General features: G+C 37.5%; 16 protein-coding genes and 1 long non-coding RNA gene across 46 annotated transcripts; 8 read left to right on the top strand and 9 right to left on the bottom strand.

The window, feature by feature from the left end:
- Positions 1-56,259: 56,259 nt before the first annotated feature.
- LOC131425275 (uncharacterized) lies at positions 56,260-56,909 on the bottom strand. Its single transcript, XM_058587034.1, has 2 exons — positions 56,637-56,909; positions 56,260-56,551 (listed from the first exon to the last, which is right to left on the bottom strand). Exons 1-2 carry the CDS (start codon positions 56,766-56,768, stop codon positions 56,294-56,296), a joined length of 390 nt encoding a protein of 129 aa, XP_058443017.1. The 5' UTR covers positions 56,769-56,909; the 3' UTR covers positions 56,260-56,293.
- Positions 56,910-105,341: 48,432 nt separating this feature from the next.
- On the bottom strand, positions 105,342-106,397 carry LOC131425269 (uncharacterized). Its single transcript, XM_058587021.1, has 4 exons — positions 106,339-106,397; positions 106,100-106,278; positions 105,663-106,042; positions 105,342-105,599 (listed from the first exon to the last, which is right to left on the bottom strand). The coding sequence occupies exons 1-4, from the start codon at positions 106,351-106,353 to the stop codon at positions 105,364-105,366; spliced, it is 810 nt and encodes a 269-aa protein (XP_058443004.1). The 5' UTR covers positions 106,354-106,397; the 3' UTR covers positions 105,342-105,363.
- A 62,668-nt stretch (positions 106,398-169,065) lies between these two features.
- On the top strand, positions 169,066-170,534 carry LOC131425761 (kelch-like protein 41b). Of its 2 annotated transcripts, XM_058587899.1 has the most exons (3): positions 169,066-170,019; positions 170,089-170,367; positions 170,426-170,534. In XM_058587899.1, exons 1-2 carry the CDS (start codon positions 169,085-169,087, stop codon positions 170,318-170,320), a joined length of 1,167 nt encoding a protein of 388 aa, XP_058443882.1. In that variant the 5' UTR covers positions 169,066-169,084; the 3' UTR covers positions 170,321-170,367; positions 170,426-170,534. The 2 variants fall into 2 exon arrangements, with proteins under 2 accessions (XP_058443882.1, XP_058443881.1); XM_058587898.1 differs by having other exon boundaries at positions 170,089-170,522.
- A 236-nt stretch (positions 170,535-170,770) lies between these two features.
- On the bottom strand, positions 170,771-172,490 carry LOC131425762 (large ribosomal subunit protein eL8). Its single transcript, XM_058587900.1, has 4 exons — positions 172,378-172,490; positions 171,964-172,084; positions 171,384-171,754; positions 170,771-171,202 (listed from the first exon to the last, which is right to left on the bottom strand). The coding sequence occupies exons 1-4, from the start codon at positions 172,390-172,392 to the stop codon at positions 170,897-170,899; spliced, it is 813 nt and encodes a 270-aa protein (XP_058443883.1). The 5' UTR covers positions 172,393-172,490; the 3' UTR covers positions 170,771-170,896.
- Positions 172,491-179,353: 6,863 nt separating this feature from the next.
- On the top strand, positions 179,354-181,405 carry LOC131425758 (zinc finger protein 691-like). The gene is made up of 2 exons (XM_058587897.1): positions 179,354-179,988; positions 180,046-181,405. The coding sequence occupies exons 1-2, from the start codon at positions 179,470-179,472 to the stop codon at positions 180,736-180,738; spliced, it is 1,212 nt and encodes a 403-aa protein (XP_058443880.1). The 5' UTR covers positions 179,354-179,469; the 3' UTR covers positions 180,739-181,405.
- Positions 181,406-181,490: 85 nt separating this feature from the next.
- On the top strand, positions 181,491-188,082 carry LOC131425755 (uncharacterized). 2 transcript variants are annotated; one of them, XM_058587886.1, is made up of 2 exons: positions 181,491-187,849; positions 187,968-188,082. In XM_058587886.1, exon 1 carries the CDS (start codon positions 181,620-181,622, stop codon positions 187,791-187,793), a length of 6,174 nt encoding a protein of 2,057 aa, XP_058443869.1. In that variant the 5' UTR covers positions 181,491-181,619; the 3' UTR covers positions 187,794-187,849; positions 187,968-188,082. The 2 variants fall into 2 exon arrangements, with proteins under 2 accessions (XP_058443869.1, XP_058443868.1); XM_058587885.1 differs by having other exon boundaries at positions 181,491-187,897.
- A 287-nt stretch (positions 188,083-188,369) lies between these two features.
- Positions 188,370-189,420, bottom strand: LOC131425760 (uncharacterized). The gene is made up of 2 exons (XR_009229027.1): positions 188,555-189,420; positions 188,370-188,484 (listed from the first exon to the last, which is right to left on the bottom strand). It is a non-coding gene; the product is annotated as an uncharacterized LOC131425760 (long non-coding RNA).
- A 5,212-nt stretch (positions 189,421-194,632) lies between these two features.
- LOC131425756 (active breakpoint cluster region-related protein) lies at positions 194,633-339,492 on the top strand. 8 transcript variants are annotated; one of them, XM_058587889.1, is made up of 12 exons: positions 194,634-195,269; positions 205,077-205,144; positions 205,938-206,341; positions 270,491-271,356; positions 323,579-324,059; positions 324,118-324,434; positions 324,500-324,638; positions 324,700-325,311; positions 325,370-325,873; positions 337,081-337,694; positions 337,750-338,139; positions 338,206-339,492. In XM_058587889.1, the coding sequence occupies exons 3-12, from the start codon at positions 206,021-206,023 to the stop codon at positions 338,387-338,389; spliced, it is 4,428 nt and encodes a 1,475-aa protein (XP_058443872.1). In that variant the 5' UTR covers positions 194,634-195,269; positions 205,077-205,144; positions 205,938-206,020; the 3' UTR covers positions 338,390-339,492. The 8 variants fall into 8 exon arrangements, with proteins under 8 accessions (XP_058443873.1, XP_058443872.1, XP_058443878.1 ...); XM_058587895.1 differs by having other exon boundaries at positions 205,077-206,341; positions 324,503-324,638; positions 337,081-337,467; positions 337,525-337,694; XM_058587891.1 differs by having other exon boundaries at positions 205,077-206,341; positions 337,081-337,467; positions 337,525-337,694.
- On the bottom strand, positions 317,088-319,668 carry LOC131425757 (protein suppressor of forked). The gene is made up of 2 exons (XM_058587896.1): positions 319,523-319,668; positions 317,088-319,395 (listed from the first exon to the last, which is right to left on the bottom strand). Exon 2 carries the CDS (start codon positions 319,364-319,366, stop codon positions 317,210-317,212), a length of 2,157 nt encoding a protein of 718 aa, XP_058443879.1. The 5' UTR covers positions 319,367-319,395; positions 319,523-319,668; the 3' UTR covers positions 317,088-317,209.
- Positions 339,493-346,199: 6,707 nt separating the features above from the next.
- LOC131425753 (prostaglandin reductase 1-like) lies at positions 346,200-357,658 on the bottom strand. The gene is made up of 3 exons (XM_058587884.1): positions 357,459-357,658; positions 357,250-357,393; positions 346,200-347,418 (listed from the first exon to the last, which is right to left on the bottom strand). Exons 1-3 carry the CDS (start codon positions 357,616-357,618, stop codon positions 346,526-346,528), a joined length of 1,197 nt encoding a protein of 398 aa, XP_058443867.1. The 5' UTR covers positions 357,619-357,658; the 3' UTR covers positions 346,200-346,525.
- Positions 357,659-365,142: 7,484 nt separating this feature from the next.
- LOC131425752 (regulator of telomere elongation helicase 1 homolog) lies at positions 365,143-368,874 on the bottom strand. The gene is made up of 4 exons (XM_058587883.1): positions 367,445-368,874; positions 366,404-367,383; positions 365,448-366,340; positions 365,143-365,386 (listed from the first exon to the last, which is right to left on the bottom strand). Exons 1-4 carry the CDS (start codon positions 368,540-368,542, stop codon positions 365,316-365,318), a joined length of 3,042 nt encoding a protein of 1,013 aa, XP_058443866.1. The 5' UTR covers positions 368,543-368,874; the 3' UTR covers positions 365,143-365,315.
- Positions 368,875-374,293: 5,419 nt separating this feature from the next.
- On the top strand, positions 374,294-376,876 carry LOC131425751 (transcriptional adapter 2B-like). Of its 2 annotated transcripts, none has more exons than XM_058587881.1 (5): positions 374,294-374,345; positions 374,435-374,532; positions 374,682-375,542; positions 375,761-375,840; positions 375,909-376,876. In XM_058587881.1, the coding sequence occupies exons 1-5, from the start codon at positions 374,339-374,341 to the stop codon at positions 376,276-376,278; spliced, it is 1,416 nt and encodes a 471-aa protein (XP_058443864.1). In that variant the 5' UTR covers positions 374,294-374,338; the 3' UTR covers positions 376,279-376,876. The 2 variants fall into 2 exon arrangements, with proteins under 2 accessions (XP_058443864.1, XP_058443865.1); XM_058587882.1 differs by having other exon boundaries at positions 375,697-375,840; positions 375,909-376,166.
- A 1,875-nt stretch (positions 376,877-378,751) lies between these two features.
- On the top strand, positions 378,752-379,371 carry LOC131425261 (uncharacterized). Its single transcript, XM_058587008.1, has one exon. It carries the CDS (start codon positions 378,889-378,891, stop codon positions 379,297-379,299), a length of 411 nt encoding a protein of 136 aa, XP_058442991.1. The 5' UTR covers positions 378,752-378,888; the 3' UTR covers positions 379,300-379,371.
- Positions 379,372-386,553: 7,182 nt separating this feature from the next.
- On the bottom strand, positions 386,554-423,086 carry LOC131425750 (forkhead box protein K2-like). 6 transcript variants are annotated; one of them, XM_058587876.1, is made up of 7 exons: positions 422,880-423,086; positions 421,777-422,117; positions 399,782-400,729; positions 394,515-395,010; positions 394,229-394,446; positions 393,864-394,159; positions 386,554-388,076 (listed from the first exon to the last, which is right to left on the bottom strand). In XM_058587876.1, the coding sequence occupies exons 3-7, from the start codon at positions 400,657-400,659 to the stop codon at positions 387,925-387,927; spliced, it is 2,040 nt and encodes a 679-aa protein (XP_058443859.1). In that variant the 5' UTR covers positions 400,660-400,729; positions 421,777-422,117; positions 422,880-423,086; the 3' UTR covers positions 386,554-387,924. The 6 variants fall into 6 exon arrangements, with proteins under 6 accessions (XP_058443859.1, XP_058443862.1, XP_058443858.1 ...); XM_058587879.1 differs by lacking the exon at positions 421,777-422,117; XM_058587875.1 differs by lacking the exon at positions 422,880-423,086 and having other exon boundaries at positions 421,777-422,232.
- Positions 423,087-430,636: 7,550 nt separating this feature from the next.
- On the top strand, positions 430,637-497,621 carry LOC131425748 (transcription factor kayak). Of its 4 annotated transcripts, none has more exons than XM_058587874.1 (4): positions 489,675-490,016; positions 495,233-495,392; positions 495,485-496,341; positions 496,405-497,621. In XM_058587874.1, the coding sequence occupies exons 2-4, from the start codon at positions 495,336-495,338 to the stop codon at positions 496,805-496,807; spliced, it is 1,317 nt and encodes a 438-aa protein (XP_058443857.1). In that variant the 5' UTR covers positions 489,675-490,016; positions 495,233-495,335; the 3' UTR covers positions 496,808-497,621. The 4 variants fall into 4 exon arrangements, with proteins under 4 accessions (XP_058443854.1, XP_058443855.1, XP_058443857.1 ...); XM_058587873.1 differs by having other exon boundaries at positions 489,675-490,255; XM_058587871.1 differs by lacking the exons at positions 489,675-490,016; positions 495,233-495,392 and adding an exon at positions 430,637-431,446.
- Positions 497,622-504,232: 6,611 nt separating this feature from the next.
- LOC131425747 (N-terminal kinase-like protein) lies at positions 504,233-530,551 on the bottom strand. Of its 4 annotated transcripts, none has more exons than XM_058587869.1 (12): positions 529,981-530,551; positions 521,898-522,448; positions 521,755-521,833; positions 521,469-521,690; positions 521,248-521,403; positions 520,896-521,160; positions 520,675-520,839; positions 520,368-520,513; positions 515,955-516,089; positions 515,564-515,891; positions 515,254-515,342; positions 512,003-512,142 (listed from the first exon to the last, which is right to left on the bottom strand). In XM_058587869.1, the coding sequence occupies exons 1-11, from the start codon at positions 530,359-530,361 to the stop codon at positions 515,281-515,283; spliced, it is 2,490 nt and encodes an 829-aa protein (XP_058443852.1). In that variant the 5' UTR covers positions 530,362-530,551; the 3' UTR covers positions 512,003-512,142; positions 515,254-515,280. The 4 variants fall into 4 exon arrangements, with proteins under 4 accessions (XP_058443850.1, XP_058443851.1, XP_058443852.1 ...); XM_058587870.1 differs by having other exon boundaries at positions 515,254-515,339; XM_058587867.1 differs by lacking the exon at positions 515,254-515,342 and having other exon boundaries at positions 504,233-512,142.
- A 6,529-nt stretch (positions 530,552-537,080) lies between these two features.
- LOC131425746 (uncharacterized protein CG5902) lies at positions 537,081-553,624 on the top strand. 9 transcript variants are annotated; one of them, XM_058587858.1, is made up of 7 exons: positions 537,082-537,238; positions 537,319-537,562; positions 537,634-538,030; positions 541,653-542,116; positions 542,185-542,270; positions 546,835-547,065; positions 547,140-553,624. In XM_058587858.1, the coding sequence occupies exons 4-7, from the start codon at positions 541,839-541,841 to the stop codon at positions 547,331-547,333; spliced, it is 789 nt and encodes a 262-aa protein (XP_058443841.1). In that variant the 5' UTR covers positions 537,082-537,238; positions 537,319-537,562; positions 537,634-538,030; positions 541,653-541,838; the 3' UTR covers positions 547,334-553,624. The 9 variants fall into 9 exon arrangements, with proteins under 9 accessions (XP_058443846.1, XP_058443845.1, XP_058443840.1 ...); XM_058587863.1 differs by having other exon boundaries at positions 537,081-537,562; positions 537,634-537,855; XM_058587862.1 differs by having other exon boundaries at positions 537,081-537,562; positions 541,658-542,116.
- The last annotated feature ends 23,092 nt before the right edge of the window (positions 553,625-576,716 follow it).

The raw sequence follows: 576,716 nt of genomic DNA, 5'->3' as shown, positions 1-576,716 counted from the left end.
ATATAATTTATCATTTTAGTATGCTGTTTGCTAGTTGTAGCACTCTTCACAACAACGGCAACGGCGGTGGCTGCTGCGGTGCCGAAGTTTTCCACTCGTTTCGTTCCGTTTTTTCCACCTAACTGCAAGTAAGAAAGAGTCTATTTCCGGTGGGTGTGGAAATTGTTCCATTCATGACAAACGCTTGTAGATAGTGCGCATTTATTTATCTTTGCTTTCCCGGCAGAGATGCACCAACAAAGAAAAAGGAAAAACAATAGCAAATCCTGTTCGCCGGTCGCCTCACGCAGGTACTCCCCCATCAGACATACGAAAGGGGCGGCGGGCGGAAACTGTTCCCTTTTGGCTCATCCCGGTGCCGGAGCACTAATAGAAACAAGACTAAGCAAGCAGCAGACATCTTCTGGGAAAAGTGAAGAAATCCTGCGGGACTAATAAAACAATGGAAATGAAAATTGATTAGCTTTTCATCGCTGGCAAGGGAGTGGCTGGTTTCTGCTTAATAGAATGAAATGGATTTCCAGTAGTAACGAGACCGGACAATTTGCTGAATTGACTAATTGAACACTATTGGGGGCTATGTTTTATCTTGAAGGTGCGAGCGGAAGATCCAATTAAAGTGGGCAATCGAGAAAAAGTATGTTGTTTCATCAACTTGTAGGCCGGTTCAAACGTAATTGTTAAGATAATCGAAACAGCAAAAAAAGATGAAAGAAGACTTCTTAAAGTTAGTCATTCATTAAGTTGATTGAAGTTCATATTCCTGCTTTCAGCATTTGACTTACTGAACATCACAATTACATAGCATGAAAACTACATTTCAACGAGTCTCAATATTTCACTTCTCCAGGATCAGTCAGACTGATTGGAATCTTGGAAGCTACAAGTGAAACACACGAACAGTGAACGAACATTGCTAAAGAAACAGTAAAAGTCTACATGTTAGAAAACGTTACTCTTGTCGATGTCGATATTCCCGGGCTCGTTCCAGACTTCAGACCGCCGCTCGGTGCCGTCAATCGATAACGAAGCTGCTCAAAGTTAGCAAAAGACTGACAAAACGGTTTCCAACAATCTGCCGTTCACTGGCGAGTCGAATTAAATTATATAAATTGGATTCTATCATATCCTGCTTCGTCGTCAGTGTAAGCAAACATTTACTTTCAATTATAAAGCTTTATCGGAAAATGGATTCCGCAACCGTTTGACGAACGGTCAATTTATGTGATCCATGTGAAATATTTAGTCAGCGATTGTCTCTCCTCACTTTTCGTTTTGCTGGCACGACAACGTTCAACCATTAGCGCGCTACCCACAAGCTACCAATATTGTCATAAAAGCTGTGAAATTGACTTGCAAATTGCTTGGTAAAAACTGAAATGAGTCCGGATGAATTATAGCATCTGAATATATTGATAAATATGATATTGATAAATTGACTACAATGGGAATTGAGGTTAGTGTTAAATTTTGGCTCGGATTGGGTTCAATTGATTACGGTTTTCCATTCCATTTCGATAGAACGGAAGAATGGTTGGCACGTGAAGAACCGGCGGTCGATGTCCTTTGGCTTCAATTCATACGGCACCCCATTACCAACCTGTCATACCATTCCAATTACTTTTAAACGTTGGTAAATGGCGTTTGAAACGGGTTTCGATGGAAAAATTTCTCTGATTTTTCCTTTTTAAACTTTGGTGGTTCTCCGACTCGTTATTCGTTTTCCAAATCAAAATTGTCACACCAAAACCGTGCAAAACACTTCCGATACGCTCACACAGCTATATGCTTCCATCAAAATACAATCATCGTACACTTTCACCAAAATACGATGACTTTCGAAGGCTTTTTCATATAGAAAAAACTCCCACATTATTCGCCAAAATTCGAAATTTTCATAGTGAAAAATGTATTGTTATTTACGCTACAGCTACATGGCACATAACACATGAGCTGAAAAGTCCCGGGCCTAACACATAGATGGCGCTAGTTTTATTGCAGTCATCTTTTTCTAGTTATTATTAATCTTTAAACAACAGCTGTTGAAATTTCATGATATTCTATTTGTGATTTATTCTGCTAAGAGAACAATGGATCAAAAACATTTTCGTGTTCTCGATCGAAAAATATTAAACCCATATTTTTTTATTTTGTCATTAGGGTGACCATTTCCTTGTTAGGGTGCATATAAAAATCGATTATTTTCGATTTTCTTCAAAAAAATCATTTTTTAAAAATCATAACTTTTCAACCAATCGATCGATTCTGCTAATTTTTGAATATGTTATCAATCAATGCCTATAGGTTTTAGGAAGAATATGCGATCATTGTAAAGTTGAGGTTTTGTATTTAAAAAAGTCAATTGTATAACTTTTCAACGATAAACATAAACATTTTATTTTTTGTCGTGAATACGACTTACCTTATGATAAAAAAAGAACCGGAATTTTCATTTTAAAATTCCCGCGCTTGTCCAATCGGTAAATTTTTATTCTCTCAACGTTGGCAACACTTTTATACACATTCTGTCAAATTTTGACGCATATCGTACGATTAGTTTTTGTTTGGCGTCTATACAAAGAAGTTGAAAAATTTTCGTGTGGCGATTTTTATAATGGATGAAAATTTAGAACAACGTGCGTGCATCAAATTTTGTGTTGCAAATGGATTTAAGTGTTCCGAAACGTTGAAAATGTTAGAAAAGGGCTTTGGTGAATGGTGTCTAGGAAAACCACAGGCATACAAGTAGTATAAACGCTTCAAAGGTGGTCGTACAAGCTTGGATCACGATGAGATCCCTGGCCGCCCAACAACATCTGTTACTGAAGAAAACATTGAATCGGCGAAGCAAATCGTGTTGCAAAATCGTTCTGTACCGATTAGAGAGATTGCTGTGTTGTTGGGCATCTCTTATGGATCATCCGAACACATTTTAACTGATGTTTTGGGTTTGAAACGCGTCGCTTCTCGGCTGGTGCCAAAAAAGCTGAATTTCATTCAAAAACAGCGTTGGTTGGGTCGCAGTTTTTGGCCAAAAACTAAACCAATATCATCAACCAAGCACCGTACTCTCCAGATATGGCCCCGTGTGACTTTTTCCTCTTCCCCAGACTCAAATTGCCATTGCGGGGAATGCGTTTTGAGACCATAGAGACCATAAAAGAGAATTCGCAGCGTGAGCTAAAGTCCATACCTTCGGCGGCATATAAAACTTGTATGGAAAATTGGATCAAGCGTTGGCATGCATGTATTGCCGCAGGAGGAGAGTACTTTGAAGGCGATAATAAAGAAATTTATTAAAAAATTGAAATTTTGCGTTTTTTAATAAAATTTCGGTTCTTTTCTGATCATAAGGTACTTCACTATTAGGCAGAGCACCTTTTCAAAATTTACCCTGTGCAAGAATGGGCAGAACTATATCGCGAATATCTCTTGATGTACTTAACCCAACAACATAATGTTTATTACAAGCTATCGGAAATATGATCAGGAATTTTGTGATTAACTTTCCAACAGCGTGGTAAAACCAAAAATAATTGAAAAACAAAGTTTTCTAAAACTTTTGGAAATAATGAGGAAAATTCATCACGCTTGCTTATCTTTTTCGCACCCGGTTTTGAGGTAGTCAAGCACATATCAGTTCCGATTATCTACTGGACGAGTATTAAAGGTAAACTTTTATTGAAAATCGTTCATTTCTTCTAGTTCTTCGGGTGGAACTGGATATCGAGGTACGGTTCTTCCACCAACATCAGTAAGAACAAACCAAGTATAAAGCCTCAAACGCTTGGGTCGTGCTTGGTTTCAAAATTATGCTTCAGGAACTTAGTTCCAGAATAGAGGCTTTGAACTCAGAACCTGCATGTTGGAACTGGATTCCGGAACTGAATTCAGTTTTTGAAACTAGTTTAAAAAAAATAAACTGCAATTGAAATCTGAGCCTGTTCTAAGTTCTAAATTTAGATCTTGAACTCAGGTCCAGTTCCTAATTTATGAATTTTTCGAGTCGGTTCTTTTTAGAACCATTACCATATTCCCGAAGAATTATGCGAAATTTTACTTTACTGTACTATATACGGTCCTTTTTTCAACCAGTTGGAATTCGTAGTTGTTGTAGGAACTTTCTATGAATTTGCTATGACAAAATTTATCTAATTTGACGAGAATTGATACTTTTTACCTATTTTTATATATATAAAAAATAGGTATAGAATTTGCTCAAACTTTCGAAAATTTTTCCGAGGCCCGGAGGGCCGAATGACATATACCAATCGATTCAGCTCGACGAACTGAGCAAATGTCTGTGTGTGTGTGTGTGTGTGTGTGTGTGTGTGTGTGTGTATGTGTGTGTGTCCGTATGTGTGTTGTCAACTAAGAGGTCGAGATCTCAGAGATGGCTGGACCGATTTTCATCAAACTAGTCGCAAATGAAAGGTCTCCCCGTCACCCAAAACGCTATTGAATGGTTTTGAGATCGGATGTTTACTTTTTGAGTTATACAAAGTTTTATGTCAAAATTTTCAGTTTTTTGACAGTATCTGTCACAATTGACCTTGAAAACAGAATATGTTTTCAGACTTAGATTCCGCACGGTAATACCTATCCAACAAGCCATAGATTGTTAAAATCCGTCCATTTTTAACGGAGATATCGAAATTTTTCTGTAAGCGACTTTTCCCCCTATTCCAGCAGTAGGAGTTTTGAGCGCTGTATGACAAAGAAATGCTTGGGAGCAACGGAAAACACGATTTTTTATACTGTTACATACAATTGTTTCTAAGAACCAAAAGGATTGTGTACAGCATTCTTTTTCATGACATTTAGCCTCGGACCGATTTTGGCACGGCTCGTTTTTGGCAACATAATCGTTCGAATATGACATATATAAACCAGATGATGGCAGAATTTTTTTTAATTATTTTGTTTTAAACTACTTACAGCAATAAATGCTGGAACAACATAACATCCATATACCATTCGAATCAGTTCGTCGAGATCAGCAAATGCGTGTGTGACAAATAACTTCAATTAATTTTCTCGGAAAATTTCTTTTCTACAAATTCAGATTCATACGAAAAGTCGTATGCTCCCAAACAAAGTTCCTGCATTATGTTTGGTTCCGACCTCTGGTTTCGGAACTACAGGATGATATGTGAAACGAAATCAAAATTGTGTAACTCATTTTTCTTGAAGATGGCTGAACCGATCTAAGATGCAAATGAAATCTAAGAATCATCTAAGATTCAAATGAAAAGTTTCAAAGTTCTATAAAACATCTTGCTTTTCAGTCAGATCCAACTTCCGGTTTCGGGGATTGTATAAAAATGTCTATTCCACATAATTTAATCAGGTTTATCGGGTTAGCAGATTTGGATAGTCGATAAAAAAATTAACTTTTTTCAGTTTTAGTGGTATTCAGTTGTCGATCAGAAGGCACCTAAAAATTTAATTCGTGCTATGATCTCTCAAAGATGTCTTAACTGATTTTCAAATGTTTTGAAACAAATGTAAAGTGTACAGCTACTCAGGTGAATTTATCTGACTTCGGCCATACCGCTTTTAGAATTCCGGTTCCAGTATAAAATCGTTTCTCAAAGCTCAATCGTTTTCTCAAAAAAAGCCTAATCAAATTTCAGAAACAAAAATTTTAATTAAAACGAACTTATATACAAAAATTAATTATTTTATCCATTTATGACCTCCGGTTCTCGAATTACATGATGATGAATTTTTAAAATTCAAACCGATATAGAAGATGACAATCCCGAAAAGCTTCAAAGTTGAACTCAAAACTGTTGTAATTTATTCGTCATATGGCCATACGAATCGGTTTGGGTTATGCTGGTTCCTGAATACCGGCTCTGGAAGTACCTTAAATTACCGTAAACTCTAGAGTGGAACTTACATATCATGGCATGTTTAATCGATTATCACACTTCTAGATTCAAATTCGATCCGATTTGCAGTTTCGACATTACAGAGTAATGAGTGATTAAAATCTCAAATTGTCGCTTAAAACGAGGGTCATTAAAATAATGTCATGAAAACTTAAACACCGAAGAATATTCATGCAAAAAACACATGCGGATTGATAAAAATAGGTATCATCTCACTGCTAGGTGGATTAAACACGTTTTTCATAGTAAATCTTGTTGTTCATAAGGGGTTTTTCAAGAAGTGGGGTTGTAGTAAGTGTTTGTTAACAAGAGGTAAAATGTTTCTAGTTTTTCGAAATCGACATTTTTCAACATGCACATGCAAAGATAGCAAGCGTCTTTATTAAAGAAGCTCTCAGTCCAATTGTTTGTTTATATCGGAAACAACTCAGTAAATTATCACCAAACTTGAGACCTATCTGAGTCATCGTTTGAGTAAAGGAACTATGAAAACAATTTTTTTTGTACCGATTATAGAGGTTTTAACCTTAAGGTCATTCGCCTCTTCGGGTTAGTAAAACTTCTGGCGTTGGGAATCGAACCCAGGCGGGTTGCGTGAAAGGCACCGAGTAAAGTCTAACATCAAAATGAGAACAAATTGAAATCTGATTATGATAGTAACATTAGATTGATGTTTCAATATTTGTAATCATATGACGTCGCGAAGTTCATTCCAAAGTTTTTAACCCATTATTTTCAGTGCATCCAGAAATCGGGGACCTGGATGGCGAAAATAATCTACTCGCCAATCCCGCTCTGAAAATACCCATAACTTTATATCGAACAGTATGGAAAAAATCCTTGTTTACGTGGTTCTAACATCGAACATTGAATGTCTCAGATTTCAGAATCTAGAGCTAATTACTAATAATACTTTAGTGGCTTAGAGGAGCCACCAAGAAAATATATGTTTAATTTGTATATTCCTAAGTAGTCTACAAACTGTATCGAAGACACTCTTCAAAACAATTCTCATTCCTAGTTATAAATGCTTAGAACTTCATATACTCACTAACGCTAGATACTTTGAGAAGTATTTTATCAATCATCTAATAGATCTTGGAACTTTTGATACACTTTTCTAAAGAAACCGTCTAACTAAATCTTCATAATTTTGAGTCACAGGACTAATTCGGTCTTCAGAGCCTCTAAATTCGCATTTCGCAGTGATTACATGTTCGAGTTGTGTGAGATCAAGTAGATAACTCAATTTAATGTTATAATGTTTGAATGTTACAGCTTTGGATATGAGAAGGACAAAGAGAACATTTTCATACTGTGCTCAAATAGCCACACTGCTATTCACGGTGGATGCGGGATGGAAGCGACGCAACGAGTGTGCATTTACAGAAACTACCTGCATACAACTTTGTGAACCAACACTGCTTGTCCTATAACCGAACATTTTCCGTCTCTTTATAGCTAGCACTTACAGTCAATAGCAATCGCAAAAAGTTCGCATTCCTAATCACCTAAGTTCGAAACCGAATTCTCTCCGCGGTAGTGTGAATTGCATAAAATCTTTTTTCTTGCTTGCGACTAATATGGAGATTGTATAAAATCTTTTTTCTTGCTTGCGAGTAATATCGCCTAAATGTATACTACCCCGGACCTGTTTTGGCTGTTCTATTTTTAGCTTATGCTCGTGACGTGTCATTTAGAGAAAATCTACATCATATTAAGTTTTCAATGTGCTTTCATTGAGAGCAAAACTAGTTTCCAGTTTGATGTCACACAGCATTTTTTGTTGTGAATACGACTTACTTTACTATGGGGTGCCTTTTCAAAATTTACCCTCTGAGAGAGTGATAAGTTTTTGATCGTGAATATCTCTTGTTGTATCTAACGAATCAACATAATTTTTGCTACATGTCATCGGAAATATGATCACAATTTTATGATAAAATTTTCAGTTGTGTGACATAATCTCAAATAATTCAAAATTAAACTTTTCTGAAATGTTTGGTATAAACGAGTATCAAAGGGGATAATCCATAATGCGCGTTTTCCTTGCTCGTATTTTTAAAGCTCATAGCTCAGTGATCTGTGAAAGGATTTATATAATCTAACTACCAATATAATCGAAATTTTTCAACTTAAGCGTGTTAAAAAAAGCATTGAAGTATTTCAATAGTACACTATTGAAAACCCTGTCTCATTTGACCCATGTCAACACTAGCCAATCAGAACGCGAACAAAATATCTGCTGCTGTACAACAAATCGATCGAGGAAAATGTTCCGAACAGTGTTTAATATCGTAGTGAGTTCCAAAATTTGGTCCTTCTGAAAGGCAGGAATAAATCCCGTACAGCATCTGGATAGTTTCTTTCGATGAAATGCAAATCCGAAATGAAATAATCGAAATAAACATTCTATATGCTGCTATTTTATTAGCCGTTAGGATCGCTCATTAGTAAAAAAGCTACAGACGAATTCACGTAAAAACAAACCTCCTAACAAAAATTGGATCAGTTTGAATTCTGTCGCCACTGCGAGCAGATGTATTTTGTGTCGTTTGCAAAGCTAGTTTCGCTTTCGGTCATTTGCATTGGTGAAAAAGCAACGGTGGAGAGATGACGGAAGTCAGCGGCATCCATCGGAATTCGAATTCAACTCATCACTCTCCATCAAAAACGCTTTCATAAAAGGTTTTTTTCAGAGCCACCATTATTTTATTATAAAGAACTATACTGGTTATTTCATAATATTTGTGTTTCAGAATGTTAAATGTAACTAATCTGTACTTTAGTTTAGGTGCATCGTTACAAATTCTACATACAATTTCATACAATTGATCAACTAATTGATATTCGGAAGTGTTAAGGAACATGTCAGTTGTCTTCGTATTCACGACATCCAGTTATGTTTTTGACAGTACCCACCCGCCTTTTTATCTGAAGGCCACTCCCGAAACGAAATCCTGGGTACGGGCCTGACTGCCGATATTCCGTCAGGGCCTTAGGAAGTTGAGGCCTTCATTCCTGCATTTGCCAGCCGTCCTAAGATTTAGTCAATTTTGATGAAGTTCAATGAGTTACTAAATTCGGGAACTGTTAGTTCTGCGACTGCTATTTGTTGCTGAGTAAACATTTCCCTTTTAAAAGCCCAAGAGCTTTTTCGCATATATCTGGTACATTTCTCGTATGCACGAACCAGTGTGTTCTACAAATTTCACTAACGAATGTAACCCAAATTCTTTCCGCTGCTTCTTGACGAGCTTCCATAGATGTGTGCCTTCAGATATGGGTAAAGTTAGGACAGAATCCAGGCAGGCTGTGTTAAAGACATCGACTTACTCATCATACCATACCCGTTAATGTCGTAGTGGAACTAGGAATCGGGGCTGGGATTCTCATGAACGACGAAACCTTCGTGAAGATAGATTTTTGGCAGCTTCCTGGACAAAAGTTCTATAAAACCAGTGGTCGAGGTGGTATGTCTAGCAAGTTCGGTTTTGTCGATGATTCCACAAGAATCTTATGATCTGGAAAGCTGTTGGCAGCTGCGAGCAAAAGAAAATTTCCTGACGAACAAGATTTTGAAGTGTAATGAACGTTTTTTGTTTTGAGTACTCTACATTGTGATTTCATTAACAAAACTTTACGAAAAATTTGTTTTTATTACATCTAGATATTAAATGTCTCTAACTCAGAATACTTAGAAGTAGCGTATCCCAATGCATTGTAGATTTAACCTGTCGCGTCAATGTTCCAAGAAAAAACTCATGCATTGGAAAATCTACCATTACTATGTTGATTCTATCAAAATAAAGAGTGATTTTTGAGAGGTGCAGGATTCGATTTTCAAAAAATAATAACAAAAAATTTGAGAAAATTGATGAAATCTTTATTGGAATCGATAGAACGGCTCCGCTTTAGATTGTCCATGCGCAAGGTCCAATCTACTCTCCCAAACAAATCGGCCGGTATTTCACGAATAATGCCACCGGCCATAAAAATCCACACCAAACAGTGATTTTCCTAGGATGCATTGGTAGCTCCTGCAATGCTTCTGGCTGGTCTTCACTTCAGGTGCGCCAATCTCTCTTGTTGACGTATCCAACCAGAAATGTGCTTCGTGAACACAATTTTTCGATAAAAAAGTGGATCTTCCTCCAACGTTGACTTTATAGACGAAACTGAACAAGTTTGACAATGACACAAGACACGATTCACGCTTAAAAATAGTTACTCAAAAATGAGTAAGATTTCACTCATCTACAGAAAAAGTGGAACAACTCTAATTTAGAGTAACTCCGAAGTTACTCAAATTTGAGTTCTTCCACTGGAAACGATATTTGGGTAAAATCTACTCATTTACTGAGTAATACTTTATTCGTACATGTACAAAAATAAAGTAACTATCACTCAAATTTTGTGTGAAATTTTATTTCACATATACCAAATTTGCAAAAAAATGGCTCCTTTTCTGAGTGTATTGTATTAAAATGTTAAATAATTGAACTCAATACTATATCAAGTGGTGGTCGCTTGGAGTAGTGTGTTATGCTCAGGCACCAATCATACACTTATTCCTCATAAATGACATTTGAGCATATTCGTTTCCATTCTAAAGCTCAACACGAAGCTGATCATTCCGGTTTTTGCAGACACAACACCGTTTGTGATGATCGACTCACTCTCGAAATACGCGTCTCACTAACAAAAAATACAACCTGTTGCTACAAATGGTTATTACAACTTTTAGACTTATCGTGAATGCGAATAGTAACTATAAAACGAGATTTTGCGTTAAACTCAAATTTAGAGTAGGATTTACTCAATATCATTGATGATAACTACTCAATTTTTGACGTTTCCATGTATCATTTGAAAATGAGTAACTAGTACTCAAACTTTGAGTAACTTTTTCTAAGCGTGTTTACGCGTGATCTGTCAAAAACAGTGTTGCCAAAAATATACCAGCAAAAATTATCCTTTAATTCGTTTTAAAAAGGTTCGAAACCAAGTTGTTTACTATTCGCAAAACGTAAATTTCAGTGAAACGAGTTATAAAACATTTCAAATCTTGAATTAGATACTCAAAACCTAAAATCGATCTTCGAGTAAACTATACAAAATATTTCATTTTCGTTGCAGAACCTTAAAACTGTCAGCAACTGAAGACCACTGAAGGATGCTGGATGCTTCGATTTCGTATCATATTTTCAACGGACAATGCTGAACTGAACGAACCAGCTTTGTACGAACCTGGTTAAAATGAAGTAATAACAATGCAAAAGCTGCAAGCGGCTTGTTGTTTTACCGCTTGCCATTCCAACATTACGATGGCCTTTCAGGATCAACTTTCAATCTGTCATTTCCTTGCGCCCGGTCGTATGGCTTCCCCCCGGGTTGGGCAGGGTCAATTGACACACACATACACACTCTGTTGTGTAAACTGAGGAGATTAAAATTGACGGTCATCTGTGCAGTGAAATCAGTAGCTACAGTAATCATTTGAAATTCACCGCCAGTGATCAAAGATGATCATGAAAATGGGTTGCAATTTTCAGGATACTACACGTTATTTAGTCTCGGACCGATCCGAAGAGCATCAACATAATGAAGCTTGTGAAATTCCAGAGATAATTCTCGAATGCAACTCCATCTGGCTGTGGACTCAGTGGGAGGTTTAAAAGCATTGAATAAACAACGAACTTTACCGGTGCATGTGAAAACCGAACTGGCAACTAAGTACATACTGCTCGGCAAACAGCAGTCTTAGGTAATGCTAATTAGTCTGTACGAGTACGATAACATCAAACGACCAAAGCTAGCACCGGTCGACGCAACAATGACAACGATTAATTGCATAAGAGACTTACTCTGGGCGTTTCACTCTTTTTCCAAAAAAGACAAAGGATTATAATCTAGTAGATACTGCTTTGGTATGCTCCTCCACCGTTGCCGGTCCGAATTAAAAAACAAAGCGGACTGCAAATCCCTTCAATCAATAATCGAGTTTAATCCAAATTTCGGCAGCTGGAACGAACGACAGGTTGAGGGTTGCGGGTTTTAGAATTTGAGTGCATTTGCTGGCCTCAGAAGTCGGCACAATTTGATCGGCTTTTGTCATCCGACCCCCTGATTTTGCATTTAACCATTTGTGCAGTGAACATATCGGATTTTCATGCCATGCACCGACCGACCGGTAGTATTTATCAACACCGAACCACCTCTCTCTTTCTCTCTCTCTGGCTCTTCCACTTTACGTACCCTACTCTGTCCTGCTGATTGCAGTAGGTTTCCTAACCAGTCGAAGGGGAACAATATTCGGTGGGTCAGAGTCACGTTATTATGAGTGTCCTGCTGTCGGTTTTTGCTTCGCCCTCCTTCCCGACCGCTGCTTCGAGGCTCCGTGTTTGCATAGTGGTGCAAATTCTCCAACTAATAAAGGCCAACAACAATAAAAGAGAGCAAAGAACAATCGTGTAATTGGACACCCATGGTGGTGGTTGCACAGAGAAAAAAAAATATTATATATAATACTCATACACAGCCACATACACGTCAGCTCAAATATTTGCTTACAATTTGAAACCTCAGAACGCTGCCCACCTCGAACCGGTCGGTTCCGAATGGGGACGAAGGATAGCAACAACTAAAAAATAACCAAACACATGAGCAGCACCCGGTCGGAATTTTACCCGTCGGGTCGTCCGCACAGGATGTTGTAGTAGCATTAGGACTTTACGCCATCGTGATGCGGTTCCAAGATTTGAGATCAGCAAGATAGGACGAGTTTCAGAAATGTTCATTGTTTTGTTGGCACTTTACTAAAAAACTAACTGAGCTAACCGAGCTCATGTTCTACCCGTTTTTTGAAGGGAAGGGATTTTTAAGTGGAGCATCACTAGCAACAACTAGGTTGGCAACTCACTTGGTTGAGGGCGTAAAAAAGACTTCATTGTAGACCCTCTAGAGTTCTATTCAGTAACTCCTCCACGTGGCACCGGAGTAACCCTGGCGAAGATCGAATAACCAACCCCCTTCCATTCGAAGGGAAAATTCCATATTTGAAGCGGCTTCGATTAACCTGAAACCTAGAACTAGGTCTAGGTTGGTGTAGACCTAAAGGCTAACTGAAAGTAAATTGGTACGCCCCTCGCGCCACGATTAGCACGCCTGAAGTGTTGAGAATCGGAAATCTTTGACAGTTGGTTTGTTTACACTTCTACAGAGAACAACTGATGCTAGTTTAATCAAAGTAGTCGATCGCATTCAGAACTAACGTCGAATGGAACATCAAAGAAGAAAAAACATTATGCACAAACGCTTGGAATATCCTGAATGATTCGGTTCCAAGCAAGCCAAAGTGCCGAAAATATCAATATTCAAAACCGTAAACCTACCCTAAGTGTGGAATTTAATTTAGTACCGACTCCCGCTTCCGGAGTTACGAGGAAAATGTGCAAAATTAACTAAGAAAGTGCAGTCGATTTTCTCAGAGACCGCTCGAGACGTTGATTTTGAGTACACCGGATCATCGTCCCTGGTTCCAGAAGTGCCGGATCCGGATGAAATTCAGGAATCCCATATGAGAATCCCCCTTTCATTTGAATCTAAGTTTATCAAAAATGGTTCAGCCATCACCGAGAAAACCTAGTGAGATTATTTGATACATACTCTAACACACACATACACACACACACACACACACACACACACACACACACACACACTGCAGCCCGGGAATGATAAGGAGCATGGACTGGAGAGTGTGCGAAGAATACACCCACAGCGATCACCAAGCGATCCGGTATTGTGTTGGACGCGACTCGCAGGTGGAATCAAGCAGAACGCAGTTTGGTGAGCGAACGTGGAAATCAGCGAACTTTAACAAGGACGTATTTGTGGAAGCACTGAGGCTCGAGCGCAACCCAATAAACCTCAGCGCGGAAGAGCTGACTGCAACACTATCACGTGCGTGTGATGCAACCATGTCTAGAATGGGAAAACCCACAAATGGGCGACGTCCGGCGTACTGGTGGAATTCGACGATCGCTGACCTGCGTGCACGTTGAAGGTTGACCTATAGAGTGGCAAGAGCCGCACTCAACAGGGCAATCAGGCTCAGCAAGAAAGAGTGTTTAGAAGATCTGAACAACAACGTCAACGATAATCCGTGGGGTAATGCCTATAAGATGGCCATGGCAAAGATGAAAGGTCCAGCAGTTCCACCGGATAGGTGCCCGGAAAGGATGAAAACTATCATCGAGACCCTGTTCCCGAAGCATAAGCCTACGATCTGGCCGCCAGTACTGTACGACGTACAGGATGTCCGCGGCGATGAAATTCGAGTATCAAACGAGGAGCTGTTTGCGGTAGCGAAAGCCTTACCGGTGAAGAAGGCTCCAGGTCCGGACGGGGTCCCAAATGTGGCCCTTAAAGCTGCGATTCTGGAGAATCCAGACATGTTCAGGACTACATTTCAAAAATGCATGGAGGAAGGTAGTTTCCCTGACATCTAGAAGCGCAGAAGCTGGTGCTGCTACCAAAGCCAGGCAAACCACTGAGAGCGAGAACGGTCTGTCGAACATGCAGTTCGGATTCCGGAAAGGCAGGTCCACTGTAGAAGCCACACGAGTGGTCATGGAAACCATGGAAAAGGCCCAGAAGCAGCAGAGAAGGGGAAACCGCTACTGTGCGGTGGTCACATTGGACGTGAAAAACGCTTTCAACAGTTCCAGCTGGGTAGCAATAGCCGACTCGTTGCGCAGTTTGAGGATACCAGAGTACCTATGTCAGATTCTGAAAAGTTATTTTCATTACCGGATGCTGATATACGAGAGAGACGATACAAAAATATGTCTGTCACGGCGGGCGTTCTACAGGGATCCATCCTGGGTCCCACGTTGTGGAACATTCTGCTCCCTGAGACACCTACTTGAAACAGCGAGCGGGCTAATGATGCGTCTGTCTCCGTCCCGGTAAAACCTTGGCAGGCCTCCGGAAAGGTTCTTCATCTGTCCGTCAGTTTTGATGGGTACTAGACTCGGATGTAACATTCCCGACTTACGCTGATCTGTCCCTGGACACGAACCCCATGAAGGCACGTACCTTCAACCCTCGCTTGGCCTCCCTGTTTCATAGACAACCAAGAGATCACGAAAGCGACTTCGTACTGCGGGTGCAGATAGCGGCCCGGAGGTAGAACCCAATAACATGGAAGGAGAAAAAGGAAGTAACAGCGGAAAGGTGGCGAATCCGTTCGCCAGAGAAGGTTTGCTGAAGTTTCCGTCTCAGCAAACAGAAGGAGCAAAACAGGACGGAGCCACGTGGCACGTTGTTGGATCCACTTCCGAGGACATGACTGAGTCGTCCGTAACAACACATATTGAGCGTAGAGCAACAAGCAGCCGCGACCCCCGGCAAACAAGCGTCGGTTCGGGAGTTTTTCAGTCGTCGGGGAACTCTCTGTCGGTGTAGTCTAAATCCTTCGCCGGGGATTAGACGAGTAGATTGCGACGTAGCACCGGTATGGATCGTCTGGGCGCCAGTGAACCGGAAGCCTTTCTCCAACCGGAATCACTGGAGCGACTCAGGCATCTTGCATATCGATCCGTTCACGGGTATCGGAAGCGACCCGGAGAACTTCCATCGTCGGGATAGGGTAGATCTTTTGCCGGGGACTACCAGAGTAGAAGTCACAGCAGCGAAATCGAGTCGCCGGGGTGCCAGTAAACCGGAAGCCACGCTCCAACCGGAATTACAGGACCGACCTCGGCACTCATTCGAGTGTCCCGCGTGGTGAAATACGAGATTCGGTGTGGGGATGAACTCTTTCGCCAGGGAGCTCTCTGTCGGTGTAGTCTAGATCCTTCGACGGGGATTAGATGAGTAGATTGAGACGCAGTTCTGGTATGGATCGTAGGGGCACCAGTGAACCAGAAGTCATCCTGTAACCGGAATCACTGAAACGGCCCAGGTACACTGCCGTTTGAATTGTTCACTGGTTTTGGGAACGTCGGTCCTGGGAAACTTCCATCGTCGGGGAACTTTTCCGTCGATGTAGGCCAGATCTATCATCGGGGATTAGCCGAGTAGTTCGCGACGTAGACCAGTCCTTGGTAGTCGAGGTGCCAGCGAATCGAGTGTGGTGGTGCTTCAGTACAGCCCCCCTGCCGAAGTAATACCATATAGTAGTCCCGAAAGGATGAGGGGAACGAAGCTTAGGGGGTGTTTTAGTTCGGGTTCAACTTCCATATACCAAGTTCACTTATGTACTTATGTACCACACACACTCGCACATACAAAGACATTGCTCAGCTCGATGAACTGAGTCGAATGGCATATGACACTTGACCCTCCGGAGCAATTTTTACTAGTCGGTTTATCAAGTGATTGCATAACTTTTCTACATGAGAATTTTGATCTACAGCGTTCGCTGAAACTTACAATCGATTATTTTGTCTACTTCCACCGTTCCAGTTCCCAGCGCAAGGTTTCTACTTAATTATTTCATCGTGAACAAATCGATTCAAGTAAAGTATATTGAATAATTACGCAAATGCGACAAGAGAATCATCAACAATAATGGGTAGTGATAACATCAAACCAGGAACCTTCCGGCGCAGGACTGAAGGAACAAACAACAAAACGTAATACGCAATATAAAATGAGAAACCTCTCATTTGTTTAATTGTTTTCTTTTATAATTGCAATTTCTACCACTTCACTAACTAGTGTAACTATAGCACCAGTTCACTTTCGGAGTAATTGCCATCGCAGTGCAAAATAATGGCGGAAACTGCAGGCCAACGCGGAGGAGCTGTTATTTTGCGAAACCGTTTGACAACCGCATCGAGGAATTGATGCATGCATGCATTTGGTAGCAATTCAAACCATTCCTCGCAAACGTACATGAGAACTGCAATTCAGCATTTGCACGGAAAACGGACTGTTGCTTCGGACTAATCAGGTTAATTAGGTAGCTAGTTGTACAAAATCGAGTCCGTACCAGGAATTAGAAAATGTTATAAAATTTCACCAGGATGGAGGCGAGCATAGTGTGCTAAGAACTTTATTTAAACAAGATATACTCTAATTTGCTGGTAACATTTAGGTGTGAGGGTGGAAATCACTGGATTTTTTTTGTCTGACGCCCAATTAAAGTATTGTGCTTGTATCCACAGAGTTTCATCACACCAAGTATGAAGTCCAACAAAAGCGTTTCAAAAACGTTTAATGCTTAGGGTTACTATCTGCGGAGCTGCCGAGCCTACAACAATCATGCCGAACCGCAACACGATTGAGAAGTTCCTTAATTTTTCCGATGCAGTTCTATTTTGCCAGGTTGAGGAACGCAAATTTTTGACACAAGAGTCACTTAAGTTTAAGTTGTCTCGTCTTAAAAAAGCGATATTGTAGTTACAATGATTTAAAGGATGAATACAAAAATTACTTGCAGTGAAATGAGACTACGGAAGGAGTGCAAATCGCTTGCCAAATAAAAACCATCTCGATTCTCTCCGTTTTAACATGCTTTGAGGTAGAAAATTCTTTTTTAGTGACGAAATACTCCGGTTTAAACCTGTTCCTATGCAACTTTTTGGCGTAAATATGTCTTTGCCTTTTCAAAATTCGGGTAGAATGGGTAGAATTTAATCGTTATTATCTTAAGTTGTACTAAACACATCAACATAATTCTTCCTCCTTCCAATCAGAAATACTTGCTTTACTTTACTTACTTTTACTTTAATGGTGCACATCCCGTCTTTAGAACGTTCTCGGATGAGACACATTTTTATCTGTGCGGGTATGTTAATAAGCAAAATTATCACATCTGGGGGTCGGAAAACCCGCACGTTATCATGGAGAAGCCGATGTATCCTCAAAGAGTGACGGTTTGGTACGGATTTTTGTCTGGCGGCATCATCAGAGCTCATTTTTAGAATTCGTGCTCAAAATTCAGAACCAGCATGCTGGAACTAAGTTCGAACCTCGGTTTCTAGAACTAGAATTGAATTCCTAAACTCTGGATCAAAATCCAGTTCTAGAATTGATTTCTTTTTTGTAAAAAATGAGTTCAGTAAAAGTTCTAGAACTAAACCAATGTTATTGATCTGGTTTCTGAACATGAATTGCAAACTAAATTCTGGGTCAGTCCTAGGTTTCTAATTAAGTTTTAGTTTCGGAAACCTGGTCCAGGATTTAGATTTTTGTGTAGTTAAATAAATGATGGCAAAAAGTACTCAACAGTTGTAAACATCAGATAAATTCCACAAATCGGATCCTTTTATTCATGTAACCTGGCAAGCAATATGCACACGTGGTAAATATTAAACATGACCAAAGGCATCAAATACGAACTGATTTACTTACCACAGAATCTCCGAAAACAGTTTTGTCGTTTTTACGATTGTAAACCATTGTTTTTGCTCCGATTCAAGTTGACACTGCTACAAAACCGTGCAAAAGGTGTGACCATATCTGAGGTCTTCGTGCCGAAATGTACAGGGTGCGTACGATATTTGAGGACAACAAAAATAAATAAAAATTGATTACAATTCCATGGCATTTTTACATATCGTTAATTGATTTTCAGAGTACTAAATTGTTTAATAAAATCTCCATGAGCGGCAATAACGGACTCAAATCGAGATCGGAAACGACTGCAAGCCCGAATCAAACGCTATTTGTTCATGCGAATCTTTAAGGTTGTTATAGCCTTCCTAAGCAATGAAATAGTACCCCTATAGGCATAAAAAGAGATACAAACAAAAGCTCAAATCAGCATCTGACGGAAAAACCGAAAATGAAGATAGATTTGCGATGCGGTGTGTGACTATAATCGAATGCTGTAACTTGCTAGTCTTGCTGGAATACGTATGGCCGTATCGGCGTTTTGCAACAGCTTCTACATCTTCAGCTGATGATTGCAATTCCCGACGGACCTTGGACCTGGACCTGGACCTGGACCTGGACCTGGACCTGGACCTGGACCTGGACCTGGACCGGGACCTGGACCTGGACCTGGACCTGGACCTGGACCTGGACCTGGACCTGGACCTGGACCTGGACCTGGACCTGGACCTGGACCTGGACCTGGACCTGGACCTGGACCTGGACCTGGACCTGGACCTGGACCTGGACCTGGACCTGGACCTGGACCTGGACCTGGACCTGGACCTGGACCTGGACCTGGACCTGGACCTGGACCTGGACCTGGACCTGGACCTGGACCTGGACCTGGACCTGGACCTGGACCTGGACCTGGACCTGGACCTGGACCTGGACCTGGACCTGGACCTGGACCTGGACCTGGACCTGGACCTGGACCTGGACCTGGACCTGGACCTGGACCTGGACCTGGACCTGGACCTGGACCTGGACCTGGACCTGGACCTGGACCTGGACCTGGACCTGGACCTGGACCTGGACCTGGACCTGGACCTGGACCTGGACCTGGACCTGGACCTGGACCTGGACCTGGACCTGGACCTGGACCTGGACCTGGACCTGGACCTGGACCTGGACCTGGACCTGGACCTGGACCTGGACCTGGACCTGGACCTGGACCTGGACCTGGACCTGGACCTGGACCTGGACCTGGACCTGGACCTGGACCTGGACCTGGACCTGGACCTGGACCTGGACCTGGACCTGGACCTGGACCTGGACCTGGACCTGGACCTGGACCTGGACCTGGACCTGGACCTGGACCTGGACCTGGACCTGGACCTGGACCTGGACCTGGACCTGGACCTGGACCTGGACCTGGACCTGGACCTGGACCTGGACCTGGACCTGGACCTGGACCTGGACCTGGACCTGGACCTGGACCTGGACCTGGACCTGGACCTGGACCTGGACCTGGACCTGGACCTGGACCTGGACCTGGACCTGGACCTGGACCTGGACCTGGACCTGGACCTGGACCTGGACCTGGACCTGGACCTGGACCTGGACCTGGACCTGGACCTGGACCTGGACCTGGACCTGGACCTGGACCTGGACCTGGACTTGAGTGGTCTGCCCCACCACAATCTCAACATACTACGTATAATTTTCAGTCAACAAGAAGTTATCCGAAGAATGCTGTCTATAGATGATTCAAAAGGTGCAGGCCCTGACGGATTACCACCTTTCTTCATCAGAAATTGCGCAGCCACTCTTGCTTCCACGGTTTCTCTGATTTTCAAACGATCTCTTTCCGACTGCTTGGAAAACTGCATCAATAACTCCAATTCACAAAAGTGGTAACATTCACGATGTAAGTAATTACCGATTCTCAGCTGCCTACCAAAAATACTCGAATGCATGTTGCATGATATCCTATAGGAGTCCATAATTGCCGAAGAACAACACGGGTTTGTAAGAAAACGTTCGACTACAACAAATCTTAAGTGCTACGTGTCTAGTATGATTGATCACATGGAGAGTCGACGACAAGTCGACGCTATTTACTTCGACTTGTCCGAAGCTTTCGACAGAGTCCCTCACCGTTATGTCGTCGAGAAATTAAATAGACTCTGATTCCCGGATTGGTTAACACGGTGGATTTGGACATACCTAACTGGACGCAGTGCTTTCGTGCATATCGGACATACAATATCTTCTCTGTTCGAAATATCTTCAGGTGTCCCCCAAGGAAGTCATCTTGGTCCACTGCTTTTTGTTCTATTTATCAACGACCTCTGTAAAGTAATAATATTTCCTAAATTGCTGTATGTAGATGATCTGAAGATCTACCGCTGTATAGAATCTATTTCGGATTATGTGCAACATGAATGGTATGGAGGTTAATTACCGGAAATGTAACTTCGTAACTTTCTCTCGTTTGTGTTCTTCGATTGCTTTCGAATCGAACGAGTTTCCAATATAAAGGATTTTGGCGTTTATTTGGGGGTAACGGTTCCCTATTTCATCTGAGCTCCTATTTCCATCTCATCCCTTCACCTCATTACTTTGAACATGAATAATATCTTATAACGTAGCTGAACCAAACTGTGAAATGTTTCAAAATGAATATTTAGGCTATTGTCGCACTTTTCCTTTGGAAGAAATGGTTTTAAATTCTTCGGTGATCGTTTTTCTCATTCAAAACAAACTCACTTTTCGATTTAGGACACATTTTCGTCGAAAAATTTACAGTTCGTCATGTTTCTGAATATCTACTAAACGATTCGTCTCAAAACATGGTCACTGTTTCGCCCAATTGCGCTACTATTGAATGCTGGATGACTTTATAATTAGTCATGATCACTTGCCAGTTGTTTAATTAACGATTAAAAACTTCAAAAACTACCCGACAAGCAATAAAAGTCTTTAAAAATATGAGATGAAAGTTTTTCACTTAGTTCACTTGATTGCGCTTTGTTTTCATCTCATTTGGTTTCGCAAAGTTGCCAAGTTTTCTCAAAATGTTACAAAACAAAGATTGATTTTCTTTTTCAAATCATCATAAAAATATGTTTTTGGTATCCGTAACATTAGTTTGATTATATTATTGATTTTAATATTTCAATGAAACTGTTTCGGCTTCAAATATTACCAGAAAGAGCGTGTTAAATACTAATGAAATAACCATTTTGGCAAATCTAGTAGCACTGGTTTCATTCCGCTATATGTCAACATAACGCTGTGTAGTGTGCGTGTTTCATCGGCTGTGCATAGAGATGCCAGATATTTTCATAGAAAATATGTATTGCTTTGCATAAAAAGTCAAATTGGTTTAAAATTTTAATATAAATGTTTGTCAGTGTTGATCATCGATTATCTGCTCAAAAGATTTCCATTTTAAAATTAAAACGAAAGGTAACGAAAACGACCGAAGAATTTTTAAACGTCGAAATGATTCCAAACTGGTTCTAAAAATGTCGTGTTAGACCGTTTTTAAGAAGAATTCTGGCATTTTGAACCTGTGAGTGTAATAGTGCAATATTTTGTTTTGATTGCTGTCGCCATTGCTAATTTATAGGATGAGTAAAGGGCCAACGATAGGATGGATAAAAATCAATTGAGATGAAATTAGGAGCAGAGTTGTGAACACATCATAAGTGTTTTTAGCTGTTTTGTGAATATTAGTTAAATTTTGAGGAAATGTGAATCAATTCTCAATGTGAAGCAATGCGAATGAAGCAGAAATATGAAATATTTATAGTGATTTTAGTGGCTAAATCGGGGTATTGAGGCAACGTCGTTACAAATGAGATGAAATAGGGAGCCCTTACCCTACATATCAAGAGAATTGAAAACGTGCAAAGGTGTTTTATACGCTACGCTTTACGTCTGTTACCTTGGTCCGATCCTGTTCATCTTCCTTTCTATGAAGATCGTTGTCGACTCATTCAACTGCCAACACTGGAAAGCAGAAGAAAAACCTTGCAGCGTCTTCTAATTTTCGACATATTAAGCAACACCATTGACTGCGCAGAACTGTTGGAGAAATTACAATTTCATGCTCCACTTAGACGAACCCTGGTCCAGAATTCAGTTTCAAAACTCATCTTGCGAGTTCAGATTCAGAATTCTGTTCCTCAATTTAATTCAAAACATAAACTCCAGAGTGTAGGTCTAGAATCTAGTTCCAGTATCTAAAACCAGAACTCATTTCCAGAATTAAGCTTTAAATATCAGTTGCAGATTTAGAAATCGGTTCTAAACATCAATCCAAGCTCGGAATTCAGTCTTAGAACACATATCCAGAATTAAAGTCCAGATTTCAGTTCCTAAATTCTATTCCAGAATTCCAAATTCAGCTCTAGAATCCATGTTCTTAACTCAATTTTCGAATCAATGCCTATATTTAAGGTTCAGAATAACACAATTTCAAAATTTAGTGCCAGAAACTTAGCCTAGATACTAGTTTCAGAATCCATGTCCAGAAGTCAAATATTCCCGAGTTCAGTCCAAGATTCCAATCACAGATTTCAGCTCCAGAATCCATACTGAGAATTCAGATCCAAAATCCGTGTCAATATTTCAGCTACAAAATTCGGTTCCAGAGATCAATTCCCACATGCATTTTTTCCAGAGTTCAATTGCAATATTCGGTTCTAAAGCTCAATTATACAACTCAGATTTGGACTGTTGGATTCAGTAACTGAATTAAGGGTTGCATTGAAAGAAAGTACATCAGACTTTTCGATAACCTTGAACACCATAAACAATGACTGTCTTTTAGTTCGTTTTGACACTTAACACATGGATCAATAAGTCCCGAGACTAACAATGGAAACAACATTTTTTTTGCAAATTTTTTTTATTCATCAACATAATCACCTTTTAGGGTGATACAATGATTCCAACGTTTTTCTGATTTTTCAATACCATGTTTATAAAAAAATTTATCTTTCGCTTCAAAATAAGCTTAAGTTTCAGCGATGACCTCCTCATTTGAGCCAAATCTTTTTCCCTGGAGCATTTTTTTAAGATCAGCAAAGAGCCTGTAGTCACGGGGGGCTAAATCTGGCGAGTATGGGGGGTGGGGAAGCAGATCAAAGCCCAATTCGTTCAATTTCTCCATTGTTTTCATCGACTTGTGGCAGGGTGCATTTTGTTCCATCGAAAGCAATCGCGGCACCCACTTGGAAAAAACCTTTTTCATGCTCAATTTTTCATGAAGGATAGTAAATACACTTTCATATGATATCTGTGTCATCTCAGCAATCTCACGGAGCTTCACTTTACGATCTTTCATTATAATTTTTGTCACTTCACTCACATTTTCCGGTGTAACGGCTTCCACAGGTCTACCCGAGCGTTCCGCGTCATTTGTGTCGGTACGACCACGTTTAAACTCGGCGAACCACCGACAAATCGTTGCTTTTGATGGACAAGAGTCCGGATAACGTTTTTCAATCCATTGTTTCGCTTGCACGGTGTTTTTACCCATTAAAAAACAATGTTTTATCAAAACACGAAACTCGTTTTTTTTTTTTCATTTTTTAAACAAACTACAAAACGACTTTACTCCAACCTCGATAACTCAGCTGTTTCTGGTCGGATCGACTTAAAATTTTGACACGTTTCAAGCAAAGGTTAGTACTCTAGAAAGACGTGGTTACTGGTTGACTACGAGCGCCATCTCTGCTTTAGTCTCGGGACTTATTGATCCATGTGTTAGTTTAAGACAAAATTTTTAAAAATTCAGTTTTGCACACAGGGCGGATCACTTATGCATTTTCGATTACCGGTGTCGTTATAAATGAGTTTTTTTCTATTCAATGATATTTTATAGTGTTGTGCCCCTCGGTTAAACTTCGGATAAATGAACTGGATAAACGAGGCTTGACAGCTGTCAATGGTTTATTTAAATATTTTTCATGAACATGTCAACTAACCACTGATAACTGTTAAAAACGTGGGTTAAAAGTACCCAAATATCTGAAGTTTACTGTAACATAAAATAAGATAACTAGTTCCTTTAGACCTAGCCCTACATCAAAACCATATCGCAATACAATGGTGAATCAGAAGTACATCAGACTTAGTGGAACTCCACGACCGAACCCCATCATCCCCTAAAAAATCGGACAGATGGAAAATCGAGCTGTGCAAGCTTAGGCCAAAATACCGACGTACGACAAAGGGGTTTTGCTGCTGGATTCTGTTTCCACCGTATAGTTTTTCCCACGATGCGGGCCAATAAGCGACTGCACATTGTGCTCCTGCAGAATTCAAGATTCACAGGCAGCCAACACACGAGAGCCTTTATAGTGTGACTCTGTTCGTCTGAACGACACTGAAAGGAAAGATTTGCGCACGGATTGTGGAATCGGAGAACGCAAGCAGGCACAAAATCGCAGCTCGGGCTTGGGCTCGGTTTCGGGTTGATGCGACGGAAGGTTGGTGGGCTTCTTCAAGCGTAGCTACTTTAAGCCTCTGTACGCCCGCTGTCGGATTACGCCGCTGCACACAGAGAAGAAAAAAAAACACCAACCTCCGGCTCCGGCTGTTCGAAACAAAAGCCGAGACTGGCGGAGATTTTAATTAGCAAAATTACTAATTAAAACGAACGGCACGCATAACACACAATCCGATGACGGCAAAACGACGTGAGTGAGTGAGTGAGTGAGCGAGTCGTCCCGGTACGCTGTTGCGGTTCGCGTTCCATCCTGCAGGGGTTGCATTCTTTTGTTCGGGAAAATTGAGGGCTTATTCACAAATTATATGGAACGGAACCGAATACAAACTTGAATGAAAGAGAATGCATCAACGATGCAAACAAAACGGTCATGCTGCAATAACAAGAATGCGTTCTACCTATGCAACGTTAAAACAAAATTCAACTGGGTTCCAACCTTTGCCGAAAACAAAAATGAAGTGCTGTCAAATTTTCGACATTCAAAACATCGCGTGCAAAGAGAAAGTGCATTTGTTTCAATTAATGTTTCCTCTTCTCTGGAGCGTGATTTACGATGATTTCGCTAATGTTTCGAGCAGACAGATTGATGGTTCCGTACACAAATTGTGAAACCTGCTGGATCCCTCTCCGAGCACCCGAATGAAGGTACAGAAGCATCATGCAAGAATTGCCGTTTCCTAGCTTTGGTGTAGATTGTGAACCACAGCCGTTTGTCTTCCAAATCGGCACTGTGAAGGACATTCATGATACACATTTGTGGCCATTGAAATTTTTGTACGGAGTTAACTGGATCTGAAATACCCAGGGAAAAAATAAAATCACGACACCAATAGGTACTGCGAATCCTAGCGTCAGTGGACTGAATAACCTTCCACAGTAGCTTTGCAACTAGAAAATGTTCTTCAAATTTGTCTAAATTTTGTTTTTTTTCCTTATAATTAGACCAAGTTTCACTGCAATTCGGTGTTATTTAAGTTGATGCTTGTTGTCTTTCTCATATAAAAAGGCTAAGCAATCACTGTGAAATCCGACTTTTGAACCGAAGCCCGGAGGGCCGAATGTCATATACCATTCGACTCAACTCGACGAACTGTATGTGTGTATGTGTATGTGACCAGGCACGTATCTAGAGGGGAAGGGGGGCTCAAGGGCCCTGGCTCCTCCTGCAATCGAACACCTTTATAGATTGTATACAACACAATATGAACTCGTCTATTTTTTATACATGTTATAAAACCGAATTTCGCCTTGTTTGGCGATGCGCTTACAAGGGACAGTGTCAACATTACATTAAATGATGCTGGATGTAATTAAGGTTGTGCTGATGAAAAAGATCTTCGCTGGATGCCGCGGATGCATACTCGGGACTAAAACGACGAACGCGAGCGTACTTCGGAAGCATGTTTCGCTATGTTGATGCAGATTCGGTTAGACTTTTGGTGTAGACTGGTAATTGTTGACGAAACCTGGATCATATTGGAATTAAAAAGCATTATTGGAACGTTTGAATACCGAATATCGCTGCCACGGTCACATAAGAGCAACGTTGCCATCTACAAATTTGGGTTGGAAGTACTTCCCTATCCACCTTATTCACCCAATTTGGCATCCTCGAACTAGCACGATTTTCCTGCGCTTATTTGTTTCAAAATATTAAGAAATCGATGTGAGCTTCATTTTGATGGTTTCGACCGCTACTTCCGGAACCTGAAATCGAAAACCACCGAAGTAAGTTTGTATGGCTATCAACCAATATGACTTATAAATTGGAGTAAGTAGTTCAGAAGACTTTCTGTTTCTCACGAGTCCAAACAAGGGCGCCACCTTGGACCACTAATTTTCATGCTATTCACAAATTATCCTTGCTGTGAGTTCTAAAAATATATCACAAATCCTTATGGATTGTGGTGATCATAGCTATTGAAATTTTTCTTTATCCGACCTCCGGTTCTAGAATTGCAAGGCAAAACTATGAAAATATGCCCACTCAATTTGCTCGTAAAATACTTATTCGATTGTTGCAAACTAAAATGCAAATAAAAGATTTTTAATGTCTTTAAAATGTCCCCGAAATGTTGACCCAGATCCGACTTACGGTTCCGGTATTACAGCGCGATAAGTGAAAAAATTCCATTTTCAGAGGATTTTTTCAAAAGTGGTGGCGAAACGAAGTGTAAATTTCTATTAAACTTAAATGGTAAATTCATCTAGTTGGCAGACCTTATTAGTTAGAGGATATATGGATCTACTTTGGGACTACTAGTCCCCGGTTTCCGCTTCCGAACGCACCGGTAATAGTGATGAAATGCTCCAAAAACGGAACTCATCTCGATTTCTCAGCAATGGGTCAACCGATTTTCACAAATCATAATTCAAATTAAAGCTCTCATTTTCTTCAAAAAATTAATGTGCAATTTCATTCAGATTCGACGTTCAGTTCCGAAATTATAGGGCGATGAGTATCAAAACTTTCAAACAGCCATACAAAATGATGTAAAACCGGTACGCATCGGTACGTGCTGGTACGGAAGAAGAAAACACCACCGCCTAGCACACAGCGTGTTTTGCTAAATTTTTTATAGTTTGCAAGGTTGGTTAAATCTATATTATCTTGACAAAACTGTTTACATATTGAAAAGGTTATGGTAGTTTATACCCAAACAAAGTTTTTTAATTATTCAAGTTAAAAAAAATATATTGACAGAATCTTCTAGAGGTTCTGCTTTGGATAGCGATCAAAAAGCGTTTGATATTATTTTACAGACCTGAAGTGAATATCTCAATGAACTGATTGATTATTACGAATTATTGCAGTATTTTTGCCATTCTCATATAGAAAGGTTTTCCCGGTTCCGGAGTTATGGGGTAAAATGTGCAAAAATATGAAAATAAGTGTTCTAACTTTTCTCATAAATGGCGCGACCGATTTTCACAAACTTAGGTTTAAATGAAAGGCCCTGTGGTCCCAAACGTAATTCCTGAATTTTATCCAGATCCGACTTCCGAATCCGGAAATATAGGGTAAAGTGTGTTAAAAATTTTATACCATCACTGGAAAGGACGAAAAACCGTAAAAAGCTTTCTAAATCGATCTCAAATCTTCTCCAATTGATAGTTTTTATCAGTAGACGGTCAAACAAACCGATTTCGGTTATTCTTTTAAGAATCGAAAAAAATTATTTTGAAGAATACCTCAGTATTATATATGATAGTATGATTGATATGAGAAAGGTATCATTACACCACTAGATGGATTAAAATAGGTTTTTAGTATTTTCTTCAGATCTGATGGAGGTTTCATTCATTGTTCTATGTGAACAGTTAGAAAGAAAGATTTCCGATAATACCGTAAAAATCGAAAGAAAATGTAATTGAATAGAAACCGTCATTCGCGGATAGGACCTTTATTCTTTCAGGGGCAGAATTCAAAGCCAGCATGCTGGAACATGGGTTCTGAAACTAGATTTGAAAATTGAATTCAGTTCCATAATTCTGGTTTGAAATTCAAGTTCAGAATTCGGTTCTAGAATTAAAGTCGAAAAGAGAGTTCAGTTCCAGTATATTAGAGCTAGATACATCAGCTTAATTCTTGATCTGGATGCCGAACCTGAATGTTGCCACTGAACTCGGAGTCAGCCTTAGGTTCCGAATTTAGTTTTTTAATTCAGTTCTAATTCCTGAATGTGCAGATTTCAGGTTCTGGTATAGATAAATAAAGGGTGATTTTTTGCTGGTATCTTTTTGGCAACACTGTTTTTGACAGATCACTCGTGAATCGTGTCTTGTATCTTTGTCTAACTTGTTCAGCTTGGTCTAAAATTTAAGCATGAATCGACTTACAATGTCTAACATTTGGTGAATGGGCGCTGGAAAAGTTGGAGGTTTGATTTTTGATCGAAAAATTGTTTTCAGCTCATTTCTGGTTGAATGGATACGTCAGCAAGCAAACATGCCGCAACTGAAGATTAGCCAGAAGCATTGCAAAAGCTACCAATGCATCCCCTAAAAAGTTACTGTTTGGTGTGGATTATTGGCTGGTGGCATTATTCGTGAAATACCGCCCGATATGTTAGAGAGACTGTGCCATAATTGGACCTTGCGATTGGACCATTTAAAGCAGTGCCGCGGCCAACATTTTTTTCGAAAATGAAATCCTATACCTCTAAAAAAATCACCCTTTAAATGATGCAACAAAATACTTAACAGTTGTAAACATTGGATAAATTTAACAAATCGGTCATTTTTCTAACCATGAAAATATTCTATGCGAAATTTTCCTCCGCTGAGTATATCAATCTATTAAAACACAACTATAACATTTTGTGTGCTGCTGTTTTACTCTCATTTAAAGCTTCCGGGTTATTTTTGCCTAAAATCTCTCGATGGGCCGAAACTGCGGGCAATTGGGTGGATTTATGTTTTTATCGATGAAATTTACACTATTACCGCGGTACCACTGGATGACCTCCCGGCTGTAACTTGGGTGGCAACTGGCCAAATCTCGCCAAAACTTCACGGGACCTTTATGGGCTTTAATGAAAGGTAGTAACATATGAACTGAAAAGTTCCGGGCCTAACACATAGATGGCACTAGTTTTATTACAGTCACCTTTTTTCAGTTAACACAAACATTTAAAAGACAGCTGTTAAAATTTCATGATATTCTATTCATTAGTTTGTGAATTATTGTGCTAAGAGTGACGCTACTTTTGTTATTTTCAGAACAATGGATCAAAAACAATTTCGTGTTTGAATTTTACACTGCTTTTTGATGGGAAAAAATACCGCGAAAAATTAAGCGAAACAATAGCTTGAAAAGTGTTTTGGAGACTCCGCTCCATCAGAAACAACACCAGAAAACATAAAAAAAACTCACAAAATCGTTTTGAATGATCGAAAAATGAAGTTGCGTGAGTTAATGACATCGTAAAGGTATCAAAAGAACGTGTTGGTTTTATGTTGCATGAGCATTTCAAGCATGTTCGAAGTGGGTGCCGCATTAGCTCACTGTTGACCAAAAACGAGAATGTGTTGATGATTCTGAGCAGTGTTTGGCCATGTTTAAACGTAACAAACCGGAATTTTTGCGTCGATATGTAACAATGGATGAAACATGGATTCATCACTTCACTTCGAAACCAAAACGATCATCATCTGAATGGACAGCAACTGGTGAACCTCGTCCAAAGCACCCGATAGCGCAACAATCGGCTGGAAAGGTAATGGCCTCGTTTTTTGTGATGTGCGTGGTGTAATATTTAACGACTATCTTGAAAAACGAAATACCATTAATTGTAAATATTATATAGCTTTATTGAAGCGTTAAAATTGAAGGCTGAAATTGCAAGAAAATGACCGCATATGGCAAAGAAAAAAGTTTTGTTTTATCGAGACAACACACCGTGTCACAAGTCAATAAAAACAATGGCAATCCTACATGAATTGAACTTCGAATTGTTTCCACATCCACCGTATTCGCCAGATTTAGCTCCCAGCGTCTACTGGCTGTTCGCAGACCTGGAAAAAATGCTCGCCAGCAAGAATTTTCGCACGAATGATGAAGTTATCGTTGAAACTGAGGCCTAGTTTTAGGTAAAAGATAATTCGTTCCACAAAAGTGGTACTGAAATGTTAGAATCGCGCAGAAATGATTGCGTTGCTCTTAATGGAGTTTACGTTGTTGAATAAAGTTAATTTTGAACCAAAAAATCGTGCTCTCTTTGTTAGGCCCGAGATTTTCAGCCCATATTTTAAGCGGTTTTTCGAGGCACTCTTCCATGTACAGCTTCGAGTCCGTCGTCTTATTCGTCAGAATAATTTGGTCTTTGCTCCGCAGCTACATATCCCTTGCCAGATCATCAGTTTTTCAGCAAATTTGTTCATAAAAGCAAACTCAATCTTCGCAGGAATATCTCGTCGTGCCGTCGCCTTGTAGAATTTTTGGCCAGAAAACTGTCCGAAATCCATGTTGAAGTAGGTTTCATCGTCGATCGTTGACTCACTGCACGAGTCACCGTGAGTTTTATACCACAGAAAGTGGGTACCTAGATAAACAAACCACTGTAAAAGATTTCTTGAATTTTCCGAGCCGCTGCAACACAATAAATGATTCCGGATTCTAACGTGACAGAACTTTCTACCAAAACAGTTTTGTTTCTTACTCACGTCCTTCAGTTATGCCTCTGACATTACCCACCCCACCTTTTTTGCGTTAGGTTTACCACTTGTTTCAATCAATTAACTTGATTCTTTCATGAGCTTAAGGTAGCGCTTCGCCGTGGTCACGGGAGTTCGCTGCCTATCCCGGGGTTTCACGCACTTTACCCAAAATTGTGAGAAAACGGGGAAGAAAACGGAAATTCCAAGAACATACGATTCTAGATAATTAATTTTTCTATCGATTCGTATATAAATTGTGCCTGATAAACGTTTTTATCGAAGGATTTCGTGCGAGTTATAAAAATAAATGAGTATTTCCTTATTCTTTCACACGCACACAATGTCAACGCATGCATTGGGGTGTGCCACTTGCGGTAGACGATAACAACATTTCTTTTGTTTTCGTTGTCCGTTCTCTCTGCGCAAACGTTGAATATAGATGAGTAGAAAATGTAAGTAAGTGTTACTACTTTGTAAAATAATTTCTATTCATGTTTCAGTAGAACCAGAAATCAGTCATGATTTTCATCGTTACTTTTTCGTAAACAAATTATGTTTGGATACAATATGTGTCATTAGAAAATAATGTACCATATTATTGGCCAATGCGTAAGTTCAATTCGAATCTATCAAACTGTCATGATGTTGTTATTACCATGTGCACTGTGTTTGAATTTTTAAAAGAAACTGAAAATTCTGCTCTAAGAGGGGCGAATTTTTTTTTGGTTATCTGAACATATTGTACAGGTTTCTTATGATACCGGCAGATATTCTCCCCAACCGGTAAAAAGTTTTCTTTGCGTCAATAAGATTGGAAATCTGTTGAAATTGTCAATAACCTTGGAAATCTGTTGAAATTGTCAATGGTTGGTAAAGATTCACAAAAGGAACGTAAAATCAAGACTTTGTTTGGCTGGAGTTCGATCAACTATAAAATTTAGATTTCAGTCATAATTAATACGATTAATCTTGCATTGCAGCTCACAACAGTTGATACAGTCAAAAAAAAAGAAATGTGAAGGAAATTTGAATTATTTCTAACAATTTATTAAACAATAATGAGATATGTTAGAAAGACAGGATCACACAATGAAACAGCTCTGTTTTTTATCTTTTTTTATATATATAAAAAATAGGTATAGAATTCGCTCAAACCCGGAGGGTCGAATGTTATATACCAATCGATTCAGCTCGACGAACTGAGCAAATGTCCGTGTGTGTGTGTGTGTGTATGTGTGTTGTCAACAAAGAGGTCGAGATCTCAGAGATGGCTGGACCGATTTTGATCAAACTAGTCGCAAATGAAAAGTCTCCCCGTCACCCAGAACGCTATTGAATGGTTTTGAGATCGGATGTTTACTTTTTGAGTTATACAAAGCTTTATGTCAAAATTATTAGTTTTTTGACAATATCTGTCACAACTGACTTTGAAAACAGAATATGTTTTCAGATTTAGATTCCGCACGGTAATAGCTATCAAACAAGCCATAGATTGTTAAAATCCGTCCATTTTTAACGGAGATATCGAAATTTTTGTGTAAGCGACTTTTTCCCCTATTCCAGCAGTAGAAGTTTTGAGCGCTGTCTGGCAAAGAAATGCTTGGGAGCAACATAAAACACGATTTTTATACTGTTACATACATTTATTTTTAAGTACCCAAAAGACTGTGTACAGCATGATATTTTGCCTCGGACCGATTTTAGCACGGTTCGTTTTTGGCAACATAATCGTTCGAATATGCCATATGAAAACCAGAGGATGGAAGAATTTTCGAGTTGAAAACAATTCCATAATTATATTGATTTAAACTACTTACAGCAATAAATACTGGAAGAACATAACAGCCACATACCATTCGACTCAGTTCGTCGAGATCAGCAAATGCGTGTGTGACAAATAATTTCACTCAATTTTTTTCGGAGATGACTCAACCGTTTTCTACGAACTCAGATTCATATGAAAAGTCGTATACTCCCAAACAAGGTTCCTGAATTATGTTTGTTTCCGACCTCTGGTTCCGGAACTACAGGATTATATGTAAAACGAAATTAAAACTGTGTAAATCATTTTTCTCGTAGATGGCTGAACCGATCTAAGATTCAAACGAAATCTAAGAATCATCTAATATTCAAATGAAAAGTTTTAATATTCTATAAAACATCTTGCTTTTCAGTCAGATCCAACTTCCGGTTTAGGGGATACAGGATGATTAGTATAAAAATGTCTATTTCACATAAATTAATCAAGTTTATCGGGTTTGCAGATTTGAATAGTCGATAACCAAATAAACTTATTTCAGCTTTAGTGTTACACCCAAACCTCCATTTACGTAATAATCGGGACTACGTAAATCGAATTATGACGTAAAAAATGTTTACGTTATTTGGAATTTTCGACGTAAAAAAAGTTTACGTTATTTGGAATTTTAACGTAAAAAAGTTTTCCTTATGTATATGTATTATTAGATATGTATAATATATTGATTAGTTATGGAACGAAAATTATGAGTATTTACAGGAAAGGGATGTTCAAAGCAGCATCAATTTCCAAGATGGCGACTTCCGGTTTATTGATATTCCTTTAAAACCCTTACAATATGCGTATTTTCGGAACGAATTTGATGAGTAGATGTCGGAAAACGATGTTTGAGGTGGTTCTGAATTCCAAGATGGCGACTTCCGGTTTATTGATATTCCTTGAAAACCCTTACAATATGGGTATTTTCGGAACGGATTTGATGAGTAGATGTCGGAAAACGATATTTGAGGTGGTTCTGAATTCTAAGATGGCTACTTCCGGTATATTGATATTCCTTGAAAACCCTTACAATATGGGTATTTTCGGAACGGATTTGATGAGTGCATGTCGGAAAACGATATTTGGTGCGGTTCTGAATTCCAAGATGGCGACTTCCGGATTATTGATATTCCTTGAAAACCCTTACAATATGGGTATTTCCGGTACGGTTTAGATGAGCAGATGTCGAAAAATGATGTTTGCTGCGGTTCTGAATTCCAAGATGGCGACTTCCGGTTTATTGATATTCCTTGAAAACCCTTACAATATGGGTATTTTCGGAACGGGTTTGATGAGTACATGTCGGAAAACGATATTTGAGGTGGTTCTGAATTCCAAGATGGCGACTTCCGGTTTATTGATATTCCTTGAAAACCCTTACAATATTGGTATTTTAGGAACGGATTTGATGAGTAGATGTCGGAAAACGATATTTGAGGTGGTTCTGAATTCCAAAATGGCGACTTCCGGTTTATTGATATTCCTTGAAAACCCTTACAATATGGGTATTTTCGGAGCGGATTTGATGAGTGCATGTCGGAAAACGATATTTGGTGCGGTTCTGAATTCCAAGATGGCGACTTCCGGTTCATTGATATTCCTTGAAAACCCTTACAATATGGGTATTTCCGGTACGGTTTAGATGAGCAGATGTCGGAAAATGATGTTTGCTGCGGTTCTGAATTCCAAGATGGCGACTTCCGGTTTATTGATATTCCTTGAAAACCCTTACAATATGGGTATTTTCGGAACGGGTTTGATGAGTACATGTCGGAAAACGATATTTGAGGTGGTTCTGAATTCCAAGATGGCGACTTCCGGTTTATTGATATTCCTTGAAAACCCTTACAATATTGGTATTTTAGGAACGGATTTGATGAGTAGATGTCGGAAAACGATATTTGAGGTGGTTCTGAATTCCAAAATGGTGACTTCCGGTTTATTGATATTCCTTGAAAACCCTTACAATATGGGTATTTTCGGAGCGGATTTGATGAGTGCATGTCGGAAAACGATATTTGGTGCGGTTCTGAATTCCAAGATGGCGACTTCCGGTTCATTGATATTCCTTGAAAACCCTTACAATATGGGTATTTTCGGTACGGTTTAGATGAGCAGATGTCGGAAAATGATGTTTGAGGTGGTTCTGAATTCCAAGATGGCGACTTCCGGTTTAACCTTGGTTACACAATAAATTGAGAATTAAATTAAATTATATTTGCCAGTTCCAAAAATACCCATATTATAAGGATTTTCAAGAAATATCAATAAACCGGAAGTCGCCATCTTGGAATTCAGAACTACCTCAAACATCGTTTTCCGACATCTACTCATCAAACCCGTTCCGAAAATATCCATATTGTAGTAATTTCCATGGAATATAAATGAGCCGGAAACGATTTTCATTGTATGCAAAAACCTCTTTTTACGAAGTATTTTCAACGTAAAAAAAGATTACGTTATTTGGGATTATTGTCGTAAAAAGAGTTACGTAAAAAGAGGTAACGTAAAAAAAGTTAACGTAAACGGAGGTTTGGGTGTATTCAGTTTTCGATTCGGATTTAATTCGCACTACGAATTCTCAAAGATGTTTATACTGATTTTCAAACATTTTGAAACAAATATGAACTATACAGCTACTCAGGTGAATTTATCTGACTTCGGCTACACCGATTTTCGAATTCCGGTTCCAGTATCGAATCGTTTCTCAAAGTTCAATCGTTTTCTCAAAAAAAGCCAGATCTACAAAGACAAAATTAATTAATATTATCCAATTCTGACTTCCGATTCTGGAATTACACGATGATGAATTTTTTAAATTTAAACCGGTATAGAAAATGACAATCCCGAAAAGCTTAAAAGTTGGACTCAAAACTATTGCAATTTATTCGTCATATGGCCATACGAATCGGTTTGGGTTATGCTGGTTCCTGACTACCGGCCCTGGAAGTACCTTAAATTACCTTAAACTCTAAAGTGGAACTTAGTCCGACATATCATGGAATGTTAAATCGATTGTCACACTTTTAGATTCAAATTCGATCCGTTTTGCAGTTTCGTTTAAATTCTCAAATTGCCGCTTAAATCGACGGTCATTAAAATAATGTCATGAGAACTGAAACACCGAAGAATATTTATGCAAAAACCACATGCGAATTGATAAAAAAAAAGCTATCATCTCACTGCTAGGTAGATCAAGCACGTTTTTATAAATGAAATTACGTGATACAAAATAAACGAGTGAATAGGATTTAGACAAAATAGTTGATTCGTTGCATTGACATAGTTGTTATAAAATCATTTTAAATCACCAAATAAAGGTCAACAGATTTCACGCGCGTCTTAATTCTTTATTATTTCCGCATTATTATTTAAATTATTTATTAAAATTATTCATTGGTTATATTGGTTGATCTGGGCAGCCGGCTACCGAGAAAAATATTAACTTATTGTTTGAAATATACCGATATATGTTATCTCTGTTATTAACTTTGTAATATCAACGGATTTGCGCAATAGTTGATTTTGATCATTTAATTTATAATCGTGAAAGGCAAGCAATAACATGGAAGAAGAAAACATTACAAATAAAACTTCTCTCCGAAGCTAGACGGAAATTGATAGGTTGAACGAAGAGATAATTTAATGAAATAGAGTAATCAGAATTGAAACATTGAGAATATCTGATAACTGAAAGGAAAAAGAAACTCCTGTAATTGTCCCCTTTTACGACATGGAAGCAGAAACCCAGTGGATCAATTCTTAGTTAAGTTTTTTCCGCCGGATTCCACACGGCATCTAGGCTGGTACTGCCCCTTCTTCTTCCGAATACCTTGAACAAGTACTCTGTTGATAGGGAAATCCACGTCAAAAATCGCAAAAGTAAACAATATGCCCCCCTAAATGGAAACATGGTTCTCTAATGGTTTTTCATGCTCACTGGTGTTCGATTACGCCTCAGCTATCCCATTACAAATGGAGAGCTACCTAACCTCGAATACATTGTTGCTAACGTTTTATCACGCTAATGTCTCTTGCTAGTAATGGCCATTGTTCACTCCCACATTTGTTTCGAACCCCTCCTCGGTGTTTCCTTCTAGAGCCAATCACAGGTTTAAGCACCAGAACAATCCCAAACGGATGGCGGCATGGAGGATGAATTCTTACTCGGCATCGGGATTATTTTACCAACTCCACAGCTACCACGTGTACGTAATGTAATATGGTGTTGCTAAATTCCGTTCGGTTTCGGCGGTCAAACATCAAGTTCTAGAATTACCGACAGCCCCAAGATCCATCTTCCACGGAAACTTTTGCCGGCTAATCCTCAGCACGCATGCAGACATGCAGAATGGATTGATTGTTGTTGAGAACGGTACCGGTATTATTCTCCTCTTGAAAAGGTCTTCCCTCCCCCCCAAAGACGACAATTTCTAGTTTCCGCACCACTCGGTGTCAGTGCTGCAGTGCAAAATCCGCGATACTCATCATCTGACTAAATTATTCAAATGGCTCATATTCCCTACAAGTAGCTAATTCTTCAGAGGCAAATAGCTCGCGAGAAAGCGAAAAAAAAACGTTGATTGGATGGGTTTCTCTTTTATGCTTCTTGAAGGCTAACAATAGGCTTTTCCTCGCCGTGTTTCCGCCGTGTAGCCACCCGCGCCAGCCAGCCGCCGAAACCCACCCGTCCCATTCGTTGGTTCACGACCTAGGCTCGATGCGCGCTACATTGCCTCCAAGAGATGGAGTGCATTCACGTTTCCTTCTCGGGCTCGTCGTTTTTTTTTTTTGTAGATGCAGCCAGATAGGCACTCGCCCGGTATATGCACACACATCCAATTCATACGATACGAGATGGGACATGGCGAAGTGTGTTTATGCATTTTCAACGGCATTTTTGTTTTTCCGGGGTACGCTTTTCTTTGGTCGCCCGTACGTTTCTTCGTTGAGTCTCTTTTGCATACGTATTTTCAAGGCTCGCACATCACGACGGTTACGCGGAGCGGCTAGATTAGCGATGTCTACAGGAACGAGAGTCAATTCATCAACGACATTTTCCTGTGCTCTCCAGAACGGCCAGGAACCCCCCTCTGGCATCGTACCAATTCCACATGCACATTTCCTGAAAAGGGTTAAGCTTGTACTTCCTTAGCTTTTAAGCGAGAGCAAAATACCACGTTCCTCTTGAGAGAGTCTGTCCTTTTTGTGTGTGTCTAATGAATGAACTGTATTACGCTGCTGAGTGCCTTATTTGCAAAGCCAGCCACCCCCTGAACTCCCCTCTCCACCCCCCAGTGACTGCCCGGCCAATCCTCGATTTCCACGCATGTACTTCACCGGGTGCACATTGTAAGCCACGGGTAACGTTGCACCCGGCGAATGTATAGTGACATACTTACAGGGTAGGTGTACACCCCGAGAAGGGGTTTTAGATTGCCTTACAACTTCACTTCGTGCCAAAGTGTGCACAGTCTCAAAAGGAAAAGGATGAACAAAAAATAATAATAGAAATAAAAAACCCGTACGACAGACATCTCATCATCGAGCGGCTGAGCGATTTAAGTCCCCTCATTCATTGGTCGTTTCCCGTACCCGGAATGTTGGCGGGTGGGTCGATGGGTGCGACTCCCCACGGCCTACGGATGCACCATTGGAAATGAAAAAAATTGTGCGCCGGGATGGAGTCAATTTGGAACTAATGTGCGTGAATGGAGAAAGGTTAACTGGAGGAATTAAGCAACTTTTTTGCGAGGAGCAAGACGAACAGAGAAATCCTATCCTACGGTGGTACGGATTTCCGAGTGAGCTTCAATAGAATTGGCATTCTCATACCAATCGGAGAAGAGCTCTTATTTTTAGGGTAGGAATTTTGAGAGGCGATATTGATATTCCAAATGCATCTATTAGTCTATTTCATATTTTTATATTGTATAACAAAACCCTTTCTCTTTTTTACAGTGCGCAAGCCAGCAAACTTCCAACCAAGAACATGGATGTTCTGAACTGTACACTCTAGGAAACCTCTTGAGGTTTTTTTTCCTACAGGTTCTGTTCCGCATGTTGTAGGCTCGGTGGTCGCTAGATTCCTGGTGGAAAGCCACCGGAACCATTTACCGTAGGTAGCCCTCTAAAGGTCTCGCCCGGTTAGCTAACTTGAACTGGCGAACTTCACGATTGTCTCAAGGACGCTTGTTACAATTTACAGGTGACCTAATCTATCATACGATGTAATTCATAAACACCTAATTTGTCAAATGACGGAAATATTTATTTGTAATGACTTAATGTTAGATGAGCTTGAATTTTACTGGTTTCGACTGTAACTTGCGTTCTGCTAGCAGGTGCGACTGTATGAATTTAAATGCTCCTTTTACCAGCCAAGCAGATGCAGCATGCTTCTGGGGCTCAGTCGATTGACAGACGTACTCTCGGTTCAAGTCGCGACGGTTTCAATGAATTTCATGGCATGGAGTTTTAGACACAATATTAAATGTTCTTCGACATAAATTTGTGTGAACTACGACGCTCCATTTATGTGCATCTAATAAGATGTAAAATCACACAGGTTTTTTTTTAAGTGTGCACGTAGACCATAATTAGGTAATTTTTAACACCTGCACCCCACAACGGGACAATGCGTCATTTATTCATAATTTACTGGAGCATCAGTTTGCAGCAAGTAGATAAGCGTAACTAAAAGTTACATGGATTTCAAATGTTGAACTAAAAATATAGTATATGTTTCTGTTGAAATTGTTTCCGTAGATATAGAAATGTAAGGTGAATGGCGTAGTGACCAAATACAGTGAAGCATGCTTGGTTTCTACTAGTTAATTGGACTTTCTCTTCATGTGTTTTCATATGCAGGGTAGTTTAGTTGGTAAAAAAAAAATTCTCCGGTTAGCAGTTAGCTACGGGTTCGAGTCCCGTCTCTGCGGTAACATTTTCGCGGATTTCATTACATACTTGCAATCACATGTCATTTTTCCAATCTGTTTTCCCCGTTAAATACTGATCATATTTAAAACTAGTCCAAGAAGACTCTAAAACACGAAACGTTAGCAATTGATTTTATCTGCATCGAACAGTCAATCAAAAATACTATATATCAATATGGATCACTCTTGCGATTCACGAGGGACATCACAGTAAAGTGCGGTGGCAAAAAAGGTTAGTAATACACTACAAATTTTTTAATGCACATATGACAGTTTTCCCAATCAGTACACTGAACCAACAAAACTCCAAACATATGGAATATTTCTCGATATACACTGCACGAAAAAATAAGCTGTAAATACGGTTTAGAATCGCAATTTGATACTAACTCGGATGAGAACATTTTGCTTTTATAAAAATCCCTATTTATATAAATATGTGTGAAGGGTGCTCGCAAAACTCAACAAATTAATCTTAATGTTAGTTCCAGAATTTTAACACCATTTCCGAATTATGTACTACAATTTCTTGATTTGAAAAATTGCGGTTACGGTGATAGCAATATACAATATCAGGTTGTTTAATAATTAAATAAATGCTTCAAAACAAAACCGTAATTCGCCTCAACGAGAGCTATCAATTGAAGTAAAAGTAATAAGTATAACTTGTTCTTTTGCTTACTGTGTTGCACTTATCACACTATTTATTAAAAAATTTTTCAGTGCTAAACAAACTTTCTATTTGTCGAATTTTGAAATGGTTCGTCTGTTGAATGAAATTCACTTGCTTTCGAGAAAATAAATATCGGAGTTTCAAATTTTGACTAAAAGTTTAAACTATTCGCAAAACAGTTCACAGCAAGGGGCAGATCGCTTAGTATATGTACTTTTAATTCATAGACAATTTTGAAAAATGACAATTTTTTTTACATTCTAACTTTCCCTGAGAGAGAAGATAATGTGCAGCTAATTTAAATTCAATATTATGAACGCAATGAAAAACTTATCGTAATCAAACTAACTTGTATTACCCCGTTCATTTCATTTTAATTTTGTTCTAGGGTAAGGGTTCCCTATTTCATCTCAGCTCCAATTTCCACCTCATTCCTTCATCTCATAACTTTGAACATTAATCATATCTTTCAACGTACCTGAACAAAACTGTGGAACGTTTTAAAACATTTATTCTAGGTTTTGTCACACTTTTCAATTGAAAAAAATAATTTAAAATCCTTCAACGATCGCTTTTTTCATTTAAAATAAACTCACTTTTTGATTTAGGAACCACTTTTGTCTGAAGTTTTACAATTCATCATGTTTCTGAATATTTACTAATCCATTCGTCTCAAAACATGATCACTGTTTCACTTAATTACACCACTATTCAATGTTGGATGACTTTATAGTTAGTAATGTTCACATTCCACTTGTTTATTCAACGATTAAAGACTTCTGAAATTACCTGATAAGTAATTAAAGCAATAAAAAATATGAGATGAAAATTTGCACTTAATTCACTTGAATGCGCTTTGTTTTCATCTCAATTTGTATCGCAAGGTTGCCAAGTTTTCTCATAATGTTATACAAAAAAAATCTTTTTCTTCTTTAAATTATCATCAACAAGTATTTTTTGGTATCCGTGAAATTAGTTTAATTATATCATTGATATTTATATATAAATAATACTGTTTCGGATTAGAGCGTGTTAAATACTAATCAAATAACCATTGTGGCAAATCTAGTTGCACTGATTTAATTCCAATATATGTCAATATAACGCTGTTGAGTATGTGCGGTTCATCGGCTGTGCACAGAAATGCCAGATATTTTCATAGAAAATCTGCATTACTTTGGTGCATTTGATTTGTCCGTTGATTAATAAACTTTTGTATCATCACTGCAATCAAACACTAATAGATGCTCAAACAGAAAAGTTTAATTTGAATCTGAACCTGTACAAATCTGTATTGAATTTAGGTAATCTGTATTAAATCAGTACACGAATACAAAGATCTTCAAAATTCAGATAAATCTGTATAAATGGTATCTCTGGCTCTGCATTTTGTTTTTTAAAGGCTAATCCTATGAATTATCATTCCGGAATGATACATAAAAACATCCTATTTACTGTTTGGACTAACTGTCACATTTTCGTACTGGAAATATGGATATGGATATGGATATGATATGGACAAAATTAGTGCACGTAAGTAGCAATCATCAATCATAATATCTTATATTCTAGGAACCAAAGCAAAATATACAGTGAAATTTTCAATACGAATAAAGGAGAGTGAGTGAGGAAAAATTTAATTGTTGAATGTAACTTCTGATCGGCGGTACAACGGCAACATGAATTTTCAGAACGGTTGCATAACTAGTGCATTACATGTTCATAACTTAGCTGTAATGCAGACGCTAATAATAATTTCAAACTGGTTCTAAAAGTATCGTGTGTTGTCTTATAGTTGGCATCAGGCCCTTTTAAAGAAAAATTCTGACATTTTCAACCTGAGAGTGTAATAGTGTAATGTTTTGTTTTGATTGCCATCGCCATTGCTAATTAATAAGATGAATAAAGGACCAACGATAGGATGAATAGAAATCCATTGAGATGAAATTAGGAGCAGAGTAGTGAACATTTCATAAGTAAGTTTGAGAGGAAAAGAGTTTTTACCCTCTAATTTATGCTAGGTGCACATAACCAATTTCACTTGATTTTACGTTTCGTCTTAGACTCATCAGTGCGTAGCAGTTTATGTTAAACTGCTACCTCCGACCTGACGGTTCAACATAAACCGCTAGACAGACGTAAAGTTAATGCTATTTGCAAAACACTTCTTTGATATTACACCTAAGTGTAATATCAAAACCGACATCCCGAACGAAACAAGTTTCGGCTTACTAGCCGTACAGATTTTGGTAATTTTCTTACAAAAATAGTGTGAAAATTATACATATGTTGTCTTTATATAAAAAGAAAATTTGTTGTTATTCTACGTGAAGTAGAAGTATTGTACAGGTATGTAGTGTTCGTTTAAAAAAAGTGGAAAAAACTTCTGAAATTCTCCAGTAAAACTAGTCGAACGGGGCTCCAAGTTCTCATATTAAAAATGGCCTGGTCTGCCGAGTTTGTTGAACGAAAAACGTTTTTTTTCTTAGAGGGTGCCATCAAAGAGAGACGGATATCATCGCAGCAACAAAAAACCGGCATGGTTCATTTAAGTAGGAAGACTCTTTGCAAGCGTATGAGTAATGTCAACAATGTTTGCGTAAACACAAATTCCGGCGCTTCTTTTCCTGATTTTAATCAATAAATCTTTCATATGGTTGAAAAATAAACCAATCGGATCATTCTGCTTAAAATTGCAATTCAAGAAGAGTGAAAATCTTCGTCTAAAACTCTTCTGCTTTCCTTAAAACTGCTCGAGAAAAAATATTTCAGTTTCAGCTTACATTCACTAACACATTTGATTAGCAACAAATACATTCCTATATGGATTTCCTCTTGCAGCAATTATTGCGATATAAAGGTTTACGTACCTTCTATAAGTAAACCCGAAAAAAAGGAACCTTTAATTCAACACGCGAAAGGCAATGGATATGGAATGTTGTCGTAAAACTATTTTTTTACCTGGAAAACTGCTTTTGTAACAACTAATATTTAGTTTTGTTTATTTCGTGTAGCGCAATCTAATCCAAATCCATTGAAGCAGTGTTGCTAACTTTTTTATTAGGGAATTGAAATCTACATTCATAAAACGTACGCAATTTTCCATCAAACGTTGCTAAAAAATTTATCAAAGCTGATATTTCATCCAAAAAGACTGGCTTAACGTTCGTTTGAGAATGAATTATTGCTAAAAAAGATTGTTTGAAACTCAATCGTTCAAGCCACTTTGATAAACTGGTTGCACTTCATATATGAATACATAGATCTATGACATATGTTCCAACTAAAATAATAATACGTAATACACAAGTTAACTTGGTTTACTCTTGATCCTTACCATAGAATAGACATCAGTGCGAGAGCGAATTTTTCTCGATGACATTTCTGAGAATCAAAGGTTAGCACGCTGCTGTGGGGATCCTCTCTGAAGCAACAAACGGTCGCTTATTCTCGTTTCGCGATCCGATTCTGTATGGGCAGTGGGATAATTGCGATAGAATCATTTTACTATTGCCGCTTATTCTAACTAAGTGCATATAATCTTTGTATAAGTTGTGTCTATGAAAATGTATGTGAATGCTCCACACAAGGGTTTTGAAATATTGCAATCATCGACTCGATTTTCTGCGATAATTGTCAACTTTCGATTCTTTCTTGGGAAATTCCACGCAGCACCAATTATTATCAGACTTTAATTTTTTAAGGGCTGTGAAATACTCAGAGTATGAAGTGGAGTAAAGAAATGTAGAAAAATTCTTTCGCGGTTCATGCATTGAGAGACTCGAGTTCTTGTAGCATACCGGATTAAAAATGTTGTATACAATATAGATAAATATCGAGCAGCTTCTGTCAAATTTTCGGCAATCACCAACACTGTGTAGCATTATCATTTTTCATGTGCAGATTATTTTTCAAGATCCATGTTTGTGTTAAGAGCAGTTCTGTTGAAAATCAAATGTGAAACTTATTCTTTAGAAATTGAGTTTGTTATGTTTTTGTAAACGTCATTCCATTTCTTGTTTACATGGCGTAGTAGTTTTCACAAGTTTCACAATTGTTTTCCGTTGATTTTATTACTACTTAAAGATATGTTGCACAACACAGAAAAATTGTGCTTTTTCCATAACACAACAGTTACTAGAATAGTAATATAAACTAACTTGATAAATCGCATAATCAGTAACACAAAAATACAGGACAGCAACATAACATGCTACTTGGGACTCAATGCCCTGTAATTCCGGAACAGGAAATCTGATACGAATGAAATAGCACAACAGCTATCTACCAACTAACAAGATCTGTAAACTAGATGAATTTACCAGTAAGTTTTAGAAAATTGGCACCTCTTTTTCATGAAATTGAAAACTATTCACTTATCGCGCTGTAATACCGAAGCCAGCAGTAGGATCCGGATCGATTTCGGAGACATTTTAAAGGATTTTAGGACCTTTTATATGCATCTTAGTTTGTGAAAATCGGTTGAGAAATAACCGAGAAGAGTGCGCTTCTCCACTTCAGCAGTGATTTCATCGTACAACGTACGGGTATTATGTACCGATAACAGCTTCTTTCAAGACATTTGGCACTGTTGAATATCCCTTCGAGAACAATTTCAGAAATGTATACACTCTTAGAAAAAATGAAACTTACACTTGACGTAGATTCAAGCATACCTTAATTACTTGGTTGATGACAGAGTACTACATCTTTTAACATGAAAAAATAAATATTGCGTCTGTTTCGATGTCAATGTTTCACGATGTTAATATTTTACTTGCTTTGAGAGAGACTTTATTTATAGAGACGTCAATTCACACGAAACTTTTTGTTTTGGAAGAACCGGTTATGGTTTCGTCCGATATTTGCATTCAAAGCTTTTTTGTTCGGTTCTCGCTAAAAAGATGTTTTTGAACGATTTTTGCATTGAAAAACCCATGTCCACGTTTGTTTTATTCGGATTTTGAATTCAAGAACATTTAAACGTCCTTCAGCCCTTCATATTAAAGCATATCTAAAATCTTCGACATCCAGTCAGTACTGAACAATTAATGAAAATCATCACAGTCGCATCACAATAATCGGAAGAGAAAGTAAACAAATAGAAACTGTCACTTGCTTCTACAGCCTTTGAAAAATTCACTAAGCAATTGCATACATCTACGTCGAATCATCCCAGGCGAGACTTTCCGTTCATTGATTGCAAATAAACACACAAAAAGAATTCCTATTCCATCATCACCTGGTGATGCAATAAATTATTAATGAATTTCATATCGACACTGCTTGTGTTGAAAACCAAGAACCCACATTGATTATGTCACTCCACCTTGATAGAATGTGCTTTTCCCTTTTTTCTAGTTCGGGTAATGACTAAAGACCTGACTTATGGTAGAGCTCTATCAGGAGACTTGCCAACAATGTCAGCAACATTCCAGAAAAATAACCTAAACCCCTTGGCTGTATTCATATTGATTGGAAAGTTCCAGTTCAATTCATACCGGCATCTTATAAACAACCGTCGTCTTGACAAGCAGGACACAAATCAAACACGTTTTTGCCGAAAGGGCGTATCCTTGTTTCACTTTCCTTTACGAAAACTAACTTGAATTATATAACAGAGAACAAGTGCTAAGATAGTTGTTTTGAAGAATCGAAATAAATTTGCGTTATTTAAATTGGTCAAGTGGTCAACGAACTTCACCCTGTGATTTGACACCTTTTGGAAAAAAAGATTTAAAATTTACCGAAGTGCAAACAAATATTTCATTTCGATAAAAGCAACACCACAAGACTACCTACCGTTGCACTTTCGCTGCAAATGCCACCAGAAGGCGGATATCTTGGGAAAAAAACTTTTCTTTTCACCACCCAACCAAACCAACCCAAGTTTGCAACTTACCGACCAGGACTCGTTTTGTTACAAATCAATCCAATTTCCAAATGAGTTGCTGAGAGTAAACATAAAAGTTTTGCGTTTCCTGTTGCACCTTCGCCGTTTTGCGCATTTCTCTATACGAGAAAATGCAAACCGTCTCTGGCTTCCCGTTTCCTGTGGGGTTTGGTTGCAAATAAAAATAATCTCGGGAAGAAAAAGTTGCTACCTTCCTCCGAACAAAATGGTGCATCAGCAATAGTTTTTCCTCTGTGGCTTTCCTTGCGCGCTGTTTACTGTCTCGGAAGGAGAACCTGGACTTGAAAAATGTGAAATACAAAAAAAATGCATAACTGAAAAACTCAACTCAATAAGCAATAAAGTTCGGTTTGAATCATAAAAATATATATTCTGTTCGTCTAAATTCAAATTGTTTCTGTTTCAGATCACAAAACCGAATGGTAAATTCTCTGTTTCATCACACTTTTCCCGAATTGAAATTAGGCTATTTTCCACCACCATCACCAATTAAAACCCATTACGAGATACTTGGCGATGATGCTTCCAAATATAGCGCACTCGTGGACGATTCTCGCCGATTTGCACAAAACGGACCTGGATTGGATTGGCCTCGAGAGCGAGAGCTTACATTTACAAGTACGGCCATTATAATTCAGCTGAAAATACGATAATGAAGCAATTTCCTGGCACACGATCTCTTCTGCCCTATCTGTTTCGCCTGTCGTGGCCTATAAATGTTTACCGCGCTATTCAAGCTGTCGTCTTTTTATCGAAACAACTTTATCAGTCCCAAATAACAGCAATTAAGATAATCGTTTTCAAACTGCTTCCGCAAACAATCCCGCCACCCAAGACCGGCAGTTGACGGGGCGCACTCGGTCTCTTCCGGTGACTGCCCCGCTGCTGCTGCTGCTGCTCTCTGTTTGTTTAAGGTGCGTGCTCTAATACTTGACTTATCCGAGAAAGGTTATAATATTACACGTTTGTAATTTTGCTTCTTATAAATTGCTAAAAAAATCAATTTCGAGAGTTTAAAAGTTCAATAAGATCGAACATGGCGTCGAAAGAACGAAAGTACAAGTGCGAAATGCAATTGTGCGCGGTCGCAATGAAATTCCGGATCTGTCAGTAAGAACACTTGCAAAAAGCTTCAGCATTTTAGGGCGAAAAAAGGACAACATTCCCAAAAAAATATTCGGTTTGGCAGGCAATATGTAGCTATGGTCGAGCATGAAAAATCCTCATCACTACCGGAACAGTAAACAAGGAAATATACTGTGGAGAATGCCTAAAGAAACGATTGTCACTATTCCTACGCAGCCGCTCCCTCGCTATCATGACCGGATTTGGCATCTTGTCACTGCTAAAATACTAAAAATGCGAATACGGACTCCATTGTACCCCAAGAGGCGACCTAACTACCCGGAATTGCGACCTATCGAGCGGTGTTGGGCTCTCGTAAAGATAGAATTCTCTCAATTAAAACAACAAGTTTAAACAAAATTTCTAAAATCTTGGAGAAAAGCAGCTAAATCAATTGCAGAGAAAGTAAACTGGAGTAAACCGAAAAAAAACTCAACAGACCAATTTAACTCAACAACTAAGAGTCCAAAAGGTAAAAAATCTGAGAGTGTAAGAGTCCTAGAATTCAAGGGTTCCAAAATTCATGGATTCTAGAATCCAAAAATCTAAGGATGGTAGTTTCCAAGAGCCCAGAAGCCCAATAATTTATTAGTTCAAGAGTTAAGGAGTCGAAGATAACTAGATTTTAGGGGTCCAAATGAATTGTAGTATCCAATAAACCAAGAATTCAGAAAGAAATGTAAGAGCTAAAGAGTCCAAGATCTCAAAATTTCGATAGTTCAATAGTCCATGAATCCAAGAATCTACAAGGTGCGCACCCTATTTCAACATAGAATAACTCCTTAATTTTTCAGCCGATTTTGAATATATAAACATAATTCTAAAACGTGCCTATCTTCGACACAACAGTGCATTAACAGTTTATGTACAGAACTTCAAATGCTTCCTCGCAGTTCATCATAAATCGTTAGGCAGACGTAAAATATTGCAATTTTTTTTTGCAAATCATGAGTCGAAGATAAATCGCAAAGCAAATGAATATAGTCATGTTTTGATCTGGTTTAGCATGCGCGGCACTCAGAACTAAAATTATTTTCTCATCTGCAGAATCTCTCCCAAACAAGCTCACGCATCTTGTTTCCGCATGGTCAATACCAAGGTTATTGTAGTTTATTGTAACCTCATACCGGTTTGTGCAGTGGCGTATCTGATAATCAAGATCACAAGCGAAATGTAAGTTAAACAATAATCTAGAATGGTTAAGCCACCATGAATATACTACTGGCTGTATTGATATTTGTAGATTCGTAGGTGTTTGTGTTCATTTTTCATCTTTTGTGCTAGTGCCGGTGATATTTCGACTGATTGTTGCAGTTTAATACAGCAACGATAAACATAAACAAACAAGTTTGTTTTGCACTGTAGCAACTAGCATAAAGCGTTGCCAGAAACGATCTCTTTCCACATTTTCAAACTATCGCAATGAAAGGGAGTAATTTGCTAGGCTTACTTGTTCAGGCTGTGAACCAAACATTGGCGGTTCGTTTGTATGGGACTTAGGGGTATTATTATTTGTATTTGGCTGAACTGTTTTCACCAAGCTTAGGGGCTTTATTTGAAAGAAATTCATGAGCTGTGAATCAAGATCGTAGATCAATTGGCTGTAACTTCTGATTCCGGAAAAGTAATGGTATAAGTGACGTAATCGACAAAATGCAATTATTTTTCCTCCGTTCAATTTTTTTGTCGGAGATGGCTGAAACTGATTTCTAAAAACTTAGACTTATTTGAAAGCTTAAAAAAGATAACTAACTCATCTCTAACTCCGGAAATATAATGATATAAGTGACGTAACCGACAAAACGCATTTTATTTTTCTCAGTACAATTTTCTCCGGATGGTTTAACTGATTTTCACAAGCTTAGGCTGGGTAGAAAGTCAGGAATCAGGAATCAGAACAAATTGGCTCAAATGGCACGTTCCCCTTGATATTTGGAGATTTGTGCCTTGCCATCAATTTGTTTTTAGCATCATTTTCCCGATATATAAAAGGGAAGGATTGAAAGGAAATGGTAAGGGTTGGACTAGGAGGATGGGAAAAATTGACGACACAAAAACACATAAAAGCAGAAGTAAATTCTGCACCCCTAAGGGATGCCGATCAATCTGCTGAGGATCACATTTAGTGGAAGCAGAAGTAAATTCTGAACCTCTACGAGGTCCCGAACAGTCTGCTGTTAATAAAACCTCCAACCCCCGAGAGGATTTAGAGATCTTACAAAAGCGACACCATTCTGCACTCCCGGAAGAATGCAGAACGATTCGCAGTATGTACGAGCAGAAGTAAATTCGGCACCCCCTAAAGGATGCCAAACAATCTGCTAAACCCTATTTAAGCTGAATACAGAAGGGATTCATTCACTCCAGGAAGAACGATGAACCCTTCTGACTATAGCTCCTTACCACATTGGGTGAGAAACGAGAGAATATCCTTCAATTTTAGCTCCGCATACACAGACTCAACCATGTATGGAGAACCAAAAACCCGGATACGTAGCTGCGTCAATGCGGGACAGTTACATATCAGATGATATGAAGTACCATAATCGCATTCACACAAATCACACGAATAATACTCAGCACGTTGAATAGTAGCCATGTGATAATTGAGTTTGCAATGTCCAGTCAGAGCTCTGACCAGAATACTGCAATGTTGCTTGGAGAAAAGCAGTAGACACTTTGACATTTTCAGATTTAAATCTGGTAGAAATGCTTTTGTCTGAGCGCAAGTTTGCAAGCTGCGCCAGTAGCTGGCATGTTTGGATGCAGCCCAAGAACGAATCTTGTGCTTTATCCAACTAGTTGAAAGTGGTAAAGCTGGTTCAGGACCAACGAAATCATTCGTTGCACCAGCTCTAGCCAACTCATCAGCCCATTCATTTCCAGTAATACCAGAATGGCCGGGTACCCATAAGAAGTAAACAGCATTTGAAATGCTGAGGTCTTCAATTTGAGTTCGACATGCGATCACTAGATTCGACCGTGAGTCATTCGAACTGAGTGCTTTTAAGGCTGCCTGACTGTCGGAACAAAAATAAATTCGTTTACCACAGATCCTCTGCTGAAGTGCCGATTGTACTCCACACAGAATCGCGTAGATTTCTGCTTGGAACACAGTACAGTATCTACCAAGTGAATGAGACTGCTCCAGCCTCATTTCACGACAGTAGACACCAGCACCAGCACGACCATTCAACAGAGAACCGTCCGTATAACAAACTATGTGTTCATCAAGTTGTCGTTCCAGACAACCAGACAACCATTCCTCACGAAGAGGAAAGCTCACATGGAATGTTTTGAAAGGAAAACTGCATGTGAGAGTTAGGTCACTAGGAGCGAGTAAATACTCATCCCATGTAACCATTTGAGACCACAAGCGAGTGTGGCTGGTAGCATAATCTAATGGGTTACTATTCCGAAGCCCTGTAACCTTAAGACGGTATGCACAAGATAATGCTTCTTGTTTTAGGAACACATGCAGTGGTTTAATGCACAGTAGCGCCTCTAGAGCAGCAGTAGGAGTTGTCGTGAATGCTCCTGTCATCGCCATTAGGACCATCCTTTGGAGATGATTTAGCTTTGACTGAACTGTCGCGACTTCTCCTTTCTGCCACCATACAAGACAACCATATGCTAAAATTGGTCTAACAATAGTTGTGTAGATCCAATGAATATATCTGGGTTTGAGTCCCCATGATTTTCCAAAAGCTCGTCTGCATTGGCCGAAAGCCATACAAGCTCTCTTAATCCTGAAGTCAATGTGAGCAGACCAATTCAGTTTTGAGTCAAGAATAACCCCGACGTATTTAACTTGATCGACCACAGTGACCTCTGAACCGAAGAACTGTAACGGACGAGCTCCTGTGATTATCCTACGATGAGTGAAAAGCACCATTGATGTTTTGCCCGGATTTACAGACAATCCAACCTGACAACACCATTGTTCAACAGATCGCAGGGCTTGCTGCATTAAATCAAAGAGAGTGTTAATGCTTATACCGGTCATCAATATATGATAATCGTCGGCAAAACCATAAGTCGGAAATCCAAGGTTATTAAGTTTCCTTAACAAACCATCAGCGACTAGGTTCCATAAAAGTGGGGATAGTACACCACCTTGAGGACACCCACAGACACTCAGCTTTCTAATCTCTGCTTGCCGAAGCGATGAACAAAGAAGTCGATTGCTAAGCATTGCGTGTATCCAATTTGTGATACTTGAAGGTATGCCATGACCACGGGCTGCTTCCAGAATTGAATTGAAAGACACGTTATCAAAGGCACCTTCAATATCTAGGAAAACTCCCAAGCAAGATTGCTTTTGTGAGAAAGCTTTTTCAATGTTGTACACAACATCATGTAACAGGGTTGTAGTGGACTTTCCACGCTGGTAAGCATGTTGCATTCCACGTAGCGGATGCACGCCCAGACTAACATTCCTGATATAGTGATCGACTATGCGTTCCACTGTTTTAAGAAGAAATGAGCTAAGACTGATAGGCCTGAAACTCTTCGCTTCCTCATAAGTGTCGCGACCGCCTTTGGGAATAAATTTGACAATTATTTCCTGCCAGGCTCTTGGAATATATCCTGTCGCAAGACTAAAAGTAAGTATTTTCTTCAAAACATGTTTGAAATGTTCATACCCTTTCTGCAGTAACACTGGGAAAACTCCATCCTTTCCAGGAGATTTGTACGGAGCAAAACTCTCAACTGCCCATTTGACCGATTCAATCGTCACAACGCTTCGAGCAAGGGCCCAAGAATCGTAACTACCTGAAAAAGTCTCGGGAAGAGCTGTCGGTGATGGATCCATACATCCTGGAAAGTGAGTGTTAAAAAGGCAGTGAAGTACATCACTTTCATCAGACAAGTGTTCACCATCTGAAGTTCTTAAGAAACTGACATTAAAGTCCTTAGATTTCGAAAGTAACTTATTTAATCTGCTAGCCTCGTTGAGACTAGAGACATTTGTGCAGAGGCTTTTCCAACCACTTCGCTCAGACGATCGAAGAGCATTTTTGTAAGCCCTTCGAGCCAACACGAATGCCTCCGACCCATTTCTGCGTCGGTGGTTCCAAGCTCTTCTGCATAGTTTCCTTAGTCTAGCAAGTTCAGCATTCCACCAAGGAGTTCCTCTAGTAGCTCGCACAATCCGAAGTGGACAAGCCTCTTCATATGCTGCAACTATGAGTGAATTTGTCTCGTCGACAACATTTTCCAAATCAATTGGGGTTTCAATTGTTGGTTGGTACCCGTAAAATCTAGTCGCCAAGCCCTTTTCATAGAGGTCCCAGTTTGTAGATTTGGGATTACGATATGTGATAATATCAAATTTAACGTTTGAATGATCAAAGAATATGTACTTATGATCAGACAACGAAGGTTCGAGCTCATCGGAGACGAGCCAATTCACCAACTCATGCGCAATTCTATCAGAGCAGAGAGTTACGTCCAAAACCTCCTCTCTTCCAGATCTCGCAAAAGTTGGGCGGTTTCCTGCATTGACTATGTGCAGGTTTGTACTGTTATGCGGTAAATATGCCGAACAATAGACATATTTCCTGTCTATGCCATCAATAGTCATACCAACTGTGACAGCACAAATATCCCGAGTTGTGAGCTCCGATATGAGAGAAACATCGAGAGCACTATTTGCAAGTATGCATGCTCGAGGCATTTCACGTGGATTAGTCATACCGATCTTGTTGAAGGCAACAAAGACTGGGTTTAACAATTTTCCAACGTAGAAGTTTCCCTTTTGGAAATATGGTTCTTGAACCAAAGCTATAGAAGCTTTACCTTCTTGCAGAAGTCTGGATAGATTCATAGTTGCTGTACGTTTATGCTGAAGATTGATTTGTGCCACTCTAACCATTATAAATTAGAGTAACGAACATTCCACCTCCAGCACCAACCGTACAACAACTACAAGAAACCAAATATATTGGCTTATTATCGCCTATAGCGAACCATGTAAGGATTTTTTTAAATGTTATTATCATTTAAATCCCACGAGTTGCGAAGAAAGAAGTCGTCCACTGTGCCAGAGCTTCGCTTAACACAGTAAGGGAACACCCCAAGATATTCCGTTCACGACTGCATTGTTTAACCTCCTGCAGCCATTCAGCCATCGGCACGGAAATACACCTTGGCTTAGGAGTTCCTATTTTTGTGGCCTTTTACGACATGGAACAGGAAACCAGTGGATCAATTCTTGGTAAAAAATAATTCCGCCGGATGCCACACGGCTTACCTGTTTGGTGGACTTATACCACCGGTACAGGTGGACCGTAGCGTTATTCTTAGCCAGTTGGGAAACCGCTACCGACACTACACGGCTATCTAGGCTGCTCAGAGAGGGAAGTTGACATTGATGGTCAACTTCCATGGATGGCCGAGCAGCCGAAAAAATGACTGTCATCTCTAACTCCGGAAATATAATGATATAAGTGACGTAACCGACAAAACGCATTTTATTTTTCTCAGTACAATTTTCTCCGGATGGTTTAACTGATTTTCACAAGCTTAGGCTGGGTAGAAAGTCAGTCTTGGGCTATAAATTTAGTTTGAAGATGATTTGGCAGTTATTTTTGATTTCATAGATATAATGGTATAAGTGACGTAATCGACAAAACGAAATTGATGACTTAACCAAATTCAACAAGTTTAGTCTTGTTCGAAACTTATGTTCGGTTGTGGATCAAGTGCGAATATCACACGGCTGATGCCTCCGGTTCGAGATATATGATCGTTGAAGTGACCCAAACGACAAAACGCAGTTGCTTTTATATCCGCACATTTATTTCAGAAACTATCCAATGATTAAATTCAAATGCATTTTTACTGATGCTTTTGATGTATCGAATATGGGATGTAATGACGCTTTTGTCAGCTGACAGAATCAATCTGAATGAATTTATGTAAAAAAATCAGCCAAAATTCGTATCAGAAATAATCTGAAAAAAATGTTACAAAGTGATTAGTTGAATGACAACAAAAAAATATTATCACACCACATTACATGGATTGAGAAGAGATTTTTTTTAAAATTGTTATATGTAACCGCATCGGAGGGCCACCCGCTGGGAACTTAATTAGCAGGGGAGCTTTGGACTTCCTTCTGAGAAAAAAAAACGTTCAACGGTGGTCCTCCGTTGGTCCAATACGTTGGATCATTGGTCCAATAAACGTCCAATCAATCGTTCAACGGGAGTCCAACACGGGACCTTCGTTTGCCGATTTTGAAACTCGACCGTTCAACCGAATGCCATTTTTTTCGTTCAACAAACCCGGGAGACAGAATTCCATTATTGAGCCCTTTTTTTAAAATGAGGAGTTGGAGCCCGTTGGACTAGTTTTACTGGAGAATTTCTGAAGTTTTTTCCACTTTTTTTTAAACTAACACTACATACAATTCTTCTACTTCACATAGAATAACAACAAATTTTCTTTTCATATGAAGGTAACACCTTATTTTGACAAACAAAACAAAAAACTCTGCACTATATTATTGATTTATTTATATTTTTTTTAGGTCTCCGCTAAGTGAAGGATCACAGTTTTGAGTGATAAATAAGCTCTCCATATTTCGTTTCCAAAATAGGGTATTGGAAACTTTCTCTTTTTTTCCTTCCATACAAAATTTAAGGCGCAATGATGATGTTTTGCGACTAGAAAAGCAGTATTCTTTGATTTTAGTCATTTGATTAATTAAGTTTAATTTAGAATGTACTATTTATTCGGCAATTCGAAACTTTTCAATCTTTTGAGCTGGTTCAGATTCTCTTCCATTTTATTTTTGATTCTCGGTTTATAATATCACTATTCTTCGAAAAAACTAGGCGAGTCGGATGAACGAGACTTTGAATAATTCATGTGCATCTGAAACCAATTTTCCGACAATTACCTGGAGGACCGACTCGGTAATATAATTGAATGCAGATTGTCGAAATTTATACAACAATTCTATATTAACTAGATTCATGATTAACAATATCTTCATGAGTTGATACTTACGAACACAGAGCGACAATATCATATTTAGTTTATGCGACTAAATGAGGTCGGTGTGAAAAAAGTTAAGTTCTGAACGCTATGTGAAACATAAATAAAAACAAAATACTTATAATATGGTGTAGTTAAGCAACATATTCCGAAGACGGTACGACCACTTTGTTGTAATTTATTGAAAGATGGCTTTTTGGTCAATGTTTCTTTACAAAATATTTATTTTGCGTCAAAAGCCGACGTTTCGAAGGAATATCCCTTCATCTTCAGGGCAACTATAAGGTTAACATACATGATTAGTCACAGTTTTCACATTATACAATTTTATAACAAATTGTTTACTCACAAACGACAACAAATATTTTTCGTCAAGTGGATTGGAACATTTAAAATGATCAAAAACGGGAACGGCTACTCTACACTGAAAGCACAAACGGTGTGAAAACATTAATTTGAACGAACTACGATTTGAATTTGTATGTTTGTTTTAACTTACACAGTCACTTCCCCCGCACATCAAACCAGATTAAACATTGAAATATTTCTTAGTCATGGCTGATAATAGAGCAAAAATCAGAAAGAGATAGATGAGCAGCAATAGACAGCGAAAATGAGGAGATGAACACGTAGAAAAAGAAAGATACTGTTGTTAATGTGAGAGAGAGTACAACAAACCAGAGTATGCTGCATTTAAATTATGTGTATCGGTTCTAAAGTTAATGGTGGAACCATCTGTGAAAATGTGACACATTTCTAAAATTTGCAGTGCATTGATCCTATTATCTTGATCTAGAATCTTTGCACTGTCCAAATCAAAAATGTGCTCAGATTAATCTGATTCCAACCCAACAATTTGTCAGTTTTGAAGCCCAACAATTTGTCAGTTTGTTACAGAAAAGAGAAATAACCAGTCAATCGCTAACCTACCTTGTTTCATCCGCTTCCTTACATCCGCCGGATATAACGATGTCGTCGGTTGTGGTCGTACTGTTTCCACCTATACAGTCTTCAACTTCCGGCAAGAATACGGTACCTTCCGCGGGATCGTCGGACGGTTCCACCTTCACCTCCAGCATCATAGCGGGTGCGTGAATTCGTTCAACTTCGCAGTAGAACTTGTGAAAATCATCAATCTTCTCCCAGCAACTGGTGCAAACTATACGATCGTGGAACTCGGTGCGCTGAAACATGGGAAGGTGACAAGAAATGAAAACCTACGAAACGGAAACAGAAGAAAAAACACAAAAACAGCAACATGACACTTACGGTGAACCAAAAGTGTTTTGCGAAAATTTCCTCTACATTTTCTCCGCTGGTACCGTCGTCCTTGGAAATGCTGAGATAATTGTCCGTTCTTCGGAAACAGGTGAAGCAACTTTTCAACCCCTTTGTGGTCATAACTCACTGGAAGCCAAAACGAACGGTGTAAAAACAGATTTTCTAGTGCCACAACGCACCTAACGGAACAACACCTTGGCTTAACTTCGCTCGTGACAACTTTTCTCGTTTGGACTTTTCTTTGTGGTATTGCGGTTCTAATGAAAGATCTGCCGTCGCATAAACCAAGTGCGACAAAAGTTTCCATGACGTAAAGATAAAAAGGTGTGAACATTATTAAATTCTCTCACGAAATTTCGATCAAAATGGGATACACGCTTAGAAAAAGTTACTCAGAGTTTGAGTACTAGTTACTCATTTTCAAATGATACATGGAAACGTCAAAAATTGAGTAGTTATCATCAATGGTATTGAGTAACTTCTACTCTAAATTTGAGTTTAACGCAAGAACTCGTTTTTTTGTCACTATTCGCAAGATCAGTCTAAAAGTTGTAAAAACCATTTGTAGCAACAGGTTGTATTTTTTGTTAGTGAGATCGCGTGTTTCGAGGGTGAGTCGCTTAACACAAACGGTGTTGTGTCTGCAAAAACCGGAATGATAAAATCCGTGTTTTGGTTCAGAATGGAAACGAATATGCTCAAATGTCATTTGTGAGGAATAAGTGTATGATTGGTGCCTGAGCATAACTGACATGTATGTTAATTTGCGATTGACACACAACTCCAAGCGACCACCACTTGATATAGTATTGAGTTCAATTACCTAATATTTTAATACAATACACTCAGAAAAGGAGCAATTTTTTTGCAAATTTGGTAAATGTGAAATAAAATTTCACGCAAAATTTGAGTGATTTGATTTTTGGTACACGTACAAATTAAGTATTACTCAGTAAATGAGTAGATTTTACCCAAATATCGTTTCCAGTGGAAGAACTCAAATTTGAGTAACTTTGGAGTTACTCTAAATTAGAGTTGTTCCACTTTTTCTGTAGATGAGTGAGATCTTACTCATTTTTGAGTAACTATTTTTAAGCGTGTAAGCCATGGAACAAATTGTTTTTTCGTGCTCTTTGAAAATAATAATCCATGACATTGACAATAATATTGTCTCGTGTAGAGTGCCATCCGTAATGTTGGCAACAACTCAAAACATTCACAGAGAGGAATTGGCCTAGTTTGAAACAACCTAAGACAAGACCTGACAACTGGGGGGGCTGCTTTTGTTCCAAAAATGGACCATGGATGGAAATGGATCCACTTGACGAAAAATATTTGTTGTCGTTTGTGAGTAAACAATTTGTTATAAAATTGTATAATGTGAAAACTGTGACTAATCATGTATGTTAACCTTATAGTTGCCCTGAAGATGAAGGGATATTCCTTCGAAACGTCGGCTTTTGACGCAAAATAAATATTTTGTAAAGAAACATTGACCAAAAAGCCATCTTTCAATAAATTGCAACATATTCCGGATTGGAGGTTCAATGCATAGGGCGCTGGTCTTACAAGCCAGTTGTCGTATGTTCAAGCTTCGACCTGGAAGGATTCTTAGTGTCAGTAGGATTGTAGTACTAGCCATGCGACGAGTCTGTACGCTATGAATCGGCTGCGAAGTCTACTGTTGAAACAGAGAGGCCAGAATTCCACAAATGGAACGTAATGCGCCATAAATTGGAGAAAATGGCAATCAGATAGAGCAATGTCTGGTAAATATGGTGGGTGGGACAGAACTTCTCACTACACCGTTTTGCATATTTTTTGAAAATTCACATTTTTTGTGAAAAAAGTGACAATTTACTCTCCCATCTTTTTTCATAGTGAGAAAAAATTCACCAGTTACGAGTTACAACATATCAAAAAACCTGTTTTAATCCACCTTGTGGTGTAACGATGTCTTTCTCATATCTCACATATTCTCACATATAAATGTGTGGTATTCTTCAAAACATTTTTTTGATTCTTCAAAAACAAAAAGGTTTGTCCTTAAACTAGTATAAACTACAGAGTGAAACAGTACTCAGGAAGGTTAAGCCATCTTTGAGAAAACGAAAAGAGGTGCTTTTGAAACTGGAATCTGGGAACCGGTATAATCAAAGTTGGTTCAAGAAAAGTGATTGGGATCCTTTTTTGCGTCTATGGCTACAATCGTCGGTCATTCATCAAAAACCCAAAAACAAGGAAAGCAAAATTAATGTTTGGCCATCTACTGACAATGACTACCGATTGGAATAGTTTTCAGGCAAGTTTAGAAATTATTTTACTTTTTATTTTCGCTGCTTCCGGAATCAGAAACCGAGAGCCAGCATAGCCGGAATCGGGTTATATGGTGGTCTATTGACAATGGCTACCGATTGGAACAGTTTCGAGGCAAGTTAAGAATTTTTTTTTACGTGTTTTGTTTCGCCGCTTCAATTGACGGTATCCAATTTTTAACACACTTCACCCTATAATTCCGGAACCGGAAGTCGGATCCGGATGAAATTCGAAAGTTTTGACCATGAGACCTTTCGTTGAAAGTTTGTTGAAATCGGTCACGCCATCTCTGAGAAAAGTAAGGAAATAATTTGAAATAAGAGATGTTCACAAATCACCATTCAGTAACTCCGGAACCGGAAATCGGATCAAAATAAAATTCAGGAACTTTGTATAAGACAAATGCACCTTTTTTTTCGACAATTTTGATTACAAAGCGTAAACACTTCTAGTCGATCTATTAAAAGAAAACACCGAACAGTTTTATATTCGCTGTGAACACTAACAGTGGTAAATTAAATTTTTATTCTGATTAATTATTCACTTCGCCTTTTCCACTGCAATACAGCAAAATGCAGTAAAAACAATGTATTAGACATTGATCATATTGATTTTTTTAAGAACACTTGTTGAAAATTTTAGAAAAATGTCCTGTAAAAACAGCATAATAACCGGTTCTATGAATCATTCACTGATAGTGAATGATTCACAGAACCGAAGTTCGGTCTTTGAAAGTTGATTTTACACTGCATAATACACTTTTAACCGCACTCAATGATTATCCAGATTTACGGTAGGACTTGCATTAATGTTTACAAAGGACCTTAAAAATAAGTTTTTGTCAACTGATCGCTCGGTTAAAATTTAATGAATTTACCATAAAATTGTTTATTTTTTATGATTACCGAAACTTTTCGTCATATGATCGCAAAAAACATCGAAATTGAACGAGTTGGATCTAAAACTACAAGGAAAGGAAGACTCAGTCTATATTTCCATGAGTGAATTGGTTTGTTTCGAAAAAACTAATTTTTTTCGCAGAAGACATTCAGCGCTTGAATTATTTCGTTTTCAATTACTGAAACAATATCGCGATAAACCAGTGTAAACTGTTGACACGATTCACTTCAGCACGGTTATAGAAAAAATTGAAGATGGATAAGTTCAGTAATTCAAAGACAACGAAAGCACTCTAGTGAATCTCGCAAAACAAAAAGTAGCCACATCAGCATTGAGCAATATAAATTTTATTATTTATTTTTGACATTATTTACTCAACTTCTAGTTATATGTATGGTAGTAGGTTAGAAAATATTTTTTGCTCTTTAATAGCTGCGAAATTTAGTGGCGAAAGTTTTTGGTTCTTCCGATTCAATAGATTACCGACCCCTGCACTAGCGTCGTAATATTTATCCACATTTTCATTTTGCCTTTTGTGAGCTCGATTTCTAGTTAGTTTTCGTTCACCACATGGACTAAAAAGTACCGAGCCTAACAACGAGAACACCTTAACTTAACTTAAAATAGGCCTCAGTTTCAGCGATAACTTCTAATTCGTGCAAAATTTCTTATCGGCGAGCATTTTTTCAGGTCTGCGAACAGCCAGTAGTCGCTGGGAGCCAAATCTGGCGAATACGGTGGCCATTGTTTACCATTGTTTTGATTGATTTGTGACACGGTGCGTTGTCTTGATGAAACAAAATTTTTTTCTTTGCCATATGCGGTCGTTTTTTGCAATTTCAGTCTTCAAACGCTCCAATAACGTTATATAACATTCACTGTTAAAGGTATTTTCTTTCTCAAGATAGTCGATAAATATTACGCCACGCACATCCCAAAACACCGAGGCCATAGCCTCTCGAGCCAATTTTTGTGCTTTCGAGCGCTTTGGATGAGGTTCAGCAGTTGCTGTCCACTCAAATGGCGATCGTTTTGATTCCGGAGTGAAGTGACGAATCCATGTTTCATCCATTGTTACATATTGACGCAAAAATTCCGCGGCACCCACTTTGAACACAGCTTTCTCATAGTCAAATGCTCATGCGATGTGAAGCCAACACGTTCTTTTGATGTATTTACGATGTCAGCTACCTCACACTACTCCACTTTTCGATAATTAAAACGAAATTATAGAATTTTTCATGTTTTCTGGTGTTACCGCCTCATTTGGACGTCCGCTGAGTTCTGCATTGTCGGTGTCTCTACTACCACGTTTGAAATCAGCAAACAACGTTTTATTGTTGTTTCTGATGGAGCGGAGTCTCCATAACACTTTTCAAGCCATTGCTTTGCTTGAACGGTAGTTTTTCCCATCAAGAAGCAGTATAAAATTAAAATGTTTGTTTACATGTCAATAACAGCTACGCAATCGATTGGCTTCGGTACGGTTTATCGTTTCAATGATGAGTCGAATTGATCCGGAAACGCGAAAGAAAATTCTACACACTTGGTGCTCGGAAAGTGGTGTCACGTACAACGAAATTGCAAAACGGGTGAAAGTGCACCACACCAGTGTCAAAAATATTATCGAGAAGTTCGGTAAGACCCTTTCCATGAAGGATTTGCCCCGATCCGGTAGGAAAACGAGTCCAAGCCAGCCTGGCCGGGACATAAAAGTGGTTGAGTACATCAGGAAAAACCCATCGGCGTCGACGCGGGATTTGGTGAAGCAGTTCAACACCAGCATCGGGATGATTCAACGGATCAAAGTTCGGAACTCCCTGAAAACGTACAAGAAACAGAAGGTGCCGAAAAAGTCCCTGGTACAGCAAGTTCAGGCCAAAACAAGAGCGCAAAAACTGTATAACCGGATTCTACAGAATAAAGACGGATGCATCCTGATCGACGACGAAACCTACGCCAAGGAAGACTCTCGAGTGCTGCCCGGACCGCAATATTATACGAAATCGGTGTACCAGAACCTGGACGACGCTGACACCATGGTGGCGATGAAAAAGTTTGGGCAAAAGGTGTTGGTCTGGCAAGCAATTTGTACCTGTGGTTTGCGGTCGTCGATTTTCTTCACGAAGGGCACAATTAATGCCAAGGTGTACGAGGAAGAATGTTTGAAGAAGAGAATGCTGCCACTGTACAGAAAGCATAAGGCTCCTACTCTCTTCTGGCGGGATTTGGCTTCAGCCCACTACGCCAACTCCGTTCTACAGTGCTTGTCGAAAACTGATGTCAAAATATTTTTTTTTTCGTTTTTTATGCAATAATCAATGTTGCTAACTACTTTCCGATACACTCCTTATACATCAAGGAATGTTTACAAAAACGACTTCTACCCATGATTCTAGCGAGATCTTGCTTCTTGCCACTACTCGAAAGATCTGGCCAGATCTAGCTTCTTGTCAATACTACTTGAATCCACCAAATTGCCCACAACTTCGACCAATTGAGGAATTTTGGGTATTAATGAAGGCACATCTTAGGAAACATGTCTCGGCAGCCGAACCCATTCAACAGTTCGAAAAATATTGGAAAAAAAGTGTCAAAACTTGTCGCCAAGAAATCTGTACGGAATTTAATGAGGAACGTTCGCAAGAAGGTGCTCCAGCTAGTCTACAATGGCTAGGTAGCAAATGTTGAGAATAATATTCTGTTGTTGTAGTCTAATATTATCAGTATATCGAATAAAATTTGAATATCTAACACTTGTGAATTATTTACAGCGATATCAAAGTGCGGCCATACTTTCTGGGACAGTCTTTATTAACACCATCTGTGGTAGGTCCGGGACTTTTCAGCCCATGTGTCATAGTCTTTCAGACTTCACTTTCAGTGAACTACCAGCGATAACCTCACTGTGTCACAACACCGAGTTGTTGTTGAGTTCGCCGGACTTACACCAGATGACGAACTGATTGTGATTTTCAATCACAAACAACTGATACTCTTAGTTTTCAAAAACCACTTTGTTTAACAGGCATACGGTTGCATTTCTTGGCATTCCATTGATGCGTAAAGATTTCTTCCCGGCATACACTGAAACCGGGTGGTAAAATTTAGATAGGGGCCCCGGTGGATTACGCTGAAAGGAACCCATTCAAGCAAACACGGAAAATCAACCTATCTGATAGCCGCTCGATTAATCATGCTACTGAATCGGTAATTGGGCAGCTTACCCTCGCCTGACCGCAGTAGCGCGAAGGCCAATCAAATCGACAAACGAAGGAAAATTTATTTCCACCCGGCACCCATTGTCAACCACCCCCGACCCACCCTGGTCGGGTTTCCCTTTGTTGCAGTTTCATCGTTTCGTGTAACGGGCTGCCTCCTCCTCCTTCTCCTCCGTGTGGATTCGTGGGTTCTGGAAAGCAAAAAAAACGACAGAAAGATGAAAATAAACGAAAGCGTAGTATCTTTCCCCTGGAACGAACGGCCGGGGATCCAATAGCGAGATAACGAATGGCATACGGCAATGTTTCTTGAGTTCATTTCTTCATTATCTTCGCTGGAACGACCGCAATCATGTTTCGTCGTATCTGGGTTTTACCGACTGTACAGTACTGGAACGATGGAGACAGCATTTTCCTGTTACAGGATGGCCGAAGTCAAACAGTGGCTTAACAAAAGCTGTTAAAAAGGAATACCGACCGCGGGGAGGAAACACCGACAGCCGGTCCAGTGGTACGAGAAAGAGTGAGAGAGAGAGAGATAAATCGTCCTTACCATTGGATCCCCAATGATTGTAGTTTCCGAAAGCTTGGCCTATGTAAGCGTTTGATGTTTCGATCTCGTTTCGGTCGCACATTGGCCATTTCTCCGAAACACGAAGCACACTGTAGCGAACAACTAGAGAATGATAAATAAATGCGGAAAAGCGGCATAAATTTTCCTCAACAAAGCAGAATCGGAAGGTGCAAAGGCGCCGGGAAGCGCGTGAAGTGAAGAACTGAGAACGGAATACAACGTCTGATGCAGCAGTAGTGGACAATTTCCCGCCCGGTAACGAGACAATCATTTGAACGAGAAAAGCGGAAAATGTAAGAAACTGCTCTTTGTCCTGCGGTGATCGTTAACAGGACGGAAGCAAAAAATCATTCATTATTGGCAGAACAGGGGGAAGATCGAGCAAAAAATCGAGCTGATAATAATTACCCATTTTGCACCGGCAGCAGTGTCTTGTGACGAGTCCCACGGCTATCCGATCCGGATGGGGTACATTAAACCGACTTTTCCGGAACGGAAATATTCAATAGGGAACGAAGGAAAAAGAGCCCGCGGCTCTTTGGCACCTGGTTGGGTGTAATCAGGAAAAAAAATGAAGTAAACCTCAAATGACACCATCCTCAGGTAGCAGTATCAAGTCAGATTTTGACAGCTCTTACCAGGGAAACACGCAAAACGGCTCCTCACCACAGTCGAGCGTCAAACGGAGAGAACAAGTTTTAATCTGCCCAAATTATCGCCTCCCAGACGAACGTTTCAAACGAAAGGAACCAGAAATTTATTATGAAATAATAAACTTTACCTTGGCACTTTCACATCTTCGCTGGTTCGTCGTTCAACGGAACGTTCATAACCGAACCGAGATGGGGTTGAGGATTTTGTGGAAAAACTATCACCGTTTTTAATTTTCCCCCGGGCAATAATTGATGCTTTCAAGAGTTTGTCATAAAACGAAGAAGGATGGATTTGAGGTTTATGCGATTCATTTGTTCCGCAAAGAGTCGAAATTGCATTTCAGCGTGAAATGATCTCTTCAACTTCATCCAACAGTCCAATTATGGATTAGAGATGCAAATGTTTCCTAACTGTCTAAATTCCTGTCCGAAACCAATTATCATCGTAAACCGGAGACAGAAGAAAAATATACTTTCGTTCGGTTATCGTGCTCTGCGAGAAAACCCACGCTACACCATAATCGGGGCCCCAAAATACTAAATGAACAGAATCTTCCAAGATAATGGGCAACGATTAACCATAAGCAATGGCACGCTCTTTCGCAAATTGGATTTATTCGCTAAAATATATGACCGTAATTTACGATAACGGTTTTTTGTTTGGACAAAGCGAACGAAGCGGGAGAGTTGGTCGCTCCGGTTCCAGCGACCCAGCGAAGTGTGACACGATGATAGTCAGTCTTGTCAGAATTGCCACTTCAAAAATATCTACAACCAGAACTGACTGAACCGGGCCAAAGTGGATCCACGTCCCGCGGGAGATTTGCCAGCTCGCCCCGAACCGGAATCAAAGTGCAAAGACCTGCCCCTCCTCCCCCGAAATGATTAGTCTTTCGTAATCGGTTTGATAATACCAGGTCACTTAACTGATGGCAGAGTTAAATGCGCTACCAGAGCGGAACAATGACAAATTAGTAGCTAGGATGAGTTCGAGCACCGACGGTGTACGGGGATTTCGTGGTGGTCTAAGGTTGGGTATTTCGGTGTTCCACTGGATGTTATCAATTATGAATAATTCTGTGAAGCTGCTGTCTTCTGGTGGCTAACGAAGGCGATCAAAGAAGTAAAAACATTCCGGAAACAGACGAAAGATGACGCTAGACGGCAGTAGAAAACTGACTGTATCGTGGATTTACTATACGTTTCCCAAACGCTCGGGTAGGGATTTTCAACGAATTTATTTTTTCAAAAAATCATAACTCTTGATACCGTTGATCAATTTCGATGCGTCCAGTGTCAAAAAAACAGATATTCTTCTAGTCCATGTTGACTCATACGGAACCGCAGCGGTCCAAAAACACCGGAGTTATTCCAGAACAGACATACCCCAACGCGATCTGGAATAACTCCGGTGTTTTTGGACCGCTGCGGTTCCGTATGAGTCAACATGGACTAGAAGAATATCTGTTTTTTTTTACCACTTGACGCATCGAAATTGATCATCGGCATCAATAGTTTTTTTTTTTTTTTCATAAATACGTTTATTTCTTAAGGCAGTTTACATAAGTTTTTCTTCGCCGTAGCATCACTTTTACATAATATTCTTATCCTAATTTAATTCTAACATAGTCACAACGTTTTGAATTTATTAAAAAATATTCTCTTATAGCTTAAATATCATCTTAGGTAACTCGTCATTAATTATGAAATCTAGTCGGAAATATTATTTGAACCAAACGATTAACTTCTATAAATTATAAAATAAGCTGTTATTTTCAGACATTTTGTTGATAATTTCATAAACTGTTTCGAGTTTGTTTGTATCATTACATAATTTTTATTCTAATTTAGCTATTGGTTGAACTCATGGACGCAGCTGGGATCAGAACTAAGTCTTAAAAGGGGCCTTTATTAAATTGAAACTCCAATTTTCTTTATGAAATGATAAATAAGTTTCATGTATGAAAGGTCACGACAAGCAAGAATGTCTCGAACTGGGATATTGGATAGTTTACCTTGGGTACGCAAAGAATTTATTAGTTGAGATCTGACATCACGATACTCCACGCATGTCCAAACGACATGATCAATATCCCGATAACCTTCTCCGCAAGCACAATGATTAGTCTCGGAGAGCCCAATTCGAAGGAGATGTGCATCTAACGTGCAGTGATTGGACATGAGTCTGGACATCACACGAATGAAATCCCTACTCACATCCAGTCCCCTGAACCATGCCTTTGTCGATATTTTCGGAATAATTGAGTGCATCCACCGACCCAGATCATCTCTATCCCAAGATGCTTGCCAGCTGGCAAGTGTTCTTTGGCGAGACGAACTATAGAATTCGTTGAAAGCAATCGGTCGCTCATAAATTTCACCCTCAATAGCACCACGTTTGGCTAAATTATCGGCTCTTTCATTGCCTGGAATGGAGCAATGAGCCGGGACCCAGACTATAGTGATTAGATAATTATTATTCAATATGTCGTTCAGACACTGTTTTATTTTACCCAAGAAAAACGGTTCATTTTTGCCAGCAGCGATTGAGCGAATGGCTTCAATTGCACTCAGACTATCTGTGAAGAGGAAATAATGGTTTGGAGATAATGTGACGATTACACTCAAACTATAATGAACTGCTGCTAGCTCTGCTATATAAACAGATGCAGGTTCTTGAAGCCTAAATGAGGCTGAAACATTATTGTTGAACATACCAAACCCTGTCGCTTCTTCAATTCGCGATCCGTCCGTGTAAAACATTTTCTCAGAGTCAATATGCCTGAACTTACTTGAAAATATTTTTGGGATTTCCGTCGAGCGTAGATGATCCGGGATTCCATGCACTTCACGCTGCATGGATGTATCGAAAAATAAAGTTGAGTCAGGGGCACTTAGGATGCTGACACGGATAGGAATATATCTTGAAGGGTTGATTTCCTGTGACATATGGTTAAAATATACTGTCATAAATTTTGTTTGAGATCGAAGCTCGACTAGTCGTTCGAAATTATTAATTACCATGGGATTCAGCACCTCACATCTTATTAGCAGGCGTGATGAAAGCTCCCAAAATCGATCTTTTAATGGAAGAACTCCCGCCAGAACTTCAAGACTCATTGTATGTGTCGAGTGCATGCAGCCTAAGGCAATTCGCAAACAACGGTACTGAATTCGCTCCAGTTTGATAAAATTAGAGTTTGCAGCGGAACGAAAACAAACGCATCCATATTCCATCACTGAAAGTATCGTTGTTTGATACAATTTTATTAGATCTTGCGGATGAGAACCCCACCAAGATCCTGTTATTGTTCGAAGAAAATTTACTCTTTGTTGGCATTTCGTTATCAGGTACCTAATGTGTCCTCCCCACGTGCATTTGGAATCGAACCACACCCCGAGGTATTTAAAAGTTAAAACCTGTTGGATCATTCTTCCCATCATATGGAGCTGAAGCTGCGCGGGATCATGCTTTCTTGAAAAGACGACTAACTCTGTTTTCTCCGCAGAGAATTCGATACCAAGATGAACAGCCCAAACGGACAAGTTATCTAAGGTATCTTGCAATGGTTTATGCAGATCAATAGCTTTGGGTCCAGTAACTGAAACCACGCCATCATCTGCCAATTGTCTTAGTGTACATGGGGTTACTAGACAGCTGTCAATGTCATTCACGTAAAAATTATAAAGGAGCGGACTGAGGCATGAGCCTTGCGGTAGACCCATGTAGCTAATTCTGAATGTTGTCAAATCGCCATATGAAAAATGCATGCGTTTCTCTGACAAAAGGTTGTGCAAATAATTATTTATAACCGCTGGGAGTCCATGTTGGTGGAGCTTGTCTGAAAGAACATCAATGGAAACTGAATCAAATGCTCCTTTAATGTCTAAAAATACAGATGCCATTTGTTGCTTTTGAGCGAAGGCAATTTGGATGTCAGACGAAAGTAATGCAAGGCAATCATTCGTCCCTTTATTTCTACGGAAGCCAAACTGAGTATCTGACAACAAACCGTTCGTCTCGACCCAAGTGTCGAGACGTCGTAGAATAATTTTTTCGAACAATTTTCTGATGCAGGACAACATCGCAATGGGTCTATATGAGTTGTGATTGGAAGCTGGTTTCCCCGGCTTTTGAATGGCGATAACTTTCACTTGTCTCCAGTCAGGCGGAACAATATTTTGCTCAAGAAACTTGTTGAACAATTCCAACAAACGTCTTTTTGCGAGGTCGGGCAGATTCTTCACCAAGTTGAATTTAATTCTGTCCAACCCAGGGGCGTTATTGTTACAAGACAAGAGTGCTATAGAAAATTCCATCATTGAAAATGGGTTATTAATAAAACCATTATTTGGAGGAGATTCCCGTATAATGCTTTGCGTAGGAACAGAATCTGGGCAAACTTTCCTAGCAAAGTCAAATATCCATCGGTTCGAGTATACATCACTCTCATTGCCCACGTTACGATTCCTCATTCGTCTGGCCGTATTCCAAAGAGTGCTCATTGAGGTTTCTCTTGACAAACCTTCGACAAAATGTCTCCAATAGCTACATTTTTTGGCTCGAAGTATGCTCTTGTACTTGGTTTCTAAAACCATAAGTTTTTCAAAATTCTGAGGAGTTCCTCCTCCCCGTTTTAGAAACGTCTTGCAAGCATTTTGTTTTGCGAGTTTAGCCTCTGAGCACTCTTTGTCCCACCAGGGGTTGGGAGGCCTTCTGTTAGTCGTTGGCCCAGGAAAGCGTTTAGTTTGGGATTGTTCTGCTGCCTCCAGAATCGAACAAATGAGGAAGTCATATTCTTCAAGTGGAGGGAGCTCTTCCATTGAATTCAAAATACTAGAGATTCTACTTTGGTATTTAATCCAGTCGATATTTTTTGTCAAATCATATGAAATATTAACTGAATTAGCAATGCCTTTGTTACTGCTAATTGAGATGATGATTGGTAAATGATCGCTACCGTGTAAATCAGGCAATATTTTCCAGCTGCAATCTAGTCGAATTGATGTTGAGCAAAGAGATAGATCTAATGCACTTGGGCGTGCAGGAGGTCTTGGGATCCGTGTCATGCTACCCATATTTAATACCGTCATGCTAAAATTGTCACAAATGTTTTGTATTAAAGATGATCTGCTATCATTGTAAACGGAACCCCACATCATTCCGTGCGAATTTAAATCCCCCAGAATCAATCGTGGAGCAGGAAGGGCTTCAACCATTTCATTAAGCTGTCGCTGTCCAACTTGTGCTTTTGGAGGAATATAAACCGAAGCTATGCAAATATCTTTGCCTTTAATGTTTATTTGGCAAGCAACAACTTCTATACTAGAAGTTGAAGGGATGTTTAATCTATAAAAGGAACAGCATTTCTTAATTCCCAAAAGCACTCCACCATACGGAGAGTCTCTATCGAGACGTATAATGTTAAAATCATTAAAATTTAAAGCTATGTTTGAAGTAAGCCATGTTTCGCATAAAGCAAATACATCACATTTTTGACTATGCAATAAAATTTTAAATGAATCAAGTTTTGGCATGATGCTTCGACAATTCCACTGCAGGACAGTGATTGTATCATTTGCGGCGGGTGATAAATTATCCATCAAAAGATACAAAACCTGAGACAATTGGCCATTGAGCTGATAACTGCTTCAAAAAATTTCTAGCTATTGGAAGGAATGCCATTATGAGGGTCTTTAAGGGTTCAGATATATTGAATGCTGAGAAAATCCATTCAACAATTTCCGAAAACTTCAGTAATCCTGTTGGTGGCTGTGAAATGGAGCCCACAGGATTATTACCTTTTTCTGTGCTAGATCCTGGATTGGTTTGTGAATTTGACAAACCAGGAGGCACAATCTTTGGTTTTGACTTTTTTTGTTTAACACGGGGATCTTTTTTTGAAGATGAAACTTTAGGTGTCTTTTTTGGTAATTTGGAAGAAGACTTCTTTCTCTTAACTGACCCTGACTGACTGAATTACCTTCACTATTTTCGTCAGAGTCTGAGTCCTCTGGTTCCTCTAGATTTGAAAACCCGTTTTCGGTTTCCAAAGGGGGGACATCAATGACCGTTTTAAGCATTTCTGCATATGTGCGCTTAGACCGTGCTTTTAAAGAAAGCTTAATTTTGTCTTTGTGCACTTTAAATGCAGTGCATACTGAAATATCCTCATGAGGACTTTCCCCACAATAAATACATTTTTCAATTTCCTTGTTGCAATCATTATCTTTATGAGGTCCTTCACACTTAATACATTTTGGTTTATTGCTACAGTAAGTAGCTGTGTGTCCGAATTTTTTGCAGTTCGTACAATTCATTACATTTGGAACAAAAAGCCGAACAGGGAGGCGAATTTTATCGACATAGACATGGGACGGCAACGCAGATCAGGCAAATGTCACTCGAAACGAGTCTGATGGGCGATAAACTTTTTTTCCCTCTTCATAAACTACTGAGTACAGTTGTTTGCACTCCAGTATTTTCACACCCTCAAGCATAGAGTTCTTGAAACGACCAACACCATGCTTGAGTAAATCATCTACCGAAAGACTCGCTTCGGTAACAACACCGTCAATTTCGACATCTTTGGAGGGTATGTAAACTTTATACTCTTTATTGAAATGTTCCGAAGAGACAATATCATTCGCGTGTTTCAAATGATTTACCACAACACGAATTTTATCGTTATTTACTTTTATGATCTCTTTGATTGAAGAGTATCGTGATGTCAAACCTTTAGAAATTTGGTAAATGTTTAATGGCTTTGATATACGTCTAAAAAAGACTATCCAAGGCCCAGAAGAGCTCTCCTGATATTTTTTCGTTCGTGGGGGTATAGGATTCATGCTAGGATTTACGTCCATGGATTCATCCATCACATTAAAATGTTTTTAATCAAACTTTAAAATAAAAAATGAAACCAAAACTACACAGTACTCAATCAAAAGGAAAAGAAAAAACTTCTACCTTGAAATTGTTGTCTATCTCCGTTGCACTGCCGTGTAGATCCTCGTTGCTCTAGATGTTCTTGTTGGATGCTGATTGTTGGATGTGATGCTACTGCTACCTGACATCCAGCACCACTCGATTTCCGATTTACTTTTGTCTTCGCCAGCTGCAACCAGCGCAGGTCACCGGTGTATACCTGCGTGTTGTATGGCAGTGGAAAGACCGAGTTGTCTTGTCTCCTTCTTCCTTGTGCTCCGCACCGATATGCTTCTGCACCGAAGTGCCTTCGCACCGGTGTGCTTTTGCACTCTCCTGCTTCTGTGTGCCTTTGCACTCTTCTTCTTCAATGTGCCTTTGCACTCTCCTGCTCAGCACTTGTGGCTGTATATTGTGGCCTGGGTAGAGCTTGGGAAACGCCCTTTGTTGTTTCCTTCACCAGCTTGGCCCAGCACTAGGGCTCTCTTATGCAGCACGATTTTACGTTTTAACGGCCGCTGCCAACAGGTCTCTACCTGTAGTTCAACCGTTGTCGTATTTAACGCGTGTAAACTAACCAGCGTTATTAAACTGTACGCTTCTATACACAACCTTCTCGGTTGAACGGCTATTACTGAATCAGTATCAATAGTTATAATTTTTTGAAAAAATAAATTCGTTGAAAATCCATACCCGAGTGTTGGGTTGGGTGTTAAAGTTGAGAAGTTTGAATTTATATGAAAAAAGGCGGGTGGGTAATGTCAGAGACATAACTGCATGTCGTGAATACGAAAACAACTGACATGTTCCTTAACACTTCCGAATAACAATTAGTTGATCAATTGTATGAATTATGTAAGCATGCCCCTTTTTCACTACTAGAATTTGAAACGATGCACCTAAACTAAAGTACAGATTAGTTACATTAAACATTCTGAAACACAAATATTATGAAGTAACCAGTATAGTTCTTTATAATAAAATAATGATGGCTCTGAAAAGAACCTTTTATGAAAGCGTTTGTGATGGAGAGTAATGAGTTGAATTTGAATTCCGATGGATGCCGCTGACTTCCGTCATCTAATTCCAGGCTGAACTGTTATACGTGGGTGCGATACTGATATGGTTGGTGTAGATGTAGCGTTTACAACCGATTATAATCTTCCAATAAAGAAAACATTAATTCGCTGGGTTGATCAATGATAGAATAGGCCTAATTTATTGAACGAAACTATCAATATGCTATAGGGATTCGTTTCTAGCATTCAGAAGGGTCAAATTGCGTAATTCTTTACGACATTAAACTCTGGAACAATTTTTGGCAAAAACAAAGAAGGTTTCACTTGATCTCGATTACTGTGAATTTCACACAGCGAAAAGTCCACAAATCTAACTAAACTGTTCTACACTGAAATGAAAATCTTATTTATATTCATTTGATTTGTCATATGAATCATATGCAGAATATAATTCATAGAAATTACATGGAAACTTATAATATTTATTTAATGTGTACGTCAAATCTAAATGGACGTTATCATAATGAAAGTTATAAAAATATCCCATATAATTTATATGGAAATCCGATGAAAGTCGATAGTTGTGTCCTCGATATTCATCAACTGCTCCAGACCATTTTTTCAGGAAGTTCCGCATCTCAATGTAATTTTAAATCGCAGACAAGACAGCTCATCCAACTTCGTTCAAGGATATGCGTTAACGGACCATGAAATATATATCCGGTACGTTTCATTACTTTATCTGTCTAGTAAGATTCATTTTTTTTATTTTCAGTCTCGGGATCTCACTTATCTTTCGCAAATATCATGAGGTGCTCCCTTACCGAATGGAATACTAGTAAAGTTTGAATCCTCACAGAAAAGTAGTAGTTGGCAATTATCTGCTATTCGTATGACCTCCATTGAAAGTTATATATATATATATATATATATATATATATATATATATATATATATATATATATATATATATATATATATATATATATATATATATATATATATATATATATATATATATATATATATATATATATATATATATATATATATATATTATAAAACTAGTCATATGGTATATATGAACCTATCTAAATAAATTCGAAGTGAATATAATATGCGCTTCATAAATTGTTCCAATGTATGTTGTGCGGATATCTAGTAATGGTTATAAGACGCGCCAATAAATTTGACTCATACTGGAAATTTCATTCGTTAAATGGAAATCCTGTAAAAACAACGTTAAGAAGAGTTTTATGTTTCATAAGATTATCTCATATATTTGACATGATGTTGAACACATCTTGTAACTATTATTGGAAATGCTACACGGAAAAGCCAGCGATCGCAAAACAACTAAAATATTAGTTGTTTTTCTGATTTTGATTGGTTAAAATTTGGTACAACTAATCGACTGTTGTTTTAACTAATCTGTCATTTTTGATTTATCGTGCTGGCAGCTTAGCAACGACACCCAATAAGTAATGAAACGTTTCATTTGAGGAATGCCAAACACCCTAAGCGAACAATGAAACGTTTCAATGAGATGTCACTCGTGTAATTGAGCAAAGACACAATCCCAGCAAAGTTACTTGTATGCATGAAAGCAAAAAAATGTCTCAGTTGTTTCAACCAATTATTCAGTTATTTGAACTTAAAACGCCAATTGCAATAAATATTTTTTACTGTTAGCCTCTTCGGGGGCAGCTAATCGTTCACTGCTTGAACAACGAAATTTTACCTAATTAACTGCTTATATCTTAATCACTAAACTCACAAAGGATATGGAAATGAACCAAAAGATTACAATTCTCAAAACGGAACTCACCAGAAAAATGGTCACAGGGCATTAGGAAATTTTTCCTTCACTTGCAGAATGGCTCGCTGGTAAACCAAATGCTACAGATACACTTTCAAGAAAATACAAATAGTGCCACTTCACTGTAGCAGCAAATTTTTAAGCGTTAAGCGGTTTTAGTAGCATTGACATGAACTGTCCTAGAATACATTACTCTACGATGAAATTAAAACATTTATACTGTAGGAATATCTATTTAACACATGGAAAACTTGTTTTACAATTAATTGTTATATACTTCTGCATACTTTCACTTACATACATACACTTACGGCCACTAACATAAATGACGTTCATTTATCATTGAAAATTTTCAATATGAAACGCTTCTGGTGAAATGAAGAGGTTTTTTGTTTTGCCTTTTGCTGTCTTCGTTCTCCGCCAAGTGACAGCATTTGAATACGACAATTTCGGTTACCTGAATGGTTATGTCAAAATCAACAGATATGTTAGTTAAATCAACAACATTTTAGTTGAAACAGCCAGGGCGTGAAACAACAATTGTAATATTGTAATTTTGTGATCTGCGGGTTCTCCGTGTAATAGTGCAAAATCATTAGAATATCATATAATGTGAAAAAGAAAATTTAGCTCAGTGTAGATTTGCACTAAACTGGGGATATTTACCTTCGATTTGCGAACAACAAATCCTAATAGTTCTTTAGAACACTTTTGAACCATTAGAACGGCGGATTTTGTGTAATGCACTCCACCGTTGTTTTTTCATCAATGCAAATGACTGGCAGCTGTGACGTAATCGCTCTTGTCGGAAGCGAAACTAGCTTTGCAAACGACACGAAATACATCTGCTCGCAGTGGCGATAGAATCCAAACTGATCCAATTTTTGTTAGGAGCTTTCTTTTTACGTGATTTCGTTTGCAGCTTTTTCACTAATGAGCGGTCCTAACGGCTATAAAAATAGCCGTATACAGAATTTTAATGTCGATTATTTCATTTTGGATTTGCATTTCATTGAAAGAAACTATCGGGATGCTGTACGGGATTCATTCCTGCCTTTCAGAAGGACCAAATTGTGGAACTCACTACGATGTTAAGCACTGTTCGGAATATTTTTCTTGAACGATTTGTTGTACAGCAGCAGATATTTTGTTCTCTTTCTCAGAACGCGTTCTGATTGGCTGGTGTTGACATGGATCAAATGAGACAGGTTTTTCAATAGTGTACTATTGAAATACTTCAATACTTTTGCTATACACGTTTAAGTTGAAAAATTTCGATTCTATCGGTAGTTAGATTATATTATTATATAGATCACTGAGCTATGAGCTTTAAAAATACGAGCAAGGCAAACGCGCCTTATGGATTATCCCCTTTGATACTCGTTTTTACCAAACATTTCAGAAAAGTTTAATTTTGAATTATTTGAGATTATGTCACACATGACACAACTGATAATTTTATCATAAAATTGTGATCATATTTCCGATGGCGTGTAGCAAAAATTATGTTGAATCGTTAGATACAACAAGAGATATTCACGATCAAAAACTTATCACTCTCTCAGAGGGTAAATTTTGAAAAGGCACCCCATAGTGAAGTAAGTCGTATTAACGACAAAAATATTAAATCGTTGAGATCACCTTTTCTGTTGTTGCTTTTCAAATGATGTTTTGCAAAAAAATATCCCAACCATAACTTCTAGGCTACAAATGAAAATTGCATTCAATTAAATTACATAACCACACTTTCCGAAGAAACTATCAGTGAAAATGTATTTATTGTAATAGGGTACGTGACCAATGATGCCAAGTATAAAGAAAGTCAGAAAACAAGTTTATTAAAATGTATAATTTTAGCTCACCAATGAAAATGAAAATTTTCAGATAATGGTTCACTTTTTTGACGTGAATACGACTTACTTTACTATGGGGTGCCTTTTCAAAATTAACCATATGGAAGAATGGGCAGAACTTATTCGTGAATATCTCGACTTGTATTAATGGCAGCAACATAATTCCTTCACTATTTCATCAAAAATACGATCAGGAATTTAGGATAAAATTTTTCAACAGTTTGAGATAACCACAAACAACTCAAAAATTAAGTTTTCTCAAAATTTGAAAACAACGCAGAAAACTGTTCACTTTCGCTTGGGGTTTTCGCACAAGGACGACGATTTTGAGGTAGTCAGGCACATATCTTCAACTGATTGCGTATAATAGGGGAACCGTGGTCGAAAATCGATCATACCAGAATCAAAACAAAATTCTTGTTGATAATCAAACTCACCTAAAAAAGCAAAACATTACAAACAGATTAAAACTACTTTACAAGGTAGAAAAATGAAGATTGAAAAGCAATAAGCTGTATCACTTACTCTGAAAAAACGATTGTAAACCAAAAACCAATACAATAAATTCGAATTTAATCTAAAAAAAATCGATCATTTCTTCTTGTGCGTTGGATGGACGCGGACGTCGTGGGAATGATTTAATCAACCAGCAGATTCGGAGAGTTCACCTTCTGCGTGGTTAAAAACCTCAAACGCTTAGGTCGTGCTCTCATTTGGACTTCAATCGTCGGGAATAGCAGTCGTCAATGCTTTCATTTGGACTTCGGTCGTCAGGTGGAGCAGTCGCTAGTAATAATAGCAGACCTTTAGCGTTGTACAAAACCTCAAACTCTCAGGTCGCCGAGCCAGTTTCCCTTCGAAGCAGATCGATTACATCATCCTGTTGGTGGTCGTTTGCATTGGAGCAAAATACAACGGAAAATGGACAACAATGTGGAACATTATGCAAAATCAGCCCTTCTAATGGCTCTAAATGTTACCTAAAGAACTATAAAGATTGCTTCTTTGTAAATCGAAAACTAAAATTATCAGTGTAGTGCAAATCTAAGATAATTTGATCAATTTTTTGCAATTTTCATAGTTCTAAATTCGCATCAAACGAGTGCAAATAAAGTTAGCATTTAGCTGCTTCGCGTTCGAGCAAAATGTTTGAAGAGTGTTTAATATCGAAAGAGAATTCCATAGTTTGGCCTTTCTGGAAGCAGAAAATGAATCCCATACAGCATTTTGATAGTATCTTTTACTAAAATATTGAAATCCGAAATGAAATAATCGACATCAAAATTCTCTATGGTGCCATTTCGAACCATAATTTTATACCCAAAGAATTATGCGAAATTTTACTTCACCATACTGTATACGGACCATTTTTCAACCAGTTGTAGTTTGTAGTAAACTTTCTGCAGATTTGCTATATAAAATGCACAGCGTCGGCTCAGAACCCATTCATTTCGAATTTGGCTGTCGTTGTCATCGTGTTGATTATGGTGCGATCGAGGATTCTCCAAGCGAAATACAAAGCTTGTTACCGCAAGCGGAAGAAGCAGGAGACAGAACAGAACACATATCAGTTTCGCATTCACGGACAACAGGTCATCCTGGAAATAGAAGACGGAAGTCAGCGGTATCCATCGGTAGTCAATGGTATCCATCGGAATTTGAACTCAACTCGTCCCTCTCCATCACGAAATCCTTCATAGAATGTTCTTTTCAGAACCACCGTTATTTTATCATAAGGAACTATACTGGAGATCTCGTAATATTTGTGTGTCAGAATGTTTAATGTAACTAATCTGTACTGTAGTTTAGGTGTATCGTTTCAAATTCTAGTAGTGTAAAAGAACAAAACTTGCACAATTCACACTATCGATCAACTAATTTATATTCGGAAGTATAAAGAAAGAGTGTCAGTTTTACTCGTATTCGCGACATCCAGTTATGTCTCTGACATTACACACCTGTTCTGTTTGTTTTTACCTTTCTCATATAGAAAGGTTATGCAATCACTTGAAAAACCGACTAGTGAAAATTGGCCCGGAGGGCCAAGTGTCATATACCATTCGACTCAGTTCATCGAGCTGAGCAATGTCTGTGTGTGTGTGTGTGTGTGTGTGATTGTGTGTGTATGTGTCAAATAATCTCACTAGGTTTTCTCGGAGATGGCTGAACCGATTTTGACAAACTAGGATTCAAATGAAAGGTCTCGTGGTCCCATATATTGTGTTCAATATTGTACACCGTCACTTAAACCGGCGAAGCAAAAAACGTGAAAATTTTTCTAAACTGGTCTCAAAACTACACAAATCGATAGTCATTATCAGTAGGCAACTAAACAAACCGATTCCGGCTATCCTGGTTCCCGGTATCCGGTTCCGGAAGTACCAGAAATAGTGGTCATATATACCAAAATGGATCTCACTCACTTTTCTCAGCGATGGTTTGACCGATTTCCACAAACTTAGATTCAAATGAAAGGTCTCCCGGTCCCATACGGAATTCCTGAATTTCATCCGGATCCGACTTCCGAATCCGGAGTTATAGGGTGCGTACTAGAAGAGTTTGTGTGTCATGTTAGTTGGTGGCCGTACGAACCGACTTCGATTATACCGGTTCTCGGGTTCCGGTGCCGGAAGTGCATGTAACAGTGAACCCATTTCGTTCTCTTAAGGATGGCTTACGCAATCAAAGCACTGTTTTATTCTGTATGTTATGCATAAACAATCACTTGGTTTCTTTCAAAAATCGAAGAGAAAAATTTTGAATAGAATACCGCAATATTATATGTACATGAGAAAGGCATCATTACACCACTAGGTGAATTAAAACAGGTTTTTTTTACCAACACTTCCTTCTGCTGTTACTTCTGGAGGGCCTCCAAGAGATATCTTCGAACCCTTGCTAGGGAGTTTAGGAGATGATATATTTCTCCTCTTCCTAAAACTACGAGGGACAGTTGAAGATGTACCTTCTTGAGGATCGTCAGAGTCACACTCGTCCGCAGACAATCAGGTGTAGGGGTTCTGTTCCGGTGGTGTGGCGATTTTCATCATTTCTGCGAACGAGCTGTTTGATCGTTGCTTGAAAGATCGTTTCAAATGATCTCCACGCAATTTATACGCAGAACATGCTGTGAGGTCATGTAGGGCCGCCCCACAGTAAAGACACTTTTCAATGTCTCTGTCGCAAACGCCATCCGCATGACTCTCTCCACACTTCGAGCAGCGGGGCCGGTTTCCTCAATGAGAAGCTGTGTGTCCTAGTTGTTGACAACTAGTGCAATTCATGACTCGTGGTACGAAAAGTCGTACAGGCTGACGAACCCTGTTTAGGAGAACGAATTTCGGCAAAGCCGAGCCGGAGAAGGTCACCCGATACGAGTCCAAGTGGGGATAAGACTTTGTCCCATCCGCGGCGATCGATACTGAATGCAAACGTTTGCAGTCCAGTATCTTGACATTCTTAAGCAAGGGATCTTTAAAACATCCGACCCCATGTTTGAGAATGTCCTCGCATGTCAGACTTGGATCCGTTATCACTCCGTCTATCTCGACTTCGCGAGCTGGTATATAAACGCGGTAGTCCCGCGTAAAGTGATCGTTTCAAGCGATCTCATTAGCATGTTTCAGACTGGTCAACGAGACCCTGAGCTTATCGGGACGAATTTTTGAGATAAATTTCACAGTTGTATATTTTGACGCCAAATCTTTAGAGATTTTCAAAATATTAAACGGTTTATTCTTCTCTTTGGTCCGGAAATAAACCACATATGGGCCGGCCGAGGGTGAAGGCTTTTCGAGATACTGTTTAACCCGATGAGTCTTATTATTTGGAGCAGATTTAGAATCTGTTTCCATTATATCTTCGGAGGGCAGGGGAGTATCTAACGGACTTGCCATAGCGCGGGGGAGTCAAAATATAAGTGGACGATAAAGGGACGAAGGGAAAAAATATAATACTTAGCTAATGATCCGTAGCAACTCGGCCGCTGAGGTCAAGCGTTGATTACAACCACCTCTGAGAATTAATAAACACACAGCACCACACTAAACGTCCGTTCGCTGTTCGTATTGTTTTAGCACAATAACATCCGGCACTGTCTAACGGTATTTATTGTTTATACTGTATTGATCTACTGCACAAGCTCACGAATACGAAAGATTTAATATTAAATGACCTTGAAACAGAAATAGAATGGATTAAAGCTGCTCTAATGCAAACTACCATCCGATCGATTCGACGGTCACGAAAGGAATGAAATGGAAAACTTTGGCTGTCATTTTGCTCAAATACAAAACGAAGACACAGAAATTAACGTAAAAAAAGCGGATGGGTAATGTCAGAGACATAACTGGATGTCGTGAATACGAAAACAACTGACATGTTCCTTAACACTTCCGAATATCAATTATTGATCAATTGTATGAATTATGCAAGCATTCCCCTTTTCCACATTTTTCAAAAAAACAAAAAAGGCTTCACTTGATCTCGATTACTGTGAATTTCACACAGCGAAAAGTGCAAAAATCAAATCAAACAGTTCTAGATTTGCACTAAACTGAGGATATTTCCTTTCGATTTGCGAGCAAGAAATCCTAATAGTTCTTCAGAAAACTTTTAGAGCCATTAGAACGGCTGATTTTTTGTAATGCTCTCCACCGTTGCTTTTTCATCCATGCAAATAACTGGCAGCTGTGACGTAATCGCTCTTGTCGGAAGCGAAACTAGCTTTGCAAACGGCACAAAATACATCTGCTCGCAGTAGCGATAGAATCCAAACTGATTCAATTTTTGTTAGGAGCTTTCTTTTTACGTGATTTCGTTTGCAGCTTTTTCACTAATGGGCGGTCCTAACGGCTAAAAAATAGCCGCATACAGAATTTTAAAGTCGATTATTTCATTTCGGATTTGCATAATTTATTGAAAGAAACTATCAATATGCTGTAGGGATTTGTTTCTAGCATTCAGAAGGACCAAATTGAGGAACTCACTACGATATTCATCACTTTTCGGAACATTTTTCTCGAACGATTTGTTGTACAGTAGCAGATATTTTGTTCTCTTCCTCAGAACGCGTTCTGATTGACTGGTGTTGACATGGGTCAAATGAGATAGGTTTTTCAATAGTGTACTATTGAAATACTTCAATGCTTTTGCTATACACGTTTAAGTTGAAAATTTTCGATTCTATTGGTAGTTAGATTATATAAATCCTTCCACAGATCACTGAGCTACACAGAAAGAAAAGATGAAACTTACACGACATTTAAACCGGTAGTACTATGAAATAGACATCAGTTGAAACGAAAAACTGATGATTGATGTAAAATTACATCAAAATTCATTTAGTTTTTCATTGAACAAAACTGTATATTTACAAACCGCTTCGTTTTGTAATGTAAATTTCCATTCAATTGCCTGCTCCAAATATGTGCATGAAATTAAATGTAAATTTACAAAATATTTCTATCTGTGTAGGAGCTTTCAAAATACGAGAAAGGCAAACGCGCCTTATGAATTATCCTCTTTGATACTCGTTTATACCAAACATTTCAGAAAAGTTTAATTTTGAATTATTTGAGATTATGTCACACAACTGAAAATTTTATCATAAAATTGTGATCATATTTCCGATGGCAGATACTCACGATCAAAAACTTATCACTCTCTCAGAGGGTAAATTTTGAAAAGGCACCCCATAGTAAAGTAAGTCGTATTCACGACAAAATTGATTAATTATCAACAGAAGAGATAGTACACAAAGAGAATCTATAATTGGCTTTTATTCCTTTTTTAGCTTATCTCTACACCATGATCCGTCGCTGTTGCTTTCCGTGCTCCATGGAACCACCATCCCCTGGTCTTCGTTTTTTTTTTGGGACTCTAATCAACTAACCGGTACCCGTAAATCAGCATATCAATTAATATTTGGAATTGATTGAGATGTGTCGTGAATTTTTCTGTCTTTGAGCTGCTTTTTTCGGTTCTTTTATAGCCTGTGCGCACTATACCGGAACGGGACCGTCCCGGACAGTCCCGGATGGTCCCGTCCTGGTATAGTGCGAACAGGCTATTATTTGATAATTTTAGACATTTCACACTTTACTCACACGAAAAAACAGAAGCTAAGAGCATGTTCTTCTTAAGTTTACAGCATGTAACTTTGGAGAGTTGTCACTGTTACCTTTGTTGCGAGTAGTTCCCAACATGTTAGAATACACATTCCAAATGAATTAGTAAATCAGTTGAATTGTCGAACTCAAAGTTTATCGGCCAAATAGTTTGCCCATCCTTGCAATGTTTTTTTCTAACTAGAACCTGAATAATTGAAACATAAAACACACGTCACACGACATACTGACTAGACATTCAGTGGAACCAAACACGAATTTTATAGCTGATACAAAACATTAACTTTCGATTGAGCAGCAGTTTGCCAAACAAACAGCATTCGTGTCCAAATTTGAAACTATGCCTTTCGTTTCGCTCGTTTTCGATGGAGTCACACTAAACCTCATCTCCCCGGATTTCACATAATTGGCATACAGTTCAACGACCTGCACGGCACTACATGTGCAACAGTACCGGGGTAAATCTATTGGCGTTTTCGTTTTTAATTTGCACTACACCGGTGCAGTGCTACACTGAGGCATGAATAAACGAACAAAAATGACGACAACATAAACAGTAACCATTGACTACAATACATGATTCCATTGCACAGAGCTACACCAAACTTTTGATGAGTGCTACACCAGTGGTATCGGTGCAGAAAAAGTGTAGCACTGGTGTAGTGCATTTGGCAAAAACGAACGGTTTCAGTGCAGCTTTCGCTACACCAGTGTAGTGCATTTTAAAAACGAAAACGACATATCTCGTAAATAATTCATCTCTGCAAAATACCGGCGGCAGCGGCAGCAGCTGAAGCAGAAGCACCATCGGTAGCCGGTAACGGTCCTGGTAGGTTGTGTCAAACCTAGATAGTAGGGTACCAGCATGAGGAATGAAAGCCGATTTATCCAAACACTCGACATTTTGCCAGTGAACGCTGAAGAGCGAGAACGATTCCTGTCCTATCGCGGCATGCTATACTTTTTATGTCAGATAGCAGCAACCCGACACATCGCAGAGACCCCGATAAAAAAAAACACATTCCCCGAGTGGCACGAGGAACACCAGCAGCGACGGCATGTGCAAAATGTTTTACAACCCCATATTTCAAATCTCGCCACCGAGTTCCTTCCCCTCCTCCGCCGCACCGCACCGGAAGCGTGAGCCACACACAGAGAGATAGGTATGAACTCATCAGTCAGTCAGAACTTGAAACGCGAGACGAGTGGGAATGAATAAATATTAATAACCGCGCGTCGCCCGTGCGGATTTCCAACCCCGGTTTGGCAACCCTGAATGGATTTGGTTTTATTTTCGATTCGTATTGATTTGTGGCGTATCCAAGCAATAGGAGAAATATTTGTAACTGTCAAATACAAGGGTAGAAAAATGAGGAACATTATTATGATAGTTCTACTTGAGTTTCTTTGTTGTGTTTGGAAAAAAAGAACTAAACAAAAAGTATGAGCTTTTTAAATGATAAACCACAAAACCTAGGATTCCTAGGTTCATGAAATTCCATTTCCAGCATGTCATTAATCAAGCTTTATACTTCCAGAACATTTAAAGTTTCATCAACACAACAAGGACTGCTGGAAGCCGTAAGCCCAGTTCGTTAACAGGAAATGTGCTGCCATCGAGAAAAGGATCCCAGAAAAGATCTCAAGACAGCACGGTCCTTGAATTGTAAGCGATGAATGAAAAGTACGGCGATGTTGTCGTTGTTTATGAGCAGCAATTCACAAAGCACACAGCTATGAAAGCCACAACCCCACAGCACATCGTGAGGACAGGAGGAGGAGGAGGAGGAGGAGGTAAAAATTACAAATTCATTTCACAAATCGCATCATCTGAATATGTAGATGAATTCAGAACAAAATTAGGGAGTCTTCTTCATACGCGACAGAAAAGCGTTGACTCACGCTAGGATTAATTGGATTTTTCATCATACATATATGAGGATTTTCTGAAACGTAGCAGGGAAGCATGCTTTGAAACAAACATAACAACTGAATACCAAATATCGGTTCATTAACACCAGCCACATAAAAATCTCAATGTGGAAAGCTCTGAGGAATTTCCAGTGAGTCGTTTCACGCTATTCGTCACGGTGTCAGAGAGTGCATTGTTCGATACGCTTTACATCCCCGAACCGTGTCTTTTCTATGGCTGAGAATTTCAATGGATTGGGAAACGACTTCGATAAAGTTGATGACAAAAGACGCTCTGACAAGGATTTTTTTAAAACCGGTGTTATTCCATAAATCGGCACCAAACTAAATTTATCAGTCATGAAAAGTTTTTTTATCATTAGCATCGTCAAATTAATAAGACGTTCGCATTTTTTTAAATCGATGTTATTTACAAAAAAAAGCCATTATTATTTAAACCCGAATAAAAACTTAACATTGGAAAACTACTGTTCAAAAAATTTTATTTCATTTTTCAATAAGTCGTGTGACCGACGCAAATATGGCGCTATTATTGTCAAATCCATATGACGACTAATGCAGCACCAGACCCTGTCAGCTTGGAGCGATATCAATCTTCAGTTCAGCAACGCCATCGCACGGCATCACATTCAACATATCATGTCAATTGTATGGGTGCGCAGTGTTGCTATTTTGGCGCGCACGAGTTTGACATTTTTCTCCTCTACTTATATGCAAGAGATTCAATGCGGACTCACCTGAGGGCACCATACTCGCATAAAAGGATTTTGCCAATGATTTGTTCGGGAAATGTAAGAGCTGGATATCTTGTTAATATGATGTCTTTGGCAGCACCTACTTCCAAAAGACTACACTCAGGCAAAATTAGTTGTGAAAAGTATCAGTCATATCTTATGATGCATCAAAAACCACTAAAATCACAATTTCAAAAGATTAATATGAAAAATATACCTCTATTATAATGTAAATGACTCTGCAACATACATATCACCTATCATTGTTATAGTTTTCATACGAACAACTTATGAATTCCGCAGTTTATGAGAGAAGTTATGTTTGTCATAGAAATTTCGCACAATGATCCTAAACATTTCGAATGAATTTCATAAGGCATTTTATTGGAATTTTAATATTCGTGACTTCATAAGACGGTTCCATATATTTTTTGTCTGAGTGTATCGGCTCTCTATTTCATCTCATTTGTAAACACGATACCTCAAACACCTAATTTAGCTACTAAAATCACTACAATCAGGCAAAAAATATGTTTCAAAATGATATCTTATGGTTTTTAGCCACAAGAATATTGTATGCGAGTCATAAGACCGCACTCTCAGGATAAAAATGTCAAAATTTGTGGGTCGTTTTCATTTCTTTTCGTTTTGCATTTAAATTTTTACTGTTATGTTAATCTACATTAACCCTTTATAAGAAATGAAAATATTAGATACACAGTCGATTAAACACACACACATAACAGCATAACATAGGTAATATTTGAAACCGAAACAGTTTTATTGAAATATGCTCATATTCTCATAAATCTTTTGGAAAAAACGACTTTGGGACTTGAACGAATTTGAGATCGCGGAACTTCAGAAATCCGCGTAGAAAAAATCTGCAAAATTGAAGAAATTATTTGTTTGATGCCAAATGTCTTTGTTGGCTCCTGTTGGTCCTGGCCAACATCGACTCCGGTGGTTCCTGTGTAGACTGGCTTTCACTGTGCGGGATATACTCTCAATCCTGATCGTAATGACAATTGGAAATCTGATATGATTTTGCTTCCGGATTTTCTTGATGTGGCTATGCGCTGGGTTTTCGGGCATTGAAATTACATAACACTCGCGTATTACTAAACACCGCTTAGTGAACAAAACATTTATTTACTCCTAACGTGTAACATTTATAGTACTTAATCTACAGATTTAAATAAATTAAAAGGACACGCGGTCTACCATGACCGTTACGGTAGCTAGTTGGTACTGCACTGGCTGTTGCATCCTCAAAGTAGGACAGCAGATCCTCTGGTTAGGCTGCGATGTTTTGAAGATCGGGTTAAATTCTCCTCCGCTCACTCGGTTATCATTTTATCAGTGGTGGTGGTATTAAGATCATTGCTCTCGTTTTTACCGTTGCTAGGCTGATGAACTCTCCACCACATGCCTACATGTGTGTATGGTTGTAGTTGCCCTTTACATCGATGATCGTTTGCCATTGCGTATGATCGTTTCACAGGCAGTATTGTTGTGTTGTGGATTGAATGATCCGACGACGTTGGATGAAGATTAGCTACAGGGTTGTAACTTTGGATGGACTATGTCCTAATACGTCCTAATACGAAGAGATTCTCTATCGAAAAAGAAAAGTGGAAGAATTTTTCTCCAGTATTCTAACAAATGGCGTACGTTTATTACGCATACACTTGAAGAGGCCTATACCTTTTTATGTGATTTTCGGTCAAGATACAAGAATTCCGTGCAAATCACTTGTTACCTATGACAATCAAATGGCCACATGTTCACTACGGTAAGCCATGTGATAAACTGGACAAGAAGACAACTACACCAAAGGACAACGGTGCTTCCTTCACACCAACCCCAAGCAACCCTAGTGCACCTATGACAGTCACCACAATGAAGCACCCCCTTCAACGAAACCATCAGTATCCCCTATAGAACAAAGTACACCAGCTGCGGTTAACAACTCACCCTCCAACTGCAACTGCAACCAATGTACAACAAGGCGCATCTACAGAAACTAGCAACGAACCCAAAACTGCGAATAGTAAGGAAAACGAAAAGAAGACGGAAATTAACAAAAATACCACCGATGCGGCAATGGATGACGAGACGAACCACGAACGAAGTGCCCCTCAATCCTCGCCGGAGGGAAATGGAAGCTCCTCTCCCCCTAGCAAAAAGGGTGACAACGAGATCCAATACAAAAAAAAATTATTAAAAAAATCGGCTCAATCGGCCACGTAAAACTTTTACGCAATTAGACCTGAAATAAAAAATTTATTTTATTTGCTTCTTAGTTTGTGAAAATCGGTTTAGAAATTTCCGAGAAAATTTTGTGCACATTTTTTTACTAAGTACATATTTCCTTGTATTTCTGGAACCGGAAGTTGGATCCAAATGAAATTCAACAAAATTTCAAATTATATGAGGCCATTAATTTGAATCTAAGTTTGTGAGAATCGGTTCAGTCATCTCTGAGAAAATTGATTGACATTATTTATCACATACACACATACATACACACACAGACATTTTGTGATCTCGACGAACTGAGTCGAATGGTATATGACACTCGGCCCTCCGGGTCTCGGTTGTAAATCGGTTTTCACAACTATTGCATAACCTTTCTATATGAGAAAGACAAAATAAAACAACTAAAAAACCTGTTTTAATCCACCTAGTGCACGGAACCCCTCGCGATCGTGAAACAATCAAAATATTAGTTGTTTTTCTGAATTGATTGGTTAAAATTTGGTACAACTAATCGATTGTTGTTTTTTCTTAACTGTCATTTTTGTTTTTCGATCAACAGAAACGATGGTTGAAATAACAAAATTTTTGGTTGAAAAAAAGATGCTGTCAGTTAGTCAAGACACACCTTTCAATTTCAATAAAGATTTTAGTTACAACAACCGACCTTGTTTTTGATTTAACAGTTATGTGAGTTGAAAAACAAATCGGCTTTAGTTGTTTTAGATATTACGATTAGTTATTTCAACTTAAGCAAAATTATTGATTTTGAATGACAATAAAATATTCCTGATTGAAATACGTTCTGATTTTTTAAATGGAAATTCGGTATGTTAAGATATTAACTTCCATCTATCGGTATGATAAAACCTTTCGTAGCCCTTGTTTTATATTAAATGAAATATTCATTGAAACCATTTTTATTTTTGTTTTTAATATACTGTCTTTTAGTAGTGCTGGTGTCAACGATACTTTCTAATTGTGACCACTATATTACTTACGAACAAAAAGTTGAACCGAATGAACTGATTTTTATTTTTTGAGACATTGCAACTTACAGTTTCAACAGATAATATGAATGAATATTAAACATTTTCAATTTAATCGCTTTGTTCATACAATTTTTGTACATGACTTGAAGATAATATGATGCTCATTCATTAACACGCATTTCACGATGGTGAATCAAGTTGATTTTAAGACCAAAATTCAAGCGCATACAATTCACTGGGTTCTAGTTTTGGTTAAACACGTTTTGTTAATTGCAATATCTCTAACGGCTATCAGTTCTGTGCATAGCATTACTTTATATCAATCGTTTCTTCTTGTAACACCAGAGCAGTAAAGATGTAAATAATTTATCATCACATTAATATTCTGACAACTAGTGTTATGATAAACATTAATTTACTATCATTCAAAAGTTACTCTTCACGAGTTCTACAAACGTATAATAAGCGAATTTCGTTTGCATGAAAATGTTTAAGAAACGCGTTTAAATTTCAACTAAAGTAATGGTTGATTTTTGATGTGGAACACATCTTTATTAGGGGTGCAAATCACTAACTACACGTAGAAATGTGGTAAGATTTTAAACACTTACAGCTCAGTCTGTATTGTATCAATTATTAATATTATTTCATCATTTGATAGAAAATATTTCTACGTATTGATTTGAATGTTATGTTAATTTGAATGTTAAGCCATGTATTTTGAATTGTATATCATTGAAATGTTGATTAATAGCTAGCAGTGTCCTATTTTGTCTGCAAAAAATCTCCAGCATACCGGATTTCCCTGCCAGTAAGCGTTGTATCAAAGAGAGAGCATCGCTCTGATTGGTCAATCGATGCAAAAGCGAAGCTGTTGGAAGCACGCGAATCTATAAATAGAAGCGAAATTAAAGCTAACGTTTCAGTCCTATTCCTAGCATGCTAGAGGTAGGTTGTTGCTAGACAGCAAGACAAAAACGTGCCATAAAACGATTTGAAGTTGAAGCTTCAAATGCCAGTTGTTAGCGTAAAACCGTGTCGCTCGCTGTGCGTATTGCATTTCTCTTCATGCTCTCTCGTAAATGTGTAAAATGACTCTCGATGTGGCCGGGTGGCCAAGAAAGTTTTGATATTTTCGGTTACAAGTTTGACTACATCACATAAAATCCAATAAAGCTACCGCTTGTTTGGCAGCCTTGATGAGCCGATTTTATCTCTCTCTCATGTTTCGTTACGTTACCAGGGAACTGAAATGGCGCCGACAAAGAAACCGACTTACCTTCACAAAAATAATTTTCACTTAATTTTCATCGCGACAACATATATGTTTTTATGCACTAATCGCATCTAAACTAAATTATCTAGACATTGTCAGGATAGATTTTTGATCCATGCTTTTGAAGGCGAGATTTTCAATGAACAAGTTGAAAGTTGCCGTTTTCAGCTATGCAACTCTTCCTTTAGAAAAAAGACTTTCCCGACCGCTAAGGTCAAACAATCATTCTGAAATTTTCACAGAATAATCTAAACTAAATTTCTTAGAGATTGTCTGTTGGGTTTTTTGATATTCGTCACCGTTTCTGAGAAAATCAGATTTGAAGCGTGAAAATAGCCCTTTGAAACGCCCTAAAACACACTTGCGTCAGCCCTTAATTTGTATACTCTGATCTTATGTCATGCAAGCTCGGAATTCCATGTTATGTCGTTTTCCTATGAGAAATTGACAACTACCCCTGGATAAATTTTGAGTGCTTAAGATTAATTTCTAATTTATATTAGATGAACTCGATTGATAATGAGAAATAGTTTATCGCTTCAACCGAAATCGCAGAATGGTAGAGAAACTTAACGCTAAAAAACTGCTTGCATAAAAAACTTGAACACAAGCTTGGCGAAGAGAAGCTTAATTATCGAAATCGCAAGTATGTACAAAGATATAATTGCATGCATTTGGGATAATGGTGTAATTTCGTCGGTCATAAAACAAATGCAAATCAAGACAAATGATGTTCGGTGTTGGTTCGGATTGATTGAACTTTTTGATTGTAGATCATTAGAAATTTTGGTTGCCTCGAACAACCCCATGGGGCTGATCCTTGTAGTTTTTATTGCGATTTTTGTATTGCTTTGTGCTGTTTTTGACATTAGGCAGCATTAAAAACAACATATTTTTCAACTACTTCAATATGTGCAAATCAAACTGCAAATTTGTTGAATCAACTAATTATTAGTTAAAACAACAAATGCAAAAATCAAAAATTGCGAGATCGTAATTTTTTGATTGGAGGGTTTTCCGTGTGGGTTAATGATGCCTTTCTCATATCAATTATACTACCATATATTGTAAATAGTGTGGTATTCTTCAAACTAATTTTCTGCGATTCTTGAAAAAATAACTGAAATCGGTTTGTTTGACAGGTTTGCGACCGGAGATTTGCGGTCGATTTAGATTTTTTTTGCGGTTTTCCACCCTTTTCAGTGATGGAATAAAATTTTTAACCCTATATTGCCGGATCCGGAAGTCGGATCCAAATGAAATTCAGGAAATTTGTATGGGTCCTTAAGACCTTTCATTTTAATCTAAGTTTGTGAAAATCGGTCGCGCCATCTATGAGACAAGTTAGAAAACATATTTTCTTTTTCTTGCATATTTTACCCCATAACTCCGGAACCGGAAGTCAGATCTAAATGAAATTCAGGAATTTAGTATGGGAGCTTTCATTTGAATCTAAGTTTGTGAAAATCGGTTCAGCCATTTTCGAGAAAAGTTAGTGCAAAAAAACGTTACATACGCACACATACACACACAGACATTTTGCGTACTCGACGAACCGAGTTGAATGGTATATGGCACTCGGTTCAAAAGTCGGTTTTCACAGTGATTGCATAACCTTTCTATACGAGAAAGGCAAAAACACATTATTTTTTAATAACTTAATTTCAAGCCTTCACTTAAAACCCAAATTTTGGTGCAAATTTGGAAATACACCAGATCTGGACGTTTCATGCATTTCTAAGATATTTGGCATGGATTTCCGAAGTTATGCAGTTTTTTTACGCGGAGTTCGAGTTTTGTAGGCTCATTTGATGATTCGCTTCCCATTTCTGTACTTCTAAATTTTTTTACTGAAGGACTTGCAAACAAAATTCCCAAATTTACTCGTTTCCCTCCATGACATGACAAATTCAACCGCATTTACCAGATCTCTACCAGAAACCGTGTACTCAAGAGACAGCCTTCGATACGTACATGATTCTTTTGGCTTTGTGATTTCGTTTCACTTCCCGACAATCCAGTGTTGGCAGTTGGCAATGTCAACGTGGATCGCCGTGGGAAAAGGAAAACATTGAAACTTACCTGAAACTTTTGTTTTCCTTCACAGAACTGAGCTTCCACCGTTTTCTTCCTACATACCTACATACACACAAACTGGAGAGAAAAAACCTTGATCCGTTGATATAAGACGAAGAATTTATCACTTCCACCACCGGTGCTAGTTGCGTTCCCCTTGGCCCCCAGTGCAACGAAGAGAAACATTGCTCGAACCGGTAAACGGAACAGAGCAACCAAAGCGAGAACATTCCAGATAGTAGTTGATATCAAACGTGCGAAAACCCGGGATCCTTCGACGACGGCGACGACGACGAAGCCGTGGATGAAGACATTCGAGGCGACGGTTTTGTCATCCCCGAGGAGGGGGAGGTGGAATCGAATTCGAGGAGTATGGTTTCATCACAGTCGATTTCTTGCGACAAGTGTGAACCGATAGGGTGGAAAGGTTATCGGAATCGATGTTCCGGTTTGGTCTGGCGCTGGATGACCTGAACGTGGGAAACCACCCGGGTATGTGGTTCGGTGGAACTTTTTCCTTTTTTCCAGTAACGGAGATAGATGATTATGCTGTCGAGGTAGGTTCGAGATCAGTGGTTTCGATAGCGGAAGTGTTCCTGCGAGCGTGAGAAAGCAAAGCTGAAACGGGAACGGGGTCAGAGGTATTTTATTTTCTTCTTTTTTTTTTTTGTTCGAAGGAAACTCATTTCTAATTCGTTCGCTTGACACGTCTTTTGCACTCGTAGATACTCTTAATTCACTCAGTTTGACAAATTTATCCTTCGTTCGATTAACGCAGTGCAATGGGATTTGGGTCAATGTTTTTGCTTCAGTAACTTGATTAAACTTCGGTTTCATACGAGTTCTCTTCTTTCTTCGAAGTGAAGTATATTCTTGCTGGCATATTCATCAGGCGTGAGATGCAACTTTTAACCTTAATGTATCTGATTCGTGTAATTTAGTCCCACTCGATGACGGAAAGCTTTTAAAACTTCAGCATGGAGGTTTTGTTGAAAGATCGTTTCAGCACCAATCACCTTTGAAGAGTTTTAGAAACCCTTAAAATAAAATGTGCTTGGTCTTAAAAAAGGGCACTTCTTTTTTCGTTAATTTGATGATGGACCATGAAGTTTTAACTCAGCAAGAAGAAAATTTTTCTAGTCACAGAGTCTTCAAAATGAAAATTGAACTAAAAGCAACTACTATACATTCCCTTCAAATTCATTCCTGAAGGAGACGCATGGTGCCTGAGGAACCGTTCGTAATTGGAAGGGTTGAGCAATCCATTGCGGTGGTATGATGCATAAATGTATAAACAAAACATCTCCGGGCAAATTTGTTTTTACATCGCACTTCACAGACATACGTACCCCTTGTGTAGCTGGCAGGGAGCTCTACTTCATGTGGTAGATGTTAATTTAAAAGAAAGTAAGACGCATATTTGCCATAACTTGGATAAATATGAGGGCACGACATGCTAGCTTCGCTTTTCTTACTAGAGCTGGATGCGGATTTCAGATACGCCAAATGTGGCTCCGGGAGGAGGAGGTAAAAATATGCAACGTCATTCTACTTAACGAAAACACGTACTTCGGTCACTGCTTATGGCCTCCATCTGGTGATTGAATGCATCTACTGAAAGAAGAAGCTACAATCTGTTATATGAGGATGTAGATACAATTGAAAGTATTTACTTTTTTAATTTCAAAACACTGAAAAAAATTCCCTGCAATAAATTAATAAATGGTGTAGTCACAATTATTGTCCCGGGTTCGCGCTTCATTTTATAGGGCGCTAATCTTACAAGCCAGTTGTCGTATGTTCGAGCCCCGACCTGGAAGGATTTTTAGTGTTAGTAGGATCTTAGTGTTAGTAAGATCGCAGCACCAGCTATTCTGTGCAATAAGAATCGACTGCGAAGTCTATTGAAACAGAAAGGCCAAATTCCAAAAAAATAATGTAATGCCAAGACGTTGCATTTTGTAGTCACAATTACCGTTGAATTCTCTTTAACGTATACACTTAAACTGCGTATTTATAGCTGTGAACGTTTCATTGCATATTAACTGTTAGCTTTCCTTTTTTTATTTCTATTATGCAGGTTTTAACCTTCAGGTCATTTGCCTCTCGGGTCAGGAAAACATACTAACCCTGCTGCTGGTCGTTTGCATTGGAGCAAAATACAACGAAAAGTGGACAACGATGGAGAACATTATGAAAATATTCTGTCCTTCTAACTGTTCCAAATGTTATCCAAAGAAATATATCGATTGCTTCTTCTCAAATCGGAGATAAAAATCATCAGTTTGGTGCAAATTTAAAATAATTTTATTAGCTTCCTGCACTTTTCACACTTCAAACGAGTAATATCGTAAAAAATTTCACAATTTGGTTCTTCTTCTGAATGCCAGAAATGAAACCCGTACTGCATTTTGATAGTTTCTTTCACCGAAATATGCAAATGTTGCGCTAGCAATCGGACGAACAGAAAATTTTCCGGTTTTGTAACTCCTTTATTTCCAGTAGAGACAGAGTGATAAAATCCCTTTGGGAGAATTATTCATTAAGGTCTGAGGACAAAGGGCCACGTGTTGAGTTTTAAATCGACCACGTGGCTCGCTCAATTCCCTTTGCGCATCGTATTTCTCTTGTATATGAGCAAACTGTACCGAGTTGCCAGCATACATTTTATTATTTTGATGAGAAGTTTTATCACATTAATCTATCGTATGGGTTGGACATTACATGGATTCCAATTAACAATGAAAAAATATTCAACTTTCACAAATACTGAATGTCTGTGTGTTTGGCAGCCTTGTCGAGCTAATTTCATTTCTCATTTCAGAATGCTATCAGGAAACCAAAGCGAAAAAAATGGCGGATGCATTGAAACTGACTTTGTTTCACAGGAAAATACAAGACTTTATTTTTATCGCGATAACATATATGTTTTTATGCACTAATCGCATCTAAACTGAATTATCTAGACTTTGTCGCTGTAGATTTATGATACAAGCCTTCAAAGCCGAGATATTCGATGAACAAGTAGAGGTATGCATTTCCGAGCGTTCCAATTTTCAGCAGTTCTTCAGTCAGAAAAAAATACAACACGACCGCTAAACTCAATGAATCATTCTGAAAATTTCACAGAATATTCTCAACTAAATTTCGAAGACTGTCAGGTGGGTTTTTCTATATTCTGCACCGTTTCCAAGAAAATTTTATTTGAAACGGGAAAATAGCAAAAAAAAACTACCACTTTACGGTACTGTCCTCAGCCCTTAATATTCAAATATCATTATTCATAGCAGATATCATGAATAGATCTAACAGTGCATACATTTCAAATTAATAAGTGTTTACATATTACTCACGTTTAGTTTTCTTTCTATAATCAATTCATCCGTACTAACAATTCCGTACTACTGAGAGTTTTACTGTTAATTGGATCAGGAATCCGTACTATTAGCTGTAAATCATTTATGTTTTAGGTTAAGTTTGCATGTGAATTCTTATGTTTTACCTTGTGTCTGTATAGTCTTAGAGAATCAATTCAATATATTTTTTACATAGCACTGACTATTCTAAGATAAATTTAGGTAGAATAACAAATTATTCTAATGAAAAAACAATTCATTTTAACTATTAGTTTACCTCACCTACAAACCACATGTGTACTCACTGGTTACTCACTCTTTTCTACTTCCATCCAGCGATGCCAGGTAGTAGTAGTGTCATTTCTTTAGATTGGAATTTTTCTCGGAAGCTCACACGGTGAATTGCTTTTTTTTGCTCGCCAGACAAAACTTGTTTCCGTAGTTCTCCGTTGATAAACTTTAATTTCCGTAGATTTCCGTAGAAAAAATCCATTTCCCGTAGATTTTGTCTACGGATCCGTAGATCCGTAGAAAATGTACGAATCCATAGATCTACGAAGATTTCCGTAGATCTGACATCGCTGATCAGAGATGCCAGGTTCAAATATCTGCAGGCAGGGTTGCAAAAGTCTGTATATCTGAACAAAAAAACAATTTGCACTCAGCAAATATGTCTTGCTGGCAGCAATTTCAAACAAACTTGGCGAGCAAAAAAAAAGGTTGCGGCAATTTCAAAAGTCTGTAAATTTGGACGAAAGTCTGCGGAAAGCTCGATTTTCAAAAGTCTGCACAACAAAAAATGTCTGCAGCACTATACACGAAATCTGCAGTTTTACAGACAAATCTGCAGATCTGGCATCTCTAACTTGCACTAACGGCAAATGACAGTTCATTGGGAACAGGGTTGAAATCAGGTTTCGCACGAATCAAGACGGTTGAAATAAGGTCCGTCATAACCCACCGGATTGTGACAATGTAGAACATTATGAAAAACCAAATGTTATTTAAAGAAATATATCGATTGTTTCTTTTCAAATCGGAGATAAAAATCATCAGTTTGAAGCAAATCTGAAATAGTTTGATTACCTTTGTGCACTTTTCACAGTTCAAAATTTGCACCAAACGAGTGAGAATAAATCCTTCGCATTCGAGAGTTTAATATCGTAGAAAACTCCACAATTTGGTTCTTCTTCTAAATGCTAAGAATGAATCCCGTACTGCATTTTTATAGTTTCTTACAATGAAATATGCAAATCCGAAATGAAATAATCGACATCAAAATTCAATATACACTGAAGTCTTTTTGTATGCGAATTTACATACCGCATAAAAGAAAACCGCATAAAAAAACCGCATAACCCTGAAAATTCGCATAAAAAAAATCCGCATAACTCTGAAACTTCGCATAAAAAAGACCGCAGAAGGGAAACCGCATAACTCTGAAAATTCGCATAAAAAACCGCATAACTCTGAAAATTCGCATAAAAAAAGTCTCGTCAAAAATAACCGCATAAAAGAAGACCTCAGTGTATTGCTATTTTTGTGGACCGCCCATAAGTGAAAAAACTGCAAACGAAATAACTAAAGGGGGGGTTAGTGTCTAACACTTTTGAAAAATCATTTATTATTTACTTTATATTTTCTTATGGTAAAACATTTGAAGAATTTTCTGTGAAATTTTCAACCCTATTGGAACGAAACTCTGGAAGCGATGGACCATTCTACGAAGAAGCAAGAACTCGGTGCACAGGCCTAAGATTTCTACTTCGATTCACTTCAAAACTTGACAAAACATTCTTGAAATGTTTCGATATGATAAATTATAAAAGAAAAAAATATGATTTTTTGAAAATGTTAGACCCTACGGGCTCCCTGAAGTAATTAATTGTTTTCATCGATTTTATAGACAAAAACCTTTAAACACGATTTTATAGACAAAAACCTTTAAACGCGGTTTATGTTGAGCTGCTAGGTTACATAACAGTTCAACATAAAATGTTATGTACTGGCGAGTCGAAGACGAAACATAAAGTATACAGAATTTGCTGTTTTCTAATTTATTATGTGATGTAAACAAAATTACCCTTTCGGCGGAATGACCATATCGACGAAATAACCCTTTCAGCGAAATGACGTCTTCGGCGAAATGACCTCTTCGGCGAAATGACCCATTCGGCGAAACGACTTTCGGTGAAATGACCCGCTTCCGAAAAATCATCTCTTCTAATGACTCCAAATGTTTCCTGAAGAACTATTAGAATTACTTATCTATTGAAATATGCAATTCGAAAATGAAAAAAATCAGTTAAGTGAAGATTTACAGTCTGATAGATTCTAATTAGAAAATTTTCGCAAATTTTTCTCGTTCTCTTTTAATTGGATTTTGTGTGCATTTATTTGAATGCATTATTTTATATAATATTTTGTTATTCATTACATATAAATGCAATTTTTTTTGTATGCTACAGAATTAAGAAGTTTTTGAACGTGTTTGTCTTCCTTTTTAATTAGTGTAGGTACATCGTTCTAAATTCATCCAATTATGTCTCTAATATTACCCACACGCACATTTATCAGTTTTTGCAGCATCGATTTAAGTGACAGTTTGAAATTTAAAACACACTTCTCACTGTAGTTCCGGAGCAGTGGCGGAGAAAAGTGAGTGTGTTCTGTTTTGGACCACAATTTCGAGGGACCAGGTATATTTGAAGTCAGTTCGCATGATCACCAACTAATATGACTTTGTTTTGGGCCCAATTGAAAGTTTTGGGGCCAATTTAGAAGATTTTTTACCATTTTTTTCGTCGTCACACTATACAATCATCATCCTGTAATTCCGGAAGTAAGATCCGGATCAAATTCAGCAGTAAGTTCCGCTTTGATGATTTTAACCACTATTTCCGGTACTTCCAGCATCGGATTTCGGAAGCTGGTATATCCGGTGTGAATACGTGTGGTCTTCAAATTACAAGACGTGTAAACTAGAGGAATTGATTTACTATTTTAGAAAAATTAGATCACCCTAACATCTTTTCCTATGAAGTCAAACTTTTGACTTTGCAATTTTTTCACTCCTCCCATTGCAATTCTGGAACCGGATAACAGAGCCATACCAAACTTCAAATGATAACGAACAATGTATAATTTTACATGTTTATGTAGAATCGACTTGCACTCTGTGCGGTTCATTAACGCCGTGGAAAAGAATTCTGTGCACATCTGGGTCCTTTATTGGATTTTTATGCGCCGTTCACCTTGCATGAGAGGCAATAATTTTTGTCGGAATACTGCTGATTTTTTTAATTTGAGGTGCTGAACAACCTCAATCATCGAATGCTGGATGATTTTGATTAGGGGAGGCATTATGTATCCAAGTCGAATCGTTTTGTCTGTACAAACGCTCGTACTAAAAACAATCAGCACCTCTCATCACCTACAAAAAATAAACTACCGATAATTTTCAGAAAATTAAATTCCGAATTCTGAATGAATTTAATTTCATAGTTAAAAACTTTCAGGATTGGGAATTGCATGATTGAACCTTCGTTCAAAATGGATATCGAGTTTTATTGATTTCATTAGAACAAAATACTTTTATTTCCAAAAAACTGAATTTGCTCGAATGGCTTTATGCTGAAGTCTGTAAACTGAAAGTCATTGGAAAGGGAATTTTAAAAACGTAAACAGCCAAATTTGATGCATTATTCTTTAAATCTTTACAATAGGATTACTCCAGTTTTGCCGTATCATCAAACTTTCCGCGTATTACGTAGTGAACAGACCAAATGAGGAACAGTCTCAGAGGGGGCAGATTACGATGTAATTTCTTGCTAACAAATCCGATAAAACATTTTAACGTGAAAAACACCACTATTGAAAGTGCAAACGGTTGCTTGCGTTTGTTGTTGGCATCATTGGCGACTCGACAGGGACCCGGCGGGTATTCGCGCCTTCCGGCTTCGGAACCGATGAGACACAGGCCAGGTGCGGGTTTCGATGTAACGTGTGTCGGTGCGCAGAGAAAACATGCTTTGTGTCGGGGATGCATTGAAAAATGAAAATTTTAATTTTTAATTTTCATTCTTCGTTAACAGCAAAACCGACCGGCCGACGTTGATTGTGTAGCGTCCGGACTCCGGATGGTTTATAAAATTAGACGCGTTTGTTTGTTGGTGGGATGGGAAGGATGTTTCGCCGCCGGCCTTAGCCAGGATGATAAATGATAACAGAATCAACTAGTCAGTTTTTGCTGAGGGAAAACGATTTGATGAGTTTCCTAAGACCGCGGTGGTTGAGTACATGAAGATGAATGTTTTGGTTGTGTCTCAGAGCAGAGTAGTCAGTATTGGGGGTATTGGGCTGCAAGAACCGTCAATGTCTAAATAAGATTAGAATTTACTCTACTCTACTCTACTCTACTCTACTCTACTTTACTCTACTCTACTCTACTCTACCCTACTCTACTCTACTCTACTCTACTCTACTCTACTCTACTCTACTCTACTCTACTCTACTTTACTCTATTCTACTCTAATCTTTGCTTTGGCTTTGCTTTGGCTTTGCTTTGGCTTTGCTTTGGCTTTGCTTTGGCTTTGCTTTGGCTTTGCTTTGGCTTTGCTTTGGCTTTGCTTTGGCTTTGCTTTGGCTTTGCTTTGGCTTTGCTTTGGCTTTGCTTTGGCTTTGCTTTGGCTTTGCTTTGGCTTTGCTTTGGCTTTGCTTTGGCTTTGCTTTGGCTTTGCTTTGGCTTTGCTTTGGCTTTGCTTTGGCTTTGCTTTGGCTTTGCTTTGGCTTTGCTTTGGCTTTGCTTTGGCTTTGCTTTGGCTTTGCTTTGGCTTTGCTTTGGCTTTGCTTTGGCTTTGCTTTGGCTTTGGCTTTGCTTTGGCTTTGCTTTGGCTTTGCTTTGGCTTTCCTTTGGCTTTGCTTTGGCTTTGCTTTGGCTTTGCTTTGGCTTTGCTTGGACTTTGCTTTGTTTACTTTCAAGCAGCGAAAACCCACATTATCAGATCCGAATCAATTCAGAATCGGCGAGAAATTTTCATTCGGAATTTTATGTGGAAATCATAATGGATTCCGAATAAATTCCAACTCCAGTGCAACGACCGATTCGGAAATCATTCGGAATTGAATGAGAAGATGCGGACTGAATTGTCAATTCGTCTTCTTCTTCTTCTTTCCCGATTTTGCACGTTTTCGTGCTGATTTTCAGTTTATTTTTAAACGAAAACATTATATAACTGAATATACAAATTTAAATCTTCATGCTTTTCGGATACACAGAACCAGTAAATATCCAGTTCTTATAGAATTCTAGCATAAATTGTTGAAATTTGCTGGAAATGAACCAAAAAATACTACCATAGTCAGCATCATCCATTCCTCTAGCTGAAGTGTAATAAAATGGCGTAAGTCACCTAACTTTTTCACTAACACATTCGTAAAATGAGCGAAAACTCAACGACATTTATACTGTCACTATCAATCGGGTTGATCGAGAACCAAACTCAGGCGAAAATTCTAGAGTTTATTACTCATTCCGTCATTTCGATAATGTGGGAATGTTCACTTGGAACTTCTTCCAAGTGTATTTTGAAAAGCGGGAAACCCAAAAAATTTTATATAGTTTCAAGTTTGGAAAATGTTCGCGCGAAAAATGTCCTGTACTTGAAAGTTGTAAATTAAATTTGTTCTGTACTTTCAAGTTATCAAAAATCTTGCGTGTAATTTTAAGCAGCGAAAAATTCCACGCGAAACCTGTTCTGTACTCTCAACTTATAAAAAAAATCACGCGTACTTTTAGCCACTTTCCCCGTGTAAGTTCATTCTGCGGAAAGCTCACATGGCATTTGCACTTTCAAGTTACGAAAGTCACACGAGTACTTTAAAGCAGCGAAAAAGTTCTGGTTCTGTTTTACAATTTGTAAAAAATTCCTGCGTACTTTTACTTATTTTCCCATACACTTTTAAGAAGCGGAAAAGTTCACGCTGAATTTATTCTAAACTTTCGAGTTGTCGAAAGTTTCACGTGTACTTTCAAGCAGCGAAAAAGTTCGTGCGGAAGTTCTTCTGTACTTTCAAGTTGCTAAAAGTTTCGCTTATAGTTTCAAGTAGCTAAAAGTTCACGGAACTTTTTCTGTACTTTCAAGTTATAAAAGTTCCACGTGCACTTTTAAGCAACAGAAAAGCTGGCGCGGAACTACTTCTGCACTTCCAAGTTGTTGTGTACTTTTGTTCTGTACTTTAAAATTGTAGAAAGTACCACGCACTTTAAAGAATCGGAAACGTTCACGCAGAACTTGTCCGGTACTTCCAAGATGTCAAATGTTTCCCGAGCACTATTAAGCAACGAAAAAGTTCACACGAAACTTGTTCTGTACCTTCAAGTTGTAAAAAGTTCCGCGCGTACTTTTACGTACTTTCCCCGTGTACTTTTAAACAGCGCGCGCCGAAATTCTTCTGTACTTTCAAGTTGCTAAAAGTTTTGCGTGTGCCTTCAAGTAGCGAAAAGTTCACGCGGAGCTTGTTCTATACTTTCAAGTTGTCAAAAGTTCTGCGTGCACTTTGAAGCAACAGAAAAATTCGCGCGGAACTACTTCCGCACTTTCAAGTTGTTAGTAGTTCCGAGCGTACTTTTAAGCAGCAAAGAAGTTCACGCGGAACTTTGCTCTGCACTTTCAAGTTATCAAAAGTGCCGCGCGTATTTTTACGTACTTTCTTCGTGTATTTTCAAGCAGCGAAAAAGTTCACGTTTAAGTTCTTCTGTACTTTTAAGATGCTAAAAGTTTCACGTGTATTTTCAAACAACGGAAAATTTCACGCGATGCATGTTCTGTACTTTAATGTTGTAGCCAGTTCCAAGCGTACTTTAAAGAAACGGAAAAGTTCACGCAGAACTTGTTTGGTACTTTCAGTGTTGGTGATTGCCGATAATTTGACAGAAGCTGCTCGATATTTCTATACATTGTATACAACATTTTCAATCCGGTAGGAGATGCTACAAGAACTCGTGTATCTCAATGCATGAACCGTGAGAGAATTTTTCTACCTTTCTTCGCTCCACTTCATACTCTGAGTATTTCTAAACCCTCAAAAAAATTACAGTCTGGTAATGATCGGTGCTGTGTGGAATTTACCAAGAGAGAATCGCAAGTTGACAATTATCGCAGAAAATCGAAAATGATTCGACTTGATCATTCTAATTCTAGGTTGCAATATTTCAAAACCTTTGTGTGGAGCATTCACATACATTTTCATAGACACAACTTATACAAAGGGTATATGCACATAGTTAAAATAAGCAGCAATAGTAAAATGATTCTATCGCAATTATCAACTGCCCATATAGAATCAGATCGCGGAACGAGAATAAGCGACCGTTTGTTACTTCAGAGAGAATCCCCACAGCAGCGTGCTAACTCGAGATGCTCAGACAGGTCATCGAGAGAAATTCGGTCTAGCACTGGTGTCCATTCTATGTTAAATGAACCATTCCGGTTTTTTGTTGCTGAGATGATATCCATCTCTCTTTAATGGCACTAATTGAATCGTGTGAAGAGTTGGTAGAGAGCGTTCTTTGATACGATGATCCTTGGGTACTTTCAAGTTGTCAAAAGTTTCCTGAGTACTTTTAAGCAATGAAAAAGTTCACTCGAATCTTGTTCTGTACGTTTAAATTGTAAAATGTTCCGCGTGTATTTTTACGTACTTTCCCCGTGCACTTTCAAACAGCGCGCGCAGAAATTCATCTGTACTTTCAAGTTGCTAAAAGTTCACGCGGAGCTTGTTCTACACTTTCAAGTTGTCAACAGTTCCGCGTGCATTTTGAAGCAACAGAAAAATTCGCGCGGAACTACTTCTGTTCTTTCAAGTTGTTATAAGTTCCGAACATACTGTCAAGCAGTGAAAATGTTCATTTGTTCTGTACTTTATGTTTATAGAAAATACCAATCGCACTTTAAAGAACTTTAATTTAAAGAAACGGAAAAGTTCACGCAGAACTTATCCGATACTTTAAAGATGTCAAAAGTTTCCTGAGCGCTTTTAAGCAACGAAAAAGTTCCCACGAAACTTGTTTTGTACATACAAGTTGTCAAAAGTTCCACGTGTGCTTTTGGGCAGCGAAAAAGTTCACTCGAAACTTTTTCTGTACGTTTAAAATTGTTAAAAGTTTCGCGCGTATTTTTGCATACTTTCTCGTGCACTTTCAAGTAGCAAAAAAAGTCCGTTCGGAATTTCCTGAACCCTTTCCAGTTCAATACAGTTTCACGTGTACTTTCAAGTAGTGAAAAAGTTCATGCGAAGCTTGTTCTATACTTTCAAGTTGCCAAAAGTTCCACGTGTATTTTAAGTGGCAAAAACTTTCAAGTTTTTAAAAGTTTTCTGTGTACTTTTTAGCAGCGACAAAGCTGACATGAAACTTCTTCTGTACTTCCAAGTTAAACAATTCAGCGCGTACTTTTACTTACATTCTGAACCAGCAAGTTGTAAAAAGTTCAACACGAATTTGGCAACTTAAAAGTACAGAACAGCGACAAAGCTCACGCGGAAAAGCACTTTTACCACACGGAAGTTTTTCTGCATTTTCAAGTTGTTAAAAATTTCACGTGTACTTTCAAGCAGCGGAACTTGTTATGGACTTTCAAGTTGTAAAAAAATGTAAGTTGTTTCAAGCACTTGTTTTGCCCTTTAAAGTTGTAGAAAGTTCTACGTGTACTTAAAAAAAGAAAAAAAAATCACTTAGAATTTGCTCTAAACTTCAAAGTGGTCGATAGTTCCAAGCATACTTTAAATAAACGAAAATGTTCATGCAGAATTTGTTCTGTTCTTTCAAGTTTTCAAACGTTTCCTGAGTCTTTTTGGGCATCAAAAAAGTTCACACGAAACTTGTTTTGTACTTTCAAGTTGTAAAAAGTTTCGCGTGTACTTTCAAGTGGCGAAAAACTGTACTTTAAAGAAACGGAATAGCTAATGCGGAACTTGTTCTGTACTTTCAAGTTGCCCAAAGCTCCTCGTGTACTTTTAAGCAACGAAAAAGGTCGTGCAGAACTTATTCTAAACTTTCCCTGTACTTTCAAGCAGCGAAAAAGTTAACACGAAACTTGTTCTGTACTTTCAATATGTAGAAAATTCGCGCTTACTTTTACTTACATCCCCCGTGTACTTTCAAGTAGCAAAAAAGTTCGCACGGAGCTTCTTCTGCGCGTACTTTTAAGCAACGAAAAAGCTCATGCGAAACTTGTTCTGCACTTTCAAGTTGTGAAAAGTTCAACACTTATTTTTGAACACGTGAAACATTTGGCAACTTAACATTACATAACATAGACAAAACTTTCGCAGAAAAGTATAAAGTAGCAAGAACGTTCACGCGAAACAAGTTCTAATCTTACAAGTTGTCAAAATTTCTTCATGTACTTTTAGGCAACACGAAAGTGTTTTTTTTTTTCGATACGTTGCAACTTTACCGAATCATAATAGGTGGATTTCAAACACTCTTCCCCATTTACTAATCAAGGGTGGAAAATCAACCCAAACTCTGTTTGCACACCAACAAATATTGAGCTTTGATCCATTTCATTTTTATTAAACCGAGAAGTAGATCTTTCGTTAGAACTTTGTGCTATTCTGTACTCGTTTTGACCGGAAACGTGGAAGCCCAGAAAAGCCTTATTGCGGTGCAATATTAGCTTCTACAATGTACGATTTAATTAAAAATACCCGATAGCATCTTCTCGTTCCAAGTTAGACTAGCAATACAGATTAGCATTATGGTATTTGGTGCTTACGCCACAGCGTAACAACAGAACATTAATGCAGTGCCTGAAAAAATAGATCGATAACATTATTCTGGTAAGGAGCAATCAGAACAAACAAAAAAAGATGTAAGTTTTTTTTGTGCCAACACAATCCACATCAGAGCAGCAAAGTATCTCATTACTTTTCGGCAATTACTGCAGCAATGAGCTCACAATAATCCTGATTGCATTACTAATTGTAACTGATGGGAGACTTTTCCGAGTCGCCCCACAACCCACTCAAAGTCCGTGCGCTCGGTTCCAGTCGGTATCCTTTGGCACCAAAGCACCATCCAGAGTCGTTGCTAATGGAGTATGCATTAAAATTTCAAGAATTTAAATTAAATTGTCCCACGACTTCATTCGAAACATGCACACACAGTCGTTGCACACAAATCAAAGGAAAAACAAACACTAATGATGCTGCTGTCTTATACGAACGATTCCTCTTCCACCTGTTTGTAGCAACGTTGGATTGTCTCCCCCCCCCCCCCCCCCCCCCTCGCTATCCGAAGTAGGTAAGTACCTTCAACATACGTTCACTCATTTTGGGGGACGTGAATAAATCAAACCGTATTTCGAATACCCTCCAACCGCTTGCCGCTCTTGTAGATCAGCTCCAAAATGTATCGTTGCCTTGCACCGAGATGAGTTTCAGCATCCATAATAATTTATGTGATAATTCCATAAACGTCATTAGAATGAATAATTTATTAGAATTTCAAGCTCGTCCGTTGAAATGTTTTGCTGAGTGCGAAGTCGGAGATACTGGTTCTGAGTGGAAAATTTAATTCTGTTTCGGTTCTCTAATAATGAATCCATGACTAAGATAGCATTTTGTTATAACATATTAGTTTTATTATCAAGATTTGAAAGTTAAAAAGAAATTCCTCAACCCCACGCCGGCTTCACCGAATCGAACGACCATCCACCGTTCATCCACGGTGCTTGCGCGGAAAACTGTTGATTCCAAGGTTCCGCCAATGCACGGTACAACTGGGTTGTTGGAATCTGATTACCACCATAAATCAGCGGAGCAAACGCGTCGTCCTTCGTGGCGATAACGTGATGATTCAACGAGGCGGAATCGGCCCGCTGGTGGGCAGCCAATTTGGCGGCTTCATGTTCTATGCGAGAGAAATTAAAACAACTCAAATTCATTCCACACACAGAAAGTCACAGTAACATACCGGCACGATGGATTTCTGCCGCAGCCGCTTTTGCCGAACTCTGGATTGCTTGGGCAGCGAGAGATTCCTTGGCAGCGGCAATCCGTTGATGTTGGGCTACGTTTGCCTTCGCAGCCGCCAACCGGTGCTGGGCCAAAACAACCGCTTGAGCAGCAGCGGCAGCTTCCGAACGTTGTACCGCAGCCGTCGCTTCACTTTTCTGCGAAGCATAAGCCGCACTGGCTTCCTTCTCGTTGGCAATTTTCTGCTGATTCAGAACACTGTCCTTGGCCGCTTGAACCTGTTGCTGGGCAATCAGAACCTGAGCCGAGGCTTGTTTGGCAGCTGCAATCGTCGCGGCTATTTCCGTTGGTGTTGGACCATGCTTCCAACCATTGTTTCTGCGAAGGGACAAACTATCGAACCCAGCTTACTCAAAATAAGAAAAGCAAACTTACTGCAACCATGGAGCAGCAACTAGCTTTTGAGCACCGGCCCAATAATCGTGGCCGATCGAATTGTGTCCACCGAAACCAAACTGTAGGGCATCCAAACCTCGTTTCACCGTGTTCTTTTCGGATGATTCCAACCTCCTTTCATCTGCGATGGCCAATCCGACCAGGGTAAGAACAAAGATCTAGAATAACAAGAAAAATTATATTTGGCTTGCTAAAATGAAATGAACCCATCACATTACAGCACTCTTAAACATTGTAACCGTCAAACAAGTGTCAGCCGCTGTTTACCCAAAGTAACTGAAAACGAAACTGACTTGTCTGTCAAAAACTAGTTGTTTTATAGTCAAGTTCCCACCCTTCAAAGTTCTTCCCACACCTTCCATCATCAGTTGATCGGAATCACGATTCACTCGGCATACTTAATCGTTTGGTCCTTATCAGAACCGTCCCATCGTAAACTATCCAGTCAGCCCAATTACCTACATTTTGCTCGGGAACAAACAACTGGAGCTCCGGCGCGAGAATTTACGGTGTCCGTGCCACAGCAAATTTCGCATTTCTTCTCGTCGTCGTCGTCGTCGTCATTTAGTCTGTGGGAGGCTGAAGAGGGCTCACGCCAATGGTGCCAGCAAAAACCCTAGCTCTAGCGGTAATGAGCCACTTCTCAATTACACCCGGTCGAGCACGTCCCGAACCGGTGAAATATCTGCTGCTGCCAGGAAGTCAACGTTCGATTACAAGACAATTCGGTCGGTCAATTTTCTTGGCGATGGGGAAAAATGCGGGTTAGTTCGAAAGTTGGTGACGAGGGTTGAATGGTAGGTAATTGAGTTATGCAATAGTTGCCTAAACTGACACAGTGGTAGAAAGTTTGAATAAGTAAATAATACAGCATTTTACTCGATCTGTGACATTTGAGTAAAGTGCAGAAGAATTGGGTCAGGTTAAAAATTAAAGTGTTTCGTCTTCATAATAGCCCAGAATTTTTCAATTCAGCGAAGCTGCGATGAATCTAGTGGTTTCATAATTTTCGGCATAAAATTGACTTCGTTAGCTTGGTTTCGAGCGATGCTAAAGACTGAAACGCGCAAAAATTGGTCAACTTCAAATCGATGTATCTCTGTTAAAAATGAAGTAAAAACACCCTGAAATGCTGCATTTGGAAGTTGAGTGTATATACTATGGTTGCTATTAGAGTGACTATAATCAGAGTGGCGACAGCTGTTCGTTTGGAATGACAGCTCCCAGTTCCAAACGAGCAAACGATCTGTTAATTCAATGTAAAGCTAATGAAATGTTTTGAATTGTTGCCAAAATTACGGATAAGATGTCGTCACTCTGGTTATAGGCACTCTAGTTGCTATGATAAGTTTTCACCATTTGTTCTCCAGTGTTTAAACTGACGTCCAAGCAAGGCAAGCATCGTGACAAAATTTTGCTCGTCTGCTACCATTCTTGTTCTGGCCCACTATGGGAAAAAGGCAACCCTCCCAACAGCCCAGAAATCCGCCCTATCGAACGGTATTGAGCCTTGGTCTAACAGATTCTAAAAAAGAAACTAATAAATCCATGGAAAACAAGAAGCAGTTTAATTCTAACTGGCGCGGCGAATAAGGTCGATGAGACCACTGTACATAATTTAATAGAAGGAGTTAGGCGGAAGGCACGGTAGTACAGAATTAAAAAAAAAAACAAAATGAATAAACGAACATTTTTTCCACATTACATACTACCAAAAGAAAATTAAAAAGATTTTTTATTATGAATTGTGACTGAAAACACGATTTCTTGTCGACCAATTTTTGCGCGTTCGAATCATTAATTTAGATCAAAACGGAGCTGACACGTTGTGCTTCCTTATGATTGACAAGAGACGCTTCTGGGAGTACTCCACCGTGTAAATCGCACCGAAATTGATAAACGGAACGGTTTATTCACCACATTCGATAACCGCCTGCCAGATCAAGAAATTCTTTACAAATTCTGATAATTTCTTCTCCGCAACATCGAAACTACTCTGATAAAAATCGACACGTTGGACTGATGTGTTTTACATTTAATTTCGCCGCATTTCATTCGACACTTTAATCACCGGTTTCGTCCATCTAACCATCAAATAAAAGGTCTTAAGGTCTCATAAAAACTGCTTCAGGAGATACAGAGTGATTAGTGTAAAAAGTTCACATAAATTTATCGGGTTTACCGGGTTCACAGGCTCCGAGAGTCGAAGAGCAAATAAACTTATTTAGTTTTACCGGTATTCGGTTTTCGATCCCGGAAGGTACCCAAAAATCTTATGTGGAACGCACTACGATTTCTCTAAGATGGCTTCACTGATTTTTAAAAATTTCGAATCTAATCCATTTGGCGAATTCAACTGATTTTGACTACACCTATTTCCAAAAGTATCGGGAATAGAGTAGCTAAAAGAAGGCCAAAACGAACTTACAAACGGCCAAACGAAATTACAGGGTGATGAGTTTTTAAAATTCAAACCGATATAGAAGATGACAATACCAAAAAGCTTCAAAGTTGGACTCAAAACTATTGCAATTTATTTGCCATAATAATTTATGCTAATACGAACCGTTTTGGGTTATGCTAGTTCCTGAATACCGGCTGTGGAAGTACCGTAAATAATGACGAAATAATGACTTTAAAGTGGAACTTACTTCGACATCTCATGGAATGTACAATCGATTGTCACACGCTTAGATTCAAATTCGATCCGATTTGCAGTTCCGACATTATAGGGTAATGAGGGATCTAAACAAAATGTCATGAGAACTAAAACACCGATGAATATTAATGCAAAAAACACATGCGGATTGTTATAAAAAACCTGCTCAATCCACCTAGCAGTGAGATGATACCTTTTTTTATCAATCCGCATGTATTTTTTGCATGAATATACTTCGGTGTTTCAGTTCTCATGACATTATTTTAATGACCGTCGAATTAAGCGGCATTTTGAGATTTTATTCACTCATTACTCTGTAATATCGAAACTGCAAATCGGATCAAATTTGAATCTAAAATTGTGACAATCGATTAAACATTCCATGATATGTCGGAGTAAGTTTCACTTAGGGTTTACGGTAATTTAACACGGAAAGACCGAAATCAGCATTTTGGAGAAAAAAATGGCTGATTTTCTGATTTTAGTTAGTTATTTTTTGAGACAACTAAAAATATCTTAATTTTGCTAATTTAGATTTTTTAATTCTCATTCCCTTAATAATAATAATAAAATATCTGTTAAAACGGCTATTTTTTAGTTAAATTCACCAATTAAACGTTCTGTCATTTCTTAGCTAAGGCACACGTCATTTCCATTCAACTAATTTTTTAGTTGAATTGTAAAAAATAAAACGTTGTTTTCAACCAACATAAATGGTTGAATTGGTTTCTGCAATTTGCAGCTATATGGCGCACTGTCACGGAAAAAAACATTAAAACCGTAATGACTACTAGTCACTAGATGGCACACTAGTACCGAAAAAAAATTTCAATTGCGGTTGTCCTTTCTATATTGGCAGGTATAAATACGTGTTGTATTGGAGAAAAAGACATAAACAAAACATCAACTTCTTTTTGAAAATTTTTCTTCGAAATCGCTGTTTTCTTTATTCGACTTCGCTCACTGAAAACTTTGAGCACTCGGAAAATAAACTACGAATACAAATAATACACCGGACCGCGTAGCCCAGAAGGTTGGAAGATACAAAAAACATCATTTGATACATACAATTAGAGAGCAACATTTAAAACTTACTTCACTGTTCCGCGTAAAAACATTATTCCGCACAATCGCTTCAAATGCGCACAAATTCTGAATAAATGCATTTTCCACTAAGAGTTTACGTTATTTTTACATATCGGTTTAGAAATTTATATATGGATATATCATAACGCATGCGAAAAACATCTAAACAATTTGCAAGCAGTTTCAACAAGACTGTCCCTTTTAGCTTTTTAATGGATTGTTTTGCTTTGACACTTCTCATGAGTTTTTAGCTAATAAACTTGTTAATAAAACCAATTTCATTTTTGTTTTCTTTGGGCTGTTCTTCAGTAATGATGGTGATAGATAAATAGGAACAAATTTTCTGATATTAATAACAAAATTGGTTGCCAATGAGAATTTCGTGTTGGATTGAAATATTGCTGGTTTGTGTCCAGGATATTCACCAACTAAACACATTCTCTAAAAATAAGAGTTTTTTTTTCAGCAAAGTAAATTCTTAATTTTAACTAATTTCATATTTATTTTGGAAATTTTGTAATACGAACTAGGCGCTGAGCTAATTTCGGTCGTTCCGTGAAGGTACTTTCAGGGCCGGTATTCAGGAACCAGCATAACCCAAACCGATTCGTATGGCCATATGACGAATAAATTGCAATAGTTTTGAGTCCAACTGTCAAGCTTTTCGGGATTGTCATTTTCTATACCGGTTTGAATTTAAAAAACTCATCATCATGTAACTCCGCAATCGGAAGTCAGAATTGAATAAAATTTATTAATTTTGTCCTTGTAGATCTGGCTTTTCTTTTAGAAAACGATTGAGCTTTGAGAAACGATTCGATACTGGAACCGGAATTCGAAAATCGGTGTAGCCGAAGTCAGATAAATTCACGTGAGTAGCTATTTAGTTCATATTTGTTTCAAAATGTTTGAAAATCAGTATGTATATCTTTGAGAAATCGTAGTGCGAAATAAATCCGAATCGGAAACTGAATACCACTAAAACTGAAATAATTTTATTTGATTATCGACTATCCAAATCTGCAAACGTTATCGGGTTGATTAATTCATGTGAAATAGACATTTTTATACTAATCATCCTGTATCCCCTAAACCGGAAGTTGGATCTGACTGAAAAGCAAGATGTTTTACAGGATCTTAAAACTTTTCATTTGAATTTTAGATCGGTTCAGCCATCTACGAGAAAAATGGGTTCACAATTTTAATTTCGTTTCACATATCATCCTGTAATTCCGGAACCAGAAATCGGATCCAAACATAATTCAGGAACCTTGCTTAGGAGCATACGACTTTTCATATGAATCTGAGTTTGTAGAAAACGGTTGAGTCATCTCCGAAAAAAATTGAGTGAAATTATTTGTCACACCCACATTTGCCGATCTCGACGAACTGATTCGAATGGTATATGGTTGTTATGTTCTTCCAGCATTTATTGCTGTAAGTAGTTGAAATAAATATAATTATGGAATTACTTTCAACGTGAAAATGCTGCCATCATCTTGTCATATTTACATTATTGTTTACGTGTCATATTTGAACGATTATGTTGCCAAAAATAAACCATGCTAAAATCGGTCCGAGGCAAAAAGCGCTGTTTTACGTTGCTCCCAAGCATTGCTTTGTCATACAGCGCTCAAAACTCCTACTGCTGAAATAGGAAGAAAAGTCACTTACACAAAAATATCGATATCTCCGTTGAAAATGGACGGATTTTAACAATCTATGGCTTGTTGGATAGCTATTACCGTGCGGAATCTAAGTCTGAAAACATATTCTGTTTTCAAGGGCAATTGTGAAAGATACTGTCAAAAACCTGTTTTAATCCACCTAGTGGTGTAATGATGCCTTTCTCATATCAATCATACTATCGTATATAATACTGTGGTATTCTTCCAAATGATTTTCTTTGATTTTTAAAAGAATAACCGAAATCGGTTTGTTTGACCGTCAACTGATAAAAACTATCAAATTGGAAAAGATTTCAGGTCGATTTAGAATTTTTTTTAAGGTTTTTCCCCATTTTCAGTGATGGTATACAATTTTTAACCCACTTTACCCTATATTGCCGGAACCGGAAGTCGGCTCCGCATGAAATTCAGGAATTACGCATGGGACCACAGGATCTTTCATTTGAACCTAAGTTTGTGAAAATCGGTCGCGCCATTTATGAGAAAAGTTAGAACACCAATTTTCTTTTTTTTGCATATTTTACCCCATAACTCCCGAACCGATCTAAATAATATTCAGGATTTTTCTATGGGACCTCAAGACCTTTCATTTGAATCTAAGTTTGTTAACATCGGTTCAGCCATCTCTGAGAAAAGTTAGTGTACTTATTTTCACAACTTTTTGCACATTTTACCCCATAATTCCGGAACCGGAAGTCGGATCCGAATAATATTCAGGAATTTTGTATGGGACCACAAGACCTTTCATTTGAATCCGAGTGACGAGGAGACCTATATGACACTCGGCCTCGGAAAAATTTTCTATAGTTTGAGCGAATTCTATACCTTTTTTTTATATTTATAAAAAAAAGGTAAAAAAGGTATCATCTCACTGCTTGGTGGATTAAGCACGTTTTTCTGCAAAACATTTGTTGTAAAGTTCCTTATGGCGTTTTCGTTTTTAATTTGCACTACACCGGTGCAGTGCAACACTGAGGCATGAATAAACGAACAAAAATGACGAAAACATAAACAGTAACCATTGACTACAATAAACGATTCCATTGCACAGAGCTACACTAAACTTTTGATGAGTGCTACACCAGTGGTATCAGTGCAGAAAAAGTGTAACACTGGTGTAGTGCAATTGGTAAAAACGAACGGTTTCAGTGCAGCTTTCGCTACACCAGTGTAGTGCAATTTAAAAACGAAAACGAAATTACACGGAACGACCGAAATTAGCTCTGCGCCAAATCGTATTACTGTTTTTGAATTCGTTAATTTTAACAACAAAATTTCCAAAATAACTATGAAATTAGTTAAAATTAAGAATTTACTTTGCTGAATTACACGAAATTCTCATTGACAACTATTTTGTTATTAAAATCAGAAAATTTGTTCCTATTTATCTATCACCATCATTACTGAAGCACAGCAAAAAAAAAAACAAAAATGAAATTGGTTTGTTAGCCAAAGACTCATGAGAAGTGTCAAAGCAAAACAATCCATTCAACAGCTAAAATAGACAGTCTTTTTGAAACTGCTTGCAAATTGTTTTGAGATTTTTCGAATGTGTTACGATATATCCATATATAAATTTCTAAACCGATATGTAAAAATGACGTAAACTCCTAGTGGAAAGTGTATTTATTCAGAATTTGTGCGCATTTGAAGCGATTGTGCGTAATAATGTTTTTACGCGGAACAGTGAAGTGAGTTTCGAATGTTGCACTCTGATTGTATATGTCAAATTGTGTTTTTTGTATCTTCCAACCTTCCGGGCTACGCCGTCCGCTGTACTACTTGTAATCGGTTTTTGTTTTCCGAGTGCTCAAAGTTTTCAGTAAGAGAGTCGATTTCGCGAAGTCGAATAAAAAAAACAGCGATTTAGAAGAAAAATGTTCAAAAAGAAGTTTATGTTTCGTTTATGTCTTTTTCTCCAATACACAATTGTATTTATACCTGCCAACATAGAAAAGACAATCGCGACTGAATTTTTTAGGTAGTAGTGTACCATCTAGTGGCTAGTAGTCATTACGGGGTTAACGTTTTTTCGGTGACAGAGCGCGATATAACTGCAAATTGCAGAAACCAATTCAACCATTTATGTTGGTTGAAAACAACGTTTCAATTCTCTAATTCAACTAAAAAATTAGTTGAATAGAAATGAAGTGTGCCTTAGCTAAGAAATGACAGCACGTTTAATTGATGAATTCAACTAAAAAAATAGCCGTTTCAACAAATATTTTATTAGTATTAAGAAAATGAGAATTAAAAAATCAAAATTAGCAAGAGTAAGATTTTTTTAGTTGTCTCAAAAAATAACTAACTAAAATCAGAAAATCAACTAATTTTTTCGTGAAAATGCTGATTTCGGTCTTTCCGTGTAGTACAACCTTTTGCAATGAAATTTGACTTAACATCATGGTTGAGTACCATTTCTAACTTTGTACTCCTTCGTTTCTTATCTCTGCTTCATTTTTGGTACGTATGAATTTGAATTCTCAACTTTGTGAGTCCCATTACGCACTGGCAGATTGAAATTTTTCTCAACAATGGCTACCACTTCCTTGTCCGTTTGTCGGGAGCATACTTTCCGATTTGTTCCACTGCCAGCCTTCCGACCCCCAGTCAATCGCTGGTCAAATGATTTGCAAACACGAAACAGGGTACTTTTCGGTAGTTTTAGTTTCTTGGCAAAATCGCGTACCGATAAAATCGAGCTTTGCTGCCGTTCGTACAAAATGCATTTGTGCACTTCCACTTTATTCAACGTCATTTTGCTGAGTGTCACAAGAATGAAAACATGTTGTAGCTGGAAATAAAGTGGAGAATTCCAGCTGCCATAAGTTTCACTTATGCCAGCTTTTTTTTATTTAATACTTACGACAGCTGAAACTCGACACTTTATTTCAAGGTACAACATGTTTTCATTATGTAAATAGCTATCTGAGAAATAATTTAAATTTTACACTGAGAGAAAAGCGTCCGAAATTTTACGTGGATAAATAAATGTCAATTTTTCTGTGTTTTTCAGTTTTTTTTATTACCATGTTCATCTGTCACAGATGAACATGGTAATAAAATATGTTTTAAAACTATAGTAATACGTAATCATGCCAAAGTCTCTTTTTTTTCAAATTTTTCCAATGAAGAAACAATTTCTTTCATCTGCTTAGATTTTCAGTTTCAACAATTATTTACTGAAATATCGTTGGAGTGCTGTCAAGTTCAGTCTGCCCATTCGAAAAGAATGACAATCGATGGACGAAACTTCACAAACTAACTGATAATGGCTACAGAAAAATTATGTTGGTTGAAGTTTTGCAGAAAACAGCTTTCCTCCTCTGGCAGGGTATTGTTGGACCCAACCGATATGAACCCATGGCAGATCACGATTCCTTCCAAACTCCCAACTGGCAAGTTAGCCGGGGAGTGGAAGAAAAAGCAAACCATCAACGAACGAAGGACGTTTCCCGGGGCAGACAAGCACCGGTGCAGGAAGAAAAAGGAAGAAGAAAAATGCAATGCGCTGGAATTGAATTGCTTTTCGATAAATTTACAACTTTATTTTTGCGAAAAATGCAACCAATTTTCTCTAGATGGAGTTTTCCTTTCGTACCGAGGGCAGAACTGGGTGGTTGACGTAGAAATTGGCTTCGATAGAACGTAGTATATTAGACTCGACTTCACAATGAAAACATCATTATGTCGCTTGTTAAGTTTTCGGGTCGATGGGATAGCAGCAGTTTTCCGTGGGTTGGAAATAATGTTTATTTATAACAAGTTCCATTATGTAGTGATAGTTTCGCAGATTGAAATTTTACGAGATGCAATCCAAACTTTCCCATTTCGAACAAAATAAAAATCCTCGAACTCCAATAGCCCGTCGGTTTATTATGCTAAAATTTCGTAATTCATTTTTATTATTTTGTTATTTTAAACAGAATGAAATCCATGTTCGGAACGCCACCGGACACAACAAGTGAAAGTCCAATTTCCGTTGGAATTTTTCCAACCCGGCCCTAAAAGCAGAGTACCGGAGTCGGTCGGACGAGATAAAACATTCAAACATCCATTTGTCCACTAGGACTTTGTTTGCCATGGAGCGCCGGGGTTGGAGGACACCCGGCACGCACCCATCCTTCCGACGGTCACTTCCTGTACCGTACGGGCAGACGGCAGTCAACTCACTGTGCACTGATATCATACTGAAATAGGGATATAGTGTGTACGAGTCCTGGTCCTTCCCTACATCACCGGACTATTGGCATCATCGTTATCAAAACTGTTGGCAATAAAATTCGGAACTTTATCGTACCAATGAACCCACACGGGACGGAGCACTGCATGTCCGGCCGAGGCAATATTTTGTTTATTCTTTGCCCGAAAGCATTTTTGCTTTGAAGCTTTAAAATTTGACGTAATTTGAAACATTAAACAAATTTTGCTGCAAGTGGTAGATTTTGATGGTTCGAAGTGCTTATCTGTGCAATTTTCAGTTGATCTAATTGTGTGTCAGTCCAGAATTCATTTCGTGATACATTGTAATAGTGGAAGTGTGCGACAAACATACTGCCATGACAATCGTTTTACTAAGCACCTTTCTAGCACTTATGACATTTCTAATAACCGGACAGAATTGCAAAAACAAGACTAATGGATAATGACAGATGCAAGATTATGCATTTTTTTCTTTAATTCTCACCGTTGAATTTGCCCGTGCTCAAGGAGAGGAAGCTCTCTTCAAGCCACAGGACAAATGGCTTGCTACACAAAAACCCTTTTCCAAAAATTTTCTGTTGAGATGTAATGCGCACATCAATCCTCTGCTTAATGATGCAAACGTCTTGTCGTCCATCAAAATGCAACGGTTTGGCCTTTTGAGGATAACGTCGAACAATATCCGTGTACGTATTTTCTTCGACGTTAATGTCCACTGGCAGAGCCGTAGTGAACATTTCTGGCACCCAAGGCGAACTCAAAAATAATCGCTCCTCTAATTTTTTAACAAACACCATAAAGACGAACACACATTACTTCCTTTTTTACTGTAAGGTTATCTCAAGTAACATTTTCAATTTTAAGGAGTGTATCGATAAGTAGTTAGCAACATTCAAACAGTTATTACTCTGAAATGGCTTAATTTTTTGCAGCGTGTTTTGCGGTGACATGTTTGTTTACATGTCAATAACAGCTGCGCAATCGATTGGTTTCGGAACAGTTTATCGTTTCAATGATGAGTCGAATTGATCCGGAAACGCGAAAGAAAATTCTGCACACTAGGTACTCAGAAAGTGGTGTCACGTACAACGAAATTGCAAAACGGGTGAAAGTGTACCGTCGACGCGGGATTTGGCCAAGCAGTTCAACACCAGCATCGGGATGATTCAACGGATCAAAGTTCGGAACTCCCTGAAAACGTACAAGAAACAGGAAGTGCCGAAAAAGTCCCTGGTACAGCAAGTTCAGGCCAAAACAAGAGCGCGAAAACTGTATAACCGGATTCTACAGAATAAAGATGGATGCATCCTGATCGACGACGAAACCTACGCCAAGGAAGACTCTCGAGCTCTGCCCGGACCGCAATATTATACGAAATCGGTGTACCAGGACCTGGACGACGCTGACACCACGGTGGCGATGGAAAAGTTTGGGCAGAAGGAGTTGGTCTGGCAAGCAATTTGTACCTGTGGTTTGCGGTCGTCGATTTTCTTCACGAAGGGCACAATTAACGCCAAGGTGTTCGAGGAAGAATGTTTGAAGAAAAGAATGCTGCCACTGTACAGAAAGCATAAGGCTCCTCCTCTCTTCCGGCCGGATTTGGCTTCAGCCAACTACGCCAACTCCGTTGTACAGTGGCTGTCAAAAAATAATGTACAATTCGTGGAAAAGGACATCAACCCACCGAACTGCCCGGATCTTCGGCCAATTCAAAGGTATTGGGCAATTGTCAAGCGGCACATTCGGAAGAAAGGTACAGTGTCCCAAAGCATGCAGGAGCTCAAAAAACTGGACAGCTGCCACCAGGAAAGTCACAAAAGTAACTGTGCAGAATTTAATGAAGAATGTCAAGTCCAAAGTGCGAGCGTTTTACAGAAACTAGGATTTTCTTCAATATAATCAGTGAAATGCATAAAAATGTAATTTTTCTACAATATATCGAAAACTGATGTCAAAATATGTTTTTTTTTTTGCTTTTTTATTTAATAATCAATGTTGCTAACTACTTTTCGATACACTCCTTAGTAAATACTTGTAGCTCTTTTGAGTGTTACATCAGAAATCCCGAATGGAAAGCTGAATTCTGAAAATGAATTATGAACCTGAGCCCTACTATTGAACTTTCGACTTACTCCTGCATTCTGGACTTGGATTCTGGACCTGAATTTTAGATTCTGCACTAGAATTATAGATTTTGATTCTATATCTGAATTATAAATTTGTATGCTGAAGCTGTATTCTGGTTCTGGGAATGAGCTCTGAACCTTAGATGTGAGCTTTTATTCAGGATCTGGATTCTGCATCCGATTTCTGGACTTGAATTATGGACCTGAATTAGGAGTCTGGGTTCTGGACTAGAATTCGGTATCTGAATTCTGGACATGAATTTTTGTTCTGTATTATGGACTATGATTCTGTAAATGAATTCTGGATCAGGAATTGAATTTTAGACCTGGATTCTGGTTCTAGCGTCTGGGAATGAATTCTGGACCTCAGTTCAGAGCTTTAATTCAAGAACTGGATTCTGTAACTGATTTCTGGACCAGTAATTGAGACCTGAGTTCTGGAAAGGTATTATATAACTGGAAGCTGGACATGAACTCAGGAGCTGAATTTTGGACATAAATCTTGGATTCTGAAAATGTATTTTAAACATGAATTCTGGAACTGGATTTCGGACATGAATTGAGAAATTGGACTCTGCACTTGGATTATGGAAATGAATTCTGGATCTCAATTCTGAACATTAGCTCTGGATCTGAATTTTGGGTATTAATTCTACACGTACACTTTCCTGCTTTCTGGGCCTACATTCTCAACTAAACTTCGGAGTAGAACTCTGATCCTAGATCCTGAATCTTGATTCTGCACACTTAAATTTTATTACTGAATCTCGGAAAAAATGTCGAGATTTGCACAGCTGAGGGCTCGGTAATCGTCTCAGCAAAATGTATAATTACTGAGAATCTCTGCAACCCTAAATCTGTGAGCTAAGAATTACAGTGCGCTTTCACATCTCATCCAATTCAGTCGATAAAACAAAACCGCTTACGTTCGGGACGGAAGAAACCAAGTGCAGTATTGTTTAGTGAACAATAGAACGACCTCGAAAATGAGTGAACCAAACGAACAAAAGCTACCGCCGACACGAAAGAATACAATTATTGTTGACTTCAGACAGTGCAAAATTCGACCTTCGATACGAGAAGTTGAAGGTTTGCTTAAAGAATAAATGCATCTTGATATTAAACGTGTGAATTTACTTCAATGTAATAACACGAATAATGTTGTTTACATCCACTTTTATAAAGAGTTGGATGCAATCGCAAAAGACAATAACAATGTGCACTATGTGGAGCACGAGAACATTAAGTACAACATTCCAATATATGTGGAAGATAGTGCTATAGAAGTGCGTGTGCATGATCTTCCCTCAAGCGTCATCGATGCTCATATTTGCAAAACTATGTCCCAATACGGAGAGATTCTCTCTATCGAAAACGAAAAGTGGTATTCTAAATGGCGTACGTTTGTTGCGCATGCGCTTGAAGAGTCCTATACCTCCTTATGTGACTTTCGGTCAGGATACAAGAATCCCGTGCAAATCACTTGTTGCCTATGACAATCAGATGGCCACATGTCAATATTGCCAAAAAGTTGTTCACTACGGTAAGCCATGTGATAAACTGGACAAGGAGACAACCACACCAAAGGACAACGGTGCTTCCTTCACACCAACCCAAAAGTAACCCCAGTACACCTGTGACAGTCACCAACAACAGTGAAGTATCCCCTTCAACGAAACCATCCAACGTATGGTTTACGTTTACGTTACAAAGTACACCAGCTGCAGTTAACAGCTTACCATCCAACCAACCAACACCTGCAAACAATGTACAACAAGGCGCATCTACAGCAACTAGCAACGAAATCAACAACAATACCACGGCAATGGATGACGAGACGAACCACGAACAAACTGCCCCTCAATCCTCGCAGGAGGGAAATGGAAGCTCCTCTCCCCCTAGAAAAAGGGTGACAACGAGATCAAATACAAAAAAAAATTTAGCTAAAAACTCAGCTCAATCGGCCACGTAATGCTTGTACGCAAAAAGGCCTGAATAAAAATATCTTTAATAAAAATAAAACTATGAATTACTACCGGACTAGCCAGTAGAAATTTCGCTTTTAATTCGTCAAAAGTGATCATGAATTGCCGAGTTATCAGTAATTGAACAATAAAAGAATAGCTCTTTTTTATTGTATAAAATAAATATCATGAAAGCTAAGGTGGAAGAAAGAGGGTGTTTTACTTATGTTGATTTTCATCTAGCATAAGGAGTGTATCGAAGTTTCATCAAGTTCCGGACAAGTGTCTCATCGCATTTTTTGGACGCTTGAGCCCAAATTTTTTTGAACTCCTGCATGTTCCCAGCTGCCTACCCAAGTAACAATTTATGTTATGCTAGCTTGTTTGTGACTAGTTTGCAACCAGATATTTGAGTGATTGTTACTAACATCTAACCACTTGCATGACTCAAAAAGCGCAGTTTCTACTAGTTGTTAAATCGGCTAAAAATATGTTGTCGTTACGTTGTAATGCCATACTGAAATAACTTATCTTTCCATAACTTGAAAATAACTTGTTTCCAAGTAAACTAGTTGAAACTTAGTCACCATCGACATTATAAACATTGAATGAATCCAGAATACTTTTCTATCATCAATAAAAAAGCAAAAAGAGTACTTTAAGTCCCAAACTTGATACAAGGTACAAATTTCACAACGATTCAAAAATTGTCGAGCGGAATTCAATTTTACTTAACTGTTTTTTATGCGCCTTCAATCAAAATCTGTTTATAAAGATAGAAAAAATAAACAACAAAATAACCCTATGTTCAGAATGCTCAAAATTATTCCAAGTAGAGTGATTTCTCATCATTTAAAATTCATATATCATGAGAACTATAATATTATCACAATCGATGTTCAATCCCTATATTATTTTCTTCGTGTTTATGACAGTGCATAGAACAAAAATGACTATCCTGCCTTTCACTATTTTCGGCAAAAAGTAGTTTTGAATAAAGTAATATCCTGGTTTTTTTTACGTTTCATACACTTCTTGAGACTTCAAATTGTGTTCGCCATATTCAAGTCAACAAAGGTTGTTTTGTTTGCATTTTAGTTATCATAACGTTGGGAAAACTTACCGATAACTATCTGAATTAATGAGTAAATTATATGTTATAATCTTATAATATCTAAGTTATTGTTATATCAATTCACAGTAACAATTCACATAAACGCTAACGTATTTATAATGGTTTCGCAACGGAAAATAAACCTTTTTTCAACTAGTAGCTAAAAACATAGCTGTGATTAAAGATATGTTAGAATCAAGTAACGATAACTTACAAATGATAGTTAGTTTAATGTTTACGTTATAAAGAAACAATGATGTCACCTTGTTTTAAACAGTATAACATAAAAAACATGTTCGTGCTCTTGTTGCAACACAGTTGGGTTAAGTGGTATCAAAACTTGTTATGGGTTGCTACTATTGACGTCAAATAAACTTATTTTCAACTAATGGCTAGAAGCATTGTTGTGATTAAAAATATGTTTGGATTAAGTAACGATAGCTTATAAATTATATTAAATTCAATATGACACAAAGATGTTATGATTGGAAACCTAAATAACTATTTCGTAACTAGTTATGTCATGATGAAACATTGCTGTCACCATGTTTTAACCAGTATAACATAAAACACATATTCGTGCTCTTGTTGCAACATAGTTTGGACTTTGTCGTATATGAACTAGTTGCGGATTGCTACTTGGGTAACCAATCTTCTTGGAGACCCTCTTCACGATTGCCCAGTAACGTTCGATGGGTCGAAGCTTAGGCCAATTTGGTGAAGTGATATTTTTCTCAACGAAATGTATACCCTTTTCCGCAAGCTAATTGAGAGCAGAGCTGCTAAATGTCACTATCAACGAGCAACTTTGCACGACGAAGATTGGAAAGTTTATGTCACTGGACTGCTGCCAACCAGGCTCTACCAATCGTCATATATTGAGTGTCTGAGAGCCGATCTGTCATAACTTAAATTCTCTTGATATTATACTCACCAGGACGCTCATTGATTGCCGATGCGATTGATATTATCTTCATTTCTCCTGTCACTGCTTGATTACGATGTGACTAAATATTAATCAAGCAGCATAAACATTGAATTAAATTCATGTACACCAATAAACTACGAAATCCAATGACTTTTTACAAAGAACAATGAACTTTATCAATTTATGTTTATGTTAGTACTCTCATGGAATTTTTGTACTTCAACAGGGAATAGGAGAATGAGAGAGAGAACAAAACGCGTCATCTGTCTTTGACTGAGTATACTTCTACTTGGTCATTGAACTATCGGGTTCAGTGTACACCGAGTCAATAACAGTTCTAAGTTTTCGCTCTGCTAATAATCACCCATAATTAGTGCAAAGTTATCGCTTTAATCGTTATTTTTTTACCGCAGCAAGCAATAGACGTGTGTTCTGCTCGAGAACTTTCCATTTCTCGTTTCAGAAACTTTTAAGTGCCCTTTTTAGTGAACAAAATCGTTCCAAAATCGTTAAAGACCGCCATTTGCGCTAGCCATTTCGATATCGCTGACACTCATTAGCACTCTCGAGTTCTCGTGATTTTGACATTTGACCGCAGCTCCAATCACCATGACAAAAAACAAATGTGATGCCGACGTTTGTTTTGGTTCCTCTGGTTCGCGAAGCAATAAATTAGCTTGCCGATCTTGCTCGAAGAATTTCCATGTTAAGTGCGCCAATTTAAACATGTCAACAATCAAGTTAATTGGTGAAAACCCAGGATTGTACTGGTTATGCTCCCAGTGTCGAGAGTTACCTAATCGAAACGAATCCGCTGATGGAACTTTGCAGTTGATTCTCCAACGAACCACCGCAGCCCTGAAGTCGATCGGTGCTTTGACTGATACAATGCAGTTTTTTTGTCGCATGTATTCTAACGGTTGTGCTAGACCTAGCTGCAATCATCGCTCTGGACATCATGATTACACTGAACGCTCTGCTAATGATGGCACTCGTTTCTTCGAACGGCTCGACGATCTCCATCTTGATTTAACTAACCTGTTTGAATCAATACTCGAGGACAACAACAAACGACCACGCACCAGTAGTACTGGCAGACCATCTATACCTCAACCTGACAAAATAAGGCGAGTCGACGTTCCAATATCTAACCAATATACACCAATTTCTACTGCTCCAATAGTTTCAGTCTCAAATTCCAACGAAAATTCAACTCATTTAACCAATAATGCCGCTAGCGAATTCGTTGATCCGGATATCATACCTGTTCCAGTAGCGCATCCTTCACCTACTATCATTGCTACGTCCAATATCGACGACTCTAACACCGCTATTCCAACATCGCAAATTGTTTCCATTTTGCCAGCACCGCTCGCTACCTGTACTGTCAATACTGCACAAACTGATCTTCCACTATCATCAGCACCCTTTACTTCATGTACCACCAACATCAACTATTTGCCACCACAAACCGTCGCTGTTAATCAACATGCCACCAGTGACAATGAACCGTCCAGCAATATTTTTGCTGCACAATGCCCTATGATCCCACCGCAACCTAGAGCAACTTATACTACCTCTGTGTATACGCCGCAAATATCATCTAACATCACCAGGCAAGCCAACGTAAATATTATTTCTAACGTTCCTTACCTAGGGCCTACCGTTAATTTAGTTTCCAAAAGTGCACATTTACCAACTAGCAACGAGATTATTTCACCAGTAAGCACCAGAAATATCAGAACAGAACCTAACAATCATAGCTCTAGCCTTCAAGTAGCACCTCCTATAAGACAGATCTTAACCGATGCCAATAATGGTAATTGGTATTATTTAACCAGATTTTTACCTAGTGAAACCGAGGAGAGTATCATTAGTTATGTAGAATCACGTACAAACTGTCCTCGTAACTTTATTCAATGTTTCAAACTAGTAAGACAATATCAGGAGAGGCCACTTTCTTTTGTATCTTTTAAACTGAATGTTCCTGCAGCCTTTGAGCAACAAATAACGTCACCCAAATTCTGGCCTAACGGTGTGACGATCGCTTCTTTTTTAGAACGCAATCCAGTTTCGAAGCAACGACAGATTTTACCCCGATTCAATCTAAAATCATCCCGACCCTTGCCCCAACGGTTGCAAGTCATACACAGCAACAACACTCATTCTCCACGCCCGCATGCAGCCACCCCTCAACTCATCCGTCATCTCGCCCCCCCTGCTCCAGTAAGACATCCATCAATACCAATATCGTATCTAACACCAGGAACGACAACCACAACCTTAGTTTAGACATTTATTATCAAAATGTTGGTGGAATGAACAGCTCTATCGTAGATTATCAGCTCGCTTGTTCTGACTCGGCCTATGATATGTATATATTGACTGAAACCTGGTTAAACAATAACACTTTATCCCAGCAAATTTTTGATAGCTCATACACAGTGCACAGACAAGATCGAAACGATCAAAATAGCAAGAAAAAGAGCGGCGGTGGAGTTCTTATTGCTTGTAGGTCCACATTTAAATCTCGCCTGATATCTTTCACTAACGCGACCAGTGTAGAACAACTCTGGATTGCTCTCTCTTTCTCGCAATTTACGCTTTTTATGTGTGTTCTTTACTTTCCGCCTGACCGCGTGAATGAAATTACAATGATCGAACAACATTTATCTTCCCTCTCGCTGATTATGAATCAAACGAGTTTGAATGACAAAATCGTTGTACTCGGTGATTTCAACATTCCCGGTATTAAATGGATTCCCTGCTCCTCCAGATACTTACGTCCTGATGCTACGCGTTCTTCTAAAACACCTACAACGTCAAGACTATTAGACGAGTATAGCACTGCTGGTTTAGTGCAACTAAATGATAATTACAACAGTAACAATCGCATGCTTGATCTATGTTTCGTCAGTCAAGATTTTGTACCCAACTGTGTTGTAACTATTGCACCAACCGCTCTTGTTAAATCATGCCGCCACCACCCTCCGCTTCAACTTAGTTTAACTGAATGCAAACCTGTTGTTTATGAAATCATTGCTGAAACTACTTACTACGATTATGAAAAAGCTAACTTCAACGCAATGAATCAGTTTCTGTTCTCATTAAACTGGGAAGCTCTATTTTCTGAGTGTGATGGAAACTCTATTGCTACACTATGGACAAATATTATGTTATACTCTGTTGATCAGTTTGTCCCCAAAAAAAATCATCGTCAACCAGTTTATCCTCCCTGGTCTAATCAAACTCTGAGGCGATACAAAAGCGCCAAACGATCTGCTTTGAAAAAACTCACCAAGCGACCCACTCTTCATTTGAGGTCTCAATACATGTTTCTTAACAATCGATATAAACGACTAAACAAAATTTTATATTATACTCACTTAAACCGCGTTCAACAGAACTTAAGAAACAACCCAAAAAGTTTTTGGCATCACGTAAACAAACAGCGTAAGGAAATAGGTATGCCTACTCATATGTCGCTTGGTGAAGTTCAGTCATCCACCATACTTGAAACCTGCTATCTTTTTCGAAGGCACTTCAGTAGCGTTTTTTCCAATGAAGTTCTTAGTAGCGAAGAAGTATCAGAGGCAATCGTGAACGTTCCTCTCCGTTCTCCTGTTGGAGCTCATCCTCCTATTACCTCGACCATGATAATTACGGCGTGCTCAAAACTAAAAAGCTCTACTAACGCAGGACCCGATGCCATTCCTTCGATAGTCCTAAAAAAATGCTTGAATTCACTCTTAACACCACTGACTATATTGTTCAACGATTCCCTTAATGCGGGGACTTTCCCAGACCCCTGGAAGAAATCATATATTTTTCCGGTTTTTAAGAAAGGTAACAAATCTGGTATTACTAACTACCGTGGAATAGCTTCACTATGTGCTGTGTCCAAGTTATTTGAAATAATTATTCTCGATTTTATAACTCACAAATGCAAGGACTACATATCTGAAACTCAACACGGTTTCATGCCTGAGAGGTCAACATCTACAAACCTTGTAGCTTACACATCTTTTATCATCCGATCTCTACAATCGCATCTACAGGTTGATGCTATCTACACAGATTTTTCAGCGGCATTCGATAAAATAAATCATCAAATAACAATTGCTAAACTCGACAGACTGGGCTTTAGTGGCGCTTTACTGGATTGGATGAGTTCATATCTTACTGGTCGCGAGATGTCGGTGAAAATAGGAAAATTCACAACAGTTCCTTTTACTGTTAGTTCAGGAGTACCTCAAGGAAGCCACTTAGGACCGTTTATATTTTTACTCTACCTCAATGATCTCAACTTCTCCGTGAAATGTTTCAAACTATCATTCGCTGATGATTTCAAACTATATCATCCTATAAAGGAACTAGAAGATGCACGTTTTCTGCAAGCTCAGTTTGACACATTCGCCAAATGGTGCCACAATAACAGGATGGTACTGAACGCTTCCAAATGCTCCATTATACCTTTTTCCCGTAAACGCTCAATAATTACATATGACTATCATCTCTTGCAAAATGTCCTCAAACGTGAATCCTCGGTTAAGGACTTAGGTGTTATTCTCGATCACAAATTGGATTTCAAGAATCATGTCGATTATGTAATTTCGAAGGCTTCTAAACTCTTAGGCTTCATATTTTGGATCACTAAGAACTTTGCCAATATACACTGCCTGAAGACTCTTTATTGTGCGCTAGTTCGATCAACATTAGAATACGCAGCTATCGTTTGGTCGCCTCATTATCAAATTGACATTGATCGTGTCGAAAGTGTCCAACGCAAATTCGTAAGATTTGCACTCCGCAATCTACCATGGAGGGACCCATTCAACCTTCCTAGTTACAAAGATCGCTGTCGGCTTATTGAGCTAGATCCGTTGTCTGTACGTAGGAACGTTTGCAAGGCTGTCTTTATTGCTGATCTAATTCAATCACGTGTTGACAGTCCTGATCTCCTACAATTGATCGATTTTGACATTCATCGTCGAAGTCTTCGTTCTCATCCATTTATACGAATTCCCCATGCTAGAACCAATTACGGATATAATGAACCCTTTTCCAGTATGTGCCGTTTATTCAATAGTTGCTCACAGGAATTTGATTTTCATCTCTCTCGTAATGCGATACAACGATTATTCCATGATTCTTTTTTTTTTTTTTTTTTTTTTTTTTTTTTTTTTAAATAACTATTTATTGGAATATGAGTTAAAATTAAATTATTAAGATTTAAATTGGGTGTTCAGCCACAAGTTGTGACTTTTCAGCCCTGTTATATATATATATATATATATATATATATATATATATATATATATATATATATATATATATATATATATATATATATATATATATATATATATATATATATATATATATATATATATATATATATATATATATATATATATATATATATATGATTTGGTTATTACCATGAAGACATCATTTGCTTCCGCAATTCTGAGATTTTTGTGTAGGGAAAATTCTAAACCTACTTGTATTGTGTAATGGGGAAAAGGAACTTATATACTAACTTACTAACTAATACAGAGAGCGAATCGATTCAATTGAAGATTGCATCGATTTTTGTCGGAATTTGCTTATAATATTATGTGACATTACATCTAATGGTTCTATATTTGTGAGTCTGTGTAACTCATTTGTACTAAACCAGGGAGGACGCTTCAGAATCATTTTCAGAATTTTATTCTGAATCCTTTGAAGCGTTTTCTTCCTGGTGGAACAACAGCTTGACCAAATTGGTACCGCATAAAGCATGGCTGGTCTGAAAATTTGTTTAAAAATTAACAATTTGTTTTTTAGACAGAGCTTAGAATTTCTGTTTATAAGAGGATATAAACATTTAATATATTTATTACACTTTGCCTGGATTCCTTCAATGTGATCCTTGAAAGTGAGTTTTTTGTCATACGTTAAACCTAAGTATTTAGCTTGATCAGACCATGTCAATTCCAAGCCATTCAATTTGAGAATGTGATTATTGTTTGGTTTAAGAAAAGAAGCTCTTGGCTTGTGAGGAAAGATAATTAATTGCGTTTTTGCTGCATTTGGTTTAATTTTCCATTTTGACAGATAATCACTGAAAATATTTAAACTTCTTTGTAGGCGACTGCAGATCACTCTTAGATTTCTACCTGTGGCTAACAGACTTGTGTCGTCACAGAATAGCGATTTCTGACAACCAACGGGTAGATTTGGAAGATCAGAAGTGAAAATATTATACAAGATTGGAGCTACACTCGAACCCTGCGGAACACCGGCTCGTACGGGTAGCAATTCAGATTTACAATTCTGATAGCTAACCTGAAGAGTACGATCAGTTAAATAATTTTGAATCATTTTGATCAAATAAATAGGAAACTGGAAATCAGACATTTTTGCTATTAAACCTTTGTGCCAAACACTGTCGAATGCTTTTTCTATGTCTAGAAGAGCAACTCCAGTGGATAACCCAGAAGATTTATTTGATTTTATCATGTTCGTTACTCTGACAAGTTGATGAGTAGTTGAATGTTCATGACGAAATCCAAACTGCTCTGGTAAAAAAATTGAATTCTCATTTATATGAGTCATCATTCTTAACAAGATAATTTTTTCAAAAAGTTTACTGATAGAAGAAAGTAAGCTAATTGGGCGATAACTTGATGTTTCTGCTGGGTTTTTATCAGGTTTTAGGATAGGAATTACTTTAGCGTTTTTCCATCTTTTTGGGAAGTAAGCTAATGAAAAACACTTGTTGAAAATTTTAACCAGGAGTCTCAAGGCAACATCGGGAAGATTTTTAATAAGAATATTAAAAATTCCATCATTACCAGGAGCCTTCATGTTTTTAAGTTTTCTAATAATTGATTTAATTTCATCAAAATTCGTCTCAATAATGTCATCGTGTGATAACACTTGGGTTGAAATATGATCATATTTCAGTGAGACTTCATTTTCAATAGGACTCACAACGTTCAAATTAAAATTGTGGACACTCTCGAACTGCTGAGCAAGTTTTTGAGCTTTTTCGCCATTTGTAAGAAGTATTTGATTTCCTTCCTTGAGAGCAGGAATAGGTTTCTGAGGTTTCTTAAGAACCTTAGAAAGTTTCCAGAAAGGTTTAGAATATGGTTTAATTTGTTCAACTTCATTAGCGAAATTTTCATTTCGCAAAAGAGTAAATCTATGTTTAATTTCTTTTTGTAAATCCTTAACTATGTTTTTCATAGCAGGATCACGAGAACGTTGATATTGTCGTCGACGAACATTCTTCAACCGAATGAGCAGTTGAAGATTGTCATCGATGATAGGAGAATTTAATTTAGTTTGAGCTTTGGGAACTGAAAGATTTCTAGCTTCGATAATATAATGATTCAAATTATCAATTGCTGTGTCGATATCCGCAGAATTTTCTAAAATAGTTTCATGATCCACATGATTTTCAATGTGAGATCTGTAATCCAACCAATTTGCTCTATGATAGTTGAAAATAGAACTAATTGGATTAATTATAGCTTCGTTGGAAAGTCTGAATGTTACAGGAAGATGATCTGAGTCAAAATCAGCATGAGTAATCGGTTCACTACAAATGTGACTTTGATCTGTTAGAACCAGATCAATTGTAGACGGGTTTTTCACGGAAGAGAAACAAGTAGGATTACTGGGATGAAGAACTGTAAAGTAACCAGCTGAGAGTTGATTATGAAGTATTTTACCATTACTGTTATTTTGCCTACAATTCCACTGGACATGCTTAGCATTTAAGTCCCCTATTACGAAAAATTTCGATCGATATCTTGTAAGTTTTTTCATTTTATTTTCAGTTATATCGCCTAAATCGACTTCATTTAAAGAAGCGAATGGCATTGAAGGAATATTTGTAGGTAGACTGCCATTAGAAGAAGATGATTTGGCCGGTCTACCTATTAATAAATTGTTTTCGTTAGAAGAAGAACTGCAAGGCGGTCCTGTGTTTTGATTATTTACATTAGAAGAAATAGGAGATAGATTTCTACCTAATATACCAGCATAACTGACATTAGAAGAAGATGATGACGAGGTCGATCTACCTGTCAATAAATTGTTTTCGTTAGAAGACGAATTGGCAGGTGCCTTAGAAGAATTTTCAGGTATGTTCTGTAAATTTAAGGTAGTTGATTTGACTTGTTGTCTAAGCGAACGAGCGTTTAAAATTTTTTCCCTGACAGGACATTTCAAATAATTGGATTTATGATTTCCATTGCAATTTGAACATGAAAATTTATCAGTGGTTTCATTCATTGGACAAGCGTCTTTCGAATGCGATTTACCACAATTCAAACACCGTATATCCATATGACAATTTTTGGTTCCATGACCGAAGCCTTGGCAACGACGACATTGCGTTAAGTTTGCAATACGATTATGCCGTTTATAATGTTCCCAATGAATTTTAATGTGGGAAATGAAACGTACTTTTTCTAAAGTTTTCAAATTGTTTACATCACTTCGATTGAAGTGTATTAGGTAAAGTTCATGGGAAATTCCAGAGCGTGGTTTAGAAGTACCATTCGCTCTTTTTTTCATAAGTATTACTTGGGAAGGGGCAAAACCAAGCAATTCTTTTAGTTCATTTTTAATTTCATCAATACTTTGATCATTTGATAATCCTTTCAAGACAGCCTTGAAGGGTCTGTCTGATTTTATATCATATGAATAAAATTTATGAAGTTTTTCGGACAAATATCGAATAAGACTTTCGTAATCTTCCAATCCATCCACCAAGACTCGACATTCTCCTCTTCGTCCGATTTGAAATGAGACTTTTACTTCCGGGAGAAAAGTAGAAAGCTCAGTACGGAATGCTTTGAAGTCGGAAATCATCACCGTCACTGGTGGCATAGATTGATGTTTCTTCCCAGAACGACAAGCGTCCATTTTGGGAATTTTTGAAGAATTTTCTTCTATGTCGCTACAATCGGATTCAGGAAGAATCTCGTAAATATTGTTAGACGGCATAGGATCAACGGAAGGGAAATCCGTCCGTTGTCTTTTATTTTTACATTCAGATTCTATAAGATCGTGAATGTTATTAGAAAAATGTTGAATAACGGATTGTGATTTATTCCGTATTGAATTATTTTTAGCCTTAGGCTTGTTGCCTTTCCGGTTGGACGCAGGCATTTTTGAAATTAATGAAATTTTAAATAAAATTAACTAGGCTAAATTAGTCTTCGATTAGACTCCTAGCTAGCCTTAAAAAAGGCTGATTAATTTCTTAGTCACTCTAATATCACTCTTTGTATCACTTAGTCACTTAGTTAGTGATTCAGGTAGCCTTGAAAAAGACTGAAGCCTTGAATCAATGAAACTCTAGGTGGCCAGAAAAAAAATTCCAGGAGCCAAGAGCTATACGCGTGCGGTGCGAACGACTGTTCAACACCGACTGATTCCATGATTCTTTATGATTCTTTATTTTTGCAGTTATAATACTAATGTTAATTCTTTCCGCTCGATCATCCCTTCGTTCTCTCCACCATCTCCATTGAAAACTAATAAATTCGCTCGTTGTAACTAATCCTGTTGTATCTCCTCTTCTCCGCTCTTAATCGTTCTTCTATAATCTTTTTGAACACTAATTAGATCTATATGTCGGTTCTAACCTCGTTTGCTAGCCCTCTTTTTTTATCCGTCTTCCACCATCTTTTCGACCACTAATTAGATCTACATGCCGAACCTAACCCCGTTTCGTTCGCCAACTCTCATTCACCACTCCCTCCTTCTACCTCCCATTTTAAAGCATATCTCTTTTCTTCTTTAGTTTTAATGCAAAATCACCAACGTTTACCCGATGGGTTTAGTGTCAGAGTTAGTTAGCTAGGATTAGTTTTATTTGATAGTATTAAGTACATACATGTATCTGTTGGATTGTTGTAATCTGTTGATATAAACGATGAGGAGGTTTTATGCCTGCTGGAGTGAGAGATTATTATTTCAGCTCCATTGGGCTTTTTCCTGCTCCAAATAAATAAATAAATAAATAAATAAATAAATCTCATTTGACAGACAATTTGATCGTACCGATTACAGTTGACGATGATTTTAGTCAGTCTGTCAAGGTCATTTGATATGACTGACAATTTGCAGCTCTGATTGAGAGTGGTTTTGGCATAGTGAGCCGACGCCAAATCCAGCCAAAACAGTGGATGTGTACTATGCTTCTTATATACAGGCAGCAATCTCTTCTGGAAACACTCAGATCGATAGATTTCTGCATTTATAGTTCCGATAGTGTAAAAAATGGTTGACTTCAAATCACAGGAACATATTGCTTGCCATACCAGTACATTTCGACCGAGTTTCTCCACTTGAATCGACCTGTCCGCATCGCTCACATTCTCCCCAAAGACGACAGTAAAATATTGTGGACCTGGAAGGCTTTTTGAGTCCTCTTCTACATAAGTCTCAACGTCCATCAAAACGCATGCATCCGGACCCTGCAAAAGACGCGAATACAATTTCCGGGCCCTTGTTGCTGCTTGCTTCTTCTGTTTTACACTTTTTTTCGAGATTTTCTGCTTCTTGTAGGTCTTCAGGTGATTTCGCCTCTTGATACGCTGGACCATACCGACACTCGTTCCTGCTGTTTTTGCAAAATCTCGGATTGACATTGATTTGTTCTTCATGATTAGAGATACAACTTTCTGGTCCAGTTTCGGGTTGGAAGAACCGGGTTTTCTGCCTCTTCCTGATGGTAGCTCATCCTAAGAATAATGTTCCCCAAACTTATTAATTATGTTTTTAACACTGGCATGATGAATTCCAAACCGCTTCGCCAATTTTCGCATAGTAATACCCTTCTCACTTTAATTTCCACTTCCTTTTCAATACGCGACATTTTGAAAACGCAGAATTTCAACCGCACAAACAAGTAAAGAATCGAAAGCTGACAGCCAAACGCACAGCATGCTGCGATCTGAGCATAAAAAACCATCACAAATACATGCGTACAACACAAATGTATGTGGATAGCTTATTTTCGATACACTCCTTACATAAAAGACAAGACTACTCCAAAAGGAAACATCACGGCTAAACACAATATTTTTAGTGCTCATTAACGCCTCTACCTGTAAATAAGCAGATATTTATAAGTATATATATGCATTGTAGATAGTTTTATATTTCACTTATCTTTGCACGAAATATACAAATCTATTTCCTCACTACAATTTTTTTTTTTTCTAGCTCCACGACCAACGGCGTCGTGGTGCTTTGCAAAATCGAAAAGAGCCAGTAGATGATAAGTGCTTCACCGAGTTTCAGCAAAAGCTAACTCACTGTTCAAAATCTCGGCAACTAGATTTGCTGATTTCGGTATATTTGTTGTTTACTGACAAGTTCAGCATAATATTGTGCCAAACTACGGCAAAAGTACGCGCTTTACTGTTATATCAGCGTATTACTTTATCGAATTTCGGAAAAGAGCATGTGAATTATTTAACAATCAGTAAAATGTAGTGTTGCGATCTAATTCGGCATTTCAATATGTCGAGCTCGAGAATCGGTTTCAAGTGTGTGGACTTGGATTTTGGACCAGAATTTTGGATTCTGGACTTGAATTCTAAATCTTAAAAATAAATCTGGATCTGGTTTCGGTTCCTGAATTCTAGACCAGAATTCTACAACTGGATTCTGTATCTGAACTCTGGACATAAATTCGAAATCTATTCTGGAATTGGATTTTGTAAATGTAAATTTTGGACCTGGATTAGGAACTTGATTTTGAACTTGGATTCTGGTTCTAGAAACCGGAGTTAGACTTGACTTCTGAACTTTAATTCAGAATCTGTATTCTGCATCTGATTTCTGGACTTGGATTTTTAACCTGGAATACAGCATTCGGGACCTGGGTTCTTGATCTGAATAATAGAACTGGATTTTGGACATGAATTCTAGATTTTCGCCCAGTACTGGGATTCTGGAGATGAATTTTGGACGTGGATTATGAACCTGAATTCTGCATCTAGAATCTGTACCTAGGTTCTGGGAATGAAATCTGGAACCTAGATTCTAAACCCAAATTCTGGAACTGGATTCTGAACCTGAGTTCCAGTGCTGAAATCTGAACCAGGACCAAAAGTTTTAGAAAATATTTGTTTCGTTATTTACGATTCTCATACTAATGAAAATTTGATCGTAAATTGCTAAACATATTTTCGATTGTATAGAGTTAAAATGACTATGTTAAGGGGCGGGTAGGGTCTAACACTTTTGAAAAATCATCTATTTTTATCTTTGTATTTTCTTATAGTAAAACATTTCTAAAATAGTCTGTGAAATTTTCAAGCCTATCGGAACAAAACTCAGCAAGTAATTGGCCTTTATCTTTGCTTATCTCATACTGCGAAGAAGTAAGAGCTCAGCGCACAGACCCAAGATTTCTGATTCGATTGACTTAAAAACTTGACAAAACATTCTTAAAATGTTTCATTATAACAAATAATAAAAGACAAAATACGATTTTTTGAAAATGTTAGACCCTACGGGCTCCCTTGAGTAGTAAATTGTTTCCATTTATTTTATAAACAAAAAACGTTTAAACGTTTTTCTCGAAAGCAGGTTTTGAAAGTCCGTGTCCATCGTCATTCAAAAACTACTGCACCAATTTTTTCAAATTTTGCACACACTTTCTACATATAAAAAACCAGACCCCAACGTTTTCCTTTTCGTTGTTTGTTACTTTAGAAAAGTTTTACAGCTACAAAATGGTAGATTTTTTCGTGAAAAATCGCAGTTTTCACTTTGAACAACCACCAAAAATTGAAAAATAAATTTAAAAAATCAAATAGAAACGTTGGGGTTTAGAAAAACTTCTACTCTAACTATGCTGCTTTGATTTGTTCACTTCTGATTAGTCTGCGCTGAAATACAGTGGACACCGCAAATCATGATTTTTAGGAAGCGTTATCAAAAATACCTCTTCACTGACTTATTTCTCAATAATTTTCCACGAAAAAATTACAAAATGTTGTTCGAATGATGCTTTTTATCAGGAAAATTATTTGAATTTATTTTGTTGAACGGCAATTCTGTAAAAAAATCACAAAAATGATGATTTTTTTCATCGTTTAGAGCCTACCCCTCCCTTAAGCATTTTGAAAAGGCAAACCAGAGTAAAATAACACCTCTCCCAAAAACAATCGCTCCCGCTGTCGAAATATGAAAGTCATGCGATGTTCACGCAGAGAAATGGAGCTTGTTTAAAATAACAAATCGGTTAGTAAATTTTTAAATCTGATTCATGTTAATTTCAAGCTAGAATATGATTGTTTTGAACCATTTTCTCCCTTCAACATCAACAAAGATCTCTGTTCAATGTGAATAAATATTTTGGTCTTGCCAAACGAAAAAAATTATTGTTCCAGCTGATTTTATTGTTGAAATAATTCATCAATGTATTGCGTATCAACAAAAGCAGAGTTGATTTTATTCGCAATATCTATGTTGATTCAAGTCTGCTTTATCTTTATGTTAAGAACAAAATTTATTCATTTTATCTGTTGTCTTATTTGTGTAATGATACAACAAAGTTTATTGTTCAAAAGAACCGTATCAGTCCTATTTCTTATAAACAGGAGTTTTTTTTCAATCGTGAATGAACAGAAAAGTTTTTTACATGTTTCAAAAGTAAAATTTTATCTGCTTATATATTTTTCATCGGGCTTTCCATCAATCCAAGCGTAAGTATTGATAGTTAATAATATTAGAAACTGCAATAACACGTTTTCTTAACAACTTATATTTGATGCAGGTTATCTCTACCTTCACCGGAAGGGCACCGGGAAAGGGCATCGAATCATTGAATACTATAAAAAGTAATATTGGATTGATTGTGGTATGTAGATAAATATTATAAATGTATGGAATATAAATATAATTGGAATTCCTTACAAATATATAAATTGAAGAAAAATATACAAAAAACAAGTCTTCAAATTATTTCGAAAGAAATCATTTTACTCTTAAAAACAAAACAAAATGAATAATTTTTACAAACAAAAGCGTAAGTTGAAATACTAATCATTTCAAGTTGATATCTTATCATTTATTTCAACTGCCAAGTTTATAAATTCAAAACACTATACATATTACCTTTATCCAAAATTAGTTCATTTTAAACTGATTTTGCAAGTTGAATTTACTATGAAATTGTTTGTCAAGAAATTGACAGGAACGCACAAGTAAAATATTTGTTGGTATTAACAAAATATTTATAGAAACAAACTAATCCACTGAGCAAAATCAAATACCTAGTTTTGTTGTTTCAAGCAACAATATTTTCTATATTAAACCAATTTTTCTTTTGTCACTATTTCAACAAAATAAATCGTTACGTGAAACCCAGATTTAGTTACATTTACACTATTTTTCTCTGAGTGTTGATAAGGACTAAAGACTGTCCCAGAAAGTATGGACGCTCTTTAATTTCGCTGTAAATAATTCACAAGCGTTAATTATTCAAACTTTATTCGATATACTGATAATATTGGACTACAACAACAGAATTTTATTCTCAACATTTGCTACTTAACCACTGTAGACTAGCTGGCGAACCTTCTTGCGAACGTTCCTCATTAAATTCCGTACAGACTTCTTGGCGACAAGTTTTGACACTTTTTTCCAATATTTTTCGAACTGTTGAATGGTTTCGGCTGCCGAGACATGTTTCCTAAGATGTGCCTTCGTTAATGCCCAAAATTCCTCAATTGGTCGAAGTTGTGGGCAATTCGGTGGATTCATGTCTCTTGGGACGAAAGTGACATTTTTGGTAGTATACCATTCTACCGTTGATTTCGAGTAGTGGCAAGAAGTAAGATCTGGCCAGAACACAACAGGATCCTTGTGGCTTCGAATTATGGGTAGAAGTCGTTTTTGTAAACATTCCTTGATGTATATTTCGCTGTTCATTGAAGCAGTGGTGATGAAGGGTTTCGAAATCTTACCGCAGCTACAAATTGCTTGCCAGACCATAGCTTTCTTACCCAATTTTTCGACATCAATCGATATCTCGGACAGGTTTAACACTTGCCCTTCTCGCACCGTATAATATTGTGGCCCCGGCAAGGATTTGTAATCGAGTTTCACGTAGGTTTCGTCGTCCATGATTATGTAATTCAAATTTCCAGCAAGAATTGTATTGTACAGCTTTCGAACCCTCGACCTGATCGATGCCTCTTGTTTCGAACTACGTTTTGGTTGTTTCTGCTTCTTATAGGTTCGAAGATTCAAACGATCTTTAGCACGACGTCGAAGTGCCCACTTTTTTGGTCACATCCCGAACTGAAACCTCCTTCTTTTGCTCGAACGCCTTCAGTATACGTTCATCCAACTGAGGGTTAGCAGGACCTTTTTTCGGCCCGTTTACGGTTTATTCTCAAAGGTGTTATCCTCACCTGATTGCATTTCACACGGCTCTTTCACTTACTCCTTCCATTTTTGCTATCTTTCTCAGTGACAGTCCGCGTTATGTGCACCACTAATGAAAACGAATAAACAACTGCACAAGTGGTTAGAGGACGCAGCCATAAATGGCGAAATGGCAGCGGTTTTTGGTTGCGTCCATACTTTCTGGTACAGTCTTTATCTACGGAAATCAAATATTTTTAACGGAAATTTACTTCCAACATTCACAAACATGTTTAAACTTGAGAGGATATCGAAATGTTTAGCTGGAACTTAACTGTTGAGACTTTCTTCATCTCACTTTGCTTCCGATCTTGTGAAATTTCCGAAAACCTAATGTTTCTACTAATATGTTTTTGAGGTTGTAATTACAGATCTTCGTGAATACAAGGTGGATTGAATTAGAAATTCTTCCGAAATTTTTTAAAGTTTCTTTAGGTAAGTTGGTTTTTCTAATGTCTTATGTACTCCTTTGAAACCCTTTATTTTGCCTGCTCAAGGTACCTTTTCTAATCAGAATGAATCCTTTACTATGCTCTACCCACACTCTCACTCTCGAATGTCATTCTTTATATTTTCATTGAACAACGTATGAAAGAACCTGAATGGCTCTCTCAACCCTAATTGAATCACTTTTGCACTGGAAACAAGAAAATATGAACTCTGAGCTATACAATTTACACACTTTGTTCCATCTTGGCACGCAGGATCCGGACGGATAAGAAATCTGTCATCACTATCCAATATGTAAATCAATTCAATTCACACTTAATTTTCTGTAAATAGATTACAGCGCCAGTCATCTGAAAAATATTCAATTTCTAACGTTACGAACAATGGAGCGAATCAGCATCCGAACGGAAAAGCTGCCATCGTCAATATCAGCCAATTGAACCTGCTGTGCTGCTGTTTTGGATGATAACCAATCTGTGTGTCTGGGGGGGGGGGGAATGGGGGTCACTGGCGAAGACAAACCAATTTAACGAAAATGCAATCGAAGCACAATTGTTCTGTTTGTCGGGCGAATGCATTCGATTCTGCTATCATTTGGTCAAGCGATGTATTCATAGTAGTAGTTCATAGGTCACGAGCATGCCGTTTGTCTGCTGCCAAAAGCATTATTCAACATAGTTATTTTCCGTCAGATCGTTCGGAAATTTTTCTGGAATGGACAATAATTTCACAATTTGATACCGTCGATTTGAGACATTCCGTGTGATCAACAATTCAACACCGAAGCATATTTCAATCGCTTTCTTTCGTCACACACTTATAAATATCTTGTTATTTGTCATAGTTGTTGATATTAGGAGCATCATACCGCATTTAGTTATATCATCTGAATAATATCATTCCGCTACGGTTCGTTGTCCATCTGGGAATTGTATGCCATCCGACGACGACTATCCGACTGTTGCTCTTGCCTGCCGTAGTTTTGCCAGTCAGTGAGTGTTCTGGAAATCTCCTCTGTGGCTGCATACAATGGCTAGGGATGTTGAATTGTAGATGCACACACTCACACGCGCCTGCACACAAACAAGTACATACACACATACATAGACAGTTTATGCAGATTGCACTGGCATACGGGGATGTGCTCTAGGTGGATACCGTACGGCCAGCAGCCAGATGCCTCCCCGATTCCGGCATTCGGTACCGGGACAAACGATGCGACGAAAATGATATTATTGTTTGTTCAACGAATAAACTCTCCTGCTCTCTTCCGTCGGAAGGAAAATATTTGCCAATTATGCATTTGTTGTAGCGCGCACATCACGGGCCGCTCTCGGACGGGTTGCCTGTGTGTAGGATATCGCATAGGATGCACACAGTTTTCTCCTATAGTCATTCACACCCGTTTAACCGAAGCTCAGCCTGACGAGAGCTTTTATTTTTGTACTTAAGGAAAACTAAATCGCTCAGTAAAAATAACTTCCGCATGTACAAAACTAACTTTGCAGAAATAATACCCAACGTAAGTATTTGTTCATGAAATGATCCCAACAACAAACAGATGCTTCGTTAGGCCGAGAATTTACATTAGAGATACGAGAATATCATTTGGTTCTGATTACTGTCTATTATTACAGTGTCAACTTTGGTTTTCGAATGAATTGTCCATTAGTTGCATTCGTCTTAGGAAGATCTAAGTGAGATTTATTTGTAGAAAAAGGCGGGTGGTCGATGTGGGAGACCTAACTGGAGAGTGGTGAGTACGAACGACAGGTGTGCATGTTTAAAATGTCGCTTTGCCGTCAACAGATGGCGCATAAAATGTATTTAAGTATATTTCGAACCTAAGGTACTGTTTTGACTGACATGTAAAGGCCCAAGTAGCAATCCGCAACTAGTTCTGATGTGAGTAAGTCCAAACTATGATGCAACAAGAGCACGATAATGTTTTTATGTTATACTGGTTAAAACAAGGTAACAACAATATTTCTTCATAACATAACTAGTTACGAAATAGTTATTTATGTTTCAAATCACCACATATTTTTGTCATATTGAATTAAGATTATAAGATATCGTTACTTAATGCAAACATATCTTTAATAACAAGAATGCTTCTAGCTACTAGTTGAAAATAAGTTTTTTTGACTCCAATAGTAGCAACCTGTAACTAACGGAGAACCCGCAGATCACAAAATTACAATATTGCAATTGTTGTTTCACGCCCTGGTTGTTTCAACTAAAATGTTGTTGATTTAACTAACATATCTGTTGATTTTGCCATAACCATTCAGGTAACCAAAATTGTTGTATTCAAATGCTGTCACTTGGCGGAGAACGAAGACAGCAATAGGCAGAACAAAAAACCTCTTCATTTCACCAGAAGCGTTTCATATTGAAAATTTTCAATGGTATTTATGTTAGTTACGTAGTGGTCGTTTTATGTAAGTGAAAGTATGCAGAAGAATATAACAGTTATTTGTAAAACAAGTTTTCCATGTGTTAAATAGATATTCCTACACTATACATGTTTTAATTTCATCTGAGAGTAATGTATTCTAGGACAGTTCATGTCAATGTTATTAAAACCGCTTAACGCTTAAAAAATTGCTGCTAAAGTGAAGTGGTACTATTTGTATATTCTTGAAAGTGTATCTGTAACATTAGGTTTACCAGCGAGCCATTCTGCAAGTGAAGGAAAAATTTCCTAATTCCCTGTGACCATTTTTCTGGTGAGTTCCCTTTTGAGAATTGTAATCGTTTGGCTCATTTCCATATCCTTTGTGAGTTTAGTGATAAAGATATGAGCAGTTAATTAGGTAAAATTTCGTTGTTCAAGCAGTGAAAGATTAGCTGCCCCCCGAAGAGGGTAACAGTAAAAAATATTTATTGCAATTGGCGTTTTAAGTTCAAATAACTGAATAATTGGTTGAAACAACTGAGACATTTTTTTTGCTTTCATACATACAAGTAACTTTGCTGGGATTGTGTCTTTGCTCAATTGCACGAGTGACATCTCATTGAAACGTTTCATTGTTGTTCGCTCAGGGTGTTTGCCATTGCTCAACTGAAACGTTTCATTACTTGTTGGGTGTCGTTGTTAAGCTGCCAGCACGATAAACCAAAAATGACAGATTAGTTAAAACAACAGTCGATTAGTTGTACCAAATTTTAACCAATCAAAATCAGAAAAACAACTAATATTTTAGTTGTTTTGCGATCGCTGGCTTTTCCGTGATAGTTCTGATACCACTTAGCCCAACTATGTTGCAACAAGAGCACGAACATGTTTTGTATGTTATGCTGGTTAAAACGAGGTGACGGCAGTCTTTATTTATAACATAAACATTGAACGAGCTATCATTGTTAAGTTATCGTTACTTGATTTTAACATATTTTTAATCACAGCTGTGGTTTTAGCTACTAGTTGAAAAAAGGTTACGAAACCATTATAAATACGTAAGTGTATATGTAAATCGTTACTTTTGTTGGCTTGAATATGGCGATCACACTATGGAGTCGCATAAAACATAAAGTGTGGAGTGTATAAAACATAAATAAAACCAGGATAATACTTATTTCAAAACTACTTTTTGACGAAAATAATGAAAAGCAGAATAGTCATTTTTGTTCTATGCACTATTATAAACTCGAAGAAAACAATATAGGGATTAACCATCGATTGTGATATTGCAATTATCATGATATATAAATTTAAAATCACTCCACTTGGATTAATTTTGAGCATTCTGAGCATAAGGTTTTATCGTTGTTTATTGTTCATATCTTCATAAACAGATTTTGATTGAAGGCGCATAAAAAACAGTTAATTAAAATTTGATACCGCTCGACAGTTTTAAAATCGTTGTGAAATTTGTACCTTGTATCAAATTTGTAATTTCAAATACTATACTGCCTTTTTAATGCTGATAGAAAAACAGCATGGATTAATTAAATGGTGATAATGTCGATGGCGACAAAGTTTCAACTAGTTTACTTGAAAACAAGTTATTTTCAAGTTATGGAAAAATAAGTTATTTCAGTATGGCATTACAACGTAACGATAACACATTTTTAGCCAACATAGAAACTAGTAGAAACTGCGCTTTTTAAGTCACGCAAGTGGTTAGATGTTAGTAACAATAACTCAAATTTCTGGTTGTCATAAATAAGCTAGCATAACAAAAATTGCTACTTGGAGGGGGTCATTCATAAACCACCCAAATTCACTAGGTGAAAAGAGAGGTTTTTCAAAAGTAGATGCTTGTGCACGAGAGTGAATGTGAACGTTCAGTAGTTATTCTACGAAGTCTCACATTAATTCATAAGATTTCAGAAGAGGTGTAAATCTGAGTCCCAATCAATCCCAATTCAGTGAGCTTTTGAGTTTCTTTTATTTTGGTTGTAAAAACGTAAATTTATCATAGTTAAGTTATTATTCAATACCTATCCTACGAAAGACAGATTGGAAGAAAATACACGATACAATAACCAGAGCTTATTGAAAAGTATACCACGAAGACAGGTATCAAAGCTTCAACTAGTGGAAAGGTTCAGGGGTTTGCTATTCTCACAAAGAAAACACCATTCGAATCAGTTTGATTAAAATCTAGCGTGAAATGAATGTAGCATCCAAAATAGTGTCACTGAAACAAGGATTACGGTATTCGCTACCATTCGGTTTTGCGCGAACATGACAGAGCCTCACAAAATGAACAGAATGAACTTTCTTTTGACAGTCGACGTGTATTTGTTTACAGTTTAGAAGTTCGTCAGAGTTTCATCGTTTGAATCCAATAAATTGCAAGTCGCCTCACACTAAACAGATATATACAAATATCGCTTCGTTATGTTCGCGTTGTGAATTGGATTTATTATCGAAATGACAGCATAATTCGCACAAGAAAATTGAAAAATATAAAAAAAATCATTCTCCGCACTATCATCGATTGTATTGTATTTACGGAAATGTCAAAAACTTTCATCTCGCGGGTATGAGTTTCATTATACGTTGAAGTGTCACCATTAAACTTTAAGACTAATATAAACCGACAGCGGAATGTAGCGTATTTAAAATATGAAAAAGGCCTAAAGATGGTATTTTTAGTATTAGAATAATAATTCTGATGTCTTCTTTTTTGTTAGTGTTAGTTACTGCAGTGGAAGGACTGACAAGGACGTTAGTGTTAGTCCGAACATCGCAGCAAAGCAATGCTTTTTGTGTATGTGAACTACCCATTTCCGGAATTGCTTCTCTTGCACCACGGCTTTAATTAGACTTATTTTAAAGTCACTCACGTTTATTAACTCGTAACTCTAGAATCGAAATTCGTATTTGGATGAAATTCATAGACAGATGATTTTGGAATCCCATATAGATCCGACCATAGGATCATTGTATGACCTGTGAAAGTTGAAATTGAAACTTTTGGAGGCATTCCGCTTCCCACATGAGCAAATTGATTGCCAAATCATGTATTTTTCTAATAAACTTTGACATCTTCTGCTTCATTTCTTCAATCAATTCTTCAACGTTTTCTGGGGCATCAAACTTACGATGAGTAGTGAAAAACAGAAGTCCTGGAAGTTGCTTGAGGTCTGTTTTCACGTACGTCTCGTCATCAATAATTAGACAATGCGGTTTTGTAAACATCTGGGTATGAAGAGATTGTGAAATATTAACTCACGAGAAAACCAGTGTTCGATTTCGAATTATCATACTTTTTGCGTTTAATTAACAATAGCGTACAATGAATTGAAATCCAACTATTGAAAGCAAACCAAAATAATAAAAATTAAAAAAAATAAAACTTATATTCGGGCCTAGACGGTGAAATCCTAGACTAATGTGAGTTTTATTTTGAACTTGCTACTTTTGCAGTGTTGGAAACTGTTTTCCGCAAAGCAATGTAGCCAAAGGTAGTATCGATAGTAGTCTTCGTGCTAAACCTAGCTGTCAAAATGGATTCATTTTGTTCATTTTGATGTGGAACACAACTTTACTTGCTATATAGGGGTGCAAATCAGAAACTCAAGGAAAAATACACGTAGAAATGTGGTCAGGTTTTAAACACTTACAGCTCAGTATATTTTGTATCAATTATTAATATTATTTCATTATTTGATATTTGATATTTCTAAGATTCGATTTAAATGTATCAAGCCCCATATTTTCAATTATAAATGATTTAAATTTTGATTAGTAGCAAGCAGTGTCCTATTTTGTCTGCTAAAAATCTCCGGCATATCGGATTTCCCTGCCATAGACGACGGTTTTGAAGGAGTGAGCGATATATCAAAGGGAAAACATCGCTCTGATTGGTCAATCGATGCAAAAGCGAAGCTGTTGGAAGCACGCGAATCTATAAATAAAAGCGAAATTTATGCTAACATTTCAGTCCTACGCGTAGCATGCTAGAGGTAGGTTGATGCAAGACAAAAAGTGCCATAAAACGATTTGAAGCTTTAATTGGTATGCTCTGATCTTGTGCCATGCAAGCTCGGATGAAATTCCATTTTATGTCGTTTCGCCTGAAAAATTGACAACTTCCCACGGTAAATAAGTGCTTAGGATTTATTTCTAATTTATATAAGATGAACTCGATTAATAATGAGAAAAAGTTTCTCGCTTCAACCGAAATCGCAGAATGGTAGAAAAACTTAACACTATAAAAATAGCTGCTTGCATACAAAACTTGAACACAAGCTTGGCGAAGAGAAGCTTAAATATCAAAATCGTATCGCAAGTATGTACAAAGATATAATTGCATACATTTGGGATATTGGTGTAATTTCGTCGGATATAAAACAAACAATGTTCGGTGTTGGTTCCTAATAAAGATCAATCTAATGTCGCTTTCGTTTTTAAACTGCACTACACCGGTGCAATGCTACACCATGGCATGAATAAACGAACAAAAAGGATAAAAATATAACAGTAACTCTTGACTACAATAAACGATTCTATTGCACAGAGCTACACCGAACTTTTGATTCTTGCTACACCAGTGGTATCGGTGCAGAAAAAGTGTAGCACTGGTGTAGTGCAATTTAAAACGAAAATGACATAAGCAGACTCTCGTGCAATTGCGGATTCAAAAGTGTGACGATTGATTGAACTGTTTGATCGTAGATCATTAGAAAATTTTGCTTTCCTTGTTCCACATCAATGGCTCGAACAACCCCATGGGGCCGATCCTTGTAGTTTTTGTGAGGTTATGTTCGTGCAAAACCTAATTCCGAATCGGCAAAAAATTTTCATTCATGATTTCATGGGGAAATCATAATGAATTCCGAATAAATTCCAACTCCAGTACAACAACCGATTCCGCATGAATTTCGCCTCCAACCGGTTGGTTCGGAAATCTATCGGAAATTATTGAGAAGATGCGGAATGAATTGTCAATTCGTTTTCTTCTTTTTCTTTCTAGATTTTGTTTTCGCGCTGATTTTCAGTGTATTTCCAAATAAAAAAATTATATAAACTGATATATTTAAATTCAAATTAAAGTTTTTCGGATATACTGAACTAGTAAATAACCTGTTCTCTTAGAATTCCAGCAAAAACTGTTGGGGCTGTGAACCATTTCGCGGTTAATTTTAACGTTTGGTTGAAATCTGACACTCTAGTGGTTATTTTGATGTTGTCAAAAAGGATCAGGGTGATTTCGCCGAAAGCCGTTTCGATCGAATGACATTTCGTCGAATGTCATTTCGCCAAAAGGGTCATTTCGCCGATTCCTGCAATTGTCTTAATATTATAATTGGAAATGATTTCAAATAAACACAAATGAATGATAATACTTTAACGCCAGTTTTTTGACCTACAATTGTACTTCTTTAATAAAGATTGATTCTTGTAATACGTATTAAAGATTGATTCATGAACCTCGGGGTGGAGTTCCCAAGGAAACTTGTTGACTATCAGTCACTAAGCATCAAAGCAATTACATAGGTGTATCTAGCAAGCGAATGTATGTGGTATTTTCCGTTTACTAAGTGTAAAAATGTCTAATGCGGCTTCGCCACATCGATTTGATTCCCGCTCGTTCGGACCTAACTAACGCAAAGAAACCTAGCATTGGGTAAACGAGGTGGTTACAGGTTTGTATGCAAGAGGCCGCCGCTTCCAACGACGAAACGACTTTCGGCAAAATGGCATTCGGCGAAACGATTTTCGGCGAAATGGCTTTCGGTGAAACGATTTTCGGCGAAATGACCCGCTCCCGTCAAAAATATCCCTACTCGAAAGCATGGTTATTTTTGACAGATCTATGGTTATTCTCCGACACTGAAAAAAATCTTGCAAAGAAAATTCTAATATCAATTCTAAAAAAAATCTAGAATTATGTTCAGTGCAAAATAAACCCAAATAACTTTCCATCCGTCAAATGGATGGGGAAGAAATGGGCCGCAGTTTTAGTTAAATTTAACTACACGACTCAAATAACTACTCAAGTGTCAGATTTGAAGGAAAGTTAGAATTAACCGCGAAATTGTTCACAGTCTGAAATTCGCTGGAAATGAACACAAAGCCCTACCTTAGTCAGCATCATCCATTCCTCCAACTGGAGTGTAATAAAATGGCATAGGTTGCCTAATTTCTACACTAACACATTCAGAAAATGAGCAAAAACTTAATGACATTTATAATGTCACTGGCAATCGGGTTGATCGAGCACCCAACTCAGGTGAAAATTCTAGCACTGAATCGATCGAACATTGAAAAGTCGAGCAGTTGAATAAGAATTTAGTGATACCATGATGACAGCAGGAATTGATATTAACAGATAAGCAGTGAAACCAGTTTTCACTTTGCAAGCAATTCACGTGTCTAAACGAAATTGTCTCAAAGCTATTAGGGTCGTGGAGGCCATCTTGCGAATTATTTTAACTTTTAGTTAAAATTTGACAGTCGAGCAGTTATTTAGTCGTTGTCAAAAATAACCCTGCTCGGAAGTATGGTTATTTTTATCAGTTGGATAGTTATTTTCCGACACTGAAAAAAATCTTGCAAAAAATTCTAATTTCAGTTTATATGTAAAATAGTCTAGATGTATTATTATTTTTTATATTAAGTCAAAGAAAATACCCCAATAGAAAGTTTTAATATATTATCAATGTTTTTTTTTCGAAGTTTTGCTAACGTTCTCCTAAATAAATTGTTATATAACTTGATATCATTTTATTTTCAGTGCAAAATAAACCTGAATAACTTTCCATCTGTCAGTCTTTGAAATGGGGCCGCAGTTTTTGTTAAATTTAATTTTTCGATTAGAAATAACCCCTAAACTGTCAAATTTTAATTAAAAGTTCGAATAATTCGCGAGATGATGCACGGTCTAAGTTCAATTGAAACTACAATAATTCGTAGTTCCTAGTAAAGTCTATCTAATTAAAAACACAATTCGGTACTAACACGTGATTAGGGCATATCTTGCGATAGGCCCTTTCAAAAGTTTCGAATTTCAAACATATTTTGCATGATTTTGTATAGTGGTTTTCAGCTGGACATAGAATGCGACGGAATCGTCGCAGGATAGCGAAATAATGAGCGTCAGAACCACTGATGCCAGGTTTGCAGATTGGTATGTAAATTTGCAATTTCGTTTGTTAGCAGACTTTGCAATTAAGTCGACTTTTTGCAAATTTTCGAAATTTTTATAAACAATCGTCCATTTTAATAACTTTTGCTATTACTGTAGGGTTTTCGTTTGGTTTTTTCGTCCTACTTTTAAATATTGAGGTCGCATAGGACCAAAACGCAAACGCCTAAAATTTCACCTGGCATCGCTGCCAGAAAATTGGACAGTTGTTTTAACCCCTTCGCTGTCTGTTGTTTTAAAATAACTAGCATTAGAGCCAAAAGAAAAATTAATCGGCTGTTGGATTGAGGCCAATTGAATTTTCAACTGGTAAGATTCCTTAGCGACAATTGTTATTTCATTGTTCATCGAAAGCATCAACAAATGTATATCCGTCAAAGACGACCAACTTTTTAGAGTAGACAAATAGCACAATCGAATAAAGCACGACGTTTTGAAAACCAAGGCGTCGATTAATACAAAATATAAATGAAAAAAGAAAATACTAAGCACAAAATAACCATTATGTACGATTCAGACGATCCGTCTTCTTTTGTCACAGTCAATCTCCGTCACCGGCACCGTCAACATTAACTACATGCATTCTTATGAAGCCATTCACACGTAACGTCACCGTCACGGAACGTCTTGACGGACGGAGCGTGTGAACGTTCCGGTAAAGAAAGTATTAAACTAATTTTGACGGAAGCTGACGTTCCGGTGACGGTGACGGAAGGAGGCGGATCGTTTGAATCGTACATTATGTCAAATAAATAGCACACGCTTAAAAAATCCGTGCAAGTTGTAGCCGTAATCTGCCACATACGCATTATCAATATGAATTCATTATGACTGAAGTTTTCTTAATAATAAATAAAAAATTAGTCATTGTAACGATCAATTTAAAAAAATATTTTTTCTATCTTGTGGTCTCGAAGGGGATGAATCGATGCGAATGACAGTTTCGCTATCTTTGCGGCATTTTGTCGCTATCTTATCGCATCGCAATCTTCTCTAGCCGACAGTGAAAATCACTATAGATTGAGGTTCCATCTACGAGATTATATCGACTATTGTGTAAATGAAAGTTGTAGAGCCGAGCAATGAGCATTATATTTTGTAACATTCGCAAGGACCTATCGTACGATATGCCCTTGATCAAGTTTACCCTAATCAAGTCGCCATCTTTTATTTTGGAACGACTCTAAAGCAGAGTTGCAAATTGTCAGTCATGTCAAATGATCTTGACAGACTGACTAAAATCATCGTCAACGGTAATCGGTACGGTCAAATTGACCAAGTAGAAGTATACTCAGTCAAAGACAGACGACTTTATTGTTTTCTCCCTCATTCTCCTATTCCCTGTTAAAGTAAAAAAAAATCCATGAGAGTACTAACATAAACATAAATTGATAAAGTTCGTTGTTCTTTGCAAAAAGTCATCGGACTTCGGAGTTTTTTCGTGAAATGAATTTAATTCAATGTTTATGCTGCTTGATTGATATTTAGTCACATCGTAATCAAGTAGTGACAGGAGAAATAAAGTGTAATATCAAGAGAATTAGGTTTTTTACCGTCACTGCTAACCTCAATCGAAGGAACACATTTGGACAGTCCAGCAGTACTGTTTGTAAACAGAGATTTTTTTGTTTGTCTGTTAACAATTTGGATGAGACCATGTACGGTCCATATCGCCTAAATAGAGTATAAAAACATTTGTTAACGATTCGATACGGTTCGATTCAAAGATTCATTAAATAAAAGTGGCTAGTTGTGAGGTGTAAAGATGATTGCTTGAGGTATGTTCCTCGATTTTGTTTAAGCTTGTTTGTAAACAGTTCCGCTAAACTGTCAAGGAAGAATTTTTGTTCATTAATGACGTCACGATAAAAAATCTAATTTAAGTTGTGACAGATTGGCTTTCAGACACTCAATATATGATGATTGGTAGAGCATGGTTGGCAGCAGTCCAGTGACATAAACTTTCCAATCTTCGTCGTGCAAATTTGCTAGTTGATAGTGACATTTAGCAGCTCTGCTCTAAACTATTGTTTTCCGGCACGTATTCATCAAATCCGTACCAAAAATACGTATACCGTACCGTATTGTGTTTTTTTGGTACCTACACATCAAACCCGTTTCGAAAATAAAAATATTGTAAGAGTTTTGAAGGAATATCAATAAGCAATAATTTTCATAATATTGCAATTTTTTCTAATAACCTCTGTAATGTCAACATCAAGACCCACTTATTTCTGTTTTTTATAAACTTGAACGTAATAAATATTCGAATATATTCATATTTTTCAAATGACGGAAATAATTATAGAAATATCTAAGCGACGTTCATCGATTAACACTATTTATCATGTGTTACTCCCAAACCACCGTTAACCGCGTTTTTTACGTTACCACTTTTTACGTAACTCTTTTTACGAACCAAATCCCAAATAATGTAAACTTTTTTTTCGAACCTACTTCGTAAAAAGAGGTTTTTGCATACAATGAAAACGATATGCTGCTCATTTATACTCCATGGAAACTACTACAATATGGGTATTTTTGGAAAGGGTTGAAAGAGTAGATTCCGGAAAAATGAAGTCCGAGGTATTTTTGAAATATAAGTATAAAATATAAAGCACTCTATTAGCAATATGTCTCTGACATTATGAACTCGCACTTTTTCGAGTTATTCATGATTATTTCCGGTTATTCAAATCACATCATGCCATTACAGAAACGATCGAGTACTTCTCATCCTACCATATTTTTTAAATTATTATTTTTGACTTTTTCGAGTTGAAAGGTTCCCGACCACTGATTCAGAACATTGTGTATTTATTACACTACGGCCGCATGGAAACATACGTTTGATTGTATGGAAAGTTTATGGTTCCGGTTACAAAACTGGAAACTATATTTCTACCAAATTCCATAAACCATTGGCTTTACGAGCATTAGTTTACTGAAAACATGCCTGAGTACTAGCGGAACCGTTTTGCCTCGAAAAGAAAACAATTCACCCGCACACGAACACCGGACTCCATCGGAGCAAACTATCCCAACAACAAACTCAGCTCAACGATTGTTTTCGACAGTAGCTCTAACTCATTCGGTTACACAGGCAGAAAAGGGCCATTGAACCTTTTGAAAAGCCGCCGATGAAGTGGAAAAACTCGCCCAGATCAACTTTCGTTATATTTTGCTGTACCGACGCGAAACAAAAAACAAAACAAAAATCCCACATCCCAACAGGTCGAGGCAGGCGCAGGAAAAAAATCCATTCAACTTCCCGTCCGCAGTAGAACTTTAATTGGCTTCCGACAACTTTGAGCTTTTTTTTTTTTTAGTCGTCTAAAAGCATCTCGATTAGCTTCCGACAGTGGCAGTTGCAGGTCTCATCTGTGCCCGGCAGAAGCATCGTGGACCGTAAGAGTATCCCTCCAATGGTGCGCGCATTGAAAAAGGATGCTATGGTCACCGACTGCCGGCGCAGAGGGTCCGTCCGTCATGACTGCCCTTTTCCGGTCTACTGTGTTATGCTTCATTTGCATGCTCACAGACAGAGCTTTTGAAGGTGCCACGGTGTTTGTTTGTTTAGCACTTTGTTTCTTATTTTTTGTTTTATTCAGTTGTTGTTCGTGAGTGTGCTGTTTGTGTGCTTAGTGGCACTGCTCTAAACTTTTCCTGTAGGTTGTCACTGCCCTAACAGTAAAAAAAAATAAAGAGACCAACAAACACAACCTGGAGAGGCCACCGTTTCAACAATAACGGTCAAACGTCGTCGGATGCCACTAACAGGCGGTAGCAAATTGCCGGTGGAAAGTTTTCCGCTGCGATAGACACACACTTTTCCTTATTTGCTTGATCGACGGAACACAACCTGGTCGTCCTGTCGGTTGCTTTGTTGCAGTTGACCACCGGAAGCACCCCGTACGTGTGCCAGCGCCAGGTACGGCGACGGTAACGGAAAGGATTTTTCCCTGCACTGTCCTACGGTCATGCCAAAGGGGGTTTGTTTTTCCTTGCTGTCACTTTGCTTGGCCAGTCAGGCTGACGGCAAGCATGGGAAACTTTTAATGTATTCAAACTGCCAGCAATAAAAAAAACTTGTAATTATAAACCGGAGCGACCGCGGTTGCCTCAAAATTTGTGTTTGCGAAATTCGTTGGGATTGTTATTGCTGGAAGAGGACTTTTTTTCTCCGGATTACACATGAAGTGCTTTGTACTTTACGAATAACATACGTTAGTTGTTTGGCGGTTTGTAGTTTCTTTCGTAGGATGGCAAGCGAATGGAAGCGTGAAACAGACACATTTTATGACTTCATGACTTTTTGGTGTACTGGGAGAGCGCAACTAAGCGTACTTGTTGTTTGTTCATATTTAGGGAAGGATTGGAACTCTTGACAAATTGAATAACGCGATTTATCGTAACGTTTATAGGTTTGCGACCATGAGCCGACAGAAGAAATCCATCGGAACAGATGCTAAGAACCTTCTTTTTTCGATTTTTTTTCAAGTTAATATTCTTTACTAAAGTCTTCAGTGACTATAATATTTAATTCGATTCAATAGTCAAGTCTAGCAGACGAATCAACTGAAAGTATGAATTTCAAAAACTTGTAAATATTTGGTTCTGATCTAATTTCAGAGAATTCCAAAATTTTACTCCATCAAGCAATTATTATTATTCGACTATTCTTATGTCAATTGTCTTGACCAACCGAATGATAAGCAAGAAAAAAGATCGAAACACCTTCCGAGATGTGTTTCATCACATCTCCACAGAATAGTTCAATAAGCAGAGCTACTTTTCGGAATGGAGGTTCGATTCCTGTCTTTGTGGTCTACTTTTTCTCAAAACTCACTATTCCGTCTATCTCTTTCCAATCCGCTTTTCGTTGGATACTGATAGGTTAAGGGCTCCCTATTTCGTCTCATTTGTAAGGACATTACCATAAAAACCTGATTTAGCCACTAAAATCACTATGATTTTTTCATATTTCTGCTTAATTGCTCCACATTCAGAATTTATTCACATTCCTTGGAAATTAAAACAATGTTTTAAAAAATCAGCTAAAAACACTTCTGAGATGTTCACCACTCTGCTCCTAATTTTATCTCATAGGATTTTTATTCATCCTATTGTTGGTCCTTTATTCACCCTAATAATTAGCAATGGCAACAGCAATCAAAACAAAACATTGCACTATCCCGCTTGTGAGGAATTCTGGCAACCGTCAGAAGACTGGTTGCATTCCGGCTGCTGTCAAAATTGTTCAGACGAAATTGCGTCACTATCTCGCCGTCTTGTTTATTTCTCTCTTCCTTCTTTTTTCTTTTTTTTTATTCGACTTCATGTTTGTCAATCCCGCATGTACATACAAAAAAACAAATCTTGAGACGAGTTAAATGAGATTGAAATATGTGTATGTTTGGTAGTGAGAAAGCACTGTTATTGGCAATAACATTTTCCATAATTAGTATGTATGAAGGGCAATAATTTATTGCCTTTCATATGTACTTTTTAATGATAAAATAAAACCAAGACGCTAAAAATGTAGAACCGATTCAAAACGGTTGTGCCAATCTTGTATAGCAAGAATCCAACAGAAACAGAACCGATAATAACCGCTAGGCGAAATTCTCTGCCGGAAACGGTTGTTGCATTGTTGCCTGGCTGGCAGACATAGCCAGCGAGTACAAGTGGGTTGAGGTTTCTATGCCCGGCGAAAAATGAACGGCGACGCTAGTGAAAAATGGGTGGCCAATATATTTTCTGTTGAAAACAAAACAATATGTAAAAGGGATTCACATGTGGTATCAGGCGACTATCACCGGCATGGAACGGTTACGGAACAACGGCATTAATTGTAAGCAATTTATATGAACGGACACTACATTTCAACGTCGGATACGTGAATAATAGTCGACTAAAAAAATTCTGAAATTATTCTTGACATCGACCGAACTTGATTGATCGTCTGAATCGTGTTTAATGCAGGCATTTCCTGATGAAAACAAATCAATCTCCTTTGCATTTGTGGTTGTAAGTGAGCTGTCAGAATACTCAATAAGGATTTCTACACCTTTGCAGTAAAACATTGAAACAAATGGAGTATTACCTAGAACTGAAAACAGTTGGGGTTGTTAGAAATCTCGTCATCAGTGCACGTTCATTAAAATGATATTATTTTTTAGTAATGACATTTTTAATGACTCGTGTAAGGGCCGCTTATCCCATGTATGGGACATTATGCATCAAAATATCTGAAAATCAAAAGTTTCTGTTTTTTTAATTATTAGTATGGTAAGTTACAAAACAACAAAAAAAAATTTCCAAGTTATTTCATAAGTATAAGATTTTTTTTTGAAAATAGCATAAATCAGCTGTGTACGAAATTCTCGTTTTGTGTCAGGTAGATGCCGCTAACTTCTCTCGATATGAAGGGAATTCTATGATTTTTTTTGTAAGTTGAGAATGCGTCCCAAATTTGGAACACCATGCAATCGATGAAAAATATACATTACAACGCTTAGTAGAATTTTTGGAAATGTGTGTCCCATATTTGCGACTCAATGCAACCCACGAAACGTTTTTACGTTCGGAACGTGTATAAGTTTCAATAATGAAAGCCTGAAACTAATCTAAACTACCGGTGAAGTCCCGTTAACGTTGACGGAAATTGACTGATCGTCTGAATCGTAATGAAAAGATGTTTTAGGGTAGGTGTTTCGTGATTAAAACAAAATCTATCAAAATTTCTATGTAGCGTTTGTTATTGTAAATGAGTTGTTTGAAAGCTTTATAGAATAAAATGGATTAAATCTCTTGATTTTTCTACCAACACATTCATAAAGTGAGCGAAAATTCAATGTCATTTATAATGTCACCGTCAATCGGCTTGATCGAGCACTCAGGAACGAGCAGTCGATTAAGAATTCATTACTCAGTTCGTCTTTGAGACAATGTGGGCTTCGGCAGAGACTTCCGCCTAGCGATTACTAACGGTTCTGTTTCTGTCAGATTTTTGCCATAATGGCAGAGCCGCGTTGAACCGGTTCAATTCGTCCAGTACTTTTTCCTCTTTTGATTTTATTTTCATTAGTTCATGAAAAGAGTTTATTCTGCTTTTGTCCCAACAAGCAGAATAGGTACAATTAAATGCATCGACTTACCCATCACGCTATACCCGTTCCCCCGTGGACAACTTGACTGCTCCCATGCATCGAGAATTCGAGAATATAAGTGAAAGTTTTGGTTCTCTGGTTCCACAATCTGTTTTTCGACAATCTGCGGTTTAAATTTTTATATTTCAATAAAATAAAATAAATTTTGCTAGCATTTCTTGACATTGATAAAATAATTATGATGATAAGTTACTATGGTTTAGTATAATTATAAGCACAGACTAACAGACATGACAGTATGAGTAAATTCTTATAAAAATAATTTTTCGTGATGCACTAGTTCCACCTATATTTTACTGCGCGAACTATTTACTATCGGTGCACCCCTTGTGTTATGTAAGAGTTTTTTTACAAGTTGGTTCCCCCTCGTTTGTCAACACCGATCAGCTGCTTGCAGGGATGCCTGATTTTATCATAATATTTGAAAATGAATCGTGACAATAAATTATTGGACTACGTTCATAATATATTTAACTTATTTGAATGTTGGAAGGTAACAATTTATTTTTCTCAACGTTGTTCGTCTAGACTATTTTTGATCGTGTTGGTAATTTTCACCCGAAATTAAGTGGCGGCAGATGAGAAGCAAGTAAATATTGTAACAAAACGGGTTCGATTTTGTATTGCGTTGGAGGATGAGAAGTAGGTACAATTATGTATATAGTTTTGGCAATATGTATTAAATCTGTATCCTGCATGGAATTCGCATAGACGTTAAAAAAACAGTACATTAAATAACATTCTGTATGAATGGCAACTCTGTTGGTAAATGTAAAAAATGAACACAGTCTAGATGACAGGCAGGATGTTTTTAATAGGGTAACGTGGCGCCATCATGACACGTATGAGTTCTGTCCCAACTAAAGAAATATTCGAAATGACCGTTAAAATGATTCAAGAATTAAATTTGAGTGTCCTGCCTGTTAGTCTGTGGTATAAGTAAAATCAATATAAGGATTAAAAGTAGTTCATCACATTTCAATAAACGATGAACGTGAAGTAATTTATTCTGCTGAATCTTTAAGAACAATACTACTAATTTGTAAACCAAGATTAAATCTATGGTTCCCTTATCTTTATTCGAGTCGTTAGAAGATCATCCAATGATAACAAATACTCCTACAAATGGCTACTAATTCTTTGCGTTTTCATTGTTACAACTGAATACGTTAGGTACTCTAGTCACACACCACATTTCAAAAAAACACTTCATTTCTAATTCTTTCAATTACTATTAAAAGAGAAAATGTTGGGCAGAGTGAATTAAAAGATAGAAAAATTAAAAATTACGCATGTTTGTAGATTTATGACGGGTGTTAGGGATGAGTTTGTTGCTATGCAACGCTGTTAGAAAAAAAAATCGCAAGATTTTCATTTCATTCAGGAATTCTTCCGTTAGTGACAATATGAAAATTACGCTCCTTTTAAATATATTGCTGGAACCGTACACAGTAACCGTAAATAACGCAATTAGGCTCTCTGACAGCTCACTTACAACCGCAAATGTAAATGAGATTGGTTTGTTTTCATCAGGAAACGCATGCATTAAACACGATTCAGACGATCAATCAATTTCCGTCGACGTCCCGATTATTTTTATAAATTTTTTTAGCCGAATATTGCTCACGTATTCGACGTTAAAATGTTTCGTGAACTTGACGTAGTGTCCTTTCATATGAATTGCTCACAATTAATGTTGTTGTTCCGTAATCGTTCCATGTAGGTGATAGCCGCTTGATGCTGCGTGTGAATCGCTTTTACATATTGTTTTGTTTTCATCAGGAAACGTGTTGGCCACGCATTTTTCAGTAGGGCCGCCCATCATTTTTCACCGGGCATAGAAACCTCAATGAAGTAATGGTTTCCACCGTCCTGAATTCAGTGGAATGCAGAGATGCCAGATATTTTCATAGAAAATCTGTATTACTCTAAATGAAAAATCTGTATTTATCTGTAATCACTATAAAACCGACATTTTGAAATGAAAATGTGCTGAGGTAATGTTTTTCCAACATTTTATGGTTTTATAATCAGAAATTGAATGAGCGTTCAACATTTATATCTCACGATACAACGACGAAATTAAATGTTTTCAAATTTTCAACAAACAGAATCAATAAAACATAGTTTCATTTTCAAATACTTCCAAAATGTTGACTTGGTAAGTTGATGTGAGATCCCAGTGCTCAATTTCAAATACTAACACCATTTTAGGATATTCAATATCAATTTGTGATTCACCCATTGATTACGAAACATTTATCTCGTCACTACTACCAAAAGCGGCCTTCACACACGGCAATACTATTGTCAATACAAGGAGTATTGACAATACTATTGATCGTGTAAGGGAAACTTAAACGAATTGATGAAAATATCAAAAAATCAAAACTGCTCATCAATCCAACAACACTTTCTCTCCAGTTTCGAAACTGTTTAAGGTGTGCAATGAACTCTTTTCTCAAGATTTCAATATTCAGTACAATATTTAAAGCTCCAAACGCTAGATTTTTTTCGAAAAATGCGAACACAAATTACCAACCTAGTTGGATTGACGGTATTGACAACACTTTGGATTGAAAATAATATTGTATAATAAGTGGCCTCTGTGGCCCCCTCAGTCGAAAAAAATTAATTTGTTCTTTCCAATTTTTTTAGATATCTGTATAAATCTGTATTGAGTTTAGGATATCTGTACAAAATCTGTATTCTGTATGAAATCTGTATGCGCATGTATAATACAGATAAATCTGTATAAATGGCATCTCTGGTGGAATGAAACAGAAACAGGCTCATTTCTGTCAGGTTTTGTATGAGTTGTCCATGACGGACAACTGCAACAGGGGTGATTTTTTTTGTTATTTCGCTAATTTGCGTCGATTCTGTCGCATGCTAAGTTCCGGCGATAAGTGCAATACTTCCTTTGTTATGAGAAAACCAATACTGTCAGACGGAAAAATAGGACAATAGTAGAAAAAAAGAAACCAAACGCTACAAAAAAATCACAGAACTGATATCCTAATGGCAATATCCAAAACATGTATATAATAGGGCTGAAAAGTCACCACTTGTGACTGAACACCCAGCTTAAATCTTAACAATTAAACTCATATTGCAATTAATAATGCATCCAAAAAACGATACGCTTACGTATATTCTATACGTATACGTATAATACGGTAAGGTTCAAGTGAAGACAGGAACGTAAAAACAATTTCAAGCAGATGTACCTATCCTCAATTCTGTTATCCTTGTTGCACACTAGCACTACAATTCGAAACGATAAAGTTCATCCTATTGTCAGTATGTTAATCAACTTTCCCGTTTTCCTTGTCTAGTAACTTTTTCTCAGAAATCAGAGCTAGAAACGTCTCTGGAAGAAAGTTTAAATCGGAATGAATAAAATTATCATAAACAATAAATTTTCCGTACCATTGCGTGAATAACTTTTAATTAAAATTGGCCCCATAAGCCAGCGTGTGTGACAGCTCATTTACAATCGTAAATGCAAAAGCATTTCCAATAATTATGGTTCGTTGTCACCACGAATTACTGAATATCAAAACGGACTAGATGGACTATGGAAGTTTGAGGAAGATTCTGTAACATGTTTTATTTATGTATTTGAACGGCCAGAGTTGGAGAAAATGGAGAATTTCGAACCACACTTTGATTCTGAATAATAACTTACAAGAAAATGATTTTGAGGAATGTCATTGGTCACATAAGAAAATCTGGTTCCGCTGGTCTTAACAACCATTTTTCGTATGTTCGAGCCCTAGCCAGCCTTAACGAAAGCCTCTATAACTAATCGTTCCACTGCTCTGGCACGTGGTGATGTAGGAGAACTTGCAAATAAGGATCTTCCATTCGAGGCAGTTTGTAAACATCTCAAGTTTTCAATATGCAGCCGATTTGGTTTTGACATTACCAGTCACTGACGAGTTGTTAAATTTGCGAAACAGTTTCGATAGACTAATGGCAGGTCGTATCGTCGCTTTTTTCTGTGTTATGAGAGCCTACATACTAATTATAAAGAAGTTGCCCTTCAGTTGTGACATCTAAACAAGAGAAGCAACGCGTAAAAAAATTATGCTCGTGCATCACCAATATCCGAACCACAAACGAATTTCCAGACATGACAGTCACGATCTTTTTTTGGCGCACATCTACGGTCCTCCGTGAAACTGGCATCAATGGTGATTAATTGGTTGCACTGCTGACACAGACTAACAGACATGACAATAAAAGTAAATTCTTATAAAAATAATTTTTCGTGATGCACTAGTTCCACCTATAACAGATTGGCTGAAAAGTTCGTATCGTTTCTATGAGAGGGCGCCACTAAAATTAAATCCATACCATTTTCAGTTAGTACCAACCTTCAAAAGATACGTGAATAAATTTGACAGCTGTCTAATTATTAGTTTGTGAGATATTGCATTTTGAGTGAAGCTACTTTTGTTATTGTGAAAAAAATGGAAAAAAAGGAATTTCGTGTGTTGATGAAACACTACTTTTCGATGAAAAAAAGTGCCGCCGTTACCAAAAAATGGCTTGATGAGTGTTATCCAGACTCTGCACCGGGCGAAGCAACAATTCGTAAGTGGTTTGCAAAATTTCGTACTGGTCATATGAGCACCGAAGACGATGAACGCAGTGGACATCCAAAAGAGGCTGTTACCGATGAAAACGTGAAAAAAATCCACAAAATGATTTTCAATGACCGTAAAGTGAAGTTGATCGAGATAGCTGACACCCTAAAGATATCAAAGGAACGTGTTGGACACATTATTCACGAATATTTGGATATGAGAAAGCTTGCTGAAATTGATATGAGAAACCATGCTGAAATTGAACGAATTGGGCTTCGAATTGCTCCCTCATCCACCGTATTCTCCAGATTTGGCCCCCAGTAACTTTTTCCTGTTCTCAGACCTCAAGAGAATGCTCGCTGGTAAAAAATTTAGAAGCAATGAAGAGGTAATCGCTGAAACTGAGGCCTATTTTGAGGCAAAGGACAAATCGTACTACGAAAATGGTATCGAAAAGTTGAAAGATCGCCTCTGAGATCGCCTCTGATGTCAATTATGTTGAATAATAAAAACGAATTTTGGCAAAAAAATGTGCGTTTCTATTAAACGATACGAACTTTTCAGCCGAACTGTTATTGTACCGACGACACGACCAGACACTCCGAAGAAAAATCGGAGTAGAAAGTGTCTGTGAGTGATTTTCCGTCAGTTACCACAAATTTAGCGACCCCTTGATAATGATAAAATTAATCTTTTTAGGCAACACTGTTCTCGTTGCTATGCGTTATTTGTCAAGGAACCGCAATTGTAGAAATAAACAAATAGGAAAAGTATCCCGATCCATTGTCAGTAGCCACGAAAATGCAAGCGAAAAAGGATCAAATTCGAAATAAAGCGATATATTCTCTTGTGTGCAGTCATGTATTTCAAAATCGGTTGCAACACAAGAGGAAACTGAATTTACAATCATGTGTATTTGCTAATAATCAAGTAAAATTACTGTCTCTAGAACTCGAAAAAACGTGGAGCAGGATGTTAATTTTGTCTATTGTGTATTCAATTAAGACCAAAAACATTATTTCGTAACACTATAAGAACCCTCACACAAGTTTAAATCAATGGGAAAAGAACGATAATGAAATTGCTGCGTTCTGTGATGTCGATTTGAAACATCATTATTAAATTTAAGCTATTTTCAAAGATCCTTTATACATTGAATCAGTAACAAAAAATGCATTTATTTATGTTATTTCTCTGCTAAATCATGCTAAAAAGCTTGATTGAATGAAGATCATTATTGGAGATGCGTTTGAAGTCTTCTCAAGAGAATTTTCCAAGAATTATCCAGATGTCATACTAAAACTATTCTATGGTTAGCAAAAGTCATAAAACAAATGTCTGTCTCAATGGCGTTAAAAAATAGTAATGCTGATGATACGATCTACTTAGAAAAAATTCTTAGTCGCATAATTCGAATATTTTATGAAAACTATGCAATAGTTTCAATTCATTATTGAATTTTTCTAATAGAGATGGTGTGAGATGCTGATGTAGTTGATTGGTAACTGCTATGATATCAAATTTTCGGTGAATACAATTACTGGTGGTGCAAATAAAATGATATAACTTATCGGTATCGCAAAAACATAGCGCTTCAATTAACTTTTAAGGGCCGATTCTTGTTCTTAGGTACAGTGATAAAATGCGCGACTGGTATATCGACTCGGAGTTAGTTTTTGTTTATCTACACAAACATACCTTTGAACAACAGTATCCAAGGTTTCTGTTATTTGAAATCAATAATTTATCAAATCGAGTTGCCAGTTTTAAAAAATTTTCAAGATATTTTGTTTTGACATTTCGAGTTACTGAGGGGTAGTCAGATTTGCGATACAGTTTTAATAGACGAGTGGCAGGTCGTGTCGTCGGTTGAGATGTCGTCATTCTGATATTACAGGCACTCGAATAGGAATCAGTTCGTTAACAATTAACAATCCACTTCCGGTGACAAACGACAAACGTTCTCGAAATACGACTTTCATTACGTTGGTAACAGATGACTAAGTCACATTAAACGGTTTCGCCAAATGGGCATGCGAGTAGTTCGGACAAAGATAAATAATGAAGACATGTATGTGCTTACAAACATTTAGAAAAAATCTGGTTCGTTCCCGGTACTTTCTAAAATGACCGCACTCACCGCTTGGTGGAGCGCGAGATTAATTGCATTGTTATCATTTCGATCAAAGTGTGCCATGAGTAGAACATAATTGAATAGCAGCCCTTACACGATCATGAAAAGTGTCATTACTAAGTAATGACACTTCTGCTCAAACGCTCGTCATTACTGCATTGCTGTACATCATTACTTTTTAGCATTACACGTTCATTATTAATGATGAGTATTTGTAACTACTCCAGCAATAGCAATAGCAATATTTTTATTTTCGTTTAGCTGAAAATAAATTTGATTTGCCATTGAAATGTTAAGGTTAATGAAATATTAACAATTTAAATCTATACTTTGTCATTTTTTCGCGTATAGTTCTAAAGATATTCAGCACTTCCACAAAAAAAATAAGAAGAAATAATGTTGGTAATAATGGAAAATCCGGAATTCCATCATTACTCCTGTCATTACTGAACTCGTAGACCTTACACGATCATTAAAAGTGTCATTACTTTTTAGTAATGACACTTTTAATGATCGTGTAAGGGCCGCTAATGTCAACATTGTCACTCATTTCGCTACCGTATAACGAGTTGTTGGTAAAAATGGGAAAACTGTGTTGTATTGAAAATTGTCGGAGAAAATCTCCACTCGTATCGTTATTTAAATTTCCGAAGCAAACAGAGAGGTAATGATATTTTTTTTTTTTAATAACTATTTATTGGAATATGAGTTAAAATTAAATTATTAAGATTTAAATTGGGTGTTCAGCCACAAGTGGTGTCTTTCCAGCCCTATTATATATATGATTTGGTTATTACCATGAAGACATCATTTGCTTCCGCAATTCTGAGATTTTTGTGTAGGGAAAATTCTAAACCTACTTGTATTGTGTAATGGGGAAAGGAACTTATATACTAACTTACTAACTAATACAGAGAGCGAATCGATTCAATTGGAGATTGCATCGATTTTTGTCGGAATTTGCTTATAATATTATGTGACATTACATCTAATGGTTCTATATTTGTGAGTCTGTGTAACTCATTTGTACTAAACCAGGGAGGACGCTTCAGAATCATTTTCAGAATTTTATTCTGAATCCTTTGAAATGTTTTCTTCCTGGTGGAACAACAACTTGACCAAATTGGTACTGCATAAAGCATGGCTGGTCTGAAAATTTGTTTAAAAATTAACAATTTGTTTTTTAGACAGAGCTTAGAATTTCTGTTTATAAGAGGATATAAACATTTAATATATTTATTACACTTTGCCTGGATTCCTTCAATGTGATCCTTGAAAGTGAGTTTTTTGTCATACGTTAAACCTAAGTATTTAGCTTGATCAGACCATGTCAATTCCAAGCCATTCAATTTGAGAATGTGATTATTGTTTGGTTTAAGAAAAGAAGCTCTTGGCTTGTGAGGAAAGATAATTAATTGCGTTTTTGCTGCATTTGGTTTAATTTTCCATTTTGACAGATAATCACTGAAAATATTTAAACTTCTTTGTAGGCGACTGCAGATCACTCTTAGATTTCTACATGTGGCTAATAGACTTGTGTCGTCACAGAATAGCGATTTCTGACAACCAACGGGTAGATTTGGAAGATCAGAAGTGAAGATATTATACAAGATTGGAGCTACACTCGAACCCTGCGGAACACCGGCTCGTACGGGTAGCAATTCAGATTTACAATTCTGATAGCTAACCTGAAGAGTACGATCAGTTAAATAATTTTGAATCATTTTTATCAAATAAATAGGAAACTGGAAATCAGACATTTTTGCTATTAAACCTTTGTGCCAAACACTGTCGAATGCTTTTTCTATGTCTAGAAGAGCAACTCCAGTGGATAACCCAGAAGATTTATTTGATTTTATCATGTTCGTTACTCTGACAAGTTGATGAGTAGTTGAATGTTCATGACGAAATCCAAACCTGTCTTGTTTAAAAAAATCGAATTCTCATTTATATGAGTCATCATTCTCAACAAGATAATTTTTTCAAAAAGTTTACTGATAGAAGAAAGTAAGCTAATTGGGCGATAACTTGATGTTTCTGCTGGGTTTTTATCAGGTTTTAGAATAGGAATTACTTTAGCGTTTTTCCATATTTTTGGGAAGTAAGCTAATGAAAAACACTTGTTGAAAATTTTAACCAGGAGTCTCAAGGCAACATCGGGAAGATTTTTAATAAGAATATTAAAAATTCCATCATTACCAGGAGCCTTCATGTTTTTGAGTTTACTAATAATTGATTTAATTTCATCAAAATTCGTCTCAATAATGTCATCGTGTGATAACACTTGGGTTGAAATATGATCAAATTTCAGTGAGACTTCATTTTCAATAGGACTCACAACGTTTAAATTAAAATTGTGGACACTCTCGAACTGCTGAGCAAGTTTTTGAGCTTTTTCACCATTTGTAAGAAGTATTTGATTTCCTTCCTTGAGAGCAGGAATTGGTTTCTGAGGTTTCTTAAGAACCTTAGAAAGTTTCCAGAAAGGTTTAGAATATGGTTTAATTTGTTCAACTTCTTTAGCGAAATTTTCATTTCGCAAAAGAGTAAATCTATGTTTAATTTCTTTTTGTAAATCCTTAACTATGTTTTTCATAGCAGGATCACGAGAACGTTGATATTGTCGTCGACGAACATTCTTCAACCGAATGAGCAGTTGAAGATTGTCATCGATGATAGGAAAATTAATTTTAGTTTGAGCTTTGGGAACTGAAAGATTTCTAGCTTCGATAATATAATGATTCAAATTATCAATTGCTGTGTCGATGTCCGCAGAATTTTCTAAAATAGTTTCATGATCCACATGATTTTCAATGTGAGATCTGTAATCCAACCAATTAGCTCTATGATAGTTGAAAATAGAACTAATTGGATTAATTATAGCTTCGTTGGAAAGTCTGAATGTTACTGGAAGATGATCTGAGTCAAAGTCAGCATGTGTAATCGGTTCACTACAAATGTGACTTTGATCTGTTAGAACCAGATCAATTGTAGACGGGTTTTTCACGGAAGAGAAACAAGTAGGATTACTGGGATGAAGAACTGTGAAGTAACCAGCTGAGAGTTGATTATGAAGTATTTTACCATTACTGTTATTTTGCCTACAATTCCACTGGACATGCTTAGCATTTAAGTCCCCTATTACGAAAAATTTCGATCGATATCTTGTAAGTTTTTGCAAATCGCCTTTAAAGAAATTTAATTGTTCGCCGGTGCATTGGAATGCAAATATGCTCCAGCGATGAAATAAATTCCATGAATGGTTTCAACTTCGATTCCCAAGCTTTCAATAACTTTAGTATTGAAAGAAGGTAAAATTCGATGTTTAATTTGCCGTTGGACAAAAATGGCAACTCCACCACCCATTCCAGTAAACCTGTCAAATCGATGAACCACATAATGTGGATTACTTTTCAATTTTACATTTGGTTTAAGAAAAGTTTCTGTCACAATGGCAATATGAATTTTATGAACTTTGAGAAAATTATAAAATTCATCTTCACTCGATTTCAAAGATCGAGCATTCCAATTTAAAATATTCAAATGATTATTTAACATCACTGTTAAATTTTAAATTCATTATAATATTATTTGCAAATTTCCATCCGATTTGAAATGCTTCAAAAAGTGATGAAGTCGAATTCATTTGGATGATCATTTGAAAAAGTTGATCTTGTAGGTAGATCATTTTATTTTCAGTTATATCGCCTAAATCGACTTCATTTAAAGAAGCGAATGGCATTGAAGGAATATTTGTAGGTAGACTGCCATTAGAAGAAGATGATTTGGTCGGTCTACCTATTAATAAATTGTTTTCGTTAGAAGAAGAACTGCAAGGCGGTCCTGTGTTTTGATTATTTACATTAGAAGAAATAGGTGATAGATTTCTACCTAATATACCAGCATAACTGACATTAGAAGAAGATGATGACGAGGTCGATCTACCTGTCAATAAATTGTTTTCGTTAGAAGACGAATTGGCAGGCGTACCTGTTTTTTGTTTCGAAGAAATCAGTGCCTTAGTATAATTAGGCGTGGCATTTGTAACGGTTTTTTGTTTTTCAGGTATGTTCTGTAAATTTAAGGTCGTTGATTTGACTTGTTGTCGAAGCGAACGAGCATTTAAAATTTTTTCCCTGACAGGACATTTCAAATAATTGGATTTATGATTTCCATTGCAATTTGAACATGAAAATTTATCAGTGGTTTCGTTCATTGGACAAACGTCTTTCGAATGCGAATTACCACAATTCAAACACCGTATATCCATATGACAATTTTTGGTTCCATGACCGAAGCCTTGGCAACGACGACATTGCGTTAAGTTTGCAATACGATTATGCCGTTTATAATGTTCCCAATGAATTTTAATGTGGGAAATGAAACGTACTTTTTCTAAAGTTTTCAAATTGTTTACATCACTTCGCTTGAAGTGTATTAGGTAAAGTTCATGGGAAATTCCAGAGCGTGGTTTAGAAGTACCATTCGCTCTTTTTTTCATAAGTATTACTTGGGAAGGGGCAAAACCAAGCAATTCTTTTAGTTCATTTTTAATTTCATCAATACTTTGATCATTTGATAATCCTTTCAAGACAGCCTTGAAGGGTCTGTCTGATTTTATATCATATGAATAAAATTTATGAAGTTTCTCGGGCAAATATCGAATAAGACGTTCGTAATCTTCCAATCCATCAACCAAGACTCGACATTCTCCTCTTCGTCCGATTTAAAATGAGACTTTTAGTTCCGGGAGAAAAGTAGAAAGCTCAGTACGGAATGCTTTGAAATCGGAAATCATCACCGTCACTGGTGGCATAGATTGATGTTTCTTCCCAGAACGACAAGCGTCCATTTTGGGAATTTTTGAAGAATTTTCTTCTGTGTCGCTACAATCGGATTCAGGAAGAATCTCGTAAATATTGTTAGATGGCATAGAATCAACGGAAGGAAAATCCGTCCGTTGTCTTTTATTTTTACATTCAGATTCTATAAGATCGTGAATGTTATTAGAAAAATGTTGAATAACGGATTGTGATTTATTCCGTATTGAATTATTTTTAGCCTTAGGCTTGTTGCCTTTCCGGTTGGACGCAGGCATTTTTGAAATTAATGAAATTTTAAATTAAATTAACTAGGCTAAATTAGTCTTCGATTAGACTCCTAGCTAGCCTTAAAAAAGGCTGATTAATTTCTTAGTCACTCTAATATCACTCTTTGTATCACTTAGTCACTTAGTTAGTGATTCAGGTAGCCTTGAAAAAGACTGAAGCCTTGAATCAATGAAACTCTAGGTAGCCAGAAAAAAATTCCAGGAGCCAAGAGCTATACGCGTGCGGTGCGAACGACTGTTCAACACCGACTGAGAGGTAATGATATAAATTTTTGTTTTGTATACCTTATAATAACGTACAAACAATGTAAATAATTCATCTTGACTTCAAGATTGGATTAAGTTTTGCGGAATCATTGGAAAAGAAAAGAATGGCTCAGAAATCCAAGTAGAGCATCGGTGAATTTGCTCTGTACATTTCAAGCCTTCAATGTTTCGAGATCCAATGAATACATCGGAAGGGTAATTATTTTTATTGATTAGATTAACACAAACTTCATTATTTTTTCATAAACTCCATGCAGCTTAAAATCGAAGACGGGCATCCAAAGTAAGCAACCAGGTCATCAAAAGAGCAAGATCGGAACACGCAAATCACCTAACTATAAAAACATCCAGATCCGAGCATTGATGCAAAAATCATATTTACACGATCCAGTTACAAATGTAAAGAAAAAAGGAAATTGAAGTTTCAAGTAATAGACTTGATTATAATAATATTGGCCCTAGTTCTTCGAGAGACAATAATTCACATCCTGGCACGAAAGATTACAAATTAAATGAGATGAAAAAATGTGTAACAATGCAAGAAAATTTGGTCTTCAAATTCCCAGAGCGAAAAACAGTTCATGTCGAGCAGTGGTGGTTTAATAGTTTCAGCTACAATTGTGCAAATTTAACGAATATTTTTTTCAGGGATTGTCTCACGTTATCTCTTGATACGTTCTAAGTACAAACGATGAATTTAAAATCGAATTGCGGTACATTTTCATTCAGTACATTGTAACTTCCTTAATGCAACTGCTACAATGCTGCTGCTTATCTGCTGTAAACTGTCCTCTCGCGATTAATTTAAGTACACGAGAGATCATGGTATTAGACGATTGCTTTAAAACAAACAAAATATTAAGTGTAACATAAAATCTGAATATATACAAATGAGCTAACGACAAAGATAAATAATAAAGACATGTACGTGCTTATAAATATTTTTGAAAAACGTGGTTCGTTCTCGGTACCTTCTGAAATGACTGCACTCACCGCTTGGTGGAGAGCGAGATTAATTGCATTGTTATCATTTCAACCAAAGTGTGCCATAAAATCTCAATATATACAAATGAGCTACCGAATCGAAAGGGTTCTCACCGTATGACATTTGCATTATGAATGTGATGATGGGGACTCAGTAGCACAGACTAACAGACAGGACACTCAAATTAAATTCTTCAATCATTTTAACGGTCATTTCGAATATTCCATTAGTTCGGACTGTACTCACATGTGTCATGATGGCGCCACGCTACCCTATCAAAAACATCCTGTCTGTCATCTAGACTGTGTTTATTTTTTACATTTACCAACAGAGTTGCCATTCATACAGAATTATCTGTAATGTATTGATTTGTATACGTCCATGCGAATTTCATGCAGGATACAGATTCAATACATATTGCCAAAACTATATACCTACATAATTGTGCCTACTTCTCATCCTCCAACGCAATACAAAATTGAACCCGTTTTGTTACAACATTTACTTGCTTCTTTTCTGACGTCACTTAATTTCTGGTGAAAACTACCTTCCAACATCGCGAAAAAGTTAAATATATTATCAACGTAATCCAATAATTTATTGTGACGATTCATTTTCAAATATTTTGATGAAATCAGGCATCCCTGCAAGCAGCTGATCGGTGTTGACAAACGAGGGGAAACCAACTAGTAAAAAAACTTGGAAAATTCTCTTGAGAAGACTTCAAACGCATCTCCAATAATGATCTTCATTCAATCAAGCTTTTTAGCATGATTTAGCAGAGAAATAACATAAATAAATGCATTTTTTGTTACTGATTCAATGTATAAAGGATCTTTGAAAATAGCTTAAATTTAATAATGATGTTTCAAATCGACATCACAGAACGCAGCAATTTCATTATCGTTCTTTTCCCATTGATTTAAACTTGTGTGAGGGTTCTTATAGTGTTACGAAATAATGTTTTTGGTCTTAATTGAATACACAATAGACAAAATTAACATCCTGCTCCACGTTTTTTCGAGTTCTAGAGACAGTAACTTTACTTGATTATTAGCAAATACACATGATTGTAAATTCAGTTTCCTCTTGTGTTGCAACCGATTTTGAAATACATGACTGCACACAAGAGAATATATCGCTTTATTTCGAATTTGATCCTTTTTCGCTTGCATTTTCGTGGCTACTGACAATGGATCGGGATACTTTTCCTATTTGTTTATTTCTACAATTGCGGTTCCTTGACAAATAACGCATAGCAACGAGAACAGTGTTGCCTAAAAAGATTAATTTTATCATTATCAAGGGGTCGCTAAATTTGTGGTAACTGACGGAAAATCACTCACAGACACTTTCTACTCCGATTTTTCTTCGGAGTGTCTGGTCGTGTCGTCGTCTCAACCATAATCTCTAATTCCAATGTGTATTTCTAATTTTCCATATTTGATCATTCTGCTGCGAATTCAACTGTTTGCAAAACACATCATAGCAAACACTGATTTTGGCCATCCAACGCATCAACTCGAATCAGGTAAGTTTGCGGCCAATAAAATGTCTGAAGAAGTTGTGGATTCCGAGAAAATTTCACATTGGGATAAAATCGATTACGACGAAAAGCCAAACTATTTAACGCTTATCAACAAACGCCTAAACGAGTTCAAACACCCAAATATACAAATTCGTATCGGTGAAAAGTTGTTTGACTGTCACGCGTTGCTGCTGCAGTGCTTTTCGGAAGTTTTCGACGAATTGGGTAACGAACCGGACGTAACGCTACCGGAGGAAAAAGTAACACCGGAAGCGTTTCAACTTATCTACGAATGGCTGCTGTCGCAGAAGTCAGGGCTCCAGCGAGAACATTTCGTCGAGGTGTTTGTAGCGGCTGAATACCTCCGGATTCCTCGATTAATCAATCAGTGCTGGACTTATGTGAACGATGCCGAGTCCTTGATGGAGGATCAAGCTTTTCAATTGTACCTCGAAACGATACCTTTCAAACACGCAGTTCTGCAACATATGATGCTAAGGAGAATTTGTCGGTTTTTTCTAACACTTGTCGCTTCCGAAGAGTTCGTACGTCTACCAGTGGAGGATTTATGCGTTCTTTTAAAGTCTAACTTTATCGGAGTGTTCTCCGAATCGGACGTACTGTACGCGGCTGCCGTTTGGTTACTGGATGACTGGGAAAGTCGCAGTGAACACGTGGGCGAAGTTATGAAGCTGGTATGCTTTCCCCTGATGAGTCCGTCATTGCTTTCCCGTCTGATCCGATGCGAAGAAGACGACCGGATCCGCGTTATCTTGCAGCATGATACTACAAAAAATCTTACGATCCAAGCATTAACCGGTTTATTGTAATGGCATTTCATTATTCACAAAGACTCAAATACGAGATTGATTGATTTATTTGTTTCAAATTTCAGTAAAACATCTTCAGACCAGCGGTTTGGATTGCATAATTCCAGTAAACCTGTCCATCGGACGTGGCTAAAAGATCCAACCGTATCGGCGGCACAGGAGGACAAGCCGCTTGATTATAAATCTCATCATCAGGAGTGCACTTTCGGTAAATTTATGGAACGATTGGAAGGTCTAACTTCTAACCCCAACAGTTGGCAGGATTTCGAGACTTTTGATGATGTTAAATATGCTTGACAGCAGTCGTTGAGAAAACCATAGCAGATAGACGATATTTTATTGTGGTAAAATTCAAAGTAACTGCAGGAATCAAAATTTTTGTAACCATAATCCGTATTTTAGTAAATATTTAAGTGATCAAACTGCTTTGTGTTGAAACTAAAAAGTATCCAGGACACGAACCAAACGATACCGAATACCCAATACACAAACCAAGAAATAAAATCACCTCATTTATAGAACCGTACTTTCGTTTCGTGAACCTTCATTCAGGAGAGAATTGTTCCGTGTTCCATTTCGAAATTGTCCTGTTGTCCGCGGATTAGACGTCTCATTCCACATTGGATCTAAATGATCCTAGCAAATCTTGATAAAAAAACAATCGAATCCTATCGAAACTCAACACTACGGAATGTAAATTCACCACGGGACAGTAAACCAAGTGTAGAAATAAATTAAGAACCTATCTTACGTGTAGCTTTTCCAGGTTTTATTCTCTCTCAACCGTTGCCGTTTCTTACACGGCAGAACACAGCTTCAGACAAAGTTTCACACCTAACCATCGATTTAACATCGAAACCAAACCCCTTCCCATTACAGCGTCTTCTGGGTCAATTCACGCGCCTTGGCCTTTTCGAGCTTGGCGATGCGGGCCATACTCTTCGGGCCAAGCAAACCACCTCCCCAGTGTTTGCGGATTTCCTCATAGCGATCGTTGAAGTTGGTCTTGATGGTTTCCACCAGCTTGGACAGATTCGCCCGGTCCGAGTTGTCGACCTGGGTGAGTGCAATGCAGGTGCACGTTTTACGGTAGACTAGCGTTCCTAGCCGGGATTTGCTCTTGATAATGCAATACGGGATTCCCATCTTGCGGCACAAGGCGGGCAGATAGATGACCAGCTGAAAGAAACGAGAAGCATTCAGTTGGGAACGTTTTAACCAACGTCAAGCACGATTAACCAGCAACGATCAGATAAGTGTCAACGTAAAATAGATTTCTACATCGAGTTCAGGTGAAGAAATTCTTTTCATCACAATGAAAACACTTAAATATCGAGTAATTCGAAACATCAAAACTCACCTCAATCGGATCCACATCGTGGGCAATAACTACCAGCTGAGCTTTCTTCTGTTCCACTAGTTTAACCACGGTATTTGCACCCTGACGCAGCTGATTAGTCTTCTTGGCTGGTGGTTCCGGCTTTCCGGCAGCCTTGGCTTCGGCCTTTGCCTTCAAACGTTGAATCTTGGCAATCGGATTTTCCGGACGATATTTTTCTAACAGTTTAAACAACTGTTGAGCGGTGTGCTTATCCAATGCTTGCGAGAACTGATTAATCGGTGGCGGTATCTTTAGACGCTTCTGCAGAACTGCCTTGTGTCGCTGGATGCGAATATATTTCGGCCAGCGAACGAAACGGGACAGATCGCGCTTAGGCTGCACATTCTGACCTAAAATCGAAAAATAGTATTACCATTCTTTCTCCAAAATAAATTTAATGCAACTGCATTCCGCTGGCATCAGATCGAAACAAACATCAAACTGAAGCTGTCTATTCTTCAGTCAGCTCAAGCAAGCTAGAATTAATTCTATGTCAAATAAATCATCATAATATCCAACAGTTAGATATGATAAAAGCATACATTTCGATAGTACTCACCGATTCCAAAGTTCTTGACGCGCTTTTCGAACAAAGGATTGACCACTTTCTTAACCTCAACCTTCTTGACGGCCAGAGGAGCAGCGGCAACTTTTTTGCCCGCTACCTTCTTCTTGGTTGGCTAAAACGACATAAAACATAACAATCAACCGAGGAACTACAATTTGTTCACAAAATTTGATACATTAACGCATTTTTTTCATGAACAACTCTCATTCGCAAGCATGCACAACGCAGACCCGTCTGTTGATATGTCAGTTTGCGGTGAGTCCAAACACACTTCAGGTGCTATTGGAAATCGTTGTTTTAATTGAATTTTTCGAACAAGACCACACCAACTTCACTGCTTTCCGCTTCCGAACCGACACTACATCTTATCAAAGGAATCCAAACACAACAATCCATTCAAATTACCTTCTTGTTCACCATTTTCCGTGGTGTTGAAACGATTTACGATCTTGTGTTTTGAAAAACCAAGATGGAAAGAACCAACAGTGACGTCACATCCTGAATTTTCAGCATTGCCAACATGAAAACACATGACAGTTCATTTGACAACTACACTGAAAATCATTTCTACCTATTTTTTGAGGAGAAATCACCCGCATGGGCATGGCTGCCAGATGGCTGACTAAACGCTACCAGCTGGAAAAATATGGCTGGCAGACATTCTGGTGACCGACTGCCTCACCGTTGCCAGATATACAACTCAAACGAAACAACCGTATCCACCAGAATTTTTTCACATTGAAATCTTTGACATTTTCAGCGAAGATGAGAAGATGAAAACGCTCGGCTAACTTAGACACATACGACTTTGTTTTGTCAAATTGTATTTGACAACCGTCACTGAATCAATTTTGGTTGCCGTTTGGGGGCCATGGCTGCCCAGGTAGCCAAAACGCTATGCGGGCAGTCATTCCCACATTATCTGACCCGAATGGATTCCGAATCAATTCCGGATCGCGCGAGAAATTTTCATTCGGAATTCCATGTGGAAATCATGTGGAATTCCGAATCAATTCCAACTCCAGTGCAACAACCGATTCCGAATGAATTTCGCCTACAATCGGTTGATTCGGAAATCATTCGGAATTGAGTGAGCAGATGCGAACTGAATTGTCATTTCGTCTTCTTCTTCTTTCCCGATTCTGCACGTTTTCGTGCTGATTTTCAGTTTATTTTTTAACGAAAACATTATATAACTGAATATACAAATAACCAATTCTTCTTAGAATCCCAACATAAACTGTTGAAATTTGCTGGAAATTAACAAACGGGACCGATCGAGCACTAAAAAATCATGCAGTCGAGTAAGAATTGCTGCTGATCACCTTCGCTGAAAATGTCAAAGATTTCAATGTGAAAAAATCCTTGTGGATACGGTTGAATCGTTTGAGTTGTATATCTGGCTGCGGTGAGGCAGTCGGTCAACAGAATGTCTGCCAGCCATATTTTTCCAGCTGGCAGCGTTTAGTCAGCCATCTGGCAGCCATGCGTATGCGGGTTGTCGAGCTCTTCTACCCGCATTGGAATAGCTGCCAGACGGCTGACTAAATGCTGTCAGCGGGCAAAATACGACTGGCAGCCATTCAGGCGATCGACTGCCTTACCGCTGCCAGACATACACCTCGAACGATACAACCGTATCCACCAGGATTTTTTCACATCGATTTCTTAACATTTTCAGCGAAGATGAAAAGATGAAAATGCTCGGCTAACTAAAATACAGGCAACTATGTTTTTCCAAACTGGATTTGACAGCCGTCATTGAAGCAATTTTGGTAGCCGTCTGGTGGCCATGGCTGCCCAGGTAGCCAAAAGGCCTAGCGGGTATAAGCTACCCAAAAATAAGTCGTTATCTACACTCAAAATAATAATCATATTTTAGTTACGTGAAAAGTTATGTGAATATTTTCCACCCTACTTTTCGCGTAGGTTTTAATGGACTGGCATTTAAAAGCTGTTTAATGCATAATCCAGTAAAAGTTACGTGTTTCATAGGTAAAATGTAATGTACTGTTCATATCACATTTATCTATCAGTTCATATCAAATTTAGATACCAGAAAATTACTATTTTATATATTGGTTTAAGTCAAAAGGGAGATTCCAGATTTTGATATAAATCTATGAAATGAAAAATGCCATGAAATATAAAACATTTATTTCAGAAAATTGTCATATAATTCCAATGGCTTAAAAAGAAACTAATAACGTCGTGGTCTCTCAAATCGACAAGCCTCCAGTAACCGTTTATGTTGTCACTTTCATCCAACCGAAGCCAAAGTCGAGATCCAAGAACTCCCACAACACTACCGATGCAGGTTGAAGTCGCATTACATGGTTCCAGTGTCTCTAGCTTCATACCGACGGCCTGTTTGAAGCATTCGGAAGGAGCGGGTAAACTTCCGGACTCACGCAGGCACTCGGTCCAGTTGAACACATGGAAACTTTCATACTGGAATGGTCCGGTCGATGGAGTAAAAAATTGTAATTAAATAACTTTTCTCGCAAATATTTACACTGCTTACACTTCGAGGGCCACTGCTCGCCATTTTCAAAATCGAGTTTTTCACACTGGAAATTCACGTAGATTGTTTGACGTTTGGTCAATTCACGTAAACCTTATGTGATGACTCTATTCATTTTAGGGGATAATTCGTATAACATTCATTTTCGTCACGTAAAATATTCAATTTGACATTTGAAACCATTTTACGTGATTTTTCAAGTGAATCGAACGTGAATTTTTATTTGAGTGTACTCAAACTTTGAGTTGATCGGTAAAACTGGGTAGCATGCTTTGTTACCCAAGTAACACAGACTAACAGACATTACAGTATGAGTAAATTCTTATAAAAATAATTTTTCGTGATGCACTAGTTCCACCTATATTGTACTGCGCGAACTATTTACTATCTGTACACCCCTTGTGTTATGTAAAAGTTTTTTTACTAGTTGGTTTCCCCTCGTTTGTCAACACCGATCAGCTACTTGCAGGGATGTCTGATTTCATCAAAATATTTTAAATTGAACCGTCACAATAAATTATTGGATTACGTTGATAATATATTTAACTATTTCGCGATGTTGAAAGGTAACCATTTATTTGACTCAACGTTGTTCATCTAGACTATTTTTTATTGTGTTGGTAGTTTTCACCCGAAATTAAGTGGCGGCAGACCAGAAGCAAGTAAATATTGTAAAAAAACGGGTTCGATTTTGTGTTGCGTTGGAGGATGAGAAGTAGGCACAATTAAAGTGACTATAATCAGAGTGGCGACAGCTCCCAGTTCCAAACGAGCAAACGACCTGTCAATTCAATGTAAAGCTAATGGAATGTTTTGAATTGTTGCCAAAATTACGGATGAGATGTCGTCACTCTGGTTATAGGCACTCTAGGCACAATTATGTATATAATTTGGCAATATGTATTAAATTTGTATCCTGCATGAAATTCGCATGGACGTATACAAATCAATACATTACAGGTAATTCTGTATGAATGGCAACTCTGTTGGTAAATGAAAAAAATAAACACAGTCTAGATGATACACAGCAAAAAAAGTTGTAATAATCCTCGATGTAATTTTTACTAATGTGCTTGAAATAAAGACGTACTCGTTAATTGGAGACAATATTGCATTTTTTCATAAGTGATAATACCCCAATCTTCTATTATTACAACAAAACAACGTACTGAATTTATAAACATCAAATTGTTTGAATCTTGTGTGCAAATCGACATAATATTGCAATCGAAGTTATAGAGTAAACAATTCTCATCAAATAATGTAATATTAAGCATGAGAACGTCGATATAATTCTGTTCGTGTAAAATTCTGTCCTATGAAATGCGTGTTATTACACTATTAGATTTATAAACACGTTGAAATTAATGCACATCAATACTTCACCTAAAAATTGTGTGATATTACACTATTGCGCGCATTAATAAATTAAAGTGTTTTCTCCCCAGTGCAATGCTGTTTGTGTAAAACTTTGTTGGCCATTCGTGAGCTAAGAGCTAAGTTCGTAAGTTCAGAGAAAACTTGCAAGATTTTTCCGTTTTCTGGGTAAGTAATATGAAATATTTTGTAATGAGGAATATCATTAACGCTATTATTGGCACGGATTTAATGTTCAGAAAATTATTCATACTAATTTTTCCTAATATAACCTCTATTTCCAGTGCCGGTATCAGAGCTCGATGTTTTTTCTTTCAATCAATCAAATGGCAATGAAACACCATCAGAATATTGCATTTATGCTCGAAAATGCAAAACCAGAGCAATCTACGCCACCAGTACTTTTTAATGAAAAACGGCATTAGTAATGTATTTAAAAGAATGCAAGTTACGCTTGTAGCTAAGCTCCCAACCCACTGCAGTTGATAGCAATAAAGTTCGAAACGGAGTTATTTTCGATTTCAAACGAAACGATTTTCAACCAATGGGAATAAAAATTACTTTATCCTACCTTATATGTTTTGTTTTCATATAAAATCCCACATTTTATGTTTTTGTTCAGTTACCTATAAGTTCATAATAATACCTATATTCACGAAATAAATCGTTTGCAATTACGTTGTTTTAAATCACATTGTTTGTGGTCACATCGATTGCCGTCACGCAATTTTTTATCACGTCGTGCTACATTACAATAAGTACAGTACATCTCCTTAATCACGTCAATACTCATACGTCGTTTCAATAAGGTGTATAGATGTGCTATATTACAACAATCTACTTAAACAATGATGTGCAGCGATTTTGATGTGATATCACAATTTATTTTTTTCTGTGTAGACAGGATGTTTTTGATAGGGTAACGTGGCGCCATCATGACACATGTGAGTACTGTCCCAAATAATGGAATATTCGAAATGACTGTTAAAATGATTGAAGAATCTAATTTGAGTGTCCTGTCTGTTAGTCTGTGGTCAAACGCAGTAACCCACATTATCAGATCCGAATGGATTCCGAATCAATTCCGAATCGGCGAGAAATTTTCATTCGGAATTTCATGTGGAAATCATAATGAATTCCGAATCAATTCCAACTCCAGTGCAACAACCGATTCCGAATGAACCGGTTCGCCTACAACCGGTTGATTCGGAAATCATTCGGAATTGAGTGAGAAGATGCGGACTGAATTGTCAATTCGTCTTCTTCTTTCCTGATTTTAGTGTTTTTCAGTTTATTTTTAAACGAAAACATTATATAACTGAATATACAAATTTAAAACTTCATGTTTTTCGGATATACAGAACTAGTAAATAACCAGTTCTTCTTAGAATCCCAATATAAATTATTGAAATTCGCTGGAAATTAACAAAACGGCCTACTTTAGTCAGCATCATCCATTCCTCTAACTGGAGTGTAGTGAAATGGCTTAAGTCGCTTAAATTTCACACTAACACATTCATAAAATGAGCGAATATTCAATGACATTTATAATGTCACTGTCAATCAGGTTGATCGAGCTGCCAATTCAGGCGAAAATTCTAGCACTGAACCGATCGAGCACTGAAAAATCATGCAGTCGAGTAAGAATTCATTACGCATTCCGTCATTTCTATAATGTGGGAACCCACATTATCAGATCCGAATGGATTCCGAATCAATTCCGCATCGGCGAGAAATTTTCATTCGGAATTTCATGTGGAAATCATAATGAATTCCGAATCAATTCCAACTCCAGTGCAACAACCGATTCCGAATGAATTTCGCCTACAACCGGTTGATTCGGAAATCAGTCGGAATTGAGTGAGAAGATGCGGACTGAATTGTCAATTTGTCTTCTTCTTCTTCTTTCCCGATTTTGCACGTTTTCCCACATTATCAGATCCGAATGGATCCCGAATGGATTCCGAATCAATTCCGAATCGGCGAGAAATTTTCATTCGGAATTTCATGTGGAAATCATAATGAATTCCGAATCAATTCCAACTCCAGTGCAACAACCGATTCCGAATGAACCGGTTCGCCTACAACCGGTTGAATCGGAAATCATTCGGAATTGAGTGAGAAGATGCGGACTGAATTGTCAATTCGTCTTCTTCTTCTTCTTTCCTGATTTTGCACGTTTTCGTGCTGATTTTCAGTTTATTTTTAAACGAAAACATTATATAACTGAATATACAAATTTAAAACTTCATGTTTTTCGGATATACAGAACTAGTAAATAACCAGTTCTTCTTAGAATCCCAATATAAACTATTGAAATTCGCTGGAAATTAACAAAACGGCCTACCTTAGTCAGCATCATCCATTCCTCTAGCTGGAGTGTAGTGAAATGGCTTAAGTCGCTTAAATTTCACACTAACACATTCATAAAATGAGCGAATATTCAATGACATTTATATCGTCACTGTCAATCAGGTTGATCGAGCTGCCAACTCAGGCGAAAATTCTAGCACTGAACCGATCGAGCACTGAAAAATCATGCAGTCGAGTAAGAATTCATTACGCATTCCGTCATTTCGATAATGTGGGTTCGTGCTGACTTTCAGTTTATTTTTAAATGAAAACATTACATAACTGATTATACACATTGAAATCTTCATGTTTTTTCGGATATACAGAATTGGTAAATAACCAGTTCTCCTTTGAATTCCAACATAAACTGTTGAAATTCGCTTGAAATTAACAAAACGGCCTACCTTAGTCAGCATCATCCATTCCTCTAGCTGGAGTGTAATGAAATGGCTTAAGTCGCCTAAATTTTACACTAACACATTCATAAAATGAGCGAATATTCAATGACATTTATAATGTCACTGTCAATCAGGTTGATCGAGCAGCCAACTCAGGCGAAAATTCTAGCACTGAACCGATCGAGCACTGAAAAATTATGCAGTCGAGTAAGAATTCATTACGCATTCCGTCATTTCGATAATGTGGGAAGCTCCCTTCGAAGTTCTTACGTTTTATGTATTGCACTTATAACACCTTTTCATATCACTTTATTTTCAGTGCAAAATAAAACAAATTAACCTTCCATCCGTCAAACTTTGAAATGGGCCGCAGTTTTGGTTAAATTGAACTTCTCGATAAAAAAATAACAGTTCGACTGTCAAATTTTAACAAAAATTAAAAATGATTCGGAGCTTAAAAATATTATCGACTGATGCTGCTCAATAAAAAATAACCATCGAAATATCACTAATCTATGCACATAATTTCTGAAACCGGCCTGCATACATTTAAAAATTTAACTTCACGTCTGTGCACACTATTCACGTCTAAGACTCAACAAAATAGATTACTTTAACAAAAAATTAACTTAACTCGTTTATTGAGTAATATACTCTAACTTGTACAATGTTGTCGTAGCGTGTGACTGTTGTCATCTTGTACAAATATAAACAAATCGTTTAAAAAAAATCGATGAAGTATTTTGTGTACAATTTTTCTATATAAATTTACTAACTAAAGTTTTGTGTTTACTTACATTTAAAAGTAAATCAATAGTCAATCAATGTATTTTTAAATTGATCAGAATGCCAAAATCGGATGAAAAATGTTCAACAAATAAACTTCCAAGTAGTGCTAAAAGCTCCAACGCCGATCGATCTCCAATTCCGTCATCATCGAAGTCTATCGTTTTGGAGCAAAACGGAGAGAAAAAGATTCTCAAAAAAATCAAACTAAAAGGTCCTATCAAATCACCGCCTGCAGCGAAACAAGAAAAAACCTTTACCTGTACATTTTGTAAAACTACCTTCAACAACCACGAACAGCTTAGGATACATTTTCTGAAACATGGAGCCGAGTCAAAACTCAGTAAAAATCCTGACCATCCAGGACGTGCTAGCCATGAAACGATTATATCATTGATTGAATGCGAATGGTGCCCGGAAACATTCACTTCGATGTCGAAGGCAATAGAACACAAATATCGCAAGCATAATTATGAGAGCAAGAACTACTTTTGTGCTCTATGTGGACGATTATTTCCCTTGAAGGTAGCACTTGATCAGCATCAAAGTCTGGAGCATAAAGATGACAGCAAAATAATGGTTAGGGTTTAAATTTACAATTCAAAGAACCTCATTTTTAATTGTTGATCTTGGTAGGTGCCTCGGTTAGACTTTATCTGTGGCTTCTGTGGAACAGCCTTCATTTCACATTCCGCCTTGGAATTGCACGTCAAAACAGCTCATAACTTGGAGCAACGTATGATGAATCATCCATTTGTACCGGCGCCCTCGAAAAAGGTACGATTGAATCAAGCCGGAGAGATAATTTCGATTTACTACTGTCATCTGTGCGGCTCTGAATACATGTTGAAATTCAATCTACTGAAGCATATTGAAGATCATCACTCGTACGAAGAGCGTTGTGCGGTTCCAGAGGATCTACTGAAATGTAGTACATGCGATTCAGTATTCTATACAAAGAAAGCATTTGATGCACACAACATTCATCACAAACCGGAAGACCTCTATTGCACAAGCGAAGAACACCGGTTAAATATTGTAGCCCGGGTAGACCAGGACTTCGATTTCCGAAGGGTTCCAACAGCAATCGACAAGGCGCTGGGATCTCTGTCGGGAAGTAGTGGTTCGGACTCGGCGGCTTCGCTAGCAAAAAAGCATAGTTTAAAGACGAAAAAAGGCAAGAAATCGACCGGATCCGCTGCCAGCAGAGGAAAAACCAAAAGCAAACCGACTACATCTGATACCACTCCCAAGGGTCTATGCTTATTGAGCGCTAGTGAAGAGCCACCTTCCGGTTTGGAAACTTTAAGCTTCTTACTTGGTGACTGATTAGGAGTTTTATTATAACATAATAGTACTTCGTAGCTGTTAAGTTTAAAGTAAATCGATTGAGTATTAAAACCCTGCTGTAGATAAAGACCTGAATTACATTTTTTTTATTGGAAATCCATGTTGATTGTAGATTTCTGGGTGATATATTAGAACCAGTATCCTATGCTTTGAGATAAAATGAAAAGTGTCGATGTATGACGTTTGATGTTTTCTCTTACTGTTACGCAATCTGCGAACGCACCTCCGCTACCAACGAACCGCATACGGGACGCACGACCACTATCACAAAGCGGGTTGGTAGAGAAACGTCAAAAGGAAAAAAAAAAAAAGGAAGAGAAAGAATCAGTGAATAGCTTATTTCTAAATTACTTCTGAAAATTTCTAAATTGTGAATTTGCTTAGTGCCTAGTTTAAAATTATATTAGTAAGAGGTAAAAATTAATTGCTTAGTGCCTAGTTTAAAATTGTATTATTAAGAGGTAAAAATTAATTAGAAACCTAGATTAAAAATACTATTACTAACTAGTTTACAAACCTAACTTATCACAGGTCGGAGCATCACAGTTGGTGGTATTAGCAACTAGTTATTGCAGTTATTAGTAATTTAACTACCGTACGATACCGCTTACCGGACAGAACGAAAATCACAAGTAGACAGTAAACGTGAGTGAAGAAAACATAATTGAATTATACACTAATTACAAATAATTGATGAGTTATTGTTCATTATATACCAACAGGAAAAATTTAGCATCATTCTACAATAAACCAACATTGTCAAACAAAGTTCGGCGTAGTCAATAAAGTAGTTTAAATTTTCGGAAATTCCGTCTTGTTGCCGTCTCGGGAACAGATTAAATTTTTCGTTTAATTTCGGAATGTCAAGTGGTAGCGTAGCGAGTGCTGGGAAACGTCCCCAGAATGATGATAATTCTCCTGGTGGGGAGGGGGCGAGTTGTGGAGCGTGTCGCCGTGTCGATACTAGTCGAATGGTGCAGTGTGACGAATGTGACGTGTGGTTTCACTATGATTGTGTAGACGTAGACGACCATATCGGGGATCGTGACTGGAGCTGTAATAGATGCATGAGGAAATCTCTGGAGAAGCAGCAGCGTATATTGAGAGAGCAGTTCGAACATTTTGAACAGCGAATGAAGCAGTGGCAACAAGGGCAACAGAATCCCCCAAGGCAGATAGAGGAACAGCAGGAGCATGCACAGCGGCAGAAGCAGCCGGAGCTGCAGCAGCGGATGCATGAGCAGTTCGATCAGTCGCAGATAGGGAAGTTGCAGTTGCAACAGCAGAATTTGCCGTCAGAAATGGCAACGGGAGTACCTCAAATATCGCTTGGTGCTATTCCGAAGCAACAGCAGCAAGTCCAGTGTATGGATAATGTCGAGTCGACGAGACAAGGTCGTGCGAAACCGTTGGCGAACTCTACCGTCAACAACGAAAGTGAGAAAGCATGCTCAAAGTCGTCAAAGCATTCTACGAAGCGACGAGAATTGCAACTGAAGGCCCTGGCGGCGAGACAAGCGTTGGAGAAAAAGCAGCTAGAAGAGCGGCTGGAATTGGAACGCGAGATGTTGGAGACTAGTGACTCCGAGTCGGAATCAGCCGCGAGTTTCAGTAAAATCAGCGAATGGATAGAGACGACCGACAATATCGGAAAGAATCTTGGAAAATCGAACCAGGATACTCCACTGCCGGTTTACAGCGAACTTCTACGGAAATCGGTGGCACCTACAAAGCCGATCAATCTTCATGGCGATTGGGGTCCAATCAGGCCATCTAATATACGGTTTGGAGCTGGTCACTTCCCGTTTCCGTATATCGCATCGCAACAAGAGGGCGAGAGCTACGTTCCAGATAGCAGAAACATCGCACAACCCCGAGTGGCTACGTCGGCTTCGCGGCCAAATCCGGCCATCTATCGTCCACAGGCACAACGGCAACTAAGCAACGATCAGTTACCGCTTAACAGCGGCCACCTAGCGGCCAGACAAACGGTAAAGGACTTGCCAAAGTTCGGAGGAGATCCGGAAGATTGGCCTAGATTCATTGCAGCCTACGAGCGAACTTCCAGAATGTGCGCCTTTCGGAATGATGAGCTGCTCGATCGGCTGGAAAGAAGTCTGCAAGACAAGGCACTCTGCACTGTCAAAAGCCTACTGCTGCATCCCGATAACGTTCCAGTGATCATGAACAGGCTGAAAACTCTCTTCGGGAATCCAGAATTGATAGTAGAGACCATGGTTCGGCGGATTCGCATGATGCCACCGCCGAAAGCAGATAAGATGGAGACGATTGTCGACTTCGGTGTTGCAGTTCAGAACCTGTGCGCAACTATCCAGGTGTGCCAGATGGATGAACGGTTATATAATGTCGCACTTCTTCAGGAGCTTGTTGACAGTCTGCCGTCGGCATTGAAAATGAAATGGGCCTTCTATCGGAAGGAGATTAGAACTGCTACTCTGTTAGAGTTCAATGAATGGCTGGGTGAGATGGTAGAAACCCTGAGTCAGGTGATAAGGCCCACTGTATGGACCAAGCCACAGAAAGCTGAGCAGAAAACGGAGCGGAGGGTGCGAAAGGAAGAAGTATATCTTCACACGCATACAACGCATTCGTCGGATCAAGTAGATCGCAAAGGATGTTTGGCTTGCGGAAACGAGTGCAGTTCTCTCGACAAGTGCGGCAGTTTTCTCAAGATGTCTCCAAGTGCACGATGGGCGTTAGTGAACGTGAAGAAGGTTTGTCGCAAGTGTTTGAACAAGCACTTCAAAACCTGCGAAAGGAAAGTTCCCTGCGGTGTTCAGGGATGTGCCTTTCTACATCACCGGCTGTTGCATAACGACAGCAAACATAATAAGCCGTCAATTAGCCATTCTACACAAGCTGCTTCGATTAATGCGCACCACAGTTCACTGGAACGCACGTTTTTGAAGTATATTAGCGTTACAGTTCACGGAAAAGGGAGCTCGATTTCTACCTACGCCTTCCTCGATGCGGGATCGACTTCTACACTTATGGAGCATAGCCTATGGGAGGAACTAAACCTTGACGGTGAAAGAGCTCCGCTGTGTATTTCGTGGACTGGCGGACAAGGAAGATATGAAGATGATTCGGTAGTATTTTCGGTGGAGGTTACCGGTGAACGAACTCCAGGATTACGCTTCAATCTTCAAGATGTACATACCGTGCGAAGTCTGGATCTTCCATCACAGTCAATGTCAGCAACAGAGTTAGCCGAGCATTTCGGATATCTCTCAGATATTCCAATTGAGTCGTACGCCGATGTGAAACCTCGAATTCTGCTAGGAGTTGACAACTCCAGACTAGAGTATCCACTCGACTCTAGAGAAGGTAGCGAAAATCAGCCAACGGCGGTGTTGACCCGACTAGGATGGGTAGTCTACGGTCCGTGCTCGATGTCTGGACGACCAAAACCGACGGACGTTTCATACAGTTACCATATCTGCCAATGCGATGGGTTACACTCAGCCGTCAAGAACTACTTTTCAATTGACGGTCTCGGTATTCAACTCACCGGGAAGCCACTGATGTCGAAGGACGATGAACGTGCGATTCAGCTGTTGCAGACCAAGACATTGTTCAAGAACGGAAGGTATGAAACCGGTCTACTATGGCGATACGACGAAGTCCGGCTTCCAGAAAGCAAAGCCATGGCCTTAAGACGGCACGAATGTTTGAGCAAACGAATGGCTCGAGAACCACAGCTCGCGAAAGCCCTGCAGGAGAAAATTCTCGATTATCGGACAAAGGGATATATCCGAATGCTAACGACAGAGGAGGAAGCAGTACACAAGGGGCGCTCGTGGTACCTTCCGATCTTTCCGGTAGTAAACCCTAACAAACCTGGTAAGCTGCGAATAGTTTGGGACGCTGCCGCGAAAGTAGGGAACCTCTCCCTCAATTCGTTTCTGCTCAAAGGTCCCGACCAAGTTACACCTCTTCAACAAGTTCTGCAGCGGTTTCGCGAACATCGTACTGCAGTCTCGGGAGACATACGGGAGATGTTCCACCAAGTACGGATCAACCCCAACGATCAGCATTGCCAGCGCTTCCTGTGGAATGATGGTGTATCCGGGAGTGTTCCATCGACCTACGTGATGGAGGTAATGACATTTGGTGCAAGCTGCTCGCCAAGCAGCGCACAGTATGTCAAGAACCTTAACGCAGAACGATTCAAAGATGAATATCCGGAAGCAGTCGAGGCGATAGGCGAAGGGACGTATGTCGATGATATGCTGTACAGCGTCGAAACTGAAGATGAAGCGGTGAAACTTGCGCAGGATGTACGAAACATACACGCGAAGGGTGGCTTCGAGATCCGAGGATGGTTGTCCAATTCGAAGAAGGTGCTAGATGCCATGGGTGAGCAGAGGATTGAACAAAAGGATCTAAACAAAACCGGAGAGCTAGCAACCGAGAAAGTCCTGGGAATGTGGTGGGATACAACCAACGATACCTTCACATTCAAGATACCTAAGCGATGCGAGCAGAGACTGCTATTCGGGGAGCAAGTTCCTACGAAAAGGGAAGTACTTCGAGTCCTAATGTCGGTGTATGATCCACTTGGACTCCTGGCAAACGTGATGATGTTTCTCAAAGTTCTTCTGCAAGAGATTTGGCGATCATGCATAGGATGGGACGAACCGATAACCGATCAGCAATTCGTACAATGGAAAACGTGGCTTGGCGTGTTGCATACCGTGGAACAAGTCTCCATCCCGCGATGCTATCGAATGATAACCAGCTGCTCAAGCAAAACCAACGATACTCAGCTACACGTGTTTGTCGACGCCAGCGAAAAGGGCTACGCAGCAGTCGCCTATTTCCGGTTCGAAGAAAAAAAATCTATTGAATGCGCCTTCGTTACGGCGAAAACTCGTGTCGCTCCCCTAAAGTACGTCTCGATTCCTCGGCTGGAGCTTCAAGCTGCCGTGATCGGAACCCGCCTGGCAAATTCAGTTTGCGAAACTCATAAGGTTCCCGTACGGAAACGGTTCCTGTGGACCGATTCGAGGGACGTGCTCTGCTGGCTACGTTCGGATCACAGGAAGTACAGCAAATTCGTCGGTGCTAGAGTAGGTGAAATCCTGGAAAGCACGGAACAGTCAGAGTGGCTATGGGTTCCAACAAAGGAGAATGTGGCTGATGAGGGCACAAAGTGGCAGAAGATCCCTGATCTCTCTCCATCAAGTCGATGGTTTAAGGGTCCAGCATTTTTGTGGCAGCAGCAGAGGGACTGGCCAGTTCAACCGGCAAATCACGGCGTCGCTACGAACGAAATAATCGCTTCGGTCAACGTCCACGCAACTTGCGAACCTGTCATCAGCTTTGTCAGATATTCCAACTGGCGGAAACTCCTACGGGTCACTGCCTATGTGCTACGATTTGTGCGCAACGTTCGAGCTAGGGTAAAGCAGCATACACAATCTACGGGAGCCCTCGAGCAACCGGAGCTGTTAGAAGCGGAATGTTGCATTTATCGTCAGGTTCAACTCGATGCATTCAGTGAGGAAGTATCACTGTTAAAGTGTACTGACGATATAACAAGGCAGAACATAATCCAGCTGCCCAAAAGCAGCTCGCTCTACAAACTTTCTCCGTTCCTTGACACACATGGGGTGCTTCGAATGCGGGGACGTACTGCCGGATGTCAGTTTATCAATGATAACGCTGGGCATACTATCCTGTTGCCAAAGGATCATCCGGTTACCTCCCTTATCATACAGTACGTTCACGAGCGCTACCATCATCTCAACCACGAAACTACAGTTAACGAACTGCGTCAAAAGTATCGCATTGCAAAGCTGAGGACCATCTGCAACAAAGTTCGCCGTTCATGCCAGTACTGCAAGAACTCCAGAGCCCGACCTCAGCCGCCTGTTATGGCCGATCTTCCGCCTGCTCGCCTAGCAGCTTATACGCGACCATTTTCCTACGCAGGCATCGACTACTTTGGACCGATGCAAGTTGTTGTGGGTAGACGGACTGAGAAGAGATGGGGTGTGCTAATCACCTGTCTGGTGATACGCGCTATCCACATAGAACTCGCGCACTCACTAAACACCAGTTCCTGTGTTATGGCCCTACGGAACTTCATGGCCAGAAGAGGTACTCCCTTAGAATTATACAGCGATAGGGGGACGAATTTTGTCGGAGCCAATCGGGAACTCACCGAAGCGGTTCAGAATCTGAACCAGAATCAGCTCATGAAAGAATTCGTAACACCGGATACCAAGTGGACTTTTCTTCCTCCAAGTAGTCCTCACATGGGAGGATGTTGGGAGAGAATGGTGCAATCCGTTAAGAAGGTGTTGAACAACATGCAGCTTCCAAGAACCCCTACCGATGAAGTTCTCCGTAATTTCCTGCTAGAAGCTGAAAACATCGTAAACTCTCGCCCCCTCACCTACGTTCCTGTCGAAGATTCCGAAAGTGAAGCACTGACGCCCAACCACTTTTTATTGGGCTCTTCCGGTGGCACAAAACCCTTGGTGCCTTATGATGATAGCCTCGCCACGCTTAAAAATAGTTGGAAAGCTTCCCAGATCTACGCGAATATCTTCTGGAAACGGTGGTTACGCGAATATCTGCCGACAATCAGCCGACGAACGAAATGGCACTATCCAGTGAAACCCATCCAGGTCGGCGATGTCGTCCTAATCGTGGACCCGGACTTACCTAGAAACTCGTGGCCATTGGGACGGGTGATAGACGTAAATAAAAGGAACGGGCAAGTACGTAGTGCAACAGTACAAACGCGATTCAACATCTACGAACGTCCAGCGGTCAAGCTTGCGGTTCTGGACGTCGGCGCATCGGAAAGTACTCAGGGACATCGAGCCTGTGTACTGGGGGGGAATGTTACGCAATCTGCGAACGCACCTCCGCTACCAACGAACCGCATACGGGACGCACGACCACTATCACAAAGCGGGTTGGTAGAGAAACGTCAAAAGGAAAAAAAAAAAAAGGAAGAGAAAGAATCAGTGAATAGCTTATTTCTAAATTACTTCTGAAAATTTCTAAATTGTGAATTTGCTTAGTGCCTAGTTTAAAATTATATTAGTAAGAGGTAAAAATTAATTGCTTAGTGCCTAGTTTAAAATTGTATTATTAAGAGGTAAAAATTAATTAGAAACCTAGATTAAAAATACTATTACTAACTAGTTTACAAACCTAACTTATCACAGGTCGGAGCATCACAGTTGGTGGTATTAGCAACTAGTTATTGCAGTTATTAGTAATTTAACTACCGTACGATACCGCTTACCGGACAGAACGAAAATCACAAGTAGACAGTAAACGTGAGTGAAGAAAACATAATTGAATTATACACTAATTACAAATAATTGATGAGTTATTGTTCATTATATACCAACAGGAAAAATTTAGCATCATTCCGTCTGTTCCCGAGACGGCAACAAGACGGAATTTCCGAAAATTTAAACTACTTTATTGACTACGCCGAACTTTGTTTGACAATGTTGGTTTATTGTAGAATGATGCTAAATTTTTCCTGTTGGTATATAATGAACAATAACTCATCAATTATTTGTAATTAGTGTATAATTCAATTATGTTTTCTTCACTCACGTTTACTGTCTACTTGTGATTTTCGTTCTGTCCGGTAAGCGGTATCGTACGGTAGTTAAATTACTAATAACTGCAATAACTAGTTGCTAATACCACCAACTGTGATGCTCCGACCTGTGATAAGTTAGGTTTGTAAACTAGTTAGTAATAGTATTTTTAATCTAGGTTTCTAATTAATTTTTACCTCTTAATAATACAATTTTAAACTAGGCACTAAGCAATTAATTTTTACCTCTTACTAATATAATTTTAAACTAGGCACTAAGCAAATTCACAATTTAGAAATTTTCAGAAGTAATTTAGAAATAAGCTATTCACTGATTCTTTCTCTTCCTTTTTTTTTTTTTCCTTTTGACGTTTCTCTACCAACCCGCTTTGTGATAGTGGTCGTGCGTCCCGTATGCGGTTCGTTGGTAGCGGAGGTGCGTTCGCAGATTGCGTAACACTTACTATAGGTAAAGGATATCGACACGAATCATGCATCAATGATTTATTTATGTATACATCTTATGAAATTTAGAAGCACTGAACATCAAATGCAATAATTTTCTGTTTTCGAGAAATATTGCATATAAATTACACGTTGTCTAGATAATTTAATTTAGATGCGATTAGTTCATAAAAACATATATGTTGTCGCGATAAAAATGAAGTGAATGTTATTTTTGTTAAGGTAAGTCGATTTCTATGGTGGCACCATTTTGTTCTGCTCTTGTTTCCTGGTAAAGTAACGAAACATGAGAGAGAAATAAAATCGGCTCAGCAAGGCTGCCAAACGAGCGGTAGCTTTATTGGATTTTATGTGATGTAGTCAAACTTGTAACCAAAAATATCAAAACTTTTTCGGGCACCCGGGCACATCGAGAGTCATTTTGCACATTTGCGAGAGAGCATGGAGGGAAATGTAATTAGATTTGAGGTTCATTTGAGCGCAAAAGTCTTTAATTGGCCCAGACACGATCCAAATTATATCAACCCGTTCGAGTCGTTCTTGGGCATATTTTTCTCTCAACATCGCTTCGAGCATATTTTTCTCACAAAGCTACTTCGTAGTGCACAGTCAACATGAAATCCATTTAGAAAAATTGCTGAGATCTTGAGAACAATTGTTGATTCGTTTTGACAGAACATGACAAATAAGGGTGCCCCAGGCCCCTGTGCGTGATAAAACAACTTATACACGCAGAGAAAAATATTGTAAATGTAACTAAATCTCAGTGGATTAGTTTGTTTCTATAAATATTTTGTTAATACCAACAAATATTTTACTTGTGCGTTCCTGTCAATTTGTTGACAAACAATTTCATAGTAAAGTCAACTTGCAAAATCAGTTTAAAATGAACTAATTTTGGATAAAGGTAATATTTATAGTGTTTTGAATTTATAAACTTGGCAGTTGAAATAAATGATAAGATATCAACTTGAAATGATTAGTATTTCAACTTACGCTTTTGTTTGTAAAAAATATTCATTTTGTTTTGTTTTTACAAGTAAAATGATTTCTTTCGAAATAATTTGAAGGCTTGTTGTTGGTACATTTTTCTTCAATTTATATATTTGTAAGGAATTTCAATTACATTTATATTCCATACATTTATAATATTTATCTACATACCACAATCAATCCAATATTACTTTTTATAGTATTCAATGATTCGGTACCCTTTCCCGGTGCCCTTCTGGTGAAGATGCATCAAATATATGTTGTTAAGAAAGCGTGTTATTGTAGTTTCTAATATTATTAACTATCAATACTTACGCTTGGATTGATGAAAAGCCCGATGAAAAATATGTAAGCAGGTAAAATTTTACTTTTGAAACGCGTAAATAACTTTTCTGTTCATTCACGATTGAAAAAACGACTCTGGTTTATAAGAAATAGGACTGATATGGTTCTTTTGAACAATAAACTTTGTTGTATCATTACACAAATAAGACAACAGATAAAATGAATAAATTTTGTTCTTAACATAAAGATAAAGCAGACTTGAATCAACATAGATATTGCGAATAAAATCAACTCTGCTCTTGTTGATACGCAATACATTGATGAATTATTTCAACAATAAAATCAGCTGGAACAATTATTTTTTTCGTTTGACAAGACCAAAATATTTATTCACATTGAACAGAGATCTTTGTTGATGTTGAAGGGAGAAAATGGTTTAAAACAATCATATTCTAGATTGAAATTAACATGAATCGGATTTGAAAATCTACTAACCGATTTGTTATTTTAAACAAGCTCCATTTCTCTGCGTGTACCATTCTATTTCACTGACCGCGAGCAAATATGATCACGCTCTTCTGAAACCGACTCCAACATAGGTCGTTTGATTATTCTCATTTTGTGAATGCTCGAAATAATTTCCAACCAAATATAATTTTTGAGCGGTGCGAAGTTCGCCTGCGGGTACAGAACAAAGGGGAGCAAGAGTAGAAACTACAGGAGCAGGTGCAGAAAGAAAGTTCAAAGTTAAAAGGGTAATAGCAAATGTCATTGAGGTAACAATTTTGACTAGCAAATTCAAAAGCGAAAAGTTTTTGATGTGGAACACATCGTTATTTTATTATATTCATTTAGTAATTGTTAGAAATTTATGACGTCAATTAGAGAATCTATAAAAATATAGTTCATCATAGAGCAGCTATTCCCATCCTGTAGTCCGCGATTTTTGGGAACCACTGTCTTTTTTTAATAACCATTAAAATTTCATAAAAGTAGTTTTGATTTATTTACATTTAATCTAATACTATTGCGCTACGAAGTGTGCAGGAGTCTGCTAGTTATTTATAAATTATTTACATCTTTTGTTCATGCGAAAAGTTAATTTTAGTGTGAGAAAAATCATTTTCTATCTCTGTACTGCAAAAATAACAGTTTTCTAAAATAATTAAAATCAGTCTGTGTAAAATTCAAGCGTCGTCCTATGAAAGGTTCAAATAATGAAACTTAGGTCGATTTTACTTGAAGCCAAAACTAACCCAGTTCCAACCCCGACTGTTGTAAAATCCATAAGCGGCCCTTACACGAGACAATATTATTGTCAATACAAGGAATATTGACAATACTTGTGATCGTCTAACCGAAACCCTCTTAGAAAAAATACGCTCAACGGTGGTCCATCGTTGGTCTAATTTTTTTTATATATATCGTTTATTTATACACGGCTTTAACCTAATTTTGGTCGTTCGCCGGGTGTTGGTCTAATACGTTGGATCGTGAATCCAATGAAAGTGCAATCAATCGTTCAACGGGAGGCCAACACCCACTTGTACGCGGCGGACAGATTTCCCCCAGACTATGTCTGCCAACCATTTTTGCCGGAATTTTGCCAGAATTCCGGCAAAAGTCTGGCAACAATGCAACAACCGTTTCCGGCATAGAATTTCGCCTAGCGGTTATAAACGGTTCTTTTTTGTCGGATTCTTGACATACAACATTGGCAGAACCGTTTTGAATCGGTTCTACATTTTAAGCGTCTTGGTTTTATTTTTTCAATAAAAGAGACATATGAAAGGCAACAAGTTATTGCTCTGCATATATACTAATCATGGAAAATGTTATTTATTGCCAATAACATTGCTTTCTCACTACCAAACATACCCATATTTCAATCTCATTTATCTCGTCTCAAGATTCGTTTTTTGTACGTAAATGCGGGATTGACGAATATCAAATTTGACAGCAGCCGGAATGTAGCCAGCCTTCTGACGGTTGCCAGAGTTCCTCACAAGCGGGCACGGAACCTTCGTGATTTTTGGTTCCGGAGATATGATGGTATAAATGACGTTACCGACAAAACGTGTTGTTTTTTACCGCGCAAGTTTCTCGGAGATAGCTGAGCCGATTTCAACAAGCCTAGGCATGTTTGAAAGCTATTGTTAGGCCATTGATCAAGTTCGAAGATCAAATGGCTGTGACTTTTGGTTCCGGAGATATGATGGTATAAGTGACGTAACTGACAAAACGCGTTGTTTTTCTACTGCGCAATTTGCCCAGAGATGTCTGAACCGATTTTTACAAGCTTTTTTTTTAAGATTAGCATCACTCTTTTAATACAAAAAGGCAACACAAATGGTTGGAAAAATGATGCCGACTGTGTGACATAAACACTGAAGAATGCTTTTGTGAACCACTCTAATTAATCTGAATCAATTGGTGTCAAAATTAGTGTCCGTAATTATTTAATAAAAGTGTGAAATATATTTTCATGAGACTTTTATGAAAGAAGAAAAATGCATTATCACACCACTAGGTGGATACAGAAGGGGTTTTTAAACTAACACTACATACCTATACAATATTTCTACTTCACGTAAATAACAACAAATTTTCTTTCCGTATAAAAGAAACATCTAATTTTCACACTATTTTTGCAAGAGAAATAACATCAACAAACCGACCCAGCAATCTGAACGAATATTTCGTGCAATATCCCACATTATCGAAATGACGGAATGCGTAATGAATTCTTAATCGACTGCATGATTTTTCAGTGCTCGATCGGTTCAGTGCTAGAATTTTCGCCTGAGTTGGCTGCTCGATCAACCTGATTGACAGTGACATTATAAATTTCATTGAATATTCGCTCATTTTATGAATGTGTTGGCGTGTAAAATTTAGGCGACTTAAGCCATTTCATTACACTCCAGCTAGAGGAATGGATGATGCTGACTAAGGTAGGCCGTTTTGTTAATTTCCAGCGAATTTCAACAGTTTATGTTGGAATTCTAAGAAGAACTGGTTATTTACTATTTCTGTATATCCGAAAAACATGAAGACTTCAATGTGTATAATCAGTTATGTAATGTTTTCATATAAAAATAAACTGAAAGTCAGCACGAAAACGTGCAAAATCGGGAAAGAAGAAGAAGAAGACAAATTGACAATTCAGTCCGCATCTTCTCACTCAATTCCGACTGATTTCCGAATCAACCGGTTGGAGGCGAAATTCATTCGGAATCGGTTGTTGCACTGGAGTTGGAATTGATTCGGAATTCATTATGATTTCCACATGAAATTCCGAATGAAAATTTCTCGCCGATTCGGAATTGATTCGGAATCCATTCGGAATTGATTCGGAATCCATTCGGATCTGATAATGTGGGATGCTGTTCAACAAACGCTAAACGACCAACAAAATGGATTGACGAAAATATTGTCAAAAAATCAAAACTGCTCATCAATCCTACAATACTTTCTCTTCAGAGAAGAAACAGTTACTTATGTACAATGACCTCTTCTCTCTATGTTTCAATATTCAGTTGCAATATTTAAAGCTCCAAACGCTTGATTTTTTCGAAAAACGCGGACGCATGTTACCAAGCCAATTGGATCCAACGTATTGGATCATTGAAGGACCACCGTTGAACGTTTTTTCTAAGAGGGCGAATACGAGAGGGCGAATACGAGATAAAATAAATTAAGGTAAATCAAGCCACGGAAAACGAATTCTCGATTAATTTTTCAAAAGGGCGTACAAGCAAGTGACAGTTTCTCTTTGTTTACTTTCTCTTCTATTAATTACCAAGCGGTTTCCACGTTTATCTCTCAACTCTTTGCATGAAATGATACCCGAAACTTTCGACTTTCAAACAGGAGGAAATCTTTTTAATCACATCACAATAATCGAAAGAAAGAGTGATTAAAGAGAAACTGTCACTTGCTTATACGCCCTAATGAAAAATCAACCGAGAATTACAAAACAGAATTTACAATCGAATATTGAAAATAGCATTGAATCGTGGCAGAAATATACTGACTAGAAGTAAATAGTGGTTCTCCGGACGATCAGTTATCTCAAAACGCGCGATATATGCACGTCTCGTCTACTACCGTCTGTCAGTTTTCGGCCAGTCTATAATAATTTGAGTGCTTTTAAGCGAAAAAACAACACATATCTGTCATCATTCCGATCGAAGCTAACGTTAATGCTAACGCTACGTAGCACTCAGCATAACTAAATTAACGCTACCGTGCCCGTTGCATATATCTATACATTTTTATATTTATATTGACTTCAATGAGTTCCCGCAGCACGCACACATTGACGATTGAGTTCAAATTTGCATGCATGCTTTTCCGCGACGGCTGCTCTCTATCTATGCTTGTATGTGTGTTATTGTACGGGCTGCTATTCTCTGCGGCCGCAGTCGCACGTTGAAAAAAAAAGGTTTTCTCGCCCTTTCGATGCGATGATAGTTCTTCATCGTTGTCGTCGTCGTCATCGCCGTCGTCGCTGCCTACGTCGTTGTGGAGCTTTTAGTCATCCTTCGTCGTTCGTTCGTGGTTGGTTGATGGACTGCTTTTCAATGTTCAAGTTTACTTTCTCGCGGTTTGTGATAGAATGTTTTTCTGTATCATAGGCTACTTTCTGAAATAGATTGATCATTTTAGACTTTACGGCATTGTGACAAGGAAGTAGCGCACCTGTAATCCAGTTTGCTGTTTTTGTGCGTTAGGCTAAGCTCGCAATTAGCACTCAATAAACGAACGAGAATAAAACCAGTTGTGTGAGTCTCGTCGTCATCATTAACGGAGTTGAAGATACTAGAATGCATCATCGGATCTGTCAGTAGGTGTAATTCAATTATTGTGCAGAATAGCAAAGTGTTAGCTTCGCATAACACGGAATTCAATTCAATCAAAACAGTGTTCGTGTTCTTATTTACTCGCAAATGTGACATGAATAAAGTGTTGAAGTGTATATTGATTGCGGAATTGCGAGTTCAACTCAACGTCGTGCCACCTCGCGCCCCACCTGTGCAGTGCGGTGAAAAATGGTAGTGAAACAAGTTAATTATTCTGGCCGAGTTGGAGCATAGATTCTGTTGATGCTATTGTTTTGCGTCGTGAAAGTGGGAGCCGTCGACATCGTCTCGCCGCCGTTGTCTTCGTAAGTGGAACAATTGAATGAAAATGAGAGAGATCCAAGCCGAACGCGAATCGGCCGAAACACTGCTGCTGTACTGTTTTGGGAAGGGACGGACCCGAGAAAAAAAAACAGTTTAACTCGCAGGCCTAACTTTTTTTATATATACCTACGCTAGTTTGCATTTAATTACTTTAGTTTTGTTCATGCGAAATGTACTCAAACTCAAAAAATGAACTTCCGACTTTAGTCCAATGAAAATTACTTCAGGAATTTGTTGATTTAACTTGTTGATGAAATGTTTCATATTGTGAGTAAATATTCTCACAATTTTCAAATTTCAACCCGTCCGTAGTTCAAAGACTAAAAGGTGCTGACGTAGCCAACCAGATGTCGTATGTTCGAGTCTTAACTTGCAACGATTATTTTTGTTACTAAGATCGAAGCACTAGCCATGTAATCGTAAAGTTCAAAATCATAATGTAGTATCCTGACTTTATTTTGTTACAAACTTTTCATATCAGTTAAATATGAAATGATTGTTTTGTGACATAGCAAAATTATAGTGCAGAATCTTTCGTAATTAAATTCGTATGTAAATGTATAAAATTGGGTATGTTATGCATCGTTGTATTTCGAAAAAAAATATAACAAAATTGTTCCAAAACAGAAAACTAGAATTTATTTGGAAGATCATTAGAAATATATATTTTCGCTGGATTTTTTTTGCCTAAGTTAACATCTTTGAATGAAGGGAGTGGCATCTGAGGACTGGAACTGTATTATGTACCTGAATTCTGGAATATAATTCTCTATCTGGATACTAAAAATATATTAATGTTCTGACCAGAATCCAAGTTCAGATTGAAGTTCTAGAACTCAGCTTCAGGACATGGAATGCAGTTCGAGAATTCAGACACAGGCTTTGGTACAGAAACAATTTTAAAATTCAGTTCCAATATCCTGAACGTGAACTCTGGAACTAGAACTAAATTATGGACCTAAATTTCGAAGCTGTGATTGCATTCTACAACTAAAACATTTCTTTTTGTTTGTATTTACGTCATCCGGTTATGTCTCTGACATCATCCATCCATCCTTTTCTGTCGTTCATTGCCAATAATTGAGCTTTCGGTTTTCTTCACAATTAGAGCATGAAAATTCATATGTGGTTTTATTTATTGGAAAGACGTTCTTTAAATGCGAATTACTAAAATTTAAGTATCGTACACACTTAAAACCATTTCTTGAGCTCGGCATAATAAAATGCCGAAACTGATCAGCAACACGTACATTTGCTGATTGCTCAGTAATCAATACGCATGTTTCTGAACTTCGTTAAATTCATTCACTGATATTTCGGTAAAATGATTCACTTTGCCGAAATTTGGCATAATTGCTTGCTGAATTTATCAGTAAACAACAGATATGCCGAAATCAGCAGAGACGTTTGCCGAGATTTCGGAATATGCGCTAGCTGTTGCCGAGATTCAGCACGACAGCTGTCATTTATTGCCACGTTACATTTTCGCTACGCATTGTGCGATTATTTTCTGATGAAATTCTCGAGTGAAAAAATGGATAATCTTCGAAGAAGCGTGGAACCACTTACAAGTAAAAATATTGAATAAATATAGTGACATGTTTCGCTTTATAAAAAGCGACTTTATCAGAGCACTCGCGATTATAAGGGAAAAGCACCCAACACGGGGCTCAAAGCGTCCTCGAGACAAAACTTTGGAGGATAAGCGAAAAAATAATCCCATGCATGGAATAATGCAATAGATCAAAGTAAGTAACAATACCGTATATGCATCATTAAATATTGAACATTTTTGTAAGCCAAAAATCAATATATATTTTTATTTTCATATTTCCAGCTCGACTCAAGGTGGTCGCATCTGGAAACGCCGCTTTTTTTATGCTACATGTTTTCAGGTAGAGGCTTTCAGCACAACTGGCAACAAATTTGTAAGCCTCCTTTAAGTATTAATAAAATGAATTTTTGATCCTGAATGGCGTGTTTATAATGTTGAGAAATTACAAACAAAATTAATTGACTAGATTTTTAATTACTGATGATTCGGTAATTTATTTTTTTCATTTTTTCGTTTTATTGGATTGCCGAATATTCAGTGAACGTTTCACTGAGCAAACAGTAAATCTTATGCTGACGATTTCGGCAATATTTGACGTTTGTCAAATTTTAAGGTGCCGAGACGCTCAGTAATTTTATTTTTGCCGAGATGATTGCTGATTACTCGGCTGTGCGAATCTCGGCATTTTTTTGCCGAGACTCAGCTAAAAAATTTAAGTGTGTATATCCAAATGACAATTTTTGTTCCACTTGGATGTCTATTAACTGTGATATAACATAATATAAAATAATATAATATACTATAATATAATATGATAGAATATAATATAGTATAGTATAATATAATATAATATAATACAATATGATATAATATAATGAAATATAACATAATGTAATATAATTCAATTCAATATATAATAAATAATGTAATAAACAACAGAATCATAAGTTGCAATACACTATGATAAATACTGCACCTTAGGATGGGCTTTAACTTATTAGCCATTTCGCACCCTCTCATTCTGCTACTAACGCAGAAGGCGATAGCACCCAGTCGACGCCCTTCTATTGACTAAGTGTCAGCTCGGGGAGGCATGAGATAGGAACTTGTGAGGACTTAGTTATCTCACCATTTGACGACCGGCTCCGGATTATCGGAAATAGTGCTCAAAACTCTGAAACATTTTCTCAGAGACGGCATTTCAGCTTAGGCTCAAATGAAAGGATTGCTGTTGGATTTCATCCGAATTCGTCTTCCTGTTCCGAAATTACAGGGTGATTAGTATTTAAAATTTCATACCATCATTGAGAGCGACGATGCAAAAACGTAATAAAAATTCTGAAATTCCTATTTTCCAAATACGGAAATAGCCGGAAATAGTAATAAAAACTCCGAAAACGAAACTTCTTTCATCTATTTTATTTATTTATTCAGGTCGTTTATTCAGAGCTGGCTTTAACCTAACTTCTTTCATTTTCTCAGAGGCGCCCAAACCGATTTTCGCAAACTTAGGCTCAAATTAAAGGTTGCTATTGAACTTTATTCGGATCCAACTTCCGAGTCAAAACGATAATGTAAAAAAAATTCTTTAATATTTGGCTCAAAACTGGTTACAAATTAAAAAAGTTATGTTAGTTTATACCCAAACTTACTTTTTTTTTATTCAATAATCTATGAAAAGTTTTTTGAAAAATCCATTAGCAATATTTAAATAAAGCGTATGCCATCACTGTGAAACCGACTTTGGGACCGAGACCCGGAGGGCAGAGTGTTATATACCATTTGCATCGGTTCGTCGAGATCTCAAAGTGTCAAAGAGATGGCTGAACCGATTGTAACGAACTTGGATTTAAATGAAAAATCTTACAATCCCATGGAACTGTATATTATAATCTTTGTACGACAGATACAGCTTCGGAATTACAGGGTTTCAGACAACAAAAAATCAATTTTACAAATATTTTTATATACATGAATAAAGTCCTTTGAACTAGTCATATAATTCTCAAATGATGCGTGTTTTGTTAGTTGATTACCAAAAAAACTTGATTTCCGATATATCGGTTTCCAGTTTCCGGTTCCGTAAAAACCGGAAATGGTAGTCAAATACTTTAAAACAGAGCTCACTTTATTTTCTCAAAGATAGCATGCTCGCTTAAGTTAAACCGAAAAGCTTTACGGACTTTTAGGTTGCTGCTGTATTTCATCTGAATCCGACTACCGGTTTCGGAGTTACTGGGTGAAGTGTGTTCAAAATATTATTTAGAGCGAAAATGCAAAAAATACGGAAAAAATCTTTTAAATTTGGTCCAAAACAGGTTGCAAAAAAAAGGTTATGCCAGTCTATGCCCAAACAAACTATCTTGTTTTTTTTATTTAGTATTCGATGAGAAGTTCTATGAAAAATCCCTTAGTAATATTTATGAAAATATGAGTAATATGAGAAAGGCATCATTGCACCACTAGGTGGATGAAACAGGGTGGCTGAAATGTTCCGTTCTGAAAAATTTATCACGATACAACCTGTTTCAAAGAAGTTTTGCTCGATGGGAACCGGGAACTGAAAATTAATTTTGGAAACCCGCTTCGATGATCCCACGTGGTAAGGTTCGAAAATGTGGAAAGCTTTACAGGCAAAAGTTCTACAAAGAGATTAGTGAAATTCGATTTTGCTGATTGATTCGCCAGATTGCTTAGAATATGGCAAGGAATTTGCAGCTGCAGACGAAAACACCTGGATTTTACGACAAACAAGATTATGGATACCCAAATGTACTTGCAGGAGTACCTGAAAGAGTTTTCTTCCGTACATTTGAGCTCACAATGACCCTGTAAAATTTTGGCCTGATTTGGCAAGTTGTCACTACAGCGAAGAAGTGACGGTGGTATAGAGATAACGCACAGTGGTCTTAAACTGAAATTTCATACCTTTAATTATTACAACCTCCCGCCGTGCTGTATATCGACGTTCAGTGCTGTATTTTGAAACACCGAAACTTTAATAATAACAGTGCAAAAAAATTGAATAGCTGCATTAAATCAATGTCTTGGTATTGATAAAAAGTGTAGTAGTTCTATAATTTCAAATTAGTCTATGTTTACCTTTATTAACCTTTTTTATTGACTTCGAAACATTTGAAAAAACACTGTAAACATTCTGCAGCGTTATGCATTGGTATCATATATAAAGGGTGATTTTTTAAGAGCTTGAGAACTTTTTTAAACAATAAAACGCATAAAATTTGCAAAATCTCATCGGTTCTATATTTTAAACGTTAGATTGGTACATGACATTTACTTTTTGAAGATAATTTCATCTGCCACAACGTCGAATTTTCAGTGAATGGGCCCTAGAAAAGTTGGCAGAAAATCCGCTTTTTTATCGACAAATTTTGTTCAGCGATGAGGCTCATTTCTGGTTGAATGGCTACGTAAATAAGCAAAATTGCCGCATTTGGAGTGAAGAGCAACCAGAAGCCGTTCAAGAACTGCCCATGCATCCCGAAAAATGCACTGTTTGGTGTGGTTTGTACGCTGGTGGAATCATTGGACCGTATTTTTTCAAAGATGCTGTTGGACGCAACGTTACAGTGAATGGCGATCGCTATCGTTCGATGCTAACAAACTTTTTGTTGCCAAAAATGGAAGAACTGAACTTGGTTGACATGTGGTTTCAACAAGATGGCGCTACATGCCACACAGCTCGCGATTCTATGGCCATTTTGAGGGAAAACTTCGGAGAACAATTCATCTCAAGAAATGGACCGGTAAGTTGGCCACCAAGATCATGCGATTTGACGCCTTTAGACTATTTTTTGTGGGGCTACGTCAAGTCTAAAGTCTACAGAAATAAGCCAGTAACTATTCCAGCTTTGGAAGACAACATTTCCGAAGAAATTCGGGCTATTCCGGCCGAAATGCTCGAAAAAGTTGCCCAAAATTGGACTTTCCGAATGGACCACCTAAGACGCAGCCGCGGTCAACATTTAAATGAAATTATCTTCAAAAAGTAAATGTCATGTACCAATCTAACGTTTAAAATAAAGAACCGATGAGATTTTGCAAATTTTATGCGTTTTATTGTTTAAAAAAGTTCTCAAGCTCTTAAAAAATCACCCTTTACATGTCAAGTGGAATTGTGAAAACACTTTAATGATAGAAGTGATAAAGTAATATTATCTGCGAACAAAAAATGTTCCAGGTGAAAGGTGCGAATTACGAAACCAGAGAGTCACGACTCATGGGTTCAAATCTAAATAAATATAGTAATAATACGTCTTAAACAGCATTAATTGTGATCTTCATTCATCCATGTTGAATATCAAATATCTTTTTCAATATTTGAATTTCATTCGTAACTGCTTATTTAAGCACTCTTATTGCATTGTGACATTTATACTCTACAGTTGAAATTGTTACCATCGATAAAGTAGACATTTTTATTATCGCTACTTCAATAATGTGCAATTCCTGCTTGACCTGTCAGATCTTAGAAGAGTCTAATAATCGTCCTTTTCAGCTTTATAATAGCATTGTAAAAACATGTATAGCTCCACAGCATTTAATCAATTTTTTTACGCGAAATTTTAAAGCTGAAATAATATTGAGTTATAATGCGTCGTGGTTACTTGGGTATGGCGTATTGACGCGGTCTTATGGAAATGGTTGATGTTTCAGTACATGTGTAAAGAAAGATTTAGAAAAAATAACTTTTCACTGGCAGTCGGAAGAGAGTTTTCGTGTTCGACTAGCCGGCCGGTGTCAGTAGCATAGTGTGGTGAAGAACTACACTTGTTACACGACCATACTTGGGGACTCGAATTCAGTGTTCGACCCCCTCAAGTAGAAGGTAAACTAGAATCAAGGATGGCTTTTATCGTATCAAAGAACGCTCACTGGCAACTCTTCACACGATTGAACCAGTGCCATCAAAGAGAGACGGATATCATCGCAACAACAAAAGCCCGACATGGCTCATTTAACATAGAATCGACACCAGTGCGAGAGCGAATTTCTCTCGATGAAATTTCTGAAAATCAAAGGTTAGCACGCTGCTGGTGGGGATCCTCTCTGAAGAAACAAACGGTTGCTTATTATCGTTTCGCGATCCGATTCTGTATGGGCAGTAGATAATTGCGATAGAATCATTTTACTATTGCCGCTTATTCTAACTAACAGTTCGACTGAAAAGTTCGTATCGTTTAATAGAAACACACATTTTTTTGCCAAAATTCGTTTTTATTATTCAACATAATTGCCATCAGAGGCGATACAGCGATTATAGCGATCTTCCAACTTTTCGATATCATTTTTGTAGTACGATTTGTCCTTTGCCTCAAAATAGGCCTCAGTTTCAGCGATTACCTCTTCATTGCTTCTATTTTTTTTACCAGCGAGCATTTCTCTTGAGGTCTGAGAACAGGAAAAAGTCACTGGGGGCCAAATCTGGAGAATACGGTGAATGAGGGAGTAATTCGAAGCACAATTCGTTCAATTTCAGCATGGTTTTCATCGACTTGTGACACGGTGCATTGTCTTGATGAAACAAAACTTTTTTCTTCTTCAAATGAGGCCGTTTTTTGAAATTTCGTCTTTCAAACGCTCTAATAACGCTACATAATAGTTACTGTTGATGGTTTTTCCCTTTTCCAGGTAGTCGATGAAAATTATACCATGCGAATCCCAAAATACAGACGCCATACCCTTACCGGCCAATTGTTGAGTCTTTCCACGCTTTGGGTTCGGTTCATCGCGTGCAGTCCACTCAGCTGACTGTCGATTGGACTCCGGAGTGAAATGATGGAGCCATGTTTCGTCCATTGTTATATATCGACGAGAAAAATCGGTTTTATTTCGATATAACAGCTCCAAACACTGCTCAGAATCATCAATTCGTTGTTGTTTTTGATCGATTGTGAGCTCACGCGGCACCCATTTTGCATAAAGCTTTCTCATATCCAAATATTCGTGAATAATATGTCCAACACGTTCCTTTGATATCTTTAGGGTGTCAGCTATCTCGATCAACTTCACTTTACGGTCATTGAAAATCATTTTTTGGATTTTTTTCACGTTTTCATCGGTAACAGCCTCTTTTGGACGTCCACTGCGTTCATCGTTTTCGGTGCTCATATGACCAGTACGAAATTTTGCAAACCACTTACGAATTGTTGCTTTGCCCGGTGCAGAGTCTGGATAACACTCATCAAGCCATTTTTTGGTATCGGCGGCACTTTTTTTCATCAAAAAGTAGTGTTTCATCAACACACGAAATTCCTTTTTTTCCATTTTTTTTCACAATAACAAAAGTAGCTTCACTCAAAATGCAATATCTCACAAACTAATAATCAGACAGCTGTCAAATTTACACGTACCTTTAGAAGGTTGGTACTAACTGAAAATGGTATGGATTTAATTCTAGTGGCGCCCTCTCATAGAAACGATACGAACTTTTCAGCCGATCTGTTATGTGCATAGAACCTTTGTATAAGTTGTGTCTATGAAAATGTCTGTGAATGCTCCACACAAGGGTTTTGAAATATTGCAACCTAGTATGAGAATCAAGAATAATTGTCAACTTGCGATTCTCTCTTGGGAAATTCCACACAGCAACGATTATTAAAGGCTATCCGCATTAGGCCAATCCGACCGATCCGAGTTCTCCGGCGTCTACTTTTTTCTGTTTCGGCTACGGCTGTGATGCACATGCAGCTGTGTGCATGTGAAGCTCAGCCATAGACGAAGCAGAAAAAAAGTTAACACCGGAGAGCTCGGATCGGCCTAATGCGAATAGCCTTTTATCAGACTGTCATTTTTTAGGGGCCGTGAAATACTCAGAGTATGAAGTGGAGCGAAGAAATGTAGAAAAATTCTCTCGCGGTTCATGCATTGAGAGACTCGAGTTATTGTAGCATCTTCTACCGGATTGAAAATGTTGCATACAAAATAGATAGCAATATAGCAGCTTCTGTCAAATTTTCGGCAATCACCAACACTGACTAGAATTCATTTATTTCTTCGGATCATGCTTATATGAGCCTGCCTAAACTAGCTTTTTCGTTCTAAATTTATAACTGATACAATCTAGAATACCTTGCAGATTTCATCAAAACGAATGCGGAATATCTTTTTCGCTATTTTTCCTTTGAAGTGCAATAAATGACCTTCATTTTGAGTATTCTTTATTGTTATTTAGTTAACATGGTTCCGAGTTAGGCAAGTTTTTTTACCTTCATATGTTAAATGACTCAAAATTTATAATGATGTTTGACCGATGGCCAATTTCTGCACCAAACATCACAAATACACACTTATTTCATATTGGAATGTTATTTCATACGGCATACAAATCACGTTTTTGATGCTGTTGTTGAAGTAAAGACCTTTCATCCTTATTGTATAAGGTACAATACAAAAGATAAAACGACAGAAACCATTTTCAAGTTATTATTAACTATCATTATCATTAGAATATTTCTGTATAAAATGTTCAAAACGACGTATGTAACAATGAGAGATTCTCTTTGTTTACTTTCTCTTTTGATTATTACGGCACTTAGCAATCCTCCTCTCCAATCATTTACCGATAATAATAACTAAAGCTATCATCTTTTAATTTGCTCTGGAGAAATTACCGAAAAAAGCAGGAATATTTCGCAATAATCGAAAGAGAAAGTAAACAAAGAGAATCTCTCAATGTTACATACGTCGTTTTGAACATTTTATACAGAAATATTCTAATGATAATGATAGTTAATAATAACTTGAAAATGGTTTCTGTCGTTTTATCTTTTGTATTGTACCTACCTGAAAATCGAGAACGTAGGAACGATCGAACTTACATTTGCATGTCATCGTTTCATTGTTTACGAATCATAAGACAATATTTATGCTGACCAAAATCTGTTCTCATCTTCTACTCGGGTTGGCCCTGGGCCCACTGCCACAGTATGCAACTCACCGTTTTGCGGGACGGATCGGGACGGGTTTGGAAGCGAAGCGCATCGGCACAGTGTAATGTGTGCAGTGTGGAGAAGACGACACACGAGCAGCACAGTGCCAGAGCTGCAGCCACGGAGGAGGTCGGAAAATCGATTCCGTATGTCTGGCAAATTGGCCTCCGGGAAGAACACCGTACACTCTCCTCTGTGTGTGTGTTCATATAAATATTGAGTGCACGCGACCAAGCTTAGCTTAGATTTTAAAGTGCTATCCTTTTCTTTTTACTCCACAGATCGGAAACCGAAACCGGAGCACCAGCAAAGGAGTGGTTGGTGAATCTCTCGGCTCGCTGGTTTAGAGGTATATGCTGACAGAGTGCGCATAAATATCGAGGGCGTATGGAGAGTCGAGAAGGCCGACTCCGCCGAAGGGAACCAAAGTGCAAAAGAGAGTAGTAGTGAATGCATTTCATCTACTACACGCGGAGAACTCGAGAAACGAACAACGACGACTTAACTAACAGAGTACAGAGGGAAAATAAAAAAGAAGTTGCTCATTTGAAGTGCTCTCGAAGCAAACATCAACCATCGTGTGTTGGCCGTGGTCTCGAAACCGAGGTGTGCTTAGTACTGTGATAAAATTTCACACTTGCAGGAGGATATCGGAAGAATGATGGTGCCGCCAGTAGAACAGTGCTTCCAAAGTGGTATCGATTCCAGCCTTGTGGTTGACCAGTGACCAGTTGTGAAACGATTTCTGATTTCATTTTTTGTCGACCAGACCGGACCGGCTCGCGGAGGCACCGAGCGTGAATTTGCATATTTCAACTGGGGCTCTGGGGCAGAAATCGCGAGACAGAAATGAAACGTGTATGAAATTGCCGTTCCAGGAATTTGAAACGCGAAAGCAGCTAGTCAGTCAGGCCAGGCCAGGCCTATCCTATCCAGAAATACCCACCTCCTAAATGCTTGTGTTTGCGTGTTTTCAGTTTTGCTTCGCGGAATAGTTTCGTCTGATGTGCGTTCTGAGTGCGTGTCTGTCCGGTTTCGGTGTGCCGGCTCATTGTTGATTGATTCCACTGTGGGGAAACGATTTGTTTACAATCTAAAAAGTATGATTTAATAATCGAAACGAGTCTGCTTGGTCCACACAGGGTTCGCGGTAGTTACAGTGAAGGATAAGTGAATTGAAGAAAAAAAATATATCATAAATAAAAAAAAACGGTGAAAATAAACCATGAGTGTGTTCAGTGATTTCCAGAGAATGTGGGTTCAACGGTTTCCGCAAAGTTCACTCTCGGACGCCTGGGAACAGGACGTCCGTGCCAGTTTGGCTCGGCACAAGCAGAAAATTGCCGAGCTCAGCAAGGAGCTGGAGCAGGAGACGCTGTATGTGGAATATCTGGAGCGATTGCTGGGCGATGTGGAGAAATATCGCGATGCCGGTGGTGATCCATCGGCACTGTTCGAGGCCAACTCGCCGGCTTCGGCTGCCAATCTACTGGCCAGCAGCAAGGAACATGACCTAGAAACACCGGGCGGCGGGGAGAACGATGAGGTAGGTGAAGCCGTTGTGTTTTTTTTTTCTTTCTTTCTAGGGCGGGTATTTATTTTTCATTCTACATGGCTTTCATGGCAGGAAAATATTTTCCAGTGTATATTTTGAGTAAGGCTGACAAATTGAACCTACCCACATCCAGTTGTTACGGATATATTCAATACTACCAGTGGATTTTTATTTTTAGCTTAACAAAAATAGTCAGTCTACTCTCATTGCAATGATGAACTCCGATTTAACTGAAAATACATTACACTGTAAGAGCTCAAAAAAAGTTTAGTTTCACAATTCCTAAATAGAATCCCTATCATTCGATAAAAAGCAAACTGTCCTAAATTATATCACGATGCTATTATTGTAGCATCAGCATTAGAGACCGCCCGAACCAAAATAATAAGATACCAAATAAATCCTCCTCGCATTCGAAACTATATTTACATACGTCCATAGTTAATCACGGCCGCAAAAAATATCTGCACGGATATAAACTTCTCGCACGCGTCTTAAGCTTAGCGTTTAACCCAAGTAATAATAGATCCATTGATCAAACGTTCCCCGAATAATCGATAACCAGTTTAGTCTAGTTCGATTTTTATTAAGTAGTAAAGGAGATCTCATCAGTATTCTGTTTCTGCAAGCAACTATTATTATTATTATTATTATTATTATTATTATTATTATTATTATTATTATTATTATTATTATTATTATTATTATTATTATTATTATTACTATTATTATCATTATTATTATTATTATTATTATTAATATTATTATTATTATTATTATTATTATTATTATTATTATTATTATTGACATCACTACACAACGTGTACGAAATAGAACAAAGCACGCCTTGTTCGTTTTATGTTTTCTTCTTCTTTCGGTGTTGTATATATGGGGATTTGAAAACTTTAACACTCATCGCCCTGTAACTGCGGAACCAAAGTTTAGAAGGATTTATCAGACAGTTTCATGGATTTGTACCTGTTATTAACCATCGTTCGTGGAAAAACACTAATAAAATTGGTAATTTTCCACTTATCACGCTTTAGATCCGGAACCGGAAGTCGGATCTAGATAAAATGTTCTACAAATTTTTAGGATATTATAAGATCTTTCATTTGAATTTTTGTTTGCGAAAATCGGTTGAGTTGTTCCAGAGATAATTGAGTGTAAACTTTTCTCAAATTTTCACATATTACCATATAACTCCGGAGCCGGAAGTCACATTCAAATGAAATTCAATAGCAAGCTATGGAACCATAATACCTTTTATTTGAATGTTAGTTTGTGAAAATCGGTTCAGTCATCTCTGAAAAACGTGAGTGCATATTTTTTTCATTTTTTTGGTACATATCATCCCGTATCTCCGGAACCGGAAGTCGGATCTCAATGAAATTCAATAGCAGGCTATGGGACTATAAGACCTTTCATTTGAATCTTTGTTTGTGAAAGTGGGTTTAGCCATCTCTGAGAAAAGTGAGTGCATATTTTTGTTACACACACACACACACACACACACACACACACACACAGAGAGAGAGAGAGAGAGAGAGAGATTTGCTCAGTTCGTCGAGCTGAGTCGAATGGTATATGACATTCGGCCTTCCGGGCCTCGGTTAAAAAGTCGATTTTCACAGTTATTGCATAGCCTTTCTATATGAGAAAGGTTAAATAATATAAACACTCACGCATGCAGAGCAATTTTAGATTTTCAGCTTGAATCACACGATTCACTTGTAAATTTTCACACATTCCTTATAAATCTGATAATATAAATCTAATAACACCGACAATTATATGCAGATGGCGCTTTGATCGGTTGACATTCTTCAATCTTAAACAGTAAATTCGCAGTTTTCGTCGGTTGAACACTTTTTAGATTCTCAAATCAGCAACTTTTAGTACTGTTCACTAATCAACGCACACTTGCCCCAACCAGGGATGCCAGGTCATTTTTTCAAAAATCTGTGATCAAGCCAAAAACCTGTCTGTAAAAATCTTTGCCTGTTTCCCGTACCAGCAGATCGAAATCAATTTGGTAAGCAAAAAAAGAGGTGATCGAAATCATTTTGGTGAGCAAAAAAAAAAGGTCTCACTACCAACACGCTCTGTACCTTTTTTCCTCAACCGCTCTGTACTTTTTGGTGCTAAACTGTGCTCGATTTCAAAAATCTGAAAATCTATGATTGATTCCAGAATCTGTGGAAATCTGTGATTATTTTCAGAAATCTGTGAAAATCTGTACCATTTTTAAAATCTGTGCAGAAAATTGAAAATCTGTGAAACACAGATTAATCTTTGAACCTGGCATCCCTGGCCACAGCTGCACTATCTTTCAAAATAATTGTTTCGACCTATTACTTGACTACACATACACAGTGAAATTAGACTTTTTTGAGAGCAACATTTAGGCACATCATTTGACAGCTAACGGTTTACGTGTTTACGTATTAGTTCTAATTTGAATATGTGATATTGGAAATGTTAACAAACAACCGGTACATGCCAAACATGAACTCTATTCAAAATCAAAATTTGGAAAATGGGACAAATGAACACGTTAAAGAGATAGTTTGAATGTTCGAGTTCAGTCTCTGAGTTGTATTTGTCGCAAATTTGTACTTCCGCAATACCTTTTTTTTCAAATCTGTGTTGCTGTATCTGAAGCTGATGAAAAACTTTCTGGCTGAATCTAGCAGTAAAATTTTTTCAGACAAAAAGAAAATTTTCAGGACTCAATAACCACAACTGATTGGCTCAAGTGGCACGTTTTCCTAGTTATTTGGAGATTTGTGCCTTGCCGTGGCTTCTCATCATGTTTCTGGTGGGAAGGAAAGGATAAAAGGAACATGGAAGGGAAATGTGAAGTGGGTGAGGGGAGAAAACAGCACAAAACAAAAAGAAATAAATCGTTCTGCATCCACGAAAGTATGCTAAACGATCTGCAGGTGTCAAAATCAGTGACGTCTCGTGACGAAATTTACGCCTTATGCACTGCTTATGTAGTATGAAATCAGTTGTAACATTTCGTTGCAAACGAAGACTAACGATTGAGGAATGGATATTCGCTTGTGTTTTACAATACAATGAAGTAATCATATACTTTTGAATAGGATTTTTTATTAAACTTATTACGCATCATCGATACAATAGAAGAATTCGGCGCACTGCACATCTAGAAAATCTGTCAATAACTTTATCAAAAAAACGCTTTGACGTTTTAAGTGAGACAGCAATTTATTTTCTACTGCCATAAGCATGAGACAATGAATCCTCTCCTAACGGTATTCATACAAGTTCTCACAGAGCCAAACAACAAATCTCAGAGCTGAACTCTGTAATTCGTTGAATCTGTACTGCAACTCATGTGCACGGAAAATACACTAACACAGCGACAAGAAATACTTGAAATTGTGAGTTAGATGTATATGAGATGTGTGTAAAAATACACAATTTCGGTTAACAAGGCAAAGAGCTCGAGTTTAGAATGTCACGTACTGCCAACGGCAATGCGCTAGCAGCTCAGGGTGATTTTTTGCGTATTGTGCTGTGGACAAAGTCTCTCATTATTTGATAAATTGAATGTGCAGTGCACGAGGTCCACATTGGGACCCCGAGACGCCACTGGCCAAAATGCACATTTAATAAAACCTTCAACCCCCGAGAGGATTTAGAGATTTTACAAAAAGCGATTCGCAATATGTATGAGCAATGTAAATTCGGCACCCCATAAGGGATGCCCAACAATCTGCTAAAGCCCTTTTAGGATCAATATAGGAAAAATTTATTCACTCCAGGATGAACGATGAACCCCTCTGACTATAGCCCCTTACCACATTGGATGAGAAAAGATAGATTATCCTTCAATTTTAGTTCGCCATACACAGATTTAATCATGTATGGAGAACCGAACCCGGATACATAGTTGCGTCGATGCGAGATAGTTACATATCAGATGCTATGATGTACAAAAAATAAACTCGTCCGAGATAGTTGATGACTAACAATTTCCAGCATACGAATTTTCAACGGCAAGTGAAATCCCAACTGCATCATTTATCCTATGGAGACCTATGGACATTATACGAGACAACAGTTACATCATTCTGCATTTGAAACTCTCATTTGATACTTACCAAAAGCTATTTGCTTTTCAGATCCAATAAACGATCCGGAATCGTCAGTGTTCAAGAGAGATAAGAAAGATTATGTAGGATATCACACTTCGCTAAGGACTGTATGAGATCAAATAAAAAGAAAAGAATTTTATGTTGAAGGATTTAGCTCCACTGGAATTCATATAATATGAAGAATTTGAAGTTATCGCTCAGCGAAGACCGGTTATACGGTGAATATGCCGAAAATCAGTCAGTCGAACTGTGACACGGAGTTTTCAGCTCCGCAAGGACAAAGCCCACAAATGTTCCGTTTACGACTACAATTGTTAGGCTCCTGCAGTCATTCAGTCATCGGCACGGAAATACACCTTGACTTACGAGCCCTCGTTTTAGTGGCCTTTTACGACATGGAACAGGAAACCGGTGGATCAATTCTTGGTAGAAAATAATTCCGCCGGATTCCACACGGCTTACCTGTTTGCTGGACTTATACCATCGGGACAGGTGGACCGTGGTGTAATTCTTCGCCAGTTCAGAATCGGCTATCTAGGCTACTCAGAAAGAGAAGTTGACGTTGAAGAACGATTTCCATTGGTGGGCGAGCAGCCGGTCAAGAAAACTTTTCTCCTTTAAAGGTGCCCATCTTGCTACATATATGAAAAGGTTTTTAATGTGGAACACATTTTTGTTTTCTATATACGGGTGCAAATTAGAAACTCAAGAAAAACACACGTAAAAATGTGGTCAGGTTTTGAACAATTACAGCTCAGTCAATTTCGTATCAATTATTAATATTATGTCACAATTTAATTGGAAATATTTCTACGTAATGATTTGAATGTTCATAGCCATGTATTTTTAATTGTGTATCATTGAAATGTTGATTAATAGCTAGCACTGTCCTATTTTGTCTGCAAAAAATCTCCGGCATACCGGATTTCCCTGCCATAGTCGACGGTTTTGAAGGAGTAAGCAATATATCGAAAGGAAAGCAGCGTTCTGATTGGTCAATCGATGCAAAAGCGAAGCTGTTGGCAGCACGCGAAGCTATAAATAGAAGCAAAATTATAGCTAACGTTTCAGTCCTACACGTAGCTTGCTAGAGGTAGGTTGTTGCTAGACAGCAAGACAAAAAGTGCCATAAAACGGTTTGAAGCTTTAATTGATATGCTCTAATCTTGTGTCATGCAAGCTCGGATGAAATTCCATGTTATGTCGTTTCGCCTGAGAAATTGACAACTACCCCAGGGTAAATTTGGAGTGCATAAGATTATTTTCCAATTTATTTATTTATTTATTTATTTATTTGGAGCAGGGAAAAGCCCGGTGGAGATGAAATTTATCAATATCTCTCTCTCCAACAGGCATAAAACCTCCTCATCATTTGTATCAACAGATTACAATGATCCAACAGATACATTTAGGCCTAACACTACAATTAAAACTAAATTTATAACTTTATAGCTAGTTCATGACACCAAGTATAGCAGTATTAGTACTCTTACTTAGAAGGTGAGAGAGAGGAGAAAAGTGGTTGGATAAATTGAAATCAAGGGTTGGTGGAGGGGGTGCTAAACGAGCGAAAACGAACAACGGGGTTGAAACCAGCATTTAGATCTAATTAGTTATCAAAAAGATGGTGGAAGATAGAAAAAAAACGACGAGGTTAGAATCGACCTGTAGATCTAATTAGTGATCAAAATGGATGGTGGAAGACAGAAAAAAGAGGAAATAACGACCAGGTTAATTTAGGCGAGCGAATCTAGTTAGTTTCAAATGAAGATGATGGAGAGACGGAATGGGGGTTGAATGAAAATAAAATATTAACGGTTCCATACAAATCCTAATCTGACAGGTGACAATCATCTTATCTTATCTTGTGCTATTACTAACCTAATCAAAAACTTCAACGCTAACGTTAGCCATGTATGTTTAAACGGTATTCGAATAGTAAAACTAATAAAGTTAGCTGGAAAAGAACCCAATAAATAGGTTTTTGACAGTATTTCGAGGTAGATGAAGATCGAACTCGTTAGAACAACTGTTGAATAAGCGACACATACTGGAGACTGGTTCATTGAAATCGTAGTTGGTTCTAGCGCGAGGAACTCGGAGAAAAGGATTGAATCGCAAATTACGATATAAATTTATATGAAATGAACTCGATTGATAATAAGAAAAAAGTTTATCGCTTCAACCGAAATCACAGAATGGTTGTAATGGTAGAGAAACGCTATAAAAATAACTGCTTGCATACCAAACTTGAACACAAGTATGGCGAAGAGAAGCTTAAATATCGATATCCGTATCGCAAGTTTAAATATCGATATCCGTATCGTGTACAAACATATAATTGCATACATTTGGGCTATTGGTGTAATTTCGTCGGCTAGAAAACAAATACAAATCACGAAAAATAAAGTCTATATTCTGGGTTCGCGTGTTCTGTTTTGGTTCCTAATAAAGTTCAATCTAAGCAGACTCTTGTGCATTTGCGAATTCAAAAGTGTGACGATTGATAGAACTGTTTGATTGTAGATTATTAGAAATTTTGGTTGCCTTGTTCCACATCAATGGCTCGAACAACCCCATGGGGCTGATCCTTGTAGTTTTTTTTTGTGTAAATCGATTTTTAAAGTCAACTTTTTTCAGTGTGGGACTTGATTTTTGTCGGGATTTTTACCTAAAAATTTAGCTAATTTTGTAAAAAATCACTGGTACTACACTTCGTAGTAATTGTTATTTTTCGACAATAACTATTTGAAAAAAAAAAATGTTTAAAAAAGTTTTACCCTTTTCAAAAGACAGTCTAGATCTATTTTGGAAAAACAAAGTGGCTTTCTGTGACAAAGTCATCATATCCAGAAAGTTTCATTGAAATCTGAAAAAAACGTTACCAACTACGAATATGATTTGACGCGAAACTCGTCCATTCTGAGTTCAATCAGAGGGTATATTATATAGAAAAGTACAGGTGAATAAATTTAGAACAATTTGGTATTTCTACGAGAAATGATTCTCTCTGCCCCGTTTTTTCAAGAGTGGGAATTTTCAACATATGAGATGAACAATAAACAAACCTAGAAACAATGTTTCTTTTTCAGTTCTTTTGAATTTAGTTGTTTGTTGACGAATAGTTAAACAACTTAGGTTAGTTACCTTTGACTTTCAATAGAGAAAAAAACTTCCAGAACAACCATCACCGACCGGGTCGCCTGCAGCGGAATCCAAAAACCCGTTAGCGGGTGGATTAGCACACACAGAAAAAAAAACGAAGGGAAACCATAAAACCATAAATACCCGAACGATTCACTGACACTTCTATACTGTTTGTTCGTTCGTCGTTAGCTGTTTTCATTGCAGTGCAAAGCCTTTTACCTACCTGAATAAAGCTGCGAAGTGGTGATTCCTTCTGTGTTGGCACCCGGCAGCACGTCAAGGTAGGGGAAAAAGGTCACTGCATCATTACCAGAAAATCGGGATACACACCTGTAATCTTTTCCACCTTGCGATTGATTCCAACCGAAGCCGAGCTTTTCGACTGAGCAGTTGTACATACCTGGAACCGAACGACTGGCTGCACTTTGGTGCTTCGGTGTCTCTCCTTTTTTTGTTGTCTCGTCAATCCACCGAGGGATAAATGGTAAACAGCCTACTGATCTGTTTTAAGCCTCACTGGTAGCAGGCAGAGACAGAGACAAACAGGGAAGTCAACGCAGGGTGAAAAGAAAAATCCAATCGACAGATTCATCGGTACCTGTAGCAGGCCATGTTTGTGTATTCAGTTCGCACTTTTTTCAGTCAGTAAACTGCTATCGGTGCAATGAAGCTTTGTTTTGTTTACTGTGGACCTTTTTTTCGCCCATGATTGGGTGATCAGGTATATAACGAGATTACGTCGAGTAGATTCGCTATCGCTTCCCAGCGTGACAATCTAATGAAGTGTTGTTATCTACAAGGTCGAAGCACATTTGCGATTTCGTTTTGACGATTTGTGATATGAAATAGCGTCGGACTGGAGTGTCAAAAAAGTTGGTTGAAGTTTGGGTAAAGATTTAAACTTGGATGAAACTGTATTTTTGTTTTGTTTTATGAAGCTGCCAGGCTTCATAAAACAAACAAAAAATAAATAAATGATAATCTTTGAACAAAAAATATCAAAAGGACCCATTGCAATCAAATTATTGTTTCTTCACGTTGGACTACACATTTGATATTTGATTTTCATGTAGAAAATCATAAGAGAAGTATTCAAAACTTCTACACTCTTGGTTACACTTTTTATAGATTTTTTATATTATTATTATGTATATGTTTTCTGAAGATAATATTTTCCAGTACAATTGAAAGCAGGAAAATGAAAACTCTGTCGACTTTTACAAACCGGAAGCACTACGTTGGACTACGTCTTTCATTACTATACAGCAATTCCAAGAGAAACTGATATACGATCTCTCAGAATTTCTCAATATTTGCAAGAATCGTTCTCCATCGAAAAATATTAAACCCGTATTATTTTATTTTGTCATTAGGGTGACCATTTCCATGTTAGGGTGAAAAAAAACCTGTTTTAATCCACCTAGTGGTGTAATGATGCCTTTCTCATATCAATCATACTACCATATATAATACTGTGATATTCTTCAAAATAATTTTCTTCGATTCTTAAAAGAATAACCGAAATCGGTTTGTTTGACCGTCTACTGATAAAATCTATCAATTGGAAAAGATTTGAGGTCGATTTTGAAATTTTTTTAAGGTTTTTCCCCATTTTCAGTAATGGTATACAATTTTTAAGCCAATTTGTTCTGATGGGACCACAGGACTTTTTATTTGAACCTAAGTTTGTGAAAATCGGTCGCGCCATCTATGAGAAAAGTTAGAACACATATTTTTTTTTGGACATTTTACCCCATAACTCCGGAACCGGAAATCGGATCCAAATAGTATTCAGGAATTTTGTATGGGACCACAAGACCTTTCATTTGAATCTAAGTCGGTTCAGCCATTGAATCTAAATCGGTTCAGCCATCTCTGAGAAAAGTTAGTGCAAAAAAAACGTTACATACACACATACGCACATACACACACATACACATACATACACACACATACACACACAGACATTTTACGTACTCTACGAACTGAGTCGAATGGTATATGACACTCGGCCCTCCGGGCCTCAGTTCAAAAGTCGGTTTTCATAGTGATTGCATAATCTTTCTATATGAGAAAGGCAAAAATCGTTTTTCTTCAAAAAAGACATTTTTTAAAAATCATGACTTTTGAATCACTCGACCGATTCCGATAATTTGTGGATATGCTGTCAATAAATCTTTATAGTTTTTTGGAAAATATATTCGAATTTTGTAAAGTTGAAGTTTTGTGTTTGAAAAAGTCAATTGTATAACTTTTTAACGGTTCTCATGATTGGCGAGCAATGGGCACTATGTCATTTTTTTTTTCTGAAAACTGAAACATTTTTACATAACATATCAAAAAATTAGCGGTGCGTTTTTCTTTGTTTTTGAGGTAAAATTTTTCGAAAATTTCAACTTTTCGTTGTTAATGTGTTTTTCTTCAAAAAAGATTTGTGGATATTTTGTCAAGAAATGTCTGCAGTTTTTGGGAAAAATATGTGAAAAGTACAGAGTTGAAGTTTTGAGTTTTAGAGCGTCATTTGTACACCTTTTTAACAGTTTCCATGGTAGGTAGACCATATATAATTGTATATTTTCCTTTGAAAGCCTAAACATTTTTACATGTTACATCCGAAAACATTTTTTGTTTTTAAGTTAACATTTTTTAACGTTATTTTTTGTTTTCGAGTTTTCATGTCTTCGTTGTTTGCGACCATGCGCCTCCATTTATTTATGGTTATTATAATATGAACACATTCTTACCTCTTTTAGATTGTAAAACAGGCTATATAAAATGCGTTGCCGATGAATGAACACTGAACCTATCTGAAAATGTTTAGTGTGCGTAGAGTGGATGAAATGTAAAAAATGATAAATATTTAGTTTTTGCAAGTTGAAACTTTGTTGATAAGTGGATCTATAGTGGTGATTTATTCGAGCTTTATTCAGTAATTTGTTGAAAAGCTACAAACAAAATCACGTAAAAGGAAATTCCTTTTACAAAAATTGCTTCAGTACTGAATCCGCACAGGAAGCAGTTCTGCTGGGGCACGTTCGCAGTGCGAGTTTCGCTTCAAGCGATTGCGTCATCCAGCTGCTGATCGTTTGCATTGGTGCAAAATGCACCGAAAAGTAAACAATGAAAATTTAATCAGCCTTTTCAAGGGCTATAAATGTTTACAAAAGAACTACAGTCGTCTTTATTGACACGGACTTCCGAAGTTACGCGGTAAATTTTACGCGAATTTCTACAGTTACACAGTATTTTTATGCGTATTTACAAGGATATGTGGTTTTCTTGGTTTTTCTTAGAAACGCATGAAACGTCGCGATCTGGTGTTATCCCGAATGTTTTTTAAGTCATCTCTCAGATAGTCGATTTTTTCCAAAAATTTTTGGGATCACATCAGATCTCGACGTTTCATGCATTTCTAAGACAGTGGATTTTTTTCAAACAAATTTTTGTCGAGATAGCACCATATTTCGAAGTTTCATGATTTTTTGAAGATATTTGGCAATAATAAAAATTTTTCTAATGTTTGCGCTTTTTTACGCAGATTTCCGCAGTTACGAGTTTTTTACACGAATTTCCGAGGTTATGCTGTTTTTGTTTGTGCACTCCTATTGTTCACGTACAAACAACAATCTCAGTGTATTAGAATTACTTATCTATTGAAATATGCAAATCGGAAGTTATCGCAGGCGTATTCTCTCTTTGATCAATACAGCGGTCGAAAGTTTTCTTTACTTAGTGTGTGTGTTTAACCTATCCCAAGCCTCACAGTCTGGCAGCGGTGAACAGAAAAAAGATGTTTCGATGTGTTTTATTTATACATGCAAATAACTTTAATCTTGGACTGTGGGAAGTGTTGACTCCCAGATCGAATTCCGATGACCCATTTCGTATACAGAGCAAATCGTGTTCCATCGACCAGCCCCGCCTAAATGGAATGTTAGCATCAAATAGATTCAAACATGGCATTTTTTCGTCAAATCTTTTACCTTTTATACTCGTCCAGTAGAATATCGGGTCTGATATATGTGTCTGACTACCTCAAAACCGTCGTCCGGGTGCGGAAAAGGCAAGCAAGTATGATGAGTTTTTCTCAATGTTTCCAAAGGTTTTAAAAAAACGTTGTTTTTGAGGTTATCTCATACTGTAGAAAATTTTATCGCGAATTCCTGACCACATTTCCGATAACTTGTAGAAAAAGTTATGTTGCTGGGGTAAATACAACAAGAGATTTTCACAATTTAGTTCTATCCATTCTTGGGTAGATTTTGAAAAGGCGCCCCATAATAAGTCGTATCCACGACAAAAGTTTAATAAAAAAATTTCCATCCAGAAGTATAGCCCTATTTCATTGTATTGAAAAACTCAAGCCGAATATCCAATAATATCAATATTCATTAGATGCCAGATCGATAAAAATGTATCCTATGTGTTTCCTTAAAGGTCATAATATAAGTAAAAATTTAAGAGAAAATTGGAAGGGTGTCATTTTTTAACTTATTTAAATTAATTTTAAAAATACCTTCAAAAAACTCTAAAACATTGCATAACTCTTAAACACCTTAACGTATCAACATACTTCCTCCAGCAAAATAATAGTATCAAATTAGTTCTACAAGTGTTCCATGCATTGTCCTTTTGAAAGTTGAGTCACATAAAAACTACAGCCGAAAATAGATTTTTGGTAAGTCAAAACACTTCCTGAAACCCAAGAGAATCATTAGTTTGTTAAAACGAGTAGAATGTATTTATTCAAACCAAAACTCATTGCGCGTCGTTTTCCTGTTTTTACAGGCTTTTCGGTACACAAGTGGATGAAAAAGAAGAGCCAGTGTCAAAGGCGTCTTGGCACGATGTGGATAAAAATATTTGCATTTTACTAACATGCATCAGCTTGTTGGAATGGTTGTCGAGATCATAAAAATTTCTGTTCATAGATTTATCATGGCCAACTAGTTCGGAATAACCATACTACACAGTATCTCTAATCTCCAGTTGCTCAAACTCAATTGAAGTAGTTATTTTGGTAATAAATTAATTAAAATTGTTCTGCAATTTATTTTCGGCTGTAGTTTTTGTGTGTCTCATTTCTCGAAAGGACAATGTATGGAACATTTGTAGAACTAATTTGATACTTTTTTTTCTGAAGGAAGTATGTTGATACGTTAAAAAGTTTAAGAGTTATGCAATATTTTTGAAATTTTTGAAGGTATTTTTAAGACTAATTTAAATTAGTTAAAAAAATAACACCCTTCCAATTTTCTCTTAAATTTTTACTTATATTATGATCTTTCAGGAACCACATAGGATACATTTTTAGCGATCTGGCATCTAATGAATATTGATATTTGAAGCTTGACTAATTTTTGATGAAAAAACAATCATAACTTTTTACCGGTAGCTCGTATGCAAAAGCTAGGTTGAGCAAAATTGTGCGCAATGATTAGTTCAACAACTCTTCAGAAGACAACTCTTCGGTAGAACGTTGCACAAAAAAATTAGAACAAAAAAGTGATTTTTCTGAAGCCACCCTAGTTTTACTCGGGAAAATTGATGTAACTTCATCCAATGAAGAGCTAGAGAGGTGTTTTTTTTTCAACAAAGTTGCTCAAAATAAAATTTCCTATAGCTTTACTGTACAAAAAAAAATCATTTTTGAGTTCAATTAAGAAAGTTAGATATCAGATTTCAACCTAAATGAGGACCACCGTAGTAACTTTTTTCATCAAAAGGAGCGCCATTTGATTACAAACAACTTTTGTGAAGACACCAACTACAAAAAACTAATATATAATAGTGAAAATATTTTTGTCACACTAATTTTCCGCTTCGGACAACTGTGAACTGTACTTCAGCAATAGAGACGAGACCTATTTAAAGGATTTTTAAAAATTTTCGCGTTTCAAATCAATTATTACATACATACCAATTCGCACCCTTTCATTCTGCTACTAACGCAGCAGGCGATAGCACCGAGTCGATGCCGTTGTATTGACCAAATGTCGTCATAGACACACGGGTAGGCATGAGACAGGAACTTATGAGCACTTAGTTATCTCACCTTTTGACGACCGTCTAAAGTTTCCTTCGCTTAGTAGATTGTAATCGATTATGAACACTACGCCTGTGACAATCATATCAATCCAACGAATCCAACTCGTCACCTCCAGCGTCATCGGCAACATAAAAGGTTCTTTTCAGAACCACCATTAGTATAAACAATTATTTCTATTATTCCCTATACTTTCGTAGTGTTTTATTATAGTTGATGTTGGACTTATTATTATTATTATGTCAGTTTCAGATTCAGCGCGCCAATGTTATGCGTATTCAAGGGTGGCAAGTAACCGGGAAAACCGGGAAAAAGTCGAGAACTTGATTTCACTGGGAAAAACCGGGAAAAAGTCGAGAATTTTAGTGAAAAACCGGGAAAAATATTACTAACTCACCTATGCGTAGCAGTTGTTAGAATAATGATTTTTTTTCAACAATTGAAAAGTAGGAGACAATACCCAATTTTGCGTTTGAGCGAAATGTTCTGTACATGTGTTGAAATAACTTATTGTCCATTGGAAATATGCCAAATATGCCAATACCCCATGTCTCGTCCAACGATTTTTAGGAGTTTGCAGACAGTTTTAAATCAAACAGAAAGCATCAGAGTTTTCTTAGTTGTTATCAATAACAGCATAATGAAAGCTCATTTTGAAAAATACAAGGTGAGATGAAAAAACTGCAACCAACTTCAGACTGCTGTCATTTCTAAACCGCTCGTCCCACAGCTGTCAGATTTATTCTAGTGACAGCTCATTATATTATTTACAAGCGCACAAAAGCATTTTGGTGGGAATTTTTCAGAAAAAAAGTTATTTGTGATGGAATTCAAGTGTGATAGTGTGATTGCTTTGCATTTGGCTGGAAAACCACAAGTGGCTATCGTTAGAGCCCTCCAGCATTTAAAAGTGAATAAATCTTTTGTGTCTCGTACCATCGCTCGTTACCGTGATACTGGTAGCGTAGCCCGACGTCAAGGAAGTGGACGAAAAAAAACAGCAACATCGGCAGAAATGGTTCGAAAAGTGAAGAAGCGAATTGAACGAAATCCGCGTCGCAGTGGCCGAAAAATGGCTCGTGAGCTGAACATATCGCAATATGCCATTCGGCAAATATTGAAAAATGAGCTTGGACTAAAGCCATTGAAGTTCCAAAAAGTGCAAGATCTTACTGATGCGCAAAAAAAAGTTAGACTCGAAAAAGCTAAAGAGTTGCTTCGCTTGGCCGAAAGTGGTGAACTGCCGAATTTGGTTTTCTCCGATGAGAAACCATTCGTTATCCAGCAGTTTGTAAACAAACAAAATGATCGTGTTTACTTGCCAGAGAGGTCAGCTGAAAATTTGCAACTTCGGTTGGCCACCAGAACTCAAAAGCCGGCCATGGTGATGGTGTGGGCCGCCATAACAGCCGATGGTCGCTCGCCGCTCGTATTCATCGACCGTGGGGTCAAAATAAATGCGCAAATCTATCGCGAAAATATTTTGGAGGGAGTTCTGAAGCCCTGGGCACGCAAACATTTCGGCCGCAGACCTTGGACATTCCAACAGGACTCAGCACCATCGCACTCAGCACGCGCCACCCAAGAATGGTTAAGAAATGAGGTTCCTCGCTTCATTTCCACCGCACAATGGCCACCAAAATCTCCGGATGCCAATCCGTTGGACTATTGTGCCTGGGGTATTTTGGAAAGCAAGGTTGGCACTAAAAAATACCAAAGTGTCGATCATCTCAAGCAAGCGCTTCGCCGAGAATGGGACAAAATACCGCAGAGCCACTTTCGGGCAGCGTGTGATGGTTTCATTGGCCGTTTGAAGGCCATAGTTCGTGCCAAAGGTGGCCAATTCGAACAAATCTAAACCGATTCTCAAATTTGATGTTATTTCCGACATTTTTTGCTTTCATTCAATAAAATTTAAAAAAAAAATGAAAAAATTATGGCGTTTTACTTTGTTGCAGTTTTTTCATCTCACCTTGTAAGGCTAATTTGGATGCTTCTGTTGGATTTTTGTTAAATTTTCATATAAGTATTCAACACATATGCGAAATTTATGGCAAAATCTCATGGTGACATAGGGAAAATTATTAACAAAACTATTGAACATTTTTAAGAGCCTTCATGTTTTTAAGTTTGCTAATGATTGCCCTTGTATCATCATAATTTGTCTCAGTAATGTCATCTTAAGACAATACTTGTGTTATGCTTATATTTCTGTTAGATGTCAAAAGGACTCGCAAAATTGGAAGAGTTGTCGACTTTGGTCTTATTCACCGATTACAGGAAGTATTTGAGTTCCTGTTTTGAGAGTTTAAACTGGTTTCTGAGGACCAGTATAGAATCTTAGAAAGATTTAGAAAATGGATTGATTTGTTCAGTGAATCTATATTTAATTTTCTTTTAAAGTTTCTCAACTATTCCATTTTAGGATCACAAGAACGTTGATATTGATGTAGTTGAAGTTGAATTGAATTTAGTTTGAATAAAGTATTGATTTAAATTATTTAAAACTATAAATATATTTCCCAAAACAATTTTAGGGTTTACATTTGATAGTGTTCTAGTCGATTAGTTCTAAGCTGGTAGAATATATAACTAATTGAACTTATCATTGCTTCATTTGAAACCCTGAATGTTATTAATTGATCTGCTAGAATCAGATCAATTGTAGAAACATTTTTATAGAAAATAAATTAGTTATGCTATTGGAAAAAAAAACTGGTTTAAAACTAGCGGAGAGTTCATCATGAAGAAATCGTACTTCCTGATTATTTGTCTGATTTCTCTATGAGCATTTAGAATCATATTAGAAAAAAAACAGATCGATATATTGTGCATTTTAACAGTTATCATTTGATTTATTTGCCCATCAACGCATTAAAATCGTAAACATTGTTTATTGACTAACTGATACAATAGAAAGTGATTCTATCGCAATTATCAACTGCTCGTATAGAATCGGATCGCCAAACGAGAATAAGCAACCGTTTGTTGCTTCAGAGAGAATCCCCACAGCAGCGTGCTAACCCGTGATGCTCAGACAGCTCATCGAGAGAAATTCGCTCTCGCACTGGTGTCCATTCTATGTAGAATGAACAATGACGGTGTTTTGTTGCTGAGATGATATCCGTCTCTCTTTGATGGCAATAATTGAATATTGTGAAGAATGGTAGAGAGCGTTCTTTGATACGATAAAAGCCATCCTTGGCCATCATGCCGTTTATAATTTTCCGGCCGAAATGATTTGAAGTTGCAAGCATAGATTGTTGTTGTTTTCTCCGAGTGGCAAGCGTCCGTTTTTGGGATTGTTGTTCCTTATTGATTTATTTTCAATCATATGTATACCAAAATAATAGTAAAAACAGTCTTGTGCACTCGGAAAAAATCGGTTACGTGTAACCAAAACCCCTGAATGACCTAAAAAAGGCTTTATGCTCTTCTTATATGCACATGTTATAATGAATAATTTTTATTCATACGTAATGCTTGGAAAGTAATTGAATCCTCAATTACAATGATCCTGTTTGGACATGGGATATCTGTTTAAAGTTTAAATTAGAAAATATTTACAAAAAAAAACTAAACAGGGGCGATTTGAGCCTATTCCAAAAACCGGGAATTTTTTTCCTCAAAAAACCGGGAAATTGAAATCGACAATTCGCTTGCCACCCTGGTATTCACTTCAATCCGGTTATGTCTGTGACATTAGCTACCCGCCTTTTTTCAAAGCGCCAAGGACAGAGGCCGATAGAAAACCGATCGCACGCTATGATTAACACGCTCTTACTTAACGGACTATATGTCGTCGTCCTTGATCGAGAATCTCAAACACACGTTTAGAAATTTTCATTCGTTTTTTGTGATTATCCCATGATATTCTAAATTTAATCATAAATTCTTCACGACTGAGGATCGATTTATTCATTTTAGTTGGTTTGACTTAAAGTCGCCATAACTACGAACCTGTGTTCATATGCATTCCGTGCATTTTGCCACTCTAAGCCTTGTGATAGACACAGCTCTAACTCTAATATAGTCTGATGAACAGAGAAAATGTTTGGATATGGGATACCGGTCATTGTCTCGCTTAGTAGAATATATAACTAATTGAACTTATCATTGCTTCATTTGAAACCCTGAATGTTATTGATTGATCTGCTAGAATCAGATCAATTGTAGAAACATTTTTATAGAAAATAAATTAGTTATGCTATTGGAAAAAAAACTGGTTTAAAACTAGCGGAGAGTTCATCATGAAGAAATCGTACTTCCTGATTATTTGTCTGATTTCTCTATGAGCATTTAGAATCATATTAGAAAAAAAAACAGATCGATATATTGTGCATTTTAACAGTTATCATTTGATTTATTTGCCCATCAACGCATTAAAATCGTAAACATTGTTTATTGACTAACTGATACAATAGAAAGTGATTCTATCGCAATTATCAACTGCTCGTATAGAATCGGATCGCCAAACGAGAATAAGCAACCGTTTCTTGCTTCAGAGAGAATCCCCACAGCAGCGTGCTAACCCGTGATGCTCAGACAGCTCATCGAGAGAAATTCGCTCTCGCACTGGCGTCCATTCTATGTAGAATGAACAATGACGGTGTTTTGTTGCTGAGATGATATCCGTCTCTCTTTGATGGCAATAATTGAATATTGTGAAGAATGGTAGAGAGCGTTCTTTGATACGATAAAAGCCATCCTTGGCCATCATGCCGTTTATAATTTTCCTGCCGAAATGATTTGAAGTTGCAAGCATAGATTGTTGTTGTTTTCTCCGAGTGGCAAGCGTCCGTTTTTGGGATTGTTGTTCCTTATTGATTTATTTTCAATCATATGTATACCAAAATAATAGTAAAAACAGTCATGTGCACTCGGAAAAAATCGGTTACGTGTAACCAAAACCCCTGAATGACTTTAAAAAGGCTTTATGCTCTTCTTATATGCACATGTTATAATGAATAATTTTTATTCATACGTCGAAATGCTTGGAAAGTAATTGAATCCTCAATTAGCGGGCCTATTACAATGATCCTGTTTGGACATGGGATATCTGTTTAAAGTTTAAATTAGAAAATATTTACAAAAAAAAACTAAACAGGGGCGATTTGAGCCTATTCCAAAAACCGGGAATTTTTTTCCTCAAAAAACCGGGAAATTGAAATCGACAATTCGCTTGCCACCCTGGTATTCACTTCAATCCGGTTATGTCTGTGACATTAGCTACCCGCCTTTTTTCAAAGCGCCAAGGACAGAGGCCGATAGAAAACCGATCGCACGCTATGATTAACACGCTCTTACTTAACGGACTATATGTCGTCGTCCTTGATCGAGAATCTCAAACACACGTTTAGAAATTTTCATTCGTTTTTTGTGATTATCCCATGATATTCTAAATTTAATCATAAATTCTTCACGACTGAGGATCGATTTATTCATTTTAGTTGGTTTGACTTAAAGTCGCCATAACTACGAACCTGTGTTCATATGCATTCCGTGCATTTTGCCACTCTAAGCCTTGTGATAGACACAGCTCTAACTCTAATATAGTCTGATGAACAGAGAAAATGTTTGGATATGGGATACCGGTCATTGTCTCGCTTAGTAGAATATATAACTAATTGAACTTATCATTGCTTCATTTGAAACCCTGAATGTTATTGATTGATCTGCTAGAATCAGATCAATTGTAGAAACATTTTTATAGAAAATAAATTAGTTATGCTATTGGAAAAAAAACTGGTTTAAAACTAGCGGAGAGTTCATCATGAAGAAATCGTACTTCCTGATTATTTGTCTGATTTCTCTATGAGCATTTAGAATCATATTAGAAAAAAAAACAGATCGATATATTGTGCATTTTAACAGTTATCATTTGATTTATTTGCCCATCAACGCATTAAAATCGTAAACATTGTTTATTGACTAACTGATACAATAGAAAGTGATTCTATCGCAATTATCAACTGCTCGTATAGAATCGGATCGCCAAACGAGAATAAGCAACCGTTTCTTGCTTCAGAGAGAATCCCCACAGCAGCGTGCTAACCCGTGATGCTCAGACAGCTCATCGAGAGAAATTCGCTCTCGCACTGGCGTCCATTCTATGTAGAATGAACAATGACGGTGTTTTGTTGCTGAGATGATATCCGTCTCTCTTTGATGGCAATAATTGAATATTGTGAAGAATGGTAGAGAGCGTTCTTTGATACGATAAAAGCCATCCTTGGCCATCATGCCGTTTATAATTTTCCGGCCGAAATGATTTGAAGTTGCAAGCATAGATTGTTGTTGTTTTCTCCGAGTGGCAAGCGTCCGTTTTTGGGATTGTTGTTCCTTATTGATTTATTTTCAATCATATGTATACCAAAATAATAGTAAAAACAGTCTTGTGCACTCGGAAAAAATCGGTTACGTGTAACCAAAACCCCTGAATGACTTTAAAAAGGCTTTATGCTCTTCTTATATGCACATGTTATAATGAATAATTTTTATTCATACGTCGAAATGCTTGGAAAGTAATTGAATCCTCAATTAGCGGGCCTATTACAATGATCCTGTTTGGACATGGGATATCTGTTTAAAGTTTAAATTAGAAAATATTTACAAAAAAAAACTAAACAGGGGCGATTTGAGCCTATTCCAAAAACCGGGAATTTTTTTCCTCAAAAAACCGGGAAATTGAAATCGACAATTCGCTTGCCACCCTGGTATTCACTTCAATCCGGTTATGTCTGTGACATTAGCTACCCGCCTTTTTTCAAAGCGCCAAGGACAGAGGCCGATAGAAAACCGATCGCACGCTATGATTAACACGCTCTTACTTAACGGATTATATGTCGTCATCCTTGATCGAGAATCTCAAACACACGTTTAGAAATTTTCATTCGTTTTTTGTGATTATCCCATGATATTCTAAATTTAATCATAAATTCTTCACGACTGAGGATCGATTTATTCATTTTAGTTGGTTTGACTTAAAGTCGCCATAACTACGAACCTGCGTTCATATGCATTCCGTGCATTTTGCCACCCTAAGCCTTGTGATAGACACAGCTCTAACTCTAATATAGTCTGATGAATAGAGAAAATGTTTGGATATGGGATACCGGTCATTGTCTGAGAATTTGAAAGCCATCCAATGAGTAACTTTGGAGTTTATCAAACACATTCATAGGAAAGTTTCGGTGTCCTCACAATTTCTTGTGAGGAATTCTAGAAAGTGTCTTGAAGAAATATTCAATCACGTACAACCACGGCAACGTTAGATGATTAGATCATTCCGTTTCATATACATAAACCGCAAATCCAAAAACGATTCTCACTGCCGCGACTTTCTTGACTCGATGACGTGCTATACGCAGAACTCTCGGTAAATCGTGTATGAGCTGTTTCGTAAACAAACAACTGATAAGATATAGGGTGACAGACATACGGACATACGTTTGTACACTACGGTATGTGCGAGAGAGCCTAGCGCCTGGAAATGGCCGTTTCGGGCGGAATGTGTTTGTTTGAAAATCGATTGTTCCTCACGTTGACGATATATCACGTGTAAATCAACCCAACCGGTCGTACGAATCGCCGATAAGGGAGTCGAGTATCTTGACGGATTTGGTTTAAATTCACTCAATTAAATAGAAATGATGAACCATGTTTTCCACGTGTTATAAACCGAGTTATTTAAAAATTCTATTCGAATCAACTTCAGAAGTGAAATTATGTGGCACGATCCAAGTAATTCAGGTCGCTCAATTGCTACTTTCCGAGTTCCCGTCAACAGGAAAAAAAAAAAAAAGATAAACAAACCATTGAAAAACAGTGAACCTCACACTCCTTGAAACAACGAAACAACCAATTTTGCCGTTGTCCATTCCGGACAGCAACCGCAAAAGAAAAAATGCGCCAAATTTCGGACCCGTCAATGAGCGAGTTATGTTTTTTTTCTTTCATTCTAGTACTGAGGAAAACCACGAGCCGCCAGGGTTCATGACATCGAATGGTATTTTCATTCCTCTGTTCCTCTGTGTCGCTTGCGCTTCCGTTGGTGACCCGCACGGTTTCGGTACCGAACCGAGCGCGCACCGCACCGCACTGTCACCCGTATCGTATGTATTGCGCTGTAACTAATTGTTACCTCATACTTCTGGATGAAAAGCGGACCGGCCTTAGGAAACGGCTTGGCCTAGGTCTTACCATGCAACCAGTACTTACGACAACGGGTTAGTTATATGTGCTATGTTTAGGTTTCGGTCGGTACATCGTTTCTGGGTTGTGCATTTGCGATTTAGGAATGAACAGAAAAAAAAAGTTGCAAGACAACTTTCCATAAGACGAACCCGGGCTCGGTTTCGGTTTTATTGGCTCCGAACCGTCGAAATGGACGCGGTAAATGGACTAGGAAGTAGTCCAAGACAAGGCCTTCTGTCGGTTGAGTAATACTGTGTCTCGGGTAGAGCCGAACATGCAAATTTCGGTCGCGGTAGTGACGGTAGAAGTCGTCCACATTGCGTTGACGAAAAAGCAAGGAAATTAAAGCGCAACCTATTGTTTTTGATTTTTTTTTGTAAGTTGTTAGGAAATCAAACTGGTCTCTTTTAGCGACCAGTATTTGTGAGTAATAACGCGAAACAACACGCAAATGTCGTCGACATTGTAGCGCTAAACTTCCACAACCTATAGCTTTTGTAATAATTTTTCATTTGGTAACATCTTTACCATTTACGAGTTTCAGTTATTCAAAAGAAACAAACAGAATGGTGTTTGGGACATTTTTGCTATTCTATGTTATCTAAGCAGAAAAACATTTGGAAAGGTTTCCCAACATGTATATGTTTCCCCTTTCCACAGTCTGTTCCGCAGGAAAGGAGGCACGAATGTTTCTAATGCATTGAAAAAGCTTCGGTGTAATTCGAGAATGGTCTGGCGCTTTCGATACATACTTTTGATGCAGTTCTCAGCGTTGCCAAAACTATCAAAGTTCTTCTTAAAATTATGCGTATTTTTTCCTGAATTTCTTGAATTTGTTTCGAAAAATTGTGAAAGTCAGTCGAATGTTGCGATGCCGTTCTCCTCCTTCCAGATGCACCAAAGGCGGCTTAGATGCTTCGAGTGATTGTCCTCTTGAAGAGCCTTTTTTGCTATAAGGTCTAAACATTTTTCCAGCCGTTTTCGTAAAATTTCGTTCATAATTTTCGAGCATTTTCTCTGCATTAGAATGCTGCGTAAAAAACACCCCGAGCAACGAAATCCTCGCTCAGAGAAGCGCCTCCCCAAAAATTCACTTTTTATCGGATCTTTGATAGTGCACTGAACGAAATCGGTAACGCTTCGTTCGAACTAGAGATGGTCGGGTATCGGGTATTTTACCCGAAACCCGACCCGTACCCGTACCCGACGGGTTTTTGGTCGGGTACGGGTAAAAATTTTTATTTTCGATCGGGTACGGGTCGGGTACGGGTAAAAAATTTTACTGCTCACTCGGGAACGGGTCGGGTACGGGTAAATTTTTTTTTCTGATCGATTACCCGATCATTTGTACTTCACATAAATATGTTTACACGTTGACGAGATTTTTTTATTGCAAAACAGTTCTTCCGAAAAATAAACAATTTGATTCAAGGGGTTTTGACATTTCCAGAAAAAAACATTTCTTTTCTTCATTAAAAAAAGCGATCAATCATAGTTACGTGAAAAGTTATGTGAATATTTCCCGCCCTACTTTGTTTATAACATATTTAATAAGACACACTGCCTTAGCTCTAAGATGTTGCGGTCGGAATCTACTTTTCACGTAGGTTTTAATGGACTGCCATTTTAAAGCTGTTTGATGCACAATCCAGTAAAAAAATTTTGATTTATATATAAAATGTAGTGTAGTACTCATATCACGTTCAGATACCAGAAAACTGTTATTTTAAATAATGGTTGGAGATTTTCAAAATTTTCATATAAATCATTAGGATTTTTACCATAAAAACATGAACATTTATTTCAGAAAATCTGCATAGAAGTTCTTCTTATTCTTCACTTCTGGGTGGTGTCACCTCACTTGAAATGACTCCGATTGATGGCACAGCAAGTTGGGCTATATTGCCAGCTAATTTTCGTTTCTTTTCACTGAACTACAAGTGAAAATCTCGATACGTGACAACGTGGAGTCGCAAAAGTACGGGTGAAAATCTTTTCTCGCGAAATACTCAAATTTTCACCGTGTTTACTCGTTGAGGGTTCCACCGGAGGTGGCAAAGAAGTTCAATTGCTGTAAAAACCACCAGCTACCGTTAACATAGTGGGTGTGGGTTTGTGAGGCATTCAAAACGGGCACAGTTGACAGATAAATTTAAGTCAAAATCATAATTCATTTTGCTTTGTAGTAAAAAATTGTAACCAAAAAAAAAATCCTGCGAATGTTCAAACTACTTACACTTGAAGGACTCACTGTTCACCATTTTCAAAATTGATTTTTTCACACCGGGAATACACGTACATGTTTGATGTTTGGTCAATACACGTAAACGAACTGATGATATTCATTTTAGGGGATGCTCGCATAACATTCATTTTCGTCACGTATAATCACAAACGAATTTCCAGACATGACAGTCACGATCTTTTTTTGGCGCACATCTACGGTCCTCCGTGAAACTGGCACCAATGGTGATAAATTGGTTGCACTGCTGAGTTCCCATCATCGCATTCATAATGCAAATGTCAAACCGTGAGAACCCTTTCGATACGTTAGCTCATTTGTATATATTGAGATTTCATGGCACACTTTGGTCGAAATGATAACAATGCAATTAATCTCGCGCTCCACCAAGCGGTGAGTGCGGTCATTTCAGAAGGTACCGGGAACTGACCAGATTTTTTTTATTATTTGTAAGCACAAACATGTCTTTATTATTTGTCTTTGATATAATATTCAATTAGACATTTGGAACCATTTTACGTGATTTTTCAAGTGATTTGAATGTGAATTTTTATTTGTGTGTCAAGATAATGAGCACGCTTACTTGTGGCTCTAAAGAATCGAATCAAAAATCACACTGTTTCGTAAAAACCATACCTACCCAAAATTGAATACAACGGGTATTACGAAAAATTTGAGTAGATATTACTCCCTTTTGTTGACATTTGTAAATGAGTATAAAGTACCAAAGACATTGGAAATCTACAGGTTCCGCCATCTAACATTTATTGTTGAACTAGCGGTTATTTCAACATTGGTAACCTAAATGTCACTTCTGATTTGACAGAAACTTAGTTGTATCCTTCCGCTGAACGAAAGTGGTTGTGTATACGCTTGAGGACCGCGTGAAAATAGTGCAGTTTTACTTTCAAAATCATGGTAATGTTGCGGAATGTGTGCAAAAAAAATCATCTTCTCGGATGAGGCGCATTTTCATGCATCCTCAGAGAGTGACGGCCAGCCGAGGCAGCCATTTGAATGAAATTATATTCCACAATTAACCGGAAGGATTGTACTTTAATATGAAAAAAATAAATTTTGAAATCGAATGAACCGTTTGTGATTTATTGCATGTTTAAAAAAAAGTTACATGGCGGACCCTGTCTTCATGCTTCACAGTGTATTTATATTTTTAAATGTAAACAAGCATTTTAATGTATTTTACTTACCAACTAGAGCCTGATACGGCTCGATATCTAAAACACTTTTATTTTTCCATACTGAATATTGGTAAAATTTTTACTACTCATTCGGGTCGGGTACGGGTACAGGTAATTTTTAATCGGGTACGGGTAAAATTTTTTATTTTTTTTCGGGTACGGGTCGGGTACGGGTAATTTTTTTAAATTATTGATCGGGTACGGATCGGGTACGGGTAATTTTTTAAATTTTTGATCGGGTACGGGTAAATTTTTTGCTGATCACTCGGGTACGGGTCGGGTTCGGGTATAAGAATTTCTATACCCGACCATCTCTAGTTCGTACCCACTCACAGTGGCCCAAAACTGGAAAAAGACGGTCAAAAGTCTGTACTGACTTTCTCTGATTTTTAAGACCTAACGTGTCTTTGAAGAAGTTTTACAAGATTATATTACGCTTCTTTTGAAAGTGGCACCTTAATTTTTGTTAAGGAAGTAGTACCAATTTCGAATAACAATAATTTTTTTTTCACAAAAAAGTTTTTGTTTTCTATCTCATTTTGAAGAAAAAAACATTTGAAGTATTTTTGCTAAAGATATAAATAATGTAAAAAATTTATTTTTTGAGATATATTCGTTTTATTGTAAAAACAGTTTTTTAAATTTATCTACTTAGAATCTACCTCTATTACCTAAGTATCTTCTACGAAGTGCGCATAAACACGTATAAACATGCTCATGCTTGCACGCGCAACTTAAGCAAATTGTTGTAATTTTTGTTTTGTTTACTTTTTGACAATTAACAATATTAGAAAAAATCTAAGTGGAACTCGATGCAAATTTTTAGGCTTTTTCAAAATTAGTTTTAAATACAGGGTCCGGCACTCGAAGTGTAACCAATTAAAAAGGCCATAAATTCAGTTTGGAAAATTACTTTTACTTAATTCAAAGTACAAAATGTGTAAAAATAATACAAAATTTAGAATCAATTCACTTTTGCTCGATATGACCACCTTTTGCCTTGACTTGATGACTTGAGAGAGCGAAGGAGTTGCTTCGTTTGGCCGAATGTGACTTGCAGGTATTTTGGCCCACTCGCGGACAATAACTTTTTTCAGCGCCTCGAGACTGGTGTATCTTTCAGTTCGGACTTTGCTCTCCAAAATGGCCCAAAGAGAATAATTCATTGGATTCGCATCTGGTGAATTCGAGAGCCATTGTGTGGACGTGATGAAGTTCGGAACGTTGTTTTTCAGCCATTCTTGGTTCACTCGAGCTTTGTGAGACGGTGCCGAGTCCTGCTGAAACGTCCATGGTCTGCCACCGAAATGTTTGTCTGCCCACGGCTTCAAAGCAACCTCCAGAATACTTTCCCGATAATATGTCGCATTTACCTTGACGCCAGGCTCGATGAAAACGATTGGAGAGCGCCCATCTGCGGTTACAGCGGCCCAAACCATTATCTATTGCGGGTGCTGCCTCCTGGTGGCCAATCGATGACTCAAATTCTCGTATGAACGGTCAGTCAAGTAAACCCTATCGTTTTGAGAGTTTACGAATTGCTCAATTGGAAAAATTTTTTCGTCAGAAAATACAATGTTCGGAAATTGACCGCTTTCGGCTAAACGAAGCAACTGCTTCGCTCTCTCAAGTCATCAAGTCAAGGCAAAAGGTGGTCATATCGAGCAAAAGTGAATTGATTCTGAATTTTGTATTATTTTTACACATTTTGTACTTTGAATTAAGTAAAAGTAATTTTCCAAACTGAATTTATGGTCTTTTTAATTGGTTACACTTCGAGTGCCGGACCCTGTATTGAAAATCCGAAATATTATCAAAAGTTCAACACATTAAAAAAATGGAAAAATATTTTCCAAACAAACCTTTAAATTGAGTTATTGCAAAGCAACACGTTTTTTAAGACGATATGTTGATCGTGCAACGCTCACTTAGAGATGTGCGAAACAGCTCATACCGGTGAGCAGCTCCGAACCGATCAGCTCACTAAAGGGAATCGATTCAATGTATCAGCTCATCAACTCATTTAGATTGAACTGAAGGTTTGTTTTGAGCGTCTTTTTTTTGCGCCGTTTTTCTTACTCCGTTTTTCTTTCATATGCATGATCGAAATCATTGATACACAAAGAACAATGCTCTGCGAACTAACTGGTCTGCGAATTATTATTATGTCACATTTGAGAATATCTGCAAAAGTGGCATCCCTGAATGTACCTTAGCCTACTGAGTGAGAGGTAAGATTTCTTATTTACAATGGCTCATTCAATCTGTTAAAGAAAGATAGATGCACATTTTGAAGAACTGACGCGAGCTCATGCACACATTTCTTCTCATTTATTAGGTTTTTTACCGTCACTGCTAACCTCAATCGGATGAACACTTTTTGACAGTCCAGCAGTACTGTTGAAATTTCTTTTGTTTGTTTATTGACAAATTGGATCAGACCATTTACGGTCCGTATCACCTAAATAAAGTTTTAAAACATTTGTTCACGATTGAATACGTTTCGTTTTTGATATTTATTAAATAAAAAAGACTAGTTGCAAAGTGTAAAGATGATTGTTTTAGATGTGCTCTTCGATTTTTGTTTAAGCTTGTTTGTAAACAGTACCACTGAACTGTCAAGGATGAATACTTGTTCATTTGTGTCGTCACGATAAAAAACCTAATAACTCTCTCTTCAAGAGCCGAATATCCGTTCAGCTCGTAGCTTGTTTCCACCTTACCAGCAGGGATGCCAGGTCATTTTTTCAAAAATCTGTGATCAAGCCAAAAACTTGTCTGTGAAAAATCTGTGCACGTTTCCCCATTTTCATAATAGTTGATCGGAATAATTTTGGTAACCAAAAAAAAAAAGGTCTCACTAAAAATCTTAAAATCTGTGATCGATTTCAGAATTTGTGTAAATCTGTGACCATTTTCAGAAATCTGTGAAAATCTGTCCCATTTTTTAAATCTGTGCAAAAGGTTGAAAATCTGCGATACACAGATTTATCACTGAACCTGGTATCCCTGTTTACCAGTGCGGTGAACTGGTGAGCTGCGGTTCTTTTAAAAAGAGCTGTGAGCTATCAGCTCACTTTAAAGATTCGATTCACTGGAATAGCTCAGGATCCAGTTGCCATCTCTACGCTCACTGCAAAAGTGAGTTACAGAAATAGCAGACGCGTGACGCCCTACACTTCTTAACCATTCATGATTTCAGCATGGCCATAGTGAAAATGAATCAATAGTACTCAGAATATTCTCATTGGAAAATAAATTAGATTAGGAATATATTTTCCTATAAGTATTGTAAAAGTTTGCTGCATTAAGTTGCATATTTCGCTTCAGTACAAGGCTTCCTAGGTAAAAATAGGTAAAATGATGTTTAACTTTTCCAGAAAAGAATAAACCTAGGCATTACCTTCTACAAAATTATGGGGTTTTATATTTTCTACAACTATTCCAAACAAAGTAAGAATTAAAAAAAACTTGAAACAAGTTATGATTAGAAAACTAGTTTTAAGGAGGTTGTCATAATTCAATAACTAAAACTAACTTTGAAAAGGCCTAAAAACAAAAGTTCCATCGAGTTCCGCTTAGATTTTTTTTATAGTATTGGGCACATCTTTTCCTATAAATTTTGTAAAAATCAGCTGCATAAAGTTGCATATTTCGCTTCGGTGTAAGGTTTTATGATAGGTAAAAAAAGGTAAAATGTTGTATAACTTTGCCAGGAAACAACAAACCTATGCACTACCTTCAACAAAAATATGGGATTTTTTATTTTCTTCAATTATTTCAAAGAAAGTATGCATAAAAAAATAACTCGAAAAAAGTTATAAATAAAAAACTGATTTTAAGGGGGTTGCCATAAAAACGCTTTGTATATCCGAAACGGTGTGACCTAAACTTTTGGTATATTTGACAAAGTAAATTATTTTCAATAGTTCTAAAGCTTTGTAGAAGAAAAAAAATCTATCTCTTCAGAAAAAAAAGTTATGGTTATATTTTTTGTCAAAGTAGGCCATGAACAATTAGGGATAGAATCAAATTACGCGGTATATATTTGTAAGTATTTTCTTAAAAGCAACTATATGCATTAAAAGAACGGTTTGTCAGCTACTGATTAATGTTCGCGTTTTTATTGATTCGAACCACTGCGCCACGTCTTAAAATGGTTGCATTCCAGAAAATCGTATCCCTTGCGCCCACAGCTCTGACATTTTTCCATATGAGTTGCGCTAAGCAGAGGTTTCAAAACTAGCTGTAGCACGGTATTACCGCTTGACGACTTGTAAACATCGTGTTGAGCCTCAAGGCATGAATTTTCGTTCTGACAAATATAACTTTTGCTCCAACTGTATGTATGTATACCAAGTATAGCATTTATCGTATCAAAGAACGCTTACTAGCAACTCTTCACACGATTCAATCAGTGCCACCAAAGAGAGACGGATATCATCGCAGCAACAAAAAATCGGCATGGTTCATTTAACATAGAATATACACCAGTGCGAGAGCGAATTTCTCTCGATGACCTTTCTGAGAAACAAAGGTTAGCTCGCTGCTGTAGGGATTCTCTCTGATTGCTTCAGACGGTCGCTTATTCCCGTTTCGCGATCCGATTCTGTATGAGCAGTGGATAATTGCGATTGAATCATTTTACTATTGTCGCTTATTCTAACTATGTGCATATAACCTTTGTATAAGTTGTGTCTATGAAAATGTATGTGAATGCTCCACATAATGGTTTTGAAATTATGCAACCTAGTATGAGAATCATTTTTTTAAGGGCCGTAAAATACTCAGAGTATTAAGTGAAGCGAAGAAATGTTGAAAAATTCTCTCGTGGTTCATGCATTGAGAGACTCGAGTTCTTATAGCATCTTCTATCGGATTGAAAATGTTGTATACAATATTGATGAATATCGAGCAGCTTCTGTCAAATTTTCGGCAATCACCAACACTGATGTAGACTGCATATAATTCCGATAATTACAGATTGATGACTGCCCTATTAGAGTCATCCCCCAAAAAAAGGGACAATTCTAGAAACCAATATTCTAATTTTTTTTCGAATGCTGATTCAAAATCTAGTCGATGGGTTCCTTTTGGCTCAAAATCTATGTTATTAGCCTAAAATTTAAACAGTTTCGATATGTAATGGGTCAAATACAGATCATTTGTGGAATATATTAATAGTAGATCGATTCAATAAAACATGTTTTTGTCGCAATCAGTGGCGTCTCGTGACGAAATTTACAGGTTGTGCACTGATAATATGATATGATATCAGATGTAACAGTTCCTTGTAATTGTAAACTAAATGAAACTGCTTCGAAGTTGCAACTGAGACAGCCAAGGATGCCAGGTTATGTTTGTGTTAGAACCAAAAATCAATCCGCAAAAAAAAGTCCCGACATTTTTTAACACTCTGTTCCATCAATTTGACTGGATGTGCAGTGCACGAGGTGCACATGAGGACGAGTCACCACTGGTCGCAATTTTATTCAATTAGTTTGTATCTTGATTCACACTTCAATTGTTTAGATCTATTTGGCAGCAGTAGGTGGTATATGGAAGACATGATTGAAATTTTTAGAGATCAGGAATTGGATATATTTACGTTTCGTCTTTGACTCATCAGTGCATAGCAGTTCAAATTGAACTGCTTAATGCAAAATTCGGCAGTTCAATTTGAACCGCTAAGCAGAGGTAAAGTTTCTGCCATTTGCAGAAGACTTTTTTCTTTGAATCGAATGCAAAACTCGACAGTTCAATTTGAACTACTATGCACTAATGTGTCAAACACGAAAAAACATATTAAAAACGTATTATATGCCCTAGCACATTGGTCTGACACAAAAACGGCTTATTTCAAGAAATCTGTTGTCCGAACGCGTTGAGATAAACCTAAATGGTTGAAACTTAGATGCCGTATGGGTCGAAGCTGAAGCACACTGACCGGTGTTATCAGAAATCTCGCTATCACTTGTGAAGAAAAATAAATTTACTATACCTAAGTTTTTTTTATATATGGTCGCAAAACTAAGAAAACAATTTTTTTGCGCCAGATTTCTCAAAAATTTATGAAACGTATTTTTTTTTGTTTTTGTTTTTAAATACCGTCTCTGGGATTTTAAGATTTTCGGAATCGTGAAAAAAAATGGTTAATGTCAAATGTCAACGTCAAAATCTAATATTATTTTTTTCTTGAAAAAATCGACATTCGGGGCGATGTAAAAAGTGCTTCACCGAAAGTAGCGGTCAAACAATCAAAGGATTATTGTATTGAGTTCTGCTAATTCTTTCGATCAAAGCGGGTGTAGAAAGACAAACGATCGAGTATACGAGTCCGTAATTTTTCTCCACGACAACGTTCGGGCTCATGTTGGCGACTCCGGTAAAACACTGTTTCAATTATTGTGGATTAGTGCCATCTAACTACCACCCTTTCCGATCAAAGAAGAACAGAACGCATTTTATTGTAGTGTAAATAAAGAGTAAATTCTATTTGTAACCACACAATTTTTTAGACCGCGTTGCCACTCTTAATATATTAAATAAAAAAATAGTATCAACTATTGAAAGTGAGCTATTACTAGGAGAGAACAAAATATTCAGTTCTCGTATGTTTAAACTGTGGTTATCCAACTGTCGAGAATAAGTTTTCTAAATTACAATCTACACTGAACCATATAAAAAGGAATAACTTCGCAAATTCTCTTCAAATACCGCATCACTAAGAATTTTTTTTTGTCGTCTATTGTCTTAAAAACATTTTATGTTATTATATGTAAAAATCGAATTTCTTAAGGCCTATTTCGCGAATTATTTTAACATTCAGTTCAAATTTGACATTGTGCAGATTTTTTTTTATCGAAAACTGCAATTGGGCCCCATTCCAAAGTTTGATGGATAGAAAGTTATTTGATCTCGCGATTTATTTTGCACTGGGTTTATTTGTTACGGCTGTATGCTTCGAACCCATTTCATTATAAATTATCTATGAGAAACCGGATGTCAAATTACTACTGGGTTATGTCCTCTATAATCCGAAACCAAAAGCCATGATCTGTTGTTGATTTGTTCTGTGCGTAATATCTTCAATAAAAGATAAATATATTAATTTGTCTTTTCGTGATATGGCACTTTCAATGAACTGAAACCTGTATTTTTGATATACAGGGTTGTGCAAAGGAACCCGACACATTTTATTCTCCGGTTACACTAGAACCAAAAGAGGGAGGGAGAAACCGAACACGGAAGAAGGAAAGTTTATTTTCGTCTAGTAATTTTCCATCATGGAACACTGGAATGTCGCTCACCGCGTTTTTATTCATAACTCGTTATATAAGAATCAGTTGTACGTGACAACTATTCGTAAGTTTAAAAAAAACATTTTAAATTCAAGCCAGACAGAAGCCTTCGAGTGAAGCTGTGGGTGAAAAAACTTAATAAAAACAGGTTCTGTGAACAAAATAAAACCTCCGGGACACGTCCCTACTGTCCGGACACCAGAGAATGTTGAACGCGTATATGTCAAATGATGTTTTTTTTTGTATCTTCTAACCTTCCGGGCTACGCCGTCCGGTATTCGGTTTTTGTTTTCCGAGTGCTCAAAGTTTTCAGTGAGAGAATCGATTTCGCGAAGTCGAATGAAGAAAGCAGCGATTTAAAAGAAATATTTTCAAAAAGAAGTTTATGTTTCGCTTATGTCTTTTTCTCCAATACAACATCGTATTTATACCTGCCAATATAGCAAACACTATCGCGACTGAATTTTTTTTCGGTAGTAGTGTGCCATCTAGTGGCTAGTAGTCATTACGGTGTTAACGTTTTTTCGGTGACAGAGCGCCATATAGCTGTAAATTGCAGAAACCAATTCAACCATTTATGAAAACAACGTTTTATTTCTCTAATTCAACTAAAAGAATAGCCATTTCTACAAATATTTTATTATTATTAAGGGAACTAGAATTAAAAAATCTAAACTAGCAAAAGAAAGATTTTTTTAGTTGTCTAATAAAATAACTAACTAAAATCAGAAAATCAACTAATTTGTTCGCCAAAATGCTGATTTCGGTCCTTTCGTGTGTGTTTATGTATGTATGTAACATTTTTTTGCACTCACTTTTCTCGGAAATGGCTGAAACCGATTTCCATGAACTTAGATTTAAAGGAAAGATACAATCGTCCCATACAAAGTTCCTCAATTTTATTAGAATCCGACTACCGGTTCCGGAACTACAGGGTAATATAAGCAAAAATAATGAAAATAAGTGCACTTTTCTTAGAGACGGCTAAACCGAGTCTCAAAAATTCAGTTCAAATTAAAAGTACCGTTGTCCTATACAAAGTTCCTGAATTACAAGGTGATCAGTGAAAAAATTCTTATTCAAAATTACTTTTTCACTTTTCTCAGAGATGGCGTGATTTCAACAAACTTAGTAAAACTCAAATGGAAGGTCTCATGGTTCCACACAAAACTTCCAAATTTCATCCGGATCCGACTAAACAAAACACGTAAAAAAAATCTAAACTGGCCTCGAAACTATTTCAATCGGTAGCCATTATCAATACACAACCAAACAAACCGATTCCGGCTATGCTGGTCCTCGGTTGCCGATTCCGGAAGCACCGGAAATAAAACGTAAAATAATTTTTAAACTTGCCTCAAAACTGTTCCAATCGGTAGTCATTGTCAGTAAACGGCCAAACATTAAGTTGGCTTTCCTTGTTCCCGGTTTTCGATTAACGACCGGAGATTGTAGCCATAGATTCGAAAATGGATCCCAGTCACTTTTATCGAACCAACTTCGATTATACCGGTTCCCGGATTCCGGTTTCGGAAGTACCTGCAATAGTTAAACTCAACGTCTCCTACAAGTCAGTTGTCGTTCGCTCGAGACCCGACCTAAAAAGATCGATCGAACTAACGGCAGGATACTAAATTCGACCAAAATAGCGTACATGCCTTCTGCTCAAAAACAACCCGGTTTCGGAGCGATACATATATGCCAACGTTTATTCTAATTTTTCATACATTTTTCGTAGGCATATGAAGGTTTGGCGTTTAGCTTCTTCAGCGAATTCTCTTTTACCAATTCAGTCGGCTCAAAACATTTACTACGAACAGACAATTTGAGTTTCAGGGACAGGAAAAGGAAGACAAGAAATAGTTTTGGTTTGAAATATTTTTTTCCCTTGAATGTGCCCAATTTGCAATGTATGATCGGTTGGTAGGGAACCACATCACCTATCTTAGGACAAAATTTTATCTAAACCAATAGTGGTTTTGTTTTGTGAATCGATTTTAAATTTTTAAAATCAATTTTTTTCAGTGTAGGATTTTTTTCAGTATTTGACTGTTTTGTGAAAATCACTAGTAAAGAGTTTTAAGAGCTTACTGATTTGAAATTTAAATAAAACATATCAAATTATGAAATCGCCAAACTTTTTATGCGGTAGACAATTTCTTGGCATTTAACATTTAAATATGATTTCGGGAATATTACCATCGGGGGTCGCTGCTATTTTTCACAAAAATCATTATGGAGGTCCAATTTTCGATCACTTTTTCAAGTATTTGAGGGCTTATTTCTGTATTGGATATTGGTTTCCAAAGCATCAATCGTTGCTGGTTGAAATGTTCTTCCAATAAGTCGATTGTTTCTGCCGCATAATGACAAGTGGCACCATTCTGTTGAAACCACATTTCATTCACATCCATATCTTGAAGATTTGGAAACAAAAATTCATTGATCATGGTTCTGTATCGATTTCCATTCACGGTAACGCGTCGTCCTTCCTTTTTTTATATCATTAATTTAACTCTGGCGTTAACCTTTTTGGTCGTTCAGGTCCTGCCTCCACATTTTGAAAAATTCTTGTGATTTTACATCCTATAACATGCACATAAGTGGAGCGTCATATTTCACACAAATTTATATGCAAGAATATGTACAATTGTGTGATATAAAAGTTACATATGGCTCGAAATTAAATGAAATAAAAAACAAAACATTGACAGCAACAGCGCGACTTGAACCGAGAAACATTAGATCACAAAGCACCCCAGTTAATCGACTGAGCCACAGAAGCACATATTTTCTTAATGAGTAGGGTAACAGAGGTATTTTGGCCACTTCATATATTTTGGCCCACCTAACAAACTTGATCGATTTTATCGGATTTAATTTATGTGAAGTAACTCATGTTACATAAATTTGAAGGTAAACACATTAAATTACCTATTGCGGAAGGGTTTTTCAAAGATATTACAACATTTGGTGGATATTTATTCAAAGTGGGCCAAAATAAAATCAATCCTAAAGTGGACCAAAATACCTCTGTTACCCTAATTGATACATATAAATCCAAACACTGGCGCTAGGTAGCCGAGTGCAAATTACACTCGAAGCCTGTAAAATTCTGCATGAATGGAATATTGCATCGTTTGACAAATTAGTTAGTTTTGAATTGTATCGTTTGTAGAATTATGTCACCTGTAAAATTCATAATTTCTTTTAGTGTCATTTTTAAAACATAAGGTCCAATGATTCCCCCAGCCCATAGACCGCACCAAACAGTACATTTATCGGGATGCATCGGTAATTCTTGAACAACGTGTGTTCCAAATATGGCAATTTTGATTGTTCGTTCAACTAAAAATGTACCTTATTACTAAAAAGAATTTGACGGTAAATACTATGATCGTGTGGCTTTGATTTTGCCCGTAGCAACTCTGATAATGATCTAGTTGTAATTGGGGAATACTAAGCAAGTATTCACTCATCGTCAAATGGAAACCGGCGTTTTGAGGTTAAAGGATAAAATCCTTCTATTCAAATCTGACGAAAGTTTATGCTCTAACCAATCATCCCAGTGTTAGGCTGAACTTGATGTTTCCAACTTGCAAATATTGCTGCTTCTATTAAAGCTAAAAAAAACATAGCAAATAAAAAAGTAAAAGAAAAGTTTAAAAAATATTTTAAATATGATCATGTAATATAACTCAGATATATGTTGAGCAAAATTCGAAACGTTTGACAAACGTAGACTTTTGAAAAGTCGCATGTATCTACGTGTTCTATAAACAATACCTTTCAGCTGGCCCGATGTAGTGTCAATCAATCCTGAGCCGCTACTATTGTTCTATAATCCGTTGTTTATTCTCTCGGGTGAGGTTAATTTGTGTACATAATGACAAACGAGTCACAATAGGATTAGTATGATTTGTAAGAATGATAAATTGTAGGATAAAAGGTGAAGTGAAATACCACGAAGGCAATATAAAAAGTAGGTTGTAGGAAACCGTAAACTTGTTCCCCTATTCGAAGTTCTAGTCAGCTTCACCCCTCAACAGTTTCGTAGAGTAAAGAGTCTGTTTTCACCATATTTCTAGCGGTAATGTACACATTTCAGTCAATTATTTTCGGCCGTAGCTGCTTGAATTTGGTTTGAGTACTAGCCTGAATGACAGATAAAAATAATAAAAGGTCCACGTACCTTAACTGGTAATTTTTGAACTTGCATTGCAGTGTCACTGTCACCCGTTAGCTAATATTTGTGCGAGAATAAACACACCCATAAGATACCGGCGCAGAAGGGGAAGTTTTTCCATCCTTGCTAACGATCCACAACGAAAGGATTTAATGAGATTAGTGAATGAATGGATGCTCATGCCGGGTGCGACTGCATAGGGACTGATTCTTTGAAACCACCAAGAAAGGCGTCATGGAAAATATTTTTCTTCCTTCGGGGCTTTATTCGACCCTGGAGAAGAGTAATAATTATAGCACCCCTGCTTTTCCCAGGAAAATTATCACGTTGAAGCAGCTACTTCCGTTCTGAGCTGTGGCGTGTTTGTTGATTTGCTTCGCAAATGACGATAGTGTTTTTTTTTTGTTTACTTTATGGATGGATATGCAAGGTAATTTTTTTTAGTGTATGTTTAAGATCTTGAAGGGAGCTTCGGAATACATTTTGTGCATTATTTCAATTCTCTTCAATTTCTAAACTAGATATAAATGTGAAAAATCATCGTCAATGGGAAATGTAATTCCTAATGACTAATGTGCTTGGTGTTACCAATGTGGGTTTCCACAGGAACAAATTGCTTGCCAAATCATGAGTTTCATGGTTATTTCAAAAGCTACCAGTCATAATCTGTTAATTTTGATATTATTAAAACCATTTTTTGGCACGTTCCCTTTTCCCTTCATGGTTATCAGACATATGTATATCGATGGTTTATATATTAGGTTTTTACCGTTTTCTTTTTTTTTTTTGTTGTTGTGCCGGACAACAACCCTGCTAAATTGGTGTTCGCTACAGATCCGGTTGGAACAAAAAGGCGAGGAGCGCAGTGGGCAACACGACCTACTTGTGGTGTATAATTGTTGATTATGTGTTATCTTAAATGTGATGTAGTGCAAATAAATGTATGTATTTTTGTGTGGAAATGTTCGAGTTTAACGCTCACAATAATCTGTAACACCGGAACTTGAAATTGAATCTGTAATATTAACAAACAAAAGCGTAAGTTGAAAGAACTTATTTTTAAGTTAATATCTAAGCATGTATTTCAACTAACAAGTTCAAAGCACTATGAATATTACCTATATCTAAAGTTAGTTCATTTTGAACTGCTTTTGCGAGTTAAATTTATTATGAAATTGTTTGTCGAGAAATTTAAAAAAAAAACGCTCAAGTAAAATATTTATCATTTTTATTCAAGTATTTATTGAAACAAACTAATCCACTGAGAAAATGAAATATACTCGTTTTGTAGTTTCAAGCAGCAATGTTTGAAATATTAAACCAATATTTCACCAAAATTAATATTCCTTTTGTCACAATTCCAATAAAAAAAATCACTGCATTTTGTTTCTCTGAGTGTTTCTTTTGATTTGGCTAACATTTTGTATACGCATTTTTTATTACCAAAAAGGAAAATTCTCGGTTAATTTTCCAAAAGACCGTAAGAGCAAGTGACAGTTTCTCTTTGTTTACTTTCTCTTTCGATTATCAAGACGTGATTATAAAATTTTCCTTAGACTTTACAATTCTTACGTTTGTTGGGTAAATCAACCGAGAATTTTCATTATCAGTCAACAATTTCGACACCAGTTTCACTTTTTAGAAGGACCAAAGAAAAAATTCCATAGTAATTTTCGCAAACACTCCGGAGATCCATAGTGTTATGTACACAGTTCGAAAAAATGACTTGAACCGAATAACATTAGATCATAAAGCACGACAGTTAATCAACTGAGCTACAGAAGCACATATCTGCTTGATGAATATTTGAGACATATAAATCTATACAGCGGCACTTGGCAGCCAAGTGCCTGTAAAATTATGTACCAATAGAATATTGCATCATTTGACAAGTTAAGTTGTTATGAATTGTGTCGTTTGTAGAATCATGTCAGCTGTAAAATTCATTTTTTCGGTGTACCATTTGACATGAACTCAGCGAGGTATATCTCGCCAATGATAACGCAAATAAAGGGATAATTTATTGCTAATTAGTTTCGGTAATTTTGGTACTCGATTTCTTTTAATTTTTTGAGTACTTCGCTAAGTTTATATGAAGTTAACGAAACACCACTCCCAAATAAGCTTATAAACAAATCAAACACCCGGTGGATAGTTTGTTGCTATTAAGTTGCTAATTAGTTACAATAATTTTGAATTTGCTGCTCAATTTATTTTCTATTGTTTTAGAGTTACTCGCTAAGTTCATATGAAGTTAACGAAACACTCCTTCTAAATAAGCTTGAAAACAAACCGAAACCCATTAGATAGTTTCTGGCTAGTTAGTTAGAAGGGGTACTTCGTTAGCTTGATATAAACTTAGCAATGTATTCGTGAAAATAAAATAAAAAAAACTACCGCCAATAATTAGCAACCTTAGACTCGTTAAAAGCTACTGTTGAACCATTGATCAAGTTCTAATGGCGTTTTCGTTTTTAATTTGCACTACACCGGTGCAGTGCTACACTGAGGCATGAATAAACGAACAAAAATGACGAAAACATAAACAGTAACCATTGACTACAATAAACGATTCCATTGCGCAGGGCTACACCAAACTTTTGATGAGTGCTACACCAGTGGTATCGGTGCAGAAAAAGTGTAGCACTGGTGTAGTGCAATTGGTAAAAACGAACGGTTTCAGTGCAGCTTTCGCTACACCAGTGTAGTGCAATTTAAAAACGAAAACGACATAAGATCAAATGACTGTTAGTGTACGAAATAGAACAAAGCATGCATCGTTTTCGTTTTTCGTCTTCCACCGTACCACCACGTACCGGTGTTATATTGTCATTTTATATGGCGGTTTGAAAATATTGACACTCAATTTAAAGCAAAATTTGTGAAAATCGGTTCAAGCTTCGCTGAGAAATCAAAGTGAATTCTATTTCTGGAGTTTTTCTTCGCCACTTTCGGTGTTTCCGGACCAGGAAAAGGGGGGACCAGTAGTGCCGAATTAAGTTTTTATGCCCACAAACTAACAAGTTTGGCAAACTAGAAGAATTTATTAGAATGTTTTATGGAACTTCTACCTGTTTTTGACCATCGTTCGTGAAAAAACACTCATGAAATTGGTAATTTTCCACATATCACGCTCTAGCTCCGCAAGTCGGAAATCGGATCCGGATAAAATGTGCTAGAAATTTTTAGGAAACTAAAGAACCTTTCATTTGAATATGAAAATCGGTTAAGCCGTTTCCGAGAAAATTGAGAAGTCGGATCGAAATAAAATTCAATAACATTCCATGGGACCATCAGACCTTTCATTCGAATCTTACTTTGTGAAAATGATCTCCGAGAAAAGTGAGTGCATATTTTTGTTACATACACACACACTCAGACATTTGCTCAGTTCGTCGAACTGAGTCGAATGGTATATGACATGATATCTACACGATAAAATAACAACAAAATATAAAATTCTGTCATTATAACAGTTCGGCTGAAAAGTTCGTATCGTTTAATAGAAACACACATTTTTTTGCCAAAATTCGTTTTTATTATTCAACATAATTGCCATCAGAGGCGATACAGCGATTATAGCGATCTTCCAACTTTTCGATACCATTTTTGTAGTACGATTTGTCCTTTGCCTCAAAATAGGCCTCAGTTTCAGCGATTACCTCTTCATTGCTTCTAAATTTTTTACCAGCGAGCATTCTCTTGAGGTCTGAGAACAGGAAAAAGTCACTGGGGGCCCAATTCGTTCAATATCAGCATGGTTTTCATCGACTTGTGGCACGGTGCATTGTCTTGATGAAACAAAACTTTTTTCTTATTCAAATGAGGCCGTTTTTTTTTTTGAAATTTCGTCCTTCAAACGCTCTAATAACACTATATAATAGTCACTGTTGATGGTTTTTCCCTTTTCAAGGTAGTCGATGAAAATTATACCATGCGAATCCAAAATACAGACGCCATAACCTTACCGGCCGATTGTTGAGTCTTTCCACGCTTTGGGTTCAGTTCATCTCGTGCAGTCCACTCAGCTGACTGTCGATCGGACTCCGGAGTGAAGTGATGGAGCCATGTTTCGTCCATTGTTATATATCGACGAAAAAAATCTGTTTTATTTCGATATAACAGCTCCAAACACTGCTCAGAATCATCAATTCGTTGTTGTTTTGATCGATTGTGCGCTCACGCGGCACCCATTTTGCACAAAGCTTTCTCATATCCAAATATTCGTGAATAATATGTCCAACACGTTCCTTTGATATCTTTAGGGTGTCAGCTATCTCGATCAACTTCACTTTACGGTCATTGAAAATCATTTTGTGGATTTTTTTCACGTTTTCATCGGTAACAGCCTCTTTTGGACGTCCACTGCGTTCATCGTCTTCGGTGCTCATATGACCAGTACGAAATTTTGCAAACCAATTACGAATTGTTGCTTCGCCCGGTGCAGAGTCTGGATAACACTCATCAAGCCATTTTTTGGTATCGGCGGCACTTTTTTTCATCAAAAAGTAGTGTTTCATCAACACACGAAATTCCTTTTTTTCCATTTTTTTTTTCACAATAACAAAAGTAGCTTCACTCAAAATGCAATATCTCACAAACTAATAATCAGACAGCTGTCAAATTTATACACGTATCTTTTGAAGGTTGGTACTAACTGAAAATGGTATGGATTTAATTCTAGTAGCGCCCTCTCATAGAAACGATACGAACTTTTCAGCCGATCTGTTAATATCAAACCAAGACCAAAAAATTGTTTGAAGATGAATTTTTAAGTTATTTAATATCCTATCATTCAGAACAGAATACTATTATAAGTAACTCTTTACTGATTCTGATGCAGTTTATTCAATAGTATATAGGTTAAAGCCAGATTAAAGGTACAAATAAACGATATAAATGAAAAAAACAAAAATATTTTATTTGAAGATAGAACTACTAGATCAATTGAACTTAATAGAATTGCAATAACTCATCAATAACGGAATAAGACATAACTAATTTTGATGCTAAACAAATATTGTACCTTTTCATCATAAACATACGGGGTGGCATAAGATAGGAATGTCGAAGTTCAGTTCGGGATGTGACAAAAAAAGTGGGCACTTCGAAGTCGTGCTAAAGAACGTTTGAATCTTCGAACCTATAAGAAGCAGAAACAACCAAAACGTAGTCGGAAATAAGAAGCATCGATCAGGCCAAGGGTTCGAAAGCTGTACAATACGATTCTTGCTGGAAATTTGAATTACATAATCATGGACGACGAAACCTACGTGAAACTCGATTACAAATCCTTGCCGGGCCCACAATATTATACGATGCGAGAAGGGCAAGTGTAAACCAGTCCGAGATATCGATTGAAGTCGAAAAATTTGGTAAGAAAGCTATGGTCTGGCAAGCAATTTGTAGCTGCGGTAAAATTTCGAAACCCTTCATCACCACTGCTTCAATGAATAGCGAAATATACATCAAGGAATGTTCACAAAAACGACTTCTACCCATGATTCGAAGCCACAAGGATCCTGTTGTTTTCTGGCCAGAACTTGCTTCTTGCCACTACTCGAAAACAACGGTAGAATAGTATACTACCAAAAATGTCACTTGTCGTCCCAAAAGACATGAATCCACCAAATTACCCACAACTTGAGGAATTTTGGGCATTAACGAAGGCACATCTTAGGAAACATGTCTCGGCAGCCGAAACCATTCAACAGTTCGAAAAAGATTGGAAAAAAGTGTCAAAACTTGTCGCCAAGAAGTCTGTACGGAATTTAAAGAGGAACGTTCGCAAGAAGGTGCGCCAGCTAGTCTACAATCGCTAAATAGCAAATGTTGAAAATAATATTATATTGTTGTAGTCTAATATTATCAGTATATCGAATAAAATTTTAATATCTAACACTTGTGAATTATTTGCAGCGAAATCAAAGTGCGCCCATACTTTCTGGGACAGTCTTAAATCGTACAAGCTAAAAAATTGGCAACCCTACTAACGGCGCACACTTGTTTTGCTCCGATGGAAAGGTCTTTCATCGGTTTCCGCAGTAGTTTTTTTATCTGATACCCCGAGAGCCGCCGCCGATGTACACAATACGTCATGAACTGTACTTAGCTCACCCCGTTCACCAACACAGTAATTGCAAGCACAATATGGAATGTATGAGAAGTAGAAATAAAATAAAAAATATCGCCCGATATCTCTTCCTCCGTGTGGTGATGCCACACCACAATCACACACACCCGACACATTCCGCTATGTTACACTGCGCGAAAATACCTCCAAACTGAGCCGATCTCCGGCCATCGTGTGTCGAATGCGCGAGACTGGACTGCACTGCATCACAACGGGGTGACGATTCCGCTTGATTTCAGTCTAGTTTGAACGTTTGGACCTGTCTTCCGATTCCGCGGCATATTCCGATCCTTAAAAACATCGGTTTAGTGCATTCGCAAAATAGTAGTAGCAGTAACAGCAGCAGCAGCAGCACTGAGTAAGGGTTTCGAGTTTCATTTTATCATCCGTTGCAAAGTGCCACCTGTCAGTGTGAAAGTGTTATGTGACTCAGCTGTCAACAGTGCTTGCCTATTATTGGCTGGGTTGGTTATCACTTTGCATTGTATTCGTCGCTAGGTTTGAGTACGTTAGTTCTAACTACCAGTAGTTTAATAATCTTTTTAAGATTGCCCCGTAGCACGTCGGTTGTGAAACACGGATAGTATGAAAAGAGTGTCAAAAGCAACAACAAAATTAGTGATTATACGTGTCGTTTCTGGTGATTTTCTGGTGAACCATCGAAAAAGTCATACACGGCCCCGTGCAACAGCAAATTACAGCTCCGTCGAGTGTATTACGAAAGCGTATCGAATCGAAAGTTGGAAATTCGAAACCACACAAAATGGGAGGAAAATTCGACCCACCGACGGTTGCTAGCACGAGAAATAGGAGAAGAAAAAAACACCACCACAACACAAAGCCTAGCAGCTGATGATTCAATCAGAGCGTACGGCTGATTTCGAAATTGGAGCACCAAATTTCGGTAAAATTACGGTGGATCACTAGGCTCGATGAGTTATATGAGTTTGGCATTCGGTAGTTGATCACTTCTGAGGTTCACAAATTCGGCTGTGCGAAAATCATTGTTAGAATTCGAAACCACCGGCACAACCGATTGTGGACCAAGACTCACCGGTCGTCTCGGGACCGTTATTGAGGTCTACTCGGTGATCGCGAAGGTCATCGGAAACCAAAGCCAAACAGAGCCGATTGCTGTAGAAGTAGATTTAATTAACACTTCGGTCTCTACTCTACGCTTTTGTCCGTTGGATCTGAATGTTGTTCCCAAAAAAAACGAGGGGTTCGATGAGTGGAACTTTTAATTTTCCTGAACGTTGATGCTGAATGCAATTCATTCAACTAATTTTTCTTCTATCAAATATCGCACTTGCATCACAATAAGCTCAATTGTTCGGACCCCTCGCTTAAAACGCTGCCTGAAAAACCACGCTCTCCATCCGCTTCATCGCATCATCATCATCCGGACCCGTATAAATACGATTCCTCGGATACCCGTTGCTGACTTTTTTCGTTCTTTCTTTCTTTCTTTCATTTTATCAGCTCCGAGCGACTTTATCCGTGAGGTGGAAACCCCGTTATCAGCATCGGTTCGAGGTGATGCGATGCGATATCCATAGTTCGGCTTAGGTTCGGATCAAGAGCGGTGGTGTGGTGTGTTTAATTTTGCTCGAACGTTCCACGAAATCTTCCTCCTCGAACTAACTCTTCCAGCATCGTAGTAGTGTTTGGGTCGAATTTTCCTGAACCCGTTAGGGATAAAACAACCGGATAAGCTTAACAGATCGTGCCGGGAATTTTTTCCGATCCCCCCCTCCCCTTCGGTGGTACGCACGGTAGTGAAATTTCGTATTTTCAACTTTCGAACAAGGTGTTAGTGGCTTTCTTATTAGCAACAAACACTGAAACGTTGGTGTAGGTGTTCGTTGTGTTCTGCTGCTGCTACTGGATAATTGATATTTATCATTTGTTCACCAAGACGGGTGTTGCCTGGGCTACTGGGTTGTGTGTTATGCCGTCGTGACGTGCCGAGTACAGATCGCAAAGCCAACTAGACGATTGTTCATTGCAGCGAGAAGAAGAAAAAAAACGACAAAACTAAACGATTCTCGGTGTAAGGGCAGCAAACAAATGAAGCGCAAAGTGTAATCAAACCCAATTGAGCGAATATTTTTCTCTGTCGATGTATTGTACGACGCTTTGACGTGTGTATTGTTGTGTTAGGCGCGGCGAGACTCTCGGCTAAGGAACCATCAGGTGTGATTAGCTTGCAACTTTATATGTTTACTTGATTTGTTTGCGGTTCCTCACACCTCGCAATAACCTACTATTTACAACTACATACTATTGTGCGGTGCTGCAGCGAGAATACTGGTGAACTTTATGACGTGGTGTTTTTTCTAGCGCTAGGCGCTGAGAATAACGAGTGTCGACGATTGTCTGGATTTGTTGGAACAACTTTGAACAACTCGACAGCACACCCATACAACGGATTGTGCAACCGATGAAGTCGTCTAAGATATCGGTTTCGGATAAAATCAAGATTTGGAGCTCGAGGGTAAGTGAACGGTATTCGGTACACGGTATTTCAATGTTTCTACTTTGCAAACAAAAGATCGTAACAAAATTGCAAACGCCGTAATGAGCTGCCGTTCGTTTGAAACATTTCAACAACAATAAAAATACTTCAAAAGATGAATAGAATACTTCAAATTTGAATTTTCAATTTATTTTCAAACGCAAAAATTTTACACTCTTAGTTAGAAATTTAATGCCGATAATTTGGCAGAGAGCGGCTCGATATTTCCCTACATTGTATACAACATTTTCAATCTGGTAGATGATGCTACAAGAATTCGCTACCGCTCAATGCATGAACCGTGAGAGAATTTTTCTACATTTCTTCGCTCCACCTCATACTCTGAGTATTTCGCGGTCCTTACCACCGAAAAGGTACCGTTTTGCAATGATCGGCGCTGTATGGAATTTACCAAGAGAGAATCGCAAGTTGACAGTAATCCGTCTTGGCTTGAACACTTTTACAGCAATTCCATGAGAAAAAAGATATACGATCTCTTGATAATTTGTAATATTTGATAAAATCGTTCTTCGTCGAAAAATATCAGACCCGTATTTTTCCTTTTACCATTAGGGTGGGACAAAATATTGATTTCAGCTCCACCAAACTTTTCCTGTTCCTTTTGGGTCCCATAAGCACCATGCCAAATTTTAGCTCGATCGGAGAAACTATATTTTTGCGCCCGAGGTTTGAAGTTTGTATGGGATTTAGTATGGAGAAATTCACTTTTTACAAAAAAATCGGCTGGAGATCAACCTAAAAATCAGTGCATGTGTTATTTTCGTAGGAAATTTAACGAAGTAGAAAACTTTAGAAGACCGCAAAACAATCCGACGTTTGTAGAAAAAGTTATTAAAGGAAAACCGGCACAAGGTCCGAACAGTGGCTCATTCCTTAATACATCTAGCACCACTGCTGCTAGTGGTGGTAATATGAATTTGCTTTCTTTTATTATTCCATAACGATTGATTTGAGTTGTTTGATGTCTTCATAAAAGTTTCTCAGCGCATTATGAAAATTTTCTAAAGTGCCAAGCCAGGTTCCAAAACTCACCGTAAAGACACAAAAACACATGTCTAATTTTTTAATTTGAAGAAATAGGTTTTTGGAATCTTCTACAATGTTTTAGATAAACTCAAATCCAATAACTTCGCCAAATATATAAACTCTCTATTTCTTATAGTTTAGAAGATACGGTACTATTTTATGCAAACAAAAACACAATTTACATGACTTTTTGTGTTTTCAAAGTAAGGTTTGGAGTATGGTTTGTCACTTAAAAATAATCTTCATTCTCTGCTGAGTAAGTATCGTAAAGATACCAAACATCTCGGATCAACCGTTATAGCACATTAAAAGCAAAGACATCATATTAACAAGATATCCAGCTCTCACATTTCCCGAACAAATCTTTGGCAACATCCTTTTTTGCGACCATGGTGCCCTCAGGCGAGTCCGCATCGAATCACATACATAGAAGTAGGGGAGAGAAATGTCAAATTCGTACGCGCCAAAATAGCAGCACTGCGCACCCATACAATTGACATGACATGTTGAATGAGACGCCGTGCGATGGCGTTGCTGAACTGAAGATTGAGATTGCTCCAAGCTGACAGGGTCTTTTAAAAGGAAGCCACATCATATTACTTTCACTAGCAGCAGTGGTGCTAGACAGAGCTAATAAAAGTCATTTTCATTGACTGAAAAATAAACGAAAATGACAAGAAATTATTGTCACTCTCAGTTTCGCTTGCAAACTATGAGAACGAAATCCATGTCCAGTCAATGACATAAACGGGAAAGTAGTTTCAAAATTGTGTTTTTTCTTTCATTTGCCCTTTCAGTCATTTGCAGTTTTCAGTGAAAATCCTATAGTATTCAGTGTCGATATTCAACCAAAGCTGTGAGAATTGAAAACGACTGAAAAAGGTTTCACAATAAGTTTTAACTGTTGGTGCTCGAATTTGTAGTAGTTTTGGTTTCCAAAGAAGTTCTGGGATGTAATTACTTCGATTTGCCATATTTTAGTCACTTTTTATAGCCAAACGTCACATATTTTCAATACACCGATGCAAGAATGAAAATTTCAATTCTGCTGTTGCTACCTGAAGACGTTAGTTTGGTTTCGTCTTGTCCTAGAGGAAAGAGTGACGTTGGCAATTATGCTCTCTCATTTTTTCGATGAGAAACTAAAATGCTTCGTCTCTCTTCGTTTGTTCTGGTGTCGGTCATTTGCGAATGAGACAGTAAAACATTGAAAATGAGACTGCTGAAATGGTTTCTTTCATTGAGAATGTGTGACAATTTTTAGCTCTGGTGCTAGATATATTAAGGAATAAGCGATTGTTTGGGCATTGTGCCGGTTTTCTTTTATTACCTTTTCTACAAACGTCGGATTGTTTTGCAGTCTTCCAAAGATTTTTTCCTCGTTAAATTTCCTACGAAAATAACACTTGCACTGATTTTTAGAGTTCATAGGTTGGTCTCCAGCAGATTTTTTTTTGTAAAAAGTGAATTTCTCCATACTAAATCCCATACAAACATTAAACCGTGGGCGCGAAAATATAGTTTCTCCGATCGAGCTAAAATTTCGCATGGTGCTTATGGGATTCAAAAGGAACAGGAAAAGATGGTGGATCCATCTTTTTACCATACAACCTTGTCCCACCCTAGTGACCATCTCCATGTTAGGGAGGATAAAAGAATCGATTTTTTTTTAATAACAACTTTTTTACCCTATTTTTACAATTGTTGAATATTTTGTCTTGAAATGTCAACAGTTTCTAGGAAAAATGAGCAGATATCGTAAAGTTGAAGTTTTGTGGTTGAAAATGCTAATCGTATAAGTTTTTAGCAGTTTCCATGCTCTTTAGTTAGGGGGCGCTATATTTAGATTTGATTTCTCAATAACTTTTTCCCTATTTGAGTATTTTCTCTAATTCTTTCACGATGCGAATGGAAGATGATGTAAGATTATTGTTAATATCACGTTTATTATGTAAACATTAAATATAAGTGGAAACATAAAACATTTAAATCAACCGACCCTGTTGCACGTTTGCTAGCCTCAGTCGATAATCCATGAACGGAGACACATCGAGTGCCATCTACGTCAAGACAATGGAATTACATTCGGTATAATACAACTGGTGCTTCAGTCAATGGCGAATATGAGGTTCCGTTTCTCAAGCCTAAACGCAAATAAACAACTACTAGTTCTTCTGTGAGCATATTTGTTGGACAACGTTGAGAAACATTATACTAAACCAACCGTTCTAATGGCTCTAAATATTATCTGAAGAAACTATTAAAATTACTTTTTTTGCAAATCGTAGGTAAAATCATCAGTTTAGTGCAAATGTATAATTTGATTAGATTGGTATAATATTTTCGCAGTACGAAATGCGCACCAAACAAGCGCAAATAATGCTAGCATTTGGCTACTTCGCGTTCGAGAAAAAAGTTCGAAGTGAGAAGAGACCACCACAATTTGGCCTTTATGAAAGCCGGAATTGAATTTCGTACAGCATTTTAATAGCTTATTTCTCTCAAATGATGGAATGTATGAAATATTGAAATCTATGAGCGATTGTACGACTTACGTTACGATTATATTTATGTAATAATTTCTTCTAGGCCAAGGCTCAAACTTACAAATGACTTTGACTAGCGTCTTTCTTCCTGGAAAACAAATGAACCATACATAACAAAATAGTCCTTTTCATGACTCCAACGCAACTAACGCTCCCCAAAAGTAACGCAAAGGACCTATTTAGAAACCTAGCAGACCTAGGTCAATCTCACGGCTTTGTCTCTGACATTACCTACTCCAAGTTTTGTTTTTGAATATCTGGTATTTTTACATAACATAAAAAAGTGAGCGAAGTAAAAAATTTTTGTTTTTGAGTTAAACTTTTTTGAAAATTTCAGGTCTTGCATTTATCGATCAAATTTCAACATGAAATTTTCCTAATGTTTTTACTCAAAAACGGAACATTTCTCGTGACTTTGTTTAGTATGTGATATGTAAAAAAATCTAAGTTTCTAATAAAAATAAAAACATGTTGCGCCATCTATCCACAAACCATGAAAGCCGCTAAAACGTTAAACAATTTGCGTTTTCAATTACAAAAATCCAACTTATGTTTCCATATATTTTATGGAAAGTATACCTGAGCATTCATTCAAAAGGTACAATTTTTCAAATGAGCTTTTTTTAAACACATAAAATAAAATTTTCAAAACGAAACGAAAATTGTCACTTCACTTATTTTTTTTATATGTTTAAAATTTCTCAAAAAAAAAAAACAAATATGTGACGCCCTCTATCTACAAACCATGAAAACCTAAAAAAAAACATACAAATAGTGTTTTCAACCACAAAGCCTAGAAACATGAACTTGATAACGCAAATTGGTGAATAATTTGTTGCTAACTAATTACCAGTTGGTTATGTTAATTTTCAATTTGTTGCTCATTTTTTTGAGTACTTAGCTAAGTTCATATAAAGTTAACAAAGTACCCCTTTCAAATACGCTTTAATACAAATAAAAAAATTTTTGAACTGTTTGTTGCTAATTAGTTACGGTTACAAGTTAGTTATCAGGTGTACAGCTTTGCTTCCGCCGTTTTCCGATTGGTGGCTGTACCGGCTGAGGCTGGTCAAAATACATAGATGATAATGCCTTTAAAGTGAGTGTGTACAGTGCCTAACGAATTGTCATCGCCGTTTCAGTGACAGTTGTTCCTGTTTTCGTATTATTCACGCTCGAAAATGTCTGTTTTTGTGTCCAATTCTCGCCATTTGTGGGAAGTTTTACTTTTCTGTTACAATTCGAAAAAAATGCAGCTGAAGCGCATCGAATGCTCTCAGAAACTTACGGTGATGTTGCTCTGAGAAAAAGAACGTGTCGGGAGAGGTTTCAACGTTTTAAAAATGGTGATTTCGATGTCGAAGACCTACATGGTAGTGGTAGAGAAAAAACATTCAAAGATTGACAACTAGAAGCTTTGCTTGATGAAGATTCGTGCCAAACCCAAAAAGAGCTTGCCGAATCGTTGGAAGTGAGTCAGGAAGCCATTTCAAAAAGCCTCAAGGCTCTGGGCATGATTCAGAAAGAAGGAAACTGGATGCCGTACGAGTTGAAACCGAGGGACATCGAGCGCCGCCTGTTTGTATGTGAACAACTGCTTCAAAGACAAAATCGTAAGGGGTTTTTACATCGAATCGTAACCGGTGATGAAAAATACTTTACGCAGAAAATCAAGGGGAAAGCCGGGGCATGCTACTTCGTTGAAGGCAAAACCGAATATTCACGACGCTAAGATTATGATTTGTATTTGGTAGGATCAGCTCGGTGTGATATACTACGAGCTCTCAAAACCGGGTAAAACCACCACAGAAGATCGCTGCCGAACGTAACTGATGCGCCTTAGTCGCGCGCTAAAAGAAAAGCAGCCACAATATCAAGAGCGACATGACAAATACTCGGTCTCCAACACGCATAAATCCCAGGCTCGCAAGTTGAATCGCGAATATTTGACGAAATTTTTCTGCGTGATAATGGACGATGTGACTTATGTGCTGGAAGACTCTGAGCAGCTTTCTGTAATTTCTTTTTATACTGATATGCAACGCAACAGCGAAGAGGAGTCGCAAAAGTGGTCAAAAAGTACCTGGAAACGCTGAAATGGAAAGTCTTGGCCCACCCGCCGTATTTCCCGGATGTCGCCCTTTCTGACTTCCACCTATTCCGTTCGATGGCACACGGCCTGGCAGATCAACATTTTCAATCCTTCGAAGAGTTGGAAAAATGGATTGCTTCATGGACAGCGTCAAAAGAGGACTCCATTTTTCGAGCCGGGATCCGGAAATTGCCGGAAAGATGGGAGAAAGTTGTCGCTAGCGACGCACAATACTTTGAATAATACATCTGTAAGCACTTTTTCGCAATAAAGCTTTTAATTTTGGAAAAAAAACGGCGGAAGCAAAGTTGTACACCTGATACAAGTCGAAACCCAGTGGATAATTTGTTGCTCATTAGTTACTTATTAGTTAGGTTTCGACTTGCCTTCAAACTTTGAGAGGGGTGCTTCCTTAACTTTATATGAACATAGTTCAGTACTTAAAAAGATCTTGTTCATCCAGAAAGACGCGAAGTTGAACCAAATATTACAGAAGAGACCAGATCTTCCGGTACTTACTGTGGGCAAAAAAAATCGTCTTCATTTTTCGTGCCTACTTTCAAGCACCGGAAAAGTATGAAGTCGTTCAAAGTCGATAAACAGAGTGTGACGCATAAATCCCGGGCTCGCAAGTTGAATCGCGAATATTTGACGAAATTTTTCTGCGTGATAATGAACGATGTGACTTATGTGCTGGAAGACTCTGAGCAGCTTTCTGTAATTTCTTTTTATACTGATATGCAACGCAACAGCGAAGAGGAGCACTTCAGGACGAAGAAAAAGGGCAAGTTTCTCAAAAAAATATTTGGTTCGGTAGACAATATGCAGCTGTAGTGGAGCAAACACACGCTTCATCACTACCGGAACGGTAAACAAGAAAATATATATCATGAAGAATGCCGAAAGAAGCGATTGTTATCATTCGCACACAGCCATGACGCTCCCTCGCTATTCTGGCCTGCTTTGGCATCTTTACACTACGCCAAAGATATATTGAAATGGTATAAAACGAAAGGAGTCCATGTTGTACCGAAAGAGATGAATTCACCCACGTAGCAATCCGCAACTAGTTCTGATACGACAAAGTCAAAACTATGTTGCAGCAAGGGCACGAATAAGTTTTTTATGTTATACTGGTTAAAACATGGTGACAGCAATGTTTCATCATAACATAACTAGTTACGAAATAGTTGTTTAGGTTTCCAGTCATAACATCTTTGTGTCATATTGAATTAAATATAATTTATAAGTTATCGTTACTTAATCCAAACATATCTTTAATCACAACAATGCTTCTAGCTACTAGTTGAAAATAAGTTTATTTGACTTCAATAGTAGCAACCCGTAACTAGTTTTAATACCACTTAACCCAACTGTGTTGCAACAAGAGCACGAACATTTTTTTTTTTTGTTATACTGGTTAAAACAAGGTGACAGCAGTGTTTCGTTATAACGCAAACATTGAACTAACTATCATTTGTAAGTTATCGTTACTTGATTCTAACATATCTTTTATCACAGCTATGATTTTAGCTACTAGTTGAAAAAAGGTTTATTATCCGTTGCGAAACCATTATAAATACGTTAGCGTATATGTATGTGAATCGTTACTGTGAATTGATATAGCAATAACATAGATATTATAAGATTATAACATATAATTTCTTCATTGATTCAGATAGTTACCGGTAGGTTTTCCCAACGTTATGAAAACGAAAATGCAAACAAAAAAACTTTTGTTGGCTTGAATATGGCGAACACAATATGGAGTCTCAAGAAGTGTATGAAACGTAAATAAAACCAGGATATTACTTTTTTCAAAACTACTTTTTGCCGACAATAGTGAAAGGCAGAATAGTATTTTTGTTCTATGCACTGTCATAAACACGAAAAAAAATAATATAGGGATTGAACATCGATTGTGATAATTTTATATTTCTCATGATATCTGAATTTAAAATGATGATAAATCACTCTACTTGGAATAATTTTGAGCATTCTGAACATAGGATTATTTTGTTGTTTATTTTTTATATCTTTATAAACAGATTTTGATTGAAGGCGCATAAAAAACAGTTAAGTACAATTGAATTCCGCTCGACAGTTTTAAAATCGTTGTGAAATTTGTACCTTCCATCAAGTTTGTGATTCTATCAAGTACTCTTCTGCTTTTTTATTGATGATAGAAAAGTATAATGGATTCATTCAATGTTTATAATGTCGATGGTGACTGAGTTTCAACTAGTTTACTTGAAAACAAGTTATTTTCCAGTTATGGCAAGATAAGTTATTTCAGTATGGCATTACAACGTAACGACAACTTATTTTTAGCCGACTTAACAACTAATAGAAACTGCACTTTTTGAGTCATGCAAGTGGTTAGATGTTAGTAACAATCACTCAAATATCTGGTTGCAAACTAGTCACAAACAAGCTAGTGTAACAAAGATTGTTACTTGGGCACTTAACTGACCGCAGTTGCGACCTATCTCGCGGTATTGGGCATCATGAAGAGAGAACTCTCTCAACATAAACCGCAAGCTAAGACTATAGAAATATTTCGAAAATTTTGCACAAAAGCTGCTAAGTTGGTTGCACAGACCCTAATGGCAGGAGTAAATGCAAAAGTTCGTAGTTTCTTCATGCAGCCTAATTAAGTGGCTGTAAATAGTATTAATATGACTAATAATGCACAATTAATTAAATAAAAACTGCATCTTAGATTGAACTAACAGCAAATTTGTTCTGTTCCAAATTTTAATCTGTCCAGCAAAGTTTCGGCATTACATAGTGTTGTGTGGAATTTGGCCCTTCTGTTTCAACAGACTTCGCAGCCGATTCATAGCGTACATAATCATTGCATGCATCCTTCCAGGTCAGGGCTCGAACATACGACAACTGGCTTGCACTAATAACAACGATTTTGAATATTCAGAAACGTTAAGGAAGTGTGTCAGTTTAAATCGTATTCACGTCATCCAGTTACGTCTCTACCAATGTCCGTGTTGCACTGTGATCGATATACCTAAATATTTCCGGAAGTGTTGATCACTTTCGTAGGAAACCAATCGGGATAATGAATTGTTATGAATAGCGTGAATAGCAGGAATAGCACCGAAAAAAAGCACAAAGCAAAATTTTCGGTTACCGTATGGGTCAGCCCCGATGATTAATCTGACAGACCGCGGTTATACGGCAGAATACAAATGTCTAGCATTGTTTCAGTTTCGAAAGAAAAGAGCCAATGAAAAGGTGCCGAAGCTTAAGGTTGTTTATTTACAATTAGGAGCGATGAATGAGAGCCGTCGATTGGTGGGGGTTTTTTTAATTGTTTTGTTATTGTTTCGTTTTCTGTTGAACGATGATGAGTCAGTCAACTTTGGAAAGTATGATTCGTTTAAGGACTATTCACACATTTCAGTTCCGTGACGGTTCAGTGAAAGTGCCTTCAGTGCGCCGTCAGTGTTCTTTTTTTATCGGAACCCTTCCGTTCCGTTTCCGTGCTGTTTCCGTTCCGGCACAGCAAATGCAATGACATACCGACTTCAGTGAAAATAAAAAATATCGGTGACGACGAATTTGAGTTTGCCGGACGGACTCTACACTGACGGTGAGCTGCACTGAAACGGCACGGTGACGGATAGGTGTGAATGCGCGCATAGAAAACGAATGAAATAATATCCGTGCACGGTGTCGTGCCGGCACTGAACCGGACCGGATATGTGTGAATAGTCCCTTAACCTATCGATTGAAACTAAAAAAATGAATTACATTGGAAGATTCTCCGGGTATAGAATCCGGTGATCAACAGGCAGTTGCTTGACAAAGTTTTCTCATGATAGCAAACAACTTCGCATCGTACGCAAGTGAATCACTTCCTGTACTTCGCGGAATGAGCAGCCGGTATGTTTCTCTACCACCAGCGGGCCACACAGTTTTTCAGCCCGAGTGCTCCGAGCAGAGCCCCAACAAGCCAGCTTCTTGTTGATACAAGTATTAATGTACCATGCCTAATGACACTTTAGCCGTTGCTCGCTGGTGTGTGCGGGCCATCATCCGGGGTACGAGTTCTGTTTGATTTAATGTATGTTTGTATGCAGGGCGCAGCGCTCCACTTGGAGAACCGGGACCGCCGAGTTGAAAAGTTTTCCTTACTCAAGTTGGGAAAACTAACAACACAGACAGGAAAACCTAAGGAAACGAGGTCGCGGTAGTTCACGTGGGTACTTCTTCACCGCTCGAGAGTAGCAGGAACTCGGAACAGCGGTAAGGCGGAAACTTTCTGCCCTAATGATGGGTGTGTAGATATTGTAAAGGTACAAAGTTTACTCAAACAGATATTATACTCGTTGATGTGAATGGACTCCGTTTCTTGTTTCTATTCGACTGTGCTAGATTCGAATGAAAAGAACAAACTTCATCTCATCTTTTTGAAGTTTAATGGGGGCAACACTTCTCGACATCTTTCAGTCGAACTCATGTCACGTTCGTCGTTGTAAATCAATATAAATACATTTGACCGACACAACACAAAAAAACGAACCATTCGAACTACTTCCCGTCCCATGCATTTCAAGCAGACCAACGGCAGTAAAATAAAATTAGCGATTGTTTCACTCAATTGGAACTAAACAACAACCAGCATGGGGTATTTTTCGACTGTTGCGACTCATACGTCATATTTTCTATTTTTTCCTCATTACTATTCCCCCACGCTAGAATGTTACGTGTTTTTTAGTGCTTCGGTGGATTGTAGCCCGCCCGGACAATGTTCGGGAATGTGTTCTGTTTTCTAACGCTCCTTCCCCACTGAACAGAAGTGGCCGCCATGACATCACATCATTTGCCAAAGCCAATGGCAATTGATTCTTGGATTCGGTAGAAAATTTCATCCATCCTCTCTCCTGTACCTCCCCCCCACAGGTTTTCCCCGGACATCGGATGCGTGAGAGTGAAAAAATCCCCATCGGCCGAGCATCTGATTGAATCCGATTGTTTATTGTCTTGTCGCTTCTTCGGTTCGGTACGGTGACTTGCTGAGAGGGGTTTATTTATAATGAGTTTACTTATATTATTATTGTTATTATTATTTTTTTTTTATTATGTCGCTTCGCATGAGCAACATCATCTTCGCTGGCTTATGAACTTATGAGTGGTAGTACTATAGTTATTGGAAGTTTTCGCTTTTCCACTGAATTCGTCAGTGCGTAGCTGACTTTAGTTTAGTTCACTGGAAATCGAGGTTAGTAAATCATGATGCATGTGTTTCGGTTTGGCACTTTGTTATTAATAGCAACCAGTACAAAGATGAGAGCTCGGGGCAGATCCTTCAAAATAAGTTATGTTGGCAGTCGTAGTGCTCTAGTTATTTTCAACATGAATTTAATCGTGGTTGCTCGAAACGTTACAACATACTTCTTGCCCCATGCGTTTGGAAATATCTTTAGCAAGTAGTAAAAATTGACTCACTTATAATCTGAACATAAGAAATCAGAGCAATTTTGATGAAATAAAACAGTAGTGTAGTCTAAAATTTTACAATTCCAGCAGAAAATATTCCGCTTTGTTTTTTCCGAATATATTGATCTTTGCTTTATTTTGCTTATTCCGGTTTGGTGATGAAGTTAAGTTTTTGGACAACATGTAGACTTTGTCACAAAAAGCCACTTTCAAACTTCGTTTTCCCAAATTGGTCTAGGCTGCTTTTTGAAAAAGGCCAATGTTTGTTTAGCCTTTTTTATTCGAAATGACTATGCACTGAGGTCTTTTTTAAGCGGGTGATATGAACCGCGTAAATGAAAACCGCACAAAAAAACGCGTAACTTCTAAAATCCACATAAAAAATTGCAAAACTGAAGATTTTTTATGTCAAATATCTCAGAAACGCATGAAACGTCCAGATCTGGTGTAATCTCAAAAAAAAATTATCGAAAATCGACTTTGGAACTTTGAAATCGAAAATTTTGTTTTATACGAAATGTCTTAGGAATGTATAAAACGTTGAGATATGGTGTAGATGTAAACAAACCATGCTCTAGATGTAAACAAACCATGAAACACATTTTTTCTACGCGTAGGGCGTGTTGCGTAGAATTGCTACTGCAATTTGGTGACATAATCACTCATCGTATTGATTTATGTTTACGATAAACTATCAACTCTGAAGAATGATTTGTGCAAAACTTTTTCGGACTTTCATTAAAAGATTTCTTCTTAGAATGTTATTATTTTTCACTCACCTCAAGAACTGCTGTTTATAGCTCTATGACATAAGTAAGCTTTATGAAACACTTCTGAGTTGTTCTTCACTGGTGAACTTATCATCTGCTCTAAACATTTTATTACAAAACCTTTGAATAACTCACAGTTCTGGTATTGAAAATTTGCCGGCCTGCTTTAGTATTGGTAACACCACCCTTTTATATTGGCAGTGATGTCATACATAATTAGAGAAAAAAAACCTTGCAATGCACTAAAAATTGCATTGTTTTCAATTAGTCGCACATTGATATAGTTAAAATTACGGATCAAAACTACTTTCGTACGCCATCATCTAAAATTTCAATATTTAGAAAAAAACGATAGCATTTCCCCTATTTCCATTTCAAACATTGCTTCCCCTCCAAGTTATCCGCAACCCTGTTGTCTTATTTACGGTCGCTATGGAATGCAAAAAATAAACACGCAGTTCAAGTATTGCAATCTTTTCAAAATGCCTCGTCCATCTAAGAAGAGGAAAGCAGCGCTCATTCGCGAAAATCAATAGAAAAATATATGGAATACGTTGATGGAGTGTGTTTTGGGTAGTGAGTATGTGCGGGACTCATCAGTTCAAACAGTGGAAGAACTGCCAGAAGTGACGGTTCAAAACAATACCACGGAATTTAGAAACTGTACTGGATCCAATAATTTGGTATCAATACATACAAGTTTTAAAATATTTTCGTCAATAGATGAAATTATATATTCAAATTTGCATGATAAATCTATTCAGAGCAAATAGCCGATTTGTCATCAAGCTCTCTTGTCAAGTGCCACTTGACTTTTCTCTGGGTGAGGTTGCTTTCCTATCCGAAAAGGATATGTTGTCGACAAAATGGAAAATGTAGAATTTGTTGGTTAGTATTTTTTGAATATGGGAGCTTCATATTCAAAAGTTAAAATTAACATAAAAAGCCATTGCAGCAGAGTTTGTTCTGATTTCGTGCTACTACACTTCATTCATCAATGTAACAGCTTCCTTTTCACTTTGTAATGTAAGAAAAATGCCAAGAACCAAGCGAAGGCAAACAGTAAACTATCTTCTTTGGCACAATCATTATATTCTCATGGTTGCAATTTGTTAACTCCAGAATGAGCATGAAGATGAGATATGTCCACTCTGTTCTGCTAGGTTATTTGAATAGTTTCAATGTTCACATTTTATTCTGGCAACTGTATTCCTTTCAGCACACAAATAATATTATTTCATTCCTCTCTACTCACAAATACTATTACTTAATGAAAAAGTATTGTTTCACCAATACTTTTACATTTATTTTCCTTGGCTTCTGTCCACGGGCACCTTAAAGAATTTGAGTCCACGTAACTTCAGAAATCCACGTAGAAAAAAATCGCATGACTAAACATTTTTTTATGCTATTTTTGTATGCCAGGAAATGCATAAAAAGTTTAGTAATCTTAAAAAAAACGACTTCGCGACCGCGTTACTTTGGAAATCCGCGTAGAAAAAAAACCCAAAACTGAAAAAAAACATTTCATGCCAAATGTTTAAAAAATGCATGAAACGACCATCTGGATCTGGTGTAAACACGAGAAAAAAATTTTTTTTTTCTGAGAACAAAAAACTACTTTGGAGCTTAGAGAAATTCAGACCGCGTATCTTCGGAAATCCGCGTCGAAAAAAGCCACCAAACTGGAGAAATTTTTGTTTTATGCCAAATGTATTAGAAATGCATGAAATGTCCAGATCTGGTGTAATCTTAGAAAAAAATGTGAAAAAAATCGACCTTCGGGACTTAGAAAAAAATGAGAGATCTGCAAAATCAAAAATTTTTTTGATGCCAAATGCCAAAGAAATTCATAAAACGTCGAGATCTGATGTAATCTAAAAAAAAATTTTTTTTTCGAAAAAAAATCAAAAAAATTTGTCTGAGTTGACTCAAAAAAAAATTCGGAATAATACCAGATCTCGACGTTTCATGTATTTCTAAGGCAAAATAAGAAAACCGGAAATCTTCCTAAAAAAGAACCACGTTACTTCGGAGATCCGCGTAAAAAAACCGCGTACAAAATGACCTCAGTGTAGTCTAAAATTGACAAATCCTACAAAAAAGTGTTCTACTAGCATTTTTTACAATATTAGATGAATCTTGGAAAAAATTCAGAAAACCTTAATCGAGCTCTACACTAAGAACGTGCTTAATCTATCTAGTGGCGTAATGATGCCTTTCTCATGTAACTCATATTTTCATAAATATTACCAAGGGATTTCTACGAAAAATTTCTTTGAGTGTGTTTGAGCCTGAGCAAAGCTCATAGGAATTCTTCGTTTTCTTTTGCATTGTCATTCTACATGACGGTATAAATTTTGAACACACTGCACCTTGTCGTTCCGGCACCGGAAGTCGCATTTGAACAAAAGTCAATAGCCGTCTATAAGACCAAAAAACTTTTCATTTGAGTATAAATTTGTGGAAATCTACTAAGCCGTTTAAAAAAAAATGTAGAGAGTTCTGTTTTTGATTTTTGGCCACTATTTCCGGGAACCTGGAACTGGGAATCGGTATGGCTGAAAACGGTTCTTTTGACCGGCAACACAACCTACAAATTGTATTAATTTTTCTCATAGAGAAAGGCTATACACTCACTGTGAAAAACGACTTTTCATCCGAGGCCGAGGATTGAATGTTATATACCATTCGATTCAGCTCAACGAACTGAGAAAATGCATGTGTGTGTAAGTATGTAACAAAAATAAACACTCACCATTTTCAGAGATGACTGAACCGATTTTCACAAATTTGGATTCAAATGAAAGGTCTAAGGGTCCCATAGCCTGTTATTGTTATTTTATTTGAATTCGACTTCCGGTACCGGAGTTATAGGGTAATATGTGGAAAATAAGTAAAAAATTTGCGCTCAATTTTCTCGGAAATGACTCAATCGAATTTCACACACTTAGACTCAAACGAAAAGTATTGAAGTTATTGAAAAATTTCTACAACAAAACTTCCAGTTTCAGAACTAAAGCGCGATAGCTGGAAAATCTTTAATTTCATTAGAGTTTTTTCACAAGCGATGACAAAAACTGGTACAGGGTGTCCCACGAAAAAATTTCGAATTTAAAAACACAATAATAAAAATAACGGTTTGGTAAAATTTCAATGATTACACATTTATTTCATGAAAAACGCCACACAGCCAACGAAACATTCGATGTTCTGCGAACAATCTTTGAAAATCGAATAATCAGCAGAAATGGTGATGTAAACTGGCCTTCGAGAAGCTGCGATTTGACGCTGCTCGATTCTTCTATTTGGGGAGCGGTTGAAGGTAAATGTTACGCCAACCATCCAGGAACAATTGAAGACCTCAAGTACGGGATTCAAGTTGCTATTGATGACATAGGGATAGAAACAATTGAAAATGTAGTAATAAATTGGGTGGATCGGATTTGGTATTGCCAAGTCAACCGCGGGGGAACGAAATTATTTTTCATAAAAATTTTATGAATCAACCTTCCAAATAAATGTATAATCATTGAAATCTATCAAACCGTTTTTTATTATTTTTCGTGGGGCACCCTGTATAAATCCTATAAAACTAAGTGATAAATTCTTCTAGCTGGCAGAACTTGTTAGTTTGTGAGCATATAAACTTAATTCGGCAGTACTGGCTTCCCCCATTTCCTGTTCCGAAAGCACCGTAAGTGATGAAGAATAATTCCAAAAATAGAACTCACTTCGATTTCTCAGTGATACTTGAGTCGATTTTCCGAAATCTTGATTTAAATTGAAACACATTGTCTCAAATACTGTGAAATTTCATTTGGATTCGACTTCCGGTTCCGAAATTACAAGGCGATGAGTGTCAAAGTTTTCATACCGCCATATAAAATGACGATTTGACGCCGGTACGTGCTGGAATGGAAGAAGAAAACGCAACACGCCTTTACAAACGATACACACAGCGTGCATTGTTCAATTTCGTACACGCTATAAACAAAACGAAAACCAACACCGAAGCTGATTACCTACTCATATTCCTCAGATATAGCGTGACCAATTTCCACACACTTAGGCACAAATCGAAGGCCTTATGGTCGCATAGAAAGCTTTAAAATTTCATCCGGATACAACTTTTGGTTGCGGAATTACAGGGTGAAGAGAGTTAAAAATTTTATATCGCCACTTTAAGCGGTGAAGCCAAAAACGTAAAAAGATTTCTAAACTTGGTTCGAATCTGTAGTTTGTTTTGCCCCGTTCCTCCCGAACCGGAAGGTCGATCTGGATAAAATTCAATAGTAGACTATGGAACCAAGAGACCTTTAATTTGAATCTAAGTTTGTGAAAATGATAATTTTGGCAAAAGTCGGACAACTATAGCGGTAGAGTATTCTGCTCACAAATTGAGTTCCATCGAATTCTTGGGTCATTACAGTTTAGTTAGGTTTTCGATAAATAGAAACTAGAAAAAATGCAGTTTGAATGAAAAACAATTTTTAGTCTAAAAAACTTTTTTTTTTCTTTGAATGCGCCCTTCTTAAAATGTATGAACGATTAGGGAATTATGTTGGGACCAATTTTCATCCACATCCAAACTGGCGTAAATTGACTTCAAATTTCTAATTGATTTTTTTCATTGTAGGACTTGATTGCGAATTTTTTAGTGGAAAGTGGACTAATTCTGTAAAAATTAATAGTAAAACTTTATTTTTGTAATATTTGTCAGGGAGGGTGTTGTCAACATTTGTTTCCGCAATCCGATTTCGGATTTGTGAGAGTTCCTTCTTTCGTTATCTTACGCCTGGACACAAAGTATCCTTGTGAATCGCTGGTCAGCTACGCGGACCGGAATTCAACAACCATTTCACTACGGTACGCTTTTATCAACAAGAAAACTTCACCTAATAACGTAGTGCGTCTGCTACAACTACCGATGAGAACACACCGAAGAAGACAAAAGCATATAAAAATAATCTGGCAATGATGTTACCGACAACAATAGTGCAAAGCAAAGTCTTTATTTTATATTCCGTTTCTAAAAGTTGACCATTCTGTTTCAACATACTTCGCAGCCGATTCAGAACGTACAGAACCATTGCATAGCTGACTGACACTAAAAATTCTTTCAGGGTATATCTCGAACATACAACTAGCTTGTAAGATCAGCAACCTACATATTGAATCGCTAACCCGAATGATGAATCAAGAGACGAAATCGTGATTGGTGAACAAATCAACCTTCATCCATTGTTGGATGCTACAAAGAACGTATTTTCTCAAAAAAGAGTAGCAATGAGATCCTGTGAAAAAGTTTTTTGCCTTTCTCATATAGAAAGGTTATATAATCACTGTGAAAACCGACCTTTGAACCAAGGGCCGGAGGGCCGAGTGTCATATACCATTCGATTCAGTTCGTCGAGTACGCAAAATGTCTGTTTCTCGGAGATGGCTGGACCGATTTTCACAAACTTAGATTCAAATGAAAGGTCTTGTGGTCCCATACAAAAACCGGAATATTATTTGGATCCGACTTCCGGTTTCGGTATTATGGGGTAAAATGCACCAACTTTTCTCAAAGACGGCTGAACCGATTTTTACAAACTTCGATTCAGCTGAAAGCTCTTATGGTCCCATATAAAATTCCTGAATTTTGTTTGGATCTGACTTCCGGGTTCGGAGTTATGGGGTAAAATGAATGTGCATAAAAATCAAAATATTATTAATAATTTTTCTCAGAGATGACGTGATCGATTTTCACAAACTAGGATTCAAATGAATGGTCTCATGATCCTTCACAAAACTTCTGAATTTCATCTGTATCTGATTTCCGATTCCGGAATTATAAGGTGATTAGTGTAAACATTGTTTGACATGAGAAAGGCAGCGTTACACCACTAGGCGGATTGAAACAGATTTTGAATGTTTACTTACAATGTTATCGATTAGGATCCTGAATGAATCACAATTAACAATATTCATTTTCTTAGACTTTGAAAAGACTTTAAACTAAACTAAACGTTTTAAAATGACTGTACATCGGCAGGCTGTTCCAAAAAATTTTATCCTATTTGACGTCTACTTCTTAAGAATAATTTCAAAAATATAAATATACCATAAAAATCTTCTTGGGTCCCCTGAGTTGGTTATGGTTTTAACGTCATAACGCAAACCCAAATCAAATTATGATTTTTGGAAAATGTCTTTCACGCAGCCAACCTGTGTTCCATTCCCTAGCCCGCACACAAAGACGGATTTTTTTTAATCGAGAGACGAATGACCACAAGGTTAAAGCCTCTATAATGGAAACAAAAACATGTGGTCAATATTAAAGGAAACTTGCGTGACTGCCGCCATCGTTAGTCTGTTTTTACATGAGGCTCAAATTGGCGGTCGTAATAATAATCGATTACAACCGCAAAATGCTCAACACCTTCATTTCTTTTAAGACAAAACTTAACAATCCTAAGTTCCGCTCAGCTGAAGGTGTTTATTATTGTTATTTTTAAATACCTGATGAGGCGTTGATTTATTTTTAATTGTTTATGTTTGTTTCGATGTTTTTTTCTCACTTTTACCGGACCGCAGATTCGTGAACGTGTTACAGTTACTGCTTTTGTTACAACTCCAGTCCAGACACCAACCGCCGATAGTTTAAAATTACCTGCAGCTACTGGTTAAAATTATTCAAACACGAGCCGCTCTTACCGGATCGAAGTTAAAGAGCTAATTCCGATCGATGCCCGTAGCAGGCGTGGCATGAAATCGAAAGCTCGAAAATGAATAAAAAGTGAATCGAACCCAATCATCATTAATAAGAGTGAGATGGATTTTTGTTTTGTTTTCTGGCCCAAACCCAGATTGGCGATTATTTACGCGAAAGATAGCAGAGATGAGAGCTGAACCAGCGTTTTTTATTATATGCAACCTAGCAGCTGCAGATTCAATGTACGGTGGGATGAAAATGAAATGTTTGCATAAATCTATTTTTGTATCTAGTTCAAGTGCGTGTGTAATCTGAGAGAAAGTACTCGGGGTTTTACGCTTTCTGATAGGACGGAAAAAGATTTATTGCTTAACCCGGCTGGAACGAAGATATTGATCTAACCCGTTTTTCTTTCTTTGTTCCATTGCAGAACCAAATCATCAAAGCAGCTAGTAATCACAGTCTCGATAAGGACACCAACGGGGCGAAAACGGATGAGGAAGTGCCGGGTGAAAATGACCCCAGTGCATCCACCGGACCGGTGGCTCTGCGCAGGGACAACCTACACAAGGACAGTGCACTGAATCAGTGCATCAATGAGCTCACCTCGAACCTGCACCAACGACGCTGCGTCAGCAGTGACATTTCTTCACCCACCAAATCGTCATCGATGTCCTCGTCTTCCTCACCTTCGTCGACGATGATAACCTCTTCCGGTAAGACTGGGCAACCCAACAGTGCCAACGCAAGCAACAATCCGCAGGACAACACTTCCGACGGCGAACAGAGTCGTCCGCGACGTTCCAGTCACAGTGACGCCCTACTTTCCTCGCCAAGTCATTTTGTGACGGTGATAGAAGTCAAAGAGCCTTCCGAGAGTGCTCCCAATCAGCAGGACGAGTCGAAGCGACATTCCAGCTCATCCACTACCGCCGTTCCGGCCTTACCTACCAAAACTACCAGCGACAATAGCAATAATAACAATCATCCAACAACAATTATCCAACAATCCAGTACCACTGCCTCCGGCAAACCCAACAACTATGAAAACGTACTAATCAATACCAAACGCGGAAGCTGCGAGAATCTTAACAATAACAACAACAGCAACAGTGTGCATCACAGTCAACTACAGAAAAACAACGCAGCGACAAGTGAGCAGCACAGTACATTCCTAGACAGCTCCAAACAGCATCCCAAACCGTCGGCACCACCCCTGGTGGGTTCATCGATCGCCGAGCGAACTTCACAGCTCATAGCCGGCGGGCAGGAGCTCAAGAAAAAGGTTCCACCACGGTGAGTAACCCGATGATGCTATTCTGTAGTAACATTTCTTATTCCGTGCTGGGTTGGATTTTTATTTTTGCTTTCGATTGTAGAACTTCAATCATTCTGACACTTGCATTTATCGTTCTGTCCAGTCAGAATTGACGGTTGTTGCACCTGGATTTGTGACAGGAGACTGACTGAGGTCGTGGATGTAGACACAATGCAAAAGTGTATAGAACTCTTCTCTCCTATTTAGACATTGATTCACTTTCAGTCTTCATGAGAATGTTGAAACTGGTCGTTTGATTCGTTGCTTTTGTTCACTCGGTAGTCCAAACGGAATCTTAAGAAAATCTGAACATTTGAAAGAATATAAAATGCGCCATCTAAATGAGGTGAATGGGAAGCTGATAGTAATTTGACAGTTCTAATCTATGATTAAAAATACCATTTTTCAATTGGCTAGTTTACAAATCCACTACCACAAATCCTATCCAGAGCATATTCCTGGTTACGGAGTTTTGAGTCGAGAGAACATTCAATTAAAGGATTTCATACCTTTCGTTGGTCGTAGTTTAGAGCATTTCGATGAATTCATGTCCTTGAGAACAAATTGCACTGAATTAGCCTCACTTCAATCCAGTACGATTTTAGAATAGTGACATGTAGCTAAAGACAACCAAAATAGAGGACTTTCATTGCTGCATTTATAAAACAAAGAACATTTTGAAGTCATGCAGTCATTCAAGTTTCATCATAGATGGTGCCTGTTGTGACGAAAGTTTCGTTTTGTGTTCCGTAGATACAGTTGTCATGCCAAATAAAGTATCTTGATGCGAACTTCGACATTATGTTCTTTTTGAAACGATCAAATATCGATGTAACAGCTTCAGATTTTTCATGTAAGCACACACACACACACACACACTTTTTTTTTCATGCGTCCCACTTGATTTACCTCCACCGCAGCAAACCACACAAACACGTTGGTGTAGATCAGGGGTTCACAAACTATTTTGGGTCATGGACCCATATACTAAAATTAACTTAGGCCTCAGACTCCCATCAACAAATTCCTTTGAAAATTCAATTTCTTGCTTTTTTAATATTGATGTAAAATACTTGCCAATATCTGTGGATGGTCAAATAAATACAACTTTTTTAGCGTAAATATTTCAAATAACAACTTATATCAAACAATAGGGGGTCGATTTCTAGACCTTGGTTCGGTTCCGAAGTTATAGGGCGATGAGTGTCAAAACATTCAAATCGTCATTCAAAATGACGATGCAAAACTAGTACGCGACGGTAGTGTGGCTTTGCTCCGTTTGCAGTGTGCTTTGTTCAACTTCGTATAGCGTGCAGGGTTGCTCCATTAACACCTAAACGCTCGGGTAGGGATTTTCATCGAATTCATTTTTTCAAAAATTCATAACTTTTGATACAGTTGATCAATTTTGTTACGTCTAGTGTCAAAAAACCGGACCAGATGTAAATTCAAAGTACTTTCAATTTAGAGCTTTATACTTCTAACGGCAGAACAGACATACCTCATGGCGATCTGGGATAACTCCGGTGTTTTTGGACCGCTGCGGTTCCGTATAAGTCAGCATGGACTAGACGAAAATCTGTTTTTTTTACACTGGATGCATCCAAATTGATCAACTGTATAAAAAGTTATGAATTTTTGAAAAAATAAATTCGATGAAAATCCCTACCCGAGCGTTTAGGTGTTAATGGAGCAACCCTGCACGCTATACGAAGTTGAACAAAGCACGCTGCGAACGGAGCAAAGCCGCACGTACCGACGCGTACCAGTTTTTCATCGTCATTTTGAATGACGATTTGAATGTTTTGACACTCACCGCACTATAATTTCGGAACCGGAAGTCGGATCTGGATGAAACTGCACAGACTATTTTAAGACAATGAGAGCTTCAATTTGAATCATGATTTGTGAAAATCGGTTTAACCGTTCATCAGGAATCAGAACAAATTGGCTCAAATGGCACGTTCCCCTTGATATTTGGAGATTTGTGCCTTGCCATCAATTTGTTTTTAGCATCATTTTCCCGATATATAAGAGGGAAGGATTGAAAGGAAATGGTAAGGGTTGGACTAGGAGGATGGGAAAAATTGACGACACAAAAACACATAAAAGCAGAAGTAAATTCTGCACCCCTAAGGGATGCTGAACAATCTGCTGAGGATCACATTTAGTGGAAGCAGAAGGAAATTCTGAACCTCTACGAGGTCCCGAACAGTCTGCTGTTAATAAAACCTCCAACCCCCGAGAGGATTTAGAGATCTTACAAAAGCGACACCATTCTGCACTCCCGGAAGAATGCAGAACGACTCGCAGTATGTACGAGAAGAAGTAAATTCGGTACCCCTCAGAGGATGCCAAACAATCTGCCAAACCCTATTTAAGGTGAATACAGAAGGGATTCATTCACTCCAGGAAGAACGATGAACCCTTCTGACTATAGCTCCTTACCACATTGGGTGAGAAACGAGAGAATATCCTTCAATTTTAGCTCCGCATACACAGACTCAACCATGTATGGAGAACCAAAAACCCGGATACGTAGCTGCGTCAATGCGGGACAGTTACATATCAGATGATATGAAGTACCATAATCGCATTCACACAAATCACACGAATAATACTCAGCACGTTGAATAGTAGCCATGTGATAATTGAGTTTGCAATGTCCAGTCAGAGCTCTGACCAGAATACTTCAATGATACTTGGAGAAATGCAGTAGACACTTTGACATTTTCAGATTTAAATCTGGTAGAAATGCTTTTGTCTGAGCGCAAGTTTGCAAGCTGCGCCAGTAGCTGGCATGTTTGGATGCAGCCCAAGAACGTATCTTGTGCTTTATCCAACTAGTTGAAAGTGGTAAAGCTGGTTCAGGACCAACGAAATCATTCGTTGCACCAGCTCTAGCCAACTCATCAGCCCATTCATTTCCAGTAATACCAGAATGGCCGGGTACCCATATGAAGTAAACAGCATTTGAAATGCTGAGGTCTTCAATTTGAGTTCGACATGCGATCACTTGATTCGACCGTGAGTCATTCGAACTGAGTGCTTTTAAGGCTGCCTGACTGTCGGAACAAAAATAAATACGTTTACCACAGATCCTCTGCTGAAGTGCCGATTGTACTCCACACAGAATTGCGTAGATTTCTGCTTGGAACACAGTACAGCATCTACCAAGTGAATGAGACTGCTCCAGCCTATTTCACGACAGTAGATACCAGCACCAGCACGACCATTCAACAGAGAACCGTCCGTAAAACAAACTATGTGTTCATCAAGTTGTCGTTCCAGACAACCAGACAATCATTCCTAACGAAGAGGATAGCTCACATTGAATGTTTTAAAAGGAAAACTGCTTGTGAGAGTTAGGTCACTAGGAGCGAGTAAATACTCATCCCACGGAAACATTTGAGACCACAAGCGAGTGTGACTGGTAGCATATTCTAATGGGTTACTGTTCCAAAGCCCTGTAACCCTAAGACGGTATGCACAAGATAATGCTTCTTGTTTTAGGAACACATGTAGTGGTTTAATGCACAGTAGCGCCTCTAGAGCAGCAGAAGGAGTTGTCGTGAATGCTCCTGTCATCGCCATTAGGACCATCCTTTGGAGATGATTTAGCTTTGACTGAACTGTCGCGACTTCTCCTTTCTGCCACCATACAAGACATCCATATGCTAAAATTGGTCTAACGATAGTTGTGTAGATCCAATGAATATATCTGGGTTTGAGTCCCCATGATTTTCCAAAAGCTCGTCTGCATTGGCCGAAAGCCATGCAAGCTCTTTTAATCCTGAAATCAATGTGAGCAGACCAATTCAGTTTTGAGTCAAGAATAACCCCGACGTATTTAACTTGATCGACCACAGTGACCCCTGAACCAAAGAACTGCAACGGACGAGCTCCTGTAATTATCCTACGATGAGTGAAAAGCACCATTGATGTTTTGCCCGGATTTACAGATAATCCAAACCTGACAACACCATTGTTCAACAGATCGCAGGGCTTGCTGCATTAAATCAAAGAGAGTGTTAATGCTTATACCGGTCATCAATATATGATAATCGTCGGCAAAACCATAAGTCGGAAATCCAAGGTTATAAAGTTTCCTTAACAAACCATCAGCGACTAGGTTCCATAAAAGTGGGGATAGTACACCACCTTGAGGACACCCACAGACACTCAGCTTTCTAATCTCTGGCCTACCGAAGCGATGATCAAAGAAGTTGATTGCTAAGCATTGCGTGTATCCAGTAAGGGAAAAACCCAAGATATTCCGTTCACGACTGCAATGTTTAACCTCCTGCAGCCATTCAGCCATCGGCACGGAAATACACCTTGACTTAGGAGTTCCTATTTTTGTGGCCTTTTACGACATGGAATAGGAAACCAGTGGATCAATTCTTGGTAAAAAATAATTCCGCCGGATGCCACACGGCTTACCTGTTTGGTGGACTTATACCACCGGTACAGGTGGACCGTAGCGTTATTCTTAGCAGTTGGGAAACCGCTACCGACACTACACGGCTATCTAGGCTGCTCAGAGAGGGAAGTTAACATTGATGGTCAACTTCCATGGATGGCCGAGCAGCCGTTAAAAATCTGGATGAAACTGCACAGACTATTTTAAGACAATGAGAGCTTCAATTTGAATCATGATTTGTGAAAATCGGTTTAACCGTTGCTGAGGAATCGTAGTGTGTTTCGTTTTTGGAGATTTTCTTCACTATTATCGGTAAGGGAGAGCGTTCGGTTACCGGTACCCTTTTGTTTTAAGCTCGAAACTTCTGACTTAGTGCACATAATGCGGACAGCTCTACATCCATGGAAAGCTAACGTCCCTAGCTAACAACTAATTAAGAAACTAAGTTGATTCATTCGATTGAAAAAACTATATAACCATTTTAGTGAAGTGGTAAATTTTGGCCATTTCAAAAAAGGTGTTCGGTTACCGGCACCCAAAAAAATTTCGCCTGAAATGAAAAATATAAGCAAAAGCTGCAATTATTCAAGGAAAAAAAGGAAATTTATTCTTTTCGGAAGCGTTTTGGACAAAAGTTTTTTTATCTGATGTTGACTTCGCCTATGCTCTCTTGGCCGATGATTTGGATGGTGGCGCCTTTGGTGTTGATTTGGCCGGTCTTCCACGTTTTTTCTTAGCCGGAGCATCTTTGGCTTACTTTGTCTCGAAAGCAGCCTGCATATCACTGACAATTTTTTACTATTTGTCGAAAAAAATGGGATGCCGGTAACCGAAATCGGTAGACATTTTGAAAATGACCAAAAAAATCTTTGGTTGCAAAAATTTTGAGAGCATCCGGTATTGAATCACAAAGTAGATCGATTTCACCTCATAAATATTCAATCCACTCATCTTTCCGATTGATGCTCTTCAATTTATGATACTATAAAATAAGTCAGAAAAAACTTTTGTGTTGATTTTCACGCAATTAAAATTTGTTTTGAACGCAGCAAAAAGTACAAGCGTCTGTTTGCTTTGGTATTCGGCACAAAAAGAGTGTGCTGCTATTACACACACACACATGACATTTGTCGGAATGACGCTACCTGCTTTCTGTCAAAAGTTACGGTGTGGTGCCGGCAACCGAACACCTTCCCCTACTTTCGGAAGCGGGAACCGGGCTCTAGTTCCCCAAAGAAGTTTTATATATTCACTAGGGTAGGACAAAAAATTGATATCAGCTCCACCAAACTTTTCCTTTTGGGTCCCATAAGCATCATGCAAAATTTTAGCTCGATCGGAGAAACTATATTTTCGCGCCCATGGTTTAAAGTTTGTATGGGATTTAGTATGGAGAAATTCAATTTTAACCAAAAAATCAGCTGGAGATCAACCTATGAACTCTAAAAATCAGTCCATGTGTTATTTTCGTAGAAAATTTATCGAGGAAGAAAACTTTAGAAGAAAGCAAAACAATAAGACATTTGTAGAAAAAGTTATTAAAGGAAAACCGACTCAAGGTCCGAACAATGGCTCACTCCTTAATATATCTAGCACCACTGCTGCTAGTGGTGGTAATATGATTGTGCTTTCTTTTATTATGCTATAAAGGTTGATTTTAGTTGTTTGATGTCTTCACAAAAGTTTCGCAACTGAGTATGAGTATGGATTATTTTTAAGTGACAAGTCATGTTCCAAAACTCACTGTAAAGACACAAAAAAGTCTAACTTTTTAATTTGAAGAAATAGGTTTTTGTAATCTTCTACAATATTTTAGATAAACTCAAATCCAAAAACTTTGCGAATATTTAAACCTTCTATCTCTTATAGTTTAGAAGATAAAGATGGTACTATTTTATGCAAACAAAAACACAATTTATGCTTATGACAGACATGTGATATCGGTATCACTGTACACCATGAAATCACATGTCTGTCACCCTGAATCACGGTGGTATCACGCGAGCATCATGATACAACGGTGATTTCCGTACTACGGTCATTCATCGTTGTACTGCGCCAAATCACATCACTGTTTACTGCTACCAGCGCCATTGGCGAGCGATGGTGAACTCATGAAACAATATTTCCTTCTTCTGAGCATCAAATAATAAACAACCATCGTCATATTTTGAAAAAAAAACTCGGTAAAATGCTAACAAGCGGCATAAAACTTATATACTTTGTAGCATATTTTCAAAAAGCAGTCAAACCAAGAAATATTCATTAATTTGGTGAAGTTTTGAAATACAAATAAGGAAAACAATTTATTCATATTTGTACAAAAAATCAGCACTATTGAGTAATTGTTTTCTATTCAATAACAAGTAAGATTATTGTTGAAATGGATTTAAAAACATAATGATTCATATTTTGAATGCACATGTGGTAATAATAAACGATAAATATCCAATACATGAATAAACCAATTGTGTAATCATCCTGTTTATTGATGACCTATCGAAATTCCATTTATAACATTGGTCCCCTATATTCACTTCTGGAAACTCTAAATCTACTTATTACTTCGTCTTGAATCATCCGGTTGAATGCCGTTCGATGAAAAGAAAACTTGTTTTTAAATTGTTTAGAAAGAGTCTTATTTTGGGTATGAATAGAGAGAACAGCGAATCATGTCTTTCAGTGTGAGTTATTTTCAGTTTTATGATGAACACAATCCTTTTTATGAAAATTTCGTGATGAATAAACTGTTACGTTGACAGAATTTTTCTGAATTATGTGTGTGCCATGGGGTTTCTGATGGTTACATACTAATAATATCTTAGATTTATTTACTATTTTGAGACTCAATCTTAATAGTTTATGCACTCTTATTTTTATCGTGAATATGCGGGTTAAAAAGGAATTATGACTGAACACCTTGAAATTCATGCGGATTTGGCAAAAGTCGGTAAGATTTACAAACAAAATTTAGTGATTCATCACCATTTTGGTAGAAATCAGCATCGTTGCGAAAAAAAATAGTGCTCGTGTCCCGAAAATTAGTTCTAAAAGTCTTTCATATTTCCTCCATTCTATATTTATATTTTTTTAATCAGTGAATGTTACGGTAGAACATCAAAATTATGAACATCTAATTTTCTCTAATGCTAATTACATTTAAACAATGTTATGAGTGATACTGTCATCCAATGAACACTCACACACAAATAGTTTAATAGCTAAGACAGAAAGACAAGATTATATCTGTCATAAATTAGTTGCTAGTAATAATCTTCAAAGCACAAAAATTTTTGATTTCTATATTATCGATCATCGGAGCTGGGAAATTAAGCTAAATTTTGTGTTTTTTCGTTTCACAGTACATTCATTCTGTGCGCAAAACATGTCTGTCACCTCATCGTTGTACGCGTACAACGTTGTACAGAAATCATTGTACGGGAATCACATGTCTGTCAGCGGTATTACATGACTTTTTGTGTCTTTACTGTAAGGTTTGGAGCATGGTTTGTCACTTAAAAATAATCTTTATACTCTGCTGAGTAACTATCGTGAAGACATCAAACAAAACGGATCAACCGTTATAGCACATTAACGGGAAGTCACATCATGTTACTTTCACTAGCAACAGTGGTGCTAGATTTATTAAGGAATGAGCCATTGTTCAGACCTTGTGTCGGTTTTTCGTTAATAACTTTTTCTACAAATGTCAGATTGTTTTGCGGTCTTCTAAAGTTTTCTTCTTCGTTAAATTTCCTACAAAAATATCATATGCGCTGATTTGTAGAGTTCATAGGTTGATCTCCAGCCGATTTTTTTTTGTTAAAGTTGAATTTCTCCATACTAAATCCCATACAAACTTTAAACCGTGGGCGCGAAAATATAGTTTCTCCGATCGGGCTAAAATTTTGCATGGTGCTTATGGGACCCGAAAGGAAAACGAAAAGTTTGGTGGAGCGAAGAAATAAACATTTTCATCTTTTTCCCATACAACCTTGTCCCACCCTAATATTCACTAACTAACAAGATCTGCCAACTACAAAAATTTAACAGCAAGTTTTATAAAAATGTTCTTCTCGTTTCGCCATCGCTTGTGAAAAAATACGCATTAAACTTGAAAATTTACACTAATTGCACTGTAATACCGGAACTGGAAGTCGGATTTGGATCAACTTTTCTAGAACTTTTTAAAGAATGTCAAGACCTTTTTGCTTCTTAGTTTGTGGAAATCTGTTAAGAAATTTCCGAGAAAATTTAGTGCACATGTTTCAATAAATTTGCACATATTTCCTTGTAATTCCGGAACCGGAAGTCGGATCCAAATGAAATTCTGGAAAATTGTATGAGTGCTCACTTTGACTATACTCAATTTCTGGCTCTGGAAGAGTTCCATCAAAAGATACCGGAATTGAATTTTAATCGATTTCGAAATGATGACATGATCGATTTTCAAAATCTTAAATTTTAATGATTATTACAACAATCTCATCACAAGACTGCTACGCACTGATGAGTCAAAGACGAAACGTAAAACAAAGTTTGAAATTGATTTATGCACTTAGCATAAATTTGGGGGTAAAAAACTAAGCCTTTTCCCCTTGAAATCATCCTGAATTTTGTTTGGATAGGACTTCCGGTTCCAGAGTTATGGGGTTAAAAGTGTACAAAAAATGTAAATAAACGAAACTAATTTTTCTCAAAATTGGCGTGACCGATTTTTACAAACTAAAATTTAAATGAATGGTCTTATGATTTTATACACGGAACGACCGAAATCAGCATTTTCGCGAAAAATTTAGTTGATTTGCTGATTTTAGTTAGTTATTTTTTGAGACAACTAAAAAAACCTTACTTTTGCTAATTTAGATTTTTTATTCTCATTCCCTTAATAATAATAAAATATTTGTTGAAATGACTATTTTTTTTAGTTGAATTTACAAATTAAACGTGCTGTCATTTCTTAGCTAAGGCACATTTCATTTCCATTCAACTAATTTTTTAGTTGAATCAAAGAAATAAAATGTTGTTTTCAACCAATATGAATGGTTGAATTGACTTCTGCGATCTGCAGCTATATGGCGCCCTGTCACCGAAACGGTAACACCGTAATGACTACTAGCCACTAGATGGCACACTACTGCCGAAAAAATTTCAGACGCGGTTGTCTTTTCCATATTGGCAGGTATAAATACGATGTTGTATTGGAGAAAAAGACATAAACGAAACATAAACATCTTTTTGAATTTTTTTCTTCTAAATCACTGTTTTCTTCATTCTCACTGAAAACTTTTAGCACTCGGAAAACAAAAACCGAATACAAGTAGTACACCGGACGGCGCAGCTCGGAAGGTTTGAAGATACAAAAAGACTTCCGCTTCCGATACAAAAAACTGTTCCGCGTAAAAATATTATTACGCACAATCGCTTCAAGTGCGCACAAATTCTGAATAAATACGATTTCCACTAACAGTTTACGACATTTTTACATATCGGTTTAGAAATTTAAATAAAGATATATCGAACACATGCGAAAAACATCAAAACAATTTTCAAGCAATAAGACTGTCCTTTTTAGCTATTTAATGAATTGTTTTGCTTTGACACTTCTCATGAGTTTTTGGCTAATAAACTTGTTAATAATACCCATTTCAGTTTTGTTTTCTTTGTGCTGTCCTTCAGTAATGATGGTGATAGATAAATAGAAATAAATTTTCTGATTTTAATAATAAAATTAGTTGTCAATGAGAATTTCGTGTTGGATTGAAATATTGCTGGTTTGTGTCCAGGATATTCACCAACTAAACACATTCTCTAAAAATAAGAGTTTTTTCAGCAAAGTAAATTCTCAATTTTAACTAATTTTATAGTTATTTTGGCAATTTTGTTGTTAAAATCAACTAATTCAAAAACAGTAATAAGAATTAGGCGCAGAGCTAATTTCGGTCGTTCCGTGTACAAAACTTCTGAATTTCATCTGGATCCGACTTCTGGTTCCGAAATTACAGGGTGGTGAGCGTTTTAAATTGCTAGCCGTTATAAAATTGAAGACGCTCGAACGGTAGATTTTACACGGAACGACCGAAATTAGCTCTGCGCCTAATTCGTATTACTGTTTTTGAATTAGTTGATTTTAACAACAAAATTTCCAAAATAACTATAAAATTAGTTAATATTGAGAATTTACTTTGCTGAAAAAACTTTTATTTTTAGAGAATGTGTTTAGTTGGTGAATATCCTGGACACAAACCAGCAATATTTCAATCCAACACGAAATTCTCATTGACAACTAATTTTGTTATTAAAATCAGAAAATTTGTTTCTATTTATCTATCACCATCATTACTGAAGGACAGCACACAGAAAACAAAACTGAAATGGGTATTATTAACAAGTTTATTAGCCAAAAACTCATGAGAAGTGTCAAAGCAAAACAATCCATTAAGAAGCTAAAAAGGACAGTTTTAATGAAACTGCTTGAAAATTGTTTTGATGTTTTTCGCATGTGTTCGATATATCTTTATTTAAATTTCTAAACCGATATGTAAAAATGTCGTAAACTGTTAGTGGAAATCGTATTTATTCAGAATTTGTGCGCACTTGAAGCGATTGTGCGTAATAATGTTTTTACGCGGAACAGTGAAGTGAATTTCGAATGTTCCACTCTAATTTTGATGAAGTTTTTTTTGTATCTTCAAACCTTCCGAGCTGTGCCGTCCGGTGTACTACTTGTATTCGGTTTTTATTTTCCGAGTGCTCAAAGTTTTCAGTGAGAATGAAGAAAACTGTGATTAAGAAGAAAAAAATTCAAAAAGATGTTTATGTTTCGTTTATGTCTTTTTCTCCAATACAACATCGTATTTATACCTGCCAATATGGAAAAGACAACCGCGTCTGAAATTTTTTCGGCAGTAGTGTGCCATCTAGTGGCTAGTAGTCATTACGGTGTTACCGTTTCGGTGACAGGGCGCCATATAGCTGCAGATCGCAGAAGTCAATTCAACCATTCATATTGGTTGAAAACAACATTTTATTTCTTTGATTCAACTAAAAAATTAGTTGAATGGAAATGAAATGTGCCTTAGCTAAGAAATGACAGCACGTTTAATTTGTGAATTCAACTAAAAAAAATAGTCATTTCAACAAATATTTTATTATTATTAAGGGAATGAGAATAAAAAATCTAAATTAGCAAAAGTAAGAATTTTTTAGTTGTCTCAAAAAATAACTAACTAAAATCAGCAAATCAACTAAATTTTTCGCGAAAATGCTGATTTCGGTCGTTCCGTGTAGTTTTTCAGATTTGTAGGCTCCCGAAATAGAATTCTGCATTGCTTTCTTATATAAATGTTGATGAAAAAAGCATCATCACACCTCTAGAAAAATTAAAACTGTTTACATTTGATCCTTTAAAGGAGCAATTTTGAGGAAGGAAATCGTGTCTTACATCACCCAGTTACAGAAAATAAATGAAAAAAAAATCGTATACGACACATTTCATCGTAACATTTCACTTTATGACGCCAGTTTTTCCAGCATGGTTGAGTAAGACCATTTTTACTGCAAAATTGAACAACTGAGTTCAAACTGATTAATCGAATTGAAGAGCTCGTCCGGTGCGGGTACATCGAATCGGTACCCGCCGGGCATATTGGAAAAGCCGTACTCTGCCCTACCGTTTTACATACATGTGTTACGACCGACCGAGCTGATAGGAGGAGGATTTCCGCCGCATTTCAATTTCCGGACGGCATACTCTGTCTGCGTTGTGGTTTGCTTCTGTCAACCACTGCTCCACTGCCAAGCGGAACATTCGACGAGTTCAAATTTCGTCGCCTATCAGGCTCGAGCCAGGTGTTACGTTTGCGTCGTATGTGCGGGTGAATATGAAAAAAAAATAATAATAAAATAAACAAGCTCATGGGCGCTTTTTCAACGATTCTTTTCCTGCACAGCGACGAAGGTTGGAATCTACGGAAGGATGTGAAAAAGCAAAAATTCCACCACCGACAAATCTTTGCCTTTGGCCTGGTTTCCACCCACGCGTGCACCCAACAACAACTGCAATAAAGTGCGGTTAGATAGATGCTAACTAGTCTATTTCATCGAGTACCTTTCAATGTTAACTAGTTTATGGGTTCATTTAGTGCCCGGCTCGCTAATAGACTTAGAAAGAGATGGATCCGTGCACTGGAAGGAGTTCGCTTCGATGGACACGTAAAATCGATAGTTTACATACAACGAATGTGAAACGGACATGACATTTTCCGTGTTGGAGCATTGAAAAATGATTGCGGTTAATCATACTACAGAAGAGTGTAAATCCGTCAATTCGGTATGAACGATATATCGGGAATGTTGCTTCATAAAAACATTTCAACACGACTCGAACAATGCCTTCGCCATCGTTCGCCGCATTTACAAAAACAAAACGAAAAACAAGAACTCGTTTATGAACTGGTAAATATGTGAAATATGCATACCATAAACTCCGGAATGGACTAGCTCACAGTTGTCGGAGTTGTGTGGCATCAACATCAAAATCAACACACATCATCATGAAAGAGCACATGTCAATCGGCACCAAAACAACATTCCCGCGGCTCACCCCAAAGCGCATTTGTTTCGCGTCTAGTTTTGTTTGACATGTTGCGACGCGCGGAAACCTCGGCGTGAAATAATATTGACGAGTGACGTAGAGGAAATGGCACTCACAGAAATACAATATGCGTGAATTCTAGTAGCGGCTCAAAGAAATGTACAACCTCGAGGAAAATGTTTTCGTTTTTGCCTGCAGAACCGACATAGGACAGTTTTATCGGAAACTTCCGTCCACTCGAAACGGTGTGAGCTCACGTGTCACTCGACTGTCTCGACTGTCTCGTTCGCGTGGTTGGACCTTTTCAACGGCATCTGTTTCTGTTTCTGCGTTTTCCCTTGGCAATGTCTTCCACATTTTCACATGTCTGACGCATTCATTGTTTTTCGGTTTGGGCTGGTAGTTGTGTCATTTGTGTGATTTGTTTTTCTGCGTAAGCGTTCGCCGTGTTACGTGTGCCAAACCTATAATGGTAATTAGAAACAGAAAGCACAAACATAAAAACAAACCCCTCGAGAGCAACCGATAAAAAGACATTTTATGCAATGTGTTTCGGTTCGCTGCCCTCCCCCCTCCCAGGTGGAGCCGTTTTTCTTGGTACCTTCTGATGATTTTTGGCAATGGATAATAGACATAATGAAGAAAACTGAAGTTGATTACCTAGTTTTCACAGCTCGTTTCAAAGAGGCACAAGATAATTGTGCTTCTTAATTGTGTTAGTTTCAGGTGGGCGACTTGATCTACGAATTTGATGGTAAAATTTGATTTACTGACACGAAATCATGCAAATTAACTCGATTTAGACCACCAGTGGACTTTTTTACGGTCAGAAAGCTAAGGCAATTCTTTCAACAAGTCTACTTATGTTAATTGCTGAATGCAAGCCAGCATTCGCAGTTCGCGCAAATTTACATGAAAGAACATTTAATATTGTGTCTTAAATTCCATGACATGAAATTTACTGGAATAAAAAAAATGAATCCTGCTAGTGACCGCCGCGACTTGAACCGAGAATTATTGGATCACAAAGTACGTCTGTTAATCGACTGAGCCACAGAAGCACACATCTGCTTGGCTGGTGAAAGGCGCATTTAAATGCTGCTAGCATAATGCAAGTTACAGTCGAAAGCAGTAAAATTCATGCTAATCTAACATCAAGTCATTACAAATGAAACTTTTCGTGATTTGACAAATTAGGACATTATGAATTACATCGTAGGAGGGAGTAAGCCACCTGAAAAATTCATTTTTTTGGGTATGTATATTAACTTTCGTGTAGTGCACGGAATTTTTTATTGCTGTTCCCTCTCTGTCTCCAAAATAGTTGCTATAACTTACAGTGAATTGAAAAAAAGTACTAAGAGCGTAAAAATGTATTTAATTTTTGGAACAACAATAAAAATCTAACAGCCTTGTATATCCTGATATAGAACCCTGAGTTGAGAAGCTGGTCCAATAAGGTGCCAAGCCATAGTAAAGCCAAGCAATATCTTACTGTACTACTTTTGTTGAATCGAATCGTTAACCCAGGGTTAAATTATTCGGGCGGTTCAGATGATAACAGGAAGATCAATTTTTTTAAATCAGGTGCCACTATAGGCTCTATCCAACACCATTATTGTAAACATATAGGGCCCAAAATCTTTTCAGAATATTATTGTGATATTTGTTCATACTTTCAATCCTCGCGAATAGAAATATTTTCATATTTTCAGGAAATTCTTAAATTATCCAAATAGTTTTTGATCGGAGCTGCGACATGTGTCCGAGCGTAGTCATGTAGAAAAATTACGTACTCCTATCGGATCACATATTCTGTCCATTTTACCTTTTTTTATAAATATAAAAAATATGTATAGAATTCGCTCAAACTTTAGAATAATTTTCCTAGGCCCGGAGGGCCGAATGTCATATACCAATCGATTCAGCTCAACGAACTGAGCAAATGTTCGCGAGCGCGCGCGCGTGTGTGTGTGTCTGTATGTGTGTTGTCAACTAAGAGGTCGAGATCTCAGAGATGGCTGGACCGACTTTGATCAAACTAGTCGCAAATTAAGGGTCTTCCCGTCACCCTGAACGCTATTGAATGGTTTTGAGATCGAATGTTTACTTTTTGAGTTATATGAAATTTTATGTCAAAATTTTCAGTTTTTTGACAGTATCTGTCACAATTGACCTTGAAAACATAATATATTTTCAGACTTAGATTCTGCACGGTAATACCTATCCAACAAGCCATAGATTGTTAAAATCCATCCATTTTTAACGAGGATATCGAAATTGTTGTGTAAGCAACTTTTTCCCCTATTCCATTAGTAGAAGTTTTGAGCGCTGTCAGACAAAGAAATGCTCGGGAGCAACATAAAACACGATTTTTTTTTACTGTTACATACATTTGTTTCTAAGTACCCAAAAGACTGTGTACAGCATGATATTTTGCCTTGGACCGATTATAGCCCGGTTCGTTTTTGGCAACATAATCGTTCGAATATGCCATATGTAAACCAGATGCTGGCAGAATTTTCGAGTTGAAAGCAATTCCATAATTATGTTGTTTTAAACTACGTACAGCAATAAATGCTAGAAGAGCAAAACACCCATATACCATTCGAATCAGTTCGTCGAGATTAGCAAATGCGTGTGTGACAAATAATTTCACTCAATTTTTTTCGGAGATGACTCAACCGTTTTCTACAAACTCAGATTCATATGAAAAGTCGTATACTCCCAAACAAGGTTACTGAATTATGTTTGGTTCCGACCTCTGGTTCCGGAACTACAGGATGATATGTGAAACGATAACCAAATAAACTAATTTAATTTTTGGTTGTATTCAGTTTTCGTTTCGGAAGGCACCCAAAAATTTAATTCGCACTACGATTCCTCAAAGATGTCTACATTGATTTTCAAACATTTTGAAACAAATGTAAACTATACAGCTACTCAGGTGAATTTGTCTAACTTCGGCTACACCGAATTTCGAATTCCGGTTTCAGTATCGAATCGTTTCTCAAAGCTCAATCGTTTTCTCATAAAAAACCAAATCAAATTTCAGAAACAAAAGTTCAAATTTAAATAAATCCAATTTTATCCAATTCTGACTTCCGATTCTGGAATTGTAGGATGATGATTTTTTTAAATTCAAAGCGATATAGAAGATGACAATCCCGAAAAGCTTTAAAGTTGGACTCAAAAATATTGTAATTTATTCGTCATATGGCCAAACGAATCGGTTTGGGTTATGCTGGTTCCTGAATACCGGCTCTGGAAGTACCTAAAATTACCGTAAACTCTAAAGGGGAAATTACTTCGACATATCATGGAATGTTTAATCGATTGTAACACTTTTAGATTCAAATTCGATCCGATTTGCAGTATCGACATTACAGAGTAATGAGTGATTAAAATCTCAAATTACCACTTAAAACGACGGACATTAGAATAATGTCTAGAAAATTGAAACACCGAAGAATATTCATGCAAAAAACACATCCGGATTGATAAAAAAAAGGTATCATCTCACTGCTAGGTGGATTAAGCACGTTTTTCCTTTAATGACTGCTTCAAACGAATTGATTGGGGCTCGGTAGAACGGTCATTTAATGGGTGAAACAACTTCGAAGCAGTTCGTCTTATTCGACATACTTGTGGGTAGAAAGATCATCGAAGTTCACAGAGCGTTGGTGCTGAAAGTTGCTAAAAGCTTGAACACCTCAAAAAAGTCTCTTGAAACTTCCGAAATCGAAATTTTATGCGAGTTTCCATTACTTCGGATTTTTTTTTTATTCGATTTTCCGGAACCTCTAGTGTTAGGGGTAGAAAAAATGGCCATCTTTAATTTTAATAAAATTGAAGTTTAAAAAAAAATCAAATACCATTATGTGGAATGCAGGTCAGAATAATCTAAGCGATATTGTAATACAATCGGAAACAACAATTTCATGGAAAATTGAAGTTTCAAACCGCAGTCTCATGTCGCATCAAAAAATACCGCAAAGATGATTACAAAATCTCGAAATTTCATTTACCATACTTAGAGATTTTTCAAGATTGACAATCTGCCTTTGACCGCAATTTGACAGCACTTACCCTGTCCGATTGAGCTTAAGAGAGCTTCTCCTGTAAACGGAATTTTTCGTTCCTTCATTTCGAGCATGGATTAAAAAAATATTGGTTGTTGTTTACAGGAGAAGCAACCCTGAGTTTTAAAGCGTGTTTGCACCGCTATGAGATGACCCTTTTTTTCGACACCCTAATGACATAATCTAAATAAACGTTTTAATTTTACCGACAACACATGTTTCACAAAACCTGTTTTTTTGTGTTTGCCACAACACATTTCGATACAGCTCAGCTTCAATTCGTACGGCATCCAATCCGCAACCTTGCGGATAAACTCCAATGCTTTTAGACGCAATAAAATGTTACATAGATCCTTCGAAACGTTTTTTTTAAGGGGACGGGTATAGCGTGATGGGCTAGTCGATGCCTTGCCCGCAGCTCACCTGGGTTCGATCCCCAGAAAGTTTTTCTGGTCCGAATAGGCGAATTACCTTAAGGTTAAAACTCTATAAATGCAACAAAAAAAATGTTTTTCGATCACGAATTCTCCCAGAGATTTTTCAGCCTTCCGAAGTTATTTTTGTGTTTAGAACGTCAAAATCACCGCGTTTGAAACATTGGATACCTCAACTCACTAATATATTCCGTCTCAAAAATTTCCAGGGGCAAATCATAGGCCTCAGAAGCATTCTTTTTTTTCATATATAAGAATAGAATCAGCGTTTCGCATAAATGTCGGTTTTATAAAGGTTTTGCACGATGGCCACTCGAATAAACTACCGATGAACTGCCGATGAATCAAGTTAATCTTTTGACATCCATCAGTGGTTTGTTTTCATATCTATTAATACGTATTCAAGTTAGAATGAACGCAATGAACACATGAACAAACCACTGATAGCTGTTAAAATTGATTCATTTTGTTCATTTTTGTGAGGTTATGTCATGTTCGTGCAAAACCTAATACACCTTTTTTCCCCTATGAGGGCTGAAATTTAGAGAGGGAAATTCGACAATAGCAAAATTTTGCTACTAATATTATGATAGTAGTATAAAGAAAATTCTACCTCACCCACCTTATATGCCAAACTCGGTTCCACCTGACTATCACTTGTGCTCAAAGGACGAGAAAGCTATATATTACCAAAGTTATAAATTCCGATATAAAAAGAATGTTATCATTTTCACTGGATTCATCAAAGAGATTTTTAATTAAAAGCACTGCTTTTTCATCCACCTAGTGGTGTGAGAATGTCCTTCCCTTGCCATTTAAATAGTCTCATTCAAGCATTTGTAAGATTCTATTCATGACCATTAGTATTGTGAGCTTATTAAATAACCTAATAGTAGATTTCGAGCGAGTCGAAGTCTTTCGAAATCTATTCTTTCCTCTCCGAGCAATTTTGTTGCATTGAAAAACTCGAGGATTTGTCGGTTACGTCACATATAAGATTACATTCCTCGAACCGGAAATGTTCGCCATAACTCTTCCAAATTTGATTAACATTGTCATAGTCAATTAGGCCTAAGTTTATCGATATTCGTTGAGTAATCTTCGTGGAACTTCAACCGATAATAAATGTAGTCGGTTACGCCACTTATATTATTACATGTATCTTCGGAACCGGAAGTGACAACCATTTGATTTCCGAACTTGATGGAAAATTCAATAGTAGCTTTCAAACGAGCCTTGACTTGTTGAAATCGATTGGGCCATCTCTGATAAAATTGAGCGTTAAAAAAACACCGCATTTTGTCGATTACTTCTCTTATACCGTAGTATCTCCGGAGCCAGAAAATAATTGCCATTTGATCGTTGAGCTTGATCAATTATCTAATAGTACTTTTCAAACGAGCCTAAGACATTTGAGTTCGATTAAGGATTCGTTGAGAAATTTTGGTGCACTGAAAAACACTACGTTTTGTAGGTTAAGTGATATATAATATTACATCTCCCGTACCGGGAATATGTGACACAATTTCCCAATCTTGATCCGAGACATCACTCCAACTTTTAAATAAGCCTAAGTATATCGAAATTCGTTTATTACGTCACTTATGCCGTTATATCTCCGGAACCGAAAGCGACAGCCATTTAATCATCAAACTTGATCAATGTCCCAACAGCAGCAGTTTACAAACAAGCCTAAGCTTGGTAAAATCGGTTCATTTGATCTTAGAACTCGATTCACATCCCACGGAGCGATGCAGGGCGATGTATTGTTCGATCAAATGTTTCTAGCTCGAAGGCGCGTCTTGACAGCACTCTAACTGCAACCTAAGCTTGTTGAAATTGATTCAGTTATTTTACGAGATATTTGAGCGGAAAGAATTAATTCAAAATCAGTTATTACCGCAATTCTATAACCTTCCTATAGAGAAAAACAAAACGCGGGAAACTTGCTTCCAAACCCAAAATCACGACGAAATACTTGATAATCCCCAGAAACCAACAAACTCTTTAGTCAAATTATTTAATTAAAAACCAATGCTTTTATGCTTTCATTCAAAAGAAAGTAGTCTTTATTTCATATCTAAATTTCTGAATTTTGATTTAGGGAAACATGTATTTCTCAAATTTGGAATATTTTCAAAGCACTTTTAAATAATTACCTCAGGATGCTGAAAATCAAATAAAATAAGAAATGTAAATTTTAGAAATGTAAATTTTAGAAATGTAAATGTTTGTTCTTCAACTCATCAGTGCATACCAGCTACAAGATGTAACATTCACTCAACTTAGACCTTGTCTCGAACTGTCCGGCACCGTAGGATCGATATCGACCCCTTTCCCAAGTAGCAATTCGCAACTAGCTCCAAACTATGTTGCAACAAGAGCGCGAACATGTTTTTTTTTGTTACACTGGTAAAAACAAGGAAACATGTATCTTCATGCCATAGTTAGTTATCAAATAGTTATTTAGGTTTCCAATCAACAAATGTTTTTGTTATATTGAACTATTTATTATTTATAAGTTATGTTATGGAAAGATAAGTTATTCCAGTATGACGCTGCAACGTAGTAGCAACTTTTTTAACTGATCTCTAATATGTTACTGGTAACTAGTCAAAACTGCGCTTTTGGATTCACGGTCTGGTGTTAGTAACAATCACTCAAATTTTTTGTTGCAAACTAGTCACAAACGAGCTAGCGTAACGAAAATTGTTACTTGAGTTAGGAATCACTGTCTTAGATGATAACATGAAACGATTTAAAGTAGTGGTTATTTGAGAGTTTGGTTGAGAACAGCCTAGACTAAGTCCTCATAACCATTTTATTCTTCGATTCTCCAGTACATAACCCGACAATGATTTGGTTGTAATAATCTTATTCATGTATCAGAACAACTCTCGAATTGTATGACCAGTAAAGATACTACAGATGATGGAAAACATTTCCATCCATCAAACTGATACTACCGAGCATTTCTCATGTGTGTGTGAGTAGTTAGCATCACTAGTGCATAAAAGCGAGGTATTGTTCAGACACCCGGTTGACCGTGTGCTACTAAAATGGCATGCCGGTGTTAAATGCGTCGAGGTCATCCACCACCAAACGTGAAAACGGCGGAGGAAACGGGGAACCAGTTTCTTCGGTCCGGCGGTGATTCATTCGGTGCCATTTCTTCCCGCTGCAAACCTCGTCGTTGTGTCGTGTCGGTGTGCACTCCCTTCACACGCACCAAGATAAAAGTGAACATCGAAAAGAGTGCCTGAACTGCGGAAACTGGATTCATAAATCGAAAGGAAACGCCACACAGTGGAACACCGATAAAAACAAACCACGCCGGGTGGAAGAAAATGGGAACACGAAACCGGTCACGTGAGTGAGCAAGTTAATGCTTTTTCGTTATGCTCTTCTGTTGCAGGGTGTTGTTACACATTTTACCTCCGTTTATGGAGAAAATTTTGGTTTCGACAAGTGGGAGGTCCTTTTTCGTTTGTGTTGTTGTTTGCTGGTTTCACCAGGGTAGGCTGGGTAGGATTTAACGAAGTGTGCCATGACGACGAACGGATCACAACAATTCTGAAATAGGTCAAGAAGAATGTTTGGTTTTTTCATCACAATCATCAAAGTTTAACCATTTACTTCAATTAAAAGGAAAACATGAGATATTAGAATAATGCTCGGAGGAATTCAAAATTTCCTCTGTTCAGTTGAAGCCGAAACTCTCCAACAGATGATTCTGCTTGTTTCGCAATATGGAAGGAACCGATCCGTCAGTCGATAAACCGCTTCCGACCGTCGACACGCGTTGCTAGCCACTTCGAATAACGGTCCAACAACGTGATTTCATTCCAACCATCCGTCCGGATGAGCCTCCTGCTGAACGCCAACACAAGGCACTGCTGTGCAGTAAAAATAAACCTGCTGATAAATCGATTAATTATTTAATATAGCTTCTGCTCGAACGCTGGGAAATTCTATCTTCCGCAACCGGCACAACTCAATGCGGTTAGATTCACTTTTTTTATGTTTGCACCCTTCTCCATTGTATGTGGAGCTTACATTTTTAATCCGGTACCGAGGAGTCATTGAAGGCAGAGTAGAGACTCGTTGGTGCCAATGCACTCACCAACCACCCTCGATTCTCGATTCATTCAGCCTCCCCTAGTTTTATTTAACAATCTGTAAAGCTTCATGGAATCGATTCGAAAAAAAGGGGCTGGCCGACAACAGCAAACCCCGGAGGAGCTGTAGGAGCAGGGAATATCACACTTCCGCTGGTAATAAATAGTACACTCGGCGCGGTTGCTGCTTATGTGAGAGTGTCGTTTTTTTCCTACTACTACCCGGTCCCGTCGTCAGTTCAAGCTAAACAAAAACCTACCGGCGAATTGTTCCTCCGGGGGAGTTGCTTCGGTTGCCATCCAAAGGAAGAAAAAAAGTGTCTAGCGATCTAGTGATTCTTCGCTTCAATTTGCTGGAAGCTGGAAGTCTACTGGTCCCGTAGGATACTGCTCTCTTGCCCCTGGCTGCTTATGGCACCCCTCCCTAATGTGTGTGTATTCTTGGCTGGCCGAACTGGAGCGGAAATAGATGGCAATCGATTTCGCTGACAAAACCAGTCTCGAGTGAAATTACGTGCGGCTATCGCGCTCCCGGAGTCGTAAGGATTCAAACCAGGGATCGATCGGAACGGAATGGAAGTTGCTGGCCGTACAATGTGGGTACGATTATGGAGAATAATAACTGTATGTAGTAATTTGTGTATCGTGTTTCACTTTTGATTTTACTCAAGCGGTTCATTAGCTGGGAAATAGAGGGATTCATATTTTTAAATTTTGAACATTACATACTTTTGTGTCAAATTATCTTTGAACTGTCGGATACCAAGATAGCTATATGTGCCGATCCCTCGAGCGCCGCCAAAAAATTATATCTGTCCTAAATAAACGACGATCGTGAGACCATTGGTGCGTGGCAAGGAACAAAAGTCTCTTTGCCGAACCCACTCAGACTCAATAGTGCGTATTCTGCGCGAAGGATGTTATGAACTGAACAAGTTGGTCGTATAAAACAAACCATCAATCGGATCTCCAGTTCAAATACCTCCTTATTATCTCATACTTTTCTTCTAATGAAGCTAATTTTTGACACAAATTAAGTTGAGCTTTGTTCGCGTCAAAATCTGGACAGATTAAATTTGCAATAAAAGAAATTTGCCGTTAGCTCAATCCAAGATGAATTTTTCATTCATTTAGTTGTGCATAATTAGTCATCTTGAAACTAATTACAGTTACTTAACTAGGCTGTATGAAGAAACTACAAACATTTGAGTACACTCCAGCCGTTAAGGTCTGTGCAGACTTCTCTGCAATAGATTTAGCAGCTTTTGTCCCAGATTATCGAATTTTTTCTATAGTTGTAGCTTGTTGTTTATAGCCAGAGAGTTACTCTTCACGAGAGCTAAATACCATTCGATAGGTTACAACTCCGGACAGTAAGGTGGATTCGCCCGTTTTCGGTAGAATATGAACTCCATTCGCTTCACACCACTCCAAAATATCTTTAACGTAGTGACTAGATGCCAAATCAGGCCAGAATATCGAGGGGGCGCCAAGGCTACATAGGAATGGTAAGAATCGCTTCTTAAGACATTCTTCACGATACATTCCCTTGTTCATCGTTTCTGCAGTCATTAAGCTTTCGCTAGCTCGACCACAGCTGTATATTGCTTGCCTATCAGGAATCAGAACAAATTGGCTCAAATGGCACGTTCCCCTTGATATTTGGAGATTTGTGCCTTGCCATCAATTTGTTTTTAACATCATTTTCCCGATATATAAGAGGGAAGGATTGAAAGGAAATGGTAAGGGTTGGACTAGGAGGATGGGAAAAATTGACGACACAAAAACACATAAAAGCAGAAGTAAATTCTGCACCCATAAGGGATGCTGAACAATCTGCTGAGGATCACATTTAGTGGAAGCAGAAGGAAATTCTGAACCTCTACGAGGTCCCGAACAGTCTGCTGTTAATAAAACCTCCAACCCCCGAGAGGATTTAGAGATCTTACAAAAGCGACACCATTCTGCACTCCCGGAAGAATGCAGAACGACTCGCAGTATGTACGAGCAGAAGAAAATTCGGTACCCCCCAGAGGATGCCAAACAATCTGCCAAACCCTATTTAAGGTGAATACAGAAGGGATTCATTCACTCCAGGAAGAACGATGAACCCTTCTGACTATAGCTCCTTACCACATTGGGTGAGAAACGAGAGAATATCCTTCAATTTTAGCTCCGCATACACAGACTCAACCATGTATGGAGAACCAAAAACCCGGATACGTAGCTGCGTCAATGCGGGACAGTTACATATCAGATGATATGAAGTACCACAATCGCATTCACACAAATCACACGAATAATACTCAGCACGTTGAATAGTAGCCATGTGATAATTGAGTTTGCAATGTCCAGTCAGAGCTCTGACCAGAACACATCAATGATACTTGGAGAAATGCAGTAGACACTTTGACATTTTCAGATCTAAATCTGGTAGAAATGCTTTTGTCTGAGCGCAAGTTTGCAAGCTGCGCCAGTAGCTGGCATGTTTGGATGCAGCCCAAGAACGTATCTTGTGCTTTATCCAACTAGTTGAAAGTGGTAAAGCTGGTTCAGGACCAACGAAATCATTCGTTGCACCAGCTCTAGCCAACTCATCAGCCCATTCATTTCCAGTAATACCAGAATGGCCGGGTACCCATAAGAAGTAAACAGCATTTGAAATGCTGAGGTCTACAATTTGAGTTCGACATGCGATCACTAGATTCGACCGTGAGTCATTCGAACTGAGTGCTTTTAAGGCTGCCTGACTGTCGGAACAAAAATAAATACGTTTACCACAGATCCTCTGCTGAAGTGCCGATTGTACTCCACACAGAATTGCGTAGATTTCTGCTTGGAACACAGTACAGTATCTACCAAGTGAATGAGACTGCTCCAGCCTATTTCACGACAGTAGATACCAGCACCAGCACGACCATTCAACAGAGAACCGTCCGTAAAACAAACTATGTGTTCATCAAGTTGTCGTTCCAGACAACCAGACAATCATTCCTAACGAAGAGGATAGCTCACTTTGAATGTTTTAAAAGGAAAACTGCATGTGAGAGTTAGGTCACTAGGAGCGAGTAAATACTCATCCCACGGAACCATTTGAGACCACAAGCGAGTGTGACTGGTAGCATATTCTAATGGGTTACTGTTCCAAAGCCCTGTAACCCTAAGACGGTATGCACAAGATAATGCTTCTTGTTTTAGGAACACATGTAGTGGTTTAATGCACAGTAGCGCCTCTAGAGCAGCAGTAGGAGTTGTCGTGAATGCTCCTGTCATCGCCATTAGGACCATCCTTTGGAGATGATTTAGCTTTGACTGAACTGTCGCGACTTCTCCTTTCTGCCACCATACAAGACATCCATATGCTAAAATTGGTCTAACGATAGTTGTGTAGATCCAATGAATATATCTGGGTTTGAGTCCCCATGATTTTCCAAAAGCTCGTCTGCATTGGCCGAAAGCCATGCAAGCTCTTTTAATCCTGAAATCAATGTGAGCAGACCAATTCAGTTTTGAGTCAAGAATAACCCCGACGTATTTAACTTGATCGACCACAGTGACCCCTGAACCAAAGAACTGCAACGGACGAGCTCCTGTAATTATCCTACGATGAGTGAAAAGCACCATTGATGTTTTGCCCGGATTTACAGATAATCCAAACCTGACAACACCATTGTTCAACAGATCGCAGGGCTTGCTGCATTAAATCAAAGAGAGTGTTAATGCTTATACCGGTCATCAATATATGATAATCGTCGGCAAAACCATAAGTCGGAAATCCAAGGTTATTAAGTTTCCTTAACAAACTATCAGCGACTAGGTTCCATAAAAGTGGGGATAGTACACCACCTTGAGGACACCCACAGACACTCAGCTTTCTAATCTCTGGCCTGCCGAAGCGATGATCAAAGAAGTTGATTGCTAAGCATTGCGTGTATCCAGTAAGGGAAAAACCCAAGATATTCCGTTCACGACTGCAATGTTTAACCTCCTGCAGCCATTCAGCCATCGGCACGGAAATACACCTTGACTTAGGAGTTCCTATTTTTGTGGCCTTTTACGACATGGAATAGGAAACCAGTGGATCAATTCTTGGTAAAAAATAATTCCGCCGGATGCCACACGGCTTACCTGTTTGGTGGACTTATACCACCGGTACAGGTGGACCGTAGCGTTATTCTTAGCAGTTGGGAAACCGCTACCGACACTACACGGCTATCTAGGCTGCTCAGAGAGGGAAGTTAACATTGATGGTCAACTTCCATGGATGGCCGAGCAGCCGGACGAACATTCCCTTGTTCATCGTTTCTGCAGTCATTAAGCTTTCGCTAGCTCGACCACAGCTGTATATTGCTTGCCTAACCAAATACTTTTTGAGAAACTTGGCCTTTTTCTTCGTCCTGAAATGCTCCTCTGTGCCGTTCCGTTGCATGGCAGTATAAACATGCCAGCACATAAGTTTCATCGTTCATTATCACGCAGGTTTTATTGCAGTCACCTTTTTTCAGTTATTGCTAACCTTTAAAAGACAGCTGTTAAGGTTTCATAATATTCTATTCATTAGTTTGTTAGTTATTGTGCTAAGAGTGACACTACTTCTGCTATTTTCAGAACAATAAATCATAAACAATTTCGTGTTTCAATTTCACACTGCTTCTTGATGGGAAATACCGTTCAAGCTAAGCAATGGTTTGAAAAGTGTTATGAAGATTCCATCAGAAACAACCATAAAACGCTGGTTTGCTGATTTCAAACGTGGTCGTAGAGACACCGGTGATACAGAACGAGGTGGACGTCCAAATGAGGCGGTAACCCCAGAAAACAGAAAAAAATCCACAAAATCGTTTTGATTGAACATAAAAGTGAAGTCGCGTGAGTTAGCTCACATCGTAAAGATATCAAAAGAACGTGTTGGCTTTATATTGTATGAGCATTTGACTATGAGAAAGCTCTGTTCAAAGTGGGTGCCGCGTTTGCTCACTGTTGAACGAAAACCGAGAACGTGTTGATGATTCTGAGCAGAGTAGTTTAAACGTAATAAACCGGAATTTTTGCGTCGATATGTGACAATGGATGAAACATGGATTCATCACTTCACTCCGGAATCTACTGGCTGTTTGCAGACCTGAAAGAATTGCTCGCCGGTAAGAAATTTCGCACGAATGAAAGAGTTATCGCTAAAACTGAGGCCTATTTTGAGGCAGAAGATAAATCGTTCTACAAAATAGGTATTGAAATTTTAGAACGGCGCTGTAATGATTGCGTTGCTTTTGATGGAGATTACGTTGATGAATGACGTTAATTTTGAACCAAAAAAAAAACTACAAGGATCAGCCCCATGGGGTTGTTCGAGCCATTGATGTGGAACAAGGCAACCAAAATTTCTAATGATCTACAATCAAACAGTTCAATCAATCGTCACACTTTTGAATCCGCCATTGCACGAGAGTCAAAAAGCTGACCGAAAGCTGACCCAGAGTCGCCCAAACAACGTTTGATATGTTTGTTTTAGCAACCTGCGGTCGCTCTAGATTGGACTCCAATCGCGTAGTTTCGCTCTGAAAATTTTCTCGGGTCGCACCACGCATCCATGCAAGTTTGTTTATTTTATCTTTTTTTCATGAGTTGTTGTTTAGGGCGCGTACCACGTGTTCGTTTTACTCGGAGTCATAGTAGCCCTCGTCTAGGTTCAAAAACGAAAACGGTTTTAGATTGATCTTGATTGGGAACCAACACCTAACATTGTTTGTTTTATAGCCGACAAAATTACACCAATATCCCAAATGTATGCAATTATATTTTTGTACATACTTGCAATACGGATTTCGATATTTAAGCTTCTCTTCGCCAAGCTTGTGTTCAATTTTTTTATGCAAGCAGTTATTTTTATAGCATTAAGTTTCTCTACCATTCTGCGATTTCGGTTGAAGCGATAAACTTTTTCTCATTATCAATCGAGTTTATCTTATATAAATTAGAAATTAATCTTAAGCACTCTAAATTTACCCTGGGTTGCATGACACAAGATCAGAGCATACCAATTAAAGCTTCAAATCATTTTATGGCACTTTTTGTCTTGCTGTCTAGCAACAACCTACCTCTAGCATGCTACGCGTAGGACTGAAACGTTAGCTATAATTTTGCTTCTATTTATAGATTCGCGTGCTTCCTTCAACAGCTTCGCTTTTGCGTCAATTGACCAATCAGAGCGATGCTTTCCCTTTGATATATCGCTTACTCCTTCAAAACCGTCGTCTATGCCAGGGAAATCCGATATGCCGTAAATGTTTAGCAAATAAAATAGGACACTGCTCGCTACTAATCTTAATTTCAATTTTTTATAATTGAAAAAAACGTGGCTTGATACGTTCAAATCGAATCTTAGAAATATTTCCAATCAAATAATGAAGTAATATTAATAATTGATACAAAATATACTGAGGTGTAAGTGTTTATTACCTGACCACATTTCTACGTGTATTTTTCCTTGAGTTTCTGATTTGGACCCCTATATGGAAAATAAAGATGTGTAGGGGCTGAGGTCCACTAGGAGATTGATATTACCTATTAGCTCTCTCCGGACAGTACCAGCCTAGATGCCGTGTGGAATCCGGCGGAAAAAAATGAACCAAGAATAGATCCACTGGGTTCCTGCTTCCATGTCGTAAAAGGCGACAATTGCTGGAGTTTCTTTTTCCTTTCAGTTATCAGAAATTTTCAATGTTTCACTTCTGATTACTCTATTTTACTAAATTATCTCTTCATTCAATCTATCAATTTCCGTCTAGCTTCGTTCGTTTCAATCTATCAATTTCCGTCTAGTTTTATTTGGAATGTTTTCTTCTTCCATGTTATTGATTGTCTTTCAGGATTATAAATTGAATTGATAACTATTGCGTAAATCCGTTGACATTACAAAGTTAATAATAGAGATAACATATATCGGTATATTGAATACATAGTAAAAAACACTTGATATTAATATTTCAAACAACAAACTAATATTTTTCTCGGTAGCCGGCTGCCCAGATCAACCAATATAACCAATTAATAGTTTTATTAAATAATTAAAATAATAAAGCTGAAATAATAAAGACGCGCGTGAAATCTTTTTACCTTTATTTGGTGATTAAAAATGATTTAATAACAACTGTTTTGAATATGTCAATGCAATGAATCAACTATTTTGTCCAAATTCTATTCACTCGTTTATTTTGTATCACGTAATTTCATTTAAAAAAATAGGGAAGTTTTTATTCTTTACGCGATAGTATTGCAAATTTTTCTTTAGTTTCCTCGAATAAGATCTGTGAATCAAGACTTCCCGGGACTTCAATATCGGATATTGTTGAAACGTTCACTCGGGAAGTCAGTGAGTTTAGTGGTGCATCCGAGCATCTTGAAACCGGAACATACTGAGTCGCGCGCGAAACCAATACTGAAATTTTTACTAACAAATATCCTTCTCCCGTGACACTTGTGGAGTGCGCAGTAGTATATACGGCCTCTAGTAACAACAAGTGTTGGACTAACATTCCTTCCCATTCCTTAGACGATCTACGTTCGGGCCTGGCCGGCGCCGGTACTGATCAATGATTTCTGGGATTACCAGAAGATGTACATTGAAGGATGATTCACCAGTCCCAGGTCGGATCATCTAGAAACTCCCTGTACAATTTCAGCTAATCCCGATCAGTAACGGAGTAGCAACCAGGGGTGGTCACTCAAGCTCAAGCTCAAGCTATATGGAAAATAAAGATGTGTTCCACATCGAAATCGTGTTCTTTTTGTTAGGCCCGGGACTTTTCAACCCATGTGTTACGAAAAAGATTATATTTTCTCCGAATGCAGAAGCGAAATTCCGATGGAAAGTGTTTGCCTCCCATGGAAGCGAAGCAATATGCACTCTGAATCCACTAACGAACCGCACAGAGTTCAAATCGGTTCAATGTTCAATCATGAACACATATCCATTAGAGGGCAAAGTAGAAATACATTGAGAAGTATAATATAGCATTACCGACTGTTTTTTGGTAGAATGTTTGATGTATCTTTTTCGAACTTTAGTGTTGGTGAATCGTTTCAAATTATTCTAGTAGTGAAAAAGGGGAATGCTTGCACAATTCACACAATCGATCAACCAACGGATATTCGGAAGTGTGAAGGAAGCGTGTCAATTTTATTCGTATTCATGACATACAGTTATGTCTCTGACATTACCCACCCGCCTTTTTTGTTTTCTACGACAAAAAGCCTTCAAAAGCAAGCTCATTGAATAGACGGAAAAAGATTATTATAATCTTGATTTAGTTGGCGATGTATTTACAACATCTTAGAAATGTGCACCCTCAAGATCAAGGTCACTGACATACCATAACCGGTATCGAAGATTGATGGGGCTTAACCGTGGGTTAGCACGCATAAAATATGCTTACCAATAGACATGCTTTATGAGCTTTTAATTAGTCGTCTCGATAATGACGGACAGCCCTTTAACAGCCTAACACTGGTTCACTGGTTCAGTTCGCTTAGATAGTTTAAGATCGTTCGGAATTTCGCATGGTAATCAGTTGTGGCCAGCTTGTAGACTGCTTGTCAACTGTATTACGTGTGCTGCAGAGACCAATTACTGCATCTGAAGTGATATCGTATGACAACTTATCCATAATGACTTAACTACGGTTTAGTTGTTTTTTTTTTTTTTTTTTTCATAAATACGTTTATTTCTTAAGGCAGTTTACATAAGTTTTTCTTCGCCGTAGCATCACTTTTACATAATATTCTTATCCTAATTTAATTCTAACATAGTCACAACGTTTTGAATTTATTAAAACATATTCTCTTATAGCTTAAATATCATCTTAGGTAACTCGTCATTAATTATGAAATCTACTCGGAAATATTATTTGAACCAAACGATTAACTTCTATAAATTATAAAATAAGCTGTTATTTTCAGACATTTTGTTGATAATTTCATAAACTGTTTCGAGTTTGTTTGTATCATTACATAATTTTTATTCTAATTTAGCTATTGGTTGAACTCATGGACGCAGCTGGGATCAGAACTAAGTCTTAAAAGGGGCCTTTATTAAATTGAAATTCCAATTTTCTTTATGAAATGATAAATAAGTTTCATGTATGAAAGGTCACGACAAGCAAGAATGTCTCGAACTGGGATATTGGATAGTCTACCTTGGGTACGCAAAGAATTTATTAGTTGAGATCTGACATCACGATACTCCACGCATGTCCAAACGACATGATCAATATCCCGATAACCTTCTCCGCAAGCACAATGATTAGTCTCGGAGAGCCCAATTCGAAGGAGATGTGCATCTAACGTGTAGTGATTGGACATGAGTCTGGACATCACACGAATGAAATCCCTACTCACATCCAGTCCCCTGAACCATGCCTTTGTCGATATTTTCGGAATAATTGAGTGCATCCACCGACCCAGATCATCACTATCCCAAGAAGCTTGCCAGCTGGCAAGTGTTCTTTGGCGAGACGAGCTATAGAATTCGTTGAAAGCAATCGGTCGCTCATAAATTTCACCCTCAATAGCACCACATTTGGCTAAAATATCGGCTCTTTCATTGCCAGGAATGGAGCAATGAGCCGGGACCCAGACTATAGTGATTAGATAATTATTGTTCAATATGTCGTTCAGGCACTGTTTTATTTTGCCCAGGAAAAACGGTTCAGTCTTGCCAGTCATGTTTGAGCGAATGGCTTCAATTGCACTCAGACTATCTGTGAAGAGGAAATAATGGTTTGGAGATAATGTGACGATTACACTCAAACTATAATGAACTGCTGCTAGCTCTGCTATATAAACAGATGCAGGTTCTTGAAGCCTAAATGAGGCCGAAACATTATTGTTGAACATACCAAACCCTGTCGCTTCTTCAATTCGCGATCCGTCCGTGTAAAACATTTTCTCAGAGTCAATATGCCTTAACTTACTTGAAAATATTTTTGGGATTTCCGTCGAGCGTAGATGATCCGGGATTCCACGCACTTCGCGCTGCATGGATGTATCGAAAAATAAAGTTGAGTCAGGGGCACTTAGGATGCTGACACGGATAGGAATATATCTTGAAGGGTTGATTTCCTGTGACATATGGTTAAAATATACTGTCATGAATTTTGTTTGAGATCGAAGCTCGACTAGTCGTTCGAAATTATTAATTACCATGGGATTCAGCACCTCACATCTTATTAGCAGGCGTGATGAAAGCTCCCAAAATCGATCTTTTAATGGAAGAACTCCCGCCAGAACTTCAAGACTCATTGTATGTGTCGAGTGCATGCAGCATAAGGCAATTCGCAAACAACGGTACTGAATTCGCTCAAGTTTGATAAAATGAGAGTTTGCAGCGGAACGAAAACAAACGCATCCATATTCCATCACTGAAAGTATCGTTGTTTGATACAATTTTATTAGATCTTGCGGATGAGAACCCCACCAAGATCCTGTTATTGTTCGAAGAAAATTTACTCTTTGTTGGCATTTCGTTATCAGATACCTAATGTGTCCTCCCCACGTGCATTTGGAATCGAACCACACCCCGAGGTATTTAAAAGTTAAAACCTGTTGGATCATTCTTCCCATCATATGGAGCTGAAGCTGCGCGGGATCATGCTTTCTTGAAAAGACGACTAACTCTGTTTTCTCCGCAGAGAATTCGATACCAAGATGAACAGCCCAAACGGACAAGTTATCTAAGGTATCTTGCAATGGTTTATGCAGATCAATAGCTTTGGGCCCAGTAACTGAAACCACGCCATCATCTGCCAATTGCCTTAGTGTACATGGGGTTACTAGACAGCTGTCAATGTCATTCACGTAAAAATTATAGAGGAGCGGACTGAGGCATGAGCCTTGCGGGAGACCCATGTAGCTAATTCTGAATGTTGTCAAATCGCCATATGAAAAATGCATGCGTTTCTCTGACAAAAGGTTGTGCAAATAATTATTTATAACCGCTGGGAGTCCATGTTGGTGGAGCTTGTCTGAAAGAACATCAATGGAAACTGAATCAAATGCTCCTTTAATGTCTAAAAATACAGATGCCATTTGTTGCTTTTGAGCGAAGGCAATTTGGATGTCAGACGAAAGTAATGCAAGGCAATCATTCGTCCCTTTATTTCTACGGAAACCAAACTGAGTATCTGACAACAAACCGTTCGTCTCGACCCAAGTGTCGAGACGTCGTAGAATAATTTTTTCGAACAATTTTCTGATGCAGGACAACATCGCAATGGGTCTATATGAGTTGTGATTGGAAGCTGGTTTCCCCGGCTTTTGAATGGCGATAACTTTTACTTGTCTCCAGTCAGGTGGAACAATATTTTGCTCAAGAAACTTGTTGAACAATTCCAACAAACGTCTTTTTGCGAGGTCGGGCAGATTCTTCACCAAGTTGAATTTAATTCTGTCCAACCCAGGAGCGTTGTTTTTACAAGACAAGAGTGCTATAGAAAATTCCATCATTGAAAATGGGTTATTAATAAAACCATTATTTGGAGGAGATCCCCGAATAATGCTCTGCGTAGGAACAGAATCTGGGCAAACTTTCCTAGCAAAGTCAAATATCCATCGGTTCGAGTATTCATCACTCTCATTGCCCACGTTACGATTCCTCATTCGTCTGGCCGTATTCCAAAGAGTGCTCATTGAGGTTTCTCTTGACAAACCTTCGACAAAATGTCTCCAATAGCTACATTTTTTGGCTCGAAGTATGCTTTTGTACTTGGTTTCTAAAACCATAAGTTTTTCAAAATTCTGAGGAGTTCCTCCTCCCCGTTTTAGAAACGTCTTGCAAGCATTTTGTTTTGCGAGTTTAGCCTCTGAGCACTCTTTGTCCCACCAGGGGTTGGGAGGCCTTCTGTTAGTCGTTGGCCCAGGAAAGCGTTTAGTTTGGGATTGTTCTGCTGCCTCCAGAATCGAACAAATGAGGAAGTCATATTCTTCAAGTGGAGGGAGCTCTTCCATTGAATTCAAAATACTAGAGATACTACTTTGGTATTTAATCCAATCGATATTTTTTGTCAAATCATATGGAATACTAGCTGAAGTAGCAATGCAATTGCTATTGCTAATTGAGATGATGATTGGTAAATGATCGCTACCGTGTAAATCAGGCAATATTTTCCAGGTGCAATCTAGTCGAATTGATGTTGAGCAAAGAGATAGATCTAATGCACTTGGGCGTGCAGGAGGTCTTGGGATCCGTGTCATGCTACCCATATTTAATACCGTCATGCTAAAATTGTCACAAATGTTTTGTATTAAAGATGATCTGCTATCATTGTAAACGGAACCCCACATCATTCCGTGCGAATTTAAATCCCCCAGAATCAATCGTGGAGCAGGAAGGGCTTCAACCATTTCATTAAGCTGTCGCTGTCCAACTTGTGCTTTTGGAGGAATATAAACCGAAGCTATGCAAATATCTTTGCCTTTAATGTTTATTTGGCAAGCAACAACTTCTATACTAGAAGTTGAAGGGATGTTTAATCTATAAAAGGAATAGCATTTCTTAATTCCCAAAAGCACTCCACCATACGGAGAGTCTCTATCGAGACGTATAATGTTAAAATCATTAAAATTTAAAGCTATGTTTGAAGTAAGCCATGTTTCGCATAAAGCAAATACATCACATTTTTGACTATGCAATAAAATTTTAAATGAATCAAGTTTTGGCATGATGCTTCGACAATTCCACTGCAGGACAGTGATTGTATCATTTGCGGCGGGTGATAAATTATCCATCAAAAGATACAAAACCTGAGACAATTGGCCATTGAGCTGATAACTGCTTCAAAAAATTTCTAGCTATTGGAAGGAATGCCATTATGAGGGTCTTTAAGGGTTCAGATATATTGAATGCTGAGAAAATCCATTCAACAATTTCCGAAAACTTCAGTAATCCTGTTGGTGGCTGTGAAATAGAGCCCACAGGATTATTACCTTTTTCTGTGCTAGATCCGGGATTGGTTTGTGAATTTGACAAACCAGGAGGCACAGTCTTTGGTTTTGACTTTTTTTGTTTAACACGGGGATCTTTTTTTGAAGATGAAATTTTAGGTGTCTTTTTTGGTAATTTGGAAGAAGACTTCTTTCTCTTAACTGACCCTTGGGTAGTGATAAACGAATTACCTTCACTATTTTCGTCAGAGTCAGAGTCCTTTGGTTCCTCTAGATTTGAAAACCCGTTTTCGGTTTCCAAAGGGGGGACATCAATGACCGTTTTAAGCATTTCTGCATATGTGCGCTTAGACCGTGCTTTTAAAGAAAGCTTAATTTTGTCTTTGTGTACTTTAAATGCAGTGCATACTGAAATATCCTCATGAGGACTTTCTCCACAATAAATACATTTTTCAATTTCCTTGTTGCAATCATTATCTTTATGAGGTCCTTCACACTTAATACATTTTGGTTTATTACTACAGTAAGTAGCTGTGTGGCCGAATTTTTTGCAGTTCGTACAATTCATTACATTTGGAACAAAAAGCCGAACAGGGAGGCAAATTTTATCGACATAGACATGGGACGGCAACGCAGACCCGGCAAATGTCACTCGAAACGAGTCTGATGGGCGATAAACTTTTTTTTCCTCTTCATGAACTACTGAGTACAGTTGTTTGCACTCCAGTATTTTCACACCCTCAAGCATAGAGTTCTTGAAACGACCAACACCATGCTTGAGTAAATCATCTACCGAAAGACTCGCTTCGGTAACAACACCGTCAATTTCGACATCTTTGGAGGGTATGTAAACTTTATACTCTTTAATGAAATGTTCCGAAGAGACAATATCATTCGCGTGTTTCAAATTATTTACCACAACACGAATTTTATCGTTATTTACTTTTATGATCTCTTTGATTGAAGAGAATCGTGATGTCAAACCTTTAGAAATTTGGTAAATGTTTAATGGCTTTGATATACGTCTAAAAAAGACTATCCAAGGCCCAGAAGAGCTCTCCTGATATTTTTTCGTTCGTGGGGGTATCGGATTCATGCTAGGATTTACGTCCATGGATTCATCCATCACATTAAATTTTTTAATCAAACTTAAAAAAAATAAAAAAAAATGAAACCAACACTACACAGTACTCAATCAAAAGGAAAAGAAAAAACTTCTACCTTGAAATTGTTGTCTATCTCCGTTGCACTGCCGTGTAGATCCTCGTTGCTCTAGATGTTCTTGTTGGATGCTGATTGTTGGATGTGATGCTACTGCTACCTGACATCCAGCACCACTCGATTTCCGATTTACTTTTGTCTTCGCCAGCTGCAACCAGCGCAGGTCACCGGTGTATACCTGCGTGTTGTATGGCAGTGGAAAGACCGAGTTGTCTTGTCTCCTTCTTCCTTGTGCTCCGCACCGATATGCTTCTGCACCGAAGTGCCTTCGCACCGGTGTGCCTTTGCACTCTCCTGCTTCTATGTGCCTTTGCACTCTCCTTCTTCGATGTGCCTTTGCACTCTCTTGCTCAGCACTTGTGGCTGTGTATTGTGGCCTGGGTAGAGCTTGGGAAACGCCCTTTGTTGTTTCCTTCACCAGCTTGGCCCAGCACTAGGGCTCTCTTATGCAGCACGACTATACGTTTTAACGGCTGCTGCCAACAGGTTTCTACCTGTAGTTCAACCGTTGTCGTATTTAACGCGTGTAAACTAACCAGCGTTATTAAACTGTACGCTTCTATACACAACCTTCTCGGTTGAACGGCTATTACTGAATGATGAGTTGTTTTTGTTTTGATTTTAAAGATTTTATACTTGATAAGCCCTTTCAAGCAGAGTATTATTACCGTATTATTCAATCAAAACCGTCCCGACCTAAATTTCTTCCTGTAGTATTCCGGAGTCAAAAGTTCCTAGGACATTACAGGCAACGTCGTGCCAATGAAAAGTCTATCCGATAAGAGTGAATGGCAAGGGTTTTAGCAATTATTTCGACAATGTTTGCTACACGAATGAAAGGTGGCAGTCATAGTTACTAATCCGATTAATTTTTGTGAACAAAAGTTCCATAAATCACCCGTCGCAAGAGAAAGTTTAGTCGTTGGTTGGGCGTACTTTTCACACGATGAGCATTAAAAAGATGCTATCATAGACCGTTAGACAGCGAAAACAAAATTCTCAGTTTTGATCTTATATCGTAAAACTTTAAATAAAAGAAACAGTACTATTCCAATGGCACACTTTAAGGCAGTCTTGCAAATTTGTCAAACAAATCGCTATACGACTGTGGCCTTCACCGTGTCTTATGCTGCTTATTAGCACACAAACTGAGCATTGTTTAATCGTACATCCATGCAGTGCCCACCACCATCACACCTTTATCGGGTCGGGTCGATGGTGCTCTTATCACCGCATCAATTCGCTTTTGGGTGTCGTCATTCCCAGCCGCCCTGCCACGGCAGATCGAAAACAGGTCACCCATAACTGATTCAATCGTCGTCGAGTCCACGGCCGGCCGTCATCCATCTGGTTCGGAGTGATAAAAATAACATCGCGAGAAGGCAGAAGTAGAGCCATCGGGGTCCATATGTGTGTTTTATGTTAATATACAACACCATGTACTAGTTTAAAATTCCCCTTCTGTGGTGCTTCTCCCGTGCGAAGGAGGACACTTTCCCTTGCGTGGAAGCATGCGACAAGCGATGCGGTGTTCAAATTGATGGCCATTTGTAAAAACTTGTTGTGCACCAGTTGGATTCAACGTGGGCCCTCGCGAGTCGGTAGTCGCTGGTTTTTGCAGGGAAGATTATTCATGGCTCAATTTTCCACAATGATTATTTTTGTGGGACACATATTAAAAATCAGAAAAGTTTTCCAGTACTAGGATATTCATAGCACATGAGCTGAAAATTCCCGGGGCTAACAAAGAGAACACGGATTTTTGTTGTTTCAAAATTAACTTTATTCATCTAACATTTCAATACCACTTCTGTAGAACGATTTATCTTTTGCCTCAAAATCGGCCTCAGTTTAAGCGATAACCACTTCATTCGTGCGAAATTTCTTAGCCAGTAGTCATTGGGAGCCAAATCTAGCGAATACGGTGGATGCGGGAGCAATACGAAGTTCAATTCATGTCGTTTTGCCATTGTTTTGATTGACTTGTGACACGGTCTTTTTGCCATATGCGGTCGTTTCTATGCAATTTCTGCCTTCAAACACTCCAATAACGCTATATAATGTTCACTGTTGATGTTTACATGTTCTCAAGATAGTCGATAAATACTGCACCACGTACATCCCGCTTTGGACGAGGTTCACCAGTTGCTGTCCACTCAGATGACGATCGTTTTGATTCCGGAGTGAAGTGATGAATCCATGTTTCATCCATTGTCACATATCGACGCAAAAATTCCGGTTCGTTACGTTTACATATGGTCAAACACTGCTCAGATTTATCAACACGTTCTCGTTTTTGGTCAACAGTGAGCAAACGCGACACCCACTTTGAACAGAGCTCTCTCATAGTCAAATATTCATGCAACATGTTCTTTTGATATCTTTTCGATGTCAACTAACTCACGCTACTTCACTTTTGGATCATTCAAAACGATTTAGGAGTGTTTTTTCTATGATTTCTGGTGTAACCACCTCATTTGGACGTCCACTGCGTTCTGCACCATCGGTGTCTCCACGACCACGTTTGAAGTCAGCAAACCAATGTTTTATTGTTGTTTCCGATGGAACGGAGTCTCCATTACACTTCTCAAGCCATTGCTTCCCTTGAACGGTATTTTTTCCCATCAAGAAGCAGTGTAAAACTTAAACACGAAATTGTTTTTGATTCATTGTTCTGTAAATGCAAAACCGATACGCATCGGTAAGTACTGGTACGGAAGAAGAAAACACCACTGCTTATACGAAATTGCACCTCGTTTCCCCATCAATTGTGAAAAAATACTTATGAATGACATTTTGCCTCGTTTCGATTTAAGCGCGGTACGTTTTTGGCAACATAATCGTTGGAATATGCCATATGTATTAGAAAGATAGCAATATTTTCGAATTCAAAACAATTCCACATTTATATTGATTTAAACTGCTCTATTCTATAATTGCTGGAAGAACATAACTTCTTACACCCATGTACCATTCGAATATGTTCGTCGAGAGCCGCAAATGTGTGTATGAGTGTGACAAATAATTTCATTCAACTTAATTTAATATGCTCCCATACAAGGTTACTGAATTTCATTTTCGACTTCTGGTTCAGGAATTACAGAATCGATATCCTCCATCTAATACTATGTTCACACTATTTCCTCCATCTAATACTATGTTCTGATTTCATGTTTTAAGCGAAATAACATGTTTTACTTTTGTGATATTTCATATTCAAAAACGTCACATTAAAACATGTTTTCCCTAAATAACATGATATAATTGTCATTAAAGCACAACCCTGCTAGCATTTTCCGTCACTTTTCGACTATGTCAATTGACAAGCTGTTCAACAGCAGCAGTTTTCTATCAAAGTAGCCATGTAATCATAATAAAACAAAACTGGAAACTAGTACAACAATTTTTGTTTTTCTGTATTAAGTGATGACTTTTTTGGTCATTTGCTGCTCAAAAATATTTGAATATTTAAAACCAACACATGATCAAAAAGGACTTTTTCATACACAGAAATAGGCGATTAGCTTAATGGTAATACCAATTGGTACAAGGCATTGTGGAAAACCACACCTTTTGAAGCTTGAAATCCAATCTTTAATTTTTTTCTCTGTAGATTTTCCTATTCCGAAGTATTACAAACTATACTAGGAAATTTCCAGAACCCAAAAAGTAAAGATCAACCGCAACTCTCTCTTAAAGAGTGCTTAATTTCTGCGTGGTAGACATTTTTGCAGTTTGTTTCTAAACAAACAATCTGTCATGCGTATAACGTAATGCGAGTGTGAACAGTTCAGTTTTAACATATTATAATACTATGTTCACACCGGCAGAAAATAACATGTTTTAACGATAGTAATATTAACTTAAAACCGCACTGTTCACACTAAGATTATGTTATACGCATGGCATATTACTTGGTATTGAGTTTGTTTAGAAACAAACTGCAAAAATGCCTACGTCGCAGGTAGGAAAGAAAAAAGTATGTTGACATCCGGAAAATAAGAAATAAGCCAGGTACTTCTCCTAGCTATGAAGGATATTATCGTTTCACGCTTATTGCCAACGTTTCGAAGGTTCAAAACGTTGGCCATTTAAGAAAAATAAATATTTTTGAGCAGCAAATTACCAAAAAAGTAATCTTTTAATTCAAAAACAAAAATAGATGTACCAGTCTGCGTTGCCTGGTCATTTTTTCCAAAAAACTGTATTCGGCGCAAAAATCTATCCGTACCATATCGGTATCAGAATCTCTTCTACATAAGTAGTAGAAAATGTCACCAAGAGGTGAGCAAAAAAAAAAGGTCCCACAACAACCTTTTCTCATGTCTATTCAAGCTAAAAACCAACATCGGTACTTATCTGTATGATTCGTGAGTTATCGGTATTTCGGGAGTACATATCTGTATTGCGGTATAGACGGCAAAAATCTGTATAAATACCGAGAAATCGGTATACCTGGCAACGTTGGTACCAGTTTCCAGTTTTGTTTGATAATGATTACATGGCTACTTTGATGGAAAACTGCTGTTGTTGAACAGCGTGTCAATTAACATAGTCGTAAAGTGACGGAAAATGCTAGCAGGGTTGTGCTTTACTGACAATTATATCATGTTATTTCGGGAAAACATGTTTTAATGTGACGTTTCTGAGTATGAAATAACGCAAAAGTAAAACATGTTATTTCGCTTAAAACATGAAATCAGAGTTAAAACTTGTTTTAAATCATAGTGTGAACATAGTATAAGAGGTATAGGTTTAAAGATCTCATTAAAACTTTTTATTTCTTCATCAAATCCGGCAGGATGATTATTGCAGATTTTGAACATTTCGAAAGGGCCTAAAAGTAATTGACATATTTTCTTTGTTTACTTTCTCTTTCGGTCATACCTGCGTTATTATATAAATATTCGTTACATGTCTGGTGCTGTTAAAAACTGGAAATGTTCACTATTATTCTACACGAATATTTCATAAGTAAACGCGAAAATCTAGAAGCAATTAACAGAAGAGAAAGTAAACAAAAAGGATTGGTTATGTGACCTTGTCAAACGTTCACGTCGATTTAAGTTTTGCCGATCTTCGTATTTCGATTGGCTGCACTGATTTTCAAAGATTTCGAATCAAATGAAATGATTTACAATCTTTAAGGTCACTGTTAAATGCTTACCGATTTCGGCTACACCGGTTCCCGAATTCCCGATCCGAAAATATCGGGAGTAGAGAAGCTCAATCGTTTTCCCAAAGTAGGTCAAAACGAATTTCATAAACAAAAAATCAAATCAAAAGACTTATGGTCCCACACAAAATTAATGAATACCGGTTCCGGATTCGTTCAGATTCAACGAATTAACTTTATAAAATCATACAATTGTTCTTTTCGATCCGACGACTTGCAGCTCCGAAATTACAGAGAAATGAGTCACTAGAACTTCAAACCATCACTTAAAGCAACACACAGTGGTCCAAAACTGGAAAAAGACGGTCAAAAGTCTGTACTGACTTTCACTGATTTTTAAGAGCTAACATGTCTTCGAAGAAGTTTTACAAGATTATATTACGCTTCTTTTGAAAGTGGAACCTTAATTTTTGTTAAGGGGGTAGTACCAATTTCGAATAAAAATAGTTTTTTTTTCACAACAAAATTTTTTCTCTATCTTATTTTGAAGAAAAAAATATTTTTGCTGAAGATATAAATAATGTAAAAAAATAGTTTTTGAGATATATTCACTTTATTTTAAAAACATTTTTTTTGGATTTGGATTTTAAAAACAGTTTTTGGATTTATCTACGTAGAATCTACCTCTATTACCTAAGTAACTACTACGAAGTGCGCATAAACACGCATAAACATGCTCAAGCTTGCACGCGCAACTTAAGAAAATTGTTGTGATTTTTATTTTGTTTACTTTTTGCCAATTAACAATATTTAAAAAAAAATCTAAGTGGAGCTCGATGCAATTTTTTTAGGCCTTGTCAAAGTGAGTTTTAAATATTGAAAATCGGAACAATTATCGAAAGTTCAACACATATAAAAAAAATGGAAAAATGTTTTCCAAATATATTCTTTTATATGCATGATCGAAATCATTGATGCACAAAAAACAATGCTACGCGAACTAACTTGTCTGCGTATTATTATTATGTTATATTTGAGAATATCTGCAAAAGTGGCATCCCTGAATGTACCTTAGCCTACTGAGTGAGAGGTAAGATTTCTTATTGACAATGGCTCATTCAATCTGTTAAAGAAGGATAGCTACACATTTGGAAGAACGAACAAAAGCTCATGTACACATTTCTTCTCATTTATAACTCGCTCTTCAAGGGCCGAAAATCCGTTCAGCTCGTAGCTTGTTTCCACCTTACCAGCAGCGATGCCAGGTCATTTTTTAAAAAATCTGTGATCAAGCCAAAAACCTGTCTGTGCAAAATCTTTGCACGTTTCCATAATCATCGGAATCATATTTCATACCGCTCTGTAGTTTTTGGTGCTAAACTGTCATCAATTTCAAAAATCTGTGATCGGTTTCAGAATCTATGTAAATCTGTGACTATTTTCAGAAATCTGTGAAAATCTGTGCAAAAAGTTGAAAATCTGTGGAACACAGATTAAATGTGAACCTGGCATCCCTGCTTACCCTGCTTGCATGGTCGTAGTGAAATTGAGTCACAGGAATAGTACTCAGGATATACGCATTGGAAAATAAATTGGATTAGGAATATATTTTCCTATAAGTATTGTAAAAGTTTGCTGCATTAAGTTGCATATTTCGCTTCGGCACAAGGTTTCCTAAGTAAAAATAGGTAAAATGATGTATAACTTTTCCAGCAAAGAAAAAACCTATGCATTACCTTATACAAAATTATGGGAATTTATATGTTCTACAATTATTCCAAACAAAGTATGTATAAAAAAATAACTTGAAACAAGTTATGATTAGAAAACTAGTTTTAAGGGGGTTGTTATAATTCAATAACCAAAACTAACTTTGAAAAGACATAAAAAAAAGTTCCATCGAGTTCCACCTAGATTTTTTTTATAGTATTGGACATATCTTTTCCTATAAATTTTGAAAAAATCAGCTGCATAAAGTTGCATATTTCGCTGTAAGGTTTTATCATAGGTAAAAATAAGATGAAATGTTACATAACATTGCCAGGAAACAACAAACCTATACACTACATTCAACAAAAATATGGGATTTTTTTTATTTTCTTCAATTAATCCAAACAAAAAATAAAATAAAAACGCTTTGTGTATCCGAAACGGTGCGACCTAGACTTTTAGTATATTTGACAAAGTAAATTATTTTCAATAGTTTTAAAACTTTGTAGAAGAAAAAAAAATTCTATCTCTTCAGAAAAAAAGTTATGGTTATATTTTTTGTCAAAGTAGGCCATGAACAATTAGGGATAGAATCAAATTATGCGGTATATATTTGTAAAAAATTTCTCAAAAGCAACTATATGCATCAAAATAACGGTTTGGCAGCTACTGATTTATGTCCACGTTTTTATTGATTTGAACCACTGTTCAACAGTGCGAGAAACTTGAAAATTTGAAAACTAAACTGAAATGTGACACTGATCTGTTTTAACCAAATCAATTGTAGGTTTCTGGTTTCTCTTCGAGCATTTAGAACCCCATTAAGACCTGGTTCCTCCGAACCATATCGGAAATTTCGCAATTTTTCTGGCTGCCTCTAGATGCGGCAATTGTGCTTGTTGATGTATCCATTAGAGTGACTATAATCAGAGTGGCGACAGCTGTTCGTTTGGAATGACAGCTCCCAGTTCCAAACGAGCAAACGACCTGTCAATTCAATGTAAAGCTAATGGAATGTTTTGAATTGTTGCCAAAATTACGGATGAGATGTCGTCACTCTGGTTATAGGCACTCTAGTATTCATTCAACCAAAAATGAGCTTCGTCGCTGAAAACAATTTTCCGATAGAAAGTGGATCTTCCTCCAACTTTGCCAGCGCCCATTCATGGTTAAATTAAAGACCAAACGACGATTCATAATTAAATTATAGACCAAACTGAATTAGTTCGACAATGACACAAGACAAGATTGACGCGAGGTCACTCATAAACAGTGTTGCCAAAAAGTTAAGAATTTTGAATTAGATTTTACTGGATAGCGGCCCTTACACGATCATTAAAAGTGTCATTACTAAAAAAGTAATGACACTTTAAATGATCGTGTAAGGTCTACGAGTTCAGTAATGACACGAGTAATGATGGAATTCCGGATTTTCCATCATTACCAACATTATTTCTTCTTATTTTTTTTGTGGAAGTGCTGAATATCTTTAGAACTATACGCGAAAAAATGACAAAGTGTAGATTTAAATTGTTAATATTTTATTAACCTTAACGTTTCAATGGCAAATCAAATTTATGTTCAGCTAAACGAAAATAAAAATATTGCTATTGCTGGAGTAGTTACAAACACTCATCATTAATAATGAACGTGTAATGCTAAAAAGTAATGATGTACAGTAATGCAGTAATGACTAGCGTTTGAGCAGAAGTGTCATTACTTAGTAATGACACTTTTAATGATCGTGTAAGGGCCGCTGATGAGAATTGAAAATGTTTGCCTCATTTTTTTACTTTTTTTAACATTGTTACTAAAAAAACGAAAAATACATCAGTTTGGAAATTTGTTAAAAAAAACTTCCCCCAAGGCACACTCGAGCCCCGTAATTCTTTTCTTTTCGACAAAATTTATGTGCAGTTCCATTCGTTCATTTTTTTTTCACCCAACTGCACCACCGGGCTTCGATTAACCAGTAGTATTTAAGAAACTGCAAAAACTGGTTCACTTCCCGCCCCAACTCGTTTTCGGGCAGAAGTGTATCGCGCATGAATTCATTATGATGGTGCATCAAAAAGCCGTAAAGTGGTTTGCAAGTTTTAACTGCACTACGAACGACAAGGGGGCTATCCCGCGTAGTAGCAGTTCTCGGAGTTTTATTATTTGGCCAATACAGGGCGTGAGGATGGGATGGGATGGGATGGGTGGATGGTTGTAGTGCAACGTGCAAAGTGGTTCTTGTACCGTACGTATATGGGTTACCCGCGGGGAAGATCTTACCTCTGCATCTTGGCGCATTCCACACGACCGACGACTGTGTGGCCATGGAGCGCACTTTTCCGAGCGACTGAGTTTAGCAAGTGGAATCATGTTACGGTACTTTTCGGATTAGATACCACCCCGATGCGTATCAGTAGGTTTGTAAGACATTTTTTATGTTATGTATTAGCACCATTCGCTAAGTTTTGCGGGACTGCGATTTACCGCGGAAGACACATACTGGCGTTTCCTGAACGTACACTGCAGCTGCCAGCCGTTCATGTTCCGCCAGGCGCTGCCCGTGTTTGGTGCCCGTTCAGGCGTTACAAATTTGTGCACTTAACCATACGTAGAGCGATTATGTCTGCTTCGAATAACTCTGATATGTGCCTTGAAACAAAATTAACAGTGTTTCTCTGGTGGACAATCGTTTCTTTTGTCTGATTACCGCATGGTTACTGCTGTGGTGTAAGAGTGCAGTGCGTTCCAGTCTTCGTTAATTGTACGAGAAATGGTTTTTCATTTGAGATCAACTCAGTTCTCACACAAAACAGAAAAAGTCATCAGATGATTTGGAATTTGTGGAGGTGTTTAAGGGTGTTACAACCACATACATTATTTTAACTCGTTCGAACCGTGTGCGTGGGAGAGAGAGATAGACAGAGAGAGAAACGTTATTGATTTCAATTAAACTAATTGTTCAGCTACAAAGGCATACTCTCATACTTTGCGAAAGTTTCACACGAAAGGTGTTTTTACCATCGAATTGGTAATCGTTTCTTTCGATTCAATTTCTACAGAAAAAAACACAACTCGCTAGTTTGTTCTTATCCGTTTTATTCAATCAATACTCGATTAAAACTACTACTAATGTATAGAAAAATATCCTTAATTCTAAGAATACACGTTATAGAAAAGAATCCAAAAACGCTCATCAGCTCATCGATTGAATCTTTTCTGCTGCCGCAAACGATAGACGTCGTTGGCCGGTGGAGCAGACATTGCCGTTTCCTCGTCGCTGTCGTCACCGCCGGGTGCCATTCGACGCCGTTTCAATCCACCCTCCCCAGAATGCGTACTGTCATCGACGATCCAGTGTACAGCCTTGGCCAGATCGAACAGTTTGGTGTTACCATTTTCTCCACACGGAGTTATCGGCACATCAGGCAGTGAAATACGGCTGAACAGATCGGCTAGTTTTTCGATGGAAACGAATGGTCCTTGGAAGCAAATCGGCGGCGGAAGGATCGAGCACAGATAGGCTACGGCCGGCGGTTGCGGGAAGCACCCACCGTCCAACGGGTGTTCACCCGGGTAGGCATTGGGTTTCGGTTTGTATGGAATCATCTGAGCGAAATCCGGACGGGGAATTTGATTGGGAGTTTCGGCGTTTTCCGCAATCATTAGAAGCTTGCTGGGGAACGAATTCAACACTCCATTGGTTTCGGTATAGCCAATAGATTTCAACTCGGATGTGGAACAAGGGTACAGATTGAGGAACTTGTAACGATCCACCAACTGAGCAGTTTCCTTCCCTTCAAATTCTTTCAGTTTCTCTAAAACTGCGCTTCTCCGGCGTTCGACTTTGACAATGCTGGAAAGATCCCCAATATTCGACTCAAACTCCAAGAAACGGTTCCACACCTCGACCGACAGCTGCGGTGTTAATCCTCCGGATGAAAGAACACGTTCAAACAATACTCGAGTGTTATTGTCCTCGTTCAAATGCGACAAATAGTCGATGTAACACATTACGTACTCCGGACTACCGCCAAAACGTTTCAGTCCCAGTTCAAAAATACGGAATGCAATATCCTTATCCTTCGTACAATAGTACTCCATCAAGGCAGCTGCTACAAAAACATGATACGTGGACCGAACGTCTTCACGTGCTTTTTTAAATATGGCTCTCGCCGAAATAATGCCTTCAGCGCGACGTGCAAACTTCATGTACTGAATATAAGCCAGTGTCGGATCAATATCCGTAATAGCTAGGAATTTGTTATACATCTGATGTACTTTTTCGTACTTGAGCCGTCCTTCCTCAAAATCTGCGTATGCAAAATAAAGCAAAGCATTTCTACTGAGCACACTGCTGATGGCTCTTTCCAAAATGTTAGCAGCTTCATCGGCAAACACTCTGGCGGCGTTCAGGTCGCCTTTGTCAATCAACTGTTTCGAGCTTTGGTCCAGATATTGGGCAGCCTGATGCCACACAGCAGGATGGTGCGTAAGAACCAGTAGACACTGTTCAGTAGCGAACATTACTCTACGGGTAACTAGAGCCGTATCCTCGCTTCTAAGAGGATTCGATCGTTCAAAACTAACATATTTTTTCCACAATTCAACCTGTTTTTGTTCTTCTTTTGTTGCCACCGGAGGTACTGCCGGTAGATTGCGATTTAAGCCCTTCGTTACAATTTCCAATTCTTTTGCTACGCGACGTGCGTTCATGTAGTCTCGTGACCGCTCCAAGCTCATCTTTTCCGAAATAATCGGATTAATATTCTGCTCGAACATAATATACTCTTTCCAAAGGTGTTCAATTCCGATGATCGGTGTTATCACTGCTCGCTGATAAACTTTCCGAACGGCAGTAATCTTTTGGTTTTCAGCATAGCTGCCTATCGCTTCAACACTTTTCAGAAACGATATATAATCCTGCCAAATTGAATACGAATGCAAGTCCATTCCAATTTTTTCCAGAGCAAAATCATAGGCCTGTGCCAACTTTTCCTTGTGGGTGCTCAACCCGGCCTTCGTTTCCTTCACATAAGTTAGATAAAGCTTCCACAGATCGATGTTTAAAATCTTAACCAAACACCGTTGAAATAATTTTTCCACCCGTTCGTAGTTCCGGTATTTCATTTCCTGCTCGATATAAATCTTCCAGTACCGCGCAGTTGTAGGAAAAACACTCACCAACGATTCATAAAGCGAACGAACCTCGTTTATGTTCCGGCTCTGACCCTCGCGAACCAACACCGACCAGGATTCCACGTCGAACGGGCGCACTTCCACCGTTTGCTGGGCACGCACCAGCCGCTCGTGTCCCCATTCGATGTCGAACTTGAGTTGGTCCCTCCATTGTGCCATTCCTCTTGCTTCGCCAGACAACTCTGAAACTGAAAACGAAACGGCATATATCAATGAATATACACGTAATCTGCAATCGAATCCTATCTAATACAACTAAACTCCTGATAACAATTATTTTGCAAGCAGGACCGATTAATTTCTTCAACTAAATACCTTTTTATTTTGATGTAAAGCCAACGTTACAAACTTTCGGCATTAAAAATGCTGATGACAATTGCCTTCGCCTGAAAAAATCTGACACAACGTACGCCCAAGAACCGTCAACGTGAAAGGTAGTTTTTCGCCATTTTCGCTTGTGCGCTCCGTGTGAGTGGATGTGTGCGACTGGCGAAATAACGCTACTCTCTCTCTCCCTCTCTTCACAAATTGATATGTACTAGGTTTTTTATCGTGACGACACAAATGAACAAGTATTCATCCTTGACAGTTCAGCGGTACTGTTTACAAACAAGCTTAAACAAAAATCGAAGAGCACATCTAAAACAATCATCTTTACACTTTGCAACTAGTCACTTTTATTTAATAAATATTAAAAACGAACCGTATTAAATCGTGAACAAATGTTTTAAAACTTTATTTAGGCGATACGGACCGTGAATGGTCTGATCCAATTTGTCAATAAACAAACAAAAGAAACTTCTGTTTACAAACAGTACTGCTGAAGTGTCAAAATGTGTTCATCCGTTTGAGGTTAGCAGTGACGGTAAAAAACCTAACAGCACACAAACGAGAGTACTCGATATTATACTCTCAGCTCGTCACACTAGCTATCCCAGTAAGAAATTGAACTGACGTGTTTCTATATCGTTCTAATATTGGCCCCGTGTTGGGCGTTGGGCCACAACAAGGAAATCGAACCGTTCTACAAGGTTTCTTTGAAACACTTTTGTTGGATATTTTACAAAGATTAATAGACAGGTTAATTGTAAGTTCATGCTAAGAGCTTGATTGAGCATTGGATCAACATTAATTTATTTTAGTCCCAATCTATCGCCCATGTTGACCTGAATTGGATCGAAATAAAACTATGTGTGGATAACTACTAATCAGTTAATGTTTTAGCACAAAAAAACAGATATGCAGGCTCGCATATGAACTAGTGTGGAATTTGCTTGTTCAACGTGGCGAATAATTGCAGATGTCACCGCGATCGAGGTGCTATTTTGTGTGCCACTTTTACAAGAGACAATATTTTGGGTGCTACATTCACTGCACACCATGATTTTTGTTTTGCTATTGGTTGAAATCACAAGTTTATTGTAGTTTAAATCCGATCGAATTCGCGTGTGATTTAAACGATATGGGAATAAAGCAATCTTTTACACTTATAGAAATCGTGAGGAGAAGCGTTTAAATCGTTGTACACTGAAAATTATTTCTACCTATTTTTTGAAGAGAAATCACTCATTTTCGAGATCTTCTATCAGCTACCCAAAATTAGGTCGTTGTCTACTCAAATTTTGAGTTAATCGGCAAAAATGGGTAGCGTGCTTTGTTATGGCATAACACTTGTACTAAACTTACATTTACCTAAATTTTAAGATCATCACTCGTTACCCAAAGTTGGGGAGATGCACTTTAGTTGATTTTGGGTAGGTTTTGACCCAAAATTATTTACCGGTTGGTATTAAGAGTATAATTGGAATATTCGTATAACAGACAGGAGAACTTTGTTATCGTTCCGTAACCTACTGGAACGTTTTAAAAGTTCGAGGCGAATAACCGAGTAGGTGGCAGCAGTGAGTACCTTGTTTCCAACGTATAGCAAATTTAAAATTTGCACCGGTTTTTTAAAAAACTTAGTTCTAGCCTATCTATCTGTTATCTGTGGTTTTATGTTATTTCTGTTTGGACATTCGTAGCTTAAACGATTCGCCTTGCACAACTTTGAAATAACACAATATTTCCATGATGAGAATAATCAAGCTAAAACTGAAGATTTTCCAATAGAAGTCTGTGTGGTTTCGATTATTACCGTTCAATTATTACCAACAAAAGGAAAGTAGTTGAGTAATAAATACCCGTCGTGTGAGCAATGCTACAAAAGACCTGATAAGAAAAAAAAATTCCAAATTGCTATTAGTTTTTTTACCGTCACTGCTAACCTCAATCAAATGAACACAGTTTGACAGTTTAGCAGTCCTGTTTGTAAACAGAGATTTTTTTGTTTGTCTGTTGACAAATTGAATGAGACTATTTACGGTCCGTTTCGCCTAAATAGGGGATCTAAAACATTTGTTCACAATTGGATACGGCTTGTTTTTTTTTGAGATTTACTAACTAAAAGTGACTAGTTGACTAGTGTAAAGATGATTGTTTAAAATGTGTTCTTCGATTTTTGTTTATACTTGTTTGTAAACAGTACCGCTGAACTGTCCAGGATGAATGCTTGTTCATTCGAGACGTGACGATAAATAATCTAATACTTTCGCCCAAATTAGGTGCCATAACCTCACAAAAATGAACAGAATGAACTTTTTTTGACAGTCGACGTGTACTTATTTACAGTTTAAAAGTTCATCAGAAGTTCATCAGAAGTTCATCGTTCGAATGTAAAAATTGCAAGTCGCCTCACACTCAACAGATTCATACATATATCGCTTCTTGATGCTGGAAACACATACAGGGTAATCTTTTTAGTTATTTTCACTGTGAAATACGTTTTTAACAGATACTTTTTCATCATTTTTCAATTTTTAATTTGCAGTCGCAAAAGAAAACATACCACCGGCAACTGTCAAAGATGAACTTGATTCATCGGTAGTTCATTTGTGTCGTCATCGTGTAAAACCTAATCAGCTACCGGTGGTTTGTTTTCTTTTGCGACTGCAAATTAAAAATTGAAAAATGATGAAAAAGTACCTGTTAAAAACGTGTTCCACAGCGGAAAGAACTACAAAGGTTGCCCTGTATGCGTTTCCAGCATCAAGGAGCGATATTTGTATAAATCTGTTCAGTGTGAGGCGATTTGCAAACTTTTAAATTCGAACGATGAATCTCTGATGAATGTTTCAACTGTAAACAAATCACCGGCGGCTGTAAAAAAAATATGTTTGTGGGGCTACGTGATGCTCGTGTAAAACCTAAAAGTTACGCGGATTTCCGAAGTTTCGCGGATTTTCAAAGTAACGCGGATTTCCAAAGTGACGCGTTTTTTTAAAGTGATTTTTCAAAGTTATCCGGTTTTCTTGTTTTTTCTTTGAAATGCATGAAACGTCGAGATCTGGTGTTATCATAATATATTTTTAGTCAACTCTCTGACACTTGGAAAATTTTACATTTTTTTCAAAACTATTTTTTTTATTTTCACCAGTTCTCAGCGTTTTCTGAATTTTTTTTTTAGATTACACCAGATCTGGACGTTTCATGCATTTTGCATTTATCAAGATATTTGGTATAAAAAATTAGTTTCGAGGTTTTTTTACACGGATTTCCGAAGCTACGCGGTTTTGTTTGGTGCGAATTTCCGAAGTTACGCGGTTTGTTTCTGCGCAGTTTGTTTACGCGGTACGGTGCGAGCTAAGAAGCCAGAGAGTCACGGTCATCAATACAAACAAAAGAAAATTCAATCACTGCGGTCATCAATCCAAACAAAGGCTTTGAATCCAAACAAAAGAAAATTTTATTCAGATTGGAGCGATAAAAATATACAATATTTAGAATTCCAAATACATTTAAGATTTATTTGTAAAGCATTATCTTAGTGCATTTATTGCATAATGATTTTTTTTAATGTGCATTTCCTGCTTCGCTCTAAGCCAGTCTAATTGCCTGTTTCCACTTTATAATGGCACTATAAAACATGTATAACACTGTTGCATTTAATCATTTTTTTATCCGAACTTTCAAAGCTGAAATAATGTTGAGTTATAGTGCGTCGTGGTTCCTTTTGGCAGCCAATGTGTGAACCATCGATGAAAAGAAGGGATAATCAGAAGGTGCCAGGTCTGGTGTATATGACGGGTGCGGTACACATGGTATTGTACTGCATCCAGAACGATTCGATTTTGCACTCGATGTTGATGGTTGTTGTCCTGACGTTACCCATGATATTTTGAACAGAATGCCGTACATGTGCACTATGCCCGGTTAATTTGGTTTTACAGTAAAGACATTTGATATTTGATTGTTAATTTGAATTTTTATTCCCAACTCTGTTCGATCTGTCAATCCGTATAATAAGATCAATTTCGCTTACTTATGTTTCAGGCCACCACCCAAATATCCTCGCCGAGCGGCACCGGTGGAACCTCCGGTCGTACCAGTAACGGCAATGCACAACCTACGACGGGATCAGTCTTCCGATGGGACACCAGATAGTTCATTGGAACGAAACATCAAACCGTCGGAAATCTATCGACAGAAATCATCGGACTCGCTGGACGTAAAACTTGGATCGCGAGCTTCCAAAACAGGCGAAATGGTGGAAGAGTTTGGTAGGAAACTGCCGAAATCCGATAGCCTCAAGTCAAAATCGAGCACGGATAGCCCTACCGGATCGCTCGGCAAAAATACCGGAGTGTCACCAACCGGAAGCCTGAGCAAGCTGGCTCATACTGCTGGTAGCAGCGAGAGTCCCACGGGTAGTTTGGATAAGAGCAGTAACCGTGCGAACGACAGTCTACAGTCAGTGGGATCGAAGGAATCATTAGCGTCCACTGGCGGTGGAATGGGAGCCATCTCGGAGAGGGTTAGTGTTCAAAACCGACTATTAAACTGAACAGAAAGTTTATATTTTCAATTCGCAGATTAAAAGCTACGAGTCCATATCTTCTCTCAGCTCGGATAGCATGAGGTTAGGTACCGGGACGGCACAAGCAGAACAGGAACATTATTATGATACGGTTCCGCTGGAGAATGGCGATGGGGACTATGTGTACATTCAGGCCGGTGGTACCGGAACCGGTTCTACTTCTAGTCGAGACGATATCTCAACGGCCGGCAGTACTCTGCCTCTACCGGTGTCTCACCCACGAAGTCACAACAGTAGCCAGACGAGCGTTCAACTAGAGCCAGAATCTCCGGGACGAAGTTCCAACTACGTTAATATCGACTATTTTATACAGTAAGTCTCCTTTAGTCTGTCAATTTTTGTATAGTATAGAATAATTCTCATCGAACAATTTGCAGCAGTCAGAACCTTGAAAATCGGAGCAGCTCAATTGATAGCGATGGTGAAGCAGACGGTGGACCACCAGTGCTTATGCGTGCAATCTCCAACGAAACCGATTCTGGTCAACAGGGACATGGAATATTCCGAAAGATTTCGGTAAGTATCATTCAACATTCTCGAATCCAATTGGAACGTGTTGGTCATTGTTTAATTTCAGAATGCCAATCGCAACACCATCATTCGGCACATCGTGACCAGTATTATCACCAGCGAAACATTGTACGTCGAGTGTTTGAACAAGATGAAACAATACATGAAGGCTATACGGGCCACTTTGACCACGTCGCAACCTGTGATATCTGAAGAAGAATTTCAGACGATATTTTTTAAGATCGAGGAACTGCACGAAGTGCATTCGGATTTCCTGAACGAACTGAAAGCGAAACAACAACCGCTTCCCGAGGGAGAAGAGCTTTGCGTCGGTGAAGTATTCCGCCGGCTGGCCGCTCACATACACCTATATGGGGCGTTTCTTCATAACTACGGACGGGCGATCGATACGGTGAAGAAGTGTAGCACACACAGTCACCAGTTCAAGGAAATTGTGTCTAATATAGTGTTTAAGAACCAGAACGAACAATCACTGTCGCTAGAGGAACTCCTCCACAAACCGGTGGCTCGAGTACAGAAGAATGCGCTGGTGTTGGAGGATTTGTTGGCTCAAACACCCGAGCAACATCCGGACTATCATGCGTTGCGGCAAGCGACTAAAACGATTCGTAATTTCCTGTCTGAATTTAATGTGGTCCAAACTAAGTCGATGTTTCCGGTATGTACTCAACAAAAAAAAGTGATGATTCAGTTTTTATTTATTATTATTATTTCAGAGTGACGATAAAGCTCTCCGGCGGTTGGTGAAGAATTCGTTCATAGTCGAGCTAGCGGACGGACACCGCAAGCTACGGCATCTGTTTCTGTTCAACGATGTAATCGCTTGTGCCAAATATAAAGCAGCTGGGCGGGATCGCAATGGATTTGAGTTTGAGTTGAAGTGGTTTATTCCACTGCGGGATATCGTTATCTGCGAGGAATCAGTCAACGACCCGAAGGAAACCAGTCCGATCAATATCGTACATCTGAAGTCGCAGGCCTGCACCGTGCGAGACCAGATCATGCTGGACGAAAGGGACGAGAAAAAGCAACGCTCGAGTGGATCGCGGGCCGGCGATAAGCATAAGAAAAAATTGGCCGATTTGGAAGCCCAGCTGGTACTGGCCTCACCGAATCTGGTGTTCAAGATTGGCAACAAGGCCACCGGGAAGACGATGACCTTCTTCCTTAGTTCGGATTTCGAGCGGACACAGTGGATCGAGTCTATTCTTACGTTGCAGGTAAGTCGTTGATGATCGTGGAGTGAAATATGAATACGTTTTTGGTCCATGAATATACTTTACTTGGGACACATTTTCAAAATTTAATACATCTTGTGGTTGAATTTTTTATAATATTTTCAGTAGTATGAAATAACCATAAAAAACTCAAAATAATAGTTTTCCAAAAATTTGGGTATCAACGAGCGCGTGTTTGCCTTACTCGTGCTCCGACGACGAGTTTGACGTAAGAAATGACATTTCATTCCTGCGTTACCTACTGAGTAGGTATACGACTCATTCAGTCTAGTCTGCACAGTTGATTGAGCTGGTCATTTTAGTCAGTGAACCACAAGCTCGCCATTTTGGTCTGTTCACATCCACAAGTTCCTTAATATAGGTTTAGAATACTGTTGCTGATGCAGAATTCATTCCCAGAATCCAGGTTCAAAATCCAGGATTGCACATTCAATGAAACTAAGTAATTTAAACAATCGATTTATTAATTTTAGTTGGTTTGACGTAAAACCGCCATAATTAAGTTCAGTTTTTGCAATGACTGAGCGGAAACATATGTTGGAGAAGCCAAATGAATGAAAAACTAACAGAAAAGATGATTTATTGGAAAAAGATACGCTCATAGACAGGACTCAAACATGCGTTCTTACGCATTCCGTGCATACGCGCCACCATTTCGCCACTCTGAACCTTGTTATAGACACTCTAAAACGCCAGTCAGACATGGTAAAACGTACATCGAACATATTTCTGTTACTAAAATAATCGGTTATTTTAGAAACCATAAAGTTTATCCCAAAGAGCAGAGTGTGATATTTTCTCTTCCATTGAATCAGAATCGGTAAAGGACTATTCACACATTTCAGTTCCGTGACGGTTCAGTGAAAGTGCCTTCAGTGCGCCGTCAGTGTTCTTTTTTTATCGGAACCCTTCCGTTCCGTTTCCGTGCTGTTTCCGTTCCGGCACAGTCAATACAATGAAAACTAGGTAACTCGTCATTAATTATGAAATCTACTCGGAAATATTATTTGAACCAAACGATTAACTTCTATAAATTATAAAATAAGCTGTTATTTTCAGACATTTTGTTGACAATTTCATAAACTGTTTCGAGTTTGTTTGTATCATTACATAATTTTTATTCTAATTTAGCTATTGGTTGAACTCATGGACGCAGCTGGGATCAGAACTAAGTCTTAAAAGGGGCCTTTATTGAATTGAAACTCCCATTTTCTTTATGAAATGATAAATAAGTTTCATGTATGAAAGGTCACGACAAGCAAGAATGTCTCGAACTGGGATATTGGATAGTTTACCTTGGGTACGCAAAGAATTTATTAGTTGAGATCTGACATCACGATACTCCACGCATGTCCAAACGACATGATCAATATCGCGATAACCTTCTCCGCAAGCACAATGATTAGTCTCGGAGAGCCCAATTCGAAGGAGATGTGCATCTAACGTGTAGTGATTGGACATGAGTCTGGACATCACACGAATGAAATCCCTACTCACATCCAGTCCCCTGAACCATGCCTTTGTCGATATTTTCGTAATAATTGAGTGCATCCACCGACCCAGATCATCTCTATCCCAAGATGCTTGCCAGCTGGCAAGTGTTCTTTGGCGAGACGAACTATAGAATTCGTTGAAAGCAATCGGTCGCTCATAAATTTCACCCTCAATAGCACCACGTTTGGCTAAATTATCGGCTCTTTCATTGCCTGGAATGGAGCAATGAGCCGGGACCCAGACTATAGTGATTAGATAATTATTATTCAATATGTCGTTCAGACACTGTTTTATTTTACCCAAGAAAAACGGTTCATTTTTGCCAGCAGCGATTGAGCGAATGGCTTCAATTGCACTCAGACTATCTGTGAAGAGGAAATAATGGTTTGGAGATAATGTGACGATTACACTTAAACTATAATGAACTGCTGCTAGCTCTGCTATATAAACAGATGCAGGTTCTTGAAGCCTAAATGAGGCCGAAACATTATTGTTGAACATACCAAACCCTGTCGCTTCTTCAATTCGCGATCCGTCCGTGTAAAACATTTTCTCAGAGTCAATATGCCTGAACTTACTTGAAAATATTTTTGGGATTTCCGTCGAGCGTAGATGATCCGGGATTCCACGCACTTCACGCTGCATGGATGTATCGAAAAATAAAGTTGAGTCAGGGGCACTTAGGATGCTGACACGGATAGGAATATATCTTGAAGGGTTGATTTCCTGTGACATATGGTTAAAATATACTGTCATAAATTTTGTTTGAGATCGAAGCTCGACTAGTCGTTCGAAATTATTAATTACCATGGGATTCAGCACCTCACATCTTATTAGCAGGCGTGATGAAAGCTCCCAAAATCGATCTTTTAATGGAAGAACTCCCGCCAGAACTTCAAGACTCATTGTATGTGTCGAGTGCATGCAGCATAAGGCAATTCGCAAACAACGGTACTGAATTCGCTCAAGTTTGATAAAATGAGAGTTTGCAGCGGAACGAAAACAAACGCATCCATATTCCATCACTGAAAGTATCGTTGTTTGATACAATTTTATTAGATCTTGCGGATGAGAACCCCACCAAGATCCTGTTATTGTTCGAAGAAAATTTACTCTTTGTTGGCATTTCGTTATCAGATACCTAATGTGTCCTCCCCACGTGCATTTGGAATCGAACCACACCCCGAGGTATTTAAAAGTTAAAACCTGTTGGATCATTCTTCCCATCATATGGAGCTGAAGCTGCGCGGGATCATGCTTTCTTGAAAAGACGACTAACTCTGTTTTCTCCGCAGAGAATTCGATACCAAGATGAACAGCCCAAACGGACAAGTTATCTAAGGTATCTTGCAATGGTTTATGCAGATCAATAGCTTTGGGCCCAGTAACTGAAACCACGCCATCATCTGCCAATTGCCTTAGTGTACATGGGGTTACTAGACAGCTGTCAATGTCATTCACGTAAAAATTATAGAGGAGCGGACTGAGGCATGAGCCTTGCGGGAGACCCATGTAGCTAATTCTGAATGTTGCCAAATCGCCATGTGAAAAATACATGCACTTCTCTGAAGGTTGTGCAAATAATTATTTATAACCGCTGGAAGTCCATGTTGGTGGAGCTTGTCTGAAAGAACATCAATAGAAACTGAATCAAATGCTCCTTTAATGTCTATAAATACAGATGCCATTTGTTGCTTTTGAGCGAAGGCAATTTGGATGTCAGACGAAAGTAATGCAAGGCAATCATTCGTCCCTTTGTTTCTACGGAAGCCAAACTGAGTATCTGACAACAAACCGTTCGTCTCGGCCCAAGTGTCGAGACGTCGTAGAATAATTTTTTCGAACAATTTTCTGATGCAGGACAACATCGCAATGGGTCTATATGAGTTGTGATTGGAAGCTGGTTTCCCCGGCTTTTGAATGGCGATAACTTTCACTTGTCTCCAGTCAGGCGGAACAATATTTTGCTCAAGAAACTTGTTGAACAATTCCAACAAACGTCTTTTTGCGAGGTCGGGCAGATTCTTCACCAAGTTGAATTTAATTCTGTCCAACCCAGGAGCGTTATTGTTACAAGACAAGAGTGCTATAGAAAATTCCATCATTGAAAATGGGTTATTAATAAAACCATTATTTGGAGGAGATTCCCGTATAATGCTTTGCGTAGGAACAGAATCTGGGCAAACTTTCCTAGCAAAGTCAAATATCCATCGGTTCGAGTATTCATCACTCTCATTGCCCACGTTACGATTCCTCATTCGTCTGGCCGTATTCCAAAGAGTGCTCATTGAGGTTTCTCTTGACAAACCTTCGACAAAATGTCTCCAATAGCTACATTTTTTGGCTCGAAGTATGCTTTTGTACTTGGTTTCTAAAACCATAAGTTTTTCAAAATTCTGAGGAGTTCCTCCTCCCCGTTTTAGAAACGACTTGCAAGCATTTTGTTTTGCGAGTTTAGCCTCTGAGCACTCTTTGTCCCACCAGGGGTTGGGAGGCCTTCTGTTAGTCGTTGGCCCAGGAAAGCGTTTAGTTTGGGATTGTTCTGCTGCCTCCAGAATCGAACAAATGAGGAAGTCATATTCTTCAAGTGGAGGGAGCTCTTCCATTGAATTCAAAATACTAGAGATTCTACTTTGGTATTTAATCCAGTCGATATTTTTTGTCAAATCATATGGAATACTAGCTGAATTAGCAATACATTTGTTACAGCTAATTGAGATGATGATTGGTAAATGATCGCTACCGTGTAAATCAGGCAATATTTTCCAGGTGCAATCTAGTCGAATTGATGTTGAGCAAAGAGATAGATCTAATGCACTTGGGCGTGCAGGAGGTCTTGGGATCCGTGTCATGCTACCCATATTTAATACCGTCATGCTAAAATTGTCACAAATGTTTTGTATTAAAGATGATCTGCTATCATTGTAAACGGAACCCCACATCATTCCGTGCGAATTTAAATCCCCCAGAATCAATCGTGGAGCAGGAAGGGCTTCAACCATTTCATTGAGCTGTCGCTGTCCAACTTGTGCTTTTGGAGGAATATAAACCGAAGCTATGCAAATATCTTTGCCTTTAATGTTTATTTGGCAAGCAACAACTTCTATACTAGAAGTTGAAGGGATGTTTAATCTATAAAAGGAACAGCATTTCTTAATTCCCAAAAGCACTCCACCATACGGAGAGTCTCTATCGAGACGTATAATGTTAAAATCATTAAAATTTAAAGCTATGTTTGAAGTAAGCCATGTTTCGCATAAAGCAAATACATCACATTTTTGACTATGCAATAAAATTTTAAATGAATCAAGTTTTGGCATGATGCTTCGACAATTCCACTGCAGGACAGTGATTGTATCATTTGCGGCGGGTGATAAATTATCCATCAAAAGATACAAAACCTGAGACAATTGGCCATTGAGCTGATAACTGCTTCAAAAAATTTCTAGCTATTGGAAGGAATGCCATTATGAGGGTGTTTAAGGGTTCAGATATATTGAATGCTGAGAAAATCCATTCAACAATTTCCGAAAACTTCAGTAATCCTGTTGGTGGCTGTGAAATGGAGCCCACAGGATTATTACCTTTTTCTGTGCTAGATCCTGGATTGGTTTGTGAATTTGACAAACCAGGAGGCACAGTCTTTGGTTTTGACTTTTTTTGTTTAACACGGGGATCTTTTTTTGAAGATGAAACTTTAGGTGTCTTTTTTGGTAATTTGGAAGAAGACTTCTTTCTCTTAACTGACCCTTGGGTAGTGATAAACGAATTACCTTCACTATTTTCGTCAGAGTCAGAGTCCTCTGTTTCCTCTAGATTTGAAAACCCGTTTTCGGTTTCCAAAGGGGGGACATCAATGACCGTTTTAAGCATTTCTGCATATGTGCGCTTAGACCGTGCTTTTAAAGAAAGCCTAATTTTGTCTTTGTGCACTTTAAATGCAGTGCATACTGAAATATCCTCATGAGGACTTTCCCCACAATAAATACATTTTTCAATTTCCTTGTTGCAATCATTATCTTTATGAGGTCCTTCACACTTAATACATTTTGGTTTATTGCTACAGTAAGTAGCTGTGTGTCCGAATTTTTTGCAGTTCGTACAATTCATTACATTTGGAACAAAAAGCCGAACAGGGAGGCGAATTTTATCGACATAGACATGGGACGGCAACGCAGATCAGGCAAATGTCACTCGAAACGAGTCTGATGGGCGATAAACTTTTTTTCCCTCTTCATAAACTACTGAGTACAGTTGTTTGCACTCCAGTATTTTCACACCCTCAAGCATAGAGTTCTTGAAACGACCAACACCATGCTTGAGTAAATCATCTACCGAAAGACTCGCTTCGGTAACAACACCGTCAATTTCGACATCTTTGGAGGGTATGTAAACTTTATACTCTTTATTGAAATGTTCCGAAGAGACAATATCATTCGCGTGTTTCAAATGATTTACCACAACACGAATTTTATCGTTATTTACTTTTATGATCTCTTTGATTGAAGAGTATCGTGATGTCAAACCTTTAGAAATTTGGTAAATGTTTAATGGCTTTGATATACGTCTAAAAAAGACTATCCAAGGCCCAGAAGAGCTCTCCTGATATTTTTTCGTTCGTGGGGGTATAGGATTCATGCTAGGATTTACGTCCATGGATTCATCCATCACATTAAAATGTTTTTAATCAAACTTTAAAATAAAAAATGAAACCAAAACTACACAGTACTCAATCAAAAGGAAAAGAAAAAACTTCTACCTTGAAATTGTTGTCTATCTCCGTTGCACTGCCGTGTAGATCCTCGTTGCTCTAGATGTTCTTGTTGGATGCTGATTGTTGGATGTGATGCTACTGCTACCTGACATCCAGCACCACTCGATTTCCGATTTACTTTTGTCTTCGCCAGCTGCAACCAGCGCAGGTCACCGGTGTATACCTGCGTGTTGTATGGCAGTGGAAAGACCGAGTTGTCTTGTCTCCTTCTTCCTTGTGCTCCGCACCGATATGCTTCTGCACCGAAGTGCCTTCGCACCGGTGTGCTTTTGCACTCTCCTGCTTCTGTGTGCCTTTGCACTCTTCTTCTTCAATGTGCCTTTGCACTCTCCTGCTCAGCACTTGTGGCTGTATATTGTGGCCTGGGTAGAGCTTGGGAAACGCCCTTTGTTGTTTCCTTCACCAGCTTGGCCCAGCACTAGGGCTCTCTTATGCAGCACGACTATACGTTTTAACGGCTGCTGCCAACAGGTCTCTACCTGTAGTTCAACCGTTGTCGTATTTAACGCGTGTAAACTAACCAGCGTTATTAAACTGTACGCTTCTATACACAACCTTCTCGGTTGAACGGCTATTACTGAATGAAAAATGTTGTGTCCATGTTGGTGGAGCTTATTTGAACGAACATCACGGGAAACTGAATCTAAAGCTTCTCTAATGTCTTTTGATCCAAAGCAATTTGGATGTTGGAGCTCAAGAAATTTTTTGACCAGTCTTTTTACGAAGTCAGCAAGATTCTTCGCTAAGTTTAACTTTATTCTAGCAAAACCCAGAAACATCATTGCGACATAACAAGAGTGCTATAGAACATTCCAAGGGGCTTCCAATAGAGCCATTAGTAGAAGGAGACTCTAATGCTCTGGGCAAACTTTTCTAGCAAAGTCAAATATCCATCGGTTCGAGTATTCTCCACTCCCATTGACCACGTTGCGTTTCCTTATTCATCCGACCTTGTTCCAAGGAGTGCACACTTAATTGTCTAGACAAACCCTCGACAAAATATAGCCAATAGCTACACTTCTTGGTATAAAATATGCTCTTATATTTGATTTCTAATAAGGAGTGTATCGAAAATAAGCTATACACAAATTTTTCTTACAAATTATGATAAAAAACGATATTTTATTCAAACTAAAAATTGATCCTTTATTGTACAAGGTTAAACTTGAGCATAATGAAAACCGGATGAAATTTAAGTTAATCCTTCACGAATTTTCGAACTTTTGATCGAACGCTCTTCATCAAGTTCCGGACAAGTGTTGCATCGCATTTTTTCTCACGCTTGAGCCCAAATTTTTTGAACTCCTGCATATTCCCAGCTCCCTTACCAGTCTTCTTGAAAACCCTCTTCACCCAGTAACGTTCGATGGGTCGAAGCTGAGGGCAATTTAGTGGATTGATATTTTTCTCAACGAAATTTATACCCTTTTCCGCAAGCCAATTCAGCGTGGTTTTGGCATAGTGAGCCGACGCTAGATCCGGCCAAAACAGTGGAGATGTACTATGCTTCTTATATAAAGGCAGCAATCCTTTCGACCGAATTTCTCCACTTGAATCGACCTGTCCGCATCGCTCACATCTTCCCCAACGAAAGACAGTAAAGTATTGGGGACCTGGAAGAATTATTGAGTCCTCCTTTAACATAAGGCTTATCGTCCATCAAAACGCATGCATCCGGACATTGCAAAAGACGCGAATACAATTTCTTTTTTCTCTTCCTGGTAGCTCATCCAAAGAATGGTGTTCCCCAAACTTATTATTGATGGTTTTAACACTGGAATGATGAATTCCAAATCGCTTCGCCAATTTTCGCATAGTAATACCCTTCTCACTTAGCCATGTGTCAAGAACCTTAATTTTCACTTCCTTTTCAACACGCGACAAGTAAACAAACGAAACCTGACAGCCAAACGCACAGCATGCTGTGCTCTGAGCATAAAAAACCATCACCAATACATGCGTACAACACAAATGTATGTGGATAGCTTATTTTCGATACACTCCTTACCAATAATATTTTTTATTATGAAGAGTGTTCTCTCCAGATTTATGATGTTTTTTGCTCAATTTACTCAATCCTCAAATTTAACGGAGCCGGAATTTAAACTAAAAATTTCTTTTTTCGCTGGATCTCTTCTAACCCGCTTTCTTGGGGGAGAGGTGCTCTCAATGGCTATCCAACGAGGATTAAGGGGCAGATGGTCCGCTCGCATCGTCGTTGTTGTTAACGCTGAAGTTGACTTGAATGTCATTGGATTTGATGTTAGTGGTTGCTTGTTTACCTTTGCAATTGTTGTTTTGGTGGATGACGATTGTTGTTCGATAGCCGCCTTGCTATTTTCGTCGGTTAACTCAAGAGTTCACACTGGTTTACCGTATTGTGCAGGTTTTCATAAAAATGATATATAATCAGCTGATTCTCGTAGATAACGAGCGATTTACAAGGATGCCTTCCGCCCTGCCCACAAATTTCAAAAGATTGACTTGGCTTATATAGTCGTATACGTAACACTCGCACGCCATTCCGGATACCGGAAAAGAATTCCGTCATCCTTTCCTTTCGATGGAAAAAAGGGCCTATACAGAATTGTTTGAGGAAAGGAAACAAACGTTTGTTCAGGCGCTCTGGTATATAAAGTTCTGCCCAGTTAGAATCCGGAATCACTTATTGCGTTGCAGCGGCAGGAAAAGTGACCGCCGTTTTTTTTTACCTAGGCGTTCACTTTCTGTGGTATAAAATTCACGGTATTTCGTGCGATGAGTCTATTCCAGATGAAAGCCGAAAGGAGCGAAAAAATATGCACACTTACTTTGATAATCCAACGTGGTTCGCAATTAATATCAAATTTGACGAAGTACCTAGGACCTACGTCAAAATGGGTTCCTGGCAGCTCCCTGGCCAAAAATGTTGCTTTAAATTTGCTTTTGTGGACGAATTTGCACGAAAAACTGATGATTTAGCAAGGGATATGCAGCTACGGTATTCGTGACGAATAAGACAATGAACTTGAAGCTGTACAAGGAAGAATGCCTCAGAAACCGCCCAAGTAACAATTCGAATGCCTTATGGTTTTGATTATAATTTATAGGAGTTTTGTAATTGATTGTTCAATCACTACTTGTTTTATAACAACTATAATAAGTGTCGCTTGTGACAAGTAATATCATAGTTTTTAAAGCTTCTATAAAACCTTTTACCTAGACTAACAACTGGACTAAAAATAAATCAATTTGTACTAGAATAAAACCATGCAAACGCTCTTAATATTGCTTTAAAAAATGTTCTTTAAAACATTATTGTCAGTAAAATTCTTTCATAAAACTAGATTTGTGTGTGCGCGTGTTCATTGAATGACAGTTTCACTCAGAGCAAATTTGAGGGTTCTAAAGTACATTTATGACACTCCTGTTGTAGGCTATTTGATTTATTGCTTCTTAGATTTGCATTGTAGAAAATTTCATGGCCGCCATTATGATGTTCTTTGCCGTAGCCTTTATTGACATCAAATAAACTTCGAAATGCAAAAACGAGGAAGTATGGTGGACTTTTATGATTCATTTTCAAAACGTATGCACAAGTTTTATCGCCACGAAATAGTTTTATACAAAAAAGACGATAAATCACAGAACATAATTTTCATAAATCATGGAGACTTTCGCAAAAACCGTATTTATTTCAAAGCGATTAGTTATAATTCTTATTTTTATCCATACATTCACGATAAAAATAAAAGCGCATGAAGTTTTTACGTTCCGTAAAAGCCTCAAACTTGTAAATAAAATCCAATAAATTGTTACTGATTGCATTCAAAGCAGATATGACACACATATAATCAAGAAAAGTATTACCAAAACGACAGTTTATTCATAGTGGAATTTATTCCATCCAAATAAATTTAATGTTGATCGTAAATCTGGTTTCAAAATTTTCTTGAATTTGTAGTTTTAACGCAGCTTTATGATGATTCTTCACTTTGCTTCATAAACCTTATGAAGAATGGTCCACTTGGCAGGAACATGCTCTTATAGAGGTTTTCAGTAGGCTTTCGTGGAGTTTAAAGTTTTAATGCAAGATTTATTATGTAGCATTGAAGATAGCTACAAGTATTTATTAATATTAAAAATGTTACTTGGGCGCGCACTACCTTTCATTAAAGCTCGTGAAGTTTTGGCTAGATTTGGCGAGTCGCCACTACAGCCGGGAAGTTATCCAGTAGCCCGCAGCGTAGCGTAGCGGAAGCTTAAGAAAATGGGGAAAACGGCTCGAGACGCGATTCAGATGACCAAATTGTGAAACGATTTGGAGTTATCACATTCTTGTAAGTCGACAGTCCTGCTAGTTTTAATTCGATTTCGCTTGAAACGAAGCTCTTTTTGACAATTTCGCAAGATCCGGCGATTGATTTCAACCCCTCTTTCCTGGCGGTCTGATAAACGTTCGCATATTACTTTTATTACATTACTAACAGTTAGTTTTGTCACATTTCACAATGTAGACTACTTTGACACGATTTTAACAACCGAGAAGCAAATATCAAAATTAAACAGCGATTCAATTAATTATCAAAAACAGTTCTTAATTCGCAAACTCCTCCGATCCGGGAAAATCGTTCTGCCAATTCAACTATTCTGGATGTGATGAAACACAACTTAGAAGACACCCCGGTAAAAAAGAACTTGGCATATAATTTAATGGGGACGGCCTGTTTAGTATAAGATCATTTGGTATAATACCGTTTGGCATAACGCCGTTTGGCATAATGTCATTTGGCATAATAGTGATTTTTTCTGATCTGACAGTGCACGGCCGGTGTGGTTTGAATAATAACCTCAAATGCGGATGAAATGACGAAACATATTTTCGTATCAACAGCAATACTCATTCCAGCTAACATTGTTTTTTTCTCTTTTATTTTTGCAGCAATCGTGCAACCTTCCCGGTCAGGTCCCGGTTCAAATCTATGACCTACAGGCTTGGATAACCGCCTGTCAGGCACTCATCAAAACCGAGATGGGATCGTATCTTATGCGAAATGCACGTGACGAAAGCCTACTGGTCGGTGATCTTCATTTAACCATTCAGAATTTGAATGGTTTCGAACAACCATGCGATCTGTTCATTTGTGTGGAAATCGATTCTTACGGTCACTACTTCCGCAAGGCAAAAACGAAACTGGTTTGCCGAAGTGCATCACCCCATTGGAACGAGTCGTTCGTGTTGGAGCTGGAGGGAAGTCAGAATTTGCGAATACTGCTGTACCAGGATGACGCACTAAGACCTATCCTTAGGGCGAAGCAAATTTTAAAGGTAAGCGCGGAAGATTTAATTGTGTTCATACTTGTAAAAACCAAGCATTTTCTTCAGTTGAGTCGTCAGTGGCTTCAGGAGGCACCAGTCACCAAAGTTTTGAAAATGTCAGACACGCTAACGCTTAGTACAGTGATTCGGTTTGTTCCCGGAGAAGTGACGTTGCGACGGGTTCCAACGTCTAAACCAGGGGCTCTGTTCGGAGCTAAACTTCAGCAAGTCATCAAGTAAAATCGTTTTATAAACTTACGGATCAATTGATTCTAGAGCCATTTTTTTCAGACGCGAAAAACGTGACATTCCATTCATCGTGAGTGCTTGCGTTCGGGAAGTCGAACGCCGTGGCATGTCCGAGGTCGGCATCTATCGAGTGTCGGGATCAGCATCGGATGTTGCCAAGCTGAAAAAATCGTTCGAAACGAATGCCTACGAAGCGGAACAGCTGCTTAAGGAGGTAGACATACACTCCGTGACGGGTATTCTGAAGTCCTACCTGCGAGATCTTCCGGAGGCACTCTTTACCGACCAGTATTACCCGAAATTTTTCGAAACCTTCAATCGACACTCCAACCTCAACGAAGCATCGCGAATCGAGGCACTGCATAAGATTTTCCTTGAGCTACCGCAATCCAACAAAGCCACCATCGGATTGCTGTTGGATCATTTGATGAGGTAAAGGGAGACATCGTTTTCACGCTACTGAAACAATCAATCAATTTTCAATTCTTCGTTCCACAGGGTGCACCAGCAGGAAATCGAGAACAAAATGTCGCTCCACAACCTGGCGATGGTGTTCGGTCCAACCTTGCTGCGGCCTGGACCAACTGCCGTCAAACAGAAGGACCTACTGGAATCCAGCACCGCAGACGTGATGACGCAGGCCGGCATTCTCTACAGCTTCCTTCAAGCCCGACTGAAATGAACCTAGACTATGAACACTGGAATAATGAGGGTATGTTTATAAAAAAAAGCATTCACATTTTGTAGAACTATTTGTAGTACCAACAGTATTCGTATTCAATACGAAATGGAAGCGCAAAGGAGAAGTTACGCATTATTTGTATGCTGTCGCGATCGGTACACGGACACTCCGTAACTTTTGTTTGACTGGTTGAAGAAATTCAGTGTTTTGTTTTTTATTGCAATGAAAACTCTTAACTTTGGCTTGTCCAGTGCTGAAAGCAACTTTTTTTTTATAAATTCTGACAATATAAAACGTTGAAAAATGTTCGAAAACCGCAAAAAAACACCCACCTTTCCTTTAAATAAAGTATGCATTTTGATTTATCTGTGTAGATATAAATATACTTATAGCACTGTTTATTTCTGAAATAAACTTTAGTAGTTCATAAAAAAAGTTTAGTCATTTTCAGCTTTTCGTATGAACATAGTTTTTTTTCTTCTCTTTGTAAATTCGTTTCCCCTGTGTATATATTATTAGTTCTTACTAGTTTAGGAAAGCGAACAAAAGTCACGTTTTTTGGCAGTTATTCTACGGTCTTCAAGGCAGTTAGTTGAACGGATATGTTAGTTGCTAGGGTACGTAATTTCGAGAGGTGTTGTTTGCGCAAATCAGTACATTCGCATTAGACTATCGTTATGTGTACAATATATTTAACATGTGTATTCTTACAATTAAACAATACGAATTGAGTTATCATTGAAATTACATTTGGACGTTATAGTCAGAACCGATGGCATGAAAACTCTTATAGACTTAATGATGAATATACAATCAAACACCGTGTAAGAATTAAACAGCCAAAACAAAAAATGAAACACACACACATTGCAGCTAATTGAATGCATTCTTTATACAGAGCTAAAAGCAATGTTTATCGGAAGTCTTAGTTCCGTCAACATCAACATACACCACTTACTGGTATTTTTGCATGCAAAGAAAAAACGTATTGGACTGTCGTCACTTAAGACAACACAGTGTATTGCTGAATTTATCTTGTAGGATTTTCTCTTTAAACTAAAAAAAAAATGAAATAAAACAATCTATTGTATTGTGAATTGAAATCGATTTGTTGTGCATGATGATAACACGATTAATGTTTTGAAGAAATCCAATTAAGTGTTATGTGAAATGACTTCGAATTCGGGTCAATGGTTTCGTTTTGGTTCAGCTGAACACTGTTTGTAATGACTCTTAGAGACTCTTCAACAAATCAATCAATACTTCTTGGTTTAAAAGAAAAAAAGCGGGTGGGTAATGTCAGAGACATAACTGTATGACGTAAATACGAATAAAACTGACGTACTTTTCCTCCACTTATGATTATCGCACGTAATAGCACAGAAAAAAGATATACAGGCTGGAATATGAACTGTGTGTAAAAAGTGAAGTACAGAAATTGAAAAAGTTGCATTTTTACAGATGTAAGTACTTTTCTTGCTTTGTGCATGCTCATGCCAGCTTTTCCGGTTCTGTGTCGATACGGTATGCAGTAAATGCTTAAATTCGGAAGTAGCATTAACTACATATTCGAACTTGTTTTTAATTCATACCAAACCACGTTATACTCTGTGGACTTTGTTTTGGAGAAGATACTACAAACAACATACTTTAATACATTTTATTCATACGGCCCAATGTCTCTGATAAAATAAAGCATCGCAAAGTCGCGGCGTTCTTTAATTGTTTGTATATTGATGAACATGCAGCGTGCTTCATATGATAGTAGATGAAATGCTGCCCAGTTTAATTTACGAAGTGCATAAAAATGAAATTGTTTTTGGATCGATTCAATGCGTTCTTCGTGAATAGTATTATATGAATTTCACGCTGCAATATTCCAAAATGAGTCTGACATATGTACTATATAGCAATTTTACTGAAGCGTTTGATAAAGCCCTGCATACTATTTGCTTTATTGATTATTGTATTGTAATGTTCCACAAATGTAGCTTGGAGTCCAAGATTACACATAAATATCGTACAATTTTACATTTTTCTACAATTTGATTTCCTAAAGATATATCGAGAAAAGTACGCCGCCGCACGAAATTTACCATCTACAGAACGCTCATTAGACCGGTTGTTCTCTATGGCTACGAGACCTGGACTATGTTGGCAGAGGACCAACGCGCCCTCAGTATTTTCGAAAGAAAGGTACTGAGGACCATCTATGGCGGAGTGCAGATGGAAGGCGGAACGTGGAGGTGGCGTATGAATCACGAATTGCAACAGCTGCTAGGAGAACCACCTATCGTACGCACAGCTAAAATCGGACGTCTACGATGGGCTGGGCATGTCATAAGAATGTCGGACGACAGCCCAGTGAAAATGGTTCTTGAATCTAATCCGACTGGTACAAGAAGAAGAGGAGCGCAGCGAGCAAGGTGGATCGATCGAGTGGAGGGTGATCTCAGAAGCATCCGTGCCTTGAGTGGCTGGCGACGAGCAGCCATGGACCGAGTTATGTGGAGACGTATGCTTGATACAGCAAAGGACACCTCAGGCCTATAGCTGTTAGGTAAGGTAAGTAAAGATATATCTACAGAATGGGTCTTGTTTTTCCAACTGAAAGTTATTGAGTTACATTTTTTACATTGAGTTGGAGTAGACTTTTGCAGCACCTTAAGTGGAATAGATTGATTTCGTTCTAGAATATTACTACATCGTTGATTTTGTATTTTCCATGAAGAAATTCACTTTTAGATTTCTGAGTATGAAGGAAATGTCGTCTATATGTAATATGAAAAAAAGAGGCTCTAGGTGAGAGCCTCGAGGGACGCCAGATGTTACATTAATTGGTTCAAAGTTTATGTTTTGGAAGCGAACTATTTGTACACGATTCTTTAATTATGATTTGAGCCATTCCAGAAAGCTTTGTTCTATGCTATATTTTTGTAGTTTATATAGAAGTATTGGTGTGTCAGTACGAGCTTTACTGAAGTCGGTGGAAAAAGTTTCTACGTGGTTGCCAGTATCCATTGCGGAGATTTGTTGAAGTTGAGCGGTCTTTGAAAAAGCCATGCTGTTTGTTAGTTATTACATTCTTCAGTTTGTGATAAAGTTTTTCGTTCACGAATAATTTTGGAATGCAAGAGATAATGGCAATTCCTTGGTATTTCCGAATGTTAGATTGTGAACGAGATTTTAATATTGGTACTATAAAGGAAGATTTCCTTGCTTTAGGAAAAGTACATTCATTAAGCGATAAGTTCAAAAGTACTTGTAGTGGTAGTGTAAGTTCTACAGCAAAATTTTTTAAGAATATTATTGGCAAGGGAGAATGTTCGGTTACCGGCAACCTTTTTTTTTAAGCTACATCTAACTTTGTGCACATTATGCGGACATGAATACATCAATGGAAAGCTAAAGCACAGACTAACAGACATGACAGTATGAGTAAATTCTTATAAAAATAATTTTTCGTGATGCACTAGTTCCACCTATATTATACCGCGCGAACTATTTACTATCTGTACACCCCTTGTGTTATGTAAAAGTTTTTTACTAGTAGGTTTCCCCTCGTTTGTCAACACCGATCAGCTGCTCGCAGGGATGCCTGATTTCATCAAAATATTTGAAAATGAATCGTCACAATAAATTATTGGATTTCGTTGATGATATATTTTACTTTTTCGCGATGTTGGAAGGTAACCATTTATTTGACTCAACGTTGTTCTTCTAGATTATTTTTTATTGTGTTGGTAGTTTCAACCGAAATTAAGTGGCGGCAGACCAGAAGCAAGTAAATATTGTAACAAACGGGTTTGATTTTGTATTGCGTTGGAGGATGAGAAGTAGGCACAATTATGTATACAGTTTTGGCAATATGTATTAAATCTGTATCCTGCATGAAATTCGCATAGACAAATCAATACATATGACAGACAGGATGTTTTTGATAGGGTAACGTGGCGCCATCATGACACATGTGAGTACTGTCCCAAATAAAGCAATTTTCGACATGACCGTTAAAATGATTGAAGTATCTAATTTGAGTGTCCTGTCTGTTAGTCTGTGGCTAAAGTCCTTAGCTAACAATTGAATAAGAAACTAAGTTGATTCAATCGATTGAAAAAAATTTATTATCAATTTAGTAAAGTGATAAATTTTGGCCATTTCAAAATAGGTGTACGGTTACCGGCACCCCAAGAAAATTCGCTAAAAATGGAAAAATATAAGTAAAAACTGCAATTATTCGAAGAAAAAATGGAATTTATTCTTTTCGGAGGCGTTTTGAACAAAAGTTTTCATTATCTGATGGTGACTTCGCCGATTTCAACTCATAAACACTCAATCCACTCACCTTTCCGATTGATGCTCTTCAATTCATGATACTCTAAAAAAAAGTCAGAGAAAACTTTTGTGTTGATATTCACGTAATTAAAAGTTATTTTGAACGCAGAAAGAAGAACAAGCGTCTGTTTGCTTTGGTATTCGGCACGGAACATGCTGCTATAACACACACATGACATTTGTCGGAATGACACTATCTGCTTTCTGTCAAAAGTTACGGTGAGGTACCGGCAACCGAACACTGCCGGCAACCGAACATCTTCCCCTACCAAAGAGGCTTTGCACAGCATACTTTTTCATGACATTTTGTCTCGGACCGATTTTAGCACGTTTCGTTTTGGCAACATAATCGTTCGAATATGACAGACGTAAACCAAATGATGACAGCATTTTCGAGTTGAAAACAATTCCGTAATTATATTGATTTAATCTAGAAAATGATTATTTATTTATTTCGTCAAGTAAATGTAGACTATATCAAACAAACTTTCTTGTTGTCCAAGTCAAAGAAAACTAATTGTAATTTATATCGTTTATTTATATCCGGCTTTAACAAGTCAAAAAAAAGTTTATTTTGGAAATTCCATAGAGTGTACTGCACCAGCGTAGTGGAAATTTCACTGGGATCGTTCGTTTTTGCTAATTGCCCTATACCAGTGCTACAGTTTTTCTACACCGATACCACTGCTGCAGCACTCATCGTCCCATTCGGTTCCCATAAGGTCGACCTTCATAAAAGCCATGAGGTTATTTCGTATACTTGGCCTTATTCCCGTTGTATCAGCGTTCTGAATATTAAATTCTTTCAGTGTAACTACGCTTCACTATAAAATATTTATCTAGACTTTACGTAACATTCAATTAGTGTGTTCATGACAATGACTACCTAAAAATAAAAGATAAAAATATGGTCTGAAAAAGAGCTGGTCTCTTCTTCGATTGGACTTCAAGCAAACAACATGGCCCTTATTACCGTTCTCACTTCCACTTTTACTTCACTCGCATGTCACTTCACTTGATTTTACCTATTACCAGTGTCACGGTCAATGAAATAATCACTAGTAAAAAAATCATTTTTTCCAATAAAATTTTGGTGATTTGATATTCGTAATAATAATTACTTTTTTCTCTGAAGTGACTTTCGTGATAAAGACCTACATTCACTTCACTTAGTTTTCACCGTGAAGTGATACCGATAATAAGGTAAAAATCACTTCACTTGGTTTTCATTGTGTAGTGATACATATTATTGTTTCGGACTTTATAATTCCGAATAACGACACATTTATTTTTCGATCGAATTTCACACGCGAAAATCAATCGGAACTTGGATTCGAACATCGCTACACCGCTATTCAGAATAATCGCCCTGATTCTGAATAACGACGTATTGGTTTTTCGATCGAATATGGTTCGGTCGAATCCTAGCTACCTTTGATTTTGCTAGCGTTATTAAGAATACGCATGAAATACGTAAAAGATGGCTCCTAGCTTCGAAAAGACATGGCAAAGCTAGCATTTCATTAGATTTTTCCAGTTGTTTAAAATATTTTTGTTCATCTGAAATTATTGAGATCAAAAGGGACACAAGAAGAAGAGGTTATAGGTTTTACATAACTGAATTTTATTACTATTGTAGTATTATATCTAAGAATGAATGTAACGATCATCGCATTTTATTATGCTATGGATCTCTGTACCATAATTCTGTGCTGAACTAGTATCATCAACTTTAAAGATTGAACTTGTCCCACACTCGATCACTCTTGTTGTACGTATCTTTTCGAGTATCCAGTGTTTTTGGTTAAGAACTACTTCTATCAGATCTTTCTCATTGCAAGCAATAGCTAAACTATTCCTTTCCGGGGCACCATACACACCTGTACTTCGGTTGAGAAGCTGCAGACATGTTTTGCGGTGTATAGTTGTATTTCTAACTCTTCTCCATTGCTCATTCGCGCAACAAATGCCGATCCATAATTCCTGCTAAGGATTGGTTCTTCTCCGAAGATGAACCTCTGAACTGCGATATCCTCTCCCCATAATCCTGTAATTGAATAACTTAACCATTGTCTGTAGACGTTAGCCTGGACCCCGGCAATCGCTTTAATTTTGAATTTCTCCTTTGCAATACGATACGACATACAGTGTGCCAAAATTTCTGATCTGTGTAACCAAAATCGTCGAAGGATTGCGGAAAATCTTTCTCTGTCAGTGCTATCCCGATTTCTGCTTTTGATGGAGAACAATTATAATCGAAACTTATCATCTTTTTCCAATTTTGATAGGCCGGATGTTTCCCATATAAGGATCTTATCATCGCCCATGGAAAGGATGCTTTATTGACTTGTTTATATAATCCCAAAACAACTAGATCCATCACATGATAAACCAGTTCTGTACGAGTGCATCTTGACCCTTTAAGCACGTGAGCTATTTGTTCTATAGATGGAATGAGCGCCATTGATTCTACCACAGCAGCAATCCATTTATCTTGGGATTTTGCTTCCGTTGTTTCGCACAGTCTAATCAGTAGTGTCGCTGGTCCTAACTGCTCAATTAAAGCACTTTGCATCGTAGGTGGAAAATTGGCACCGTAACAGAATGGTAAATGGTGTGCATGAATTCCCCAATTTTCGACTTTTGTAAGTGATTTGCTTCCAAGCAGATCACTTGAACAGTACATGTGGTTTACCCTAACTCCAGCATCACGGCGAAATCGGAAAATGCACAACATACTCAAATTCGTTTCAAAACGTTCATGAAGTTCCGTGGTGCTTAATGGTGAATCGAAAGATAACTCGTAAATATTACATATTGATAGAAATATTTTTTTTATAAGGCCAATCGTGTTATTTTTGCCGTTAATGGTAACTTCAGTATCATCAGGAACATTTTTCTTCACTGTACCAGAGTTCTCTGCTTGTTGTTTGCACAGTATATAGCAATTCCATAACAGTGACGTTATTTTCATTGTCTCATCAATATGATTCAGATCTTTTTCCTTAAAGCCATACAGTGAAGCAACCGTTTCGTGCAAATGTAGAACTAATAATCTCATCTTCTTATCTATGTCGGGATTTTTCACATTTTTTGACGGTTCCCCTGATGAACTGGCTTCCTCAGGTGCGTTGCTTTCCTTAGTATGTTTATTCGGCACGTGGTCGACCTCCATCTTTCGACTTTTCAAACTTAGAAAGTCTATAGCAAAGCGAAATGTTGCTGCCTAGTGAATTCTGAATCCTGCACAAAATTAAGAAATTCAATTTAATTGACCATTGTATGATTTTTTATGTGAATTTTGGCCTACTAGATTTGTTGCTCGTTTAATTCGTACACGTCAAGCGGTATTCAATAATAATCGATGTAATAATAATCCATACCTTATTTTTCATAAATCGAACTCGAATTTTATTCTGAAACACGATTGAACACTTAATTTGACGTTTCCAGTTTGAAACAATACCAACAATACTGCGTTTGAATTTCAACTGATGACTGATTTATTGAGACGAAAATTAACATTTTATATATTAACCTAGTACATCAAATTCTGAACCTAGAACGAGATGGAAAACAACAAACGCGAGTACGGGTACAAAAGATAGGTAGCTTGTAGTGTTATTCTTTTCGACCATTCTTAGATAATCTCAAAGCAATGCGGTCAGTACGGTATCTAATCTTATCGTAAAATTGGAAGACAAAATGCAAACACTGTACTTAGTCATTTCTAGATTGTCTATTGGTGATTCTTAGAACAGTTTCAAGTTATTCTCATTGGATGTTAGTAAAATGATTTCATTAAACTTTCACCACAGCCTTGCCTGTGTTTCCTCCTTTCAACATGTCTATGAGCGCAGCCGGCGTATTCTCGAATCCTTCCGTGACCGTTTCCTGCCATTTCAATTTGCCCTCCTGAATCCACTTTAAATTGGCCGCTATTCCTTCAGTCCAGCGATCGGTCCACCGCCAAACAGTGAAACCTTCCATCTTCAGTTGCTTGTAAACCATCATTCTCATCGGATCGGTTACCTTTTCGATCGATGTATTATAGTTTGAAATCGTCCCACACACGGCAATTCGACCATACAAATTCATCAATTTGATCGCTGCTTCCGATATTTGACCTCCAACGTTGTCGAAGTACACATCGATTCCCTTCGGTGCAATCTTTTTCAGATCTGCCAAAATATTGTTCGTTGTCTTGTAATTGATTGTCCCATCGAAACCGATACTTTTCAACCAGTGGCATTTTGCATCAGAACCTGCGATTCCGATCGCCCGACAGCCCTTTAGTTTTGCAATTTGACCAACGAGACTGCCAACCGCTCCGGCCGCCCCACTAACAACCACAGTTTCTCCCTCTTTGGGATTGCAAAGTTCCAACAGGCCAAAATAAGCTGTATTTCCTGGCATACCCAGTACTCCCAGTCCCAGACTTGGGGGTAATGAACCAAAATCTGGCAAAACGTAAGTGTATGGTCCATTCATCGGTTGGTCGCTGGGATTACACACAGTGTGCGTGCGCCAACCAAACTGGCCGAATACTGTTGCTCCGGCGGGAAATGATGTGTTCTTACTCTCGAGCACTTTACCCACCTGACCACCGATCATAAGCGATCCCTCGGGATAAGCCATCATGTACGGGCGCATGTACGGGTCCACGCTGATGTACTGGGCCTGTGCTAGAAATTCTGATAAACAGAGAAAAAAAATTAATTCAAGCATGGTTTAGTCATTTAACTATTTGTTTTTATTTAATTGTTCATTCAGAGAAGCAAAACCCCACGGTAGTGGATTGTTATCCACACTTGAGTCCCTGTTGTTTCCAATTGGGATTACTCTATTGTCTGAAAGTTGTTTTCACTGTGTAAAGTGTATCAGTATTGTTTGATGATTTCATCATGAACAGATTAATTACAGAACAACGATTCTGTGTTCAATCAGTGTTCAATTCACGCCTTTTTTTTGAGAACGGCCAATAAGCCATCCATCAACATTCACTTTGAAGAGTAATTTCGAATGACTCGGTACTCGCTGAGAATAAGTCATAATAGTAAACGGCAGAGAAAAGTTTTCTCTTTCGTCCGGTGTTAAATTTAATACTCTATCTTTCATAGCTCGCTTGTAATTTCTTTCGAAAGTGGAAGTTGACAGGTGGCTTATTGGCCGTTCTAAAAAAACGCGTGAATTAAAACTTTTTATAGAGCACAACAACCATATTTCGAGGAATGAACAGGTGAACTGCAACGATTGATGCTTTGGAAACTAATATTCAAAGTGTCATTGCTGAAATACGTCTTCAAATGCTTGAAAAAATGATCGAAAATTAGACATCCAAAATGACCTTTGTTAAAAATAGTCGTGGCGGTCATTGTCCGAAATCATACTTGAATGTTAAATGCCAAGAAATTATCTACGAGAAAAATTTTTTTGACAAATTCATATTTTGGCATGAGATTTATTTAAATTTCAAACCAGCAAGCTCTTGAAAAAATACCCTTTAGTTAGATTCACGCGAAGAGAAATTTCGTCAAACTGGGGCCCCGGCCATTGCACGATCTTCCTGGTATCTACTTTGGCAACCAGGCTAGTTTGGTGAACTTCAAATGACTCTTCATTTGAAATTTAAAAACTTGAATTCGTGTCGATATTTGGTTTGACAGTGAAAATTTTGCAAAAAATACAGTTTTGATAGAACATTTACCGCTGCTCTTTCTTTTTTTTTATTCAATTCCCTAAAATACAAACATAACAGATAAATGAGTAAAATTTCGTAACTTAAGGTAGCGCTTCGCCGTGGTCAGGTCGAAGCGAGACAACTCACTGCTTCCTCTTGCTTTGTCGCCGAAATTTCACCCTAAATTGCAAATTTCTCCAATACTAAGCCGATTCACGAAAAATCAAAAACATACGATTGTAGGTAAATGATTTTACTATGCATTTGGCGAAAAATATTAGTTAGAAAGCTTTTCTTTCGCGAGATTTCGTGCGAGTTTTGTTAAACATTTTGTTTTCTTTTTTCCTTTTCTCGCTATAAACAACTCGCATATGTAGGGATGTGCTGCGTTTTCAACAAAGCGTCAAAGCTAGTAGCGATGAAAATCATTACTGATTTCTGGTTCTACTGAAACATGAATAGACATTATTTTACAAAGTAGTAACACTTACTTACATTTTCTACTCATCTATATTCAACGTTTACGCAGAGAGAACAAACAACGAAAACAAAAGAAATTTTTTTTTTTTTTTCATAAATACGTTTATTTCATAGGCAATATACATAAGTTTTTCTTCGCCGTGGCATCCACAATACATAGTAGTTTAAACCTAATACATTTCGAATATCATATTAGTATGTTGGTGCTCATTAGTTAATCTAAACACTGTTTTTATCAAGCGAGTTGCTATTTTAATTACATTAAATAAAATACATTTATTTTGTACATGATCTTATAACTATTTCAGGATTGTTTGTATCAGTTCACCACTTATATTCAATATCCTATAGTTGGCTATTGGTTGAACTCATGGAAGAGAAAACAGTTTAACATAAAATAAAATTTAAATTGGAACTCCAATGGATTTAATGAAATGATAAAGAAGTTTCATGTATGGAAGGTCACGACAAGCAAGAATGTCGCGAACTGGGACATTGGATAGTCTACCTTGGGTACGCAAGGAATTTATTAGTTGAGATCTGACATCACGAAACTCCACGCATGTCCAAACAACATGGTCAATATCGCGGTAACCTTCGCCGCAAGCACAATGATTAGTCTCGGAAAGTCCAATTCGAAGGAGATGTGCATCTAACGTGTAGTGATTGGACATGAGTCTGGACATCACACGAATGAAATCTCTACTCACATCCAGTCCCCTGAACCATGCCTTTGTCGATATTTTAGGAATAATTGAGTGCATCCACCGACCCAGATCATCTTTATCCCAAGAAGCTTGCCAGCTGGCAAGTGTTCTTTGGCGAGACGCGCTATAGAATTCGTTGAAAGCAATCGGTCTCTCATAAATTTCACCCTCAATAGCACCACGTTTGGCTAAAATATCGGCTCTTTCATTGCCTGGAATGGAGCAATGAGCCGGAACCCAAACTATTGTGATTAGATAATTATTATTCAATATGTCGTTCAGACACTGTTTTATTTTACCCAAGAAAAACGGTTCATTTTTGCCAGCAGCGTTTGAGCGAATGGCTTCAATTGCACTCAGACTATCTGTGAAGAGGAAATAATGGTTTGGAGATAATGTGACGATTACATTCAAGCTATAATGAACTGCTGCTAACTCTGCTATATAAACAGATGCAGGTTCTTGAAGCTTGAATGAGGCCGAAACATTATTGTTGAACATACCAAACCCTGTCGCTTCTTCCATTCGCGATCCGTCCGTGTAAAACATTTTCTCAGAGTTAATATGCCTGAACTTACTTGAAAATATTTTTGGGATTTCCATAGAGCGTAGGTGGTCCGGGATTCCACGCACTTCGCGCTGCATGGATGTGTCGAAAAATAAAGTTGAGTCAGGTACATTTAGGAGGCTGACACGGATAGGAATATATCTTGAAGGGTTGATTTCCTGTGACATATGGTTAAAATATACTGTCATGAATTTTGTTTGAGATCGAAGCTCGACTAGTCGTTCGAAATTATTAATTACCATGGGATTCAGCACATCACATCTTATTAGCAGGCGTGATGAAAGCTCCCAAAATCGATCTTTTAATGGAAGAACTCCCGCCAGAACTTCAAGACTCATTGTATGTGTCGAATGCATGCAGCCTAAAGCAATTCGCAAACAACGGTACTGAATTCGCTCAAGTTTGATAATATGAGAATTTGCAGCGGAACGAAAACAAACGCATCCATATTCCATCACTGAAAGTATCGTTGTCTGATACAATTTTATTAGATCTTGCGGATGAGCACCCCACCAAGACCCTGTTATTGTTCGAAGAAAATTTACTCTTTGTTGGCATTTCGTTATCAGATACCTAATGTGTCCTCCCCACGTGCATTTGGAATCAAACCACACCCCGAGGTATTTGAAAGTCAAAACCTGTTCGATAATTCTTCCCATCATATGAAGCTGAAGTTGCGCGGGATCATGCTTTTTTGAAAAGACGACCAGCTCTGTTTTCTCCGCAGAGAATTCGATACCAAGATGAACAGCCCAAGCGGACAATTTATCTAAGGTATCTTGCAATGGTTTTTGCAGATCAATAGCTTTGGATCCAGTAACTGAAACCACGCCATCATCTGCCAATTGTCTTAGTGTACATGGGGTTACTAGACAGCTGTCAATGTCATTCACGTAAAAATTATAGAGGAGCGGACTGAGGCATGAGCCTTGCGGGAGACCCATGTAGCTAATTCTGATTGTTGCCAAATCGCCATGTGAAAAATGCATGCGTTTCTCTGACAAAAGGTTGTGCAAATAATTATTTATAACCGCTGGGAGTCCATGTTGGTGGAGCTTGTCTGAAAGAACATCAATGGAAACTGAATCAAATGCTCCTTTAATGTCTAAAAATACAGATGCCATTTGTTGCTTTTGAGCGAAGGCAATTTGGATGTCAGACGAAAGTAATGCAAGGCAATCATTCGTCCCTTTATTTCTACGGAAGCCAAACTGAGTATCTGACAACAAACCGTTCGTCTCGACCCAAGTGTCGAGACGTCGTAGAATAATTTTTTCGAACAATTTTCTGATGCAGGACAACATCGCAATGGGTCTATATGAGTTGTGATTGGAAGCTGGTTTCCCCGGCTTTTGAATGGCGATAACTTTCACTTGTCTCCAGTCAGGTGGAACAATATTTTGCTCAAGAAACTTGTTGAACAATTCCAACAAACGTCTTTTTGCGAGGTCGGGCAGATTCTTCACCAAGTTGAATTTAATTCTGTCCAATCCAGGAGCGTTATTGTTACAAGACATGAGTGCTATGGAAAATTCCATCATTGAAAAGGGGCTATCAATGGAATCATCATTTGAAGAAGACTCCCTAACAATGCTATGCGTAGGAACGGAATCTGGACAAACTTTCCTCGCAAAATCAAATATCCATCGATTCGAGTACTCCTCACTCTCATTTCCTACGTTACGATTCCTCATTCGTCTGGCCGTATTCCAAAGAGTGCTCATTGAGGTTTCTCTTGACAAACCTTCGACAAAATGTCTCCAATAGCTGCATTTCTTAACCCGAAGTATGTTCTTGTACTTGGTTTCTAAAACCAAGAATTTTTCAAAATTCTGAGGAGTTCCTCCTCCTCGTTTTAAAAACGTCTTGAAAGCATTTTGTTTCGCGTGTTTAGCATCTGAGCACTCTTTGTCCCACCAAGGATTTGGAGGTCTTCTGTTAGACGATGGACCAAGAAATCGTTTGGTTTGGGCTTGTTCTGCGGCCTCCAGAATCGAACAAACGAGGAAGTCATATTCTTCAAGTGGGGGAAGCTCTTCCATTGAAGTTAAGACACTTGAAATATTACTTTGGTATTTAATCCAGTCAATATTTTTTGTCAAATCATATGGAATATTAACTGAATTAGCAATGCCTTTGTTACTGCTAATTGAGATGATGATTGGTAAATGATCGCTACCATGTAAATCAGGAAATACTTTCCAGGTGCAATCTAGTCGAATTGAAGTCGAACAAAGAGATAAATCTAATGCACTTGGACGTGCAGGAGGTCTTGGGATCCGTGTCATGCTACCCATATTTAGTACCGTCATGCTAAAATTGTCGCAAATATTATATATTAGAGATGATCTGCTATCATTGTAAACGGAACCCCACATCATTCCGTGCGAATTGAAATCTCCTAAAATCAAACGTGGAGCAGGAAGGGCTTCGACAATTTCATTAAGCTGTCGTTGTCCAACTTGAGCTCTTGGAGGAATATATACCGAAGCAATGCAAATGTCCTTTCCTTTAATGTTTATTTGACAAGCAACAACTTCTATACTAGAAGTCGAAGGAATGTTTAATCTATAAAAGGAATAACATTTCTTAATTCCTAAAAGCACTCCACCATACGGGGAGTCTCTGTCGAGACGTATAATGTTAAAGTCATTAAAATTTAAGGCTATGTTTGATGTAAGCCATGTTTCGCACAAAGCAAATACATCACATTTTTGACTATGCAACAAAACTTTAAATGAATCAAGTTTTGGCATGATGCTTCGACAATTCCACTGCAGGACAGTGATTGAATCATTTGCGGCGGATGATAAATTATCCATCAAATGATACAAAACCTGAAAGAGCTGGCCATTGAGCTGATAACTGTTTCAAAAAAGTTCTAGCTATTGGAAGGAATGCTGTTATGATGGTCTTTAGAGGTTCAGAAATATTGAATGCAGCGAAAATCCATTCTACAATTTCCGAAAATTTCAGTAATCCTGTTGGTGAATGTGAAATGGAGCCCACTGGATTATTGTCTTTTCTTGAGCTAGTTCCTGGATTGGTTTGTGAATTTGACAAACCAGGAGGCACAGTTTTTGGTTTTAAATTTGGCTTTTTAGCTTTAACACGGGGATCTTTTTTTGAAGGTATAATTTTAGGTGTCTTTTTTGGTATTTTGTGGTTTGTTAATCTCCTCTTAACAGACCCTTGAGGAGTGACAAACGAGGTATCTTCACTATTTCCGTCAGAGTCAGATTCCTCTGGCTCCGCAAGATTTGAAAAACCGTTTTCGGTTTCCAAAGGGGAGACATGTATGACCGTTTTGAGCATTTCTGCATATGTGCGCTTAGACCGTGCTTTTAAAGAAAGCTTCATTTTGTCTTTACGCAGCTTAAATGCAGCGCACACTGAAAGATCATCATGAGGGCTTTCCCCACAATAAACACATTTTTCAACATCTTTATCGCAAAGGTTATCCTTATGAGGCCCTTGACATTTGATACATTTGGACTTATTACTACAGTAAGTAGCTGTATGTCCGAATTTTTTACAGTTCGTGCAATTCATAACATGCGGTACGAAAAGCCGAACAGGAAGACGAATTTTATCGATATAGACATGGCTAGGCAATGCAGATCCGGCAAATGTTACGCGAAACGAATCTGAGGGACGATAAGACTTTTTTCCATCGACAATAGATGCTGAGTACAATTGTTTGCACTCGAGTATCTTAACTCCCTCAAGCATGGAGTTTTTAAAACGGCCAACTCCATTTTTAAGTAAATCATCTGCTGTCAGACTTGCTTCAGTCACAACACCGTCAATTTCTACCTCCTTCGATGGAATGTAAACTCGATATTCAATAGCAAATAATTTACAGGTTACAATATCGTTTGCCTGTTTCAAGTCGTTAACTACAACTCGAATTTTATCTCTATTAACCTTACAGATTTCTTTAACTTCAGAGAAATGTGATGTCAAATCCTTTGTAATTTGCATCAAGTTTAAAATCTTTTCTTTTTTTCGAAGATAGACTATCCATGGCCCAGTGGTACCCTGTGGATAATGTTTAGCCCTCGGAGTATTTAAACTTTTACTAGTATCCGGAATCGGATTCGGATGATCTTCCATGAGATCATCCATTACATTAAATTTTTTTTGTAAATTAATAATACCAAAATAAAAACTTATGTTTAGTAAAATTTCAGATATAAGAAATAAAAAATAAATTAAATTAAATCTACCTTGTAGCTGATGTCTCTGTTCCTTTATCGTGAAGAACGACGTGAAGCTCTTCCAACGATTTCCAATTGGCAGTCTTTTGCTGTTTCCAATTGGCAGTCTTCTGTCGTTTACTGCTATCTCAGTTGCTCTGCCGTCGTTGTGAACACCACTGCACTTGCTGTACCTGACCCCAGGTACAGTGCTTTTGCTCTTGGTGGCGATCAAATGCGATGCTTGCAGTGTAGCACCTCGCGATATATGCCGTCTCTTTTGATCCTACGCAGCGTACAAATTCTGGTACCTGGTAGATCAGCACTGGGTTGCTTTAGCACCTCTGTGCCTTTGCACCCCTTCGTCTTCGCACCTTTATGCGATGGCACCTCTGTGACTCGTCACTTCTATGCTCTCGCACCTCTGTGTCTCTACACCTCTGTGCGTATGAACGGGATGGCCTTCGTTGCTAGCTTTCCAGTCGGGAAACGCCCCGAATATTGCGTTTGCTATGGGCAGTTTAACTACCTGAAGCTTAGAATTGTCTCGGTAGCAGCCGTTAACTCACGAGCCAGTACAATCGAAACACAACCTCTTCGCTTGAATGGTTTTTACTGAATGAAAACAAAAGAAATGTTGTTGGCGTCTACCGCATGTGACATTTTGCACACCCCAATGCATGCGTGGACATTGTGTGCGTGCGAAAAAATAAGGAAAAACTCATTTATTTTTATAACTCGCACGAAATCTTTCGATAAAAACGTTTATCAGGCACAATTTATATACGAATCGATAAAAAAATTATTTATCTAGAATCGTATGTTCTTGGAATTTCCGTTTTCTTCTACGTTTTCTCACAATTTTGGGTAAAGTGCATGAAACCCCGGGATAGGCAGCGAACTCCCGTGACCACGGCGAAGCGCTACCTTAATTCCGGAAAATAACAAAAAAAAATGTAGGTTGCACTCCAATTATAAACGTGTATCATATATTGCTTCCGAAGCAGAAAAGTAATATTGTTTCCAAGAGCTACGAAATGTTTGCGAATCTGTTTCGAATTTAAGCGTTACAGAATTTAACCACAAGAGGTTTTTGTTTATACAATGACCTTTAAAATTCTATTTAGTGAGAAAATCACATTTTGTTCACTTATAATGCAGGTATTTTCGCCACAGAAAAAAAGTACGTATGTTTTAATCGCTATAATCCTTCGTGTTAATCGTGTATGTCAAGCTGATTTCGTATCGATGTCGAGGAATTCAAAGCAAAGTTAAACGTTTGGACTGATTATCAACAATAAAATCGGATGAATTTGACCATTATTAAACAAAATCTGTTCTTTAACATTTCATAACTTAAGGCTATCGTCCAAGTACCATGCGCGCGGGTGGTTTTAGGAAATTTTCGATGGGAAATTTGAAAATTTTCCAAAACCAAAAACATACTGATCCTTGAAAAACTTTTATCTATCTGCAAGGTGAAAACGGCTGGAAAATTCGGAGGATTTTCCGAGTCTTATCAAAAATAGCTCTAAAAAAGAATTTTCACAATTATTTGGGAAAATAAAGCGATGATATGAGTTTTTTTTTTCACCCGGCGAACAACCAAAATTAGGTTAAAGCCGGGTAAAAATAAACGATATAAAAAAATTTTCAAATTAACCTTATGCTGGCTACAAGGATACATTCAGACACATTTTTGGAAAAGTTTTTCACGCTTTTCATGGAAAATCAACGAATTTCAACAGACGGAATAATGTTAGTTTTGTAAAGTTTGTCTAAGTTTTGCATAGAATAAGATCAATTTTACAATGAACTGAAGAAAATCCGCTTCAGTTTGAATATGTGTAATAATGGGTTTACGTTATTTGGCCGAATTTTGTTTGGCATAACTTTGTTTGGCATAAATTTGTTTGGCATAACTTTTGTTTGGCATAAATCTGTTTGGCATAATGTCGTTTGGCATAAAATAAAAAAGATATACTGTTTCATTTGGCATAATATTTTTTTGGCATAATTTTCATTTGGCATAAATTCAATTGTGCATATTTTCTTTTGATTCATTTTATTCTGGGAGTAATTTAAAAGGCTGAAATACATAACGGCCTGATAACACTTGGATTATAGATTTTCCGATTAGTGATTGGACGACTCGGACTGCGTTACCTCGGCGGCTTGGCGCCGCCGAGGTTGCCTTGTCCTCGTTGTGGTCTAAAACTAGAAAATAAATTCTAAATTGCTTTTTTTTTAATGCGAGGCCAAGGGATAGCTCCTAGCTTTGAATAGACCGAGCAAACGAGTGGATTACAGGTTTGTGTGTGGGGGCCGCTGCTTCCGACTCAGCCGGCGGTCCGTATCGCCTAAATAAAGTTTTAAAACATTTGTTCACGATTGAATAAGGTTCGTTTTTGATATTTATTAAATAAAAGTGACTAGTTGCAAAGTGTAAAGATGATTGTTTTAGATGTGCTCTTCGATTTTTGTTTAAGCTTGTTTGTAAACAGTACCGCTGAACTGTCAAGGATGAATCTTTGTTCATTCGTGACGTCACGATAAAAAATTCAATTGAAAAAGTGTCTTTCGCCATGAAGTGCTTTGTCGAACATACAAATGTTTTGATCGGTTTTATAGTTTGAATTGCTGGATCCGCAGCAATTTTCAAAAAGATTTTAACGCATCTCTGCCTTACATGACATTTTTTCCATCTGAAGCAATGAGAAGCTTGATCATCCAGATAAGTCAATATTACCAAAAAATCAAATTCGAGGGATTTTGACTTTTGATTATTATCACTTCAAAATCTCCCTGTACGTTGTTGTGAACCACTCGAAAAAAATTGCTATAATAAGGTAATTCTAAAATTAACTTCAACACTCACACCACTATCATACCTCCGTCTTTTAGAGCTGGCAGTTCCTCTTTTTCCAATCTGAAGTTTTGCTGATTTGGCTCCCCTTTGAAGGTTTTGGCATAAATCCATTTCTGTGCACTCAACGCCGACGATCCGTAACGGCGGTGTGCCGCAATTATCGGTTCTAAATAAAAAAAAAACAATTCAATAAACCCGAAAATATATTACGCGTGATATATGAATACTCACTAAACAAGCGCATTTTTTGGCATTCCACCAGATCCAGCCGGCTCGTGATGTGTGAGAGGAAAAAGTAAACAAGAATATGGTTATCTTTTGTGCTGTTATCAATACATAAATACAATCGCCGAATGTGTTGGAACAAAGTACTATACGCATTCGTGAACATTGGATTACTTGAGAATGAGTGAAGTTATTGCGTGGCGAATATCTTTTTCCACTTTATTTCGTTTCTATTTATGTTTATATGATATATTCTTTTTTCGTTTCATCTGCGACTCATCAATTAGTAGGTCAAACATGAACCATTAGAAGATGTGAAGTCCTGAGAAATTACACCGATTTGGAATAACTCGGAAGTTTGAGTATATTGCCGAAAATAAGATGTCGAAATTACTTCATTAATTTGATTTTAGATGTTCAGTAATTATTTTTACGATTTTGAATTGTAAAACATTATTTTCACTGAACGATCTCCACAATTTGTCCAATTCACAATCATCTGTCGAAGAATTACCGGATTTCGGTAAATTCTAAAATATATTACCGAACATTTACTATATTTTTGCTGACATGGTTGGTATACTTTGAAACATCATTTTCTTTTCCTAGTTCAGTAAAAAATTTACCAACTTTCAGAGAATCGATTTATAATAATGAAGGAATTCAGTAACCATTACTGACTATATCATCAAATACCATACCTGCTAAATTGAACTATTTTTCCGGAGTGAAAAAAGTTGTTTTACAGTTTTGAAGCTGTAGGTAAATTCAAGTGATTTCCAGATTGTGAGCATGTTTTCCAGTATTTGTATTTTTAAAGCGAAATAGTATTTCTTTTTCAGCTGGTGCTTTTTTTTCGGTCAATTTACTGAATCCGGACCACCGGAAGCGATCAATGACAGGCGCGGCAACTATAGGGGGGCAAAGCAAAGGGTAAATTTTTTCCGAACGTCGGTAATAAATGATGAACAAGTCAGTATTATTATGATAAGAAGATGTTCTCAGCGAATCTACCGATCAGTTAGCAAATGAAAGTTTCACTGAACGAATTACTGAGTGTCCAGCTGTTTGAAAGTCAGTAAAATTTTACCGACATCCGTAGAAAAGATTTGGTGTGTTGTTATGAAGAATATTATAGTATGTTTAAAACCAGTTTAATGAGAAAGTAGGGGAGGTTTAAACAGGACATCAGGTTTTTACTCAATTTATCTATACGCAGTTTTAACATTTAACTACAATTCTCAGACTTGTGATTTTGAAGAATATGCATTAGTTTTCGTACCAAGTCGTGACGAAGTGACCTACACAAAATCCAGATTTTCTGAAACCGCCGTCTATGCCGGACACCTTATGGGGCTAAAAACTTGTAGTAGGTAATGTTAGAGACATAACCGCGAGGTTGACGTAGAACTGCAGTCGACAAGGGGCAGATCACTAAAAATGCACATTTATTTTGGAATATTGTTCTACTAATAAATCATCTATTTCAAGTAACATCTTATTAGTTCTTTGTACAATTCTTTGGATTCTGAAAAGACCCAAATGTTACCATTTCTCCAAATTTCAACACAGTTTTTTTTCCACGAGCAAATTTCTGAACAAATCGGTTGCCTCTCGTTTGGCGAACGGAGCACAAAGTAAATCTGCCACTCGTTTGTGTGCCCCGTTGCGTACAGAGTCGTGAAACCCATGAAGTTGAACGTTGTACCTTATGATAAAAAAAGAACCGGAATTTTCATTTTAAAATTCCCGCGCTTGTCCAATCGGTAAGCTTTTATTCTCTCAACGTTGGCAACACTTTTATACACATTCTGTCAAATTTTGACGCATATCGTACGATTAGTTTTTGTTTGGCGTCTATACAAAAAAGTGAAAAATTTTCGTGTGGCGATTTTTATAATGGATGAAAATTTAGAACAACATGCGTGTATCAAATTTTGTGTTGCAAAGGGATTTAAGTGTTCCGAAACGTTGAAAATATTAGAAAAAACATTGAAAATGTTAGAAAAGTGTCTAGGAAAAACACAGGCATACGAGTGGTATAAACGCTTCAAATTGGACAAGCGCGGGAATTTTAAAATGAAAATTCCGGTTCTTTTTTAATCATAAGGTATGTATTAGTGAAGACACGTATTCTGATTAAAAATCGATTTTATAAAATGAAATTAATGTACTTTAAAATATCCTATTAACAATTCTATGTGAAGACACTGAAAATGGTTAGGAATTGAATGATTTGACCGTAATTGCGGATTATAATACTATCATTTATGAAACTGTCGATTTGTATATGTATTCTCAACGTTGTGTTCATACGCACTTGTTTGAAGTGGCTACAAACATAACAACATATAGAATTTTGAGGTTGAATACTTTGTTTCGGATTATTTAAAATTTGTTGGGCCAATCAAATGTATTTTTTTATCTGTACTCGCACGCAAACGACCAGCAGCTGAATGATGTAATCGCTGGATTCATTTCAGGCTTTCAGAGTGTGGTATTTTCTACGATATTTAACGCTGTTCGAAGCACTTTTCTCCAATGCGAAGCAGCCAAATTCTGGCTTTTTTTGCACTCGTATTTGTGTACTCGAATTTCGCACAACGAAGAGTGCACTAAGCTAATCAAATTACTCTAGATTTGCAATTGGAACTGATGATTTTCACCGTTGATTCGCAAAGAAAGTAGTCTAAATAGTTCTTTAGACAACATTTAGAGCCATTAGAATGGCTTATTTTTATATAATGTTCCCCATCGTTGTCCACTTTTACTTTTCCTTTTTCCAATGCAAACGACCAGGAGCTAGATGACGCAATCGCCTTTGATTGAAGCGAAACCGGCTAGGCAAACGACCCGCAACACATCTGCTCGCAGTGCCGATTGATTCCAAACTGAACAGATTTTATTTAAGAGCTCTCTTTTTATGTGATTTTGACTGTAGCTGTTTTACAATTGGGCGGTCCTAACGGCCACAAAAATAGCAACATATAAAATTTTGATGTCGATTTGCACTTCGGATTTGCCTAATTTATTGAAAGAAACTATCAAAATGCTGTACGGGATTCATATCCGGCATTTAGAAGGGTTAAATTGTGGAATTCTCTACGATATTAAATACTGTAAATACATTTTTCCCGAACGAATTTCGCACAGCGAAAAGTTCACAAAGCTAATGAAATTATTCTAGATTTGCACTAAACTGATGATTTTTACCATCGATTCGCAAAGAAAGTAATCCTAATAATTCTTTAGATGACATTTAGAGCCATTGACTGATTTTGTATAATGTTCCTCATCGTTGTCCACTCGTTATATTTTTCTTTAATGCGAACGACCAGCAGTTGGATGACGCAATCGCTCTTGTTTGAAGCGAAACTCACACTGCGAGCGTTCAACGGCAGATTTGCTCACAGAAGAACTAGTTGTTTTGCTGCGTTTGGGCTTGAGGAACGGAGCCTCATTTTCGCCATTGACTAAAGCACCAGTTGAATAATGCCGGGTGTAGTTCCACCGTCTTGGCGTAGATGGCAGTTTTCCGCACTCTATGTGTCTCCGTTCATGGATTTTCATTGACTGAAGCTAGCAAACGTCCAACAGGGTCTATTTTAAGATTCGGTTGATTTTGTCGGGAATACGACTTAATTTACTATGGAGGACCTTTTCAAAATTTACCCTCTGAGAGAGTGATAAGTTTTTGATCGTGAATATCTCCTGTTGTATCTAATGAATCAACATAATTTTTGCTACATGTCACCGGAAATATGATCACAATTTTATGATAAAATTTTCAGTTGTGTGACATAACCTCAAATAATTCAAAATTAAACTCTTCAGAAATGTTTGATATAAACGAGTATCGAAGAGGATAATTCATAAGGCGCGTTTGCTTTTCTCGTATTTTGAAAGCTCATAGCTCAGTGATCTGTGGAAGGATTTATATAATCTAACTAGAATCGAAATTTTTCAACTTGAACGTGTATTGCAACAACATTGAAGTTTTTCGATAGTACACTATTGAAAAACCTGTCTGATTTAACCCATAACAGCAGCAGCCAATCAGAACGCGAAATATCTGCTTCTGTAAAAGAGCATCCATATATTCTCGTTTCAGTTGAAATCTGGAAAATACTTCCAGCGACAATCATTATTATCACGTTCAACGTGGAATATATGATGTCGCAAGTAGCGCGTTTTATTCGTGTAGTGATGAACTAGTAGCGACGTTAAGGATTGGTCAATGAACGTGATAAAAACAATTATCGCTGGTTGCGTTTTCCAGATCTCAACTGCAGCGACAATAAAAGTTGAGTAATTCATTTTTCATACCATTTGCTGAGCAACGGTTGCCGAAGCAAGATACACACGAGAGCAACATCGAGGACCTCACGAAATTCAGTTCCAGCCGAACCGGCTACATAACTGTATCACAACAGAAGGGATCAGTCGTCATGGAAGCGCTGCTCAGTTAAGTTGTGGGAGAGCAAAACGCTGAAATGAAGGTAAACGCCAGACGGGTCCCGACACCACGTCAGAAGCGAGCCACACCAAAAGCCTGCCAGCTGAAACCATCAGTGTACACACCAAGAACCATCTCAGATCTAAATGCAGATCTTGTTGATTGTGACAATTCAAGGCACTTTTTAGTGCCACAGATTACCATTAAGAGTTAATTGAAGACAAATACGAGAAAAGGTCCTAAGTGCAAATGAGAGTTTCTCTTTGTTTACTTTCTCTTTCGAGTATTACGGCTCAATCAGCAATCCTTCCATCTAACACTTCACATAGGATAATAGCAAAAACCATCAACTTTCGATAGAAACTGTAGAATTGCTTGGAAATTACTAGAATTTACGGCAATAATTGAAAGAGAAAGTTAACCAAGAGAAACTGTCATTTGCACTTGGGACCTTTTCTAATGTTCATCGAGAATTGAACTTTCAATATTTCCTACCAAAAGATTCATCAAGATGGAAGTTAAAATAGTTTGCACCGTCACTAACACATTCAATTACGAACGGCAATGCGAAAGTGAAAGTGATCTTGAACACATTTTTATGCTAGTTTGAGTGTCGTATGGAAATATGCCATGCGAAACAGATATTGTCACATATACAAATTAATCTGTATTTTTTGTTCGTGAATATTTCTTGTATCTAACGAATCAACATAAGTTTTGCTACATGCCATCGGAGATATGATCGCAATTTTATGATAAAATTCTCAGTTGTATGGAATAATCTCAAATAATTCAGAATTAAACTTAAATGTTTGGTATCAACGAATATCGAAAACACGTGACATGTGTTTGCCTTTCTCGTATTTTGAAAGCTCGTTGCTCAATGATCTACAGAATTATTTATATAATCTTACTACCAATCGATTCTAATTTTTTCAACTTAAACGTGTATAGCAACAGCATTGATCTGATCTTGGCCCTTTGATTTTCTTACTGTACTTCAATGATGTAAATCTTTGTCTGGATGCACCACGAGTTTCTTTCGCTGATGACCTCAAGATCTATAATACCATCCGCAGCTCAGAAGATGCGGCATTCCTTCAACGGCAATTGGAAATCTTTGCGAATTGGTGCAAAACCAATCATATGATAGTGAATCCCGAGAAGTGCTCAATCATTACGTTCACAAGGAAAAAGTTACCGTTCAAATTCGAATATTATCTTGAAGGATTCATGATTAGTAGATCGACATGCGTCAAAGATCTTGGTGTCTTTCTCGATGAGCAGTTATCATTCAAACAGCACATTAACTACATTGTTACGAAAGCTTCACGCTGTTTGGGATTCATATTTATGTCGTTTTTGCTTGAGAAAACTGAAACTGACCCAGGGTAGTTTCATTAAACAAACACTTTTCACGAAACTGTGTTGATTTCGCACTTAGCAACGGGGGTTTGAGCAAACCTGATATAACAACCAGGTTCGAAACTGACTCGATTTTCAGTTCAACAACGTTAAAACTAGGTTCGAAACTAGCTTCAAACAAACGGTTTGACAGCAGTTAGGGTGGAAACTGGGTCATCAAGCGAAAACGACATTAGAATGGCTAAGCACTTCAATGATATTTATTGCCTGAAGACTCTATACTGTACACTCGTTCGTTCTACTTTGGAATATTGCTCAGTAGTCTGGAACCCTCTTTACCTCAATGGAGCTCATAGAATAGAATGTATACAACGTAGATTCGTACGTTTTGTTCTTCGACGATTACCTTGGAATAATCCACATCAACTGCCGAGCTATGAAAGTCGCGGATTACTGATTGGTCTTGACACACTACAAGTACGACGAGAGCTGTCGCGTGCCTTGATGATAGCTGATATTTTGAATGATAGAATTGACTGCCCCGCTTTGCTCCGTGAGGTTAATATCAATGTTCGTCCCCGTGCTCTCCGTAACAACGCCTTTCTTCGACTACCTCTACGTCGCACCAACTATGGAACAAACGGTGCCGTTATAGGCTTGCAAAGATCGTTCAATCGTGTATCATCTGGATTTGACTTCAACCTTTCACAGAAAACAATTCAAGCAAATTTTTTACTTAGTATTAGAAATTATCATTAGGACTACAATGTGTCTGTTGATTTTACAATAATAAACAATAAACAATCAGATGTATTTCAATAGTACATTATTGAAAAACCTGGTTCATTTGGCCCATGTCAGCACCAGCCAATCAGAACGCGTTCTGAGGAAGAGAACAAAATATCTGCTGCTGTACAACAAATCGTTCGAGAAAAATGTTCCGAACAGCGCTTAATATCATAATGAATTCCACATTTTGGTCCTTCTGGAAGGCAGGAATGAAACCTGTAGAGCATCCTGACATTTTCTTTCAATGAAATATGCAAATCCGAAATGAAATAATCGACATCAAAATTCTATAAGTGACTATTTGTGTGGCCGTTGGAACCGCCCGCCCGATCAACTAACAGATATTCGGAAGCGTGTCAGTTCTATTCGTATTCACGACATCCAGTTATGTCTCTGACATTACCCACCAGTACTTTTTATGTTTCGGGTTTGGACCTATTTTTTCACTATTTAAACAATGTTTTCGTAATAAACGTGATATTAACAATAATCTTACATTTTCCATTCGTTTCGTGAAAAAATTAGAGAACATACTGAAACAAGGAAAAAGTTATTAAGAAATCGAATCTGGAGTAATTTCGTTACACTTTCGTGCTGTGAAATTTTAAAAAGGCACCCAGATGAGCATAGTAAAGAAAGACGTAGTCTTACGTCAAAAGTTTCACACGAAAATGAAGAACGAATAAAGTAGGGCAGCTAATCTCAAGAAATTTCAATGAATGCCAAGGTTTCAACCTTTAATGGGACAGAATCCTGCTTGCCGAAAATATAGGTACTGTCTCGAAATTCGAAGCCAATGAGCATTACATTCGATGAAATATTCCGGTATCCGGAATGGCGTACGAATATTACGTATGCGACTAATTAAGGCGATTTGATCTTACGTAATTTTTAACAGAGCAGAAATTTTTTTTTGATAATACCAGATATCTTAAATGATAGAATCGACTGTCTTGTTTCACTTAATGACTGTTGATATCAATGTTACGAATATCCAATCCAATGTTGAGGTCTATCCAGTGAGAAATCGTACCCGTTTTTTTACAAACCCAAGTTCGGAATGAAAATAATTTAACGTGATTTAATCAATAAAAAACTTTAATGAATACAAACTGACAATGTTGCATTTGTTAATAACAATATCACAATTTTAGGGCAAACTATCTCCCTAGTTCCGCATGACTACTGGCATTTTGCGGGACAGGACTCTTATATGCGTTTTCCTGGCAGTTAAGTGGAGTTATGTATAAAATTCAACCACACACTTCTTTAATCTTCGCATCAAATTGTGCCTCGTGCTCTTTTTTCACAAATCTTCGCATTGCTGTGAGAAATAGTTACTGTTAATGTTTCAACTAGTTAAATATATTTTACTTCCAACTTACCTCGTAGCAGAAAGTACAGGCTCGGTTTACTGAACGCTTCTTGTATTCCGTTCATCAACGGTTCAAAGCATTGATCTTTCTTGTAAGTGGTCAAAGACGTCAAAAAAAGCTTGTACTTTTCCATACTGATGGAGGTTTTGATTACTTTTAGTAGTTCCACACGATCCTCCGGAGCCTGCCGATTCGGATCGTCTATCGCTCGGTTGCTTTCGTCGTCGGCTCCGGTCAGGTTGATGGTTTCCTGTGGAATTAGCACTACTTTCCGTTTTTTCTGCATGACTAATCCACCTTGGTGGCTTCCCGCAGATAGATGTTCGTTTGAGCGCTCCCGTTTATGAATAGTGACCAATGACTGGGAGGAACCTTGACTGGCGTAGGAACTCATGTCATTGAAATCGATTGATTTAACTTGCGTGTTGAGGCGTCCAAAAAAATCCGTTGGTTTGTCAGCCACTGCGCTGGAGCCGTGCTTCTGTTGGTAATCCGAAATCTTAAAACTTGGCACATGATTGGAGCTTTCTATCTTGAGAAAGTTATTCTTAATGTCGTCCAATTTTTTCTTGGTCTCCGGATTTACTATCAAGCTGTTTGTGTGAGAGTCTGCGTATGTCAGTGCCGGTTCCGGTAACAGTGAAACCAATGATCGTGAAAGTTTTGCTTGGGGTAACGATTTTTCCGCGTTGCGAAAAAATCTGGAAAGTTCACCAATGACGGAACCAAAATTGGGCTGCTGTGTCGAACTGAGATGTCGCTGAATCCAGGCCGAGAGCTGAGCTTTCTGTCGATGATTGTGAAAGCGGTTATCGCACAGTAGAATAGCACCGTAATCGTTTTTGTGACGAATTACTCGACCGATGGCCTGGTTGACTGCCCTGGACGCTTCTAGAGAGTACCTGGAAGGATCATGAGTTGTTTTTTTTATTAAGGAAAATTGCATACTATCAACACCGACTCACCACTCGTCTCCAGAAATAATTTCATTCTCTTTCGTTCGCACTTCTTCCAGGTACTTCTTCTTCAGAATCACCCGGGCATCTTTCAGTGGAGGAAACGGGAGACCTGTGATTATCACAGCACGACCGTTCATATCGGCAAAGTCCAGTCCTTCGGATACCTTCCCTCGACAGACGGCCATAAATATAGCTCCCTTTCCGTCTGGATCGTTGATTCTCTGATAGTATTCCGTCATGGCATTCAGAAAATCCTGCTTCCCCCGGGGTTCCACAAAAATCGGTTTCGTTCTACTAATTTGTGCCCAAATTCCCGTTTCTTGCCACGCTTCTTGACACTTGTGCAGTAGCGGATAGGACGGGAAGAACACCAGCAAACCGCCAGGAATTATTGGACAGAAAGACAGGATAGTTCGACCCAAACTCTGAACGTACTTTGGATTGTCTCGGTTACTGTAACTTGAGTTGAGGCTTTCCTTATCCGGTCCTTGTCCGACAATTTTCACACATACTTGACTCCCGTCGATGATGTGTGGGTTCTCTAATCGAACGGCAATCGGTATGTCCAGTTCACTGATCAGAGGTTTCAGTGGAGCCAACGTACCGCTGGTCAATATTATGCTTCTGGCGTTTTTCCCCAACAGTTGTCGCATTCCGAAACCTGGATTGAAACACCAGAAGCTCACTTTTTTGGCGTTAGATTTCACCGATGGAACCATTTGTTTCGTTGACGTCCAACCGTCCGCTTGCCGAACGTTTCCCCGTACGTTTTTTTGCTCTTCAAAGTCTATATGTACCTTGTAGCATCTTTCGATGGAAGCTCGGTACTCATGACCACTACCAGCAAACACAATCGACAAAGCGTCCGCCAATACCTGCAAACCACCGCCACGCCGGACAAAGCTGTTCTTTTCTGTTATTGTGGCAATATACTGAACAATGTTCTCCAGTAACTGGGCAATAATATGGTAGTTGCCTTCCTTGATCTACAAACGAAAATTAAAATCCTTATCAATAGAATTAATCGGACATTTAAATCAAGCTTACGTTTGCTTTTTCTAGTATTTCAAAAATGTACGTTCCCACAAAGGTATTTCCACCCTGTGAAAACATTATCGGAATCTCATCGACGGATTTTTCCAAAGCTAGCAACATTTCCTTCAGTAATGCTAAATCATCGATGGTGAAATCTTTTTTCCCTTCGTCATCCTCCGGAATGGCAATCGATTTATCCATAACTTTCATGATAGCAGTCACATCATCGATACACAGCGCGATGTCGGATGATTTGACCTGCATGGAGGCCGATTCTTCACACATCTTTTCGACGTTGTGCGCTTCATCCAATATGATCACCGTATTGGATAATTCCAGATTGTTAGCTTTGCGTGCTTGTGGATCCAACAGGTAGTTGTACGGCATGAACAGAATGTCGGCATTTTCAATCAGTTCTTTGGACAGGAAAAACGGGCAAGCTTTGACTTTCGTACCCGTTTTCACCAAATCTTCGATATCCATTATAGAACTGCCCGTAATTTCTGGACGTTCTTTGCAGCTTTCAACTCGACTATAAAACGAACAAGTTCGCGACTGGATCTTTGCTTTGCAGAGATAGGTTTTCGCAGAATTTCCTTCTTCTTTTGAAACTTCCGGATGAATACATAACTGGTCCCGAGAACCCAAAATAATAGCTTTCATGAAACTGTAACTTGTGTTTTTCATTTCTTGCATAGCCTGCGACAACTGAGAATGTGTTCGCGAGGCGTAGATAATTTTCGGCACTCCCCATTTGGCGCCATTCGATCCTGAACCATCATCCAACTGATTCAACAATTCCTGCATTTCCGTCAGCTTGTTATTTGACATAGAACTTTGGTCAACTTTATTTTTCTTCGTAAACTCGAATTCTTTCAAATCGGTGATGTTGGTTTGCATATTTGCTTGCACTTGTGCTTTTTTGTTCAGAATCCAGGCCAGCGATGAACACAACAGGCTTAGAGTCTTACCTGTGCCGGTCGGTGATTCCAAAACACCATTGGTCCCGTTTTGCAAACATTCGATCACTTTAGCCATATAATCTCGCTGTACCTGGTAAGGTTCGAACGGGAAATTCACCGGAACTCCATTGATACTATATTCAGGCATAGTGTTTAAAGAAACAATAACATTTGTTGAACTAAGTAGTGACGCATTCGTAAGCAACAGGAAAATACAAGTAAAATGTTTTCCCGCGATGTGAATTTGTTGACATTAAATTCTGCAGTGACAATTCGACGTGAACATTTCATAAGGGCACATAAACCAATGAGAGATTCTCTTTGTTTACTTTCTCTTCAGTAAATAACACCTACATTTTCACGTTCACTTACCAAATTTGCATATAGAATGAAAGAAAATATCTCCAGCTTTGTAATAGTATTATACATGTAACGAACAATTGCGTAATAACGCAGATATAATCGAAAGAGAAAGTAAACAGAGAGAATCTGTCAATTGTTTTAAGGTCCTTTTGAAATGTTCACGTCGAATTGAGTGAAGCCTAACCCAACGTTGCCAGGTATACCGATTTTCCGGATTTTATACAGATTTTTGAGCTCTACACCGCAATACAGTTATGTACTCCCAAAACACCACGGATCATACAGATAAATACCGATTTTTGTTTTTAGCTTCAATAGACATGAGAAAAGGTTGTCGTGGGACCTTTTTTTTGCTTACCTAAATGAGTCTGGGTTAGGGATGTCGTAATATTGATCGATTAATCGAGTAATCGATTAATAACCCAGATAATCGAGTAATATTTAATCGAATAGCTTAAAACTTATATTCGATTATTGAGCTAATCGAATAATTAAAAAAATCCCATAGTAATAATTGAATGAATAATCGAGTAATCGATTAATAACCCAGATAATCGAATAAATTTCAATCGATTAGTATCAAAATTATACTCGATTATTAAATAATCGAGTAATTCGAAATTTCCGACATCCCTAGTCATGGTGACATTTTCCTGGCACTTATGTAGAAGAATTTTTGATACCGATAAGCGGGCCTTACACGAGAATTATCAATGTCATTTTAAATGACCACTAAAGTAATGACATTCCAGATTTGTATGAAGAATTCAACATTGCTGCCCTTACACGTTTATTAAAAATGACATTACTTTTTAGTAATGACACTTTTAATGATCGTGTAAGGGCCGCTATTGATCGGCGAAAAATATCCGGCGATTTCTCGGTATTTATACAGATTGTTGAGCTCTATACCGCAATACAATATTTTTAACTTGAATAGACATGAGAAAAGGTTGTCGTGGGGCCTTTTTTTTTTGCTTACCTAAATGAGCCTTGGTGACATTTTTCTGGCACTTATGTAGAAGAGTATTTGATACCGATATGGTACAGACAGATAGATTTTTGTGCCGAATACAGTTTTTTGGAAAAACGACTTGGCAACGCTGGTATTTTTAGAACCAGTTTGGAATCAATTCGACTTTTAAAAATAATTGTGTCGTTTTCGTTGTAAAACGTTACTTCTAAAATTTTACTGGATGGCTAATCTGTATTGGTATAAGAAAATATCAGATGCTCAGTAGATTAAACACACACACACACACACACACACACACACACACACACACACACACACACGTTATGTTGACATATCAGCTGTATTTCACAGAAGAACGAATCTTGCAAAAGTAGACAAATCGAGTTTCTCTCTCCTACGAATAAATGCTTCAAAATCGTACAATTTTGCCTAAAAATTGGTATTCTACAAAAATCTCAATCTTAGTACTACAAAGAAATATAAAGGGCGAAATTGTCATTTCATTTGCTCACGTAAGTTTCGCCCTCCGTGTTTCATTATAATTATAATTTTTAGACTTTAGCGCTACAAATGTTGACACACTAATATTAGTACAAATGCCATATACCGTGCACATCAGGCATGCCAGGTTACATTTTTAAGCAGGTTTTAAAAACTTTCAGCAATCAAACTGTTTTAGTGACAGAGGAAAAATTATCGTATTTTATAGTGCAAAAGTGAAAGTAAAATGCTCCTAAGTTGTAAATTTCAAAAATGTCAATTTAACATTTGATAATAAATACAATCATTGAATATGTGTGGCGTTAATCAAAAATCTGTAAATTCAGAAATAAGTCTGCATAAGTAGCATCACTAGTTTTCATATACTCGACTTATAGTATGTACAAACATAACAGAACAGGCTCACATATGAACTGTGTGTAAAATTTGCTCAATCAGCGTGGCGAACACTTGCAGATGTCACCACGATCGACACGAGGTGCCACCACGATTTGGGGGGTGCCACTTTCACTGAGCCACAATTTTGGGTGCAACCTTCACTTCTCGCGAGATTTTTTTTTGCTGTTAATTAAAATGGAAATAAAATTGTCTTTAACACTTAGGGAAATCGAGTGATAAGTGTTAAAAGTGTTATAGTTCGAATATTTATATAACAGGCAGGAGGATTTTGTTATCGTTCCGGAACGTAGTGGAACGTTTTGAAACATCACGGCGAACAGTCGAGTAGGTGGCAATAGTGTTTCTAACGTATAGCATATTTGAAATTTATAGTATGTTAACATTAGCGCTGATATCAAGTGATATACGGATATACTTGATATCCGATGATATCATGTGCGACATCACATGATATCCCATACAATTTGATGTCAACGCGTATCACCATTTTGGCATGATATTCGGGACATCATGTACGATATCATGTCGAGTTGTCAAAAATCGCAACTAGCAACACGGATAATGGCATTGAACGCACTCATTTATGAACGTCACTTTGAGAGTGACAATAAACAGGCATTATAATTTCGAATTTTTCAACGAACACTGGCGTTCGGAAACCATTAAATGCAAGACTTCAATTATTGATTGAATTGTAGGAAAGAAAAGCAATATTATTGATCTTACTCCTAATGGGAACATTCAATATGACAACTTGATTGTCAAACGATATCATTTCGATCATATGTGAACACTTCCACGTGATATGCATATCATCTCGGTATATCAAGTGATATAAGCGTTAATGTGAACATGGCATAACACAGGATTTTGAAAAATTTTGTTCGAGCCTGTACACACTTATTTTCGGATTTTCAGTTCGGTTATATTTTTACTGGAAAATTCGCTATTTTTATGAAAATTACCGATTAGTCTGCTATTCTTATAAAAATTGACGTATTCAGCATATTTTGTTACCGAAATTCAGCTCTTCAAAAACATGTACTGAAAATTTGGTAATTATCTACCGAACTGTCTTCACTTTGAAATTATTCGGTAAATTCGGTAATTCTAAATCAGTAATTTATCGAATTTTAGCGAATTGTTCGGTAGAGTACCGAATAAATTTGTAAAACGCAAGCACATAGCACGCCATATTGGTTTTTGTATACTGTGATCGAAGTGAGTAAAATGGAATATATTTCCTGACGCTGTACGTTACGACTGTACATTTTCGAAATGTAATATGCGTTATAGTCGGTTCTGGTCTTTAAAAAGACATATTTTGGATAAACATCCCCGAGAACCGCAATTTCTCGTGAATTCCCCGTCATTTCAATCTGCATTTGAATATGCGGAACTAGCGGATAATGAGCCAGCAGATTCAATTAATGAAGACACTAAACATACCGAAACGGATGAAATTAAAAATTCTCGTGGCGCTAAAAGAACAAAGGATGCAGATACAGAAAAAATAAACCCGTTAAACGGTATAATTCAGTGGTTAAAGGTAAATAACTGTAATTTTTGTTTTTTAAATTCCGTCTTGTTTATACCATCACAAAGAACGAATACAATATTAGTTTTAATTAATTACGCTGTTACATCTGTGAATTTATATGTGTTATTCCAGGTTGATGACCCGTTTCCTGAGGTTAATTATTATATCCTGATACTACTTTACAAAGCTGAAGGAGGAGCTATTATTTGGCGCGATCTTAAAATTCCAGTAGAGGGATATATTCTGTACTGCTTCGGATTGCTGTGCCAGTGTTTTGAAGTATTCAACTGTAAAAGTCATCCTGCAGATAAACTGTTTTATTTGTTCATTATGAACACTTTATATGATATTGGAACTCTTACTACAACGGGTGAAAACTTTCGCCGAAGCTATGAGATGAAAGAAAATTAATGTTTTTTAAATCAAAAATAAAACGGACGTAGAGCAATCAGTTGTTCAAGATATATTTTTCCGAAATTTCAAATGAAATAATTTAATCATTCAACATTAATTTTCTGCAGCACTGAACGGTAAAAATTACTGATTCAATCAGTTGGTTTAACCGCTGGTTCGGTAACTTTTCAACGTAAAACAAATGCTGACTAAACAGCAATATTAACTGAATCCTCATCAACATTTGCTGACCAGTACAGTTAAAAATGACAATTCGAACAAACTTCAGTTTTACTGAACGTTCGTCAATTAATAAATTACTGAACAGATTACCGTACGTTCAGCTGTGTAAAAGTCGGTAAAATATTGCTGAAGTCGGTAAAGAAAACTAAGTGTGTATATCTGTTATCTGTGGTATGTATTATTAGCATATTAGTAAGTATTATTAGCATTGTCACGTCGAAGTGTTCACACATGAACGATATGATATCGTTTGACAATTAAGTTGTCATTTTGAATATCCTCATTAGAAATAAGGTCAGTGATATTACCTTTCTCTCTTAAAATTCAATCAATAATTGAAGTTTCGCATTTATCGGTCTCCGAACGTGAACATACTATTATTTATATGTGTGTACTGCGGGAAACGGACTATGCAAATATTTTTTTCGCAGGAGCCTAATCAATGGATGGTTTCCGGACTTTTCACTACTGCAAAAAAATAAATGAAACGATAAATTCATAATTCACACAGGGAGTATAGAGGTTGACAAATGAAGGATGGGCGAAGCTCTTTTATTTTGATTTATTCAGTGGATATAGAACAAAAGTGAAAAAATGACATATCTCTTAAGGATAAACCAACAGTTCATCGATATATCGAAAATTAATCTGAGAACACAAGATAATTTCTATATAAGAATTAAAAGTAGAAAGATTCATCGATGTTTTTCTCCATTTGCTGTCAATGTTAGTTTTGCCCTTCTTTGAAAAACAGCTGAATTATGATTTTCTTATGTTTCACTGGCATCCCTTTTCTGTGAAGTCACTCATGTAGACACTCAGTAAATGTACACGCTCATTCAATGTTACTCTCAAGTGAGTCATTTGTACTCACTTTTGCTTATTTAATTCAAATGTCAAAAGGTGAGTAATACTGATTCAGAAGACTGAGTAACTTCTACTCAATTTTTAAATTGACTCACAGTGCTTTGAAAATGTTGTGTGAAAATTTACGTTCACTGAACTTTTCCCTTTGTCGGAGGCGGAACCATGTTATAACAGCACATTATCGAAATGCTTACTGTACACCTCAAAGCAAACTGCGCAGGTTGAAGACGGTAAGAAAGTGTTCAGTCATATAGCAAGTATTATATTTTTTTTTTCTATATAAGAATACATCAGTACGTGGGTAACGTAGGAAGGCAGACGGATCCTTTCCAATGACCGATGAACAGGTAGCGGCTTCCTTCATTCGTTGGATAAAAGTAAGTCAGTATTTGTTTAAAGTAAAAATTCCTTATTCGAATCCCTTATTCAAATCGAATGATATTCAGTAATATTTACTCACTCGTGCTAATTTTCCTATTTGTAGCACTGAGTAAATGTTACTCAGAATATGACAAATACCATATTTACTCAAAAGTGAGTAAACAAGCTTTACTCTCTATAGAGTAGTTCCACTTTTAACGAAAGTGAGTGAAATTGTACTCACTTTAGAGTAACATTGAACGAGCGTGTAAATGCAACGAAAATAGCACGGTACATCCAATATGGCGGGTAAGTATTTGACGCTGTTCTTAGCTAGGCAGAAAGTTTTACGAATAAAATATTGAAATATGTTTATTTTTTCATATTTTTATGCACAGAGCTTTTCGCCAAGTATATCTGCACAAATTGCCAGGAAGATGTTCCAGGTATACGAGTGCACTGCGCCGTTTGTCCGGATTTTGAGCTTTGTCTCGCGGTGAGTAGCTGAAGAAAAATGGCTGGTAAACTGAAAATAATAATTGGGCGTTATTTTGATGACGTCATATGAATCGTCAAATGAGAATGAGTGACTGGTGTAAACAGCATGACATTTTGCTATCAGCTGATTATTGTTACTCGTTTCAGTGCTTTGCTGTAGGAGCCGAGATAGGACCGCATCGCAATGATCATGCGTATCAGTTTATGGACTCCGGTATTTTGTCCATCTACCAAGGCAAAAATGGTTGGTCAGCACGGGAAGAACTTCATCTGTTGGATGCGATTGAGCAGTATGGTTTCGGTAACTGGGAAGACATAAGTAAACACATCGAAACTCGTACACCCGAAGAGGCTAAAGATGAGTACGTTTCGAAGTTTCTCAACGGGTCAGTGGGGCGTAATACCTGGACATGGGAAGTCGATCATCGACCGCAGCTAACTGATCATACTTCTGATGATACCGGCCCTCTTGGTCAGTTACTAACCCAAAGACTCCCACCAATGGATTGTACTAATGAGGAAGCAGCTGTGCTAGGATATATGCCCAATCGGGACGATTTTGAGAGGGAGTACGATCCGACAGCGGAGCAGCTCGTGTGCACCTTGTCACTGCATCCAGATGATGAGGATGTAGATATGTTATTGAAGTTGGCTCAAGTCGACATCTACACGAGAAGACTTCGTGAAAGAGCTAGACGGAAACGGGTCGTCCGAGACTATCAATTGGTAGCTAACTTTTTCCGGGGCAATGCCAAACGAGCCAGAATGACTCGCGATCAACGCGAGTTCCGTGAACGGTTGCGAACATTTTCCCAATTTTACACGTCGCAAGAATTTGAGCGATTGATTGCAACACTAGAGCGGGAGAGAAGTCTTCGCATACGGTTGTCCGAATTGAATCGATATCGCTGGAACGGACTACAGCGAAAAGACGACTGTGTCCATTTCGAGCAGCATGCAGCAGCAGCACAACACAGAAATACCGGTCCCTACGGGCACGGGCGTACGGTAAGTGATTTATGCTATTCACGAACTGTCTTCGAATTATACATGAGAGCTATTTTGAGCGTAATGAAATATTGTTGTCTTATTTTTCTATTTCTTTTCTCTGTTCTTTCAATGCATCGATCAACCGGATTGTTGACTGCAAAACTGAAAATAGCTTGCATGTATAATTGGTCCCAACGGTCAGTTGATCCCCGGTTGTATAAGACAAATTTTGACAGGACAACCGAAGCAAAGGCGGCTCATGCGAAACAAGCAAGGAATCGTTGGCGCCGCCCAGCTTGCCGATAGCAAGAAAAAGGTATTTTTCCCCTGTCTATAATACTTTGCTGGAACATTTGAAAAATTCACGGTGCTTTGCCTTTACAGCGAAAACGACGACCGAAGTTCAAATTCCATCGCCCAAAAGCTCACGCACCGCACCGTCGCCCCGGTCTCCTCCGAAGACTCATTCAGCAGCAAAAACTACTCGGATAGCTTACGGGAAACGGATCCTGCGAAACATCAGAAACAGCCCCGTCGCGGCAACCAGGTGTTTCCGGATCCAGCTCAGCAGCCCGGCGTACAGTTACTAACGTCAAACGAACTGCAACTGTGCAACTTGCTCATCATGCCAGTAACTCGGTACCTTAGCCTCAAAACTGTATTGCTAGGCAATCCCTCACTAAATCACAGCAGCATCAGTTCTTTAGCAGAGGGTATGGTGAAAAAGCATCTCATAAAATCGGGCTGGTTATAAAACATGTCCAGTGGGCCGAAATTGAGCAGCATTCTTACGTTAGTAATCGTTCAAATAATGCAACAAATAATTTGTACCTAAAAATTACTGCCACTCATCATTGTTGAAATGACACAAAGTAAACATTCACCTTCAAAGGTTCTTTTGTACTACTGGAAAAGTGGTCATTGGTGCAAACCGCTCTAGCATTTTTCAATAATGGCTGTTTTCTGAAATAGTAAATAGAACCTTAACAGTAGATGAGATAGCTCCTACATAATCAAAATGTAACTATACTACGTTTCTGCTTAAATATACAGAAAATTAGAGTGACAACTGTATTAGAAAACTACTATCGTTTACATTCATGTATCAACGTCTGAACATCCGTCAATCTTCTTAGTCACGAAAATTTTTAATGTTACTAGAACGATGTAGTCTCAATCCTGTGGGAAGAATGATCAATATGTATTCGTGACTCGTACTGTTAGCTTGTTGTAATGTCTTCACTGCTATCTAGAGTGGTGAACATTATTATCAAGTGCACTAACAAACTGTTGATTAGTGTAGATAGATAATTCGATACCAAAATAATGCCAATAAAATTCCCTTATGTGAACAAATGATAGTTTCTCAATCACAATTCCTTTTAGTGTGCGAGTGGATAGTTGAAATGGGTGAAAGAAATGTCTCCTAAAACAAATTTACCCGCAAATTTATATAACTGTTGCGAGGTTATTGTGTAAAATGTAACAAAATATCAACTTTGTCTCTAATTCGCGAAATGCTCGCAAGACAAAATATATTTCAGTGTTTTTAAACGAAAATTTTAATCATTCTTTTCTCAACACGCCGATTCTTTTGAACAAAACTTGAATGCGGCTATCTGCAAAGCAAAGTCTTGGCATTACAATCCTTCTGTGGAATTTGGACTTTCTTTTTCAACAGACTTAGCAGCCGATTCTTAGCGTGCAGAATATCATTGCATGGCTAGTACTATAGATCCTACTGACACTAAGAATCATTCCAGGTCGGGGCTAGAACATACGACAACTGGCATGTAAAACCAGCGTCCTATGCATTGAACCGCCAACCCGGGCCGCATGCCATATACCAATCGATTCAGCTCGACGAACTGAGCAAATGTTTTTGTGTGTGTGCCAGAATGAGTGTACAAAATATAAAAGCGTGGATGTCAGAGATGGCTGGACCGATTCTGACCAAACTATAAGTTGCAAATGAAAGGTCTTGCTGGAAATATGTTCACTTTTTTTTTGTTTTTTTGGATCTGATGATTACTTTTCGAGTTCTGCAAACTTTCATGACAAAATCTACAGTTTTATTTACAATCACATTGATTCTTGTTTACGGCCCTACGCGATACGTTCGAAAGTATGTCAAATTCGTATTACCGTTTACGTTCGAATCAATCATACTTCAAGTATCGTACATGCATAAGAATTACGCCATTCCAACTTTAAACCATCAATTCTGGTACAGACTTAAGTTGTAATGAAATATGTTTGATCTCATTTGTTATTACGCTGATTTTGTATCATAATTCTTGTTTACGTCTGTATCGACCATTCGACTAATGTTTGTTTTCACTTGAATGTGTACGAACGCGATTCCTGTGCCAAAGCAGGAACGGCATCGCAGGTAGTTTTTCAGGGAGATTCCAAGCATAAAAGAATTGACGAATGCTACATGATAAATAAGTATCGTACCCAAGATCAAATTTGCGAAGAATATGTTGCTTTTTTTCATGTTTTCGATAGTCCACATATTTATTACATTGGTGAAATCATGCACATAATATGAAATGCACGTTTACCCATCGTTTATTTATCATAAAGTACATAATAGATACGGTAAAATTTGATGCGTAAAAATTTGGAACCGCGTATATTTTCGAAGGTTCGCCAGAAAAAACAATCATTTTCCTATGACTGCTATGCTATGGTCGGGTACGACTAATTTTTTATTTTTTATCGTGTATGGGTCGGGATCGGGTTTGGAAGAAAAATAATCTCGGGTTCGGGTTAAAGCCGGGTATAAATAAACGCATAAAAACATTCCTAAAATCCTAAGAACAATATATTGTATCGTTGAAAATGAAAATTTTGCTGTCAAAATACAATAAACTGCCTTGAATCCAGCCGATCGGATTGTGAATCAATTGTTTCTGCTGTAAAATCGATGGTTTATCTTTAACGGCTGTTTCAGTTTTATATATTCGAACAGCTCTGTCAAATTTCAAACTGGTGTACGCTGCCTTTTTTCTATTTCTGAAATACGAGTTGGGTTACTAATTTTTTTTTAATTTTCAGATTTAAATTTTTAAACTGTCATAAATTATGCATCAAGAGTTATAACACTCCTGAACACGCCCTAAGGTCCCCTAATAAATATTACTATTTTTCTCAGTGCATACAGTGAAGTAATAAATCTTGGGTTAGACCCCCCGAGTGTTTATCTGTCAAAGAAGAACCAACAAGAAAAAGACACGACAGTTCTGAACAAGCTGATTATTTGTGTGTCCGCTAATCGTTTCATCATTCAATTCATTCAAATTTATTTATTTGTTCATTGCGCAGTTTTATATTCCTATCGAAACAAAAACGCAAATCCATGTTCTCGTTTTTTAAAAGTAAGAAACCTAGCCCGGATAACAGCCCCGCTGAGCCCATTCCTGGTCCGATTCCACCGACACCGAAGGAAGATGATTTCATTTTCGTGGAACGCAAAAGTTCTAACCCACCCAGTGTAGCCGATTCACCTTCACATGGCATTTATCCAAGCATCCCGGTAGCCACCGGTGCAGGTAGTACAGGCATTGCCGCCGTACGACAGCGAAGTGAGGAGAAAACTAGCCATATTTTGCACGGGGTGCCATTCAAACTTTCGCCCGGTCTGGCCAAGGACACCAGCATGGAAGTTACGCAGTATCAGCTCAACGAAATACTAAACTTTATCGGACGGGTAACGAATGCTCAGCTCGGTTACGGTTTTAGTCTAGAGAGGAGTGTGTTAAACGATTAATAGATTATGTCACTGTATGTATTTCCTACGTTTATGTTTAGTTATATCAAATTAAAGATTCTATGAGATATACATGTTTTTGCCATTCTGAATCGCCTTTCCTCATTGACTGTACAGTGTATGATTGATAGAGGGTTCGTTAATTTTCTCATATCACCGAACGTTGAAATTGAAATGTGAATAAAAGGATCATATTAAGTATTTTTGTACTGCTTCGAATCCTAAAGTCTCACAAGTCACTCATATCTTCGATCCCGTGCATCCAATATGTCAAACAGGTTAAACAACGGTTCTAGGGTATAAAGGAATTATAGTACTCAAGCAAGGAGTATGCGTCACAATACATTACGATGAGTTACAGTTTCGAAGTTACGTTTGTGGTAGAAACGAGGAATAAATTAGCAAACAAAAGGTTTTGGCACTAAGATCAATTTCTATACGCCGTATAGTGTGTTCATGATGATTGTAAGTAATAGGTTCAAGATATACACCCTCATTCTTGTTTACGGCCGTATGCGATACGTTCGAAAGTAAATCAAATTCGTATTCCCTTTTACGTTCGAATCAATCACTATTTTAAACATCGCACATGCATTAAAACAACGCCCATCCAACTTTAAACTATCAGTTCTGGTACCGATTTTAGTTGTAATTAAAAATCTTTGCTATCATTTGTTATTTGACTTGTTTTTTGCGCTGACTTTGTATCATCATGCTTGCTTACGTCCGTATCGAGCATACGACGAACACATGCTTTCGAACGAATGCGAACAAGCCATTCTTGTTTTCACTCGAACGTGTACGTACGCGACTCCTGTGCAAAAGAAGGATCGGCAGCGCAGGTAGTTGTTTTTAGGAAGATTCCAAGCATCAAGGAAGTGACGAATGCTACATAATAACGTACTCAAGACTAATTTTATTCAACTCGGTAAATGAAATTTTCAAATTAAACTTCGTGCAACGTAAAAAAAGCAGTCCGATCAGTATTATCTGCGAAAAATATGTTGCATTTTTCTTGCAATTTTGTCATGTTTTCGATAGTCTTCATATTTATTACATTGGTAAAATCATGCATTTAATATAAAATACAGCATATTTGCCCATGGCGTATTTTCCAGTACCTAATGGATGTAAAATTTGATGCGTAAAAACTTGGAACCGCGCATATATTCGAAAGCTCGCCAGAAAAAAAAACAGCATTTTACTATATTGCTATGCTTTCTAAATGTTTTCTGCAATACACAAATTTATGATTTGATTGCATTGATTTTGTTAGAAATCGGTTAAACTTTTTTCAATGTGTTCGAACGATTGATTCGCAACATAAAACTGACGAATCGAAACCATGCCATTTCGTCTATTCGTCCGTAAAGAAGAATGGGACTTTCCATTCGTACGAATGATGTTCGAATACACGTATCGTTTGAAGTTAAACCACAGACTAACAGACAGGACACTCGAATTGGATTCTTCAATCATTTTAGCGGTCATTTCGAATATTCCTTTAGTTGGGACAGTATTTGCATATGTCATGATGGCGCCACGTTACCCCATCAAAAACATCCAGTCTGTCATCTAGACTGTGTTTATTTTTTCATTTATCAACAGAGTTGCCATTCATACAGAATTAGCTATAATGTATCCATCGCACCAACTATGGAATAAACGGTGCCGTTATAAGCTTGCAAAGATCGTTCAATCGTGTATCATTTGGATTTGACTTCAACCTTCCACGCAGAACAATTCAAGCTAAATTTTTACTTATTATTAGAAATCATCATCAGGACTACAATGCGTATGTTGATTTTAGAAATAATAAATAATTTGTATACGTCCGAGCGAGTTTCATGCAGGATACAGATTTAATACATATTGTCAAAAATAAATACAGAGTTTTGCCTACTTCTCATCTTCCAATGCAATACAAAATTGAGCCCATGTTTTGATACGATATTTACTTGCTTCTGGTCTACCGCCACTTAATTTCGGGTGAAAATTACCAACACAATAAAAAATAGTCTAGATAAACAACGCTGAGAAAAATAAATGGTCCATCCATCCAGCATCGATCAAAAAGTTAAATATATTATCAACGTAATCTCATAATTTATTGCGACGATTCATTTTCAAATATTATACAAAGCATAATGAAATCAGGCATTCCTGCAACCAGCTGATCGGTGTTGACAAACGAGGGGGAACCAACTAGTAAAAAACTTTTACATAACACAAGGGGTGTACCGATAGTAAATAGTACGCGCAGTTCATATTATTTTTATTGGAATTTACTCATAGTGTCATGTCTGTTAGTCTGTGGTTAAACTGCCATACATTTTAGCGTTTCGCATATGGATAGTCTCAAGAATTGGACTGATTTCATCAAGGCTTAGCATTTATTTGAAGAAGTTTACTGATATTTGAATTTTTTGTGGCAAACGAGTCGCGTTCAAATTCATTCGAGTGAAAACAAGAATGGCTTATTCGTATTCGTTCGAAAGTACCCGTTCGTCGTACTGCCGATACGGACGTAAACAAGAATGAGGGTGATAGAAGTTGCCTTCGGAAACTATGCATATTTTCATATTTGCACACCTTCACGAATACCACGTCGAAAGAACTGATCATATTTTGAAGCGATCCAGTCGTGAAGACACTTTTGCACATATTCAGAACTAGCGAAGTGCTGCTCAGCATGTGCGAAACATCAACAAAAAACAAGTGGTAGTCAGAAGAGGGGACGAGTCTGGCGAGTATTGCGATTCAAAAGTTCAGAAAAGCCTTGGTCTGTTTAACGTCTTCGCCTTCTGCATCTCCTTTATTTTTTAGGTATTGTCAAATCAACAGACACAATGTGGCCTCCATGATGATACTTGATTGAACGATCGTTGCAAACCGAGAAGGGAACCGTGTATTCCGTAGTTGGTGCGACGTAGAGGGGGTCGGAGAATTGCGTTGTTACGGATGAACATTGATATTAATTTCACGGAGAAAAGTTGGACAGTTTATCTTGTCGTTCAAAACATCTGTTTTCATTGAAGTATACAACAGCTCCCGCCTTACTTGTAGTGGTGTTTAGACAATTGGCAATTCATGTCGTTCATAACTTGGTAGCTCATGAGGGTTATTCCAAGGTAAACGACGAAGTGTGAATCTATTCGATTTTATGAGCGTGTGAGATTGTGCCAAACAACTGAACAATATTCCAAAGTAGATCGAGTGAGTGAATAGTATAGATATTCAAGAGTTGGTAGAATGCTTGGCCATCCTTATCACGAATCTTAGGCAGTGAGTAGCCTAACCAGTTCATCAAGAAAAACATCAAGATCTTTGATACATCTACTAATCATATATCATTCAATATAGTATTCGAATTTAAAAGGCATTTTTCTCTCTCGTAAACGTAATGATCGATCATTTGTCTGAATTCGCGCTCATGCGATTCAATTTCATTTCGATTATGGTAGATCTTGAGGTCATCTGCGAAAGATATCCGGGGTCATTCTGCAGAAAAATTAACATCGTTATAGTACAGCAAGAAGATCAAAGGTTTACGAGAAATATACATTTATGCGACTTTTTTGTCTTTTGATTCCGTAGTAACAAGCTGACGAAAACTGTCATGAAATTTCAGTTTCGAACCACTAATAATAAACAGGATTTCATTTCTTTTTCGAGGGAAAGCCAAACCAAAGGTTGTACAGAGAACACAAAGCTATGTTTATGTTAAATGCAACATTTATGTTAAATGCAACGAAATTTTAACGGCTTTCGATTGTATTTACATCGCACAATTAATATGAAAATAATGCGACTTTTGAATGCTATGTTCCAGATTAAAAGATTTATGGTTCTCCGAATCAGACAGAAATTTTTCATAATCATAGGTACACAGTGCGCATAAAAATTGTATAACATATTGTTGACAACAACGCCATCACAACAAAAAGTGTTTGCTGCCAGAATCAGCAATCATAACTGGGAGTTGGGTAGAATTTTTCAAGAATCAAGCAAAACTGCTGGGTAATGTAAAGTTCGTTTGTGGAAGAATATAATATTTGTAAAAACGTAACTGATGCTTTTTTTCTCTGATTGGAGTGGAGATTCGTGTGTGTGTGTGTGTGTGTGTGTGTGTGTGTGTGTGTGTGTGTGTGTGTGTGTGTGTGTGTGTGTGTGTGTGTGTGTGTGTGTGTGTGTGTGTGTGTGTTTAGCATATCTTAAACCCCACTGTCTGTCTTTTCTTAAAATATATATGTTTCTATGTGATATGTTATACATACAAATAACTTTGATTCAGAACATAAGTACGTGTTAGCTTAATCGAATTCCGATTACCGTTTCATCACTCAGCCCCGCCTCAATGCAATGTTTGCATCAAATGGATTCAAACATCACAGATAAACCTTCGATCTCTTGCGGTTGAGAAGCAATCGAGGCATATTAAGTTATTCAGTTTTATATATAGAACTAACCTTTTTTGGATTTTACCATTACTCCAGTTTGCACCATCCAACTGCATATATCTGAATATAGAATTCAAAGTAACGAAACATAGACTATTTATTTCTAAACAGATACTCTCACTCATTAGACCTGTGTAGTATATTCAGATGTTGAATTATTTTAAGTTAAAATTCAAAATACTTGTCGGAACTTCACAGAAAGTACTATGATTAATTAAAGATTTTTTTTTTCAACGACACTGATTAAAACAAATGAACAACTTCGCAAATAATCTTGATGAATTAGAACTAATTTCAAACAACGTTGAAACGGTATTTCATACACTTCCGCAATACGACTGAATGACTTCAACGACTTAAAATCATGATTTGCGGAGTCCACTGTATCTCAGTACAGACTTATCAGAAGTCAACAAATCAAAGCAGCATAGATAGAGTAGATGTTTTTTATTTTTGTTTTCAATTTGTCTAGTTTTTGGTGGTTGTTTATAGTCGAAACTACGACTTCGTGCGAAAAAAATCCAGTCTTGTAATTTACATGTAGAAATTGTGTCCCAAATTTGAAAAAAAAACTACAAGGATCAGCCCCATGGGGTTGTTCGAGTCATTGATGTGTAACAAGGCAACCAAAATTTCTAATGATCGACATTTTCAATTAACCGTCATAATTTTGAATCCGCAAATGCACGAGAGTCTGCTTAGATTGATCTTTATTAGTAACCAACACCGAACTATATCTGTATATCGTTCGAATCGGATTGTTTCGATCGAATACGAAACCACAGACTAACAGACAGGTCATCTAGACTGTTTATTCATTTCATTATCAAATATTTTGATGAAATCAGGCAACCCTGCAAGCAGCCGATCGGTGTTGACAAACGAGGGGAAACCAACTAGTAAAAAACTTTTACATAACACAAGGGGTGTACAGATAGTAAATAGTTCGCGCAGTACAATATAGGTGGAACTAGTGCATCACGAAAAATTATTTTTATAAGAATTTACTCATACTGCCATGTCTGTTAGTCTGTGACGAAACTTTGCATTCTGTAGCTCGATCGAGATCGAGTTTTTCATACAAAAGCATCACTCGATCGAATTACAGAATGCAAATTTTTACATTCGTTCGGAAAAATCTGATTCGATCGAAATACAGAATAGGGGTGTTAAGCATCTCTTCGCCAAGCTTGTGTTTGTATGCAAGCAGTTATTTTTATAGCGTTTCTGTACCATTACTACCATTCTGCGATTTCGGTTGAAGCGATAACCTATTTCTCATTATCAATCGAGTTCATCTTATATAAATTAGAAATTAATCTTATGCACTTAAAACTTACCCATGAGTAGTTGTCAATTTCTCAGGCGAAACGACAAAACATGGGATTTCATCCAATCTAGCATGACACAAGATCAGAGCATACTAATTAAAGCTTCAAATCGTTTTATGGCACTTTTTGTCTTGCTGTCTAGCAACAACCTATCTCTGGCATGCTACACGCAGGACTGAAACGTTAGCTATAATTTTGCTTATATTTATAGCTTCGCTTCCAACAGCTTCGCTTTTGCATCGATTGACCAATCAGAGTGATGCTTTTCATTTTATATATGGCTTAATCCTTCAAAACCTTCGACTATGGCAGGGAAATCCCGTATGGCGGAGATTTTTTGCAGACAAAATAGGACACTGCTAGCTATTAATCAACATTTTAATGATATACAATTAAAAATACATGGCTATGAACATTCAAATCAATACGTAGAAATATTTCCAATGGAATGGTGACATAATATTAATAATTGATTCAAAATTGACAAGGAAACACTTTCGTAAAATCATATTTTTTCTTTGCATTTTGCAATAAAAAAACATTCCCAAAATATTGTGCAATAAAAAAACATTTCTAAAACATTTCCAAAGTTTATTTCCGATAGGCTTGAAAATTTGACAAAAAAATTCTTGAAATGTTTTACTATTAGAAAATACAACGAAAAAATAAATGATTTCTCCAAAGCGTTAGACCCTTACCCGCACCTTAACCCGTTTGAAAAACTTTTTCATTTTCGCAAGTTCAATGGATTATAACATGGACAAACCGATTCGCACGTTCTCATTCTGCTACTAACGAAGAAGGCGATTGCACCCAGTCGACAACGTTGTATTGACCAAATGTCATCATAGACACGCGCAGTGGCATGAACTAGGAGTTTGTGAGCACATAGTTATCTCACATTTTGACGACCATCCCTGATTGGAGTGAAAATTTCCTGAAAATTCCAGGGTTTCGCCAGGTTGAATAACAGATTTTCCAGGAATCGACATTCTGTGCATATTGAAAGCGATTTTTGGGTCAATGAAGTACAAGGTGATGTAAGAAGTTTCGGTACATTGAGTTATTGATGCCGAACGGCCGGGGACGGAAATATTTGATACAGTAAAGGTTTCGTCTGATTGGTACGGTAAGTGTTGGTTTGAGCTTACTAGTCTGATTGAAATTTCTCAAACGACCCATTGCTTTACTGAGACCTCTTTGAAGCTAAATTAATGGCCGTCATTTTCTCTTCTTATATCATCCATGGAATCGTAATGACTAATATTTGGCTACATGCACAAATTCACTGCGTATTTGCAGCACCAGACTACCGAGAAATAACACTCTTTCCAGTGCAGGTTACCACTACGTGAAAGACGAAGATTGTTCGAATGGACAAATTCAGTGTAATGATTTTTTTTTCAGCAGAACACAAAGCTTTCTTTCATCCTTCCTCCTTTGATAAATGTGTCAGAGAAAAATATCTTCCTCATTTTATATTAGTAATAAATTTACATTTAAACAAATACAATTAAGTTATACAGCTCTGATTTCTGCAATATTTTTAATTCTTTTGTCTTTCCACTGAGTTTTTTGTTTATCATACACCTAAAACTTCGTAGCAATTCAAGGGTGAAAGCAAAGATCTTCGACTATAGTCAATATTGTTTATTTTTTTTTTTGTTCGGTGCCGTCGTTCTGTCCTCACTACTACTGTTAAGAAAACTAAAACACCGGTGTTTATTTTGCAGAAACATTCAGGGCTGAATCCTTTCGCAGGATTTTAGCATTTATATTTCATCCTTATTTAGAACTAAAATAATCAATTTGATTGATTTTGTTTTTCTTTTATCGTTTAGAGCTAATTTTTCTTTCCACTATTTTTTTTTCTTATTACTTTTGGTACTTCCGCCTGTCTGCCTGCCTGGCATTCAGCGGATGCTTTCCAATATTCCACTTTTCAATCGAGATGAAGCGCCCCACAGCTCTGTTCTTCTTCTTCTTCTTCCTATTCTTTTGTCTAAATTCATTTGCCCTATTCTACTTGCTCTTTGCGCTTTGCCATACAATCCACACAGCTTTACGAATGTTTATTGGGTTTCTTTTTTGTATGGTTAAACTGGTTTTCTCTAAATGGTTTGTTTTTCAGTGTCGTCATGTGGACAGATAGCAATGATTTTTTCTATGTGTATATATTTTGTTTGTTTTTTTTTTATTCAATAAAAGAGACATTTCACTAAACACTAAATACTTGCTTCATCTCATTTACTCAGAGTTAAATTAGTTAACCTTTAAATTTGTATGCTTTTTTGCTCACATTCATTAATAACTAGAATTTTTAAATGTATTTTCTTTTTTTCAGATTTTCCATTTTATCTAGAATTATATAAATTGTATTATTTTGGATTTACTTGCTTCCACTAATTTTAATCTGTTGCTGTGTAATTTACGGAAAAAAATAAATGTTACTTGTTGGTATGTGAATGTATTGTGATCGTGTAAGTGTCGGCGAATGTGCATTTTTTTGTTTGTTTGTTTGTGAGTGTGCCACTGTATATCCAACGCGTGAAAATTGGTTAACACAGACATAGAAAAAGATGTGTATTAAAAGGTATCGCAAAACCGACAATGAACGTGAAGAGACCATCAAGAGCGTTAAAAATATGTTTTCTGCTGTGTTTAAGATGATGGAACCAATGCTTCCGTATGCACTGATTTCTTAGCGTCATTGACACATACCGCGGAATATCCCAGGTACGCACCCGCACATTTGCTGACGAGTTAATGAGCACTGATTGTATCGATGCGACTGCTTCGGAGCAACGGGGTTTGCTTGCTGCGTTCGAAGCAAGTTACATTTTTTGGCGTTTTATTGCCGGGATGTCGTAGTCATCGCCGCTGTCGTACTCCACCTGGTCATCGTCCTCGTAGACATCGTTGCCGTGCGGATCGCCGCCACTCGCATAGGTGCTGTACTGATGCTGGTAGGATGAATTCTGAGATCCTGTCAAGATACGCAGACATAAAATCGCGATATGAATTAACAGTTTTATTTCATGGTGAATTTTTGTTTTTGATATTTAAAGAAAATAGTTACTTGTCATTTCGCCAAAGGTCATTAGGCATAAAGGTCAATTGTCATAAAGACATATGACATTAACACCATTTGGTATAAAGATCATTCGACATACTGTCATTTGGCTTCGGACAGTGGGTCGAAAAAACAAAAATAAATATGACCAAAAAGTCAATATTTAATTTCATATCTAACAACAAAACATAAAAAATACGAAGAAAAATTCATAACTTAACGAAAAAGTCAATATAATACTTTTCAGAGAAAAAAGTAAGTGCTCTGGAACAAGGTTGATTTAATGATGAATAAATTGTTAATCGTTTATAGCCGGTATACAATCTTGGTAACTATGGGCATATCCAGTAGTGTTCGTAGTTCTAGATGCATAAATTATGTCAGTTTTAAAATTTAAATCTAGAAATTATAACAAAATGAACTAGCAGCCCCAGCAGCGTTTCATCTTTGTTTCAAATATAGAAAAAAAGAACGGCAGCGAATACCAGTTTTAAATTTGACAGTAGAACTGTTCGAATAAATAAAACTAAAACGGCTTGCTGGGATACGTTTGTTTCAGTTATATTATAGACCACCCATATGAATCTTGCAGCTGCTGAATTTGCTCTAAGATCTAATAATTAACTGCTTCTTGATTCATTTTTACCTCAAACATAAACTCAAGATGGAGTGGTCTGCGATTTCTATGTTTCATTTGAACAAGACAGTTTCAGTCTTTTGAAGCAAAACAACAAGCGTCTGATTGCTAGATGCGTCGTAACTATGACAATGATTGTATATGTTTGAAACATAATTCTCGGTTAATTTTTCAAAAGGGCGTATAAGCAAGTGACAGTTTCTCTTTGTTTACTTTCTATTCTATTAATTACCAAGCGGTTTCCACTTTTATCACTCAACTTTTTGCATGAAATGATACCCGAAACATTCGACTTTCAAACAGAATAGTGATATCAAAGAAAATCTTTTTAATCACATCACAATTATCAAAAGAGAGAGTGCTTAAAGAGAAACTGTCACTTGCTTATACGCCCTTTTGAAAAATTACCCGAGAATTAAGTAACAGTATGAACGATATTGAGAAATTTTGCGATTCTTGAAATAAGAAAGTAAATACTACTTAGAACTATTGCATAGAATTTATTTAGTTTATTATTGCCTCATTCCACGAAGCATTAAAGTCAATTGAAGCAAGGATTATAAGCTGAATGTAAAGATATGTTTGCTTCCTTCCTAACTTGTATTGTTTTCATGGTATTTTGCCGGAACTAGTCGACGCTGAATAACGTAGGGTCAACTTAACTAAATTATTACTGGTTCACGATTACTGACATTTTCTATGGATCGTATGGGACATGGTAATCTTTGCCGTAAGGCTAATAATGAAGGAGGAAGTAGTGGTTTCGTCACAAAGGCCTCCTCTTGAAACTGCATAGTAATGTATACAAGACTGGCCATTCTTGTTGTAACCGCTTCTCGGATAAAGTGAAATTTTATATCAATATGCTTGACACGTTTAGTTTCTTCCTTTTCTGCCTTGTCCTCATGAATAGGTATAAAAGTGCTTCACTAACGGAAGCGCAATTCGCAATATATTTCGCTTCCGTTGAAGACATTGACCAGGGTGGGTGGCAAGTGAATTAGTGATTTCAATTTCCCGGTTTTCCCCGTGCGCGAGACTAAAAATTCCCGGTTTTTTAACATGCTCAAAATAACATCGAAAGCTGAGAAATAAGTATTTTTCGGGTATCTCCTTGGAACTACGATTAAAACTCTCATCCACAGTCCAAACGTTTATCTTCAGAACTAACAGAACCATCCAGCCCAATGTATTCCATCTTAATTTTGTATTTTATTTTGCCAGTAACTTCGATGTAACAATAGGATTAAAACAAGGAACATATCTGGCCAACGGTGATGAAAGTGATCAGTCTTGCATTTTACGAAGGAATGAAGCATCAAAATTATTGCAATTTTTTTGAAAAATTAACATAAATTTTTTAAACTTCTTGCTTTTTCCAATAATGCTCTTAAGCGCAGCTTTCACATCATATTCGACGAATATTGGTGGTGTTTTGTAGGTTTCCAGAAATATCATCAGTTTTTTGAAAGCCTAATGATGAAAAATTAAGTTTAAAGTCTTACAATTAAAATAAAATAATTATTTTTCGAACTATTCAATCTTTTTCAATACTACCACTGAATCAGTCTTTAAAAAGCTCTGGAAAATCAGTCCTTCTTAAAACTAATGTAAGTTAGGAGTGTATTCTAGAAATGGGCAAAACCGTTCATTTCAAAGAAATATTGAAAACTTGATAGTTGTACCGAAAGAATCAGTTCTATTGAACCGTTCTTTCGTTTTTTCTGAAACTTTGTATGTTTCTTCGAAAATAATATGAGAGCTATAAATTATATTTCGTAGTAAACAGATTCAATAATAATAAAGTCTGTTTGCATGTGTTCTACCAATAATCATTCTCTTTTGTATACATTTTCAAAGTTCGCGAACTTCTACCAGATTCCTCAAACCAGCAAACGTTTCGAAAGACTATTCTATTGAGAAGAATAGAAAACTATCGTTCTTCAATAAAGAACTCCAGTAAACTAAATCTTCGAGGAAAACTAGTTCTTTTGGACCGTACGCGGACTGACCATCTCTAGTATATTCCAATACTTTTTTAGCCTGGTATAGTATAAGGTTAAAAATTAAAAATGAATGAACTAAAGCACAACATTCATCCCTCAAACGCGATTGCTTCTAACAACCAGTGGCGTCTCGTGACAAAATTTACGGGTTGTGCACTGCTTATATGGTATGATGAGTTCAAACATGAGACAGCAATTTGTTTTCAACTGCCATAAGCATAAGCCACTGAAGCTTCTCCTGAATATGTGCATACAAGTTCTCACATAGCCTATTGGGCCAGTTGTGCAGTGCACGAGGTGCACATGAGGACGAGAGGCCATTGCTAACAACATATACGATATTCTTTCAGAGTTGGGTTCTGACGAGAGAACCAAATCCTTCTAGAATTCTTAAAATGTACGCTTGTCACTTTGGAAAAACAACAACAATCTATGCCTCTAGTGACTGAGATGATCTAAATTTGACTCTCCTATCATCGACACTGAACAAGCTCTTACAAACTCTGAAAAACCAATTTCAGCTATAAAAGAAGTAAATCAAATATTCCTTGCAAACGGTGGATAAAATGAAAGTCGACAGCTTTGTCAATTTTTCGAATCCTATTAAAATCAATACCAAGATTACTAAACAAGTACTGTCACAATTCGACATTACTGAGACAAATTTTGGTGAAATTAGGGAAATCATTCGCTGGCAACTAAAAACATGGCCCCAAAGAATTCTTAAAAAATTTATGAAACATGTTACCTGATGTTACTTTTACCATTATGAGTACTTATTCTGAAATTTGAAGAAAAACACTAGAAAAGGTCCTGAGTGCAAATGACAGTTCCTGTTTCTTTACTCTTTTTTCACTTATTACGGTCCTATAGCAGGGTGGCAAGTGACCGGGAAAATCGGGAAAACCGGGAAATAGTCGGGAATTTGGTTTTACCGGGAAAAACCGGGAAGAAGTCGGGAATTTTAATGCAAATCCGGCAAAGAATTTTCTAGTCCTAATATTAGTAACGATTTTCAGCGACATGATTTTCCTTATACAACAAATGAAAAGATGAAGGCTTTTTTGTATTTGAACTAGAAGTTCAGTACAAGTTTTGAAACTTCTTATTGTCCCTCACAGGTTCAATGGTGCACAATCCATTTAAAATGGAGCCAACACCTTAGCAATTTTAAATCAATTATTCTATACAAAATGTAAGATAGAAGGATTGCCTATACAGGGTGGCAAGTGAATTAGCGATTCCAATTTCCCGGTTGTTCCCGGTTTTCCCGGTGCGCGAAACTAAAAATCCCGGTTTTTTAACAGGCCCAAATAGCCTAGCTTTAAGTTGAAGTTCCATGTCCAAAAATCTGTTTTAATCCACCTAGTGGTGTAATGATGTCTTTCTCATATGTTGTATTCTTCAAAATAATAAACCGTTTCGACGTTGCAACTGAGACAGCAATTTGTTTTCATCTGCCATACGCATAAGCCACTGAAGCCTCTCTTGAATGTGTGCATACAAGTTCTCACAGAGCCTATTCGACCAGTTGTGCAGTGCACGAGGTGCACATGAGAACGAGACGCCACTGCTAACAACATATACGATATTCTTTCAGAGTTGGGTTTTGGCGAGAGAACAAAAAACAACAATCTATGCCTTTAGTGACTGAGATGATATACATTTGATTCTCCTCGACAATCTTCCACTGCTCCTTCGTCGACATCAATATCCTCATCATAGCTGATAATCTTCGCAAAAAATTAAACCTAGATTCACTGAACAGGCTCTTGCGAACTCTGAAAAACTAATTTCATCTGACAAAGAAGGAAATCAAATACTCCTTGCAAACGGTGGATAAAGTATTCTCACAATTTAACATTACTGAGACAAATTTCGGTTAAATTAGGGGAATCATTAGCTGGCAACTAAAAACACGGCTCCTAAGAATTCTTAAAAAAATATTAAACATGTTACCTGATGCTACTTTTACCATTATGCATACTTATTCTGAAATTTGAAGACAAACACTAAAAAAGGTCCTAAGTGCAAGTGACAATTCCTCTTTCTTTACTCTTTCTTCCGATTATTACGGTCCCATCGGCAATCCTTCTATCTTACACTTTGCAGAGAATAACGACTGAAACTATTTACTTTCGATCTACTGTTAAAAAATGTTGGAAAATACAGGAATACGCCGTAATAATTGAAGGAGAAAATAAACAAAGTGAAACTGTCATTTGCACTTGGAACTTTTTCTAATATTTGTCGACAATGAATACAAATTCAGCAGAAGCATCCAAATTATCCTTTTTTTTAAGTATGAGCATTAATTGTGCTGTTATTGATGACAACTAAGAGAGCTCTTATTGATTCAAAATTGCTGTCAAACCCATACAAAAACTGTTGAGACATGAGGTGTTGGCCCCATTTTCAATGGATTGTGCACCATTGAACCTGTCTGGGACTATAAGATGTTTCAAAACTTGTACTGAACTTCTAGGTCAAGCACAAAATTGCCTTAAACTTTTCCGGTTTTCCGGTCACTTACCACCCTGTAATTCTCTTCGGCGTACGTGTTAATATTTTGCACTACTGATGATAGCATTTAAATGAATTCAAATGTTGAATTAGCTTTCAATATGTTTATCAGTCGAGAAACGCTTCTTCCACATAGCCTTAACAATTACCTAGACCATTGCCGAAGACACCAGTCCGCTTGATTATCGGACCAACAATTTTCAACATGTTTTTGAAATTTTTCAAATAATGTTTTTTAGGCCTTCTCTAAAATAAAGCCAGAGGCTAAGCCGAATCAAACACTACAAAAATTAAATTTAAAGAAAATCGTAATTGTCGGTGGAACCACTCAAGTAAAAATCGTTGTAAATCATTGTAATCTTCTGTTATTATCGATTCTCGAAGCTACGGCGGGATATCGATCCTGCACCATAAAGATAAGGTTGCGTATGACTTTATACTGAATCAATGGAAACAATTTCACCATTAGAAAAGTGATCCCAGTTAGAAAAGTTCTATTTAGAAATTTGTTTTAGTCTTAAATCCTTCACTTACCCTCATGGTTGCTGGAGTTATAGCTGACGTTGCCGCTATTGTTCTGCCCAGGGGAACCAGGTGCCGATAGCAACAGTTCATCGTTGATCGGTGAACCTTCCCGGGAATTATCCATGTAGCTGGGAGAAACCGGTGCCGAGCGAGGCATACCAAACGGTGTTCGGAAACACTGCGATCCTCGCTGGCGACGTTTGCGGTAGCTTTGATCAATCAATTTCATTTCGCTGGGTGGATCTATCCGCCAGAAGCTGCCCTTACCCGGTTCGTCCTGCGATCGTGGCACCTTGATGAAGTATCTAAAAAAACATGGGACCATTATGATATAACAATGATAAGTTCTTCTGAGGCTTGCAGTCGATAGTTACCGGTTCAAACTGAGATTGTGGCGAATTGAATTCTGCCAACCCTTGTTGGCACCTGTCCTATAGTAGGGATAGTTCTTCGATATGAACGAGTAGATACCAGACAAGGTAAGCTGTTTCTCGGGCGATGCTGAAATAGCTTGCACTATCAACTGCGCATAGCTATACGGTGGCTTGTCACTGTCGGACATGGACTGAGATGCGGGTGCTTGAAATTCCTGCTGGAGAAAAATATTCGAAAGTTATCAAATCAAGATTGTTCAAGAACGAAACCTAAACGGAAACCTACGGAGTAATTGTTATTGTTGCTACTATGACTATTGTGACTATATTGTGGAAACTCATGCACATTTTGCCTTGGACTAGTAGGACAACTATTAGCCGCACTGATCGTTCCCGTCGGTGATGGATATCCACTTCCACTGATGTACATGCCACTGTCACGTCCACCGCCTCCTCCACCGCCGCCGCCACCAGGATTGTGACCACGAATGTCTACAGCCAGATTCGGATTTCCACCGCTGCTTTGCTCGGGAATGGAAATCTTCAGCGGAGAGTAGATTACATTCGACGACGGTGACTTGTTGCCACTCGAGACTCCAACGTTGAGATTGCCTCCGACGGCGGCAATTGCGGCAGCCGCCGTTGCGCTACCACCCGAACCGGTTCCCACCTTGATCGGTGTGTGCTGATTCAGATCAATGGAAATGCCGCCGTTGTTTGCTTGATCGATCAGATTCTCGAACTGGATCTTGATATTTGTACTGGGAAAACGAATGCTGCAACTGCAAGTAAGAATGGATGTGCGTTATTGGAAATGTATGTATTGTTGATTGTATCACAAAAAGACATCTAGATCTAGGGATAATGGAGTTACTTTTACGCCCCCAACAAATAACTCCAGTACTTCCGAGATATGAACTAACAGCAATCAAATAGTCTCATTAAATAAATCACCAACTGCTAACGATATATAACAATACATGGAAACTCTAAAATGCTGCTTTCAACAACAACTGTGAACATGAATAAATTAGCTTTTAGACAACATTGACATAACCTCATGAAATGAGTTGAAAGAATATCGCTAGACAGTTTTACTTCAACGGCAATCCGTTTGCGTCATCAACATTCAAAACCCTATGGACGATGACGCGAATAGTGAACTACTAGCTCTCCAAACCTCGCAGAAAGATAATACGGTCTATACCTATAGATACCCCAAGACAAAGGGTATCAACGAGATCCAGTAGTAAAACAAAACTACAGCGACTTACCAGATATGTAGGTAGTCCATATCATACTAGATTTACTAGATGGCGTTTTAGTATACAACAGATCAAGTTTTATACCATATCATACTTATATTTTTGATTCTAAATATGATGAAATTTGTATAAAATAACGATCAATTGCGGACATTGTTGATTTTGTGTGTTTTATTTGGAAAAATCTACAGCCAAATCTCATCGAATGTTTGGGAAGGCTTTCGGCCCTCATACTCTATCGGAAGCAATATACAAGAAATGATTTCAATGCTTCAAAATTGGTGATTTTGACGCAAGAAACGAGTAACGTCCGACAACAAAAAATTTGATGTCACCGAAATTGCAACGTCATGTTTCCATCGGTAGAGACAACGCAGCAAATCGTTTCGACAAAAAGACAATCAATTAAGGAGTGTAGTATCGATAAGTAGTTAGCAACATTCAAACAGTTATTACTCTGAAATGGCTTAATTTTTTGCAGCGTGTTTTGCGGTGATATGTTTGTTTACATGTCAATAACAGCTGCGCAATCGATTGGTTTCGCTACGGTTTATCGTTTCAATGATGAGTCGAATTGATCCGGAAACGCAAAAGAAAATTCTGCACACTTGGTGCTCAGAAAGTGGTGTCACGTACAACGAAATTGCAAAACGGGTGAAAGTGCACCACAGCAGTGTCAAAAATATTATCGAGAAGTTCGGTAAGACCCTTTCCATGAAGGATTTGCCCTGATCGGTTGGAAAACGGGTCCCAGCCAGCCCGGCCGGGATTTAAAAGTGGTTGAGTACATCAGGAAAAGCCCATCGGCGTCGACGCGGGATTTGGCCAAGCAGTTCAACACCAGCATCGGGATGATTCAACGGATCAAAGTTCAGAACTCCCTGAAAACGTACAAGAAACAGAAGGTGCCGAAAAAGTCCCTGGTACAGCAAGTTCAAGCCAAAACAAGAACGCGAAAACTGTATAACCGGATTCTACAGAATAAAGACGGATGCATCCTGATCGACGACGAAACCTACGCCAAGGAAGACTCTCGAGCGCTGCCCGGACCACAATATTATACGAAATCGGTATATCAGGACCTGGACGACGCTGACACCACGGTGGCGAAGGAAAAGTTTGTACAGAAGGTGTTGGTCTGGCAAGCAATTTGTACCTGTGGTTTGCGGTCGTCGATTTTCTTCACGAAGGGCACAATTAACGCCAAGGCGTACGAGGAAGAATGTTTGAATAAGAGATTTGGCTTCAGCCCACTGGCCGGATTTGGCTTCAGCCCACTACGCCAACTCCGTTCTACAGTGGTTGTCAAAAAAAATTGTACAATTCGTGGAAAAGGACATCAACCCACCGAACTGCCCGGATCTTCGGCCAATTGAAAGGTATTGGGCAATTGTCAAGCGGCACTTTCGGAAGGAAGGTACAGTGTCCTAAAACATGCAGGAGTTAAAAAAAACTGGACAGCTGCCACCAGGAAAGCCACAAAAGTAACTGTGCAGAATTTAATGAAGAATGTCAAGTCCAAAGTTCGAGCGTTTCACAGAAACTAGGATTTTCTTCAATATAATCAGTGAAATGCATAAAAATGTAATTTTTCTACAATATATCGAAAACTGATGTCAAAATATGTTTTTTTTTCGCTTATTTATTCAATAATCAATTATGCTAACTACTTTTCGATACACTCCTTAGAGGTTTTTGTTTTGCAAATGGAACCGGTTTGTGCTCAAAGCACATGACTTTTTTCACCTTTACTACCTTCGGATATAGGTGGTATTAAGGTGATCTGAGAATTATTTTCCGAATGTGTTAATAAGTGCTCTCTTCGGCGCAATTATAGAGCAACTTCTATTAAGCTGCTTAGCTGAAAGACGCTCTTACGGTATTTCTATCGGTTGCAATTGACGAATTTTGCTCCAAATCGTAATCTGAGGTGGCAGCATCCTCCTAGATTTGGATGAACACTTTCTCATAAAATAACACATTGTTTATTCCAAAAATTGGTCAAGATTGTGATAAACTTTTTTTTATCATTTTTTTTAAAGTAGTTGTCATAAAATGACAAATGCTACAAAAAAGTATCGTACTATTTTTTACAGAATCAGTCAAGTTTTTGAATAAAAATATGTAAGGAGTGCATCGAAAATAAGCTATCCACATACATTTGTGTTGTACGGATGTATTTGTGATGGTTTTTTATGCTCAGATCGCAGCATGCTGTGCGTTTGGCTGTCAGCTTTCGATTCTTTACTTGTTTGTGCGGTTGAAATTCTGCGTTTTCAAAATGTCGCGCATTGAAAAGGAAGTGGAAATTAAAGTTCTGGACACATGGCTTAGTGAGAAGGGTATTACTATGCGAAAATTGGCGCAGCGGTTTGGAATTCATCATGCCAGTGTTAAAAAGATAATTAAGTTTGGGGAACATTATTCTTAGGATGAGCTACCAGGAAGAGGCAGTAATCCCGGTTCTTCCAACCCGAAACTGGACCAGAAAGTTGTATCTTTAATCATGAAGAACAAATCAATGTCAATTCGCGATTTTGCCAAAACAACAGGAACGAGTGTCGGAATGGTCCAGCGTATCAAGAGGCGAAATCACCTAAAGACCTACAAAAAGCAGAAAATCTCGGAACAAAAAGTAAAACAGAAGAAGCAAGCAGCAACAAGGGCCCGGAAATTGTATTCGCGTCTTTTGCAGGGATCGGATGCATGCGTTTTAATGGACGATGAGACTTATGTAAAAGAGGACTCAAAAACCCTTCCAGGTCCACAATACTTCACTGTCGTCGTTGGGGAGGATGTGAGCAATGCGGACAGGTCGATTCAAGTGGAGAAACTCGATCGAAAGGTACTGGTATGACAAGCAATATGTTCCTGTGGTTAGAAGTCAACCACTTTTTACACTACCGGAACTATAAATGCCGAAATTTATCGATCTGAGTGTTTCCAGAATATATTGCTGCCTTTAAATAGGAAGCGTACTACACCTCCACTGTTTAAGCCGGATTTAGCGCGGGTCACTACGCCAAAACCACTCTCAATTGGCTTGCGGAAAAGGGTATAAATTTCGTTGAGAAAATATCAATCCGCTAAATTACCCTCAGCTTCGACTCATCGATTACTGGGCAATCGTGAAGAAGGTTTTCAAGAAGACTGGCAACATGCAGGAGTTCAAAAAAATTGGGCTCAAGCGTCCAAAAAATGCGATGCGACACTTGTCCGTGAAGAGCGTTCGATCAAAAAATCGAAAATTCGTGAACTTAAATTTCATCCGGTTTTCATTATGCTCAAGTTTAACCTCGTACAATAAAGGATCAATTTTTAGTTTGAATAAAATATCGTTTTTATAATCATTTATAATGCAGAATCTCAAATCAGCGTCTGACGGTAAAGTAGAGAGTGAAATGAGACTTGTAATGCGACGTGTGTAAGTGTTTTCTGTTGGATGGATTTCCATAGAGATTGGGCTATAATTATTGAATGCTCTGTCGTTCTGTAGTCAACTATTGGCAAAACAATATCCCCGGATAGGAGCTAGAGCTACGTGTTCGAGGCCCGTCTCTAACGAGTCCCGTCTGCGGTAACATTCTCGCGGTTTTTCATTACATAGTTATATTCGCATGTCATTTTTCCAATCTGTTCTCCTCGTTAGATAGATACTGATCAAATTTAAAACTAGCTTAAGACGGATCTACGTCTTAGCAAGACTGCGGACATCTTTCGCGGACATCTTTCGCAGATATCTTGAAGTACTAACATATTATATGAAGCTCGAGGAATGCAGCCTTCCTTCAATGATAAGACTTTGAATCCCGACAAAAATTTAATCAATTATTTTTCGAGAAAAATTAGATAACTGAGACAATTTCGCTGCAGAATTCCAGATGATGCCAAATAATAACATGGGGGTATTGGCCATTCAAGTCGAAGATGAAACGTGAAACAAAAAAAAAACATTCCTAATTTTAGTCGCCTTTTTTGATAACTAAACTGAAACGAAACCAAATTTGCGAGAACTAGCAATTTCGATGTCGTGATTAATTTTATCTTTATAGTGGAGGGTCGGTCAGCTACTCTTGAAGAAAGGCAACATCCACTGAATTACTGTTGTTATTGTAGATTTTAAGGACACCAACAATCAATATCTTAGATCTTTCTAGAAAATAATTAGGGGTTCATTTGTGAGTTTTCTGATTTTTCATGAGCATAATCGTTTACTTTGACTAGTAGATCCAGAGGTTTTTTGTTCCTAAAAAACAATACAACATCGAAAAACAGTGGTTCTACTTACACTTTGGGTAATTTGTATGGCTCGGCGCACTTTCGGTGGAACACGTTGTCGATAAAGACTCCATTCTTGCTAAGGCAGAACAAATTGAAATCATCGTTCATGTCGTGCTGGATGATAAAATGTTTCCGGGAGACAAAACTATTTTTGCCCACGTGAAAGTCCACCTGTGACTTGGACGAGTTCCGGCCAACCTCGATGATGTCCTCGCTGATGAGTAACATATTATCCTTGCTGATCAGCCGTCCGATGAAATTGTGAAAGTTGGCTGTATTGGTGGCACTGTTGCCACCGGTACCACCGGTGGACAACGACGATGCAGTTGCGGGTGCGCTCATTTTGACTGCCGTATTCGATCCGTTGCTTAGTTTTTGATTAACTAGGGCAGACGCTTGCTGCTGCTGCTGCTGAGGTGGAGGTGAAGGAGACGAAACTGGAGATGACCGCTGTGAGGACAGCCGGTTGCTCCCATTTTTCGACAAATTTTTTTGCTGCTGCTGATATAGCGCAGCGATAATACTTTCCTCCTGCTGTTCGATCGAGTCCTGATCATTTCCGGCACCCATTTGTGGTTTTATCACTACTTTTACTTCTCCGTTACCAGTATCTGCCATCTCAAGACCTCCGCTACTAGAAACATAGTCCGCCGAAGTTGCCGTGCTCTTTATTGGCCCAGTGGCACCATTATTTTCTGCACTCGGTGTCCCCTTGGAAACAATAAATTGGTGTTGGTTCTGGAACACTTTCAGTACGTTAGCGCTAACGCTACTGCCGCTGCCACCTCCGGTGGTACTTCCTACCGTTGCCGACTGATGTTCCTTCTGTATATCCTGTTTCGTTATCGGTTGGGGCATATGAAATTTGGTTGTACCGCTGGACATAACTTTTCACACTATATGTATTTGTTTCAGTTCAATTTCTGCGCTGGAATACGTCGATTTTGAACATTATCTGAAACCAGAAGAAAAAAAATCTTTAGTAACGAGGCAATTTCGAAAATTTCTTTCCTAAACCTTAATACACTTGCTAGGGTTATATTTATCGACTGCAAATGAACACAAATTTACAGCGGCTCTTACGTAATCACTTGTTTACACCAGACAGTCTTCTGCACGAATCAAAACAGAAAGTATCCTCTGAAAGTAGTATATTGTGACACCGCCTGTGTTGCTTTTATTTTTCTCCCCATTTTTTTCTGACGCTTTGATAAATTCCACTCCTATTGGAATATTGAATAAATCGAAAATACACTCACACATATCTAGCATTCTCTCGCATACCCGACCCAGACTGTTTTCATGTTTGTTTATCAGTTCTCTCTCTCAGTCGTTCGTTTCGTTCTCTCATTCTGATGTACGTTTCGACTGTATTGGTAACAACACGGCACAGCGAGTACGGGATCGATTATGTGCAGTAGAGTCTATAGCAAAATCAACCGTAATGCTACACAAGATTCAATGAAAAATAAACATTGACTAGGTATGAACTTTTTGAGGTTGTATCAATTTGTTGTCGTTTTATGCTGTATCCGAGGAACAGGAGAATGTGATAACTTGTTTCAGCAAAAACACAGAACACTTCGCATTATATACAAATTGTAGATTAATGAAAATAGTTTACACATATTCCGACATTATATATAACAGTTAATAATGCTCTGTTAAGCCACAAATAATAACCGGTAATTAAAGATTGTCCGGTGAGCTAACTTTACAAATAACAGCAATGAATGGAGATGTTTGTACATTAGCTCGGTAATTGTATCGTAGCTGTTTTGCGATAAAATAGCTGAGAAAATCAACTCACAGGAAGGACACTAAGCGCAGTAAGATTTCCATAACGAATCTCCATTAACTCGAGGAATTTGATACGGCCTTATTTGATTTGATTTGAATAGTGTAGCAGCTGTCTCAAATTGAAACGGTTCGAGTTCTGTCAGACGTCGGAAAGAATACCGGATGAGTGCGCAGGGTATTGAAAATAGATTGTTGAAAATGGTGTACAAATATTGAGCATTCTTGGATGATGCTTTAATATATACGCATCAATCATAAGTTTCAAAACTGTTACATGAACGATATATTTAAACCATGAATAGAGGCCCAAAATGAAATATTTAGATAAAAATAGGAACTGAACACAGCTTCTCATTCCTTCGGAGATTCACTACACTATTGAAAATCAAAAAAAATATTGTTCTAATATATTTCATGTTTCTAGGAGCACTAAAAATTTAATACGCTGCATTTGTGCTTCAAAAGTTAGGCGCATAAATATGAAGTGTGTCATCATATGACACCTGCGAGTGTCATCACACTTGAATCTTAAGTGTAGACATCTTTATATCTAATCATTTGGACATAAGTGTGTACAGTGTGTAATTTTATGACAGATCATAACATATCAGTTTTAAGTTTCCCTGTATTGATGTACACATGTTTTCGCGAAAATCTTTATATTCGCTGACAATTGCAGTAATAATTAGTGTCAAATATATACCTAAAAGGCTTTGAGCAAAATGGCTACAAGAATCTTTGTACAACTAATTCAACTTTGCTTGGAGCTCGAGTATTGAACTAACTTTTTTAGGGATTGTGGACAGTAAGTACATTCATATTATAAAGGGTGTTTTTAAGAGATATAGAAGAACACTGTAAACGCATGCAAATGTTGACCGCGGCTTCGCTTTAGATGGCTCATGAGCAAGGTTCAACTTAGGCACACTCTCTCCTACATATCGAAAAATGCCACCGGCCCAAAATCCACAACAAACAGTAACTTTTTGGAATGAATTGGTAGCTCTTGCGATGCTTCTGGTTGGTGTCCAACTCCATTTTTGCTTGTTGATTTATCCCTTTAACCAGAAATGAGCTTCGTCGCTAAACACAATTTTTCGATAAAAAAAATGGAAAGCTTCCTCCAACTTTGCCAGCGTCCATTCATCAAATATTAGACGTAGCAGATCGATTCATGATTAAATTATAGACTAAACTAAACAAGTTTGACAATGATACAAGACACGATTCACGCGTGATCTGTCAAAAAAGGTGTTGCCAAAAAATACCAGCAAAAAAAAACCTTTATAAACGTCCGATGAATTTTTCACCGGCTTTTTGTTTACTTTCTTTTCTATTAATTACTAAACATTTCCCTTCGTTCACTTCAACTTTTTGTAAATGGAATGAAACCAGAAATTTTCAAATATCGATTAGTACTGATACGATTCTTCGTGATCGCGTCACAATAATCGGAAGAGAAAGTAAACAAAGAGGAACTTACTTACGCTAATGCAGCCCTTCAGCGAAATTCACCAATAATTGTATTATTTGTATGTGTTCGAATCATAAGATTTTCGTGTTTTCAGGTAATGGAATTGAATATCATTAAGAGGTTAAATACAAAGTTGAAGCCTATTCTGAAAGTATGTACCTCTGAAAATATGTTGGTAGAATTTCATCCAGATCGAAGCACTTCATTTGAAATGACAGCCGTTTGTATCGATTAAAATTGAAATTAACACAAAACTTTATCTCGGAATAGACCTTTGTGGTGGAAGTGATATCTCGAAAACTGCTCAACCGATTTTCATGATTTTTTTTTCTTTGTTCTTATTGATATTCTCGTGTACTTGAACGATTCTCTAAAAAGTTTTAATTTTTCAATGATTTTTTTTAGAATTTTGAGCATAAAAAAGTCTATTTTCGGGTCAACAAAATTTGTTTTGCGGGATTTTCTAAAAACGATATACAAAAAAAATTTATGGAGATAACACCAGACCTCAAAGTTTTGTGTATTTTAAAACATCTAAAAAATTAATTTCCTTTATCTTTGCGGTTTTTATGCGAATTTTCAAAGTTCTGCTGCGGTTTATTTCAAGCGAATTTTGAAAAGTATGGGTTCTTCTGATTGTTTCAAGCCGTACGCATCCGTTGCATAAAAAAGACTTGAGTATACTATGATTTCTTCACATGCCACGGACCCTAAGTGATAAATATTAGATAAGATCGGGTTTGAAGTCTCCCTTTTTGTCTTTCTCATATAGAAAGGTTATGCAATCACTGTGAAAACGACCTTTGAACCGAGGTCCGAAGGGCCGAGTGTCATATACTATTCGACTCAGTTCGTCGAGTACGCAAAATGTGTGTGTGTGTGTGTGTGTGTGTGTGTGTGTGTGTGTGTGTGTGTGTGTATGTGCGTATGTAACGTTTTTTTGCACTAACTTTTCTCGGAGATGGCTGAGCCGATATTCACAAACTTAGATTCAAATGAAAAGTCTTGTGGTCCCATACAAAATTCCTGAATATTATTAGGATCCGATTTCCGGCTCCGGAGTCAAGGGATAAAACACAAAAAATGAAAATATCTAGTTTTTCTCATAGATGGCGCGACCGATTTCCACAAACTTAGGTTCAAATGAAAGGTCCTGTTGTCCCATACATAATTTCTGAATTGCATCCGGATTCGACTTCTGGATTCGGAAATATAAGGTAAAGTGTGTTAAAATTTTTATACCATCACTGAAAAGCTCGAAAAAGCCGTAAAAAATCTAAATCGATTTTAAATCTTCTGCGCTTTTTTATCAGTAGACGGTCAAACAAACCGATTGCGGTTATTCTTTTAACAATCGAAGAAAATTATTTTGAAGAATACCACAGTATTATATACGACAGTATGATTGATATGAGAAAGGCATCATTACACAATTAGGTGGATTTTATATGACTTTTTTGATGCGAATTTTCAAGGATTTTTAAGTAAATTTTCAATGTTATGTGGACGTTTTTATGCGAATTTTTAAAATTATGCAAATGTTTAAAACGAATTTTCATAGTTTATTATTGTTCGTCTTGGAAATGCAAGAAAAGTTGAGATCTAGTGTTGTCTCGAAAAAAAATTATGTCGACTATCTGGGATATATATTTTATGTTCAGATTCGATTCAGGTGTTTTTCGAGATATAACAAAACAACAATAATATTCGATTTCGGAAATCTCAAAATCTACATTTTCTAAAAAAAATCTGGAGAAAACAGCAGATCTCGGCGTTTCACGTATTACCTTAGTTTTGAGGTTTTGTTACGCGAGTTTTTTAAAGTTATGGGTTTTTTATGTAAATTTTTTCATTCATGCGGTTTTTCATGGGATTTTTTTTTGCGATTTGAATCCCCCGCAAAAAAGGCTAGAATGTACTATAGTCCCAACATATGACACGGACACTATGCTAGCGATAAACATTAGAGTTGGTAGTATCAGTATTAAACCTGTATGCGCGTGTGTGTAAAAAATCTGTATAATGCAGATAAATCTGTATAAATGGCATCTCTGTTCCGGACAATCTCTAATAGATACCTATACCATAAACTTTAAATAATAGAAGTAACTAAATTCCGTACATCACTTTTGTAAGATTTTTTTTTAAATTATCTTTGAACCACCATGTCGCTAATCATGATACGGAATAAATACGGCAAAAAAAATCCGTTTTCAAGATCCAGAAAAGTAAGAACGTATAGTAAATTAATTCAAGTTTATCTAGAGATTTTCTTATGTCATCTATTTTAGTTTATTATTAATTTTTTACAATGTAAAATAAATCCAAACATCTATCCATTACCCGAATATTAATTTGATCATAATTGGAGCCAAATGTAAAAATGTTGATAGAAAATAGAATAATTCAAGTACCGTATTTGAGTTATACCAGACCCTTTCAGCTTTTAGCGGAATCAATCTTCAGTGCAACAACGCCATCGCACGGCATCACATTCAACATATCATGTCAATTGTATGGATGAGCATTACTCCTATTTTAGAGTGCACGAATTTGACATTTCTCTCCCCTACTTCTATGTACGAGATGCGATGCGGCCTCACCTGAGGATGCCATGCTCGCAAAAAAGGATGTTGCCAATGATTTGTTCGGGAAATGTGAGAGCTGGATATCTTGTTAATGTGATGTCTTTGGTTATACCTAGCTTCGTTTCATTTAAATTGTTTGTTTGAATAAATTGCCCAGGGTCAGTTCCGTGTTTCTCAAACGAAAACGCAAATAGACTTGAAACTGACTCTGATCGGTAGTTGAAAAAGAAAATCTGATTTGAGCAGAGATGCACCTGAAAATAGAACATTAGGAATTTCAATTAGCATAATTCTGTTGGCAACAGCTTGAAAGGATATTCTTTTACCGTCTAGAAACCTTCGAGCATTTGCATTTCAATCATTTCAATTCAATAATATGAAGTAAAAGCGCCGCCACCATCGTTCTGCTACCTTGAAAACCATCATTCGACAAGACATATCGCATGTTAGGAACATAACAAAAATACAACACCAACACATGAAAAGAATGTATATGATTATAAGCAAACCAAGATCTAGTAGGCAACGGCCAGATTGTGTTTGATGATGACACGACCTGAGTCACGTTTGCAATATATTATCAAGTGCTGAGAAACGAACGGAGGTCAATTTTGCATATTAGGTTCGATGCTGGCGTTCGGTACATTTTGCAAATATGCATTCCCAAATATTCCAACGGCCTTGGTTTGCTTGAAAAAATGTAAATAGTGATTTTGTTTGTAATTAGAATTATAATAATCCATTGATCAATACAGGCTTTTTGAGCATAACTCAAACTTGAAAAGCGAATGCACCTAATTTCATCTTACCCCTAAAGACAGCAGATCTCTCTATTTCTCTCTCTCTCTCTCTCTTTCTCTAACTAATGGTGTTCGTATATGAGACATTCTTTTACAAATCGAACAAAATTCGAGAAAAAATAGTTTCCGAATTTTGAAATCTTATAATTTTTTTTATTCTTATTATTTTTTGAAGTGTTAGTTAAATCCAATAAAATTTGAAAGCATCTTGTATTTGAAATTTATTATCTCCAGTTCTACTGATTGTATCAAATCCATTTTGTCACACAATATTTCTTGTTACAGCAGCTTACTATGTAGCTATTATGAACATTTTCATTTAGTTATTTATTTAATTGTTAAAACAATATTTTTACAATGATATAACCAACAAAATATTTAAAAAATACGTTAGCATTTCCATTAAAAAATTGAATTATTATAAGCAAATTAACTAATAGCTATTTAGCCATCTCTTACCAGAAGAAAGATAGTGTAAAAAACAGAATCCGATCAGAAGAACTGGATTAAATGAAGAAAGCAAGTCGGATTGTACCGAATATCAAATAATGAGCAATTTTGTCCCCAGCACAATGTACACTAATTCACCCTAAGCAGCGTTTGCTGGACAATGACAGCCAAACGATCTTTTATATCGCATTGCCGTAGCTAGTACGTGGCACTCAGAACGCGAGGATTTTGTCTTGGGCATAATAAGCAAGTATCTCTGGTCGTTGTGTTAGTAATTTTTTTCCGTGCACATGAGTTACTGCGCAGATTCAAGAAGAGAGGAATCGCTCAGCACAGCTCTGAGATTTGTTGTTCTCTCAGTCTCATATTGTATGTACACCTTCAGTAGAGGCTTCAGTGGCTTCTGCTTATGGCAGTTGAAAACAAATTGCTGTCTCAGTTGCAACATCGAAGCAGGTTTATTGATGAAATTATTGATAGATTCGCTCGACGAGCAAGGCGCCGAATTCGACTGCTTATTTATATTATTGTAATATTTATACAACAAAAATTTAATAAAAAATATCCCATCCAAAATTATATCGTTGTTTCATTGTATTGAAAATCGCAGGCGAATATCCATTCCTCAACATTTAGTTTTCACTTACAACGAACTGTTACATCTGATATCATACCACATCATCAGTGCACAACCCGTTATAAAAAAATAAATATAAAAATTCGAAAAATTTGCTAAAAAAAAATTAAAATAATAAACATAAAAATTCGAAAAATTTACTTTCGGGGAAACGACTCTTTCAGCGAAATGATCTATATATTAAAATGACCATCAGACTGAAACAGCTTTTAGCCAAATCCAAAAAAAAAAAAAAAAATTTCTGCACATTCGATTTGAAATAATGAGTCCAGTTTAATCAAAAACAGCTCATATGACCATAAATGATCTACAAAATGGAACAGTTTTGAGCAGAACTTAGAAGATATTTTACGATTTTCCATGACGATTTGAAATTTTGGAAACTTATCACCTTGTAACGTTAGAACCGGAAGTCGGACTTGGATATTTTGTATGGGACCTATTAATTAGGCCCTAGATTTTTTTGATCTGCAAATTAGAGATATTTATTGTTCAATTTAAAGAATTCGCTACTCATACTACAAAAAAAACTCCTAAAATTGACATTTTCATTCTAAAGCACCCTATCTCAGGAACCGAAAGTTGGATCTGAATAAAAATCGGGATGTTCTTATGGTATCTGAAGACCCTTAGATGGTAAAAATCGGTTGAGGCATTGGTTGAGCGAAAGCTACTGACATTATTTTCATTTTTTTGTGCATATCACACTGTAATATCGGAACCGAAATTTACATCCAAAAAAATTCGGAAGTTTGTATGAGTCCTTTTATTTGAATCAAAGTTTGTAAAAATCGGTTTAGCCATCTACGAGGAAACTGAGTGACAATATTTTTCACACGCACACATACACGCATGCACACACAGTCATTTGTTCAGTTCGTCGACCCAAATCGAATGGTATATGACATTCGTCCTCGGCTGAAAAGTCGGCTTTCACAGTGATTGCATTGCTTTTCTATTTGAGAGACAAAAACGAAAAAATTGCTTTCGATGAAACGACGCTTTCGGCGAAATGACCCATTCCGTTCATAATTTATAATCGAAGTTGTAATGCGGTTTCCGGTGGATTTTCACGTTTTTGGACGGAAGCCCGGAAGGCCGAGTTTCATATACCATACGATTGTTTTTGGGAGCTTTCATCGCGACTGCTAATAAGATGCGAGGTACTGAATCCCCTGGTTATTAATAACTTCGAAAGGCTAGTTGAGCTTCAATCTCAAACAAGATTCATGACAGTATATTACAACCATATGTCACAGAAAATCAACCCTTCAAGATATATTCCTATCCGTGTCAGCCTCCTAAATGTCCCAGACTCAACTTTATTTTTCGACACATCCATGCAGCGCGAAGTGCGTGGAATCCCGGAACACCTACGCTCGATGGAAATCCCAAAAATATTTACAAGTAAGTTCAGGCATATTGACTCTGAGAAAATATTTTACACGGACGGATCACGAATTGAAGAGGCTACTGGGTTTGGTATATTCAACAATAATGTTTCGGTCTCATTTAAGCTTCAAGAACCTGCATCTGTTTATATAGCAGAGTTAGCAGCAGTTCATTATAGTTTGAGTGTAATCGTCTCGTTATCTCCAAACCATTATTTTCTTTTCACAGATAGTCTGAGTGCAATTGAAGCTATTCGCTCAAACGCTGCTTGCCAAAATGAACCTTTTTTCTTGGGCAAAATAAAACAGTGCCTGAACGTCATATTGAATAATAATTATCAAATCACAATAGTTTGGGTTCCGGCTCATTGCTCCATTCCAGGCAATGAAAGAGCCGATAGTTTAGCCAAACGTGGTGCTATTGAGGGTGAGATTTATTAGAGACCGATTGCTTTCAACGAATTCTATAGCGCGTCTCGCAAAAGAACACTTGCCAGCTGGCAAGCTTCTTGGGATAAAGATAATCTGGGTCGGTGGATGCACTCAATTATTCCTAAAATATCGACAAAGGCATGGTTCAGGGGACTGGATGTGAGTAGAGATTTCATTCGTGTGATGTCCAGACTCATGTCCAATCACTACACGTTAGATGCACATCTCCTTCGAATTGGACTTTCCGAGACTAATCATTGTGCTTGCGGCGAAGGTTACCGCGATATTGACCATGTTGTTTGGACATGCGTGGAGTTTCGTGATGTCAGATCTCAACTAATAAATTCCTTGCGTACCCAAGGTAGACTATCCAATGTCCCAGTTCGCGACATTCTTGCTTGTCGTGACCTTCCATACATGAAACTTCTTTATCATTTCATTAAATCCATTGGAGTTCCAATTTAAATTTTATTTTATGTTAGACTGTTTTCTCTTCCATGAGTTCAACCAATAGCCAACTATAGGATATTGAATATAAGTGGTGAACTGATACAAACAAACCTGAAATAGTTATAAGATCATGTACAAAATAAATGTATTTTATTTAATGTTATTTAAAATAGCAACTCGCTTGATAAAAACAGTTTTTAGATTAAATAATGAGTACCAACATACTAATATGATATTCGAAATGTATTAGATTTAAACTACTATGTATTGTGGATGCCACGGCGAAGAAAAACTTATGTATATTGCCTATGAAATAAACGTATTTATGAAAAAAAAAATATACCATACGATTCAGTTCGTCGAGATCACAAAATGTCTGTGACAAATAATGTCTCTCAATTTTCTCAGAGATGGCTGAACCGATTTTCACAAACTCAGATTCAAATGGAAGGTGTGATGGTCCATTAGATTTAGTTAGGCAATTGAATTTCATCTTTATACGACTTCCGGTTCCGGAATTACTATGTCCAAATCCATGAGAAAATGCGCACAAACTAAAATGCAAATGAAAGGTCTTAACATTTTTTAAAAAGGTTCCGAGGTTTTATGCGATATGTGGAAAGTTTCCAATTTAATGAGTTTTTTTTCAGCAATGGCGAAACGACATGCAAATTTTTATAAAACTTACCGGTAAATTCATCTAATTGGCAGACTTTGTAAGTTAGTGGATATGTAAATCTACTTTGGGACAACTAGTCTCCAGTTTCCGGTCCCGAAAGCACCGGTAATAGTGATGAAAAGCTTCAAAAATGGAACTCACTTTGATTTCTCAGCAACGGTTAAACCGATTTTCACAAAACATGATTCATATTAAAGCTTTCATTGTCTTGAAAGATACTGTGCAATTCCATTCAGATTCGACATCCGGTTCCGGAATTATAGGGCGATGAGTGTCAAAACTTTCAAAATGTCATACAAAATGATGCAGAAACGGTAAGCATCGGTATGTGCTGGTACGGATAAGGAAAACGCCACCGCCTAGCACACAGCGTGCTTTGTTCAAGTTTGTAGAGCGTGCAAGGTTGCCACGGTTAAATCTATATTAACTTGACATAACTGTTTACAAATTGAAAAGGTTATGATAGTTTTTGATTTAATTCAAAATTGGAAAAAAATATACTAGGCAGAATCTTGTTGTGATGTTTTTGAAAATATAAGTAATATGAGAAAGGTATCAATACACTAATAGGTGGATCAAAACAGGTTTTCAATCATGACAAATTCCGTGTATAAATAACTTACTTCTAAACGAAACGAAGTAAATTCAGAGCAAAACAGAAGCATTGTTTAATAACAAAAAAAAAGATTTTTTTGAGAATATATAAGCTTTTAAAAATGAGCAAAACTAATTGCTAGTAATCAAAAGAAATACTGAAAAGTCACAATTCGTATTTAAATATCCGACATACGTCCTAACAATGCAAATTACACCTGAAGACTGGGTTTAAGTCCGATAACAATCAACACCAAAAAAACTCCAATAATTTCACGTCAGTTATGGATGCTTACTAAGTGAAGTCATTTCTATTTGTGTTGGAAACAACTTCGTATTTTTAGCAACGGTTTTATGTTGTTTTTAGTTTTCCAGCTGAATAGGGTGTTGAAGCTATTTTTACCATATGTCAATAGAAAATTTGTTTTGAAATTGGATGGATTAAACTGCGATAAAACTAAACGAGTTTAATTAGTTTCTGCACTCTATGTATGAATTTACCTTACTACATGCAAAATTTCGTTATGCTATTATTGAGTAGTCGAAACAGACATTTTATTCTGACGAGTTGAAAGCTCATTTCATCGAACTCTGTTTGGGTCGTTATCCCTATCCAAAGCGGTACAATTGATACCGAAATGAACCGAACTTGCCACGGGGTCTCCACGGACTTATCGAGCCAAAAGTAAAAACAATTTGGCATACCGTTCGTTTACACTGACTATAACCTTACTGTATTTTTTTTTTTTTTTGCTCGTCTTATCCTCTTCTCTCGTCCGAATCTGTGATTCGGCGCTGTTTGTTGGCGGTCGGCATTCGACTGTTTTGCTATGGGCGGCGGGCGAACGTTGGCAGTGTTGGAGCTCGGAGGGCACTTAGCAACAGCCGCGAGTTAGCCCAGGCAAAGCAAGGCAAGGCAAGGCAAAGGCAAACCCGAAAGCAGGGTCCATGTTTTATAAAACACAGCGCACACAGTGCGATGAAGAAACAACAAAACCAAACCCGTAAAAGTAACACACAGTGCATCACAACACCATGCTGCTGGTCGGTCGGTCGGTCGGTCGGTTGTTCGAGAGAGGGTAGTGGTTTTATATTTAGCCTGGTGTCTGTGTGGTGTAGATTGGATAAATAAATTTTTTCGAACTCGAGAATCCGAAGACCGAAAGCCGGCTGGCTGCCTGTTGTCTACGTTGAATCGAAAGCAGACCTATCTCTTGCGATATCAAAATAAATGTTGTATGATCGTGTGTGTGTGTGTGTGTTCGTGCGTGCGTTTTACAGATCATGCAAATCAAGCTAAAACACCGTTCGCATTGCCGGCAACAACCATGCAGTAGGTTACGGCGACACGTGATGATTTGAAACGTGGTTCGCGAAGGTTTGCAATCATCATCATCACAGTCTCAAGTAAATATATAAATTATTCAGAAAAAACAGAGACAGCGGAAAATAGCTTCAGCCGTAACCTAAATTGATATTTAGTTCTATGCTCATTATATTTATGAGATCGAATATTATTACTACATGATGTGTGGAAAAATGCGTGCGCATAAAATTAAAGAAAGAAGTGAAAATCATAACAACTTGTTCCTAGCAACATATTCAAGTCTCTTGAGCTGAGTCCATTTGAATTCGAAGGTCGATTTTTTCATATTTTTTTTAAATTGATTCAAATTTTGCATCAGTATTCTTCATAACCAACAAGGGCAATTTCCATCATCAGCCTAACTCTTAGGAAGGCAAAATCCTTGGATATTTTCAATTACATACATCTCAAAAACGATTAGTCCTATTGGTTTGGTGTTTTCGGTAGTGTTGTAGTTAGTAGAAAACTGTTGTAGGGTAAGGGTTCCCTATTTCATTTAGACGTAACGTTTGTTTGGACGTTACCCTAAAACCCTGATTTAGCCACTAAAATCACTGCGATTTTTTAATATTTTTGCCTAATTGCTCCACATTGAGAATTGGTTCACATTCCTTGGAAATTAAAATAATATTAAAAAAATCAACTAAAAACACTTCTGATATGTTCACTACTATGCTCCTAATTTCATCTCAAAGGTTTTATATTCATCCTATCGTTGGTCCTTTATTCATCCCATAAATTAGCAATGGCGGCAGCTATCAAAACCAAAATATTGCACTATTACACTCTCAGGTTCAAAATGTCAGAATTTTCTTTAAAAATAGCCAAATGCCTAGTATGAGATAACACACGATATTTTTAGAAACTATAATCAACCGACAAATCCAATGTTGAAATGGAAATCTTTTGTGCAAATATTTGATGATGAACACTGATAAACATTTATATTAAAATTTTTAACGAATTTGAACTGATTCATTTTATTAGTGAAAACAGATAGAGCAGATAAATATTTTTTATGAAAATATCTGGCATCTCTGTGCACAGTCGATGAAACACACACACACTTAACAATGTTATGGTGACGTATAGCGGAAAGAAACCAGTGCTACTAGATTTGTCACAATGGTTATTTCATTAGTATTTAACACGCTCTTTCTGGTAATATTCGAAGCCGAAATAGTTTGATTGAAATATAGATACTAACAATATAATTAAACTAATGTCACGGATACCAAAAAAAAACTTGTTGATATTATGAAGAAGGAAAACATTTTTTTTTGTAACATTATGAGAAAACTTGGCAACTTTGCGAAATCAAATGAGATGAAAACAAAGCGCAATCAAGTGAACTTGAGCTTGAGCTTGAGCTTGAGCGACCACCCCTGGTTGCTACTCCATTACTGATCGGGATTAGCTGAAATTGTACAGGGAGTTTCTAGATGATCCGACCTGGGACTGGTAAATCATCCTTCAATGTACATCTTCTGGTAATCCCAGAATTCATTGATCAGTACCGGCGCCGGCCAGGCCCGAACGTAGATCGTCTAAGGAATGGGAAGGGATGTTAGTCCAACACTTGTTGTTACTAGAGGCCGTATATACTACTGCGCACTCCACAAGTGTCACGGGAGAAGGATATTTGTTAGTAAAAAATTCAGTATTGGTCGCATTCGCGCGCGACTCAGTATGTTCCGGTTTTAAGATGCTCGGATGCACCACTAAACTCACTGATTTCCCGAGTAAACGTTTCAACAATATCCTATATTGAAGTCCCGGAAAGTCTTGATTCACAGCTCTTATTCGAGTAAAATGAAGAAAGATTTGCAATACTATCGCGTAACGAATAAAAACTTACCTATTTTTATATAAGAAATTACGCGATACAAAATAAACGAGTGAATAGGATTTAGACAAAATAGTTGATTCATTGCATTGACATATTCTAAACAGTTGTTATAAAATCATTTTAAATCACCAAATAAAGGTCAACAGATTTCACGCGCGTCTTTATTTATTATTTATTGTTCTTTATTATTTCCGCTTTCTTATTTTAATTACTTATTAAAACTATTAATTCGTTATATTGGTTGATCTGGGCAGCCGGCTACCAAGAAAAATATTAATTTATTTTTTGAAATATTAATATCAAGTGTTTTTTACTACGTGTTCAATATTGTCTCTGTTATTAACTTTGTAATATCAACGGATTTGCGCAATAGTTATAGATTATTTATTTATTTATCATTCAATTTATAATCCTGACAGACAATCAATAACATGGAGGAAGAAAACATTCTAAATTAGAAACTTTTTTTCGAAGTTAGACGGAAATTGATAGGTTGAATGAAGAGATAATTTAGTAAAATTGAGTAATCAGAAGTAAAACATTGAAAATATCTGATAACTGAAAGGAAAAAGAAACTCCTGCAATTATCGCCATTTACGACATGGAAGCAGGAACCCAGTGGATCTATTCTTGGTTCAGTTTTTTTCCGCCGGATTCCACACGGCATCTAGGCTGATACTGTCCGGAGAGAGCTAATAGGTACTATCAATCTCCTAGTGGACCCCAGCCCCTCACAAAGCGCAATCAAGTGAACTAAGTGAAAAACTTTAATCTCATATTCTTGAAGACTTTTATTGATTGTCGGGTAATTTTTGAAATTTTTAATCGTTAATTAAACAATTTGCAAGTGAACATTACTAATTATGAAGTCATCCAGCATTCAATAGTAGTGTAGTATATGTGCGAAATAGTGATCATGTTTTGAGACGAATCGATTTGTAGGCACATGACGAACCGTTAATCTTGAGACGAAAATGTGTCCGAAATTGAAAAGTGAGTTTGTTATAAATTAAAAAACTATCACCGAAGCATTTAAAACCATTTCTTCCAATGCCAAAGTATGACAATGGCTTGAATAATCATTTTAAAACATTCTACAGTTTGGTTCAGGTACGTTGTAAGATATTATACATGTTCAAAGTAATGAGGTGAAGGGATGAGATGGAAATAGGAGCTCAGATGAAATAGGGAACAGTTACCCTATTTTTATTTATTTCGCAAACGATGTTGGCAGCTAACATTTTTACCACCTGTGAGTTTCCCGTGACCAGTTGAAATTGCATGTTGGCCACATCCATGCAAGTCACCTTAGGAAGGGAAGGAATGTTAGTTCAACACTTGTTGCTATTAGTGACCGAAGAATTCTCTGCACCACCACAAGCGTCACAGGGGATCAGGGTCATTTCGCCGAATGCCATTTCGCCGAATGCCATTTCGCCGAAAAGGTCATTTCGGCGAATTCTTCAACAATCTTCAAACTGTGATTGGTATTGATTTGAAATAAAGACAAATTAAAAAATGATGTTTACTACCGTTTTGTTGAACTACAATCGTAGTTATGAAATAATCCAGAAAGATTAAATGATTTTTTTTAATTTTCTTTTCATTTCATAATTTTCGGAACGGAATTCCCAAAAAAACTTGTTGACTTCATTGAAGTATCTACCAGGCAATTGTTTGTGATATTTCCCGATAACTGAGTGCCAATGGCGGCGTAGTGCCAAAGATAAACTCAAGATTACAATGTCTCATACGATTCAATGAAAAATGTTGGGTCAGTAATCGTGAACCAGTTGGTTCAGTAATAATGTAATTTTATTGACCCTCCGTTAATAAGCGTCGACTAGTTCCGACAAGATGCCATGGAAACGATTCAAGGAAGGAATCAAACATATGTTTACATTCAGCACATAATGATTTCTTGCCACCATTGACTTTAATGCTTCATGGTATGAGGCAATAACAAACTAAATAAATTCTAGGCAATGGTTCTAAGTAGTTTTTACTTTCTTATTGCAAGAATCACTGGGTATGAGGCAAAATTGTTCAATATCGTCCATACTGTAATTTGATATTTTTCCAAACATTAACAATCATTGTCATAGCTACGACGCATCTAGCGATCAGACGCTTGTTGTTTTGCTTCAAAATACTGAAACTGACAGTGAACCGAGCTCATCGAGGGGTCCTATTCAAATGATACATAAGAAATCGCAGACTACTCCATCTTGAGTTTATCTTTGGTAGTGCCTCCGAGCCATCTTGGCTTCGGTTATGTGGCTGCGTTATTATCCAGGAGACATACAAACAAATAGATAAGTTTGATGAATAACTCGAATTTGAAGTTTTCTCGTTCATTATGTGATGTAAACGAAAATCCGGCGAAATGACCCGCTCGCGTCGCAGGAAAGGAGTGGTGTTGGTGGGGCGAGGAAACGATGAGAATTTATCTTGGTAGATTATATGACATAATTATCTCAAGAAACAATTCGAAACTAGTTCTGATACGACTAAATCCAAACTATTTCGCAACAAGAGCACGAACATGTTTTTTATATAACACTGCTTAAAACAAGGTGACAGCAGTGTTTCTTTAAAACATAAACATTGATATAATTATAGTTTGTAAGTTATCGTTAATGATAACGAAAATGTAACCTAGACAAGATTTGTTGGCTTGAATATGGCGAACACACTATGTAGTTTCAAGTAGTCGATAAAACATAAATAAAATTAGAATATTACTTTTTTCAAAAGTACTTTTTGTCGAAAATAATGAAAGACAGAATAGTCATTTTCTCATGATATATGAATTCAAAATAATGAGAAATCACTCTACTTGGATGAGCATTCTTAACATAGGGTTATTTCGTTGTTTATTTTTCATATCTTCATAAACAGATTTTGATTGAAGGCGCGTAAAAAAACAGTTAATTAGAATTGGATTCTGCCCGGTAGTTTTAAAATACCTTGTATAAAGTTTGTAATTACAAGTACTATACTGCCTTTTTATTATTGATAGAAAAGCATTCCGAATTCATTCAATGTTTATAATGTCGATGGTCACTAAATTTTAACTAGTTTATTTTAAAACAAGTTGTTTTCATGTTTTGGTAAGATAAGTTATTTCAGTAGAAACTGTGCTTTTAGAGTCACGCATGTATTTAGATGTTAGTAACAAGCACACCAATTTCTTGTTGCAAATTAGTCACAAAAAGCTAACGTAAAAAATTTCCTACTTGGGATATAAACGTACGCAGGCGATGTTTGAACCTGAACGTTCATGTGTAACCGACCTCAAAAAGAATAATTTATATATTAATTATCAAAAAACCGATTCACGACGACAAAATCACAATGAATTTCTAGTCAAATTTCGAACGAGTTTACCCAGTGTACGCGCCAAAAGGCATCTCAGATCTAAATGCAGTTCGTGTTGGTCGTAACAATTCAAGGCATTTTTCAGTCCCACAGATCATCATTAAGAATTAATTAAATTTTCTCAATTTCCTACCAAAAGCATCAGATTCATCAAAATGGAAGTTGAAAAGATTTCGCTGTCACAGACACATTCAATTACGACGGGCCACGCTATCACGCAATGCGAAAATGAAAGTATTGATGTAGAACACATCGTTATACTAGTATGGGTGTCGTTTCGAAATATGCCGTGCGAAACAGGGTTGCCACATATACAGATTAATCTGTATTTTATTTCTCCTGAAACATACAGATTTAAATGTGGCGAAAGGAAAGAATTTGTTAACACAACTAAACATCCGAATTGGTTGAAAAGGTGTTTTTTCTAAAAATAATTCATATTTCTATGCGGATTAAGAAATCAAGTACGTCAAATTTTGTCTCAAAACAAGATAATATTAAATTCATTGATTTCACGAGCAAGCATATGAAGCTGAATAGAAAATCTGCTCCTTCACAAGCTACTACGCTTGGAGGCACCGTAGATATATTTCATACTTTTCACATCCTAGGCCTATGGCAGCTGGCAACTGAATTGCCGCTTTCAATTTCCCCGTTTTTAGTTAAAAACTTCCCGGTTTTTGGGATAGGCTCAAATCGCCTCTGTTTAGTTTTGACATGAATACGTCTTACTGTACTATGGGACGTCTTATTAAAATCCACCCTGTGAATGAATGGGTAGACCTTAATTGTGAATAACTCTCATTGTACTTAACGCTTCAACATAATTCTTTCTCCATGCCATCAGAAATATGATCAGCAATTTATGACTAATTTTTTAACAGAGTTGATAACAATAACTAAAAAAAAATAGTTTTCTCTAACTTTTGGAAACAATGTAGAAAACTCATTACGCTTGCTTAACTTTTTCGCACCCGAACGACGGCTTTGAGGCGAGACCGCTCAAGCGAGACGAACAGTCAGTTCCAACCAGACCTTCTACGGGGTATGAAGCCTCAAACACTCAGGTTGCACTCTCATTCACTTGTAAAAAGCCTCATTCGGATTGGATTCAGAAACTAAATTTTGAAACTGAATTGAGAACCTGGATTCTGGTTCACGAGAACTTTGAACTAAATTTTATATTTAGAATTTAGTATCAGACTGCAGATTTGGAACTTAGTTCCAGAATACAGGTTCAAAAGTTAAAACTAAGGCTTTGGAACTGAATCTACATTCTAAATTCTGGTACTAGATATTTGGAACTGATTTTAGTGCCTTAATTTAAGTTCGGAATTCGTGTCCTTCTTCTCAGTCCGGAACAAAATTCAGTGTTCTGAAACAAAATTCATGATATGAATTCTGATTAGAGATTTTAATTTTGAAACTGTCTTCTGAACCTGAATTTAATTCCTGAATTCAGATTCAGAATTGAGTCCCTAAATTCAGTTTCAGAACTTATTTCCAGGATTCAGATTAAGTAGTCCAATTTCAATCATACTTTGGTATAGATGTACCGTAACAATTCTAGAAGTGAAGCAGTATAAGTTGCAAAATTCACACAACAATCAACTAATTGATTCGGATGCATAAAAGAAGCATGTCAGTTTTGTTCGTATTCGCGTCTTCCAGTTATGATTTTGACATTACCCATCCGTCTTTTTTTAAATATTTCTTTAATTCAAGCTATAAACAGATATCACATGTCCAAAACAGAACATTATTATAGGCCCGCTTATTGAGGATTGAAGTATTTTCCGGGCATCTTGATGTATAAATAGGAATTATTCATTATATTATTAGTATATACTCGTCCCGGGTTGGCGGTTCAATGCTGGTCTTGCAAGCCAATTGTCGTATGTTCGATCCCGACCTGGAAGGATTCTTAGTGTCAGTAGGATCCATAGTACTAGCCATGCAATGATTCTGTACACTAAGAATCGACTGCGAAGTCTGTTGAAACAGAAAGGCCAAATTCTACAATAGGAATGTAATGCCAGGACTTTTTTGTATATACTCAAGCAAATTGAGTTGTGAAAATCATAAGGCAAGTCTTATGATACATAAAAAATCATCAAAATCATAATTTCATAAGATAAATATGAAAAATATACCTCTGCAATATACATCTTATCTATCACTATTATAGTTTTCATACGAACAACTTATAAGATATATGAGAGAAGTTATGTTTATCATAGAAATTTCGCACAATGTTCCTAAAAATTTCTTATGAATTTCATAAAGCGATTTATTGGAATTCCTATTTTCGGGATTTCATAAGGCTGTCTTATGATTCGCTTACGATATTCTTTTCTTTTTTTTCTTTTTTTTTCCCTTTATGGGCTACTCTGGCCGAGGGGGGATTCGCTTACGGTATTCTTGTGGCTAAAAATCATACGAAATCATTATGAAATTCGAAAGATGATTAGTACGACCGTACAAATATTCTACATTAATTATGGTTTCGGCTTTAGCGGTCTGTTAAATAAGAACGGCTGTTATATACTGCCCGACGTTTCGACCACTGGTTATGGTCTTTTTCAAGGGAAATGATAAATTATCATCTTCATATACTCGCTCAAGCTCACTCACGCAAATAAGTTCACTGAATTCAGCACCATCTCATCATTTACCCACCATCTTTGAAAGTGACGTTAGGTAGTGCATAGTAGTAAAACAGGCTAATGTTTAAAACAAACGTTATTAGTGCAACGTAAGAAATCAGTTTAATTAAAATATTTTAATGATTGTAAATGAACAGGTTTTTGTGATCGCACATATGTTTTTTGTATTTTTTAGAAAAGTGACGAAAGAAGCTTTGTTATTATGTAAACAACCGTTCGTGGGCATACGATTTTTAGACAAAGAACGATAAGATAGTGATTTTTTTTTTTAATATTTTTGTAATATCATTTATAACCAATAAACTTACAGTTTCCCTTGAAAAAGACCATAACCAGTGGTCGAAACGTCGGGCAGTATATAACAACCGTTCTTATTTAATAGACCGCTAAAGCCGAAACCATAATTAATGCAAAATTATGAAATTCCTTATTATTTTGCCTTAGTGTATATTTAGTATGTTTACGAAACATAATAATAAGAAACATACTATATATACTTTTTTAAATGAATTATAATTATATTTTTCATTCGAATTTTCAAAACTGTACGGTTTTTCATTGCAAATTTTTGAAGTTATGCGGTTTTTTATGCAATGCGTAGCTCCCGCATAAAAAATACTTGAGTGTATTATATTTGAAATTTAAATATCAAATTGTTGTCGAATTTGCACTCACTATAGAATTTCACTAAAATAGAGAGATGAAAATAAAAAAAATACTACCTCGTCATACAAATACCTAAGCACTGACTGATTTCAGCCTCGTGGTACACTCGTGCTCTAGCAGATTTAACGGCCCAGCATAAAATGCAAGACACTGAACATCACACACCTGTTCAGTGATCTAACTAATGTGATTATGTTTCTGTTCACCGAAAACCAAGCAAAGCAGCGCGGTCCAGAAATTCAGTATGTGATGCAACACAACGCTAAAAAACAAGACCACAAGTACAGTGTTTACAGTCGCTATATCTACAGGCACTTCTCCGTACCACAAACATGGATATTCTCATCTCATGAAGACGACGTGATGATGTTATAGTGAGCAGCACTCAGCACCGTGGTTTCCTCGCGTAAAGTATACATATAATGGGGCAAAGGCATTATGGAGGGGGCGAGATTTTATTTGTTTATCATAATATGAATAACAAAATGGTTCCCGTTCTGAGCCGCAATAAATCTATGTAGAATTCTTTCTGTGGTCGTTCAGCCTAGTTGAGCTAATGTTTATTTAATATCTTCAAAACATCAGTCAATACTCGTGGAAGCACTCGACTAGCGTTGCAATACGTATTGTTTATTTTGAACAGCCATATATATATTTTTTGCGGAACGCGTGGTTTCGACATTATACAATCGAGTTGACACGTGATTAAGAATAATCTGGAGCGTACCTAGGCTTATAAATACGCATTGACATAAACAATAGTGAAAAATGCAACTCACCTGAAAACCAACTGTCGTGTGTTTTACTGTTCCGCGGAAGTGCGGCTTAAATAAATAGGTCGTACAATTCCGTAATCACAGAATGAATAATTTTCCGACTGTCCGCACTGTTCCACTCAGCACACAATCTGCTGCTGCAAAACAACAATCACTAGATAAAGATCGATACGATGGAGCTTTTCCGAGATATTTTTCTTCGCTTCGCAACTTTTCACGATTCACCTTTTCTCAGTTTTCACCAATAAATCCAGTTTTTCAAGATTCCTTTCGTCACTCGTCTGGGGCGATGCACGTATCTCATCGATCAAACGATGTTTTCTTGTTCACTGTTTACGTTTTTCCTAGGAATTTAAGGTTGCGGAAGATAGGAAAATAAAGTTATCAAATTGCAAACCATACGAAAGGCGATTAGTCTAACGTGAACACGACTCTATTTTGATATGGTTAGCGAGTGGAGAGACAACTGGCCCCAGCGTTGCCAAGTGCGAGTATATAACATCTCTGCGTGGGTAAAACTACATTTGCACTTGTGACAAATGCATTCATAGTACAATAAATTATACCTACATGCAAAAATAACTTTCATAAAAACTAATCAAAAGTTAGTTTTTGAAAAATTTCTTCAAAATTATTTTTACTTATGTTAATTTACAATTTATTGTAAATTAGGATTTTTTTTCATTCCAGCTCGTTTGCAATGCTGATCGCACTGTTCGAAGAACAGGTTATACCAACACAGACGCATACTCCCGTTGCACCCCGCACACTTCTTTTCAAATGTTTGTGTTTACGTTTGCATGGCGAACATCGCACAACTCTTGCCTATAATATTTTGATTATGGTGCGTTCGCTCTCTTTCCGGCTGCCACAAGTCGAGCATAGTACCAGAAGGTGCTCGCAATCATGGATGATCAAACAGAACATTGTAATTCCGTTTACACCAATACCAATACGCTTCATCCGCGGCGCAAGAGGCAAAAATCAATGTGAATTTCATATTTTTCAATGGAATGTGTTGTTTTTTTACCACCACAGCCCGGTTCAACTTTGGTACCGGCTTTGATATTTTTTAAAAATAACATTTTCTCAAACTATGCACTTACCACTAAAGCACTCAATTTTGACTGTTTTCAACACTTCATGAACGTATTTATTGATATTTTTAAAATATTTTGCTCGAGTTCGCATAAATTCAACCTCACTACGAGATATTCAAACTTCTTGAACTAACTCAACAAAACTGACATAAAATCGTATAGTAAATCCCGAACGAGTTTTATGGTCGACTATTCGTTAAACGTTGGACCGAACGTCAGAAGTATTGTTGTATAATGCTACAGTCGGATGTACGTTTTGTTGGTGGGTTGAAACGTTCAACGAAGGCAAGCCAATATCTATGCGGTGGTTGCGGCAAAATGCTTTCCGTATTCGTAATTTAAAAAAAAAAACAATTGCTAGTTTCACCAGTTTTTCCCTTATCCAAATGAACTAACTAGTTTTCATCCAGATTCAGCTTTTTATAATAGATATGAGGCAACAAAAGAAGCTGATCGTTAGTGGTAAATTTATTATATCAATAAAGGTAAATTTAATAATATGACGGCCCACATGAAAATTTAAAAATCGTGAATGAGAGAATATCATTCAATTATGAGATTTTCAAATGACAAACTGCTTTTTTTATTTTTTTTTCATATGAGGACTGAATAGCAATTTTAAATCTTCGAATTTACGGGAACCTGAAAAGATTTTTAAACAATATTTTAAGACCAACATTAAAAAAAGCTCCCAAATGCAAATGACTCTCTTTTGATTATTACGGTCCAATAAAGACTAAAACCATCAATTTTCGATTTGGACTGTACTTCCCATACTCGCATATCAGTCGCATATCGATTTTCTCCAATTTTGAGTTAGCTCGAGAAATGAAATCTATCCTCAATATACTCTCAGAACTTACAATAAAAGTTGAGGGTTTGTTCAGTAAAATGCGAAAAATTTATAAACTCATGTCTGTCCCATATGCAAATTACCCGCATGTCAGTCCATTCAGTGCAAATTTCAATATTTTACACACTTAAATTTTATAGCTGAGTCTCGGCAAAAATATGCCGAGATTCGCACAGCCGAGTAATCAGCAATCATCTCGGCAAAAATAAAATTACTGAGCGTCTCGGCACCCTCAAATTTGACAAACGTCAAATATTGCCGAAATCGTCAGCATAAGATTTACTGTTTGCTCAGTGAAACGTTCACTGAATATTCGGCAATCCAATAAAACGAAAAAAATGAAAAAATAAATTACTGAGTCATCAGTAATTAAAAATCTAGTAGATTAATTTTGTTTGTGATTTCTCAACATTATAAACACGCCATTTAGGATCAAAAATTCATTTTATTAACATTTAAAGGAGGCTTGCAAATTTGTTGCCAGCATGTAGCATACAGAAAAATTTAAAAAAAATATCGGAAGGCTCGCATACTGTAAAAACCATGCAAAGAGTTTTAAATGCTGACAGTATTTCCGGTCCTATGGGAATTATTACATCTCTCCAAACTAATGAGCAGTCTCCTTCGCCAAATTCCTCAGACATCACTACCATCAGCGGCGTTTCCGGATGGCTTGAGTCGAGCTGGAAATATGAAAATGAATATATACATTGATTTCTGGTTTACAAAAATTTTCAATATTTAATGATGCATATACGGTATTGTTCAAATAAACTTACTTTGATCCATTGAATTATTCCATGCATTGGGTTATTTTTTCGCATATCCCCCAAAGTTTTGTCTCAAGGACGCTTTGAGCCCCGAGTTGGGTGTTTTCCCTTATAATCGCGAGTGCTCTGATAAAGTCGCTTTTAATAAAGCGAAACATTCAAGCTATTTATTCAATATGTTTACTTGCAAGTGGTTCCACACTTCTTCGAAGATTATCCATTTTTTCACTAGAGAATTTCATCAGAAAATAATCGCGCAATGCGAAGCGAAAATTTTACGCGGCAAAAAATGACAGCTGTTGTACTGAATTTCGGCAAAAGCTAGCGCATATTCCGAAATCTCGGCAAACGTCGCTGCTGATGTCGGCATATCTGTTGTTTACTGATACATTCAGCAAGCAATTATGTCAAATTTCGGCAAAATGAAGCATTTTACCGAAATATCAGTGAATGCATTTAACGAAGTTCAGAAACATGCGTATTGATTACTGAGCTATCAGCAAATTTACGTGTTGCTGATCAGTTTCGGCATTTTAATATGCCGAGCTCAAGAAATGGTTTTAAGTGTGTAATTGGTTGCAATTTTGGAATAGCAATGGTGTATTACCGATATTTCATGTAATAATACCATGATTTAGCATTAGGTAGCACAATAAATCAAAAATGTAGAATTCTTTTAAAAAAATCTACTGATATATGATGGAAGAGAAAGTAAACAAATAAAAACTGTCATTTGCACTTGGGACATGTTCTAATGTTCATTTAGATTTTCATCAATCCGATGAAGTTTCAACTACACAATCAAAAATATTGTCGATATTTCGTTACTGCCATCTCGTTTGCCACCTTATTATTGATCACCGCTACCTTTTTTATGTATAGCGTTGAAGGCTTTGCGGAAAATAAAAACTACCTACTGTTTGACTTCGTTTTACTTAATTTTGAGTTGTTCTTAATATTTTCTTTCATTCGCTCTCTCCATTATTGTCAAAACACAAGCAGTAAAACCACCCAACATCGAGAATTTCGCTCAATTAGATGACACACATTCAACCTAAAATTGAGTCCATAAAACTGAACCGTTGAGTCATTATAACATACTGGTGTGTAGATATAACTTATTTTTCAGTATAGTTTCTTAAGGAAAAAAAAGTATGTAATTAGATCCACTTTACCGAAAATTATGTTATTGAACGGAGCCATGGAATTAGGTGGTAAGTACTCTAGACTAGTTAGTTTTGCGGTTCCGTGTTCATGTTGCCATAACAGTTTTATACCAGTTTGCTACACTCTGATGAGAGATTCGTTATTTGATATGAAAAATCTAACTGGATTAGCAGTCTAGATATTGAGCACAAACAGTAACTTTTATTGGTGTTGGAGCTTTTGTAGTTGTTAATGTATGTGTGAAGTATGTGGACAGTAAAAAAAATAATGCTAACGATTAGAAATATTTAGACATGTTACATTCTGTATAAAAACTTACCAAAATTCGTTCGAATTTGCGTTAGTTATCTTCATATAATTTCAACTCATTTCTTCATTTGTGTAGTAGGAATAATAAGGAGTAATAGAAGTAAAGGTAGACCCATTCATCTCAGGTACAGTAGTCATCTCATATATGAAAACCATTAGAGCGAGATCCAGTGGCGTACCGAGGAAAGTTGACGCCTGGCGCAAAATAAGAGATTTGCCGTCCCCATCGTTGGTTTAATGAGTAAAAAAACAAAGCTGAACTCCATCTCCGGAAAGCTGGCTTTGGCGAGCCAAAAAAAAAAGATCCCAAGGATTACTTTGCCGCCCCCCTAATGCCCCCTTCGTATCCCCCTCCCCCTAGATAAGCCAGTGGCGAGATCTACTGTCTCTGTTCGATAGATTGACTTCAAGAGTAAGAAGAAATTACATACTTCTTTTTTCGCTGAATCTCGGCAAAATAGTTGCCGAGATTTGCAACGCCGAGTACTCGGTAATCATCTCAGAAAAAGATAATATTACAGAGTCTCAGCAATCTAAAATTTGCCAACCGTCAGTTATTACCGAAATTGTCCAGAAAAAGTTTACTGTCTGTTCGGCTTAACCTTTACTAAATGATCGGCAAAAGCAACGAAACGAAATTTATGAATTACTGAGCCTTCAATAATTAAAGTGAAATTCATTTTTCAATTCATTCAATTGGGGATCAAAATTTCGTATTATTCTAAGCATACACAAAAAAAAATTTTCTCCGAAATATTTCTCCAGGAAATAACTGCGTAGTGCCAAGCGAAAATATGAAACGTAAATGACTGTTGTCTTATCGAATTTCGGCAAAAGTTAATACATATTTCGAAATTTCGGCAAACGCATTTGCTTACTTCGGGATAATTGTTAATAACCGATGAGTTTAGCACAAGATTTTGCTAAATCTCGGCAAAAAAAATTAATTTGCCGAGATATCAGTAAATTTGTGACAGAATTCTCTAGTAATATTTTTGAAAATATACGAAAGGCATCATTACACCACTAGGTTGATTAAAACAGTTTTTTTTTCATTATCGCTAAAAATGATGTAATTCCGGAATCGGAAATCGGATCCGGACAAAATTCTTCATCAACTTATGGGAAATTCGTGGAAATTTGGCCAACGGCTTCTGAGAAATTGGACTGATTTCCGGTTTGGAGTATACGATCACTTTTCCCATACCCAAATCAATGTATTTAGTCATCAACTAAGCAGAATTATACTACTAGTTAAAAGTATTTTTCTCGATTTTCCAATGTCATGTTTAGGAACACGCTCTTGAAATTAAGTTTTTTGTGTTTATCAACATCAGATGCTGTCAGCTTGAAGCGAAATCAATCTTCAGTTAAGCAACGCCATCGCACGGCATCACATTCAACATATCATGTCAATTGCATGGATGCGCAGTGCTCCTATTTTGGCGCACACGAATTTGACATTTCTCTCCACTACTTCTATGTACAAGATTCGATGCGGACTCGCCCGAGGGCACCAGGCTCGTAAAAAAGGATGTTGCCAATGATTTGTTCGAGAAATGTGAGAGCTGGATATCTTATTAATATGATGTCTTTGTCAACATGTAACTCCGCAATCGGAAGTTGCATCCGCGCCAAATTCGATAGCATTCTGTCTGATTGTATGACCTTTCATTTGAGCTTAAGCTTTTGAAAATTGGTCGAACGGTGTCTGTGAAAATCGTGCGTATACTTTTTGACGTAGAACTACGTCTTTCTTTACTATGCTCACCTGGGAACATTTTCAAAACTTCACAACATAAAAGTATAACGAAAATACTCCAGATTTAATTTCTTAATAACTCCTTTGTTTGAGTATTTTCTCTAATTTTTTCACGAAACGATTTTTCTAATTATTTATTTATTTTCGTTTATTACGTAAAAACTGTTTAAATAGTGAAAAAACTGGTAAAACACAAAACATCAAAATCGACCGAATCTATAATAGACCCTGTTTGCTAGCTTCAGTCTATGAAGAACCATGAAAGTGGAACTACACCCGGCATTATTCAACTGGTGCTTCAGTCAATGTCGAATTTGAGGTTCCGTCCCTTAACTAGTGAGCAATTCCAGAAATGCTTAGCAGATCATCAGACTCGACCTTCTCCGATTTGGACGAAACTTTGCACATGGCTTCAGTATGGCAAACCTTAAGTTTTGAACCGATGAAGAGGTCAATCCGACTCACGACTGATTTTTAAAAAGGGCGTCACCAAAATTGCTTTTTCAAATCGTTGTAACTCGGAAACCGTTAATCTTACAAAAATAGCGTTCAGGAAGAAGTTATAGGGAATCGATTGGGCATTCTAAAAAAATGTGCATAAAAAATGGTGTTATAATTAAATATCCAAGTATCTCAAGAACAGCTACTTTTAGAAGAAATGATATCATGAACAAATTTATTGCCTTCAACCTGTAGAATAATATTCTACTGTTTAAATGATTATCTTTCAACGAGAACTTGAAATTTCGAATATATCTGTAAATTGTTTTAGCTGTAACTTCTTCATTATTCAAAAGGCATGGATGGGATAGCCATCAATCTGTAGGTTTTAATAGGACCTTTAAAACAAAACCATGCTTTTTTTATTTAACTTTTTCGGATTATTTTGTAATTATTGAGAAAAAAACAAAAATTGTTTTCAGTGTACATTTTTTTAGAGTGCCAAATCGATTCCCTACAACTTCTTCCTGAACGCCATTTTTGTACAATTAACGGTTCCCGAGTTACAACGATTTGAAAAAGGCAATTTTGGTGAAGTGCAAAAATACATACGCCCTTTTTAAAAATCAGTCGTGAGTCGGATTGACTTCTCAATCGGTTCAAAACTTATAGTTTGCTGTACTGAAGCCATGTGCAAAGGTCGATTCTGATTTTGTCACTTTTTCGTCTACTCATTTCTGGAATTGCTCTAGTTCTTCTGTGAGCATATTTGATGTTGGACACTCGCAGTGTGAGTTTCGCTTCAAACAAGAGTGATTGCATCATAAAGCTTCTGGTCGTTTGCATTGGAGGAAAATAAACGAAAAGTGGACAACTATGGGGAACATCACTCAAAATCAGCCATTCTAATGGCTCTAAATGTTGTCTAAAGAACTATGAGGATTACTTCTTTGCAAATCGATGGTAAAAATCATCAGTTCAGTGCAAATGGAGAATAATTTGATTAACCTTTTGTACTTTTCGCTGTACGAAATTCGCACCAAACGAGTGCAAATAACGTTAGCATTTGACTGCATCGCTTTTCCGAGCAGTGTTTAATATCGCCGAGAATTTCACAATTTAGCATTAAAAATGCCAGAAATGAATCGGGATCGGCATTTTGGTAATTTCTTTTACTCAAATATTTAGATGTGTGAAATATTAAGACAATGATTTGGAATGGCGCCTAGAATACAAACGTAATCATCATTTAAGCGCTTGTTTCCTAGTTTATGAAACCAATTTTGAGCTTATCTAAAATTTGCATGAATTTTCACTTCCGTCATTTACTAAATTTGAACTGCCATTGTCAACCTGTAAGTTCAACTTAAACCGCTTAGCAGATGCAGAACTTACTCTACTTAACTACCGACTTTTACCCAATTGCGCTGAACTGAAGCTTGTCCTAGTTTGAATGTCTGATATCTGTGATACAGAGAAGCACCAGCGGCGTACCCAAACAAAGCTAGCGCATGCCGGGCTCCGGAAATGATCTGCATTCTTCTTTGCGCGCCAGACACGTATCTCAAACCACAAGTGCAAGCATCGGTACTGAAATGATGAGTCATAACTTGTTATGCTGTAAATCGACCGTTTGTATATAAACTTTAAAGCTACCAAATAGAGCTTGCTGTTTTAAACAGCAGTGATTATATTTTTTTGTTTTTGAGAAAAACGTACATTTTTGTAACGGTGAAGATTTTTGTCTAGAATTAGTGTGAAATTTAGAACTTATTTTCAAAAATTGAAAGCAAATTTGAATTGTCACTTTAAGAGCCAATATTCAACAGAACTTTTTTGAATATTTATTTAGTTCTTCGTATTTAGGTGAAAAATAGTCTGCACAATTGTCCTTCGTCCACTTTAAGTAAAAATCAAAACAACTCGACGATTGTTATCTGTTTTGCATTAATGAAATTTTCTGTCATTTCTGTTTCCGAGAATGTGCGCCTGTACAGTTGTACAATATAAAAATCAAGTTATTCAAACTAGTTCGCTAACGTTTAGCTTTTAACCTTACGCTCATATGTGCAATGAATACACTATCATTCAAACCATAACAATTGACGTCATTACTGCTCGATTAACAAAGCTTGGTGGAAGGATCACAGCTAAATTATTTGCCCGACTGTTTTCTTGCAAATTGCAGAATCATTTCTCGCTAGCATGTTCATATTTTGTCCTCTTCTAACTTGAATGTATGCGTATATACGAAATACACCTTTTCATTCAACTCTAGCTTTATTCAAACGTCAAATTTGAAAATGAAAATTACTATAGCATGTGCTATTATGCGTGCGTGTGTATCATGACAGCACAGTGTGACTGTGTGTGTAGGCGCAATGGTTGTTATTTTTACTTCATTCAATCAGCAATGTATGGCTAGCCACATGGAAACGTGAAAACCGATGACTCATAGCTTCTATTTGTATTTGGCAATCGTTATTGGTAGTGCGACCATATCTAGCGAGGGAAACCGTTTGTTGTGAGAACGTTTCTTTTTGAAACGTTGTGAAATTCTAGGAAATACACGGCCTTCTGTTCACATCGGAAGTTGATAAGTTTACACAATTGTTCTTAGCTAAGAAGGTGTACAATTTGTGCGTAGAGTACGGGTCCGATGTTGCTCATAAGAAATTCCAAATCGTTCATAAAATAGTGAAAGGGAGAACACAAACACACGCAACAGAGTTGCGTCACAGCAGGAACCGTTCGGACGTGGTGTTTTTCCAGTGCAGCAAATTGAGTGTTTACGTTTTTTTTATTTTGCGTCTTATCTTCCATTTATCCACTTAATCATCAAAACGCAACAAGATAATTGTAAATTCTGCACAGTGTCTAACGAATAAAGTTCAGAAGAAATCAACGTACGCACACATAACCAAGGCAACGTGAAAGTTTAGTCAAGCTTTACCAACACGGTGGGCGAAATTTGGCGAAAAAGGATCAAAATATAAAAGCAATGAAATTGGATTTAACTCGGGTCACACCGAAAGCAATGTCAGACGAGAATTCGGTTTCGTCGGCCAGCAGTGGCTCTATCGGAAGTAGCAACAGTGCAGCGGTGGACGATTCAACAAGCATCACCAACGTCATCGGCGGCGGTAGTAACAGCAACAGTCAGCAGCGGATCTCGATGGTCCTAGGGAAGTTACCGTTGGACAGTACCGTTGTCACGCTAGGAGTCCCCCAGCCGGCACATCAAGCCAGCAGCGTTATCATTACACGACCGGTAGGTGTTTATTTAGAATTACATGAATTAGGGAGAATTTAAAAAATGGTAAACTATGATTCTACCGATCATAATGACATTGTTTAAAAGCTCGGGTGAAATCTGCTAGTCGTCTAGATATTGGAACAATAGGATCAGTAATAATACTACTACTACTCAAAGTATTCCGACAACATTCCAACGGACAATTGAAAGGTTTGAAATCAATATTTCTTGGAAACCCAACTTTACGACTGTTATCTCAAGTTTATTTGATTCGTAAACCTAAAACAGTCCTCTGATAAAACCATCACATCGCATTTTTTATTTAAAATTTGACTTTATAACTGCATTACCTTAGAAGAGTAAGATTCTTTAATTGGGCAGCAGAATTTGATTCGTAATCAGGTCTTGTTGGTAATTTTATTTTTCCATGATGCACTCAATTAGCGCTACTACTCTTCAGAATCGCACAGGTATTTACATCAAAAACTGTTATCGTTAGTTTCAGAAAGTGTCGAGACTTTTTGAAAAAAGCAGGTGGGTTATGTTAGAGACATAACCGGATGACGTTAAAGTTTTTCTATATTTACGTGGTTGAGTGCATTTTCCTCAAATGCGATGAACGGAGAAATGTATTCGCAAAAAGCAACATGCAAATCATGCTTATAAAAATTTGTTTATACCGTGTCTACAGTTGAAATAGGAGGTCACAAAATTCACATCTTTGCAAGCGATGCTGTTAGGAAATAATTTTCAATTTGTACCGATTGCACATCCCATACTAGTGATTTGCCATCCGAAATATTGAACGAAGTGGAAATAATACCAAAAGATGAAGATTGATCGTCAAAATATTGAAAAAAGTTCGAAAAAGAAAGTTTGGTAGCCAAAGTATGAAGTACTGATATGAACGAGACAGAGAAATACACAATACACAGAAAGAGACATACACAAATATGTTTCATAGAAAACATCACAAACACTACAAATTCCTTTAGACACCACTTTATCGTATAACTTTCATATGAATTGTAACTGAAAATATATATTTCTTCTTATGTTCTGAAAACAATGGCCGATAGAATTCAAATACAAAACAGGGATCAACAAAAATAAGAAAATGCATTTCTTGGAAAAAGAAGCTAGCTGTCTGATAGGGAACATGACTAGGATCTTATATGATATTTATTTATTTATTTCGTCAAGCAAATGTAGACTACATATAAATTGTTTACAATGTTCACTTACATACTAAGCATTATTTCTACGACAAAGCTGAGATTTTATTCGATTTTGCATAATTTGTTCTAACACATGGATCAATAAGTCCCGAGACTAACAATGGCAACAACATTTTTTTTGCAAAATTTTTTTTATTCATCAACATAATCACCATCTACGATCCATGGATGAATTCGACACCAGAAAATGAATCCTGGTCCTGTGCATCTGACCCGAGCTCGGAAGCTAAGCCTGGATAATGAAATTGAACTAAACCTGGTTTCTGGAACTGCGTTCTAGAAATTAATTATGGAACTGAATTCAGTTTGAGATTCTTCGCTCAGTTTCAGAGTTCAGGTTCAGAATCAAGTTCTAAAATTCAAACCCATGACAGGATTCAGTTCTATAACTCAAATCCAAAATTCAGGTTCAGAATTCAGTTCCAAAATTTAGTTCCTGAATTTAAATCCAGATCCAGGATTCAGTTCTAGAACTCAATTCCAAAATTCAGGTCTAGATTCCAGATCCAGAATTAAGTTTGAGAATGCAAATCTAGGATTTTATTCTAGAATTCAGTTTCAAAATTCAGTCTCAGAATTCAGGTCTAGAACCATATTTCAGAATTTTGTCTGTAACTCGGGTTAAAAATTCAGGTCCAGAATCCAGATCAAGAATTTAAATTCAGAATTTATTTCAAAAATCATGTCCTGAATTCAGAATCCAGGTCCCGAATTCAGGTCCAAAATTCAGTTTCAGCATCCAGGTTCACAACTGTAGTCCAGGATTCGATTTCAGAATCCAGTTCTATAATTCAGGTTCAGAGTCCAGGTCCAGAATTTAAATTCAGAATCTTAAAATATGTTCCTAATCACGGCCCAGGATTCGATTCTATAACTCAGTTACAAAACGCAGTCTTAGAGTCCAGGTCTAGATTTTTTTTCCGAATCAAGCTCTGTAGTTCAGGTTCAGAAAATTCGGAATTTATTCCAAAAACCACTTCCTAAAGCCAGGTCCTGAAATCAGTTCCGAAATTCAAGTCGCTAATTCGGTTTCAGAATCCAGGTCCAGGATTGGATTTTTGAACTCTTCTTCAAAACTCTTAGAATTAAAGCCCAGAACTCTATTACAGAACCTCGCTCTGAAATTCAGGTTTCAGAATTTAATCCAAAAATTAGTTCCAAAAGCTGATCGTGAATCCAGCTCCAGAATCCAGGTCCAAAATTTAGTTCCAGCATCCCGGTTTAGAAGTTATATCCAGAATTCAGGTCCACAATTCAATTCTAGGACTGAGGTTCAAATTTCAATCTCAGAATCTAGATCCAGAATTCTATTTCAGACTCCAACTCTGTGATTCAGGCTCAGAATTCAGTTTCAGAATCAAGGTCAAGAATTTAAATTCAGAATTTAACCCAAAAATCTGTTCCAAACGCCAGATCAAGAATCCAGTTCCGGAATCCAGGATTCGATTCTAGAATTCAGTTTCAAAAGTAAGTCTCAGAATTTATGTCCAGAAATCTATTTCAGATTCCAGCTATAGAGCATTCAGGTTCAGAATTCATTTTCTAAATCCAGGTTCAGAATCCTGGTCCAGAATTCTATTTCAGAATCAAGCTCTGTAAGTCAGGTTCAGAATTCAATTTCAGAATCCAGAACCAGGGGTGGAATCACGTAAGGTGGTTATCACCAAATGATTATCACTTTTGAAAATTTGGAATCATGTAAGGTGATAATCACCAAGTTCTGTCACCACTGCTGAAAGGCTAACATCACTATCAAATGTTGGCATTACGTAAGGTGATAGTCACCACGATTTAATCACCTTCATGTCAAAATGGAGGTGATAGCAATTTAGTTATCACTTTTAGTAGTGATTTGATTTTTTGAGAAGTGGCTTTATAAATTATTGTCCGTTAGGTGAATTTTAAGCCACTGATATAAACATAACCTACCAAAATTGGTCGGAGAGGATAATTTTTTAATAAAATTCGTACTGATATTGTTTCAAAATTAAATACCAAAATGAAAAGTAACTTAGTTTGTATAGTTTAAAGAATTCATAGAATGAACGGTAGTATTTATCAATTAAATCAATTCATTTATGTTGTAATTATTATTTGAAGGAATATCATTGGGGTATTCGTAGAGTCAAAGATAAATTGCTTTCTGGAAAAGTGATAAGTTTATAAATGTAGACATCTCCTGTTGCACATAACGTAACAACATAAAAAATCTATGCTAACATTTTCAGTAGAATTAGATGGTCGTGACTTAGTGAGCGACATATCAGTCTCATTCAATTGAACGAGTAAAAAAGATTAAACTGCGTTCTTAATTTTCTTCTTGTGAGTTGAACTAAATAAGGCAATATTTTTGGACAATTATTTGCTAATCATAGTTGATATTCGTAGTACCGGTGGGTAATATTTCCAAAATGGAACTAGCATTCGAAAGCTCTGTGATCATGGTACTACAAGAAATGCCATAATCGTAAAGTGAATGAAAACTATACACAAAATTATTTAACGGATCTTTCTCATTCGAGAGGAATGCCATCCGTTGTGGAACTTCAAGAAGATCTAACAATTCGTGTTATTTCAAAGCTAGCAAATTTATCCCAAAGAACTGACTGTAACATTGATTTCCATTGAAAAATAAAATTCGGCACTAAATTAAACCAACGAGTGAATTTTTTATTTGTTTGTGCCATACTCGCGAGGCAATTTTTTTCAACGTTACTCTTCGATCCATACAAATCATCGTTGATAATCATGACTCGAATTAATGAAAAGGGTTGAAAACTATGGGAATAAAAATTTAGATTTTAAAATATCATATGGGTATACGCCACTTTCATATGTTACACCTCCTTATATCAACGGTATACGCCACATCCATATTTTACTCCGGAAAAATTGACGTTTCTTGACAGGTGATAAATGGAATGAAGTTGGCTCAATCACCGGTGATGGTGATAGTAAAAGTGATCACCTTCGGTGATTCCAAACATTCTGGTGATCACCTCTTTATCACCAGGAGGTGATAGTCACTTATCACCTTACATGATTCCACCAGGTCCAGGATTCAATTTTAGAATTCAGTTTCAAAAGTGAGTCTCATAATCCAGGTCCAGAATTCAACTCTGTGATTCAGGTTCAGGATTCAATTTCAGAATCCCGGTCAAGAATTGAAATTCTGAATTTCATCCAATCCAGATCTAGGATTCCATTCAGGAACTGAATTTAGATTTTTTTTTTTCAGATTCCCACTCTGTAATTCAGAATCAGAATTCAGTTGAAGAATCCAGGCCTAGAATTTAATCCAAAAATCAGCTACGAAAGCCTGCTCCTAAATTCAGCTTCAGAATCCAGGTCACGAATTTAATTCGAGGACATAGTTCCAGAATCCATGTTTGTAATGCAGTTTAAAAATTCTAGAAATCTGTTTCAGGAATCAGATTCAGAATTCAGCTCCAGAATCCTAGATTCAAGGTAAAGAAATTAAATTGCGAATTCATGCAGTACTAAATCTTAATTGTCATTCAGTAATAGCCGTTCAACCGAGAAGGTTGTGTATAGAAGCGTACAGTTTAATAACGCTGGTTAGTTTACACGCGTTAAATACGACAACGGTTGAACTACAGGTAGAGACCTGTTGGCAGCAGCCGTTAAAACGTAAAATCGTGCTGCATAAGAGAGCCCTAGTGCTGGGCCAAGCTGGTGAAGGAAACAACAAAGGGCGTTTCCCAAGCTCTACCCAGGCCACAATACACAGCCACAAGTGCTGAGCAAGAGAGTGCAAAGGCACATCGAAGAAGGAGAGTGCAAAGGCACATAGAAGCAGGAGAGTGCAAAGGCACACCGGTGCGAAGGCACTTCGGTGCAGAAGCATATCGGTGCGGAGCACAAGGAAGAAGGAGACAAGACAACTCGGTCTTTCCACTGCCATACAACACGCAGGTATACACCGGTGACCTGCGCTGGTTGCAGCTGGCGAAGACAAAAGTATATCGGAAATCGAGTGGTGCTGGATGTCAGGTAGCAGTAGCATCACATCCAACAATCAGCATCCAACAAGAACATCTAGAGCAACGAGGATCTACACGGCAGTGCAACGAAGATAGACAACAATTTCAAGGTAGAAGTTTTTTCTTTTCCTTTTGATTGAGTACTGTGTAGTGTTGGTTTCATTTTTTATTTTAAAGTTTGATTAAAAATTTTAATGTGATGGATGAATCCATGGACGTAAATCCTAGCATGAATCCTATACCCCCACGAACGAAAAAATATCAGGAGAGCTCTTCTGGGCCTTGGATAGTCTTTTTTAGACGTATATCAAAGCCATTAAACATTTACCAAATTTCTAAAGGTTTGACATCACGATTCTCTTCAATCAAAGAGATCATAAAAGTAAATAACGATAAAATTCGTGTTGTGGTAAATAGTTTGAAACACGCGAATGATATTGTCTCTTCGGAACATTTCAATAAAGAGTATAAAGTTTACATACCCTCCAAAGATGTCGAAATTGACGGTGTTGTTACCGAAGCGAATCTTTCGGTAGATGATTTACTCAAGCATGGTGTTGGTCGTTTCAAGAACTCTATGCTTGAGGGTGTGAAAATACTGGAGTGCAAACAACTGTACTCAGTAGTTTATGAAGAGGGAAAAAAAGTTTATCGCCCATCAGACTCGTTTCGAGTGACATTTGCCGGATCTGCGTTGCCGTCCTATGTCTATGTCGATAAAATTCGCCTCCCTGTTCGGCTTTTTGTTCCAAATGTAATGAATTGTACGAACTGCAAAAAATTCGGACACACAGCTACTTACTGTAGCAATAAACCAAAATGTATTAAGTGTGAAGGACCTCATAAAGATAATGATTGCAACAAGGAAATTGAAAAATGTATTTATTGTGGGGAAAGTCCTCATGAGGATATTTCAGTATGCACTGCATTTAAAGTGCACAAAGACAAAATTAAGCTTTCTTTAAAAGCACGGTCTAAGCGCACATATGCAGAAATGCTTAAAACGGTCATTGATGTCCCCGCTTTGGAAACCGAGAACGGGTTTTCAAATCTAGAGGAACCAGAGGACTCTGACTCTAACGAAAATAGTGAAGGTAATTCGTTTATCACTACCCAAGGGTCAGTTGAGAGAAAGAAGTCTTCTTCCAAATTACCAAAAAAGACACCTAAAGTTTCATCTTCAAAAAAAGATCCCCGTGTTAAACAAAAAAAGTCAAAACCAAAGATTGTGCCTCCTGGTTTGTCAAATTCACAAACCAATCCAGGATCTAGCACAGAAAAAGGTAATAATCCTGTGGGCTCCATTTCACAGCCACCAACAGGATTACTGAAGTTTTCGGAAATTGTTGAATGGATTTTCTCAGCATTCAATATATCTGAACCCTTAAAGACCCTCATAATGGCATTCCTTCCAATAGCTAGAAATTTTTTGAAGTAGTTATCAGCTCAATGGCCAATTGTCTCAGGTTTTGTATCTTTTGATGGATAATTTATCACCCGCCGCAAATGATACAATCACTGTCCTGTAGTGGAATTGTCGAAGCATCATGCCAAAACTTGATTCATTTAAAATTTTATTGCGTAGTCAAAAATGTGATGTATTTGCTTTATGCGAAACATGGCTTACTTCAAACATAGCTTTAAATTTTATTGATTTTAACATTATACGTCTCGATAGAGACTCTCCGTATGGTGGAGTGCTTTTGGGAATTAAGAAATGCTGTTCCTTTTATAGATTAAACATCCCTTCAACTTCTAGTATAGAAGTTGTTGCTTGCCAAATAAACATTAAAGGCAAAGATATTTGCATAGCTTCGGTTTATATTCCTCCAAAAGCACAAGTTGGACAGCGACAGCTTAATGAAATGGTTGAAGCCCTTCCTGCTCCACGATTGATTCTGGGGGATTTAAATTCGCACGGAATGATGTGGGGTTCCGTTTACAATGATAGCAGATCATCTTTAATACAAAACATTTGTGACAATTTTAGCATGACGGTATTAAATATGGGTAGCATGACACGGATCCCAAGACCTCCTGCACGCCCAAGTGCATTAGATCTATCTCTTTGCTCAACATCAATTCGACTAGATTGCACCTGGAAAATATTGCCTGATTTACACGGTAGCGATCATTTACCAATCATCATCTCAATTAGCTGTAACAAATGTATTGCTAATTCAGCTAGTATTCCATATGATTTGACAAAAAATATCGACTGGATTAAATACCAAAGTAGAATCTCTAGTATTTTGAATTCAATGGAAGAGCTCCCTCCACTTGAAGAATATGACTTCCTCGTTTGTTCGATTCTGGAGGCCGCAGAACAATCCCAAACTAAACGCTTTCCTGGGCCAACGACTAACAGAGGGCCTCCCAACCCCTGGTAGGACAAAGAGTGCTCAGAGGCTAAACTCGCAAAACAAAATGCTTGCAAGACGTTTCTAAAACGGGGAGGAGGAACTCCTCAGAATTTTGAAAAACTTATGGTTTTAGAAACCAAGTACAAGAGCATACTTCGAGCCAAAAAATGTAGCTATTGGAGACATTTTGTCGAAGGTTTGTCAAGAGAAACCTCAATGAGCACTCTTTGGAATACGGCCAGACGAATGAGGAATCGTATCGTGGGCAATGAGAGTGATGAATACTCGAACCGATGGATATTTGACTTTGCTAGGAAAGTTTGCCCAGATTCTGTTCCTACGCAGAGCATTATACGGGAATCTCCTCCAAATAATGGTTTTATTAATAACCCATTTTCAATGATGGAATTTTCTATAGCACTTTTGTCTTGTAACAATAACGCCCCTGGGTTGGACAGAATTAAATTCAACTTGGTGAAGAATCTGCCCGACCTCGCAAAAAGACGTTTGTTGGAATTGTTCAACAAGTTTCTTGAGCAAAATATTGTTCCACCTGACTGGAGACAAGTGAAAGTTATCGCCATTCAAAAGCCGGGGAAACCAGCTTCCAATCACAACTCATATAGACCCATTGCGATGTTGTCCTGCATCAGAAAATTGTTCGAAAAAATTATTCTACGACGTCTCGACACTTGGGTCGAGACGAACGGTTTGTTGTCAGATACTCAGTTTGGCTTCCGTAGAAATAAAGGGACGAATGATTGCCTTGCATTACTTTCGTCTGACATCCAAATTGCCTTCGCTCAAAAGCAACAAATGGCATCTGTATTTTTAGACATTAAAGGAGCATTTGATTCAGTTTCCATTGATGTTCTTTCAGACAAGCTCCACCAACATGGACTTCCAGCGGTTATAAATAATTATTTGCACAACCTTTTGTCAGAGAAGTGCATGTATTTTTCACATGGCGATTTGGCAACATTCAGAATTAGCTACATGGGTCTCCCGCAAGGCTCATGCCTCAGTCCGCTCCTCTATAATTTTTACGTGAATGACATTGACAGCTGTCTAGTAACCCCATGTACACTAAGACAATTGGCAGATGATGGCGTGGTTTCAGTTACTGGGCCCAAAGCTATTGATCTGCATAAACCATTGCAAGATACCTTAGATAACTTGTCCGTTTGGGCTGTTCATCTTGGTATCGAATTCTCTGCGGAGAAAACAGAGTTAGTCGTCTTTTCAAGAAAGCATGATCCCGCGCAGCTTCAGCTCCATATGATGGGAAGAATGATCCAACAGGTTTTAACTTTTAAATACCTCGGGGTGTGGTTCGATTCCAAATGCACGTGGGGAGGACACATTAGGTATCTGATAACGAAATGCCAACAAAGAGTAAATTTTTTTCGAACAATAACAGGATCTTGGTGGGGTTCTCATCCGCAAGATCTAATAAAATTGTATCAAACAACGATACTTTCAGTGATGGAATATGGATGCGTTTGTTTTCGTTCCGCTGCAAACTCTCATATTATCAAACTTGAGCGAATTCAGTACCGTTGTTTGCGAATTGCCTTAGGCTGCATGCATTCGACACATACAATGAGTCTTGAAGTTCTGGCGGGAGTTCTTCCATTAAAAGATCGATTTTGGGAGCTTTCATCACGCCTGCTAATAAGATGTGAGGTGCTGAATCCCATGGTAATTAATAATTTCGAACGACTAGTCGAGCTTCGATCTCAAACAAAATTTATGACAGTATATTTTAACCATATGTCACAGGAAATCAACCCTTCAAGATATCTTCCTATCCGTGTCAGCATCCTAAGTGCCCCTGACTCAACTTTATTTTTCGATACATCCATGCAGCGTGAAGTGCGTGGAATCCCGGATCATCTACGCTCGACGGAAATCCCAAAAATATTTTCAAGTAAGTTCAGGCATATTGACTCTGAGAAAATGTTTTATACGGACGGATCGCGAATTGAAGAAGCGACAGGGTTTGGTATGTTCAACAATAATGTTTCGGCCTCATTTAGGCTTCAAGAACCTGCATCTGTTTATATAGCAGAGCTAGCAGCAGTTCATTATAGTTTGAGTGTAATCGTCACATTATCTCCAAACCATTATTTCCTCTTCACAGATAGTCTGAGTGCAATTGAAGCCATTCGCTCAAACGCTGCTGGCAAAAATGAACCGTTTTTCCTGGGCAAAATAAAACAGTGCCTGAACGACATATTGAACAATAATTATCTAATCACTATAGTCTGGGTCCCGGCTCATTGCTCAATTCCTGGCAATGAAAGAGCCGATATTTTAGCCAAACGTGGTGCTATTGAGGGTGAAATTTATGAGCGACCGATTGCTTTCAACGAATTCTATAGCTCGTCTCGCCAAAGAACACTTGCCAGCTGGCAAGCATCTTGGGATAGAGATGATCTGGGTCGGTGGATGCACTCAATTATTCCGAAAATATCGACAAAGGCATGGTTCAGGGGACTGGATGTGAGTAGGGACTTCATTCGTGTGATGTCCAGACTCATGTCCAATCACTACACGTTAGATGCACATCTCCTTCGAATTGGGCTCTCCGAGACTAATCATTGTGCTTGCGGAGAAGGTTATCGGGATATTGATCATGTCGTTTGGACATGCGTGGAGTATCGTGATGTCAGATCTCAACTAATAAATTCTTTGCGTACCCAAGGTAGACTATCCAATATCCCAGTTCGAGACATTCTTGCTTGTCGTGACCTTTCATACATGAAACTTATTTATCATTTCATAAAGAAAATTGGAGTTTCAATTTAATAAAGGCCCCTTTTAAGACTTAGTTCTGATCCCAGCTGCGTCCATGAGTTCAACCAATAGCTAAATTAGAATAAAAATTATGTAATGATACAAACAAACTCGAAACAGTTTATGAAATTATCAACAAAATGTCTGAAAATAACAGCTTATTTTATAATTTATAGAAGTTAATCGTTTGGTTCAAATAATATTTCCGAGTAGATTTCATAGTTAATGACGAGTTACCTAAGATGATATTTAAGCTATAAGAGAATATGTTTTAATAAATGCAAAACGTTGTGACTATGTTAGAATTAAATTAGGATAAGAATATTATGTAAAAGTGATGCTACGGCGAAGAAAAACTTATGTAACTGCCTTAAGAAATAAACGTATTTATGGAAAAAAAAATAAAAAATTAATTGTAGACATGGGTTCTAGATCCGAGTTTCAGAACTGAGTTCAAAAACTGAATTCTAAATCATGAACCTGGATTCTGGATCGATCGAGATGACGTGGTCTTGGGATAGATAGATTGCACTTCTAAGGCTTGAACCGGATAAATGCATAGGCGAAGTAGGCGGTCGCCTAGAGCTCCGAAATTCAAATTCTGGAATTTTTCGAATGTGAAAAGTGAAACATGCGATTATGGTAAAATGAATGTCTAACGCATGGAGGGTAAACGATTCAAACCATAATGGATTATTTTTATAATTTATGACGATCAATTAGGTACAGATCACAGGTGATTCACAGCATAATTCGTATACACCAAAAATGTGCCTTGATCGGGCCCTGTCTAAAACACAACCCGCAACATGAACTAGTATGTTGTACTTAATGGGCCGTATGAATAAAATGTAGTAAAGTCTGTTGTTTGTAGTATCTTCTCAAAAACAAAGTCGACAGAGTATAACGCAGTTTGGTATGAATAAAAAACAAGTTCGAACATTTAGTTAATGCTACTTCCGAATTTAAGCATTTATTGCATACCGTATCGACACAGAGCCGGAAAAGCTCACATAAGCATGCACAAAGCAAAAAAGGTACTTACATCTGTGAAAATACCACTATTTTAATTTCCTTACTTCACTTAATCAGCAAACACACGGGTAGCAACCTCTAGAGCTACCTACCGAAAACTTGTAGTAAATACTACAGTTTATAGCATGTTTTGACAGGAACGTGATCCACCCGTAGCATTTACTACCGAAATTCAAGCATGCTACGTTTTATTCATACGGCCCAATGTTTTCAGGTTTCACATAGTGTGCTTGTTGTTTTCAACAAATTTAATTGTTTTTCACTTCGTATGGAATTGAAAGTATATTACACTATTCGTTTTATTCATTGGCAGTGTCTTGCACTTGCTTTAGATCGAGGTGCATTTGCCGCTTAATAAAAGTTTCAATTTCTAGTGCGGAAGATTGAAAACGTTTGAAGTAAAAACGTGATTAATCCACCTAGCAGTGAGATGATAGCTTTTTTCATCAATCCGCATGTGTTTTTTGCATGGAGATTCTTCGGTGTTTTAGTTCTCATGGCATTATTTTAATGACCGTCGTTTTAAGCGGCAATTTGAGATTTCAATCGTAAATCGGATCAAATTTGATTGATTCTAAGCGTGTGACAATCGATTGAACATTCCATGAGATATTGAAGTAAGTTCCACTTTGAAGTTTTCGCCATTATTCACGGTACTCCCAGAGCCGATATTCAGGAACTAGCATAACCAAAAATGATTCGTATGACCATAAATTAATACGCCAAACAATTTACTTCTTTTACTGTTTAAATTTTAATAACTCATCATCCTGTAATTCCAGAATTGGATAAAATTCACCAATTTTGTATGGGACCATGTTCCTTTAATTTGAATTTTTATTTTTGAAGTTCGATTTGGCCTTTTTGAGAAAATGATTGAGCTTTGAGAAACGATACTGGAACCGGAGTTCTAAAATCAGTGTAGACATCTTTGAGAAATTGTAGTGCGAATTAAATTTTTGGGTACCTCCCGAATCTAAAACTGAATACCGCTTAAACTGAAATAAATTTATTTAGTAATCCACTATCCAAATCTGCCAACCCGATAAGCCTGATTAATTTATGTGAAATGGACATTTTTATACTAATCACCCTGTATCCCCTAAACCAGAAGTTGGATCTGACTGAAGAGCAAGATGTTTTATAGAATCTTAAAACTTTGCATTTGAATCTTAGATGATTCTTAGATTTCATTTGAATCTTAGATCGGTTCAGCCATCTACGAGAAAAATTAGTTGCATTATTTTAATTTCGTTTCACATATCATCCTGTGGTTCCGCTATCAGAAGTCAGATCGAAATTTGGGAATATACTATATATATGAATCTGAGTTTGTAGAAAACGGTTTAGCCATCTCCGAAAAAATTGAGTGAAATTATTTGTCACACACGCATTTGCTGATCTCGACGAACTGAGTCGTATGGTATATGGAAGTTATGTTCTTCCAGCTTTCATTACTGTAAGTAGTTTAAATCAATATAATTATGGAATTACTTTCAACTCGAAAATGCTGATATCATCTGGTTTACATGTGCCATTTTCGAACGATTATGTTGCCAAAAACGAACCGTGCTAAAATCGGTCCAAGGCAAATTGTCATGAAAAAGGATGCTGTACACAGTCTTTTTGATACTTAAAAACAATTGTATGTCACAGTATAAAAAATCGTGTTTTCCGTTGCTCCCAAGCATTTCTGTGCCAGACAGCGCTCAAAACTTCTACTGCTGGAATAAGGGGAAAAGTCGTTTACACAAAAATATTGATATCTCCATTAAAAATGGACGGATTTTAACAATTTATGGCTTGTTGGATAGCTATTACCGTGCGGAATCTAATTATAAAAACATATTCTGTTTTCAAGGTCAATTGTGACAGATACTGTCAAAAAACTGAAAAATTTGACATAAAACTTCGCATAACTCAAAAAGTAAACATCCGATCTCAAAACCATTCAATAGCGTTTTGGGTGACGGGGAGACCTTTCATTTGCGACTAGTTTGATCAAAATCGGTCCAGCCATCTCTGAGATCTCGACCTCTTAGTTGACAACACACATACAGACACACACACACACACACACACACACACACACACACACACACACACACACACACACACACACACATATATATATATATATATATATACACACACACACGGACATTTTCTCAGTTCGTCGAGCTGAATCGATTGGTATATGTCATTCGTCCCCCCGGGCCTCGGAAAAATTTTCTAAAGTTTAAGCGAATTCTATACCTATTTTTTATATATATAAAAAAAGGTAAAAAACGTTGATATTTTTTTCGAGCTGAAGGCGGTTCCATTTGTTTGATAAGTAATGTAAGGTAGCCCCAATAACTGGAGTGGAGAGATTTAGGGCGATCTACAAAATATTTACAACAGGGAGCTAGCGACTCTACTCTCCCTATCCAAATCGTTTCAATCAGGTGAATTTCTGTATCCTGTGTTTCTCTTAATCGATTTAAACATTCTCCAGTTCCGATGCCGTTTCAAAATTCCCACACGGCATTTGGTTTGAGCTTTCGGAGCCATACTTTTTGGAATCTTGGAGTACGTGTGCAGGATCCATTTTGATTTATCGTATGTTTCATAGTGTTTTGATCCTAAGTGTATCAGAATTTTAATGTAATTTAAATCTCACAGCTTACAATTTACATGTGGTTACAGCGGCAACTTCTCGAAAGTCGTAAGTCACACCTTTTGACAAAAAATCAGTATACATGATTGCTCGAATAATGATAACAATTCTGAACAGAACATGTTCGCAATATTTTCCACATTTTTTGTAACTTGTTTTCCAGTCAACGAGAATATGTATAAGTCCTGATTGCATTCATTATCTCAGGGCTATAGAAAATATAATTTGTATTGCACCTAATGCTGCCGCCTTGGAGCGCGTTCGTATCGGGGGTTCAAATAAGAAAAATCCGCATTACACTGTTTTCAGTCGTTCGCCGCCGGTTGTTGGGGAAGGAAAAACGGAATTTATTACCAGCGCTAAATAACTGTGCACCGAGCGGGTCGATCGTGTACCGAGCGGCGACCTGACGAACGACGGCAGGCGCACATCGTTGAGCCGATAATGCACATTCCTGTGCATTAGAAATGTATTTTCAGTCTTCTGCTTGGAAGCCAGTTCTCCTTTATCATGCCCATGTGACCGGTCATTGAAACAACAATTCTCTACCCTCACCGGTGTTGACTTTGCACGAGTTTGAATGAGCGTTATTATGGCTCACGGCTAAATTCTTCCCCGCAGTAGTTTACTTTTCTCCTTCGGCTGCTATCGCGATGCTCTTAGCTGTAGAACTAATCGGATCGGTGAGAAGCACACATTCACCACGATATCAGTAACCTTTGTCCGATTGTAAGCGATGATTTCTGATGAGATTGTAAGATATTAATTTATATTTGAAAAAATAAAACTCATTGGCTTCGGAAGCAATAGAAAATAATTCATATTTCTCGCCGATTTGCGATGTCATGGAAACTGCGTGTACGAAACTGGAAAAATCAACAAGTGCTGAGTTGCCTGAACGCATTCCGTCTATAATTCTCAAAAAGTGCTCGGAAAGTTTTTAGCTCTATTGATGATATCTGGAATCTAGCCCGAATCATGGAAGAAATCGTTCATATTTCCTGTATTTCAAAAAGTAATACATGTAAAATATCGAACTACCGAAGAATTGCCGCATTGTGTGCTGTGTCTAAACTTTTTGAATTAGTCATTTTGGATTTCATCACACACACAATTCTTGGTTGATTTTTCAGAAGGCCGTAAGAGCAAGTGACAGTTTCTCTCTGTTTACTTTCTCTTTCAATTATTGTGATGTGATTATGAATAATTTTCTTGGAATTCACAGCTCCGTTTGAAAGTCGAAAGCTTCGGGTATCATTATATGCAAAAAGTTGTGTGATAAACGTGGAAACCTCTTGGTAATTGTTAGAAGTAAACAAAGATAAACTGTCACTTGTTCTTACGGCCTTCTGAAAAATCAACCCAGAATTGTTCTAATTATTTATCCTCAACTCAACACGGTTCCATGCCAAAACGATTTACATCTACGAATCCTGTGTGTTACACATCCTACGTCATTCAGTCGTTACAGACGCCTCAAGGTAGTAATCTTGGATCCATAATATTTTTACTGTTTCTGAACGATGCGAACCGTGCGTTGCAATGTCAAAAACTATCATTCACCAACGATTTTAAATTCAAAGTTATTTTACGTTTCGTCTTTGAATCATCAGTGCGTAGCAGCAGGTTATCTAGCCGAACAGATTTTGATAATTTGAAGGGGAGAAAAAGTTTATTTTTTAATTCTAGATAGCCGAAATCAGTTTCGTCCGAGACGTCAGTTTGGACATTAGGGAGTTCATCGAAAATAAGCTATCTTCATACATTTGTGTTGTACGCATGTATTTGTGATGGTTTTTTATGCTCAGATCACAGCATGCTGTGCGTTTGGCTGTCAGCTTTCGTTTGTTTACTTGTTTGTGCGGTTGAAATTCTGCGTTTTTAAAATGTCGCGTATTGAAAAGGAAGAGAAAATTAAGGTTCTGGACACATGGCTAAAAGAGAAGGGCGAAAATTGGCGAAACGGTTTGGAATTCATCATGCCAGTGTTAAAACCATCATTATTAGGTTTGGGGAACACTATTCTTTGGATGAGCAACCAGGAAGAGGCAGAAAACCCGATTCTTCCAACCCGAAACTGGACCAGAAAGTGGTATCTCTAATCATGAAGAACAAATCAAAGTCAATACGTGATTTGGCCAACAAAGCAGGAACGAGTGTCGGAATGATCCATCGTATGAAGAGGCGAAATCACCTGAAGACCTAAAAGAAGCAGAAAATCGCGAAACAAAGTGTAGAACAGAAGAAGCGAGCAGCAACAAGGGCGCGGAAATTGTATTCGCGTCTTTTGCAGTGTCCGGATGCATGCGTTTTAATGGACAATGAGGAGGACTCAAAACCCTTTTCAGGTCCACAATACTTTACTGTCGTCTTTGGGGAGAATGTGAGCGATGCGGACAGGTCGATTCAAGTGGAAAAATTCTGTCGAATGGTACTGATATGGCAAGCAATATGTTCCTGTGGTTTGAAGTCAACCATTTTTTACACTACCGGAACTAAAAATGCAGAAATCCATCGATCTGAGTGTCTCCAGAAGATATTGCTGCCTTTAAATAAGAAGCGTAGTACACCTCCACTGTTTTGGCCGGATTTAGCGACGGCTCACTACGCCAAAACCACTCTTAATTGGCTTGCGGAAAAGGGTATAAATTTCGTTGAGAAAAATATCAATCCGCTAAATTACCCTCAGCTTCGACTCATCGAACGTCACTGGGCAATCGTGAAGAAGGTTTCCAAGAAGACTGGTAAGGCAGCTGGGAACATGCAGGAGTTGAAAAAAAAATTAGACTTAAGCGTCCAAAAAATGCGATGCAACACTTGTCCGGAACTTGATGAAGAGCGTTCGATCAAAAGTTCGAAAATTCGTGAAGGAATAACTTCAATTTCATCCGGTTTTCATTATGCACAAGTTTAATCTCGTTATTGTACGATCAATTTTTAGTTTGAATAAAATATCATTTTTTTATTATAATTTGAAAGAAAGATTTGTGGATAGCTTATTTACGATACACTCCTTACACTTCGGTGTAATAGCTTAAGGTGTTTTGCAAATAGCATTAAATTTACGTCTGCCTAGCAGTTTATGTTGAGCCGCCAGGTCAGGTAAATAAACTTTGAAAATTGATATGTGCACCTTGCATAAATTTGGGGGTTAAAAATAAACTTTTTTTTCCTTCAAATTATGCTTTTGAATTGTTCCATCTTATTAGAGACAAGGAAGATGACAGATTCCCGCAGAAACTGTTGGATATCTTCTCTATAAAGTCGCAACCTTAATAGATCGGTTTTGAACGCTCCAAAATGTTCAGTAATTTCCTTTTATCGTCATCGCACAAAAGTTGCATTCGATTATACTAGTTCCCACACTTTTCTCAAACGAGAATCGACTCTCAAGGACTTAACAGTCCTGTTGAATGCAAAACTTTATTTCAAAGATCACGTAGAATATACAACTTCTACGGTTTCAAAAATACTAAGATTTATATTTGATACAACTTTAATAACATGTGTTGCAGGTTTCCCAAAAGCACTGAATTGCCCAACGCCTCTAACATTTTGATGCCATTTGATAAAAAAAATTTTGTCAAGGCCTTCACAATAGACTTCCGTTTCTGCAATGACCCCAGTATTCGACCAAATTTCTTTCCCTGGAAAAACCTGGAAATAGCTAACAGTCGCTGGGGACCATATCTGGAGAATACGGGGGATGGTGGACCAATCCGTACCGCAAATCATTCAATTTCACCGTTGCTATTTTATCATCATACGAAACTCATCTTTTTCCATAGCTTGATGAAAACTAAAACTCGTCTGACAAGATCAGCTGTTATTCAAACACTACACGCTTATAAATAGTTACTCAAAAATGAGTAAGGTCTCACTCATCTATAGAAAAAGTGGAACAACTCTAATTTAGAGTAACTCCGAAGATACTCAAATTTGAGTTCTTCCACTGGAAACGATATTTGGGTAAAATCTACTCATTCACTGAGTAATACTTTATTTGTACATGTACCAAAAATAGAGTAACTTTCACTCAAATTTTGAGTGAAATTTTATTTCACATATACCAAATTTGCAAAAAAATTGCTCCTTTTCTGAGTGTATTGTATTAAAATATTAAGTAATTGAACTCAATACTATATCAAGTGGTGGTCGCTTGGAGTAGTGTGTCAATCGCAAATTAACATACATGTCAGTTATGCTCAGGCACCAATCATACACTTATCCCTCATAAAGGACATTTGAGCATATTCGTTTCCATTCTAAAGCACAACACGCAGTTTATCATTCCGGTTTGTGCAGACACAACACCGTTTGTGTTGAGCGACTCACCCTCGAAATACGCGATCTCACTAACAAAAAATACAACCTGTTGCTACAAATGGTTATTACAACTTTTAGACTGATCTGTCGAATAGTAACAAAAAAACGAGTTCTTGCGTTAAACTCAAATTTAGAGTAGGAGTTACTCAATATCATTGATAATAACTACTCAATTTTTGACTTACAACTAAAATCGGGTCTGATTGTATCGAATATAAAGTTATTTTGTCCCTAATATAATATGCACAATAATAACGCTTGCGCTTGCAGGTCAATGACAGTCAAACGATCTTTGCATGTCGCATTGCCGTAGTCAATACGTGACGCTTTGAGCTCTAGCACTTTGTCTTGTGCACCAGAATTGCATGTATTTACACATATCTCATATACATCCAACCTAAAATTTCAAGTATCTGTTGCCGCTGTGTTAGTGTCTTCTCCGTGCACATGAGTTACTGCACAAATTCAAGAAGACCAAGAATTACTCAGCTCAGCACTGAGATTTGTTGTTCTCTTTGTCAAGTTTGGCTCTTTGAGAACTTCTGTGAACATCTTATGCTTATGGCAGATGAGAAGAAATTGCTGTCTTAGTTCGAAGCGGTTTTATTGATGAAGTTAATGACAGATTTGCTCGACGTGCAGAGCGCCGAATTTCGCTATGGTACCGATGATGCGAAATAAGATTTATAATAAATTGAAAACCACAAGTGAATATTCATTCACCATCGTTAGTTTTCACTTACAACGAACTGTTACATCTGATATCATACCACATAATAAGTGCACAACCCGTAAATTTTGTCTAGAGACGCCACTATTCTCAACATCGTGGAAACATTATTTTTAAATTTGCTTTCTACTTCTTAAATACTAGGGTTAGTTTCGAGTGGAAGCAATAACTATATGACAATGTATCTGTGGGATTACTGTAATCTGTCGATATAAAAGATGAGGAAGTTTTATGCCTGATGGAGAGAAGTAGTAGTGTGCTTTCTAGTGGCTAGTAGTCATTACAGTGTTGACGTTTTTTCGGTGACAGTGCACCATATAGCTACAGATTGCAGAAGCCAATTCAACAATTCATGTTGGTTGAAAACAACATTTCATTTTTCTATTTCAACTTAAAAAACTAGTTGAACGAAAATAAACTGTGCCTTAGCTAAGAAATGACAGCACGTTTAATTAGTGAGTTCAACTAAAAAATAGCCATTTCAACTAATATTTTATCATTATTAAAGAGAATGAGAATTAAAAAATCTTAACTAACAAAAGGAACATTTTTTAGTTGTCTCAAAAACTAACTAACTATAATCAGAAATTCAACTTATTCTTTTCGCCAAAAAGCTGATTTCGGTATTTCCGTGTATGCTTAATGGTGTGTGTTTTGGTAATTTTTTATCGCAATTTATGGTGATTACGTACTTTTCTTCATTTCAATGGAACTCACCTCATATGTGGAACTTATCCGAAAAAATGGTAGAATTGCAGACCATGCCATTCTAAAATCTTTATGTACCGTATGCGTGATAATGTTTGCACCATCGTACAAATAATGTTTCCGTTTCACCTGCGTATACAAACCTTGGGTTTCATTGCATGCACGAAAACTATAACTCGCACTATGATAGGATGTGTATAAAAGAAAACGATTTTCTTTATTTGACAGTTGCGGTGCCAATGCAGACAATTCGGTGAGACAAATGTCATCTAATTTCACTTGTCGATTTTCATTGCAATACGAACACTGTTTCTAAATATATAAATTTGGTGGAGGAAATGGATTTCGATGTTTCGTGAATACCTACTTTTCATAAAGTTGATAAAAGTCATTTTCATTGATTCAAAATTGACGAAAATTACGAAATATAAATGTCACTCTCAGCTCCGCTTGCAACTTTTGAGAACGAGAACCATGTCCAGCCAACGATAAGAGTGGAATAGTAGTTTCCGAATTGTGTTTTTTTTCGTTTACGGTTTAAGTCATTTTCGAAGTCTGGTGAAGATCGGATACTTCGAAAATAGATAATGGCATCGATGCTTCGAAAATAGATAATGGCAGGATATGTTACAGAATGTTTTTTTAGCGTATCTGAAGAGAAATCAATCCAGATTACTTTATTAGGACCTGCCATGCGTTCCGGAAGCGTGTGAAGGACGTAATTGAAGAGGGAGGGAACTTGATTGTTGATTAAGACTCTCATTTGAATAAATAAAACAAAATCAAAACTGAAGTTTTGGAGAATTTTCTCAATTTTGACATTTCTCAATAGTGCAAACGCATACGGTACGATCAAACCACTATAGAATGTTGTAAAGTCAAATCGATGGATGGATTAGGCAAGGCTGCTCGGAATAGAAAAAATTGTGTATAAAAGAATCATCTGATCAAGTGAATATTATCTAAGATATTTCAGAGTCGAGGCTTTTTTTTCTCCTGTATGAATCGATGCTAAAATCAAACTGTTGATGAGACCGCAAGTTGTAATCCCGAAACATCTGGTTCTAGTTAGTTGATCGACCTTTCCGAAAACCGCTGTGTCATTCGACGATGACAACGGGTTTGAAAGCGACGTTGTGATTATTGCTATCGAAAACAGTTTGTTCTGTTGGGATGAGAATCTTCGATTGTCGAGCCACGCTAATTAAACGTGACAAGCTATTGAAAGTGTAAATTGGTTTTTGTTGAAGAAAAATACCAACGTTTTGAAAGCCACCCGTTCAAGGAAAAAAATAAGGTGAATTACTTATTATGTACGATATGCAATGTTTTCATTAAACTGGTTGTAAATAAAACTAGTCAAAATGAACAAATTCCGAATAATTTCGTCGAAGTTTGCTTGAAACCAACATTGTTTATTTTATGTTAACGAACTGCTAGGTGGAATAACAGTTCAACGAAAACTGTTAAGCACTGCTGAGTAGACAGACAAGCAATTTTGTCCTTGTGTTTGTTGTACCTTATTGTTTCAAATGGTAATGGGCGGCAAAAACTAATTTTATTGATCCTTCACTGTTTTCATGTTTGAAATCCATTAAAAAATAAAGTAGCATCAATAATGTAGGTAAAAAGAAAGTTGGAATTCCACGCTACATTGTTCTTTGTACGTTTCCCATTCTATCCGAATCAGACATGTACGAACACGATGGTAGGACAACAATTGTGGCCATCCAGACGATGTACCTACCTAACGTTTACCTTCCGCTTGCTGTTTTGCAATTTGTCAAAACTTGACGGAGATAAAAGAGAATCTTGGTACAACGGGAGAGAAAAAAGAAAAAGAGAGTTCTCCGTGCTCTTTTTTTTGCTTTACGCAAACGCAAAAATCTAAAAGCCAAAGTCACGTCATTACCAAGTCGCGCGCGTGGTATGACATCATCTCAGATAAATATTTCGCTTATTTCCGTTTTCAGCCGTATAGCGCTGGCAACAGCGTCGAGTGGAAACGTTTGGAAGCGAAAGTCAAGAGGCTACAGAAGACCGGTTCTGCTGTTTACCGCACAATTTTTGTCGATCTTGTCGAGAAATGTGTTGGGAATTCGTGGAATTATGCGTGAATCGACGACACACCCGTAGCGGACGTAGTGAATGGAAACGACGACGTAAAAACCCAAAACCCAATTTTCCATCTATATAATCAATCCACCCTGCTCTCGGTTTACTAACATTCCATTATATACTGGCAAGGTTATTTGGCTTAGGTTGCATTTTGTGCCTTGCTTATCGCCGACGTACAATGCGCTAATTTGAGCCGTGCTATATTTTGTGCATGGGAACCAACATCTAGTAAGGCATAAAAAAAAACCCTGAACTACCATTGTATAAAACGTCGTGAAGCCAAGTTGATTGGCAAAAGTTCAAAGTCAAAACTGTCAACCATGCCTCTCCAGTCATATAATTACAATCCAATCGCAGTATGCTATCCGACATTATTTGACATTTGAAAACGTACCTTTTATTGTTGTGGCCTAATTTCTGTATGTAGCTTTAATGAAACAATTGAATGTTTTTTAATACAAATCTCAAAAGGTAATGGATACAAATAGGAACGAAAAAAATTTATTCCATATTCAATGCGGACTATAAATGGAAAATTCTTATTTCTATTTAAACAATGGACGCTTTTTCTTGCTAATCAGTAGCTGCCACCGCATTTCCACTCAATAAATCTGCTTACTTTCATCATACGGTATAATACAGCCCCGACACATTACATGTGCAGTCTGCGAATGGAGGGGTTAGTTAGTTAGTTAGTTAGTTTTTTTTTATTGATTTTCCAGTCCAACCAGGCGTCAACTGGTGCCAAAAGTCTGAATGGGTATGTAGCGTGACGATTACTGTGATACAGTAGAAGAATATCAACGCTCTCCAGGAGCAAAGCAGAGACGAGTTTCTTTTGATTAATTATTAATGCCATCCAGAAGTGGAATTTTTGTGTTTTTTCTTTGGTAATGTAAAACTTCAAGTTTGTTTGAACGGCTAACACTGGACATTCGTCCTCCAAGCCAAAATATTCAACCGCAAGTAAGGATTTCACTAAAGGTTAAGATTCATGAAAAAATAATCATTTTGGCACTTTTAAATTCATAGAAGCAAATTATAAGACGACTTTTTGCTTAAATTGATTATAGATACTGTACTTGGGAACGCTGAGACACTCTAATTTAATTGTCATAATTCAGAGAATTGGTAAACATTGGTGAATTTTAGCCTAACACTAGCTAATTTTTTTTATCTCTGTTGATTCGAATTCACAATCGGTCAAAGTGATGTCGTCAGAAGTTAAGTAAAGAAACTAACAAATATTTTGCGTTGATTTAAAATATAAAAACGCGTCATAAATAGATCCAAAACCGGCACGAAATTTATCGTTCAATCGTACTCGAGTCGTAGAGCGATATGGAAGACAAACCGGCGCTTACGGTGAAGGATTTCGAATCTTTCGAAATGTTAATTCAACCTTTCGGCTTGCAGCAATGCGATAAGAACGGTGAATGTTTTAATTTGTTTTGAGCATAAGACAAATTAAATTGACCGTACGTACCAAGCATACAAGGTTAGGACGGCGCCAAAGCGGTGCGATAAGCAAAATACGGAGGTCAAATCCAGCCTTTGAAAGTTACTGTACTTACTAAACCAACTAAATGCGACGTTATGAACACCGACACCAAGCAAATTCAGCGACAGGAGTTTTACGTCAGCAAATTCGGGATGTCAAATCCTGAAACTTCTCGAAGATACATGCTGTTTTGGGAGGATTTGGCATCTTATCATTATATCCAACTGGCCAATGTTGATTTTGTACCGCCGAAACGAAGAATTACTCCTAAAACGCTGGAATATAGCTCAATCGAACAATGTTAGACTATTATTAGGGCAAAACATCGGAAAATCTCGTCCTTCTTTTGGGAAACATTAACTATAAAGCCTGTCCCAAAAAGTATGGACGCACTCTGATTTCGCTGTAAATAATTCACAAGTGTTAGATATTCAAATTTTATTCGATGTACTGATAAAATTAGACTAAAACAACAGAATATTTTTCTCAACATTTGCTACTTAGCCTTCTTGGGAATGTTCCTCATTAAATTCCGTACAGACTTCCTGGGGACAAGTTTTGACACTTTTTTTCCCATCTTTTTCAAACTGTTGAATGGTTTCGGCTGCCAAGACATGTTTCCTAAGATGTGCCTTCGGTAATGCCCAAAATTCCTCAATTGATCGAAGTTGTGGGCAATTTGGTGGATTCATGTCTTTTGGGACGAAAGTGACATTTTTGGTAGTATAGCAAGATCTGGCCAGAAGACAACAGGATCCTTGTGGCTTCGAATCATGGGTAGAAGTCGTTTTTTTAAGCATTCCTTGATGTATATTTCGCTGTTCAATGAAGTAGTGGTGATGAAGGGTTTCGAAATCTTACCGCAGCTGCAAATTGCTTGCCAGACCATAGCTTTCTTACCAAATTTTTCGACTTCAATCGATGTCTCGGACTAATTTAACACTTGCCCTTCTCGCACCGTATAATAATGTGGTCCCGGCAAGGATTTGTAATCGAGTAGGATTTGTAATCACGTAGGTTTCGTCGTCCATGATTATGCAGTTCAAATTTCCAGCAAGAATCATATTGTACAGCTTTCGAGCCCTCGGCCTGATCGATGCTTCTTGTTTCGGACTACGTTTTGGTTGTTTCTTGCTTCTTATAGGTTCGAAGATTCAAACGTTCTCTAGCACGAAGAACATTTGACTTCGAAGTGCCCACTTTTTTGGCCACATCCCGAACTGAAACCTCCTTCTTTTGCTCGAACGCCTTCAGTATACGTTCATCCAACTGAGGGTTAGGAGGACCTTTCTTTCGACCCGTTTTTTGTTTATCCCCCCGAACTTCCTGATTGCATTTCGCACAGCTTTTTCACTTACTCCTTTCATTTTTGCTATCTTTCTCAGTGACAGTCCGCGTTCTGTGCACTATTTGTATACAATTTTTCGACGTTGTTCTGTTGAAAGTCCACGCATTTCAAAACAAACTAATGAAAACGAATAGACAACTGCACAAGTGGTTAGAGAAACTTGTAAACAACAGGACGCAGCCATGAAAATTGACAGATTCTGAACGATTGCGAAATGGCAACGATTTTTGGTTGCGTCCATACTTTCTGGGACAGTCTTTATTTGAATAAAGAGTAGTTGAAAGTGTAGAAACAAGTTGACCATACAATTGCCCGAAATCAAATGACCAATGCCAAAGGAAAGATGCAAGCATTTGAACATAAAGAAAATGCTCAATGAAAAGCTCTTTAACCGAGATGTTGTACCTGAAAGTTTCAAGGAAGAAATTACTTCCCTAGGGTCCCTGTACCATTTCCGAGTGTTCTAAAAAGTGTTTGGTTTAGTCCTGGTCTTCCTTATATCGCCAATATTTATTATTTATATATATATATATATATATATATATATATATATATATATATATATATATATATATATATATATATATATATATATATATATATATATATATATATATATATATATATAACTTCATAACTTCTAACTTAGTGCACATTATGCGGAAATCTATACATCAATGGAAAGCTTAAGTCTCTGGCTAACAACTGATTAAGAAACTAAGTTGATTCATTTGATTTAAAAAAAATGTTATCAATTTAGTAAAGCGATAAATTTTGGCTATTTTCAAAAAAGTCTTCGGTTACCGGCACCCCAAAAAATTCCCCTAAAAATGGAAAAATATAAGTAAACACTGCAGCTATTCAAAGAAAAAACAGAATTTATTCTTTTTGGAAGCATTTTTGACAAAAGTCTTCATTGTCTGATTGTGACTTCGCCTTGGCTCTCTTGGTCGAATATTTGGATGATGGCGCCTTTGGTATTAATGTGGCCGGTCTTCAACGTTTTTTTCTTATCCGAAGGATCTGCTGTATGAGCAGCTAGATGTTTGTCTCGAAAGCTGCTTGCATATCACTGACAATTTTTCACGATTTGTCGCGATAACCGAACACCTTAAAGTGTCGGTAACCGAAATTGGTAGACATTTTGTAAATGACAAAAAAAACCTTTTCTTGTGAAAATTTTGATAGCATCCGGTATTAAATAACGAAATAGATCTATTTCACCTCATAAATATTCAATCCACTCACCTTTCCGATTGATGCTCTTCAATTCATGATACACTGAAGTCGTACCGCATAAAAAAAATCGCATAACTCTGAAAATTCGCACAAAAAAACTGCATAACTCTGAAACTTCGCATAAAAAAACCGCAGAAGGGAAACCGCATAACTCTGAAAATTCGCATAAAAAAACTCTATAACTCTGAAAATTCGCGTAAAAAAGTCGCATGAAAAAAAAACCGCATAGAAAAAGACCGCATAAAAAAAGACCTCAGAGTACTCTAAAAAAATCAGAAAAAACTTTTGTGTTGATATTCATATAATTAAAAGTTATTTTGATGGCAGCAAAAAGTACAAGTGACTTTTGGCTTCGCAATTCGGTACAAAAAGAACGCGCTGCTATTACACACACATAACCGCCCTTATTCTGAATAACGACGTATTGACGCTATCTGCTTTCTGTCAAAAGCTACTGTCCCCCATACCTTCCCCCATTATTTATTATAGGTATTGCTTCGAAATTTCTAATCGAAATCTGGTAATTCGAGGAAAGAAAAAGTAAACAATGAGAAACTATTATTTGCAGTTAGGCCCCTTCGTCGAGGCACGATCCAATAGAAATTATCTCGATGTTGAAGTATTGACGTTTCGCACAACGCTTGTACTCTGCAGCATCCTAAGGGTCATGTATGTTTGGATGGAATGCAAAATCAGGCATGCATCGGAAGAACCTTAAAATAATTTTTGATAGTTTAAGAATGTTTTTAATTCATTTGCCGAAATTCGTAAAACCTTATCGTGAAAACGAATCGCTACATTCCACATTCACAAGAAAAACTGAACGATATTAATACGAGAAAACTTTGACACAAAATTGGTACTTTGGCTAGCGCTGTCATACATTTGCACTGTTGATATAGTTCCGTCCGATTCAAGACAACTACAAATTAAAGTGTTACTCACAATCTTAGGACATTGTTGAAAAACGCAAGAGCAGTTTTCTCCGCTACTTGAGACAAATTTTCAAGAAAAAAACCTCAGTTTATTAAGAAAAATGTGCCAAATGAACTGATATTTTTCTTTCGAATTTGCGCTCAACGCCAGCGAAGAAAACTTGAGCACCACTTAGACGTTGTTCGTGATATACGTGATAGTATATATATATATATACTAAAGGATCATTTTCTGTAATGGCAGCATGTCAAATCCGACCAAAACAAAACCGAACAATTGTGTTACGTGAGGAAAGGCAACAACCATATCTTTAGACAGTTTTGCATATAAATTTCCTGGTTAATGCTCCCGGTGGCGATGTGAATGTTCATTTAGGCGTTAGCCAAATTTTGTGCTAGGGCACATAACCGTTTTTATTATTTTTATTTTAGCTTTTCAAGCCGCAGAAACAGATAGCCTACCACACGAGATCTTTCTTCGTGAACTTCGATTGCTCCATCATTTTTCTTTCTTTTTTTCTTTTTGTTTCAGCTACTGTACCACTCAAACTCTAATCTTCTTGTTTTGCTTATTATCAACATCATCAAGTTCATGTAACTGGATTAGAGTGATTTCGCCGAAAGTCATTTCGCCGAAAGGGTTATTTCGCCAAATGACATTTCGCCGAATGCCATTTCACCGAAAGTCATTTCGCCGAATGCCATTTCGGCGAAAGAGTCATTTCGCCGAATCCTGAAATCGTCTTAAAATCTTAATTGGAATTAATTTAAAATAAAGACAAATGAAAGATGATAGCGTTAACGCCCGTTTTGTTGACCTACAATTGTACTTCTTGAATGAAAATTGATTCTTGTACTCTTGAGTTCCCAAGGAAACTTGTTGACTATTAGCTACTAGGCATCAAAGCAATTGCATAGGTGTATTTACCAGGCAAATGTATGTGGTATTTTCCGTGTATCAAGTGAAAATGAAAAAATATCCAATGCGGCCACATCGTTTTGGTTAATGTGCTGTCCGACCTCACTACCGCTCGTTTGGACCTAACTAAAGCAAAGAAACCTAGCTTTGAATAGACCGGGCAAACGAGGCGGTTACAGGTTTGTATGCTAGAGGCCGCCGCTTCCGACGGCGGGTAGTAATGTAGCGAATTACCGCGCAATAACAAGCCTTTTGGCATCACGCAAAGAATTATATTTCATTTGATCAGCATGGTCTTAAGCCTGGGAGATCAGTTACAACGAATTTGTTGGCCATCTCATCCCAGTGCATAACTAGTATGGAAGCTAAAACATGAATGGATGTTATCTATACCGATCTCAAAGCTGCTTCTGACAAATTAGATCATAATATACTTCTTTGCAAATTATCTCACCTTGGATTGTTATCGCAACTCGTATCTTAGTTGGGCTAATATCTTTTCGTTAGGAAACTACGCATGAAAATAGACCACCGGAATAAATCAGGTATCCCACAAGGTAGTAATTTTGGATCCTTGTTGTTCGTATTATTCTTCAACGATGTAGTGTTGCTTTTGGGAGCTGGATGTATATTAGTCTACGCATGTGATTTAAAACTGTATCTCGTTTTTCGTAGGGTAGATGATTACTGGCTACTACAATGTCTGCTTACATTGTTCATCGATTGGTGCAGGAAAAACAAACTCATCATAGGTGTAGCCAAGTGCCAAGTTATCACATTTCATCGGATTTCATTTTCAGTTATATTTGACTATAACATTGATGATACAATTATCTCTACAATGGATCAAATGTGTGATCTTGGTGTACAGTTGGATGCTAAACTGACGTTCGATGTGCATCGGTCACAAATCGTTTCGAAAGCTACACGTCAATTGGGTTTCATCGCTAAGATTGCAAGGGACTTTGCAGACCCCTGTATGCAGAAACGATTTGTTCGTATGGTATTACGAAATTTACCGTAGAGAGATGCAGTATACTTGTCACCATATTCAGATAGATGCCAATTGTTGGGAATCGAATCGTTACAGCGACGTAGAAAAACTCAACGTTAATAATTGCTAAGTTGATCAACGGAGATATTGATGCTACTGAACTGCCGCTTCAAGCGATCTGCAATAATTTGACTATAGATAATTTGTTATAATTTAATATGTTATAAGTTGTTTGTACTAGCTTTTAAGTTGGTATGTAGTTATCATGTAATTGTTTTTAAAAGATAGTGGTTTTTATGCCTATCTGAGAATGACATAAATTTGTTTCAACTCAGATGGGCTTTTTCCCACTCTATTAATCGATTTAGACATTAGTCTGTGGTGGACTTTGTTTAACAAATAAATAAATGAATAAATTACGTTGGTGACAGTTGATTTGGCCATATTCTTAAATTTGGCCAGTTAAGTGTGCGAGTAGTTCGAATTTTCGTGATGCGCGAGCAGAATCTCTTGCATCGATTCCATTTCTACAAGTGAAGAGCAAACGTCAAAATCAAACAGTAGGCATGATGCTACACACATACACCTTTGAAATGAGAGATGTGCTTTTTCGTTGGTTTATTTTTAATCGTAACGCCCTTCAAAGTCAACCCTTCGTTTGGCGGTTCAAAGCATAGGGCTCTGAGCAGCTATTGTATGTTCGAGTCTCGACCGGGAAGGATTCTTAGTATCACTAGAAGATCGTAGCACAAGCCAAGGTTCTATACGCTATGAATTGTCTACGAAGTATGTTGAAACAGAAGGTCAAATTTCATTCAAGGAATGTAATATCAAGGTTTTGCTTTTCTAGGAATCTCATCACATAAAATTTCAAGAGCAAAATGATTGATGTCACGAAAATTTTCATGGGAAATCAGTTATTGTTCATGATGTCAATCATTTTGTTCATAAAATCGTGAATAATACGACATGATTTCATGAGAAGACTGGTTTAATGATTGTCATCCGTGTGCTTGCGACATCTCGAACAGATAGGTTGGATTTCTGCTTGAAACAGTTGTTCACTTGTTTTTGCAGCTTCCGGACAAACGTTCTCCGAAAACTTTTATTACCTTGGTGACAGTTGATCTGACCACATTCCTGAATTCCGCCAGGGAGGTGTGCGAATAGTTCGAATTTTCGTGATGCACGAGCAGAATCTCGTGCATCGATACGATCAAGTTGGAGTTGGTTTATTTTTTAATATACGGTATAGAAAAGCGATATGTTAAATCATGGTTAGTAAAAGATGCGTTAAACTTAATTACTAGACGCTTCTGGGTGACCAATCCGTACAAGATTATCCTTAAGTATCATTTTTAAGACCCAATGGTTTGACAAGCATTTTGTAACCACGGATACGATGACCACTGATGTTGACGTTTGAGAATTCTTGCTTCCTCAGGTTCGACAGAAGCATCATCATCCAGTACTATTTTGGTCAAATTTGTCATCAGTGCATCACGCGAATGACACGGTAGATAAATTCGATATGGCACACTGATAAATGTAGCAACACATCCGCTCGCATGCATACTGAAAATCGAACTTTGCAGTCATTGCAACAACTGTCGATGTCAGAGGAGTGACATTATTCCACTTAATCGGTGTGCTCGTTTCACACAAATTCTCCGAAATCCAGGCGTCACATGTCACAGTTTGCTCTTATCAGACAGTCTTGTTTATCTGAATCGGCGAAAAAAGCAGCTGCAAATATAAAATAAACAGTCCCTCACATCATCGGTGCATGGTCGAACGGTAAATACCGTAAACCGTCAGTTCTAGGAAAACTGACATCGATATAAAATGCTGCCGATAAACAAATGCGATTGAACGCGGAGAAGTCGTCACTACTAGCGTGTTATCGCCGGAAATCATCCGGCTGATAACGGTTTAAATTAATGCGACACGAACGGAAGAATGCGATCCATGCAAAGGAATTCAATTTTCCTCGCGAATGTGTATTCGTTTTCATGGATTTAAATATTTTCACAGCATTCGACGATTTTGCACCGACAATTCTAGTTTATCAACTTATTTCATTTTTAATGATTCGTTAAAAAATATATCGTTTTAGGTGGAAATTTCGGTGAATGAGCTCGAAGAAATGTTTGGTACACACATTTAATTGTCAATGAAAATTTCTAATGAAATGGTATAAAAAATTGTCTAGAAGTAAGGTGAAACCAGTAAATTTCGGTCAGACATTTATCAACAACATTGCATCATTCACAAAAGCAAAGTCAGGGAACTACATTTCGAGGCAGAATCTTCAGTTTGATCATTGCAGCCAACTCGTTAGGTTAAGAATCCTACTAGGTTGTATTCAGGTTCATTGGATAAGTTTAAAACTCGGTGCCGTATGGGTTAGAAGCTAAAATATAACATCAAAAAATGTGATGATTTCGAATGCAAAATAAGAACATAGCCAAGTCCGACGAGCCGGTTAAATCAACAAAAAAGCGAAATATTCTCCTAGATAAGGTGGGATCGTATAAGACCTGTTACGATTTGATATTTTTTCAATACGACAACGTTCGACCACCTGTTGTGACTTCGGTTAGAAACAATTTGAATAACAGTGATTAGTAAATTCTTCCATCTCGAGCCAAGTGTCACTACCATCGTAACACTGGTGTTGTAATTAAATAAAAACAAAAAGAATGATAAACCGATTAACAACACTTGAATAGAAAATATTCAATCAATATTTTCACAATGAAATCACAAAACGCTGGAAACTTGCTTCTACATCCAAGAAGTTTAAATTCATATGTAATTCATACAATACTCTGTATTTTTACCGAACATTCAACAGCTTATTGTTTGGTAATTGAAATAATTGGAAAAAAACTTCATTGAATACTGAACATTTTAATGAGTTCAATAATATAAATAGCCAGAAGATTCCAGAAATTTAACTTTTTTTATTAATTAAATTCGCAAATTTAAAACAATGTTCACAAAAAATTATTCTAAACTTTCCACAGCTCAGTTTTGAGCACATTTGATAATACATTTATCAAAAGAACATAAAGGGAATTGAAATTCGTTTATCCAAATTTTCAACAACTCAGCTGAGTCTGGTAAATATCTGTTGTCGTTGAAAATTATTCTAACGCTTGTTCGCATGAACATGAACTTAGCGAAGCACCTTTCGCTGATGATAACGCAAATAGATGAATAATTTGTTGCTCGTTAGTTGCTAATTAGTTACGGTAATTTTGAAAGAGTTTCTCAATTTTTTTCCAAATTGTTTGAGCACTTCTCTAAGTTCATATGAAGTTAACGGAGCACTCCTGCCAAATTAGCTTGAAAACAAATTGAAACCCGGTGGATAGTTTGTTGCTAATTAGTTACTGTAATTTTGAATGAGTTTCTCATTTTTTTTGAGTTCTTCACTAAGTTATTATGAAGTTAACAAAGCACCCCTCCCAAATGAACTTGTAAACAAATTGAAACCCAGTCAATAGTTTGTTTTTAATTAGTTGCAAATTAGTTACGGTAATTCTGAATTTTTTTCTCACTTCACAAGTTCATAAGAAGTTAATGAAGCATACCTCCTTAATCAGCATGGAAGCAAATCGAAACATAGTGCATAATTTGTTGCTAACTAGTTGCGGTAGTTTTGATTTTGTTGATCATTGTTTTTTTTTTTGCGAATGCATTACTAAGTTCATATCAATCGTAAACGAAGCACCCCTTCTTACTAATTAGCAACAAACTATCTAATGGATTTTGGTTTGTTTTCAACGTTAACTTCATACGAATTTAGCGAAATACTCAAAAATATTATAAGAAATGTAGCAACGAATTAAAAATTACCGTAACTAACTAGCAACCATTTAGCAATAAACTATCCGCTGGGATTTGATTTGTTTTCAAGCTAATTTGGAAGCTCAAAAAAATTAACAAAATTGAACAACTTCAAATTTACCGCTAATAATTAACAACTTATTAATAATGTAGTAACGGGGTTTGGTTCGTTTTCAAGCTTATTTTGGAGGGGGGTTTCGTTAACTTCATATGAACTTAGTGAAGTACAAAAAATATTGAAAGAAATGGAGCAATAAATTCAAAATTACTGTAGCTAATCAGCAACAAATTTTCCGCTTATTTGCGTTATCAACGGCGAGATGTATCTCGCTAAGTTTATGTTCGTCTTGTTCTGGACAGATTAAATTTGGAATAAAACAAGTTTCCTGTTAGTTCAATCCAAGATGCATTTTTATTTCTTAAACTTAAGACTCAAAACTAAAAAAAAATTAAAGTTACTGAAAGATTTTCGAAATTTGTCTATAGTTGTAGCTTGTTGTTTATATTCAGAGAGAGTTCTCTCTTTTCGAGAGTCCATACCGCTTGATAGGTCGCAACTCCGGGTAGTTAGGGGGATTCACATTTTTCAATAACACCTTAGACTCCCTTCGTTTTATATCATTCCAAAACATCTTTGGAGTAGTGACAAGATGCCAAACCAGGCCAGAGTTGCAAGTGAGCATGATGACTGCATATTAACGGTAACAATCGCTTCTTTAGGCATTCTTCACGGTATATTTCCATGTTTACCGTTCCGGTAGTGATGAAGTTTTGGCTTACACGACCACAGCTACATATTGTCTGCCATACCAAATATTTTTTGCAAAAATGGCAGTGAAAAATGACATTCTAAGTCTTCCAGCACATAAGCTTCATCGTATATTATCACACAGAAAAAGTTAGTGGAATATTCGCGATACAACTTACGAGCCCGGATTTTACCTGTCACATTCTGTTTATCATTACTGCTCGATACAGTGTTTATCTCTAATGACTTCATACCTTTCCGGTACTTGAAAGTATGCACGAAAGTTGAAGACATTTATATTTTTATAGCCACAGTACGTACTGAAAAATTTCACCTTCGCGTCTTTCTAGTAGTTCCTGAGATCTCATTTTGTTCCACTCTCAACCTTTCTGGCTGTTGTCAAAAATTGATTTTATACAATGAACAGACATAACGTTAAACTAGAACAACTGATTAGTTTTTTTCACCATTGTTCGATTATAAGCTAGCTGGCGAATTTTCTTGCAAACGTTCTTCTAAATCAGTTTGGTGGGTCCATTCTATCGTTAATTTTTCGTAACGGCAAGACGCAAGATCTGGTCAGAAGACAGTAAGATCATTGAGGTTTCGAATCATGGGCAAAAGTAGTTTTTGTAAAAATATTCGCTGTTCATCGATGCAGTTGTGATGAAGGGACATCTTACAGCAACCACAAATAGCTTGCCAATCTATAGTTTTTTTTACCGAATATTCAACACTGGCATATCTCGCGCTGAACATTGTGGTCCCTGCAAGAATTTTTAATTGAATGTCGAAAAAGATCCTCTGGCCCTGATCTGCTTTTGCGTTCGAAAGTTCACACGTTATTTAGCACGAATAACATTTGACTCTTCGGTGTCAACTTCTTTGGTCACATTCCGCACTGAAATCTCATTTTTCTGCTCGCACGTTTTCAGTGTACGTTTGTCCAATCGAGGGTTAGTAGGATCTTTTTCTACCCATTTTCAGTGCGCACCTTTCATGCCCAATATTTTGACGTCACTCTGCCAAAGGTTCACACCTTTTGAAACAAACTGATGGAAACAAATAAACGGCTACACAAGTGGTGATACAGGGTGTCCTACGAATAATTTAAATTCGGTTGGCTTGGCAGTAGCCAATCCGATCCAACCAATTTTTGAGTACATGTTCAATTGTTTCTGATCTTTTGTCACCAATAGCAACTTGAATTTCGTGCTTGAGATCTTCAATTGTTTCTGGATGATTGGCGTAACATTTATCTTTAACCGCGAATATAACACAGTATTAAAGTTCACAGTATTTTCTGCCGCACCCTGTAAGAATACCAAAGCAGTTCGATACTAAGTTATCAAAAGCTTGCTATGGATTAAACTGCACGTATTAAACGTCTTTTTCATACATTGCAGAACAGACTCTTGAAGGAAGCCATTTTTCTTATCTCTATAAAGTTGATGTTTAACTTCCGATTACAGTTCGATTTTTTTTTCAACGGTGGTCCCTTTGGTGGCGAAATTGAACTGAAACCCGGTCGTATCAGGATGATGCAATGCAGCATTAACGCCCAACCACGTGCTTGGCGTACGGGACATTTGCGAAAAGTCACCCAGGAATGTGATCTGCAGTAATTTTGCTTCGCATCGTTCCCACAAAACTTCAGAGTGCATCGTATGATAACACAGTTTCCAATAGATACACATGTGCAAAAACTTGATATATTTCCAAAAAAAGAAAATTAAAAGTGGGTTGAAATTGTGTACTTTTATCGCGCGACATTGGTTGGTTGGACCAGACAAAAAGGGGAAGGTTGGAGACGAACCAGCAAAAAACAGGCAGGCAGTGCAAATATGGTCGATCATCTCATCGTTTTTTCTTGGAATTTGAGAATGGAGCATGGCGGAGTATGGGTTGCATTCTCTCGCACCAGCACCCGGCAAAGTCGGAATGAACGAAGAGACCGGATAGGAAGTGAAGGCAAACAAGATCTGGGAATCCCCAGCATCGTTGTGCAGCAGGCCGTCTCGGCATCGAACGTGATTGCGATAGCTTGAAATACACTTAGCTCTTCAGTTGTGTGGCGAAACGAGACGCATGGATTATGTGCGTGAACAGGGAAATGTTCACCCAAGAGAATGCAGAGAAACAGTATTGTAGCCATTAAAATTTATATGGATTTGTTTCTCTAAATAACGGAAATGATAAATTTTTAATTATTTTCAATGTATTTCTAAAATTTCCTTCAAAAATGAAATCGCTTGATTTCTGTACTCGAAAACATAATAAAAATTTACTAAAATAAGTTCTTGTGCCCTTTCAAAGGGGCGTGGATCATTATGTGACAAGTAATCCTATTATGTTTCTTCAGCCAACATCATCCTCTCTAGAGAGATCGGGTGGCGGAAGTATTTTAATCCGGAATCTTTCTTGTAAGATTCTTGTGGCTCTGTCGTTATAAGTGACAGAAATAGAACTCATTCATTCATTATTTCAATGTTCAGTTTAGTCTGGTTTCTTTAGGTCTTCTTAAATTCGATATATTGTTTTTCATCTACCAAATCGGTATGTTTCAAGTTAATTGTGTAATTTGCTTGAGATTAATAGTAGCTATAACTGTTCTCCGGACAGAACCAGCGTCTACTACGATGAAAAAAAAACAATAATAGATTCATTGGGTTCCTGGAGATTATCTTTTTCTGTCTTCAGCTGCCAAATCCTTCTGAGGGTTCTTTATCTGATTGCTTTATTAACCTGAAGTATCGCTTCGTTTAACAGATTTCTTTTTTTGTTGTTTCAATTGAAGTGGCTTTAACCTTAACGTCATTCGCCTCTTCGGGTCAGCAAAACACTCTAACCCTATGTGTGGGGTTGGGAATCGAACCCAAGTGGACTGCGTGTATGGCATCGACTTACCCATCACGCTATACTAGGGTGCCAATATTTTCGAGTCATCTTTGATTTTGTTAAGCGTTAGTGCTCAAAACTTTGAGCACCTAAAAAGAGTTCCTTTGCAAAAAATGAGCTAAATCGGATATGGGTAAGGGGTGCCCGGCGGTCAAAGTTTGAAAGCAGAAAAACAGCTGGGAAGATTTTAGTTCCGGGATTTTTGGATGCACATGGTATAATCTTTATCGAAAATCTTGAGAAAGGAACTTGGTTTTTCTTCTACTAACCGTGAAATATTGCTGTTCAAGAAACTGTTTTTCGGCGGTGTTGCGACATCCGGATTTCGATTCCCTCGCTATTTGGACCTACTGACTGCCGACAAACGATCTCCTAATACTTTCATGACATTGGTAGCCGTTATTTTGGCCACATTCATAAATTTCGATAGCTTTGCAAGAGAGTAGTATGAATTTTCACGATGCACAAGCGAAATTTTGACGGTCATTTTCACAACCGATAAGCAAATATCAAAACCAAACAGTAGGCATGATGCTTGTTGAGATCGAATGCAACTTAGCGTGCTCAACACATTTGTACACTATTTTCAAAAAAGTTTTCTTGCAGTTGCAACGCGATCAATTCAATTAAGACAAAAGCTTTGGAGCTTGTGCTGCAAACTTTTGAAGTTTAAATACAATATGAGTTGCCAAAACTTTTCACATTCCCGTGTCTCGCTCAGCGACAGGCTAAAGATGGCGATCTGTAGGAATGATCCACTCATTTATAATTTCCTCCGAAAGACTAATTTAAATTTTGATATCTCTGTTTAGATCTGTTTACAAATTCGAAAATACCGGATTCATAACTACAACACAAGTTGATTGAGTTGATGAAAAATGAAGAATTCATGTCCATGTTTAAACGAAATTTTCTGATTTTTTGGGATTCAGCAGTTCGTTCCCACTCTTTATTCTGGCCTATTGTTGAAATAAATGTTGTTACAGCGATTTCTTCTTCATATCCTGTCGAATAAAGTTTCAGTGCAGAATTGGTTACAAAATTGAGAAATTCTTTAATTATTACTGAGTGGTAGGATTCTAACGATCATAAAATAAAATATTAACAAAAATAATAAACACAATCATGCACATCCATTTCACTAAAACTGTCTTAACTATCCATTTGGAAAACTGCGAGTCGCAAATAAACTGTTTGATCTCAAATGGTTTTATTTTTTTCCGCACACAAGAAGTTAAACCAAAATCATAAATGTTTCAAAAAGTTACTTTTGGGCGAGAGTTGCGCACGGTCAATAATTTCGGAAAATACGTGTTTCAAACAACAAGATTTTTGACGAAGTCCTGTAAACGACTTCATATTTGAACATGACGTATTTGTTCAGACGTAGAGCCATCTTGAGCTAGTTTTAAATTTGATCAGTATCTAACAAGGAAAACAGACTGTAAAAATAATACGCGAATGCAACTATCTAATGAAAACTGCGAAGATGTTAGCGCAGAGACGGGGCTCGAACTTGTTTTTCCAATTAAACTACCGCAATTGTTTTGCCAATTAAACTACCCTACACGTAAAAACACATGACGAGACAGACAGTCCAATTCACTAGAAGAATCAAGCATGCTTCGTTTTACTTGACCGCCACAGCATTCAATTATAGTCCTATCTCTATGGAAACCCATCCAACAGAAAACAACACACACCGCATCACAAGTTTATCTTCAATTTCTGCTTTGCCATCAGACGCTGATTTCAGATTTTGTTTTTGTCTTTTTTACTGTCTGGTTTTATTTGTCCTTCAAAATATTGTGTCCGAGAGAATAATCGTCACTGCTGCAATACATCAAAAAGATTAAAGACGGTTTCTTGACTAGGTTTTGGAACTGAATTTAGTGCCTTTATTTGAGTGCGGAATTTGTATCCAGAATTCTGATTCAGAAATTCAACTTCAGAATTCTAAAATAAAATTCAAGTTATGAGTTCTAGATCTGGATTCTGGAACAAAATTTTAGATTTGAACTCAGAAGCAGAATTTTGGAACTGATTCAGAATTTAATTCCTGAATTAGGTCTCAGAGTTTAATTCTCAAATTCGTTTCCAGAATTCAGGTTCAGGAATCAGAAGCTGCATACTGGAATTTATTTCGGAGCATGAGTTCTGGAATTAGATTTAGGAACTGAATTAAGTGCAGTGCATGTTCTTTTTAGAACTATTCCAATATTTCTAAAGATCTATGCAAAGTTTACCTTTACTAGGTATTCTATTTATAAAAAACAAAGTTTCACTTTCATTTGTTATTTGTGTGGTAGAATATGTTTATCGGCGAAAACTTTTACTTTAGCATAGGTGCACCGTTACAATCAGTAAAAATTTCAAACAATTCAGTCAACTAATACGAACGATTATTGTTAATAGGAAATGTAACAAATGCATGTCAGTTTTATTCATATTCACGACCTACAGTTTTGTCTGATACATTACCCACCAGTCTTTTTTTAACTTGGAGGACTGCAGAAAATATAATACAACCAAAATGACCATTCGACCAAAAACGTTTAGGAACCTTTACCAGATCCGTTATCCTCAGATTGCAAACTATGCTTTCGCCAAAATTATTGACGAATTAAATAGCTGTGAAAATTACAGTAGGAGAAGTATCGAACATTATAGTATACTTCAAGAATTTAAAAAAATATTTTTTCTCAGTTTCCATTCTACCTGAAATAGAAACCCACATCAAGAGAGACTTCAGTGTATCGAATGTTTCTCTAAGGGGAGTATTTTCTCGACCATGTGCGAGAGCCTAACACTTCAGTGAGAAAGACGGAGAGTGGCAAGTACAGTAGATGAAAGAGCGAAAGAGAGAAAACAAAGACGACAGACGAACCACCATAGAGAGCAATATAAAACCAAAGCAATGATGACGCATACCTTTAGTTAAACTTGAAATCGCGCACCGACTGGAACAGACCGGCTGATACTTAGCGAAGAAAAAAAAAATAACTAGATATCGACAAACCTCACTGGGAGAAGTGTTAGCATTGTGACTTGTTTTCTATGAACAGAGTTTCGATTCAGTAGCGTACGGCGTAAAGGTGCTTGCTGACCTTCCAGACAGTTCTGAATGTGACGTTGTGGTAATTGTTGTGGTCATTTTTATTTCCAAAGAGAAAAACCGTTGCCAATAGTTTTGTTTTTGTTACCTGTAAACTACGGAAACAGCAGTGAAACGCCGGACAGTGATTTTGTAACCAAAACAAAGTAAGCCGAGCAGGGAAAATTGATTACCTAGCGCAAAGGGAGGAGGAAGCCGCCCAAATGACGAGGGACGATAATGTATTGTTGAATGATGTCTACTTCGGGTCATATAATATGACCCATCAGCCGCTGACGCCGTTAACCCCGATTAGTAAAATTGTAAGTGTCCTTGTAGGCGTGGTGGTGGTGTAGGTGATTAGAATTTTGTTCTGATTCTGAATGAAGATCGTTGACCCGATGTAATGATGGTTATGTGTGCCATTAAGAAAGTGTATTAGAAAAAACCATTCAGGCGTGTACAGTTCACGCGAAGGTTGAAGTCCAACTTCAGCCAAAGTGGAATGAAATATGAAACATGACATCAGCGTTATTGTTGAAAGAAAAAAAAATTAACGAGTATCAAGAGCGCGATAATATGCAACCAAACGCTCCAGAAGGCAGTCGCCTCTCCAATCGTGTCGCGGCGGCTTTGTGTCGGGTCACGGTTAAACCGCCCTAAAACCAAGTGCGCATCGCGCGGCGGATCCGCGACTGTGTTCCGTCGTGAGCGTTTGCGATATGTTGTTTTCGACTTCACCCGTCTCGGATATTATTGGTATTGTTTGCACCAGAACGGTTGCTGATAAGATAAAAGCAAAAACGAAACTTACTGCGCAATCTGTGGCACGTTTCCCGTGTCTGCCTTTGTTCATCAGCATATCGGTTGTGTGGTGCTGCATCACGCAGGAATACTGTGGCCAACTTTCAAAACGTTTCCAGAAAGTACCATCGGGTGACAATAAAAAAATAATCTGTTGATAAAAAAAGAACATTTCGTTCATGAGGTTCGGATGCAAATTTAGGCTACACAAAGAAACATTAATTTTTTTATTGTTGGTCAACAGTTTAAAATTACACTGAATTTCACAACGAGTTTTCAAGTCACATTTCAACGCGCAAATCCGATTGGGGCAAACAAGTTTGTGACGCAATCATCAATACCGGCTAAGCTCACCTACTGCCCAATATCAACTTGTAGCGGGGAGGAAAAAAAAAAACAGAACAAGATTCTGGTTCTCCGCGAACAAAAGGCTCGCGTGAGTGGGATTAATAAGTGTTCGAACTGAACTGAACTGAACGTTGGTCGAGACATGTAGAAGGCGTTCACAAATTCTCTACGAGTATACTTCAGAGATGGAAAATATTCCGCATACCGGCAGGAGTCGGTGAAGTGATAAACAACCATCTTTTGATGCTGCATTCCGTCATCGAATTCAGCTTCATGATTCGTCTTCATGCACAGCTTTATATCTCGAGTCAGTTTTAATACATATTCTACAGGATTTCTTACATTGACTATTTTGCAATGTTTAATGACATTATAACCGAGAGTTATTAGTAGAAATTCTTACTTTATATCCGCTGTTTCGCCCCGGACGGAACGATAAAATTCTACATCCAAACAATTTACATGTTCGCTGCTGACTTGAGTCGTTCAACGATCGGAATTTCCCATTACAAAACGGATTGTTGAGGAGCATTGAAAATCACAATCATTTGTGATGTAAAATGATCAATAAAATGTCGGATTGTGGTTGATAAAAATTAATTTGATTGTTTCGGATGAATATCCGGATTATTAATATCGTTACGAAGATTGAACTTAGCTCGCTTGCTTCTTGTATGAAGTCCTTCTAGCGAACGAACCGTTCTGCTCCAATAGATGTAGAAGTAATTCTGGAATTCGAATCCAATTTGAACTGTTATACCTGCATAATTGCGCTATAACTGCGTATCTCACTTGTCTTTCTTGCTTCCTCAACTTTGTCGAATCAGACTAACTAATCCAATGTAGAAAATACGAATTTGATTTAATCATAAATTTGAATGCTTTTTTATTACCCATTCCCATACAGAAAAGCTATGCAACACTGCGAAACCCGACTTCTGAAACTAGTCCAGGAGTGTAGTACAAGATCTCCTTTTAAGTGGATTTCTGAAGTTACGCGATTTATTTTCTACGCTGATTTCCGAACGTACGCCATTTTTACGTTGATTTCCGAACATATGCGGTTTTTTTTTCTGCGCGAATTCCCGAAGTTACGCGTTTTTCAAGCTGATTTCCGAAGTTACACAGTTTTTGTTACTCGGATTTCCGAAGTTACGCAGTTTTTTTCTATGCAGATTTCCTAAGTTATACATTTTTTACGCGAATTTCCGAATCGGTTTTTGTCAATGCGGATTTTCGAAGTTACGCGTTTTCTAGGGCGGATCTCCGAAGTTACGCAGTTTTCACAGTGATTTCCGAAGGTACGCAGTTTTTTTCCTATGTGGATTTCCGAAGTTACACGGATTAACGAAATAAACACTTTTTTCTGTGCGGATTTCCGAAGTCTGTGCGAATCTCTGAAGTTAAGTGGCCTTTTCACGCTGATTTCCGAAGTTATGTTACACAGTTTTTGTTATTCGGATTTCCGAAATTAACCGTTTTTTGCGCAGATTTCCGAAAAAACGCGTTTTTTTTTGTGCGGATTTCGGAAGTAACACAGTTTTTATTACTCGGATTTCCGAAGTAACGCGGTTTTTTTTCTTATGTGGATTTAAGAAGTCACGCGTTTTTCTATTACGCAGTTTCTGTTACTCGGATTTCCGAAGTCTCGCGGTTTTTTTCTATGTGGATTTCCGAAGTTAGCCGGTTTTTTTGCGCGGGTCTCTGAAGTTAAGCGGCTTTTTCACGCTGATTTCCGAAGTTACGTGTTTTTTCCACGTTAATTTCCGAAGTTACGCAGATCTCTGAGGTTACGTGGATTTCCGAATTTTTGCGGTTTTTCTGTTCAGATTTCCGAAGTTACGCGTGTTATTGCTACGTTGATTTACTAACTTACACAGTTTTTTAAACGGATTCCCAAAGTTACGCTTTTTTCCACACTAATACCCGAACTTACGCGTTTTATGTGCGGATTTCCGAAGTTACGCGATTTTTCTATGCGGATTTCCGAGGTTATGTGGTTTTTTCTACGCGGATTTCCAAAGTTAGGTGTTTTTTTGTCATACTGATTTCCGAATTTTCACAGCTTTTTACGCGTATATCCGAATTGACGCGAATTTACAAAATCACGCGGATTTTCGTGATTTTTTTACGCTGATTTCCAAAGTTACGTAATTTTCTTACGCGGATTTTTGAATCCATTTTTTCCACGCTAATTCTCGAACTTTCGCGGATTTCCGAAGTTACGCTTTTTCCCACGCTAATTGCCCAACTTACGCGGTTTTTTACGTGTATTTCTGAATTTACACGATATTTTTACGCGGATTTCCAAAGTTACACGTTTTTTGCGTGGATTTTCGAAGTTTCGTAATTTTTCCACGCGGATTTTCAAAGTTATGCTTTTTGTTCACGCGGATTTTTCGAAATTCAAGTGTTTTTTGTGCGGTACGCATCCTCTGCTTATAAAAGACATCAGTTTATAAGCAGAGGATGCGTATTTGATTTTTATACTTATTTTACTTTTCGTCTTCGACTCATCCGTGCAGTAGCACTTTATGTTGAAATACGGCTAATGCCACTTCGCGGTTCAACGTAAACCGCGAAGCAGACATTATGTTCACCGAAGTTCTCGTGAGGAACCTGACACATTTTTTTTTTGGGTACACTAACCAAACAAAGGGATGGAGAAACCGAAAACGGCATCGGAAAGTAGAAGAATGAAGGTTTATTATCGTCTAGTAGTTTTCCATCATGGAACACTGGAGTGTCGCTCACCGCAGTTTAATTTATAACTCGTTATTGAAGAATCAATTCGACGTTACAACTATTCGTGAATTTAAAAAAAAACATTGTAAATTAAAACCTCTGCGTAATACTGTGAAACTGTGGGTGAAAAAAATTAATAAAAACAAATTCTGTGATCAAAGTAAATTTTGTCACCCCGATTCTGTATTTCGTTCGAATCGGATTATTTCGATCGAATACGAAATTTTGCATTCTGTAGTTCGATCGAGTTCGAGTTTTCCATACAAAAGTATCGCTGGATCGAATTACAGAATTCAAATTTTCACATTCGAACGAAATAATCCTATTCGATCGAAATACAGAATAGGGGTGATAAACTTATTCCAAATCATCAGTAAAAATGTTTAAATTTTCACATTTCCAATTTGTGCCTAACTGACAGATTTGAGTCTCGCTTAGTACTGTTGGCAGGAAAAAATCGTAAAACTATTATCGAGATCATTCAAAAGTTTACAGACCATGTCAGTATTTTTACAGACACTATTGCCCACACGGCTTCGAGTTCTTCGGAGTTAATTTTGTAATTAAAAGCGGAGACAAAAAACTTGCCACATCATCAGTTTTCGGGTGAATTTAACGACTGAAAAATTTACTGGAGACTGCACTCCGTGCAGTGGTCAGTTCAACTTTTACCTAGTGGAATAAACTCCAGACAGTTGAAGTTCTGGGTTACCCTTGATCGATCTCAACATCTTTCAAATCAGCTGTTTATCTAAAGCTTTATTCAACGAGGTTTGTTTTGATTATTTTGAGCCACACGTTTGTGAGTGCGGAACAACCTCTAAAATATCATCCTCGGTTGAAACGGAAATTTACCGTACGTTATGCTTTGTTCAGCCTTGAAACTACGGCAACGGAGTGTAAAATTTGCAATGTAGAGCTAATCGTAGCTAGCGGTGCAAAGTCTGGTCGAGTTTTGACACGTAATGATCGAATTGGTTGACAAAAGTAAACCATGGAAAAAACAATTACTGCCACGCAAACTATGAAGTGACATTTTGGAATTCAATGTTTTAATTGCATGATGCCAAAAGTTCAGTAACCCAAAACACTCGAACGGTAATAAATTTCAGTGATTTTCACTCCCTAGAAGCGATAGTGAAAACAAGCTTTACTCAAAAGCCAAATAGTTCATATGGCAAAGCAATTTTCTGACCAACTTTTATTGGTTATTTCACGTCCTAATAATTTTCCTTCTGTTCTTTGTTCATAATTTCCATACCAATACACACAAAGACAAAATTGCTTTGGACGACATACAAATGTCGATTTTTATCGCCAAACGGAATCAGTCTGGTCCGGTGCCAACCGGATATTCATTTTCTTTTTGTAGATAAATGAAGACGAGCAAATTACACACCGCAGTATAGTGCTTTATCGAACTTCAAACGTTTGTATGAATGGAAAACGGTGCCCCCTTAGACGACTGCGAGTTCTTTGTTTCGCGACCCAAAACCTCACACACTTAAAAGTTAGTTAGGCCACTACAAGGACGATACAAAGACGTGAAAGTAAAAGAAAAATGTGTCGCTTTCACCATCTTCCTCCTCCTGTCAGTAAGTAAATAGGCGATAATATCGCGTGATTGCACAAACAACAAACAGCTCAATTTATTTCGCACGTACACACAACAGCCAACCATCTGACATCTGGTGACAGTTTTCAGTAGTAGTATTGTATGTGTGCGCGCGACCGGCCTCAGGAATGTGAAACATGAACAAAGAACTGTTTATGGAAATCGTATAATTGTAGTCTGGCTGTGTTATTTTTTATTCCATTTTGATTCAATCAACATATTTGTCCTTGACATGTACAAACCGCAGTCAATCCAGTAATGAAGATTCGAGTCTCCAAGCATAACGAGAAATACTTGGGAATATGTCGTTAGACTGCAACCATCAAAGCACCGTGTCCGGTGCATTATTTATTCTATCGCCACGGATGGTAATTCTTGTATGGACCTGAGACGCAGCAAATCGTACCAAACGGAATAGCTCTATCTTGACGACGACGACGATAACTTGGCCAAACAGTATGTCATGAAATTGCGAAATTTTAGTATCGCGCCGCTTTTATTGCCGTTGCTAACGAACGAAGCAGCAAGGAGTGGTGGTGGCTTCAACGACTGACGCCAAAGTTGGTAGTTTTGGTTTAGTGTTTACCTACGGATCGAAGTTCAGCTAGCACACACGCGTTAGTGGCATGTTCGACTGACGAGTGCGCGGCATGTAGGCCCCATAAAAGGTGATATTTATGTGACCGGCCCATGTACGAGCATATTATTTGTATGTTCATTTTGAATGTTCCAAAATAAGCCTTTGTTCCGGATACAAGCAGCGGGTGGAAAAAATTAGCGAAGGGTCGCTAAAAGGAACACGTGTTCGACTTTCGATATGTAAAGTGTACAGATAATAGCCATTTCAGACAACAGCAATGGCGATTACGGAGCCGACGAGGACAGCATCTAAATTGTGTGCAACATACTCCTTAATTGCCTGTGGCGCAATTCAAATATGGCGGCCGAGCGGTGAATGTTCTTTGTTACTGGCATCGTCGCTAGGTACAATTGAGACTCCTTGGAAAATGTCACGATTTGATGCGAGGTGACAGGGTTCTTTTTATTACCTCAATCAACAAGTAATAATTTGAACAAAACACTTCCAAGTGATTGCGATCAGAAAAATAAAATAAAAAAACTAAAAACCGTATAAAAATTTAGCCGGTTCTTCCGAAATAAATAAAAGTGATTTTTTGCTGGTATCTTTTTGGCAACACTGTTTTTAACAGATCACGCGTGAATCGTGTCTTGTGTCATTGTCAAACTTGTTTAGTTTGGTCTATAATTTAAGCAGGAATCGCACTTCCGATGAAACCCTCAACGAGTAAACACCTCGTATCGTGTTAGTGCGGTGAAAATTCGAGTATTTCGCGAGAAAGAAAGGATTTTCATCCGTACTTCGGTGACTCCACGTTGCGAGGGTTTCACTTGTAGTCCAGTAAAAGGAAAATCCATTGGACTATAAACGAAAACTAACTGGCAATATAGCTTAATCGCTGTGCCATCAATCGGCGTCATCTCAAGTGAGGTGACGCCACCAGAAGTGAAGAAGAAGAAGCAGGAATCGACTTTCTATCAAAATTCATGCTCGGTTAAGAGATTGAGAGATCCACTTTTGGCATTAAAAATGCCTTACTCTTCACTATACACTATTTTTGGTCGATTTTGCCATTAAAAATGCCTTACACTTCGCTTCCCGAGGCTGGGTGTCAATTTGAAACATGCAAAACTAATCGCGTAACATGTTTCTGTCATAAGTTTGAACGCTTATAACTCAGTGATTTGTTGATGGATTTATTTAATTCAACAACTAATAGATTCGGAAACATTTAACTTAAACTTGTGAGATAACGTCATTTGAATATTTCAATTGCATACCATTGAAAAATTGGTTTGAATTGAGTATTTTATTTTGGTTCTCTGGTAACTATCAGGCCAATTTAGAAATATCGGCGATAGATTTTTCGGATCTAATTTGCAGCGCTTGTTCCTCGATGATTTGTTAATGGATTTTCCGAATTTAAATGATTCCAAAGCTTCAATATTATAAGCTTCAAAATGTTTTAATTTGGCAACGAATCGGTTTGCATACTTAAATCTCCATTCCCATACGAACAAAACGTGACAATGTGACTGAACAAGTTGTTATCCCACCAGGAATTAAACGCTTCAAAAGATTCAAAATTAAATTCTGAAACTTATCTTAAAGCGACCTTCTTGGTTTAGTTGTATAAATGAGTTCCACAGGCTCACATATACAAAACTATTAGATGCAATATCATATAGTATCAAAGATAAACTCAAAGTAAGTTTACCTGCGATTTTACATGTATCGTTTTAATAGGAACCTTCGTAGAATTTGGTTAACCGCCAGTTTCAGTTCAATTATTATTTGCTTCGAAACAATAAGCGTCTGATGGCTACACTCGTTGTAACTATGACAATGTTCATTCATGTGTTAATAACATCAAGTTATAGTATGAACAAAATTTCGGAATTTTGTTGCGTATCCATTCCGTATATTCCTAATATGCCAAAGCGAAAATCAATGTAAATAACTAAATATTGTATGCGGACTGTTTCACATGCTTTCTTCCTCGTATTGTTGCCATATTATTTACCGACACTTTCCGAAGACTCTCGACGATTTTGAAGGATTAATAAAATTACACCATTACTGAGATTACTGGTACAACATTCTCTTGGATCGATTAACTGTTTATAAAATTAATAAGTCCACCCAGTGAACGACCATTATTAGGTTAAAACTGGGGGTAAATAAACGATATAAATCAAATCAAATTTATAGTTTGTACGTTTCTCGAAAATTATCATTATAAAATAAAATAATTTCATTTGTTCAGGTTTAAATCTTTAGGTTGTTTGTATCCAAAATTGAGCTTTCAAGTAACTTTGAAGTGTAGTGAAGTTTAGTGTATCATCATCATTATCATCTTTATTGATGTATTTATTATGAAGACCTTAGAAACGTTTCATTTTTAATGTTATTGTGCTCGGTCGTGTCTTGAATACAACCCTCTAATTTTTTTTTATCGGAAAATTGTGTTCAGTGACGAAGCTCATTTCTGGTGGAATAGATACGTCAACAAGCAAATTTGCCGCATCTAGAGTGAAGACCTGAAGCCCCAAAAAAGTCACTGTTTGGTGTGGATTATAGGCCGGTGGCATCATCGGACCGTATTTCTTCAAAGGCGACGATGCGTGCAACGTTACTGAGAATGTGATGATTGAAGATTTTTGTTGCCCAAAATGGAAGAGTTAGATATGCCTGACATGAGGTTTCAACAAGACGGTGTCACATCCCACACGGCAACGGATTGAAACCCGTCTGCGTATTTTTGAAAACAAAAACCGGATAAAAAAATTGAGTGCAAAAACCGAACACGAACTTTTTAAGGCAAAAATCGTTTAAAAACATCTTTTTTGCAATAACGGGGCACAAAAAATTCAAATCTCAAAATCGGATAAAAATTTAGCCGGTTCTTCCGAAATAAATAAAGGGTTTGGTTTATAATTGAATCATGAATCGACTTACGAACGAACAACGCTTGCAAATTATTGAATTTTTCTATCAAAACTCATACTCGGTTAAGAGATTAAGAGATCCACATTTTTTTTGAAAAATTGTGTTCACTGACGAAGCTCATTTCTTGTGGAATGGATACGTCAACAAGCAAAATTGCCGAATCTGGAGTGAAGACCTGAAGCCCCAAAAAAGTCACGATTTGGTCACCTTTTTGCCGTACTTCTTCAAAGGCGATGATGTGTGCAACGTTACTGTGAATGGCGAGCGTTACCATGTGATGATCGACGATGGAAGAATTGGCATATCTGACATGTGGTTTCAACAAGACGGTGTCACATACCACACGGCACGCGAAACAATGACCAGATTGAGAGTCGCCTTCGTGCCAGGATCGTGTGATTTAACGCCTTTGGACTATGTGGAGCCAATATTGAAGCATTTATTCGTGAAATACCGGTCGATATGTTGGAGAGGGTGGTCTTCTTCAAATATTAAATTACAATTAAAAAACAGACTTTCTGTGTGCTGTAAAACCTCATTTGGATTGGATTCTGAAACTGAGTTCTAATACTGAATTTTAGAACTGAACTCAGAACCTGGATTCTCAACATAATGTAACTAAACTAAGACTCTGAATCTGAATCCTTATAGTAGATTCTGGAACTAGATTTTTGGGACTGGTATTTTGAAAAGATTTTGGAACTGAATTTAGTTAGCCTTAATTAAAGTCCGGAATGCGTTTGATTCAGAAATATCATTCTTTCCTTTATGAATTCGATTATATGATTCAGAAATCTAACTTCAGAATACTTGAGCAAAACTCAAAATATGGATTCTTCAACAAAATTTGAGATCTGAACTAGACTTTTGGAACTGACTTCTGAACCATAATTAAATTCCTGAATTCAATTTTAGAATCTACTTTCTTAGTTTCAGAATTTAATTCCTAAATTCAGTTCAGATTTCAGGTTCAGAATTGAAAACCTGTATGCTGGAATCGAATTCTGAACTTGTGATCTGGAGCTCGATTTTACAGGAGAATTCAGTTGCTCCATTCAGGTTCGGAGTTCAAGTTCTGAATTCAGTTCCAGAATTTAAATCCCCTAATGTTCCATTTGGATATTGTAAATCTATTGTTAGGGAAAACTGGGGCTTAACTGGGTTTTTACCCAAGTTATCTATTCCATTGTGTAGCTTCAACCTTCAGCTGCAATTCCTGAATTGTAAATTGGAAAAATATGGATTAGCTTTCGTACCAAGTCGTGATGGAGTGACAAACCCAAAATTAAAAATTTCAGAAAGCGCTGGGCTAAATTGAATACACTAAAAGTTTCGCACAAAAATGAAGAACGAATTTTGCTGGGGGCGCCAATTCGCAAGATACATTAATGAGCGCAAAGAAAAAAAGGAAACCATGGAATCGAATGGAGTGTCTGCACGCGAAAATATAGGTACGGTCTCAAAGCTTTGCGCCCTACTGTGCCGACACTGACTCTAGAGTCTTCAATGAAGACTATTTGATTGTTTTGCTACATATAATGAGCCATTTGCTAAAATGTATAGTAATTCTAGTGATATAAAATAAAATATAAATACAGATATCAATATTTATGTTTCAAGAATACGTTAAGAATTTCAAGTCGAAAATTCGGTTTACTCCCACTTCTTTATCCGGATTAGCCCCTCACAGACAATTCATTTTTGAGACGCAATTTCTAATTTCATTTTTCACATAAACGAAAATACTCTATAATCACTGTATTCAGCACGACTTGAACTTTCAAAAGCGTCGTTACGATGCACAAAAATCAAAAAATCAAAACTTTTAAAAAAAGTTCGATTAATGTCAAACTGAATTGATTCAGCGAATACCTGTCACATGAAAGTGCGTTCACAAAGTCAATCTATTGATCGATCGTTTTTTTTAATTTTAAGCTGTTTCTGGTTAGCACCGATCTCTCCTATAAAAGTTGAGGATGTGTAATGCCTGTTATGTAAAGGGATCAGAAAGTTTCAGCTCCAGTAGGCTTTTGCCGGTTCCTAATAAGGAAATATGTTTCAGAGGCTTTATACCTCTGAATCTTCACACAAACAACGTTCAAATGCAAACGAACATTTAGTTAGTTAGTTAGTTGTTTATTTTTAGCCCGGTTTTAACCTATCGGTCATTCACCGGGGGTAAAACGAAAATTTATCAAACACTAACCTGGGCTGATATTTTAAATGCATATTCAATGACAGAAAATATCGTAGGATTAAGTTGATATTTAGATTTCTATCATTTTGATGATACACTCAAGTCTTTTTTAACTTTGAGAATTCACATAAAAAATGTTACATAGCAAAATCGCATAAAAAGAGACTTGAGTGAAGGCTGTTTTTTATGCGGGAAATACGTACCACATAAATTTAAAAATTCGCTTTAAAAAAATCGCATTATTTTTTAAATTTGCATACAATAAAACACATAAAAAGAGATTTGAGTGAAAATCTACCAAATATTAATAAATAATTTTTTTTTGGAGTGGAGCGGACAATTTCGCAAATAGTTCACTCACTGGCTTAATTTATCATGACACAACCGAGAGAATGTGAGATGATATCATAGTTAGCTTTTAAAGATTGGGTTGGCGATTCTTAAAAGAACTGATAAATTCAACTTTTTCGTTATGTTTAACAATATTGATGATATTTTCCTCGGAGCCGAAGGAAACAATCAGCACGGTTTGAACGACGCTTGACACGTTTGTCTTCTCTGTTTTTTTCTCTAACCAGATCTGGTACAATTTTACTTTCAATTAGTTTAATATTTACAGCAAATAATCGAACAAGTTTTGATTAAATCAATTCAGGAGTAGTTTCGAAACGTCTCGATGTATGAAATTTATGAAATTACACCCCGATAAGTTAAGTGCGAAAACGTAGTCCTACGTCAAGAACGAAATCCAACGAACGTAGTTTCAAAATTTAGTTTCCCCACGAATTCATTTTCATTTTAATAAAAATTGTGTTAGTTCTGAAATTGAGGCAAAATTATTGAAAAATTTGACAGAATTTAGCTGCTTAATGAAATTCGGCTGAATTTCGATGTTTCAGTTTTGTCTTGTCATAGTGAAACGAATGATGTTCGCATGGATACTATTTTTTGTTGAAGCGATAGACAAAAGGCTTTGTCTCTGTTGGTTTGTTTCACCGGCGATCATTTTGATGAATGAGACCGTTAAGAAGAATTATGTTGAGACTTTTGGAGAGATCCGTCAAAAATATCACGGTAGGGGAGAGTGCTCGGTTACTGGCACCCTATTATTTTAAGCTTTTAACTTCTGACTAAGAGCACATTATGGAAAGCTAAAGTCCCTAGCTAACAACTGATTGAGAAACTAAGTGGATTTAATTTAAAAAACTTTATTGTCAATTTAGTAAAGTGATGAATTTTGGCCATTTCAAAAAAGGTGTTCGGTTACCGGCACCCCAAAAAAATCGCTAAAAATGGAAAAATACAAGTAAAGACTGCAATTATTCAAAGAAAAATGGAATTTATTATTTTCGGAGGCGTTTTGGACAAAAGCCTTCATTGTCTGATGGTGACTTGGATGGTGGCGCATTTGGTTTTTTTATTTGGCCGGTCTTCCACGTTTTGCCTTTCTCATATAGAAAGGTTATGCAATCACTGTGAAAACCGACTTTTGAACCGAGGCCCGGAGGGCCGAATGTCATATACCATTCGACTCAGTTCGTCGAGTACGCAAAATGTCTGTGTGTGTATGTGCGTATGTGTGTATGTAACGTTTTTTTGCACTAATTTTTCTCGGAGATGGTTGAACCGATTTTCACAAACTTAGATTCAAATGAAAGGTCTTGTGGTCCCATACAAAATGCCTGAATATTATTTGAATCCTACTTCCGGTTCCGGAATTATGGGGTAAAATGTGCAATAAAATGTGAAAATAAGTGCACTAACTTTTCTCAGAGATGGTGGAACCGATTTTCACAAATTTGGGTTCAAATGAAGGTCTTGAGGTCCCATAAAAAATCCTGAATATTATTTGGATCCGACTTCCGGTTCGGGAATTATAGGGTAAAATGTGCAAAAAAAAAATATATGTTCTACTTTTCTCATAGATGGCGCGACCGATTTTTACAAACTTAGATTCAAATGAAAGGTCCTGTGGTCCCATACGTAATTCCTAATTTTCATCTGGATCCGACTTCCGGATCCGGAAATATAAGGTAAAGTGTGTTAAAAATTGTATACCATCACTGAAAAGGGCGAAAAACCTCAAATCTGCTCCAATCATTATTTTTTATCAGTAGACGGTCAAACAAACCGATTTCGGTTATTTTTTTTAGGAATCGAAGACAATTATTTTGAAGAATACCATAGTATTATATATGATAGTATAATTGACATGAGAAAGGCATCATTACACCAGTAGGTGGATTAAAACAGGTTTTTTCTTAGTCGAAGCATCTGCTGTATGAGCAGCTAGATGTTTGGTTAAAACTTTGTCTTGCTTTGTCTCTTTGCATCTTTGGATAAGACCGACAATTTTCCACGATTTGTCGATAAAATGGGGTACCGGTAACCGAAATCGGTAGACCTTTTTTTAAAATGACGAAAAAACTTTGGTTCCGAAAATTTTGATAGCATCCGGTATCAAATCACGAAATAGATCGATTTCACATTATAAACATTCAACCCACTCACCCACCAACTTTCGAGTTGATTTTCACGCAATTAACATTTGTTTTGAGCACAGCAAAAAGTACAAGCGTCTGTTTGCTTTGGTATTCGGCACAAAAAGAACGTCTTGCTATTACACCCACATGACATTTGTCGGAATGACGCTATCTGATTTACGTCAAAAGTTACGATGGGGTGCCGGCAACCGAACATCTTCCCCTACAATTCACGTCCCTCTGTGTATTATTTTTAGCTCAGGTTTGTGTTTTGACTCTCGTTTTTTTTTCGTCAATTTGAATTCCTACCATTGCACTCGTCAGCTATTTCTAGTCTGTTTTATGTTACATACGAATCGATAGAAAAACTAATTATCTGGAATCGTATGTTCTTCGAATTTCCGTTTTCTTCCCCGTTCTCTCGCAAATTTGGGTAAAGTGCGTGAAATCCCGGGATAAGCAGCAAACTTCACCTGACCACGGCGAAACGCTACCTTAAATACAATGAAAATTAATTAGGTTTTACTATAAAAAGTGTTAAAAAAATATGATAAATCAAAATTTTTACCTTTCATAATTTCTTCAGATCTCTTTGGAAATACAAACTACTATAGATACCCCAAGTAGCAATCCGCAACTAGTTCTGATACGACAAAGTCCAAACTATGTTGCAACAAGAGCACGAATATGTGTTTTATGTTATACTGGTTAAAACATGGTGACAACAATGTTTCATCATAACATATTTGTGTTATATTGAATTAAACATAGTTTATAAGCTATCGCTGCTTAATCCAAACATATTTTTAATCACAACAATGCTTCTAGCCACAAGTTGAAAATAAGTTTATTTGACGTCAACAGTAGCAACCCATAACAAGTTTTGATACCACTTAACCCAACTGTGCTGCAACAAGAGCACGAACATGTTTTTTATGTTATACTGGTTAAAACAAGGTGACAGCAGTGTTTCTTTATAACGTAAACATTAAACTAACTATCATTTGTAAGTTATCGTTACTTGATTCTAACATATCTTTAATCACAGCTATGTTTTTAGCTACTAGTTGAAAAAAGGTTTATTTTCCGTTGCGAAACCATTATAAATACGTTAACGTATATGTGAATCGTTACTGTGAATTGATATAGCAATAACTTAGATATTATAAGATTGTAACATATAATTTCTTCATCAATTCAGATAGTTATCGGTAAGTTTTCCCAACGTTATGATAACTAAAATGCAAACAAAACAACCTTTGTTGGCTCGAATATGGCGAACACAATATGGAGTCTCAAGAAGTGTATGAAACGTAAATAAAACCAAGATATTACTTTATTCAAAACTACTTTTTGCCGAAAATAGTGAAAGGCAGAATAGTCATTTTTGTTCTATTCACTGTCATAAACACGAAGAAAATAATATAGGGATTGAACATCGATTGTGATAATATTATAGTTCTCATGATATATGAATTTAAAATGATGAGAAATCACTCTACTTGGAATAATTTTGAGCATTCTGAACATAGGGTTATAATTTTGTTTATTTTTTATATCTTTAAAAACAGATTTTTATTGAAGGCGCATAAAAAAACAGTTAAGTAAAATTGAATTCCGCTCGACAATTTTTGGATCGTTGTGAAATTTGTACCTTGTATCAAGTTTGTGACTTAAAGTACTCTTCTGCTTTTTTATTGAAGATAGAAAAGTATTCTGGATTCATTCAATGTTTATAATGTCGATGGTGACTAAGTTTCAACTAGTTTACTTGGAAACCAGTTATTTTCAAGTTATGAAAAGATAAGTTATTTCAGTATGGCATTACAACGTAACGACAACATATTTTTAGCCGATTTAACAACTAGTAGAAACTGCGCTTTTAGAGTCATGCAAGTGGTTAGATGTTAGTAACAATCACTCAAATATCTGGTTGCAAACTAGTCACAAACAAGCTAGCGTAACAAAAATTGTTACTTGGGTACGAACACCATCAGGTGAAAATGGTTGTGAATCGTTTTCTGTTACTATTATTGTGATGTTGGTTTCATAAAAAAAGTGCTCAATAGTGCGCTATGTTTTATTTACTTAATAATTGAGTTTCACTGATTCAATTTAAAGTTCAACGTGGTTTACCTACTCCTAACATTCCGCATTCAACTTCTGCTGTTGGGTGGTTTTACTCTGCACTCAGACAAAAAATATATGGCATTTCATAATGATTTCGTATGGGTTTTAGCCACAAGAATATAGTATGCGAATCATAAGACCGCCTCATGAAATCACGGAAATTGGAATTCCAATAAACTGCCCATACTTGCATATCAGTCCCATATGGAAAATCGGCATGTCGAGAAAAAGACGATTAAAATTTTATTTTCGAATTTTTTGATTTATTGTGTTACCTAATGCTAAATCGTGGTATTATTACATGAAATATCGGTAATACACCTTTGCTATACCAATATTGAAACAAATGAAATTATTGATATTTGCACTGAATGGGACTGATATGCGGGTACTTTGCATATGGGACAGACATAAGTTGATATTTTTTTCACATTTTTCTGAACAAACCATAAACTTTTATTGCAATTTCTGAGAGTATATTAAGAATAGATTGTATTCCTGAAGCTAACTCAATATTGGAGAAAATCGATATGGGACTGATATGCGAGTATGGGCAGTAAAATGCCTTATGAAATTCATACGAAATTTTTAGGAGCATTGTGCGAAATTTCTATGACATAACATAATTTTTCTCATATACTGTGGAATTCATAAGTTGTTCATATGAAAACTATAAAAATGATAGATGAGATATATATTGCAGAGGTATATTTTTCACATTAATCTTATGAAATGGTGATTTTTGATGCATCTTAAGATTTGCCTTATGATTTTCACTACTCAATTTGTCTGAGTGTGTGTTTCCTGACAACAATCGAAAGGTACGATCAATACGATCGATACTCAAAAGTGAGTAAAAAACGATAACCGTTGAGGTACTTTATTTCGTCTCAATATTGATCAATCATTTTAATTATCGCAATGTGATTTAGCATTCCTTCCGTAGAATCCTGCAACTTTCGGCGAACGAAGGTAGTTTGATTTATGAATGTTGGAAGTGATGATGACTTGCAAAGTTGACAGAAGCTGCGCAAAAAGTAGTTGTACCTAAACCATTGATGAACAAATTATAGCCTTGTTGCGCAAATATCTTCCAGCATTTGTGAAGCAGCGATGGAGGACCGCCAATGAAACCTAAAAAGTGTTTCTAATTAACACCTTTTTATAGTTTTTATTTTTTTTAAGCCATTGGTAAGCGAATGTGTATTCTTCAATTTCCTGTTTTCTTCTACTGCATTAACTCACTTGATTCCTGGCATATACCTTGTCTTGATAGCCGGTTGTCAGATAAAGTAAATGAACTTCGGGTGGTACGCCTCAGAGATTTCTCGGCAATTAAACAAAAAAGAACCGCTTCTCCAAAGTGATAGAAAAAACGCCACCGGGCAGAGTGCATCCAACCGTGCAATTGAATAAATTTGGGATCCCACAGCAAAGCGCAATACGTACACAGTAAATAAATCTCTTTTCTTTTTCCAGAGATATTTCACGATCAAAACATTCCGGACCGACCGACGAAGTAGGTAGGGTAACGAGTCTATTCTCAAGCTCAAGCAACATTTTGTGAGAATATCCCTACCAGTATCGCATAAACGGTTTACGAAATTTATGAGTTTGACCTTCCATCTCGATAGCAATGACGAACGATTTATCACCCGTATTCGAACGTAATTTTGATTCGATTAAAATTCATAATCGCGCACTTTGTCCTACTACGCAGGAGGGGAGTTTCCAAATAAATAAACAAAAATGGAGAAGATGAGAACTTGTTTCGTACTGCCTACTGCGACGATGCTTATAAATAGAATCATTCGCTCGTTTGACAGAGATTTGTTTACACCGTGTTGGTCTCTATAGCGCGAGGCGAGTGAGAGGGCAATCGTACTGCGGATCTGCCCACCGAAGCACGTCTGACCCAACTGATTTCCTCCATTTGACTTAATTTAAGCCGAATCAAGGTCAATTCCGTATATGTGACGTGTGTGTGTGTTTGTGACCTTACGATGGGTTCGGGACCGGTGTGTGACAGCTGGTTCCGGGTAAGAACAGCGGATGGATGGGTTTTGTGTTTGTCAACAATCCGCGGGTGGAAGGATGGACTGTTTTTCTTGTTTTTCAAACTTCAACTTAGAGACAATCAATCGTCTGTAAGACTCCGCATCGCCGGATGGTAGTGATTATCGATCGAATCGAATTTACTGTGTCAGCACAATCGATTCCGAGAAGCGTGATACCGTTCGGAGAAGTGAGCAATGAATCACTTTCAGTTACGCGCGGACCAATGCTCGTTGCTGATAAGATATTTGATTTGAAATCTGGATGACGTTTGTGGGCGGTAGATGAAATGTTGTACATCATGCGCTTAGATTAATTTCACAGATATAGTTTTTTTTAACCGGATGCCGGTAGTTTGCACTTGCTGTATTGTCACTATGGTTGAAAACAATTCGAGTGACATGTGCTGTAGTAAGTGGTGCTACTACTCGGTGTCAGAGGAAAGTATTCTGCTTGACATTTCAGACTACTCTTTCGAGTAGTAAACAATTAGACAGAATGATTACTCTAGCTCTGTTCCTTTTCTTGCACGCTCAACTAAAAATAGCACCTTTTTGTGTTGTGCAGCCGAAAGATAACTGGAGCTTATTGTCTACATATATGTTACTCTGTTCTGGCCAAGCGTCCTCTTCGGGACTCGGTCGCCAACCAAACATCGTACTAACACTCACTATTCGGGTGTATTTTATAGTTTCATCTATTTTTATCTGTACTGTTTGCAAAATTTTCACAAATACATCGGAAAAACGGTGAGAGTTCGTGAGAACGAGTACAAACTCACGGGGAAAACCGAGCGAAATTTTCGCCGTTTTTCTGCGAATTTCCCCTTAGCTCACAGTTACGAAAACGACATCTAACGCGCCGCGCGCCGTGTTTTTTTTTCTTCTGAAAATCTCTTCGCGGCACCATATTATATTCTTTTATACTTCGAAAAAAAAATAGTTTATAGCTCCTAATGATTTAAATCGAACGAACGACCAACTATTTCTAGAATATCAAAACAACGTGACGGGAAAGCTGAATGTTTATCACAGTTTTATCATTTTACGCATGCGACGCTATTGCTGAAAAGATTCTTAAAAAACACGGAGAAAACACGAACACCCGACGAAATAAGTAGCTTTAGTAGGCGACGCATTAGATACCATTCGAAGTTTGCCAACAGCCGGTGCCAGATTATATAGTATAGAGTAGAATTAACACCAGTGACGTAATCTGAAATTAAACCCATCAACACCCCAAACCAAAACTGCAACCGGTTTCCTCAACCATCCTGAATTAAATAATTGAAATCGGCACGTGTTCAGACGGGGTTGCTATGGGGAAGTGTATTTTGTGATAACCATAGATAAAAAAAGGCAGTTTGTGGTCCCAACGAAAATAAACAATACCACCGAAAAATTAAGCGTGAATATTCCGTCGAATCAAATTGTTGTGCTGAAGTCACTTGTTTGAGTGTAGCAAATTATCATTACCGAGTCGGTTAGGACAATGATAACCGAACGAAACTGGCGAATCAACTAACCACAGAAAAGGAATACCGAAAAAAAATAAAGAGACCAAATTGAATCATGCTTAAAAATAACACACGTCCCCGCATCGCAAGATAGCTTTTGCTCAGACAGAGAATTCTGGCGAACAGCAAAAAAAAAAACATTGCTCGTTTTTTTTCTAATCTCACACTGTAAATCAACACATAATTGTAAGAAGAGCCGATCCAATGTTGTTGATTTTTTTATTATGTTACTCATGCGGAAGGAAGCATACCAGCCTACTAGCCTTCGAATTAATTGTCTCTTTTGTCCTTTACCTATTGCGATGCTGTCAAGAATACATGAGTTTTTTTTGTTTCGTTCAAATTGATGGATTATCGATACACGATAAGAGTTCCGCGTAAAAGTTGAAAAGGTGCGCATGATAAAACGACGGTGGTCTCGGCGGATTTCATCATGTTTTATACTGATTACTTGATAAGAGATTCTTAGAAAATGAAGATTTTAATGTTTGCACCTTTCCAACTCAAATCGAATCGGTCTTCCTAACACCATCGTTAACAGCGGAACGTGAAGGATAAATGCGAAAGGAAATGTTTATACTTCACTTACTTGGCGGAAGGACGACACTTCTTTCGATTTCGATCCGTTGGTATCACGGAGCTGATGGTCCGGATCGGCGGTTCGTTCTATGTGTAGAACGCTGATCTTACAAGCCACCTGTAGTATGTTTGTGCTCGGACCTGGAAGGATTTTCATTGTCATTAGGATCGTATTCCCTAAGAATCGGTTGCGAAGTCAGTTGAAAAAGAATGTGAAATTCCGCCAACAACATTGTGATGGTTTGAGCACGCACATTTGTTTTCAAGTGTTTGTTTATTAATACGGATTCTTGATAAAAGGCACAGGAGTTTTATAGTTAACGTACTCTGGTCAGCCAACTGCCGAGAACAAACAATGTTTCTCTAAAAATGTTAATATTAACCTAACCATTCTGTAGTTCGCGTTTTCAAAGTTCTGATGCCGGATTTTTTTTCAGGAATCTGTTTCCAAAGTAGTATCTACAGTCAACTGCACAATGTGTTCCAGTGTATACTTTAGTGCCAAATACACTTTCCCATAAAAAAAATTAAAAAATGCCATCAACGAAACTATTTTCTCGTTTCATGATATCAATAACGATTTGAGATTGAAATAGATGGCCTAAACATTGCACAATGAAATTGTACTAGGAAGCAACAGACGTGAAAAATTTGATTTCATCTAACCAAAACTCAAATCCATTCTTTCAGTCCATACTTCAAACAGAGATAGGTACTGTATCGTTGGATTATGAGTAATGTCATTTGTTACGCCGAAAGCCGGCTCTGATTTTTTTCGAATAAACAAAAAAAATCAGAAGAACCGTTCAACAGGACTAACACTTTCGGTAGAACTATCAAGTTCTGAGCTGTTCTTCAAAACTAACAGATTAGCCCATCACTAATCTGAAATAAAGGGTGCTGGTATCTGCTTGGCAACACTGTTTTTGACAGATCACGCTTGAATCGTGACTTGTGTCATTGTCAAAATTGTTCAGTTTGATCTATAATTTAACCATGAATCGTCGTTTGGTCTATAATTTGATCATAACATATTGTGTTCAGCGACGAAGCTCATTTCTGGCTGAATGGATACAACAAAGTAAAATTGCCGCATCTGGAGTAAAGATCAGCCAGAAGCATTCCAATAACTACCAATGCATCCCAAAAAACTCACTGTTTGGTGTGGATTATGGGTCTGTGGCATTATTCGTTAAATACCGGCCAATATGTTGGAGAGAAAGTGCCAAAATTGGCCATCTAAAGCGGAGGCATGGCCAACATTTGCATGAAATCATCTTCAAACATAAAATTGTATTGATCATTCTATCGATTCCAGTAAAGATTTCATCAATTTTCTCCAATTTCTTGTGTTTTTCGAAAATCAAATCCTATACCTCCTAAAAAATCACCCTTTATTACCGGATAAAATAAATTAAAAGAAATTTCAGGAAACCTAGACAATTACGGATGAGGTAATTAGGTTCCGTTATAACCAGAATGACGACATTTCATCTGTAATGTTGGCAACGATTCAAAACATTTAATTCGAATTGTTAGCAGTTCCGTTTGCTTTACATTGTATTTGACAACAGAGATGCCAGGTTTGCAGATTTCATATATAGTGCTGCAGACTTTTGAAAATCGAGTTTTTCGCCGATTTTCGTCAAAATTTACAGACTTTTGAAATTGCCGTGACGTTTTTTTCTTTGCTCGCCAAGTCAGTTTTGTGTATTATATACTTTATAGAGAAATTGAAGCCAGCAGACATTTTTTCGGATTTACAGACTTCTGCAACCCCGTCCAAAAATATTTGAAATTTTTATCTGGTATTTCTGTCAGGTCTTTTGCTCGTTTGGAACAAAGCTGTTATTCCAAACGAACAGCTATCGTCACTCTGGTTATCGGCACTACAGGTTCCATCTTGTTCCGTTGTAGATTCTACAAGATTAAAAAATGAATGTTTGCAATATTCTATTTCGAAAGAGAAGTTTATAATGCAATTTAAGTACTTAGTGCAGTAGTGCTAAAGATTAATTCCAGATGGAATGGTCTATGATTTTCCATGTGCCATTGTAATAGGACCCCTCGATCAAGTCGGTTTACAGTCAGTTGCAATTTAATGATCAGTTGAACCGGCACAGTAAACGTATAAGGTTTTACAGCATGAAATAACAAATGAACCCGTGATGAATAAAGTTTATTTTTGACAGCTATCGGTGGTTTGTTTTCACGGGACTGACAAGGAGCACAATGGAACAGAACGTAATGATACAGAATAAACACGCAAACAAACCACTGATAGCTGTCAAACGATGTTCATCCAGCTTATTCTGTGAGGTTATGTCATTTTCGTGCAAAACCTAATAGTCGCTATACGCACCGTAACTATGGCGATGTTTTTTTTCACATCAATAACAAATCGTGTTCAAACCAAAGATAAACTCAAGATTACAATGTCCCATACAGTCCATCAAAAAAGGTTGGATCAGTAACCGTGAACCAGTGAACTTGCTAAAAATGCAATTTTGTTGACCCTTCGTTAATTAGTGTCGATAAACATTGGAAAATTACGGTAAAATTCCATAGCAACAACACAAGTTTGGAAGGTTGTGAACATACCGCACACAATGTTTTATTACTTCCATTCACTTTAATGCCTCGTAAAATAAGAATATAACAAATCGAATATATTTGATTTAGTAATAATTAGTAATAATTCTAATTGATTCTTACTTTCCTGTATCAACATCCACTCAATATGCAGCAAAATACCGCGATTTCTTCCATATTGCAACCTAAGATTAATTCTACATAAACAAACATTGTCATAGTTACGACGCATGTACGACGCTTGTTGTTTTGTTTCAAATAACAATTGTACTGCAACTGACGGTGAACCGATTTCATCGAGGGGTCCTATTTGAATGGTATATGAAAAATCATAGACTATTCCATCTTGAGCAGAGATGCCAGGTAAAAATTTCGAATATCTGCAGACTGGGTGGAAAAAGTCTGGAAATTCGAAAAATAATCTTCACAGTCAGCAAGTATGTCTTGCTGGCAGCAGTTTCTCTATAAAGTATGGTACGCAAAACGAGGCGAACAAAACAAAAATTTTCCCAAAGTCGGCAAAACTCACGATTTTCAAAAGTCTGCACAACAAAACATGTCTGCAGCACTACACACGAAATCTGCAGATTTACAGGCAAATCTGCAGATCTGGCATCTCTGATCTTGAGTTTATATTTGTTCAAATCAGCATGATTTCGAGCAATTTCGCATAACAATCCGATTTGACTTCTGGTTGTTGTTTCGTTGTTTCGCACTAGTACGACGATTTTTGTTGTATTTCTTGCGATTTTACTAATTCTGGAGTGAATCAGTGTTGCGACGATGCGAAACTATCATTGGGATTCACTGTAAAAGACATTACAATAGGAAATTAATAAAATACTCGAAAATAAATCCTTATTCGAAAAACATGCAAAAAGTAAACAAAATGGTGAAAAAATCACAATCGAGAAATTATAACAATAAAATTATCTAACAACAAACTGGCGAGAGAGACATTTGATTCGATGTTTATCGACGCTCAAGGGGCTAATAAAAGTATACCATTACTAATGTCGTTTTTCATCGGCCCTCTGTCACGACACCATCCTGATGAAGTCAAAATCGGAACCTCAAAATCAGCTGATTGCAACGTAAATAAACAATTAGTAACAATTAGTTTTACGGTTTACTTTGTTTATTGCACTAAAATTAGAGATTTGTGGGTCGATTCTCTCACAATAACTTATCGGTTTACCTAAAACACAGCAGATAATGCTTTGGAACATCAAATGGGAGTAATTTGAACAACTTGCGAGGCGCGATGATTATCAAAACATCGCAGTGTTTGGGGCCAAAAACACGAGGGGCCCAACGTAATCGGTGTATTTTCAAATGGCTGGTGCTAACATAGCGGTGTCAGATGGTTGTTTTTCATTGATTCCACTCGATGCCAGTGTTTTGAGCTGAAATTTGATCAATGAAACAGCAAAACACTTCATGAGTGTTTTCAATGAGAAACGAGAGTTTCAATCTAAATCGATATCAATATTCAAAATAAATTCAAATAGTTTTATTTCAACTATAAATTAAGAGAAAAGTACGAATAACTACCAATTAATAGTAACGATCGAATCAAAAACTCACTTTTTTCAATCAACTTTAGAACAACTACTCTCAAACAAGTGACTTTTTTTTGTTGTTGTTGCTGTTAACTGAATTTGATCAAAAACGCTTCTTTTCTGCGCCAAAAACAGATTATCAATGCAATAACTCTAGTAACGACTTTGCATAGAGGCTACAACGAATTACATAATTTCTATAAAGTGGCGAATAAACATTTCCGTAGAAATAACAATCATGATGGACGCCTGTGAGATAGCGAATTTTCTCGCGAAAGAATTGTTTATGAATCAGGTAGCATTGAATATTAAGACTTAGCAATATTTTCAATCATCACCAACGAATTGAAACTAATCGAACATTTTGTTTCCCTTTTCTGTTTCCAGTTCGCCTCATTCGATGGTATCCACAGTGGCGTTCCCACGAAAACGACCCCGACGCTAACACCAACCACGCTCAAAAATATTGAGCAAACCTTTATGGAGCTGACAAACGACACATCCACTAACATTCCCTGTCAGGCCGGGTTTGTACCGCCGGCCTACCCGTTCGACGATCACAGTCAAGATCAGGACAATAGTCGCGAATCGATGAGCTCCGGTGGATCCAACAGCTCTTGGCAGGTCACTCCACCTCCCATCATCTCCGAAGATATGGACTCGAAAGATTCAACGGCATCACGAGACGGCACAACGGAGCCCCGTTTACTGTTGTCTCGTAATACCGGTATGCAGGCAGCCTTGAATGTGATGGCCCAGCAGAGCAATGCGGCAGTAAAATTGCTTGGTGCCGAGGGTGAGCATGTAAATGCAGGTCACACCGTTCCCCGTACCAACAGCCGACGTATGGGCGGCAGACGTCCAGCCAAGGCTTCGAATCTTACTCCGGAGGAAGAAGAGAAACGTCGTGTCCGTCGCGAGCGCAACAAAATGGCTGCGGCACGCTGTCGGCGGCGACGAGAGGATCATACCAACGAATTGGTAGATGAAACCGATCAGCTAGAGAAGAAAAAGCAAGCTCTTCAGGACGAGATCAAACAGCTGCAACAGGAGAAGGAAGATTTAGAATTTTTGCTAGAATCACACCGAGAGCATTGTCGTTTTCAGGGCCGCCGTAGCCCTCCCGAACGGAAACCAATCGAGCTGACACAACCACAGCGCATAGAACCCGATCTCAAAGTTGTACCAGCACTGAAAATTAAAGCAGAACCGGAGGAGCTGCCGGAGCAACCACCAGCAAAAAAGTAAGTTTTTCCTTCCACGATTACGTTCCAATCAAACTCTAACAAATACCCGTATGGTTTCAGATTGATCCTATCGAACGCCCTGAAGGACACTCTAGACACACCGACGCCAACCACCATTGCACCGGTACTGACCAGTGTAAACCTCCCGAAAACAATGCTCCCATTCAGCGCCAGTGGGTTGAACACACCGACCATAACCTTCTCGGGAGGTCGTCCAGCCAGACCGGCCAGTCTGGATGTAAAATCTACCAACACCTTTCCATTGCTGAACATCAGAAATACGATGGAAACCGGGGTCGGTATTTCTACGCCCTCCAGTGGACTGTTCAACTTCGACAGTCTGATGGACGGTGGAACCGGTCTGACACCGATCGCGGCCCCTATTTCCCTCCAATCGAATCGTGGCCCGCTGGATGTTATCACGCCCAGCACCAGTGAACCGTCAAAATTATGCAGCCTGTGAACGAGGAGGTGTTGTAGCAAATAAATGCGAGAGCAGTTTAGCTGAGTATGAATGAGTGCGAAATTTATAAACGATGGCGTTGTGATTTTAATCTTAAAACTTAATAATGCTGCACGGAACTATTCTAAGACGCATATGCCTGGTATGCCCGAAAGTATGATGGAAAGGTCGCCATTCAGTGATTAGTTAATGAGCTATCTTTGTTATGCTATATTTTACATTTTATTTTTGAACCTCCGGAATATGCTAGAAGTGTAAATATTTATTCACGGTGACTAGTTTTAGCTCAAGAGAATAAAGATATGAACATGATTTTGTTGGAACCCAAATCTTTGCTATTTGTGCCTTTTATTACAATATTTTCACTTATCTTGTTTGGTTGCGCGACCTACTGATTTCTAATACAAATTCTAGTTGTTATATTTTTTGCAACGAGTGTCATACTGGACTAGTTCACTCGCTCGTTTTTAAATTATGTTAGTAAAGTATTAAATGTAGAACAGAAAAACGACATTCAAACAGCGAACCAATCATACATCAAAATAGTTCTGGCATCGACCGGAAATGAGTAGCAGGCAAAAAAAAAAATCCCTCCATTTCGAGTAGGATCGTAGAACAGAAATGACATGCAAGAGAAAGATAAGGCTGCATTTCCGAATGCTATAAACAAAAAAAAAGGAAGAGAAATATTTACAGTTTACTTTATCTACACGAGCCACTGGCGAAGCCCTTGTCCTTATCTTACACAGTTTACAATTTGTTTCCTACTCCGGCGTGGTGAAGAAACGAAAGCAGCGAAAAAAACGAATAACAACAGAAACAGAAGTTTAGCTCTTAGTTGCATTACAAATTATGCGGCAATCTGTAAAAGCCATACTATCAATAATACCAATTGAAACCAAAAAGTTACAGAAAAAACGAAACTGGTTTTACTTCCGATGGAACCGAAAAGAAAATTTTATTCTATGTGAAACCCCTCTGTCGTCGGATGTGCAAGTAGAAAAAGACGACAATTCGCTAATCACGCTAAATGTTGTCGAATAAGTTTCTCTCGTCTTACTAAACAATAGCAAATTTTGTGTACAATAGTGAGTATTTGTTTATCTGGCATCTTTTGTTGTGGCGAGAAATAATTTTAGATGTATTAATTCAGGCGCCATCTCATGAATGCACTTATGATATCCCTTCATATCCCACATCAACTATTTTTCAACAGTCGGTGTTAAACAGTCGTTCGTTCAAAAAATAAAAATATTAACAACTTAGTGAATCCATTGAAATTGAACAAATTTCAAATGGCAGCACAAAAATACAAAGTTAAGTTTCAATGGAAGAATTATTCCTTCAATCCTATGTTGCCTTTTACAAAAATGCTTTGACATCCTGCCGAGATCTTGCAGTTGACCGCAACCATAACCGCGAAGAAACGATTTTTTCAATCAGTCGGTGTTGAACAGTCGTTCGCACCACACGCGTATAGCTCTTGGCTCCTGGAAATTTTTTCTGGCTACCTAGAGTTTCATTGATTCAAGGCTTCAGTATTTTTCAAGACTACCTGAATCACTAACAGTCTTTTTAAAGACTAACAATTAGTCAGCCTTTCTCAAGGCTGTACAAAGAGTGATATTCTAATATAATCAGTTTTTTTTTCAAGACAAAGAGATCAATCGGCCTTTTTAAGGCTAGCTTTTAAAGACCTATTCTTCGAACTAAACAGTCTTTATTAAGACTTTTCCAAACTAGGAGTCTAATCGAAGACTAATTTAGCCTAGTAAATTTAATTTCAAATTTCATTCATTTCAAAAATGCCTGCATCCAACCGGAAAGGCAACAAGCCTAAGGCTAGAAAAAAATTCAATACGGAATAAATCACAATCCGTTATTCAACATTTTTCTAATAACATTCACGATCTTATAGAATCTGAATGTAAAAATAAAAGACAACGGACGGATTTCCCTTCCGTTGATTCTATGCCGTCTAAAAATATTTACGAGATTATACCTGGATCCGATTGTAGCGACATAGAAGAAAATTCTTCAAAAATTCCCAAAATGGACGCTTGTCGTTCTGGGAAGAAACAACAATCTATGCCACCAGTGACGGTGATGATCTCCGACTTCAAAGCATTCCGTACTGAGCTTTCTACTTTTCTCCCGGAAGTAAAAGTCACATTTCAAATCGGACGAAAAGGAGAATGTCGAGTCTTAGTTGAAGGATTAAAAGATTACGAACGTCTTATCCGATATTTGTCCGATAAACTTCATAAATTTTATTCATATGATATAAAATCGGACAGACTCTTCAAGACTGTCTTGAAAGGCTTATCAAATGATCAAAGTTCTAATGAAATTAAAAATGAACTAAAAGAATTGCTTGGTTTTGCCCCTTCCCAAGTAATACTTATGAAAAAAAAAAAAAGAGCGAATGGTACTTCTAAACCACGCTCTGGAATTTCCCATGAACTTTACCTAATACACTTCGAAGTGATGTAAACAATTTGAAAACTTTAGAAAAAGTACGTTTCATTTCCCACATTAAAATCCATTGGGAACATTATAAACGGCATAATCGTATTGCAAACTTAACGCAATGTCGTCGTTGCCAAGGCTTCGGCCATGGAACCAAAAATTGTCATATGGATATACGATGTTTAAATTGTGGTAAATCGCATTCGAAAGACGTTTGCCCAATGAATGAAACCACTGATAAATTTTCATGTTCAAATTGCAATGGAAATCATAAATCCAATTATTTGAAATGTCCTGTCAGGGAAAAAATTTTAAACGCTCGTTCGCTTAGACAACAAGTCAAATCAACGACCCTAAATTTACAGAATATACCTGAAAATCAAAAAACCGTTACAAATGCCACGCCTAATTCTTCTAAGGCACTTATTTCTTCGAATTTTAAACAAAAAACAGAATTAGAAGACGAATTGAAAGGCGTACCTTCAATTCGTCTTCTAACGAAAACAATTTATTGACAGGTAGATCGACCTCGTCATTAACTTCTTCTAATGTCAGTCACGCTAGTGTAACGGGTAGAAATCTACCACTTAATTCTTCTAATGTAAATAATCAAAACACAGGACCGCCTTGCAGTTCATCTTCTAACGAAAACAATTTATTAATAGGTAGATCGGCCATATCATCTTCTTCTAATGGCAGTCTACCTACAAATATTCCTTCAATGCCATTCTCGTCTTTAAATGAAGTTGATTTAGGCGATATAACTGAAAATAAAATGATCTACCTACAAGATCAACTTTTTCAAATGCTCATTCATCACTTTTTGAAGCATTTCAAATCGGATGGCAATTTGCAAATAATATTATAATGAATTTAAAATTTAACAGTAATGTTAAATAATTATTTGAATATTTTAAATTGGAATGCTCGATCTTTAAAATCGAGTAAAGATGAATATTATAATTTTCTCAAAGTTCACAAAATTTATATTGCCATTGTGACAGAAACTTTTCTTAAGTCAAATGTCATTATGTGGTTCATCGATTTGAAAGGTTCACTGAAATTGGTGGTGGAGTTGCCATTTTTGTCCAACGGCAAATCAAACATCGAATTTTACCTTCTTCCAATACTAAAGTTATTGAAAGCTTGGGAATCGAAGTTGAAACCATTCATGGAATTTATTTCATCGCTGGAGCATATTTTCCATTTCAATGCACCGGCGAACAATTAAATTTCTTTACAGGCGATTTGCAAAAACTCACAAGATATCGATCGAAATTTTTCGTAATAGGAGACTTAAATGCTAAGCATGTCCAGTGGAATTGTAGGCAAAATAACAGTAATGGTAAAATACTTCATAATCAACTCTCAGCTGGTTACTTCACAGTTCTTCATCCCAGAAATCCGACTTGTTTCTCTTCCGTGAAAAACCCGTCTACAATTGATCTGGTTCTAACGGATCAAAGTCACATTTGTAGTGAACCGATTACACATGCTGACTTTTTTTCCTCATCCGTTCTTTTAATTCCAATCCAATTCATTTCAAGGATGATATCTTACACCATTACCAGTACGCCTAAAAAAAAAAAACAAATATGTTCTTATGAATTAAGCCATACACTGAAAAAAAATAATGAAATTCACACGATTTCTAAATAAATAGTACTATGGAATGGACATCAGTTGAATAAAAAAATCGATTCAAAACCATCCTCGATGTAAAACTAAATTGGAATACATTGATCTCAATGCTAGTTCCATTATCGATATTCACCCTCATTCTTGTTTACGGCCGTATGCGATACGTTCGAAAGTATATCAAATTCGTATTCCAGTTTACGTTCGAATCAATCACTATTTTAAACATCGCACATGCATAAAAACAACGCCCATCCAACTTTAAACTATCAGTTCTGGTACAGATTTTAGTTGTAATTAAAAATCTTTGCTATCATTTGTTATTTGACTTGTTTTTTTCGCTGACTTTGTATCATCGTGCTTGCTTACGTCCGTATCGACCATACGACGAACACATGCTTTCGAACGAATGCGAACAAGCCATTCTTGTTTTCACTCGAACGTGTACGAACGCGAATCCTGTGCAAAAGAAGGATCGGTAGCACAGGTAGTTTTTTAAGAAAGGTTCCAAGCATCAAGGAAGTGACGAATGCTACATAATAAATAAATATCGCACTCAGGACCAATTTTATTCAACTCGGTAAATGAAATTTTCAAATTAAACTTCGTGCAAAGTAAAAAAACAGTCCGATCAGTATTATCTGCGAAAAATATGTTGCATTTTTCTTGCAATTTTGTCATGTTTTCGATTGTCTTCATATTTATTACATTGGTAAAATCATGCATTTAATATAAAATAGAGCATATTTGCCCATGGCGTATTTTCCAGTACCTAATGGATGTAAAATTTGATGCGTAAAAACTTGGAACCGCGCATATATTCGAAGGCTCGCCAGAAAAAAAACAGCATTCTACTATATTGCTATGCTTTCTAAATGTTTTCTGCAATACACAAATTTATGATTTGATTGCAAATCACCTTTAGACTCGAAAATAAATTTGTTAGAAATCGGTTAAACTTTTTTCAATGTGTTCGAACGATTGATTCGCAACATAAAACTGACGAATCGAAACCACGTCATTTCGTCTATTCGTCCGTAAACGAGAATGGGACTTTCCGTTCGTACTGCCATACATTTTAGCGTTTCGCATATGGTTAATCACAAGAATTAGACTGATTTCATCAAGGCTTAGCATTTATTTGAAGAAGTTTACTGATATTTGAATTTTTTGTGGCAAACGAGTCGCGTTCAAATTCATTCGAGTGAAAACAAGAATGGCTTATTCGTATTCGTTCGAAAGTACCCGTTCGTCGTACTGCCGATACGGACGAAAACAAGAACGAGGGTGATTATTTAACAACTCCTCAAAAGAAGGAATTTGTTTTTAAAACTGTTTTTAAACAAGGACGCAGAAACGAAATTTCCAATTACTGAGGAATAGCGGCGTTATGTGCAGTATCTAAATTATTCGAACGGATTGTTTCGGACTTTATTACGCATAACTGCTCAAATTATATATCCGAGAGCCAACACGGTTTTATACCGAAACGATCTACATCTACAAATCTTGTATCATATACTTCGTTTATCATTCAATCCTTACAAGCACGACTACAAGTAGATGCCATATACATCGATTTCTCTGCGGCTTTTGATAAGATAAATCATCAGATTACCATTTCCAAACTAAGTAGACTCGGTTTTAATGGCTCTTCTCTGAGCTGGCTTAGCTCATACCTAATAGGGCGCAAAATGTCAGTGAAAATTGGTGACTGCTTTACATCACCGTTTGCTGTCAGCTCTGCAGTTCCACAGGGTAGTCATCTAGGACCATTCATATTTTTACTCTACTTAAATATAATACTAATACTTTCAATACTTTACTGAAATGCAGGAAATTATCCTTTGCTGACGATTTCAAACTCACTGAACACTGAAAATAATTGTGAAAACAATTATGTACAAAAAACTGATTTTAAGTGGTTTCAAACGAAAATGCTTCATGTATCCGAATCTTTTTGCGTTAAACCTATAGCTTCTTCGGCAAAGTTTTTTCTCGTTAGAAGTTCTAAAACTTTGTAGAAGACATCGTTTTTCTATCTCTTAGGGCATATTCAGTAGTGTTCTAGTTCTGGATGCATAATTTATGCCAGTTACAAAATTTAAATCTGAATTTTGTAACAAGAAAAACTGGCAGCCCCAGCAGTGTTTTACTCGTGCTTCAAATATAAAAAAAATAGAACGACATCGTAGACCAGTTTTAAATTTGACAGTTCGGTCGAATAAATAAAACTTGAACGGCTTGCTGGGGATACGTTTGTTCCAGTTTCTGCCCTATTATAGATCTTCCATATAGAACTTCTAGCTGCTGAATTTGCTCTTAAGGGCATATTCAGGAGTGTTCTAGTTCTAGATGCATAATTTATGTCAGTTTTAAAATTTAAATCTAGAAATTATAACAAAATAATCTGGCAGCCCCAGCAGCGTTTTATCTGTGTTTCAAAAATAGAAAAAATAGAACAGCAGTGTATACCAGTTTTAAATTTGACAGTAGAACTGGTCGAATAAATAAAACTAAAACGGATTGCTGGGGATACGTTTGTTTCAGTTTCATTTACATTATAGACCACCCATATGAACCTTGTAGCTGCTGAATTTGTTCTAAGGGAAAAAAGTTGTTGAAATGAACTTTAATCGTAGTAGGCTTTGCACATTTTTTATTGTGATCAAATCACGAGGAATATTTTTGTGAATGAGTTCTCCATAGGAACTATGTATATCGGATCAACGGTTTAGCAGCTAGAGAATTAAGTTCACGTTTTTGTCGATTCAAACCACTGTGCGGTGCAGTGTTTTCTTCTTCCGTATACGTACTGGTGCGCTTTATGAGACGGTTTGAAATTTTGGACACTCATCCAGTCGCATCCAGATGAAATTCAGAAGTTTTGTATGGGACCATACGGCTCCAATTAAATATCGGTTTTAGCCTTCCTATAGAGGAAAGCAAAAAAGGAAAACTTACGGACAAAACAATACCCTAAAGTCAAAACTAGAACCCGTAATCTACTCCATTCCGTGGAAATCGTTCTTTCACATGAACCATTCTGGAAGTAATGAATATCACCGATACCGATTAAAAAACAACAACGAAAGCGAACTTGTCAGTAGTGAGCGAAAAGATATAAATGTAACAATTTGATCGAAGCTCTGTTATCGTTCAAATTGTTTGAATGAATTTGATGGAAAATTCTTTGAAATTGCATGGATTAGTTGAGGAAAAGAACTTGTTTGCAAAATGGAAGAAACATAAAATGGTTACCACTACTGGACCTCGATTATTCTTTCGATTCTATCTCGATGAAGATTCGTTTAAAAATTATTTTCGGGTTTTACATTTATTATATAGGTACATTAAAAATGATGCATCGTTCCCTTGTTAATGATCGTTCCTCTTGCTCTTTCTTAAAAAATCGTAGACTTAAATACAATCCCTAACAAACACTCGTTCAAATTAAATTTCCCCATGTTTCCGCCTGCGAAATTCACGTTTCTCTGATAGTAACATAATTTCTCTGTTCTGTTAGCTCTCTTTCTTTCTCTGGTTGTTGTTGTTCAGAGTTTCAGAACTGCCTATTGTGAACATTAATAACAGCTTGCTTGGACGGCTCGATGCAGTCGAATCCCGTGTCTAGCACGCAGGACAACAACTGGATCGAAACCCGAAGCGAACCACCCTAAATATGTTTTGCTTGATTATTTTTTGTAGACTTTGATTTGAGGAATTTTTTTTTACTGATTCTTTTTTGCTTCCATCAGTTTGTATCGCTAAAATAGGGCTTCGCGGAGAAAAATCTCCACCTTCTACCGTGTTTTGGTTTATCGTTTTATTTTTAAGATACTCGGCTGGTTGTCAAGTCTTCCGAGTTTGGTTTGGTCACTCTCTCTATCTCTCTGTTGGTTGGGATTCAAACTCGAGACGCCTCCTGTTTCTCTGTTAGTAGGATCCTACTTGCCTACGTAATGCAAATATTCAAGTATTACAAAAAGAGTTTTATTTTCGATTCGATTACTTTTTTTTAAAGAGATTTCTATACTGGTTTTTCTTTATCAATTGAATTTTAGTTTTGTTTTATATAAAAAGGCAATGTTTTATATCTCATCTCTCACTTCGTTTGCTAGTTTTCGTCTAAATATCGTACGTACGTTCACCTAAGTAAGCATTTTTCGCGCTGTAGGCTTACTTGGTAGATTGGCAATGAGTAACTAATTCATGATTGATGATGACTTCATTATGCGGGACCGTTTCGGTGCAGAATTGGCCACCGCAATTTTTTTTGTGTTGGCTTTCGTACCACGTAATATCCGGAGAAATGATAGTCTGATGACGGTGGAAAAAGGTGTTGATTCGGCTTTTTGTGAACTCCCCACAGTCTCTCCACACTTTCAGTGCTATGTTTATTTTTAAATGCATGCAACGTATTGGAAATGTTTAAAAAACAGGATAGATTCCAAGTTTTCATACCACTTAAAATAGTCGAATCGCAGAGGCTAGTCTTGATCAATAGAACCATTTTCTGTCATGACGTTTTTTAAAACAATTTTATTTGATTTTGCTTTTATCCAAGGAACTCATCTGTGCGCAAATCATACGAAACTCCGAAATTTTCGTAATCTGCAGGTCAAATTATTAAATTCGTATACTTCTGGAAATACTTCAACAACGCGTGAAATATTTCACAGACTCTATTCATTGTGTAAAATCGTGTTTTGGTGATACTACAAATTTTTAGATCGCAGATGGCGTCGAAAGAATAGCAAGTGCGAAAAGCAATTGTGTAAAAAATTCGGATCTGTTAGTAAGAAAACTTGCAAAAAAGCTTGGATTTCCTGCAGGTACTGTCCATAACGTTCTTAAATCATTCGATACACGTTTGACTACAGCCAGAAAGGCTGGGAGCGGAACAAAAACGGATTTCAGGAACCGCCAGGTAGAACGCGAAGGTGAAGCTAATAGTGCAGAAGAGTCTAGATCTTTCGGTACTCCAACTTTCGTGCATACTTCCAAGCACCGGCAAGATATAAAGTCGTTCAAGGTGGAAACAGTACCGAGCGGTAATAATAAACAGAATATGACGACTAAAACCAGGGCTCGCAAATTGTATTGAAGTTTTCCTGCGTGATGATGGACGATGAAACTTATGTGCTGGAAGACTTTGAAGCAGCTTCTCGAATGTCTTTTTATATTGTCATAAAACACATCGGCGTAGAGGAGCATTTTACGACGAAAGAAAATGCCAATTTTTTTCAAAAAATATTTGGTTTGGCAGGTAATATGCAGCAGTGGTCGAGCAAGCCATTACTGGAACGGTAAACAAGGAAATATACTGTGAAGAAAGCCTAATGATGCGATTGTTACCATTCCTTTGCAGCCATGACGCTCCCTTAGTGCGGTAAAACTTCATTTCAATCGAATATCATTAGATGAAAATGGAATCAATTAAATAACCGTTCCTAGTCACTTGAGGTTTTGCTTGACTCAGTTTCAAGTGCCAAGTAGTCTACTTGCTTCATGGTCTTCACTGTCGGTAGTGAGCAAGTTAGAATGAATAGGCATGGACATCATAAATAGAGGGTGGTGGTTCTCATTTGAGTTTTCGATTATCACCAGCAAGTTTGAATCGATAATTTTCGACTGTTGTTCCAAAGTATCAAAAATGAAAACTGAAAGAGGGAACAATTAATGTATGTTTATTTTGTAATTGATATTTGAGTTATAATGATTGGTTTACATTTCATACATTATCTTGAACCAATTCGAATGTACGTACGTAGCGTACGGCTCAGTGGAACGAAACAAATTGTGGCAGATCATGTTAGAATAGGGTTTTCCGATAAAGCAAATTAGACTGATTCTTGCGACGCTCGATGTATCGAAATCAAGCGTCAAGATAACTAGTACGACATCCGATGCTTTAGTGTCGTTAGATGAATTGAAGCAGGGTGACGCGCTCTCAAGTTTGTTGTTCAATATAGCGCTCGAAGGTGCGATACGAAGATCCGGCATGCAGAGAAATGGATCACCAATGAGTCTCAAATGCTTCTTGGTTTTGCGGTCGACATTGACGTGGATCGTAGAGCCGTAGAAGAGACTTTTGTTTTTTTTTTCATTTAAATAATCTAATTTTGTATGCACACTGCTTAAGCTCTAAGATGCCGAAGGCATCCCAGAAGAGGCTTTTGTGCCCTCCAAGAAAGGAACTGCAAGAATAGGGTTGATAATAAACTCTACCAAGATAAAGTACATGGTGGCTGATAGAGAACGGGACATCCCAAACGGTATAGGATCCAAGATGGATCCTCAATTTATTGAGGAACAGACTCTATACGACCAAAAGGTTACAGTTTAGTATGGTGTTTGTGCGGATATGATCCCTATTTTTTCTAAAACGATGATGGAACAACGACAACTGTTAATGGCGATCGTTATCGAGCCATGATAAATGATTCTGTGGTGCCCATTGATCGTGAAAATGGTTTCAATGGCTACTGGTTTCAACAGGAAGGTGCAACATGCCATACAGCTCGACTAACAATCGATTTCGAACAAATTTTTTCACGAAACGAATGGAAGATTGTTGTTAATACCACGTTGTTTAAATAGTGAAAAACATAGGTCCAAACACGAGTCATCAAAATCAACTGAATCTATAAATAGACCCTGTTACACGTTTGCTAGTTTCAGTCTATAATAATCCATGAACGGAGACACATCGAGTGCACAGGCCTCCACCTACATCGAGACAATGGAACTACACATAGCATTATTCAACTGGTGCTTTAGTCAATATGAGGTTCTGTTCCGTAAGCCTAAACGCAGAAAAACACCAACTTGTTTTTCTGTGACCATATCAGCTGTTCGACATTCGCTGTATGTGTTTCACTTCAAACAAGAGTGATTACATCAACCAGCTGCTGGTCGTTTGCATTGGAGAAAAAGAAAACGAAAAGTGGACAACGATGGGGAACATTACACAAAATCAGCTGTTCTAATGGCTCTGCAAGTTATCTAAAGAACAATTAAGATTACTTCTTTGCAAATCAAAGGTAAAAATTAAAAGTTGAGTGCAAATCAAATAGAATAATTCGATTAGCGTTTTGTACTTTAGCCTTCCCAGCGAGCGCAAATAAAGCTAGCATTTGACTGCGTTCGAGAAAAATGTTCCGAACAATGTTTAATATCGTGCTTTAATATTTTGGCCCTTCTGAATGCCAGAAACGAGTCCCATACATTATTTCGATAGTTTCTTTCATTCAATTATATGAACGATTGTACGACTTGTGTTCTTCTAGGTCAAGGTTCAATCTTACAAATGACTTTGACTGGCGCACTTCTTACTGTAACGCAAACGTAATCATCATCAATAAAATAGTCCTTTCCTGGACTCCAAAGCCACTAACGATCCTTTTCAGGACCGCAAAAGTAACGTAAACAACTTATTTAGAAAGCTGTCTTAAACTGTCGCTCTAATTCCTACAATACAAACGCAATCTTCCGAAACCGAATGGTCCTTTTCAGGGCTACAAAATATTAAACGACCAAACGGTTCAAATCAGTTAATATGTATAAACATTTCGAATGCAGTCCTGAATCAATCTCGCGGCTATGTATCTGACATTACCTACTCCAAGTTTTTGAAAAGCTGTGTATAGCATACAAGTGAAAATTCTCTAAAAATCACCATTGTGTACAGCTTTGCATGCATAAATTACCATTGTAGGCAAGCTTAGACTCGAGAGCCCATAAGCGATTGCTAGGTTGCTCGAAACGTCTCTGCAAGCGAATTGATACTTAGTAATAACTGCCAAAAAAAGGCGGGTGGGTGATGTCAGAGACATAACTGGCAGACGTGAATACGAACCAAACTGACATTCTTCTTTCACACCTCCGAATATCAATAGTCGTTCATATTAGTTGATTGATTGTGTAAGTTTTACAACTTTTATTGTTTCGCTTCTAAACTTGTAACGGATCATCTATATTGAAGTATGACTGGAACTGAATTCGGAACATGGGACTGGCTTCGAATTCAGTTGCAAAATTCGGGTTCGAAATACAGATCAAGAATTTAGTTCATTAATTTAGTTTTAGAATTCTAGAACTGAACTTGTTTTGAGAATTCAGGATCCGAATTCAATTTCAGAACTCAATACTGAACTTGAATTCCGAGCCTAATTGAAAGCACAGAATCCAGTTCCAAAATTTAGTTCCAGAACCAAAGTTCCGAATTCAATTCCAGCATGCTTAATCTAAATTACGGAAAAGAATTCAAAATCTGGAATCAGGAATTAATTTCAAGTTTAGAAGCCGGTTTCAAAATTCTAGTTCAGATCAAAAATTTTGTTTTAGAATCCAGGTCTTGAATTTTGTTTAGGAATACTGAATTTTTGTTCTGAAATGAGAATTCTGGATACTTGCTCCAGAATCTAGAATTAGGATTCGGTTTCCATCTTAGTTTTAATTTTCGAACCCGTGTTCTAGAGCTAAATTTTAAAACTAAATTGAGGTTCAAAATTTCATGTGAAAATTCCAAAATCCAGTTTTAGAATTCAATTCCAGAATCCGATCCAAATGATCAAACGACCTGAGCGTCTGAGGTCCGAAGACCAAACAAGCGCACGACCTGATGCTTGTGGAATAACCTCACCACGATATCCAGTTCCGTCTAACGCACTCGAAGAAATGAATGATGTTTGATCATAGTTTTCCTTTTCTACTCGTCCAGTAGAACATCGGGACTGATATGTGCCTGCATACCTCGAAACCTTCGTCCGGTTGCGAACAAGGCAAGCAAGAGTTATGAGTTTTCCTCATTGCATACAAAAGTTTGAGAAAACTTTGTTTTTAAGTTTTTTGTGGTTATCTCGCACTGTTGAAAATTTAATCACAAATTTCTGATCATATTTTCGATAGCTTGTAGAAAAATCTATGTTTTTTTCCATAGTAAAGTAAATCGTATTCACGAAAAAAAATAACCGTTAAATTTCTTGCACACATTGCCAATGGCCAATTGAACGGATCTTCAAAGGGAAGTGCTTGACCGCGTGACTTACTCACCAAACCTGACCCCATTCGATTACCATCTTTTTGCTTTATCGTGGCTCAACAAGCACTTCCTGAACAGCGCTTCGATTTATAAAAAAAAACGGAAATGGTGCATCCAGTGAACAAAAAAAGGATCAAAAACGCGTCTTTAATCAATAAGGTAATAGAAATCCGAGACAATATTTTCAAAGTAGGTATATTGCTTATGAAAAAATCAAAAAATGATCATCAGTTTCAGTGATAAAAGCAAAGATTTTTGTAAATCTAGCATAACAGAAAATGGTTCCACAAATTGTTCTCCATCACTCGACCGGTTCAAAAAACTACTTCCCTTTAATTTTGGCTCTACAGCCAATAACAAAATTCAAATTTTTCCTAATAACTTTGCGTGGAATATTTCCCTCAAAATCACCCTCTCCGAATCCACCACAAACGAATCTATCATTAGTCATGTTTCAAAGTCTTCCAAATAATATCAATTTTAGATAATTCTATGTTTCAACTGTAGTCTGAATCTAAAAGAATGTTTCCGAACATATTGCTACTGGTCAATTAATTCTCCTTATATCAATAAGCTTGAAAGCAACAATCAAAGGATATAGAGGAAGACTATTTTAAATAGTGGTAGAGTTTGATTTTATTTTTACAAAACCATTGTTGAAAACTATAATTGTTTTTACCTCGTACTTGATGGAAAATGTGTTACATTTGTACATTTTAAATAATGTTTAATACTAGCAAAAACAAAAGCCTCCCGATATCCGGTTTCTTCGAAGGCCCGACCAAAACCAAAAAACAATAATCATTTTGTGGAATACTTCGAGCTTGGGATGGGATAGCACATAAAGTATAAATCTCTCCGGGAGTAGCCATCGACAGTAGACACTGCACTTGCCATATTTTTTCAATATAAACCGTTATCCTTTAGAATGCAATCATCTCGCAAAGAGTTCCGTCCGTTTTCGAGCGACTTGTGACTTGCATTCTGTTTTCCAAGCAAACATTTAGATCCAATAAATTTGCTAGTCTCGTTCGTTCGGTAAAGAGAATCATCCCTGCAAATTTTGATAAATGGGACCGGCAAAAAAAAAAAAAACAACTCACAAACGACTGATTATTTGCAGCTAATAGACACCCAAGGTATTCCACATAGCAAATGTATTCCGAAGTGCCCGTAAAAGTCGGGCACGTATTTTTTTTTCTTTCAACCAATAAGCCAATGGAATGGTAGATAATACGCTTTTGCGATAAAAAAAACGTATTCCACTAGTATAGCCTATCTGTAATCTGTTCTACAACAGGAAGTTTGCATAAGTGGGAGTGTGTGATATTAAACTCTATTAAGGTGCAGTTGAATTTAATAAATTGCTCACTATCTATCGGTAATTAAGATTCTGGCCTATCTAGAGAATTCATTCTGTGCTCTTCTCCCATGGTCGTGTTTGATCACTTCTACTCTTTGGTTTTGAACCAAGTTCCCTCTCGATTTGTTGTTGTTGTTGTTTTTTCTCTTGCAAACAAATATACCTACTGACTCATTCTACAGGGATCCTATACATAGAAGTAGGTACAAGTTTTGCCCGTTTTCGCCGTTTTCGACGGCTAATGTTTGGGTTTGGGGCAAATTTGTTTCTTATGAAAATGTCTCTAAATTCGTATTATTCACTATTTAAAGCTAATTCAAGATGATGACAATGTTCTGTAACTGGAGCGAAAATATTTAACTTGTCACAAATCCTGTTCCTGTACCTTTGGCTTTCATCCAAACGCTACGCGTGGAAAATATTAAAAATTCCAGCTTAAAATTGTTCCAACAATGTTACATCCAAAAAACGGTTTTCTTTCGGTCGCATACAACTCAACACCTCACAGAGAGGGGTTTACAATTTACTCGTACGACTTACCAGCAAAACTGTGTTCCAACTCGTCTCAATCACATTCGGTTTTCTGCGGGCCACTTCCGCTTGATTTCAGTACCTACATTTCATGCGCCAGTTCATCGTCACCACCGGTTTCGTTTACTCAGTCAAGCTGAATCTTTTTCGCACCGAGCTTCATCGGACCGCTGCTGGGGCCACCGGCACCAGCAACACCCCGGGCGGCCCGTTTCGCTTCCAGTTCGCGTTGGCGTTGCATTTTCTTCTCTTCACGTTTACGGCGGGCCTCGTCAAGTTTTGGGTTTCCTGGTACGGTAAAAAAACAAATACAGTGAATTATACTAGGCCGTACAAAGAGCACAGCAAGTACAGTGAGCGAAAAAGCATCAAGAAAACGATTGCAGTTCATATAGCATTTTTTTGTAATTGAAAGAGTCTTAAAATACGATTTTACGGAGTCTTCTCGCACGAAATTGCATTCCAAAATAACCAAACTTTTGGAAAAGTCGCATTTTCATTCTTTCTGGAATGTAGATTGAGATTCAACTAAAAATTATTTCGTTATGACCATGCACATCAGAAAAAAATCAATTTCACAGATAACCTAATCCCTCAAACGATGCAATTCATAAAGACCTAATTTGTCCAGCGAAAAAAATATCATCTGTAATTACTTGATGTTGAATTCGCATGAATTTACTGGTTTCGACTGTAATTTGCCTTCGGGTAGCAAGTGCGACTGTATGAATTTACATGCACCATTTACCAGCCGAACAAATATATATGTGCTTCTGTGATTCAGTCGATTAATTGACGTACTTTGTGATCCAATGATTCTCGGTTCAAGTCGCGGCGTTCGCTATCAGATTTTTTTTTATTTCGATGAATCATTTTCCGATGAATTTACAAACCACACAATGGTACATGATCTTGAATGTAAATTTGCGTGAGCTGCGACGCTCTATTTATGTGCATTTTATATGATGTTTTCCTAAATTTATGGTCTTGGCGGATTGCACACTGATATCATCATTACTTCGTACCTTATGATCAAAAAAGAACCGGAATTTTCATTTTAAAATTCCCGCGCTTGTCCAATCGGTAAACTTTTTTTCTCTCAACGTTGGCAACACTTTTATACACATTCTGTCAAATTTTGACGCATATCGAACGATTAGTTTTTGTTTGGCGTTTATACAAAGAAGTTGAAAAATTTTCGTGTTGCGATTTTTATAATGGATGGAAATTTAGAACAACGTGCGTGCATCAAATTTTGTGTTGCAAATGGATTTAAGTGTTCCGAAACGTTGAAAATTTTAGGAAAGGCCTTTGGTGAATCGTGTCTAGGAAAAACACAGGCATACGAGTGGTATAAACGCTTCAAAGGTGGTCGTACAAGCTTGGATCATGATCAGATCCCTGGCCGCCCAACAACATCTGTTACTGAAGAAAACATTGAATCGCCGAAGCAAATCGTGTTGCAAAATCGTTCTGTACCGATTAGAGAGATTGCTGTGTTGTTGGGCATCTCTTATGGATCAGCCGAACGCATTTTAACTGATGTTTTGGGTTTGAAACGCGTCGCTTCTCGGCTGGTGCCAAAAAAGCTGAATTTCATTCAAAAACAGCGTCGTGTTGATGTGGCCAAAGAGATGATTTCCAACGCAGATAGTGACCCCACATTCATCGAATGCATCATAACTGGTGATGAGGTGTGGATTTATGAATATGACGTCGAAACCGCACAACAATCGACCGAATGGCGCTTCGAAGGCGAGCCGTTGTTCTAAATTTTCATCCATTATAAAAATCGCCACACGAAAATTTTTCAACTTCTTTGTATAGACGCCAAACAAAAACTAATCGTACGATATGCGTCAAAATTTGACAGAATGTGTATAAAAGTCTTGCCAAGGTTGAGAGAATAAAAGTTTACCGATTGGACAAGCGCGGGAATTTTAAAATGAAAATTCCGGTTCTTTTTTGATCATAAGGTATATTGACAAACAAGAATTGTTTAAGAAATATCATTCCAAATCAGATTGAACATCACAACAGCACCATTGCCGTGGGTACATCGTGCACAGATAAGTACAGGAATGAGAGAAAACGTTAATGCCTCATCTGCTTCACGGAGGAACCACGACTTGACCGATTCTGACGCAGTGTTGCGACAATAAGGAGTGTATCGAAAATAAACTATCCACATACATTTGTGTTGTACGCATGTATTTGTGATGGTTTTTATGCTCAGATCACAGCATGCTGTGCGTTTGGCTGTCAGCTTTCGTTTGTTTACTTGTTTGTGCGGTTGAAACTCTGCGTTTTCAAAATTCCATCATCTTTGCAAATTTTCAAATTTTCTGAGGTGTTGAATATAGTGACGTAAATCTGGGAAACATCACCTTTTACTGGAACGCAGGATCATAGAAGTACTCTTCTATACATTTTCCTAAGACACTTTTCACAACAAATGTTCTGATCAAGACAAAAACGTCGTTTGTTAGAGAGTTACGAGTGCCCTCGATCAATCGCATTCCGAGCGGTCAGAACACGTGTGAAATTAGCACAAGTGAACTGTACTTGGTTAAAGGGTTTTATTTACTTGCACAGGAAGAAAAGACGCGCGTAAACGCGGTACTGTACGCAAAATAACTGAGTTCAATATTCTCTACACTCTAAAAAATGGTATCAATAAAATTGAGAGCTAACTTGCACTGATTAAAAACCCATTGGTTTCGCTCGGGACATGTGGAAGTACATTTAACACATTGACACTTAAAGTACAATTGTGCTTTACGTCGGCCTAGCGGTTCATGTTGAGCCGTTATGGGACAATATCATTTCAATGAGAACTGCCTGGCATTGACGAGTCGAAGTCGAAACATTAGAAAGAACGCTATAATTTTCAGTTTGTAGAATGGAAGTGAAATAAGTTGCATTTCAAGTGGCCGATTGCTGCATAACATAAAGCTTTTTAAAACTGATTTCTGATAAAGTCGAGTTCTGATGATTGGTTTTCGAGGTAATATTATACAATTTATAGTGTTATTTCCAAATTGTCCATTCTGTTTTCTCTCGAATGCATAATTATTAAGTCACGTTTTTGATGCTTTTTGGCTCACTGTGCAACGGTTGAAATCTCGTATAATTGACTTCAATCAACGAACGTCCAACCCGATGATGAGAGAAGAAAAATCAAATCAACAGAAAATTAAACTACCAATGGACAGATGCAGACGGGTTTTGCTCTAACTAATAAACTGATATAGTGATGATTGATTTCGAAATTTGGCTAATTGGAAATGGACTCCAATGATGAACGATTCCGAGTTAAGGGAGAATGCATCCGAAAACAAATCGAACTAAAGAACAAAGAAAAAAACAAACAAGACTGCCAGTAACTCGCACACTCACTCGTATCTTCTTCTGCCTCTCTATACCTCAGTTGATTTCATTTTTCTTCAGAAAATGTCCTCTTCGGTGAAGACTACTTATGCAATCTTCTAACATCGATCGATCGGCAATGAGGAGACGTGCAAGCAATGTGGGGACGAGAAAGAAACGAACAGAAAGAAAAAACATCCGATAGGCTATTTAGCGTCATGAATTGGTAACCGATAGGAAATGAAATCTAACTGGGCCAATTTGGATTAGAGAAATGAATGGGTAACTCAACTGAGTACTACGGTGTTGTTCAAGGAAGAAAACAAAAACAAACCCTAACCTGTACTAGGTTCGTCAATCGGTTCAAAATCTCCATCGGTCCATCCATCACCGACGTTGTTCCAGTTCGAGTTAGAATTGTTCGTCGTGTTGTTTATGATATTGGTCATGTTTTTCAGTGCAATCATTTTACTCGGGCTACTGGTGTTGTGATGATTCGGTAAATTATTATTGGCATTGTTGCAGCTGGCCGGGGCAGCTAACGCGGACGCGGATGCAGCATTACTTGAGCTTGTCGTTGACGCCGTAGTCGCCGAGAACAGCTGATTGTGCTGCTTCTGCTGGATTCGGTTCAGTTCATCCTCCTCGTTCTCGTCCAGAACTTCGTTCTAAAAAAGTAAAATAATGCATGATAAATGCTTTCGAATCTGTCACTGTTTGGTTTGATTTACCGGTTCTTCTTCCAGACTTCCCCAGTCCTCATTGTCCCACCCATCTCGAGTGTCATTGACGGTGCCGATCATGTTGAGGCTGGCTGTCAGAGGGTTCGTGGCGCCCGTCATGGGACTGCTGGGATCTTGTGATGTCTGGAATTAAGAACGATTGAAATTTTGTGTTACGTATTTCTGTTCGGAATGGTCTGGGAAGTAGAATTGAGTATTAGATTTTTTTACATCGTTGAAGTACAGTTTAAAAATCAGAGAGCCCAGATGACTTCCCTGTGCAATTCCAACCATTGCAACACATTCTTCAGAAACACAATCGTCAATTTCGATAACAGGACATCGATTATTGAGATACGAATGCATCCATCGAATGACGTTTGCACCACAACCGAGTTTATCTAATTTTGCTTTTGTGATGTAATGTTTTTTTCGAAATTGCTGAGATGTGAACGCTTAAATGACTCTTTTTGAAATAGAGAGTGAAGAAAGGATGCTACACTTCGACATTACAACAAGTTCTGAATAATTTCACTTTACTAACAGTGGTTACCAGTGTTCCGAAATCATGATCACAAAAAGTTCGTTTAACTAGCACTTATGAAAAAATCAGTTCAGGAGATTTTCTAAAAAACTCAGAGACTGAAAAAATCACTTCCGATTTTGCCGGCAGACACTGATTTGAGATTTTTGTTTGTTTTGTCTCTTTCTAAATGTTTTGCTTGATCATCAGGGCTTGTATTGTGAATTTTCAAATGAACGAAACAACAAAAAACTAGGAGTAGGTAAAGACAAAGACATAACCGCGAGATTGACGTAGGACTGCATTCGAGAAGTGTATAGATATTAATGGTTTTGATACCGTTGACCGTCTAAGATTTTGTAGTACTAAACAGGATAATTTGGTTTCCAACGATTGCGTTTGTATTTTAGGAAGTAGGTCGGCAATTCAAGAGTAATTACATCCCAGAACCTCTTTGGAAACCAAAACTACTACAAATTCGAGCACCAACAGGTAAAAGTTGTTGTGAAACCCTTTTCTGTTATTTTCGATTCTCACAGCTTCGGTTGAATATCGACACTGGGATTTTCACTGAAAACTGCAAATGACTGAATGGGCAAATGAAAGAAAAAACACAATTTTGAAACTACTGTCCCGCTTTTGTCATTGACTGGACATGGATTTCGTTCTTATAGTTTGCAAGCAAAGCTGTGAGTGACAGTAATTTCTCGTCATTTTCGTCTATTTTGAGTCAATGAAAATGACCTACACCTGAGAATCGACATAAAACGAATTTCAAAGTTGAGCCTTGTTGGCGACTGTCTCTCGAAAGTTGTTGAATTTGGAAGGAACTACTGTTTATTGTGGCTAGCCGTTCTCAGATTGAAAATAGTAGAGCAGCTATCGATGAGAGCAAACGGCGACATTCACGAGAGAAAATGTCATGAGACCTATAGCGGCCCTTACACGAGCATTAAAAATGTCATTTTAAATGATGACTAACTAATGATGTAATTCAAATTTGTTAGAAATTTCGTCATTAGTGCACCACTACACGTTCATTAAAATGATATTTTTTTTACTAATGACATTTTTAATGACTCGTGTAAGGGCCGCTTATGACATTTTTCATCTGCTGCAGTCGTGGCGAAGTACAATCGGCGACTGCTGTCATTTGTGCGGTTTGACTACCGTCTGCTGTTTCGTGTCATTCTCCAGTACCGTTCGCAACCCTGGTCAATGCAGTGTAAAAGTATATTGAATTGATTCTCTAAAACTATACTGGCATAAGGTAACACTTAAGAATTCACATGCAAACTTAACCTAAAACATAAATGATTCACAGCTAATAGTACGGATTTCTGATCAGTTCAGTAAAACACTCAGGAATTGTTAGTACGGACGAATTGATTGTAGAAGAAGAGTAAACGTGAGTAGTATGTAAACAGTTATTAATTTAAATTGTATGCACTGTTAGATCTATTTATCATATCTGCTATGAAAATGATTGAATTAGTAGATAAGTTGAATTTATTACCCATGAGATTAATCGAATATTATTGAATAATTCTCCCAAACGGATTTTATAACTTTGTCTCTACTGGAAATAAAGGAGTTATAAAACCGGAAAAATTTTCTGTTCGTTTGATTGCTAGCGCAACAGGATGTCTAGAATATGCGCTGCTGTGAAACAAGCAAAAAACGAATATTTCAAAGAATCAAAAATATAAATCACTACTTGCGGGTTTCTTTGTGAGGTGACTTATTTTGTATAGACAATTATTACTTTTCATAAATTTTAATCATAAAACATGAGAAGCGGACCCAATCTTTTGACCGGTAGTGTATTTGAATTTTTATTATATTTCTTCATCAAACAACAAGAATGGTTGAATGGTCCTTTCACCTCTAACGCCGAGGCAATTAAATTAGCAGGTGACGACACTAATAAACACTATGTAGTGCATGATCCGGTGATCTCTACATTTTAAATTGGCATCACAACTCGAGGAGACGTTCTTTACTGTAATGAGTTGTACCGAATCGATCGAGGCATCCATTAGAGCAGACCAGTGAAGTGAGACATTTAAGAATGACTAAAAGAGCCGCTACTCTAGATACTAGAGACAAATATTTACTGAAATGTCGAATGAAGATCGTCACATCAAAGCCGTGGAACGTGGAATAAACTCATCAACGACCGAGTCATGAAAGTTGCAGGTTACTAATCGGTCTCGACACACTACAAGTACGGCAGGAATTATCATGGCATACCATTGTTCCTTTTCAACTCACTGGATAACAATGAGAGTATGTCTTCCTTGAGGAAGAAGATAACAAAATGATCCAGTAATAAAAAAAATCTATTGAAAATATACATTCGACCACGTTAAGCAAATTCAAATGAGCCGTTAGATAAAAAAAGGCGGGTGGGTAATGTCAGAGACATAACTGGATGTCGTGAATACGGAAACAACTGACATGTTCCTTAACACTTTCGAATATCAATTAGTTGATCAATTGTATGAATTATGCAAGCATTCCCCTTTTTCACATTTTTCGCAAAAACAAAGAAGGCTTCCCTTGATCTCGATTGCTATGACTTTCACACATCGAAAAGTGCACAAATCTAATCAAACTGTTCTAGATTTGCGCTAAACTGAGTCAAAGACGAAACGTAAAACTAATAAAAACGGTTATGTGCCCTAGCACAAAATTTGGCTAACCCCTGAATGACCTAACCTGCATCGGCCAGAAATAGTCGAAAACACGTTTTCGTTCGGCACGTCAGAAAAGACATTGCACTCCGTTGCAAAACAAAAAGTGTTCTGTAAGTAGCAGAAACTTTACGTCTGCTTAGCGGTTCAAATTGAACTGCCGAGTTTAGCACTAAGCAGTTCAATTTGAACTGCTCTGCACTGATGAGTCAAAGACGAAACGTAAAACCAATAAAAACGGTTATGTGCCCTAGCACAAAATTTGGCTAACCCCTGAATGACTAAACTAAGGCTGATTTTGTGTGATGCTCTCCACCGTTGTCCTCTTTTCGTTGTTTTTTCACCAATGCAAACAACTGGCAGCTGTGACATAATCGCTCTTGTCGGAAGCGAAACTAGCTTTGCAAACAACACACAATACATCTGCTAGCAGTGGCGATAGAATCCAAACTGATCCAATTTTTGTTAAGAGGTTTCTTTTTACGTGATTTCGTCTGTAGCTTTTTCATTAATGGGCGGTCCTAACGACTATAAAAATAGCCGCATACAGAATTTTAATGTCGATTATTTCATTTTGGATTTGCATTTCATTGAAAGAAACTATCAGGATGCTGTACGGGATTCATTCCTGCCTTTCAGAAGGACCAATATGTGGAACTCACTACGATATTAAGTACTGTTCGGAACATTTTTCTCGAACGATTTGTTGTACAGCAGCAGATATTTTGTTCTCTTCCTCAGAACGCGTTCGGATTGGCTGGTGTTGACATGGGTCAAATGAGACAGGGTTTTCAATAGTGTACTATTGAAATACTGCAATGCTGTTGCTATACACGTTCAATTTCGATTCTATTGGTAGTTAGATTGTATAAATCCTTTCACAGATCACTGAGCTATGATCTTTAAAAATACGAGAAAGGCAAACGCACCTTATGAATTATCCTTTTTGATACTCGTTTATACCAAATATTTTAGAAAAGTTTAATTTTGAATTATTTGAGATTATGTCACACAACTGAAAATTTGATCATAAAATTGTGATCATATTTCCGATGACATGTAGCAAAAACTATGTTGATTCGTTAGATACAACAAGAGATATTCACGATCAAAAACTTATCACTCTCTCAAATGGTAAATTTTGAAAAGGCGCCCCATAGTGAAGTAAGTCGTATTCACGACAAAACATTCCAAGAAACTTACATCCATTTCGCCCCAGTTCTCCTGGTCCCAGGTTTCAGGTCCATAATCACTAGCCGAAACTGATGTGTCGGCACTCTCGTGTTCTAGAGAAGTCATCGACGTGACACTGCTAGTAGTAGTTGATATGCTGCTGCTCGAAGGTTGCTCTGCAATTTGAAACAAATTATGTATAGTACGGTATGTCGCGTGTCAGCCAATCGTTCACAACTGAATAAGAGCTAGCTAAAAATGTTTCAAAATCAAAGTTCGAAACAACCACTGTTGTTTTATAGAGAAAAAAGTGACGTTCTAGCGTACGCCTACATACCCAGCGAAGCAGGTTTACTCAAATTTTTACCGGTTAGTGGAGGTCGGGGACGCGCCGTGTCACTTTGACTTCGATAAAATTTGGCGGTTACTGCGGTAACTGCCCATCCAGCCCATGTTGCCGCCGCGTTGCCCAGTGAAGGCGTTGCCGTGTGGACATCGGCCTCTAAATTAGAATGTCATTAGTACAACTTCTATGCTTGGTTTCGGTGAATGACTTACCCATGCTTTCTCGCAAACTAGGATCCTCACTGACCTTCTCCAGCTTCCCAAGGAATCCTCGTATCGTCTTGAAAGCGGGATCACGTACCGTTTTCTCCGGATCAGCCGTCAACGGACAAAGGGCCGGTAGGATTCGATTGGCGACCTCACTCAATAGGAAATACTGCTGCGTAGCGGCCAGGGCAAGTATGCCGGCTACCCTCGCCGGAGGAAATGGATCGCGCATTGCCCGTATAAATGCTGACACCAGAACACGTTGCCGTACCTGGCGCGGTGAAAGATAGAAATAGATATTTTTGTATTCATTTGAAAACTGTCACAATTAAGTATTAACAAAATCATACCACCATACCTGTGGATGTAGGTGAGGTGCAATTTTTCCCAGACAGACCGTGGTGTTTGTTCGAATTCCGCCTTGATCGTCTCGTGACTGAAGCCGAGCAAAATGTCGCAGTACCTCGACGTTCAAATTGTTGTAGTTGAGTTTTGGTGCTAGGTGTATAATTGACTGGAGAAGAAAGGATCAGAAGTTAGCAAATCGCATCCGAGTTCCCACAATTCACCGGAACTCACTTTCACGGTTTGTTCCCTGATCGTTGGGTTGGTATCCAAAAAACCGTGAGCAATTTGAGGAAAAATTTGTTCGTTTACCACCCCCGTCTGGAGATGGTTAATGAACAGCTCAAGTTGTTGCAGCAGACGCGATCGCGTGACACGATCCGTCGAAGCAAACAGCTTTACAACGCATGGCACAATTCGTTTCTGGTACTCGACTTCGTCCAGTAATCGCCCAAGCTAGAAATTCATGCGAGAATGAACATTTCAGAATATATTCGAACACGGACAGGTGCATGCCTACCTTGAACATAGGTGCCAACACAGCGGAACCCGCATCACCATATTCGTAGGCCGTTATGAGTTGGGGTAGAATTTTATTCCTGCAGAAAAACAGTTGAACATAATCCAGTTACAATTTGAGAAAAAAAAACACAAAACACCTACTTGCACACATTATCAGGGAAATTGTCCAGTTGTGACGTGAGTCCACTGAAGAACCTATTCTTTTCTGCCTTGTCCTTAATCTGAATCTCCTCTAGGAAGAGTAGTGTATCGACTAGATCATTTTTGAAAAATCCCCCTGGCTTGCGGCACTTGGTTATCACATCCGCCGGGTTCGGCCGGTTGGCGGGGGAAGCACCGACCAGTTCACAATACAACGGGGTTAACGATTTCGGAATACCAGCCAACTCTTTGAGATTGCTGCGAGTCCGGAGTGGTCCATTGAACGACTCCCATACCAAGCACCCGAGGCCCCACATGTCGGTGGAGCATTTGGTGATCGCTTTCAGTTTGCCGGGGTCATTCTTTTCCGGAGGGTCGTAGATTTCCAGTGCTGGCGGTATTTTGATTGGTGGTGCCATGGAAGCCTCGGTCGATGAGACATATTCGAGTCCACCCAGTTTCCATTCTCCGCTGGCATTGACCAGCACCGACCAGGCGGACACGTTGTTATGGCGCAAGTTGCCATCATTGTTGAGGAAGGACAGTGCACGCTAGAAAATAAAAAAATATTGTTGCTATCAAATACGAAATTTACGGGTGAACATGTAAAGGGGAATACAGGGTGGCAAGTAAATTGCCAATTTCAATTTCACGATTTTTTTCGGGTTTCCCGGTCTTTAGAGCTAAAAGTTTCCGGTTTTTGGAATAGGCTCAAATCAACCCAGTTTAGTTTTTTTTAATATTCAAATAATTCAAACTTTGAAGAAATATCCTATGTACAAAAATGATCATTTCAATAGGCCCGCTAATTGAGGATTGAAGTACTTTTCAAGCATGTATAAATAGGAAATCTAGGGGTTTTGGTTACACGTAACTGATTTTTTCCAAGTGCATATGATTGTTTTTATTTTTTTTTCTGTATACATCCCAAGTAGCAATCCGCAACTAGTTCAGATGCGACTAAGTCCAAACTATGTTGCAACAAGAGTACGAATATGTTTTTTTATGTTATACTGGTTAAAACAAGGCAACAGCAATGTTTCTTCATAACATAACTAGTTACGAAATAGTTATTTAGGTTTCAAATCACCACATCTTTTAGTCATATTGATTTAATTATAAATTATAAGCTATAGCTATTATAAGCTACTTAATAGAGACATATCTTTAATAACAACTATGCTTCTAGCTACTAATTGAAAATAAGTTTGTTTGACTCCAATATTAGCAACTCGTAACTAGTTCTTATACCACTTAGCCCAACTATGTTGCAACAAGAGCACGTGACGGCAGTGTTTCTTTATAACATAAACATTGAACTAGCTATCATTTGTAAGTTATCGTTACTTGATTCTATCATATCTTTAATCACAGCTATGGTTTTAGCTACTAGTTGAAAAAAGGTTACGAAACCATTATAAATACGTAAGCGTATATGTAAATTGTTACTGTTAATTGATGTAGCAATAACTTAGATATTATAAGATTATAACATACAATTTCTGCATTGATTCAGATAGCTATCAGTAGGCTTTCCCAATGTAATGATAACGGAAATGCAACCTAAAAAACTTTTGTTGGCTTTAATATGGCGATCACACTATGGAGTCGCAAGAAGCGTATAAAACATAAATAAAACCAGGATATTACTTTTTTTAAAACTACTTTTTGACGAAAATAATGAAAGGCAGAACAGTCCTTTTTGTTCTATGCACTATTATAAACTCGAAGAAAACAATATAGGGATTAAACATCGATTGTGATATTACAATTATCATGATATATGAATTTAAAATAATGAGAAATTACTCTACTTGGATTAATTTTGAGCATTCTGAGCATAAGGTTTTTTCGTTGTTTATTGTTCATATCTTCATAAACAGATTTTGATTGAAGGCGCATAAAAAACAGTTAGTTAAAATTCAATTCCGCTCGATAGTTTTAAAATCGTTGTGAAATTTGTACCTTGTATCAAATTTGTAATTCCAAATACACTGATGTCTTTTTTATGCGGGTTTTTAATGCGACTTTTTTATGCGAAGTATCAGAGTTATGCGAATTTTAGGAGTTATGCGGTTTCCCTTTTGCGGTTTTTTTATGCGGTACGTAAACTCGCATAAAAAAAGACTTCAGTGTACTATACTATCTTTTTATTGTTGATAGAAAAACATTATGGATTCATACAATGTTTAGAATGTCGATGGCAACAAAGTTTCAACTAGTTTACTTGGAAATAGGTTATTTTCAAATTATGGGAAATAAGTTATTTCAGTATAGCATTACAACGTAACGACAACTTATTTTTAGCCGACATAGAAACTAGCAGAAACTGCGCTTTTTGAGTCACGCAAGTGGTTAGATGTTAGTAACAATAACTCAAATTTCTGAATGCAAACTAGTCACAAATAAGCTAGCATAACATAATTCTGTACGCTATGAATCGGCTGCGAACTCTGTTGAAACAGAAAGGCCAAACCGACAAAACACGTTGTTTTTTACCGCTCTAATGTATATAAGGGTGCCAATATTTTGGGATCACCTCTAATTTCGTACAGAGATGTCTATCTCCTCTGTGTGGCGAAGAGCAAGCAAAATTTCTCCCCTCGCACTGACAACTTCAACGAGAGCTCTTCTCTTTCACATTCATACACCACTGTTGTGTAAAGTGTGCACGCATCATGAGTGCGTTTGTTTATTTCCTTTTACCTCTTCCACTGAATCGCACCAAAGTGCTAGAGCATTAGCTAATAAATTCTCTGAGGTGGATGCAGATACTTTCACAGAGGTGTACACGCCGGTGAGCACTCTGCTGTATGGTTTTCGTAGATGAAGCGTGGACACGCAAAATCAGAAAAATAAAACAATGTATCGTAAAATTTTCGGTTTTCCTTGCAAATTTTTCATAGCAAGGCCAGATCTACTCTCTATTAATTGAAGTTCACAGAAGTGTTCGCTCACCATCACGCGCCAGTGGTCACTTGGGTGTATTTAGACGAGAGCGCGTGTGAGCGATTCATGCGAAGAGAATGTGTTTCACTCGCGCCAGCTGCTTTAATCACAAGCACACACTCAAATGCTGTCTATTCGACACTGAGAAGAAGTGCGCTTTCCTCTTTGTGCGGTGCTTCGTTTTTTGCATCCTCGGTGTGGCAAAAATCTGACTCTAGCGTTTATCATTCTGGTGAAATGCCATCTCTGATTTCGTAAAGCGCTTTTGTTCAGAAATTTAAACATCTCGAAAAAAGTCAAAGTCAAAAAATTTAAAAAATTACCACAATCTGTACGGCCAGTAAGCCGAAACTTGTTTCGTTCGAGACGTCAGGTTAGACGTTACACTTCATGTGTACAAAAAAAGTGTCTTGCAAATAGCATTAACTTTACGTCTGCTCAGCGGATTATGTTGATCCGGGGGTTTGCGTCAGCATAATCTGCTGACGCACTGATGAGTCGAAGACGAAACGTAAACTTAAGAAAATGGTTATGTGCACCTAGCATAAACTTGGGGGTAAAAGTAAGCTTTTTCCCCTTCAAATTACCACAATCTGTACGGCCAGTAAGCCGAAACTTGTTTCGTTCGAGACGTCAGGTTAGACGTTACACTTCATGTGTACAAAAAAAGTGTCTTGCAAATAGCATTAACTTTACGTCTGCTCAGCGGATTATGTTGATCCGGGGGTTTGCGTCAGCATAATCTGCTGACGCACTGATGAGTCGAAGACGAAACGTAAACTTAAGAAAATGGTTATGTGCACCTAGCATAAACTTGGGGGTAAAAGTAAGCTTTTTCCCCTTCAAATTACCACAATCTGTACGGCCAGTAAGCCGAAACTTGTTTCGTTCGAGACGTCAGGTTAGACGTTACACTTCATGTGTACAAAAAAAGTGTCTTGCAAATAGCATTAACTTTACGTCTGCTCAGCGGATTATGTTGATCCGGGGGTTTGCGTCAGCATAATCTGCTGACGCACTGATGAGTCGAAGACGAAACGTAAACTTAAGAAAATGGTTATGTGCACCTAGCATAAACTTGGGGGTAAAAGTAAGCTTTTTCCCCTTCAAATTACCACAATCTGTACGGCCAGTAAGCCGAAACTTGTTTCGTTCGAGACGTCAGGTTAGACGTTACACTTCATGTGTACAAAAAAAGTGTCTTGCAAATAGCATTAACTTTACGTCTGCTCAGCGGATTATGTTGATCCGGGGGTTTGCGTCAGCATAATCTGCTGACGCACTGATGAGTCGAAGACGAAACGTAAACTTAATAAAAAAAAAAAAAAAAAAAAAAAAAAAAAAAAAAAAAATTTAAGCTAAATCGGACATGGGTAAGGGGTGCTGCCCAGCGGTTAAAGGTTGGCATTTTGTCGATCTTGAAAAAGCACCATAGGGGGGAAATTTCAGGGCCTATTCAAATGATACATACAAAACCTGTTATGATCGAAGTAGTCATTCAATATCTAACCAACGAATGTATTGTGTAGCCTTAGCAACGCCTAGCAACGTAGGTTGTTGATTCAAATAAACTTTTCATTATTCATTAGTCAATCCATCTAACCAGTTGTATGTTTTTATTCTGCAACAGGTTCTGGGCCCAGCACTAGAAGAAAGAAGATTAATCCAAGAATAATCATCTTACGATGAACAACGGAGGAGGAGATGGCAATGCAGCCGGTGCTGGAGTACCAGTAGCAGGAAACGGTCGTTCCAGCGGAGTCGCTTTACCGTTCATTGAGAAGCTCAAAGGACGATAAAATTACGCCACGTGGGCGTTCGCCATGAAGATGACGCTCATTCGCGAGGGATCCTGGAACACTGTGTCGGTGACTGAAGGTTGAAACAGATTCCCTACCAGGAGGCAGTAGGCTGTCTCACCTATCTGGCGCAGGCAGCGCGTCCCGATATAAGTTTCGCTGTTAATCAAGTCAGCAAATTCAACGCGAATCCTGGACGTAATCACTGGACAGCGGTCAAGCGTATCATACGGTATTTGCGAGGAACACGTTCAAATCGCCTAACATATTCGAAGGAGAATTGCACGTATCTAGTCGGTTTTACAGATGCTGATTGGGGAGGAGAACCGGACTCTAGAAAATCGACTACAGGATACGTTTTCACGTTCATGGGAGGAGCTGTATCATGGAACGTCAAGAGGCAACCAACAGTTGCATTGTCTTCGTGCGAAGCAGAATACATCGCTCTTTCCCGAACAGTACAGGAAGCACTTTGGCGGCATCAGTTCCAGTCACAGATTTTCGGAGTGCAAAAGATTCCCATTCGATGTGATAATCAATCAGCAATCTGTATCGCGCAAAACCAAGGTTATAATCCACGGACAAAGCATCTAGATTACAAGTATCACTTCGTCCGAGATGTCCTAGATCAGGGAATAGTCGAGCTGGGATACGTGAACACAAAACAGCAACCTGCAGATGGGTTCACAAAGGCTCTGGCTAATCAGAAGTTAAAAGAAAATATAAAGTTAATTGGATTCGTTGCTTAGGGAAGAGTGTTGTAATCGAAGTAGTCATTCAATATCTAACCAACGAATGTATTGTGTAGCCTTAGCAACGCCTAGCAACGTAGGTTGTTGATTCAAATAAAATTTTCATTATTCATTAGTCAATCTATCTAACCAGTTGTATGTTTTTACTCTGCAACAAAACCCTCGACTACTCCATCTTGAGTTTATCTTTGTTAGCATCACTCTTCTCATACAAATAGGCAACGCAAATGTCAAGAGCTGGGTTGGAAAAATGATGCCTACTATGTGATAAAAAAAAACACTGAAAAATGCTTTTGTGTACTACTCGATTCAATCTGAATCAATTTTTGTCAAAAATGAGCCCAAATTAGTGTCACAAATTATTCAATAAAAAGATAAAAAATGTTTTTATGAGACTGTTTTGAAAAAAGAGAAAGGCATCATTACACCACTAGGTTGATTAAGAAGGGTTTTCCTAATAGTATTCTAAATACTCGTGGAGTAATCAGAAAAATAATTAGAAGGTACTAGTTCTTCATGAACTAGTACCTTTCTTCTAGTCCGCTGGTTTTAACCCAGTTTTATTTCCAACAGCTCAACTAATTTATGTTCTATGAGAAATCTTTCTACAAATTCTACTGATTCTAGCAGATCAATGTAATATTTGTAGTAAACTGGCTTTGATTCAGATTAGCTACCAATAACATTCAGATTTTCGAATTAAGGAATGATTAGTTCAATTAGTTATATATTCTACCACCTTAGAACTAATTAGCTACAGATCTAATATCGATAGCAATGTAAACCCTGAAATTGTTTTGGGAAATATCGATAGAGCAATACAGAATTTAAAACTACATCAATATCAACTTTATTGTGATCCTATTCTAGACTAGCTGAGGACTTTTAAAAGACATTCACTGAGCAAATCAGTCCATATTCTAAACCATTCTATGGTTCTATACTGGTCATCAGGAACTAATTTCCAATGGAATGTTCAACACATGGGACAATAAGTTGTTTCAACACTTTTACTGAACATCTCGCTCAAACGCAAAATTGGATATTGTCTCCTACTTTTCCCCTTGTCGAAAAAAATCATTACGCTAACAACTGTTACTCAAATGTGAGCTAGTAATATTATTCCCGGGTTTTCACTAAAATTCCCAACTTTTTCCCGGTGAAACAAAATTCCCGACTTTTTCCCGGTCACTTTCTACCCTGGAAATATGAAAGATTCTCATGACCAGGAAGGTTGAATCTATTGTTTTTTTCTGAAATGAAGCAAATGAGTGTTGTTCACTTCTAATTACAACAAACTTTGACTCAATTGTTGGAATATTTTTAGAAATGTAAGCAATCCATTCTACAAACTGCGTAAAGAGTTTGAAACCAGATACACATGCTAGGCCATGTTTTCCAATTAAAAAAAAACAAGCGCAACTTCCGCAATTTTTGTCCGATTTCATCAATACATTCTCTGAATATTACTAAAATAAACAAATTCTTGATTAAACTTTGCAATAAACACTAATCGAAAATTAAATAGAAATAACACCTTTTGATGTTTAACTCGATAAACTCATATCATTCTGGAGGCCCAATTTTCGACAACTTTTTCAAGCATTTGAAAAGCGTTTTTCAGCAAAGACGTGTTGAATATTGATTTACAAAGCATCAAACGTTGCTGGGTTATCTACATAAACCAATGACTTCACGTATCCCCACAAAAAATAATAGACTCTTGTCAAATCACACGAACGCGAAGGCCAATTCACCGGTACATTTCTCGAAATAATGTTGTCATGGAAATGTTCTTCGAATAATTCGATTGTTTCGGCCGCACTTTGAAGATATGGTAACAAAAATTCATTGATCATGGTTTTGTATCGATTTCCATGCACGGTTTGCTCGAGTTCAAAGCGCCACGGCAATGCGATATAAAAAAGATCGTTTGTCTGTCGTTAATTATACCATCTGACCTGCTTTCATAGAATAAATACACTCAGGCAAAATGAGTAGTAAAAATCATAAGGCCAATCTGCATCAAAAATCACCGAAATCATTATTCCAAAAGATTAATATAAAAAACATACCTCTATTACCGTGTGTATGACTCTGCAATATGTATCTCATCTATCACTACTATAGTTTCATACGAGCAACTTCTGAATTCAAAATTGCAAAAAATAGAAATAAAACTTATGTTCAAAAGTGCAAACCCGAAACACTTTATGATCGCGGAATTCTTCATTTAAAAATTGTATATTTGAAGTTCAAATAAAGCGTACTTTAGAAAGTCTTGAACTTAGATCTGCAATATTCGTTTATTGTTTTTTCATTTATATATTTTCGAATTTTGAAGTGAGATTTCGATATTCATGGAGAACATTAGATATTCAATCATTGAATAAATTTTCAATAAAATGTAGTTTCCTTTCTGTCATTGAAGTCTTAATAAATCTCATGATCATCACAAATGATGTGCTGTAGTATATAGATTATAAATAACCTTATCATACCTGATGTCATTGTATGTATACCACATAATACAACCACCATAAGCCCATCCCATGAAAACATAAAATATAGAAACATTCTTACCGTAATTTGAAATATTCCCCAGGCCAAAGACAAATCCTTCTGGGACCCTTCACCGACCAGCTTCTCGAAATACGTTCCCAGTGGTTCCACTTGCTCGGTAGCCACGTATAACACTTTATCTGTTTCCAGGCTGTCCAAAAACTGCAAGATGCTAGGATGGCGTAGTGTTTTCAGTCTTTTAACAGCCGCTCTGGCCAGTTCTAACTTCACATCTGTACCGTTTTTGATATCGTACACAAATACTGACACTTCCTCACTGGTGCCCCCTTTTCGTTTGCCCCGGTGCAGTGACCAGATGCTTCGGGAATCAAACTGCTGGACAGGTTCTCCGATTTCATACGGAAAATCTTTAGTTGAGTCCCGTGAAAAAAATGACCACATCTTCGACACTGACAAATTCACTATTGCACCGTGCAGATTCCTATTCCGTACCGCGTACCGTAATTTAAAATCGATTTTGATGAGAAATTTGATATCTTTTCGCGTTTTTTACTCGCTGACGCAGAATCTGAAACATCACAAAATTTTCGATCAGAAACTTTTTCTTTATTCCGTTTTACAGCACAAGAAGAGGAACAAAAATTTGACAGAACAACTGATGGAATGATAGAATGAACCCAGAGACACGGAACGGTTTCAGCTGATGAGACATACACGATAAGTGCAATATTTAATATTGAGCTATTCTCAAAACCAATCTATCTTAAAATTCATATCGATAGTCCCACGACTGCAAATGAGAGCCTCTCTTTGTTTACTTTCGCTTTTGATTATTACGGAGCCATTATTGCAAATTCTCTGAAGTTTCCAATATAAATCGAAAGATTGTAGTTTTACCTTGAAAGTTTTGCGAAGAGTAAAGCGTCAAATATAAATTCAGTTTGGTAAATCGTAAAAGAAAAAGTGAACAAAGAGAAACTGTCATTTGCAGTTAGGCCCTTTTGTCGTGGGACGGTCGATATGTTTTGGGATAATAGCCAATAAGCGATCTATCATTATTCACTATGAAAATGATTTGAATGACATTGTTACTTATTGACCTTTCTGACAGAACACTTACAACCACGAATGCATATTCGCAATTTTAAAATTAATTCTGTATACAATGTTCAAAATGACGTAACATTGAGAGATTCTCTTTGTTTACTTTCTCTTTCGATTATTGCGAAATATTCCTGCTTTTTTCGGTAATTTCTCCAGAGCAGATTAAAAGATGATAGCTTTAGTTATTATTAATAATTGGAGAGAAGGATTGCTAAGAGTGCCGTAATAATCAAAAGAGAAAGTAAACAAAGAGAATCTCTCATTGTTACATACGTAGTTTTGAACATTTTATACAGAATTTGTTTTCATCACGAAACACCTAACATAAAACAGTTTTACGTACGATTCAGACGGGATGGGACTTCGCCTGTAGTTTAGACACAGACTAACAGACATGACAGTATGAGTAAATTCTTATAAAAATAATTTTTCGTGATGCACTAGTTCCACCTATATTGTACTGCGCGAACTATTTACTATCGGTACACCCCTTGTGTTACGTAAAAGTTGTTTTACTAGTTGGTTTCCCCTCGTTTGTCAACACCGATCAGCTGCTTGCAGGGATGCCTGATTTCATCAAAATTTTTGAAAATGAATCGTCACAATAAATTTTTTGATTACGTTGATAATTAGAGTGCCTATAACCAGAGTGACGACATCTCATCCGTAATGCTGGCAACAATTAAAAACATTCCATTAGCTTTACATTGAATTGACAGGTCGTTTGCTCGTTTGGAACTGGTAGCTGTCATTCCAAACGAACAGCTGTCGCCACTCTGATTATAGTAACTCTATTGATAATATATTTAACTTTTTCGCGATGTTGGAAGGTAACCATTTATTTGACTCAACGTTGTTCATCTAGACTATTTTTTATTGTGTTGGTAGTTTTCACCCGAAATTAAGTGGCGGCAGACCAGAAGCAAGTAAATATTGTAACAAAACGGGTTCGATTTTGTATTGCGTTGGAGGATGAGAAGTAGGCATAATTCTGTATATAGTTTTGGCAATATGTATTAAATTTGTATCCTGCATGAAATTCGCATGGACGTATACAAATCAATACATTACAGGTAATTCTTCATGAATGGCAACTCTGTTGGTAAATGAAAAAAAAAAAACACAGTATAGATGACAGACAGGATGTTTTTGATAGGGCAACGTGGCGCCATCATGACACATGTGAGTACTGTCCCAAATAAAGGAATATTCGAAATGACCGTTAAAATGATTGAAGAATCTAATTTGAGTGTCCTGTCTGTTAGTCTGTGGTTTAGACTAGTTCCGGATGTGAAAATGTTCCGTCAAGCGCTTCGAGCAGCACTGCATTTGCTTTTTCTTGCGTTCGAGCTTGCATATACAATGGTAATTCATGCAATCCCTCTCAGCAGGCCGTTCAATTTTGTTGGTTTTTGAGCGCTTGTTGAACGACATATTGCACGAAATATTCGTTCAATTTGCTGGAACGGTTTGTTGTTGTTTTTTCTCTTGCAAAAATAGGGTCAAAATTAAGTGTTACCTTTACATAGAAAGAAAATTTGTTATTCTACGTGAAGTAGAAGTATTGTGCAGGTATGTATGTTATTGTCAGTTTAAACAAATAAGTGGAGAAAACTTCAGAAATTCTGTAGTAAAACTAATCCAACGGGGCTCCAACTCCTCATGTGAAAAATGGCTCAACAATGGACCTCTGTCTGCCGGGTTTGTTGAACGAAAAAAATGGCATCCGGTTCAACGGTCTGTTTCAAAATCGGTAAACGAAGGTCCCGTGTTGGCCTCCCGTTGAACGATTGATTGGACTTTGATTGGACCAATGATCCAACGTATGGGACCAATGAAGGACCATCGTTGAATGTTTTTTTCTAAGTGGGATGTGATTAAAAAGCTTTTCATTGATATCACTATTCTGTTTGAAAGTCGAAATTTTCGGGTATCATTTCAACAAAGAGTTGAGTGATAAACGTGGAAACCGCTTGATAATTAATTGAAGAGAAAGTAAACAAAAAGAAACTGCCACTTGCTCATACGCCCTAATGAAAAATCAACCGAGAATTGTCACTAGTACACACTTAGATAATTTCGCAGAATTCGGTAATTTTTTACCGAATTTTCAACAGCTGAATGTTCGGTAATCAGTTCAGTAATTTAATTGATTACCGATCGTTCGGTAATTGCTGGACTGTCAAACAACTACCGTATACCATAAACCAAATGGATCTAACTGATTGTTCGGTAATTTTTTGTTTGATTGTTTTCCTTTGGTTAAAATTCTGGATTTTCGGCTTCTAAGAAACAACACAAATTCACAAAAACGAATGAAGAAAATTCCAATCTGTTGTGGCTATGGTTTTATTGAACGAAAAAAGGGTCAAATGTTCCGGCTGACCGAAATTATGAGCGCCTTCCAAAACAATGCACAATCCGTCGAGTCCACCAGAAATTACCCTCGAACGATTTGTGTAGGCAGCAAGTGGACAAGTGATAAAAATTTTTTTCTGCCTATAAGTGAACAAAAAGCTTTTAGCGGTTCAACTGTTTTAAAAATTGTGGCAACTGTATCTCAATCCATTCGTTGAACTCTTCAAGACTTTTTTCGTTTGGTTAATAAATAGACACTTGCTGAAAATTTTGATAACTGTTTGAAAGTTAGTTTCACGACAATCAGTTGTCACAGAAGTTCGATCATTAGCGGCCCTTACACGATCATTAAAAGTGTCATTACTAAAAAGTAATGGCACTTTTAATGATCGTGTAAGGTCTACGAGTTCAGTAATGATGGAATTGCGGATTTTCCATCATTACCAACATTATTTCTTCTTCTTATTTTTTTGTGGAAGTGCTAAATACTTTTAGAACTACACGCGAAAAAATGACAAAGTGTAGATTTAAATTGTTATTATTTCATTACCCTTAACGTTTCAATGGCAAATAAATTTATTTTCAGCTAAACGAAAATAAAAATATTGCTATTTCTATTGCTGGAGTAGTTACAAATACTCATCATTAATAATGAACGTGTAATGCTAAAAAGTAATGATGTACAGTAATGCAGTAATGACGAGCGTTTGAGCAGAAGTGTCATTACTAAGTAATGACACTTTTAATGATCGTGTAAGGGCCACTATTCAGATTTACCGTATTAATTGTATATCTATTTAATAAATTCTGTGATGAAAATCTACGTAAAACTGATCGTCCGGTAAAAATTTGCATATCGGTCATTTCTATAGATTACCGGAATTTTTCATCAAAAATATTACCGAATGACAAAAAAATTAATGTTTGTTTAGCGGTTTATGTTGTCCTGCTGAAATCACCATTAGACACTGGTAACACAGACTAACAGACATGACAGTATGAGTAAATTCTTATAAAAATAATTTTTCGTGATGCACTAGTTCCACCTATATTGTACTGCGCGAACTATTTACTATCTGTACACCCCTTGTGGTATGTAAAAGTTTTTTTTACTAGTTGGTTTCCCCTCGTTTGTCAACAGCGATCAGCTGCTTGCAGGGATGCCTGATTTCATCGAAATATTTGAAAAGGAATCGTCACAATAAATTATTGGATTACGTTGATAATATATTTAACTTTTTCGCGATGTTGGAAGGTAACCATTTATTTGACTCAACGTTGCTCATCTAGACTATTTTTTATTGTGTTGGTAATTTTCACCCGAAATTAAGTGGCGGCAGACCAGAAGCAAGTAAATATTGTAACAAAACAGGTTCGATTTTATATTTCGTTGGAGAATGAGAAGTAGGCACAATTATGTATATGGTTTTGGCAATATGTATTAAATCTGTATCCTGCATGAAATTCGCATGGACGTATACAAATTAATACATTACTGGTGATTCTGTATAAATGGCAACTCTGTTGGTAAATGAAAAAAATAAACACAGTCTAGATGACAGACAGGATGTTTTTGATAGGGTAACGTGGCGCCATCATGACGCATGTGAGTACTGTCCCAAATAAAGGAATATTCGAAATGACCGTTAAAATGATTGAAGAATTTAATTTGAGTGTCCTGTCTGTTAGTCTGTGCTGGTAACGCACTGATTAGTCGAAAACGAAACGAAAAAAATTGATGTGATTTACATACTTCTTAGTACAAAACGGTTAGTAATAAATAAACCACCTAAACCTATAAACGAATAATTACTTGCAAATGAAAATCTGAATTTATTACTACAGCAAAGTAATACTGAAACGCAATTTGTGAAGGGAACAGAAAAAACGTTGTATCTGAAACAGATACAGGAAAAATAGTGTATCTGAAACAGTGTCGCTTTTACGTATTAATGGTCCCGAGGTCAAGATTTTTTTGTATGCCCTTAGCTAACTGAATGTTTTTTTTTGCTCGGTTGGTCCTGTCCAGAGCCCCTTAAGACCGTGAGCCCGGAGCACTTTCCCCCATTACCCCTAATCTGAAAAAGCAAACGCGAGTATGAAGTTTATGTTCACGTTAATTTAGAAATGAGTATATACTGAAACAATTATTTAAAATTCGTATCACTGATGTTTAATGGCATCTTAAGAAACAACATTATATAAACAAATATAGAGCATACATACGGCTTGGTGGTCTTGTATTTGTCTTGCGTGCATCCATAGTATATATATATATATATATATATATATATATATATATATATATATATATATATATATATATATATATATATATATATATATATATATATATATATATATATATATATATATATATATATATATATATATATATATATATATATATATATATATATATATATATATATATATAAGATTGATTGTGAAAGACGAGAAATAACTCTTAGCTTCGCTTGCAAATTATGAGAACGAAATCCATGTCCAGTCAATGACATAAGCGGGAGAGTAGTTTCAAAATTGTGTTTTTTCTTTCATTTGCCCTTTCAGTCATTTGCAGTTTTCAGTGAAAATCCCATAGTATGCAGTGTCGATATTCAACCGAAACAGTGAGAATTGAAATTGACAGAAAAAGGTTTCAGAATAACTGTTGATGCTCGACTGCTCGAATTGGTAATAGTTTTGGTTTCCAAAGAGATTCTGGGATGTAATTACTTCGATTTGTCATAATTTTGACCCTTTGTATAGCCAAGCGTCACAGATTTTCAACACATCGATGAAAGAATGAGAATTGAAATTCTGCTGATGCTACCTGAAGACGTTAGTTTAGTTTCGTCTTGTCATAGAGCAATGAGTGACGTTGGCAATTATACTTTATTTTTATGTGATCAGAGCGTTTATTGTTAATTGAATGATATATATATATATTATATATATATATATATATATATATATATATATATATATATATATATATATATATATATATATATATATATATATATATATATATATATATATATATATATATATATATATATATATATACTATAATTATTTTATTTTTTCTCTCAGTCTTATTCTAATATGAGCATACTATTATTATAACAATGATGCTCCCTCAATTGAAAAAGCAAATCTTTCAAACTGAAAGGATTTGCCTCTTCCTTTGAAGGATTCGACTTTCATTGAAAAGGATGTTTTGGAACTTTAAAAATTAAATTGTTTATACTCTCTGCGAAGAAGAGCCAACGAAAATTCTTAAATCTTAAAAATATTCAACATTATTTTGTGTGTGTATTTGCTGTTAAAATTTATACCATGGTTCGCCTGCTGCTCCTTTTCAAAGTAGATGTTGACGAGTGGTTTATTGGCCGTTATCGAAAAATATGACATAAGAAACTATTGTCACAACAAGACAGAAATTTGTTCAATATTTAATCAATTTGTATACTGTTATGAAGCGGTATTCTGAGGTTTACTTAAATATTCTTTACTTGGGCATATCTAGGGCATATCCAATTCAGTATTGCAGATCGGTGTAGCAATCGTGCAAAAACGATAACTCTTTTAAACTCAATAAACGCAACATCTACCATTCGTATTCTACGATCTTGTTTCTGACTTGTTTTGTTTGCTTCCTATCTGCATTAGTATTAGCGCCTCAGTTTTCATTACGCATTTTTCGGAGTGAGTGTTGCACTAGTGTGTTTCAGTTCCATTTTGTGCTGATGGGAAAAAAGGTTCCTCAACAGTTGCTGTGACTTTTCTTTGTCTTAATTGAAGTTAAGTGAAGAGTTGGAATCCTCCGTGACCATCAGTACTTCCAAATTACGTACGAAGAATCGTTCCATGTCTAGTCCCGTTTGGAATTTGTCGAAGGTGAAAATTTTTCTGTACCCTGCCAATTTTCAGGAATCGATTTGGTGAGCAATGAAGAAATTTCGCATTCGTCAAATGTCGCAATCAATGATGCCAAATCCGAAGAATTCCTCGTGCATTCTATAGTGACAGTGCAGGGAAAAAAAGCTGCTGAGCTCTAGTTGATTGGCAATCGAACCTTCCGAAAGTTTGATGAGAGGTCGTACTGAGAAAAGTGACGTCAAAATATTGTGAACTGTGAATGCTTGTGCGGACAGTCTCAACCCACCATCTTTGGGTAAATAATTTTTTAACACAGCTCAAGTTTCTTATATCCTAAAATGGGGTTAAAGGACAAACTGTTTCCAGTTTTTCGCAGATGCAGTACGACCAGCTGCTGCTGCTTTGCAACACTCTAACTCAAGGTTTTCATTCACTACAACCGATCAGTTGCGCTTTATTTCTCTTACATGAGCCCCCCAACTGAAGTCAGCTGAAGCCAGAGGTATCGCGCTAAATCAAGCGAGAGATAGCTGCTGAAGCAACCAACAGCATAGCTGAGCATTTCCTCCCATCGTCAAAATTACATAAGTATGGGTACTGAGATTGCCAAGAAGAAGACAAAAGCATTGACGGAGTTGTAGACAAAACAAAAACATCGAAACTCAGAAACGGCCAAAAGTTGCTGGAAGAAGTTTCTTGCTGGCATGTCCAATTGACAGTAATACAGCAATAACAAAGCACGAGGGACACATACACTCAAAAGGTATGCGCACTGATAGAAATTATCGTTTTCAAGACGATGTTTGCCTTTTTCAAGTTCGAATGATAGAAGGTGTAACAACCGTTACCATTGCTTGGATATGGTAACTTCTCCACCGAAACATTACTAATTTGTATGTAGAAACCGAACCGAAAAACCGTCGATGTTTTGCTGCGGAGTTTGATTGAACGTAGTTTTTCTTTGTTTGCTATGCTTGCTCAAAGCCTGCTTTGTCTGAAACCCTGACCCAATTTGCTGACATACCACTGAAGCTGAATGTTGGTTTACTCTTATTGGCATTGAGTTTAGTTTAGCGGAATGAATTAGTCTTGGAATGGTAATAGTTCGGAACAAATATTTTTTCGTTTTGTTTTTTTTTGTACTAGTTCGCTAATCGAATATATAAATTATTTAACATGATTCTGTAATATTGTTTTACCATTGTGATACATTATTTCTATATTCAATTTGTATGTCAAATTGTTCGCATCATTTATTTTTATTGACATTACAAAACTAATAATTATAGACGATTATAACTGTATTAAAATTAATTTTCAAAACTTATTAATGACTGGATACAACTTATTTTTTGCTAATTGACTAAGCACCAAGAAAAAAAAGTGAGAATAAAGCATTGAAGTTCTTCAAAAGCAATATTTTTATAGGGATCAACAAAATAAATCGATACTGTATTGGTTTTGATGCGATTATTGTGTGTAATGCCATATAAATTCCATGCGAGACTGCACTACTACAGAACAAATTTGACATCTAAAATGTACATAGATTTATTTGTGCATGGATCATGGAAGCAATGACTAATTCGTTTTAAGGGAGCTCAGTGTGGTAATGCAAACAATTAGTAATAGTATAATAACAATCATTTCACAAAAGTTTGTATTCAACTGACGCACCTTTTAATGTAAAAAATCATTAGGGTGGTGACATGTTTGGATTCTGAATTCTAGCATTCCTAATTGAATTTAAAAATTATTACACTTCACAGCAAAGTTGTAGGAAATTTTATTTATATTTCGAATATTAACAATACGAAAATTGTTCTAATGAATTTTCAATCAATCGCCTTTTTAAGAAATTCTCTTATCTTGAAATTCGTTAGCGAAATAATTTAAAAAATCAATTTGTTGAACGAAAAATATATTTTCGGAAACCTTTTTTTCAAAGTCCCAAAGGCGATTAAAAAATTACGGGTGTGTAATGTCAGAGACATAACTGGATGTCGTGAACACGAATAAAACTGACACTCTTTCTTTATACTTCCGAATATCAATTAGTTGATCGATTGTGTGAATTGTGCAAGCTTTCCCCTTTTTCACTTCTAGAATTTGAAACAATACACCTAAACTAAAGTACAGATTAGTTACATTGAACATTCTGACATACAATTAAATATTAACCAGTATAGTTCTTTATGGTAAAATAATGGTGGTTCTAAAAAAAAACCTTTTATGAAGGCATTCGTGATGGAGAGTGACGAGTTGAGCTCGGGTTTTTTCTAAGTCGGTGCTATGCATTTTATATAGCTAATCAGCAGAAAATTCTACAAACTACAACTGGTTGAAAAATGGGCCGTATACAGTATAGTGAAGGAAAATTTCGCATAATTCTTTGGGTATACAATTATAGTTCTAATAACAATATACAGAATTTTTATGTCGATTATTTCATGTTGGATTTGTATATTACAGTGAAAGAAACTATAAAAGGGCAGTACCGGATTAATTTCTGGCATTCAGAAGGGAAAAATTATGTAATCCCTAAAGATATTAAACACTGTTTGGATATAAACGATATTGGACACTGTTGTGAAATTTGCACTACAAAAATTGCACAAAGTTAATCAAATTATTCCAGATTTGCACTACATTGATGGTTTTAATTACCGATTTGCAAAGAAGCAATCTTTATAGTTCTTTAGATAAAATTTCGAGCCATTAGAAGGGCTGATTTTGCATAATATTCCCCATTGTTGTCCATTTTTCGTTGCATTTTGTTCCAATGCAAACGACCAGCAGCAGGCTGATGCAATCGATCGTCTTTGAAGGGAAACTGGCTCTGCGACCTGTGCGTTTGAGGTTTTGTACCACACAAAAGGTCTGCTTTCATTACTGGAGACTGCTGCTCCCGACGATCGAAGTCTAAATGAAAGCACGACCTAAGCATTTGAAGCATTATATTTGGTTTGTTTTTACTGATAGTGGAAGAACTTCACAGTTCGAGATCCAATATCGTCTGAAGCACTAGAAGAAATGAACGATTCTCAACTAATCTCACACTGCTGAAAATTTAATCACAAATTCCTGATTATATTTCCGATAGCTTGTAGAAAAAATTATGTTGTTGGGTTAAGTACATCAAAAGATAGTCGCGATAAAGTTCTGCCCATTCTTGTACAGGGTAAAGTTTGAAAAGGCGCCCCATAGTAAAGTAAGTCGTATTCACGACAAAAGTACGATGAAATGAATGAAAATCCGTCGCCGTTCTTCACCAGCATCGCTTGTCAGCATGAAATTCAGAGCGATCTAAAATTTTCATGCTGGCAACTATCAGAACTGTAAACGGGGCATGAACCGTACGCATTTCAAACGTATGTGTAACAAAAACGCCAAATTGCGACATACTTGAGCACACCGATTCAGTGTTTACGGATATTGCGGGGTTCAATCTTAAGCGGCCCATACACGCTCAGTTTTCCGGACAATCCAAATGAACCATGGACGGAATAAAAAAAAACTGGACGATTAACTGAAATGAGCGTGTTTGGTGATTTTTCTATTTGGGGTGTTGCAGAGAACAGACATCCAAGCTAGTACAAATTTTTTCAAAAAAGCTGTGTAAAACATACCAGTGAAAATCCGTTTAAAATCACCGTTGCGTACGACTTTGCACGCATTAATTGCCATTGTATGGAAGCTCCAACGTAAGAGCCCATAGGTAATTGCTGGGCTGCTCGAAGCGCCTCTACAGGAGAATTGATACTTGTTGATTGCTTTTCAAAAGAACCGTTAAATTTATTACACACATTGAAATCTCTACTTGGATGTCTGTTCTCTGTGATTATTCTGATCAAAAGAATACTGATGGACTGAACGATTAACTGAAGAACTGGCTAGTTTACCTGATGAAACTGAGCTAGAGAGGTTCAGTCAAAAAACCGGCCGTTTGGCCGGATGAACTCGTCAGTCACTTCATTTAATCGTTCAGTTCACGAGAAACTGTCCGGAAAACTGAGCGTGTATGGGCTGCTTTCGGTTGATGCCAGAATGAGCGAAGCGATTCAATGCGATCTTCTGTCTTAGCATCGCATTCCATCGGAAAATTCCGAGTGTGTACAACTACCCAACTACCCATACTATCTGCCGGGTTTTCTCTTGAGAAGATGGTGGGTTCTTGATAATAACTGCCATAACACACGCAATGAGTATTACGGTAGGTATCACTGCACCAGGTTCAAGCGAAAGTGTCCACAGTGGAATAGAAGTTCCCATTAGCTTAACGATCCTTAATGCTTTTTTCTTCACGGTTTATCAAACAGTCTAACAAAAGCCTGAAAGTAGATGGTCAACGGTTTCTGAGAAAAACTTTTCACTTTTTTCTATAGTGCAGATGAAATTTAACTAGCAACAGCAGCAGAAAATCCGTTAAGACGTCTATTCGCGACACGGAAGCTTGTCAGGGCAGTAGCAAAGCCATTGAAGGGAGCGGTGCCAGTGCGAGGGGGCTTTGCAGGCTAGTGACATCGGCTTCGGGATCGGCAGAAAGTAAACGTCCACCACCGACCGGCAAAATGGCATCCAGCTGCTGCGGGACGAAGAAGCAGAAGCTCAACGGGAACTATTCGAATGCCAATGGGCACTGTTCGGGTGAAGGAAGCCGCGGAAGCAGCGGGAATGGACCGATGGTTAACGGTCACAACGGCTACCTCACCAATGGGCACACGAACGATGCACAGCAATCGATGGCTAACTCAATGCCGGAGATGTGCTTCTACTGCTTCGAGGTGCTCTATAGGGAGTTGTACAATTTAGAGGAACCTCGTATGCCGTCCTTCACCAATGATCCTTAGTGAGTGAAGCCGGTGTGTCCGGCGATGAGAAGTTTCAACCTAATTTTCTCTTTTTATTTTATTACAGTCCATTATTTGTTACTTGGAAAATCGGGAAGGACAAGCGCTTGCGTGGATGTATCGGAACGTTCAGTGCAATGCGTTTACACTCAGGTATGATGGTGACACAAATCTATTAGAGCAGTGGTTCCCAAACTTTTTTGGTCGAATGCCCATTTTAAATGTATTATTCGTTCTACTGTCCACCAAGTAGATTTTTTTTTTAAATTCTGCGACAAGCAACATTTTTCCGGTTAACTCGATATTTAAATGTAAAATAGATAGAAATGATTAATTTGCTTCCCAATCCCAACGCAGCAGAAATTGATTGTTAACTCAAGATCCTATCGTTCAAACATTGGGTAAGCAAAACAACAACAAAACCTCACATAGCGCAATGCACAACCGAAGAAATAAAGTGAAGTGTTTGGGTGCGACATTGGATCACAGGGAATCAACTAAAATGTGAACTTAAGAGCCTAGGGCAATGTGTTTTAGAAGGCTATTTTCACGCTTCAAATCTGGTTTTCTCTGAAACGGTGACGAAAATTAGTTTAGATTATTCTGTGAAAATTTCAGAATGATTCATTGTAGAGATGGGCAATCCGCTCGCGAACGATTCAAAAGAACTAGTTCTTCTAGAAAAACGAGGAACTACAGATCTTTGTAGAAGAACGATAATTTTCTAATCTTTTTCAAGGAAATCAAAATGATTGAAATTCTAGGAGAACGTGTGTCAACAACTAACTTCAGCGACTTCTGAAAAAAGCACAAAAGTAACGATTGCTACTTTAAATACTTGCAAAAAGGTATCTGCATTTTCATTAAAGATTTTGATACCAACGAAACATAATTATTTGTTCTCGTACTCGTTTTTGCAGAAACATTTAAAATTTCTGAAGAACAAATGAACGGTTCAGAGGAACTAGTTCTTTCGGTAAAACTATCAAGTTCTGAACGGTTCTTTGAAATGAACTGTTTTGGCCATCTCTAATTCATTGACTATAGCGGTCGGGAAAGTCTTTTTTTCTGAAGGAAGAATTGCATAGTTGAAAACGCCGTCTTTCAACTTGTTCATTGAATATCTCGCCTTCAAAAGCATGGATCAAAAATCTATCCTGACAATGTCTAGATAATTTAATTTAGATGCGATTAGTGCATAAAAACATATATGTTGTCTCGATAAAAATGAAGTAAATGTTATTTTTGTGAAGGTAAGCCGATTTCTATGGCGGTGTCATTTTGTCTGCTCCGAAACATGAGAGAGAAATAAAATCGGCCCAAAAAGGCTGCCAAACAAGCGGTAGCTTTATTGGATTTTATGTGATGTAGTCAAACTTGTCACCGAAAATATCAAAACTTTCTTGGTCACTTAGCCGCATCGAGAGTCATTTTGCACATTTGCGAGAGAGCATGGAGAGAAATGTAATACGCACAGCGAGCCACGTGGTTTTACGCGACCCACTGGCCTCAGCTCAGCTCAGGTCTAAGAGCAGTTTGTTTTAGGGTGTTTCAGAGGGCTATTTCCACGCTTCAAATCTGATTTTCGCTGAAACGGTGACAAATATCAAAAACACAACTGACACATTTCTAAGAAAGTTAGTTCAGATTATTCTGCGAAAATTTCAGAATGATTCATTGACTTTAGCGGTCGGGAAAGTCTTTTTTCTGAAGGAAGAATTGCATAGCTGAAAGCGGAAACTTTCAACTTGTTTATTCAATATCTCGCCTTCAAAGGCATGCATCAAAAATCTATCCTGACAATGTCTAGATAATTTAATTTAAATTCGACTAGTATATAAAAACATAGATGTTGTCGCGTTCAAAATGAAGCGAATGTTATTTTTTGTGAAGGAAAGTCGATTTCTTTGCACACGCCATTTTTTCTGCTCCTGTTTTCTGGTAACGTAACGAAACATGAGAAAAATAAAATCGTAATCGAACTTGTAACCGAAAATATAGAAACTTTTCTGGCCACCCGGCCCATCGAGAGTCATTTTGCACATATGCGAGAGAGTATGGAGCACACCACATTTGGCGAGCAAAAATAAAAAAAAACGACTTTTTCTCATTTCTATCCAAGCTAAAACCGAAAATCGGTATTCATCTGTACTATCCGTGCATTATCGGTATTTTGTGAGTACATATCTGTATTGCGGTATAGAGGTCAAATATCTGTATAAATACCGAGAAATCGGTATACCTGGCAACGTTGGCATGGAGAGAAATGTAATACGTAGAGCGAGACACGTGGTTGATTCAAAACATATACGCGACCTACTGGCCTCAGCCCTTAACCGACCGTGCACAGTCAGATCAAATACCAAGTTCTTTTTTAGCCGGAAGTCTCCTGCGTTGTGTATCATAACATCCACAGTAGTTCAGTTGGCAGAACGATTTCCCCGAACATGACGCCAGTTTTTGGATTTCATTATTTTCATCAGTCATAATTTCAGATTGTCAGAGCTCGCTCAAAAGTAACATTTAGAGTCATTTCTAGTTCTGGTTTTACTTCGTGTGTGAAAGACAAAAACGAAAACATTTAAAATCAAACAGTTTATTTGCGACTCTCAAGCCACGATTTTACACAGGGAAAATTGTTAGAAAAAGTCCCCAGTCCTTTCACCCAGTAATAACTAAGCGATATCTAGATCTGGATTCTGGTCCAAAGCACTGGCCTAGAATACTGAACTATCGAACAAGGTTTCAGAATTCAGAATACTGAATCTGAACCTGGATTCTTGAAAGAGATTCTTTATCCGAATATGGATTGTGAACTTGAAGCAGAATTCAGTATTTATATGCGGAAATATGTTTTCGAAACTATACTTTGAACCTATTTTCCACTTGAACTGTGAGCCTGAATTGGATTCTGAACCTGAATTCTCTAGGACTCCTCAATTCTAAACTTGAACATAATTTATGGAACCTAGAGTTGGATATCCGACAAGGTTTTTGGATCTGAATAGTGGATCTGCACATGGTTTTTGAATCAAAATTCTGACAGAGATTCTGCGCCTGGGGCAAAAATCTACACTTGGATACTGAGCATGGATCTATATTCTAGACCTGAACCTGATTTCTTGGCTCGATGATGGTTTCGGGTCTAAATCTGGAGCTAGATTCAGGATTCCAAACAAAAGTTTTACTCAAAAAATTTGACAGAGAAACTGGAAATGCACCAGAATCGTGAACCTGGAACTTGATCCTGATTTTGGATTCTGTACCTGAAACTGGATTAAGAAACATAACTCTGAACTTGGATTATGGCCCAAAATTTTGAAGAATCATTAAGGACCTGGTTTCTGGATCTGAGATCTGGACCTGCATTCTGACCTTGAATCCTGATTCTGTATTCTGAAACTGATACAGAATTCTTCATTTGGATTCTGAATCTGGACCTTCATTCTGTGCATGGATTCTAAGCCAAGATCTGAATTCCAAACCAGGATTCCGTACTATAATTGGAACTCAGAACTTCAGGAAACAGGAATCACAACTAATTGGCTCGAGTGGCACCTTCCCGTAGTTATTTGGAGATTTGTGCCTTGCCATAGCTTCTCAGCAATTTCCTGATGGGAAGGCAAGGATGAAAGGAACATGGAAGGGAATTGTGAAGTGGGTGAGGTGGGAAAACAGCACAAAACATAAAGAAACAAATGCCCAACCTCTGAACATGAATTTTTGATCTGAGTGCAGAATCTGAATTGTGAACAAAAAAACCGGGACTTCTGGGCCGGAATTTTTAATCTGGATCTGAATTCTGAAATTGAACTCAGATTCTGGACCAAAATTATTGACAGAGATTGTTTACCTGAACCTGAATTCTGCGTCTGGGTTCTGGAATTTAATTTTAAATCTATACTTGAACTTTGGTTCTGGGCCAGAATTTTGACCCCGGATCAGCTCCTGATAGGTTAAAAAACGAACCTGAAACTGAACCTTGACTCTTCACCTGAATTCTGGGCCTAGTTTCAGAGCATGGACCTGGCATCTTGAGCGAAAATCGAGATCCGAATTTTAGTTCTGCTGCTTGGACCTGGGTTATAGACCTGCAATCCTGACAGGAATACAAAGGTTTTTGTGTGTTTTGGACATAAGTTCTGATGCCAGGCCTAGATTCTGCCCCGGTAACCAATTGGCACATACTAGTGCCACATTATGACAGCAAATAATCGCTAATTGGCATTTCAATCGCACTTGCGACTGAATTGAGGCCGACTTTGGCATCGTACACACAATGCTTATTAATGACTGGTGTGCATTCTGAAAGCTGAATTCTGATTGATTTACAACAGATGAACTTTCAGATTGCAAATATAGAGCTGTAAGCATTTTTAGTACTAATAATAGCTTATTTAATGCCATCTTTAGTACTTACTTGTTACGTGGGTGGGTCTGTATTTTTGACAGAATTTTAGATCTGAACCTAAATTCTAAACCGGGAAGCAGGATTCTGTGTCTGAATTCCGGACCTTTTTGTTTACTGTATTTTGTATAAATTGAATTTGGACTACAGACATGATATGAATTTCTCACCTGTTAACAATTTTGAGTTTACTACCCACTGAAAATGAGCTAATGCCCACTAGTGGGCTGTATGGACCGGTTTGGGAATCACTGCATTAGAGTTTGGTTGGTATCACGGAGGTACTTTTCTTTTCTTTTTTCGGCACAGGTCTTCGAGAATACGCAATAACAAGTGCTTTAAAGGACTCACGCTTCTCACCAATCACGCGAGATGAGATCCAAAGACTGACCGTTTCGGTGTCAATCCTTCAAGGCTTCGAGGAGGCACGCGGGTATCTCGACTGGACCCTCGGCGTGCATGGTATTCGGATAGAGTTCTACAATGAACGGGGCTCCAAACGAACTGCCACTTACCTACCGCAAGTTGCCACAGAGCAAGGTAAGAATTGACAACTAAACGGAACCATAAGGATACTTAAGTATGTGTTTTTCGATTTTAATTTTCTATTTCAGGATGGGACCAAACGCAAACGATCGACTCTCTTCTACGTAAGGGTGGTTATCGCGCTTCAATCACCCCAGAAATGCGTCGTTCGATCAAGCTAACGCGCTATACGTCGCAAGAGTGCCATATGACGTATGGCGAGTACCGCGACCAACTAGAGAGACAATCGCAGTACAACCAGCCTGGTAAAGTGCAATGCTAACAACACGTGTTTTATCTGTCTCCTCCACAACCACCACCACCACCACCGTCTCTGCAACTAACTCAGCAGTATCAACACCAGCAGCAGCGACACCAGCAACGACAACAGCTACAACACTACCAGCCATTGCAAAATCTGCAGCCGTCGCCTATGTGTCACCACCCGGTTTGGAACGGCAACGGTCATGTATTGCCGCCGGAACACGCTGTTGGTGTATCGTTCTCCTCTTCCTCGTCGTCCTCCTCGTCCTCGCCATCGCTCTCCTCGTACTCACCGCCAGGGATGATTCCGCTCTATCCCTACCAGCAGCAACCTTCGACATCACTAGCCGGTCAACAGCCACCACCACCACTACCACAACCACAACCACCTCCTCCCTACCATCAGTTCCATCAATCATCACAGCAGCATAATCCCGTACCACTATTCCTACCGCCACCCCCGCCACGGTCCCGCTATTTCCACTAGAACTGCACCGCCTACCAGCCGGCAGAAAAAAAACGTTGTGATTCAGGCAGATAAAATCTTATACTAATGATATACCAGCTCTAATACACGAAATAGTAGTTTTATTAGCGCCATACGAAAGGCGACAGGTTTTTTTTTTAAATTTTCGGTTACCTTGCCACTATCGGACTGTGGTTCTTATTGACGAACATGCCAAAAAGTACACAGTGAAACAGGCAGAAAACTATGGGATGACCTAAGGATTTTGCCACAGATTCAAACAAAAGCAAACAAGCGGTAACTAGATGTTCATTAAAAATAATTACTAACTGTAGTGTTAACAATGTATATTGCGATGAAACAAAAATAAGAAAAAAAAGATATTTTAAGAAATCTAATATTGAAATAATGCGAAGAGAGAACAAATTTCGGATTCAAAACGATAGCTCTAGCATGCCTAGAATACACAACAAACAAAAAAAAACAATTAAATCTTTAAAATTACAACAAAAATTGGATTTGCCTTCAAATCTTTGATGAAACAAAAAAAAATGCATTGCGGATCCTCCTTAATTTTTAAGTGATAACGAATCAATAATCAATGAGTCATTTAGTTCCGTTAAAATTTGCATTGCCAACTATTGCAATACCATCAACATTTAAGGCTTCTAAAGCGTTGGAAAAAAAACCGTGCGAACGTTGAAGACTGCGAAGGTGCCCCTGTGGCTATTAAAGAAGTGTTCCTATGCGGTTTTTTTTTTCATTTTCTACACCATCAGAAAGTTGTGTCGTTAAATACGTGAATCATTTTAACATTAGGTCAAAGTTTGCTTTCGCATAATTCACAAATGACTGGAGTTTGCTTCTTCTAACTCTAGGTGGCGTCCCTTTCGCGGCGCGTTTTCGAATCTATTCTCCTCAGTTGTACCCAACGAAAGCAAGGTCTGCTTCGCATTCGACGCCCGTATCCAAGTTTCTACATTGAGCTTCGCCAAAGACATCATATTAACAAGATATCCAGCTCTCACATTTCCCGAACAAATCTTTGGCAACATCCTTTTTTGCGAGCATGGCGCCCTCAGGCGAGTCCGCATCGAATCTCGTGCATAGAAGTAGGGGAGAGAAATGGCAAATTCGTACGCGCCAAAATAACAGCACTGCGCACCCATACAATTGACATGACATGTTGAATGAGACGCCGTGCGATGGCGTTGCTGAACTGAAGATTGATTTCGCTCCAAGCTGACAGGGTCCGGCTTCGCATAGCTTCTCTCTTTAGTTTTTGGAACACTTCCAGGTCACTGACCTAACGTAACGTAAGTTTTTCAAAAGCCAAGTCAGAGTACTAGAACAGAACTTGCTTAGATCAGCACCTTATATTCTGAACCACCGATCTAGAGAAACAGATTAGAAAAAAAGACTAACGAATGCTATTTTAGAGAATTTCTTTTCTGGTATTCTTGCTACATGTCCAGCCCACTGAACTTTTTGGTCAGCATGTTTGTATACCACTATATGGCTATATTTTAATTTTCGTTTATAGTCCAACTGATTCTCTTCTGAGTCATCGAGCCGCCATAGCATGGTTTTTTTTCTTCTCTATACTCGAATTAGCATCGCATTAACATTCATGTGCTTATTCGTTGAGAATTTAACCGGAAGTTACTATGGAGTAGTTTCGACCAGATATATATGTGAAAAATTCAAATGTGAAAAATTCAAATGCCTTCAGACTGGCTAAACATGTCTTTGAACTCGAAAAACTCGTATGCGGCATTTAGTTCTCTTTAAAGTTAGATGCACCGAATCAGTTTTAAACCCAAATTTAAAAGTGTAAATTACGACAAATGTCTGCAAGAAATAAACACGCTTTTCAACAGTCTGTTGGTACAAAACATGAAAAGGTTTTATGCCTGATGGAGAAGGAGAAATAGAATAGCAGCTCCACTGAGCTTTTTTCCTTGCTCCTAAATAAATAAATAAATAAATAAATTAACAGTCTGCAACAAAAACATGTCTGCAGCTCGTTTAACCATTAAATGCGCGATGTTTTAATTCAAGAATGTTTCAAATTTGATATTTAAGCGCTTCATCTATTTAAATCTGAAAATTATAAAAAAACCTGGCAACCCTAGCAGCGTTTCACCTGTGTTTCAAATAAAGAAGAAATCGACGTGAATATTTCATAAGGTTACATAAACGAATGAGAGATTCTCTTTCTTTACTTTCTCTGCTGTTAATAACTCCTTAATAGGGCTGAATGACCCTAGTGGTTAAAGGCCAAATAAATAAATAAATAAATAAACTCCTTAATTTTCACGTTTACCTTTTGTAACTGTTACTGTTTGTTTTGTTACATATCTGATATGTAACGGGAAATTACAAAATACGGATTAATGGGGGTATGTTTGTTCCAGTTTCAGTTCTATTATAGATCTTCTTGCTACGGAATTTGCTCTAAGGAAAAAAAACGAATTAAGCAGTTGGGAATTTTATATGAAACGTCGCTGGGGCTGTCAGTTTTTCTTGTTTTAATTTCCAGTTTTCAATATTAAAACTGACATAAATTATGCATCTAGAACTGGAACGCTCCATTCTGCAGGTTCACAGAATTTCAAACTTCCGTCGACGTTGACGGGACTTCGCAGGTAGTTTAAATTAGTTTAAAGCTTTCATTATTGAAACGTATACACGTTCCGAACGTAAATACGTTCAGTGAGGTGCTATGTCAATGTGTTAATAAGTGTTACAAACAGCTCCTTTCCATTGTCATTCTTTACCGGTAACGGTCACCTCGTCTCTATTTTAAAGAACCATAGTTCTTTCACTCGTGGTTACGAACCGGTTCAATTGAATGTCGTATTCGCTTGAGCAAACTGAAACTGACCCAGGGTAGTTTCATCAAACAAACACTTTTCACGAAACTGTTTTGGTTTCGCATTTAGCAACGGGGGTTCGAGCAAACCTGATATAAAACCCAGGTTTGAAACTGACTCGATTTTCAATTCAACAAAGTTGAAACTAGGTTCGAAACTAGCCTGAAACAAACGGTTTGATAGCATTTAGAGTGGAAACTGGGTTAGGTTTAGCATCAAGCGAAAACGACATTAATAACATTGAAACTAGATTCGAAACTGATTTCAAACAAACGGTTTGACAGCAATTCGGGTGGAAACCGGATTATGTCAAGTGAAAACGGCAACAAAGAATTGTTTTGGGAAAAGCTTACTTTGATTGATTGCATGTTTGCATGTTCAATGCAAAACAAACATCAGTTTTCAAGCCAACAGATGTCAAATCGTTTGTTCGTTTGAAATTAGAAGCTAAAAAATTGACTTGTTTCGGATGTTGATAATAAAAAACTAAGACAGACAATTTCTTTTGATAAGTTTCCAATGGCTAATTTAAGCTTACTTGCAAAAAATTCTACGCCTTAGCAAGCGATCTTCCGGCTGTTAATCGGAACATTCGCCATGGTGGACGAAAACATGCGTGTAGGCATGTTTTTGAGTTCTTTCTTCGTTTCATTTAACCAAATCCTCCTCAGTTTTCGCGACAAAATTGTTGACGTAGATCTTACGCTTCAGATTGGCCCAGAAATTCTCGATGGGATCGGTTCGCCGACATGGGTATCACATCGATATTCAACTGCGTTATCTCCTCCAACGATCGACGGCCGGCGCCAGATCCGGCCAGAAAGCCGCATCTTCGCCCGTATGGCATTTCTTTATGATCGATGCAACTGCAGGCAGGCATTTCGTACTATATATTTTCCTGTTCACGGTCAGTTCGGAGCGAAAGTAGAGCGGCTTCGACATCCCCTTCTCGCTGATTGTCAGCCATAGAAGCACCTTCTTAGGGAAATTGGTTAGTGAAATGAACTTCACCTCGGAGCTTACTTCCTTCATGGGGAAAGCTTAATACGAAGTGCCCTGCCAGTCGTTGCCATCGAGGGTGGTCTTGTTGTCCATCACCACCGTCCCGTCGCGATTCGCTGGGAAAATCAAGTTTACCACCTTAACTCCGAAACCAGTGAACGCGACTTCCGCTTCCTGACATTTATGTTCATGTTCGTCAGGTACTTTTTCACTGTTGCACTGTTGCACCGACCTTCCGGCCAAGTGAACGCAACGATGTAGCCACTTTTCTCTCGATCTTCCTCTTTGGAACTTGTCGCTCAGGTTCGACTGATAGAGCTATCAACTTTTGTCTGCTGACTCATGGGTTACTTTGATAGATGCCGCATGGATAGTTTCGTCAGTGTGGGTGAAGATAAATCCAATAAAAATCGGCCAACTTTTTGTCAATTTTTTTTCAAATGCAAACGTTATGTCACTTTCGCTTCTGAAAACTGAAACTGACCCAGGGTAGTTTCATCAGTTCAAAAACGTTCAAACAAGGTTCGAAATTAAGGTTAGGTTTGGCATAAAAAAAAACGATATTAGTTGAAGCAAACCCCAACCTAGTTTCCACCCCAACTACTGTCAAATGTTTGATAGCATTTGGTGTTGGAACTGGATTAATTTTGATTTCAAGTTAAAAGTTAGTAAAAGTATAGAATATTTAATTTCAATCCGATTGATTTACATCCGCATAGGAACAACTTCTCCCCACGCGCTCAGTACTGAGTACCTTCAGTGGATCGCACTTTAGAAGAAAAAACAACAACAACAACGCTGTACCGTGCTGTACTTAACGAGTCAATAACCGATAGTAATCCGGACATCGAATCAGCATTTTACTATTTGCCAAAATCCAACGATTACAGTGAAACATTCTAGCATTGAAGACATTGTACGAGGCCATCTGAACGAACTGGCAGTTCGGAGTCGAGCTCTGTTACGATATGAGTTCCACCAAGGGAATCATGGCCGAACGAACAGTATTCAACAGTTGCACTGCCAAACCGTTTCACGAAATGCCTCTTTGGCTACCCTGGCTCACACTCAAGACTCATGAATGCATGATTTCCGTGTCTGAAACGCACACAAAAATGATCCAGTTCGTTTTCTGTGAGGTATTTTAAATTCGGAATTAACTATTTTTATTCGATCGGTATCGTGCAGTTTCAATTTACCTGAAAGTTCACTTGGGAAATCTGATCAAGCCCGTTTATGAGCAAAAACAAAAAAAAATTAGATGGCGCGCATTGGTCCGATTTCCCCATCGAATACGGATACTGAATGCTCACCATGTTACGGGCATTTGACGTAGTGCAAGAGCCGAAACAAAACAAAATCTCATAGCTAGCTAGACATCCGGAAATAATGCTTTAATTAAAACTGTTCAACCACGAATAATAATCGTAAAAAAACAAAGGATTAAATATAACTAACAAAAATCGAGTAGATTTTAATCGTATAAGAAGGGGCAAATTTATATAACGTGAGAAAATATTAAAAAAAAACTAGAATTTTACTACAGACCGCCCGGGCGATCGAGTTCAAAGGCCAGCCGTTTTATGCCGTATATAGTGTTATTTCCGATTCGACCCAGTTCAAATCATTCTTCGTTCTCGGTGATATGCTTTCGTTCGTTTGCGCAAGTTCGAGAACGGTTAGTTACACAATTAACGAAAAAACTATGTCGGAATCGTTTATTTTTTTTTCGTCTGAGGGAAGTCAAATTCCCCTTCGATAGCCTTTGTTTTAATTAATAGCGTTTAGTAGCCGCAATTTAGGTATTTCGATCGTAAAGAGTCGTGTTAGTTCTGTGAAATAGTTCATTTGAAAGTTTTGTTTTCGGTATCCTACAGAAAAAAAAACGAACCGTTAATTACATGTTTCATATCACAGAGCGAAAAAATATATTTACCCTAAACTCGTGCAAAAGATGTTCAATGAAGTTGAGTTACCAAATTATTGACGGATGGAGCTAAAAAGAAATCAATGGCATATGGAAACTCCAACTCGTTTGTTTTGTCACAATTCACTGATAAAACATGCTAGTGACGGATGCTTACTTACCTTACCTATCAGCCTAGTCCCGTGATGTTCTTTGCTGTATCTAGCAAACGTCTCCATGTAGCTCGATCTATGGCCGTTTTTCGCCAGTCACTCAAGGCCCAGACACTTCATAAATCCCCCTACACTTGATCGATCCACCTGGGTCACTGTGTTCCTCCTTTTCTTGTGCCTACCGAATCAAATTCAAGAACCACTTTCATTACGTTGTCGTCCGACATCCTAATGCATGCCCAGCCTCGTCGTAGCCGTCCAATTTTAGCTGTTCGTACGATAGGTGGCTCTCAAAGCACCAGTTGCAATTCGTGGTTTACACGTCGTCTCTACGTTCCATATTTCATCTACACTTTTTGCGGTTTGTCGGTTACATTACTTTTACGATTATGTATTCAGAACCGGAGGTAGTGTTTGCAAGTTACCTGTCGAACTTGATCAATGGCACAATAGTAGCTTTTGAACGAACATATGATAGATGAAATCGTTTGACATGCACACACACACACACACACACATTTTGCGATTTCGTCGAACTGAGTCGAAATGTAAAAGCTCACTAAAAGTAAATTGGCACGCTCCTCACGCGCCGATAGCGCGCCTGTAGTGTTGGGAATCGAACATTTTTCACAGTGGTTTGTTTTCACTACTATGGAGAATAACTGGAGCATGTTTGATCAAAGTAGTCGATCGCTTGTAGAAATAACGTCAAATGGAACACGACAGAAAAAAAAATTGTTCGCAAACTCCTGGAAAATTCAGAGTGATCCGATTCCAAACTGGCTAGAGTTGCCGAAAACAACAGTTTGTCGAGTGCTCATTACCAACAAGGAAACCAACCCATACACAACCTGACAGAAATGAGCCTGTTTCATATGTGTTCCACTGAATTCAGAACGGCGCTAGTGTACCTAAACTTGCTTAAAGTCTACGTAGTCTCATAATTTGTTTTCCAATTTTTCAAGCAATTTACTTAGTTTAATTAGCCGGCCGCGCGTTTACAAAACGACAGTTGAAATTGCGCATTCAACCAAATGCATGACGCTTGAGAACAGAATTGCAATTTGTAACGTCGAATAACCTTGACAGACTGACTAAAACATCGTCGACTGTAATCTGTACTGTGAAAGTGATTATCAAATGAGATACTCCGTGGTTCTATGACCAAGTAGAAGTATACTCAAAGACAGGCGACTCTATTGTTTTTTCTTTCATTCTTCTATTCCCTATTGAAGTGAAAAAATAATAGAAAGTACTAATATAAACATTCATTGAAAAAGTTCATTATTCTTTGCAAAAAGTCATCGGACTTTATGTTTATTGCAGTAAATGAATAAATTTCAATTGTTATGCTTTCCGATTATTAGTCAGTCGTAATCAAGCAGTGAAAGGAGAAATGAAGATAATGTCAATTGCTTCTGCAATCCATAAGCGTTCTGGCGAGTGAAATGGTCTTTTTCGAGGGAAACTGTAAGTTTATTGGTTATGAAAGATATTACAAAAACATTGAAACTGTGTGTTAACTCACTATCTTATTGTTCCTCGTCTGAAAATCGTATGCCCACGAACGGTTGTTTACATAATATGTGATTTTAATCACATTTGTTTTCTCATCGTTCATCCAGAGAAGCTTTTTGAGATTTATTGTATATCTTTACCTCTTGAATATCTTGAATAACTAAGACTTTATGACAACGGTACTGGATCAGATTTTATTTAATCTTATTACAGAATGTAAACTATAAAAATCTATCAGTGATTGAAGACTTAGTAACCTGTCACTGAAAAATGATTAAAAAAAATGTTTTGTGACAAAGAAAAGTCTACGTAGATTTTCTAGGATGGGGAGGGGGGAATTGGAAAGTCTACGAGGGAAAGAAGGGGGGGGGGGAGGTAGTAAAAATACCAGATTTTGGTCTAATTGGTTTATGAACGGTCCCAATGTAAGCAGCAAGGTGTTCAGGTGCGTGAAAGTAGACATCATATTAACAAGATATCCAGCTCTAATATTTCATTGGCAACATTCTTTTTTGCGCCATACCTCAAACGAGTCCGCATCTAATCTCGTACATGAAAGTAGGGGAGAGAAATGTCAAATTCGTGCACGCCAAAATAGCAGCACTGCGCATTCATATACTTATGTTAAATGTGTTGCCGTGCGATGGCGTTGCTGAACTGAAGATTGATTTCGGTCCAAGCTGACAGGATCTGCAATGACGCTATACCCGTCCCCAATATGAAAAAAATTTTCATTTGACGAAGTGTTTTACTCGTTATTATCATAAGATGGGAAGCGTTACGTTAAGTTAAAGAAGCTAGAAAGCGTTGCATACGATAATTTTCATAAATTGAGGATTACAAATCATATGAGTTATTTTGTGGAAAATATGAATGTTTAAAACCGTTATTAGGTTTAGATTCTTGCGGTAAACGAGTTACGACGCGTTACTTTAAGGAAATTATAGGTGTTGCTAATTTGTAAGTTATAGGCGTTACGGAGCGTTGCAAGAGTTGCTTTTTTAGCCAGTTATTGGCGATACGGAGCGACAAAGCGTTACTTTTTTTGTAAGTTAAAGGCGTTACACGCGTTACTTTTTTGTAAGTTATAGGTGTTACATGTGTTGCTGTTTTGTAAGTTTGTAAGTTACTGTTTCGAAAGTTGCAGACGTTACGAAGCGTTACATGCGCTACATTTTTGTAAGTAAAAGGCATTACGAAGCGTTACATGCGTTACTTTTTTGTAAGTTATAGGCGTTACGAAGTGTTACTTTTTTGGTCAGTTATAGGCGATACGGAACGGTACAGAGCATTAAATTTGTGTAAGTTAAAGACGTTACATGTGTTATTGTTTTGTAAGTTAGTAAGTTGTAAGTTACTGTTTCGAAAGTTATAGACGTTACGAAGCGTTACATGAGCTACTTTTTTGTAAGTAAAAGGCATTACGAAGCGTTACATGCGTTACTTTTTTGTAAGTTATAGGCGTTACATGCGTTACTGTTTTGAAAGTTATAGGCGTTACGAAGCGTTATATGCGTTACTTTTACGTGAGTTATATGCGTTACGAAGCGTTACTTTTTTGTAAGTTATAGGCGTTACGAAGTGTTACCTTTTTGATCAGTTATAGGCGATACGGAACGGTACAGAGCGTTAAATTTGTGTAAGTTAAAGACGTTACATGTGTTATAGTTTTGTAAGTTTGTAAGTTGTAAGTTACTGTTTCGAAAGTTATAGACGTTACGAACCGTTACATGCGCTACTTTTTTGTAAGTAAAAGGCATTACGAAGCGTTACATGCGTTACTTTTTTGTAAGTTATAGGCGTTACAAAGCGTTACATGCGTTACTGTTTTGAAAGTTATAGGCGTTATGAAGCGTTATATGCGTTACTTTTACGTGAGTTATATGCGTTACGAAGCGTTACTTTTTTGTAAGTTATAGGCGTTATGAAGTGTTACCTTTTTGGTCAGTTATAGGCGAACGGAACGATACAGAGCGTTAAATTTTTGTAAGTTAAAGACGTTACATGTGTTACTGTCTTGTAAGTTTGTAAGTTGTAAGTTACTATTTCGAAAGTTATAGACGTTACGAAGCGTTACATGCGCTACTTTTTTGTAAGTAAAAGGCATTACGAAGCGTTACGTGGGTTACTTTTTTGTAAGTTAAAGGCATTACGAAGCGTTACATGCGTTACTGTGTTGAATGTTATAGACGTTACATTTATGTACGTTATAGGCGTTACGAAGCGTTACATGTGTTACTTTTTTGTGAGTTATGACGTTAAGAAGCGTTACATGCTTTATTTTTTAGTAAGTTATACACAGATAAAAATATTTTGTGATTTTACATTTATTTTCATGCACATATTTGGAGCAGGCAATTGAATGGAAATTTACATTACAAAACGAAGCGGTTTGTAAATATACAGTCCTGTTCAATGAAAAACTAAATGAATTTTAATGTAATTTTACATCAATCATGGTTTTAAATCAGATTTTCGTTTCAACTGATGTCTATTTCATAGTACTATCGGTTTACATGTCGTGTAAGATTCATCTTTGCTTTCTGTGTAGGTGATACGGAGCGTTACAAAACGTTACGTTTTTGAAAGTTAAAGGCGTTTCATGCGTTACTTGTTTGTAAACTATATGCGTTACATGCGTTACTTTTTTGTAAGCTATAGGCGTTACGAAGCGTTACTTTTTCGTTACGGAAGTCAAATTATTTGTATATATCGGCAAAGTTCCATAACAACTCAGTAAATTAACCCCAAACTTGGCACAGGTGCGTTTTTGCAATTCATATTTCATAAAGGTATTTGTTTTACTATTCTTGACAAAGGGGGGTAGCATTGATCTGAATTGACGAAGAAACCATACAATCAATGTGCGCTTTTTAAATGCAATTGAGAAGATCCAAAATGGTTAAAATAAATCTACGATAATTGAATCGTTATTCTATAGTACGAATGTAGTTATGATGGTAAACAGCCTTTCATTATCAGATGTGACGAGGAACGTCAAAATGAATACGTTACAAGCAGATATACTTTTTAGGATCTCAGAGATTACTAAATATTTATTTATAGAGAGAAGGGTATTTTAAATGTCCTTAGAAAAAGGACCAACCATGAAACTGACCCGATTAGACGAAAATACCGTGAAAATTGAAATGATTATTGTGATATCTGAGATGGAACACTAGCCGTGAACATGTACGGAGTATTGTTCGATCGGGTTGCCGTCTAAGTTGTGTTTTAAATATTTGTGGTCACTATTCCAGGCCTTGGTAGGAAAGTGAAGTGGCTGCATCACCTTTCTACATGAAAAAGAGAAACATAATATTTTGTAGTGTGAAATCCTATCGAAGAAAGTTTTGGATAAAACAAATTTGTTATAATGTGTTCAAAATAATATGCGTTCTATACTGTTTGTTTTTTTTTCACAAATCAACGAAAAACACATGTTGACTCAGCAAAAATATGTCCGATTTGCTGTTTCAATGCAAATAATTTGTTATTTGAACGCAAGCTTTGAGTTATTTCAGACGTTTGTTTATTTCAAGCCAACAGAAAATGATACGTTATAAACACAAACAAATTGGTATGCAAAATGGTGATGGATGAATGAAAAATGAGATGTTTTTTCAAGAAGTTTAAACATTTCTTAAACTGCTCTCTCGGAGTACTGACATCACTCGTGCGAACAACTTTCGTCATAAAGTTATAATGCAACAAATTCTTGCCACTCCATAAACTGGGAAATTTCCAAAAGAGTCTCAAATTCATTGAGTATATGCTTTCATCTACGTTTACAATCTTCAAGACAAAATTTTCTGTGCATCACCTACATTTGATCTTCGATAATGTTACTACGCAAAGGACGACTACTAGCGAGGACGATTATAACGTAACATGACGATGTAACCCGTTTCCAACCACGTTATGATAAAACGTTCGTCATACCACCTATATAACCCAATCATTCAACAGGTTCGGTCAGCAACGCAAAAGAAAAATTACAGTCGCAGTACTGTTGTAAACAGCGTGATGCCATCGTGCTTACGACACAATTGTACATATCTAAATTTCAGGTTTACTTCACCGGATTCCGCGCAGTCCAGCAGAGTATGGTATGGAAATCAAAGCACTGTAGCACTTAAATTGTGTCTCAGTCATTCATCATTTAGAGAAAAAATTACCAATAGTTGTCAAACATGAGACAGCGGAGTGACGGTATGAGCTTGAGCTCCCTGGTGAGTTACTGATCGGGATCAACTAAACTTGAATCGAAAATAACCTGATGTTCCTTAGAATTCGTGGAATTTCCAGTGAATTTACTCTTGGTAACCTGATAAATTTCTTGAAAGAATGGATCTAAACGTAAGAAAGATAATCGTTAGGGAAGCAATTTTAGTAATACCACAGATAACAGATATACAAGCTCGAACAAAATTTTTCAAAATCCTGTGTAAATTTCAAATTTGCTATACGTTGGAAACACTACTGCCACCTACTAGACAATTCTCCGCTATATTCATCATTCCACTACGTTCCGGAACGATAACATAATCCTGTTATCTGTTTTACAAATATTCCAACTACAACAATTTGAACACTTATCACGCGATTTCCGTAAGTGTTAAAGACAACTTCATTTCCATGTCGCATAAATCACACGAGAATTTGATCAGAATAAAACAAAAATAAACCTTTAACCAGCAGCAAAAATGCAGCATGAAGTGAATGTAGCACCCAAAATAGTATCTCATGTGAAAACGGCATCCAAATCGTGGACGCACTCCATGTCGATCGTGGCAACATCAGCAAGTGTTCGCCACGTTGAATGAGCAAACTTTACACACAGTTCATATGTGAACCATGTATATCTGTTTTCCGCGACAAAAGACTTCTTAAAAAACTGCATCAAAAGTTATTCATGAAAAATAAGTAACTGAAGCGATGTATTTTGTAACAAATGTTCTAAATATAAAATTTTGTTCTAAATATAATATTTTTTTTATCTGTATTGTGATTCCAGTTCAATGCTTAACTATTGCGTGCCATCTCAAATTGCTATTAATGCAGAATGAGATGCGATCTTTTGAGCAATTAAGTATATCACCTTTCTACGCCCTCGAGGTGACCAAATGATTAATTGAAATGGCAAAATGTTACTTCTGAACTTACTTCCATCAGCAGGTCTCAGAAGAGTTTAACACACCCTTTTCAAACAAAGTATGAACAGGGCTCAAGCACTCAACGTAACGATGTTACGAGGAGTTACTGCCGGAAAAGATATTCACCGTTTCACTCAATTCTTTTTGCCTTTTCTTCAATAACAACGATGATGTGAAGTGTTTCCCGCGGACCCACACGGACCGAAGAATGCGGCCAACATGAATATTCACCAACGCCATATGGAAGACTCTCATGAAATATTCAGATCACCGGCCGATCACCACATGAAGGCTGGATCTGCCAAAGTCAACCACTGCGACCCAAATATGACATTACTTAATGATACAACCCTAGTTTTAAGTTAGTCGTAAATTTTAAATTAGTAAAAGCCCTTGGCATCTTAGAGCTTAAGCAGTGTGCCTTAAACATTATATTCTTGAATAAAAAAAAAAAAACGATGATGTGAAAGTTACTTGCTGTATGAGTTTTTATATACGGTCATTCGACCCGCATTTCTTGAAAAAAACATTTGTTTGGGATATTTATATGATTGGTGAAAATGTACGATCAAATCGTATTATAATATATATAAAGTGAAAAAAACTTTATATCGCTTAATTAATCAATTATAGGAAACGCATAAGATATAAAATGAACGAAATATATCTGCAAAATCTAAAGTACCTTGAGCAACTCAATATAGGGTAACAGAGGTATTTTGGCCACTTCATATATTTTGGCCCACCTGTAAAACTTTATCGGTTTTCTCGGATTTTATCGATGTTAAGCAACCCATGTTGCATTAATTTGAAGCTTATCACATTAAATTACCTATTGCGGAAGAGTTTTTCAAAGATATTACAACATTTGGTGGATATTTTTACAAAGTGGGCCAAAATAAATCAATCCTAAAGTGGGCCAAAATACCTCTGTTACCCTCAGGCCCGTGCGCAGGAATCATCCATGGGGGGGGTTTCAAGGGGAGAGGGGGGTGTCCAAAATGCGAAAAGGCGCATCATCCACTATATTGACAATGTAAAAAGCGGGGGGTGGCGGGGGTGTTATTATGTCAGTTTATAAATAGATAATAAATTGACAAAAAATATGAATTGTCAAGTTATTTGCACTTTAATATAATAAGTACTCCATTGTTCATGAAACTTAATTTAAAAAAAATTCTTCATGGGGGGGGTTAAAACCCCCAAACCCCCCCCCCCCCCCCCCTGCGCACGGGCCTGGTTACCCTACTGGTTCATAAATTCCACATTTTCCTGTGACTAAATATTGAAATTTCTCTCAATTATCATCAATGTAGTTTTGCAAGAAAATTGTCTATCATAATTATAGTCGTTTACTATTTATCATAATCAAATCGGTTTTCAGGTCCTAAAAAGGACCGATTAAGGAAGTAAGAAAATCAAAAAAAGTTGTGAAATTATATTCTGTTGATGAATCATTTACTTCATAGTGTGTGCACCTGATGAGCATGTGCACGCGTGCGTAAGCTGTTTATCAGACACGAATAAATTACGAAGTCCTCAAAACTTGATGCATCAAAGGCAGGCATGTCCAAACACTGCACTGCACTGCGTGCTTCATATAACCACCGCCACCGCGTGTATTGAGAATGCCATTGCGTGCCAGTGCACAAAGAGAAACACGAAACGCAATATCCGAAGCCACGGTGCTCGTAACGCTGTTTTATTTTCGGCGCTGGTGTTTCAAGCTTCGGCATACACCGAAACTGCGTGTTTTCAGTTTCGTTAAACACCGGAGCCGAGTGTTTTCAATTTCGCGAAGGCACCGAAGAGCACCCATGCGTTGGTTATATTGTCAATCAATTGAATTCAATCAGACGCGTATTGATGAAAAAAGAATTAATCATTCAAACGCATTTTTCGTCATACCGTGGCGCTATAGGTGCTTATAGTACAAGCAACGTATATGGCAAAATCGGAAACACTCGGCTTCGGTGTTTGCCGAAGTCAGGAACACTCGACTTCAGTGCTGCCCGAAAATCCGAACACCGTTGCTTGGCAATTACACGACCACCGGTACGGGTGCTTTTTCTACTGCGTTCGGTGTGTGTTTTTCAACACGGGCACGAAGCGTAGCAGTCAATACTCCTGGTGGTGTGCTCACGAGTGATGGTGAGTACCGTGCAGAACGGATCCGTGTTTTTGCCATGCCTGATCAAAGGAGGCCAGAGTAGTTCGGAGGAAAGAACAATCTGTCGAAAGCGTGCTTTCCTGAGAAACAGGAGGGTGGACTCAACGAACCTAGCAGACACTTCCGGTGAAACTCTCAACGGATGAGCACGTTGCATCGTGTTAGTCCGGAGAAAATTCGAGTATTAGGCTCTCTGACAGCTCACTTACAACCACAAATGCAAATGAGATTGGTTTGTTTTCATCAGGAAACGCATGCAATAAACACGATTCAGACGATCAATCAACTTCCGTCGACGTCCAGATTATTTTTATTAATTTTTTTAGCCGAATATTGCTCGTTAAAATTTTCCGTGAACTTGACGTAGAGTCCTTTCATATGAATTGCTTACAATTAATGTTGTTGCTCCGTAATCGTTCCATGCAGGCGATAGTCGCTTGATGCTGCGTGTGAATCGCTTTTGCATATTGTTTTGTTTTCATCAGGAAACGTGTAGGCCACCCATTTTTCAGTAGGGCCGCCGTTCATTTTTCACCGGGCATAGAAACCTCAATTTCACAAGAAAGAAAGAATTTTCAGTCATACTTTGACGATTCAACGCAGCCACACAGCGAGATTTTCGCTTGTAGTCAAGTGAAAAGAAAGTCCATTGGACTATAAACGAAAATTAACTGGCAATATAGCCTTAGTTGCTGTGCCATCAATTCGGCGTCATCTCAAGTGAGGTGACGCCAACCAGAAGAAGAAGAACGAACTAACGAACCTAGCATAGCAGACAGCTCATAAATGTCGACATTTTTATCTTACAATCAAGTAATCGCTATAACATTTTGAACATATGGCAATTAAAACGATTTGAAAAACTACACATTTAATATTAATTCTCGAGCTCTATTAAGTAAAATGCCGGCAACACACAATTTTGATTATTGGTCATTAAAAAAATATGTTTTCCGAGATTCGTTCAGTAGATCAATTTAGTCAGTCAAAATTATGTTTTCCGAGATTCGTTTAGTAGATTTACTGATTTTTCGGCAAAGTGCATCTTTTCACTGAGATTAGCAAATGTGTTTGCCGAAAATTCGAAATATGTGTTACACACTAAGAAAATTTTGTAACATTCCGTAATTTAAAAAAAAAATTAATAACTGTTTGACGGTTTGTTTTCACGACAATCAGTATCAGTTCGGTTATTGGAAAATAATTTTACCATATGGACAGTATGATTTTTAATCGGTGGCTATTCAGATTTACCGTATGAATTGTACATCTGTTTACAGAAGTAAAATTGATCGCCTGGTAAAAATTTATAATATTTTTTTTGTGAAATCAAAATCATGTACCGAAATATCGGTTATTTCAATTGATTACCGGAAGTTTCCATAAAAAAATACCGTACAAAAGTATCAAATCTTAGTGTGTAGCTTTTGTCGAAGCGTAAGTAATGTAATATTTTTTGTACGTTTATACGGTAATAAAATGAAATCTTGATCCCCAATTGAATGTTGACAATAGAAGAAAGGTACAATGGGAGCAATTCCTTCGACTCTACTTGATGAATGGAAAGGTGGACTTTGAGGAAATTTGTCCCAATATTTTCTTTCATGGTCTTTTTATGTTTTCGTCAGGAAAACTGAATCGATTTTCAAAAAAAAAACAACGATTTTCAAAAAAAAACAACATAGTGACACTAAGTTAATATTTACAGCATAAATTCGCTAAAGCTTGTACATTTTATATTAGTGCTTTATAATCACATCTTTATGCATTTAAATTTCCAATGTATGGTTTAAACGCAATATTAACTTTGCAATACGACATTTATATCGTATTAGTGTTGCTTTCATGCCAGTTTCTGTGTTATCACCTGATGCTTATGGTTACTTGGGTACTGTAACTCGACAGTTTTTCAAACGTAAACAAACATTGTCATAGTTACGCAGGATGATAGATAAAGGGTGGGAGCGTAACGAATTTTTAGCTGTGTTAGTGAACGGCGAGAAAAGAGCCAAAATGATATGACGTCATATAATTTTAAGGATTGAAGTAAGTATTCGAAAAGGAATTGAAAAATACCAATAGCTCATTTTTTAAATTTGAAACAGTTCGTTTTGCATCATATAAAGCATTTATTTTAAATTGTTTTCTCATTAGGTTCGAAAATGTTTCAATTTTTCTATATTTTCACGAACCACTGCACTTCGTTTATCCGTTTGCTTTCGATTCATTTTTGATTTAAGAAACTTTTGTTCTTTGATATTACGTTTCAAATTTTTTACACGAATGTTAATCTTAGTTTTAGTAAACTGCTTGATGACCTGGTTATTAACATTGGGAAATCTTGCTTGCAAAACTTTAGCACTAACTTGCCTAACATTTTTCTTTTGCCGAATTTGAATTTTGAGAGTCGTGTAAATTGTTAAATACTGAATCCATATTTCTTGCTAATTCTAGCCAGTTTTCTGTTGGTTGTGTCAGCCCACCGTGGGACAGATCAGTTACGTAAGAGTTTTTGAAGCCATTCACAATCGATTCGCCTTGTGATTCTTCTATTTTGTACGTGTATGATCCAATCTGAGAATGGGTATGTTTGAGCGAACAAGCTACGAAACCCATAGCATATGTAAACCCATCTTCTTCTTCGAGTGTACGATGTTTAGTTTTTTCTACTTGGCTGTAATTATGAAGATAACTTGAAATATCGACATCGTCTGATTCCCCATTTTCTGAAAAAATACGAGCTTCTTTGAATATTCGACAAATGGCGAAATCTTCTTGAATGCGTATTTCCTGGGAATTTTGATTATAACTAAGTTGATACTTTAAGCCTCTCCCTAATATTATGAGTCTTAAGCGGTTTAATGCGTCCAACGGTGATGGATGATTATTTGGTCCTCCATTTTGACGTATTTGTCCAAACAAATTTTCCAAACAATCTTGATTGACTTTGTAGGTCATGATGAAGCGTATTCCATACCGATATTTCATAGCGCTAAAAAGACATTTAATTGAGTTGATCGACATTAGCACTGCTTTTTGAAAAACCTGCTTGAATATAAAATGATTAGAGTTACATATAAATCGAATAGTTTGTCTCTACCTGAACAGATCGTTGTGCTTGTTTATGAGATTTTAACACTCTCATTGAAGATATAAAATATGCCATATTATTCAGTATTTTTTCTTGTTCTTGAATAGCTTCCCCAAAACATTTTTTAGAAATTATGGACTCATTTAAACTATACGAGTTCATTGTATTAAACCACGAATCGATAAGATCGATTACGTTTGCTAGTAATGAAGCATCTTCATGCTGTGGGAAATGTCGTCTGACATTAACGGCGGTAGTGTGGTTAAGAAGCTCAACAGCGAGTCTGACATTCTGCCTCTCTGTTCCGATGCAATGCACATTTTTTTTTTTTCATAAATACGTTTATTTCTTAAGGCAGTTTACATAAGTTTTTCTTCGCCGTAGCATCACTTTTACATAATATTCTTATCCTAATTTAATTCTAACATAGTCACAACGTTTTGCATTTATTAAAACATATTCTCTTATTACTTAAATATCATCTTAGGTAACTCGTCATTAATTATGAAATCTACTCGGAAATATTATTTGAACCAAACGATTAACTTCTATAAATTATAAAATAAGCTGTTATTTTCAGACATTTTGTTAATAATTTCATAAACTGTTTCGAGTTTGTTTGTATCATTACATTATTTTTATTCTAATTTAGCTATTGGTTGAACGCATGGACGCAGCTGGGATCAGAACTAAGTCTTGAAAGGGGCCTTTATTAAATTGAAACTCCAGTTTTCTTTATGAAATGATAAATAAGTTTCATGTATGAAAGGTCACGACAAGCAAGAATGTCTCGAACTGGGATATTGGATAGTCTACCTTGGGTACGCAAAGAATTTATTAGTTGAGATCTGACATCACGATACTCCACGCATGTCCAAACGACATGATCAATATCTCGATAACCTTCGCCACAAGCACAATGATTAGTCTCGGAGAGCCCAATTCGAAGGAGATGTGCATCTAACGTGTAGTGATTGGACATGAGTCTGGACATCACACGAATGAAATCTCTACTCACATCCAGTCCCCTGAACCATGCCTTTGTCGATATTTTCGGAATAATTGAGTGCATCCACCGACCCAGATCATCTTTATCCCAAGAAGCTTGCCAGCTGGCAAGTGTTCTTTGGCGAGACGAGCTATAGAAGATGCAATGAACATGGCGCATAGACAGTTCAAACAGAGAATTATAATCTGACGTATGCGAGACGGATGGATTCGTATCAGTCGCCTTAGATATGAGTTTATCCAGTAACCCTCTAGTAATTAATTTACCTAAAATTAAAGATAATTAATTGATTGGTTTTCATAAATGAATACTCATTGTAATGTTTTTCGGGGTAAATTCATTTTTTAATTACCATTATAAACAAAACCGTGATCTAACAACCAATTTCGTATCAGTTTGAGTAAATGAGGAACATCCGGAAAAAAATATATGTCTTCACCGTTGATAGGATGTTTGATCGACGTATGTGTATGATCTCTCATTATATCAATACCACATTCTCTCCAGAGGCCTTGATTTGATCCACCGCAGTCAGATACACATCCTACAACTGTATATCCTTGTTTATGTAACTCTATTATCGCATTATTCAGTATTTCACGAGTCATTTTTGTATCAAAAGCAGCAAATATTAGTTGCTTCCAGTTTGCAAACAAACCGCGGGCCATTATAACTTGCAAGTTTTTGTATGGACCTACGATACGATCGTTTCTAGAATCATACTCAACAGTTTCTTCAACGGACATTTCATCAAATAATAAAACTGTTATTTTTTCCACTGAGCTCATTTTTCCTGCAGCAACCTTCATCAGTTTTAAAACGTCATCCAATAATCCGATGTCCATACGAATTCTACTACTCCACTTACGAAGCGTTTGAATACACGGTAGAGGTATTTTCAATTCTTTTTTAAGTAGATTCCATACATTTATTCCATGGTATCTGAAAATAGATAGTAAATTTCTACAAAAAAATTAAAAATCATCTTGAAGAGTGTACCTAATTGTAAACGATAGCGCGATTTCTTCGGACGACCAATGAACTTTTTGCTTGCGTCCCATCAATAAATCGATTTGATTCGCAGTAAATACTTTACTCAGCTCAAGCCTAATTCGCCTTATAATTTCTTCCTCTTTCATTTCTTGAAGCGAATCGCAAGCTTGACGAAGATCTAGGATCGCCTTATTCTTTTCATGTACTTCCAGGCGAACTGCTTTCATAGAAAGTTGATGACTTTTTTGTTCCTGATCATAGCTCGTACTCAGTTCCTTCAGTTGTTTCTGAAGCTGGAATATTTCTGAACGTTGCATTGCTAGCTGGGCTTGTAAACGGTTTGTTGGATGCTGCGAATAGTCCCTACTCTCCTTTTCTGATTGATCGGGCGCTTTCACTGAATATGTGTGATCAGATTTTTGGGGCGAACAGAATGATGCAATGGAGGTGATGCTAGTGTTTGAAGGATACTCCTGTAGAAGCTCACTAGTGTCCGTTTCTTCATTGGTGAATGTAAACTCTTCACTTTTTTCACTACCGTAAATTGTCAATGGAAATCTTTCAAAAGTATGACTGAAAAATGAGTCATCAAAACCAGCAAAAGGTTGTGATGGAGGTGGTAATGCATTAACGGATAATTGAATATTAGTTTCTTTATTCTCCTTACACGATGCATTCAAAAGATCTGCAATCAATAATTACTTATGTCTTCTTTCAGCACGCATCGAAACAAGATCCGGTACTCGGATGGCGCATCGAAACAAGATCCGGTACTCGGATGGTAGGAAGAACTGAAAACGTAAACATTATCTGGGTTTCGTGAAAAAGAACAGAATAATATACATACCTCCTTTTCTTAAAATACGACGAAAATTTACTTGTCCCATTTCTAGTTGTAGTTCTGAGTTCCGTTCGAAAGAATCATCACTAAAATGCTTGGAGCAAATGAAAATTTGCCTTTTCGTGTACGAAGGAAGACGACAGAAACGCAACCAAATATTTCTTTGATTGTTTTCCTTCGGGGCCCGGTGAAACGAAACGGAGGTAGAAGCTGTTTCTTTTCCATTGGATGCACATTTTGGCACAAAACATTTCATTTTGTCAGTGGTATTATCTCACGTTTTAGAACTTTTTATCATCATTTAGATATGAACACTTCTGTGATGAAAATTTGTTGTGACGACACATTTTTTGTTGTATTTTTTTAATTTTACCGAAAAATTGAAAACCACACCACCACATACGCATATGCTCCCACCCTTTATCTATCATCCTGTCCTGGATCAGACACTTGTTATTTTGCTTCAAATGATGATTGAACTGAAACTGACAGTGAATCAAGTTCATCGAGGGGTCCTATTCAAATGATACATGAGAAACCGCAGACCATTCGATCTTCAGTTTATTTTTGATAGTTACATAGATTTTTGGGAAGTTTTCTTCGTAAAAGTGCATCATTTGATTAACAGGATTATTTTTGGCACAATTTGTTTCATATTTTCCGAGAATATTTGACGACTCTGATAATGACGGCTAGATGCACACAATTTTAGTTGTGAAAACAATTGTATTTGTTGCAAAATAATGTCGTTAAGATTGCTGCATTCTTCGAGTGTTTGTAAGTTTATGAGCATACAACGCGCTTTATATGATGGAAGAGGAAATGTGGTCCAGTTTAGTCTACGAAGCACATACGCATATATGTTACTGTATTATTCAGAGAAAAATCAAGGCAATCCAATTTACTTTTACATCGACGATGGTTTTCAATCAATTTTTTCATACAACAGAAGTGTATTTCTAAGTATCATTGATTTACATTTCGTGGAAATTTCATAATTCTTTTCTGTGAAGGTAAGATGTTTTGAGTCCAAAACTACGCCTATGTCTCTTATAGTTTTATATTTTTCTACTGGTTGGTCTACTAAATATATATCAATAGAAAGAGTAATGATTTTTCTACTAAATGATACGATAACTACTTTTCTTAACGTTTAGTTGGAGTATGCTTGGAGTATGTTGCACCAAATATAGAATACGTTGATTTCATGTTGGAATATTTCATCATTTTTTATTCCCTCAAAGAGCTTCATGTCGTCTGCATATATAAGTTTTTTCAGATGTTTGAGTAAGAAGGAGAAGTAGTGCACGTACAAGATAAAAATAACGGAAACTAATTGCGAACCTTGGGAAACTTACGAAGTGACATTCATTGATTTGGAGAATTTGGATTTGGTGATTCATCATTGACATTGAGTTTTTTTTAGGCGGATTCTTTTTACGAGGCTTTTTACGCGGATTTCTATGCAGAAATCCTAACTTACGCGGATTTCCGAAGTTAGAAGATTTTATTCTACGCGTTTTTGCGAAGGATCGCGTTTTTACCTTTTTTATATATATAAAAAATAGGTATAGAATTCGCTCAAACTTTCGAAAAATTTTCCGAGGCCCGGAGGGCCGAATGTCATATACCAAACGATTCAGCTCGACGAACTGAGCAAATGTCTGTGTGTGTGTGTGTGTGTGTGTGTGTGTGTGTGTATGTGTGTGTGTCTGTATGTGTGTTGTCAACTAAGAGGTCGAGATCTCAGAGATGGCTGGACCGATTTTGATCAAACTAGTCGCAAATGAAAGGTCTCCCCGTCACCCAGAACGCTATTGAATGGTTTTGAGATCGGATGTTTACTTTTTGAGTTATACGAAGTTTTATGTCAAAATTTTCAGTTTTTTTACAGTATCTGTCACATTTGACCTTGAAAACAGAATATGTTTCCAGACTTAGATTTCGCTCGGTAATACCTATCCAACAAGCCATAGATTGTTAAAATCCGTCCATTTTTAACGGAGATATCGATATTTTTGTGTAAGCCTTATTCCAGTAGAAGGAATTTTGAGCGCTGTATGAAAAAGCAATGCTTGGGAGCAACATGAAACACGATTTTTTATACTGTTACATATAATTGTTTCTAAGTACCAAAAAGACTGTGTACAGCATCCTTTTTTATGACAATTTGCCTCGGACTAATTTTAGCACGGTTCATTTTTGGCAACATAATCTTTCGAATATGGCATATGTAAACCAGATGATACCAGCATTATCGAGTTGGAAGTAATTCCATAATTATATTGATTTAAACTATTTACAGCAATAAATGCTGGAAGAACATGACTTCCATATACCATACGACTCAGTTCGTCGAGATCAGCAAATGCGTGTGTGACAAATAATTTCACTCAATTTTCTCGGAGATGGTTAAACCGTTTTCTACAAACTCAGATTCATATGAAAAATCGTATACTCCCAAACAAGGTTCCTGAATTACGTTTGGATCCGACTTCTGATTGTTGATAATGCAATTCACGAGAGAAATCTCGTAGATGGCTGAACCGATCTAAGATTCAAATGAAATCTAAGAATCATCTATGATTCAAATGAGAGGTCTTAAAATCCTATAAAACCTCTTACTTTTTAGTCAGATCCGACTTCTGGTTTAGAAAATGCAGGGTGATTAGTATAAAAATGTCCATTTCACATAAATTAATCAGGTTTATCGGGTTTGCAGATTTGGATAGTCGATTACCAAATAAATTTATTTCAGTTTGAGCGGTATTCGTTTTTGGATTCGGAATGTACCCCCAAATTTTAATTCGCACTACAATTTCTCAAAGATGTCTACACACTGCTCAGGTGAATTTAACTGATTTCGGCTACACCGATTTTAGAATTCCGGTTCCAGTATCGAATCGATTCTCAAAGCTCAATCATTTTCTCAAAAAAGACCAAATCGAACTTCAAAAACAAATATTACAGGACTTACGATTCTGGAATTACAGATGATGAGTTTATAAATTTCATGTAAATTGTTTGGCGTAATAATTTATGGCCATTCGAATCATTTTGGGCTATGCTAATTCCTGAATACCGGCTCTGGAAGTACCATAAATAATGACGAAAAACTCTAAAGTGGAACTTACTTCGACATCTCATGGAATGTTCAATCGATTGTCACACGCTAAGATTGAAATTCGATATGTTTTGCAGTTTCGGCATTACAGGGTAATGAGTGATTAAAATCTCAATTTGCCGTTTAAAACGACGATAATTAAAATAATGTCATGAGAACTAAAACACCTAAGAATATCCATGCAAAAACACATGCGTATTGATAAAAAAAGGTATCATCTCACTGCTAGGTGGATTAATCACGTTTTTCTACGTTGATTTCAAAAGTTTTTTTTACGCGGATCTCCGATGTTGCACGGTTTTTATGCATATACCGGAAAATTCTCAAAAGTGTTTACAATTTTTTCATCAGTGCATTGAAGGCATACTATAAATTTTCTGTAAATCATTTACGTTGAACTTTGGTATTGTTACTACGCAAAGGATGATGATGAGGATGAGCGAGAATGCTAATAGCGTGACGTGACGATGTAACTCGTTTCAAACAGGTTTCAGTTAAAAAGTTCACTCACTCACCAATCATTCAACTCAGCTCAGTCAGCAATCGTAGTACTATTGCACGTGGTGTGATGCCATCGTACAATTGAACATACCGGAATTTAGGGATTACTCAACGATCTTATCGGATTTCAGCAAGTATGACGTGGGAATCAAATGTGATTGACTGTCAATCGAGCCGTGGTTCATGAAGTAGTCAAATTATATCTCAATCACAAATCATTTAGCAATCTGTTATTGTCATGTTGGAATACCTACACTGGTCTTATCAAAACATTGTGGTTTGTTTATTCATATCATCTAGAATCTGACTCCGGCCTTTGGTTTTACACGACTTTGACCCAGAAAGTGAGGACACACATTCAGTTACTTAATATGTGTATTTTTGACGTTGGACTACGTCTACGTCTTTCATTACTATACTTATCTGAGTGCATTTTCATAGATTTCCCAAAGCGAGAATGTAACTAAATCGCTCCAGATTTGATCGCCAATAACTTTTCCTCTGTTTGGTTACTCTCATTTCTAATAGAAAGTAGTAAGATTGTTTACATAATCTAAAAGTAGAAACACAGACTAACAGACATGACAGTATGAGTAAATTCTTATCAAAATAATTTTTCGTGATTCACTGGTTCCACCTATATTGTACTGCGCGAACTATTTACTATCGGTACACCCCTTGTGTTATGTGAAAGTTTTTTTACTAATTGGTTTCCCCTCGTTTGTCAACACCGATCAGCTGCTTGCAGGGATGCCTGATTTCATCATAATATTTGAAAATGAATCATCACAATAAATTATTGGATTACGTTGATAATATACTTAACTTTTTCAGCGATGTTGGAAGGTAACCATTTATTTTTCTCAACGTTGCTCATCTAGATTATTTTTTATTGTGTTGGTAATTTTCATCCGAAATTAAGTGGCGGTAGACCAGAAGCAAGTAAATATTGTAACAAAACGGGTTCGATTTTGTACTGCGTTGGAGGATGAGAAGTAGCACAATTATGTATATAGTTTTGGCAATATGTATTAAATTTGTATCCTGCATGAAATTCGCATGGACGTAGACAAATCAATACATTACAGGTAATTCTGTATGAATGGCAACTCTGTTGGTAAATGAAAAAAATAAACACAGTCTAGATGACAGAAAGGATATTTTTGATAGGGTAACGTGGCGCCATCATGACACAGGTGAGTACTGTCCCAAATAAAGGAATATTCGAAATGACCGTTAAAATGATTGAAGAATCTAATTTGAGTGTCCTGTCTGTTAGTCTGTGGTAGAAACACAGTTTGCACAATCTCCAGCCAACACACATGTAATTTTCACGATTTTGCGTGGAACACTATCAGATCCATGCGTAAGGGGAGTTTTGATGGTTTTAAACCACCCCTACCCCCTCTCTCATGGAGGATTTTCCAACATGTTCCATGAACAATTTAACAATTCATACTTCGTTCTCAGAATTTGTTTTACAGTGTCAACGTTGTGGATGACACACACATGACATGACACAAAACACGATTCAAGCGTGATCTGTTAAAAACAGTGTTGCCAAAAAAATACCAGCAAAAAATCACCCTTTAATAAAATTCTGTCGTTTGAAAAATTCTGTTTTCATAAATTGAGTAATACGATAAATAGTCATAAAACGCTGAGTCAAGCTGAGACAAATTATGCAACAATAGAGAAAGAACTTCTGGCTTTAGCACAGACATTTCCGACCGTATATTCACATAAGAAAAATTTATTGTTCATACATAGGCCGTTCAAGTCTGCTGATCAAATTTTTGATTATCGCTGGAGGACCATTATTATGCCTGTTTCAGAAAAGATAACGTTGTCGCAGGCGTGCTGTCACGTTTATCAATTTCTGATTAAAAGGCCATGACCACGACAATGATAACTAGATCAAGAAGTTACGCATCTTCGAAAAACAAACCTGATGACACGGAAGGAACTTATCAAAGTTAGATGTCAGACGTGAAATATGTACAAATTAAAGTCAGTCCAGAAACAAAACAATTGATGCTTTATTTTTGAGGAGGTTTGATTTGACACTTTACATAGAAGGCTACTCAAACTCCCCCTGGAATTCTAAGAAGAACTGATTATTAGTTATGTATATGCGAAAAGCTTGAAGACCTCAATTTATATGTTCAGTTATATAAATTTGTTATTTAAAAATAAACTTAAAATCACCTAGAAAACGTGCAATGTCGGAGAATAATAAGAAGAAAACGAATTTACAATTCAGTTCGCATCTTCGCACTCAATTCCGCTAGATTTCTGAACCAACCGGATTGAAGCGAAATTCGTTCGGAATTTGTAGTCTTATTCTTCCACCATATCAGATCCGAAAGAATTCCGAATCGATGAGAAATTTTCATTCGGAATACCATGTGGAAATCATAATGAATTCCGAGTAAATTCCAACTCCATTGCAATAACCGATTCCGAATGAATTTCGCCTGCAATCGGTCGATTCGAAAATCTGTCGTAATTGAGTGAGAAGATGCGGACTGAATGTCAACTCGTTTTCTTCTTATTCTTCCCGGTTTTTCATGTTTACGTACTTATTTTCAGTTTATTTTTAAAGAAAAACATTATACAACTGAATATATAAATTTAAATCTTCAAGTTTTTCGAATATACAGAACCAGTAAATAACCACACAGAAAGAAAAGATGAAACTTGCACGACATGTAAACCGACAGTACTATGAAATAGACATCAGTTGAAACGAAAATCTGATTTAAAACCATGATTGTTGTGAAATTACATTAAAATTCATTTAGTTTTTCATTGAACAAGACTGTATATTTACAAACCGCTTCGTTTTGTAATGTAAATTTCCATTCAATTGCCTGCTCCAAATATGTGCATGAAAATAAATGTAAAATCACAAAATATTTTTATCTGTGCAGTTCTTCCTAGAATTCCAGCATAACTATTGAAATTCGCTGGAAATTAACAAAAAGACCTACCTTAGTCAGCATAATCCATTCCTCTTGCTGGAGTCTACTCAAAAAGCGTAAGTCGCCCGACTTTTGCATTCAACACATTCATCAAATGAGCGAATATTCAATGACAATTATGATGTCACTGGCAATTGGATTGATCGAGCAGATTTGTCTGTAAATCTGCAGATTTCCTACACAGTGTCGTGGAGACTTTTGAAAATCTAGTTTTTTGCAGACTTTCTTAAAAATTTACAGATTTTTTACATTGCCGTGACCTTTTTTGCTCGCCAAGTCAGTTAATCGTATCATACTTGCTAACTGCAGATTTTTTTCGGATATACAGACTTTTGCAACCCTGTCTGAAGATATTTGACATTTTTACATGGCATTTCTGTGATCGAGCACCCAACTCAGGCGAAAATTCTAGCACTGAAAGATCATGCAGTCGAGTAAGAATTCATTGCTCATTCTGTCATTTCGATAATTCTCTCCGATTCGAAATTGATTTGGAATTCATTCGGATCTGATAATGTGGGATGCATTGGAACACTAGCTCGGGATGTAGATTACCTCCTAACTTAAAATGCTTTAGAGAGAAACTTGATGTAAATTCCTTTTTTACCTCTCCGAATGACATTTGAGGTGTGGAAGCAGCGATGCCAGATAGTAGTAGTGTCATTTCCGTAGATTGGCATTTTTCTCGGAAGCTCTCACGGTGAAAAGTTTATTTTTTGCTCGCCAGACAAAACTAGTTTCCGTAGTTCTCCTTTGATAAATTGTAATTTCCGTAGAAAAAAATCCAATTTCCGTAGAAACAATCCAATTTCCGTAGATGTTGTCTGCAGATCCGTAGATCCGTAGAAAATGTTCGAATCCGTAGATCTACGGAGATTTCCGTAGATCTGACATCGCTGTGTGGAAGTTTTATGTACAATACCATACGTAAGGCTATTCATAATTATGTGATTGATATCTGTTTTTAAAATGACATGCTGTCGTATAATTTTAAACTGTCAAAACTGTCGCATAATTTCAAACTGTCAAAAATGTCAACACGGAGCGAGATTTAAGAACGTTATGCTCAGTCGGTGTTGAACAGTCGTTCGCACCGCACGCGTATAGCTCTTGGCTCCTGGAATTTTTTTCTGGCTACCTAGAGTTTCATTGATTCAAGGCTTCAGTCTTTTTCAAGACTACCTGAATCACTAACTAATGGCGTTTTCGTTTTTAATTTGCACTACACCGGTGCAGTGCTACACTGAGGCATGAATAAACGAACAAAAATGACGAAAACATAAACAGTAACCATTGACTACAATAAACGATTCCATTGCACAGAGCTACACCAAACTTTTGATGAGTGCTACACCAGTGGTATCGGTGCAGAAAAAGTGTAGCACTGGTGTGGTGCAATTGGTAAAAACGAACGGTTTCAGTGCAGCTTTCGCTACACCAGTGTAGTGCAATTTAAAAACGAAAACGACATAAGTGATACAAAGAGTGATATTAGAGTGACTAAGTGATACAAAGAGTGATATTAGAGTGACTAAGAAATTAATCAGCCTTTTTTAAGGCTAGCTAGGAGTCTAATCGAAGACTAATTTAGC

Source organism: Malaya genurostris, chromosome 1 (assembly GCF_030247185.1).
Source record: "Malaya genurostris strain Urasoe2022 chromosome 1, Malgen_1.1, whole genome shotgun sequence".
Classification (NCBI taxonomy): domain Eukaryota; kingdom Metazoa; phylum Arthropoda; class Insecta; order Diptera; family Culicidae; genus Malaya; species Malaya genurostris.
Note: the sequence above shows the minus strand (reverse complement) of the source record. Positions and strands in the feature narration are given on the sequence as shown.

Coding starts and splice junctions, on each gene's coding strand:
- LOC131425275 (XM_058587034.1), bottom strand. CDS start 56,768: ATGACCACAAAGGGGTTGAAAAGTTGCTTCACCTGTTTCCGAAGAACG. Junction 56,552..56,636: donor CAAAACACTTTTGGTTCACC/GTAAGTGTCATG, acceptor CCCATGTTTCAG/CGCACCGAGTTCCACGATCG.
- LOC131425269 (XM_058587021.1), bottom strand. Junction 106,043..106,099: donor GTTGCTGCTCCATGGTTGCA/GTAAGTTTGCTT, acceptor GTCCCTTCGCAG/AAACAATGGTTGGAAGCATG. Junction 105,600..105,662: donor GGCAGAAATCCATCGTGCCG/GTATGTTACTGT, acceptor TCTCTCGCATAG/AACATGAAGCCGCCAAATTG.
- LOC131425761 (XM_058587899.1), top strand. CDS start 169,085: ATGTGTATTTCTAATTTTCCATATTTGATCATTCTGCTGCGAATTCAA. Junction 170,020..170,088: donor CAAGCATTAACCGGTTTATT/GTAATGGCATTT, acceptor TTCAAATTTCAG/TAAAACATCTTCAGACCAGC.
- LOC131425762 (XM_058587900.1), bottom strand. Junction 171,755..171,963: donor CGTCAAGAACTTTGGAATCG/GTGAGTACTATC, acceptor TTTCGATTTTAG/GTCAGAATGTGCAGCCTAAG. Junction 171,203..171,383: donor ACGATGTGGATCCGATTGAG/GTGAGTTTTGAT, acceptor CGTTTCTTTCAG/CTGGTCATCTATCTGCCCGC.
- LOC131425758 (XM_058587897.1), top strand. CDS start 179,470: ATGCCAAAATCGGATGAAAAATGTTCAACAAATAAACTTCCAAGTAGT. Junction 179,989..180,045: donor AAGATGACAGCAAAATAATG/GTTAGGGTTTAA, acceptor TGATCTTGGTAG/GTGCCTCGGTTAGACTTTAT.
- LOC131425755 (XM_058587886.1), top strand. CDS start 181,620: ATGTCAAGTGGTAGCGTAGCGAGTGCTGGGAAACGTCCCCAGAATGAT.
- LOC131425756 (XM_058587889.1), top strand. CDS start 206,021: ATGAGTGTGTTCAGTGATTTCCAGAGAATGTGGGTTCAACGGTTTCCG. Junction 324,639..324,699: donor GAATATTCCGAAAGATTTCG/GTAAGTATCATT, acceptor GTTTAATTTCAG/AATGCCAATCGCAACACCAT. Junction 325,312..325,369: donor AAACTAAGTCGATGTTTCCG/GTATGTACTCAA, acceptor TTATTATTTCAG/AGTGACGATAAAGCTCTCCG.
- LOC131425757 (XM_058587896.1), bottom strand. CDS start 319,366: ATGGCACAATGGAGGGACCAACTCAAGTTCGACATCGAATGGGGACAC.
- LOC131425753 (XM_058587884.1), bottom strand. CDS start 357,618: ATGTTCACGAATGCGTATAGTACTTTGTTCCAACACATTCGGCGATTG. Junction 357,394..357,458: donor CCAAAAAATGCGCTTGTTTA/GTGAGTATTCAT, acceptor TTTTTTATTTAG/AACCGATAATTGCGGCACAC. Junction 347,419..357,249: donor GCCAGCTCTAAAAGACGGAG/GTATGATAGTGG, acceptor TCTGTTTATCAG/AATTTCTAGCACAGGCCCAG.
- LOC131425752 (XM_058587883.1), bottom strand. CDS start 368,542: ATGCCTGAATATAGTATCAATGGAGTTCCGGTGAATTTCCCGTTCGAA. Junction 366,341..366,403: donor ATTATTTCTGGAGACGAGTG/GTGAGTCGGTGT, acceptor TGATCCTTCCAG/GTACTCTCTAGAAGCGTCCA. Junction 365,387..365,447: donor CCTGTACTTTCTGCTACGAG/GTAAGTTGGAAG, acceptor TATTTCTCACAG/CAATGCGAAGATTTGTGAAA.
- LOC131425751 (XM_058587881.1), top strand. Junction 374,533..374,681: donor ATTTTGAGCTTTGTCTCGCG/GTGAGTAGCTGA, acceptor TACTCGTTTCAG/TGCTTTGCTGTAGGAGCCGA. Junction 375,841..375,908: donor TTGCCGATAGCAAGAAAAAG/GTATTTTTCCCC, acceptor TTGCCTTTACAG/CGAAAACGACGACCGAAGTT.
- LOC131425261 (XM_058587008.1), top strand. CDS start 378,889: ATGTTCTCGTTTTTTAAAAGTAAGAAACCTAGCCCGGATAACAGCCCC.
- LOC131425750 (XM_058587876.1), bottom strand. CDS start 400,659: ATGTCCAGCGGTACAACCAAATTTCATATGCCCCAACCGATAACGAAA. Junction 395,011..399,781: donor CCATACAAATTACCCAAAGT/GTAAGTAGAACC, acceptor TCTTACTTGCAG/TTGCAGCATTCGTTTTCCCA. Junction 394,447..394,514: donor GCAACAATAACAATTACTCC/GTAGGTTTCCGT, acceptor ATTTTTCTCCAG/CAGGAATTTCAAGCACCCGC.
- LOC131425748 (XM_058587871.1), top strand. CDS start 431,177: ATGAAATTGGATTTAACTCGGGTCACACCGAAAGCAATGTCAGACGAG. Junction 431,447..495,484: donor GCGTTATCATTACACGACCG/GTAGGTGTTTAT, acceptor TTCTGTTTCCAG/TTCGCCTCATTCGATGGTAT. Junction 496,342..496,404: donor GAGCAACCACCAGCAAAAAA/GTAAGTTTTTCC, acceptor GTATGGTTTCAG/ATTGATCCTATCGAACGCCC.
- LOC131425747 (XM_058587867.1), bottom strand. CDS start 530,361: ATGTGGTCATTTTTTTCACGGGACTCAACTAAAGATTTTCCGTATGAA. Junction 521,161..521,247: donor CACCTCACCTACATCCACAG/GTATGGTGGTAT, acceptor TCACCGCGCCAG/GTACGGCAACGTGTTCTGGT. Junction 516,090..520,367: donor AGAACTGGGGCGAAATGGAT/GTAAGTTTCTTG, acceptor TCTTAATTCCAG/ACATCACAAGATCCCAGCAG.
- LOC131425746 (XM_058587865.1), top strand. CDS start 541,839: ATGGCATCCAGCTGCTGCGGGACGAAGAAGCAGAAGCTCAACGGGAAC. Junction 542,117..542,184: donor TCCTTCACCAATGATCCTTA/GTGAGTGAAGCC, acceptor ATTTTATTACAG/TCCATTATTTGTTACTTGGA. Junction 547,066..547,139: donor GCAAGTTGCCACAGAGCAAG/GTAAGAATTGAC, acceptor TTTCTATTTCAG/GATGGGACCAAACGCAAACG.